Below are 576716 nucleotides of genomic sequence, written 5' to 3'. Positions count from 1 at the left end.
GTAAATTTATTGTTTGTTTGCTTACATTGTTTTTTACATTATGTCATTTCTCAATCTAAATTTGTATATTTCTGCCATAAAATTGTTATATAAATTTAGAACCAGTCAAAAGTTTAGACACACTTACACTTTCTCAGTATGTTAAAAATGTTTGAATTAAAAATGTTGGTTTAAAAGTGTTTATGCTTTTATCCAAAGTGACTTACAAATTATGAATTCAACAAGCAAACAATTGTGTAATAAAAGTGAATTTTATACAAATTTTATTGTCTTTGTTTCTTTTAGTTAATTGAATAAATTGTTTAAAAAGTTTTGTTTTAAAATCTTAAAATTAATCAAATTTTAATGTTGTTTATTTAAAATGTTTGCATGTGTTATTTTTTTCCATTCTGCAATTTCTCAATCCAAATTTGTATGTATTTCTGCCATAAAATGATATAAATTTAGAAGTTTAGATACACTTAAACTTCAACATATTTCTCATAATATTAAAAACGTTTTGATCGAAAAGTTTATGCTCAAATGCACAAAATTAGTTTTGTGAACAAATATAAATGAAAAACCCATTTTGGTTGAAACTACTTTAAACTTGTTATCCCAGAAACTGACAAAGGGCTTCGTAACCACTGAGCAGACGTGAATTCCTGGCACATTTGAACTTTTAACACATTTTTCTTTTCCGTTACCTTCAAATGGATAAAGTGCTTTGCATGTTCCAATAGTGGGTAGAGGTTCCTCGTCATCAAATTCGTCATCGAACTCAGTACTGCGCGATTTGAACTGCATCGTCGTCTCTGTGCTGGGGTCTTCCGTGTAGCTGCCATCCGGACTATGTGCAGAAGACATGCAATGCGTAAAACAGACAAAATTAACTTTGACGTTATAGTCAGATTATACAGTTAATGTTACACCGTCGCATGCCTCGCGTGAGGCTGTACTGAATTCACGATGTGCCTATAAGATTACTGTAGTGTCATCAAATAAGATCAAGTTTTAATAGCATTAAACCGCATTATATAATGTTTTATATAAAGTTCAGTGATGTATCCACAGTCTTTTTGGGGAAGTTTTGAGTTATGAAAGTTAAAGGGATATTTTAACCCAAATTTTTTAATTCTGTCATCATTTATTCACCTTAATGAATTTATTTCTTCGGCTGAACACAAAAGAAGATATTTTGAAGAATATGGGTAACCAAACAGTTGATGGGCCCCATTGACTTCCATAGTATGGGGGGAAAAAATGGTTACCGACATTCTTCAAAATATCATCTTTTGTTGTTCAGCAGAAGAAATAAATTCATACAGGTTTGGAACAACATTGAGGGTGAGTAAATGATGACATAATTTTCATTTTTGGGTGAACTGTCCCTTTAAGAGTATGTTTTCATAGTAAAACGAACTCTCATTACATGCGCCCTTTAAATAAACGTGACATCTCATTCTGTGGATCATGTTTGGCAGCCCTGCTGTCTAGGGACTGAAGTACCTCTCTCGGTTTTGACCGTAGTTGTTTGTAAGAGGCGTGTTGCCCTGCGAGTCAAAATGATTGCTCTGTCTTCTCTGAGACTCAGATCCCTTTTCAAGTAACTTCCTCTCCACCTCCGTCAGCCAGCCCTGAGAACACACAAGCAACAGATCTTTCTTTTTATCTGTAATAGTTCATCATTCTAATCAAATCAAATCACTTTGTCACAACACCATGAACACAAGTGTACAGGTGGTGAAATTCTTTGATGCAATCTCTGCAGCTTGACAGTATGGAGTGTAAAATATATACACAAACACATGTACAGTATTAAAAATATTTACAATTTACAATATATACAGTATACATAAGAGGCTCAAATACAGGCAGTAATCATAAAATACAGTATTATACTATACACTGCGTATGAGACAAAAACACACATAAATCACAGTATACATATTCACGATTGACATTTGAAGGTACCTGACCAAATTCATTAAGGGCTCACCTCAAATTTTTGTGCCTCAAGCTGCAATTTTTCCAAGCTTTGTGTGATTTCTTCTAACCGTGGATCTATACTGTCTGGATCCCCCAAATGAGGATTTTTAATGTAGACATCTTTCATTTTAGTCAGGGCGTCCCTGAAAACAGTTATAAGAAGAAGAGTTAGTAGAAACAATAAGCATGTGAACTCACTTGAATAATGAACTCACATTTTGTTACATCATGCAATACAAAACAATATTTATTTATACAGCACATTTAAAGGTGGGGTATGTGATTTGCAAAACGGCCGGCAGATTTTGAAAATACACAACTCAAATGGTCCTACCTTCTTTCCTTTGACTCCACCCATTCAAAGAACATGAGGGGGATGGGGGGAGGGGGGTATGGTACGACCGTTTGATTGACGCACTTACTGTCCAATGATTCTAGGTGGTCTTGGAAATGATTGGCTGGAGTTTTTCGAGTCCTGCCCGTTCCACAGATGATTAAATTGCTTAATTTTCATTTCAGTGCTTCTAACTCAGTGGCTGTAAGGGGGTTAGGAATAGGATTTCAAGTGATTTTGAAAAAATGGCCAAAAAAGAGAATCACATACCCCACCTTTAAAAACAACCAAAGCTGACCAAAGTGCTGTACACAAAATAAAATTAAGGAACAAACAACAATAGTAAAACAATAATCGAAACTGTTCAAGGAGTATTAAAAGCCCAAGAGAATAAATAAGTATTTAGAGCAGTTTTGAAGTTTGGGGTAGTTTATTTCTGTGATGCTAGGCTGAATTTTCAGCATCATTACTCCAGTCTTCAGTGTCACATGATCCTTCTAATTTGCTGATTTGATGCTTAAGAAACATTTCTTGTTATCAATGTTGATTATAAGAAACATTAAAACAGTGATACTTTTTTCCAGGAGTCATTGACAAACAGAAAGTTCAAAAGAACAGAAATATAAATATTTTGTAACATAATGGGCCCTATTTTAACGATCTGAAACGCAAGTGTCAAGCGCAAAGCGCAAGTAACTTTGTGGGCGGGTCTTGGGCGCTGTTGCTATTTTCCCGGCGGGATAAATGACTCTTGCGCCAGACTCAAATCTAAAATGGGTTGGTCTGAAGTAGCTTCATTATTCATAGGTGTGGTTTGGGCGTAACGTGAAATAAACCAATCATAGCGGCATCTCACATTCCCTTTAAGAGCAGACACGCTTTTTCCATAGCGGATTGCTATTGTAACAGCGGATTTGCCAGGCGCGCGCCAGGAGCGGTTCACAGCCAAGGAGAGCAACGCTCTCGTCACGGCCGTAAAAGAGAGAAGTTACATTGAAATGGAGAAACCCACCCAAATTAACTTCGGTTAAACAGGCGTATGATAATTTGGGTAAATGTGTAAGCTAGATGTATGCTTTTATAATAAATTGTCTATCTATCTATCTATCTATCTATCTATCTATCTATCTATCTATCTATCGTAATAATGTATGATTTGCAAAAATGAAAACTGCTGCTTCTGTGTAGATGAGAGAATCAAAGTGTATGTGCGTTGTGCACACGCTACATTGATTATGGCCAAGCATGCGCCCTTAAAATAGCATATGAATAACATGCGCAACGCGCCACTGACTTTAAACTAGTTTTTCCTGGTTAGTGGCGCAATTGTTTTCTAAACCTGCAAAATAGCATGAAGGAACGTTTGCGCCGGAACACGCCTCCTCTTTTGCGCTGAACCGCCCAGGGAGCGCAAGTTCATTCCCTAGTTTAGCGACGTGCTTCTGTGGAGGGAAAAGCGCGCTTTGCGCGGGTGCAAAATAGGAATGATACATGCGTCGGTGTACAAAGTCAATTGCGCTGGGTGCAAGATAGGGCCCTATAAATGTCTTTCCTGTCACTTTTGATCAATTTAATGCAGCCTTGCTGAACAAGTGTCTTTTCCCTTAAAAGAAAATCTTACTTTTGAACGGTAGTGTATGTTTTAAACAATGATGAGGTATTTTGCAGAAAGGCTGTTACTATTCCCAACATGGCAGCTACTGGATGATTTACCTCTGATCCATCTCTTTCTGGATGTCCTTGTTGATGTCATTGAGCTTGGCCTGTAGTTTCTTCCTCCTCTGCTCGGGGGGCAGATGACTGTAGTCCTCCTGGCCTGTTCCCTGTGAAAAGATACAGAAAGTTATGAGTTGAAAAATAACAAACCAAACACAAACAGCTTGCCAGTTAAGTGGGCAGATCTTGGACAGAATAAGCTATAATGTGGATCAGCCTTCATGCCAAAAGATTGACTGTCAAACCTTAATTTTTATTCTTACTTTACTTCAAGCATTAAAAATTCAGCATGTAGTCAAAATGAAAATACATAATATATAAAATAAACACTTAATATGAAAAGTCTTGAGGATTTTATAGCACATTTTAATATCAAGTCAGACTTACCAGCTTTAGAGAAAGCTGTGAATGTTAAGACAAGAAAAAACGTGTTAGGGGAAACTGTTATTACACACACAGAGAAAACATGGAGTTTCATGTTGCTGTTAAGACAGATATGTTAAGGATGGCGTTGATAAAAAGCATGAGAACGAGACACAGATTACACATCCACACATTACTTTAGAACCAAACTGAGCTGATGGTGCTTTAGTGTCTGGAGTCGTCCAATCAGATCCACGGGAAACACACACGCGTGACGTGGCGACTCGTGAACTTACCCCACGTTTCAGGCTCCGCAGGCAGTGCATTTTGTGTTTGGTGCTCATGAAGTCGTTGAGGCGCTGGCTCAGGGGCTCCTTAGGCTGCTGCGGGGACTGGGGGCCGTTGAGGAGCCCGTCCGGAGACGGGGACGTGGGGGGAGGGGGAGGGGGCTGGCGGGGCGACGCTAACAAAGACATAAGCTACAGATGAGGGTGTGATGGAGCACATTGAGAAATGGAATGGAGAAAGACAGGAAGAGAGAAGATGAAGAGAGAGAAATATTCAAGGCCAATGCCAATGTTCAGTGCTTCTCATGCAGTGACAAAAAACTCATTGCAAGCTTTATTAAAGGTGTAAATCCAATATATTTTCAAGTTAACAAACTGTGGCGCTATCAAAACAACCAAAGACGTGTGTGGATCAAGTGGTGGTTTGTTGTTGTCTCACTAATTGCGTCATCAGGTTCTGCGCTCCTATTGGTTTTAGATTTGACGGTTGTCGTAGAGGTCGCACTACAGGACTGTGCCTCAAAACTCCTGACACTGCAGGAATTCAGTTACAGGTCAAATTTGATTGCAATTGGTCAACATGTCAAACTAGCGATCAAAGACTTCAGATTTTGGCACAGGATCTTTTAGATATTTTAGATCTTTTTCAGAATCTTTTAGAATTCTCCAAATTTGTCTCAGATGGCCACAATTTGGACAGAATTGTTCAGTGTCAACTCGACTTCAGTTACCATGAAATAAAAATGTTATGGACTATTGCAGTATTTATTAGAAATAATTTATCCCTGCACATCATTATTTTGATATGCACTTACTCTTTAATCAAATTAACTTTCCTTCTTCTCTGATGAAGTGTTTTTTGGAGTGAGGGCAGGCATCACTCAAATGAGATCGACCAATAGCAAACCACAACCATCCAATTAATTCCCAATGAACAAAATCAAGTCCCACCTGGCCCTACATTTTTTAGTTTTACTTGGATATACGTCACTATCGGCCTTCCACTGGACTATCGCAACTTCCATTTTATGCTGACTTTAATCATCAGAATAAGATTCTATTTTAACGAACTGCATGATCTAGTTGCATGAAATAGCCACTGCAAATACTCCTTAATAGCAATAAAATGTATTGAATATAGTTGCATCTCAATGTGCCATAAATGTGCAGCGTAGTTTTTATCTGTGATTTTAGCAGGTGTTTATGATCCACAGATCCGTCTGATGCCGTACCTTATTTCTCTTGAGTAAAGGCCACAGTTTGCTCCTGCTCCGGCGTCTGCTCTCTCCGCGAGCATTGAGGAAGCTTGATTCTGACACGGCCCTCTTCATTGACACACTGTAGTCCTCAAACTCCACGTCACCCGGCGGCTCAAAGCCAGACTTGTATGATTCTACAACTTGCTTACTGTCCTGAGATTAAAAAAGGGATAAAAAGGTCAGTAAGGCTTTGTGCTATAACAAAAAGAGAGATTAGGATGACTCTTCAAGTTAAGTGGGTTTAAAATCACAACATTTACTAACACAAACCGTAGATATTTCATTTAACAGTCTGTTCACTGTAATGTATATAATTTACAAGATAAAAAAAATTAATATGCTATAAAATATGGCATATGGTTGGAAACGGCAACATAACTTTCTACTTAACTTTTTGCATTTTTCTCAATAACTTCAAATACACCCAATGACTTCAACTGGTGAAGTTCTTTTGAATAAATTAGTTAAAACCAACTGACGAATCAAACTGAATTCTTTACTGAATCAGATTAATCAGGTTACTAATTCATTTTGTAAACCGCAAGTACTGTAATTACGTCTGACTCAAAATGAGCCCCGAACGGCTGCTCGGTTATAAAAACATCATGATCAAGATTATTTTGGTCACTATTGTGATCATGATTATTTAACACTAATAATCACTGACTTTGTAAACATCACGAAATGAATGAATTTTAAACAGTGGATTTTCTTATACTTTAAATATAATTCAACAGAAGAAAAAGTTACAAATTTAGTTATATAAAAAAAGTTATTTATTTTAAAGTGTGTGTGTTTTTAAAAATGTAAATAACTTTTTTTATATATTTTATATAACTAAATGTGTAACTTTTTCTTCTGTTGAATTATATTTAAAGTATATATATTATTAGATTATATTTAGAAAATAATTTAGAATATTTTAGAATAGAATATAATTTAAAATATATTAGAATATAATTTATCTTGTATTTAAAGATACATACATGTCGCATCATAGAGTTGTTGTAAATAAATTAATAAAATATAAATAATTAAATTATATTATATTTAACTATTTTTAAAAATATATATATAAATACAAAAAGTATCATTGACAATCAAGTTATTAATATTGCTGAAGAAGCTAAATCCTGAAGGAAACACTGTCATGGATGATTTACTATGACAATATAGACTTCACTGTACAGGTAAACCAAAGATAACCTTCCAACTCACATAATAATCACAGTACAATTATGTACTACAGACAATGAAATGCACATCCACCACAGAAATAAGACTGCTGTAAATCCCCTCGATCTAATCCCTCTACTGCATTACAGGTCAGACCAAGAGACTATTTTTAGCATATACATGGCATCCATAACCCTACCAAATGAACCAATGACTTCTATAGGAGGTTGATTTTATGGAGGGTTGCTTCATATGGCCAGCACACTATCTCTGAAAAGACACACACACACACACATACTGTACGTGCACACACACACACACACATACACAGCCCAAAAGCCACAGAGAGGCTTAAGTCTTTGTTGCTAAGCCACTTCAAATCTGCTGCAAAACCCAGCTCGTAAGAGTCAATTAGTGCTGCGCTGGAAATTAGACTTCCCATCTGCCATATTTGGACAGGACGGCAATGGCCACGTGAGCACTGGGGCATGATTTAGCAGATGAGACAGACAACAGGCACATCAGCCGTTAGCTGCCAGCGATTCCCCCGCAGCTGTAAATTATTGATGGTAACCTGGGCGACGACACTCTATTACGATCACCACTCGTTAGCTTGTAAGTGGGCCAGCGATAATCACAGAAATCTAGTCAGCATTTTGAACTGCTATATTATTCATCTGCTGGCTTCATTTGGAAAAGTTGAATCACCTCGCTGCCAGGAAAACTCAAAAAACTATGTGCTGCTTCTACAAATCATAGTCCTACCTGTGACGTGGTGCATCAATAAGTCATCGTCTTAATTATTATTTTCCCCCTTATTTCTTCTTCCTTCTTTAATTTTTCATTTTCTGTTTTCATTTCATTTTTATAGCCTGTTTACGCATCCTATTTAAAAGTTTGGATATTTTTTCTTCTTTGTTTTTTGAAAGCAATACTTTTATTCAGCAGCAAATCAGTATATCAGAATGATTTCTGAAGGATCATGTGACACTGAAGACTGGAGTAATGATGCTGAAAATTCAGCTTTGATCACAGGAATAAATTACATTTTAACATATATTCAAATGGAAAAACGTTATTTTAAATTGTAATAATATTTCAGAATATTACTGTTTTTACTATATTTTGATCAAATAAATGCAGCCTTGCTGAGATTTCTTTCAAGAAAAATTATACTGACCCCACATTGAACAGTAGTGCATAAAAATGTCTTGATGCTTATGCTAATGATTATGCTAACACTTAACAATAAGTTTCCATTTGTTAGCATGAACTAACAGTAAAAATTACTTCTAAAGCATATATAAATCAAAGTTCATGTTAATTTTAACATTTACTAATGCATTACTAAAATCAAGCATTGTATCTTAATATTTTTTAATGGACCTGAGCTAATATAAACTAACAATAAACGGTAGTATTTTGTTAAGTAATATTAAAAAAGAAAGATTAATAAAAACTGCTAAATGCTAAAGGGATAGTTTACCCAAAAATGAAAATTATGTCATTATTTCTAAACCCACAAGACGTTTGTTTGAATGTTTATGAATGTTTATATGTGAATAAAAGTCTAAATTCAATCTGTTCATCATATAAAGCGATTGTGTCTCTCCAGCGATTGTGTCTCACCACTCAAGTTTTACAATGTCTTTATGAACTTTTTGAAGTGTCAAAGTGTCAGTTGTGTAGCTGGCAATGGAGGGACACAAAGCTCATCAAAACAATTTCTTAAAAAATATCTTAATTTGTGTTTTACGAAGATGAACAAAAGTCTTACGGTTTTGGAAGGACATGATGACGGTGAGTGATTAATGACAGAGTTTTCACTTTTGGGTGAACTATACCTTTAACTAAAGGGACCTTTATTGTCAAGTCTTGCCATTATTATTGATTATAGATTCTTAGAAACTAAATTAGTAGTGCAGATCCGGAATCCGGAACCACAGTGCATTTTCAGCATAAAGGAGCCATAGAACTTAACGTACCATTTTAGGCTCGATGGATTCAGCTGCCTTGGTCATGCCGTCCAGACACTTGCTGACGATGGGTAATACTTTACGCTCGACCTCAGTGTACACCCGCATGCTCTCCCTCACCCTGCCCACTCGCCTCTCCTCCATCTCCTGTATCCTCTGCAAAAGAGAAAACACCATTAAACCATGCAGTACTTCACTGTGAAGTTCATGGTCCAACCAATGGCATATCAGACATAAAAGTTAAGCTTAAAAGCATATTTTTCTTTCATCAACATTAGAATATTTGGGAACACTTTAGTTTAGGGTCCAATTCTCACTATGAACTAGTTGCTTATTTGAATGCATATTACTAGTATATTGGCTGTTTATTAGTACTTATTAAGCACATATTAATGCCTTATTCTGCATGACCTTATTCTACATCCCCAATACCTAAATACCTAAACTTAACAACTACCTTACTAACTATTAATAAGCAGTAATTAGGAGTTTACTGAGGCAAAAGTCGTAGGTAATAGTTAGTTAATAGTGAGAATTGCACCCAAATCTAAAGTGTGACTTAATATTTTAATGTTTAATTTATGATCAAGAGAGACAATTACTTGAAAGATATGTGGTATGAGGGTGTAGTAGTGCTCGTGTTGGTCCTTGTTGAACTTCTGCAGGTATGTCAGGTACTCGTTTTTACTGTCTTCAGCTACCTGATGCCTCAACTGAGCTTGCTGCTTCGCCTAGAAAGACAGATAGCACAAAAGACAGAGAGAAAAAAATTACAAAGAATGACATCAGAACGTAAAGGCCAAGGACTGACAAATAAAACAATCACCTTTTGACATGACAAATAAACAAACAGTGAGAGTCTATTAGCAGATTACAGAATATAATATAAACATGTAGTCTGATGTCAACTTCAGATCAATAGAGTCGGTGATCTACACACTTAACCAAGCCCTTAACCAAACAGCACAGATCAAACACAGAAATATAATCAAATGATGTACTCAGGAAAAATAACGCAAAAGCTAGCTATGTTTATCAGTAATTCATTCAGCAGATTTGAGGGTCATCGATTTTTTATGTAGAGTTTAACTGATAGGAGAATGATTTTCTTTACACATTCACTGAGCGTCCACTCAAAAATAAACGAAAACCGAAAATGTGCATTATCCGATAACAAGGCCGTCGGTTGATTTACCGCTGCATTAGTACATTTACATTCGATTGAAATGGCTTCAGAAACAAGAAGAAATTTAGGGCAGGACTTGATTTTGTCCATGGGGAATTGATTTGATGGTTGTGCTTTGCTATTGGTCGATCTCATGTGAGTGACAGGTTGTCCCGCCCTCACGGCAAAAGAGAAGTCGCTGAAAAAGGAAGGGGAACTTATTTTAATTCTATGGATTTTCGAAAAACATTGATGTGCACAGGTAAATAATTTATAATAATACTGCAATAATCCACACACAATAAAAGAAGTGTCAATTTTGATTTCATGGTGATTTTAAGCAGATGAAGCTAGAATTTTACTTTGTAACGTGTTAAATATGAATATTTTTTTACACAAACTCATCGCTTTGCTTCAGAAGGCCTTTATTAGCCCCCCAAAGCCATGTGGAGTTCGTTTATGATGGATGGATGCACTTTTTGAGCTTCATACTGATGGTTGCAATCCACTGCCATTATAAAGCTTGGAAGCGTCAGGGTGTTTATTAATATAACTCTGATTGTATCGTCTGAAAGAAGAAAGTCATAACACCTAAGATGACTTGAGGGTGAGTAAATCATTTTCATTTTAAAGTGAACTACTCCTTTAATCTGAAAAAGGTGATATACTGTCTATGACTAACCTTAAAATGTTAGAAAGCAAAATAGTCAATTTTGGTCATTTTTTACTTGGTTTGCTACATGACCTAATCAATTTGCATGTTTCATCCATCTAGTGGTGTTGAAATAGTTACAGTATCATTTGAAATTAAACAGTTACTCTGAATTTTGACATGGTGATGGAAAAAAATATGAGATGGGATGGGAAGTCAATGCTTTTGCATTCTCTCGCAAATGTTTTGCGTTCTCCCACCACCATGTCCCTTTAGGTTCTCCGTACTCATTTTGTGTATAAATGTCTTAACTGATGCCAGTCTTGATTAAATAATGAGTCAAAAAAGATGCAGTTGATATTCCTTCAGGATCATTTGAACCTGGAAATGGAAGGTCAATTTAACTGTGTTGCATTGTGGGATATATCACTCAGTGTGCTCTGGTTGTATACCGCACACTCCAGAGATAGTATAGTATAACGATGAAGAAGACTCTGACAAGAATAACACGATGGAGTATCGACAGTGTATGAGAAAATAAATACACAAACACATACACGCACACACACACACACTAAAATGACAATGAATGTTCCAAAAACAAAATGTGAAAGTGAAAGTCCAAATTATTCGCACCAGACATCCATTCATCATGCATACTAACTAAACACATACAGCAGACCGAAAAAGCATTTGGACACTTAAGTCACACACAAATTTGTGAATGTTAATTGCTTTAAACACAAAATATAAATCGTTGCATATGCAAAAAAGGTAAAACTTTTCTCAGAAATAACTTCACTAAACGACATTTTTGCTCAATGACTTTTTCGTGGATTCTTACAGGTATCCTAACAGGTATAGTTCATCACATTAACTATGTTCCACTCAAATTTTGCAACCCCAAAGTGTCACAATATTTTTTTAATTAATTTTGAACAGCATATCTATATCTAAAACACAACAAACGGAAATGTTTTGCTTGAAAAGTGTGTTTGTTTGTGCCACTTGATTTAATACAGCACATAATGCAATTCCTTCATTTTAAAGAGTCTAAATGCTTTAAATGGCCTCTGTACATACTGTATACAACATCATGTACATGAACCAGACAGTGTGCACAGACTCTCAAACTCAGGACTTTTTGTGGGTGACAGTAATAGCTATTGATTTTGTGTAACCCTAAACGTAAACGTAGCCCATTTTCGCAATCGAAATGCATTTTAACATCAGTCTTCCATGACAAGTCTTATTCTGTACATTTGTAGAAGGTGAATACAGGAAAGATTCGCTGCAAGCATAGACGTGAACGTAACAAAAGCTAAAAACGAAAAAACAACGAAAATTACGACAAACACTCTTTGCTGATATGGGTAATACACCGAACAAGTTGACAAACTCCTCACCGACAAAGACGACTCTTGGTTCAAACCTACCTTGAGAGAACACCGCTTTAAGACATGTTAAAAAACAAAGACAGAGTCGATTAGTGTCACAGACACACTAATAACAGAAGTTACTTAAGAAGACATCTATACATGGGCTAAACAAAATCCAAATCTGTTCATTTAGCCTTATAATAATAACAAACAGGCCGCTGCCATATTAGTTGTTTTTTCTTTCTTATTGAAACTACCTTCATTTTTTTTGTGGTCTTTGAGCTTATTATTGAACATTTAAATAATAAAAAAAATTCCAGTAACACTTTACTATAAGGTCCCATTAGTAAACATTAGTTAATGCATTATCTAACATTAATTAACAATGAGCAATACATTTGTTACATCTATTTATCTTTGTTAACGTTAATAAAAATATTAATTGAAAAGGTTTAGTTCATGTTATCTGAGGTCCATTAAATAACAGATGCAACTTTTGATTTTAATAATGTAATAGTAAATGTTGTTTAAGTTTTTGAAATATTCACAAAAATGAATCAAAGTTGCTAATTTAAATTTGAAACACTATTAAACATCTCTGTGTTAACAATCTCATAATAGCGAGAGATTGCGAAACTAAATCAATGACCCTAAAAAAGTACATTAATATCACCTCAGTATTCACAATGCTGCTTAATTTTATTAATTAAATTTGCAATTATAATCATGGTGAATATATATATATATACTATATTTACAATATACATTGTCCAGCCCTAGCGTTCATACTAAAGCTCCAGTTTATAATTTTGCCTACATATTTCTGTGTACAGTAGAAAAGCAAACTGTTTACGTTTTTGAAACCTGGCATTGAATATGAAATTATTTGATTTGTTTGAATTGGAAAATAATATATAATATTATCTGTTTAAAATATCTGCCCAATGCCAAATAAAAAAACAATGAAAATTTAGCAGGTACCAATTTGATCACAGATTTATCGTGCATACTGTCCAACTTCTCTTTGAACAAAATGGGTATTTTCTGCAGTACAGAGAAGGTAGGAGCAGGTGAGGTACAGTATAAGGTGTAAGGTGGGAACTTGACATCGGTTATATCAGCGTCCGTCACCACCGCCTCGTTCCAAAGAGGGATCATCCACACAGACTCACAGAAAAGGATGAAAGCAGTCATGGAGAATGAGGGGTTTATGATAGGATCGGTCTCTTCTCCATCACACACACGCGTGATCCATACCTTTTCCACGTCTGCTTTAGTCACGTTAATGTCGGCATCCACCTTGTCGAAGTAATGCTGGGCGCGATCCGCTTCCTTACAGTCTCTTTCAAATCTTCTCTTACTCTGAAAAGAGCAAAGAAACTTGCATTAAAATGAGGAATTAAAAATGATTATTTTTTAATTGCTGAAAAAAAGTATGCAACGGTCAAGTGACTAAAAAATGTAGTTCAGCTTGTAGTGGCGCTACTTTTAGTTAGTTACTCCCAGTTTCACAGACAAGGCTTAAGCCTAGTCTCAGGCTAAAATGCATGTTTGAGCGGTTTTAATTGAAAGCAACTTGCACTGACAAATCTTAAAATATGTCAGTGCCATTGTTTTGTCTCAAGATGCACGTCAGTAATGTTTTTTCTGAGGCACGTTTATAAAAAAAGCTACTTAAATTTCCTAATTGAACTAAGGCCTAATCCTGGCTTAATCTAAGCCCTGTCTGTGAAACCAAAATAGTTACTTTCTTTTTGTATTAAAACCTGTAGCAGTAAATTGTTGCTTATTTTAAAAGAGACACCTTTTACAGACACCTGTGGCTCATTTCAAACAAGCGTTTACTGTACAAAGTGTCCCAGTTCTAGCTCATATCTCAGACAGGTGATGAAAGAGAAGGCAGTATCAGGACAAATTTGAATAGTCACACTATGTTCTGTTCAGTTAAACTGACTCACCGATTCCAGCTGCTTCCAGGAATTCTCAATGTGCTGTTGCGCTCTGCGGCCATCATGAAAATGCTATCGGAAAGAAAAGACAAGAAATATAATTACAATTTAATACACTACCGTTCAAAAGTTTAGGGCTGTTAAGATTTCTTTCCCTCTTATGCTCACCAAGGCTGCATTCATTCCATCAAAAATGCAGTAAAAACGTTAATATACAATTAATTACAATTTAAAATAACTGTTTATATTTTACAGTAATATATCTTACAATGTAATGTATTCCTGTGATGGCAATGCTGAATTTTCAGCGGCTCTTCAGTATCACATGATCCACATGCTTAATTTCTTTTCGGGATTCTTTGATCAATAAAAAGTATAGAAATCTTTTGTAACATTATAAATATCTTTACTGTCACTTTTGATCAATTTAATGCATTCTTGATGAATAAAACTATTACAATTTCTTTAAAAAAAAAATCATACTGACCCCAAACTTTTAAACGGTAGTTACAAATAGTGAAAACTAGATTTTCTACATTCTCTGAAGAAAATGCAAAGAAAATGTGCAAGACTAAAAACAAACACACTAAAAATAGACAAGTTGAAATGGAGTCTGTACAGTTGGAGGTTAATAAAAAAGGGTACAGAACATTAGGATAGATACATTTTTTTATAGAAAAGGAATTACATTTTTACGCATTAATTACATTAGTAGCTCATTTGATCATAATTCACCCAATTATTTTTAAAAAAATTCAAATTTGGCTGTTTATACCAGAAACAATCTATGCAAAACTGTATTGTACAGTAACTTTTTACCATAATTAAGGGGGTTTGAGGATCAGGAAATTATATTTCAGCTCTTGCACAGTCATGACAACTATCCCAGTCCAACACGTCCTTTTAAAATATTATGCTGAAAAGACATTTAATTGGAAACTAAGCTGATTAAATGAAATATGAGACAATCAAGCCAGACAGCAGCTGTTAGAAAGATTATATTCCAAAGCTATCGCTGAATCCAAACCCCTCGTCATTCCATAAAGAATTCAATTACGGCAGCAAAGACATACTCTTGTACAATAAATGTTAATTAACTGCAGAATTCCTCCCTGGAACACAAATCATTTATTTAGGGGTTCTCATTAGCGAAAACTTCACTGATAAGCCGGCATAGGCCATCACTTGTGTCTTCCCACTCATGGCATTCCACTACTCTCTCTATGAAAAATACATAAAGACCACTTTCTCTCAGCGTGACATTTGAACACAAAAGGCAGACAAAATGCATCAACAGAGGGAATGAAGCTTCCCTCAGCTCGTGCGCGGTGGTGTTTTACTCTGCTGTCGTATTACTTCCAGCCACCAGCCTCAGACAGAGGCCTCCTGAACCCGTGCGAGAACCTTTAGACAAGAGAGGCCAAGAGCGGGGGGAGGGCGACCTTCTCAAACTCCATTGACCTGAATACATGACCCACATTGGGTCTGGCTTCATTCCACGGAGCTGGGAGAAATCATAAACAAAATAATACCATATTCCTACGCGATTAACCCTGGATTTGAGCCTGTGCTGGAGCGCAGAGAAAGAATTACTGTAGTTTCATACATTTATTGAACGGGTGATTTATGTTATTGAGGGATTTGATTCTTTTTTTGGAAGATGATCTCTTTAAATGATCTCTAGAAAGCAGGATTTTTTGGCATCGTCCTGATAAGAAAAGCACGGAAAAGACATGTTCGTACCGATTTCCGTTCAGCCTTCAGTTCTTGAGTGTAGCGGGTCAATTCGGCGGTGATCTGAGAGGACAGGTTTTCGGCGATGACCTCGTGTTGGCCCGCGTAGTCGTTCAGCTCATTTAAGGTAATCAGAAATGCTCTACATGATGTGTACCTAACAGCAAATGCGAAAACGTTATAATACATCAACAAAAAACAAGATGAAACATTATAGATGTGACAATAATTAGTTTCTCTTCCTTAATTAAAAATGGCCCACTCATGATTAATGCTACAAAAGTAGTCAACTTAATTTGTTGTTCAATGGCTGATATTGATGCTGATATTAATGCTGGCCAATGTAATGCCAAAATACATAGTGGCCCCAAAAATGTAAGGACCCTTAAGTCACATTAAAAATGTCTGCATGTCAGTTGTATGAGCCCTTTTAACTAATTGGTGTCAACTTATAACCTAATAAACTTCTTTTTTGTTAAAGATTTGGATTGAAAAGCATGTTATTGTTCCTTAAGTTTGATATTTTGTTCTACAATGCAAAAGCATTCAAGCAAGTCTGGCTGAAGTGTACAAATAATTTTAAGGGAAACCAAATAATGCAATGTAATTACAGCAAATGAGACCTATGCAAAATTGCTCAAATTAAGTTAACACTCATTTATGTGTACACTACCAGTCAAAGAAATTTGGGTTAGAAATTATTTTCTTTAGTAAGGATGCATTACATTATTTTCAACCTAGATAATAATAAGAAATGTTTCTTGAGCAGCAAATCATCTTATTAGAATGATTTCTGAAGGATCACGTGACACTGAATACTGGAGTAATGATGCTGCAAATTCATCTTTGATCACAGGAATAAAAATTACATTTAAAATATATTCATATTATTATAATAAAATTATAATAATATTTCACACTATTGCTTTTTTCTGTATTTTTGATTTTAAAAAAATGCAGCGTGAGCATAAGAGACTTCTATAATAAATATTAATCAAATCTTTCACTCCAAACTTTCGAACCCTAGTATAGAGGAAATTAACTGTTTAGTGTAAGTAAAGCTGATACATCATTAGTAAATGGCTATGTTTAAGATATCAATGCATGAGTATGATTTATGTGTGCCAAACTGTTCTCACTCACTTGTACTCCTCCTCATCTTTAGAGTTCTTCTTCAGCTGATACTTCTTGGACAGATTCCTGTAAGACATACAAAACAGTATTTTAATGGTGTCAATATTTTATGTTAAAATATTTTCTCCTATTAAACAACTATAAGCAAGCCGTTTGTAAATTAATTTTGTTTGTTTGAACCAGCCCAATACTGGCTCAACCAATGGTGTGAGTTTTAGGGCGGGACTATCTGTTTGTCCAACCAATGGTAGATGGAGGAAGTGTTTAGTCGTCATTTTTGGTGAAGCCGGTGGTACATAAATTACACATTTTAAAGGTACACTGTAACTTTTTTCCCTCAAAATAATAAAAAAATTGAATGAGTCAATACCTCATCAATCCTTGTTCCAAAACGTGTTTTTGTCTTACCCTGATTCACTATGGTAAGCTTATTATAATAAGTTTATATTGTAGTGTTTATATCGTCTGTGCGTTTCTCGTCATATCCGTAAATAGAGAAAAGTTGGTCACAGGCCACTTTGATGCATGTATTGGTATAGGTTAGTTGCGGACATGACGGACACGCTAAATCTCAAACCTCTGGGGAATCACCCGTTTTAAAAAAACGCAGAAAAGACGAGAGTCTGCAGGCAAGAAGAAAACGTGACAGAGCTCGTAATAAAACAAGGATCAACATTAGCTTGGCTTTTCAAAGATGGCGAGAACTGAGGAATTACAAAAATGTTGTAAAAGCGATGGCGTTTTTAATCCTCAACTGGTGAGTGAGGTATTTTATTGAACAGATAAATTGCCTTATGTAGCTCTCTAACAGAGGTCATTGTAAAGCATTATCTATTGTGTGAAAGGTCATTTCATTATGGTTGTTGTAGCGCTGTGCAGGAATTTATTTTCAAGGACGTACCATGTCTAGTCAGCTTGAAATCCTTTCCATCTAAACTGGTCATATCTTCATAAGCCTAGTAGTGAATGTTTTATGAGCAGTAGGATAACCATATGCATTTGATGAGTCGAAGCACAACCAAAACAATGTTCTTCTGCAAAATGCATGCAGTTTTGTTGTTTAACCATTAGAGGGCCAAAAGATACTTAGTGTACCTCTAAATAGTAATAAATAAAAAAAAATTGTTAATTAATTTACATCCCCTCAGTTATAAAAAAAACAGCAAATTTAGCAAACATTTCTTCCACCAAAAAAATAAATAAATTATTGGTTTTGCAGAAAGCATGGCAAACTAAGACATTTTACTGTTTCAAATGTGCCTTTGTCTCCCGGTAATTTGAATGAATGAAATTGTGCATGTCAATGACAAATAACATCTAATGGTGCTTGTGGTGCAACGCGAGGCTGCGGAGCAAACAAAAGCTAATATTGTCAACCATCAGAATAATCGTATCATCCCACGAACAAGGCGTCCGATTCATGAGGCAGACCTTTGTCAATCAGAGTGGAAAACTGAGTACAGGACGACGTCAAATGACACAGTAAAAACGAGAAAATCATTGCTTTATACATGAATATTATGTGATTAATTTCAAGAGGGCCTATAAATGGCTTAAAATCAATTATGATGGTGAGAGCGCATGCTGACGGTGCCGCCCCCTCTATGCTTTTTCCTGCAGCTTTCCTTCACTCTATCTCTCCCTCTCTCTGCACACACCCAACGGTAACTCCCAGGAGTCTGACGTGTTGCTAGGCAGATCACCATCTTGCAGTTTCTTGACAAGACCACACCGATGCAGTTGCTTTATTGTCTGCTAGTTTCCCCACGATCTGCCTAATGGGCCGCCCTATGTGTCAATATGCGACGGCAAATAGGAAAAAGGTTAACAAAGCCATAAATAAATCCTCATTAGAATAACCCAACCCAGCGGTTTTCAAAGGACTATTATTCCTCGGCCAGACAGATCCATGTCGATGCGGTTTATCTGCTAACATGTGCTTAGCGCTTAATAAATCTTTCACCCATGGCTGCGATCTGAACGAAAAAAAAAGCCTCGGGGAAATGTTGTGAATTAAAGACTCTTTCTTCAGAAACAAAATACAGTCTGGCACACTTCTTAAAAATAACAACAAAGCATGGATTGAGCAAACGGCCACATAAAAAGAGGATTTACTCTTATGGGATCAGAACATGCAAACAGAAAGGGCCTGTTTGGTGCGCGCCTGGTCAAATCGGCGAGCTCCAGCTGTGGGGTTCATTATAAACGCTGAGGTTTCTCTGCGTATGTCTTTGAGCAGGAGCGCAGATGATGCTGGTAAGTCATCCAGTATCCTCGGGGTCAAAACTGCTGCTTAATAAACTTCCAAAATGCAGTCAGGAAGAAATATTACAGTATCAGTGGTGGATAATAAAAATGTAGGTCAGAGAGCTGTGGAAACCTAGTATCCATGGCAATACACATTGGACATGTGACCTGTTTAATGTTTGTTCTCACTGACATAATACATATAACAGCATCTTTATGAATTTGCATAATACATTTGCCATTTAATGTGAATCATATGTTATCCAGATATCTGGCATATTCAGACTTAACTACAGTTCAGTACTTTGCTGATGCAGTGAAATATACTCAAAAATAGTATTTAATTCACTAGGTTATGCAAAAATAGAGAATGCAACATGGTTATTGAATATATTACTCTTTTTAGTGAATTATAATAATTATATTATAATATATACAATTACTGTGATATAAGATTTTGGTTACACCGCTCATCCCTACAAAACTGACACATTTTCGTATTCAGAAAATATCATCGATGTGACTGTACTGACAGTATCAGATGATAACACAAAAACTTGAATTGAGCTAGATAATGATCCTATTGTCTTTTGCTTTTGAAGTCATCTTATAATTAATGAACTTAGCAACATTAACAGTGATGATCTGAATTGAGCCAAATAAAAATAAAAAATCTTCTGCTGAGCTTTACAGCTAAAAGTTGTTTATTTTGTAACATTAACACTTATTTTCCAGTTTATTACAGTGAAGCTGCTGTTTAAACAATTTTTTTTGTATAAAGCACTTAATAAATAAATGTGACTTGTATTGACATACAATTTGAGCAACTAAAGGATGATAACATGACCCTATCATTATAAGATCTACAAATATATGAGTTACAAATCTTACCTGATCTGTTTGGCATAGCTCAGTTCGATTTCAGACCGTTCCTTCACAAACTTAGTGTAGCGCTCCAAAAACTCAATGCCCCACTGAGTGTGTTTCTCTAGATTATCAAACTGATCCTGCAAAGGACATCAAAACAACAGACTGAAAGTTAACATGTGAAGGACTGAACATTTAGAGTGTCTCACGTTCATATCAATTACAAAATGAAATAGCAATTAAGGTATAGTGCCAAAAGGAACACTTTAGGAGATACAAAAGTATAGATTTTGCTTTGATGGATTTGATATAACTATGAAAGAGGACCCAAAGGAGAGATATCAAGTCATCCCATATAATTTCATGAGTTTGCAGTATTGTCTGACATTGGCAATGAGTCAGATCCATTATTCAGCAGTGCTAGCACTCCAGCCGTAATGCTTATCACTATACACACAGTACAAACTTCATCCATCACAGAGCATTTAACTTGTTTTGAAACCTATTAACCACTAGGTTACTGTTACAAAACATATTGATCTGAGTCTCCTGCGAGTACTATAGCTTTTAAAGCATTTGTCAGTTTAAATAGACAATTTTGAATAATGCTCAGTTTATTACTTATTAATCATTCAACTGATATTTTTATCCACAGTAAAATTTTCAACATCTTTTATTGTCTGTAACTGTGTTTTTATGACCAATGACTTTAGTTTAGGGTCCAATTCTCACTATGAACTGGTTGCTTAGGATTTTGGCCATGTACCTTATTCCGCATGAGCATATTCAACATCCCTTAATCCTGCCCAATATCTAAACGTAATAACTACCTTACTAACCATTAATAAGCCGTAATTAGGAGTTTATTGAGGCAAAAGTCATACTAGGTAATAGTGAGAATTGGACCCTAATCTAAAGTGTGACCAATATTTTTTATAGTTGTCTGGCAAAAATTAAAGCAGTTTTTAGAAATCAATAACTTATCCCTAAACTTAAATGACTGTCAAGTACAAGGAGCACTGTTGTCATACTATTGGATGAATGCATTCATTTATTGTTGCAGCTTTTAATTAAATTAAACAAGAATCTGCTGATTCAGATGATTCGACTTCTGACATTTAACATCCATTAGCTTGGGTTTAGTCCTGTAAATCCTTTTAAAATATCACCCTTGTAATATTTTATGAAGACTTACAGCTTCTACTGTCATCTGAGAAGGGTGGTGGCCACGCAAGATGATTTCACCCCATAACTTATTTCTAAATGGTTAAATTGATGATGTTACAACCCAGCCAAATTCCCAGGTCTCTCCTACACATATTACAACAACTTGAGATTAAGTGGGTCCTGGACTGAAATGCTGAACCTTTTCGGTTAGCACCCTGATTTTTAACCACTAGGCTATACAACCCTGAATATTTTATCCTGCATTATGGTGTTACTAGGTAAAGGTCCCATGATGTTACAGCTAGCCTAGCAAGGACCGGAAATTATTAGAAAACGTTAAAATATTAAGACAATATAATATCATAATAGAAGCTGTAACATGTGGTACAACACTGTGTTACTTTGTTACAGACACATTGCAACATCAAAGCTGAGAAAAGACATGCCTGGGAATAACCTGTGCACCTGCTCCAGCCTCATTCACTTGTGGATAGGGACAGCATTAGCACAGGATTATTGCCATCTAGGGTATTTAGTCAACGCTGATGACTAATAACTGCATTAAACGAGCTTCAGGGAGCATGCATTTGCTTGCATTCAAATATCTGGACGTGCATGCATAAAATTCAGGGCTAAATTCGTGAAATGAAAGATTCCTGTAACAGTAGCTAGAATTTGCGGTCTGCAACACTGTAAAATGGGCGGTGCGGTGGGTTATTAATCCATCACTAATGGGCATATTCATGTTACTAATGGAAATCGTAAGAAAATTTGTGCGCTATATTGCTCAATATCTTGCAGATGCATTCACCTCCATGCCTCACGTCGGTACTCACCCACAGCTCCGTCCCCCAACTGCAGCTCATGGTTTCAAGGCAGTTCCTCCGCGATAATCCTCTGTTTGAATGCATGCGTGATTTTCGCCCAGGAACAGCTTTCAGATATTAAAAATAATACTAACTGGTCTAATACCAGTGTATACCGTCAAGGATTTGTACCTCGATCGGCGAGACCGTCCGTTTTCACCTCCGCATTCTGTAAATTGCCGATGAAACTGGAAAATGGAAATGAAGATAATGCCTTGTGTACTCGTGCATTCACGCGCCTCAGAGAGAACTGGACGGCCACGCGCAGAGCGGCACGCAGCAGCGCCAGAATCCACCTCACAACACCAGTTACTCACAGATAAACTGATAAGATGTGTGTTCTCAAATATGTGGATTCGTGCGACTACGGATAAAGAGGAAAATTAATGGGGAAGGACATTTTGAAATCTTTTCTTTGAATAGCTTTTCTTTCATTTCTTTCTTCTTTTGTCCTGTTCCAGGTGTGAAAAATAGTTTTAATGATTTCGTTTTTACTAGTTAGTTCTAGTTTATCTAGTGCCTATATAGTGTGCAATGTTGCTCTTATAAAATAAAGAAAAATAGTCAAATAAATGGACAAAGAAGTTTCAAGAAAAAATTCAGGAAAATATTTTTTAACAGTACTTGGGTTAATACTAGAACAGTACTACATAAAAATAGGTTTAATAATAGTGTAATTAATAATCATTTTTATAATAACAGACCGCTTAAAGTAATTTTATGGACCCTTAGTTAAAAACCTTGGTTATAAAGGAAATATTTCATATAATATTTAGTGTGTCATTCCAGATACCTGGCTGGTTATAAGTTAGGTCTTTGAAAAACAAGTTAATTTAGTAACCAGTTGCTATTTGGCGTCGAAATAAAATAACACACACATTAAATAAAATAATATAAAAATACTTTATTATCCCAAATTCCCAGTCATTCACAGAGATTAATTGTACATATCACCTTTTTTCCTTACATATATTTTTACTTATATTTTATTATCCATTATTATGTTTGTTTTTTTGTTTTTTCAAAACAAGTACTTTAAAAAAAAATGCAGAGACCCTCAAAAGTCTTTTATGCGGACTTTTACTGTAAAACAAATAAGCGTTCTCCTCAGATGACCAACTTCCTGTTAGCAACCAGGCCTTGTGTGACAACGGTTCCTTGGCAGGATGTGTTGGTGTTAGCGGTATACGCAGTTATACAGTTCATACAAGTATTTGTGATCATTTTTATTTAGCTAAAGTCAAATAAAAACCGACATTCTGTGACAGCGCTGTGAGAATCATAATGCAATAAATCGTTCGACACTTAACGTCAGCTAACGTTAGTTCTAAAGTCATCTTTTCAACGCATTGCTAGCTAGTCAGTGTTTTTTAGTTTTTTTTTGTTGGGTTTAAAAGTCACAAACCCTTCAAGATGAGCGAACAGCTCAAATTCATCGTTGAACAGCTGAACAGGGAGCCTTTTAAGAAAAACTTAAATCTCATTACTTTCGATTCTCTTGAGCCTATGCAGTTACTGCAGACTTTAAATGATGTGCTGGCGGAAATTGATCCAAAGGTGAGTCAAAAATTATCTTTATTATTACTGGTGCACAATATATAAACATAATATAATAAAATATATTACATAGCAGACAGTACATAACAGTATTCTTTATGTATTGCATTACATTTCTATTTCAGAGACTGGAGTGCTTTGCATATGGATGTGATGTCTTCCCACTAATCAGCTGTTTGTTTGTAACACTTTATCTTGTCTTGATCCATGTATATTTTGTTTCAGCAAGCCCTAGATATACGTGAGGAAATCCCCGAACAGACAGCCAAGAGAATGTTTACTCTTTTGGGGATGCTGAAATACAAACCGCCTGGAGGAATATCTGAAGTGTAAGACAGAAATAGTGATAAACGAGTATGTAACAGTGCACAAAAATGTATAGGTATTGTACATTGTACATACAGAACCATTCAGAAGTTTCGAAACATTACTATTTTTAATGTTTTTGAAAGAAGTCTCTCATGCTCATGAAGGCTGCATTTATTTGATCAAAAATACAGAAAACACATTAATATTGTGAAATATTATTATAATTTAAAAGTAATGGTTTTCTATTTTAATATACTTTAAAATATAATTTATTTATGTGATGCAAAGCTGAATTTTCAGCATTATTACTAGTCTTGTTCAGTTCTGAGAACATTCAGAAATAATGTTTTTGTAACTTAATGGGAATGTTAGCAAAGTGTTCAAGAACATATTTTTGTCAGCTGGGTTAGATCAGGACAAATGGGCACCATAGTTGGTGCCAAGATCGTTTTCTGCTATTCAAATAAAAAAGATGAAATTGATTTAAGTAGCCTACTTCAAATATCCAATCAGCTTTGAAATGTGCATTCCTCAACAGAAGCAGTTTTCGTCAGGGTTTGGTGGCAGGCAGTAAGCCTGTGGTGCACCCCATCTTGCACTGGCTGTTACAGAGGATTCCAGAGCTGAAGAAGAGAGCGTATCTGGCCAGATTCCTCTTCAAACTAGATGTTCCTGCTGAGTTTCTCCAAGATGATATCATTGCTGAGACCTACCACCAGGTATGCCTACTGAACATATGGCTTGGCCTTAAAAAAGATTTGTTTTTAGATTCTATTCTATTCTCTTCCATTTTATTTCCATTTGTCCATGAGGAATTGATTGGATGGTTGTGGTTTTCTATTGGTCGATCTCATGTGAGTGACAGGTTTCCGCGCCCTCACCCCAGTAAACGCGTCATCAAAGAAGAGAAGAGATGGGAGGGGAGGGGAAATTATTTTGATTCAAGATTATGAGGGCACAGATAAATGGGTTTCTGGTTTCAGGTCTTAAAAAGTCTTAATTTGCCCTTTTACAAATGAAGGCCTTAAAAAGGTCTTGAATCAGAGCATAAAGTCTTAAATGCATTGCAAAAAATGATATATATGATTCCTCAGTATTTTTATCCTGTTTTCCAAGACAATTATATAAACATCTTTAAATCAAGATACATTTACTTGAGATGTAGATGTAAATGAAGTCTTCAAGAACTGAAGTGGGTTTATACTTAAAACAAGAACAAATATGTCAAATATCTTCCCTTTGAATTAAGTTGAATTTTCTGAGCCCATTGGCAGGATATTAGTTCTTGTTTAAACTCACTTCATTTTGAACAATTTAACAGAAAACAAGACTTTAGTTCATATTTTATTTCATTTTGCATCTCAAGTAAATGCATCTTGATTTAAGAATCTTTAGAGATTTGAACTGGAAACAAGGCAAAATACTGAGGAAGAACATAGCTATTTTATTTTATTTTTTACAGTGTGATCAGAAGTGTTGCTAATACAACTCATTGTGGTTCTCCCTATACATTTACATTTAAAAAATGTTGACTTATTGTTTTTCCTTCAGTTTAGTTCTTAAAGGAGAAGTTCACTTTCAAAAAAACTTTTGCTGATAATTTACTCACCCCCATGTCATCCAAGATGTCCATGTCTTTCTTTCTTCAGTCGCAAAGAAATTAAGGTTTTTGATGAAAACATTCCAGGATTTCCCCCCATGTAATGGATTCTATTGGGACCCAAACGGTAGAAGGTCCAAATGACAGTTTAAGTGCAGCTTCAAAGGGCTTTAAACGATACCAGACGATGAATAAGGGTCTTATCTAGCGAAACGATCGGTCATTTCCAAAATAAATAAAAAAGTTTAAGTTTTATAAGCACAAATGTTCGCCTTGCTCTGTTCTGTGATGCGCGTTCGTGACGTCACGTAATACGCAATTACGTTGAAAAGGTCACGCTTGAAAAATTTCTGTCCTGAAGAAAATGTTCTTTTTGGCTTTTTAATATTAAAACACCCAGGATACGCACACGAAATGGGCATTTTAAACGATAAACTGACACAAATACATTTGAAAATGTGTATATGGTCCTCCTTCCGCACATTTGTAAACACGTCAAGTGTGACCTTTTCAACGTAATTGCGTATTACGTGACGTCTTCAACGCGCATCACAGAACAGAGCAAGGCGAACATTTGTGCTTATAAAACTTAAACTTTTTTATTTATTTTGGAAATGACCGATCGTTTCGCTAGATAAGACCCTTATTCATCGTCTGGTATCGTTTAAAGCCCTTTGAAGCTGCACTTAAACTGTCATTTGGACCTTCTACCGTTTGGGTCCCAATAGAATCCATTACATGGGGGGAAATCCTGGAATGTTTTCATCAAAAACCTTAATTTCTTTGCGACTGAAGAAAGAAAGACATGGACATCTTGGATGACATGGGGGTGAGTAAATTATCAGCAAAAGTTTTTTTGAAAGTGAACTTCTCCTTTAACATTTCTTTACTTGGTCTTATTTTAAAAAGTGCAATATTCCATAAAAAAAAAAGAATAATTGTCCATTTTGATTCTCATGGTGACTCTATTGTGCGTTTTTCAGTTGTTTTCATTCTATTGTTTTGACAGTATGAGGAGCTGGTGGAGGGATTCAAGAACATCCATAAAGAGTGTGAACAGCTGAAGAGCTCAGGTTTCTCCACGGCTGACATCCGGCGGGTAAGAAAGTCTACATTGCCATCTGGTCATGTAGTGTTTTGCATTATATATACAATAATAATGTGTCGCTGCAGGACATTGTTGCAATGGAGGAAGAGAAGGACCAACTTATCAAAAGGGTGGAGCGTCTTAGAAAGAGGGTAAGGAGCTAAAATCCTATAGAATTTGTATGTGAAACTAAATAAAATAATGGAATCGCACCTGCAAATACATTTACAGAGAACTATCAAAGAGAGCTGCTGATGTCAATTGTTTAAAAGGCTAAAGCTGCCTTCAAACATTTGTGTATGATTGTTGCATTATGCCCCCTAGTGGCAGTTGCACAAAACTTTCAAGTTGGTCCTGAAGCAGCCTTCGCCTTTCGCTTATTCACCATGGTAAAATGAAGGAACAGCGAATGTAAGCTTCTGATAGAAAAACAAAGTATAGGTTTTAGGGCTAATCAATGTAAATAATTATTTAAGAGTTTAATTAATTTAAGAACAAAAAATTCAATGTATAAGAACATAATTATTCATAACCAGCCATTTTACTGAAATAGTGTTTAAAGAATAACATTTTAATGGAAAAATATTATGTTCATCATTTTGAATACGTCACATCTGGTCTGGCAGTCGCATACGGTTTTGCCAAAAAAGTTCTGATATTTCAACACATTCAAAAATTCCACATACGCATATGATTGTAACTCCTCACAGCTCCCAAATTGAAAATGAATGACAGTCTGTCATTCGTCGGAGATGACAAGATGATAGTGAAAAGATGGCATAACAGGAAACCCCATTTAATGCCTGTTAGCAGGTTGCACCCACAGAATTTGGACAAAGCTATTTTTGTTTGCATAATTATTGATTAATTGTTTAGCTAATTTGGTTTTGCTTTCAGCAGGTAATCAAAGTTTTAAATAATTTTTTTTTACTCTAATACAAAAACACATTTAAATCCATTTCATTCACATATTTGCACAGAAAATGTGAAATATCAGTGCTGATTCTGGTTTTTGTGATGTTCTTCTACACCACTAGGTGGAAGCAGTGTCAAACCACAAGCGCATGCTGGAACTGGCCAGACAGTTGAGAGTGGAAAAAGAAAGAGAAGAGTCTCTTGCTCATCAGAAACAGGAGCAGAAAAACCAGGTAGAGACAGTCTGAATGCTTGCAGGAATACGTCAGTTTGTGTGTTTATGTCAGAATAAACACATTGGAGCTCCATGACCTGTTTCAAGCAATCACTGTCTACTGGACATTCTGATAGCTTAGGCTGTGTTTTGTCTCTGGCGTAGCTCTTCCAGGCAGAGCAGAGACTGCAGAGATCTCATATCCAGCTCAAAGACTTGCAGCAGGCAGCCGCAGACGAAAAGCCAGAGAGTAAGTTGTTATACTTGAGGACACCTGTCCCAGAATAACTCAAGAGTGTTCTTGTTGTTAGAGCTAGTGCTGACAAAATGCAATGGTCATGGGTTCGATCCCCAGCGCGCACACACATACAAATTAAATATAAATAGGATTATTTTAAACAAAGCTGACTTTCTATTTATAAAGGATATACTATGTATAAATTATGACGATTTGCCGACTTTTTTAACCTTTTGTCATTTGTACCTAGTTTTGTGACCCTTTTTCAGTCGTTTATTCCCAGTGTATTTGTTTTTTACTTTGTGATTATTTCTTGTGGTCGCACATTGCAAGTTTCAGAACTCCACAACAGTTTCTTTGACATTCACTGAATCTTATTACACTCTCACTGCAATAGACAAGCGTTGCGACACAGAGTGAGATCCCTTTAAAACACACATGTGATCCTAAACCACAGGCCTCATGAAGAGACTTGAGGAGGACATCAAGTTCAACTCCTACATGGTGTCTGAGAAGCTGCCCAGAGAGTTGGAGAACATGAGAAAGGTGGTGCAGTACCTACAGAAGGTGGCGTCTGAGCCTGCTATGGGACAAGCAGAGCTGAGGGAGCTGGAGGACAAGGTCAGCCTGTGCGCATGGATATGAATATTAATGTTAAAGTTCAAACTTTAACAAACACTGCTCTGTACTGTTGAGTATCGTTATGTTCAAAGATGATTTTTTTTAAGGCATTTTTTCAAATGTTTCTGGAAGAACTCTCTTACGTTCAGTAAAATACAGTAAAAACAGTAACATTGTGAAATATAATTACAATTTAATATCATGTTCTATTTTAATATATCTAAAAATACAATTTATTGCTGTGATGGCAAATATGAATTTTCAGCATCATTACTCCAGTCTTCAATGTCACATGATCCTTCAGAAATCAAACATTTCTTATTATTATCATCAATATTTTCAGCATCTTTGATGAATAGAAAGTTCAAAATAACACTTATTTGCAATAGAAATATTTTGTAGTAAATGTCTCTGCAATTTTTGACAATTTTATTGTGTAACCTTTGAATGGTGGTGTATGTAGTAATGAAATGAGTCTTTTGTTCATTAGATCAGAGAAATCAACACAGAGATCAACCATCTGATCGAAAAGAAGATGATGCGTAATGACCCAATGGATGATAAACTCTCTCTGTTCAGACAGCAGGTTAGATGTTATCTCTCTTTTTCCCTTTTCTCCCCTATGTGACTTTGAAAGTTTAAACAGGTGTTGTTCTTCACAATCTACCTGATGGGTCACGTTTATTTTGTTTTGCAGACTATCTTTATTCATGCAGGGTTGAGTAATGTGTGATTAAGTGTTTGCCCCTTAAGCCTTTTAAGCCCAACGTGCCCAGAATGGAAACACAGTGTATAGGTGACCATGTGACCTCTGGCCCAGAGTCCTGCGCGTATGCGGGTGAACTGCTAATGTTTGATGTAACGGGTATAATAATATTTACGTGGTCATTTGAGGTGTGGGAATCAATGGGCATGGGTGAACTGCGGGTCCAATAGCCAAGACTTTTTCGCCTCAGTTCGTTACCCACTGATAGGCAGCTGCTTTCAAATGGTCCCGTGCTTATTTGTGTTCACGCTGTGCAGTCTAAAGAACGTCAAAGGTTTCTAATTACAATGTGATTTGCAGCGTTGAGGACAGCGTTCGCGCGCTGCAACTGAAGTGATTCACAGCTTCAGTCATTAAGGGAGGAGTCTTTGCTGGCATTCTGTTTATAATCTATTCGCAATTTGAATAAAAGTTTAATCTTGCATGCTGCTAAGAGTATCAACAGCCACGTATACACTGCAGAGAGACAACCGCATTTCATTTCAGAGTGAATTTTCTAAAATAGTCCTGATATTGTTTGACAGTATAGGCTCATATTTGGCTATATACTTATAGAGAGCACATTTAAATATGCACATTTGTTCAAAATAGCCTGTATGGGCAGATTGTTCACATGATGTAAGCAAAAGTTTTGTATTGTTTACACGACGGATGCACTTTCTCATCTTTTTTTTTCTTTTAATTATTACCAGTGTGTTTATTTTTTCTTAAATGCATCTACTCAGAATGCTTAATGTTGGTTTGATTGCTTTTTTGGTTGGTTTTGTCTACCTGATGTAGTAGATTTAATGCAGGTACGGTTCAGATCGTGGTCTTTATGTCAAACTGGTCTGGTCGGGTACGAAATTAAATTAGTGCTGTTGTCAGATAACGGGTCGTGTGCACGGTTAAATACTGCTGGTGCGGGGCAGGTGCAGGTTTTACCTAACAGGACCCGTGCAGGACTCTGCTCTGGCCTTCATAACCGTAGTGGAGAGATGATGCACTTTGTCCTGCGAGTCTTTGAACATGAAAGAATGTTTGATGTTCTCTGATTTGCTAATACAACAGTGTGCATTTGTTTCATATGTAATTGCCAGATGTCTATTATCATAGCCTATTACATGGCTCTCCAGAATACTTGATTCTGATTGGTCAGTCAAAAACCTTTGTATGACAACTAGACTGTATAATTGACCTTTGTCCCACGCAACTGATCTTCCTACACACAGTGGTTTCTGAAGGTCTATGGGGCCATTCACACATAATGAAACAGGGCAGTGGATAAAAAAAAACAAGGGATAGAGATGTTTTTTTTTAAAGTTGAACTTTTTAATTTGAGCGCTGCATTTTTAGAACGGCATTACAAATGCGAGCACAACAGTCAAACACATCTATCTATCTATCTTGCGTGTGTTTACATTAAAACGATGTAAAAGCAGCACAATGGAATGCAAAAAACATATTCTGTGTGAACGTCCCCTAATGCCACTAGTGAGAATTCTTCTAATTTGCATTATGTTTTTGAATATTTTTTTTGACAAATTACATTTGTTTATCAGCATCAATATTGCAAATTTGCTTATTTTATTAATGACCTGGAAATATTGCAGAATCTTACTTTTTTTTTCTTTCTTTGTTTCAACTTTTTTATGAATATATTTATATTATAAACTTTTTAAAATATATATTATAACTTAATATATATTCAGGTTGAAATTTTCATTTTAAAAAATTCTCATGTGGGAGACAATAAACCAGCAAAAACTTATAAAAAAATAATAAATGTAAAATGCAGTGAATTTGTTCTTTTAGGCTGCTATAATAGTCCATAAGAAGGAAACCAAGGTGGAGGAGTTGCAGGAGGCCCGTGAGGAGCTGGCAGCTGTGGAAAGAGAACTGAACATGAAGAGCAGTCAGGCACGAGAACGGGGCGGAGCGGAGCTGATCCGTGGAGATGAGGTACTGAACACACACAGCACAAAGAAACGCCGATGCACGTGCTTCAGGGTTTATCTGCTTCTATATAGAAATATTACAGTATTTATTCTATTAAAACTTCTGTATTAACCAGGTTTTTGGCAGAGGGGAATGCCACAGCCCTCTTATTTATTCTCTCTAGTCATGTAGCACTGATTTAAAGAGGACCTATTATGCATTTTTACATTTTCAACTTAGTGTGTAATGTTGCTGTTTGAGCTTGAAATATTTCTGCAGAGTTACAAAGTGCACTCCAAAGAGAGTTATTCTCTATATCTGTAAGCAAGTTTTCTTCCAGGAATGTATACAACACAATATTCTTAATAATTCCTGCTTAAGGCATAAGCAAAAAAAAGGGGGGCGAGGCCTTATTGAGTTGCGTTAGTAGTGTGTTAAAACTCATGGTTATGGTAAGGGGTATGACATTTCCGAAACGCGCTCAAAGTGGCTGACCATTTACAACACACTGGTCCAGCCGACCAATCAGACTACATTGTGCTTTTCAGAGGGAGGGGCTTCATAGAGACAAGAACTAATTAGAGCATTGATGACAGACTGGGAAGAGAGGTGCTGCAGCAATGTACAATATGGGAAAAGAAAACATTTTAGTAAAAGGGCAGTCGTGGCTTAATGGTTAGAGAGTCAGACTGGTAACCCGAAGGTAATGGGTTCGATTCTCAGTATACCGGCAGGAAATAACTGAGGTGCCCTTGGCCTTGAGTAAGGCACCTAACCCCCAATTGCTCCCTGGGTGCCACAGCAAAATGGCTGCCCACTGCTCTGGATGTGCGTGTCCCATGGTTTGCAGTGTGTTTGTGTGTTCACTACTCACTCCTCCTAATGTGTGTGCACTAACTTGGAGAGGACAAATTCCGAGTATGGGTTACCATACTTGGCCTTCACATAATATGGCCTCTTTTAAAAAAAAGTTTTATAAAAAGCCATCTTGCCAACAGTGAATTACCCCTTTAAGCAGCACAGCTCCGATAGGGCAGGTGACAGTTACGTCAGTTGGCCTGAACTTTCTCACACTGCTCTCAGAGCCAGGGCTGTAATAGTTTTTCCCAGGATATTTCCTATAGCAACTGTCAGTGATGAACAGGCCTGTGTCTGTTTCTGAGACCTGTGAACTATCCTGTCCTCACTTTTTGCTGTCTGTCTGCATTTTTTTTAACAAGCAGACGTTCCATTCCCTGTCTGCCCTTCGGCAGAGATATTGGCAGGGTGAGCAGATAGAGCGGCACCCTGGCTAAAATAGCCACCATCCCTCTCCCTATTCTAAACTTCCTGCGATTTTATCAGCCTCCCCACGATAACACTTACTTCTGTCCATGGTTCATCCAACTGTGAACAGTAGCAGCCAAGTGATGGATAGCTGAAACTATAGAGGGAGTGTGTGTCTGTAGATGTGCAAGTCTGAGCTGCTGAAATAGACATAATCCAAGTATGGTCAACTTGTGGCACAAAATACAAGGAAAAAGAAAGGAAGAGAATGGCTTTTGGACCAGTGGGAGACCCATCTATGACCCAAATTAACCAGATAGATGAATCTGATATATATGCAATATGTTTTATGTTGAATTTACAGAATGCTTTTAAAAAGACAGAACAGAACGTGACATCATATCACAAACCTTGCAGTGTCCAAAGAAATTTTGCATGCTCAAAGTCTAGTGTGACCACAGCCTTAAACCCTAAAATGACCCTTACAATAAAAATAAAAAACTAATAATACACAAGTTTAAACAGAATAATTAATATAAGTGCTTTTATGAAATTATAATAAGCTTCACATTTCTTATTTTAAATCCTATGTACTTCCATTGTAAAGGCCTGGATATACTTCATTTTCCGCATTCCTCTCCCTCTCACGCACAGTTACGCAACAAATGCTGTCATTTGAGCTAGTATTTTAACTGTAAACTTGTATTGAACCTGCAATAATGCATTTAAATGCTCACGTGTTACTGCTTTGATCGTTTGTGATGATGGAACTTGAGAACACAGCACAGGATTATTCCTGCTCCCCTCCCAAATTGCTCCAACCTTGTCTGCCCTTGCTGTCTCAAAATACACAAAGCATAAACTCTCACACACAATCTCTGCATGCCCCAAGTGACATACGGCACATTGTGTGATTTCTGAGTTTGCTCTCTGGTGCCTCTCAACATTTATAGCCATTGGCAGTACAGACAGAAGAATAGCCTGAGCGAGTGAGCTGCCAGATGAAGATGTTTTTTATCCCCTCTGGCTGCATGCCTGCGGACTCAGGTTTCTTTTGTTGCGATCCACTGAGATGTCCCAGTGCCACCCTGGTTTGCCCCTTCTTCACACTCCCTCATTTCTCAGAGCTGTTTTCTCTTAGAGATTCTCACCTTACCAGAGACTGAGCCAAGGCCACAATGTTCCCCTGACTTTGTCTCATTGCATCCCTTAGCCCGTACATGCACCTCGGGTGGTGTGTGTGTGTGAATACCATTTTCCCATGTTAGATGACAGATTTGCTCTGTTTGCAGTCATTAGTCAGACATAGTCACTCAACCAGGGATCATTGTGTTGTGACATGTGTTGATCCTGTCTGAAATATCCAATGTCACATTTTCTCTGCACAGCAGATTCTTTTGACCCTGTTGTATGAAATTGGATTTCCCTTTTTTACTTATTGACTGTCCATGTTATTGTATACGTACAAGTATTCAGTGTCCAAAATGTATAATTCATAAGCATTTACTGTTTTTTTTTCTTTCTTTTTTTTTTCTTTATAATAGTTGACATGAAATACACCTACTTTTTGGGACTATCTGCTGTGTGACATGCTATACTTCATGTAAAACTACTTCAAACTGCATTTGGCTTAGTTTTTTTAAATAATAATTATGAATGCAGATTCAATGACCTAAAATTAAACTATGATTAATTGAGAAACCACATGAGTGCTTATGTTTTTAAAAACGCATTTGTCACACCACAGGACCATTTAAAATTAACTAGTGATGGAAAAAGTAAGTAAAACTTACATGAAATGATTATTCCTTTTATATTCATAAATTTCTTTACTTCACATCTTGATAAATAAAAAATATAATTTGACTATTTATTTGAGTAGTTTTTCCTGGATATTTTCTGTTTATTTACCAGCCTTTTTTTATTCTTGTTTTTCTCTTTTTATTGCCCCTTTTCCTTATTGTCTTTTATTTTTATTATAGTCTTTTTAACTGTTGTTTTTCTTTGCTTTTTTTATTGTCCTTTTCCCATGTCTTGATTAAGGTTTTGATTTTTCTGCCTGTGTTTCAGTTTAAGCGATATGTGGCCAAGATGCGTGGCAAGAGCAGCACGTATAAGAAAAAACGTCAAGAGATTGCTGAGCTGAAAGCAGAGTACGGTGTTCTACAGAGGACAGAAGAGATCCTGAGAGAACGACACACAGCTGGACAACAGCAGCTGGTAAGCGCACATTATCCATCATTCTATTGCTCTCTCTCCTTAAGGCCTATAAACGCTCATAATTTGTTCAAACTTTTTTGAACACAGACAAAAAAGCAAGCCAGGCCAACCTTGCTTTTCTTATTACAAATTACTGTCATTTGTATTTATTTGAATTTCAATTTATTTTAAATCCACTTCCTTGCATTAAAATTCGAATCTGCATCCTCTTTGGTACATTAATTCAAATTAAATTCAAATTCAGGGATTGAAATTTCTCTAAATGTTGATAAACCCTGCTTAACGGCCACCTTTGTTCTGCTTTCATCAATAATGTTTTAGCTCGTGTCTATCAGCGTATCATTTCAGCATTTTATACGCACTGGTACATAATCTACCTTCCCTGTACCCATCCCTGTCTATACAAATTGCATTAATGCTGGAGTTACAGCACCTTCCTGGAAATGACTTCACACCTCTGAATCCTCCCTGCCTCTGACTTGCTGATAGCCCATTTGACTCAGAAAGGCTGAGCTTGGGCTATTTGTGATCACGGCATTTGCTCCCTGTCTGCGTCCTATGCTGTTATTTTTTGAGTAGGGGAATTTTCCCCCTCAGTTTTGCAGTTGGTTCCATGAGCCTGGGCCACAACCCCCCCGCACAATAAACCAAAATAAATCCGAAAGCTTTATGCTGAAAATAAGATCAAAATACCATGAGCCAAGTTTAAACAATACGGTATGGTTGCTGAGAGAGCCCAATGCGCTACAACTGAAGAAAACACATAGACAAATAGAAAAATAGAAAAAACAAATAGAACCCCCCCAGCAAATTAAGAAAGCATCTTCATCAGTTGGACAACACATGTGCTGCAAATACTCACAACGCAACTAAATACAGAAACACACTACAAATACTCACAACGCAACTAAATACAGAAACACACTACAAATACTCACAACGCAACTAAATACAGAAATGCGCAACATTTCACAGTTAATTGTGTATTTTGTCAAATCATGCAGGCTAATAATATCCAAAAGGCTAAGGAATCTTACGATCAGGATGTTAAAATAAACTAAAAACCCCATGTTTCAGGTCATCGACAACCAGGTTCGTCAGTTGTTGGGGTCCACTTGAAGTGTGTCTATATTTGTTTGAATTGTGAGTATTTGCAGCGCGTTTCTGTATTTGGTTGTGTTGTGAGTATTTGCAGCGCGTTTCTGTATTTGGTTGCGTTGTGAGTATTTGCAGTGGGTTTCAATATTTGGTTGCGTTGTGAGTATTTGCAGGCGTTTCTGTATTTGGTTGCGTTAACTGTGTTGCATTGCATTAGCAACCAGCCAGAATACCCTAGCAACCCCTTGCAACGACCTGGCAACCACCCAGTTAGAATCTCCTAACAACTGCATAGCAATGCCATAGCATAGCATACACAGCTACCTAGCAACACCTTAGCAACCATCTAGAAACCTTAGCGACACCCTTGAAACCATCCAGAAACCTTAGCGACACCCTTGCAACCAGAACATCCTAGCAATACCCTAGTGAGCACCTAGCAACCGAAGTAGGAAGTACGAAGAGGTACTGCGTAAAGTGCATTTTCACTGGCGCCGTTTTGAATTTCAATATTTTGATACTGAAACTTACATAATAAACATACATTTATTGGTTACCACATTGATTTTTCACAGTTACAAGAGATCTGTTTATGTCTGTTGTCCGATATGTTATATAATATGGACATTTTTCAAAATATAAATTGTTGAATTGGTGCATTTTGTTAAAGCATTATGTCACTATAACTATTTACAGAACCAAACCAGAACTGTGATCACAGCACTAATAATTTTTTTTTTTTACCACTACTAACATTTGCATATTTCAATTTCCCTGACTAGTCTAACATGTTTAGGAGATGAAGGCAAGTTGAGTTCAGTCAGACTGAAGTGTCAAAATGTGATTAGTTATGTAATCTTCCCAGGATATAATGCTCAGCACATTTCTGTCCTATTATAAAACCCATGGCCGTTAGTTTCAACTTGACCTGTGAAGTTCCCTCTGTACCCAGAGAATAAAGTGCTTTGCACTGCAATTTGTGGCTTTGAGTCCTGACTGTCTGTACAGACACAACCCGTCAGAAAGTGCTTATCCATGACACTAGCCGTGCATAAACACACCAGCCTTCGAAATCTGCATTAAATCCAACTTTTGTTATCACAAAGAAAGAAAGAGATGCATGAATAACATGAAACGGCATTGACAGTTATTTCAGATTTCATAATATCAGAGGAACTCTCTTCACTCTGTGCTCTCTGAACCAATGATATTATCATAGGTAGCCAATAGCGATTTTTCTTTTAGCTATTTCACTTTATTAAGAAACTGAAAACAGAGAGCGGCTATATAGTATTCAACCAATTTATGAATAAGACCGTGAAATTACCATTCCACTTCACATTGTCCAATGAAATTTGAGCTTGTTTTGCTACATCAGGATTGGTTTGTGTATTATACATGACAAATGGACATGGGTGAATTATGTAATATGTAAATTTTTAATTGAATAGACACACTAGCAATCACTAAGAGAGCCATGGCCCGCGGTTCTCGATTGCTTTTGTAAACTAGACTGTGTAGTCACAGTTATGAATTTGCAACCACTGACATAAACTCCTTGTAAAAATCAAATGAGGCCAGGGCACTCGAGATTTTAGAAAAAGTAAAAAGCCTTTATTTATTCATTGCTATAACATTTTTAAAAACATTCATATATTTGCATATAAAAGAGTGAATACTGGTTATAGCAAGCTTGCAGTGTCAGAATGCCAGTTTGTCAAGTCTGAAGCAAGAGGCAAAGCCATAACCCCCCGGGACATTTATTATGTAAGTAAATGGGGACAATTTTGAATTCATTATAAGGTTGTTGCTACAAAGGTTGGCTAACATGGTTCAGATCTTGCTTGATTTGTGCAGCTCGCAGCTAAAATGTTATGAAGTACCACTGATTGGTCACCTTAAGCAAATAGTATACTCAAACTGAGAAACATTTCAGTAAGTAATCTAATCAAACTGACAAGGTGAATAAACATTTGTTCTATTTATGCTTTGTTTGTGTTGTCGTGTTCAGCAATCACTGGAGGCTCAGCGGGGGATCTCAGGCTACAGTGATACTCAGGAAGAGCTGGAGAGAGTCTCCGCTATCAAGAGCGAGCTGGACGAGATGAAGGGGCGAACGCTGGACGACATGTCTGAAATGGTGAGCCGGGCCAATTACATGAAATCAAACCGCCCCCATTCTGAATTCACTAAATACCATATAATAACAAAACATTAAAACTATGTTTCTTTAACTGACTTTTTCATGTGAATGCATTTGGTAGTTTCTCTCTCGGATCATCATCTCTCATGAAGATTTGTGTTTATTTAGGTAAAAAAGCTGAATTCAGTGATAGCACAGAAGAAGTCTGCTCTATCTCCACTGATAAAGGATCTGAGAGCTATGAGACAGGAACATGCGGTGAGTGTTTAGCGTCAAGCCAGATACTGGAGATACAAAGCCATTTGTTTCTCACCCCATACTGAGAATCACTATCAACTACAAAGAGCCAATCAGCATATCAGCTCTGTCAGAATTATATTCTCTTTTGTTTTGCTTGTTAAAACAGGAGCTCGCTCCAGATTTTGAGCAAAAAAAGGGTCAGTATGACACCTGTGCTGCAGGACTGGAGAGCAACAGATCCAAACTGGAACAGGTACTCTATTATGGGCCTCAACCAGGGTTGTGTAACATTCACACTGAATTGAGAGTATATTTTAAATGAAACTCCTAAGACTGAATTGAGACTTGGAGAATTATAATTTGAATTTGAATTCAAGAAAGTAGAATTAAAATGCAAAGAAAATTAAAGAAATAAATTCTCTGTTTAATTCTGCATTTAACTTTTCATTATGAATAACCCATAAACATTTTATTATACACATAAGATCTGAAGTATTTCCAGAAACATTAGATTATTTTAAAAATTAAATATATATATTTTATGGTGATAGTAATAATTAAATTTACATTTATTTACAATAATTATATATAGTGTATTTTAGATTGATATACATTATCTATAAAATTGTACTTCTTTTTATTAAATACAGTGAAATTACATATATATTTCATTATATAGAACTAATAACTTTCATTTAATAGGCCATGGTGGAAAATTCTGTTTTTTAGTTAATATTGAAAATATTCAAAATGGAGCCAAAAAGCATGATGGATAAAATTATATTTCATTAATAAACTATATTATTTCATAAATAAATATAAATTTAATTATTGCTATTATCATAAAAAATGTAATGTATACACCATTGTTATGATATTTTTTTGGGGGGGTAATTCATACTGAAAATTGATATGTATAGTTTTTCATGAATTTGTATTTGGATAGCTAAACAAGAAAGCAGGTTTATATTTATTTTAAGTGCAAGTATTCCTCTCAGTCCAATTCAGATTCAGGTTCAGCATCCTGCGTGGCCAATGCGGTTCATATTCCAAAAATAGATATTATTAAATTCTTGCCTAACCTTGGTCTCATCTTGTCTGTTTTTAGCATCTTATGAAATACATTTATACTTGGAATATGGAATATACTTAGATGAGCAGAGCAGACAGTGATTTAATGTCCTGATGTTATACAGGAAGTGAGGACACTCAGGGAAGAGACTGCACAGGAAGAAAGCCGATATCATCACATTAACTGCATGAGAGAGGTAAACACCCATTTTCCTCTTAGACATCAGAGATTTCCAGTCCTGTTGTTTTCTCTCACTCTTCCCTCGGCCTCTCCTTCACAGATTATTGAGAGTCAAATGCAGAGAGCTGCAGAGCAGAGTAAGATCAATCAGTCAATGGACTTACAGGTGCGGAGGACGGCTCTCAGGTACGAAACTGAAGATATATCTGCTATAGAGAAACCTCAAAGCTCCAGTGAAAAGACAGACATGCACAAACACATGAATTCGTTCGTGCTTCATAACTGATAAACAAATGATCCCTGAGAGACTCTTTTGAGCTCGCAGCTCTCAGCATGCCTGCCTGCCTACTGCTCAGAATGGCTTTTGTTTCAGCTATGCTTCAAGTGTCTATTCACCCATTTTTGATCCATACAGCCTACACATTTGAAAAGTTTAGCACAATTTCTGTTACATGTGGAAGTGGGCGGTAGCCTTGTGGTTAAGGATTTCAGCTGTCAACACAAAGGTTGCAGGTTCAATCCTAAGCAGGAGTGACTCAGGAATTGGAGAATTGCTGTAATCTTAAATCATAAGTTATTTTGCTTATTGTTAGATAAGATTAGCCCAATCAAAGTGTATTTGGATACCTGCTCAATAGAAAGTAACTAAATGTGCATTTAAAAGGATTGTTCATAATTAGATTGGTCATAATTTCCTCACCCTCATGTCGTTTCAAACCTGTATGATTTTCTTTTTTTGTGTAGAACAATAATAATAAATTGTGTAGAATTTATTTCAGAGCAGGATCAGTCAAGCCCCAAAACATAAAAAGACCCCAAAAAGTATTGTAAAAGTGGTCAAAATGACTTAAAAAAAAAATGAAAATATATTTATTTATTTTACTGTATTTTACAGAAAATAAGTAGCACCTGACAATAAATCGCACTGGGTCAAAATTGCATTGTTGAGAGAAAAACAAAAAACAGTTGTGTCTGGTAAATAAAAACAAAACGTTTACAAACATTATACTCTACAACAAATCCTTTCAATTTAATTCAGAGCAGAACAGGAATGAACTAAAAATAAGTATAAAACAAACATAAATTCTAGTGGCATTTATTATAAACAACATTTATTGTAAATGCCTAAACTAATTTCAGTTAAAGCAAAACTGAAACTACTGGGTTGTGGGAAATGCACTATACAAATAAACTTCACATACTTCTCTCATTCGGCACAAATCCAAATGTGTCTGCAAATGTATTCTGGAAAATACAGCAAGCATATCTGGAACACTATAAGAGTGAGAACATGGAAACAGAATTTGTTAACTGAACTAAAACAACTATTCCTTTAAGGAATCATTGTCTATCCTTCCCTTGCAGAGAGAAGTACATCTCGAACACAGCTGAGCAGGAGTCCTTGGGCAAGGTGAGGAAGACCGTCTTTGACCATCTGTCAAACCTCTCTGACTCATAACTTGGTTCCACCAGGTCGTTCACTTGTCTTTATCTCATCTGTCGGGCTCAACTTGGTGTTAGCGAAGAGTGGGGGGCCTGGCCTCTGACATATTTCGGCTAAACCGCGTGGAGCATGCGATCAGTGTCACGCCACATCATGCCAGTGTTAGAACAAAGCTTGTGTAATCATTGCCCTCATGTCTAACCAGTGGACCACCCTCTCAGCACGGTGGAAGGAGAGACGACGGTATGCCAAACTCTCCCATAACTGCCCGTCCTGCCCTTTAACTGTTTACTGCTGCTGCTTTACAAGCTTTCTGAATCCATGAATTACACAAGATTTGACTTCCGGCACATGGGTACAATAAATTGAATGGCTCAGCAAGAATTTGAAATTCGGATAAGGTATCGTGGGGTCAGGTTTTTTGCACCAACCGTGCTTTGAACGTATGTAAATGATTGTTTTTATCTCCAATTAGCATCAGAACATGCAGGCACTAGACGTGTCTTTCAAAGCCGATGAACATTGTGTCTCTGTGGTTCTCTCAGGTTCTACGTCAGCAGGTGAAGCAGGTGCGAGAGAACCAGGAGCCCAATATGAGACAGATGAAGATGTGGAAGGACCTGGAGACGCTGTTGGAGTGCAAGAAGCAGTGCTACCTCAAGGCTCAGAGCCAGGCGCCTATTGGGCACGTCATCCAGGATGTTGGCAAGGATATGCTAGTTCTGTGATGCCATTTCCCATGTAAAAGTTGTCTTTCTGGTCATTAATATATGAATAACAATATATATACATACAATTGTTTGTATATTATTTATGATAAAACTGTATATTAATACGCACATGTGCATTCTAAGGTAAAAGAAATCTCTGAGAGTTGTCTGAATAAGAGTGTTCAAAGCTGACACACCAACTTCCATCAAGTCCCTAGTCTCGGTTTTGACACGTCTTTAAGAACAGAGCTCCAGTCTATGTGTCCGCAGATAACGCCTGACAAAGTACTACACTTTTGATGCGCCTGTGCTCCAAGTTATTTTGGGAAACAACAGCCATGACCTTGGCCAGAAGAGCTGTCCAATTTAGGAATTCAGTTAGATCTCCGAATGTTGCTCTGTCATGGTAGTGCTAAAGTAGTAAACACTCATTTGTCCCATCATCATACACTTAGTAAAAAAAAAATGTGGAATGGAAAATCCCTGTATGGAAAAGTGAGAAGACTGCTAGGCTAGTTCACTTCTATCTTTGTTTGGAAATTTGAAATAAAACAATTATCTAAACATATTGTATCATAGAACATATTGTAAATTAACAATTTATACAGTTATGCAGTTGTTGTATTTATATTTTTTTAACATTCTAATTTAGAATCTTCAGCAGTTCAGAATCAGATCCTGTATTCTGCAGATGCCATTCTGCTGGTTCTTTTTAGAACCTCTAGTAAAACTTTCTTTCTCTCTTTCTTTTTCTGTCTGGTGCATTCATCCATCTAGAATGTCATTGTTTGGACAATAATTATTATCCCCAAAGAACACATAACCATAAGCATATATAAACTGATCATTTCTATACAAATATACAGATATATTTCTATACAGATATAGAGCTCCAGGGTGGTAATTCATTCATTTATTCTTATATTAATAATATGCATAGGTCACCCTGAGTAGGTGTAAGCTTTGCATCCTCACGTACTGTTGCATATCCGTGTGTCTGCACAGTATAATGAACATCTGGCAGCTTGAAATGATTTAATACTGAGTCAGTCTCATTCAAAAGCCTGCAATTAAGAGTAAAATAGAAAAGGATAATTAGTTTTACATTCCAAATGGATATATGAGGTGATAAAAAGAAAATATATTTAAAAATATTTGTATCCACACAGATTGCATTTTTATACTTATTTATTAAATTATTAAAATGATTTTAGTTGAATACTTGTAAGTGAACATTAATCATTATTTTTAATGTAAAAAATCGTGGCTTTCTTAGTAACTATCATGTTTTCTACTGAACTGAACAAACGTGGCTTAATTTTTTTTTAAAAGTATTAATGTATATATACACACACACACATACTGGCTTAAAATCAAAGTACTAATATATATATATATATATATATATATATATATATACACACACATACATACACACACATATTGTTTTCATGTTTATTTAAAATAAATAATACTAAAAGATTATAATAAAACTTAGATTAAATTTATGATAAAATGTATTTTTTCACCAATAAATAACTTTCAATGACTTTCAAAGATTCAGACATTGAAAACATCACAGAATTTATTTTTTTTGTATGAATGTATTTTTTATTTTTTTTAAATGTACTTTACCCGGACAAAGAAAATGAATTACATATACGCACTCAACATACGAAAAAAATAATAAAATACTATATAGGGTACAAAAATCTATACACGTGCAGACAGCTTTCCAAGAACACCGTTTACCTGTGGTGGATTCACCTGCATTGGAGGGGCTGGGCAAAAGTTATATCAGCTGCGTTGAGTGACAGTCTGTTATACCAATAAACAAACGTCTGCTCAATATACGTCAGTGCCGCCCTAGCCAAAGTCGATTGATTGGATGTTGATGGGCTCCTTTGGACACTTGCTGTCCAATCAGCGTCCTCCACATGCGGCACAGAGGCAGTAGTGAGTCTCCTGCGATAAAACGAGTAAACGCCGCTTCCATCACCACTCAACGGGAGAGAAGGACGCGTAAAGGGGTCGTCCGTCATATTTCCAGGCAGGCAGAGGCTTGGACGGGGGCTGAATGTGATGTACTAAGCAAGGATCTTTCCTTTTGGCTTCCACTGACTCCCAGTTATTTGGGAAACAACAAGAAGAAGATAGAAGAACTCTGTTGGATAAGACTATTGGAAGGTGCATTTGCCCGTCTCAACTTTCCACATATGTTCTTCATTGTGTCCCATTGGATGTTAATGTATGTGTCACTCATAGGCATATTCGTATCTATTTTTTTTTTGTGACCAAGGCAGATTTCTTGAGCGGGATTCTATTCCAGTCTAACGATGGAGAACGCTCACATGAAGAGTGTGGAAGAAGTTTATAGTTATTTCAGCGTCAACGAGAGCACGGGACTGACTTTAGACCAGGTGAAAAAGCAGAAAGAAAAATGGGGTCTCAACGGTACGTCTGATACTTTTGTGTCCTTCACAGCCAACTACGCCACACAGGCGCGTTGAAGTTGACATGAAATTGTTACATTTGTTGCAATCAGCCGGCAGGAGCGTTCGAAACAACTGACGTCATCAAACACGCTTTATGGCAAGCTGGTGTAACATTCAGTTTTAAAAAACAAACTAGCATCTGTTTCATGCTACGTCTGTAGTGACTAGTATATTTTTAAATTTCACTAGCAACTAGGTACTAGTACTTATTGTTTAGTGACTTTCGCTATTTTGCTTTCAGTTTTCCTAGCACTAAATTAATGTATCACAGTTGTTACTTGCAGCATTTTTAATTTTACTTGTAAGATATTTATTAGTCATTCTGACTATTCATTATTTATTACAAAAAAATAAAGAAATAGCAACTGAATATAACAATAGAAATTATACAAGTAATAGAATAGGTACTACAATCTAAGAAAAATGAAAATTTCTTAAATAATTGAATCAATGGAATAGTTACTTGTCTTAACTGCCATAATGATAAATAGCACACGAAGAAATACTAGTGACTAATTGAATGGATATTAGTCACTATTGGAATATCTAATGAATAGTTATTAGTGAAACTGAAAAATACTAGTCATTATGGAATTATTAAGTGCTTATGGCAATAAATTGATACTACTTGGGGTACGTTTACATGACAACGGCGGACTACAGGTGGAAATTAGCACAAGTGCTACAACCTGGTAAAATGCATCTCTCCTTTTTAAGGTTAATGTATATTTTACATTGTCCCTGTTTCAAATAAATAAATAAAATAAAATAAAATAAAAATGGAAAAGTTTTTCCTTCGCGTTCTTGAAAGGTTTCGCATACAGACGACAATTTGGTCAAAACAATCCCCGGCGTTCACATGGATCTGTGAAAAACGACTAATGCTGTATAACGCATGCCAGGCCAGTAGTTGGTGATATCACTTTGTAGAGAAACACTACACGCCTATAGGCTGAACATGTAAAATGCATGTGCATGATGTCACCGTTTTCACAAATTCATGTTTTTGTTGTTTACAAGGAGAAAACTAAAAACGGAAAACTTTTTATGCGTTTTGCCCATTCATTTACATGACAACAGTGTTTTGGGGGGTCTGATAATACAAACTTTTGAAAACAGTTTTCAAAGTGAAAACAGTACTATTATTGTCTGTGTAAACTACAAAAATGCGCATTTGTGAAAACAGTGACGTAATGCATGTGAACGGGGATCGTTTTGGCAATGTTGTCATTGTGCATGGAAAACGTAAAGGGAAAAACTTCTCTGCTTTAGTTCATCATTGTGGTGTAAATGACGTACCCTAAGTTTTAAGGGAAAAAATGTTAAAACAGCTTGCCATGCACATTTCCCCTAGACTTTGACAAGGTTGGAAGACAGGCACACACAGGCCCTTCCAGCACAGAAATAAGCTGAAAGAGATGTTTAAATCTATCCGGCTTTATTATGTTTCTGTAAAATCAAAGCGAGCATAGCTAAGACCGATCTCCATTCTTCCTCTTTCATCAATTTAACAGAATCATGTTTTTATGAAAACATAGATGAAAATATTTTTGTTAGCAGCCGGCTCAGAACAGCTTGTGTGTATGTATGTATGTATGTATACATGTATGTGTGTGTGTGTGTGTGTGTGTGTGTGTGTATATCTCAGCTTGTGATTTGGATTTGGATCATTTGGATTGGATTTGAAGTTCTCTTCTTAGAGTGCAATGTGTTTGTGACGAAGATATTTACTTATATATATCACTTCTCAAATATTTAACTTGGGTGTAACATTGATCAGCATTTTAAAGTAAAGAAGATAAATGTAATCTTTGAGTTTTAATAGGTTCTTATAAGGTCACAGGACAAGTGTGTTATAGTCAATGTCAAATCAATTTGTTTGGGAATGTACTATTCACTGTGTGTTTTTGTAACATTATACTTTTTTTTTTCCATATCCTTCAATTAACCACACAGAGTTACCTGCTGAGGAAGGTAATATTCATTTTTCAACTGTAACATGATGTTATCATTGTTTTACTCATGTTATTCTGATACATTTGATTTTGATGTTTGACAGGAAAATCTATATGGGAGCTTGTCATCGAGCAGTTTGAAGATTTACTTGTGCGGATTCTTCTACTGGCAGCTTGTATATCTTTTGTAAGTAACATGTACACTATTCTTTGAGTGAAACAATCTTTGAGTTTCAGTAGTGTAATTACAGCCATTTCTCAGATGTGATTCAGCACAGTTTCATGTCAGGTGTTGATTGTTTTACATTAGAAGCAAACCACAGCGTTACATGCGCTGAGGTAAACACCGACTGGTATCCGGAAGTGCTGTGAAAGTGAAGATGTCTTGTTAGCTCCCTGAGTCTCGCACGCCTTGTCTTGGGTTACTCGCAGATCAGAAGAGCTAACAGCTGAGGAAGCGGAACTCCTTAGGAATGGTGACAACAGCATTCAATGAGATTGAGTGTCTTGTCACTAGCTGCCAAACAAGACATCTTAGTGCACTGCAGATTTACAACTGAGGTGTAAGGACCTCTTGAATTAGCCAAGAGTTTACAACCAAATGAAAAGACACGTGGCTGTTTGCTTGGAGACTTAAAAGGGTTATTAAATGAAAGATTTTAATTAATTCCTGCAAATTTACTATACATATTAAAGATACGTTTTTTTTTCTTTTCTGAAAGTAGTCTCTTAATCTCACCATGGCTGCATTTATTTAATCAAAAATACAGTAAAAACTGTAATACTATGAAATATTACAATTTAAATTGACTTGTTTCTGTATACAGTAAGCATGTATCTCCTATAAATTACTACTACTTTTAATATACTGTATTTTAATTAATAATATAAACCAGGGAAGTAAGGATAAGGTTGGTTGATCATTATGCTTTGGCAGTTTGACTGGCCAAAAGCATTAGTTAGAATGCATTCACAGAGCGGATGAGATGAAGTTGGCTGGTCGGCTGGAAGTAGAGAGGTATGCCAGCATCGCCCAGCGGAGTGATACTGAGGTGTTGGAGTCTGTGGTTTGACAGCTGTCTCGTAGTTGGCTGTGTAAGAGTGCATCTCTGCAGGCCAAATTAGGCCTCTGACCTTCAGTTGCAGGCCTCTCATTACCACAGACAGACCAGTAACTCCACTGTCTCTTGAGAAAACCACCAAGATGTTGATTGGAAGGCTTCAATCTCTGCATTTGACCTCCATGCTGTGCATCTAAGGACTTTTTATATGAAGCAGATCATGCAAATCTATTTTTAAAGGTGCAAAACGTCAGTGCTTCCGTGCAAAACAAAACTGTTAAACTCTTAAGTTGTTATAAAAGTGCTTGTGCTTAATGACATGAGGGAAAGTAAATAGATGGTGCAGCTTCTTATTTTAGGAGTTCATATGTTATAATGTATCTAAATGAGGGAAATAAAAGATGTCGTTGCTGCAGTGAGCTGTGGGAGTTTAATTTCTAGTCATTAAAACACATCACATTTAGTTTTTTCTTTCTCTCGTTTAAAATCATGCAGTTAATGCAATCCAAACACAATCTCATTTGTAAACGGGTTGAGTTGAATCCATTATGAGAAGGCAAATGTCACTGGCATGTCTCGTCTAGAATCTTGATCTACTGGTCTTGAAATATCCAGAGGGTGTTTTGAATGTGAAATACTTGATTAGATCAAACGGGATGTGTTGTGACATGACTTTGTTTTTTTGTCCTGCAGGTATTAGCCTGGTTTGAGGAGGGAGAGGAAACTATCACTGCCTTTGTGGAGCCTTTTGTAATCTTACTGATTCTTATAGCTAACGCCATTGTAGGTGTTTGGCAGGTCAGTAAAGTATCATGAATTTTGAACAATTGCAACAATAATGACTGAAAGTCCCATCCCAAACTCTACTGCAAAATTTCCCAGTGACTTTTTTTATACATTTGATTCTGTCCATCTCAGGAACGTAATGCAGAAAATGCCATTGAAGCCCTTAAGGAGTATGAGCCAGAGATGGGCAAGGTGTACCGTCAGGACAGGAAGAGCGTGCAGAGGATCAAAGCCAAAGAAATTGTGCCTGGAGACATTGTGGAGATCGCTGGTAAGCATTGCATTTTATATCATGATAAAGATGATGTGATCACAGTGTCACTCAGTCCAGCCTCAGTTATTTCTCTGAATCCAGTTATTAGCAAGGTCACTGCTTTTATGGGTTGTTATGTGAGATAATAAGGAACAGCCTCTCAGCTCTTCTGTCCCTGAATGGACCTTGTACAGCTCCATTGTACGAGTAAAGGTATTTTTGGTTGCACCTGTTGATTCTCAATGGACTGTGTGCGTCAGTCCTCATCACATGTTCGTCAGCGCTCATGCTCTGCCCAGAAGCACATCTATATCTGTTGGACACAGCGTTGGCTCTTTTGGTTTGCTTCTCGTATTTTTGCGCCGCCTTTTTGGAGATGCCTGATGATGTTTCTCAAATTTGAGCTCTTGCAAATAAATAATGTAGAGTGTGAAATTTTATTTTCTTTAATTACTCATTAATAATTAATAAATAAATGAAGAGAATGATCCTGCTTTATAAATCGCAAATCATTTTTAAATCAGTAAATTATCGGTTCATTCATTGAAAATGTTCCACATCATTATCTGATCATAATTCTCGCTCCTCATTGCTCCCAAAATGTGACATATATATTTAGCATACATTGTACATTTACAAAATATCTTTTTTTTCTTCTTTTTTTTTTTTAGCGTTTGAAAAAAAAAAATGTTTGCTTGTTTGTAGGGCTGCACAATTTATTTATATATCACATGACTATAAAATATCAAAATTACTACAGAAATTACTATTGTAATATTTCACTGTAAATTTTTTTTAATTTTACAGTACAACTGTAAAATTACAATACTGATATTTATGGCTGTTAAATTTCTTTTTCTAACGCTAAACCATCAAGCTTTTATTTTGGTGGAAGACTGCAGGGCGACTTTAAATCTACTCTTTTGTTGACAACAGATGGTTTAGAATCGCTTCTCATTTCAGGTTTAATTAAATCACTGCCTTTGCTGTGTGATCATCACACTTTGCATCATATCATGTTCTGGTTTTGCTTCATTTGATTATGCAGCCTCAGTTTCTGTTTTTATAAAGCTAATGTAGGATCAGATCGTCTTGTGTTTTGTAGATGAAGCCCCTGGTTTCTTGCATAATTGCTATTTTTGAAGACTTAGAGATGAAAAAGCAACATTTTGGAAAGTGGATTGTGGTAATGTTTTAACCTTTAACTCCTTTGCAGTAGAACTGGTGCTGTTTTTTTTTTTTGTGTGTGTGTGTGTAAAGTGGTAGATGTTATATTTAGCACTGATAGACTGTTCAGATTATGGAATGGTTTAATTATAACTCACAGCGACAATGGTGCAGATGACAGGTGCCGGCCCTGAGCCCTGCGCCCACCCCTTCTGCAGCGTCTCACAGAATTGCAGCCTGTGACGTCAGATATGATTCAGACAGACTGCAAAGTCACCTTGGAGAGAGGTCATTCTGGAATGGTGCTGTTTTAGGGGTCAGTGATTAGGCCCAAACGTGGGTACATTTTCCACGAATGCATTTATTTCGTAATTACTCAAAATCCACAATTTCACTGTCTGAACATTTTGCAGATAGGGACGTGATAACAGATTTGACCGACCAACTGTTTGGGTGTGATTAATTTAGGAAGAGAGGGTCACCTGGAGCTTTTTGGCTGAATCTGCTCTGTGATGGCATCTGCGCTGATCGTTTAAAATGCTTTCCTGTTGACTCTCTCTCTGAATCTCTGTCTCTGCTCCTGCTGTGTGTTGTGAGCATATCGCAGTCCGTGCCTCGGCTCAGTACACCCGCTGCAGAGGACTCTGGGACTGTAACCAGTTTAGGCGTGAACAGAATTACAAATGAAGCCAGCGGCACCCTGACAGCCTATCAGTTCTGCGCAGGGCCGAGCTCAGCATGTGGGCCACCTCGCAGTCCTCTGTGCACATCTGATGCTTTAATTAGCATAGGCTACCTCTCAATGCTCTTTGATATTCTAAGCCAAGGTGCTTTGGTATATAAGACAACTGCAGGTGCAATCTTGAGTAAAGCCTTATGTAAGGATAATTCTTTGTACAGTATATGAGCAGTTTAAATGCAATGGAGTTTTTTTCTTCTCGCTTTGGGGCCATCTATATGCTACTGTACTTATGTTGGTTGTTTTTGGCTTTGTTATATGTTTATACATTTTCAATATTCCACTACTGTCCATGTTCATGCACTGTCCTCATGGGCAGGACTTTTTTTTGGGGGGAAAAATTAAATTATATTTAACTGTTTGTTTACTTATTTACCTATCCATCCAGCTTGTAGCTTTACCAATAGAGCATGGCACTAACAACGCCAAGCTCATGGGTTCAGTTCCCAGGGAATGCATGAATTTGCATAAAAGCATCTGCCAATGAAGGGGGGTGTGTGTGTGTGTGTGTGTGTGTGTGTGTGCGCTCATATGAAGAGTTCAGATGCAAAAGCCTCTAAGTGCCATCTGAAATTTTCTTCTAGAATGACCATTTTTATCAAGCTCGTATAAAGTTCAGTAATTTCACTTAAATGGCATTGAAAATGACCTATTAATTGTAATTTAAGTGAAATTACTGAATTTAAATATACGAGCTTGATAAAAATGATCATTCTAGAAGAAAATTTCAGATGGCACTTAGAGGCTTTTGCATCTGAACTCTTATCTCTCTATCTCTCTCTATCTCTCTATCTCTCTCTCTATCTATCTCTCTCTAGTTAGTCTAAACTTTAGTTGGAAATGCATTAACGCTGGAAAAAATGGACTAGTCAGGCCATGTGGTTATGTTGTCTTTTACAACATCAAACAGAAAGATCTTGTCTAGCCAACTATGTTTTAGACTGGTCCATTTGTCCTGAAAGACCTTTTATGTATTGCTGATTGTCATTGTCTGAGGCATAAACAATACTTAAAACCAGTGAACCTTTTCGAAGTCTGTATGTTGCAACCGTCAATTGTCAAGTGGAAGGTGTCCAGGTCTAACAGCTGTTCCTATTGTTCACTCAGAGAGATGACCTTATAGGGAAGTGCCCATGATGTACCACCCCTTTTCCCCTTAATTCAAATGCTTTCACATTGGCCTTACCCTTACCCATCAGCATAGTCTGTGCTCTGGGAATTCAAGCACCCAGGCGGGGTGGCATGCAACATTCTGCTGGACCTGGTAACCATCGGCCATCACCGCGGCAGGGGCCCGGCAGGTGTTTGATGCCCCCAGCCTGTCAGCAAGAATCCACAAATGGCTGAGTTAATATGAATGAGAGTAAAGGAGATACTAGCCATTTATCAGTGTTGGGGTTGGAACAGGTGTCCAATAATTCACATCACACTTCACTGAGTGGCCAATCAAAACCAGTGATTTGTAGATTAGAGATGGGAAGATAATGCCTTTTTATGACCGATACATGGTATTTTGATGTTTAAGTGTCCAATATTTTTTGCAAATGTATTATCTTTGTTTTTGTGCTGTCTGTGTTAAGCATTTAAAAGTTGTTGTTATTATTAAACTAAGTTAATTTACCCATCAATACTATTGTTGTGAATGTGAATGTGAGCTGTCATCATACAAGAACATACTGTGGGGTGTCCGTTTCAGAAAACAAAATCTATCTATAGAAAATGAACCTTGTTTAATTTTTTTTTATTTTTCTGAGAAGTGAGTATTATAAAAAAAAAATGGATTAATCGACTATCAGCCTTGATTTATCTCTATTGCCCCCCCCCCCCCCCCAAAAAAAAGTGCATGTATGATTGACTGTTCTTTTTCGAAGAATTCAGCTTTTCTAACACAAGTCATTTTTTTGAGCTTGACTCAACAACCTCGAGACCCCCCACGGCTTGTGCTATTCTGTGATGACATGGCAAGTGAAATGCAGGCATATTTGTTTGACCCCTGTGTCCTGCGTTGCTACAACGAGCAGAGGAATGAAAGCAGAGACAGTGCTGTGTTGCTGGGGGACCGATGGAAGCAAAAACCTTTAAACAAAACTGTGCTGCTTTCCGTCCCCCGACCTCCTCCCGCAGGGGGTTAGGTGTGAGCTATTTTACCCTGCTGATTGATGCATGCTGAAGGTATTTTAAGATACTAAAGTGCTTTATGATATGGCAGCTGGATTCCACGCATATACTCCATCTTCCTTTGCGTTGTGTTATTTCTTGATCTTGAATGCTTCATTACTAGTTCAATATTGAGCTGAATATGTGGTGAGTCCTTGTGTGGGTGTTGTGTAGGGCCCTTTTGCTGGGTTTGTTCTGGGCAATCCGTGCTCCTCGAGGGCCGATGAGGAGGCTGTGTGCGTACAGTGGGCGGATAGATAACTCCAACAGCTCAGGGGTTCGGAGGTCACGCTTCTACCTGGAGGCCAGGCAGATACGCCTGAAATAGCTCATCGCAGGGGCTTTTTGTATATGCATACTGATAAATGCTGCTATGTTCTGGACAGTGTTGACACACTTGTGAATAGCGCCATCGGGCCTCTCTTAAGTCATGAGTCAGCTCTCAGCTAGAGCGGAATTGAATAGACACTTCATTCTCACCTTGTGGTACGAGTCTGCATTAGTCAGCAGCACAATTAAGCATCTTTGAAAAGTACCCATGTAATTTGAAGTATGGACCTTTAAGAAAGAAATTCTGAAGCTCCATTATGTGCATCTCTATCGAATCCACTTCATTCATTGTGAAGCATGAATTGAGTGTTCAAATTTAAACTGAATATAAAAGGCAATGTAATTTGAAGTTGCAAACAAGATGGAGAATTGTGATTTGAATTAAAATAAATGAGATTCGTTTGTCAAGAACTTGATTTTACAAATGCTTGTTTGAAAGTTGTTTTGTTTTTTTTAGTTTTTGAAAATGTATGAACCTTGGATAGATTTTAACAAAAATGTCACCTATAGATTTTATTTATGTAATTGTCTTATGAATTTAGATTATGCAATGATGTATGTCTAGACTAACATTTGAGAGCAGCAGCACCAGAGTGCCGAAAGGCTACGTTCAGACTGCCAGTCCAAATCCAATTTTTGTGCATATCCGATTGAAATCTGATTGAAGTGTGAAAGGCAAAGAAATTCATGAAATTCGGTTGGATTTCTGGAAATCTGTTTCAGTCGGACTGCTCTGATCAGATTTCGTGTGGTTTATGTGACTTTCCCACACCACTTAATATGTAAACGTCACAGGTTGTTATAGAAAACATGCTGACAGTTGCTGTAGAAACAAGGTTGTGTTGTTGCAAAGTGCCGGATGAGCAGAAAATGACAATATAACAGACATGTTTTGAAACAAGTGGAGACGACAGCGTGAAATAAAGCCACTCATACCAGCCTCAGTTTCTGCCGCTGCTTCAGAAGACGCAGTAGTGCAGCGCAGCGGCTACATATCATGTTGTAAATAAGACAACATCTGTATTGCAACCCCCTCCATGTTGCAGTGGTTGTGGTTGTTTTTGTTGTTGTTGTTTTGGCATATCCCTACCTACCAACACAACAACATTGCCAGAGAAACCAATGCAGATATTCCGGAAAACGAAAGAGTGGCATGCCATGGGCACACTTTGGATCTGAACAGTTGCATTCTGGATGTCAATAATTTAAGATCAGATGGTTACCTGTTTTGGTAGCACTTTTATAGGGTCATACTGAACTGACCTACAGCTTCCGTGATTATAAAAGGAGTGCTCTTTACTTGCTTTCTGTGTAATTAAGTTGCAATTTGAATTTTTTTTTTTTTTTTTTGTGTGTGTGTGACACTTCCTACTTCATAGTTCAGTACAAAAAGTGCCAAACTTTGACATTGATTTCTTGTTGAAGAATTTCCAATATGATTCAGAATTCATTACAAAGTGCTCCCTATATGTTTTCATAGATTTGCATGGCCTATAACCAGAGTATGTTTCTAATTTAATCATTCGGCATCAATCTAATAGGTCTCTAAGCTCAAATTATCAGCTACATCTTATGGTTCCTCTGTTCCTCTTTGCCTTTTCTGTAGCCGCTCCAAGGCACTGGAATAAGTTTTCTCTGTCCTTAAAAACATCCCCTACACTTAGTGTATATCAGAGTGTGCTAACACTTCATTTGTTTCCTTTAGCATTTGAAAATGTCTTGTTATCTGTTGCTTGTGTTTGTATGGTGCATGTTTTTTTATTTTTTTTAATCTTTTGTACACTTTGCCTCCACATTGTTGAAAGTGCTTTATAAATAAAGGTTGAGTTGATTTCATAATGTCTAAATATACATTCAAAAGCAAAACGTGAAAATATTAGGGAGTGGAAATAGCTAATAAGCCAATAAGTGCTCCTCTGCTACCATCTACTGGTTATAGTGATAATTTCATGTCTTTTTTATTTTATTTTTAGGTGTTTGTTTGCCACCAAGTGTTAGTTTTCCTTCATCTTGAAACTTTGTTTTACAAATGGGAAAAACTGTTTTCAAATAATGTTTTTGGTCATCACATTAAAAAAAAACATTTAAATTATAATAATAATATAAAATATTAATAAATAATATTTAGAGCTTTGAAGTGCTGGAAAAAGGTGTGTGAAGCATTTCAAAGTGCTTAAATGTCATTCTCAAAAGGTTGTACGAAACCTGAAATTAATAATTATTTATTTTTTTACTATTCCTGCCACAATACCATCATGGTTACGGTTAGCGTTACTACATTAAATCCATGGTGAATGTTTGTGATTTGTGGATGGAAAAGCCTTCTATAACTTGTCCATGACATAATGTACATCAGCACTGTTTGATCTGATATGGTTTATAACAGAATTATGCTCACTAGATCTCGCAGCAATGCTATTAATTCTGCAACTTTATTTCTTAATGCATTAACTGTTGAAATTAAAAATTTTCAATTTCAAATGAGCTTTATTATCATTGACTGTCTACCACAATGTTGCCAAAGCATTAACATATTATATATAAATAATAAAACAAATAAACAAAACATGTATAAATCATGTCATATGTAGCATAGTAAATAAATAAATAAATAAAGTGGGTCTCTAGGGAGTTAACCGTCTCTGACATTGTGAATGGCCAACACACATTTTGCAGCTATGCTATCATCAAGTATGAAGGGCGTTTTCTCAGTATCACTAAGTTCAATGAATGATGGAATCAATGTTTCAAATCTGGGCAGAAAAGTTTCTCTTACATTGATATATTTAGTACAGATGAGTAGAAAGTGTTTCTCGTCCTCTATTTGTTGTTGATCACAGTGTCTACAGATCCTCTGCTCTGTCTGTCCATGTTTGTCAGTTTTGGAGGTCAAAATGTGCTTTTCATGATTTCATCATGATTCATAATTTCTTTGAATTGCAATTCAGTATATTCCTCTTTCATTGCAATTCTAATTCAATTCAAATTCACACTCGTGAGTTGTAAAGCAGCCAATTATTAAATTCGGACTTTTACCCAACCCTGCTTGCATTACACCAACATTTGAACAGGTATCTGTAACATCATCTGCACTTCACCTCCAAATCATGGTTTGTCCATCAGACAGCCTCATGATCAATTCTTCAATGATCAAAACCTCATTCTTACTAGAAATGTTGGCTGAGTTTGTTCTCTTGTTACCAGTGAACAACGCTGGGTGACCTTCTGGGAACTGGACTTCATTGTGTACATTCGTTCTCGATTTAGGTGGCTGAAGTTGCAATTGAGCTCCATTAAGTCTTTCTGAGAAAAGCCGCCACTGCCCCGTGTGTACGACCTTGCCGGTGTAGCGCCTCACAGATCGTGGCAAAAGGACAGCCTGTTAATCCACAGCGAAGAGATCCTATTGCACGCACATGTGTGATCAGTGCCAAGGCCACGCAGCATCCATTGTTGTCATGCCCTGTCATTTTTTTTTTATGCTGCCACGCTGCGCATAATGGCTGGGTAAATAAATTCCCCAGGCTTTCTCTGATAGACATGTTAATGTTTAACATGAGCAGATCAGCAAAGAAACATTTGAAGTATTTATTCTTCCAAGTGTGGCCTAAGGAAGCATATTACAAACATGCTCCTCAAAGCTGCTCTTCAACACCATTGTTATAAGTTATGAATACATTGAGGTTGTTACAGTTGATTGACAGCTTGGGGGTTATTAACCCTCTTTACTCTTCTTACTGAGCGCAGGGGCAGCTGCTGTCATGTTTAAACCTGATCAGCGCATCGGCGAACGTATCTGAATAGTTTTCCCATTTTTGGCGTGGAGCATTGTTCCTCGCCATGCTATTTTCTTCTCTCACCCTCAAGGGCGCAGATGAGCTTGCATGTCTGTTTTGTTCTCGATGGCTGAGCTCGCTCTCTCTCTCTCTCTTTCTTTGGTTCCCTTTTTAAGTCCTTTTAAGTTATTTCATGATTGTGCACAAGGGACTAGTCGATTTGATTAAAGATCATAATTTGATTTGTGTTCATCTTGCCAAGATTTGTTTATTAGTCGGGAGATTTCCGAAAACATTTAATGTTATGCTTTCTGAACACTGTGTTCTGACACTTGCAATGATGCAATGTGTGGATAAAACATGCAGTTAGGATACTACATCTGAAAAAAACACACAAAATACAGTGCACAAAGCTTAGATGCTTAGTTTGACCATAGAAGAAACACTGTTGATTTGTAAACTATTTTTCTAGTTTAATTGCAACATTAAGCTAGAAAAATAGTGGAAGTTGGAACTGTCTGCAGTACCTTCATAATGCAAAACTTTACATATTTTACTCTTAAGGACCGTTAAATTAGTTGCAAAGAGGTTTATGATTGCTAACCTATAATGTATGTGCTTATTTAGTTTTCACCAAAAAATTAAAATTGTCGTCATTTACTCACCTTCATGTTGTTCCAAACCTGTAAGACTTTGTCCTCTGTAAAAGACAAAACAAGATACAGTATTTTGAAAAACATTTCAACTGTTTTTGTCCTTAAAATGACAGTCATGTGGTTAAAAAAACAAAACAAACATTGACTTGCAAGTTATATTCTATAGTTTTATGTAAGGAAGAGAGAGAAAGTGTTTTTATTTTATCACCTATCCATTTAATAGCAATTTTAACTGTGAATTTGTCTGTTTTCTGATGATTTAATATATTCTAAATATCTTATTGTTTCTGTTTTTTTTTTTAATCTAGTGGGTGACAAGGTACCTGCCGATATCCGTCTCTCTGCTATTAAGTCCACCACACTCAGAGTGGACCAGTCTATCCTGACAGGTAACCAAGTGTTTTGATCATTTGTTGGTGTATCATCTATTTTGGCTGTGGGTTTTACTCTTATTTCTCTCACAGGTGAGTCTGTCTCTGTCATTAAGCACACCGACCCTGTGCCGGATCCCCGTGCCGTCAATCAGGACAAGAAGAACATGTTGTTCTCGGTAAGAAAATTGGACTTCAGCTGATCTTTAGTCTAGTCAAGTCACCTTATTTAAAGTGCTTTATACAATACAGCTTGTTTCCCAGCTTTACAGTGATAAATAGGAACACAATGATTTAGTGATGCAAACAGAATTCGATTCTGCTCTAAAAAGACAATAGTAAACAGTCAGTTTACATTTCAGTTGAAATCAGTTCTTAGTGGATTCAGTTTGGTTCAATAAATAATTTTGGAATGAGTTCAATTCATATATAAAGCAGCTCTGGAGAAAAATGTGATGTCGTCCAATAGTGTCAGTGCATTCAAGTCAATAATATTGCAGAATATTAAGTGTCCCAAACTAAGCAAGCTAAAAGGCGTCAGCGGAAAGGAACCAAACTCCATCAGCAGAAATGGAGAAACCAGACTCAGCTTTAGTACGCTCTTCATTCTTTTTGTTCCAAACGAAATATATCTTCCTGTTCATTTTAAATGTGTGCATTCCAGGGAACCAACATTGCTGCCGGCAGAGCCGTGGGTGTGGTGGTGGCCACAGGCGTAAACACCGAGATCGGTAAAATCCGTGATGAAATGGCTGCCACCGAGCAGGAGAGGACCCCCTTGCAGCAGAAGCTGGATGAGTTTGGCGAGCAGCTCTCCAAGGTCATCACCCTGATCTGCATCGCCGTGTGGATCATCAACATTGGCCACTTCAACGACCCCGTCCATGGCGGCTCCTGGATCCGTGGCGCCGTTTACTACTTCAAGATCGCTGTCGCCCTGGCTGTGGCTGCCATCCCTGAAGGTCTTCCTGCTGTCATCACTACCTGCCTGGCTCTCGGCACCCGCCGGATGGCCAAGAAGAACGCCATCGTCCGCTCTCTGCCCTCTGTGGAGACGCTGGGTTGCACCTCCGTCATCTGCTCTGACAAGACTGGCACCCTCACCACCAACCAGATGTCTGTCTGCAGGGTGAGCTCATCCTTTAGCAGTTTAGTCATGCTAGGCTTTGTACAAAAGTAATAGCTCCATGAAATGGCTTGACTAGTGTAGTTTTGAGCTTGAGGAGTGCTGTTGACATATTTGAAACAGGACGTTGTGACTGATAGCTTTCAGTTTACATGATTTGCTACTTGTTTAACGTGAATACAACCCTAAGGGGCCGTTCACACAGAACACGTTTTTCCATTCCACTGAAAAACAATGGAAGAGTAGCGCAATGTAAATGCGCTAGACCAGGGGTGTCCAATCCAAACCCTTATAAGATTGTTCTTGCAGTTAGATCTTACAGATCTAAAAAAAATCGCTAATAGCTAATTTTTTTTTAATCTTTTTTTTTTAAAGAGCTCCATGTCTAATGTGCTTTTATTTGGGGCAGTTCAATTTGGGCAAAAATAATGGTGATTTATATATCAAGATAAATAATAATAATAATAATAATAATTATTATTATTATTATTATTATTATTATTATTATTATTATTATTATTATTAACTAAAAATATTAAACGAGAAAAAACATTGCCATTGAATTAATGCCGTTTCATTCTAAAGCGCTTAAATCTTCTCCTTGGTTGGCAACAGGTTGATAAATGCTTCACATTACAAATCGTTTTAAACCCTTGGTAATTGCACTCCACAGTACTCGTTCAGGATATCTTTTTATTCTGATTTTGTATATTTGGACTTTTAAAAATCCTCAGTCGTTCCCTGGAAATGAAGTGTTTGGTGCAGCTTCAAGAACATCAATGATAGAGATTTGTCTAAGGACTGAAATACAAAACTGCAGAAATACAAGAATGAGCTCTGATGGATGGCTGTAGTGTCTGAATTGTTTTTTTCGTCAGATGTTAACATAGTCAGCTTTAACATCAGTTAACTTTTCAACAAACTCCTTCTAGATGGACAGCATGCTGATGTATTCAGCTAACAGTTGAAAATAGTGTCATAAAGGTTCACCCAGAAATGCGAATTGTTATATTTATATACAGATTTTGGAATAGCATGAGGTGGTATATAAATGATAAAACTGTTCCTATCATGTATCTGTGTTTCAGATGTTCATCATGGACAAGGCAGAGGGGGAGAAGTGTTCACTGAGTGAATTCACCATCTCTGGCTCCACATACGCTCCTGAAGGAGACGTGTGAGTTTTCTGTCTCTGCTCTGATATGCACATCAAACTGATGCTCGTGATTTCACATTTTTGTCAGCTTCTGTTTAGGTATTTTATTCATCATTCTGTTTGGTTACTCAGATGCCTTGATAACCGAATAGTGAAGAGCTCCCAGTATGATGGGCTGGTGGAGCTGGCGACCATCTGTGCCTTGTGCAATGATTCCTCCCTGGATTACAATGAGGTAGGCTTACTAATTGTCCTTTCTTAAGGTGGAAGATATAAGCAAAACTGATATCATTATACATTTATAATGAATATGAAAATTAGTATTTATGAAACCTGATATTCTCAGAAATATCACAATATACACAATTTTATGAAAAACTGATTCCAAAACTCCAGGAAAATAAGTGTACATTACTGATTAAATTATATGTATGATATATGAAAGAATCATTAATATACGGCATTTTTTTTAATAAAAAAAAGAAAGAAATTTTATTACAATTCAAAATGACTGTTCTCTTTTTGAATGTATTATATAATGTATTTTTTTTTCCTGTGATGCAAAGCTGAATTTTCACCATCATTACTTCAGTCTTCAATGTCATCAGTCTAAAATGCTGATTTTCTGTTTAAGAAGCATTTGTTATTATTATCAATGTTGCAAACAGTTGAGTGAATTTTTTTTTTTTTTTTAGGGTTCTTTGATGAAAACAAAGAAAACAAAACAGCATCTGAAATAGACCGTTTATGTAACATTATACACTACTGTTCAAAAGTTTGGGGTCGGTAAGAATAAAAAAATAAAATAAAAGAAATTAATAATTTTATTCAGCAAGGATACATTAAATTTACCAAAATTGACAGAATATTTTGTAACATTATACATGTCTTTACTATTTCAAATAAATGCTGATCTTTTAAACTTTCTATTCATCAAAGCATACTGTAAAAAAAACAGTACACAGCTGTTTTCAACATTAAACACATTAAAATACATTACCGATCCCAACCGTTTGAACGGCAGTGTGTGTTTATATAATATGTTCAATCATTCCTTGGGTAATTGGATTGTATATCTAACCATGTTTGCCAGAAGTAGAACAGGCACTATGAAAAGCTTTGGGAGAAGGTCAGTTCCACACATGGAGGATGTACCTTGATAAATGCAATTCTTTCAGGCTAAAGGCGTTTTCGAGAAGGTTGGAGAGGCCACAGAGACAGCTCTGACCTGCCTAGTGGAAAAGATGAACGTTTTTGACACTGACGTCAGGAGCCTGTCTAAGATCGACAGAGCCAATGCCTGCAACTCAGTAACTATTTCTGATTACTAGTAAATAATTATGCCTGTACTTGTTTAATTGTGATTTGCTAACTCTATGTGTGTATGTGTAGGTGATCAAGCAGCTGATGAAGAAGGAGTTCACCCTGGAGTTCTCCAGAGACAGGAAGTCCATGTCTGTTTACTGTTCCCCTAGCAAGGCCAAATCCTCTTCATCTAAGATGTTTGTCAAGGTGCAAACCGGATACTGGTTTGTTATATACGGAGTCATTGTACTGCTGATGTTTTGATCACATTGTTAAACTAGAGTGTCTTCCTCAGGGAGCCCCAGAGGGAGTGATCGATAGGTGCACGTATGTGCGTGTGGGTGGATCCAGGGTTCCCATGACTCAAGGCATCAAGGATAAGATCATGTCTGTGATCAGAGAGTACGGCACTGGCCGGGATACCCTGCGCTGCCTGGCGCTGGCCACCCGTGATACTCCCCTGAAGAAAGAGGAGATGATCCTGTCAGAGACAGCCAGCTTTGCAGATTATGAGGTGACTGAGTTACAGTGTACTTTACTAGTCTGTGTGTCATACTGACATTGTGTATCCATCTAGATGGCTCTCTAGTATCTTTGTACCACTAGCTTGTTTACTATCTTATAAACCATTTATCCATCTAGATAATTAGCTAGATAGTTTATTAGATAGCTATTTAGTACCATCTAGCTCTCTAATATAAATGTCTTTGAACCTTGCTAGCTACCTTATAAACTTATCTATTGTAGCTATTTAATAAATCTAATCTTTGCTTCTTGGCAGCTTGCTACATCATAAATCATTCATCTAGCTGGTTTCTAATAAACCATTTTCCATCTAGCTAGTTAGCTATTTAAGCTAGTGTCTAGCTATCTAGTAACATCTAGCTATCTAGTAACATCTAGCTCTCTTATAAAGTATCTTTGCATCTCACTAGCTTCCTATTTATCATATTAAATATTTGTCAATCTAGCCAGTTAACTAGTTAAGTTTTAATCCATCAAGTTAACTGTCTAATAAAACATTTTCCATTTTGCTAGTTATTTATCTAATAAAGTATTTACCTTTATAGCTATCTAGTAATGTGTGGGGGGAATTCAGGTTGATAGAGACACTTTTTCATGGCAAAAAAAAAAATGGCAAACCGTGTTCCAATCAACCTAAAATCACCCTATAGTTATCTAATAAAAGTATGTTTGCATCTAGCTATCTAGTAACATATCTAGCTGTCATACATTTTCTAATATTTATCCATCTAACTAGTTTGCCATCTAATAGTGATAATCCATCTAGCTATTAAGCTGTCTAGAAAGCTACTGTAACTAGGATGCAAAATGGTTTAATAATAACATAATTTAACTATCTAGCTATCTCGTAATATATCTAGCTATCTAATGAAGTATCATTGTCATGCTTGCTTAGACAAATATTTTCATAAGATAAAATATTTAATATTTAGCTAGTTCACTATTTAATAAAGTGATAATCCATCTAGTTAGCTGTCTAAAAGTATTTAACTTGCTAGTAACTACTAACTTATATAGTACTAACTTAAATATTTTTATTTATCTAGCTTCCAATCTAATAAATGATTTATCCAACTAGCTAATAAAGTGTTTATTTATCTAGCTAGTTAGCTCTCTAATGACATATTTAGCCACAGTATCTAATAAAGCATCTTTTTCTAGCTAGCTATCTCAAAGCATCTATCCATCTAGCTAATTTAACAGTGGAAAGTGGAAACCAGAAAAGACCAAATTTGATGAGGTTTTAACAGTTTATCCTAAGTTTTTCTAAACTTTTCTAAACCTGTCCTCTCCATCTGCCAGTCTGATCTGACCTTCGTGGGCTGCGTGGGCATGCTGGATCCTCCTCGTACAGAAGTGGCCGCTTCCATCAAGCTCTGCCGCCACGCTGGCATCCGGGTCATCATGATCACCGGGGACAACAAGGGCACGGCCGTGGCCATCTGCAGACGCATCGGCATCTTCTCAGAGGATGATGACGTCGACCGCATGGCTTTCACAGGCCGCGAATTCGACGACCTTTCACCCCACGCCCAACGCGAGGCGGTCATCAATGCTCGTTGCTTCGCACGTGTCGAGCCTTCACACAAGTCCAAGATTGTGGAGTTCCTGCAGGGCTTTGATGAGATCACTGCCATGGTAGGTGGCCATATGATGATAATGGATAGTGATTTAGCCAGAGGCGGACAGTAAAGTTGTGTACTTGAGTACTGTACTTAAGTACACTTTTTGAGTGTTTGGAAATCGCCCCTTAAGTATCATACTTAACGGAAAAACTTAAGGTGCTTTATGCAACCGGGCACTGTACTTTAAAAAGTTTCCAAAAAAAATAATACTCAAGTACTTTGTCTTCATTACATTTGAAAGACAAATATCGTACTTTTTACTCCACTACAATTCTGTCAAGATCCTTGAAGTAGTAACGTCAGTCAGGGGTTGCATTTTGGTTGGAAATTAAAGTCGCGTTGACGTCAGAACCCGACGTCAGATTGACGTCAACATCCAACGTCGGACAGACATTGGATTTTGGTTGAAAGTCGGGTTGACGTCAGAACCCGACATTAGCGTATAGAAAACAGTAAGGCTAACATATTCATACTAAAAGCAAAAAAACTTTAAATCCGGCACTATTTGAGGGAACAGCCATTTGGGTATCCGAAACCATTGTGGACGTTATTGAGTGCACTTATTCAATCTCACATTCAATCCCTATCAATTATATTATAACAAAAAATCGGTCTTTACAACTTTTACTTGTTACGGCGTAATATTTGACCAGCAGTATCTGTACTTTCACCCAAGTAAGGAAGTGTTCTTTGTCCACCTCTGGATTTAGCTCAACTGTGATTGTTGACTGAAGGGTTGTGTCTTTGCAGACAGGAGATGGCGTGAACGATGCCCCTGCCCTAAAGAAGGCAGAGATTGGCATCGCCATGGGCTCTGGCACTGCTGTGGCCAAGTCAGCCTCAGAGATGGTCCTCGCTGATGACAACTTTGCCACCATTGTGGCCGCCGTTGAGGAAGGTAGAGCTATCTACAACAACATGAAGCAGTTCATCCGTTACCTCATCTCCTCCAACGTGGGCGAGGTCGTCTGGTCAGTCCAGCTTTCATCTGCCAGTGGGTGTTTTAGGTTTGTTGAATCTGTTGCTGATATGAATGACTCCTCCTCAGTATCTTCCTCACCGCTGCGCTGGGTTTCCCCGAGGCCCTGATCCCCGTCCAGCTGCTGTGGGTGAATCTGGTGACTGACGGTCTGCCCGCCACTGCTCTGGGCTTCAACCCCCCTGACCTGGACATCATGAACAAGCCCCCCCGCAGCGCCAAGGAGCCCCTCATCTCCGGATGGCTCTTTTTCAGATACCTGGCCATTGGCTGTGAGTCACAAACATGACCAGTGCATCCTTTGATCGGACTATAAGATCATTTACAATTCAAGAGAATAGTGCTTCTGTAAATATATCTAGCTTGGCATCTGCTAAAGGATTTATTATTGCTGGTCTGTTAACTGTTGTATTAACTGGTGTTTCTCAGGTTATGTGGGTGCTGCGACTGTAGGAGCTGCAGGCTGGTGGTTTGTTGTTGCTGAAGATGGTCCAATGATCTCACTTTACCAGCTGGTAGATATTTGTTTTGAACTAAAAGTGATGTCTGTAATTAAATCTGATACAATAACATGTAAAATGAATGCTCAGAACTAGACTGACGTCGAATTATCACTTTTTTTAAACTTTTTTTTTCCGAATGTCTTCATGAATTGACATTCAACTGATTGCAGCACAATTTATTTGACTCCTATTAAGTTTTTGATTTTAGAAGATGCCACTGCAAGAAATGCAATGAAATTGAAAAATGCAGGAAAACTGCTTTTTTTTTTTTTATCAAAAAGTCTAATATTGTGAAATTGGTACAATTAAAAATAACTAAAATAATATTTTTAAAATGTAATTTATTTTTGTCATGCCAAAGCTGAACTTTCCATTACTCCACTCCATTTAATTAAAATATTTAATATATATTATTACATTTTAAATATTTATTTATTTGTTTGTAATTATTACGTAAAATAATAATAATTTTCTCTTTTTACCATTATTGTTGCTTTATTTTGTTAGTCACCAGTACTTTGTCTGTCTGTTCTAACTCTCTCTTTTGCACTCTCTCTTTTTCTCAGAGTCATTTCCTGCAATGTTCTCCTGATAATCCTGACTTCCAGGACCTGGAGTGCCACGTGTTTGAGTCTCCCTACCCCATGACCATGGCCCTGTCTGTGCTGGTCACCATCGAGATGTGTAACGCCCTCAACAGGTCAGTCCTCGTGACATCCAGACTCATTCGTGACATTGATTTAAAAATGAGATTTGAACCCAAATAAACGTATCCTCTTCCTCCTCCCCCCTCCTGCAGTCTGTCAGAGAACCAGTCTCTGGTGCGCATGCCTCCCTGGGAGAACGTCTGGCTGCTGGGAGCCATCTGTCTCTCCATGTCTCTGCATTTCCTCATCCTCCATGTGGAGCCTCTGCCGGTACAGCAACCATCCTGATTTATCTTAACATAAATCTGAATTTATAAGTGCCCAGTGTACAAGAGTATATGTCAAAATCATCTTGGGGCCCAGAGTAGGATTAGGTCCGTAATGGTTGGTTTCAGCAGTCTACACGCAAACTTAGGGTACGTTTACACGACAACAATATGCTTAAAACGGAGAAGTTTTACGTAATGAACACGTAATGCGCATGTGCATGATGTCATCGTCTTCAGAGATTCACGGAGAACGTTTTGAAAAATGTGCACTTTGAAAGCCGTTTTCAATAGTTTACGTTTTCAGGCGCCCAAAACGCATTAAGTTTTACATTTTTAGTTGAAAGCGGTGTCGTGTAAACAGCCCATTAATCTCTGAATCTCTCCCGGTGCTCACTATGTCCCGCCTCTCTCACTATTAGTGCACTATACATATTCAAAGCGTTTTAGATGGTTTATTCTTATAAAATATACTACTAAAACTAAATGTGATATGATGATTTAAATGATGTTTGCACTTTCACTTTGAGGAGTAAATGTGCAATTCTGACTTTTTTTTTATTCTTGCAATTGTGTTTATATCATGCAATTCTGACTTAATTACCTTTTTTTTTTTTATTCCGTGGCGGAAAGAAGCTTCCATACCATACAGCGTTTATTTTTTATGTGATATCCTAAAATAAACATAAATAGGTGGATGGAAACATCACTTTTTTTGGAACTGAGTCTGAGCTGAGTTAAGAGGAGCGAGACCCTATTGAAAATGATGGAAATCTTTTTTGGTCTGGTTTCAGTGTCTGGGTTTGGTTCCTTTAGCTTTAATATTTAAACAGCAGCAATATGAGATGCTAAACGTTTATGATATTGCAGTTCAAAAGTTGTATTTATTTGAGCTATTTGTGCTGCCCTACATCCGGGTTCTACTGGTCTGTGAAAGCCTGTGAAAAGTTTGATTCCATGCTTTTGTTTGCTCCACAGGTCATCTTCCAGATCACCCCTCTGAACGTGACCCAGTGGATGATGGTGCTGAAGATCTCATTGCCCGTCATCCTCCTGGACGAGCTGCTCAAATTCGTGGCAAGGAACTACCTGGAGCCCGGTAAAGACCTGGACCAGGAGCCCGACAGGAGAGGCTGGTCCCTCTCTGCATGCACTGAGGGCATCTCCTGGCTCTTTGTAGCTCTGACACTCCCTCTAGTGGTGTGGCTGTACGGCACAGACACTAACATAACCCAGCTGTTCTGGTCCTCCTGACTGATCCCAGAGCTGCCGTCAAGCTAACACGTGACTCCAAATAACCACAAAAGCAACATTAACCACCAACATTTACCTGTTCACATTTGCACATGCATCCAAGCCTTGTTTGAATTTTTATATAATGTTTACCCTCATATATGGCATATTGCTGTCAGAAAACAGTATGTTCTTTTTTCTTTCTTTTTTAACATTCCATTTTTAAGCACATTTCATGTTTTTTATTATTATTATTAAAGGTGTATATTTTCTCAGGTCCCTTTATGGCCTTTTTTGGATGTTCGAAACAGGGAGATGAAATATTTATCAGATTGCTTTGGATATTTTTGGCTCGCAGCTCCGAGATGTCTTTATAGCCTTTTGAATCCGCTGGGCCAAAAAGAACGAATGTGCATTTGAGTTATATTTAGATGTTTTCTACAGTAACGTCACCTATGTCATTTCTGTTTCCTCTCCTCGCTTGAAGCAAAATGATTTCCTCTCTGTGTTAAGTAGATCGCAGCTACCTCAGTTCCGTCGCTTGCTTTCATTTTGTATTTTTGCTTGGTAGACTAGCCAAATGCACCAGTTCTCTTGATCTAAAACACTTCTTTTTTTTAACAGCTAGTGTTTTTGAACACATTATCTGAAGCTGTTTACTTTATCACGTGTTGGATGTATTTATAGGGACAGTATAGAGATTATAATATTATAGATCAATTATTTTTACTGTAATGTATATGTGTATATACTAGGTATATGAGAAAATGAACTGGGCACAAATCATCCTTTTTTTTGTATAATATCTAGGATGAATTCTGGGATAAAACCCCTGATATTAGTAAACGTGTTGCTGGTGCAAAGACCTCTTTGACTGTAAATGGCACAACTTATTCACTAGGGGTCGTGTTTTTTTTCTTCCATTTAAAAAAAAAAAGCTGTTCTCTTGTAAAAGTGTCTTGCTCCAGGTGATCACCAGACATCATGCATGATTAAATTCAACGTATTAAAACTAATCGTGTTGTCCTGTGTGCATAAGAGAGTGTGTACTGCTCACATAATTCTGCAATACTCATGATACACCATCACAACCTTGTGTTTGTTTGTGCTGCTGACTGATGTAATACACACAATTATCTGGAAAACATTTACACAGGAACTCCATATAACGGCTCTGAAGAGGCAGTTAATCACGTTTGACAACTATTGCAGTTGCATGACGACATCTGTGTATACAGTCTTTTTGTGTTTTTGATTTGTACTTTAGTTCTTTGATCAAATGTCTTATTTTCACGTCTTTCTCTCTCTCTCTCTCTCTCCAGCTCGGGATGATTGAGCCAATCCGCTCTCTGTATTCCTTGCAGAACCTGTGAGGTTTTCTTGACTTTAGTGCATGTGTTGTTTTGAGCAGCTCCACACATCTTTCTAGGCCTGCATGTCAACTGCTAAAACTTAAAAATTTGCATTAGTTTAGGAAAAAATTCAAACATTATGAGTGGTAAAACAACAGCTTATTTGAGACCTGATAGCCCAGATCTGAAGCCAGTGAAATAATAAAATAAATAAAAAAAACACTTAAAATGTAACATTACAGCAGTTTTCATGGTGCATGTCCCCTTATGATAAACTTTTGTATAGCACTGCAATATTTAATTTGAAGAAAGAAAAAAAAAGAGAGAAAGATGCCATTAGTGGTAAAAGGCATTGTTTTTTTCCCTTAAATCTTTTGTGAGATATGTAAAATAACCAAAAATGATTGTTCTTGTTGCTTTGCGCAGGGATGTGCAATATGTTTTAAAGCCGAGGCTCATTTCAGGTGTTCGGTGTGTGTGTGTGACATTGAGAGACAGGCGGTCTTTTACAGCAGTTTCCATGACAACTGGAGGGCGGGAGCTGCCGAATCAGTGTTGTAATTATCACAATGACTTGTGGTTAATAAAATGATATTACATGGTTGCACCGCTGTTTCTTTGCACTGTCAACGGTTGATTTATTTTGTATTAGTAAACGTTATATTCTATTTACTAAAATTGAACACATCACATTTTTTCATGCCATGATTTTAATTTCAAAACATTTAAAAAATAGTCTTATTTACACAATATAGAAACAATAAGACAAATACACTGTGAAAAAAAAAATGCACATAAGGCTACAGAAATTGAATTTATGATTGCCTCGCTTGTATGCTCTGGTAAATTTCACAAAACTTGTCAAGAAATGTCCATGTTAAATTCACCCCCAAAACCAAAAGGAAAAGAACTGCATAAAATAAACCAAAAACTACTTTTGCACTGATAGGATATCACTGATGAAATCTCACTGCATTATTGTAATGGAAAAAACATTGAGAATGAGCAGTAAACAATGTAAAATGACATTGCACAAATGAAAAATGGGGTGAAATTTTTAAATTGTCTCAAATTATGTATAGGCTTAATTTTCCATCAAAAAAAAAAAAAAAATTTTTATTTTATGTTAGTTTGAAGTATGACTTGGACATGATTTCATGACATTCACCAGATTAGAAAAAAAAACAAAAAAAAACAGGATTATCTACACGTCCTTGGGAAAGGATTATTTTTTTTTTTCATGGTTCATTTCCAGAGGCATTTTCATCAGAAGCAATCATCACTTTTACCAGTGCTGGAACCAAAAAAGGCTTGAAAGAGCATGGAAAATATTTACAGATTTGACACATTTATTAATACAATGGGGCCAGCATCAGCTGACTAGTCCTGTACAAACAATAAAAGAGAAGCATGATGTTTAATTAATGTTAATAATTTGTTAGAAAATAATATTGTGTATTTAGACAAATACCAGCAGCATTGTGTGTTGAAATATGATCACCCATTCCTTTGTCGTAATGTTGGTGTTGATTAGTTTAGTTGTGCTGTATTCTCATCTGAGACCAGTTATATACTGACAATACAGTTTTTTTCTGAAAATTAATCTCTTGATATGACAAAGCTGAGGACAAAATAAATTGGATTAATGTCTGTGACTCACCACCAGGGGGCAGCAGTGCGCATTATGGCATCTCTCTGTTCAAACACATCAAAATGCAAAAGTGTGGATGTTTTCTTAGAAGTCTGAAGTGCTTCTAAGCTCTTAAGAGTCTCTTAGTTGAGGGTCACTGCATGCCGAACCACTGTTCCTGATCGGCCCACTGCGCCGCCTCGCTGTCACTGCCCTCCAGGTCTCCCTCCTCCCCGCTGCCCTCCATATCATCCCCGTCCAGCTCCACCGTGGCGTCCGTGGGACTTTCCTCCTTCTCCATCTTCTGCATGCCCTCCAGAGACTTCTGGTCGTTTGGATCGAGGCTACGGAGGAGGAAGAGAACGATCAGTACAGCTAGAGTTTCAGGTTAAGTACAGTAGAGAGGAAATGACGCTACCTTAGCGCTATACTGTACTGGTCCATGGCCTCCTGATAATCATTAACAGCTACGAGAAAATCCCCCAGCATTCTGTGCAGCACGCAGTCACTCTGATTGGCTAAAGTGTTTCGTAAAAGTGCTATTCCTTCCTCGTACTTCTGTTCTCGACCTGTAATGAAAACGAAGTAGGTGTTACATAGCAATACACCAATATATCAGCTATCAATAATTTATAATTAATATTAATAATAATTAATAATATTAGATTAAATAATATATATATTTATATATATATTTATTATTATTATTATTTTATCTAATATTATTAATTATAAATTATGTATATATTTTTTTTATCTAATATTAATTATTATTATTAATATTAATTATACATTTATATAAAATATATATATATAAAAATACTAATAAAATAATGAATAATATAATTGATAGAAAAAGAATAGATAAAAACTATTTAAGAAGAAATAGAAAAATAATAAAATAATAATAAAATAATAGAAAATAAATAAAAATAATAAATATAATTTTTTTTTATTAATCAATAAAGAGAAAATGATAACAATAAGTAAATCCAAATAAAAGAAGTTCTTATGAGCATAGTTTTGACGTACTGAGGAGCTCTGCTTTCTTCACGACAGCTTTGATATAGTCGGGCCGCTGAGCGAGGGCTTTGTCCAGCAGAGTCTTGGCCTTCTCCTGGGTCATGGGATCTTCCAGACACACTGTGGCCAGGATGGTGAGAGTTTGGGCGTTCGCTCCCAGCGTCTTGTAAATATTGTTGGCCATTCCCATAGCCTCCCGGATACCATTAGACGCAAGGTAGCAGTCAATCAGACCTGAAAACATGAGCAAAAAAACCTCAAACACTAACCTTTATACAACATTCAAAAATAGGACAGACTAAATCAAAAAACACAACAGAGTAACTCACAGAGATTCAGCAAATAAATAGGTTAAGTATCTGAAATATTTTATCAAAGTCTGCATGCTTGAGCTTCTGTTTACCACAACTGATGTGCGAGTTGATGAATATGTGAATAAGTTAAAGACTTTATTGTCCAGCAGAAGATTAAAAGCCTAAATTCAATCTGTTCATCGTATACAGTGATCGTGTCTCTTCGGAAAATTTGGACTAAACTGCTCAATTCATATGGATTAGTTTTACGATCTCTTTATGAACTTTTTGAAGTGTCAGTTGTGTAGCTGTCAATGGAGGGACAGAAAGCTCTTCATTTGTGTTCCGAAGATGAACAAAAGTCTGATGGGTTTGGAACGACATGAGGATGAGTAAATGATGACAGAATTTTATTTTTAGGTAAACTATCTCTTTAAAGTCATGATGAAAAGGAAGCCGAGTGAAACTGATTATCAAAAAAGAAAAAGTGTAGGGCAGGGTTTTTTGCGGATTAAAGAAGGGGGCGGGGTTTAGGTGGACTAAATGATTGGAAAAGTCCAGCATACGTCACCAGAGGGAATTCATTTCACTGGAGGATCAAGTTGGGACATTTTGATTGAAAATTACAAGGTTGAAAAAAAAATTATATAAAAACTGCATAGATGACCTGTTCACAACAAGATCAATAACACGCATTTAGAGAACAGAAAGGGTCATTTCCGTTTTGACTTTAAAGCATGATAAAATGCTCTCAGAGAACTAGCTTCTCTTAATTCATCCCCTTTAAACCATCGCCACCAAAAATATAACAAAAATGGGGGAAAAAATGAGCAAGCCAACTACCGTATTTTCCAGACTATAAGTCGCACTTTTTTTCATAGTTTGGCTGGTCCTGCGACTTATAGTCAGGTGCGACTTATATATCAAAATTAATTCAGACTGAGATGAAAACATTACCGTCTACAGCCACGAGAGGGCGCTCTATGGCGGAGTTGTTCAGAAGCGACACCAAAGATGAAGAAAATTCAATAGATTTAGTGATGTGGAATGAGATCGCGGGTGCTTGGTGAACTTGTTTACTGGTAACTTGCTTGTTGGACTCACTGTCTTATGTTAATTTAGCCTTTTCAGCCTCCCAGGTATATGTTCTTTATGCTATTGTGTAGCTGAATAACTGTTAGTGTGTTGTGTTAACACACCGGACACCTACTCAGCCTGTTGTTCTGTGTGCTACTGTGTAGTTGAATAACTTGCCTTTCCAGATTAAATGTCTGTTCTTGGTCTTGGATTTTGTGAAATAAATTTCTAAATAAATGCGACTTATAGTCCAGTGCGACTTATATATGTTTTTTTCCTCTTCATGACGCATTTTTTGACTGATGCGACTTATACTCCGGAGCGACTTATAGTCCGGAAAATACGGTAAACGACTTGTAGGTTGATGGACAGCTTAGTGGAGCATGCGGACGCATCCCTATTATCACGAGATTCTTGCCTTCGTAGCAGTCCAGACGACAGGGCGCCAGCCTCATGGCTTCTCTGAAGTGTATGATGGCTTCCTGCACTCGGCCCATGTTTCGCAGAGCAACGCCCTTCAGGAGGAGCGCCTGCACACTGTTGCTGTTCAGCTGGATGGCTTTAGCTCCCAGATAGAGGGCGCGAGAGTAGCGCTTGCTGTAGAAACTGTGACATCTGAGGAAAACAACAATTTTTAAAAAGTTTTGAGCATCTTAATCTGAAGAAGTTTCAGACACATTAGGACTTTTCACACTGTGCTTAACCCCGGGCTATCGTCGTTCTGAACCCCACTTTTAACCCTGGGTAAAGGAGCGTTTCACACATTCAAAGTTCTGTCATGAAACTGTTCAGCCTAATAGGTCCTTAACTCATTCTGCTTGTAATCACATCATCCTCTATAGGGCACTGCTGATTGGTTCCTGCTGTATCAGTAGCCAATGAGCTGGCTCCTCAACCTTCTGTACTGTCAGCAATACATAATATGAGGATGTGCCATTCCTAGAACCTTTATGGAAACGGGTCACATGCTGCGTTCGTCCAATGAATGAAACTAACACTGCAAATATGCGAGGGTTTAGGAATGTACTGTGTGAAACGGCAGTTTATGAATACCCAGGATTAATTGTTAACCCCGGGTAAATTATGAGCAATGTGAAGCAAGATAACCCAGGATTCTTCCTATCTAAGGTTTAGAATGAGTATTTCAAGTGTTAAAAGGTTAGGAGAAGGTCAAACTCACCCAGATATGACCCAGGGCTCTGCATGCTGGTCAGATATGTTGAACAGCCGTCCTCCGAGAACCTCCACATCTTCTAGATGACCCTCCCTGGCCATAAGATAGCCGTATACATCCATACCTACAAAACAGCATGATGATACTTTCATCCAAACCAACAAGAATCATCAGGCAATACAACGGTTGGCTAATGCCACATACCTTTGATCAGGTAAGGGTCAAGCATCTGCGCCTGCTCAAACTTCAAGATGGAGTTCTTGGTGTCTCCAGCCCTGAAGTACACGTCCGCCAGGGTCACTAAAAGATCCACGTTATCCCTCAAGAGTGACTTCTTCTCCAAAGAGCTGTGAGGAGAGACGTACAAGTCAACATAAACTGTGCAGAAGACAGGAAAGATACCTCAAATTGTACAGAGGTGGGCTATTACTTTCTAAACATTTTCACATGGAAAAATTTAAAATCAACATATAATATAATATAATAATTGTTATAAACTAAAACTAATAAAAATCATCTTGGTTAATTGAAATAAAAATGAAATCTTAAACTTGAATGAAAATCAAAAATTATACTTGGGCAACTAACTGAAATAAAACAACTACTAAAACTACAACAACATATAAAATATATATTTTTTAAATTATAAAAACGTCAAACGAAAATTAAAAAGAAAACGAAAATTTTAAAAATAAAAGTCAACTCAAATATATTAATAAACAATAATAACAGTGAATATAATGATTGACTGATTGATGACAGTGGTGGCTAATAACAAGTCACACAAAACTATTTATTATACTTAAAAAAAATTATAAATAAAATAAATATATAAAACATTTATGCAAAGAGATTCTACAAAAAAATCTGCTTTACTGAAATTGTGGATTTAATCATGAAAAGCCTATTTTCATTCACAGTGTCAAATCTTCACCAGATAGTGTTGATCGCTCTCTGATTGTCCCCTCCATGTATGAAAGCATGTGCTTTAATCCAGACAGACAGCCAATCAAGATTGGGGATGCTCTGAATCACGTCCATCGTCATGGAAGCGACCTCTGCCCCCTTCACCGACAGAGACAGAAGCCCTGCAGTGGATCACACAGGAGGATGCTTTAATGTTGGGCTCACAGTGAACTTGAAAGACAAAGAAAGGACAAGATGCCGTATTCTTACTGACCAATAATGGCATCAAGAGCCAGAGGACACTGTCTCAACACTTCCTTGTAGCTCGTAACGGCTGAACGTTCCTGACCGGCCTTTCTGTAAAGATTCGCCAGCATCATGTTGATCTGTAATTAAAACACATACAGTTGAACAATGTGCTCTTTTATTTTATTTCATTTTTTTAGATGTTAATGATAATGTGAGCTTGTCAGATTCACACACATAGAATTGTAAAGTAAATAACCGAGTGTGAAAACACACCTTTGGCGTTCTCTGGCGTGAAGGGATCCCATCCAGCACTGATATGGCATCTTTATCCAGCTTCAGAATAGTGTAACACTCAGCGATTTTATATTTCACTTCGATCTCTGACGGCAAGTTCTGCAGTTAATCAACACAGAGCTGGTTAACTAGAATAAAACTTCATTTAAACAGATATAAACATTATTATGATAACCATAATTTCCACCTAGATGCCACAGCAAATACACTTATTTTCAACTTTCTTTTCATTGAAAAATCTTGAAAATAATATCACGATTTAATATCTGAAGGATCATGTGACACTGAGGAGTGGAGTAATGATGCTGAAAATCTCAATCAAATAATAAAATGTAACAATATTTCACAATATCATGTTTTACTGTGTATTTTTAAAACTTTAAATCAAATTAAAGCAGCCTTGGTGAGCATAATAGACTTCTATCAAAAACATTTAATCTCACTGACACCAAACTTTTGAACGGAAGTGTAATATACACGCTTTACTACTTGTTACAGAACGAAATGATGAACATCAGAAGGTATGTTGACAGATACAGTACAACTTATCAAAATCCATATCATGTCTCATGTAATTGCCCAATCAGTGTTTCAAACGCAGACAGACGTCACGCAATGTTACATTTACCTCAGAAAAGCCATTCAGTGACCAAAAATGTCCATATGGTGTTACATTTGGTGGAGCTCACCTGTGCCTGCACTGCAGATGTCGTGCCGCCTGTGCTGGAGGGACGGACTTTAGATGTTTTGCTGAGCACTTTCTTCTGCTGTAAAGCCATGTTGTACTTACAGGCTGCGTTCCTGTACTCTTTATCATGGAAGATGGCATCGGCATGATACACCAGCAGCTGGTACTTCTGAGATGGAGAGAACAGCTCCCTGAAAGAGAGAAACACACACTTCTATGGATCTGGCTTCGTCTCTTAAAACTGTATTTCAGTGAGACAGATGGGGAATTGGCTGTTAAATGACAAAACAAGACATGGGTTATTGTACCAAGACAATAAAAATAGTTTTTGCCCAAATAACATCGTGGTATCTATTAAAAAGATATTTAAAAAATGACAAAAATATTCTTGAGGTTTCTTACACAATTAAACGGAGATCCCATTTTTATTTATTATAGTAACGTTACATGGCCCAAAACTATGGTAGCTATTGAAATGACAGCAGTAACTAAAGTATTTTGGGGAAAACTTGTTACATGGTGAATTGTCGTACTAAGTTACTGTCTTAAATAATGCATTAACACCTTTTTAAATATTATTTTTTTACTTCGTATGAGGTTGTTTCTGCATACTGCGCATCTAATATAATAAAGCGTTACATTTTAAAGGCATGATTGGGCAGACACACACTTCACATCAGACAGCTTCCAGATCTGTTTACATCCTAAAAGCTGAAGCTACTCACGCGTTGTTGGTGCTCATGGTCAGGAGTAAACTACTGATGATCCGGACATTAGAGTGCAGTCCGGCCGCTGCCATATCCCGCACATGATCGATCACATTCATCTTCAATCGGTTATCTTTCGATCTGGTAGAACAATTCTAGTTAATAGATGCGCAGCAACAAAGCGGAAGATGCAGCAGTTCTGAAGAGAAGAGTTTTTTTAAACGGAAGGACATGATGCGATTTCAAAATAAAAGTCGGAGGGGACATTTTTTCGCCAAACTAAAAGTCTCCGGAGTCCGAACTTGACAAATGTTGTTGTTTACAAGGATCTTCTCTCTGAAAGAGAAAGATTTAAACACTGGATATACTGGTGTTGAACACTGTTCATTTAAATTTTGGGGGGGAATTTAAAAATAAAGAAAAAGTATTTGCTTTCTAAATAATGATAGGAAATAATATTAATTGTGATTCATTTACGAAACACAGTACGATACAAAAAAATCTGCATAAAGTAAAAAAAAAAGAAAAAAAAGATGAGTGATTTCTCCTTACTTACACGTTAGAGAATAGTTTGAACTTTTGTTTGTTACATCTTTCTACCAATTGAAAATCACTAATGCGTTTTTTTTTTAAATAAAATTTTGTTTACATATATGACAAATTTACTTAAATGCAAACTTATCTTTATTCACGCACCGATTTTAATGACTGTCACAGCTTTTTTTTGTTTTATTCTATGCTGTCCCCTAACCAGAACGACTGGATCCCCCCCCCCACACACACAACAAAGACATTGATGATATGTATATTATTTTTACCAGGTTTCACAGGGTTATGTGTACATAGGTACATGTCAGTTGTATTTTATATGCAACTGAATCATCATCATCATGTTCAAACAGTGTGATTGTGGTCTGGGGTCTTTGGAACTTTGAAACCAACTCCAGTCCAATTTGCAGGTAAGAACAGGTTCCCCCCGAAAGCGCTGTTGAAGGGGTTCAGGCTCATATGCATGTCCACTTAAAAACTGTTACCTAACAGCTTTTAATCTTCGTTTCCCACAATCAACTTCAAAGTGCACATTTGATCACATCTCACAACAACAGAGTAAATATCTCTGCAAATGTAATGTAAAATGTAAAATCCTTTTAAAAAACAAAAGGAAAACTGCATTATATAAAATAAAATCACATTGACACCACTTCATGAACAGCTTCAAGCACTTGATAGTAGGTCTTTGATCACTGGGATGGCTCTCGGACATCTACAGAAATATGGTTATTTTGTACCGTACTGGTGTGCAAAGTGAAAAATATTTAAATACAGCTGTAACATAACTCCTAAAATCTTTCTTGCAACAACCACACTGGCAAATAATGGCTTCCTTTGCAAGTGATCTTGTAATACAAAGCATATTGTTAATCCACGCACATTTACAAATAAATAACAGGCAGGTTAAACAAAACAATGAGTTTCCCTGATTATTAGCAATTAATTGTAATTGGAAGACAACTGATTTGAAATAGGCCTCAAATTACTGTAATGAGATGTATGAATTTAATATAAACATATGTCGATGTAGTTATTTGAACTCGATGCACGTTAAAACTGGCATGCTCCTGTTTGAGGAATTTTATTGAGTTTAGTGAACTCAGAAACTAAAGTCCAAAAAAGCTTTAAAGCAGATACTGTTAATCTTGCAGAATAAGCAACAAAAATCCTGATAGTGCTATTAATAACTCTGGCTGTGTGTCCTCATCGTGACCTATTATCATACATGCTTAAAGCTGTTCAATCCAGCAGCTAAACGTACAGCAATCCCCCTACATCTAAAGAGTCTCTATGTGCATTTGTTACATACAAAATAAATAAATAAAAATATCAGTCTTCAAGGAACTTCAACATCCAAAGTGCCCGTTGAGGCATCATGGTATTAGTTTGCAGTTGGAGTCGCAGTTGTTTGTCCAGATTGCACCGCAAACATCCAGATGGGGAGACCGTACAGGAATATCACCATAAAATCCTAGGTTACGACCGCAAACCCCCGTAATCTCATGTATCAAGAGTCATGTTTTCCGTCTTTGCGCTCGGCACTGATCCACATTTCAAATGTACACACAGGTTCAGACGCAGTGCAATTACAAAATAAAATCTAATCATTTAAAAAAAAGGTTTATGTAAACTGTAACAGAAATACAGTATTGTTTTCAGTCTCGTAGCTGCCATTACAGTAACTTCTGATTGCTGTGTCTTGCAACTTCGGAGGAGGGTGGCTTTTAAAAGCAGTTTGTTCGTCTAGTCGAGCGAGCTATGTCTTTTCCTCTCGTTCTGTTTTCCGGCGAGTGATGTTGCGAGGCTTGATCTTCAAAGAAAGCTCCCACAATGCCTCCTCAGCTAGATGGTCACTGAAGTCGTTGAAGAAAGAGACAATGTCGTCGTTGTGTTTGAGGTCATAGTGCCTGGAAGAAAGAGAAGTACAAGTCACACAAACTGTTTAAAGTGTAAAAAAAGGTTTTTTTTTCTATCCCATCTTAATTAGGAGACATCTATTTCTGTAGGTTAACGCCAAGAACCAATAATGCCATAGCCACGTTTTTCACGATCCAATACAGTTCCAATAGATTTTTTACTTTGTTGAATATTTTGTTAAATGGATTGCGAATGATGCTTCATATTGTCCAAGTACTCACACTTGCTGGAAGCGCCTCATAGTGTCCAGGATATTGAACTGCTGCCAGCGTTTGGAAAAGTTTATCTTTCCATTAATGAGGTCTGGATTCCCAAGATGCACAAACGTTAAGTCCTGGAGAATGAGACCTCTGCATTTTGTGAAAAAATAGGGAAGTTATACACAAAATATGACATTTTTATTACAATAAAAATGTGTATCTTTTCTTTAAAGTCAACAATTTTTGTTTTTATGGAATATTGCAGTATTTATTAGAAATTATTTATCTGTGCACATCATTATTTAAAAAGAAATTCATGCGTCTCATAATCTTTAATCAAAATAACCTCCTCTCCCTCTTGCAGCGACATATTTACTGTCTCTCATGAGACTGACCAATAGCAAACCACGACCATCCAATGAATTCCCGATGGACAAAATCAAGTTCCACCCTACATTTTTTCTTGTTTGAGAAGCCATTTTACATGGGCATGCATCAAAATAAGGAAAGAAAAGACTATCGCAACTTCCATTTCATGGCAACTATAAATGCTTAACATGTCCTTACAGATACGGTATGCATGGAGGCTCCACATCCGCCAAAGCTGCTCTGTATGCCCGGAAGGAGGAGGAACTGTCAATTAAAGTGCAATATTCCTCCAAACCCTGTGAAGATAACATAAGGTACTATGACGATCGGCTGAAAACCAAAATAAAAGAGACAGGGATGCATGGATGTGATTTACCTCTGACGTTTGCTTCTGCCATTCCAGTCTTCTGATAGGCGCTGAATCCAACGCTGATAATATTGCCAAGTAGGAGTTGAAGTTATTGAGTTTTCTTAAGTGCTAGAATACAAAGGGACATGGGTTAAAGTTATTTTGTAATAGAAATCAAGCCAATAAATCATTGATTTCAATTTGGAAGAATTCAGTTTAGTTTAGAGGAAGAATTTAAATTAGTTTGTACCTTCATAATTTTGATGAACTTTAGAAGAAGTTTTTCCCGATCCTGGGCTTTCTCCTGCTGTATTATTAAGGACCGAACCCTTAAAAAAGAGAGATAAAAATACATATAATGCACTGTATACTCATTAAAACATCCATACATATTTTTCTCTCCATCAACATAAGATTTTAGGTAGAAACTTATATTAATCAATCAAGAAATCGTGTATCATTTAGGTAAGTGTTCACCATTTATTTTTCACCACTTTAATCGCCTTCACTAGTTTATTTTAAATGGTCCTGCTTTGTTTTTAGACAAACAAATATAGATGTATATAATGTAAACAGTGTCTAAATGGGCAGTTCTCGCAGATTAAGCTGTAATATGGACCAAACTTTACGCTGTAAGCCAAAAGACTAGTTTTCTCTTAGGCTACACACTGTTAGTTGACAATCACATTTACTTACAGGTGTGAGTCTCGAAATGTCCCGTTTACACAGCAACTTACAGTAACGTCTACGGTCTGTAAGAATGTACAACGGGAGTCAAGCCCGTACTCTCTTACTAGTAACCACAGCGACAATGACCAAAGTAATTTTAAAGATGGAGACATCCATAACACTGAAAAGTCTTTACTTTTGACACGATGAGTTCAATCGAGCCGAGTTCATCCATCAGATATTCACTAATTGACAGCAGTTTTTTATCTGTGTGGAGTGGAGCATTTGAGTCGCACTTCGAACACAAAACTGACAGGAGCAGCTCCGGTGGAGAACAGTGTCTGGATCTAAAACCTTCAGATGACGCAGCTAAAATCTCTGTCGTTGTAAGTTACCAAAACCCGTAACACACGATAGACACGTGTTTGTGAAGCGCAGAGCAGGTCTCTGCTTCGGTTGTCACTCCTGTAAATAACTGAACTGCGTTTGAACATAACCGGACTCAATCGTATACTTTTGCTATGTGAACGTGGCCTTAAACGTTGATGGTTTTATGCTAGCTTGAGAATCAAAGCATCATACCAGTATGACATGTTGTTGAAGTGCTCTGTAAACTGGGTCAGATTGGGGCTTTTTTCCTCATTCTGTTCCTTTGCCCAAAGTAACACCTCTGGGATCTGCAGACAGACATAAAAAACGTGTTGGAAAACTCTCGGTAGGAAGTGTGATGAATGATATTAGAGAAGCTGTACCTCTATCTTATAAAACAGCTCCGCATCAAGGAGAGTCAGCTGGTCTGCGATCTCATGACTACGGAAATCATGCAGAGTGCCGGGCCTGGTAATAAATAGTCAAAATCGATTAAATTCACTCTATCGATTTTTTTCAAAGAAACACTGAAAGAACATGATTTAGGGGAGCATTACCTGGCAGCCACACCTCGCGCAGCCAGTGTTTTGAGGGAATTAGTGTACTGCAGAAACTTCTTCTGTTGGACTTTATCTAGGATGTTCTTGCGCAGAACCCGGGCCAGGGTGAGCTCTCCGTTACACAACAGACTGAACACAAGCTCCATGAGCTGCTTCAAGATGTCTTCTGTCAGCTCCACCAAACTGATGACACAAAAAAGGGTCTTTATTCAAATAATGATTCATAAGCAACAACAACCCTTTCATAAGTCACTAGCAACATGAAACAGTATATAACTACTAGCTTGTGGGGCACAATATATTTAAAAAAATTTAACATTTGATTTATGTATTTAGACATCACATTGGCCTACAAGTAAATAGTGTGGAGTAACTCCATCAGTGCCTTCAGATATTTATATAATGTGGCCCCTCAATTGTGTAAAGTGTGTATCTGATGTCCCATAATTGAGTTCCAGCTCACCAAAGCTCGTCCACAACGCGCACCAGCACGAAGAAGGTGTTTTTACTAGATCGTTGTTTGGTGATATCAGAGCTGAGAGAAAATCTGGTATATGTGTTCAGAGTTAAGGTTAATAAGAATAAAAAGGGTAGGAATGCAAAGATTTAAAGATTTACCACCATCAGAAAGGATATCTATAGCGGAGCTTTTTAATGAGGTCCTCCGGGGTTAGAAATGTTCGGTATGTGGTCAAGAAAGCTTCACAGTATAAAACTCGATCTACAAAAGAGAACATAAGATACATTTATTTAATCATAATTATAGGTCAAGATTTGGGAATGTGAACTAGAGTTAATAAATATAAAAAATACAGTAAAAACAGTAATAGTGTGAATATATTTTAAAATGTAATTTATTCATGTGATGGCAAAGCTGAATTCAGTTTTCAGTGTCACATGATCCTTCAGAAATCATTCTAATATGATGATTTAGTGCTCAAGAAACAGTTCTTATTATCAATTGAAAACGGTTGTGCTGCTCAAAACTTCTGGAAACTGTGATACTTTTTTTTCAAGAATCTTTCACGAATATAAAATTTAAAAGAACATTTTTCATTTAAAATAGAAATCTTTTCTAACATTATAAAAGTCTTTAATGTTACGTTTGATAATTTTAAAGTGTTCTACCTGAATAAAAGTATTAGCTTTTTAAAAAAAATGACTGACCCCAAACTTTTGAACGGTAATTAAAAAGCTACATTTTGAATCCCCTACTTTAACATATTTGCTGTTGTATAAATAAATATTGAACACAAAATGACTGACTCCCTCAGATTAAAAGGGATTACTCTTACCTTTGCGATCTGTTTCGGTGGCATGAACTACTAAAATATCGCCTGATCCAGCTCTGACATCAGGGCCGTCATCGTTCTGAGAAATACAGATTAGGATTATGCAGTTTTCAACGAGCAGGTCAAAGTTAGAGCTTTTCATGTAATCATCTCCTAAATTTAACTTCTTGGAGGGATGTGCAAAATAATATTTTCAAAATCTACTAGTCAGTGGCTCAGTGACCAGTTGGACTGGAAGCCCTATATAATTAGGGTCAACTGACCCCAATTAGAAACATGTTGAGATGTCTGGATGTTTCATTTCAAGGCATGTTCTTGTGTTCAAAGACAAACTGGAACAAGATAAAGCAAGCCAGCTCATTAGAGTCATACATTTCCTGTCTTATGAGTATGAGTAGTCCGCTTATTAACTTATTATCTTATGTATTCTTTCAGGGGAGATGCTCTCTGCAGTAGGTCTGACCTTACAGTGTGAACAACAGTATTTCACATGCACTTCAATGCTGGGGTTCACCACAGCGGCACTGCAGAGGCTTTGAGTCATAGGCAGAGGGCAGCAGAGCACACTAATACTCGACTATCATTACAACCAATGTAAATCAAGTTATAAACCTCTAAAACTTGGCATTTCTGTACACATGCAGTAGATGCAACACCTTATACATAAGTTTTACCTCTTGCTTTAGTGTTAAGCGAGACATGATCTCTTCATGGTCTATCAGGCAGAGCTCATCCACCTCTTCTGAGGTCAAATCTGAGTCTGCACACTTCTGCTTCCAGCTGTGGATGAGAGGATGGATAGGTAATCAAAAAGTCCAAAACATGGAAGGAAAGTGCATTTTCATGGTGGGAAATTGTTTCAAAAGATGAACAACTAAAGAGAGGATACAAGGTTTTGAGCTGAAGCATTCCTTTAAAGCAAATGAACGTTACCCCTCTCTGTCGGCCGGATCTTTACTGTTTTCTGACTCTGAGTCCTGGAGTGAGTCCTCAGCACCACAAGAAGAGTCCTGGGAATGACAGAAAAAATAATTCAAGGTCTATCACTGCATCCATACAACGGGGTGAAAAACGAGATAACTTAATAAGATGCAAAATAAAGAGAAGAGCACAAGGTGACAGTTCTGAATTTCACAAAACATTTAACACAAGATTGGGGCACACACATTACAATATAGTGAAGTCACTATCACTCAATAACTGTATACACTACTGAATTTTTTTAATGTCATATGCTCACCAAGACTGCATTTATTTGATCAAAAATACATTAAAAACACTCTTATTTTAAAATATTATTACAATGTAAAATAACTGTTTTTTATTTTATATGTAATTTATTCCTGTGATGGTAAAGCTGAATTTTCAGCATTATTACTCCAGTATTCAGTGTCACATGATCCTTCAGAGATCATTCTAATATGCTGATTTGCTGCTCAAGAAACATTTCTTATTATTACTACTGTTGAAAGCAGTTGTGCTTCGTAATATTTTTGTGGAAACTGTGATACTTTTTTCAGGATTCTTTGATGAATATACATTTTAAAAGAACAGCATTTATTTGAAATAGACATTTTCTGAAACAATGTAAAATACTTTACTGTCATTTTTGATCAACTTAATGCATCCTTGCTGAACACAAGTATTATTATTTATTTTTTTACATTACTGACCCAAAATATGTAAAATGTAAATGTCTTATATATATATATATATATATATATATATATGTATATAAATACAGACATTTACATGTTACATGTTTTGGGTCAATAATGTTAAAAAATACATGAATACTTGTATATATATATATTATACATACATAACAATAAATATTTTTCAAAGCAGCTTTACAGAAAGTTTCTTACTACCCACGACATGCATGATGTGATTATCAAACATGAGGTTAGATAAATCATTTGTGCTAAGCTGTTAATTTATAATCAAACACAAATCATAACTGAAGAAAATATACTTACAGTATTTGTGACTTTACATTACATTTTTTATTTTTACATATTAGATATTCTGTAGAAAAAATATCCACATGTGCAAACACCAAAATATTGCACTGCAATTACCTCTTGTTTCACCAATTAATGATTTTTTATTATTTTTTGGGTTGTTTGTACACAATTCATTTAATTCATTCCCATTTTCAAAGAATGTTGAAAATGTGGTGCTAATAGCTTTGGTGTAAAAATGTAAAATGTTTACATATTCTCTGTTTTTTTTAAGTCATGCCATAATTCAAGGCCAATGTCAAATTACATATCGCAGAAATGTAAAACTCCGCTTTCTGTAACATTGGACGTCCTACTTCGGGATGAATCTGATGATTTGTCTGCTTAAATTGCAGGTTTTATTTTTGAAAAGCACACAATCATCAAATCAACAATTCCTCTTTTCAGTTCTTGAATTCTATCAGAGTAACTCGATTTCCCAACAATGTCTGCATACAAAGTCATCTAAAATCTACTGGCCTTTTTTTTTCTTTCTTTTTTTTTTTTGTCCATACTGCATGCTAAATCCTGCACAGTCACAAAAAGACATTCTCTACATTTAAAATCTAGCAATATAGAGCAGAATTTTGAACCAGTTAAATTTTACTCTAGGCAGGGCCACCCAGAACAGATATTGACAATCATGGCTGGTTAAGACAAACCCAGCTTAACATGCAAGAGATTTCTTGTCTGTTGCTTTTGGACACGTGTCTTGGCAGCAATAGTTATGCAAAATTTACAATTAACCAGTTGCATGATGCAAAGCCAAGCATTACAGTCACAAACAGCACAAGCGCAGCATGAAGGAACCAGCATGTCGGCTGCAACCGCTGACATGCTGTTACTTACTCCATTGGAGAGAGTCACATCTCCATTGGCTTGGTTGGATGAATACAGATTGACGTATTCACCCTCCCCACCATCATCATTAGCATTTTCACTCTACAGGAAAACAAGAGGGAGGACAGCACAAGCATTGGCAGGCGTCAAGGTGAGTAAAGGTGTGGTTTGGAGCTGATGCTCACAAGGCTGAAGAACAGCTGAAATAAACTTTCAGAGGGAGCCACTATTGTTTTGTTGGGCCTGAAATCAAAGGACACTTAGAAGCAAAGCAAGGTACTTGCATGACAGGTGCCTGGAAACTTGGCAAGAGGCTGTGCATTAGAGTGATATTACTATATGAAGCTGAAGACATCAAACGTTCAATATACGATCACATTTATTCATAACCATCACAATAAACAATTCTTCCACCAAATAATAGCGTTTATAATCCTAACACAGTGTCTAAACTGGAAGCAAGACACATTTATCATGCAATAAAACTCAACTGCTTCCATTATAATCCGCATTGCTGCCTATATATTACTATTATATTATTATAGTGTATTGACGTCAGACTCTTGAGCCGACAGCTGCATCAATTATGATGTGAGCCATCCAGTTTCTGCCACAACAAACTGCAGGCTTCCAGTGTTGAGTCCACTAGAGTAAATATTTTCTCTAACAATTTGGTGTAGATTACAGTTTTATTATTCGTTTAATTCAATTTGATTCAGTTTAATTCAATTCCATTATTGCAGTAGTTACTCATTATTATGTTTTTGAAATAGGCTAGTGGATTTGTGTATATAATACAAAGAAATGGTACACAAAGAACCAGCTATCAACCTTGAAACAGATCACCTATGTTTAGCAGTCACAATACCAATAAGAGGTATTGAAAATAGTTCCCTGTCGTTCAGTAGAGGATCCAGCTCAGCAGACAACATCATAACAGGCAACTCAGTCACCTAACAGCTGGAAACCCAACGGGTCCCTGCGGGATGATGCGTGTTTAACCTCAGCTTTTCCGCAGGTCACAGTTGCAGGACCCCCGTGTGGTACATGCCTTTGACTCTTTCGATCTTTAGATCACCGCCACTGAAGACTAGAGGCGTGGGGGAAATCACTGAACCCTAACGAGGCAGTGCCACCATTAATTGAGGCTGTGAACTACTCATTGCCTACAGGCTACAGCACCTGTGATTCATGTAAGCTATTATGAACATGTTTCCTCTTGTAGCCGCAGGCACAGACGCCTACACAGAGTCAATAATTAGAAAACCAGCAGTGTTCGCATGTTTGTGCTACTTCTCAGCATGTGAAGATGAATTGAAAAAAGACAGAATCATAACTGCAGTGCTTGCAAGGAATAGAATTAAACCTCTACAATTGGTTCCTAAAACCTAAACTTACCTAAAACATCAACACTAGTCTTTTGCTGCATTGCAAGCATTGCTGTTTCTTTGATATTAAAGACTTTATTAGTTACAAAAAGACAAGGAAAACATGTTAGAGGCCAGCGAAAGGCAGCCGGGACTCACCGTAGTGACAGGCAGGGAGCCCTGGCGGTTCAGAGAGGAGTTAGATGCGGAAAGGCTGAGAGCGGTTTCTGTCTCACCAGGGCCAGGCCCGGATGCACACTGCTGCAGCTGACATGACAGAGAGGAGGAAGAGGAGGAGGAAGGAGACGCAGAGTGTGAGGAAGCCTAAGAGGGAAGAGAAGAGTGGAGGAAGGAAGAGAAAAAAGGCCAGAGATTCATGCACAGTGTAGATTTCTGAGCAGGTGTGAGCTGAATGGAAAAATAGACCTTAGTCAAGAGTAGAAATGTGACGCAAGAAATATTAAATGTGACGCAAATGAAACGTTTTAAAACATGGTTTGTGAAAATTAGACGTGACCTAAGACCTTAAAGTCCTATCTGGAAGCTATTTTCATCTACTCAGACTAAAAGTCTACTGTGCAGCAGGAAAGAGCAGCGTTACGTGAAATAATTGACTTGTGAAGATGTAAAATATTGAGAGACAAAGGTTTCTACTTTCTGCCTGGTAACTGCTTGTGCTTGCTAATCAGAGTGTGGGAACAAAAACAGGAAATTACTAAGACTAAAAGCACAAATAAATGGCTAAACTTGTGCATAATATAGCTACTAGCATTTAAGGTTACTTTATACCTGAGCTCAAAGCTCTAAGCAACACACCTTGGTGAATCCTTCTGCTCAGTCACGTGGAATGAGAGAAAAAACAGTGGAAACCGAGTCAAATGAAATGAGGTAGATGGGTTAGCAAGACAAGAATGAGAACAAAAGCAAGAATAGCACAAAACATTAAAACAGTTGTTTTCCTTGCTTTAAAAGGCAATTTGGAAGCCATGAAAATCATGTACTATATATATATATATATATATATATATATATATATAGAGAGAGAGAGAGAGAGAGAGAGAGAGAGAGAGAGAGAGAGAGAGAGAATTTGACCCCATTTATAACCATATAACAATTTTTTTTCTCCCTTGCGGCACACTTATAAACGCATAATACAAGTACAATATAATCTAATGTAAACTTGATAAAAAAATATGTTTGCAACAAAACATTCATGTCCATTCTCTAACCCTTGAATTTAACATCTTTTTCTGTTGTGCCTTCAAGACTTTTATGTAAATTCCCTCTTTACATGTGAAAGTAGATACTGTGTCTTGCTGCCTCTTTCAAGTTTTCAAATCTTCCGGTAGGTCCTGTACACATTTTATAATTTTTGACATAAAAAACGTCCCATCCTTCAAAAACAGCCTCTTTATAAAACTGCATTACACGATCAAAAAACAAAACAAGTTTCTGTTCTGAAATGGGTCACAAAAATGACCAGGGACCTTGTTAAAAATAAACTTCAGTCGATTGTTTCTAACGTTTGAACGCTAAAAAAAGAGCGGCAGGTGCTACACACAGCCAGGAACAGTGCAAGATTAAAAGGAAGTTACCACATTTGAGTTGTTCCTCTCAGGCTTTAGCTGAATAAACATCAGACATGTTCACGCAACACGCAATGAGGAAATAGATGATGCTGATCGCCTTAGGCAACACTTGAACTTCACTTAGACCAACAGAGAATGAATACACTTGAATACTGTGCCATAAGCAACTTAATACAAGTAATACTCTGACGCTTTGGGAAACATAATACCGCTACCATTGTGATTAACGGTGACTGTCAGTAGGAAGGAAAACATTGCATGAACATCTAGGGAGGGTGAGAATGAGACAGACAGGAGGTGTGTACAGCATGTGTGGGCAGTGATCTAGCTCTCACCAGTTGTCTCTGTTTGGGTGGCAGCGCTGGTGGAGGGAGGGTCTCGTCACTGCTGCTGAACGAGTCGCTGAGGCCATACACTTCCTGAAAGCGCTTCCTATTGCGCTGCTCATAAATGCTTTCGCTCTGAGGCGTCTGGTAGAAAACGGAAGGCAGCGGCTCGGAATAGTCCTCCATAAACTGCATGTACTTCAGGACTGCGGGTAGACGAGGCAAAAAGCACATGGGTTACATTAACACGCAGGCCCGGCAGGTGCTAAACGCAAGCGCGTGCAATTAAAAGGGCAAGGGTTAGGATGCCAAGAGACTCTGAGATTGTGAGAAGCTGAGAGAGTGTGACACTTCACACTTTACTTCACGAGTCATTCATGGTGTGTGTTCAGCATTCTATTATGTTTATTCTGACGTTAATCGGATATGGCCATATTGTATGCGTTATAGAAATGAATACTGACGATTATCAATATTCTGATAACTAGAATGAACCTGGATAAAACCTGGTAGGCATATGCATGTATTAATCCAAATGAAATTAAGTCTTAAAATAAGACTTATAAGGCATATTAGAATGATTTCTGAAGGATCATGTGACACTGAAAGACTGGAGTAATGATGCTGAAACTTCAGCTTTGCCATTACAGGATTAAATTAAATTTTAAACACATTCATTCACATAGAAAACTGTTTTTTAAAATTGTATTAATATTTCACAACATTACTGTTTTTACTGTATTTTTGATTAAATAAATGCAACCATGTTGAGCATAAGAGACTTCTTTTAAAACATTAATAAATCTTACTGACCACAAACATTTGAAAGGTAGTGTGTGTATATATATATATATATATATATATATAAATAAAATAAAATATATAAATTATTTATTTAAAGTATTTAATTAATCGTAATATTACTATACTAAAACTACTTTAATATAATTTATTTTTGTACATATATGTATTTATACTTTTTTTTATTGAATATTTTTAAATAAATATGCAGATAAAGCATCTTGGCCAATATTTTTAAATGCATAGTAGGTGCATGTCCTACGTGGAATATGACAGTTACTAAAAGGCTTAAACACAAATTGGACATAAACAGTCTTTGTTGTAGTTTAAATCAATTTTAAAAGAGAAAAATTCAATCCTTTGTGTGGACTCACATAAACTCTTTACGTGGTTCATGCGTGGATTATGACATGATCCAAAAACCCCTCCCCTCCAAACAAGAGTCTTTTAGCAAGAGCTCATTTCCTGCCGGCTTGGGTGAGGCCTTGAACTGTTGTATTCAGCCAGAGATTTCTTCAACAAAGGCATTATTCCATCTGACCTCAAACTAAAGGTGACATCACTGTTTCCCAACCCCAACCCAACACTGAGGGGCTTTACAGTGAAAAACGAGTGAAAAACTGCGTCATACATTGCAGACATTACACAAGGAATTAGTGACCTGTGAAAACGGCTCAGTTTCAAGAAAAACAGAAAAGCCAGGGCTTAAACTACTTGTTTGGTTGTAGTACTTGAAAATGTTGTGTTAAAGTCGGCATGAAAAGAAAAATCACGCTATTTTCTAAATCCATGTAACTAATCTTAATGTGATTGATTCAACTGTGCATATGGTTCATCTTTTCAGTTTCTTTACCTGCAAATCTCTTTTTTAGCTGATGTATGCCAGACTTCACCAATCAATTTGTCCATAAACCCCGCCCCCTTCTTACAACTGACTGCCAGCTTGCATTCATATCCACCTCCATCCAATCAAAAACTGATAGACAGAACTTTGTTTTTTTTTTTACAATAATCCGCTTCACTTGGATGTACATCACAACACAGAACAAAAGATCTATCTCGACTTTGAAATTTTCATACTACTTGGAATAAAATACTACAAAAGATAATTGCGAATTTTAAATGAGATATAAACTCGCAATTGCGTAAAAAAAGACGCAATTAGCTTTTTATTTTTTATTCAGTGGCGGAAACAAGCTTCCATATGAAAAAGCGCTTTGACAAATGTTTCTGTTTTTTTATTTATTATTATTAATATTTTCACTGAAATTGAAATTGAAAGGGTCATTTTTAGGTTTCTTTTGGTCTTTTCCAGCACCTTCAAATTAAATATTTTATGTGCCAGATTAGTTTATACATATTTTAAATGAGGTTCACAATTTATGCAACCTTTTTGCTACAATTTCTGCTAACATTTAGCTGTTTTTGCCTTTGTTTTGGACCGGACAATCTAGAGAATTGTCAGGAAGCAAAGAGAAGGGGATGTGATTGGTAAAGGACCAAAATACCAGACGCATCTGCGCTACATGTTAAGAGTACAACCCAGTGATTTGCTACCCTCCCAACAGCACATCTGAATTCCTCATACTCACTATGCCGACTCTTCTTCTCCGGCAGGGGTGGAGGGCTCTGAGGGATCTGTGTGTTCTCAGCGGGGCCGAAGTTTCCCATGAATTCTCCAGGGTTCGAGGGTGGTATCGAAGCAAAGAGGGGGAAGGGTGGGGTTTGCATGTCCTCATCTGGAACATTGTCATATTGAGAGTACAGTCGTTCCACCTGAGGCTGAGGGGGTCGCCGTTCCTTCTTCGGGAGAGCGGGTGGCATCGACTGAAACTGAACAGGGGAGGAGGATGATTCGTGGTGAGACTCGGGGAGCGGGCTCAGGCAACCCCCTGTGTGTGCAGGAGGGATCTGGTCAGTGCTAGACAGGTCCTGATGCAAGAAGTCATAGTCAGGGTCGTAGCTCTCTGCTGTGTCTAAGTAAGCAAGGGGACAAGATAAAACTCCATCAGTATATTTAAACCACTCGAGGTGTGTAGCCTGACAGGCTACTGTTTCAAAGTAGCTTTCCCAATCATGATTTAAACACTCACCTAGAGTCTCACAGCTGGTGTTACGAGAGCACTGACCACTGTCCTGCTCCAAAGAGGACAGCTGTTCATCTGACCTGCTCAGTATGCCGATGCTGCCACATGGGGACAGTCGTGGTGATTCCCCTCCATAGGAGTGACTACCTCCTGAAAAACGCCTTTGTAAGGCATCTGCCTCATATTCCTTTAGGTGAAAATAAGAATAGTTAACCTCAAGATACAGTCAAACATTAAATATTCCCGACTGAATATTCATTCATTTAATCACCCTCATGACGTTTCCAAACCTGCATGACTTTTTTTATTTCCATACAACAAAAAAGAAGATATTTTGAATTGTTTCAGTGCCTTTTTTATCCATAAAATGAAAGTTATTGGAGTCCAATGTTGTTTTAGAGGCAAGTGAACAAAATAGTTTGAAAATATTCTTCAAAATATCTTATTTGTTTTACAGATTATTAGGGCAAGTAAATGACAAATTTTCATTTTTGGGTAGGAAGTCATCCAAGTTACTGACAACCAAGTGACCTTTCATTTCATTTCATTGCATTGCATTGATTTTCTATTAGATCTATTAGAAAACTAAAGTGAAAACTAAAGTGAAAAACTAAAATTAAATAGAAAATAAATAAATAAAATAAAATAAAAATATTTTCATTATATTTTTTTTTAAAAAGTGTTAAGATTAGTAGGAGCAAACTAGTCTGGAACAGAATGTTGGTGGCTAATTATTGATAAACTATTGATTTTTTTATTTTTATTTATCTATACAATAAAAATCAGTTAAGTGCAATGCTGTTTTAGACCCCAATGATTGGCAAAATAGTTGAAAAGTCCTTTGACATTTTTTTGTGCTCCATGGATGGCATTAGGATGAGTAAATGACAGAATTAAATTTTTTTTGGTGAACTATTCCTTTAAAAGTTGTCCTTGCTACTGACAACTGAGTGATCTTTCATTGCAAAAAACTTCAGATTAATTCTGGTAACTAAAGAACAAATTTGGGACACTTTCATTTAAGGTTCATAAGTAGGTTAGAGCACCAAGGGAACACCAAAATCTCACCTGTCGAAAGATACCAATAGGAAGACTTGATCCACTTGTGGTACGACTCATTGGCGCAACCACAGCAATCCTCGTGGGAGACGGTGCCGACTGACGCTTCTTTGGGGGGAGAGCCGGTGGACTGCAAAGGGAGAGTTTGTTTAGCCAATGCTAGTGTCAAACAGGTTAACCATAGTCATACTGAAAAGTCTCATACAAGCTGTCGATCAAGAAACCTTACAGACACATTCTGGGCTAAGAAAGTCTGCAACCAATCCCAAGCAACCAGGAACATTTTTGCAAAGCGACAGTGGAATCCAGATCTGGAACCACAAACCACAAATTTATAAATCAGCCATTCAGTCAGTCTGGTTAGTTGCTCTGTCGCCCCAAAACAGCTGCTAACAGTGATGTCATACAGAAGAGCAACTAGCAGAAGAACTGACTCATAGTGAATGTAGAGCATGTCTGGCTGACATTTACAAATAGCGATTATCTGCTGATTAACCAGTCTTAACATGCCAGGTCAGACAGATTTTATTAAAGTATTAAATTGTTTCACCAGACGAGAGGCTTGAAAGGGGATTAAATTACGTTCTCGCTATGAAAGGAAACTATAAAACACCTTGAAGATCTGTCGTAGTCCTAACATGGTCATTTATTTTAACAGTCTGACTGATGTAAACTAACACAGCGCTGCTGGTAAAGGGATGAGACACCTCGGCTGGGAGCCGAGTGACTGTTGGCCATGAAAGCATCTACATGCCATTTCAGTGAGCTAATTGTGCTTCTGGGATATAAGGGCTGCAACGAAAACTGAAAACACACAATAGCGAATTTCATTATTAATCAGGTTGTTGAACTATGCATGAACAACTTCATCAGAGACGTTGCTTGCAGTCATGAAAGAATAAGGTTTCATTTGTTAATATTAGTTATCTACATTAGTAAAATATAACTAACAATGAACAAAACTTCTACAGCATTTAATATTTGTCTACATAATGTCAAAATTCCAGTAGTCAATACAATTCTACCAATTTCAATACCACAGTAGTGTTCGATAGCTACTAATATGCTAGTGAACACAATTGTCTTTATACAAGTTATTAAAGTTGTTATTAAACATTACATTACCAATTAAATTAATGACATGGTATTTCTCAATGAAGTAAACATTGCATCTAGATTTCCCATTAATTATTCAAGTGAACAAACTATAGCAGAGAGTAGCCATTTTCTTTGCTGTCTTATTAATATTAAAGGGTAAGTTCAGCCATAAATGAAAATTATGCCATTAATTACTCACCCTCATGTCGTTCCAAACCAGTAAGAATTTCGTTTATCTTCTGAACACAAATGAGGATATTTTAAATGAAATCTGAGAGCTTTCCTTCATTTGCAGCCTATGCAACTACCACTTTCAAGGCCCAGAAAGGTAGTAAAGACATCATAAAAATAATCCAGAGTCACATGGATTTACTTTAATGTAGAGCTGCACGATTAATCGTTAAAAGATTGCGATCTCGATTCAACCCCCCACGCGATCTTAATCCTGCGATTCTGCCAATGATATTCAACGAGATAACGCGCTAGGGGTGGAACTGATCACACTAGATTCGGTTCGGCACACATGTGATTCGCAGATTAACTGCTAAATTTAACCATCATAGTGTTGGTTAAACAAGAGTGAAAGAGTGAAAGCGTATAATTTGGACGTGTATTGTCTTGCCAATTTAGAGAGAGAGGCGCGTGTCAGACAGCGCTCGAATGCAGAATTGATTCCTCTTTCGCGTTTCCTTGCCCTTGAACGGACACATAAACACAAAATTGTCAAAATACCGGTCTAAATGACCGTCTCCACAAGTATTCTCTCGTTTATGTCATATGTGAACAGCTGAGAAAGAAACGGATGTTTGCCAGTTTTTTCGGTCCGTACAGTCGGTCTTAAAGTGACAGCACACACCTAATATTATATATATATATATATATTTATTGTTTTCTGTGTCATTGATATAAATAAAACAATAAAATACAGCTTTAATAAAGATTAAACTATATTTAATTTATACAGTGAACAAATACTGTTATTTTACATTTAGGCTTAATTATTAATTTCTGTACCTGAATATACTGTTAGACTTTGTAAACTTTGTTATTTAGTATTCATCTCTGCTTGCAATTTGTGTATTTGTTCATATTTTATTACTGACTGTTCACTTGTTTTAAATAATGTGTGAACTTTATCAGTTAAGCTAGTAGTTTTTAATGTAGTAGCTATCGAAAAACTTCAAGTGAGCTTTAAGTAATAAATGAAAAGCAAAGTTATTATAAAACTTATCTCAATTAAAAGCGTATCTTAAACTACAGTATGAGATGGTTAAAAACAAAACTGCTCAATCACAAGTTACCAGCGGCCAGACGAAACACACGTCTATAAAAGCAACGCTATTCAACCCAACGCCATACCCAAAAATGTTGATAGGCTAGTGTTTCTTGCTAAGAATCTTTAATTAATTAATTAATAGGTCTAGCCTGTGAAGGGTTACAAATTTAAGAATCTATTTCAAATATGCTTCTGTACATAACATCATGGTAAAGAATCTTTTAAGGTTAAGATCTCAGCAAAGTTGCAATTTCTGTTCTCTCCTTATTGTCAGACTGATGGGATTAGCACACGAACGATTCACTGAGAATCTCACCTTTTGTTCTGCAAATGGCTTTCGGACCCAAATGGCTCTTGGAGCCTTATGCTGATTGAATTAGGATGGGCCAGACCCTCAGTCTAGGGTGTTACCTTAACCTGTATACTTAATTTGCATGCTTTGTTCAGAATCTCCACCTCTAATCCCTCCCCCTTGGAATGTATATAACTACAATGCATACTGTATTAGCGTTAGATCATGTTGGAAGTACTACAGCAACGTACAGCGGAGTTCTCAATAAAGAATAACTTCCGTTGAACGCGATCCCAACTGTCTCCTGGTCTCTGCTTCGATGAAAGAAAACTTTCCAACAGATGGTGCCGTGACCCGGATGGAGAAAAAGGAAACTCAAAGAACTTCAAGCTCAAAGAACTGAATCTTGAAACTTCAAGCTCAACAAAAGATCTGACAAAGATTGCCAGACTGAATCTTTCCAGCTTCCTCCAGATTGAAAACTTCAAGCTCCAAAAAGATCTCAATGCCTGACTGAGTTCCAGACTGAATCTTGAAACTTCAAGCTCAAAGATCTCAACAAAGCTGACTGAGTTCCAGACGAATTTTTTTCTGTACAACCAACGATTCGGTGAGTTTCACTCCATTCAAAGAACCAATGCAGACCAGTACAAATGTGTTTTTCCTCTGCGCCGTTCAGAGAAGTAGTTAACAAACAGCTGTAGAGTTTGGTTAACTAAAGATGAGCCTCTAAAAAAAGTTTTTCTTTTAGAGATGAAATTTATCCTCTGTTGTTGGCAAGGAAGATTTAACAGTTACATGTTAATATTGTGTGTATGCTCTTGCTAGAGAAGACCTATCTGTAAGCTAGAGAAAGTTAGCATCAAGTGCTAATAGTTGGTATCCTTTGCTTTAGGCAGAGAAGAATTAGCTTTACGTGCTAGTTATGTCTGTTGATCCTCTGTTCTTGTCGGCAGGGAAGTTAAGTGTGGTAATTTGGAAAGTTAACAATAGTTAAGCGGTGTTAACAAGATTGTACCCTCTGTTTGTAAGACAGTAGAGAGAAGTTTTAGTGTTTTGTGATTGTGAAGTAACAAAGGAACTCACAAAATGGTTAGAAGGAATGCGAGACTATTTCCCACAACTGAAAAAGCTGGACGAGCTACACCGTTATGGACAGACAATGAGTTTAAGTCTTTGTTATCAGAGCACATGGACACAATAGTGACTGAGCAAGTCAGATTGAATTTAACAAGGAAATTTGACATTGATGCAGACAAAGTATGGTCAATTGAAGATTGCAAGAAAGTGTTGGGTGCATGTATCAGGAAGAAACATGTGAAAGGCATTATCTGTTGTCACAGAGAATTTAGCTTATCCATTGCACAAGAACAAGCTCAGTGTATTGCTAAGTTAAACGATCAGAACAAACAATTGCAGACTCACATGTCCTGTCTCAAGACAAAGGTGGGCCATAACAAAGCCTCAACCAAATGTGATTTAGAAGACCAACAGTCAGATGAAAGCTATCCTGATTTACAGTCTTTTGATAGAATAGAGGACAATGTCAATGCAGATGTAAATGCAGTTGAAGTGTGTGGAGCTAGACAAAATCCTCAGGGAAAAGGTGTTGATACAGTTCCATTTGCAACCCCCATACTTCAGGTACAAGCAGTCAAAACACCTTTAGGTCCTAAAGACATAGAGAGACTTGCTGAAAGTTTGCCATCAGTGCAAAGACATTTTTCTGAGTTTAGAAGAGAGTTGTCCAAAAAGATGCGGCTCTATGAAATGTCTCTATCTGAAATCACCCAGCTAATATCACAGATCTTGACTGAGTCGGAATTCAATGATTTTGAAAGTGCTGTAAGCAATTCCGAACTGCAACATGTCAGTAAAGGTGATTTGAGAGAAGGTGTTTTGAAAATCCTAAAGAATATCTTAGGACCCAAAATCGATTGGTCGAAAATGACCAATTGTGTACAGAAGAAGGGTGAAACTGTTTGTGAGTACCAGTGTTTGGAATAACGCCGTTTAAAATAACGGCGTTAGGTAACGACGTTATTTTTTCAGTAACGGGGTAATCTAACTAATTACTTTTCCCGTCGTTACAACGCCGTTAACATTACTGGACGTTAAATGCGGTGCGTTACTATGCATTGATTGAATAAACGGTTTAATCCGAACGCACCCCTGGCTCGCACAGCTAGTGAGGAGGTGGGTTAATAACGAGGTAAGCGATTATGATTGGCTAAGGCAGTGTCATGTGTTTCATGGTAGCCAATCAGAGCCAGTGTTTTTACACACATGCCAGCACACGCGCCACTCACACACACACACACACCAGCTAAACAGAGATTCGATGAAGCAGCAGAGATGGCGAGTCAGGAGCAATCTTGACTGAAAAGTTGGCGGGCGCGATCGAAAAGTTGCAAAGTGTTTATATTTGTGTGTGTGTGTGTGTGTGTGTGTGTGTGTGAGAGAGAGAGAGAGAGAGAAACAGAAAGAGAGGCACGGGCGCGATCGAAAAGTCGCAAAGTGTTTACATTTGTGTGTGTGAGAGAGAGAGAGAGAGAAACAGAAAGAGAGGCGCGGGCGCGATCGAAAAGTCGCAAAGTGTTTACATTTGTGTGCGTGTGTGTGTGTGTGAGGCGCGGACGCGTTCGAACAGTGGAAACATAAAAATATAATCCGTAATTTTGTTTATACAGGACATCCAAACTGCAAAGTGTTTTAAGTTAACGTTACTGCTAATTAAAATTTTAAGGAAAACAAATATATTAATCTGAAATTTAGCAAATTAATTTTCAATTCATTCAAGTACAATTACCAAACATATCTCAAGGTCTTTTTGTCTTTTTATTAATTTAAGTAATAAACTAATTATATAAAACATATATAATGTTATATCTGTCGACGTGCAATAAATATCGAAAGTTATGTACAAACACCTGTCTGTTCTACTCATTTCAACTGACTTGTGAAAACTGCTCAAAAAAATCCAAATTCTTTGACATATAGCAACTTTTTTTTTTCTTAACAGTAACGCAAATAGTTACTTTCCCTAGTAACGAGTTACTTTTATTATAGAGTAATTCAGTTACTAACTCAGTTACTTTTTGGAACAAGTAGTGAGTAACTATAACTAATTACTTTTTTAAAGTAACGTTCCCAACACTGGTGAGTACACAGAACGATTCTGTCAGTCAGCTGCAGTGTACAGTGGAATTGCAGACACGCCAGAGAAGGTGTTAGGTGATAATGGCCCTTTGGTTCGCACATGGTTTCATTGTCTTTTGCTAGAACACAGAAAGGCGTTGCCTTACTTAAACATCACATGGTGTACAAGAACCCTGCAAGACAACTTGGACAGTTTAGTTACTTGGGAAAGAGACTCTGATGTCAAAGAGAGAGTAAGAATTGCAGCAGTTTCTGTTATGGTCAACTCAGAGAAGAAAAAGAAACGCAAATGTCCTAGAGAAGCCAGTTGTTCTTACTGTGGCAAGAACAGACATTTTGGAAAAGAATGTAGAAAAAACAAAAATAACTTAAGACAAGTTAACAATGTTATGCAGCTTTTACTACATTTGTTTGCTACTTTGAAGCAACCCCTCCCCTCGTCATTGAACTCGTGGGTAAGCTTTTTGAGGTGTTAACCATTTGGGCTGTGATTGCTTAATCTCCCCAGTAACTTACAACAAAGATGAAAGACTTATTGACTGTCACAGCCTTTGTTTGGGGGACATTCAGTATACTCACAGCCTTAAATGTTATACTGCAGAACATTACAATCAGACACCATCCTCTGTTAATGATGTTTATTAGGACTGATGTTTCACTGGAGAATGGAAATGTGCCAATTTTCTCACACACTCTACAGTGCGCACACAACAGGGACAGAATAGGACACATAGACCAGTGCGGAGCCCATGGAAGAACCGAAGTGCAACAGGCCTCGGGGGTCAGCCATGTGGTGAAGATTTCCTCATCCCCCACTTATCCCCACCTCACTGGTCCATAGGTGTCAAATAAATTAAGAAATAGGGAAAGAATGAATCAACAAAAGCAGACTCTGAAAACGATACAACCCGTATTTAAACAAATACTGCTACAACCCTAGTGTTTGAAGAAATACTGCTCTGTCGTCTCTTGTTTTCTGTCTTACAGTGTGCAGATAAAACTTGATGGCTTTTCCGAGATTCATATGCAACGACCGTCTCATCTGCGTATGAAGCCCCAACCTCAAGAAGACAACCAGACCCACTGCTGAACGAACTATCACAAAAGAAAATGAAAAATACACAACACAGAGAATTCACGGACCCTAAATTGCATGTTTTGTTTCTGTGTCAGCATGCAATTACAGATGAACAACACAGATCATGCTTGTGCCTGTAACTTTTTCAAGTTACAAGAATGAACTTTTAAGTGTCTAAATTTGTATTTTGTGAGAGTTTTTAAGAACTCTCAAACGGGGGACTGAAGGGTTACAAATTTAAGAATCTATTTCAAATATGCTTCTGTACATAACATCATGGTAAAGAATCTTTTAAGGTTAAGATCTCAGCAAAGTTGCAATTTCTGTTCTCTCCTTATTGTCAGACTGATGGGATTAGCACACGAATGATTCACTGAGAATCTCACCTTTTGTTCTGCAAATGGCTTTCGGACCCAAATGGCTCTTGGAGCCTTATGCTGATTGAATTAGGATGGGCCAGACCCTCAGTCTAGGGTGTTACCTTAACCTGTATACTTAATTTGCATGCTTTGTTCAGAATCTCCACCTCTATGTAATCCCTCCCCCTTGGAATGTATATAACTACAATGCATACTGTATTAGAGTTAGATCATGTTGGAAGTACTACAGCAGTTCTCAATAAAGAATAACTTCCGTTGAACGCGATCCCAACTGTCTCCTGGTCTCTGCTTCGATGAAAGAAAACTGTACAACACCTGGCATAATACATTTGAATGTTGTCAATGTTTAATTGTCATTTTTTATTTATTTAAATATTACTGCATTTATTTAAATTTGACTGAAGCAAGAGTATCATGTCTTATTTTGTTTCTATCTTGTTTGGTAACCTAATGTTCAGGATTTGTAGATCTTTAAAATAATAAAGCTTTTCAGAATCGTGATCTTTATTCCAAGCAAAAAAATCGTGATTCTCATTTTAGCCAGAATCGTGCGTCTCTACTTTAATGTGGGGCTTGAAAGAGGTAACCCTTTAACAATTAAAATTTTAATTGGGGAAAAAAGTATGAACATTCTGCTAAACACTTGCTTTTGTACCACAGCAGAGAGAAGGTAATAAAGGTTTGGAATGGCATGAGGATGAGTAAATGTCATTGATGGCAGAATTTTCAATTTTGTGTGAATTAACCTTTTTAAATACTAAGCTGACTTTAAATTACAGACAAAAAACACCAGGCTGCTCAGTGAACAGACCAGTTGGTAGGCTAAACTTGGCATCTCCAACAAAAAGCTCATCTATCGGAGACACAGACTTGTTGGAAGGCAGGAAACCCGCCAAAAAGATGGAAATGCCAGCAAATAATTCAGAGTACAAAGCGAACTCTCTTTATTGCCAGCAGCACAACTTAATCCTCTACTGTCTAGACTTGGTATCAGAATATCCCTTCTAGCACCCTCTCTTTCTTGTCTCTTTCAGTCGACAGAGGAGAGCTGACACTGTTAAGATCATTTCTCAGAAAACAGCCCATATGTCAATGACTCTCTGCTAGAGGAAGCCGAGGCTTTAATGCTGCACCCTACAAAGACCTGAATTCTCAAGAATAGCACTATTTATATCTCTCTTTCACACCTTTTCTTTCAGGCTTCCCGCAAACCGTGATGGGTCTGTGCAATCATCTGTAGCTAAACCCAGCGCTTAAAACATACACGACATGCTGTTGCAAACCACATCACCTGTGGTGTCTAGATGTTTACAGCATGTAATCCAGAAAAGATGGCACGTTACGATAACACAGCCCATTTCACATTTCCTCTTATAAACTGCTCAACTTGTGCAGTACCACCTTTCATATAATCACGCTTATTTCAATGTTTGTTCCAATCCATAAAACTTTAGTTTTATGGACTTTAGCTCTATGATAGAGCACACAATAGGGCCTGACCTTTTCTGTTGTATTTTCTATTCATTTTCATTTGCAAAAACAAAAAATACATTTTAATTTAATTTCTATTTCTATTTTAAAAAACCTAATATTTTTATTATAAATTTAAAACAAAATGTGTAACAAGGTTTCAGATTTTGCTCAGTAAGTTTAGTAGAAGCCAGCTAGTTTAGGGCAGAATGTTGGTTAGATGTCATTGGTTGTGATAAACCAATGATTGAATACAATTAACCAGTATCACAGACAGAACACCCATACTATCTGCAAGTTCAACTTTTTTAATTTTTTAAGAATTTATATGACAATTCTTCAAAATCAAAAAAAGTTTAACTTGCAGACAGTACTGGTGTTCTGTTTGTGATACTGATTAATTGTTCATTTTACCAACAAGCCGAGACCCGTATTGTGTTTTGACCCATATATATATATATAATGACAAATATATATATATATATATATATATATATATATATATATATATATATATATATATATCAGTGGTAATAATGATATTAATAATAATAACATATTCAATGCTTTTGACAGCACAACTGAAAACACAAGAATTGTGTCTTTATTGCTTATAAAATTAACCATATTTGTGGATAGTGCCGGACACATAGCTGAACGCATTTCTCAGGCCACGAAGATTAAGGTTTGACTAAGCAAAGCTTTCATACCAATGTTCAGGCACTTTGAGTCCAGGTAGAGGGGGTTTAGGAGGGGCCAGCTCCTCATCAGGGACATCATTTGGGGTCTCTGTGGCCTCGGCTGGGGTAGGGGTCTCATTCAAGACGGTTTCCTTCGATTCAGTGATGGGGGGCTCTGGAACACTGCCATAATAAAGTGGTAAAAACGAATGACATATTTCAACATCAGCCACCTTACTTTTAAAGAATTTCACAAGGCATGTTCTTTCACAAAAAGCTCTTCGTTTACCATTTTGGACTGGTGACAGGAGGCAGGGTTTTGACGGGTGTCGTAGGGGAGGGGTGCTCCTGCTTCTCAATGGCGACTTTAACCAGCTCCTACAGGAAACCACAGGCAAAGTCATCTTTACACACAATACTATCAACTAAGAACAAAACCCATGGCTAAATACAGCTGGAATATGGGTGGAGAATAGATGGTCATGTCAACAGACTGCAAAACAAGCCCCAACAGACTGCAAAACAAGCCCCAACAGACTGCAAAACAAGCCCCGACAGAGTTCTATTGAGCATTAATACCTTCACACCATCCAGCACTGCTTTGATCACAGTGGTGACAGTTGCAACTATTTCTTTATCTTCCAAATTCACCCCTTCCAGCATCACTTGGTCCGACCAGCGAATGAGGTTTGCAAGACTTTGATAGAGTCGACTGAGACAGGAGGACACTCTTGAACTGCAGACGGACGGAGGGGGAAGTAAAATAAATATTAATATGTATGACTGTAGAACAATAAACTATTCCTCTCAAGATGCTTAAACCATTTTTACCTGCTCAGTGTCTTGCCATCAAATTGTACCAAGCTCATGATGGCCTCCAAAACTTTGCTAGCAGAACCAGGAAGCATTTCCAAGACCTTCTTGTCCACCACCATCTTGTCGATAATAGTCTTGAAATACCGCAAGGCGCTAACCACTTCTTTCTCATGCTCCTCTAATCGACTCAGACTCTAAATGTGGAAAAGAATGTTGACAAAACCATCAATGTGCGTATTTGCTTTCAGAAAAAAAACTTTGTTTATATAGTGAACATCCAGAAATACACTATGACGATAGTAACTTTACTTCGTACCTTGGTCACAGTCTTTTCTGGGGACTTCACCGGTTGCTCTGGTGGTGGTTTGGACTTTTTGTTTGATGGCGTCCTCTTGATTTTGGGAGAATGGAATTTGTCCTTTAGTTTCATTGTAAAGGATGTCAAGTGGGAACGCTGGGATTCTGAAAGAAAACAAAGCCATTATTATGAGGAAAATTAGTGCATTTCCTCATGGTTATTAAAATATAAACCTTTTTTTTTTGTAAAAATGTAATAAATATATATTGTTTCACACCTTTATCATAATATAAAGTGACATTTCACGCTCATGATGTCGCCCAGACAAAAGCAGTGTTATTATAGTATTATGTTATAATATTATAGAATATAATTATATAATATTACATTATAATATATTAATATTTTAAATGTGCTTTTGTCATTTTTATTAGTTTAAAAAAAATCTAATTAGCTTTAATTTATTTTTATTTCAGGTTTAGTTTTAGTAATTTAGGTACTTCAACTAGTCTTATTTTATTTAGTTGCCAATTTATATTTTATTTTAGCTTTATTTCAGTTAACAAAAACAATTTTTTATAGTTTTAGTAGCTTTCAGGTTCAATACACTATGAGACATTAACCATACTCTGTACCTTGCGAATTCATGCGAGAGGAGACTTTTGACTTTTGGGTTTTGTGTACAGTGAAATCCTCTTTGACTACAAACTGAATTTGTCACAGTGGGTCTTACCGCTCTCTTGGAGCGCGTCGCTCTGGAACGAATGCTGGTGATGACACTATTGTGCAGGGCACAAAGCCATTTAGGGGCAATTTATCCTCACACACATTAGAGGAATAAAGCGCTCGGGGTTTGCGAGGGCGCTCTGTGAAGTTTCAAACCATACGACACAGATTCTTTTTTATCAAAGCCAGAAAGAGTCCGACAAGTGAGTTTAATGGAGTTTAGTCAGGATGTTCGACTCATGTGGAGACTAGCTTTGAAAGTAGAGTAGATTAGCTCCCAAGTATTTAGGAGGCGTAAAGAAGACAACCACATTTCAAAGATAGAAGCTTTTCTTTCTATTGAAAAGTCAGGATCAAACAGTTTGCCACTTTTAAAGGGATAGGTCACACAAAAATAAAAACTCTGTCATCAATTACTCACTTTCATGTCGTTCCAAACCCATCAGACTTTTGTTCATCTACGGAACACAAATGAAGATCTTTTTTGATGAAATCTGAGAGCTTTCTGTCCCTCCATTGACAGCTACACAACTGACACTTCAAAAAGTTCATAAAGAGATCGTAAAACTAATCCATATGTATTGAGTGGTTTAGTCCAAAATTTCTGAAGAGATTAGATCGCCATATGATGAACAGATTTATTTTAGTTTTTTATTCACATTTAAACACTGATCAGCGAACATAAGTAGAAGCTCAACCAAACCTGCTTGACACGCGAGAACAAACCTCATTCTTGAATGAACCTCATTGGTTCTCGCACATCAAGTGAACATGCTTGAGCTTCTGTTCACCACAACAGATGTGTGAGTTGATCAATGTTTAAATGTGAATAAACGCCTAAATTAAATCTGTTCAATTTTCATCATAAAAAGCGATCAAGTCTCTTCAGAAAATTAGGACTAAACCGCTCAATTCTTATGGATCCGTTTTACAATGTCTTTATGAACTTTTTTAAGCGTCAAATTGGTAGTTGCGTAGCTGTCAATGGAGGAAAAGATCTTAATTTGTGTTCCAAAGACTAACAAAAGTCTTACGGGTTTGTAACGAGTCCGACATGATGGTGAGTAATTAAAGACAGAATTTTAATTTTTGGGTGAACTAACCCTTTAACAATTAGCCAATAGGCTTTAGTTTAGTAGCCTACATCTCAACAATATTGCTAGTCAAATTCAGCTGGCTTGAGCGAAAAGGACATTCTCATTCCTTAAACAATCAAAAATGTGGAACTGGGTTAGTCATCAAAAATATTTTAGGATTGTTTTCCTTAAATAAAAAGATTGTAAATAACCAATTAAATTTGTTACTGGCAATCTGACAAAAAGAGATAACAGCAGGAAAAGAATCTCATACGGTAACTGAAAGATAATTAATGTGTTTAAAATTGTGCAGGACTGGAATTACCCAGAAGGATGTTAGTCTTATCTGTCTCATCTGACAGTAACATGAGAACCAACTTACGGAATGACTGTCTAAGAAAATGCGGTGCTCTGCTAATAACAACACAGCAAACCAATAAGGTTAAGCCATTAGAGGATGTGATCTTTCCATCTGCTTCTTCATCCTCACGTAGTGAAAAGGGCCATCTACTAATTCATATCCTCTTTTTCTGCATATCCTCTTCTGAAACTGACAAAGTAGTCGACCACAACCTTTTTTTCTTTTACACAGAAAGAACCGTCCTCAAACTCTGGCCACATCTTAACCTGAAGTTTCCACTATAATCACAGAGGCTGGGTTCGAAATATCCGTAACACTTTACAACATATTTCATTAGTTAACTACCTTAGTTAACATGAACTAAGAATGAACAATACTTCCTCAGCATTTATTAATCTTAGTTATTATTCATTTCAACATTTACTAATACGTTATTAAAATCAAAGGTTGTGTTAGTTAACATTAATGTACTGTGCACTAACATGAACAAACAATGAACAGCTGTATTTTTATTAACTAACATTAACAAAGATTTATACTGTAACAAATGTATTGCTCATTGTTAGTTCATGTTAGTAAATATGATCATTGTAAAGTGTTACCGAAATATCAATGCACAAAGCTTCATTACAGTCAAATTTTCTAGTAAAACCTGTTTTTAGACTTAGGTTAAATTTGTACTGCAATTTTTGCATTGATTTTGGATGTTCTTTTTGGTTTTATCTTATCTTACTCATCACTCTAAATCAAACAGATTTGTGCAAAGTTGCAATTCACAACAAATCTATATTGAAATGATAAAAAAACAAAGAAAGATACTAAAATATTAAAATATTGTCAGCGTGACCTGATAAACTTGAAAGGAGCAAAGAAACTTCCCCTTTCAGTTTCTGATTCTTACTGAAACAAAATAGCCTAGTGCAGCTAAAACAAGTACAGCTCAAGAGATAGGCCTATGTCTAAAACCAGAAGACATTGGCCAACATCCTCCTACGCAAACCAAAGTGTACATTACTGGGCCATTTAGAGATGAACAACTGAACTTCTGACAAGAAGAGCACCACTTACCCACAAGTGATTCAAATTTCTCCGTAACCCTCACTGAAAGGAAGTGACAATGCTGGCAACCTCACAGGCTAGATAATATTGCCTTATTCATAAAAACATTCAGTCACTGAATACAACAGGGTAAAATATTAAATTTGCGTTTAACAGAACACTTTATGCGTCACTATCTAATCTAACAAGCCTAACATGAATAAAGTGATTAAAATCTTTCCAAACCAAGTTATTAAGGAAGTGACAATTGATACAGCCCATAAGAGTAAATTACAATTATTCTTCCCCATGCACAAAAAAACAAACACATAAATATCATGCAAACCACAGATAAATGCATAAAATATGAGAGCGTTTATGCAATGGAATTGTGTATTTATTTCAATATATCTCAGTGCATACTGTGAATCACATGTATATAACAAGATATTCAAAAATGTCTATTGAATATTATTGAACTGCCATAATAAATGACTTCTCTAAAACTTCTGCGAAAGGAAGTGACAGTAGTTGTTACCTGTCTGCGTAACTTGAGACATATTCATCAAAACAGTCACACACACACACACACACACACACACACACACACACACACAAAGAGTAAAAATACTCAAGTTAACAGGATAGAATCTAATAGCCAGAGGGAATATCGCTTTCTATCTAGCTGTGTGAATATACAGCCTATAAACTGTCTGTCTAACTATCTATCAGACTGTCATTTGCCACAAGCTCGTATAAACTATAGGAGATTTTATACAACATAAATGAGAAATGTCGTCTGTTAAAAGTTCAGATTTTTCTTTTTAATAATAATCAGTATACTTAAATATACAGACTAGTCAATTTTGTGCACAACAGACCATTAAGTTACAACACACCAAAAAAAAAACTGACAGAAAATGCCAGACAGCAACACAAAAACATCTGTAACACAAACTCTACCTAGATAACCGATGCTACATAACACAAACTACACCTTATAAATAAACAGCAAATAGGAGAAATATGAAAACGAGAAGTCTGATTGCTAGCTAAAATAAACAACAGCGCTGAGCAGCTCCGTCCACACCCAAATACAGCTGTCTGAGACGAACTCGTAGAGACATTTATACCATATCCTTTTATAAATGTATTTAATGACCTAAATATATAACACAGGTCATTTATATGACGTATTTGGCTATTAAAAATAAGATAAAGATAAGATGCCCTGATCCTGTCAGTGGCCTTGAACCCTCGTCTGACGCTAATGCTAACGCGGCTAACTGAAGTTCATCTACACATTATTAATAAATGTAAACAAATGTAAACACTCACCTTGCTTACTGTCTATTTTTCCAGACATTTTGGTGACAGTAAGTGAGCTGGTCACGGTTAACAATCTAAAGATGTTCGTTTCTCGCCGTTATTCCAGCATCTTAAGGAGACAGACCGGTCGGTGTGGTCCTGGTCTGTGTGTGTGTTTGGCTCTGCCTCCTCCATCCACACACACACACACACACACACACACACACTCGAACACTCACACAGACAGGCCAGCAGTAGATGATGATGGTGAGTGGAAGTGTGTGATTTCTGCAGTAATGTCGCCGCCATATGGAGAGAATAAAACATTGAGGGCTTGCAGCATTGTAGGCAAAAGTGAAGTTATTATATTATATTATATTATATTATATTATATTATATTATATTATATTATATTATATTAATTATATTATATTATATTATATACATTTTGAGGAAATGTATTAATATATTATTACAATTCTGAGGAATATAATAGCCTATAATATAATTAATATAACTTTCCGCTTTGCTTATATTGTATTACAATGCTGTGTTTTTATATAATATAATATAATATAATATAATGCCTCAAATGATAACCAAGCTAAGATCAAATTCCAGAAGAAAATTGTATTGTTCAGAGCTTGCTCTTTCATAGCTCAAGATACTTAATGGAGCTATTCAGGATGTTATTTTGTTTCTCATACATTTCTTTACAGTAAAAATAGACACTAATGAGTCAATTGTTGACATACTATATAGCTATGATGATGATGATGATGATGATGATAATGATAATAATAATAATTAGTTACATTTATAGCGCTTTTCATGGCAACTCAGAGCTCCTTACATAGAAGGTGGGAATCTCCTCAACCATAGGGATGATTAGGAGGACAGAGGATAATGGCCAAATTTGGCCAGGACGTTAGGGTTGCACCCCTACTTTTTTTTCGAAGGACATCCTGGGAATTTTAATGACCACAGAGAGTCAGGACCTCGGTTTAACATCTCATCTGTATTAGTGTATAGACAGAATAGTGTCCCCATCACTGTACTGGGTGTTAGGTACACACAAACCAAAGGGAGAGCACCCCTGCACACCCTTGCTGGCCTCACTACCTCTTTAGCAACCTAGTTTTCCCAGGAGTCTCCCATCCAGGTACTGACCAGGCTCAACCCTGCTAAGCTGCAGTGGGCAACTTGGGTACTGAATACAACACAACTTGTACTGAATACAACACAACTTGTCAAGAAAGGACAACAACGACTGTACTTTCTGAGGAGACTTAGGAAGTTTGGTATGTCAACTAAGATTCTTAAGAACTTTTACAGCTGTGTTGTGGAGAGCGTTTTTACAAGTTGCATCACTGTATGGTATGGAAACACTACTACTAAGGACCGTAAACGTCTGCAGAGAGTAGTGAAGACGGCTGAGAAGATCGTCGGGACTTCGCTGCCTACTTTGCAGGCCATTTACCATCGCAGAGTCCAAAGGAGGGCTGTTTCCATCATTAAAGACCAAACCCACCCCCAGCATAGACTGTTTAAACTTCTACCGTCCGGTCGGAGGTACAGCAGTGTGAGATGCAGAACCTCCAGACTCATGAACTCATTTTATCCATCAGCCATCAGACTTTTAAACAGATAAGCCAGAGTTTAATAACTATAACCACCGCACATCTGTTGCAGTTATTTCTGGTATTATCAAGGAGCTGCACTTAAATTGCACTTTAAAAATTGCACTTTAATATAAATTTGCACATTACATATGCACTTTTTTTAAATACTTTTATAGCCTAATTTTTATCTTTATGACATTCTTTTTTTAAAATTTTGCTGTGTGTATGTCTGTGTCTTTATTAATGTATTTTGCTGGGCATTCAATGTGGACAGCAAAGAAAGAATTTCATTGTACATGGAAATTCTATTTCCTGATTGTGCATATGACAATAAAGCTTTGACTTTGACTTTGACTTTGGGCTACAGGGTGATAGATGAATGAGAACATAACTCAGAATCAGATCATTTAAATCTTCAGTTAATTGGTAATAATTAACTGAATCTCTCACTTTTGATTGCAGATTCTGAGCTCTCTTTTGAATCTCAAGAGGAGACCTGAAATGAATTGCTTGGGGACTTTTTGTTAGGGAAAAGTTTTGAGATGCACGGAGACTTCAGCCTTAATTTATTTGCTGTATAAGAAATCAGCTGATATATTAAGATATCTAATTTGTGATTTGTATTTCCTATTGATGGAGAATAGTTGTATATGTTGTAACTTCAGTCTGTAGCCAGCAGAGGACGCACCTTAACCACATCTGAACTCTCTGTCACTCAGCTCAAACAATGACATCATCAGGATCATATTCATCGATCATGTGTATACAGAACATTAAGTAATATTGAATGCAAAATTATCAAAGGGTTTGAGATGTCAGTTCTACATTTTGCAACAAGGGGACTGATGTCCTGTAACCTTACATATGTTAATCAAAAAAAAAAATTCAAGTAATGATTTGCCTTCTTTTATGTAGCCTATCTGAAAAATGAACAGGGAGAAAAAGTTTATATACGACCCTGTGACAACCAAATTGAAGTTTTGTGGGTTTTTACCCCAAATATATTAGCTTTGAGGTCATCAGTTTGCAAATATCATTAGGTACAGGCAGGTATAAAGAAATCAAAGGTATAAAGATATCAAATGAATGCTTTGTAAAGCTCACAAGCTTTTAAAGTCTTGACAGCCTTCTTTTTTAGAGAGTCTCTAATACTGTTTACATACAGCCTTACCTCAGTCAACAAAATCATAAAATTGGGTTTCTGATGATTAGTAAACTTACATTTCTTAAAATATATTGCTAAGAGCTGACCAAATTAACCTTAAAGCTGCAGTCCGTTACTTTTTTGTGTTCAAAATTGATATAATAAGCGAGTACATCAAGAATTCGCTTTCCAAACCGTGTTTTTGTCTTATCCTGAATCACTACAGTTCCGGCTACAATGTTCTTCCGCAAGCCGCATGCAGTTCTGTTTATTAACCGCTAGAGCGCCAAAAGTTACGGACTGCAGCTTTAAGCAAATACGACTGACCCAAATGTCCTTTGATGTGACATAACAACAACCGCAAAATAATTGGTGTTCTTAAAGTAGCCTAGAGTTTAAGCCAAAAGAAGCACTTTAACCCCTTCAAAAAGTTGCACTGATCACAGATCATCATAATTTATTTATTAAATATACCTTTCAAAAGTTTGTGGTCAGTAGCCTACATTTTTTTAAGACACTGATTATTTGATTCAGCAAGGATATATTAAATTGATCAAAAAAGACAGTAAAGACTTTTATATTGTTACAAAAAATATCTATTTTAAATAAATGCTGTTCATTTGAACTTTGTATTTATCAAAGAATCCTGGAAGAAAATGGCTTAATCCGAAATCGCATACTTTCCTATTAACAAAGAAGAATGTACGAATTCACAGTAGCCTACTCATAAAAGAGTAGCTAAAAAGTACCCGGATGACCTACTACTTCAGGTGAGATTCTGAAGTGTGCATATGATAGACACTTTACTATCCCATGAGGCCACGGGAGAGGATTTGTGAATGGTGGTGACGCTGGTAGGTCACATGATAAGGGCAACATGGCGAATGTAGTACGTCCGGATTACATTCATATTACACACATTCATACTTTTTAGCAGTCGTGATGTACTTATTCAAAATAAGTACCTACTCAGTATGGTATTTTGGACACAGCCCTTGTATCATGGTTTGCACAAAAACGTTAGGCAGCACAACTGTTTTCAATCAGCATATTAGAATAGTTGTGTTCGACTTGAAGTGGCGCTGCGCAGACCGATCTGTGTATGACATCAAAGTACCGTGAGAGCGTTTCAAAAGCAAATGGAATCGTCTGATCTCTAATCGCTCTTGCGGTACTTTGATGTCATTTGCCGATATGACATTTATATACATTTATAAATTATATATATATATATATATATATATATATATATATATATATATAAAGCGGTTCAAATGTTCATTTATATCTTACCAAGATGCGATTAGGGGAGTGCGGGGCACAACCTAACGCGGGGCTAGTTGTAACACGCTTGTTTTAAAGGAGACATATCATGCTTTTAAATTGTTCCTTTTTACATATAAATCATACATTTGTAGTCTATATAAAGCGGAACTGCAATGCTTGGGTCTGAATTCCTCATTATTATAGCTCCACAGGCCCCTTTTCTACCCCTTTTCTGATGTGCGTCTGAGAGCAACTCGTTTTGGTGCGGTCTCTTTAAATACAATTGAGACACTTCATACCCCGCCCACACTCGGTTCAACTCCACCCCGTTCGGCCATTTTTGTAGTTTGATAGCAGAGGTACGATTATCTAGCGGCACAGAAACTTTTTATTCACACGTTATTAACAAAATGTCAACAACGGAAGACTTGTCCAGCCAGCCTTACATGTTCGAGCCAGAGTTGGAGCAGGAGCGAGATGAAAATGAAGACGACGAACCTGTAGAACAACGTCTTCATATGGATGTATCGCAGTTGTGTGTACTGTATTTACACATGAAACTTTGGTCTTCCGACCTTTTACCACCGTGTCGATTTATTTTGATTAATATGTGCGAGGGAGAGAGAGGAAGACAGCGTCTAGTTTGGAGACGGTGATGTCTTGTTTACACTTTCGCCTGGCTCTGAAGAGAGAGAGTGAGCGCGCGCGCGACCGGGTCTCTCTCTCTGCTCGTTCTTTCAGTTAAACATGCGTCCTGTAACAAGCGCGGCAGTTCATCTACATTAAACGGTGTAATGAAGCGTGTGGGTTACTACATCCAACAACCGAACATTTTAACTTACCCTCTCGTAACTTCTGCATCCTTTAGCTTGGACTACAAAATTGCAGCGAGAAATAAAAATGGCGGATTGCTCGAAGTGGTGGGCAGGAAGTCAATGTCCTTATTTGGCAGGTCCGCTGCAAATACTGTGACGTAATAGTTCAAAAAACGTCATAGATAACAGAAAAATCGGAACAGGTTGAAAAATATGACCAAAACAGAATATAAAGATATCAACAAAGCACCTGAAGAGAATAATTTCATATTTTCTGTACTTCTAAACACTCCAAATATACAACAAAATGCATTTAAGGGCTAAAAAAGTGCATTTGGCATGATATGTCCCCTTTAAATACTTCCGCACATGCTTGGATGACGAAACTTTGTGTATTTACTAGTTGCCATATCAACACTATATAGAAAAAAAAAAATCTGCCAAAATTATTATTTTTTTTGGAAGATATCCATAGACATTTATTAAACCATAGCAAAAGTAAATTTCTTAAGTTAATTTTTCATCTCTATTTTTTGTGTTTATTTAAAATAAGACAAATCTGATATTATTTTAATCTGCAAGATGTTATTTAACAGTTGAGATAGTTATTTAATGCTTCGCTAACTAGCAGAAGACACTAGCAGGGTTTAAATCGCAGTTGTGCAGGCGGGGGCATGTTGTAACACTGCGTTACAATGTGCCCCTATTAGAAATATGCTATTATATTCTATACTTTTATTAATTTTATTGAGAAAACGTGAGAAAAAGGTGAATAAAGACTGAGAGTCAATGTTCAGAAATTACTAATTATTTATTTGTTTTGAACTATGTTGTATAACTGTGTTTTCATGTGTTCGTAATCAAAACTCAAAAATGAGTTTATATTTAATTATTAAAAATTGCCATTATTTTATATGAAAAAGTTTTTTAATTGTATTTTATTTAGAAAATATTTTAGTTTGTTTTGTATATATTTTTTTATTAGATCAGATAACATTTTAAGCTGTCATATGTTATAATGTACCCCACCTATGGGGCATGTTGTCACATTTCACTTCCATTCTTTCGGGGTATGTCAAGAAAAAAGTATATACTGTATTAATAAAACAAAACCACATAATTGTACTAGACATGTGGGAAATTAATGTGGGAAAAAATAAATACTCTGAACCATAAGTAGATTTACACAAACTGAGAAAGTCAAAAAGCGTTACTTTGTGCCCCGCTCTCCCCTATATATTGTTTATACTCTTTATTATATACAGAAATGGACCATGGTGGACATATTTGTGACCCTGGACCACAAAACCAGTCACATGGGTTAATTTTTTGAAATTGAGATTTATACATTATTTTATAAAGGAAAGTCTGGAAAGTCCAGTTCCAACGTTACTGTCACTTATCAACGGCAGCTGTCTCAGTTGCTAAGCAACAAGAACAGTCCTCCATATAGGCTAGCTATACCGTCCCATTTAACAACGCTCAGTTGGATCTTCGCGGCATTCGAAGGCGTGGTCTTTGAAGTCCGAGTCCTTCGAAGGATGCAGCCTTTAAATTGGTACACAGCCCTTAAGTCAGTAGAACCCAATACTTACATTTAAAAGAGTAATTTCTCTCTCAAAAAAAAAAAAATCCTAGTCACTGGTGCACAATGAATTCTGGGTTAGGCAAGGCCGTGAAGGATCCATCTGTTGTATCCTTTATTGCCCACGAAACGAAGGGCGCATTTGGAGGCCGCATTTGAAGGAGACTTCGAATTGGGACAGCCTTTGTCGTGCCGCGGTGATGCAATCGGCCGTCAAAGGCACCCTTCTAAAGATGCAGCCTCTGAGTTGGGACACAGCACATGTGACTGCTGAAATTTCAGCCTTGCCATCACACAAATAAATTACATAAATTCAAATAGAAATTTTTAAATTGTAATAATATTTCACAGCATTAGGCTACTTTTTTCAGTATTTTTGATTAAATAAATGCAGCCTTGGTCAGCATAAAAAAAACATCTTTCAAATAAAATCTTACCAACCCCAAACTTTTGAACGGCATAGTGTACTGTATATTATAATTTTATTTTTGAATCTGACACTCCTCAGTTCTAGTCTCATGGGACAGAAAAGTGTTCACTACACACTTCAGAATCTCAGCCATCTGAATATTTTTTGCACACAAGAATGCTTCCTATTTCAATAGAAAATACATCAAGGATTTGATATGTGATATAGTATATGATATTCATGATACCATCTCATGGTCATTTGTGGGCAGATTACAGGTGTGTTACAGACAAGCGAAGATGTACCTTTTGTCCCTAAAGAAATGTCTTGCATCTCTTTTTGAGCTGTAACTCAGAATTAAATAGCTTTGCATCTGCCAGGAAAGAGCTTTATATGTGAACTGCTATAATAACTTATAAGTTGTTTTTGAAAAGCACTGCCTGTGGTTTAATGAGACTCTGTCCTCTGCTCTACTTTGAAAGACAGATAAGACGTTGATACTCAAAGGTTGCTTGAGCTTCCACTGCAGTGGGAATATGTCTGTCAAAGCAAATAGACAGCTGGCCTGTACCTCTCATCCATCAAGCGCTGCCACGTTCACTTTGCACATCTTGATAACGGGGGAATTAACAGCAAGCCCAGAGATCAATGCATTATTTAAGAGGCGCATGCTGATTGGTGATGAAAATGAATGAAGAGCCCGTTCCTCTGCCCCCGTTTTCTACGGTGTCCCTCGGGTACCTTCTCGCAAATCCTGCAGAGAATGTAAAAACACGCTTTTGGCTGGAGAGATTCCAGAGTGATTTTAATTAAAGCCGTTTTTGACACATCATCAGTACAGTAGCTATCCTTGAAGGGGGTCCTAAACATCTTAAAATCAGTAATTTTGTGTTTGTCATTTTGTCAACAGCATCTCAATGTATGCCTACATCTATCCATCATATTTATTGCAATATCAAAAAAAGCGTTTTTTTTTGTTTTTTTTTAATATACCAGAGCAGGGGCGAAAGTACCATTTTTCAGAAAAACATAATTTGAAAAGATGATGTTTTAGACAGAGATATATTTTTGCTGTGGTCAGTCACTCACAAGTGTGGTCTATCAATACCAGGTGGTATTTTGTAAAAATGTAGAAGGACTTCAGTATAATTTCACTTTGAACTTAAGACTGCTCATGTTACTTTCGACCCCGTCAGTTGGGACGAAAATAACACACAGGTGGGTCAAAGGCGCGCTTTTTTTTAAGTAAAAGAAATTAATACTTTTATTCTGCAAGAATTCATTAAATTTGTCAAAAGTAACAGTAAATACTTTTATATTGTTACAAAAATTCAATTTCAACTAAATGCTATTCACTTCAAAGAATTCTGAAAACACTTTATACAAAAATATTAGGCAGCACAACTGTGATCAACACTGATAATAATAAGAAATGTTTCTTGAGCATATATATTAGAATGATTTCTGAAGGATCATGTGACACCGAAGACTGGAGTAATGATCACAGGAATACTGTACATTACATTTTTATATATATATATATATATATATATATATATATATATATTAGACATGTGCCGGTATTCGGTAATGCGATAAATCGCGGTAATGAATATGCACGATATTGTTATCGTGGGCACTTCAAAATACCGTGAAAAATAATAGATCAGAATTTATATTTATAGAATGCGCATTAGCTTATTTTCCATCAACCGCTTAAACAAACACTGCGTATATGCTGCACGAAACACGTACGCACTCTGATGTAAACAATCCCCACATGAAGCACTGTGTGCACGCGGCGCAGTGCGCACTCTAGTCTAATGTAAACAATCCTCACATGGAGAAGAAGCATGGCGGAAGGAGGAACGCTGCCGACGATTTATCCATAGGCAGTAAAGTAAAGGATTTATCCCCCTTCTAAAAGCAGGGCTGTCAACTCTACGCATTCAGCTTGAGACTCACGCAATTTACACTTTTCACACGCTCTCGCGCCACACATCCATTTTCTCATGCAGAGAAAAATCGCGGAGCAAAGAGGACACTGACACCGACAGACTAGACAAAGCAGGTTACTTTTCATATGAAATAATTCTCAGCTCTCAGGTTCTGTCCATTTTATTACGAAAATCAGACAATAAATACCGTTTTGGCGCTTGTAAATGTGACGTGACCGATCGCTGTAACGCCTCAGTTCAAGTAAACCGATCATCTGTTACCTCATATTTAAAGATACAGTAACTTACTGAAAGGTATTTATGCCTCATACATAATATCGATCAATCAGTGTTTTTCAACCATGGAAAGAGGTCAATAAAACTGCAGGTGAACAATTATGTCACAGAACGTTACATTTACCTCAGGAAAGCCATTTAATGACCAATACATTAGTTGACTAGAAAAAATAGCTATAGAGAGGAGTATTTTGCTAAATATGTGCACTATATTACATTTGTAATATATTTTTACTTGTGTCATAATTGTTATTATAATGAAAACCAAATTATATTTAATTTAATTTTTAACCTTTAATAATACCAGCTGACATGGTTCTCTGTATGTTTACAGCATTATGTGAGATATATTTTTTCTAGAGAAATATTAACATTTAGGCTATCTACTGTAGCCTACCTAATATTTATCCAAAGAGTCAATATTGAATCAAGATTGAAATCAAATCCCAAGAATTGAATTGAAATCGTGAAAATTGTGTAAAATTCTGTTTAGTTACCAAATGTTTTGACAATCACAATTACACCTATTGTGATGCAAGTTGTTTTTTTTCTACATCCCCTCCCAATCCATCTGTTTCTCTTGAGCAATTAAAATATCGTGATAATACCGTATACCGTGATAAAAGCTCAATCAATTAATCGCAGCATGAAAATTTGATACCGGCACATGCCTAATATATATATATATATATATTCAAATAGAAACCAGTTATTTTAAACTGTAATATTTCATAATATTACTGTTTTTACTGTATTTTAAAGTACACAGGTCTTAAACATTTTAAAATCTGTCAGTATGTGTTTGTCAAACGCATCTAAATGCATATAACAGTTTTCCGATTTCACGGTGCTGCGATGCACCGCAATAACCTTACCTCCCATCAGAACAGACCAATGACACTTCAGATGTCTCTTTGTCCTTGGTTAATATCAGGACACACACCATCCTATACTATCATTTTAGCGAGAGTTGTATGCATCGAGCAGCACGTCTTCTATGACCTTAAGGAATGACCCTTACGGTGATGGTCCTAAATGAGCATTTCCCATGAGGGGCTGGAGAGATGAAAGGCTGTGTTCTTAAAGAGAGATTAAACAGGATTTGATAGGCAGAGCAGAACAGCTCCTTTAGTAACTCTGGGAAAAGACAGAGAGCATTTGACGGGTGGCAGGGAAACAGATCCACAGGGCAGCTCATTTAAAGAGAAGCACGCAGGGCAAGAATGCAGGCTGGTCCTACTTCAGCTGTTTGGATACTGATGATAATGAGACCCCTAAAAAGTACATATAGTTATTAGTCACCAAATCTTTTCTTCCCGCCATTGCAAACATGTTTACTTGGCTGACATACTGTATATATAACACCTACCTGTACTTAGTAACCACTAGTGCTTCTAGTTACCTAACTAATACATATACACAGGAAAAATCAGGGAACTAATCAACATGAAACACTACAAAAGACTACAAACAGGGCACTCGGGACAGGAAGTATAACAAAAGTCCAAAAGACAAACACGGAGAACCGCTGTAAAAAAAAAAAGTTGCTGCCTTCAATTTTTAAGTACAATCAACTTGGATGTTTAAGTCATTACAACTTAAATTACATTAAACTGACATAAAAAAAAATGAGTTGAATATTAACTTATAAAACAAGTTGAAAATGGCTATTCTAAATGGCTAACTTATTCTGATGACTTATTGATCATGTAATTTTTTAGATAGACCAGTAACTAGTTTGACCTTTACTTTTTTACTCCAGTTATCAGTTCTGTAAACAATTAATTATTGGTTTTCTAATATCTCTCTCTAATAAATGGCATCATTCTGTGACTCTAAATAAGATCACCCAACAATGGTATTCAGGGGTAAAATATAATATTGTGTGTATTTTGCATACATTGTCATAAATATGATGGCATAAATAACAATAATACATAATATTAGTATTAATTTTAAAATATTCCTAATGAATTTCATATTTTTGTGTGTCATAATTAAAAATTGGTTCTGCTAATCAGTTCATCTATAAAAACAATAAATCATCTATATTTGTCATAAAAAGGCAATAAATCTAACTCCCACGTCTACTAAATGTCTTGTTACTAATAAAACATTTTCTTAATTCTTTCATCAATTGTTAATTTAAACTTTAAACAAGACACAATCTGAAAAATACGGCTATGTGTTGATTTGATTTGATTCAAGTTGAGGTTAATGCAAAAACTTAAAGATGTAAATATAGCTAATACAAACGTGTGTGCTAGCTTTGCTAATACTGTACCTTAATTTACTTTGAGGTATTTACTCGTAGTGTTAAATGCTAACTAATGTTAATTGATGGCATGATTTAGCTGATTGTATTTTACAAAAAAACAAAGTTAAAAATGACAAGAATAAACACATGGACAGGGATTCAATCCAAACACCCACAATCCCACATTTCATCTCCTGAAGTTTAAAATCACAGTCGGAGACGGTGTGGGCGGCTGCTTTCAGATCATAATTACATTCCGATGTATATGAGGCCAAGAGGTAATTTTTCTTTTTCTTTTTGGAAAATGCTTGTTTAACATGAATTCTTTGTACACTGCAAAATCAACCCCGCAACAACAAACTTAAGATTAAATCATGGAAGAAAAAATAAAAGGTGTGGGGTGTGAGTGGGACAGCTTGAAAGATATTCAAATACATTTCCTATCAAAAAGAATTTATAATGACTCCCCCTCATCGGAATGCCATCTCTGCAGGGCTGGTTTCACTCCCCCCCTCACTATTCAATATGGATATGATGGTGTACATGTTGTAATCATAGTGCGGAAGAATACTGCAAAGACTTTCACCTTTAAAAAGTATGATTATGGTGCAGTGCTTTTGGTCATATGTCTTATCTGACAATTTAAATTTGAAAACGTCATTTTCATTTTCAATTCATTTTACAAGATATTGTGAATAAGTATTTCTAATGACATGTTTTAATAAGCAGTCAGTAAACAGATTAAATTGTAAAAACTTAAAGTATAGTCAGATTTAATCTGATTTCTAGTTCTGAAATACAGTCGGATTTCTGGTTCATAGCCAAAAAATTATACACATTTCAGTCGTGAACTCAGCAACAGCTCTGAATGATTCACTGATGATTCAGAATATTTTTGTCTGACTCGTTTTATAAGTGTCATTTTTTTGAAAATCGGGCATTACGGCTTGTTGTCCTGAAACCACGCCATGCACAAATTATTGTGGTTCCATTTTTTGTTGCATTCGCAGCCATTTTATAGTCGCAGTCTGAAGCCCTGTACGGACAGGTATAATGTAAAGTCCATCATTATAGCAAACTATTTCACAACCCTCTGGAAATCTTCTGAAATCATTTGATGGCTTTGTGTGAAGAACATATCCAAGAAGATATGTGCCAGCAAACAGTAACAGAATCATTGTTATTTTTTGAGTTCAATCAATGCATGACTGCAGCTAACAGGGAACGTACCCAGAACTTTAGTTAACGTTGTAACAAGGTTCTATCAACATTATGAACAAATGTTCTTCTGGTAACGAAAACAAAGCATTCATTCCAAGTTATCTGGTCTTTAATAATGTTTTCAAAAAGTTAGCACAAAAACAAAGTTCTGTCATGAAACTCTAAATGGCGCAGGCTAATAGGACCTTAAATCAATCTGCTTGCAATCACATCATTCTCTATAGGGCACAGCTGATTGGTTCCTGCTGTATCAGTAGCCAATGAGCTTGCATGCACAATCTTCAAATACAGTGGGGGAAATAATTATTTGATCCCCTGTTGATTTTGTACGTTTGCCTACTTACAAAGAAATGAAGGGTCTATAATTTTTATGGTTGGTTTTCTTTAACGGATAGAGACAGAATATAAACAAAAAAAAATCCAGAAAAACACATTATTTAAAGGTTATTAATTGATTAGCATTTGATTAAGTGAAATAAGTATTTGATCCCCTACCAACCAGCAAGAATTCTGCTTCCCACAGATTGGTTATGTAGCCCATGTGAAACACAGATTAGTCTTGTCACTTTAAGGAAGTACTCCTATGTCAGCTTGTTATGTGTAGAAAAAGACACCTGTCCACAGAATCTGTTTCTCCATTCCAACCTCTCCACCACCATGGGCAAGACCAAAGAGCTGTCATAGGATGTCAGGGACAAGATTGTAGACCTGCACAAGAATGGGCTACAAGACCATCAGCAAGAAGCTTGGTGAGAAGGAGACAACTGTTGGTGTGATTATTCGGAAATGGAAGAAATACAAAATGAAAAATCAGTCGCCCTCGGTCTGGAGCTCCATGCAAGATCTCACCTCATAAGCTAAGGATGATCATGAAAAAGGTGAGAGATCAGCCTAGAACTACACGGGAGGAGCTTGTTAATGATCTCAAGGCAGTTGGGACCACAGTTACCAAGCAAACCATTGGTAACACACTACGCCGCAATGGATTGAAATCCTGCAGCACCCGCAAGGTCCCCCAACTCAAGAAGGCACATGTAGAAGACCATCTGAAGTTTGCCAATAAAGAATGTGCTGTGGTCAGAGGAGACCGAAATTGAGCTCTTTGGCATTAACTCAACCCGTCGTGTTTGTAGGGAGAGAAATGCTGACTATGACCCCAAGAACACCATCCCTATAGTCAAGCACGGAGGTAGAAACATTATGCTCTGGGGTTGTTTTTCTGCTAAGAGTACAGGACGACTTCACCGTATTGAGGGGCGGATGGACCGGGCCATGTACCGTAAAACCTTTGACGAGAACCTCCTTCCCTCAGCGAGAACACTGAATATGGGTCGTGGATGGGTCTTCCAGCATGACAATGACCCAAAACATACCACCAAGGCAACAAAAGAGTGGCTCAAAAAGAAGCACATTAAGGTCTTTGAGTGGCCTAGCCAGTCTCCAGACCTTAATCCTATAGAAAATCTGTGGAGGGACCTGGAACTTTGAGTTACCAAACCACAGTCAAGAAACCTTAAGGATTTAGAGAGGATCTGTAAAGAGGAGTGGACCAAAATCCCTCCAGAGATGTGTGCAAACCTGGTGACCAACTACAAGAAACGTTTTACCTCTGTGCTTTCCAACAATGGTTTATCCACCAAGTACTAAGGCATGTTTTGCTTGGGGATCAAATACTTATTTCACTTACTGAAATGCAAATCAGTTCATAACCTTTATATAATGTGTTTTTTCTGGATTTTTGGTTGATATTCTGTCTCTCTCCGTTAAAATAAACCTACCATAAAAATATAGACCCTTCATTTCTTTATAAGTGGGCGAACTTACAAAATCAGCAGGGGATCAAATAATTATTTCCCGCACTGTACTTGGTTAGTATTTGCTTTAGCAGTGCAGCTCGCTTTCAGAAACCCTCCACCTTCCCCAGCTCCACCTGTATAGATCTGCTACGGGTAATTCATGTATGCTATATTGTACAGCAGCAGCATGTCTCACTTGCTCACAGCAGTGTGTCGTATGTGTCCCGTACTTACTCTGAAGCAGCAGTGTAGCAGATCTATTCTGCCAAGACCAAACATATCATTATTGTCATATCCATTACCATGCCAAACACTCCAAGAGTTGTCATGAAAGAACATTATTTATATATTGATCATGGAACATTTTCACCTGAAACGCTTAGTTGGATGTTTGTTACCATTATGTTTGCAAAATGATAGAATGGAATGTTCCCTTAACATTTGCATAACCAAGAAAAAATGATTTAAATGTTTAGAGAACATTCAGAAATACGTTTTTTTTTTAGCTGGGTAATTCCCAAGCTGCAAAATAAGAAACACTGGCTGCTTTCGAAATCACATACTCTCTTGAGTACTGTAGTTTTTTTTTGAATAACTAATTCAAAAATTCGTGACTGCTAAAAAAGTATGTTCTATATAGTATGTGCGTAGTATGAATGTAGCCTAATCTGGACATACTACATTCGCCATGTTGTCATTATCATGTGACCTACCAGCGTCAATTACATCACGTCACCGCCATTCATCCTCTCCAGTGGCCTCATGGGATAGTAAAGTGTCCACTGTATGCACACTTCAGAATCTCGCCGAAAAGAATAGGTCATCCGGGTACTTACTCTTTTATTACTGTGAATTCAGACATTATTCTTTTCACATACTGTTTTTCACCTACTATATAGTAGGGAAGTATGCAATTTCGGATGCAGCCAAACTGTTTCTGTTTGTCATAACAGGTGACAGGTGGAAGGTCATTGCTGTCAGCTCTTCAGTGTGGCTCTTTTATATAGGAAAAAACTTGACTCAGCACAAATTCCTAAACGATCCCGTTGACTCATTTTCTTGACACCCAGGCGGCGTTTAAGGGATATAGATTAGTCTGTTATGGGATGTGACTGCCTCTCTTACACACTTAAACAAATGTATGATTACATTCAATAGCGTTCTGCAATTTCATTCCGTTTCTTCAAAGGAAGAGAGACATATGGGAAGCAGTTGCCTGCCAGTGAACGGTCACAACTAGGCTGATTTTATTTGTGATCTTTCTTTTAGATTAATTCATAGCTTTTCCTCTCCCGCCTGTCAGGTCAGGGATTAGTTCTTGTTTTGTGTGCGTGTGGGTTCTTGCATTTGTCTTCTTTTCCTTTTCAAGGAAATGTGCTTTCAAGAGCGCTGTGGAAAATGGAGTGGCTTACATCATTTTTCTGAGAGTTTTTAAACAAGGATGAATGTTCCACCTAGAATCGATCAACATGTCTTATGAGGTTGAATAGAGGTACAGATTGATGTTTAAAAAAAGGAAAAGAAAAGAAAAATGAATGATGAGGAACTCTGAGAATGTAAAATTAGGTAGATCAATTGTAAACTACAGCCTGGAGGTCAAAATGCAGTTACAAGTTTGTACATGCAAAGGTTAAATGCTGCCTTCAAGTCATGCCATGAATGACTGTATTTATGAAATGCAAAGAGATATTGATCATAATAGACTTTAAATGTGAATATGCAATTTATGAATGCATTTTGTGCACTGTTGATGGAGAATAGCAATAAAGCTTGTCAAAAAATAGCATTCTCATTTAGCCAGTTAATAAGGTAACACCTGTGCAATAAAACTACATATCCCACAATTCTGCAGCCATAAGAGAATGAAAACTATTTAGATAAAGCTTCAGTAACACACCAACTGTGCACCCTTTGCCCTTTATTTTATCGCACTAGTACTATTAAAACTTCCAGTCTTCCAAAGAGAAAAATTAAATTGCACACCACTATTTTATTCAGACCAAAATCACTTAAACCACTGGGTCAATGCTTGACTGGTTAGCATGATGGTTGATGATGTAACATGTAGTTCAAAAGAGCATCATAGCAAGTAGCTGTGAATTATGCTATCAAGCAACAATATATTATATTAACAATATTTAGCAACTTAAATGGCATAAAATCATAAAATGTATGATGGTAATACGTGTGCTTTAGAGGGTTAGTCCACTCAAAGACAAAAATTCTCTCATTATTTACCTGTCATCATTCACCCATCATTCCAAACTTTTATGCATTTATTTCTTCTGCTGAACGCAGAAGATATTTTGAAAAATGTTAGTAACCAAACATTTCAGTTCCCATTGACTTCTATTGTATTTTTTGTCCATACTAAGGAAGTCAAAGGGAACCGCTAGCAACATTCTTCAAAATGTCTCCTCTTGTGTTCCACAGAAGAACGAAAGTCAAACAGGTTTAGAATGACATGAGGGTGAGTAAATAATGATGGAAATTTCATTTTTGGACGGATCAACTTTTTAAATGCAATATAGCAAATTAATTAGGACTGCATGAGGGAGACGCATAAGGATACTAATATATTTGTTCCATTTATGTCTCTTTGTCTTTGTAAAATTAGACGAGCACCACTTGAAATCCCTCCTTTAAGCAACGGAATCAGTGTGAAGGAAAGTAACAAACCGAGTTTAAACCTAGGGCAAGAAGTCTTGCAGTTTCTCACGGCCATTCGGCACTCTGTGTGCTTGCCAGCTACAGCAAACATTGATTGGCTGATTAAGCACAAATTGATTAGCAGGCTCTCATTAGCATCCCATTAGCAATGACCTATACCTAGCAAGACACACCGCATTCTGACTCAAATGGATTAACAAGCACAACAATCCCGCCACAGACAGAAAATCTGTGAACACTTCTCTAAAAGCCAGAAATCAATGGATTTCACATTATTAACCCCCGACGGACATAAAACAGCGCTCTAATGCCGTATCATGGGCACAAAGCCCCATTTTAATATTTGCATTTATTTACATTAACAATAAGCTGGCCAACCTCTATGCCCTTGAATCAGTCCAAACACACTGCATGGATACTATTTCGATAATACAATCCTTTCATATCAACAAACAACGTGGCATTTATTTTCAGCAGAAGGACAAGAGAGTATGCTGCATTGCTTTTGAATAGATATGCCTGGGGACTTTAATTTGAATATATCTAATAAAACAAATATTCAAAAGAACAACAAGACAAGGCTGATATTTTCATTCGCTTGAAAATGAAAGCTCTAATTTGCAGAGGGATGACAGGTCAAACAATCGCGAGTTGATAATGTTATTGTCTGCACATCTTAGCTTCGTCCTCCCAACAGAAACATACACTTTTAAAAATCTATGAAATGGCTCGATATAGCAACAAGCAACAATATATTATATTAACAATATTTAGCAACTTAAATGGCATAAAATCATAAAATGTATGATGGTAATACATTTAATTTGAATATATATAATAAAACAAATATTCAAAAGAATATTTTGATAATGTTATTATTATCTGTGAACATCTTAGCTCCGTCCTCCCAACAGAAACATACACTTTAAAAAACCTATGAAATGGCTTGAAATGCAGTTTTCTGTCCCATGTTGTATTTCCTATTTAAAAAGGTATTTAAGTGTCTGGAAAGTTCTGTTTTTTAATTAGTTCGCCCTTAAGGGTGCAGTAAGCAATTTCTGAGAAACACTGTTGATATTTGAAATAAACCCAAACAAACACACCCCTCCCTTCATTGCTCCGCCCCCAAAATAATGCTTTACAAAAAATAAAAGTGAAGATGACGAACCAACAACAAGGAAGAACAAAAATGTAACATACAAAACTGCCCTGTTACTATATAACATTACAACAACAGCACATCTTGGTTCTGTCAAACAGCTAAACCAATGTTACTCACATATGGAGCAGAAACAACACAACCTCAGCGTCCGTTTTCAAGCCTTCCTGCTTAGGTCTCTCCAGCACACGAAAGCTTTTCTAATATTAATGTGGGTCCTAAAGCTCTTTCCTGATATTCCTCTGATCTTTTCTCTTTTGTAATGTCTCTCAGCCATCTCTCTTTCTACAGTCGTTCTTCAAATCTCCCTCTTGCTCACTCTCTCTCCTCCCCCATTCATGGATGGACACGCCCCCTACTGCTGATTGGCTACAAGTGTGTTTACATTTCTCAGAAATAGCTTACTGCACCTTTAAGGCAGAACTTACTGTAGCTAGTAGCTCCTAAGCTCTCCATAAAGTAAAGGGTTGTCACATAATATGACATTTACCTTTACTGATCCAATAAGAAGCCTCCAAAGATTCAGAACAGTTTACCTTCTTGTGGTTGATTTTTTTTAAAACTTCTTTTGTCTCACGTAACTACAAATACATTTTCTTTAAAATAGGATTTAACATTTAAATATGAAAAATTATGAAAAAGCAATACATAAAAACTAAAACTATAATAATTTATAGTATTTATAATACTTTTGATTGAAATAAAATTGGACAAATATTTGCACTGCCTCCGAGTGCAGGATGAGTCATCAATAATTTTTTCTCGGTTTCCTGGAAAATTGCTAATTTTATATCAGTTAAAAGTTTATTTAGGAGAAAGTTTCAATGAATTACTGAGCCAGAACATGAAAATATGGACTCTTGGTGTAGCTATTCAGCTATTCAGACCACAAGTAATTTTATGTTTCAACCACAGATGTTGAGACAGAGCCTGTATATTCTGTAGTGCAGGAATAAAGTGGTTCATTATCAAATTTCAGTGTTATAGCCTTGGCCCAAATTGAGCTTTTTACTAATGCTGATATTTATATTATGACATATAATATAAAATGTAATTTATATGACATCATTTGCAGATCATTTCCTGTCTCGTCTCTATCGTGCTATTGAATGAAAGTTGAAAAATAAGTGAAAGTTTAAAGGGCTAGTAATCAAACTATAAAAGTTTGAGTACGATCTGAAATGACAAATTTATGAGGTTTATGAGTTTTATTTTACATTGCACAATATCATGCTGCAAAACCTAAAATATTCCTAAATCTTTAATGGTTTCGTATAGGGGTCAGCTCTATCCTCATTAGTCTACAGGTCCTGTAATTATGCAAAGCAAACATCCATTAGTTTTGTTTTTTTCTTCACGTATAACATTTAACTAAATCCATGAGTAATGCTGGCACTACTTTGTGCCTGGTCTCTGCGTCTTGCGTGTTCAACTTTAGTGCATGAGAAAGTTCTCGCCATCTGCGATAAGCTGTTAAAAATTCTGTCTGTATAAGTGCTAGAGTTTTCGAGCATCTGATGCATAGTAGGTCTTGTTAACAGTTCTAGTGGGTGGTGATTCAACATGCCAAGAGGGTGAGCTCCATCATTTCAGAGCGAAGCGTGAATCTTAGTTCCCGGCACAGATCAGTGACACATCAGCGCAAAGCGACAAGTTGGTGCCAGAGAATCGTGCGAATAGATGCTTGTGTGTGTCTGTTCTTGTTAATAATGTTTAAGCTGTCTCACACAGTGCTCTTATATGCATATATATGCATTAAGAACAGTGGATTTGTTGTGAGATTTTCCCATTGCTACTTTGAACATAAATGGTAACGCTGTGATTTTATACATCACTGAAGCTAAGGCTAAAGCTCCATTTAGTGCAGAGAATCAAGTGTTCACACAATGCTTAACATTACATCTACAATTTTCAGGTATGTACCGCAAACCCATAGGCATTCGGCACAATGCAGATAAGATGAGCAGGGAACAGATGGAACGTGGATGTGGCTTGTGCCTGAACATGGTGCCGATGTACGCACCTCCTACATAAGCCTGAGACTGTTAGCATGGAGATCTTCCAGAACATTCTTGGCATCTAGAGGATCTAGTCACCATCTGTCTCCCAGGACAACCTCCCAACATAGACCTTCCCCGCCTCCCGACACCCCTGTGCTCATCAGCTCAGAGATACGGTCGCCTGTCAATGAAATTCACCGGCCGTTTGTCTTGGGTGGGCAAATATGAACCATAAGACAATTCTGTTTGGATCATCTGCACCACCTGTTAAGTCTACGAAAACAGACGACGGCGTGGTATTGTTAACAGGAGACGTGCACTTTGCCAGACTTGTGTGAATCAACAGGAAGAATTACTAAATGCACACACAAAGCATAGCCAGAAATGAGGCCATTGATGAAGAACACAAAACAGGAGTGAATTCGGTGTCAGTGTGAACGCTTCAAACCGTTCAGTACCAGATTTATTAATAAATGGGGATGCCCAGTTTTTTAATTAGTTTGTTCTCTTAATAGTAAGAATAAGCTTCCAAATTTGTAAACAGAAACAATGTTTTAAAAGCCATGCCATTTCAGTTTGTCATATTGTGGTTGAAGTTTCAAACTTATTTTGCCTCATGTAACTAAACATTAATAAATGTAATTACTAAAAAAAACAATTAGTATAATTACTAGTTTTATAATTTGATCTATCAGTATTTATTAATTTTTGATAAAGTTCCATAATATTTTTTCATAGCCTATATATTAATTATTTATATTACAGATGTTTTTTAGTTTTTTTACATGAAACATGAATGCATAAATAGTTACACATTGTGACACTCACTATTTTAATGTCCTTTATCTCTTAAATGTAGGCTATATATCTAAAGGCCTGTTTAAAAGTAACTGTTTATTCATACAAAATTAATTTTTGCAAGCAAAATTGTGATTATATTACAGTAAGTGTTTCAGTTGTGACTATTTTTGTTGTTGTTGGAAGCATCCATATTGCACTTCTGTGGCTGAATGTGCTAGCCGGACTGCCATTGAGATGAATGGGAATGCTAATGCTAACAGATCGCTTTCTCCAGCTGTATAAACCGCTTTGGGACAGTTTTCGCTGTTAAACCAGAGAAAATCCAGTGACGTTGAAATAAATATAGCAATCATGCCTTAAATCTGCAACACCCTTTTTGCAGCCTTGGCGAATTTACACTGGGGCAAGGACAGGGAGTACGCAAGGCAACTGGTCTGGAAATCAATCATTAGCATGGGTCGAGGGCGGTAATTAGGCGTTCAGGAGGGAGTGTGTGGGACGAGGTGACGAGGAGCAGTTAATGAGGCCACGGGCTGTGGAGGGGTGAACGGCCAGCACCGCGGGAAACTTCACACACACGCCGCAATTATAAGGCACAGTACACAAACATACGATTCAACACCCAAGGAGGTCAGGCTGAAAAATGTGCTGTTTCATAGATGACAGTCTAACAAAGCCTTGAGAACTGAGGTGCTATTTTTGTTTTAGAAAGGCAAAGGAATGGCCCGTCCTTCTGTAAGACTTGCTAAAGGCTTGTCTATTACTTCATGAGATCAGATTTCTGAGAAAATAACTAGTTATTTTATTGCAATGATTCATTTTGTTTAGGTTTTTTTTTAGGGACAAGCCCTAGGGACCTGAGATTAACACAAATTAGCATTGTGCTAAAATTTGCATGTCATTTTTTTTTCTTTTCTGTATGTACTGTTAAGTTTCCTATACTGGTATTTTTGTACTGTGCTAAATAAAAAACAAAACAAATAAATAATTTAGTCTAATCGAGCAGACAATTTTATCTAAAAATTTTACTTCAGGATACAATTTTTTCATTAAACATGAAATGGTGACCCAGTACTGCAAAAACTGTTATCCAAAAGTAAACAAATATATTCATAAAATGAAACTTTTAAATGTTAAATTATTATTACCGTGAAATAAATTTGGATAAATTCTTGTGTTGTGTTTATGCCCAATAGGCTTTTTACTTTACTGTTAGAGTGCTTGATTTGTAAACGTACACTGTAAAATCTAATTAATTGGACTTACTTAAAAAAAAGCATGCAAACCGACTGCCTTAAAAAAAACAAGTAAAGTGAAATAGGAATAGTATGTGGTACTGACAAATGCTTAGTTAGTATAGTTCACTTACACAAGAGTACTAGTAACTAAAAAAGAACTGTAGAGAGTACTTGTTAATTTACTTTAAATAAAATATAATTGTTACCATTGTTGTGTTTTGCAGGCTGAATGTTGAAGTCTGTGTGACTCAAGTATGATCAATTGCAAGACTGTCACAAATATAGAGGGATTATATAAACCCAATTAAAAGTTTCACAAGGTGTTTAGGACATAAGTGTTCGCAAAAAAATTATAAAAGATCATTAATTGACATGAAATATAGTTAAGTTATACATCATTCATTCATACATATAATAATATATATATAGATATATATTAGCCTACTTCTCTTCCTTTGAAACCGAATAACTGATTTCTTGTTGCAATCGCTGCATCAATGGGAAGAGAATTACAATAGTATAAATGAAGTTCCAAGTGCCCAACCAAAGGGATCACTAATAATGGCCATAATGGTGACTAAAAACATTTTAGGAAAATCAACAACAATTTATGAAGTCAGCTTATGTGATGTTCTCTCAAATAGTTGTATTACAATTTCAACATTCAAGATGACTTTGGGAAATGAGTGAATGCAAACAGAAAAATAACTGCAGAAGTGGAGGAAATGAGTGAAAAGTCCATTAAGATTTTCCCCGCCTCAAAAAACCACTCAAACCAATCAATTAATCTTAACTTGGGTTTTCTGAGTAAACAAAGCATAGTATGTGAATAGTACAGATTACTAGATTTTTACAATTAAGTTAAGACATTAAGTAAAGTTAACTAAAAAGTGTTAGTAAGAATCACTGTTGGATTTTACAGTGTATATAAGCTATATTGGATTTTCCGTTTTATTTTTTGAAATACTAAAATACTCTAAACTGGCACTATATGAGTTACCAGATCTTGGTATCTGTCATTAAAAAGCCATATTGGTCAGTAGTGGTTAGTCAGTATACCATTTAGCACCATACCATATTAAAAGTACAACAGTATTACTAAACCAACACTGTTTACTAGAGGATTGAAGCAACAATATTTCCTTCACCCTGGTAGCCTCTCTCACCTTTGAATTTACGAAAGAAGAGAAAAACACTCCAAAGAATGAAGCTTGAAGGCTATTTAATCTACTAATGCAACAAAGACTGAAGCTCACCAACTGTTTTCGGGAACAGATGCTATGTTAACTGTGGAGTGACGAGTAGGTGTATGAATTAACCCTAGAGTCCCACTTCCAGTCGGAGAGAGAAAGAGAGAAATGGTGCGACTCCAGCACGACTGCGGAGGCATTCGAGACTTCTCTGAGTAACTCGACTCAAAGCCTCACACACGCCAGCCAGAGTGGGATCTGAAGGCAATGATGATTTTCACTTGATCAAAGCAGATCATGAAAAAGCGGCACAGCTTCTTGAGTTTTTTTCTTCTTCTTCTTTTTTTTTTTCAGAAAAGCTCAGAATATAAAGTGAAAGTGAGCCTGCTCATTAGGATTTTCAGCAGGTTTGAAAATTCAGGATTCAGATGATCCTGCTCTCAAAGCAGCACTATACTGATATTCATCACATATTAAAGTTCTGAAATGAATTCAGCCCAAACCAAATATAATACATATTCCATTTTAACCAATTTTTGGTTTTGAAAATGTTATATTGTACTTCTTAAGAATCTATTTTTTTCATTTTTAATATTATTAAATCTAAATGCCATAGTTTTTCTATAAAATGATTAAATATGTATACTGATTAAGTTTATACATCATTACATTTTTCATATATTTTTATGAAATGCCAGACAGTTTCGTTTAGATTCTTCTAGGCAGTTTTTATAGGCTGAAAGGCATATCAAGATCTCAGAGTACAATAGTACATTAGATCAGTCAGCCCTGTAGCTCCAGCTGATGTAATTAAATCATGGCTGATGTTCAAATGAGAATCTATGTGGCTACATAAAGATCAAATTCAAGCAGCACAAACAGCTTAAATTAACGAGTATAAAACAGCATATTATGAACATGAAATGAGTAAAAACACCCTTTTGATACTACATTGACATGTGGTTTCTGGATAAACATAACAGGCTAACAACCTCAGAACTCATGGCAGGTCTTGGAAAAAGTCACTTTCTTTCTGGCACTGATGGTCAAAGTGAATTTCTCATGCCTAAAACAAAATGTGTTCAATAATTTAAACTTGCATGTACAATGTGTCATTGCAAAAGTGAAGCCACATCAGGCGAGGTTAGAAAACAAGCATCTGCGATTTCGGCGTCATATACATCTAAGAATGTACTCTAGATTGCAGTTCATTTTTTATGAACTGCATGAACATTTGCACACTGGTTTCTGAACTTTATACAAGCATTTTTAAAAAGCAGAAATTTGAAGAATTTTCCATAAAAAAAAAAAAAAATCATGATCAAACACTGTGCAGGCATATTTTAATAAAAGAAACATAGTATATAATACTAAATACTCACATGTTTTAAAAAGAATTATGAGGCAAGATGTGGAAAAACAATAGCAAATGCTTTTAAAGGTCAAGTTTATTTAAAGGTCAAAAAAAATGGACAGCCTATAACATTAAAGATTATGACCAGCTTGTGGTAGATAGCCTTCTAGCCATTTACAATCTGAAACACATCAGCATTTAACATGTTCTATTTACAAATGTGATTAAAAAACATTGTGGTATCTATCTGAGGAATGATGTTCTTCTAAAAGAGGGAGGAGCAAAGCTGTGGAAATCAAAAGGCTGGAAAATCTCTCGACAGCAGCGGGTCTTCATGATGAATATAAAACTATCCACAATGGGGCTATCTGCAAAACACTGCTAGAAACAGAATCTTTGAGTTTTTCGAGCCAAAATCCTGTGTGTCCCAGGACAGCGTCACTGCCGGCAGGTGTCATGGAAGGCCTCCAGAGTTCGGAAGTCCCTCCATGTTGGAGGAAGGCCCTCCTGCAGGAACTTGCCACAGCGTTGACACGGGTTCTGGAAAAGCTTGATGTAGCTCCTCAACCAGGTCTGGTCAAAAGAACAACACAAATATTTGTGCCTTTTTTTTTTCTTCAAGAGCTGATTGGTTAAAAATTCCCAAAACTAAATAGCGTTCCTCATGTGAAGCAGACAAGACTTAACGTGACTTGAATGATACATTTTAGCCAAAATGAAGCAAAGTATAAGGATGTTTTCCTCCTGAAATGCTGTAAAACTGTTGGCTGACCTCACTGCACTGGCATCGGTTGTGTGAGAGCAGCATGAGGGTCTGTGGGGTCTCACAGCAGTCACAACTAGACATTGATTAACAGCAGGAGGAGTGTGTCTGCTCTCCTCTCTAACCCGTCTTCACTGGGACGCTCAGCACAGTTGGGGTTTACCTGCACCTGTCAGGACACATTGTCTTTCCTAATTCATCTGTCGGCCCAAACCGCCCTCCACTGATTCCCTGTTATTCACACTCCAATTAGCACACACAAAAGGCCTATCTTTCTTTCTATTGTATCTTATCTTATCTGTCTGTCTGTCTGTCTGTCTGTCTGTCTGTCTGTCTGTCTGTCTGTCTGTCTGTCTGTCTGTCTGTCTGTCTATCTATCTATCTATCTATCTATCTATCTATCTATCTATCTATCTATCTATCTATCTGTCTGTCTGTCTGTCTGTCTGTCTATCTATCCATATCTATCTGTTTGTCCCTCCCTACCTACCTACCTACCTATCTATCTATCTATCTATCTATCTATCTATCTATCTATCTATCTATCTATCTATCTATCTATCTATCTATCTATCCATATCTGTCTATCTATCTATCTATCTATCTATCTATATCTGTCTATCTATCTATCTATCTATCTATCTATCTATCTATCTATCTATCTATATCTGTCTATCTATCTATCTATCTATCTATCTATCTATCTATCTATCTATCTATCTATCTATCTATCCATCCATATCTGTCTATCTATCTATCTATCTATCTATATCTGTCTATCTATCTATCTATCTATCTATCTATCTATCTATCTATCTATATCTGTCTATCTATCTATCTATCTATCTATCTATCTATCTATCTATCTATCTATCTATCTGTCCGTCCGTCCGTCCGTCCGTCCGTCCGTCCGTCCGTCCGTCCATCCATCCATCAGGATCTTAAAGCTAAATCTATCTGACCGCCTCTGTTTATGTATCTGTCTGTCTGTCAGTCCATCCAATTAATCAATCAATATGTCTGTCCGTCCAGAAAGCAAAAAGGAACGAGAGACTAAATGACTGGTGATGTTTTTTTAGGTTCTAAATTAGCTGTCCTCAGGATGGCCTCGGAGCGAAGTGCATCAATGGTGCGGTTTTTAAATCCGCATACGGGAGAAAGTCCACGATTCCAGCCATGATCAGAATAGCTCCGCATTGATCTTACGGAGAAGTAATCAATCTCTCCACTCTTTTCAAAGCTTAGAGCAGAGGTCGGCTGACTATTTAAAGACGGACCAGACACAATGCTTTACATCACACACAAATAAACAAGTCACAATAAGGTAAACTTGTGAAATTATTAAAGATTTCAAACATAAAATCAACAATTTTATCATTCCAGGGCACAGTTTGATGGGTTTATATACATTTAATCTAGCAGATGCTTTTATTCAAAGCTAGTATTTACAGTGCACTCAAGCTATCGGTTTTCAGCATGTGTTCCCTGGGAATCGAACCCATGACCTTGGTGTTACTATTGCCTTCCTCTACCAGTGAGCTACAGGAATTATTTTCCTCAAGCACTATTTTATTTCACAGAATAGTGTGCACCAAGCTAAATTTCAGCTTTTGGTCTAACATGATCTTGCATGCATTCTTACGATGTGGAATACAACCTCTCGTTAAACCGCACCACACAGCTAAAGGCAAAATGTAATAATTTAATCATAATTCTTGCACAGTGTCAGTATAATTTTTAAAAGCAATGTACTATACCCACCATGAAGGAGCGAACTACAACATCGGGCATCTGGGGGAGCTGGTAATGCAGGAGGGCTGTGGTTGCATGATCAGTGACCTGAGAAAACAAAAAGATCACTGAGAAACATAACAGAAGGTGTACAATGAGTGCATTAACATGACCTCCCACATTTACAAAACCAAAATGAAATGAGGACACAGATAACATATATTTTAAATAGTTATATAGCCAGTAAGATATATTTATGCTAATTGGTGGTAGAAAATGATCATGTTAAACTAAACTATACGGAGCCCCTAAAGAGATATGGTGACGGGAAAAATATGAGATGGGAGGAAAAATTATATGTCAGTGTTATTGCATTTTTCGCTGTTTTGCATTCCCCGAGGAACTTTGCTTTAGCTCGTAAAATGTTTGTGTTCCTACATGGAAATTCGCGTTCGCTCACAAAACGTTGGAGTTTTTGCAAGTCTCTCAGGGGAACGCAAACGTTTTGCGAGTGAACGCAAAGTTTCTTGGGGAACACAAAAGTTTTGAAATATACCCCCCCCCCCCCCCATCTCTAATAATTCACCACCATGTCCCTTTAGGGGCTCAGTGTTTTGTGTTGCAAAACACCTTAACTCACTTTCTAATAGAGCTGTCACTTTTGTGAAAAAATTCTGTTCGATTTTAGAAACATAAGTGTTCATTGAATCGATTGTAAAATCGATTTTCCATGTCTAAAGACGTTTCCATTTTAAACGCCAAATATGGGCAAATCCACGGACAACTAACAGGCATTAGGACGAACGTAAAGAGGGTGCTTGAGACGCGCACAGGTCAGCAAATATTTGTAATATATTTTATATATAAATATATTTTATCTGATGATTTACTGGCATGAAGTTTCGTGCACGATAACAAACAGGAGTGCAACATTCTCGAAAAACAATAAGCAGAGTGGACTGCCATAACATAAATGAAAAACATTACTGCAGGCTTCAACATGGCTGTGTTTACGATTAGATATGTCAAACAAATTTCACCTACGTAGGCGATTGTAGACCGTAGCCCGAATCTGTATCTGTATGCATGAGACTGTCTGCATACCGGCAGAATTCACAGTTTTGTTGTAAAAAGAGACACATTATGCAGAGGTATAATTTGCTGTTATGCGTGTTTGTCAGAGCCTACAGTTGCTGTGTGACGCGCATTCGCTGCGGGCGTATCGTGATGAGCTGGACTCGCTCCGAGAAAAGACCGTTAAAATCGATTCCCTATTTTCGTTTTCGAAACTTGAGTTGGTTGGTCACTTAAAGTGACAGCCCTACTTTCTAACTGGACTTCAAGGATACATCCCAAAGTTAATCATATTCATCCATGTATACTGAAGCAGTAAATACCTTTTTACTCTTTATAAATTTGAATAAATTTCATACAATTTTAAAAACAACAGAAATTTGTATTTTCCATTTAGATTTTTCAGAGATAATTTACCCGTATTTTGCATTGTGCGTGTTACTTAATGGAAACTGTCCTGTCAGTACCTTTTCTGTTTTTCCATTTTTTTATTATACAATTATTTACAATAATAAAATTAACCTTGGTCCAAAAATACACTTTACTTTCTTAAAGCAAAATTAATATTTTTTTCCTTGCATGCATGGGCACACAAAGAAATCCTAATTAAAATAAATTTTCAGATCAATCTACCTACACTCAGATTAACTCTTAAGTCCAATTTTGCAGAAGAACACCATAACCTTATTACTTTCCATAAAATCCCATCTTCCATTACTAATGTAATTATAGAAAGGGACTAAAAAGCGAACCACTTCAATCTCCCATCATCGTTTCATCAGAACTGCCAATGCTGACCAGAGTCCTTATGGGAAACCAACCAGTTAATACCTGTTGCATCATGGGAAAATAACCCTCAAATGGTTACTGTTGAAGTGTAAAAAATAAAATAAAATAAGTAATGCTTTTTACAAACACAGAAACATCTGTGTGAAACTATTGGACAGCGGGGACATGTGAGGAGTAAAGAACGATTAATTAAGCAAGGACTGAAAACGGGAACACAGCAGTGACAGCTGGGAGGGGAAGATGAGAGGCAGCCCATCCCTCCAGTTTGAGGCAGCCTGGGTTCGAGTTAGCGTTCACATCCGGGGAAATAAAGAAATAAACAGGTCTGCGCTTTGATCAGCCCGTGCAGATGCGAGGCGCTCAGTTACAATGCGAGCGGGTTCTCGCAACCTCTCGCTTTAAGTTCCAGGCAGCTCGTCATACACATTCTCTTTCCTTTGAAAGGAAAGCTAGTTTTTTCCCTCTCTCCCTCTCTTTGAAAGGTGCATCAGCATTACCCACACTACGTAGTTTCATCTGCCCCAGAGGCTGACTGCTCTCTAATTCCAGCCTAATGAGATTCGGGGAGGGTGGAGAGAAGACGACTGGATGTTTAGGGTGCTGTCAAATGAGGGCGAAGTGGCTTGGAGTGAAATGAAATAAAAAAACACGGGGACAAATGATGTCTGAGGGATGAAAGGCAGGGATTGGCAGTGGAGAGGTGACAAGAAATTCGACCATCATTGAGAAGAGAGATCTCATTAGGATTTCACAGACATGCGATTTAAATTAATTTATTAATTTATTGTGCGGCTCAAATTCAAGATCATTTCATTACGTGCCAATATTTCCCAACACATGCTACGGGTAATGAGAAAGACATGCTCTGTTGATTAAACTGAGTTTCGAATGTTTGTTGTGATGCCTTAAGATGTCAGCTGTGTTACTCACCTTTTGAAATGCTTGATAGTTGGATTTTGACCAGATGTCCAGCTAAAAAAAAAAAAAAAAAAGACAGAAAAGTAAACCATGAAATCAATGAAAATACTTATTCCCTGGGATTCAAAATAATTGCATGATACCCAAATTTTGCCCTTAAGTGTGCCCTTAATCACAACCCTTCTTAAAATCTTACATCTTTTTTGCTCTTTGCTTAGGGGTAAAAAGAAGTTTGAAATATGTTTGCAGCGGTATACTTTAATATGCGCTGTGTGAATTCCTCTCAATAGCAAAATAAACACTACAAAAATGACAGTGGTGAGAAAACAACAGTTAAGAAAGCATCTGATTATAGCAATGTGGATATGTTCATTTTTGGGTGAAAGTGCACATAAAGAGTACAGAAATATATGCAGGACTTAAACTTAAACACTTTCTTTGACAGTTTAAAGGTCAGTAACGAATAGCCTTGCGTCTGATGTCAGGCATGTTGTGTGGGGGCGAAAAAAAGCCTTCACTAATCAACCCGTTGAGCGAAGGTCATCAGAAGAGTTTTCAAAGACGACAACAAATCAAAATGTTCTCTGATTCTAATATCAAACAGGCCTGGTGTCAGCATTTATCAGAGAAATCAGACTCTATCTCCCCTCTGTCCTCAAACCCACCTCCAGACACTGCTGCCCTTTGAAGTAAAAAGAATGCCGGATCGCAAAATTACCCAAGAGATGTCTGAGATCGTCTTTGAAGCCCTACTTTGATAGCATAGTTTCGCTTCTCCTACCCCTTCCTCTCCCCTTTTTTGTGTTTGGGGGTTCAGATGGGCTCTGTTGGGCCTCTTGCATATGGTTATGGTAAGCTATGTGGCATTGTTTGAATTGTAAGGACCAAAGAGGGGGTTTAAAGAAAATGCCTGTTGATATTCTGCCTCGTACAGTCCCAAAATGACCTTTGAGGTTGATTCAAAGGCTGGAGTTGTCTGCAGCGTTTCATACAGATAACTGTAAAGAAAATAAAATGAAATAAAAAGAGTATTTGGGCAGAATTCTTTAGGATTTGTTTCTCGTAGTTTGTCTAAGAGTCTGATTGATTTCTTCTCAACCCAAGGTTTAAATAAGCAAAATGCATTTTAACAAGCAGAATGAGCTCATTTCATTTTAAAGCTCCACAATCTTAAATCTATAATGAACTGGACTTAATTACTGTTTGTTGACTTGTTCTCGAGGGGTTGAGTTTCCTTCCCAAAGATAAGTAGATATTTAAACTCAGACTTGTTTCTTTACTCTTTAGTGTTTATAGCAGACAAAAGACAAATGGTTGAATATAAATCTCTAGCCATCATGCAATATTATTGATCTTAATATTGCTTAGATATCTTTCCTTGAATTGACATTAAACATCTTAACCATACTCTCAATGCTGCATTCACGACTATATATATATATATATATATATATATATCAGAATAGCATATACAACAGAACACAAAGCATATAATACCGTATCCCACAATGCAATGCACTCAATTTACAGCTTGACAAAGCAACAGGAATTAATATCAGCTATAATCTTGACTTGTTACTTAATCAGACTGACAAAACTTAATCAGACAATACTAAATTAAAATTGAGTTTTTTAAATTTATAATTATAATTTGTATGTACAATTGTTATAATAATTTTGTAATTTTTATTACCAAAATACGCAGAATAAAACATTTATTTGGCATCCTACTCTTCTATTTGAAATATAATTGATTAAGCAGTATGCAAGTACATCCCTCTCATCTACATTCAGCAATTAAATAATGAGTTTTTACTGGCATAATGAGAGCGGTTTAGGCCTCACGACTGATATCCTGGTGCGAGCGTTGCTGCGACTGTCAGTCCGAGTTTTCTGGCGAAGCAGCAGAGGTTAATATGCAATTGCTCACCACACACGTTTGGACGCAGAGGCCCAGAGGCGCGCAGCACAAAGAAAGGGCCTGGCAAGCAGTTCAGAAGATTCACATTCGCTGCCATAATTAACTGTGATCAAGCATCTCTGCAGCTTTGATGGCCACCTCATATTAGTGTCACCAAAGAGTGTTCAAACGTTGCGGCTTTCACAGAGATGTACAGAACGCTTCAGAATGAATGAGGGGACGCTGCTCAACCTGACACGAGGGACGTGAGAATAGAGGGTAACGCATACGTACATGCTTTTCATGTTCAAGAGAGAGCCGAACACATCATGTGAATTATTAAACGACTGTGCAGACACTTTTATCAATAGCTAAAAATCCAGGGATTTCACATCCTTACCTAAGCCAGAAGTACTCAAGCTAAATTTGAAGGTTCAACTGGAATAAAATGGACAAAGATGAGCTTTAAACTAGATTTAAACATGGAATGAAATGAAATGTTTTACCTTTCCATCCTCAGAGTATATGTTCTCGTGAAAACCTCTGACAATAGTGCGGTCAATAAAAAGGCTCCTCATAACCACGATGGCTTTCAAAACCTTCCCCAGTGTGACCTGGAAAGAAAAAAAAGAGAAGAGATCATTCTAGTTTCTTTAGCACAGAAGATAGGTTGGGTGGATGAAATTTGGGGGCGTTTCTTCAACCACGGGCACTTTTTGCCCTCTTGCTTTCACAAAAATAAACGCCATTTTTGTGATTTTCTTCTAAAACCATTTTCTCAAATCTTGCATTTCTTTGTTTTATGTCTGATAACATTATGTGGTGGAAACGACATTTGAAATAAAATGTCCAACTCCTTTCTCTGGCTAAGGACAATATCATAGCTAGCTTTTTATGTAAAGTAAATTGTTTTTGCATCAATTGAGAAAATTATAGCTTGTCTGGAAATGACAAACAATAAAAATATTCTGTTGACAAGTGATATTTAGTTAACACTTTTTGTAAAGTGTTACCGATGTTGACATTGATATTTTTGTCACATATTTCTTTACATAACACGTATACACATTTCTAATTCAATATCAATACCAATATCAAGAATGCTCTTTACTGACACCGCATGGAAACCATTTACTTTTGATAAAACCGTATTAGTGGCAAAACCATTCGTTGTGATGGAAATGACGCCACAAATGAGGGCCAGTCATAATTTGGGTAAAACACAAGCAGGATCACAATAAATACTGAAATGGTTTATGATTATTTCATACTTAATTTAAATGATAAAAAAAAAAATCTATTTTTATGATGGATTTAAATATCTATGCGTATACGTTGCAATCTTAAAAAGATAAAAAGTTAACATGAACTTCATTAAACAAAAATAATGTATTGTAATAAAAATGAACCCTTGGGACATAAAGGTGTCTGTAGTTAATCATTTATTCAACCAAAATATCTTTAATTTTTCTCAATTTCTAAAACATACAGCACAAAACTCTTCTCGTCAGAGGATTAGTTTTTCCTTCATGCCAAAAAAAGTTCACACACCAGCCTAAAACCATCTGCTGTCAGGAGGGGTTTCTCTTGAGTCTTCAGGCTTAAAATGGGTTTAATCTAAGGCAAAGGAGGAAATCCCAGTATAGCATTCTTAAATCCTCACATTCACTTAGCTTTCATGCTAGGCACACCACAGAGAGAAAGACAGATACAGTACAGCATGGACAGGAAGAAGGGTGAGGATCTCCAAATCAAGCCCTCTGTGTATTTGCCAAAGCTGTTCAAACATCAACACTGTCCCGAGAACAAAACAGCAATATGTTTCGGCTGAGCCCCACTTGCTGAATAATTTATGTGTCAGGCACAGTAAGGGATGCTGGGTAAGGCTGGGCCAGGTCTGAATGCTGGCAGGGTGGTGACGGTTCTTTTTATGGCCCCTCTGAGGTTTTTACAAGCCGGTAGATTTGACCCAACCACTGGCTGTGAAGGAGAACATGCTCAGGTGGTCTAAAAAACAGAGGGACAATGGCGACCAGCGTGATAAAGTTCAGCTAAAATAACACCCGAGTGACAAAGTTTGACATAAAAAGGAACTCGGAATCAGAAGAAATGAAATATCAGCTTATTTTAGATTCATAGAAGAGTTTTCAGGTTCCTCAGTGCTCCACTTTTATAAATGCCAAACCAATAATGCAATACGGAAGGGACTGCAATTATAAAGAGGGATATTAGTTTGGCAGAGGTGAATTTACCATCTTAAAGGCCCTCTGTGGTGAAAATAAAGTTTTTAATGTTGTTTATATGTCTATGTGGTGTTTTTAATATGCTTTAAGACAAACCGTGTGCAAATTCATCAGTCAACACCATTGCTGAGTATTTTCTCCTTAAAACTGCAGTGAACCAAACAATCGCCGGTGTTTCTTACATCACAAAATACCTTGTAACCAATCACGTCAATGCGCGGGTGGGCTTTAGCATATTTATCATTAACTATGCTGCGAAGCAAGGGTACATTTAGCAATATAGCGGGTGAATTATCTATATAATGTATATTACGATGTTATGAACTATATGCCTATATAGCCCAGTAACAAAGAAAGAAAAAAATAAATGAAAATGAGACTTCACAAGCATTACAATGGATGGATTGCCTTGCAGTCAATGAAGAAAAGCAAAAATGCCACTGAAGTCCAGCGACAGAGTCTGGTTCTATGCATACATGAATACAAATATGAATAGGAAATTACTTGTTGTTTGGGTGAAAGAGCCGATTGCAAAAACAAACCATATCCGCTGAAGGAGATGTCACTGCCGCAGAATCCCACACCTGGTAATTGGAAAACTTTTACACAAAAGATTCTCATTCGGAGAAATGGAGATATACTTTCTCAGCCTTTATTACTATATGTAAATGTGGCCTGCAAATTGATAGATAAAAAGCATTCTAAGTAAGTTTCAACCAAATTTACCTTACAACCAGTGTTTTTTTCCAGTATTATTCACATACTATTATAGTATTTATTATTCTGAATTGGCTTTCATTTTGATATTTTCAGTTTTCATTTCAATTTTAGTAATTTTAATGAAAAAATACAAATTTTATATGCTTTTTTATTAGTTAGTTTTAGTTAGATATTTCTGTTTAGCTTTAATTTTTTATTTCAGTTTTAGTATTTTTTGTGTACTACTAATTCTAATATTAATATTTTATATAATTTTATGTCAGCTTTATTTCAATTAACCAAACAATTTTTTTTTTTTTTTAGCTAACAACAACAACACTGCTTACAACACACAGTACTTCGCAACATCATAGCATCATACAATCAGAATGTAATGCCATGGTACTATCAAATATACTATGGTATTTAGTGATTTTCATGTTCTTATACCACATTGATTCGGTTATTGTTTTTAAAGGCACAATATGTAACTTTTTTGCTTTAAAAATAGCAAAAATCACTATATCTATATATTTTTTTTTAGTTGTGTACTTACAGTATCCCGACTGTTTCCAACAACTTTCAAACCAGGAGAAATTTTAATTTAATTCGAAGACACGGCACGTTTCTTTATTTCCATTTTGTCGCAGTCAATGGCGTCATATCCGCGTTGTCCCTGGTTTCTGCTTGTGCTGCCATGGTCACCAGAGCTATGAACTAGAGCCCTCTGATAGTAACCAAGACGACAGACGTGGACCACTGTAGTTCGCAATGTCTATCTGCACGCTGTTGTTGTTTCGTTCAAACATTATGGACCATGGCAAGCAGACTTTGGATAAAAAAAGGAGAACTAAAACGAGAATCAATATCAGCGCAGTGTTTTCGAGATGCCGAGAGCTCCCATAGACAGTATATAAACGAGAGCTCCACGTCCGAGACTTCGACCGCTCCTACATGTACTTTATTAAACAGATGAGCACATTTACATAAAACTAATCAATGTTATATAGTTCAACAATGATAAAATGTTAGAATATGATCTGTATGTTATTCTAATGTTGATCTAGCTTACTGCTAGTCTCATACAGACAAACTAACACATACATTTCAACACATTGAAATGCAGTTTAGTGTGCTAGTGTAATGTTAGACCAAGTGAAACAGCGCTGCGTTACCTCACAAGTTTAATTTGTCTAATAAACTGACCTGTGAGTTATAATTCTGCACTTGCGTGTAATTCGGTAGAATGAAATGTCCATATTCCTTTTATATCCACGGGACTCGCGTCGCTTGTGGAGCTAATAGCTGTCTCTTAGCAATCCCGAACTGCTTCATATCACAGTCATGATAAAAACATCGATGTATTCAGTCATCCATAAACATTATTAGATCGGTCGGCTTGACGTTGACGACAAGATCCATAATTCTTAGCAAATGTTGCGTCATCAAACTACGCCTTTGTTATTGTAAATAGGTTAGCGACCCCTAGTGGAGAAAAAATTCCATACTGTACGTTTAAGCAAGATACTTTAAAGTAGTTGTACACTCCAGATATTGGGGGAAAAAGTGTCTTGAGATGAGGGATGATGTTAACGATTATTTTGGTAATCAAGTAGGCCTAATAGGTTGATTATTTTGACGAATAATCCAGTAAAAAGGATATGGTGATTGATGTTATTACACTTTACAGAAGATCAAATCCGTGTTTAATCTTCGCCAAACAACATTTAATTCAAATGTCCACTTAATCTTTAATATTTGGCCACTTCTTTACGATAGAAATGCTACAGCCACTGTAATTTCTTGAACAAGAACATGTGGACATCAAAACTCAGCGAGGGTTGAAACTTTTATTTTGAAATTACGATAAACAACAGTTTAGAAACATATTGATATATTTTCCTGTGCCACACTGACAGACACTAATTATGTTCAGCTGTTCACTCATTATCATCATTATCACCTGTATATATGTTCGGCTTCAGTTCAGTGTCCAGTGTCATCAGTTTTGGATGTGTTGTAAATTGCTCTGTTCGTATTGAATTACCTGTTAGATTTATTAAATATTACCCGTTTACCTTCATCTTCATCATCTTCTACCTTTATACATGCATACCGAGTAGCTTTACCCCACCCCCGTGTGACAGGTGTAGGTTTATAAGTGATTTATGTTACAAATCTGGTGAAATGGAGCAGGTTGCATTCCCAGATGAACGTTATAAGCAACCCAAACTCACAGCATATGAGATGGAGTTTATTAACCGAGATGCTGAGACGTGCTCCACGCATGTAAATGATAACACCGCAACACTTCACTATGACACACGAATCGCAGACTTTGTGATTTTACAATAGCATTATGCTATATCATGATTTTAAATTGTTTTAAATATATCATGCAGCCTTATAAAATGGTCTAATAATGCGGTTTCTCGTCCTTGGAATGCGCCACTTCCGGTATTTTGCCTGTTAAAGATACAATATGTAAGAATTTTGTATCAAAATATCCAAAAACCACTTGCACAGTGTTATATATTTCTTTCAATTGTGTACTTCCATTATCCTAAACGTTTCCAAGAATTTGTAAATTCAGAGAAATTCACAATTTTAAAAAGTGCCCGTTCCCTGTTCACTTGTCGCCTGTCAATGACGTAATATCCGCGTTATCCCTGGTTTCCGCTTGTACTGCCATAGTAACCATGGCGACAGACATGGACAACTGCGTAGTGCGTAACGTCTAAATGCACGTTCAAACATTATAGACCATGGCAAGCAGACTTTGGGACAAAAAGAGAACTAAAACGAGGATCAATATCAGCGTGGCGTTTTCGAGATGCCGAGAGCTCCACGTCCGCGACTAACTTGGACTTGACAGAGCTTCACGAGTCACAACTTGACAGGGACACCGCTCTTGCATGTACTTTATTAGACAGGTGAGCAAATGTACATAAAACAAATCAATGTTATATAGCTAAACATGATGAAATGTTGTTGAATATGATGTTATTATAATGTTGATCTAGCTTACTGCTAGTCTCATATAGCAAACAAACTAACACATAGTATAACATTACAACTTTCAAAACACCCAAATGCTGTTTAGTACGGTGGCCGAGAAGGGTCACAACACAAACAAACGCCACAACAACTACATATTCAGAAAACACCTCCAAATTCAGAAAACACATACAAACGCCACAACAACTACATATTCAGAAAACAACTTCGTCGATTTCACATCACGTACGCTGCAAATATTCACAGCACGAGCAAATAGGGAAACGAACTGCAAACTGCAAAGACACAACGGAAATGTTTCCAGGGGGGGCCATAATCAGTGACGGCTACAAGAGGTAAGTGTTTCTCTTTTATTATGACAGACTTGTCGATGTGCTCTGATACCGAAGTGGTTTTGTGTGTTTTCAACATATTAAGTTATTGTCCCCATAACGTATTAGTCCACGCAGATAATTGTTAAACGTTCTGCCAACGTTGTTAGCTGGAAACTAGCTGGCTAGCTCGCTTCTGGTCACTAAATAGATGCATTACCGGCGTTTGTACATTGTTGTCCTGATATCTGAACTATTTATTTATTTTTCAGATTGAAATGTTCTGTCCGTTTTGTGCTGCAAACCACTTCGGTATCAGAGCACATCTGTCATAATAAAAGAGAAACACTTACCTCTTGTAGCCATCACTGATTATGGACCCCCTGGAAACATTTCCGTTGTGTCTTTGCAGTTTGCAGTTCGTTTCCCTATTTGCTCGTGCTGTGAATATTTGCAGCGTACGTGATGTGAAATCGACGAAGTTGTTTTCTGAATATGTAGTTGTTGTGGCGTTTGTATGTGTTTTCTGAATTTGGAGGTGTTTTCTGAATATGTAGTTGTTGTGGCGTTTGTTTGTGTTGTGACCCTTCTCGGCCACCGTAGTTTAGTATGATAGTGTAACGTTAGACCAAATGAAACAGCGCCGCGTTACCTCACGTTTAATTCGTCAAATAAACTGACCTGTGTGAGTAGTAATTCAGCACTTGCTGGTAGTTCGGTATAGAATTAAATGTCCTTATTCCTTTATATCCGCAGGACTCACGATATCTGTCTCTCATTAGCAATCGCGACCTGCTTCATACCACAGTCATGTTAAAAAACATGAATGTTTTCACTCATCCATAAACAATATTAGATCCATCAGCATGACAGCAAGTCCCATCATTCCGTTATCACTGCGTCATCAACCTACGCCTCTGTTATTGTAAGAGGTTAGCGACCCCTAACGGCGATTTTTTTTTACATATTGTAGCTTTAATCAACACGGGTAAATCGCAATTGAGGATTTTTTAAAAACGAGTACTCGACTTTAATCAAGGAATAATGAAAGCTCTACTTGATAAACAAATATATGTATATATTTTTTACAAGCTATACAAGTTGAATTATTGCAAATAATTGCAGTAGCCTAATACTACTTTGGTCTATTCTGTTAGTGTTAAAACCAGAATATAGAAAGAAAGAAAAAATACACAAAACCACAAACAAATGCTTACATTCTTAGACAAAGAAAGAGTGATATACAGGGAATATACATGTAGGACAGACAGACAGACAGACAGACAGACAGACAGACAGACAGACAGACAGATAGATAGATAGATAGATACAAAGGTCTGGAACAACAGGCAGAGTCGATGAACATTTTTAGGAAAATATCCCTTAAATACCCCACCACACGAGGCTCCTTCAATCACCCGACATCAAGCAGACAAGTATACAGATATCTAGAGAATGGCACACTGGCAAGTTCACACACATACACAAGACAGTGGGGAAAAAAGAAAGTCTGATCAATCATGTCAAGATCCAGCAGAAATACTCATTCAGACCCGTTCGTACTCCGCGAGCCCTCGCAACACATGTTTTTCCCGCTTTAAGGTTTGCTTATTAAATTCATGTCTGTCAGAGTAGCTGAACGCCTGGCCTGTGCCCGGAGCCGCTTGGCGCTGGCAGCCGACACCAGCACTCACAGCCTGAATCCATTACCCCTGACAGCCTTTAAAGTCATAGTTCTCCCAAATGTAAATTGAAATATTATTTTTCTAGCCAGAGAGGCAACTTAGAGGGTGGATGCCCAAAGACGAAAGCATTTAAGTTATTTTTGATCACTGAAAATGAATTCCTTATAAACATGCACTTAGTAAAGAATGCTAGTATATGAAAAAACAAAACAAAACAAAACAAAGAAACAAGCACATATATCCTATATTGAGTATTACGCAACTCTCTGGAAACAAAACACCAAAAAAGCAAAAAGTTAAAAAAATAATAAGAAAATAAGAAATTGAGAAACACTTTATGATTGTTTTAGAGACTAAAATATTTTTTTTTTTAAATAATATAAGTTCTACAATAAGTTTTAGCAAATTATAAATAAATATAAAAATATAAAATAAAATAATTAAATGCAAGAACATGATGATTTCACTCCAACAACATGAGTGAAATACAACTGAATAAATATAAATTAGCCTTCTCTAAAAGAATTTTTTTTATTAAATTAAAAACAACTGAATAATATAAAATAAAATAAGATAAGATAAAATATGAGAATATAATGGTCCAACAGGAGTTACAGTATATATCAAGTAATAAATATAATAAATATAAAATAAATAAAACAAAATAAAATAAAGTGTTGGGAAAAGTTTTAGATATTTAGAATATCATAGAGTGAATTTGCCTTCTGGTCTTTCTTCTCTTTTCATGAGAGTCCTGCTGAGTGTTGAAGCAATAAAACGACAACTGATCACTAGCCGGGGGAGGCACAGAACTTCACAGAAACTTCACACACATATTTTTTCCCCACATGCTGAGTAACTTTTCCTCTTTGTCTTTTTATTTCTTACCACAAAATGTTTCTAAAAGAAGCTGTGGACACAATACACCACACATTCAATGCTTATTACTTGATACATAATTCTGTAAGCGTCCTGTGAATCAGTTAGTGTAAGATAAATCATTTTTTTTTAAACCTTATGGAAAAGTAATGATTTATCCAAGTAACATCTTTTCAAAATGTACATGTCTCTAGATCTCTCAATTATAAAGTACTTGTATCCATGCTGGATTTTTGTACCTCTAAGCAATCTAAGCATTGTAGTTTATGATAAAACAAAATAGTTTTGCAGAGAAGCACAGTTGATCTCCATCTTCTTCCCCAAAAAACATTATCAAAGGCCTCTGACTGAAATCATACCTCTACACGGACGTTAATATCTCCCATCTTCTTTAAAACACACAACTGATGTCTAAATGGCTGATTCAAAACATGCTAAAAGAAAAACAACCTCAAAAAGCATAACTTGCTCTCATCAAACCTGAACTTTTCAGCACGAGAGAATTTGTAAATAGTAGCTGGCAAATGCGACTCAAGCAATTTCTCAAGAAATAAAGAAACAAAAACCACCAAATCCCTCGCAGTAACCCTAGTGTGTGAAGCCAGTTAGTAGCGTCAATAGCTATTCTGGGCATTCTTTTCAGCTACAAGCTAGTTGGAAAGTAAGTTGCTGGCCTGGGGCCAAAGGAACATGAATACTAGGAAGAAAAGAAGTTGACTTCGAGTGTGGTAAGCATCAGGGCGTCCTGAAAAGGTTCATTAGCTGATCTTAAGTGCATCCCCAAACGACTGGATCGCAATGGCGGCAGATGGTACTTTTTTATTTGGAGTGAGAGTGGGCCGCGGATAGGGAGGGGAAAAGTGGCAAAAACTAAGAGATTGGACAAAAAAGAAACAGTTTCTAAGCAACATGTGAGATCTCAAATCAGCCACGAACAAGGAAGGAAAGAAGCCAGGCGAGAACGTGGCCAAGCGTCCTGCTCTCCATGACCTCTCCTTTGAGAAAAATGGATCCTCATTCAAGTTGCTCGAGACTAAAATAAGTTTCATGTTCAGCTGAAGCGTTCTGCTGTATGCTTTTCAACTCATTTCTAAAACGTCTGCATGCACTTCATCAGCATTGGGGAAAATAAGACTCCTTTTACATCTGCCATTAGCATGTGTTTTTTATCCGAACATTATCAGAATATTCTTTATATCAATTGCATCCGACCACACGTTCTTGTGCATAATGGGAAATGCTACTAAGTGCTAACAGGAATGTTTCTGCCATTTACAGAATAATAAAAAAAAGAGACACAAAGCAAAAATGTTTTCTGTTTTTCATTTTGACAGAAAGCTTGATGGAAATGAATGGAAATTAAGATGTAAATATTAGTATTGTCATTTTATTACTCAATTTTTATTTTATTTTACAGTACATATATATTTCATATATTGCATATTGCATGTTCTTACTTTAGAAACACATTAGAAGGGATTGGAAGTGAAAAAACAAGGAGAAAAAGGCTTAAAGTGTTTGTGCAAAAATAGACGCGAGAGATGTGGGGAGGATTTGGGGAGAGAAATGAGAGATTCCAAGTGTAGTTCAGTGGAAAAAACTCATGGGATAGTGTTCATTAAAAGCGATGACCAGATCCCGGGGGCAAACCGCCTGTAGGGGTTTTCACATTGCAAGGGCTGAATATAAAAAAGAAAAGAAAAGAAAAGAGAGAAGAACCTGCAACATAAATAGAGTATGATGTCACCTTTGGCTTTTGGCTTGATTAGCTGGGGACATTTAATATTCAACAATATTATTGATCTGTCTGCACTGAGACCATATATGAGAACTGAACTGAGCTGGACAATGACATCACGGTTTTCTCCAGAGTGGCTATATATAAAAACCTTTTTTTTACAACAAAAATGAACCATCACTGAACTTACTTAAAGGGGTCGTTGAATATGATTTCACTTTTCTAACTTTAGTTATTGTGTAATGTTGCTGTTTGAGCATAAACAACATCTGCAAAGTTACAATGTTCAAAGTTCAAAGCAAAGGGAGATATCTGCTTTTAAAAAATAGCTTTTTAAGGACTACAACAAACGGCTGGTAGGGACTACACGACATTCCTCCCAGGTTAGTGACATCACCAACCCTAGAATTTACATAAACCCCGCCCCTGAACACAATTTATAGATTATCAAGACAGAATATGCTAATCAATGACTAGAAGATAACTACACATAAGCTACATAAATTCATCAACTAACCATTCAGAAATGTCCTGTTGCATTCTACATGTCGTCACTTCGTGAGTCTCTCCATCATTGACTCCATTAACATCATCTGACCCCGGTTTGAACATAAAAGGCTAAAAGTTTTTGAAATGTTCAGTGCATGTGTGTGTGAGGTAAAATTACACAAGCTGTTGAAGCTCCGCCCTCTGTGGCGTGCAGCAGCTCATTTGCATTTAAAGGAACAGACACAAAACGGTGCGTTTTTGCTCACCCTCAAAGTGACAACTTTAACATGCTATATAAAAATATCTGTGGGGTATTTTGAGCTAAAACTTCACACACACACTCTGGGGACATCAAAGAATTTTTTTACATCTTGTGAAAAGGGCATTATACCACCTCTTTAAGCTGGACTATGAGGCTATTTTCTTCTGGAAACAAACTTTGTTGCATCATTTTCCTGTTATCACTGTAAAGCTGCTTTAAAAACAATCTGTATTGTAAAAAGTGCTATATAAACAAAGGTGACTTGACTTGATGGAAAATGTACAACCTCGTAATGGATAATGATTATTTGACTTCAAATGCGAAATCAAATGCGATACAATTGTGATCTAATCCCTGAAAAAGCATGTTAATGGCAGGTGTAAAGGTGGCATCTCATCTGATAGCTAACAGGGTTGGCACTGCACTCCAAATAGCACTGGGGGAGCTGTTTTTATAGGGAAAAATGTCAGATCAACAGATTTTGAGGTGCACAAATTGCACTATTTTGACAGTCTAGGAATCTGAATGCCACTGTTGAGGTCTCTGAGAGTGTCCACCTCATTAGCTTTCACAAAAGCTTACTGTACCATCAAGCAACACGAGAAACAAGCTGACACACCACAACGCCCCTGAGTGCAAAGAGTGGTGTTTTCCAATACCCTCTTCCACCTCTCAGAGTGTGACCAGCTCTGACCTCTCCACCTCACGCCGTGTCTGTCCTCATCAGCACAATCCCTCACTCAGAGGTCGTTCCGGAATACCGTCAATACTCGCACGCCCATCCGCCCCCAAGGTTCTGACTGTTGTGGCAGCGAAAAACATTTTTAATGTAGATCAATAGAAGAACAAGGTCACTTTAAAATTCAATTAACAAAAAATTGTTTGACTCCGCTCCATTGTGAACCTTTGAGGTGACCAAAGCCAGACACAACAAAACAGAATGATTTAGTTAAGGTGGAAAGAGAAAGCAAGGGAACAAGAAGGGAAGTCGCCAGAGAAAGTCACATGGTGTAGCAGTCTGACCCTGCTGACCCAATGAGTATTTCACTGTCCAATGGTCATGCCTTAACTGCAATTTCTAGTATTGCATTAGTATTGCGTCCTTCTCATGGGGATTTAATAATTTTTGACTTTTCAGTCTGAGTTAAGGCGTTTTTCATTTCCAGCCTTCATGAACAATTATATATCACTTATAAATGATTAAATACAAAATTAATAGTAGTTATTACGATTAATGTGGTTTGGAATTGGTAAAATGTGCCTGGAAAAAAAATATGATCAGAAAATCAACGTGCCTAATAATTCTGCACGCACTGTATATAGGGTGAAGTCAGTTAAAATGGGCTATCAGGTAAAATGGGCTAAATAAGGTTGTAGTGTCATATACAGACCCTTTCCAAAAAATTAGAATATCATGGAAAAGTTTATTTATTTCCATAATTCCATTCAAAACGTTAAACTTCCATAGATTATAGATTCAGGGCCCACAACTTAAACGATTTCAAGTATTTAGTTGTTTATTTGTACATAATTTGGGCTTCCAGCTCATAAAACCCACGAAAACAGGATTTCAAAAAAATAGAATATTACATGAAATCACACAGTAATTACACAGTATACCATGGTCATTGAACCAGGTTTTGGTTCTTTTGGCAGTGTGGGCAGGTGCAAATCCTGCTGGAAAATGAAGTCAGCATCTCCATAAAGCTTGTCTGCTGAAGGAAGCATGAAGTGCTATGAAAATGTCCTGGTAGACGGCTGCGTTGAGTGGACAGCACAGTGGACCAACACCAGCCGATGACATATGGCTCCCCAAACCAACACAGACTGTGGAAACTTCACACTGGACTTCAAGCATCTTGGATTGTGTGCCTCTCCATTCTTCCTCCAGACTCTGTGACCTTGGTTTCCAAATGAGATGCAAAATTTGCTCTCATCAGAAAAGAGGACTTTGGTCCACTGTGCTTTATTAAATCCAGAGTCAACGCAGCCGTCTACCAGGACATTTTCAGAGCACTTCATGCTTCCTTCATTTTCCAGCAGGATTTGCACCTGCCCACACTGCCAAAATAACCAAAACCTGGTTCAATGACCATGGTATCACTGTGTAATTACTGTGTGATTTCATGTAATATTCTAATTTTTTGAAATCCTGTTTTCGTGGGTTTTATGAGCTGGAAGCCCAAATTATGTACAAATAAACACCTAAATACTTGAAATCGTTTAAGTTGTGGGCCCTGAATCTATAATCTATGGAAGTTTAATATTTTGAATGGAATTATGGAAATAAATAAACTTTTCCATGATATTCAAATTTTTTGGAAAGGGTCTGTATCTTTAAATTTTGACAGCCAATCACAATAACTGATCTTGCATTGTTGCTTCAACACTGGTTGACATGTAACAATAGTTTTGATTGGTCTGAGTTTTTTAAGGCGGGCAGGGCAGAGTGTTACATGAAGCTTGTCGTGAAATTGTAAGGAAAGTGAGCCTGACATAGTAAATTTCATTCATCAGTAATAAGGGTACTAAAGCAATTATAAGTAAGCATACCAACAAAGCAAAGGTTTATGAACAATGTTTTGACATGCTCTTTCAAATGAAAAAGTATAATTTAAAAAAGAAACTTCGATTTTTGTGAAAAAGGTAATTTTAGGTAGAAATGGCATGTTAAGCTAAAATGGGCCACACTTTTCAGCTAAAATGGGCTGCATATACACACATTTTTACACAGAAGTTACATAGAAATTGATATGTTCTAATCTTTAACAATGTTTGACAAATATTTGACAAGCATACATACATACATGCACACAAAAGACACTAATGCACAGAAACACACACCTATACATCATGATCGGTTCATTTTTAATTGCATTTTTAATGGGATATTTGTTTAACTTTCTATTTAATGAAATACATTTATGGCGTTGCTATGGCACACTAAAGACAATAGTGTCAATTTACTGTTAAAAATAAAATCTTTTCATCAGAAATTACCTTTGTTATACTTTTTCACATTTAAAATATATATATTTAAGAGACCCATGCTAATTTATAAAAATATCATAAGATCTCATGCATAGCTTATTTGATGGTATTATAAGTAATTTACCAAAACGTGGCCCATTTTAGCTGACTTCACTTCATATATAAAATAAATAAAATAACACAAGTAGAAGAGAGGTAAACAAAGACGCAGCGATGCAGAAATAGGAATAAGTATGACAGGAGACCTTTCTGGAACCTACAGTTCACTACCATCGGTTCACAGGCTTCACAAAAACAAAACAACAACTGTATATTCTACTGAAGCCAGTTAAAAGCATTTCTGTGCAAGTGCCTATACGCATGTTCATTTCCATACACACTCTACATCTGTAACTCAGGCAGAAACCCTGAGGGACAATTCACGTTCATAACTCACTTTGATCCGGACCGCTGCAGGAGTGACAAGCACCAGTTTGTGGCAGCACATTTCAAAGTTGCTTATTAGATCTAAAATGCATCTCTCCACTACTCTGGATGAAAAAATAAAAATTATATTGTACGTCACGCTTCTGCATAGAGTTAATATCTGTCATGGAAGAGGGTACGAGGTTAAGCTAACGGTATTACAGGGCCAAGAAAAGCAGGTAGAGGGCCTGAGAAAGATGCATTTTCCATGCTAATTAACATCCCTTAATTATGGTGGGGCAAGGCTGTTAGGCAGAATCTGCCCGTAGAGAGCCGTCCCGTGCTCCAATTAATGCCATCGCACTCTGCAAAGCCGTGCCTGTTTACAAACTGATGTTAAGGAGATGCAGCTCTGCTGTGGATTGATTGCCCTTTGTTATAAATTGCAGATGTGTACCACACTAAGATGTTTTTTTTTACCATGCCTTCCATTCACAGTCATTTGCAGGATTAAGGGACAGGAACTCAAATTAGTAATAATACCTCTAATAAACTAGTGGGTTGAAATAAAATAAATAAAATAAAAGGACTGTTTCGATTCTTGATGTGCAATTTAAAAAAAAAAAATATATATAAAATAAAATTCTCTGATGCCATGTTTTGACTGTGTTCAGTGTCTGTTTCATGCATACAACAGTTAAACATGTCAGCTGTGTGGACACTAGCTCTGGAATGACAATATTAATTTCTCGATTTTAATCGGTAATGATATGGTTTGCGTGATAACAAAAAACTTTACTAAACATTTGTAGCGCGTCTACCATCCAATAATCGCAAAAAAATGCGTCCTGTTACTTTTAATATGAAGCAAAGTCTCAACTTTAAAATTCTTTCGATTTTATTACAAAATTCAAACAACAAATGTAGTTTTGGCGCTCTTTAATGCGGCGGGACAGATTACTGTAACAACCTCAGTTCAAGCGTTGAAAGGTACATTCACAGAAATGAATCCTTTCTCATGTAATCACTCAATCAGTGTTTCAACCGGGGAAAGACGTCAATAAAACAGCTTGTCGGCTGTACAATGTCACTTAACGTTACATTTACCTCAAGAAAGCTTTTCAATGTCTTTAAACTCATTAGTTAGCCAGAAAAAATAACTCTAGAGAAGAACATTTTGTTAAATATATGCATTGTATTACATATTCATTAGATTTTTACTTAACCTTTTAGTGATGTCTTCATTATTTAATGTAGCCTATGCTTGAATAAATGAAAACAAGTATTACAGTTTATTTTCATTTAAATGTTAATATTTCACCAACAAACTGGATTCGAAACAATTCTGTAACTTAAGTTGATAAAAAAAATGCCTTATGCGCAATTTAAATGTTTGTACAACTCTATTTAGCTATTTGAGTGTTGATTATTAAACAAGTTTGATTCATTAATTGATTATTTATTATTTCGGTTTTCGGCCAAGAGTATCCTGAACTTTCGGTTTCAGCCCAAAATTTTCATTTTGGTGCATCCCTAAAAAAAAGAATTAGACAAAACCTCTCGAACTTTTGTATTATAATTCTCATTTTCATTTCATGCACAAACCATCCATCACAATGAGGACAATTCCTGCTGATCGCTTTGTTGAACACCGCAGAATAGCGTGTCCGAAGAAGGGCCTGGCAGCGATTTAGCCCCCTTGGTGACAGATCACTCCGGCCTGCCAACTGGGCCATCTGGAAGTGCATGCCCCGTGGGTGTGAACCACTGAACTCCCACTGCTGTGGAAGGGGCATTTGTAGTCTTCCTGGCAACACTGCCAAGATCTCAGTCTCTCTTTCCTCTCAGTCAGCGGTGCCAAAAGACATGACGGCAGCAGAGAAGTGTCAGAGGAAGTCTCAAAGGTAAGGGGGATGGTGTGTGGTGTGAATGACCCAACTGACAACTGACATCATCTCAAAATGTGATCATTCAGACCAAATAGGCAACAAAGCATCTAGGTAGAGGTGAAAAACATTAGGAGACTGATACAGTGTATCATTGACAAAAAGATCCAAATTACCCATTGTGGTGACAACTTAATGTTGGAATCAGGGGTGTCATACACCTAATATATATATATATATATATATATATATATATATATATATATATATATATATATATATATATATACATATATACACTAATTCAATCCTGGCTCACATTGTGCTATGACTCGGTTACACTGGCCAAATTTAAAATGGTATATCATATAATTCGGTTATATCTTTCATTACATAGTTGAGAATAATCTTGATACAATGTTTGGATTAAAAAAGCTTGAAACCTAAACATTGATTGGTGAATGGAAAAAATAAATAAATAGTTTTTGCCTATTCATGTCTTTTCATGTTTTAAACTTTTTTATTTAATTTGTTGCAAACCAGGCATTAACCCCCATGTTCTATTTGGGGTCCGAGAGAACAAAAGGCCATTTTATAAGCTTGAAAAACATATTTAATATTTAAGTATCAGGTTAATACTTAATGACTGTTCCTTATTTTATGAGGACTGATTGATTATAAACAAAAAATGTTCATGCTTCAAACACTCTCCATGAGAAATCTTACATTACTTCTGTTTAGCTATAACACTTTCATATGTTAACACTCGTTGATCGACAGAGTTACATTTATATTTTAAATTATTATTTTTTCATTATTTTAACACATACAGGCTTCGGGTCTTTGGTACCCCAAGACATTCAATCTCAACAGAACAGTGGTTGTTTTCAGCACAGCAAACTTCCAGATTAAGTCCTTAAACACACTGACTCATTTAAATGAACATGGAAGACTAAGGGAAAATACTAAGGGAACAATAAAAAAGTAATACTGTCTGAAAAACAGGAATATTTCAAGGTTACAACAGTAATAATTACTAGTGTTAATTCCCAATGTACAATTTTAGCACCATTATACAGCCTTACAAGGGTCATCATCATTACCTTAACACCACATGCAACTAATAATTAGCACTGACAAACACTAAATTAAAATGATCCATTTGTGGGAAAAAGCACCAATCACAACAATTTCTCCTAATGCAGCTCAAAGGATTGCTGTAAATCACTCAAGTAGAGTTCAGCTCTAATAGACGACTCTTCTGCCTGTCCTTCCTTCCATTATCATGCATGCATCCCGCAAAACTTTGAAAGTGTGGAGCGAACTCCTCAAAGAGTCAACAATCCCAGGCCCCTCTGGGATGTTCTCAGGGACGACTCACAAGGAGACTGACAACAGAGAGATTGCTCCCCGAGTACAAGGGCATCCAGCTCTCCATTACCTCTTATACACCATTAGTCAGAAAAGGCTTCTACATGGGTGCACTTTTGTACTGTACAAATAACTGTATGAAGTACTTGAGATTCATTACTATTTACAAAATTGTATTTTCTCCTCTACTATAGAAAATGAATACTTTCAAGACAAAAATGAAAAAAAAAAAAACTTTTATGCTTTACAATTTTGTTTAGACCTCCAAAAGTGCTTATTTTGCAGGTTATCTTGTCTTAAATCTTAGATATTAGATAAATCTTCTTCTACTAAATTTTTTTTTTACTCTGACTTACTGACTTTATTCTGACTTAAAGCCATTAAAGTTGTACTCCTACGAATGTGTTTAAAACAACCAATGAAATCAATTTCAAATATAAAACTTGTCATTTTGTCTTGTACAGAGACAAATCATTAGCCTGGAAATCCAGACCTAAATCTAAAAGATTAATGGCCTGGCGTCGACTAATGAAAATCGGCAAGCTCGAGGGGCGGCACCAAGCGTGCATTTGAAAATCTCACTGCACGCAATTGGATAACACTACGACCAATCACAACAAGTTATCGCTTAGCTACCAGCGGAGCTAACTGGTAGATTACTCTTACCGTATCCGGTCGGCAAAACAGCAAAAACGCCCTTCTTGCAAAGGAACGATTCAAGCGGCGTCTTCTGTTCCTGTTTTAAATAAAAAAGCCAAGTCTAACTCGTTCATTGAGGCCAAAGCCGTTTCAAACAACTGGTATTCATCCATAGCCATCTTGCAATGTTTACTAATGACTTCGACGTCACAGCGCTGTCGTCATCTTGCCTCTGGCCCGCCTATATCAGATAACCCGATGTGATTGGTGCAGCTCAGATCGAGGGGCATATTTAATGAGCATCATTACTCGACACCAGAGTAACTCGCTGAGCAAATTCAACTTGTGCTCTCGTGAGAACTCTGGATTACCAGGGTAACAAATCATTACAAACAACTCTGAATTGATGTGTATAGCACAGAGCATCTCACCAAAAGAACTGCTGATGTCCCATTTGGCCGGAAAAGCTCGATTGACATATCTGGAAACATTCGTCCAATTCTGGATATGACATCATCCACATATCTGGAAAGAGAGAGAATATTTTGAGTAAAAAAGTTGCTGATCTTTCACTTTAAGTGCAAACCAAAGTGACTGCCAATACCAAATCAATGGCTTTTCATTAAGGTCTTGGTATTGACCAAACTAATTGTTTCTTTGGATACAACACATATTGATGGAGTCTAAACAGTTGAGGAGGTCCAGGTCAGCACTGTGATGGTCACTCTTGAATAGTCACATCAAATTTGATCTGATCTTTATTTTTGAATTCTCCTTTAACATTTTAAAGGTTTATCAGTGTTATTTTAGTGCTTTTTATAGACTATTGTATTCACTGATATTTTGAACTAGTTTTTATTTTATTTTTATTTTATTTTAAGTTTTAGTAATTTTATGGGCTTTTGTCATTTCTATTAGTTTTTGTAATATCTATTAATTTAATATTTTTAATAATTTATTTAGCTTTATTTTTTTCAGTTTTAGCAAATTTAGTATTTTAAATTTAGACTTATATTATAACTACATTTTTCATTCAGTATTTGTATTTTATTTAATCTTCAAAAGTTTTTTTAGTTTTAAGAATAACACTGATGTAGTCACACAAATCACGCCTCGTTGTTCTCAGTACAGCTGTAAATAATCAAAACAATGTCAAAAACAGGACATTAAACATCACAAGCAACATTAAAAAAAAAATGTACGAGGTCTAAATTGAAAGCATTAAGGCATCGATTTGCATCCACCATCAACAAGCGTCTCCGCTGTTCCACATCTGACATAACCTTCAATGCTTCAGAAGAAAACGAATACTTAAAACCCTGCCAGGGTTGCTCAACAGCCTCGTTAGACATCAATAAATTAGACAGAGAGTGCCAAAAGCCTACAGCCATCCCTGGAGTCAGCAGAACAGTCCCCAAGAAGAGTCGCCCAACATGTATTGTAGGGTCAATGCTAATAAGGGTTTAATGAAAATCTCCGTTGCCATCAGCTATCAATAGACTTGAGGGACTGGACCTGCACACAGACGAGGAAAATAATTCATTAAAGAACCGATGGTGGGCGGCTGGTGGAGGGATTTGTTTAAAAGTCATTTGAAAGTTAATGGACCAACTATGGAGATATTACTTCTTAACAGTGGTTGTGGAGAACCAAGGTAACCCACGGACAGGTGCAAACAGGGACACGTATGTGATTGCGTACACACACGTCTGCAAGTGCAATGCAGCTGGAGAATCGACAAAGATTAAGTTGCCTCATCATGTTGAAAGTTCTCAGTGATTTTCCTGCAACAGCAGTTTCTTTCCCAGAAGGGAAGATCAAAAGCAAAGAGAAATTGTTCAACATACCTTCTCTGTTTGTTCACAATTTCCCTCGTGCCTGCACTAAGGTTCCTCATTTACTCGCTTAAATTAAATAACAGCATATTAAATAGGCGAGAACATCACTAGAGTTCATCACCAGCTCGACATACGCTTATATAAAGATTTTGGGAATCATTAGACCAAGGATAAACTTGATTTTTTCTTTTTCAGGAGAAAATGTGAGCAGTGCTTGTGCATGCAAAACTTGCCAGCACAGTGCTATGGTATTTCTAAGCAGTTGCTACGGTGTTCAGGATGGTTGCTAAGTGGTTTCCTACAAGCCCAATTCAAAATAACCCACCCCGTCTGTAACATATTCTGGTCTCTAAATGGCTTGAGTCCTTCAATATAACCTTAAAAGGACCTCTTGGCATGTTTTATTGTTCACCAAGTGAAAATAACACATCTGATCTCACACCTCACCCCTAAAATTGCCATGACTTGAGGTATCATTCATGCCTGAAGCACAGATCTTGAGGAAAAAGTTATGCATTGAGATTTTATACTTAGGGCAATGGGTTCAAAACCCTAAAGCTGCAATTTTTCACTATCTCTGACATTCGCATACAATTGTCACATTTCGCCCCCACAGTGTTGCACAGAACCTTTAAAATAGTTTGTGAAGCAACCATTACCCTCTACTTATTAACCATGGTAAAAATTAATGATTTGAATGAACATAATGAATGTATGATTATACACACAAAACAAATGACCCCCAATACATCTGAAAGAAAAACAATGTAGGTTTTCAAGAGCTAATCAACGCAAATAATGATTATATAAAATTCCATAATTATTCATAATCACCATTTTACAGAAATAGTGTTAAAAGGGGCTTGAAAGGGGCTTAATTTCATGTGACACATGAAATTAATGCTTATACAATGTTCAGGATAATGCCGAAAGAACCACCCTGTACTGCAATGTCAATGTGTCATGCAAAGAAAATGGATTAAATCAAACTATAGCCTAACATAGCCAGATCAATATAGTCTATAGTCTCAAATATATTTTATAATCAAACTATCATAACGGTGTAGTTTTAATTACCTCATCTGTCGACATGATGCTGGTGAATTGCAGAGCTGGTGCAAACATACCCACATTGCTACGATCAGATGCTTTCTTAACTGCTGCTTTCTCACTACTGTCATTTTTGTTGTTGAGAGGAAAGCGTGCAGCACATATTTCCATATTCATCTAAACATCGCTCTCAGCAGCGTGAACAGTGTCAGGATGTTTGTTAACAGTGTATCACTGCAAAGGTATTCTTTTTACCCCTAAGTAAAATACGAAAAAGAACCTCGTTAAATCACGTTCAGTCTCTTATACATTACGAAAGCACAAGTGTGAGCACAAGCAGAAAGTTGCTGGCTGCAGTTCACTTATTGGCCACCGGTGTCACTAACATCAAGGGTTTCCGAATTTTACATATAGCCGCATTAAAGAATAATGTTTTAGGGGAAAAATACTGGTAATTCTCACCTCGCGAATGACTTCCAGCCTGTTGCTTGTCATTTGTCGGAGCTTAAGTACTTGTGCAGTTATTATTACTTTTGCAGCAAGCCAAAAAAAAAGGAAAAAAAAGAAGAAAAAAAAAGACATCCTAAACACACTCAAAAAGCTTTAAATAAAATAATTTAATTTCAATTGTCAAAAAGGATGGCATAAGGAAAGCAGCCAATATTGTATACTAACCTCACATGAACCAAAACCTGCTCTTCCAGCCAATCACAGACACTGCAGCCAAGCAATTATTTTATCTTCTGGCAAAGGTGGTTTATTGGCAATAGAATGGCTGGGATGTAACCAAATAGGGTTAGCAATTATATCTCCATTGGCACCACAGAGGGGTGCCAGCATGTTACAAGACAAGACATGTTTTAATATCTCAATGCTTCATAACTCATAATCTCTGGAGTGAAACCTACCTAATCTCCATGCAAACTAACTCATCATCGCTGGACTCACAGAAAAGGTTTTTTTCTTCTGTGGCTCTGATTGTTTTCTCAAGCCAAGCAGAGTATGAGTCTCATAATGGATTTTAGGTACAGCGAGGCTTGAATTAACATATCGAACATTACTTGCACATCAACAACTGTACACTCATTAAATCACTGTGTCTTCGCTCTGTAAAGTCAATACCTGCCTGTATAGATTTTGTGGTCCAAGATATGGTCAAGAATGTGTAAAATCAGTCAAAGTCTGGAGGATCCAAAATTATAATTTGCCACATCTAGGTATTTTACATTAATTTTTATTACTAGCCAGATTACAGGTTTAGTATGACAACAGAATTATTAACATGTTTCCTTTGCAAAATTGCCATATTTGTGACAAACTGTGTCTCTGTGTTACAATGAAACTGTACCTGTCAAAAAACATTAAAAAATATTCCTAAAAATTCAACCTAAACTATGTAATGCTTCAGTTCCTCATAGTTCTTGCCAATCTGGCATTTTATTTATTCGCAAAGCCAATAATCACTCACATTTGGTGCTTGGCTGCCTTGAAATCACAGTGTTTAAAGGTCCTTGTTAAAGTCCCTCCCTCTGGCCCTGCCCCAGGCCGTCTCTCTGAACAGGTTTTTAATTGTCTACTACCCATCTGCCCTGTTTTACCACTGCACCAGTACAGGACGAGACCAATAAAGGTCAAGAAATGCGGCGGAAGAGGATGCGGCTGTATCTGACCTTGAGTGTGCTGTATCACTGTCAATCAGCAAGGCACTATGGGCCATCTTGCCAAAGTAGGCTTCATTTCAGGTTAAAATTTTCAGTTGAAATTCACCATTCAGAGTGCAATATACTCCTAGATCGGGTGTAATGTATCTTTCGCTGTTGAGGAAGCTACTAGCAACTCAATTAAAAGTAGTCAGCAACAGTCAAGCTAGCCTTTAGGAAAAGTAGTAATTTGCTATCTTTGCTCATGGGACCACAGAACATTTTTATAACCAATAACTTGAGCCGTAAATGTCATGCGCCTAAAATCTCTGTAAAGCCTCAGGAAAAATGACATACAGTATAACAACGCCGAATGCATGTGCACACACACACAAACCAGATGGTGTAGTTTACAAAATCCACCAGCAGAACAAGGCTTAGACAACATTGTACAAAACCCCCAGCCCTGGTTACAACACATAACGCTGTTCTTCATCATTAATTAAAGGGATAGTTCACCTTAAAAAAATACAAAAAATAAATGAAATGCCTTCATTTACTAACCAATATGTTGTTTATGTCATGCTATTTTAGTAGCATTGTTATATCATACTTTTTTTTGTTAATATTTTGAATTGGATTTTAGTTTTCATTTTAACTTTAGGTAAAGTTCTAGTAATTTTGTTGTATTTTTTATTTTTTTTTAATGTCTATAAAGTTTTTATTTAGTTTTAGTTTGCACTTCAACTTAAATTAAACGAAAATGAGAAATGTTGCCTTGGCAAATAAATGAAGTAAAATAATTTTAAGTTTTTTAATATTTAATTTTATTTCAGTTCCTGTTTATTTCAAGTAAAACAAATGTTTTAATGGATTTGGTTTTAGTTTTATTTAAAGATAATAACCCTGCTCCAAACCTGTGTGAATTTCTGTGTTCTGTGGGGGGAAAATGAAGATATTTTGAAAAATGTCAATGGATAAAGACAGAATTAAAATTTTTGGGTGAACTATCCCTTTAATGCTCCCATAAAAAAAAAGAAATTTTGCTCCAATTTACACCAAAACAACATTTACTGTATAAAAATCCACCAGTGTTGGGCTTTTGCTGATCTGCAGGTTCTAGAGAGAGCTGTTTGAAGGCCCTGATGTTCTCACAGCAAAGTTCTGTTTCATTCTATGGGAGTAAAAAGAAGTTTGACATGCATGAGCAGTGATATACTGTTAATGAAGACCCTGACACCACCCACACTGCTGAGAGCAGCGTTTAGATGAATGTGTAAATATATGTGCTGCGCGCTTTCCTCTCAATAACAAAATAAACGCACAACAAAAATAACAGCGGCGAGAAAACAGCAGTTAAGAAAACATCTGCTCATAGCGGTGGATACGTTTGCACCAGCTCTGCAATTCAGCACTCCAGTCAAGGCAAGTCATATTTAAATAGCACTTTATACAATAGATCGCTTTGAAGCAAGCTGCTTAACACAGGGTTGCTGCACACTTTTTAAAGTCGAATTTAAGGCTTTTTAAGACCTTTTTAAGACCTGAAGAAATCAAAATAAGTTAACAACAAGTTAACTCACACTGTTAACTTATTGCAATATTTGCCACCTTAAATTGATTTCCAGGGGCATTTTCACCTATATATGGACATTTTTTCTTATTTAGAGGTATGCATCACCTTTTATGTCAAATTGTAACATTCCAATTAAATTCTATTAGAATAATAATAACACAATACGACTGTTTCCAGTCAAATTAAATCATTAAATCAAAATCCATCTTTGCAGTGCAGAGGTGACACAGAAGCGGCATCAGAACTGGCATTAATATATTTAAACTCCATTTACAATTGCATAAATCAAGCTATGAGATTTTTTTTTTTTTATTCAATATTTAAATATGAAATTATTTCAAATTTTAACGTTTTAATTAAAGGGTAGCTATTTAAATATGAAACTAAAACCGCCAGTAGGTGGCGACAAGTCACTGTGAGTTGAGGGAGTCATTCATTCAATCAATTTGTTCAAACGGCTGATTCATTCAGGAAAAGCAAGTGATTGTTCATTGAATTGTTAAAATGATTCGTTCAAAACAATTTCAGTCAAAAAATCATCGCTGTCTGTTGCATTGAGACTCTGCTACAGTTTCATTTTAAAATTCTCATCGGCGAAATAAAGGGAAAACAAACAATATTGACAATATTGTGTCTAAAAAGTAACACACTGTTAACTTATTCATTTAACTGTTGTATAAAATATATATCACATTTGCAATTAACAGTATTAAAAATGAAAAGGAAAAAAAACTGTGTCAGTGTCTCTTTCAAGTAGAAGTAGAACTTCCATATCTACTTTAAAGCAGATCTCCAATGTGTTTATGTTCTACACGAGGACCTCTGACCTCTGACCTCGATGGACTGACCAGAAAAAATGAAGCCTCAGAGCCACACCTACATAGTACATAATCTCCACGGACTAATGGTAGTTCAAACACGTTTATCAGCCGGAGCAAACTTTTCCGAACTCCCAAACTTTTCCGAACTGTTTCAAACTCCCGAAACGAACTTCGTTTTGGCCTGAATTTGTTCGAGATGACGTCACACCAGTTTGTCCTTCAGTATTGCTTAAGACTATCGGGGCCTTGAGGGTATGAGTACTTACAACGTGAGATTCTGTGAGAGGAAAACGCAAATGTTAGTTTTCTTTTTTATACCAACCTTGTAATCTAAAGTTAATGAACGCTCCATCGACATGTAGGTTCTGCGGCACAGTTTTAAGGATCCACTCTGGAGTGTGATTTGAATGTTAATGCATCAGATTATCACCCAGATGATGAAACACTTTCAGTGGATTACATTCCAACTGCCTAAAAACTGATGCGGCCACAAGAAAGGGCATCTCCAGACACCCCTGAGAATGGCAGGAAGTCAGTGTCACAGGGACACAAAAAAGGAGGTGCTTGTACTTTGTTCATCTTGATGTAACGTGGTAACATTGCTCTCTCAGTGTGATGGATGATACAAAGTGATCAAATATCCCTTTCTTGTGACTGCATGTGAGGGTGAGATGAATACTGATAAACGAGTGCTGTTTTCCTCTCTTTCCTTTAATCAGGGATCAGCTATGACTAAAATTTTCATAACACTCTGCTCTCTAAGCTTTGCTGCAATGCAGCACAGGAAAGAGACACATCTTGACCTGCGATTTGGGTATTGAACATGAAAAAACCTGGATGCACTTGACATTATTTGAAGATCAAAATACAGTATATGATGAAATAAAGATAAAATAATGAAGTATTAAATCTATCTATTCATCCATCCATTCATCATCTTTTAAAAATGTTTTCAAAGCTTTCAAACTCAGCGAACATTCAAAGTTGGTCTTGACAAACTTTGCTTTTCTTGTTAAAAATTACAGTCATATAAATGTGCTTCCTTACATTCAAATTAAATTAAAACGGAACTGAAAAGGAATTTGAAAAGAAAACAGCACGCAACCCAGAATGTTACAGTATGATTAAATAAGTACTATGTACTAATAAAGTGCAAACACTTTTAAAATCGAATTAAAAACTATAGTTAAAAAAACAATAATGCTAAAGAGTTCAATTGCAACTTTACAAAGAATAGTACCTGAACAAGCCAAAGGCAACAGTGGAAATGAAAACTCCCTGAGATGGAGATGAGGAAAAACCTTTGGGAAAAGCCCTTAGGAGACTGACTCGGGGAAGCCCACCACCTTAGGCTTTTAAAACACTTTTAAAACAAAGCATACACAAATTGTAATCTGAACAGATGTAATTCAGCCATATAGTATATTAATGAAAATACTGAGTAATTAGTGATCATAACTATTTAAATATGCAATGTGCAAAGAGGAAAGATGCAGTAATGCAGTGAATGACAGAGACGGGTTGAGGCTGCTGTTAATAATAGTAACATGTAAAGTAAATCTGCAGGTCTCATGAGGGTGGTATGGTGAATTAGTCTTGGTTCAGTAACTGTGGCTTTGCCTGTCTGGCCGATGGGAGCAAGAGGCACTAAAATGACAACAGCACTCTGCATTGATCCTAGGAGGGCGGCAGTCTCATATCCTGAGAATTCAAAAGCAACAGAAAGCCCTGGCCAATGACACTTCCGTAATCACATCACAAAGGTCACCTTGAGCTGATCAGGGCAGCTTTCAATGCATATACTATATGACCAGGGCTTCAACTTTTTAGCTTACCAGCCACTGTGGCTAGTGGTTTTCCAAAGTTAGCCGCTCAGCATTTTCACTGGCCACAATTTACATTGCATACCATGGGGGGAAACGCCCAAATAGATATTTTTTATATTATCTAATAATTTGGCAGTGGGTATATTAGGCTGCTGTCACTTTAAGACCTAACGCACAGATCCATATACTGTTACACGTGCGTTTTCTTTCTCAACTGTTTACGTTCATTTAAAACATAACTGACTGTGTTTACGTGAATACTCACCAAGACCGACATTTTGACGTTATTTTGTGTGTATTGGACTGTTTACACTTACCTAAAGGATTATTAGGAACACCATACTAATACTGTGTTTGACCCCCTTTCGCCTTCAGAACTGCCTTAATTCTACGTGGCATTGGTTCAACAAGGTGCTGAAAGCATTCTTTAGAAATGTTGGCCCATATTGATAGGATAGCATCTTGCAGTTGATGGAGATTTGTGGGATGCACATCCAGGGCACGAAGCTCCCGTTCCACCACATCCCAAAGATGCTCTATTGGGTTGAGATCTGGTGACTGTGGGGGCCATTTTAGTACAGTGAACTCATTGTCATGTTCAAGAAACCAATTTGAAATGATTCGAGCTTTGTGACATGGTGCATTATCCTGCTGGAAGTAGCCATCAGAGGATGGGTACATGGTGGTCATAAAGGGAAGGACATGGTCAGAAACAATGCTCAGGTAGGCCGTGGCATTTAAACGATGCCCAATTGGCACTAAGGGGCCTAAAGTGTGCCAAGAAAACATTCCCCACACCATTACACCACCACCACCAGCCTGCACAGTGGTAACAAGGCATGATGGATCCATGTTCTCATTCTGTTTACGCCAAATTCTGACTCTACCATCTGAATGTCTCAACAGAAATCGAGACTCATCAGACCAGGCAACATTTTTCCAGTCTTCAACTGTCCAATTTTGGTGAGCTTGTGCAAATTGTAGCCTCTTTTTCCTATTTGTAGTGGAGATGAGTGGTACCCGGTGGGGTCTTCTGCTGTTGTAGCCCATCCGCCTCAAGGTTGTGCGTGTTGTGGCTTCACAAATGCTTTGCTGCATACCTCGGTTGTAACGAGTGGTTATTTCAGTCAAAGTTGCTCTTCTATCAGCTTGAATCAGTCGGCCCATTCTCCTCTGACCTCTAGCATCAACAAGGCATTTTCGCCCACAGGACTGCCGCATACTGGATGCTTTTCCCTTTTCACACCATTCTTTGTAAACCCTAGAAATGGTTGTGCGTGAAAATCTGAAAAACTGAGCAGATTGTGAAATACTCAAACCGGCCCGTCTGGCACCAACAACCATGCCACGCTCAAAATTGCTTAAATCACCTTTCTTTCCCATTCTGACATTCAGTTTGGAGTTCAGGAGATTGTCTTGACCAGGACCACACCCCTAAATGCATTGAAGCAACTGCCATGTGATTGGTTGATTAGATAATTGCATTAATGACAAATTGAACAGGTGTTCCTAATAATCCTTTAGGTGAGTGTAAGTGCAATAAGCAGCGAAAAAGAACTAAATGTGGTACTGTGAGGCGGCTTTATGCGCTCACACTTTAGGTATGATCACAAAATCTGCGAGAATGAGTAAAATTATGCGCAATGCGTGAAATCCCAAGCCGAAATTCAAGCCCTGTAACACCAACAATATTCATCCGGAGCAAATGAAACGAGTGAGTAAGGGGAGGTGGGTTTGTGTGTCATCTGAGAGATGAGAGAGTGAGAAAGCACAGCTGGTATCATGTATCTATTCTAGGGAAAATTTGTATTGGAAGCATTTCAGATATTTCAGTATTGATATTCATTTTTTTTTAAAAAGCGATATTTTTGTTTATTATTTCAGATGCCTTTTTAAAAGAATACAATAAAAAAAATAAATAATAATAATATTACATAAATTCAACACGCCAAAGTGGCTAGTAGTGACTGTGTTACACGCCACTGCTGAAATAAACCAGCATTTGGCGGGTGTTAATGTCAAGCACTGATTATGACATTGGAAAACTGTCACTGATTAGACATTTCATTATCTAATTCATACAGACACAACTGAGCCTCTTTATCAGTTTATAATTAGCTCAAATTGGTACAAATCCTATGTACACAGTTCACAAAATCGACAGATTAAAAACAAAAAGCACTACAACATATTTATCAAATCCCACTCTGTAACTGCTTGTCTACTTAGCTGTTGGGGAAATGTTCAAGCGCAGACACTATCCCTTTGAGCCAGATTATATGAGCAAATGCTGTGTAATTCTGTTTACAGGATTAATATTGTGATGAATGCACAGGATGGGACCAGCTATCATTCAGACTATCCTCTGGGCCTCAATTATCCGAAAGTTTCATTGCCGTGATTTTAAAACTAATAATTTTATGGCAACTCCTGCTGGTTCCTTAATGGCAGTATGAATGATTATAACAGACTGATTGAATAAATAGATCAATAGAGCATCTTGTTTGTTGATTTGATTATTTAGAAGGTTCTTTAGGCCTCTATTCATTTTCTTTTTATCATTATAATATGTTTATCACCACGCCTGGATATCCCTTTGCTTGCATATTAGTTTGCACACCCAATCTAGGCTGCCAGTTACAACTGTAATTATTTATCATATTATCATTTATTTACACAGTAAACATCTATTAAAATGCATTTAGAAACATCTGGCTCTGGGACAGCATTACTTTCTCCAGTAGGTCCACTCATTTAAGCAAGCGGCGATCTCAGAGGGGAACGCTATCAGAACGCTGGCAAATAAAAAAGCAACATAAAAGCAAAAGCGCATGAAGGTTGTGCTGCATAATTCATGTGCCGCTCCTTTTAGAAATGGCAAATTCATCAGGACAATGACGTTTGACAGAGGAGCTGCTGTCTCTGTTCACCTTGCTCCGTTCAACATCATCTTCCATCCGAAAACAGCACAGCGCTATTAAAGATACACAGTGCACTGCAGACTGATGAGCCAGCAGGGTTTAGGCCACTTTGAGTCGCCTAAAAGCAGATTTGTCATGAGCACCTCACTTTACTGTACTGGTAAAAGTCTGGTAAAGTGTGTCAGGATGAAAACGGATCCACTAAATTCAGCCTGCCGAGTCCCTGCTTCTTGCCCGTCTCTGGTGCAACAAAAAACGGGAAAAGCATCATCAACACCAGCAGTTCTGACATTTGGGGAAGCTTTTTCTTGTACTGACATTGATTGTTTCAACTTGCTTTTGGGGCCTTTCCAAATACTTCATTCATGTACTGAAATCCTTCTCTCGTTCACTCAGTTACTATTCCCTATATACAGAAGTCCACATATGGACTTGAATGCAGTAACAAAATGGAGTGAACAAAAACAAAAGTTCCTTTTTTTTTTTTTTTTTTAAGAAAAATAATACTTTTATTGAGTTAGGATGTGTTAAATTGATTAAATAAAAGCTGAACTCTTTCTATTAATCAAATAATCCTGAAAAAATGCATCACAGTTTCTACAAAATTATCATGAAGCACACCTGATTTCAATGTTGATAATAATAATAAATGTTTCCTGAGCACCAAATCAGCTTAGTATGTTTTTCTGAAGGATCATGTGACACTGAAGACTGAAGTCATGATGCTGAAAATTCAGCTTTGCCATCACAGGAATAAATTATTTTAAAACATATTTATTTTTATAAAAAGATTACTGTACTGTATTTACTGTATTTCTGATCAAACAAATGCGCAAGAGACTTCTTTAAAAAAATATATTTTTTTTAAAACGTACAGAATCCAAACGTTTGAACGGCAGTGAATCTGGTAGTCAATGTTATGTTTAAATTCTGACAGCAGTGGTATCATAAACAGTTTCTTTAACATTAAAGGGTTAGTTCACCCCCCAAAAAGTATGTCATTAATTACTCACCCTCATGTCGTTCCAAACCCGTAAGACATTCGTTCATCTTCAGAACACAAATGAAGATATTTCTGATGAAATCTGAGACCTTTCTGTCCTTCCATTGACAGCTACGCAACTACCACTTTCAAGCCTGAGAAAGGTAGTAAAGACATCATGTGACTCCAGTGGTTTAACCTCAATTTTATGAAGAGTCGAGAGTGCTTTGCGCAAAAAACTAAACAATTTACCAAATTGTTCATCTCTAACGTGCATTCACGTAACAACGTCTGCTCTACACGAGCGCGTCGTGCTGCTCTAATGAAAAACATTTTCTGCGCAAACAAAGCACTTGCGTTGCATGGGTTACTTTTATGATGTCTTTACTACCTGTCTGGGGCTTGAAAGTGGTAGTTGCATAGGCTGTCAATGGAGGGACAAAATGCTCGTATTTGTGTTCCGAAGATGAACGAAAGTCTTACGGGTTTGGAATAACACGAGGGTGACTAATTAAAGACAGAACTTTCATTTTTGGGTGAACTAACCCTTTAATTGATTAAATGTCATCTTCAGGTGATAAATGCACATTTAAAGTGCCCATATTGTGTTTTTTTTTTGAATTTTCCCTTTCATGCAGTGTATAATATAGCTGTTTGTGAATGTAAACTTCCTGCTAAGTTGTAAAGTCAAAAGTGCACGATAAATAAAGTTACCCAAAAGAAAGAATCGACTCTGAACCGCCTATTCGAGTCGTTGGTATTTCGAATCCCACTGCGTGATGGTTCTGCGTCACTAGAAAAGGCATTTGCATAATGCCCGCCTATGTTGTACATTGTCTGGCCGCGAACAACTTGACCCGCCCTTAAACGTCATTTTACTGAAGACTGCTTCTCAAATCTCGGAGTTCAATGCGGGATTCACAAAACGCTTGCTCTTGAAAGATGGTTCAGTATCCTCAGAATCACAACCTGTAAGTCTGAATAATTATTGATGTATATATTTTTTACCGGGTGTTCAAAATACAAATTTTTGTGTTTTATATTGCGTAAGTTTCTGGCTAACTCACGTTATTACTGTCTTAATGAAGTTCTGCTAAGCAGCTGTGGGCCACTATTTACCTAAAGCTGTGTCTATAAATGCATATTGTCTGTTGTTCTCACTACTCTGAGTAAAGATAAAGAATGGAGCAAGATTTGTTTTGCAAACTTTAATGTTACATCAGTCATTCACGCTAGAGCTTGGCTAATGTATGCACTGTTTTTGATATAGTTCTTGATATGTTTTTGATATGTTCCCGAAATATACACATCGGTTTGTTGATGGACATACTCTTGTTAATGCTAATTGTGAGGAATTACAGTTGCAAGTTGTAACATCTCATAATGTACAAAATGAGTAGTGTATCACTGAGAAACGTCCTGCTGAAGTCATCCTTGCGATGGAGGTTCGGGTTGAATAACTAGTTCCTCCAATGTTTCTTCATCTGACTCGTGCTTGGATTGATACGGTAAAAATCAACGCCATCATTACTCTCTTTAGTTTACAGTGTGTGCAATCGCTGAGCTTTAGGAAGTCTCCGGATGGAGCTGAAGTTCACTTAATGGGTGTTTAGCTTCTGAAACACGCTGTACACGGTAGACCAATCACAACAGATCATTGAGAAATGTGGTGATGTGCAATGTATATTATGAAAAAAAGAAACTGGGTTTTTTTTTTCTGTTTTTTTTTTACCTTTGATCAGGTGCATGTAAACCTGTTGTAGGAGACCTCCAAAACAAAATTAGGAGCCTTTAAAATGGCATAATAGGGGCACTTTAAATCATTCATAATCTTTTTTATTTCCTTTGTACAATCTTACAAGTTTAAGAAAGTAACTACAATCAATTCATCGAGAAAGATAAAACACTTCACACTGAGTTAACTGATAAAATGCACGTAGACTGGTTGCACGCAAATCAAAGAGCATTATGAGTTCGTCTGAACCAGCGTGTGTTCACTTTATATAGTCTTTAGGAAACACTTTATAGTTGAGCAAAGAATGATTTCGGACATAGGACATTATACATAGCAAATTTGTATTTCTTCTCCTTGTCCTTCAGCCTTAGAAAGCACATTGCGCTACGAGTACCCAGGTAGGCATCGGAGCAAAGGAGAGCACTACAACTTGAAATAAATGAACAATCACTTTGAAGGACCTTGGAAAGAAAATAACACATTGCAACAGAATCAGATTAAAAAGAGCACATTTGCAAGGAAAAACAGAAGTGGTATCCCATCAGTGGGCTTTTCAGAGGGACACGGACCACCTGGGCTCCGCTCTTGTCTTTTCTATGTGTCCTCCATGGTTATTTTCTGTTCATTCTCCATCCGTCTTTCATCTTCCCTCCAGAGTACATGCTCTTTTCTCCTCTATGTTCACCAAATCCCACTCTCGCTGCTTTATTATTAAAGCCTATGGTCTACGACCCTAGTGACACCAGGAAAGACAATGAGCTATTCTACTCTGTCACCATAATCGGATGAACCAATAGAGAGGAAGAGAATCAATGGTCACCTCTGACCTGCTGCCGGTGGGTCTATGGACAAACAAATGCTGGTGACTTGATGAATGTAGGCCTTGTGTTGTGCTTCTTTAATCCTACATCTATGTTGTACATGATAAGTCCATATGTAGTACATTTACTGGACAAGTTTAACACTGCAGAAACTGAACAGGTTTCACATATGAAAGAGCCTACTAGGAGCATCAAAAAAAAACTCTGGTTATGAGATATTGTGAAAAATATGAACTCAAACTCACTGTGTTGGAAGGACAAGGGTGCTGGGCTGGACTTTGGGTCTTCTTTTGGCAGATGTTCCCATCTGATTGGCTGAGCGTTTGAGTGACTGTTGGTTTAGAAGACTGGAGGCCAGACCTGCATGGTACTGCAACTACAGAAGGAAAAAAATGTCTATGTATTAGGGCTGTCACTATTAACACATATTTGCTTAATCGTGATACAATTCCATTTATGTGACACACTCATAAACACATTACAATGATATATTTAGGTTGGTTGGGTTCTAAAAAAAACAAACTTCCAGTTTCAGTGGGGAATTTTGTTTGTTAACAGGGCAGACAACTGTGTTAGTCAAGTCATTTCTTAATTCCACATTAATTCATCGTTTTATGGCCAATGGATCAAATTTGATTCTCATAATAATGCTAACAAGCCTTGATTCGAAATTAACATTGTCCAGAGAACTTACTCTTCTGCGGCTTTACAAAGAACAGTTAAGCATGTAAAATGAAATCACAGACTAATTGGGCTTTTAAGAATTGTTTACTCAAAGCACAGTCCTAATGTTGTCAACAATCTGTTCTTCTGGGAGAAAGCACAGTTGCTTACATATAGTACTCCATCACGTTTTTCCTTGTGTTCCTCCTCATCTCCTGCCCACCTCATCCCCCTCGCCTCCTGTCTTACTATGTTGAACGTAACATGGTGACTGTAATATCTTTGGCTTTGATGTTGTAGTAAAGCAGAAGCCTGTATATAGCTTTTCCTGCTCATGTGATGAAACCACATGAAAGTTGTGGTTTCTACCCAGAATGCACTGTTGCACTCTGTCAGGAGAGATGTTAATGGGTGTGACAGAACTCTGGACACCACCTACCTGATGGACATCGTCCAGCATGCTTAACCAACAACCCTCAACATTGCAAGTAAATAACTCACATATGAGATTACATTTCAATCTAGGCCAGTAAATAATGCCTATTGTTAGCCACTGGCTAGAATTGATGTGCTACATGTAAAATATGTGGTTTCTTGTTTTTTTTTCCTTTTAAAATGACTGTATTCGTTCAGAATTATTGAGCCTTTAAGACCAAGCAAAAGCCACTGCCGGCTGGTTCCTTCGGTGGTGGGCAGGAATAAAGCAGCAATTTCGTTGGCTCGTTCTCACCAATTACCGTCCACGTTTTGATTTTAGTAAATGAGTTTGAGCGAACAGACAATGTAATCAATATTCATGAGCTTAACAACTTATCAGACTGTAGTGTTTTATATTATTATTAGTAGAAAAATTTGTATATTACTATTTTATTAGAATTATTGTTCTTTTTTTTTTTTTTTTACAGAAACACTGAATGACCAATAAAGTATAAAGCATCACTTCCAGTCCATAATGAACAATTTTGAATGCTTGATTGACTGCTGTTGATCTATATATACTGTCAAGTAAGCTAAAAAATGTACAAGTAGTCAATGGCGATTCTATTGCCAAGGTGTGCGTAGAAGGTTGACCAACATCTGGGCAGATCCATATTAGGAAAAGAAACAGAACTGGATAACTTCAATGCAAGTTAACTACTAAAAGGCTAACCTGATTGTAGATCAACTACTTTTAATAATGAGTAGCTTATAGCTTGACAAACCACACCTTTAAAGTGCATTCTCCAACACAACTGCTCTAGGCAGTCAGCTTGCTGGGAAAAATCTTAAGAAAATCAATAATCCGTGAGCAACACGCTGGTAGCGAGCTAGGCTGATCGTAACACAAGCAGTGACAAAAGCGATCTCATCAGGCTTCAGAATTCATCGGCATGCACACCCACACAAACTAGGCTCTTAAATTAGAGCTTGCATAGGCCCGTGCCTCATTAATTGCTATTAAAATATTCCTCCTATTGAGCTAATTAGCCATGTTCCGAGGCAGTATAGTGGCGTTCGCTGAGTGCGAAGCAGACGGTGCAGCACTCCCCCTGTTTAATTTGGCTGACCAAAGCAGCTGTGTTAACGGGGAATTATTTTAATTAACTGAATCTCCTTTTCGTAGCTAATGAGCCTACTTGGTAAGGGCCAGATCTTGTACGAGAGTAGCGTGTATGGAGGGAAGCTGGGCTCCAGCTGTATAAAAAGCCCTTGCTAATAAATAAAAAGCCTACATAACAAGGTAAGAAAAAAAAAAACACGCATAAAATGCTGTCAAGATGGCTCAGGCGCCTTTGAATGTCAAGTGGCTTGAGAGATTTGTTGCATTAAAAACATCCACAGCAATCACCACTGGTTTAAATATTGGCCCCCGGAATAATATTATATATATATATATATATATATATATATATATATATATATATATATGTGTGTGTGTGTGTGTGTGTGTGTGTGTGATTTTTTGTATATATATATATATATATATATATATATATATACACACATTGTATTCACACACATTTTTCCTGTATCTTAGTAAATAAACTGATTGTGGAAGTAATATCGGTTACAAATGTTGTTTCATATTAACGGTGAGTAAATACATAAATATCAAAATATATATTAAACTGTGTCAAAAAGCTGAAAAACATTAAGATATTGAAAAAATGTACGATTTTTTAACTATGCCAGCCAGTACTAAAGGCCTATGTATTTATGTCAATTACAGGAGAGCATGAAAGCAATCTTGCCCTCTAACATGTTTCATAACACAGAAACGCAAAGCAACATCTACAAGACAACCCCTAGAATTCACAAAGAGAGGACAGTAAAAAAAATAAAAAATAAAAACAGACAAAGGACAAAAGATGTGGAGGACTGTGGAGAATGAGTACGAGAGAGAGAGAGAGAGAGAGAGAGAACAAGAGAGAGAGAACAAGAGAGAGAGAGAGAGAGAGAGAGAGAGAGAGAGAACAAGAGATGCTGTCGGGCAGCTGAGAGTGTCATCTCATTGGGGCAGTTGAAGATTAAAGTGCAGGGTCAGAATCTGACTTGTGAGAGGATGCACAGGACAAGCACACACAATCAACGTCACCATCAAATGGAACAAAACAAGACAGCCTCTTTCACTGGAAGCGGACACAATCACAGAAGCACAGAAAAAAACATTGCATTGTTGTCTACTACATTAGAATGCCATAATCCAATCAAAGATGTTGCACACCCCATTTTAAACAAGACACTTTCGCAAACAGGGTCTGTAAAACCCACCACACTCAAATGCAATTCAAGAAAAACTTTGGAAACACTTTATAAAGCTGTGTTCACCCTTTAACCCTTTCATGCATAGTGGGCACTACACTGGACAGCTATTAAAAAAGCATTTTCTTGAATTTGCACGGGTTTTGATGGCATAGTTGCACATCAACCTCTTCAGTGGACCCTGGTGCATCATCCTATACATTGCATATTGCAATTATATTTTTTCCCCCTCCAAACCAATATGGCCAATGGTCAGTCAGAAATGCCAAATTGCTCTGGAATATCCACCCATTCCTTCCTAATCTGATTTTGTAATGCATGTTATTGTAATGCGTTTCTTTACTCGTAACATCAAAAAGTAATCTGATTATGTAATGCATGTTACTTGTAATACATTACTTGTAATACATTACTTTACTTGTAACATAAAAAAAAATCTAATTACATAATGCATGTTACTTGTAATGCGTTTCTTTACTCGTAACATCAAAAAGTAATCTGATTACGTAATGCACATTACTTGTAATTAATTACTTTACTTGTTAGATCAAAACGTAATCTGATTAGGTAATGCATGTTACTTGTAATACATTACTCGTAACATTAAAAAAAATCTGATTATGTAATGCATGTTACTTGTAATGCGTTTCTTTACTCGTAACATCAAAAAGTAATCTAATTATGTAATGCACATTACTTGTAATTAATTACTTGTTAGATCAAAAAGTAATCTGATTAGGTAATGCATGTTACTTGTAACACATTACTTTACTTGTAACATCTAAAAAGTAATCTGAATGCGTTATGCATGTTACTTGTAATGCGTTACCCCCAACACTGCTCATTTCAGATGAGATTGAAAAAAAATTTATCGCTAGGTTTTCTCAGAGGAGGGCTATGCTAGAAATGTGTCCATCTTGAACATAATCAGAATTATCAGCTAATAAGGGTAAATTGACATACTCTGATACACTGGAGGGAGCATCTGAGTGGTTTCCACAGTTGTACCTTGACAGGCTGTAGAAAATTCTGATGGAATCACGTCCTCATGTTCTGATATCAAAGATAAGCGAAGTGCAACTTGTATGAAGTTCAATTGCCTTTGCAATATTTCGCATTTATAATTTTTGTATATATTTTATAGTTTTCACATGATTTGATATAATTTTATTGATTAGTTTGTTAAATACACATACTTTATCTGTTTGATTATTGTATTATGTTTAATACAGTATTTCTTCAGTTTAAACGCATGCTGTCCACTCAAGTGGACATCTGAAAATCTCTTTGAAAAATGTGTAAAAAAAAAAAATAATAATTCAAATCTTGTTTTTCGTGCCCTAAGAGCGATAAAAACACATAGGAAAAAAATCCCGACTGAGGTTATCATAATTCATGCATGAAAGGGTTAATATAGATTGTAATGCATTTTATCTTTACATAATTAACTATAATCAGACATAAATATAAATCTAAAAATTTGCAAAGGTTTAGCATCGATTCAGAAGCTCAATGCAAGCAACCGATATTGATCATGTGCTTCAATATTTACTATTTAAACTTCCAGCAATGAATAAATAAATATTAATGTAATAACTCACAACAATAATTCATACAGTAGGTAAAGTATTGCGAATGAATTATGATGCATAATACGTTTCAAGTGCTGTCAAATTAATATAATCTTAGCTTTTTCTCAAATAGGATGTACAGTACCAGTCAAAAGTTTGGAAACATTACTATTTTTAATGTTTTTGAAAGAAGTCTCTTATGCTCATCAAGCCTGCAGTTTTATAAAAAAAAAAAAAAAAATAAATTAAAAAAAACAGTAATATTATGAAATATTATTACAATTTAAAATAATGGTTCTCTTTTTTAATATACTTTAAAATGTAATTTATTTTTGTGATGCAAAGCTGAATTTTCATCAGCAAGTACTCCAGTCTTTGGTGTCTTATGATCCTTCAGAAATCATTCTAATATGCTGATTTATGATCAATGTTGGAAACAGTTGTGCTGCTTAATATTTTTTTTATAACCTGAGATACTTTTTTCAGGATTATTTGATGAATAAAAAGTTAAAAAGAACTGTATTTATTTAGAATAGAAATCGTTTGTAACAATATACACTACCGTTCAAAAGTTTGGGAACAATAACTTTTTTTTTTTTAAAGAAATTAGTACTTTAATTCAACAAGGATGCGTTAAATTGATAAAAGGTAATGGTAACGATTTATATTGTTAGAAATGTTTTTATTTTGAATAAATGCTGTTTTTATGAATAAATGCTGTTAACGTTTTACTCATCAATGAATCCTGAAAAAAGTATTCCAAAAAAATATATTAAACAGCACAACTGTTTCCATCATTGATAATAACTGAGTATCAAATCATCATATTAGAATGATTTCTGAAGGATCATAAGACACCAAAGACTGGAGTACTTGCTGATGAAAATTCAGCTTTGCATCACAAAAATAAATTACATTTTAAAATATATTAAAAAAGAGAACCATTATTTTAAATTGTAATAATATTTCATAATATTACTGGGTTTTTTTTTTTTTTTTTTTAACTGCAGGCTTGATGAGCATAAGAGACTTCTTTCAAAAACATTAAAAATAGTAATGTTTCCAAACTTTTGACTGGTACTGTACATTCTAAAACACCTTTAATTCTAAAAAACTTCTTAAAGATTAAGATTATTCTTTTAATGAGGCCAGTGCATCCCCCTGCATCTTCCAGATCTGTGCAACGCTCCAACTGCTGCATCTCATTCCTGAAGCTTTTGCATTTAATACTATAAGCAGACTTAGAGGACTAGCGCTTATGCAGGGGAACTGCATTATTCCATACAACTAATTGCACACGCCCATCAAACCCAATATCTATTCAAAGAAGCTTCGCCGAGGAGGGAACAGCAAAATCATGTCACGAATATTAAGTACAAGTTGAAACAACTCTCTTTGATCATTTGCCGCTTGTTAGTCTACACCCGAAATGATGAAATGCCTGTTTGTATGAGTGCGTCTTTATCTAAAATCTCCCAAAATCTTTGCACAGCCTTGAGGGGAAAATAGCCTCAATTTGTTCAACTCAGTTCCGTTAGCTTTTGATAGGTAGACTACTGGGAGAAAGTGTTGAAATAGTAAAATAATAAAAATCACATTTTACTTATAGCAACAATATTTAATTTATGATCTGATTTTTAACAGCTATGGCCAGTTGTGAAGCCAAAAATTGTGTTGTTTCGAATCAGCTAGAGGGACGCAACCTAATGTTGCTGTTCCTTAAAAAAGTGTAGTCTCTTAGGACAAAAACACCTGTTGAATGCCATATTAGATATTTAGGGAGTGCATTAAATATCCAGTTTAGTTCACACTTATAGTTCAGTTCTCTTGGTTCTTTTGGTCCGGAGCAAAAAATACATTTAGTCATAGGTCACACTGTCATTTTTAACACCGAACCGAAAGACACAAACCAGAAACATTTTATGACATATATTTTGCAAAAGAACTTACCGAACATCCAAAACAATCCTGTGTGCTGGGCTAAATGTCCTCGTAATTTGTACATGTTTTTTTTGTTTTGTTTTTTACCAGCTGAGAGTTCACAAAGAGCCTATAAAATGTGTAAAAGGAGCCACACAAATGGGACCTGCTGCAAAGAAACTCGGTACCAAACTGTAATGGGCAACGTAGCTCCTAAGAGGAGAAGAACCAAGGATCCTTGAACATTCTGTCCTTTTTAGGGTCACATCATGTGATATCACATTTTTGACTCATTTAGATGCCTTTGGTCCATGTTGCGTTCATATTTCAGTCAACCCGCACCAGAGTTTGTTTGGAAGCAGACCGAGACCCCCTGAAAAGGTGAGTATCGATCCGCTTGTTTGGTGCGCACCAGGGTTTGGTTGCCAGTATTCACACTTATTCAAATGAAGTGCAATAACAGAGCAACTGCAGAGCAGTTATTTTTAATTTAACCAAACCTGCCAAGTGTGAAAACATCTTAAACTCCAGCAACAAGCAGTGCTGCATCTATTAAGAAACAGATTTTGTTAACTAGTAATTGGAATAAACTGATAAACTAACAGAATTAATAACTTAAGACAGAGCAGAATCTAAAAAAAGATTCATAAATGCTGTTCTAACTTTTATCCATATGCATAGTCAGTGATCTCATTGAGAATATTTATTCACAAGAGATAATTAAGATATTAATCCCCATGCAACGAGAGAGAAAAAAGACACCTTAAAATAGGGGAAGGTGGAATGGGGAAAAAGAGATTGACGGGCGGAGAGAGGAAGAGACAGCAATGCTGCAGTCAGGGGGTTAATTAATTTTTAAATATCAGCCAGGGATCACAAGGTCTAGGGTATTTTCTATATCCGGATCTCATAAATCAGGGTTATGGGTAACACAAATGAGATCAGACATATTCCATGCAGGAGGAAACCCATTTGGATTCAAACAAGTTTCTACAGGCAGTGATTGAATAAGGAGAGAGAGGCATTTGAAATCAAAACAGTTTTAAAAGTAACAGTTCATCAAAACATAAAATTATGTCTGCTGTTGTTTTTCTAGAGCTACCATAAAAGTAGTTCAAACGACTTCTGAAGTCATACGACAGCGCTATGTGAGGAAAACTTTAAGCTGATATTTAGTGATAATATTCCTAAACCGTTAACTACGCAAATCTATCACAAGTTATATGGACTACATTCATGATTCTAATATGGTGTTTTTGGAGATGTAATTACAGGTGTAGACACTATGAACAGTCAACGAAAAAAGCAAGAAAAAAAAGCAGCATGACTACCGTAAAAACATCAGATTACTAATTTTTGGGTGAACTATTTCTTTAAAAAGACACAGAGCCAAAGACACCTATATATATATATATATATATATATATATATATACAGTGTAATAAAGATTCTTAATTTTCTTGTAATTGCTTGGTGTATATGTGTGTGTGTGATGGAAAGACTTTCTTTTTCTTAAAAGAAAAAGTTTTAGTTTTGTTTGTTTTTTTGGAGTAAATGGACTGAATACATTAAACCCAAACAATCAGACTTTTATTGAACGGTAACTGGTCTGCAAGAAAGTTCCTTTAAGTTATACGAAATTATCTTGTATATAGTTTTATTAAAAAATTTTAAGAATTTTGTCTTAGTAATGTTAGTAATGTTCTTGTTTTATTGTTAATGGTCACTTTTCTTGTATAGGAAAAAAAAAAAAAAGAGCAAACCTGTAAATCCACTTTTCTCCAATTTATGTATTTATTCTTATTAAATTTGAAATGCTCGGAATGTTCAGAAAATGGAGTAAATGTTTCTAAATTCCCATCTTAAAAGGTTACAAACCAAGAACCAAGCAGCGACAGCAATAAGGTTAAACCCTACAAGGAAGTACCATTATCATCTAGGTTGAGGTTCATACAATTTAACCATCCATCAGAAAATTTACAGGACACAACAAATAGACATTGTCCCCACGGAATCCTAAACAAACGATTTGAATGAATATTCACTCACATGAATAGCAAGCTCTAAAAAAAAACCGAATCTATCAAAGGTTCCCTTGCTATTTTAATGAGGAATTAGCAGGCTGAGGCGAGCCGAGACCACTGTTCTTTCAAATTTACACTCCCTTGTCTTGAAACTAATAAGGAATCCAAGCTTGCTAAAGTTACCACATCAAACATTTTTCTCAGAGCAGTGCATTTTCAAAAGGTCGCTGCTTTTTTTTGGCCCCTGTTAGTTGTTTCTCGTTCTTTTCCACCCCTTTTCGTCCCTTTGCGCCACGCTGATCTTTAAGACTGACCAGGCTATTAGTCCTCCCTGGCACAGCAATTGGCAGACACATGCTCCATCATTAACTGCAGGGCTGAAACATGTTGTGATGGCAAGTCCGCTGCTCTCTGATCTTATTGAGGGCTCCGGGTTTGAGGTCTGCCATTTGTTTCCTCTGACAGCTTCGTTCAAGACATGATTAAAGCGCATAACCAGCCGCACGGTTTCAGGACATTGTACGATGTGAAAAGCCACGAGCCTCTGGAACATTCATGACATTCTTTTGATTAGTTTGAGGGCAAAAAAATAAAAATAAATAAATAAAACAGGAAAAAAATGAACGCACTGTGATGATATAAATATCCATAATTTAAACTCAGACACAAGGGACTGACTTGTGACTAGCAGTTGGACGCCCAGCCTAATGGCAACTACATTACTGAAATCATGATGCATTGAATGCATAAAGGTGGATATTGTAACTTAAAAATTGTATTAACCTACGTTAATTAATTTTCAATCATCGAAAATCTTTTCCTTTACCGTAGCTCTCAAAAAAATAAAAGGTGTCTTGACGCCGCTGATGCCAAACACTAATGGTTCTGTCAAATGTCACATGATCAATTGCTATACAAAGAATTTAATTTTGCATTAAGCATTAAAGGGATAGTTCATACAAAACTGAAAATTCTGTCAATTTACTCACCCTGACATTTTTACAAACCTGTATGACTGACTTTCTTCTGTATTTCAGTCCACACAACATTGTTCGAAACGACATGTACAGTCAAACCAAAATTTATTCAGACACCTTCAACATTTCTCACATTATCAGATTATTCGCTATAGTTTAGAAAATGGTAATAACATAGGACAAGAAATCAGAGGCTGAGGGCTTGGAGGCGGACTCGTCCATCACCCGAGCTGAAGTCACCGAGGTAGTCAAGAAACTCCTCGGTGGCAAGGCACCGGGGGTGGATGAGATCCGCCCTGAGTACCTCAAATCTCTGGATGTTGTGGGGCTGTCTTGGCTGACACGCCTCTGCAGCATCGCGTGGCGGTCGGGGACAGTGCCTCTGGGATGGCAGACCGGGGTGGTGGTCCTTCTTTTTAAGAAGGGGGACCGGAGGGTGTGCTCCAACTATAGGGGGATCACACTTCTCAGCCTCCCCGGGAAAGTCTATGCCAGGGTACTGGAGAGGAGAATCCGGCCGATAGTAGAACCTCGGATTCAGGAGGAATAGTGTGGTTTTCGTCCCGGTCGTGGAACACTGGACCAGCTCTATACCCTCTACAGGGTGCTGGAGGGTTCATGGGAGTTTGCCCAACCAATCCATATGTGCTTTGTGGATTTGGAGAAGGCATTCGACTGTGTCCCTCGCGGCATCTTGTGGAGGGTGCTCCGGGAGTATGGGGTTCGGGGTCCCTGTACGACCGGAGCAGGAGCTTGGTTCGCATTGCCGGCAGTAAGTCAGACTTGTTCCCGGTGCATGTTGGACTCCGGCAGGGCTGCCCTTTGTCGCCGGTTCTGTTCATAATTTTTATGGACAGAATTTCTAGGCGCAGCCAGAGGCCGGAGGGGGTCGGGTTTGGGGACCACACGATTTCATCTCTGCTCTTTGCGGATGATGTTGTCGTGTTGGCCTCATCAAACCAGGACCTCCAGCATGCACTGGGACGGTTTGCAGCCGATTGTGAAGCGGCTGGGATGAGAATCAGCACCTCCAAATCCGAGGCCATGGTTCTCAGTCGGAAAAGGGTGGTTTGCCCGCTTCAGGTTGGTGGAGAGTTCCTGCCTCAAGTGGAGAAGTTCAAGTATCTTGGGGTCTTGTTCACGAGTGAGGGAAGGATGGAACGGGAGATTGACAGACGGATCAGTGCAGCTTCTGCAGTAATGCGGTCGCTGTACCGGTCTGTCGTGGTGAAGAAGGAGATGAGCCGCAAGGCGAAGCTCTCGATTTACTGGTCAATCTACGTTCCTACCCTCACCTATGGTCATGAGCTGTGGGTCATGACCGAAAGGACAAGATCCCGGATACAAGCAGCCGAAATGAGCTTTCTCCGCAGGGTGGCTGGGCGATCCCTTAGAGATAGGGTGAGAATCTCGGTCACTCGGGAGGAGCTCAGAGTAGAGCCGCTGCTCCTCCACATCGAGAGGGGTCAGCTGAGGTGGCTCGGGCATCTTTTCCGGATGCCTCTTGGACGCCTTCCCGGGAAGGTGTTCCGGGCATGTCCCACCAGGAGGAGACCCCGGGGAAGACCTAGGACACGCTGGAGGGACTATGTCTCCCGGCTGGCCTGGGAACGCCTCGGTGTCCCCCCGGAAGAGCTGGAGGAAGTGTCTAGGGAGAGGGAAGTCTGGGCATCCCTGTTTAGACTGCTGCCCCCGCGACCCGGTCCCGGATAAGCAGAAGAAGATGGATGGATGGAAGAAATCAAGAGTTATCAAACTAGTTGATATTTCACTGGTTTTGGCCATGCTTCTGTTAGACTGTCTCATAAATGAATTAGGTTGAATTAGCTGTCAGCTGTTAAATTTAAGTACACAATTAGATAATACCAATTTAGGTCAACCAATTACCAAGCAATGCTTAATTTTGTTCAGTCTGTGTTGTAAAAAGGTCGCATTAGCAGTTAAAGAAAAAACACTTAACACAAAACATGATCAGGTCAAAGTGTCTGATTCATTTTTGGTCCCAAATTTTTATAAATTTTACAGGTAAGTCAAATCAAATCAAATCAAATCAAGTATATTTGTATAGCGCTTTTCACAATACAGATTGTATCAAAGCAGCTTCACAGTATTAAATTAAAATACAATAATTTAACAGCTGACAGCTAATTCAACCTAATTCATTTATGAGACAGTCCACTGTATGAAGAATTTTTGGGTATAATATGTCACAGTTTAATTTATTTTGCTATCCTCACTTACATAAATTAACTATTGTCCTGCACCCTTCTAGTAAAAAAATATAAAAAATGATATCTGGTGTCTGAATAATTTTTGGTTTGACTGTAGGTGAGTACATCACTACAGAATTATAATTTTTGACTGAAATACCCCTTTAAATTTTGAAATAATGGTGCGTTCGACTTCAATTACTTTTTACCTTCTTTTTTTTTTTGCTATGCGAAATCTGCATTGAGAATCATTTCACTCATGTTGGCATTAACCGAAATGATCGTATAGTTCCAGACCTAGTGGACATGATATAGCGGGAATGAAATAAAAAATAAAAATACATCTAGACTGTTCCCTTAGCGCTCCCTGAGCTGCCTTGACTATGAATATGATTTGGATTCCATTCCCTCCATGTTTTAGAATGAAGTCAAATGTGGAATTTCTTCGAGATCTGCTTGAATGAAGGGATTGCTTATGTAAAGGGTCATTATAAAGTCTATGTCCAAAGAAGGGAGATTTTCTATTATACATAAGCAAATTACAATCTTAGCAATTTCACACTAGTGGGGCTAATTTCTGCTCCTTAATCTTTTGATCTCATTAGTTCGTCCATTTGTACAAGACCGTCGGTTAAGTAGAAGAATATCAGAGCGCTGCTGGCTAAGTGACCTTGTGAAAGTCAACGAAGTCTGTGTCTCATTTTACTCACAGAGTTTCCATCAATGACAGACATATGCACTCGTGATGCATGGTCACAAGTTATACAGACAATTAAAGGGAAACATGTTTAGCCCTTGGTTACTAGCTGTCACTCATCATAACTTATAGCCTGATGTGTTTGGCTCCAGAAATCTCAAGGTCTCCTCCTTCCTGAGGCTTTGGCTTCATTAAATGGGAAATACATTTGCATATTGTTATATTGTTATTCTTAAGAATAAGCATTTTACTTTATTTAATATAGGCCTACACACATACATATACACATACACACACACACACACACATATATATACATATATATATATATATATATATATACCCAAGTTTTAACCCCAGAGACACAAAAACAAACTCTTAGCAAATTTCTGCAAAAACTCTGAATTGTCCCATAATTCATGTGCTCCTGGCAGCCCCCGGGTCTGCTGGCACTAGGGGAGCACTAGTATTTAAAGCTGACAGAATAACAGCTTGATGTCTTAACTGTGCACTGGTACAGGGATAAGCAGGTGCTTAAACGTCTCTGTGCACCCTGACATCTCTGTTGTACTGACAGAACACAAGCGCATGTGTTAAATACAATGTTGTCTGACATTAAACAGACGTTCGGGCTTCCAACTGACAATGAAACAGACACTTGTCAGGAAAAGCCATGGTAAACACAAACAATAAGACTTTTGCAAAGAGATAAGCAGCAATACTGATGCTGTCCAATATTGCTTGACAAAAGCTGGTCAAGTGATCTCAGAAAAAGTATTGGACCGTTTCATTATTTATTGGACCATTACAATAAGGTTCCATGCGATAACATTAGTTAACTACATTAGTTAAAGTACCCCATTATGCCGTTTTAAAGGTTCCTAATTTTGTTTTGGAAGTCAAAAAACACTTTCATTTTCTCATAATATACATTGCACATCACCTAATTTCTCTGAAATTCTGGAAAAAAAAAGTCTGAAACCGGTTTGTTCAAATATTCAGTCTCTCTAAACCTCTCCTTTCCGATTTATGTAGATTTTTTTTCATTTGCATCGTTCTTGCATTCCATGTAAAAGTCCAATGGCGAGTATCTGTAATTATAATATACATTTATTGGACCTAGGTAACAATGAGGAGTTGCATTTTTATTCATTTTTACGTAACAAATGTATTGCTCATTGTAAGTTAATGTTAGTTAACGTACACTAATGGGACCTTATTGTAAATGTAATGTAATGAGTTATCATTTTTAGTTAAAACATTTACCTGCTTTATTTTGTACTTAATGTTTTCTAATGTAAAATGCTTCTCAATTAAAAGAAAAAACTCCAAAGCCTCAGGAAGGAGTGGACCTTGAGATTTCTGAGACAAAACACACCAGGACATAATGAAGGTGAGTGACAGCTAGTAGCCAAAGGCGAAACATGTTTTCCTTTAATTAACTGTTCATCTATTCACTCTCAAATCCAACCGGATCACCTTAACAGTTCTTGAAAAGAACCCACTAAAAAATACAATTAGCAATATTACAAGATGGTCTTCTTTGGCAAAAGTACAACTGTGAAACACACACACACACAAATCTGCACCATAATTTACTACAACACAAATGCTTTGGGATCATTTGTTTCTTAAAGGAGTAGGTCCAATTTAATAAACAAAAAGAAAAAATGTGTTCTGCCACAAACAGTCATGATTTAGTTTTATTTCACCATTTTCAATTACAAATGAATGAAAAATATGTTGATTCTTCACGATATGACCCCTTTAATGTTCCATAATGATCACACAAAATTAAAAAACATCAAATCCTAAATACCAGACTGAGATACCCACACAAAGGAGACAATGGCCAAAAACAGCCTTACTAAAAGCACCAAGTGCATTAATCCTGGGGTCATTTGCATGGCAGAAACGTTCGCATCGACCGTATTTACAGTGGGGCGGGGGTGGTTCTGTCTGGACAGACAGCGTGGAAGCATCAATACTTCTGCAGAAAGGCTTGGTTTGGCCCCACGCCCATGTTCACCCGCACACCGTCCTGCCCAGACACACCTAATCCTGCTGTAACGCTCCCAGCCTCAGAGTGTGGGAAAACAGCTGGCCTACCACCCAGAGAGGGCAGAGCAACCTCATGAACCACCCACATGTAGCACTGGCTTATACTAATGAGACCAGTACAACACAGACATTTAGAAAAGGTTTTCAAACTGGAAAAACTGCAGAAAAAAAAAGTCAACATGAAACCAAATCTGATCCTGTCTACTTTCTTAAAAGAAGCTGGCTTGGTTGTTGATTGCTTTCAAAACCATTAGGTAAAATAGGTAATTTCTGCACCACTAATGGCACCAAATGGAACTACAAAAAAAGGGAAGAATAAAAAAAAAAAAAAATAAAAAAAATAAATCAAACAAGTCACAGCCAGTGTTGTTTCAGTATAATTCAGATACTAAAGTACAGTTTTTATTTTGTTAAGTAGTTTACTTAAATTACCAGTAGTAATTTTGTTGCGTTTTTGACATTTATAGTTCATCATTTTTATTTCAGTTTTAGTGCATCAAGTTAAACTAAATGAAAATGAGAAAAGTACAGCCTTGGCAATTAGTGCTGAAATAAAACAATTTTTAAATATTTTATTTTATTTAAGTTAACGTTTTTATTATTTCAAGCAACAAACATGTTTGTTTTTATGGTTATAGTTTTAGTAAACTAGAATAACTATAATAACACTGATCAGGATCAATACTCCTTTTTGAAAAAGCTAGATGATGATGTAAACTAAATAGGAATAAACAATTAAATATACAATATCTTTAGGCCTATTAGTTTGATACCAATTAATACTAACTAACTAACTAACTAAATAAATAAATAAATAAATGCTGATAATCAATAGGGGGCCATTACATTGTGCATCCCTAGAAATAAAAGTGTTTGTATCACAAAGTCTTAATGTTGAGGCTTACAAGAAAATCAACACAGTGACAAAGTAGGAATGCACAACCACTATATTAGAAAAAAGGAATAAATAAAGCACTTCTGGGCAAGAAGAGACATTCAATTCCCATTTGACCAAAAAAAAAAAAATATATATATATATATGTGTATATTTGAATGATTTTCAAAAAATAAAGACACCAACCAGTGATGTTTCAAGAGCTTTTCTATGCAATAGCAACTTTGAAAAGATTTGCTTTTGTTTGGGAAGAAGACCTCCGTCCGTACACCTACTATTCTGCACACCGTGTGGAGAGAGCAACTGATGAGTAGCTGCTATTGATTGAGTACTTTAACCCCAGTCACATTTATATTTATATATAAATAAACCTGCGACACATTCACCAATTCATGAACAAAAGCCTCAACAGGTTCTCAAGGTACTGCAGAACAGTCTTCACCCTTTAATGACCTATTATTTAAACCCCTCAAAATTAAGAATCCAACCATAGCTTTGTGCCATGTTTCCAAAAAAACAAATAAACAGTGTGTTTCCTATTCAATTCCTCATCTATCATATTGCTACCTGCATCACCTAAAGGCAAAGCATCAAAGAACTCAAGAACAGAGCGCAGACATCCTGTGAAATTGCATTTACAGTAAGAATAGCAAATCTTGTTCAATAACACTTAGGACAGAAGACCTACTCAAGATCAAAAGAAGTCAAAGCACTCAGCTGTAATGGATATTGAGCAAATGTTGGTTCTGCTGTGAGAACACCCACATCTATTGAATCTCAAGTGTGTGCTCTTCTGGCAAGACGTGGTGTACGTTTTATTGAGACGATTCGCTTGAGGACCTTGATCTAAAGAGAACATAATTTTCCAGCCTTTTCAGGATAGGAACAAAAGAAGATTTTAGGCAAGAAGTAACAACTCTATTTTCTGTCAAATTAAGCAGACGGACTTCGGACTCTTTTTTACATTTGGAACTACTCGCGTTGCATTAAGCAAATCACAGCTACAAGCTATAATGCGTCTCATTGATGCGCTGTGAATTAGATCATCAAACTGTAGACCTGCTTCCTCTTGATTATAGTATTATTAGACGCAAGATGATATTCAATTCCACGTCTCAGCCGAGTCTGACACCCATGATGATGTAAAAGCCTTGCATTCATGTTCGTTGGGAATTCATTACCAGATGTGAAGCAACTTTTTAAAACTACATGAAGACAAAACCAATGTATCTTCCACAAGTACTAAGCCAAAATGAGAGAGGGCTCTGACCAGAGCCTCCAGTTTACAGTAAATACAAGGGTTCATATAATTTTTCCTATATGATATTACATACGGCTACAACACCACTGAGCAGAACCTAAAGAAACTGCACCTTTGTTTGCATACAGTACTAAGGTATAGGCTATATCTTTTGGTAGAAGGACCTTTATTTTTTGTAGGGATGCACTGATATGAAAAATTTGGCCGATACCGATAACCGATAATCCTTTATATAAACATTTATCCTTTTGTGCCAAACTGGCAGTTTCAGAATATTAAGAGCATTGATGTGCCTACTCTTGCTGATGAACTTACCATCTTCTCCAGTAAATCTGATTTCTCTACGGTTGATGAACTGGTTATATACTACAATGATGGACTGAACATGATTTTAGATGAATTTGCACCTGTGAAAACCCGAACTGTTTCATTTGTACATTCAGCTCCTTGGTTTACACCTGAACTGCGTGAACTTAAAACTAAAGGCCGTAGGTTAGAGCGGTTGTACGTCAGGTCTGGCCTTACTGTTCATAAAGAAATGTATGCTGAACATATTCAAAATTATAAAAATGCACTGTCCAAGGCTAAATCTGATTACTACTCCAACATAATTGGAGTTAGCAATGGGAACTCCAGGTCCCTTTTCTTGGTGGTAAACAATATTCTGCAACCACCTGATTCTTTGCCATCTGATATGTATTCCACTGACTTATGTGATCAAGAACATCTACAGTCACCACTGGTGTTCCCCAGGGTTCTATCTTGGGCCCGCTTCTTTTTATTATTTATATGCTCCCTCTTGACTTTTAAAACGCGTCTTAAGACATATCTTTTTATACAAGCTTTTTTATAACATGTTGTATTGAGTCTTTAATGCACTTTATCTGTATGCGGCTTGTTTGTTGTGTATTGTCTTATGCAGTGACCTGTATTTTGCTTGTGAGGTGACCTTGGGTGTTGTGAAAGGCATTATTGTTATTATTATTATTATTATTATAAGAAAGCGATAACTGATAAATTGGACGATCAAACTAAATCCAATTTTTTATATAATTTTTGAGAGCCTGATTACAAAAACAAAAGTCTCACCATTAAAAGCCATGTTGTCATTATAATTTTATGTGTGCTGCACATGTTGCACTTAACTGTATATTCCTTTTTGAAGGGATTCCAATCATATTTAAAGCAATTCAATCCCATCATGGCGAAGAGCACATCTGAAATGTCTCAGCTGAAGGAAATAATCCATTATTTATCGGCTTTAATATATTGGCCAAATTTTCTTATTGGGCCGATAATAATAACATTAAAAATGAACATATATCGGCCGATACCGATATTGTGGCCGATATATCGTGCATCCCTAATTTTTTGCCTCGTATGAAAAACCTTTAAAGTACGGGGCTCCTAAAGGGACATGGTAAAGGAAAAAAATATGAGATGGAAGAAAAATTATTTGTCAGTGCTTTTGCATTCTCTCGCAAATGTTTTGCTTTACGCCGAGGAACTTTGCATTCGCTCACAAAGAGCTCAAAAGGGTTTTGCGAGTGAACGCAAAGTTTCTCTGTGGATTTGAGAGAATGCAAAAGCATTGACTTGTTATTTTTCCACCGCCATGACCCTTTAGGGGCTCCGTATTAAAGCCATCCCTTTAGCCATGATTACATTCACATTATAAAACAGCTTCTTGTACAGGTTGCATATAAAGACAATAATGCTAGGTGAATGAGCAAAATGCTGACAACTTACTTTATTGGACCATTTGTAAGCCTGGAGCAGCTGGCTGTACAGAGGGGTTTTGTCCTGTACGGGGTCTAAACTGAGCAGTCCACTGTTGTGTAATGGGTGACTCTCTGACGGCCTGCCAACCAAAGTGCTGAGGCGCTCCAATTCACTGCAGAAGCAACAGTCATACTGGTTGATATTTTACACTTGCACATACACAAATAAACCAATGTCACACTCCACTCATGTATACTTTGTATGTGTGCATGTATGTATACATCTATATGTGTGTGCATATACAATATGTGTGTGTGTGTGTGTGTGTGTGTGTGTGTACATGCATACAGAGAGAGAGAGAGAGAGAGAGGTATGTATTTCTAAATTATGACACCTTTTTAATTATTGTTCCTAAAGCCTAGCTGTTTTGACTTCAGGAACCATAATTAAAAAGATGTCACAGTAACCATAAAAACCCAAACAATTACTACAATAATTGTTACAACAGCAAAATAATAATGGAAACATTATGGAATGGAAGACTAGAATATTCTGGTTGCTTGCTTTTCATGCTGACAGCAATGGACTGGGGTGGTACCACTAAGTTACCATGGTTTATTACAATAACAACAGCATTTACTGTGTTAATACCATTACAAGGGCTAGTGAACAGGGTTAGTGAATTCTGTCAGACAACTCACTTTAAATCGCGATTCACTGACTGTAAATTATCTTGGAATTCCGTTATAAAGACTTTCTCCCGCCCTTCAAGGGTCTCCTTATTCTTCATCCCATCTTTAAGAGAATCGAACACCCTGGTTACACTCGATCGAAGAGCCTGGATGGCATTAATCGCTTGAGAAAAAGCTTCTAAATTCACTCCAACATTCATAACGTCCGCCATCACTCCTCCGTCTGAGTGAGAACGCTGGCGCTCGAGTGACGTCACTGCTGCTGAAAGGGATGATAGGATTTGTAGTTTCTTTGATTTACAGGATCTTAATTTCGCAAAGTAGCTGGAAAAAATATATATTTAAAAAAAAAACATAAATTTAAAATAAACTAATATCTCGGCTTATAAGTAAAAACATCATTATTTCTGTTCATTTCTTCAGTTTACTCTTTTTATCATGCCGTGCATGGACCGCTCCATCAGATGACACAAACAGCCTTAAACCATTTTTAAAGCACTAAAGACCTCTTAAGTAAGGTTAAGGTTAAACTACCTGCAATCATGTTGCCCATTCTGGTGTGTTCGTAAACTATTTATTTATGAATTTATTGTTTGTTTGTTTGTACTTGTAGGCTAATGTTTATTGTCAGGGTTTAAAATAGTATTTAATTATTTAGTATAATTGCAAAAAATAATATTGCTTTAAATATAACAGCTCATATAACATACTGAGATTGATGTTCAACATTTTCTGAGGATTAAACACCTCTTTTCACAGACTATTTATTAAAGTAATAAAATAAAATATTATTTCATTTTGTTTTCGCCAAAATGCCATAGTTAAGAAAGTTATTGTATTATGAAACTTTCAGAATCTTTATTTAGGCCTATTTATTTATTTATCACGGCTGCCCTCAACTAAAGATTTCTAAAGACTAATCGCACGTTTATTAGCATAATAAGCCATTAAATCATAGTAACAAGCTTTAATCGCCTGTATATTACATAGTCTAATCAGCGCTCAAACGCACTCATAAAGCTTGCCACAGTGCACCAGCAGTCGTAAAAAAACCGAAGGAGACTGTCTAAACATTATAATAATTTATTGATAATGTTTTCTGTGTTTTTGGCTGCAGAGATTAAGTCACAAATATGCTGACTCGTCATCTCAGTATTAGGCTAGTGGACACGCCTTGCTGCCTATGTGCATGTTTCATATGGATTACATATCTGAGAATATTTATTTTCCATTTGAATTGGTTCATTTAAGTAGATATTTCAAGCTTTCCATAGATGTATTTCTCATGTCTGTGAGTTTCGGTTCGTTTTGTGATGTGACTGAGACCAAGACGACAGAAAGCGCAACCTGCTTGTTTTCATTATTTTACAATAATGAAACTGAAATGAACTGTAAAGACCCTTTACAGTTTGCATTACTCTTATCTGTATGACTAAAAATGTATTTTAAGTATTTTAAGTTAAATGCAAGTGATGGCGCCGGCGCCTGTCATGCAGCGCATGTTTCTAAAACTTGCGAGTGGACTTGTAAAGTTGTTACTACTTGCATGTTTTAAGTGATAAGCCATAGCCTATTTGAGGCCGATGAATGATAGGCGAATGTTTGGATTTCCTGCATTAACGATCTGCCCATCACAGACTTCGTCACTTCCTGTGGAGGTTTGTTTTGTTTTTTTTTTGCGACTAACCAACTAATGACATGTTGGTCGACCAAACCTCTTCTAGTCGACTAAAAGTTAGTGACTATTAGGGGGGAGCCCTATTATTTATTTATTTATTTATTTATTTATTTATTTATATATTTATTCATACAGACAGATACATGCATACATACATTCATTCAAGTTACCACAGTTTTACTGCATTATTATACCTATTACAATTTAACCGAAGCTATGGTATATTCTGTAAGGCTTCTGTCTGTCTGTATGACTTGTGAGGAGGAGATGTGGAATCCTCAGCCTCTGATCTGTCCCTTTAAGCGGGGCGGACTGCCTCATCTGCTGCTGGGACGGTTCAGCTCTTCAAGCCCGTAGATAAACTTCTGTTCCACACTAGTTAGGCTAGACAAGGCAGGCAGTTTGCAGTGGCCAAAAGTATATGCATCGAGGTTTGCAAAAGACTAATGAAAGTCAGATATTGCGATGCGCAAATAGATAGGCTAGCTAGAGTAGATTAGGCAGGGTGAATGGAGCAGGAGAATGGGAATGGGAGGTGTAGTAGCTACTCTGAAGTCTGTCCTTGAGCGCACAGGACATATACATCAATGAAGGCAGGGACAGGAAGACAAACTTTAAATGCTCGTTTTCAGGCAATACATGATTCGCTTTGGAGCAGTCTGGATGTAGGGCATCTATCTAGAATGCTTTCCAACAAACTACGCGTCAGCCGAAGAAAGCACGAAGGGGAAAGCGTTTGCTGTGATCTACGGAGAGGAGTAACGTGTGAATGTGTTTCTCATCCATCTCAAGTGATATAGCAGGGAACTGACTGAGAGAGAGAGAGTTTATACAGAAGAAATTCATCTGGGTACAGTAATGGTGCTGATATCTGGAGCCAGGGTAAGTTCATTCAAGTGTGTCACTTATTTAGTCTTAAATATTTTGGCAATTGAACATGCTGAATCTTTTAAAAGCGCTCAGATTATGGTCAGCTTTTCAGATGCTCTTTGATGAATTCAAGTAACTAACTTTAGCTCAAGAAAAATAGTTATTGTCTATTGTAAATCACTGATATTTTTAAGTGCTTTTAACTAAACTTGTTTGCTCAGTTTTCTGAAAAAAAGACAAGATATTTATTTCTTCAGTTTACATTCATAATTTCCTTGATTTATACGTATTATTTCTAGATAAATACAATACATTTGTTTAATATTCGCGCGCATTTCATGTCACGTCAAAATAGAATTGATTAATTCGCATCATTTTGCACCATGTCCTGTTCAGATGACCTACTTAAATTATTAAAAAAGATTCCAATTGCAATGTCGAAGTGTAAAAGTCAAGAAAAGATGGGCACATGGAGTGGCAGATTCTCGAAGCACAGCTTTGAAAGTTCTGCTACGGTATAAAAATAATTAATAAATAATTTTGGGGTGGAAAAACTGGTATAGCTGTGGTTGCCTGCATTTTATCGTAAAAATAGTGACGATGTTTTAGTCGTAATGGTGTCAGTTTACTTTACATTTCCTGACTGAATATGCCATTAAATCATATAATGTCAATATACCAACCTAGATGGTTTATTAAAATCGGTTTGTTTCTGAAAAATGTTCTGATAAACATAAAATAAGACCATGATGACTTTAAATTAATCATAACCAACATCTCAATCAACTGTGACCAGTATAATAAGACAAAACACCATCAGGTACCAAAATAAACCTTTAGTAATGTAACATTTAATTTAAAAAACAAAACAAGGCATTTAATACATTTTTGTTATAAAAAATATTATCTATATTAGATAAAATATAATATTAAAATATACATACTGCTTTGTAAAATATTCCTTTTCTCCATAAACTGAAATGCAAATGCATGCATTGTATTTTAAAATATTTTACTGCATAAATAACAGTTTTTTTTTAAAGTGTAGCATATGTTTTTTTAATATATTTTTTTTCCTATTTCCTAGGCAAACCATCAGAAATGAAACAGCTAATCTCATCACACTTGAATCTCAGATTGGACTCAGACACCAGACATCTTCTGACTGCACACAAACCACTAAATGCTTTTTATGTCTCTGAATTGAAGTGACATCCACCCCTGAACAGGAAGTCAGTTGCCACATATAGAAACTGAAGTTTGAATTTTGAGAATGTCACAACAGATCTGATTATTACACATTTTACAAATTCACACACAGTTTTCTACGGAGGACCAGACATTGCCCTTTTGCAAGAGACCGCCACCATGATGGATTTTGGAAATTTCTCAATCTAAATAATTTCCATGCTGATACTCCTTGCCTTTCTTTCATGCCCATGGACCCATCCAGTGCCATGCTCTCACAGGCGCTCCTGCTCTTACAGTGCATTATCCTGACTCTCGGCCAGTACGATATCTGTAAGTCGCTGGTCAGCACAGACGATGGACCAACATGGGAATATTACGCTTGCCAGCCCAAACCCATGCCCATGAAGCAGTACATGCAGATTCGAGTGGAGCCTCCCGATATCACATGTGGGAACCCACCGGAAAGGTTCTGCACTCTGGTGAGTTTGGACTGGATCACTTTTGGCTCTGCCGCTTTGTCAGTTACATCTGTTCTACTGGAACAGCTTGTGTTTGCATGCAAATATAGTTTCCAATCATGTTTATTTATGATAGTCTAAGTTTGATGCAATTTCGGTGTAACTTTAGAAGTTTAATAGCAAAGAAAGTCACTTTTTAAATCGAAAGAACATATATCCTAGCATATACATAATATAGTACATGCCTGTGTAATAATGTTATTATTGTGATTAACTGCCAATGCATATTGAGGATATGGGTTTGCTTATCAAAACCTGTTAAAGGGATATTTACTCACCCTTATGTCATTCCAAACCTGTGAAGACAATAAGAAGGTTTTCTAAAGAATATTGAAAACAAAAACAGCATTGGTTCCCATTGACTTCCTTTTTTTTTTTTTTTACCATACAATGGAAATGAATAGGAACCGAAATAGTGGTCACCAACTTTCTTCAAAATATCTTCTTTTGTGTTCAGCAGAAGAAAGTAAGTCATACAGGTTTGGAAGGACATTAGGGTGAGTAAATGGGTGGACTGTTGCTTTAAGAAGGCAAGTAGTCAGACATAAAAATAGTTTGGCTCTGTTTATTTTTGGAAAGAAAGGATAAAAGAAAGTAAAAAAACAAGTAACCAGTAACCCTGATATGTCTTCACACAGATTATACAGTAATCTGCAACATGTGGCCATGAACAATGTTTTTGTTCAGAGACTCAACAAAGCCCGAGTGGATGTGTAAATGTGCCTACACAGCTGTTCTTCAGTGTAGTCTCAGTGTAGCACGAGACAGCAGCCACCGCAGGATTATCTGTGTAAATCAACTCAGGTTTAGCACCGAGCGTGTGGGCGCAAACAATCTGCGTCTTACCAGGGCACATCTGGTGACCGATCGACATTCTGGGTTACTCTGCGACATACTTGAGAAGAGAGATTAGGGCAGTCACAACCATGAAAATATTATTCATTTACAATCAGTGTTTTGAGGGGTGAATTGAAGGCCCTCTGTCAGGTTGGTAAAGTATGAGTGTAGCCAAAGTTAATCTCCATCAGAGATGCTTTGGGAATTTAGCCAGACGCTTGATTGCACAATAATCGGATAGAGGATTTGTCCAGCTGGACTGACACTACGCATGGGGCCCGGAGACGGAGAGCTGCTTCTGACGGGGTGCTAATTCACACATTTAGAGTGTGTGGATAAAAGACAGGATGCCATTGAGAGAGAGAGAGAGAGAGAGTGAGAGTGAGAGGGGATGAGAATGACATCATTCTCTCACCATATACCGTTCGGCTCACACAGTGACAACGGGTGGGTAGCTAGACTGTGAAGAGAGTAATTCAGTAGCCAAATCGATTTTTAAAGAATCAAATTTATTACAAAGGCATAGTGATTCACAAGTCTTTTATTTGTGGTGATGGATTTAGTTGTCAAAAGTAAAATGTAGGAGAAACAGATCAAACTCAGGTGTTCAAACTCAGTTTAAAAAGAAACATAATTGTTTTAAAGGATTAGTTCACCCCAAAATGAAAATTTCCTAATAATTTACTCACCCCAATGCCATCCAAGATATCCATGTCTTTCTTTCCTCAGTGGGAGAGAAATTATGTTTTTTTATTTTTCTTCTAACAATGGACTTCGTTGGTTACCATCGTTTTTAAGTCCAAATCAATGCAGTTTCAAAAGTCTTTGAAGTGTTTAAACGGGCTGTACGCGATCACAGCTGAAGAAGAGGTTGTTATCTAGCGAAATGATAGGTCATTTTCAAAAAAATATATAATTTATAGACTTTTTACCTTCAATAGTTCGGATTGAGCTGATCAACAAACGGACAGGGAAATACGTCATCACGTTGAAAGGTCACGCCGGCGCCGGCAGAAGTCCCGTCCCACTGTTTACAATGCGTATGTAGGAGGATAGTTCAAATAGTATTGTTTGCTATTATATAGTAATAATATTCAGTGAATATGAATATGAATAGTATATGAATAACATTCTGATGAATATGAATAGTAGTTCAAATAGTATTGCCGGCGTGACCTTTCAACGTGATGACGTAGTTCCCTGTCCGTTTGTTGATCAGCTCAAGTTTGCGGTTCTGCAACCTGCAATAAGGCTGTAAAACATGCCAGGGTTTCTCACCGGCTTGCCGGGGTGCTGGGGTCTTTCCAGCTGGAGAGATACCTGTGAGCAACCCTTGACCTTCAGACTGGGTGGGGTTTTCTCTGTAGTTTAATCATATAGCAAAGTCTAAATTACTAAAATTAAAAGAATTCCTCAAAAATTGAATTTTTTTAAATTTGTGGTTAAATATTCACTTAGATATTTAAAATGCCAGAAAATAAATAACTATCTACCATGGGATAATCTCAAAACATTGAAACACATGATGATGCCAGTGATTCCCAGAAAAATAAAAATGTGAAAATATGAAAGCACATTATATTATTATAATAGCATTATACTTGAGCACCAAATCATTAGAATGATTTCTGAAGGATTATGTGACATTGAAGACTGGAGTAATGATGCTGAATATTCAGCTTTGCATCACAGGAATGTAATTGCATTCTTAAATATTTCAAAATAGAAAACTAATAAATTGTAAGTTTTTACTGTATTTTTGAACAAATAAATGCAGCCTTGGTGAGCACATAATTATGACATTTCTTTTTATTACAAGTCTTACTGACCCCAAATTTTTGAATGTTAGTGTTAAGTGAATTAATGAATACACACACACACACACACACATATTTGGACATAAATAAACCTTCAGAACAGATGTAATCTACACCAGATATTCCCAAAAAACACATTTGGCCACAATTCCTGTAAGTTTCCCATTTTTAATACATTGCACCACATAAAACTTTCTGTCCTCATCTACTATTCATACAATAACCCGACACAAGGGCGTATATTTCACGCATACTGATTACGGAATATTTTTCCATGTCGACCTGAGACGGCTTACTGAGCAGAAGAAACTAGAGATGAGTTTTAGGAGAAGAGTGTAGTCATGTCCTTCCCTGTCAGCACTTTCTTCTCAGATCGATAAAAGCTGACTGTTCATCCACTGATCAGCCTGCTCTGCATTCAGATGTTGAGCGAGAGAGAGGGAGGGAGGGCTGAGGGGCCAGGCACTTTTAAACTGAGGAGACCTTCTGGCATTCACAAGATCAAACTTGCTCCATGTGAGAATAACTCCAGTGCCTGCAGTCACAGTGTGTTTTAAAGCAGCAGTGTTAAAGAGAAATGATCCACACTTGTTTACCGTTACAACTCCAGGGATTCAATGTAGTGTGCTACTGTAATGCCAGATCTATCTATCTATCTATCTATCTATCTATCTATCTATCTATCTATCTATCTATCTATCTATCTATCTATCTATCTATCTATCTATCTATCTGTCTGTCTGTCTGTCTGTCTGTCTGTCTGTCTGTCTGTCTGTCTGTCTGTCTGTCTGTCTGTCTGTCTGTCTGTCTGTGTATTTATTTATTTTCCTTTTTTATATAGGCCTACCTGACTTCTTGTATATTTTAGTTCATGTTATTATATAATATTATAAGCTATAATTTTTCCATGTAGCCTATATATAAAAATACACAAACAAATAAAACATTTTATAATTAGTTTCATTAGATTTGTTTAATTTCTGTATAGGCTACAATGATAATATATATATATATATATATATATATATATATATAGCATACAAGTCAGTAGTTTTATATAACAAGAAAAAAAATATTTAAAAACAGTTTCAGACTAGATTAAACGAAAATAAAATTAATAGAATATTAATCATAGCACATAATATTATATAATAGCATGTAATACAATATACAAGATGTCAGGTAGATTTATGTAAAAAAGATTCTATTTTAAAAAAACAAAAGTCATACCATATTAAGCCAAAAGAGATTATTTTACACAATAGCATGAAAGAAAATATACAGGATGTCATATATAGAGTCAAATAAAATATGTGGGGAGGCCTATATAATTTTTTTTTTTGTGCCAAAATATATAAAATATATCAAAATATATCATGAATTCTGGAGAGTTCATTTCTTTTACGGCAGAATTCTAGAGACGCAGATTCCTAGTTTGTTTATTTGAAATTGACAAGGCATACAAAACATATATTTGATATAGTGAGTCTGGCACTCTGTTAAGCCAGTTGAAACTGTTTACAATCAGCGTTCTTTTTTTCCCTTCACATTGAAAGCGAGTTAATTGATCCACGTAAGCCCTCTAGATTTGGCAACTTCACTTTCTTTGGAGATGCTTTCCGGCTCATTAAAGATTTAGAGGAAATTTCAGTCACTCAGTGCCCACAGGAGATGCCGTTGCATTTTTACTCAGCGCCTTGCTTTTTTTCTTTCCTTCTCTTGCATGATGTTAGCTACTGCTGGAAGCTCTCATTGTATATAGCGCTAGAGAGTATAAAGGATGGGGAGGGAGGAAAGATCTCAGCTTAGCTAAGCAGAAAGATGACCCATTGCTGCATACAGTAGACATCTGAACATACACTGTGATGGTGTGATTTATGTTTTCGTTCATGCTTGTTTAAAGCCTCCATTGTGTATCATCCGATTCCTCACACATATTATTTGAATGAAACTACTCTCTTCAGTCGTACAGCCATATGAGGAATAATCCTATTGGCCTGTTTTAGAAACACATTAACAGCCAAGACTAAATATAGCAGGTAGAGTAACTGCACAGTCTCGCAATGCACCATGGGAAAACAGAAACATTCGGTCCAGATTTTTTCTCTAACCACATCTAGAAAACATCACAGTTAGACAACGAGTTGTCTGTTTGTCACAGAAAAATCCTGTAGCTGGTTAGTTTTTGTCATTTCTCATGAATTTTCCATGAATCCAAAGCGCATCCTCCCCCATCCTGTACTCCCAAAGCGGACTGAGTTTGTCCCCATGTGTCCACAAGCAATAATCCCCCATCTGCCTGTTTTCATGCCACCTCAGGTCTTGGGGATTCTTCAAATCACCATGTAGTAATTTGCATTCCTCTATTTCATCGTTCAATTGTTTCAAAAACAGCATGCATATTTTTGTATTGGTTTAAAAAAAAAAAACCCAGGTTGACTGCATAAATAAAAACATAATTTCGCCAAATTAAAATACATTGCTCTCAGGGTGTGTTCACACTTTGGTTGGTTTGGTTAGATTAAAACGAACTCTGGCGCGATTGCTCTGTTAGTGCAGTTCATTAGAATAAGTGTGAACGCTGCCATCCCAACTCTGGTTCGCACCAAACAAGCGTACCGAGACACACGTTTTCTGGGGGTTTCGGGCCGCTTCCAAATGAGCTCTGGTGCCGTTCTACACAGGATGTGATGGACAAACCAAGCATAAGATCTAAAATGCATTTGAGAGGCACTCCAAATCCATTAAACTTCAGAAACATTACTAAGTTGACAATATAAGCTAAAAATGGTTTGATAATATATTTGCATATTAAAGCCCTGTTCTGGCACTCTCTGGGACAGTTGAAACTCTTGCGCAAGTCACTTTCTGGCTGGTATAATTAGGCGACTGTATCCCTCTGAAGCTGTTCAGCGCCAGCTGTTATATGACTGGACGTCCGGAGGGAGCTGCCTTCATTGTAATTAACTCACGGCGCAGAAAAAAAGAGGGCCACCTCTCCAGGAACAAGACTAACGGTCCAGTCACCACCACGAGCGTAGTATCTGCTCTTCACAGCTTGTTAACTGTGGTCAGAACATTTCATACTATCACAAAGTGAGTGCTCTTATGAACTTTGTAACATTTTCCCCATTTTTGTTAACAAAATCTCCTGATTCATACTGTTTATTTTAAGAACACACATCCATCTTTCTTTTTCGGTCCACCCCTATAAACAGATCCTCAGTGCAAAGTAGGTTCTCCTAGGCATTTATTAAACGTGTAATACAACTGGACTCATACAGACCGGTCAGGATTTCCCATTTAATGGTGTGCGATGCAAAATGAGAAGGTCGAACTCGGCTTAAGTTAAGGCTAATGTTATCAGATTCTATGACAATTCTTCTTCTTTTTCTTAGTAAATTGTGTAATTGTCCTGATGATACAGAAATGACTCACTTCACTTTAAGTAATCACAGCAATCATTAGTCATTGTCTCTAAGTTATTCTGTACATTCTTCAGTGAGATTAGCCAACACAACCACACATGTAGAGTGAGACCACCGGAGGAAGGCCAAACCATTGCATTGTCTGTTTACTGACACAGTTTCTTGCTGCTGCCAAGCAGTGGGCAAACATTCCTCTAAGAGCCTCGCTGCTCTTTAGCTGTGACGTGATTCCTGCGAGGATAGCTGGAGGTTTAGTCTACGAACCACCTGGCGCAACAGTTGGACTGGATTTGTATGATACAGAGAAAGACGGCAGGATTGAGTCAGCAAGGTGAGCTAGGCTAAGGTGCTCCCTGGTTATGGATCAAAGTGCTAAGGTACTCCAGATGGTTGGGACAGGTAGTCTGAATTATTTCTTAATGGAAGCTAATGGTCCATGAAGATGCTTGGCCCGAGAAACGTTCAAGTGTGCCGGCTGTAAAACAATAACTATCCCTGGACATCGATCTGTCGGTTTTAGAGGCTGCAGTGTGTGCTGAGACTTTTAACTCCTCAAATGTTTGCTGTGTGGGATGGTTGTTGCTTACTTACAAGGGAATTAAGGGTTCAAGCGTGACCAGATGGCAATCTGTGGTTTAATCCGTACACCTGGTGTGTCACTAGGGCAAAGGTTCAAACCCTGAAATTACAGTAGCGATGGGAAGTCAGGTCACATTTATTTATAGAACACTTTATACAATACAGATTGTTTCAAAGCAGCTTTACAGTGTAAACGGGAAAATTATTTAATGATGCAAACCGAGTTCATTTTGGCTGTACAGCAGCTCTAAATGAAAACAGTGTCATTGTTCAGCTGAAGTCAGTTCAGTCATCAATTCATCAATTATTCAATTCGTTCATTTCATCTGGGAACTTGGAAAGAGGTGTTTAAATACAGAGAAGTTGATCTTATATACATAATTTTCATATGATGAGCTATAAAACATGCAAAACCCCTTTTTAAAAATTGATGATTATATATTTTAGTGCATACATAATATATATTTATATACACATGGTGTAGTGACCACTTAGGTCAATAAGATGTTTAAAAAAAAAAAAGAAGTCTCATGTTTACCAAAGCTGCAATTATTTGATCAAAAATACAGTGTAAACAGTAATTTTGTGAAATATTATAACAATTTAAAATAACTTTTCTATTTTAATATCATTTAAAATGCAATTTATTCCTGTGATGCAAATCTGAATTTATGAATCATCTAAATCATTACTCCAGTCTTCAGTGCCACATGATCCTTCAGAAATTATTCTGATAGACTGATTTGCTACTCAAGAATCCTCTTTTATTATTATCAATGTTGAAAACAGTTTTTTTTATGTGCATTTATGTGGAAACTGTGATTTTTCTTTAGGGAACTTTTTGGTGGTAGTTTATAGCTATAAAACATGCAACAAATCATATATATATTATAGTATTGTATATTTTAATCTGTAATATTAGTTTATTTTTTATTATTATTTAGTTATCCTTCCTTAATTTTGCACCACTCTTTATTTGATATTTTATTTATCTTTGTCTGTAGGAAAACCCATACCTGTGTAGTGATGAATGCGATGCCTCCACTAAAGAACTCGCCCATCCTCCAGAGCTGATGAAAGATCGTGAGCGAACTGGACTCATCACGTACTGGCAGACTGTAACATGGGGTCGATATCCCGAGCCTCTTCTGGCCAACATATCCTTATCCTGGAACAAAAGCCTTGAGTTAACAGATGACATCCAGATAACCTTTGAGTACGGGCGGCCCACAATAATGGTGCTGGACAAGTCCCTGAACAATGGGCGAACCTGGCAGCCTTACCAGTACTACGCTGATGACTGCTTCGAGACCTTCGGGATGTCTCCAAAGAAAGTGCAGGATCTGTCAGCAACTAACGTGACCAGAGTCATTTGTACTGAGCAATACTCTCGTTGGGTCGGTTCCAAGAATGAAAAGAACGTGCAGTTTGAGGTCCGGGAACGCTTTGCCATATTTGCTGGGACAAAATTGCAAAACATGGACAACTTATACACACGGATGGAGAGTATGAAAGGCCTCCGAGACTTTTTCACCTTCACCAACCTGAGGCTTCGGCTGCTGAGACCAGCTCTCGGAGGAACATACGTACAGAGAGACAACCTGCTCAAGTACTTTTACGCCATCTCCAATATCGACATACCAGCAAGGTAATGATGCACAACACTATGTTTGTCTTACTTATGGATAGTTGTTGCTTTTTTAAATGGTTTCATCGCTCATTTTTTTAAGGCTTTTTTTGTCTTTTTTTTTTTTAGAAAAAGTAGAGATATGACAGTAAATTATGGGAGAAGAGAGAGAGAGAATGGTATAAGAGCACAACACAGGTGAAAATAATATTTTAAAAGTTGAATTTTGTTTTATCATAGTTCAAAGAAATACATTGGACATAATATAATTAAACAGGACCTATTATGCTTTTTTACATTTTCAACTTTCTTTAATGTGTAATGTTGCTGTTCGAACATGAAAAATGTCTGCAAAGTTACAAATCATAAAGTCACTCGAAAGGGAGCTATTTTCTATATCAGTAAGCACTGTTTATGAACTCCCTGAAACACCCCAATTGTAGTCTTTTTTTCCGGGAACGTACGTCACAATATTCCTCATTTAAATAATCCAAAGCATACGCAAAATAATGGGAGCGAGGCCTGGTTGAGTTGCGTTTCTAGTGTGTTGAAACTCATGGTTATGGTAAGGGGTATGACATTTCTGAAACATGTTTGAAGCGGTTGACCAATCACAACACACTGGTCCAGCTGACCAATCAGAGCACATTGCGCTTTTCAGAAGACGGGGCTTTACATGCCGCTTTTCCACTGCATGGTACGGCTCGCTTTGTCTCGGTCTGCTTTTCCAAACCGAGTTCCACTAGTACCGCTTCAAAGAGGGTGGCATTATAGACTGATATATAGTTGCGCCACCTACTGCCGTGACATCATCCACTCCTCGGCTACCAACGAGAGGAACGTCTGCACCTCGTCTACTGACCACGATTCAGCCATTTCTTTTTTCAAGTTGCGTGTGACGGTCGTTTAAAGCAAGTCCTTTAAAAAAGTTGTGTAAACAAATTATACTAAGGTGGCTGTTGCTGCAAGCGGGTTTGGTGTCTTGTTTCGCGAATCCAATGACGCTGGTAGTGACGATTCTCTCTGACCAATCAGTGAGCTGCAGTGCTGTTTACACATCACATTTTCACACCTCAACCGAGATGGTACTATTTAAGCGAGCCGTACCATGCAGTGGAAAAGCGCCAATAGAAACAGGAACTAAACAGAGCATCATTGACAGACTGGGAAGAGTGGTGCTGCAACAATGTAAAATATGTGAAAAATAATGTGTCTTAGTATATTTTAAATTAGTATATTACTTAGTATATAATCTTAGCATATAGTTGTTCTATGCGTTGAAGTGATCAGCTATGATAAAAATGTCCAGCAGCAAAGGGGGATCAATGCACGGCCCAAACCTCCGGTAATGCAAACCCTCAATCAATACTTATTCTGGTATGTCAGAGAGGAAATTGTTTTAACGGTGACAGGGAATGGGATGACTTAAGTAGACAAATGGACATGCAGAACGCAGCCTATCAGAGGGCTGACTGATGTTTCAGTGTTTCATAATGAGAGGACCGCCGGAGTGGAAATGTTAAGCTAATACCCTGCGGAAAATCGTCCTGGGTTATTTTATTCATTCCACAACATTGGGATGCGTTTCAGCAGCATTTGAATAATAAAAATGGCAAGGCCTCCCTGATGGCCTGCCCTGTGAGTACTCGTCTAAACGGAGTCCACGGGGTTGGTGGGTGTTGGGCACAATAATCAGATCAGACTCTACGACCAGTTACACTTCCTGCGTCACGGCCCATTTCCTCAGCCATCAAGCATTCGCTAATAATCAGTGCTGATTACACTAAATAGCCTATAATAACATGGGCCAAGAATCCTTAATTGAGGAAGATGAAGTGTTACTTGTTTAAAGCAATTAAAGTACGCTGTTAATTTCCCTATTTACCTCTTTATTTTGTGGCTTGTTTGCCAGGAGACGTTACGTGCGCTCTGATAATGATGTTTGCCTTTTCATCCGAAGTGCCAGTGATACTACTAACTCAAATTTCTGCAGAAGGCATCTAAAAATAGCCTGACTGAACAATGAAAACATATTCCTCAGTTGTTTTTTTCCCTGCTGCTTTGATGACATTCGTGAAAAATCATCTTGATCAGCCCCTTTCCCGCTAAAAAGAAATGTTTAGGAGGCATCGTGCTGTACAGCGCGCCACGTGTCTGTGAACATAATGAGACACAACCATTCTCCCTGTGAAGCTCATCTTGCAGGATTCATTTTTTTGCCCAACACTAAAATGTGAAAAGATAAGACTTGCGTTTTATCCTCACCTTCTCCTCCCTTCTCCAGCTTGCTGCAATCTGACGTGAGATACAAGACAGTAGAAAGAGTTCACAAATAGGCGTCCCAGTAGATGGACCGGATTTGGAAACGGTTAGAAAGCGGGAGGGTGGGCTTGTGTTCCATCAGACAAATATCCCAAAGACATTGCTTGAACCTTAATTAAACATGGTAAGGGAGGAAATAAATAAATAAACACCATTCCCAGGGTTCATGTTAATTTATGCAAAGACTTGAGTTGATCAGATGCATCTCCTGTTCCCGTTCCCCCTTCCCTTTCATCCCTGAATCCTCCCGTGAAACCGTTCTGAAAATCCAGTGTACCAAGATGCTGCAACCTGCATATCAAAGATACGCCATAGATGGCTGGTGTATTTGGCGTGAGGGATTTTTGAGAAATAATGCTGTTTTGTTAATATACAGAGAACCTGATAGGGCATTTCGAAAGATCAAGGTCGAACGGAAATAAAACGGGTCGGTGTAAACCTATCAGAACTCACATCTCAGAGATGTCCTTGGGCCTACATTGGCAAAGAGACAGAGGCTATGGAGGGAAGGTGAGATGGAGGAAGCTCCGGAGGTGCCACGAGGACAACATCAGGATCATTCTGCCTTTATCACCCGTGTGTGGGCAGAAATTCTATCATGAAAGCACCACCATGAATAGGTGTTTTTTAGAGAATCTAGAATCCCTCAGAGATTGATTCACACCCACACTTGGATTGTGCCGTTGTGCTTTTGTATTAAATGTAAAGTGATTGTGTTTTCAACCATTTAATCACCAGGCCAGACAACACCGAGACATAGTGATATATGTAAAGAAAGTTGAAAAGTACATATACCCGTCAAAAGTTTGTACACACCTACTTGTTCTGTATTATTACTAGTGTTGGGGAAGATACTGACACTTCAGCTTCCCAACCTACTGACAAAAAGTAGCATTTAAACTACTTTTTAAGTAGTTAGTTCACCCAGAAATGAAAATTATGTCATTAATTACTCAACCTCATGTCGTTCCAAACCCGTCAGACTTTCTTTCATCTTCGGAAAACAAATGAAAATATTTTTACGGAAAGAGCTTTCTGTCCCTCCATTGACAACCTATGCAACTACCAATTTGACGCAACAAAATGCTGATAATGGTAAACGGAAGCTCAAGCATGTTCGCTTGACATGCGAGAATCATTGAGGTTCATTCTCGTGTTACGCAGCACAATTAAGCGTCCTCAAGAACCAATGAAGTGTATTTTCCCGCATCAAAGTAAGTACGGTTGAGCTCCTGTTTATGTTTGCTGATCAATGTTTATACAGTATGCGAATAAAAGCCTAAATTCAATCTGTTCATCATATAGTGATCGAGTCTCTTCAGAAAATTTGGATTAAACCGCTCAATTCATGTGGATTAGTTTTACGATCTCTTTATGAACTTTTTTAAGCGTCAAAGTGGTAGTTGAGTAGCTGTCAATGGAGGGACAGAAATTGTTCAGATTTCATTAAAAATATCTTCATTTGTGTTCCAATGATGAATGAAAGTCTTGCAGGTTTGGAACAACATGAGGGTGAGTAAATAATGGCAGAGTTTTCATTTTTGGGTAAACCCTTTAAGGTATTTATACAACCATATACACACCATATGTGTGTGTGAGTATAATGAGGGTCTCATTATATCACATAAAATATGGATTTTTGTGCAGCAACTCAAATTAATCAGTGAATTGGTTTTGGACCAGTTCATTTTCATGAACAATCAATCAATTCACTCAAATGAAAAAAAGCAAAAAAGATAAGATAGACAGTTTAGTTGGGTGTGTTTGATTATTGCTCCAGTTTGTACAAATATACACTACTTTTGAAAAGTTTGGGGTCAGTAATAAATTTATAATTTTATTCAGCAGATTTGCATTAAAAGACTTTTACATTGTTACAAACGATTTAAAATAAATGGTATTTCAAATAAATGCTGTTCTTTTGAACAAATATTTAACAATATTATTGTTTTTACTGTATTTTTGATTTTGGTGAGCTTAAGAGACTTCTTTCAAAAACCAAACATATGACCCTCAACTTTTGAACGGTAATGTATATGAGTAAAAACAGTATATGAATAGTATATGAAACTGTAAAAAAAAATTGCATACTAGAATGTGTAGTATGGTAGCATGCTAATCCAAACACAGCCATTTGCACTGACGCTTCAGGTTGTGATATGCAACGTTCATCTGTGTTGGTTGATATTTAGAAGTCAAGGTCCCGTGGCAGGGGGGTCTGATGGGTAAAGTCAGCTTTGGCCTCATGATCATGGACAGAAAGATTGGCAAGATGTGTCTGAGATCTGGGCAGGATCATTTATTCAGTCTGACCCTCATTCACCTCCTTCATCGGTCCCATTAGGAAAATGTCAGTCTGCCAGAAAGGTGTCCTCCAAAGGAAGTGAAAACTCTGGACATCAGATGGCATCTCTTGATTCTTTATGCAATTTTGTGCTGTTTGAGAGGCACATGAGCCCTGCATCTAAGGTTTAAGACTGGCAGAGAGGGTGTGAGAGACATTGGCAGGTCTTGTCAAAAGAGAACATTGGCAATTTGGAGCGGGACAGTTTGGGAAGATCAGACAACACCAGTCAGGTGCTGTCAGGCCCTTCTTTCTTTTCACTGAAACATTTGTTTCTAAGGTCAAAATGCACCGTGAGATCATATAAAAACAGTGAACAACACTGAAATACTGTCTGACCCTGATGAATTTCCTTATTACTCCAGACTGATTCATGCTAGTTAGTGCTGGTTTGGCATTGGTACCAGCAAACACTTACAAAAAAGTACTATGGTGGTCCTGGAGTACCATGTTAAGACAGAGTAGATGAATTTCAGTATTATGGCATTTATAAAAGTACCGTTTTAGTAAATTTCTTTGTACGGTGTTACACATAATATTGAAATTAATGTTATTTACATCTTACTCCAAAGTTATTACAAAAATCCCTTACAAAAATGTATTTATGGTTTTATTATAGTAAAAGTGTACTAACCATGCTTTATTGGCAGATTGATTACCATTTTGTATAACCACAGTTTTACCACAAATACCATGGGTAAACTATGGTTAGTGTAGCAAAACCATGGTTCATTTGTGGTTAACATGGTTTAACTATAATAACAATGTTTTTTTGGTTTTATTCGTAGTAAAATCATAGTTAATTTTCATAAGGAATGCTATGGTACTACTATGGTATACGCTAAAAAATAAACATGCTAATACCATGGTTCATGTTTGAAAAACATGGTAGTACTAAGGTATATTTTTGTACAGTATCTTCTACAGTACAGTAATGTCATCGGGTGGTAATACCCTGTTAGTTTGAAATATACCATGGAACTATTATGATAAATGTCCAAAAAACACTATTACTATGTGGATGTCCGACAAACATGTTAATACTATGGTATGTGTCATTGTATTTGCCAGGTGCATCCAAAAATACCATGGTACTACAGCGGTAAATCTCCAAAACAACCATGGTAGTACCATGTATATTTGAAAGTATCATAATATTACCATGTATCATCATCACTTTACTATGGGACTACCACAGTACATTTTTAGCCATGCTGTTAACAGCAACAACTAGTTGGTGAGGTTTATCAACCAGTGTGGTCCTGCTGGTTAGCTAGTTAAAAATGTCTCATGTGGACCCCAACATCCCAGCCAAATTAGCTTTTTAAAATTTTTCGGATTTTAATTTGACCCTGTTTTTGCTTTAGGGTGTCTTTTTTTCATCATAACCCCTTAGATAATAACTTGTGGGGGAATTTCCCTCTGCTCCTTCACACAAAGCAATCCCTTTATGTAAGAATTGAGGAACATCTCTGAGCGCGTGCTGCGTACGTGACGTGAGTTTATGAATGATTCTTTGCAGGCTGCTCAACTGAGGCTCAAATGCATTGTGGTTGCTTTGGTTCTTTGGAAAAACAAACCAGTGTGAAAAACCCAAAGGCTGATGCTAAGCTCACAACACTAGCAAAAGTGGATTAGCTGAGCACTTTGCAATGTTAGGATAATCCGAATCAGAGCTCTTCTCTACTGTACACCCTACAGAAACATCCCCACATCCCTTTACGGTGGTCAGAATCGAAATCACATAGACAGTCACACGCCTATCTTATCGGCATTAGCTTTTGTGATATGTTACTTTGTTCAGCTGGGATCTGTCAATATACAGACGTGCTGACAGTTGCTTAGTGTCTACAGTGCACTGTGCCGTGAATGACCTGACAGGCCATCGTTTGCCCATCGTCGACATCCCTGCTGAAAACACCAGCACATGTTGTGTTCTGGATGCTGGTGTAGATATTCCCATCTAGCTTCTTAAAATCAACTTGAATAGTCATTCTCAAACCATTTTACTTATATAATGTAATATATTATATAATGTAAGTGAAAATGCAAAACAGGACTTGATTTCATCCACAGGGAACTGATTGGATTGTGTTACATACCGCAATGGAGCCAGACCAAGTTAAATAGCTGTTTGGTTATTGGTTAGCATTGTCCAACAGCCTGTACTGCCTACTGTGAGTGACATCAGCAGAAATGGAGAGTCCTGCCAGGAGACAAGAAAATTACATAGAAAAATGTTTATTACAAATTTTGCACAGGTATAACTTATAAATATTTAATGTGATTAATAACACAACACAGTAACCTGTAGTATACCAAGTTAGTATACTCATTATATGATACTCATGTTATTTCAGAAGCTTAAATTTTGCGAACATGGACACTTTTACACTACTTTTCAAAAGTTTGGGGTCGTTAAGATTTTTGAATGTTTTTGAAAGAAGTCTCTCTTGCTCACCATGGTGGCATTTATTTGATCAAAAATACAGTAAAAACATAGTGAAATATGATTAAAATTTAAAATAACTGTTTTTTATTTAAATACTCTTTAAAATGTTTTTTATTCCTGTAATGGCAAAGCTGAATTTTCAGCATCATTACTTCAGTATTCAGTGTCACATGATCCTTCAGAAATCATTCTAATATGCTGACTTGCTGCTCAAGAATCATTTCTTATTATCAATGTTGCAAACAGTTGTCCTGCGTAATATATTTGTGTAACCCGTGAACCCCCCCCCCCCCCCCAAAAAAAGAAAGAACAGCATTTATATAAAATACAAACATTTTGTAACATTATAAATGTCTTTACTGTTACTTTTGATTAAATGAATGAATGTGTCCTTGCTGAATTAAACTATTAAATTATAAAACAACAAAAAAAGTCTTACTGACCCCTACATTTTCAAACTGTACTGTATGTTTGACACATTTAAATTAAATATTTGGTGATAGTTTAGACTGTTACATTCACATGTTTTTACTATTTACATTGACTTAAAATATACCAATTCATTCAGAGGTGACTGGACTAAAATGAATGAGACATGACAAAATATGTACTACCTTTCAAGTAAATTTTTTGTCAAAAGAAAAAAATATGACAAAAACAACAGCAAAAAATCTGTAAAAAATGAACGCTTGAAAGTCTCTGAGGGCAGTCATGCAAGTAGTTTTTTTGGGCAACAGAGCTGTGTCAACAGATCAATGAAGCCCCCCTCTCAAAGTCAGTCGGACACATCTGAAGAGGCAAGCACGAGCTAAGTTTCCTTTGGACAGAGCCTTGAGCGAGCTCCATGCTTCAGCGTGTGCTACGTTTGAACTGAATCTATAGTGCTGCGTTTTCATGCACGTTTGGTTTAATCTCACATTCTCTTTTTTCATCTTGTTTAGTGTGCATCTCTTACCATACTGAGCCAATAGTCCCACAGCAAAAAAAATAAATAAATAAATAAATCTGCAAGGTTTGAAGTATAGAGAGAATATGCAATCTTTGGATTCCTTCTATAGAATTACATTTAGTAAACAATTTTTTTTGATACATTTTCTGATAGTGTTCTGGGTGGTTGCTAAGGTACGCTATGTGGTAGAGCTGCACAATTCTGGATTTTTTGGTTTCAAACAGAGATCATTATTCTCCCATGATTCTGAACAGACACAAAATATCATGTCATTTACTAGAAGTTCTGACGAAATGTTAATTGCTGCAGTCTATTTAAAATGTTTAATTATTCTAAATGAACTGACTGATTCAATGATCACTTGTTTCATTACTGGATGAATCAGCGTTTTTGAATGAATTTCTTGAATGAATGATTCAATGACAAATATATTTTTATGCATAATTGATGAATTCAACTAGAATTGCCTGTGACAGATTGATACAGTCAGTGTCTTTTGTGAGTGGAGCTGTTACTCTGTGTTAAATCCTGTAGTAGGACAGTCATTAACAAAAAGCCACATTTGTGTGGCGTTGTCCAGGTTTTACACTGGATAAATTAATGAAGCAGTAGTGACACGTAACCTGACAAGTATCTTCATTCACCAACTTGCAACACAGATCGCCTTGCTAAAACACATATGTGGGAGATGCGGAATGGATAAAAATAACAAAAAAAATAAAAGAGGACTTGAGTAAGCCCATTAATGGCATGTTTGAGTCATGCTCTTAACGAACTATGTTTTTTTTCCTCTTTCCATATTGTGAATAATAAATGTGTATCATTTTAATTTGCTTGTTACGCAATGGAGCCTTACTTATTGTAATAATTATTTGACGTAGCCTACTTTTACACTCAGAATTATTCCTTGGCATCTTCACGTACTAAACTGCATTTTTTTATTTATTGTTTGTGTGCTGGAGGTATGCATTTACGTCGTGTGCAGATTGATGATTGAACATTTAAGCTAGCTGGTGAGAGAAAATGGCACTATCAAAGAGTCTAAAGAGGAAAGTTGACAGCGAAAATAGGGCATACAAAGAAGAATGGAAAGACAACTATGCATTCATCTTACCTAGTTTTGTGAGTGCAAAGCTGGTGTGTCTTATCTGCAACGAAGCGATCTACAGACTCTTTTGAATGTCTTTCAGAACTTTTCAAATTAAAAGCTCTCAATTCATCTCAAAATAAAACATTGCTGCAAAAACATTCTCATACTTTTATTTTGAAGGCAAAATCACTAAAGATGAAGTGATTGTGAGTAACTGTTGCTGTAATGACAGATCTATTTCAGAACCAGCCGCTATCAAAATAATCTGGCTGCGGGCGCGTGCCAGATATTATTGCTGACCACTGCAATAGCGGTTACTAACACCGTTTCTACACTGGACACAACAGCTTGAAGCTGTCTACACTGGACACTACAAAGCGAATGTTACAAATCCATTTATTCTTCATGTGAAAAGTAACGAGAGCGTTTGAAGTACATCAGAAATAGAATTTGTCATCTTGTGCCGCATCCAGTTCCAGTGTAGACAGCATCACTGATTATAATGAGTTCTATCTGCTTTTGCACGTCGCATCTGCAAGGCGAAATGATAAATCTGATTCCCTATCAGTTGCTCATGTTCGACTTAACGCCGGCGTAATAACGTAATTGGGATCACTATAAGCGGGCGCACGCACACATTGTCTTTCACTTCGGAGCCGAGAGGTTGTTACTTCATAGTGCTGCAAGAAGAGACTCTGCAAGGTTGGAAATTCTAACTCTGTCCAGCATTGGTGTGATGGTGCGATCAGCGGTGGCCGCGAGCTTACAGCTCTCAACTGCTGTTTTTACGGCTTCTACACTGTGTGTGTGTCATTATCGGTGGGCGTTCCTTGAGTTTATACTCATTATAGCCGCGGCTACCCCTGGGTGCCTCAGTGTGGGAAGAGTTTTTATTTTCTCTTTTTTGTTTTCAACTAAAATAGCAACACAAGCGTGACCCTGCGTCCTTTTCAGGATGTCATTCCGCTTCGGCCACAATAGTTGCCTCTCGTGTTTGGGCATTCAGCTCGCTGAGACAGCTTTTGTGAATAGTTCATGTTCCCATTGCGGGAATATGACTATGGCTGCGTTAAGATCAAGACTCGCTTACCTCAAGGGAGGTGCAGTCCCCTCGCCTATGCCCCGATCTAGTGTCTATTCTGGACCCCTCACGCCTTTCAAACGCGGCCGCCACTGAAGCTTCCAAAAGAGCATGCTTGTCCTTCTCATGAACAACCAGTCGTGTCTTTTGGGGCTCCTCCTGATGATCAGATGTCGGTCGCAGCATCAGAGGGGGAGCTTCAGTCCTCTGGAGATGAGGATTCGGCTGCGTTACCTCCTTCAGGGAGTGTAGCGTTGCCCGAGTCCGATCCAGAATGGTAGATGCTTTCCCGGGCCGAACCTTCTCGTTTGGATGATTGGTTTCTCGGGGCGGGCCGTGCTGGTTCTCAGAGCACCGCCCGGTGCCTTTCTTCCCGGAGGTGCATGAGGAGCTCACTAGGTCGTGGACTGCACTGTATAGTTCCAGAAGCCGTCCTAGTGGCTCCTCCCTCCTCATCACCATCGATGGCGGAGCAGCTAAGGGGTATGTGGATCTCCCGCCAGTGGAGTGTGCCGTTGCGATGCAGCTGTGTCCAGTGTCTGCTTCCTCTTGGCGGGGGAATCCACGCCTCCTGTCAAGGCGTGTAAGTTTTCGTCCGGTCTCACGGTGAAGGCTTACAGAGCCTGTGGACAGGCTGCTTCCGCCCTGCATGCCATGGCGCTCTTGCAGGTCCACCAGGCCCAGGCGCTCATGGACATGCACAAGGGTGGTTCTGACCCAGAGCTCCTCCGGGAGCACCCCCAGAGGGTACCGCAGACCCTCTGTCTGCTCGTCGCCGAGTTCGACCTTCTGCAGCGTCCTCCACTCCCGCGAAGCCTCAGCAGCAGCAAATCACCTAGGCCTCAGCGTGGTGCAAACCGCAGGAAGTCGACCCCGCCCGTCCAGGCTGCTGCCAAATCAGGAGGCAAGCGAAGGTGCAAACGACTCTGAGACGGGCAACCCAGAGGTGGATCAGACTGCTCTTCAGGAGATGGTGAACGCGCCAATCCTTCCCCCGGTGGAGGGCTGGGCGGAGAATCTTTTGTTTCCTTTTGTTTTTGTTCCCACAATTTCAAAAAAGCAGTTTCTGAAACCTGAAGGCCACAGCGGGCCCCTACGCAAATATGCGTTTCCCCCAGTGAGCCTTCTTGCAGGGTGCCAGGGAGGACGAGGAGCAGGTCTTGCTCGTTGCGCCGTATTGGCCCAACCGGACCTGGTTCCCGGAACTAGTGCTCCTCACGACAGTCCCTCCCTGGCCCATTCCTCTGAGAGAGAGGACCTGCTCTTTGTTCAACGCCAACGTTCATTGGCTTGTTCTGTAGACACTCGAAGTTGATAGAGCTCCCTGAAGTGATCCCAATTACGTTGTCACTTCAACGTTACGTCTCCCGTTCCCTCCTTCAGGGAACGAGGGTTACATTAGTAACAGAGACGTTACTTAGAAAAGCTATAGCACAACTCAACTAGTCACATGGAGTATGTACACAGTAAACAAATTCAGTATATTAATGGTAAAAAGTGTAAAAATGGTACGGTACAACCTGTTAATTGGTTAACGGAAAGTATACTTTTATACACTATATACGGCAAAAAAAGGGTATTTCTAAAAGGGTATTTCATATCATTTTACAGTGAAATATTTTTACAATTGCAGTTGTTGGAAGTAAAAAAGAACAAGTCATCTTATAATTTACAGAGAAATTTTTTAAATTGACACCCATTTCATTTAGTTTTTCATTGAAATGACTGTATTTTGTACATTAGGGTTTTATGTTATATCTTGTGTTGTTAAATTAATGTTTATTGCATTATTTTAGTGTCATGTGTTACCATGATGGTGCTTTGTATTTGTGTGTATGACACTGTACACCTTCTATACACTAGTACTTACCTCAGCTTGTGGAAAAGCTACTTGTGATGAGCTTTGATTCTAAATGTGGCTTTCTCATTACCACCTGTGTTTTTTGGTGCTTGTCACTGTATTATAAAGGTACAAACCAGATTTTGCACTTTAAAATTGTTATATTAACATCATATCTGTATGTTTTCCTTTTTTACCATTTTTTTCCATTGTACACAAGTTTAATATTTAGCGTTAGGGATTTGTTAAAATTCTTAAACCCTAACAGCAATCAAGAATAGTGAATTCAGCCAGCACAAGAGAGGAATCATTTCACAGGCAAATTTCAAATGCCCATTATTTATATCTTCAGTTCCATTTAAACATCATAGGTGTATTTGATCATGATTTTCACCACACTGCGTTGCGTGGGCGCATGTGTGATCTGCAATTTTTGCTTTTGTCTGCAGTTGCTTTCGTGTGATGTAATACTTGCCCTACTTTTAGGTGAAGATTATGCTAGCAATACGTCGGTACAGTTAGAAGCAGAGCGGAGAATGTATTATAAATGCTCAGGTCTTGGCAGAGCTGCTCTTACAGTATTCCCACAGGAGCTCCGCGAGTTTGCTTCTAAAAAGCCGAACACCATCAGCGCTGACCATCAAAGATGAGTCCTTGGCCTGAGTTACTCTTCTGCTAAGGTTACATTAGCAAAGCGGCCAGGGGCGCAAACTCAGGCTTGCTTCCTCTCTTCCTGCATGCTCACTGCTGTAACATATGCAAAGATATATTATTAAACACACCGAGTAAGAGTGAAAAAAAAAAATACTGTGGGTTATTGGCAGTGCAAAATTCAGATGGCATGGTCTCCTAAGCCCCTGCAGTCTTTTTGGCTACGTTCACACTGCGAGCCTTAGTGCAATTCAGATTTATTGCTCAGATCAGATTTTTTTGTATACCTGTTCACTTTGTTGTTTTAAATTTGGCCAATATCAGATTCCAGTGTGAACAGATCATGGTTCAGAAGTGATCCGCATGTGCAAAAGAACAATAAAAAGATGTCACGCAGCACAGAGGAAATTAAAGTAAGTGATTAAGTCTTTATTTATAGTGTGATCTTCCGTGGAAGCCAGTAAATTTATGCACACGCAATTTAAACAAAGAGGAAGACACAAAAAAGAGAGCAGAATTTTTAAACATTTATGATATGAGCCCTCGTGTTTTGCTTGTATATAGAGCTGTCACTGTAATACTTATGAGCTCTGACACATCACTGTCCTTCACTAACTATCTTTCACAACTGTCTTGATAACGTCGGGTATGTAAAAGTGACTCCCATGAGCACAGACTTATGACAAATGTTGATCTAGAGTGACATTAAAGTCGCATGAATTCCGATTTCACTGTTCAAACTGAGTTCTCATTGCAAAACATCTCCTGAATCGGATTTAGAACCACATATGGAAGTGGCCCAAATCGGAAGAAAAAATTGGGCCACATTTACCTGCAGTCTGAACGTAGCTTTGTTAGCTGCACTCACACTCGTTTAGGCATCTTAAACACAGTTACTATTTTTTTAAAAAAACTTTAAAAAAAAAAACAGATGTAAAGACATAGCAATTTATTAATGTTGAGTATTACACTGAATTAGCTCTTAACCTGAAGTGTGTAATTCTTTCTCCTGAACCAGCTGCACTACAGAACTTTGGCCACTCTATTGCCATCTGTGATTGGAACATAAAATTGCAAGTTACTTACAGAGTTGTCCATTTTACTTTGGCACTGACATCGCTCTGTATGTTTGAGCATCCAAACAGATTGACACAGGAAGGCTCAACCATTTGAGTGAGTTTGGGGCGGGAGTATTGGTTGTCCAGCTAATGGGATGTTCAATAAACCTGTTTTTGAAAACATCATTGAAGTAATATCTGCAGCCATAAACTATAAAAATGTACACAAATGTCTTTTAAATTAAATGAGCACGATGTTAAACGTGCGACGTAACAGAAATAGCAAAAGTTACTTTCTTCTTTAATGTGACGTACATCTGAGTGAAATGGATTATCAAAAAAGTTGGATGGGGACTTGGTTCTATCTATTGGTTTTTGATTGGATGGAAGCGGACGAGCTTGCAGACGACTGTAAGAAAGGGGCGGGGTTTAAACGGTCTAAATGATTGGAGAAGTCCTGCACAACTCACCAGAGAGAAGTCTGTTGTTTCACGGAAGATGGAGTTATGATGTTTAATTCAAACTTACTTACCAAAAAAAAAAAAATGCATGGATGAATCGTTCAGAAAAAGATCAATAACATGCATTTAGAAAATAGATAAATGCTGCCTTCATGTGCTATCAGAATATTTGTATTTGGACATTATTGCCCTCTCAAGTCATATTTACTGGGAAACTGATACCCGAGTTAGGCGTGCCATAAATATCAATCATAGGGGAGAGGAGAACAATTGCTGCTGTGACTTTATTAGTTTTTTCCACAACAGCTACATCGCCTCGTCTTGTAGTGCATATTTTTATGAACAACCAAATTTATACACAGCGAAAATAGCATGTATTCGACCAAAATTCCAGTATCGTCAGCACAGACTATCTAGATAGCACAGTGAATGTTAATATTGTTATCAACGAATGGGATGCTACGTTTTATTCAAAATTAAATAGCTTCAATACAGTTTGGCTTTAATAAGATTTCCCAAAGAAATAGGCAAAAATAAACCTGGTTTCCGCCATGTTTTCTATTCTCTACGTCAAAAAAGCACTTGAACGCGACGAGCTTGTAATCACAACTTTAGAAGAGGGAAGTAGGAAATTTCTGATAGCACTTGAAGAAAGCATGAATGCCAACTTTAATTGCAGAAAGCCACAGTCTGTAATGAGCCTCATTTACATAGAACGGTGGTGTGTTTGAACTGAAAAGAATGACAATGACTATTTTTTTATTGAGAAAAAAGTGAGATTACATAACAAAAAGCAAAAAACAAAACAAAAAAACATAGACAAACAAAGATACACACACACACACACACACACACACACACACACACACACACACACACACATATATATTCATACACATACATCCATATAAAGTGTAAAAGTTGTTCCACAGCCTTTCAATACATGTAGGAGAATATATAAAAATCAAAATATATTTTATAATATAATAATATTATCAAAATAATCATATTAATAATGATAATAATAACAACAGTGATGTTAATATATACAGTATATATATATATATATATATACATACACACACAAATTCCTTATAATTATATACAAATTACTTAAAGAATGACAATGACTTAACTGAAATCTCTATTTTAAATATTAAGTGAATTTTTTATATTTTTTGCTATTCTGTTACTTGGCGCGAGTACTGCAGCAATTACTCACTCCACCTTTAAACAATTTTGGATCCTACAATGTATGTTACTGAGTTTTCTACAATCCCAGGTGGTGAGAAGTTTGAAATTTGATAAAAGTACAAAGTGCAATTTCATGGCTAAGGCAAGACTTGTGAAATGAAAATACAATATGTTGATGCATTTTGCATCAAAGCTATATAAGAAAGCTTTGAAATAAGTTTGATATTTGAAGATTTTTTTTTTCACCCAAACTATTGACATCTATATCTGACAATCAAAAGGCACCTTCAAAGCCAGCATTCAAACGTACTGAATGTGAGAGCTGGATCAAGCCAGAGTCATCCAATAACCCAACCCAAAGAATCAACCAACATTCATTTTCATTCTAGTTTGCGGCCGAATACTTGTCTGTTTACATATGCATTGATCTGGCTAACCCATCCACCAGAGTCTGTTTTCATCCATCTTTCCGCACAGGAGTGGGTATTATATGACTAATGATGCACTCTCGTGGCTGTGTATGATTAAATTAACCCATGCCTTTTACCCTGAGCCCAGCCATCACTTTTTATGATGGATGAAAATCGAAAACCCCCTCAGAAGCCCCCCCCCCCCCACCCCCACCCCCCCCCACCCCACCTCACGACATTCAGAATACGTCTAATGCAATTAGCCATTAACAGAGCCAGAACAAAACTGCACTTTTTGAGCTTTTGAAATTTCCTGCATAAATGTCCCTCAAATTTTACTCCCACAAGAAAAAATCTGCAATTGGGAAAGTCAGTCAATTAAAATCAATGTGATCACAATCTAACACTATTTTCATTTAATAACATGAAATAAAAGGCTTAAAATAATAGGCTTAAACTTATTGGGTTTGGCAATTAAAAGTGCAAGTGATCTCAACTCATCTCAATAGCACAAATATATTTCTCTAACTATATCCAAGTGAATGGGAAACGCAAACATGAAACTCAATGCAAATGTGCAAAGACTGATTAATACACAACCTTCCTCACATTTGGACTTGCTCTAACATGTGTAAAGTTGTTTTTACTGCTGGTCTGCAGTCCTCCAACTGGTGTTTCACATGTAGTTGATGCTTCAAACATGTTTTGACCAGTTCCAAAGGTTTTGATTAGTTAATTTCAAAGAAAAGAAAGAAACGGTTATAATGTTCAAACATGCAGTAATGGCAGGAATTAATTTAACATGTTAACTTTGACAGCCCTAACTAAAATGCATTCATGTTTACTCTGAAATACATAATAATACACATTCACAAACAATGTCACAATCAGCTTGTCTAATTATGTTGTATATCTTGTTAGACTCCAAGCACGAACATGACATGAAAGTGTGCTTCCAGTGTCTCTTTGACAAAAGGTTCATAGTGTAATGCTCAGGTATTTACCTCATTAAGACAAAGATGAAACAACGTCTTCAAACGACTGATTGTTATGTCTGTAAAGGGGAAAGAATACAAATGACTCTGTGACCTTACATTAAAAGCGTTTTTCCCTTTTTTTCCCCTAATATGTTCAGTTTAATAGACAGAAATTAAAATTCCCAAAATGGTTTAAATGTTTTCAAATATTTTGTACACTGAATTTCTTGCACATTTTACTGTCAATTTGACAGGATTTCCCTACAGTGTAAGATACTACGTTTGCGCAAATTTTTTTAAAAGGTTATCAGGGAGGCAGAAAGCACAAGCAAAGGGAAAGAGGGAACAACAGAAAACTGTCCTCCCTCAGTTTGTCATTCGCAAGGGGATCTTTGAAATTCTATTAGGGTCGTTCAGCCTCCCTGAAAGCAAGCACCGCGGGCGTAAATATCTCCGCTGCCCAGATCCCCACCCTAGGGGCGCTGAATAAAAGGGGGTGTCCCAGGAAGGCAAACAGAATTTTTCATCAGAACGCCATCGCTCATCAAAATTTCATCCGGCCGTTCTGTATGGGGACTGTATCTAGTGCAACGCCATCACAGCGGGACGTTCCTGTTCAGTCGAATGGCCCAATCCCTCCTGCACCAAAACATGTGCTTCATTAAATGCTTTTCTTTACCCACACATTACATCATAAACACCATGACCTGCGGAAGAGCGAATTCTGATGACTCTAATTTTAACATTCACACATCCATAGTGAAAAGATGTTTCTAAAAGTTCTAAAATCCAGAGCTGACATGCACACTTTACACTGAATCCACCTTCTGTAAACTAAACATTGTGTTTTTAACTTGAAGTACGTGTGTTTTTAACTTTTCCGCCATTGACGGAAATGTCCGGCTTTCCGTGTTTTCACTGTTATACGGTAGGGGGCGCTATTACGAATCTTCTGAAAGAGTACAGAATCTTCTGATCAAAAAAAAAAAAAAACATGTCAAGAAGCAGAAACAAGCGATAGTATATGTAAGCAGATGCATATGTAAAATAACGTGATCATCAACATTAAACAGCATATAAATCAAAACTGCCAAATGTTACTGAATGAGATGTCGACCCAGGACGAGCTTTAGGACCGTGAGGCTTTGGTGGTGTAGATGTAAGCGATCTATGCCATCTATGTTTTAATCATTGATCCAGGTCTTTGACAAGAAACGCGATTTTGCTCAAAATGTTTCTTTTTTTTAAGAAACTTGCCCACATTAGACCTAATTGAGTGTTGATAAAAAAAGAATACATGAAGCTATACATGTTTTTTTTTTGTTGTTGTTTTTTAAAGCAGAAGGTCTATTCTTTCTTTTGATATATTGCATGTTCAGATATTCATACAACAAAATATTCTGGGGGCCACAAAACTTTTGTGAAAATGATCAGAAATGCTGGCGCTGGCTGACAACTTTTTTTCAAAAAAGCTGTCAGGGAAAGAGTTAAATACAACATCATATCAGGTTGCAAAATGCAAATGGCCATATTATAAATACAAATGTAAAAAAAATACTTGAAAATCATTTTTTATTTTAGTGCTGTCACTAACAAAGGTTGATCTCCACAGAAATGCAATTTTATGAAAGGACAGATCGCACAGAATTAGTTTTGAAATACCGAGCAGCTTGAAGACAACTGTGTGCCCATCTCACTGTATTCAGCATCATGAGGATGCCTAAAGGATAGAGCTCTGTGGACAGTGACGCAGCAGGCGATGGAGTCACATTCTGGCAATAATTGGCCCCATCGCGATGTTTCTGTGGGGGGGAGAAATTAATTATGAAGGGACCTCCCTTATTCTTTCTCTCCTTCAACTTTTTTTGATGTTCACAGGACCACTCTCTGTCTCTGTCTCTCTCCGTCTTCTTTCCTCACCGTCTCCGTGCCGTTAATCTGTGTCTTCCACGTGAGAGGCGGTTGTGCATGCTTTGGGCTTCCGCCCTTTCGAGCGGGAGTGCAAAAGAAGCCCTTTTCTGTATCCTGTGTGAATAATTTACAGGAGCTGCCGGTGCCAAAGCTTTCAAGGTCGTCTGCGAATCAGTAGCTGTGGTACAGGAAGGGCCTTTCGCCTCATGGGGAGCGCTCTCTCTCCCATGTCTCTCCAACCTTTTAACTGCAAATCCTCTACGTGGAGGATGGGGAACGGGGCTGTAGAGGAGAGGTCTCTGGCCTGCCGCCTCCCTTCAGTGATACTATTGTATGGGCAGCTCTCTCAGGCATTGGGAGGAAACAGCGGGGCATTTTTCATTAGCCGCTCCCTTGGCACAGGTTAGGAAAAAAATAAAAAGGCAAAGAAAAATAAAAGACGACATTCAGAAACGAACTCCCCGTGACTGCCTTTTAACCCACGGATCCGCTATTGTGGGGCTGACCTTTTTTTTTTTTTTGCTGCTATACTTCAAAAATGTGGGAAGGGGCTGGAGAGCTGATAATAAGGAATATGAAAACAGGCGTCTTTGCGAGGCGAGGAAGTTTTGTGAGAGGCGCACCAGCGGACGAGTCTGAATCGGGCATCGTTAGAGGAGGGCACAGCTTTCAGGGTCCTGTGGAAGGATTAGGCTGAGGAAGAGAAAAGAGCATTTGAAGCCAATTACTCACATCGGTCTATAGTGAGCGATTCTTATAAATCAATATCCGCTGCCTGAACACCGTGTAAACTGAGTTGAATCTTATTTTTGGAGAGCTGTCATGTTCAATTTGTACCTCTCATCCATAAAGGATGGGGGAAAAAAAAAACATTGCTAATATAAGGTGTATGAGGCTCAAGACGTTGAGCTTGTTAACAAAGCGGGTCATTTTCTCAAACACCCCAAGTTCATGGGCCGGACAGCCTATTTGGAGATGCTCACACATTACCGTTCACTAATGGCCACTCTTTCTCCACATTCTCTTCCAGCGCTGTTCCTCAGTCATCTTCAAAATGGAGGTAATAAGTCAGTCGGGTACTAGTGATAATGACCAATCTAGGCCAGCCCGAGGTGATTCTCCGGGCACCGATTGTCCTCGTCTTTCCTCCATCCGTTTTTGTTTGCGTAAGTGCCTCATGATGAGCCTGGCAGTGCTTCTGTGCAAATGAGAATAAATAGTCAGGGTGTCTCGTGAGAGAGGACTGTGGGAAAAATCAATCAAGCTCCCATTAACAGCAGCTTCCAGCTGCTTCAGAGCAACGGACTCCAGCGGCAGCCTTTTATCTGTCTATCTGTGTTTGTTTAGTGCCACTGCTATGTATTCATCAGTGCGCCGTGCTCCCGTTATTTGCACCAGTCTTTGACGCTTTTTAACAAATCTTGAAAGAAATCTAGCCGCCGCATCCCATAAAGGCATAAATGCTCATAATGATATTCTATAAATGTTCCTAGACTAAACGACACCCTGGGGAGAATTGCGTCACACTTGTCTTTAGTTGTGCAGATTTATCCAAAACCTCATTACCTAAGCAATGGCAGGTTTAAACTCACGTCAAAAGGGGGCTCCAGGCAGAGAATTACATTCAGTAGAATTCATGTGATAGGAATATATATATATCAATATATATTAATATTAATATATATATTCTAACTCCCATAGGAATGAATGGGGAATTTGGTATAATGGGGAACATTTCTTTTTACATGTTTTTTTCTTTTTAACTAACAAAAAACACTGGCATAAACCATAACACACACAGTCATTAAGGAATGAGACCATAGAACATACCCAATGCAGAACACATGTACTGGGGCAATGAGGAGCATAATGGGGCAATGTTTTTCCCCCAATATTCAGACAACACTCAGATCTGAAGTGGTAAGATTTGAACATATTTACAATGCAGGACAAAAAAAATATTATCAAAATGAAATTATATAAGCTTTTTGGACAAAAAAATTAATAAGTGTAATTTTAATGCTTTCGGGTCATTTTGACCCGTGAGGGAAGGATTTGTGAGAGTCTGAAGGTTACGATCTATTAATCTGTTGACCGTAAACCTTTGGGAAACCTCTTTGGAAACAATCACTATGGTTGTAATTCCATTTGTCACCATAAGCTGTGCAGAAATTGCACTTTCATAGGGGGATGGATGGTGAACCAACTGCAGGATAAAGTTATGAAGTCTAGGTGAATGTGTCCCCTTCTATCTTATTTTCTGTCAAATCATTTAAAAAAGATTTCCTTCTGTAAAACCTTCAAGTTGCATATGCTATATACACTGTTCATACCTCACACAAAACACCCTAGGCAAATATTTTTGGCATTATTGTTCAAAATGATCAAGTATTCAAGTCAGAATGATAATTAAGCGACACAAGGAGACGTATGTAACGTGTAAGCAGGGATGAGGGAGAGAGGTAATCCAGATGCAAGCACAAGTTTTAATAGACAAAATAATCCAGGAACCAAGGTAAAATCCACAAAGAGGATTCTTTTATCAGCAAGACATCCAACCTGAATAATAAATAAAAATCCAATGACTTGAAAATCCAATGAATCCAGTGACAAAAAACTTTAAGTTAGGATAAAGATACAGTAAAGATACAGTTCTACCAGAAAGACTCGGGAGATAAAATGATATAACAAGTGTAAATTTATTAATAGCTCAGCAAGCATAATTTTATAAAGTCTTTGGCGTAGGCCCCGTCCTTAGCAAGCAATGCGAGGGTAACGGAATCTGCAAATCCCGCCTGAAGATGAAGGCAGGGGCGCAGCCGACCCCCTGGAGGTAAAGGAAGGGACCATCCTGGTGGTGGTGGGGAGGATGGAGGGAAAGGACCATCTTGGAGGTGGTTGGGGAGGATGGAGGTAATTGGCGCCGTCAGCCATCATCATCTATGTTTATATTTGTGTGTGTGTGATGCAGACTACAAGTCAGCTATTCCCTTCTTTCCAATTACATTAGGGTGGGAAACTGAACCTAGATCAGCAATTATCCCAGAACTGCAACTGAAATTCCCTAATTATTTGATGTTTACACATCTACATTGAAGGTGAAGGCTACATTTTCCCAGGCCTTTCCAACACAACTTGCAGCTCACAAGTCTGAAGCTTTGAGAAGAATCCACAACAGCTGACTAGTTAGTACTGGTGCTCTCCTTTAGCTCCTCTGTTTTTCCGGAGCATTAAGGGCCATATGTTTATCACACACTCCTGATTCTCCAGTCACAGATGGCCAGATAGGGGTTTGATCCTATCCCAACAGCAGAGCCTGGCAGCAAGCGTGCCCATGAGATCTGTTCCTGTCCCGAGCAGTGGGGTCCCAGCCCTGCGGTGTCTGGATATAGCTGCCCTGGATCGACACAGATTCACCCCAGAAAAAGATGCCGTTACTTCGCCTGCCTACCGAGACCCAGGAAGCCTCCTGCTGTTTTCCTGAAACCTGCAGAGAGGTTGCTTGGTTTGCTGCATTCTGCACTAAAAAATGCACACGGGCCGGTTCATCCACCCTATAATGCCAGCGTTTTAATAAGAGCAAAATGGCCTTGCCCTCTCTGTCCTTAACAGCATCACAAATTATTTCTTCTGTCCTTGGTTTTTAATCACAAGACTTTCCTGTCTACGTGGCTTTTTTTTTTTGGGTGATATGTCAATAATTTAGAATATTCATGATGATGAGGAATGCATACCAATCTGCAAGCTAGTGTCCGTATCGCTTGCAGTTTTCACACTCACTATCCATGCACATTTACAAAACGCCAGCAGGCATTTATTCAGCTGTCAAACCAGACAGATTTCTTTTTAGGGTTGTTTTTGCCAAGGCCTTGAATCACTTCAAGCGCTGTTTTTTTTTTTTTTTCGCGGCATGTTAGATTCCCGCAGCTGCCCTGTATTAGTCGCTGGTGCGACTAATCTGGCTTCGTTTGAGATGCAAGTCCTGATTTAACACATGTTTTAAGTGTGCTGAATGCACCTTCATTGGGTGTTGCTTTGATTAAGAACACTTTCATTCATATGTTAAGTCTCTTAAAACACTTTTCATTTACCTTATATTAGTCTGAAAATGTCTGACAGTATGTATAAATATTGATCACTTCCATCATTTATGCAGTTTTTTTACATCATGAACATTTCCATCACATTTCATATTGGTGGAAATTACATTTTTTAAATGTCTGACTCCTTTGTCTTGCTAGTGCTAATTTTATAACTAACATTTGATGTAAACAAAAATACATATATGAAAAAATACAAATACACACAATTATATTTTCACACTTTTGCATAATTTGACAAGATTAGACCTCGATTGGAAATGATAAAAAAATGTATTGACACATCACACTTTCTCTGAAGCTGCAAACTTTATATATATATATATATATATATATATATAAAACAATTAATTGCAATTTGGTTGTGGTTAAAATTATGTAACAGCTGAGGGTTGTAACTGTACTAAAAAAATGATTTAAATAATTTTCAGTAGTGACATTTTTTATGATTGAATCAATCTCTTAATTTTTCAAATGCAATATTTTTATGATGGAATTTCTGGGTCTGGCAAGAGTAAAACTAAATCTACAGTATAAAGGAATTTGAAAAATAGCGGTTAAAAGTTTGGTGTATGCGGTATGATTTGTAAATATTTTTCAAAGAATCCTCTTACACTCAGCAAGGCTGCATTTATTTGATCAATGATACAGTAAAACAGTAATATTGTGAAATATTTATTCAAAATAACTATTTTCTATTTTATTATATTTTAAAATGTAATTTATTCCTGTGATCAAAGCTTCTCAGCATCATTATCCCAGTCTTCAGTATCATTGAATAACAGTATTAATTAACAAAATAATAATAATAATAATAATAAATTATTACTGACCCCACACTTTTGAATAGTAGTGCACATGATGAGACAGTAAAAACTTTCCAAGACAGTTTAAATGTGATTTTCATTAAAAAAAAAAAAAAGAAAAAAAAAAGTGCCCATAGATGGATCAACACCCAAATATGCAACCCAAGCAAAATAAACACATGGAGCAAGACGCTCTTGAGAAAACATCTATATCTGCTCGCGGTGCTCTACATTATTCAATGATTCATTCTCATCCGTTTCTCATCGCTCCTCACAGGGTGAGTCCTAATTTCAATCTGTACATAAGAGGATTGTAAAGCCCTCACACTGGATTTGGTCAGAAATTGATATGAGACCCTGCCGTGCTTTAATTGATTAACGTTCGTCTGAGATCATGCGCTGTCTCACAAAAGTAGAGAGGTCTCCCTTAAGGCGAGGATCTCCGAAACGAAGTGGTCCGCCGCTGATTAATTTGTCATGATAAGAGCTTTATAGGCACTTGGTCTTGGAGAAACAGCCAAATGAATGAGTGCGTGATTGACACTGGGTTTTAATTACGACTTAAAGGCCTCAAGAGGGTGGTAGAAGTCTAACTGTTTCCTCAGGCTTTCGAAGGAAGACCTAATTAAAGTATGAAATTAAGTAAAATCACACATGTTTGAGATGTAGTAAACAAGAGGGTGTGGAAACAGACAGGTTGGAAACAGATATATATATATTTTTAAAGTTACAATTACATAATAAGATATGCACTAAGATGCGGTGCACTGTGTTTAATTAAGATTACGTATACAGTTTCATTTTCATGCTTAAATGTGGGGAAAAAAACATTAAAACATGCAAACAAGAAATAGCTTTACAGCAATCTAGCAAGGCACAAGACAGCATTTTATTCCGGAGTTTCGTATGTTGGGATAGCATCACTTTTTTCATGGGAAACTTCAGAGGGCGAGGTATGACCTCATTATACGGCAATAGAAGGTTTGGTTATGGGGTGTCCGCATGGAAATATATAGGTCAGCTTCATAAATATTTAATGCAAATGGATTGCTGTTCGCTCTAGTGAGCATGAAAAAAAAATCCGAAGCATTGGGATTTACACACTCATTTGATTAGAGAGATTGTAATTGCAAAAGTCGTCATTTCCATACTAACCTGCTTTCCTCCCCAGACCTTTAATCTCAACTATCCTTAAACTCGGCTGTCAGATAGCCAGAGCATTCCTCATAAACTCAAAGGAGGGAAGCGACATTTTGTGGAGCACTGCAGATTTTTCTTATAAAGCAACCGATAAGGAGAGACAAGGCAAGGCCATCTCAATATCCCCCATTTATTCTCATTACTAGCGATAATCATTACTCACTCTCTCTCTCTCTCTCTCTTTTGTTCGTTCCATCTTTCTCGAGGTATTCCCTTCCCCCCAGTAGATGCTGCTATATTTGGAGTAGAGCAGACGGAAGCTGTTTACCGTCTCCACAGATCCCAGAGTTTTATCTCCAACATCAGAGACAAAAAGAATCAAACTCGCCCGCATCTACAACAAACACAAACAGCCTCTATAGTGCTTACAAACAGAAGAGTTGATAATGATGAAACATCAAGCAAATCGTCTAGCAAAGTAGACTTTAATATTACACTAATATCTAGAAGAGTGGACAGAAGTTTTCAGGACCACACACACCATAAAAAATGACTTGTTTCACTTGTTTTCCAGTAAAGGTATCTAAAAATCCTTAAAAAGCAACACTACATAACTCTAGTTTTCATAGATTGTATCTTGTTTTACTACACCAGTGTTATTTTAGTATTATGTATATACTATTAAATCGTTTTCATTTAAATTATGGTAATTAGTATTTTTAATGTCTATTTAGCATTAGTTTTAGTTTGAGTATTTTTTTTAATTTTTTTTTACAGTTTATAGTTACAATAACAACACTGCACTGCCAGATTTGAACTTTAGACTAAAAACAAAACATGCCAGTGCATTATGACAAATCCAGACATATTTACTTGAGAAGCAAATTACTTAAGATATTTAAGTCTTATTTTCTGAAAAATTGCTATATATATATATATATATATATATATATATATATATATATATATATATATCTGCCAATGGGGTAAGAAAAATAAACAATTCAAATTGAGAACAATTATATATTTATATTTCTTACCTCCTTGGCAGACATTTTCCCTTGTTTAGAGTAAAGTCACTTAATTTTGAAACAATTTTCAGAAAACAAGACTTGTTATCTTATGTAATTTTTCTTCTCAAGTAATGTATATTGATTTGTTGAGAATGTTACATTTGTACTGGAAAACAAAACAAAAAAAAATAGAGGAAGAAAATATTTTTTTGTTGTGTACAGCAACCTGCTGAACTCCAGCAATAAGATCACTGGCTTAAATCTGAGATTTTGTCCAAACCGGCCGTGATAAGCAACAAAACCAGCAGGCCTGAACCAGCGGTGTACTGGATAGCCCCGCCCACAGTGAAATCTCATTGGCCCAAAACTCCACATCAGCCATGATCTAAAGATCTGTAGAATCCACAATATTCCCTACAGGTACTGTTTTTAGCCGTGCGCCATGGTGTCTGGCTCCACTAATTAGCCTTAGCTGATTTCTTGAGCCAAGTAGGTGAGCTAATGAGCTATACCTCGGGTGACCCTAACTAATAAATGGTGGGAATCGTCCTCGGCGGTGCAGCTTTCGCCCTTGCCTGTGGCTGCGATGTAACAAGCGTGCTAATTGTCCGCTGTTCCCTGTTTTCACAGGTGTAAGTGTAACCTCCACGCTGGTCAGTGCTCCCTCCGTGACGGGGCCCTTCAGTGCGACTGCGAGCACAACACCACTGGACAAGACTGTTCGGCCTGTGAGAGAGGTTTCAAAGCCAAGTCCTGGAAGCCCGGCTCATACCTGCCCACACCCAACGGCTCCCCGAACATTTGTAAGAATTATGCACCTGCTGTATTCAGACACGCGCACACACCTGAGAAGAACATATGATTTACGTACACTGTAGAAAACTGGGGCATCTTCACTTGCTAAGGAAAGCAGAATAGCACAAAGCTTTCAAAGTAACTTCGCAATAAAAAGAAGATAGGCATATTGAATAGTAGAAATGTACAGTTCATGGCTACTGTACGCTCAACTGCCTGAAAAAGCGAGGCGGGCTTCTGTATTTTTTAATCTTAGATGTGTTCCAGAGTGGTAGAGAAATAATAAACCCACAAGAGTGTTTTCGAAAATAAAGGAGTAAAACTCTCTCATTTGTTTTATCTTCCTCTCTTTGTGTTTGCAGGCGAGGCGTCGGGAACATCTGGCAGTAAGTGGCATGCTAACGGAATACGCTGACTGTCGTTTTCATGTTTTCGCCCCTGCTACCATCACTCTTTTGGCCTCTTTATTTCATGTCGTCAACAAGACGTCGGTTATAATCCGTTCCTTAACTGTCACTGTGAACTCTGATGGCGTGATGCATTTTTCCACAGTTTTCTACTTCATAAATGTTTCATGTGATGTAAGACGCAAAGCATTCTAATGCTGGCTTGTGATGTATGAGGGTGCGCTCAAGGTTATGGGAGATTTCAGTGCAGTTCTGCCCATTTGTGGTGGTTTAATGCTGTTTTGTTGGAAATCTGAGGTGATGACTGATCTCATGAGGAATACAGAGTCAGATTCTTCTTAGGGTGAAGTGTTTTCCGTTTTTAGTGATCCTAGTGACGCAGATATCACTAACTTTTGGTAAAATGTTTCAAATGATTTAGACTCGGATGAGATGAACATTTTACTCATATCAGCTGCATAAAAGCTGTTTTACTATACCATAATGAGATCACATGACCAGCTGAATACTACTCACTTCATCGCTGTAAACCTTTTTTCTGACCCTTTCAGTTGTGGAATTATTTAATAAGAATGTTGGGTAAATAGGGTATATGACAATGTTGTCAGAAACCAAAAACTACGCTTTTACTCAAATCTTCAACATCGCAAGTTGGTCCAAGTCCAAGACCTGGAAAAAAAAAAAAGACTTTGTGCCATTTTGCCAGAAGACAAGACCTATGAATTTTTTTTTTTAATTACCATTTGCCAGAAAATGTTGGTCTCGACAGGCTGTAATGTTGTTTTTTATCCTCAGCGCCAACACTAGCAGTTACGCTTGACCCAGCCACTGTACCAATGTCTATAACTCCATCCATAACACCACCCACAGACTCAACACCAACCAGCACAGAGTCAGTCCAACCAATCACAGAACCCCAGACTCCGGCTCCATCCACGTCTGTAGACACGTTTACAGGTTCGAGCTTTTCTAAAGTCAATAGAGTAGTGTAGTTTGTCTTGTGATGCTCTGTAGATTAAAATAGGTTGGTCTTGTAGTAGTAGAACAGAGTTCAGTAGAAGAGACCTTTAGGTAAACTAGAAGATGATTATTTACAAGATAACAGAACTGCATAAAAGTACCATACCATATGGGTAGTTGACAAATAAACATGAAGTAGTTTTATTCAGTAAGGATGCACTAAACTGATCAAAAGTGAGTAAATGTTACAAAATATTTCCAATATATAAAAAGAATCCTAAAAAGTTTACAAAAATATTAAGCTGCACAGCTGTTTTCAACACTGATAATCAGAAATGTTTCCTGAGCAGCAAATCAGCATATTAGAATGATTTCTGAAGGATCATCTGAAGACTGGAGTAATGATGCTGAAAATTCAGCTTTGCCAGCATAAAAAAAAATTAAATAGAAAAAAGTTTTTGAATAAATTTATTTTTTGTTTCGTTTCCAACCAAATAATGAAAATATAAGAGAAATTACATGCTATGTCAACTGCCCATATACCACAAGTACTGGCATGTTGTATTATTATCATTTGAAACCATAACTGTACTGTGGTACCATCACAGTGCTTCTTCCCAACCTCTGGCCAATGAATAACAGTCACTGGAGTGAGAGCAATTTATCTCAGTGTGTGTCGGGCCGTGGACTCTCACACTCCCTCAGGGTCCCGCTGCCTGTCATCAAACACACATGCAGAAGACACATTAATACATTATTTCACTCAAAGTAATATGTTGAAATATCTCCATAATTCAATATTATTAGGGCCTGTCAGAATGGCCTGATTTTGAAGTTTGTGATGTCCTTTTTTTAATCATTGCCAAGCTGAAAATATTTAATAACCTTCACTGGAAATAACTGGGATTGTTTGGAATGGGGCGAAATAATCTTCCACATGCAGCATGCAATGCACATTTTGCGAGGTCTGGCAACATTTGTCCGCAAAAAGCAATGTTTTGTGTATGTTTAATGATGTGTGAGAGAGGATTTTCTCCCGAGATTTAGGTGTGATGTCCCTTTAGACATAGTGATGTGTTTGCTGTTACAGGACGAATTTGTTCTGTACTAAAAGTTTCATGGTCACTCCTAATATTTTTAGACCCTGGAAAGAATTTGTGGTTTCATTTTATCATCCATAACCAATTCATTCATTCTGCTGAATGATGGAGCAATCTGACATTGACCAAGGACTCTTGCAGGACATTACCGAAATCTGAATAGTCAGATTATGAAACTTGAGTAAGATATTTATTTTGCATGAAAGACATCTGGATTAAAGTTAGCCTCAGCCTCAAACACACCCATGGACAATCTATATACCTACATAACATAACTACAGAGCCCCTAAAGGGACATGATAAGGGGGGAAAAAATATGAAATGGGAGGAACATTTATTTGTCAATGCTTTCGCATTCTCTCACAAATGTTTTGCATTCCCCCGAGAAATTGCATTTATTCACAAAGAACACAAAAGTGGACGGAAAGTTTCTCTGGGGAATTCAAAACATTTGCAAGAGAATGCAAAAGCATTAACATATAATTTTAATTCCCATCTCATATTTTTTTTATCACCATGTCCCTTTAGGGTCTCTTTAAATATTTGAAAGATATTGTTTGAGGCAGACAGTTATTACTGGGCTCCCATGCATATGGTAAACCATTTTACAAAAAAACATTAGCTCTAATGTGTATCCTAGCATTTTTAGTGCAATCTATTAAATAAATGTTAAAAATTTGTATCCAGTAAATAATAAATAATTAATTGGAAAATTCATATTCTACCAAATACCTAAAAAAATACCAAATATCTATCTGTATAATACACTTTGTATGTCTGTGAAATAATCAGAATGTATTACTTTACACTTCATTGCTTCATTGAATGCCAGCCCATTATTGTGGCATGTACTGTATCATTGATTTCAGATTTACCCACCCATAAACATAAATATTAAAAAACGAAATGGGTTTGGTCACTTTACAAGATGATCAGATGGCAGTTATTGGCCAGAACGAGTTACGATGTGGAAGCAAATCTTGGTTCAAATCTAGTTGTTCAAGTAGGACTGCAGCAGCCGTGACCTCTGTGACCCAGTCATGTTGAAATGGGAAGGTTATCAGCATATGCGCTTCAGGGCCAAATCAAGACATCATTACCAAAATGATCTCCAAACAGTCCTGGGATTGAACCCTACTGCTATCCAGTATCATTTTTTATTTTATTTTTATTGAATTGTACTGTGTGAAAGGATGAGGAATAAAATATGATTGGCACGGTTTATTCCATTCCTCTTTCCTGGATAGAGTGTTTGGAAACTGTGATAGAAAGCTCTCACTGTCCTAAAGGAGAAGACAGAGCAGAAAACAGAGTGCAAGAGAGAGAGAGAGAGAATGCAATAGAGAAAGACAGAGAGCAGGAATTTGGAGGAAATGGATGATGAATGTTTATTAATCTTGTGGGCCTCCCATCACACTAAAAATAACCCTCATGCATTTATCCAGCAAGGGCAATGTTATTGCACATCTTCTTGCCCAAGTGTCTGAGGCAGTGCATGGGGAGAAGCATCTCGAAGATTTAGTGAGCAACTGTATGTAATAAAGCTGAAATTATTCATAATTACTGCAAGGAACTGGCTCTGTTCCAAAACCAAGTGAACTTCCTTGCTGTCTACAGCCTACATAGGCGCCTGTCTTCTAAGACAGCATGTTAACTGAAATGGAAGCTCATAAGTGATCTAAATAGGCTTTGACTTAATGGGTCATATATACAAACGGCGTTCAAGTAGATAGGAGCTGGACTTGTATGCTTGTTAACTAGAAAAGAGTTGCCAGAGGAAGTTTCTAAATAGTGAACTGACTTTTGTTAAAGAAACTCTAACAAGCATAACAATACATAGCATATTTTACTATTGAGTAATAGATAAATAAACATTTTTAAATGTAACTTTTTTTTGCATTAAATAAATGATATTTATAATCAACATTTCTCACACATTTTTTACACCATCTTGGATAAATTGTCACAATGCATTTTGGCATTGCTTCCTTTGACACACTGCCTTAGAATCTGGCCAAAAGAGATTTCTTAGAAGGCAGCACAATCATGCTGCTTACGTTTTGGAACAGCAGGAGCGCACGCTTGCTGCCTTAAATACTCAGCTTACTAGATTTTGGAAGAGAGCCATTAATTCACAAGATTGCAAGTCTGTTTTTTTTTTTTTTCCTTCTTTCATCTCTCTCAAACAAACACTATTTCTTTGTCTCTCTCTGTGGTCAGAGAAGGAGAGCGGTCTGAAGTAGATCTGGCCACTCTCTGCCTGCCCTGCTCTTTTGGTTCTGGTCCGGTTCGGTGGCAGATGGCAGGTGGGGGTGAACGCGAGAAATCTGCCCGTGCTCCAGCTCTCACGTTAACCCCCCGTGGCCATATGCCTGCCCTCCTGTTACCCGTTCCCTGTTCATTGGCCCTGAACGGAGCTCCTCGCTCTCTCACACACAGACACGCATGCAGTCTTTGTCCAGAAAGCATGACTGTACTGCGAGAGGCTGATTCCATTAGTAGCCTGTTAAAAGGCACTGGATGATAATACCTCTCTGGATGCCTCTACTGATCATTCTGTGTGAATGGACATGCTTGACACGGCATCATAAAATCGTCATCGTAAATGATGTTGAATAAACAGTCAATCTAGCGCATTTACAACAGTGTAGACCAATAATAGAAAATAGCACAGATGGAACACAAGAACATTCATAGACTCCTAAAACACTCTTTGTCTATTCAATGATTGATCAAAAGTAATACTAAAGACATTTAAGGGTTCACACCAAGAACGATAACTAAAAAGACAGCTATAATATATATCAGCATCCACAGCAACAGACAATAAAGCTGGGGATTGTGATTTGCTGTTAATATTTTTCATGTCGTTCATCAGGTGGAATTTTTTTTTTAAAACTGATTATAACAATATTGTTCCTTTGTGCTGTTATCGTTATAATTATGGTGTGGACTTTATCTCTATCATTAAACGTATGCCCTTTGGTGTGAAGTGGCCTTTATAATGTAAACACTTTTTAAAAAATCCTGTACTTTTGAACTTTCTTTATTAATCAAAGAATCCTGAAAATATGTATGACGGTTTCCAGAAAAATATTAAGCAGCACAAATGTTTTCAACATGAAGAAATGCTCCTTGAGCAGCAAATAAGCATATTAGAATGAGTTCTGAAGTTAAAATGACACTGAAGACTGGAGTAATGATGCTGAAAATTCAGCATTGACATCACAGGAATACATTACACTTTAAAATGTATTAAAATAGAAAACTATTATTTTATATTGTAATAATATATATTGTAACAATATTAGAGTTTTTACTGTATTTTTGATCAAATAAATGTAGCCTGCGTGAGCTTAAGAGTCTTCTATCAATTTATTATATATATTTTTTTAAATCTTAATGACCCCTAACTTTTGAACAGTATAGTGTATATACTGTAAATTGTCTCTGTTATGATCTTCCAATCTCTTTGTTTGTGAAATGAACTGAACATAACTGAAAATAACTGAAAACTGGTGTGACATAATGAATAAGCAACAACATGTAAAAGTGGTCGGTCATACAGGTATGTTAAAGGGACAGTTCACCCAAAAATAAAAATCATTCACTCACCCTCATGATGTTCCAAAACCTGTATGACTGTGTGACTTGCTCGCTGGTTCTGACGTCAACACCATGACTTTCCATAATTATCCTGATAGAAGGAAGTTTTGCATTACATAGTGAGAGTATTATAGAGAACAAATTACATCAAAGTCTTTTATTCCAAAAGAGAAAGGAAAATCCTATTTTCCATAATATGTTCACTTTATATAAAACAGTTTGTATAATTTCGAAAATGCAACACCGATCTCATAGAACATGAAACCCTGTGTGAATCTCTCACTGAATTATTACCCAGAGACTGAGACATAAATTATTTTCATCCACGCCACTCAGACGCAACACTAAATAAAACATCTATCAGTAATATGGCCCATTTTTCATTTGCAAACCATATAAATACAATAAACCCACGGAATTAGGGAACAGTGTCTTCAGCCATGCTTTAATTATGAAAACACTGGGGAGGGACGCAACCTTAATAAAACATCAGCATGCCTGAGAGCAGGAAGTATCGGCCTGCTGCGGTGCTCGCTGTGGGCTGCCCACGCTGAATCCCAAAGCTCCCATCAGCACCGGCACAGTGTGAGCTGACATGGTCATTCCTCTTCCAGAGGGAAGACACCTGCTCCTATTGAGACAGACAGACAGACAGACGACAGCAAACAGACTAACATGCATGAGACGCCGAATGCCACGTTCCATGTTTGATGTACAGTACTGTGAATACTGGCATAGACAGAGATGATTAGCATTATGCTGGCATTGAGGAGCGCGTGTTACTTTACTTAAAGGGGTCATATAATGGTGCATGCACTTTTACAAGTTGATTGTACTGAAATGTGTGTTGGCAGTGCCTGTACACAACCATCATATAATGATAAAAATCCATCCAGTGTTTTTTTTTAATCTCCTTATATGTTTTCCCGTCTCAAATCGAGCCGTCTGACCGTGTGACGTCACACGGTCGCACGCCCCTCCAACGATTGTTAATTGACAGCAGCGTTTCAACACCGCATTGTTGATACGCTGGAGCAGAATGGCGTCTAAGCGATTGTGGTGTTCTGTTCTTGGGTGCAATAAGGAACACAGCAGTCATTTTGATGTTCCTAAATCCGAACCGCTGAAGACGCAGTGGCTGAGTTTTGTTTTCGAAAGGAATATTCCCCACGATCAACGTCAATGCTTTCATGTTTGCGCGAATCATTTCTCACCAGACTGCTTTAGAAACGAGGGTCAGTATAAAACTGGACATAAACATACATTACAACAAATTCTTAGGTGTCCTTCAACTACTGCTAGAAACATTCCTGCCGTGACCTCATGTCAGTGCTTCAGCCCTGACAGTTGTACCTAACACTGCATAGATAACGTTACGCATCACTGACAAGCCTACATTTACCGAAAAAAAGTTTTTCATGACCTTTAGCTGTAACATCAGTCTGTCAATGAACTAACGTATACATCAGTAAACACATAGTGTTCGTATCTCACTACTCTATCCTGCCAGTACATACAAAGATAGATCAAAGTGACATTACGTTAACCAACCATTCAGAAACGTCCTGTTCGAGCCTTAATTCTCGAACTTCTTTGGGGCCGCCATCTTGTTCTGGGTCCGACTCCGGTTCAAATTGATTCGGTTGCACAGATGTGTCCTCAGAGACTCCCGCTGCCATTCTTTCTCCAAAATGTTGTCAAGGCAACACTCCACCTGTGGTTGTGTCAAAACACCCCACAAATCAGAGGGGCGGGGTGAGCAAAGCTCATTATCATTTAAAGACACATGCACTTAAATGGCGTGCTGAAAACAGAGCTGTTTTTGACCAGGTAAAATTAGTGTTTTCTTACAATACTAATGAGAATTTTTAATTAAAGTATATTACAAACTTTTCATTTAGACCCTAAAGAATCATATTAACTTGTACAAAAATGGCATTATATGACCCCTTTAAGATTCAACCAAAACCTATCACACGAGTTCATGCACAAGTTGGTACAGTATGTGCACATATTCAACATTAAAACACATTAAAATATTTTTAATAATAAAAATAGTTTAATTAAAAAATGATCTATTACCGTAATTGCAATATTATATATATATATATTATAAAAACAATACTACATGTTTTTTTAGTTTTTTTTTTTACATTTACAGAATGAAACAATGCAAATAAGCATGCACAATCAAATATCTAATAATGACAGATACAAATAAATCAGTGAATAAAAATGTATGTGTACACTGACCATGATGGAGACACCAAAGTATTGTTGAAAGTACCTTGAAGTACCATGTAATACTATGGTATATAAAATGGCATTCAAACAGTATCATGGTATATGCACCTGAAACCAACACTGCATAAAGATATAGTATCATTGCAGTATATGGACATGACAGAGTGTATATGATCGACTGATGTCATGGGTAAATCCATACATCATCAAAAGCGTGTGAGTCCCTCTCTAGTGCTTGTCCCTTTTAGTGCTGTGGGCTGCAGTAAAGTGCCTTTAGCGGTGTCCTTTATTTGTGGTCAGCGAATAGCTGAGATCAGGCTGATTTAGACTCTGATGGGCAATATTGTCGTGGTATTTGATCCCTGTACTGGCAATCTCATCCTTCTGTCTGCTGACTAGACACGGCCACCTCCAGTGACACATCGACTTCTCCTCCTGCTCTAACAGTCGGCTCAGTGATCCCTGAATCCCTCACCAATACACCAGGTGACACAAGCAGAGACTACATTAGCATATTTGAGCAGTTTCTGCTGGTGTATCGATACTGTCTCGATTTATGAAGCCTTGTTTAATAGACGTGCTCTTAGCGCCCTGTTTTGCATGAAAGTCCACATGAAATGCCATTCGTAATCCATTTTAGTTCACAATATGATGCGATTCTCAAGGTAACAGTATGTTCAAATGCAGGAGAAAATGTGGGGTAAAAGTCGGGAATTAATTGGATTGTGAAAACTGGACCAGACAAACGTATGAATTACTTACAATAAGATCTGTATCTTGTATTGGGAAAGGAAATATGGTTTGATTTTCATTTCATGTTGACTTTAAAGTTCCTTTTCGTTGCTGTTTAGTAGTAGATTAACCATAGTGTGTCTTTAAGATCAAGCATTGCTTAGCTGTGGTGTTTTATGGTGTGTTCACACTTGTATTGTCTTGGTTCTCTTGGTTCTTTTGGTCCTGACCAAAAAAGAAAATGATACATTGCCTGGTTCGCTTAGTGTTCACACTGTCATTTTTAAGACTTAACCTAAAGATAAAAAACAAAAAAAACAGCTTTTATGGCGTATATTTTGCAACGGAACTTACCGAACATCCAAAACAACACTGTGTGTTGGGCTAAATGCACTCGTTGTATGTGCATACATATGATGGTATTTTTACCAGCTGAAAACTTGTGAATTCAATTCAATTCAATTCACATTTATTTGTATAGCACATTTCACAATACACATCGTTTCAAAGCAGCTTTACAGAAAACACATGAGTCCACATAATTTTAGAGTGATCTGTTATCAGAGGTGACTGTCTTAGTTATGTATTTCAGAAATGTACATATACAAATCACAGTTAGCTAAAAATATATTCATTTAAACAATGTAATAATTTAAGGCAGAAACAATGAGCTTCTTAAAGTAATGAATACTTGTTTGTGAACAAATTATTATGACAGAAAATTGTAGCATTGGTGCATGCTGATTCAGAAGAGTGTGAAGAGTTTATAAAATGTGCAAAGGAGGCAAAACAGCAAAAAGATGCAAACGAAGATCTGCTGCGAGGAGATGGCGGTTCTGTATTGGGCAACGTTGCTCCTATAGACCTTATTCAGAGCAGCGCCATGACAGATATGAAAGTGAGGCTGTGAGGGATAGACTTGCCGTGTTTCCAATGGCATCCGCTGCAAAAAGCTGTATAAAGCTCCTAGATTGCTTAACATTTTCCACAGCTTATATTGTCGGGAGTTTTTTGTTAACTGAAATTTCTTGGAAAGATATTTTTCCAGTGTTTCATGAGCAGAACAATCCAAAAACACATTAAATAACAGTGCAGCCCATTGAAGAGATGCATGTCTGTCCCTCACAGCCTCGCTTTCATTCCCATTAAAAATCAAAGATGGCACTGCTGTGAATAAGGTCTATGACAAGAAAAAACAGGTATGCTTGGGAATTCTGTCCTTTTTAGGGTGGCATCACGTCCTCATTTAGGTTCGTTTAGATGTCTTTGGTCTGTTGCGTACATATTTCAGTCGAACCGCACCAGAGTTCGCTTGGAAGCGGACTGAGACCAACTCTTCAGGGGTCTCGGTCCTTTTGTTTGGTGTGCACCAGAGTTGGGATGGCAGCATTCACACATATTTAAATGAAGCGTACTAACAGAGCAACTGCACCAGAGTTCATTTTAATTGAACCAAACCTGCCAAGTGTGAACACACCCAGATTTAGCTTTGTGGTTGAATTTATACTAGTCATTAAAAAATGTATAATAATGTATGAAATAAAATGAGTAATAGCATCTAAAAACAATTATCATTGTCATCATCAAACTAATTTATTAAAATTGAAAAAAAGCTCGGAACTAAAAACTGAGCCATTAAACTTTAGGATATTTAGAAAATTATACAACCAAAGCTAGATGTACACTACATCACCCACTTGTATTTTTTATAGGCTTTGTATTCTTTTGCATAAGTACAAGTATGTTTTCCAAAGCTAAAATTAAAAATAGAGGTGTTAACAGTAGGAGGTATCTGGCCCTCTTTACTTACTCTCCCGGCTCTCAACTCAACACTGTAATTCTACTGTCCCAAGTGCTGCTTGTGACAAGCTTTCTGCCCACAATGCCAGCTGCTACCATCTCGAGCCAGACAGACACCTCGTCTTTAACTACGATGCCATCTCTGTCTAGTCCAACACTCACAGTCGTACCCACGGCATCTGACCAGCCAGGTAAGTGAAAGTCCAGTAAATGTCACAATCACAATTTGTTGACAAGTTTGCACAAGACAATAATACACAAAGAACCTTTTTTCTTTAAATGTCATCCAGTATTAAAGTTTTGATTTTTAAAGAGTAAATCCATCAGAACTCTGTTCGCAAAGATATTTTAACCTTGATATGAGCCATAATATATGCAAGCGTGTGTCTATCTATTTACATGTAGGTGAGACATTCTTCATTTATTCTGTCTCACTTGTGTTACTAATTAAGATGTGAAATATTCAGCAGGGAACATGTTTAAAGCCATACTTTGAGTCTTGTTCTTTTGCCCTCCTGGTTGTGAGAATGCATACATTACAGTTATTCTATTAGAAGACGCTTTGAATCTTTACACGCTATCAAAGAGCCTAGAATACTCAATACCTAAAAAGGATGATTTAGTAATTTATATGAGCCTCATATTTCTTTTTTTAAAAGTTACATTTTTTTTGTGAAAAGTAAAAAACAAAAACAAAACAAAAAACATTTCAATGTTTATATGCTCATTTATTGCATTTAAAGCAGTGCGTTCTGCTTACCAAGGAGGTCGATTTTCCATTTGGACGTGCTAAACACCAGGTGTTCAGTTTTGGTGACTGTGAAACATTTGTGACATTTTTTTGCTTTCTTTGTGTAATCAAAACAAAATGCCACCACCTCACCTATCCCAAAATTCCTGCCTCACGCACCAGGTGTGTGTAGCGTCCGCCTTTCGAACCTAATGGCGCTGAAGCTGTAACTAAAAATGAAAATGGCAAGCCCAGCCTCGGGAGATAAATCATTCAATACTCTGTTATTGTGAAACACAATCACTTTCGAGAGCACATGATGTGGCGTTCGGGGCTCAGCTGAAGGCCAGAGCTCAATTCTTTCAGATCTATTTTTGAATAGCGATTGAATGAGCAGCTGCTAAATATTTCATAAGAGAAAAGCGACCAGGTCATGGTAAGGAAGACCAAAAAGGGGCCAATTTATTGAACTTACAGAGAAAGAGATAGATACATGAAACCATAACAGGAAAGTGCAACGAGTCCTGTCCTTGAAGAGTTGGACAGAGGCACGAGCAGGGGGAAGTGATTCTATCAGGGCTTGTGTATCTCGTTTCTGCTGAACTGGAAATGACGAAAGGTTGAATCGCTACAATAACATCCATTATGTACAGTATGTAAGCCCAAAGGGCAGTAATGGCATCCGTAGGCATCTTTACTGCTTTTGACAGAACAGTTTAGATATCTGACTCTTTATGCTTATACACAATTACAGTTTCCGCAGCACCAGATGTGATACCCGATGCGGCCACCACTGCAACCGACACCCTCACTGCAACAACTGGCTTTGTTACAAGAAATCCACTATCTGTTCTTCCCGAGGTCACTGATGTATTTGCTTCATCCTCTGATGGCATTGCAACAACACTTTATATGGTCACCCAAGCAATATCTTCTGCAACCGTGGCAACTTTTGAAACAACATCTTCAGCATCATCTAGCACCATTCAACTGCCAACCTCTCTTGCACCTGTTTCTGATGTTTCTTCAGTGGACACGCGTGAAGTGGTTACAGCAAATACTGTGGTAAACTTGGTTAAAAGTACTGTTGTGCCCTCAACTGATGCAGCAATAAAGCCAGGCATTGATTTGATTGTCCCAACATCTGATGTTCCTGTAACTTCTGCATCTGGTGTTGATGCTCCTGCCACTGATGGTATTGCTCCATCTCTTGATATGGTTGTAACAGTTATAACAGTTGCAGAAACAGTCACCACCAACATACTCCCACCTACAATTGCCACACCTCTTCTGACAAGTGTCCCTCTGCAAGCTCCAGTTCTTGATGCTACTCCTCAACCTGATGCTGAGTACAGTAAACCTCCATCCAAAGATGCAAAGAACAGTGAAGTTCCTCTCATTGAGACCAAGGAGGAAAAAACAGCAACAAATTTGGAAAAGAAAGATAAAGATGCTCCTGCCAGTAAACCTTCATCTGAAGTAGGAGAAAACAGTGAAATTCCTCTTGCTGAGACCAATGAGGAAAAAACAGCAACAAACATGGGAAAGAAAGATAAAGATGCTTCTGACAGTAAACCTCCATCTGAAGTAGGAGAAAACAGTGAGGTTCCCCTCATTGAGACCAAGGAGGAAAAAACAGCAACAAATTTGGAGAAGAAAGATAAAGATGCTCCTGCCAGTAAACCTTCATCTGAAGTAGGAGAAAACAGTAAAGTTCCTCTTGCTGAGACCAAGGAGGAGAAAACAGCAACAAACCTAGAGAAGAAAGATAAAGATGCAGAAGCCCCAGGTACCCACAGCAATTCTGACATCTCAAGTATATTTCCTGCTAAAGTGCAAATTACACGATACACTTTTAAATGCACAATCTGCACAATCTGAAGTCTGTGTTACACAACCCAAATTGCCTTCAGAACAGTTAGCCAAAGGCCTAACCCTCTGAAGGGAATAATAAATGAAAATTCTGTCATCATTTACTCACCCTCATCTTGTTCAAAACTTGTACTTACTTTCTTCTGTGAAACACAATAGGTGATGTTAGGCAAAATGACAGCCTCACTCACAATTCTCTTTCATTATATGAAAAAAAGAAGATTTTTTTTTGCCGAATATTCAATAAAAAAAAGAAAGAAATCCTTTTCCACAGAAGAAAGGAAGTCATATGAGTTCTAGAGGATGAGTAAATGATGATAGAATTGTCATTTCGGGTGAACTACTGTATCCCTTAAAAGACTTTTTAAACAAAATAGTTTTATATATCTAAAGTAATAAATAATGACAGTATTTGTTTTGTCGATACTGATCCTGACATAAAGCGTTCAGGCAGGCTGTATTCAACTTTTCTATTTGGCATCAAATATGCGTTCTGTCAAACTTATTTTGAACTTTTGTGGTTTCTGAAACATTCAAAAAGTTTAGCATACACTACCATTCAAAAGTTTGGGGTTGGTAAGAAATTTTTATGTTTTTAAAAAGAAATCTCTAAAGCTCACAAAGGCTGTGTTTTTTTTTTTTTAAATACAGTAATAACAGTAATATTTTGAAATTACATGTATTATTACAATTTAAAATGACTGTTTTCTAGTTTACTATATTTTAAAATGTATTTAATTCCTGTGAAGGCAAACAGTTGTGCTGCTTAATATTTTTGTGAAAATCTGTGATGCTTTATTTCAGGATTCTTTGAACTTTGAACAGGATCCTAAACTTTTGTAAAAGTATCTTCAGTGTGACCAATTTAATGCATACCTGCTGAGAAAATAACTTTAAAAAAAGAAAAGAAAAAGATCTTACTGACCCCAAACTTTTTTTTAAATGTTCTTTTAAAGACACCCCACATCCACACACACCAACCTTATGTCTGAAACAAAATCTTTAAATATTAAAATACTATGTCTTCATAAAACAAATCATGTATGGTTATCAGATTTAAACAATGAATAAAATGAACTGGAAAATAATGATATGTGATGAGTTCTTCTTCAAATACTCATGATTTCTCTGGTGTAAACCGCATCTGCAGACTTTAAGAGGAACAACGAGGCTGGAGAAACTGAAAAAAGCAGGGAAGACAAAGAGAAAAAGAAAGAGAAGGAGAAAAAGAAAGAAAAAGATTTTGAAAAAGAGTATGAGAAAAAAGGTATGCAGCATTTGTAGTTGAGTGTGTGTATTTTGTGTAGCTTGACTATAGAAATGAAACAAACAGATACTGCACTCATCTGACACAGCATTTAACTATTTAAATGACTGCGGTCTGAAAATGCATTTCTGCTTGACTGCATGGTACCTACACTGGTGCTGTGGATGAGATGGAGTATCTGTTAGTGAAGAACATTTACAGCTTGTAGTGTATCGATTGTTTTAGCAGCCATTAGATCCACAGAAAGAAACTGTAGTTCTCTAGTTTTAGGCTTTGTTTTGTGTACATCATCCGTTTTCTTAAATAACAGTAGCATCATTTCAGTGTCTCTGGTTTCACATTTTCGGCTCTTAAGTTACGGTGAACCGTTCCACATTTCTTGAGTGATTTGTGCAAATAGTGCAGCAGTGTTAGCCAACAAATATCCAACAAAGAGCTTAATGTTGCTTCTATTCCAAAGTTGTTGCAAGGATTTTGATCCCCGGAGGGCCAAAAACGCAGTTGTCAAGGATAGCGTACATCAGATTTCAAGGTAAGGCGATGCTTTAAATCAAGACAGCAGAAAGACGTTATTTTCAGGGTTTCAATGACATTTTATGTGAATCATCTATTTATATGCATTAGCGCTCCTGTAGGCAATGCTTATCAAAGGATGATTCACTTTTGATTTCTGTTTTCTAGAATGTGGACAGACACTAATATGGAAACTGTGGAAAAATTGCTGCCTAAATGTTATTCATTTCCTCTCTTCCATGTCGCTCTTTCTTGTCTCTCTCCTTTCTTTGTGCTCACATGTTTCGTTTTTTGCTTTGTCTCATAAGGTAAGCCGCTCATGATGTATTGTGTTTGCTGGAAAACAGAAAGTTCTCCCCCAGGCTGTATAATCAAAAGCGTCCTCTTCTAGAAACTAGCAACTTTGCATTTTGTGTTAGTGTTAGACAGCTGTCTGCTGAAGATGCAAGATCGTTTGTGAAACATCGCTCCATCCCTTCACCAATCTGGGGAGTAATTGAGCATTTATATTTAATTAGCTGCTCTTGCCCCCCATCCCACTGCTTGGCTGACTGTGACACAGCAGGACCCCACGTCGCCAGCATCTTTAAAACATCATATCAATTATTCAAAGCCCCAAGTGTTTAAACAGAAAAGAATCGAAAAAAGAACAGCTTCTCAAACACTAGCTCATTATCAATGTTTATCAGTGTCATTCTAATGTCTGCTTAAACTATGTTAATTAAGCCCTACAGGTGGATTTATTTACTCAGACTAAAAACTATAACTTCCTACTATTTAGTCAGTCTGTTTGGATATGTCTAAACTACTGTTATGTAAAAACACCCCAAAAATCTTTAAAATGCAATCTACTGAGAAACAAATTCAGCACAACTTTTATTTTATTTTACTATATTTCTGAATATTGAGCCTCACCAAAAAGGTAATAGGTGACTATTAGTGAAACAGTTAAACTAGGCACTACTGTAGTTACAGTTAATAGACTCACAGAGAAACTATTTACTACTTAACTTTAAATTACATGATGAAACTGGAAAGGTGTCACAATATATTTTAAAATACTTATAAATTAATGTAAATCAAATAGTTTAGAATAAACAAATAATTACAGTTGTACATAAAATATCAATGCATAAACAGAAATTAAATAGTAAAAATGAGGCTATAAGGAAAGCAGTCTAAAGAGTACTGCCCATTTTTGATCCACAGCTGACCCTTCGCTAAGCTCTGCCCACCTAAGTGGTTTACTGTTGCTGACTCGGACAAGCTTTACAGTACGTCTCATAGGAATGATCTGGAGATTGCCATGAACAGTTTAATTTTAAGTATAATCAGTTCACAAAATGGAAAAAAATGATGTTATTCTTAGGTGGGCTGGAGTGAATTATGGCACAGCAAAACATTTTTATTTGCAGATTTAAGAAGTTGTTAAATTACACAGTAACATGATGAAAAGCTGAAAAGAGTGAATCAGAATCAAAAGCTTGTAACAGTCAAATAAAAAGAGAAAAGCCTTATTTAGGAGTGATTACAAGTGATACGATTAGCATAAGTGAACCCATAAGTGAATCCTAACGTTTTTCCAATGTAGCCAATACTTGTGAAACTGTCAACTCTTTATAGTATATCAGAATGTCAATTAATAGCCTTCAAGCAAATGCAACATACATGTTTGTTTGGGAATTAGAGTGGCACAGTTTAGTCAGCCCGTACTTTTGTAAATATCTGTTAAACTGTGTTCTGTTCACAACTATCCAAGAACATCTTCCATAGACTTACATTATAAGAGAGCAATAGCTTCTCTGAGGAACAGTTGTTAGGTTAGGATTAGTCTGTAATGTTTTAAGTAGGGCTTTGTGAAGGGTCAACTGGTTAATAGGGCTTTAATCTAATTCACATTATTTTTGAGGTTGCGTTAAATAAGTGGCAGTGTCACCAGCTAGCTGAACAGATCTAGTTTATAGTCTCCTCAGCATCTACACGTCACTCATTCCCATGCCCTCTCATCCATGAGTTTCTGGTGTCCTTTTCCCTTCCTCTCCCTCGTTCCCTGATCCACGGACTAACACCTATCTACTCTTTCTCCATTAGACTGCGAGTGCAATGGTCACTCAAATCGCTGCAGTTACATTGATTTCATCAACATTGTGACTTGTGTGAGCTGCAAACACAACACTAGAGGGCAGAACTGTCAGCACTGCCGCCTCGGATACTTCCGGAATGCTTCCGCCGAGCTGGACGATGAGAATGTTTGCATAGGTCAGTCAGATATCACTCCACGCCAACCCGTCTCACTGTTCCCCTGATGCACTAACACCATGCTGCGCAGAAATTGTCCTTTCTGGCCAAATGATATTATGGAAAGGTTGAGAAATCTTTCCTTATGCCCATACGGGCCCACATTTGGTCTGCCACCACCTTGCCATACATGTGACAATTTCTGATCAACTGAAGTCTAATGGAAGGATAAATTTAAATATAGTAATATCATGCAGACCACCCCTCTCATTCATCTTACAGCCTTTACTATGGACACACAAGAAATCTTTTCCCAGACTCCTGTCTTCATTTTACTAGGAAACTAAACAACTTGCATTTTTCAGCTTAGAACTAGATCCATATCTGTAGACTTATGCTTAAGAATTTTTTTGTTTTTATGCTTCCGTGCATAATCTGTCTTAAAAGTCAACATGAGATGCCATTTGCAACCCATTTGACTTCAGTAATGCAACATTTCCCAGTAAAACTGGATATTTAACAAGAAAAAAAAAATCTAGGATGGGAATTGATTGGATTTTGAAAAGTGGACGTTACATGGTAAAACTGAAAAGAGTGATTTGTGATGTCAGATGAGAAGTAAATGCATTTCACAGGCGTCAAAAAGTGCGTTTTGACAAAGGATTATGAACAGTTTTTCATTCAATGTGAGACAAGGAATGTATATTAAAAAGTAAATAGGATGAACTTTATGTTGACTTTAAATAGGAGGCAGGAGGAATACAATCAGAAATCCTAAGATTAATAATTTTTCTTTTTGTTTTTTTGATTAAAACTGTTCCAAGAGTGGCTCAAGCAATCTGTCAGAACACTCTGATAATGATACAGTGACCTCTACTGGAAAAACACAGACACATAAATCACAGTGCTATGACTGACAGGTGCCCAGAGGGACAAATTATACACGTGTGAATACATAGAGCAAACCCTGCTTACATGACCGATGAACAACCACTGATCACATAAAACTGACATCACAACTAGCAAACATAAGTACATTTCTCCTGCAAAACACATGAATATATGCCTTCAGGCTGTGCTATATTTCCTTTAGGCTAAATGTTGTAACTTCTGAAACACTGTACACTGAGAAATATTATATATAAAAAAGGTACCATTTTCTCAATGTGAATAAATGAGCTATTTATGACCATTTTACACATATTTTGGTGACCCTTAGGAGTTATTAAACAGGCTTTTTTTTTTCTGCTGTGCTTTTAATACTTACATATAAACACTCTCATGTGAAATGAGATGTGGCACTCTCCAGCACTTTTACTTAAAAAGCAGTAGGTTTGCTGCCGTGTCCAATATATTTTTACTGCCCTATCAGGAACATTGTCAAAAATAGTTTCTAACTATCCTTCTGAAGAATATGCAGTAATGTTAGTAAGTATAAAACAAGCCATTTGTGAGTTCTGAAAGTTACAGTATGTTTTCATAGTTCAATGAAATCTGAAAAAGAAAGAATAACTTTCAACTAAACCATAGCCTTCCTTTTCAGGGTTTCAGCACAAATAATCTACAATTGGTGAATAATGAAAATATTTTCTATACACAGAGTGTAACTGTAATCAGCTGGGCTCCTTACACGCCCGTTGCAATGACACCGGCTTCTGCCAGTGTCGCGAGGGCACCATGGGCCAGAAGTGTGAGGACTGCCTCCCTGGATATACCTGGAAGAATGGCTGCGTGCGTAAGTCACACTTCTTGTACTGTCACTACACAAAGGCATTAAACAGGCTTAGTCATGAAAGACACGTTCTGTGATGGATGATACCACTCATACAACAAATAAAGTGTTGTGAACGAACAACATATGGGTGTCATTTCAGTTATACATATGAGCAACATTGTTGTTCCTCACAGAGGTCTTTGCTGTTGTACTACCAATAACAGCTTGCTGGTTGCAGCAGTTGTGGATAAGGATAATAGATACTTGTGGGTGGGGTGACAGTGGCTAAAGCAGTGAGACTGGGCAGGAAAGTCGCTGGTTCGAGCCTTGCAAGGAATTGGCTGTGACCCCTATAATACACAGCATAATGAAACACTATCAGCACAGGACTAGAAAACAGCCCAAAATCAACACCACTAACAATGAAATTACTCTTTACAAATATACTATACTTGTCTGTGAGACCTCCTGGTTCTTCAGGCACCCTGGAAAACAGCCGTTTTAGATTTACACTTTATACAAATTGATCTGAAAATGACCAAAAAGTGTACAGTATATGGGATTGAAACACCCAGTCTCCAAGACTTCTAGAGATTTGTAGATTTCGATCAGTATTGCTGGATCAGGATTTGACACAAATTATGATCATTCAGATTCCAGTCATCATTACTATCTCTGCTCTATAAGACTTGCTTTGCATTAAGGTGTTACGCAAACGCTGAAATCACAAATGACGAATGTACAGAACAAACACGGTGACAAATAATCCCGTGGACCATTCAGAACTGAGAAGGCCTTTTAAATTTAAATACATTTACTGTACCCAGGTACGATAGATGTTAAGAGTTCGGTTCATTTCAATGATGTGAAAACGCTGTTTTCTGAACTTGAGTGTGCAACCGAGAACCGTACCCGAGTCCGCATAAAAAGGGTGGTCTGGGGTACGGTTCACGTGAACTCAGGTATATACGGTTCACTGTTGATATGAACGCAATCGTACTAACTCGCAAAAGTGAACCGCTATTGATGAAGTATGATTCGATAAAACTGTGTGTTTGTGTGCATCTCACTCACTTTCCTAATAAGCATGACTTACGCACTGCAAGCAGAAACAATGTATATCTCATTTCTGCTTGCCTTCAGCAGAAATAGACTTCTGCATTCTTTAGGATGTTTGCAGTACATTCACTGCGGACCATGCAATTGAACCAAGTGTGAAAGTAGAGATAGATAGATAGATAGATAGATAGATAGATAGATAGATAGATAGATAGATAGATAGATAGATAGATAGATAATTTAATCCTTTGACATGTGGTTTGTCTTACAGTTGTAAAACATCAGTAAACTGGTTTACAGTTTGCTTTGTACAGTAGCCTATACATGCATCCGTTTATAGACATTTGGCCCACAAAAGCAAATATCATGCTCACCGAAAATGAATCCACACAGCAAATTACTGTCAGCGTGAATGCATTAAGTCACTTTGGATAAAGTGTCTGCTAAATGTCTACCAACATTTAGACTGAAATATGATCTCTTTCTAAAGATCTGTGAATAGTAAAGGCACATAAAAAACTATTGTTTAGATTACAGTATATTTAAGAATGAACTTGATTGATGAGAATCTCCTCTGTCCTTCTGCTCTCAGCAAAAGTGTGCGACGACGAGCTCCTCCTGTGTCAGAACGGCGGCTCCTGTATCCAGAACCATAAGTGCGTGTGTCCGCCCAGCTTTAAGGGTGTTTTGTGCGAGCAGCCGCGCTGCCAGGGCGAGAGAGGGTGCAACGGCGCATCGGCCTGCTACCTCAGCACTCTGACCCTGCTGCTCTGCCTTCTAGCCAACAGCCTGCTTAAAGCCAGCGCCTAGAAACACATCTTAGTCCTGATATCCATCCTAGTGTACGCAGGCCAAAGGGCTGAACCCTGTGGACGGAGAGACGGTGGCCTGAACCCCGTACGGACCCAGCCTCACGGTGCTGGAATCGTTTTTTGGAAAGGGCGGAGGCTACGCTGAGGTCAAAACGCCTTCATGAGACGAGCAGCTTATTGCTTGTCTCCTAGCATCACTGATCGACTGAACTTTATACCAAAAACAGAAAAAAAGAAGTTAAGTTCTGTTCCAGTTCACTCAACACACAACTCAAGTGGAGAAATACATAGATGAAGTTTCATTTCCTTTGCATTTCTACTTTCTCTGTAGTTTCGACGCTCACTGAAATACAAGCACTGCACTTAGCCAGCTTGTGTTAACGAACAACAATCGGTTGATATCACGGAAGCCTACTTATGCCAAGTTATTCTTCTCTTGAAGACTTGTTTTTACATTTCCTTTCATTGCTGCATTTTCCTTGCATTTTATTGCCATTGAGGTTGTAACAAGTAGATGAAACCAATGGAAAAGATGTTTAATCGCCGTCCTGCTAGTACGAAGATCGAATGTCTCTAGCTTGTGTTTGAGATTACGTTTCTGGAATGTAGAAAGAAGTTTTAAAATGTCACATTGAACAAATAAATATATATATATATATAAATATATATCGATCTATCTGAAAGGAAATATGAAGTATTGTATATTATGATTATTATTTCAACATTTTTTGTAGAAATTGTTATTTTTGTTCTGAGTAAATGTGACATTGTAAAGACATTGCAGCCTTTATTGCAGTGCATATGGTATTCACACCATAGTAAAAACTATATTTGATGATACAGCAGAGTGCATCTCTAATATATTTGGAATATTTCTTCATTCATATCATCACATTTAAATAAAGCATTAATTACATGCACAGCTTTAGCTCAACGTAACCCGCACATCATCTTGATACTGGCATGTATTCATCTGTGCAGATATGACCATTCCAGACTGCTTATTAACACACTCCTATAATGATACCAGTGATATAAACACATTCCTAAAAAGCACAAAGTCTCACAAACCCCAAGCAGACACTAAATAATTACAAAGCACAGAAAAACTGCATCGCCAATCAACGTAATTAGAATGGCCATTCAGATGCACAATTAAAAATACATAATGAATGAAAGTCAGCACATCATATATCATGCAAACAGGTTATTTTTCAAATAATTCTTTTTCCTTCTGTGAATCTCAAAGAAATGCCAAAATCCTCAGCGGCTCATGGGCTTTTTGATGTATTTCATATTTACAAATGCTTTACATTCATGGTGAGCCAGGGTAAATAAAATACTATGAATACATATTATAAATGAATAAAACCTGACAATCAGAAAGCACAAAGTGATATGGGTGAATTGTCTTTCTTTAGACTCTGTCCTTCTGTATGCATATCAAAGCTTTAACAGCATATATTCAGTGCCTGATGCAGCATTACACCAACACAACAGTCACTACAGTACAGCTAATAACAGTAATTAATATCAGGTCATTTTTATTTGCTTAGAAAGTTTCATAAGGTGAATCATCTGCATTTACTGTTTGTCTACAGACCCAGATTTAAATGTGCTGAGCCATTTGCATTACTCTACCCACCTGCACTGAAATACATTTATAAACCCTTAATAACACACATCTTGAGTCAGCAGAGCTTATGCCAGGTGGAGACTTTTGCTTACTTGAAACAAATAAATAAGGTATATCCAAGCACCAGTTAAATACAAGCTACTCACAGAAATAGGCTGCATGCTATATATATATATATATATATATATATATATATATATATATACAGTATATAAAACATACAACGTGTTATGCAATTAGCACTGGAAATTCCACTAAGACCCTTTGCACAGGTAGTATATTCATTTATGTTATGCAATACCATTTCTTACAATTGAAGAAATGGTCATTCATCACAATAGCAGGTTTTAGAGTAATAAAATATAAACCATAACAGGATTCATCAAACACATTGTTAAAACTTTACTGATGTTTGAGCTGTTGTGTACAGTGATGTCACTTCCTGCAGGATGAAAGGAGTGACTAGCATTTGTTAAAGGGATTGATTACCAATTCAAACCCAGAAAAGAATTAGCATTTGGGTCGCGGGTTCCTCTCTGTCTGTGAGTCTGTGAGTTAAATTTAAGTTTCTATCAGGTTGCTGTAAGGACCACTTCAACCACCAGGGTGTGAGTTGTGGTCAACCATATATTTATTAACTTTAACTAAAATTTAAATAATTGAAATTGAAATAAAATAAACGTTAACTTAAACAAAATATTAGTTTAACTTGATGTACTAAAATAACAAAAACTGAAAAAAAAAATGTATAAAACCTATATAGACAAAAGAACCAAATAAAAACTAAATTAACTTTAACTAATATTAAATTCTAATAAACTATAATAGTATCTCAAAGATACTAAAATAACACTGTTTACGAAACACTAACAGGATTTAAACCTATCTGAATATTTACCAGATAGAAACCTATCAGAAGAATGAAAAAAAAAAAAAAAGTTTAAAGTGTAGAAGTTAGGGGGAACATGGTTAAACACCAGCTCAAACCAAAGTTACATTTATTAGGGGGAAAAAGTTCACTTAATTGTGACAGTGATAAAAATAAAAAAAAATAAAAAATCGAATAATGTAAATAAATATTATCCACTATATTTAGAAGCGTTTGGAATATGAAAATGTACTGCATAGTAAGAATGACTCTGTAACTCTAATTTTGAAACTGTGTAGGCTACTACCTTTTAAAGAACTGAGAGACGTCATAAACATGCGACTAAACTTGTTTAGCACATAGCCGGCGGGACTGACTCACATGGGTTGTGTAAATACTGAGGGCAAAATAACAGCACGCCCATCTTATTTAGATAAATTAATTAATTAACTCTATCTATTAAACGTAAACGATGCATCGTATTTTCAGCTCGCGGTGGGTTTTATCCGGGCTGTCACTGACAGCTGGCATAGGCATCGGCGCCACCTTGACAGCAGCCAGCGATGATCTCCTAAATAAAAGCCGGGACACGAGCCACAGCCGGGGACTGCTGGACCGCGTGCCGGTCATCCCGATACCGAGCGTCGACGCAGCGTCAGAGATCAGCGCGTACCAGCCGGGACAGGTCGCTGTAAACAAATCTACAGCTGTGATGAAGTACGGCTTCCCTTCCCTGTCCCACGTCAAGAGCAGAGAGTCTTACGTGACCTCATACGACCCCAGAAACAGGACAGCAGCGTGGGTCATAGAGCAGCTCAACGCCGAGACGCTGACCGGGACATCCGACAGAAAGTTCTGCGATTTTAAAGAGGACGACTCGGTTCATGTTTACCACAGATCGAGCAATGCGGATTACAGGGGCAGTGGGTTTGACAGGGGTCACCTGGCTGCAGCAGCCAATCACAAGTGGAGCCAGAAAGCCATGGATGAAACCTTCTACCTGAGCAACGTGTCACCACAGGTGAGCTGGAACTCAACGGGTTCTCGTACTTTAGAACTGATCTTACTGCAAACACCAGCTAAGGAAGTACAATCAAAATATTTAAATATCAAAGGTTAAAAATGCTGACTATAAAAATGCATTTAACTTATTTAAATTTAATAAAAGTTTAATATTTTACTTATCAATAATTTGTTTATTATTAATAATAAAACATTTACTGAGTTTATATAAATGTCTAATCAATGAAGATTTTTTAGAAGTATATCAGAAAATGAATACTAGATGGTATTAATAACCAATGTTTAAAATTCAACCTAAAAAGTATTGAACTTTTTTATTATTATTTATTAATAATTTGTTTATTATTAATAATTAAACTTAGTACTATATACTACTACAGACACTATATCAGAAAATATATTTTAGATCATTTTTTAAAATGCCACCTATAAAATGTATTTAATATATTTTTATATTAATTTATCAATAAATAGTTTATTATTAATAAATGTATTTTCTTTCCTATTGTGACATGTATATCAGAGTGAAACGGCTTCTCAAACAAGAATAAAATGTAGGGCGGAACCTGATTTTGTCCATCAGGAATTGATTGGAAAAGCACATCATCAGAGAAGAGAAGAGATGTTGTTGCAAGAGGGAGGGAAAGTTATTTTGATTAAAACAAGGGCACATGAATTCACATTCTTACCCATAATTGAAACAGAAGTGATTCATAAATTCTGAATTTTGCACCAGCCTGTTGTTTTTATTGGTAGGAACTGAATTCTGCAGTAACGTAGCTTTTCAGCAGCACCTTACTTTATACAATCCACAAAACCACCAGTCATTTAAAGATTTTGCTCAGTTGTTTTCTATTTGCATAATTATGGCTAGTAATATTGCGGATATCTTTCCCCACAGAATCCTCATTTAAACCAAAACGCATGGAATAACTTGGAGAAATATTGTCGCTCTCTCACCAAGCATTACCAGAATGTCTTTGTGTGCACTGGACCACTCTACTTGCCCCGGTAAAAGTCTGTCACTGACTGTATCATATGCCATTAAAGGGAAACTACTTAACCAATAATTATATTGGAAACAAAACAGATTATGCCATAGCAAGGCTCACTGCTTAAAGGAATAGTTCACCCAAAAATAACAAATAATGTACTCACCCTCAAGTTGTTCTAAACCTGTATGAGTTTCTTTCTTCTGTTGAACACATGTTGGTAACCAGACCGTTTCTGGTCCCCATTGACTTCCATTTGAATTCTATTGAAGTCAATGGGGACCAGCACCTGTTTGGTTACCCACTTTCTTCAAAGTATCTTCTTTTGTGTTCAACATAATAAAGACAGAAACAAAGAAAAGGTTTCGAACTATTTGGGGGTGAGTAAATGATGAGATAAATTTCATTTTTGGGTGAACTATTGCTTTAAATCAAATGTAAAATCTGGCTCCTGAGACAAAACCACTGCTCTAGATTTTTCAAATCAGCTACACGTCTAAAATGCAAGATGTTTTAAGATACTTGAACAGTTTAATCAATGAAAACTGAACCTAATATTTTCCTCCCTGCACCTACAGACAGGAACCTGATGGGAAAATGTATGTGAAGTATCAGGTTTTGGGAAAGAATCATGTAGCCGTGCCGACTCACTTCTTTAAGGTGGTGATTCTGGAAAAGCCGAGAGGAGACGTGGAGCTGCGGTCCTATGTGATGCCCAATATGCCAGTCGATGAGAAGATTCCACTGGATCGCTTCCTGGTCCCCATTGAGAGCATCGAGAGAGCGTCCGGACTGCTGTTCGTACCAAACATCATGAAGAGGACCAGTGGTCTGAAAGCCATTACTGCAGGCCCGTGATGAGTTTGCGGAGATTACTGAGGGCAAGGGGAATGGAAATTAAATACCTCAAAATGCTTCATTGTGCCACTGTCAAACATTCATTTGTCTGGCTTAAAGGGATAGTTCACCCAAAAATGAAAATTAGCCAATGATTTACTCACCCTGAAGCCATCCTAGGTGTATATGACATTCTTCTTTCAGACGAATACAATCGGAGTTATATTAAAAAATATTCCTGGCTCTTCCAAGCTTTATATATGGAGTGAATGGGTGTCTGTCTTTGGAAGGACAATTAAAAAAATATATATAACTCAGATTGTATTCGTCTGAAAGAATAATGTCATATACACCTGATGGCTTCAGGGTGAGTAAATCATGGGCTAATTTTCATTTTTGGGTGAACTATCCCTTTAAGCCTAGTTCCAGACTAAAATGCATGTTTGTGCTGTCTTCACTGAAAACAACTTGCACTGACATATCTTAAATATGTCAGTGACATTGTTTTGTCTCAAGATGCACATCAGTATATTCTATATTCTGTTATATTCTAAGGCCACGTTTAAAAAAAAAAAAACGACTTAAATGTCCTAATTTAACTAAGGCCTAATCCTGGCTTAATCTAAGCCCTGTCTGTGAAACCGGGCCAAAAAGTCACTGAGGAAATTATTTAATTGTCAAGATATGTTGGAAAAACTACTGAGACAGATCATATCATCAGTCACTGGCAGTCATATCATTGTCTAACGCTGTATTGTTTAATAGGGGAGATCTTGTACCTTTACTGTTTTTTAGATGTCAGATTTTAATTTAAACTGTGAAATTGAATTTGTACTACTGGAAATAAAAAATGTGCTATTGAAATGAATGGTATTCAGAAACTATCAATTCAGTAAGTCTATTTTCCATTTCTTTACACAAATTCATGCTGGATGATTATACATGTTTTTTGTTTGCCTCATTTTCTTTCGTGTCTCAAGCATCAGTGACCACAAACATTTGCTGTGCATCGCTGTAATGAAATGCATATCTTTAGGTTATTCGTTGTTGTAACAAAACCATTAACGTTATGTATTACGTGACATTTCTGCTCTAAATTCAGTCCAAAAACTCATTCAAACTTTAAGTATTACCTGTATCATTGGCCGTGTTATCTAGTTTCCGTTGTTGTGAACTTTATACTTCAAGAAATTTAAAATTAAACTTTGAAAAACTCTTCATCTCCTATAAAAAACCTTCAGCGAGAGTTCAAAATGTAACCGACGGCGTCGACGTCTTCTCAATGATTTCGATTGGTCGGTCTTCTTTCTAACATGTAATGAATATGAATGATGAATTGTGACTGGCCAGTAATTGTTTGGTTCGCATATTATTTAATATTTAAAAAGACTGTCATCCCCAAATCCAAGCTACTCAAACAAGTACAACGTTGTCAAAACACTCTTGATGCATTCATATATCGTTTCTTTTCTCTCTATTTTTTTTTTATGGCTGTTTTAAATCTGCCAGTGTTTTAATTCAGATAATTTCACAATATAATTTACACTGTAGTAACTGTTTATTCTCCTGTGCAGTCAACAATATCGCAGTGTCTCTGATGGACCATTTCATTTACAGAACCAAAGCCTAAACCCTAAACTTGTATAACTCTATTGTTTTCTACCTTAGTTTTTCCTTCAGAAAATGTTGTTTTGACCAACGCCATAAAAAGCACTTACACTTGAAGACCACTAAATGGCACTATTGTCTAGACTCGAAACATCACATTTATGAGAGACTGTTGATGAATTCGGAACAACATACTAGCATCTCTTACTTTTTTACCATGTCGTAGAGTAGTATGCTAGTGTGCGGTTCCGAAGTCAGCATGTGATATTACGCATTTGAAGAGATCAAGCTTTTGCCAAGAATATGGGGATGCCGTAATTACACCTTATGGGAGCAAAAACATCTTTCTCCATTGACGTTTATTCAAAAGTATCCATGTATTCAGACGGAAAAAAAAAAGTATATATAGCCTATCTATATCTATCTATATAATGTGTGTGTGTGTGTATATATACACTCACCTAAAGGATTATTAGGAACACCATACTAATACTGTGTTTGACCCCCTTTCGCCTTCAGAACTGCCTTAATTCTACGTGACATTGATTCAACAAGGTGCTGAAAGCATTCTTTATAAATGTTGGCCCATATTGATAGGATAGCATCTTGCAGTTGATGGAGATTTGTGGGATGCACATCCAGGGCACGAAGCTCCCGTTCCACCACATCCCAAAGATGCTCTATTGGGTTGAGATCTGGTGACTGTGGGGGCCATTTTAGTACAGTGAACTCATTGTCATGTTCAAGAAACCAATTTGAAATGATTCGAGCTTTGTGACATGGTGCATTATCCTGCTGGAAGTAGCCATCAGAGGATGGGTACATGGTGGTCATAAAGGGATGGACATGGTCAGAAACAATGCTCAGGTAGGCCGTGGCATTTAAACGATGCCCAATTGGCACTAAGGGGCCTAAAGTGTCCCAAGAAAACATCCCCCACACCATTACACCACCACCACCAGCCTGCACAGTGGTAACAAGGCATGATGGATCAATGTTCTCATTCTGTTTACGCCAAATTCTGACTCTACCATCTGAATGTCTCAACAGAAATCGAGACTCATCAGACCAGGCAACATTTTTCCAGTCTTCAACTGTCCAATTTTGGTGAGCTCGTGCAAATTGTAGCCTCTTTTTTCTATTTGTAGTGGAGATGAGTGTTACCCGGTGGGGTCTTCTGCTGTTGTAGCCCATCCGCCTCAAGGTTGTGCGTGTTGTGGCTTCACAAATGCTTTGCTGCATACCTCGGTTGTAACGAGTGGTTATTTCAGTCAAAGTTGCTCTTCTATCAGCTTGAATCAGTCGGCCCATTCTCCTCTGACCTCTAGCATCAACAAGGCATTTTCGCCCACAGGACTGCCGCATACTGGATGTTTTTCCCTTTTCACACCATTCTTTGTAAACCCTAGAAATGGTTGTGCGTGAAAATACCAGTTACTGAGCAGATTGTGAAATACTCAGACCGGCCCGTCTGGCACCAACAACCATGCCACGCTCAAAATTGCTTAAATCACCTTTCTTTCCCATTCTGACATTCAGTTTGGAGTTCAGGAGATTGTCTTGACCAGGACCACACCCCTAAATGCATTGAAGCAACTGCCATGTGATTGGTTGATTAGATAATTGCATTAATGAGAAATTGAACAGGTGTTCCTAATAATCCTTTAGGTGAGTGTATGTATATATAGATATAGTCTATATCTATATATACATATACACACACACACACACACACACACACACAGTATATACATACACATCACAAACATGACATTTTATTCATTATATTAGTAAGTTTTACTATTGCACAGTTTTTTGATAGCCCATGAACTGTGAAATTAACTACTTTTTCCTGTCTACAGTGTGAAGTGGGTTTGACGTCACTGTATTTAATTTTTGTATTTTCTTTTCATTAAAAAAAATGTATACATAAATCAACAGCAAAAATTTCTACTAGTGCTGTTATATACGTGTGTGTGTGTGTGTGTATGTATGTATGTATGTATGTATGTATGTATGTATGTATGTATGTATGTATGTATGTATGTATGTATGTATATATATATATATATATATATATATATATATATATATATATATATATATATATATATGTATAGTTCTCTAGGAATACCAAACAAATTAGTGGAACAATGAAACAAATCAAATGCTTATTTCTTTAAGAAAGACCTTAGCGATAACACTCATGGACAAATATTTAGCTTTTATTTTGAATGGCACTCATTGAAGTGCACCCATCTTGACAATGGCATTCTACATGGATATATACATTCTGTCCATAGCATTTACTTAACTTTACACAGGTGAAACAATATATCTTTTTCTCAACAACATTATTTTTCTTGGACTGTACAGTAAACTAACAAATAAAGTCAGAACCTTGAAATAGCTAAATAAAACTTTAATAATTCTAGAGGCAATTGTACATGAATTGCACAGAACTTTTCTTTAACACAAATGACTTCTCATATATTGGTGTGTCTTCTGTTCATGTATGTACATGTGGCAAAACGGTCATCGTAGCTCTGAAACATACATACAAAAGATGTAGAGGTAAAGCAGAAAATAATGTGGAGATTTTTTCTTCTCTTTGTTTTTATATATAATCATGCCAAACAGGAAAAAGTTAAAGGTTGTCTTCCTTTAAACCAAGTGACTAAACAGCAGCCCTTTGACTTTCACAACGTATTAAGGGATGAAAAAACATTTTCTTTAGAGATTTTTAAATGTGCTGTACTAGCCTTCAAAAGTTCATGTGACATGTTTAATTAGCTTGTTTTAAATTTTTTTGTAATTAACTAAGTTACTATAAAGGTGTGGTCACATTAGCGAAATTCGCATGATCAACCTGAACCGTTTCGAATCCTGCGTGAGGAAAAATTCCTGACCGCATATATTCCTATTGTAATGATCGGATTTCACCCTCAAAAATTTGCCAAACAACGGTAAATGCCACCTCATCTTCACCTCAACTCATTCAGGACAGCAACTGCAAAAATAATGAATGTTTTAAAACAGGTTTCTCGAACCCCACTGGTCGAATAAACAGACAGTCCCGCCCCCAACCTCACGCCATTGGTTGATTATTTTAACATTCAAAAGATTACACACTTCAACTTGAAAGAAATTTAAAGTTGACATGAAATCAAAATAGTTATTTGTTTCTGGAATATTGCGGTATTTATTAAAGAATAGATAATGATTTATCCGTGCACATTATTATTATTTTTTTTAAATCATGTGCCCTCGTATTCTTTAATCAAAATAACTTCCCGTCCGAAATCGCATACTTCCCTACTATATAGTGGGCAAAAAACAATATGCAACAAAAGCAGTATGTCCGAATTCACAGTAGTCATAAAAGAGTAGGCAAAAAGTACCTGGATGACCTACTACTTCCGGCGAGATTCTGAATTGTGCATACAGTGGACACTTTACTATCCCATAAGGCCATGGGAGAGGATTTGTGAATGGCGGTGACGCGACTTAACTGACGCTGCTCGGTCACATGATAAGGGCAACATGGCGTATATATAAAAAAGTACGTTCTACATAGTATGAATGTGTGTATAATCTGGACGTACTGTATTCATACTACACACATTCATACTAGAACGTACTTTTTTAGCAGTAATTACTCATTTAAAAAATAATGACCTACTCAAGAGAGTAGCTATGTGATTTCGGTCCACTTCTCTTCTCTGATGATGTGTTTACTGGTGTGAGGGCGGGAAAACCTGTCACTCACATGACATCACAGCAATTAGCAATCGATCCAATCAATTCCGTTGATCAAAATCAAGTCCCACCCTACATTTTTTCTCATTCGAGAAGCTGTTTCACTCGGATATACGTCACAATAGGAAAGAAAATATTATCGCGACTTCCATTTCATGTCGACTTTAACATACTGTAGCTTTTTTTTTTTTTTTTTTAACGTACTCTTCATTTTGGGGTTGTAACAACAAATACAGTTGAATAAATAAATTAGCTAAACATAATTTAAAATATAAATTAAAAATCAATTCCAAACAACAATTAAACAGAGCATACTTTCTCTCAAGCCTGTGTGATAAATAAAATTTTTTTTAGTGATAATAGAGAATTCAAAAAAATGGAGATGTTTGATATGAGATTTATACATAAAGTGGTTTGCCCTTGCAGTTTTTCCAAAATTATTGTCCCAAACAAACTGATGTGAATATTTATACATAAAGAAACACAGACAGTCTTAAAACTCCACTCCGTGAAGCTGATTTGAATAAAGTTCAGTGAAGCTAAAACAGGCTCGTCTGATACCGGAGCAAACTTTCAGGGTCTGCGGGGTTGACGCAGCTATTGCCGTGCTGCACCGACTCCCAGCTTGTTTGATGCAAACTGCATTTGAAGAGCAGGAAACATTACAAAAGTAAAGTACAAAAAACAGCCACGTACCCGTCACACATCATCTCAAACCTCTGTCATCCAGTAGAAGTGCTGAATGCTATATGCCTTTGTACTTGCTGCTCTGAATAGCCTTTATAACAAGTCCACAGAAGCAGGTTTTGGTTAAAGGGTCCATTCTAATGCTATAGAAAGTGCATAGAGTGGAAGGAAAGACATCGTAGGGGGGCAGACACTGATTGTACTGTAGGTATGATGTTGGATACGGAGTCTAATACTGGCCACGCGAACGGCAAGCAGTATGAGGACATTTCTATCCACAGCGTTGGTTGTGATTGTAGAGGGGTTAACCCTAAAACCGTATTCTGGACAAATGTGGGCAAAATAATTTTGATTTATTTTTAAAAAATACTTCCCTTGATCTGAGTGGTACAAGACTTGGCTACTTTTCCTAAGTTTGCCTCCTGAACACACAGAATTTTTTTTTGACTCAATTCTACAATGTTAAGTGGGTGAAAAAAACCCCTCCTTAATTTTGTATTTGGGTCAAAAATGGGCACCCATAGAAATGAATGGGAAAAACTGTAATTTAGAGCATTCTTCTTGTTTTTTTGTAAAAATAAATCAATAGATCCAATACAATGCATATCTAACATACACACAAATGAAGGGCTGATCCTGTACAACATTCTCATCATGGCAAAAACTCACTCATACACACACACACACAAACAATGCATTCAATGAGCCTATGACAGAGCTGGGCTATTATATATATATATATATATATATAAACTCACACATACAAAAACAAATAATTGAATGAGCCAATGTCTGACCATGTTTTTTGGTATGATCCAATCATCCACCTGGCTCATCACCCTCTCTCTCTCTCTCTCTCTCTCACACACACACACACACACACACACACACACACACACACACACACACACACACACACACACACAAACAATGCATTCAATGAGCCTATGACAGAGCTGGGCTTTTTTTTTTTTTTTTTTTTAAATAAAAACTGAATTGAATGAGCCAATGTCTGACCATGTTTTTTGGTATGATCCAATCATCCACCTGGCTCATCACCCTCTCTCTCTCTCTCTCTCTCTCTCACACACACACACACACACACACAAACACAATGCATTCAATGAGCCTATGACAGAGCTGGGCTTTTTTTTTTTTTTCAAATAAAAACTGAATTGAATGAGCCAATGTCTGACCATGTTTTTTGTTATGATCCAATCAACCACCTGGCACCTGACACCTTCAGAGTCAGATCAAACTGCTACTGCAAGGTTTGTTGATACTTCCAAACAAAACGTGTATGTAGCATATGCTACCTAAACCTGCAGTGGCAGTTATTTTCTCAGTTCACTGTAATAACTATTATTGTTTGTTCTTATCACTTATTTAGTTATTTTATGCATGTTCTTACCTGTTTGGTACTAATTAGTTATTTAAATTTGATGTTTTGTGTTTGAAATAAATGATAAATGATCTACTACTTTGTCTTTTCCTTATAGCATGGTCATATTTATCTAAGCATATTTTGGCATCTTTGTATAGTCTCACCTAAAACAGATATATATATATTTTTTAATTACAATTTTAACTTGTGATAGTCAAAAACTTAAGAGGTCAAATTAATTTTATACAGTGGTTCATAGAGTTCAGCCTATATATGCAGCCATTAAGTACTATAGCCATCTAGTGGCTATTGATATTATTGTTTTTTTGTTAATTTAATACCAAAATAAGACACCAGGTGACAGCAAAGTCACTTCATCTTTAGGTTTTAGCTCTAAGAACTTATTGGAATGATATTTTAATGTAGTTAAAAAAATATAAAAAATAAAACATAAAAATAAGCATAATTTACATAGAAAATATGGTACTTTTTGAAGTAAATAAATTCAAAAATACCCCCAAAATAAAAAAAACCCACCATAAATGGATAGACAAAATTTTATCAAAGACAGTGATATAACATTTATAATAAATAAAAAATAGGATCACACCTGAGTCCTCTGTGCCCACATTTGTCCACAATTACAGGATTAAGGGCTATAAAGTGAATACGGTTTGAGGGTTAAAGTGTGTCGTTGTCATTGCTCTGTCTAGAAGCAGCACCTCAGTGTACAATCGGAGTATACATAGTTTGTACTTTTTTCGAAATAAAGTACAGCAGACCTCAGCACGGGAAAAACACACTGTACGAAAAAAACCCCTCTTTTCTCTGAAAAGCCCATAAAAAACTATATACATTAATGAGGCGCGTCGCCTCCATATGTTATGCGCATAGAAAAAAAGTATGCAACAAAATGAGATGTTTCTCTTTAACCGTACAAAAAAAAAGCGAGTATTTTGTGCTACTGCTGCCCTGGAGTGATGCAAGCAACAAAAATGTTAAGAAAATGATGTTTACATGAAATGTACATATGTCTCAAAAAAAAACAAAGCAGAAAATAATGTTTTGACAAATAATTACATACTTATGATCATTATTATCATGCTAAGTCCAATCAAAATGCGTATATGCACAGTTCAAATCTAGAGATGATACAGAATTAGGTCACGGCTAACTTCTGTGACCGGGTGGCTCTTGTGACAAAGGCTATAAATGAAGCATCATGGGAATATTCCATTAGACATCTTTGCGTGGCTAATAATCTATTAGTCTTTATATACTGAGTGAAACAACTGTGTGACATTGTGCAACTTCTTATCCGATTGGTTCCCAAAGGAGTTATTCCGACCCAGTACTCAGGACTTTGTGAAGTAAATTTTAACCTGCTGGAGTGCCGTTTTTCCGTATTGTTTCCGCGAGTTACCCATAGCCCTTGTCCATCACTAGGCGCGTAGGCCCGTGTGTGTTTGTATCCACGCTAGCAGTTGCTGCTGTTCCGGAATTCTCCGTTTTCCGTGATCTGCAGCTTCGTAGGGTTGGTGGGAGAGATGCCGTTCCTCGTTTGCATGCTGTACCGATCCTTCAGCTGAGACAGAGCGCTCATTAGCCGGGCGTTCGCGGCGTCCAGGGATGCGATTCTCTTCTCCTGTGGGGAGTGACCATTGATGGAGGTCAGATAGAAGAAGGTGATTAACAGTGCATGATATTTAATGTTTAATTAAAGTCTTTATGCTCCGCAAACGGACACAAGGTGACTGGCACTCTTTGGTCTGAAACATTGCAGACTAATTACACCGTCTAAAACTCATTAAATTAATTCATAGAGTTGAAATTAAAATTCGTGCGGCGACAGCAGTAATCTCTCCTCGCCTTTATAAAATAAATCTATGATGTAAACAAAGTCTTTAATGATTTTGATGAGTGCTAAAGTGAATCCACAGTCGGTGGTTTTTATGCTCATCAAAATGTTTACGAGAGACGCTGATTGTCCCCGGAGGACATGGGCGTTTATCATTAAACTTTCAACTACATTAACACTATTAAACCTCAGAGACCAACTCATCACATCATGTTGAAATCTAAACAGAACACAAGAGGGCGCTATGACCCTGCAAATGGGTAGCTGACAATTGATAACCAAAACCATTAGTGAAAATGCTTCTTTTTTTTTTTATTTAATAGAAAATGATTCATTACATTATATTATCAGCATAATAACTTGAGTGAAAATTTAACATTGATTTCTTAGTATTTAGTATGCACCCCAGTTGCTTTAATGACAGCAGCACTCAAGCTGATACGTACTGATGATCATGTTCTACAGCCTGATTTGAGAATGATCCAAAAAGCATCTTGTGCTTTAATGGAAGCAAATCTGTTTATTTGATTAGTGACATAGAAATAGTGCAGAATCTTAAATATGTCTTTAATCATTTTGTCATTTTTTTTATTTTTAATGGAAGACTTTTGGACTCACCAAGGCTACATTTATTTAAGTAAAATACAGTCAAAATATTATTACAATTCAAAATAACTCTTCTCTATTTTAATGAATTTAAAAATGTAATTAATTGTTGAGATGGCGAAGCTGAATTTTCAGCATCATTACTCCAGTCTCCAGTGTCACACGATCCTTCAGAGATCATTCTAATATGCTGATTTGCTGCTCAAGAAACATTTCTTATTATCAATGTTGAAAACAGTTGTGCGCGCTTAATATTGTGGAAACCATGATTCATTGTTTACAGGATTCTTTGATGAACAGAAAGTTCAAAAGAATTCTTTACTGTCACTTTTGATCAATTAATGCATCCTTGCTAAAATAAAGAAAAAATATATTTTTTTATATTACTGACCGAAAACTTTTGAACGACAGTATAGGGAAAGTGTATATTTTAAGTCATTTTAGTAGTTCACTTAAATAGCCCAGTTGCCCTATCAATGAATTTTAGTATTCCTTAATATATTCCATAAAACTCATTAAACCAAAATGAGAAAATGCTGTTTTAGATGGAGTATAGTTTGTCAACCCAAATATTTTTCACTTAAATTAAGCTTCTGGATTCAAAAGCACCAGTCGAAAGACATGGCAAATTTTTGATTATAATAAACCTTGACTTGTCTTTACAATGAATAAAGACATAACACAGGTTTTTGATGTTAGGTTCACCTGGGCTTCGATGATTTTCTGTTTGGAGTCTACGATGGCCTGCATGTCGGCGTGATCTTTCTTCAGCTCGTCTTCAACTGACATCAACCTAAAACATAAAATTGCCACATACATCTTTAAGCTACAGATGCTACTTGAGTGCTTAACTGAACTGTAGCATAATACTTAAAATACCTCAAAGTAAGTAAATAAGAAAATTTAATTGTAGGCATCTGGTGCAAGTGAAAGATAGAGTTGCATACCATCTGCATACTGGTGAAAGGAAATATTGTACTGATTAATTACACCAGCTTAAGGAAGCATGTAAAGGTTAAATAATAGAGGACCCAAAACTGAGCCTTGAGGAACACCATAAGATATGACGTAACACCTGGAGGTGTAGGTACCCAGTGTAACATAGTTATCCCTGCAGCTTAAGTAGGATCTAAGACAGGACCTGATAGACCGTCCCAGTTATGTAGTCTGTCGGGTAGAATCTCATGATCAACAGTGTAAGAAAAGCAGCACTTAAATATAATAGTTCTAAATAACTTGCAGTTCGTTTAAAACCTTAAGCAAGGCAGTTTCTGTATGGTTGTTTGCCCAGAAGCCACACTAAAATGTCTCATTAAGTTTATTGGCGTTGAGATACTGTAGTTATTGAGCTGTATGGACACTATTTTTTCAATTATTTCACCAAGAAATGGAAGATTAGAAATTTGGTCTGTAGTTACTGAGCACAAAATACCTAATTTACCATCAGAAGTTTATCTAGGATACCTTAAGTTTCAAACAGTTAATTTTGGACCCTAATAACATCTAATGTATCATCTTTTATGAGGTCTGAAACTACAAAGTTTTAGTTTCTAGACTGGATCTTTAATCACAAGACCACACCACCCCACATCTAAACTCTCCTGCTTCTAAAGCAGATCTTCACCTGGTGATGATGCTTTTCATCTGGAGCTCTTTGTCATCTTGCTGCTTGCGTAATCGCTCCTCTGTGTCCTCCAGCCGGGCCTGGTACTCCAGGAGCATCTTCTGGGTTTGGTCGTCCTGGCTTTTCATGCGAGATTCATACTCTTCCAGCTTCTTAGCAGAAATACGCAGTTTCTCCTGCAGGACAGCTATCTCCTGCTGATACTGAGGAAGGAAAGAGCGATTGAAGAACTCTAATAGCAGGATTATAGAACAACAAAAGCTGTGTAAAGAGGGAGTTCTCAGATGTGCACAGCTGTGGTTTGAAATGCATATTACACGAATACAGCCCTGCTAATCATCTTATATCTGTCTGCTAAGCCTGGGAAATCCAGCAAAGCTGTATGAAATATACCTAGTTGGTGCTACTGAATGATTCAAAGATGAATTTTTCATGTGTTTTGGGGCAAACCTGTACTTCAAAATGTAAAGCATGGTGCTAAAAAAGCCAAGGTCATGGGTTTAATTTGCAGGGAATGCATGACATGATAACAGCTATACTTAGAAATCATCAAAGTTGCTATGTATAAAAACAACTTACAAAAATACTTTTTTTCTGAGAATTTACTGTAGGTTGAAATACGGTTATTTTTCTAACTCCACTGAGAAATATTTTTTTTCTTGTATATAGTATAAACCTTACAAAAAATGTTTCATTTACTCTTGAAAATACTATTTTCCAATGGGGTAACTGATGTTTGATGAATCTGATGGGGAAAAAGTAACAAAAAATAAAAAAGTAAAAAAACCTCATAAATAAAACTGGTAACGAAATAAAGTCATTACATACAGTATAAAGTCACATTTACTAGAAAAGTCAGAATTTTCACTCAAAGGCAGAAAGAAACTTGCATTAAAAAAAGTCTTATTATCTTACACAATTTTACTTTTCAAGTAAATTTATCTTGTTTACATATTTTAAAAAAGATTTCAGAAAAACTGGTTAGGAAAATAATTTTGCTGTGTTTTTGCTTCAGGCTATTCAGAAACTAAGAAAGTGTTGTATGAAATGTTTTATGCAGTTGTTCTAAGGAGAACGTTTTTTAAAATTCACTGCCGATAGTCTGCATCTTGAGATTCTGCTTGGTCAAGGACTTATAGATACAGAAACTGACTGCTTTATAAATATGCAAAGACATGAAATAATAAGCCTGGTTTTTGGTGCGTTTTTTCATCTTCTTGTTTTGCATCTCGACTAAAACGTTATTGTGCAATAAGCGCAGTTCCCTTTAGAGGATTCAACCAATCTTCACGGCATCACTTACATTAACAGCTTCAAACAGCACAGATGCAGTGGGGTTTTGCTGAGGGAGAGGGTTGAGTATGTGGGTGTGCACGCTCTATGCACTCCGCCGGGTTCATTATTCATTAAAGAGCAGGGGAAAGAGACGGGCTTGTGCTTCTCCGCTTTTGCAGTGTAGTGATTTGAGCCTGTTTGCCTAAATCACAACACTAGAGAGATCAAGAAGCAACTTTATCTGAAGTGCTTTAGAATTGCACTTCTACTCATCGAACAACATCAACCTGTCTGCAGTTTGACATCCACCGTCTTGACATCAGTTTAAGACAAGATGCCGTGACTAAGCAACTAGATCTGAGCTTAAAATATCCTCACGTCTTGGTTCTTGGGGGAATAAAAACTTTGGATGGTTCTGTTTTTCTTTAGTTTAGAGAGTGAAACTGGTTTAAAATATTTAAATTAGCAATTTGCACTACAGTTCGAATGTTTGGGGTAGATAAGACTTTTTAATGTTTTGGAAAGACGTCTCTTATGCTCAACAAGGCTGCATTTATTTGATCAAAAATACAGTAAAACAGTGAAATATTACTACAATTTAAAATAAATATTTTATATTTAATATATTTTAAAATATAATTTATTCCTGTAATGGCAAATCAGATTTTTTAGCACCATAACTCTACTCTTCAGTGTCACATGATCCTTCAGAAATCATTCTAATATGCGGATTTGCTGCTCAAGAAAGATTTCTTATTATTATCAATGTTGAAAACAGTTGTGCTGCTTTTGACCGACTTAATGTTTCCTTGCTGAATAAAAGTATTCATTTCATTCAACAACAACAAAAAACAAACAAATGCTTAGCTAATGAATATTAATTAGGTTTAGATGATTGGTCATTCCAGGAAGGTTATAGCAATGTCAGCATGGCCTAAATAATATTCATAAACATGTCGTGACGTCACAGAAAGTCCATCATGTTCCAGTGAGGATAAATAGTGAAAGAAGCTAACATATTTTATGAGAGATGATCACCTCTTATAGCACTTATAGCACTTATAGCACTTCCTGTCTGTGTGCCCATGGGAAGGCAGTCTTGAACTCACAAACAGTGAGCCTGCTGGATTTCTGCTGTTTTTCTGCTGCTGCACCGCAGAATAAGGTCTCATTATTACCTTTTCAGTTGGTGTGAGATCCTCCTTGTTTGGAAAGTCCTCCCGGTGTTTCGAATCTGGGTCAATTCCCTCCTGCTCCAAATATTGCACATTCATATTCAGCAGCCATGCAGCAGTGCGGTCCAGCGCATTGGGATTCACAGGGGATGGAGCCTAATAAAAGTTCATTTGAACAAACACACACACACACACACACACACACACACACGCACACACACACACACACACACACGATTGTATCACAATATAGCCATGCTAACATCCAAATGAGAAAGTTGCTATCAAATTTGTTAGTTTTCACTCATCCACAGAATCATGCACACAAACAAGAGCCTCAAAACTTTTCAAGGTGACAACAGCACTCGTGCTCGCTAGAAAAAACATTTGATCATTTTTTAATGAAGAGTCATTCAGCAGACATCAAAGGAACAGTTTGGACAATGCGAGCAGTCATTTAATCACTAGCACAGCGCCTGCGCTCTAGCAATTAATTCTGCTTGTCTGCTCCGTTCCTTTCGCCTCTGACAGCGTTCATCTCAACCTAAGAGCCTCGTTTGATTCTAGCGTTGCACCAAAAGGCTCATTATCCCCCCGAGAGATCTGAGTGCCAAGTTGTTTTAAGGATATCAGCCGAGTGGTAGCTAATTTAGTGGTATCTATATTAGCTATGGGAATGTTGCAACATAAAGAGACAGCCAGGGATGTGATCGGTTTTAAAATACTATGTCTTGAAAACTTGGAACTATGAGAAGTATAATATCTTTTCTTGATTGAAGCAACAATCAATACGATTAGGTTTATAACACTTCTGAAAAAAACAAAACATGAGTGGCGCTAGCCCTGCAAAACTTGTTGCCACAATGCTAGTTGTTAGCATGCTGCTATGTGGTTGATGGGGTTTTCTGTTGGGTTGCTTACTGGCCAATCAATTCTCTGTGATATTTTGATCTCCAGATATGACTCGGATCTTCAATGTAAGTCCATTGTATTTTTTTGAAATTGTATTTCAAAATATTTCATTGTATTTTTTATGAAAAGTTTATTGTCCAGAGAAAAATCAAGTTTATTTGCCTTAAATAAAAACAACATTTGTGATAGCATATGGAGCCTCACACATGATATGTGGAAAAAAATATACATTGTGGCAAAGACCAAATGTGTTTCCTAAGATCTATTCATTCATGGCCACAATTTATTAATTAGTTTGCTTGTTTTAGTTAAATCGAGGCCACTAAATTGAGGGAACACATTATTAATTCATGGCAATGGTATCTTCTTGTTTTTTTATTTATTATACTTTAAGAAAAAAAAAATTCAAAATAGATTTTGATGTACATGTACATGACCTGTACATATTCAAATAATATAATTCAATTATATGACATAATGACATGACAAACTTTTTACCCAAAAGAAAGGAAAATTTCATCAAAAGATGAAAAAAATCTTTTGTCACAATTAACTCACTTGTTTGTGCAGGGTCCGCTGCTTGGATTCTGGACTATCCCCTTTGGAGGACGACGACTGCTGCCTCAGTCTGGTGCCGCTGCTCGGCCAATCAGGAGATGATGACATCATGCTTCCACTGGAGGGGCGGGGGTAAGGTGCGGTATTGAGCATGTTGGGTGGAGTGCGGCCTCTTGTGACGGCCGGAGGCGGCTGGTCTATCCGGCGCTGTGGCCCTGCGCTGTTCTGCCGCGGTACGTTGGTCTGGTGTTGGGCCTCCGTGAGGGACAGCTGTCTGCGGGTGAACTCTCCAGAACGCCGAATGAACTCATCCCCGCTGCTGCCCCCTCCCCCACTGGCCCCCGTGCTGGCCTGGCCCAGGAACGGGTGCTTTGACCCCGCAGTAGCTGCTTCCTCTGCGTTACTCTGGGAGCTTATGGAACTCTGGCATTCAGATCCCGAATCGGCCACCGCACGGGGCGACATGGGTAATCCGGCAGCCATCTGGTACACAGGGTTCTGGAACGAGAGTGGGGCAAGCAGCTGGGACCTTCCCGGGGCGGTCTCTGTGCTCGGTGTCGTGGGGGTCTGACCTGCTCTCCTTAAGGTCGGACCGCTGGGCGTGTTGCCCTTAGCCGTGCGGGTGGTCCACACTCCCGTGCCCTGGCCGACGGAGGTCTGGCTGTCATTGATGGGGTCGCTGAAGGAGGTGTTGGGAGCGCTTTCAAGAGAACGACTGTCCTGCAGGTCCACCATTGACAAGCTCTTGCTGCCGTTAGGGATCTGAACATCTGGCTCGTTGGCCTCCGAGTAACTGGAGCTGCGGGCGGGCGACGGCTGAATCACAGAATTCCTTGTTACAAAAAACAGATCCTTGTTTTCGGGGGTAGGCGAGGGCAGCCGAGTGAAATCCACCAACCTGTCCAAGTGGCGACAGGACAAAATTGAATATCACAGCTGTTCTTTACTTCAAATCAAACTCATTATTTGTCTAGCTTATTTGCATGGCTAATTGATGTGTGTGGTAATATGACAGATTATAGTCCAAACACTGTACTTTGACAAAACATAACAGTACACTAAGTCTCATGACAGAGACTACATTAAAAAAATATGCCTTTGATTACCAAGCAAGAGTATAAACCACCCTGAAGTATTTTGTTTTATTTTTGCACATGAAGAAATGGAAAGTATAAACTATGTCTTGTTTGGTTCTCTCCAGTCAAAGCAAATCAGGATAAGTCTGGCCAAGTTAACTGCATGCATTATATTGCCACTTTCGACATTAACACGTTCAAAAGTTTAGAAGAATGTTTTAACTGTTTTGAACTGATAATAATAATAAATGTTTCTTGAGCACCAAATCAGCATATTAGACACTGAAGACTGGAGTAATGATGCTTAAAATTCAGCTTTGCATAGCAGAAATAAATTACATTACATTACGAAACTTTTGAAAGGTAGTGTACATTTATGCATTCGGCAGAAGCTTTTATTCAAAACATCTGACTGTGCATTCATACATTTTATTAGTAGGCCTATTCGTGTTCCCAGAGAACTGAACCCATGACCTTGGCATTGCTAGTGCTGTGCTCTTTCTATTGAGAAAATTAATGCATGTGTAGATCTGTAATAGACCTGAAAACTAATTATTAAAACATGTGAAGACATAATCAGATCCAATTAATCACCTTTGAAAGTGATCAGTCAAGCAGCAAGAAAAGATGTAGAGCTTTATAAGAGTATTGCTGTGGAAAAGTTTCACCTTCATTTTTACCGTATTCCACAATAGAATGATAAAGATTTTACTAGCTTTACTATCTAAACCAGGCTGAAATTGAAGTTTAGGCTCAACTTACCCTGTGATCTCACTGTCCATGACCATTTTCTGCAGACCGGTAGACAGGCTGCTGCTGGGTAGACTGGGGGAGCCCACGCGCTCGGTGGGAGACGACACAGGGACTCCGGTGGGGTTCGTCAGGGCTGAATTCACGTCCCGCAGGATCCGCGCTAGAGGACCCAGCTTGGTGATAGTACTCTACAATACAATGGAGAATGAATTGTGACTGACTGGATTCAAAGCGCTAAACTCACTCTGGTGGGTTAAAGACAATATATCACTACAGAAAAAACACTTAAAATAAAGTTTAGTACAGGCAGTTTGAAGAAGCAACTGTAACCATTTTATGGTTTCTAGCAACATAGTGCCTATATATTTGAGAGGCCATATTATGCCCTTTTACAAAGTTGTGATTTTGTTTTTGGGGCCTGCTAGAATAGGTGTTAATAAAACACATTATTTTTCATATATTTTACATTGTTGCAGCACCTCTTTTCCCAGTCTGTCAGTAACGCTCTAGTTCCTGTCTCAATGAAGCCCCTCTTTGCAAAAAGCGCAACATGCTCTGATTGATGCAGCCGACAAATCAAGCGTGTTTCGGAAATGTCACGCCCTTTACCATTATTAACACACTACTAACGCAACCAAGCGGCAACCTTCCAACACGGAAGTGACTTAAACTGCAATTCATCGACTGGCCGCTAGAAACAGGCCCCAAAAGAGAGTCAATCCCATAGACCACCCCCATGTTAAAATGCCCAACTTTACAGCAGAAACAAATATTTTTACAGCCTGGTTTCAAAAGTGTTTTTGGTCTATATAGCTAATTTTGCCCTTCATTACAAATGTGAGGGGGTGAATTTTTTTATAACTCATCCGTTTAAATTATATTAAACCTTTGAATTCTGCATAATTAAGGGCGTGGCCACTTGAGTGACAGGTGGATTGCCGCTGCTGTCAGATAACCAACTCCCTTTGGACTGGACTTTGTGCTTTGTAACTTTGCAGACCTTCATGCTCAAACAGCAACATTACAAAATACGAAAGATAATATCAAAAAAAATACGAAAAATACGAAAATATGAAAGATAAAAATGTAAAAAAGCAAAATAGGTCCTCTTTAATCTGATGTGTATTCCTCAGGTGTGTATATATGCTATTTCACATTTCAGATCTTTGATTGTGGCTCATCCAATCAGATTTTAGAGCCAGTACTGTCTTTATTTTATCTTAAATGAAAATCTGTTCACTTTAGATAAACTAAACTGAGCTCTTTGTAATTCATCAGATTCTTTTTCTGTGAGAAAACTGACAGTTATATATATCTTCCCATGAAAAATGATATTTGTTCAAACACAGGTGTTCACCTGATCGAGCTGTGAGACCGCTTCAGACAGAAGAGAATGGAGAGTGGAGAGTTCACGGCCCAGGTCAACATAACCCTCGAAGCCTGCTGTGTTTGAGATGGTCTCTGGGTTGGAGATCTCCAGCAGAAAGCGCTGCATGTTGGTCCATTCATGCTCCAAGAACTGATTCATGAAGGACATGTACTCTTCCTTACTGCCAAACCTATGACAAAAAAAGTAGGCTACAGTTTGAGTTTCCTGATTCAAATGTACCATTTAAAACACTTTATCAGTGTGTTCACATAACTAATCGCAACCACAGGAATAATATTTGCTCATTATGATGCTGATTTAACCATAGTTCAGAGTATGATGCATTAAAACTCATGATCAACATCAATTTCACTGTCATTTCAGTATCACGTCATATGATATAGCTTTTGTTATGACATTCATTTTATGTGTATGATTTAATTCCTTTTTAGTTTTTCATCAACTCACAGTTCCCTCACGAACCCCAGTTTGGTAAAAGAAAAAAGTTCTATCTTTGAGTTCCATGCACAAATTCACTCACTTGGTGAAGTTGGCGAGGTTTTGCGTCACTTTGGCAATGAGCGTGAGTGTGCGGGCGGTGCGGTCGTCTGGATATTCCTGCATGAGGCTGAAGAGTGAGGGGGACATGATAGCAGGACACAGGAAGCGCAGGAAGAGAGACGCACTGATCAGGCGTTCGCTGATGTCTGGCCGTCCTCGGCTACTGCATTCATGCCTCCAGGACGCAAACACTTCTTTGAGCTCCCGAGGAAACACGCTGGAGTGAAAAGACAATTAAGTGATTTGAGTATAAAACAAAAAATCTGTTTAAAAAACATTAAAAGGATAGTTCACCCAAAAATGTAAATTCTGTCATTAATTATTCACCCTCATGTGATTCCAACATATAGCTAAGTCTTCAACAATTCATAGTGACTAAAAATACCAGTATACTGGTTTGGAAAAACATGAGGGTGAATAAATGATGACTTATAGGAGTCTAGCACTGCTAAGTAACTGTTTAGTAACAAACAAGCCCAAAAACAACAAAACTCCCACACAGTTCTGCATTCCCACATTGCATCACAGTCACTGTGTGCATTTAATTAAGTGTTAACAACACGGGACGACATCTTCTCCCACAACACTTTCACGGCTACCCCCTTTAACCGTTACACCCTCCTTCAATTTTCACATCATCGCCGTTAGGACGTCCCCTGCTGTGGCCTCCAGCTCACCACAATCTGCTGTTTAAGTTGCTCTTTTTAAGACAGCACGACATAAAAGATGGCGGTATGACAAAACTGTAGCACAGTTAGACATAACCTGTCAAGATTCAGTCTAAGATAATCCTCAAAGGCAGGAAAATTACATTCCCCTGATGGAATATCATGCACCGGGCCGTTGCAAGAGGAACTAATTTCATTTCTCAGCATGGTTTTGCAGAAACGTAGGTGATGATTGAGGAATAGCACAGTTTCTACGAGGACAGATGGAGACCTCTCACTTCTTATTAGTCTTACCATGCCAGGCATCATGGGCCTTTTGGAGAAATTACAACATTCCTTAATCCTTATTCAGGATCTGCCTCGACGATAGCAGACGATAACCCTTCATAAGTCTTAAAATTCTTGCATGTTTTTATTCAGCATTTATATTAATCTATTTGGTATGCTTATTATTCAAAGTGACTTACATTGCATTCAATTTATATTAGTGCTGTCAAATATGTTAAAATAAAAGTTTGTTTATATAATATATTTGTATATATATCGATGATATAAGTGTAATATGACCACTGCTTAATGGTGAACTATGTTGTTTATTTTAGCATAATTAGAACTCCATATTGACCAATCAGTATCCAATATTGGAACTACCCATTTAAACCATTAAATGAAGCATGTTTCCAACAGAAAAAATTCCCATAATGAGCTGTGAGCAGACGCTGATATGAGAGGCGAATTTGATCTCATTACCAGTAAGAGTTGATGATCTTGCAGAAAGCCAGCTCACAGCACATCTTGAGGTTGCTCTGGTGCTCATGCAGGTCGCTGGAGGAGCACTTAGACGAATCCACCTCACAGTTCTCATCTGACTCATACAGAGCTTTGATGAACTCACCTGGGACACAGAAAGTAAACAATGCGGAAAACCTCATTTAGCACAGACAGCGTGCAGCCTGTTGCAGTATTGTGCTGCTGGTTAAATGTTACAGGTCATTTATAGGAAATAGTACTATTAAAATGGTTTAAAATAATGTACGTGAATAAATTGGAAATTAACCATTGGCTCGTTTTGTAATAGGATAAATTAATCAAACAAAGACTTGGTTTAAAGGTGCAATAAGTGATAGCAATCACTATGTTAAGCGGTCTAAATGTATTTTTATAAATATATAGCATCTGTGGAAGGCGTAGGACCATAAAATGTTTGTTCAATCATTGCATTCGGTCCGAATGGCTTTGGATGGCGATTTGCAGGGAGGGTGGGATCGTATGCTTTCAATGCTAGCAGGCTAAAGTTAGCATTTCCCAGATCACCTATTGCACCTTTAATTTCGTAATGCTCAAAAATAAACCAAATAATGATTGAAACTATGCTGTTGATGTAAGCTTCGACACTTTCTCGCAGACTAAACTTTTAAAAGTAGTTTCTCAGCATCAAACAAGCGCTTTTGAGGGAAACCGAGCCTAAAGCTTTCCCTTCGCACTCGATTGTGTGCTCATATTCTACTTGATATCTTAAATAATTTAACAGAACTTCAAAAACACAGACTACACAAAAAAAAGCAGTAAATTATTGATTCTTGATTCTCCCAAGCATATTTGATGGTCTAAAATCCCTGCAGGAATTGTGAGGAAAGCATCGGACTGCTTTGATTTCAATGACAATTAAATATACATTTCACAGAGACATGTACACAAAGTCAGTGTTTTTACCTAAAGCGTCCTGAAGGTACTTCTGTCCCACTAGTTTCAGATACTCCTCTATAGCTTTAGTGGCCAGTGTGTTCTCACGGAATATGAGATGCTCATTGTCTCCGCAACGATCCACCTCAGACATCATCAGATCTGTCAGAAAGTCCTGAGGGGACAAAACATTAAGATGTCTTTATTAATGTTCAGCTTTTGTTGTCAAACTGTTTGAAAAGGATCCCCGACTGAAACCCCCTGACTCTCATTGGTCAGACAAACAGATAGTCCCGCCCAATCCCATTTGGTTGAGCAAATGTAGCTGTATAAAGCTGGTCACGATGCTTGATAGAGTTTTCATACTTTATCAACATTACTTATAGTTGTCTTTGTATATAAAACTGATAAAAAGAGACACAAATCATGCAGGCTTTTTATACAAGCAATGAAAGAAAAGTTGTATTTGTGTCTGCTGTGCTACTGGTCTGTTGCTTGCATTTCTCCCTTAGTCATCTTTGATCACTCTGTTTTTGAAATCCCAAGTTTTACTATTCAGAACCGGGTGTCTGACTGGATGACCCGGAAAACAGCAAAATCATCTAATAGGCCAGACTCAGGGGCTTTTTATTTGGAGTCTAGGAGTGCCACTATTGACTGAAGACACACAGCAGCTCCAGTCAGAATGTGTAACAGATTGAGAGGGTTATGGATATCCAGCTGGGGAGATGACTCATACTCAGTGATAGCGTATTGATTGTGGGATAATGGACATTGTATAGTTCAATGAAATTTACCCTGGGTCTCATTGCAATATTCTTTCCCTAACTTCCTGTTTTTCTTCTCTCATGATGCGTATCCCATGTCTCAGCTCCGCCTTCACTGCCTCTGTAATCAGTTTCAGCTTCCGAAGCCTACGAGTAAACATGTTAATGATTTGCACTCATGTGGCCCCTGTGTGAGAGGTCCTTTATACTCTGTAGGCTTTATTTAGAGGATACTCAGAGCCCCGAAAATGACAAAAAAGCACCATTAAAAGCAGTTAAGAAGACTCTTGCGCTACACTTCAAGTATTATAAAGCCATACAATATTTTGGAATAATTTTAATCAGTCCTCTGCTGTAGCTATCATTGAAGTCATACATGTAAAGTGTTTTGTACCCGCCCAGTTTAAGGCAGGCACGCACGCACGCACGCACGCACGCACGCACGCACGCACGCACGCACGCACGCACGCACGCACGCACGCACGCACGCACGCACGCACGCACGCACGCACGCACGCACGCACACACACACACACACACACACACACACACACACACACACACACACACACACACACACACACACACACACACACACACACACACAAACAGTTAGGAATTTAGAGTAATGACAGGAAGTGTAATTTACTGAATTGCAATTCTAAGAAATCGTTAGGTAATGGCATTCAATCATCATAATCACCATTATCCATAAAGCTGTCTGTCTGTAAAAACTATAATCCTTCAATCCTTGTCAAATGTTCATTTTTCTTGTTAAAATGACAGTTATTGGCCCTAGTGAAATAAACCTATACCAAAATGTTTTTAAAATAAATTGATTTCATACTAAGTATACTACAAATCCATTAACATATATTACTGACATATCGCTTGAGACTTACTGATTTAATTATAATTAAACTTTATTTGGAGTACTTCTTTAGTGCACAATGCACATTTCTTAATATAAAGCCTTAAATGCATTTAATATCACTATTAGTAAGGACTGTATCTCTGTTTATATTTATTTTTCACTTTAAATTATTTGAATTCCAATTCCTTTGAATTTCAGCACTAGTTCCAGTTCAAATTCAACTCCAAATCAGATTCAATTGAAACTTACCAAGTTAAAAAGCATTTGATTAATTTCAGAATGATAAAAAAAAAAAATAAAAAAAAAAAACCATGCTAAAATTAAAATTACATTCAGCCATTTATAATGTCATTATATAATGTTCTATTGTTCACAATAATTACCATGAATAATATTAGGGGTAAAAAAGGAATTTTTGTTCTCTTTTTGTGTCCAATGAATGATTATTAAATATGATTAGGTAGTATTAAAATAATGATGGTTAGTGCTGGTTTAGGGCTTATGGACCAGCACAGTCTTGCTATTTACCAGCTGAACATACGATCCCACCAGCATCAAAAACACAATCTGGTGACATCCTATGAAAAAAGACAAAGGATCAATGTGAGTGGTGCTGTGCTACTGCTGTCAACAGAATCTCCGTAAAGGACATGGGCGTGTGTGTTTACAGCTGGCAGTGATTTCTGCTGATTTCAGCTCTGGCGTGTGATCAATGATCTGCAGCAGATGTATGTCTGTGTTTTGAGAGATAGTGTCTGAGTCACTATATTGCACGTCTACAAGCACCCTTCTGAGGATTTTGTCTCCTAAGCAGGTGTCCATAACAATCGAAACAGTTGCTGACACATTACACCTTATATAAACAAGAAAAAGACTGTACCGCACAAAGCTCTCTAAACCATTACCGGTGGGATCAGGTGATAAGGGCATATCTGAGCTGTTCTCTTCCCAGTCAGGCAGAGGTACATAGTGGTTATGACACTGAGAGGATCAAATGAGACCCAGTTTCTGGAAAAGCTCTGCGTCTTTGGCAGCAGTCACAGCACTCGGTATTCAATTAGGACGTAAGATCTTAACACAGTGAGCTGCACTCAGCGCCCGCTCACTGATGAGACTTATCCATAGCAGTCTCACTACTAATCAGACACTATCGAGTGCAGTGCATCTTTCTCGGCTCGCCTGTCACATCCCATCATGCCTGTCTATAGCTTAGCACCACAATCTGCACAGATCTGCAAAAAACTATAGGGTTTTATGAAATATGGAGTACTAGTGCAGGTTTTACTGCATACTAGGCAGAACACACTGTGTAATGCGTATTATTTTTTAAGCAAACAATGCATGTGAAACAGTATCCAGCTATAAATGCTCAAGGTAATATTGTTGTCACATGGTCTGATTAGGTTGCATGAGTGGTGCCCAGTTAAAGGTGGGGTAAGCGATAGCCAATCAGAATTAGGGGGCGTATGACGATGGAGGAGAAAGAACGAGTAAGAGGGAGATTTGAAGAAAACTTTAACCCACGTAATCCATTGTGCTTTCACTCTTCTAAAGAAACAATTTTGCTTGGTGAAAAAAACAAAAAAAAACAGGCCTATGCTGTCTCTCACTTCGCCTACTTATACTACGCCCTAAAAGTATGTACTCTTTTTGTGAAGAAAAAGTGCACACTTTTGAGTGTCTAGCAGAAGAGTAGACAAGCTTTGGGACATCTATCACGTCATTCAATTGCGTCTTTAATGGTTGCTCTGTCGCATCCTGTCACAGTAAACTGGCCTGTCAGTCATCTCGTCACAGTCAAAATCCTCCACATTTCATTTCCTACCGTATCGGAGAGAAATGCAGAAGCACGTTGATCTGCAGTAGCGGGACTTTCATGTCACTCTCCTCATATTCATGCATAATGATGCATTTAAAAGTTAATGGCCAAACGGATCTTTATAAAAGTCCACATTGTTAATACAGATTAAATAAAAATGACATTAAATAAATATTTTTCTATCAGGTTAAACTTTGATTAGTCACTCAAACCTTTATCTAAACCTCTCACCGTCATTCGCGCATATCCACCATGTTTTGTAGTTGTTGTTTTTTAACACTTTTTACTCGTGTTTGTAGTTCCTCCTCCAAAGCGCAATGGGTTGTGGGTAATATTAGCTTATAGTGTGCACGGATCCACACTTCGAAAATCCACCGGAAATAGTAGACCATCCGGGGACTTCTGTTCTGGCATACTCTTTTCAACATACTATGCTTTGGGACACATTTATTTTAATACTGTTTAGAATGGATAGTATGAACATTGAGACGCAGGGCTACAGACTTTCATGTAAGGGACCAGAATATCACAGACATTTGAGGGTGGGGTCTTTTAATTTGGCACACTAAGCAAACACTTAGTAACCACCCTGAACACCCTAGCAACAACATAGCTACACAATAAAATTCACTCAGAATGAAACAACTACATAGCAACACCCTGGCAACTGCCCAAAATTATACCACCCTATGAATTATGCTATAATTTGGCTATTTCACAAATTTCTATTTTTGTCATTTTTTAAAAGCAGACAGGTACAATACTCACAGTGTGTGTTAAACTCTCACGTGAGAGCAAAACAATAAATAAAAATCAGCTCATCTGAAATGAAATGATGTAAACCTCAGTCTGTTGTAAAACCTGACACAACCAATTTGTTTTTGTTGCATGTTTATTTTTTCATTAAACACAACCAATAAAACTGAAATCTGTGGCCATCTAAAAATGCTGTGTATTCACATAGGCTCATTATGATACTTATGGTATGTATATGATCCATGTCTCACACATTTCTTGCTATCCAATAGCCTGAGGAAGGGTTGTTAACATTCTGTTTAAGCTTCACGCTTACAGCGGTTTGAGGCAGGCATGAATAAGTAAGCAGTGGCTTGTTAAAATGGCAGTGTGTGCTCTTGAGAGTTTGCTCACCCTCAGGTGCGATCCAGTAATGACCCCTGTCCCACAGGCCCTGCCTCCCTAGTACACAGCCCTGCTGATAAATAATCTTTTAGACTTGCACATTACAGCTCAATTCTTCACTGTGCGTGATCACATGAACCTGTTTGGCCCTTAAACCAATGGCTGAATTAATAAAAGCTGATTAGTATGAGGCCTGACACTTGGAATTTCCCTCGGGACAAACCCTGAGCGGACACATTGGCTCTTTATGTGGGGTTAGAATCGTGAATCTCCCCCCTCCGGCTAACACCCTTTACACAGAATATATAAATACATACATACATACATACATACATTATATATATATATATATATATATATATATATATATATATATATATATATATATATATAAAGATGCTTTAATGCTTTAATGCATCAAAAGAAGTTTGATACATTAAAGTAAAACTGAATCGCATTGGCTTTTCAAAACTACTTTACAAATTTGATGGCTGCTTATTAGATCAATAAAGGTAAATGTCTTATTATGTGACTACACATTATGGAGAGCTCATCATTCTACAATTCAATTTTAAAACGAGATGCCCAATACAGGGTAGATATTATTTCAATCATCTGCTATCAGTACATAATCAAGCTAATTAGTATTCATTATTAAATTCATGCAGACCTGCAGGCAAAGACAGGAAGCTGTGGAATCTAGGGAGTAAGTCAATGCACTATTTACAGTAACCAGGCTTCAGCTAATGAAAGACAATGCACTGGCTGACCAGCTCTGGCCTTGTATAATGAGAGACAATGCAGTCCCTGACCAATCAACTGCTTCATAATGAAAGGCCTTTTGTGGCCTTATTGACTTAAAGTTCTGCTGTAATGACAGACCAGCCACTTTGTTGATTGTCTGAAAAATTACATAATATGTGTTCTGCAAAAACTGGCATTAAAGAGCTTGAATTGTGCGATTTGATGAAAATATGTAAAAAAAAAAAAAAAAACAGATTAGGGCTGCTGAAAAGGACAGAATCAATTTTTCATTCAACACAACCTGGAACATAAACACCAAAAAGCAGGGTGATTCTCGTTCGAGCACATCTAAACACAAGACACATTGTGCTTCGGGGTTGCATTATTACATTGCACAGACTCAAATCCCAAATAAGCCCAGAGTGACGCTCAACAATAATGCGATCGCATATTCTAGAGAACTGGACGGCACATTGTTGTGCGGGTCCATTATGATGCAACAATGCCTCGGATTGGCGTCAGAGTGCTGCAGCAAAAAAGCAATCGCAAAACAACTCTTTTCTCGCAGCATTTGATCAATAATGACAGATGAGTGACAAAGCGTCAGACGGTGGGCTTTTGTGTGTGATGTCAGCTGATTTATGGCGAGTATCAGAGCTGTTCGTACTCAAGTTAATGAGGGCAATCATAGCGCTCAGCACTCCCGTGATTAAATGAGGGAAAGCGGGCCACGTCTCTATTATTCTTCTCTGTCAATGACGTTTTTCGCAGTTGGACATTTGGTGGCGTTTAGAGTAAAGCCTAGAACGTCCTGTGCTGTTTTTTTTTTAGTAACACTCACAGCTGTTCAAATGCTTCAGTTTTAGAAAAAAAAAGAAATAATTCTTTCAAGACACATCTAAGACAACATCCAAAATAACATACAACTATTGAACTCAATATAGCACAATGATTGTTGAGTCTTTTATCTCGACATCATGTCACCCTCTCGTTCGCTTGCCAGCAAACAGCATCCGTCAGAGACTATAATTAAATAATCTTCCTAGAATACAGTCAATCAACACGTCAACATGAAAATCAAGAGAAGCGTCAGTTCTGGCAGGTCACGTCAGTCAAGCTCGCATCAGATGACTCTCAGCAGATCCACGTCTACCTGCATAGGAATACGACACCTATCACAACATCCCTATATATAAAGCCCATTCAGTATTATCAGCAGCTTTATCACGTTGCTCAGAAGCTAATTACCCTCCTCCATCCCCAGCTCCTCTCGTCCAGTCGGGACTTGGCCTTTTGATATTCTTCGAATCAGACTAATTATGTTGTATGTTAAATGATTGAATATTAAAGATATCTGCAAAACATTTATGTTGGTTCAGTTCTTTTACCCAAAGGGGGGGGCTATCGCTGTTCTCCATGCTCTTATCCACGCTAGGCTGCATGAATGGGCAGGGAGTTCTTGCCCAGGTCAGAACAGAACCATACTAGAGCTGCACGATATTGAAGAAAAATGCGATAACTACTTAATGCGATATTCGATATGCGATACGATAAAGTGTGTAAAATAATCTTAACCTACATATGTGTTTCACAATCTGTTTTTGACAAGAAAACATCACTACAACTTCTGAAAGTGAACAGCAGTGTTTTACTGTAGCATAAGAAGTGTTATTTTAACATCAGTGTAAACCACGGGGTTTAGGGTTTCAGGTAGGCCTGAAACTGAATAATCAAATGTTAAAATAAAACACTGCTTAGTTTTCACTGTATGAATTAAATATATACTGATTCTTATTAAAGCTACAGAAGTTATTTAGCCAAGAGCAGTGAGTGATTTTCTCTTTGTCTTTTTTTCATGACCCCAGTTATTGCAAGCTGTTGCCATATGCATATCAATGTATACATTTGCGCTGTTGCGATAATTTCGATATATTGTGCAGCCTTAAACCATACCAATACAAACTGTATGAATTGTCAATCATCTTTGACGATAGTGGTCTTGACAGAGTCAGTTTACTTTGAAATAATGGGCACCATTAAGAGCAGGAATGTGCATTCATAAAGTAAATGGGGGTTAATTTTGATTTCAAGTTGACTTTAAAGAGACATAGAAGCATACAACGCAATTGTCTTACCTTGGCCTTGCCTGTGCTTTGTAAGATATGGACAAGTGCACAAGCCATCTCTTCTTTGTTCTTCACACTTAAAGCTGGCTCCAGCACTGAGCACATCAACATGTAATTGTTAGTAATATACTCTGCAAACTCCTTGTACAGCTCCATGGGAAGGATGCTCATGCTCTGATATCGGGATTTCATTCGGACCATAGGTCCCGGACTCTTTCCTTTGTTGGGATTCGGCGTGCTCACGGAATACCATTTCTCCACAAACTGTCGCCCGGTGACCGCTGCCATGGGGATATTGACCAGGCCCACGTAATTATTTTTGTCCTTCTTTTTCTTTTTGTCTGTTTCCTTGTAAAGATGCACGGTGATACTCTTGACTGAGGGCAGGTTGTTGAACTCAAAGTGTTCGCCCCAGAAAACGTTGTCCGTTTTGAGTTTGCAGGTAGTCCGTGCATATAATGTGTCATCCAGACAAAGTTCACAGAAGTATTTTTTCTTTGCCGGCAAGTCCTTGGCTTCGATAATCCAACATTTCAGCATGTTTTCCACCCGACGGGTGTTATCCTGTGGAATATGAAAAAAGAAAACACTGCATGTTACAGTACATCGACCTCTGCAAGCTGAAGAAAGATAACCCCCGTGTGTACTTTAAAAAGTTAAGCCGGGTTAATGCAGAGAAGTCGATCAGAAACAGTCAATATGTGAGACAGGATATATGAAAAAGTAACATGCTGACTGGCTTAAACCTCATCTCGTCTAGGATTACACAGGATTCAGATGAATCATCCAGTTTACCTTGTTGGGATGCACAGCACGTCTCAAATTCTCCATCCATTTGTCTCTCTCGGCAGCCGATCGACATGAGAAGCATTTGCTTCCTGTTGAAGTAGTTACCTGCAATTACAGATTACAATTGTTACAATTTGCAGATAAGTGCATGAAGTGAGCTAGAAAGGAATGTAATGCAGATCAGGCAGATGGTGGACATGAGCAGAGAGATCTACAGCACTCAAACAATGAAGCGTTTCCCAGGGGTGGAGAACAATTACATTTGAAGAAAGAATAAAACTATCAAATAGCCTAATCAGACAGAATGCACTTAAATCAAATGCATTTGCAGGATCACATGTGATATCAGAGAAAAGTGAGACAATACAAATATTCTTTTTAATATCAAAAATTCAATCTGAAAAGACCGTCTGTTCACAGTCGGGGCCAGGTGCTATCTGTGCCTGACTCCTTTTGTATTTAAATATGCATTTAAATTTTATTTGAAATAAATGTTTAAAATAAGTAATCACAAAAAATGAAGTAATAAATATTAAATAAAAAGTAAATAAAATTCATTCATATTCAAAAAGGTAAAAATAAAGTAATATTTTAGTGATATATTAATTTAAATTATACAAGAAATAATAAGTAATTGTTGAATATAATTAAAAAACAAAAACAAATGAAGCAATTGCGAAATAAAGTAATATTTAATTTTGAATTATATTTGAAATACATATTTAAAAAAGTAATTGCAAAATGTAATACAATTTAGAAAAATTAATATGGGCAAAATTAAGTATTATCTATATTATATTTTTAAATAAGTAATTGTAAACCTACAAAAATAAATGTAAATAAAAAATAAGTAACTGCAATATTTAAATTAAGTAACCGCTCAAAAACTGCTTTTATGTAAACAGGGTTGCTGCATATTTAATTTTAAATCAAACGTAATACCTTTTTATCTCTTTGAGACAATGCACACAGCAACAAATTTTAGGAAAGTTTTCTAAAAGTCGAAATAATTCTTAATTAATTTGCCTTCATTCCCATAATACCTAATTAATGTCTTGCAGCATAAATTGCTTGGCTTCATCGCTGTCATTAGTTGTTGCCAACCATCTCCGAAACCGGTAAATTCACACTGTCATTTTGCTCGAATTTGCCCACTCTCTTCTCCCAAGCGACTCCCCCTCCCCGACTCATAGTGAAGCGCGCACTGTGACGTACTACGTAAAAAAAAAAAAAAACGTACGTTACAAAGTCAAGTTGCGAACTGGGTAGGCTACTACCAAAGACTCAAGTGCTACACAGCCTAAAAGCACATACTTGTATTTTTCGATCCGATTCAAGACTCACCTTAAAATGTAATGTCTAGTAGAAAAATACTAACATTTAAGACTTTTTGTGATATATTGAATCGTAGTCCAATTCAATTTATAATTTTGACTGTTATAGTTGTAGTTTAAATGACTGAATAAACAGAGCAAACAGCATAGTCCATAATGGACCTCTGGCTGACCCCAGCAGAACTCCTACTAACTGTCAGTGTCTCATTCTTTCCAGCTGGCGTCTGGTGCAGTGTAACAGTCATCAACTCCATGTGAACTGGCCTCTCGATACTCACCGCTAGTGAGCAGAAAGAGAATGAGAGGAGATGTTCAGACAGATGAGACAGGCTCTTTTGCACCCTATCGGGCAGGGGATGCAAAGAGACAGGAAGGCCCTTCTGGTCTTAAGATCTGCATGCTGACGCCTGATTCAAGTTTACGGTCACCAGGGGCGAAGTGAGGGGGACAGAAATGTCAAGTGTAATACCATTTTTTTTTATTTTACTGACTGGTTTTATTTTTTCCTATCTCTTGCTTTTAACTGGCTAAGGAATCAAATACAGTGCTGAACAAAAAACAATTATTTGTAGTATATAGTTACTATACTGTAATAAAGGCTATGTCGATTAGCACTGCATTAAACATACTTTATTGTTATGAAAAACACACATAAACCATATACTGTCGCAAGTGTGTGTTTATTGTTTTTAGGTTTTATAAGTCAAAATGTTCCTGTTTTTATTCAGCTACAGTGATGACTCCTTCTATGACTCCATTTTGGACTTTCTGCGAGAGAGTGCGCCAGAACTCCCACCACACACCAGCTTATTGGTGGAGAGGAGACGTGATGAAGCCAATCAGTATATAATATAAGGATTATTAGGAGGCCATGATGGATAGAGGCCAATGGGCAGATTTGGCCAGGATGCCAGGGCTACACCCCTAATCTTTCGAAGGACATCCTGGGATTTTTAATGACCACAGAGAGTCAGGACCTCGTTGAATGTCTCATCTGAAGGACGGTGCTTGTTACAGTATAGTGTCCCCGTCATTATACTGGGGCGTTAGGACCCACACAGACCACGGGGTGAGCGCCTTCAGATTATGATTAGCTTGTTGTTTCAATGTAGCCGTTACAAAGTAGCTTTGAAGGTATTTTTGTGTGTTTTTAGAGCTTGACAGCCCGTGGAGCAGCATGAACATTCTTTAAAAATCTCTCTTTTTGTGTTCCAGAAAAAAACTATACAGGGTTGGAAGTGCATGAGGGGTGAGTAACTATTACTAATATAAAAATATATTATAAAATATTATAAAAATGTACATTTTATTTTATTTTAAACATTTGAAATATTACATAAAAAATAAAAAAAATTTATTTATTTATTTGAGGTGAGTTACTATTCCTTTAAGGAAAACTGCATGCAGACACCAGATCATAGTTTTCTGTGTCTGCACCCTGTGACCTTGTAATTGTATAAGCATCTGGTTTAAGTGAGGCTTCCCTGTAGCAAAATCATCCAGTAACTTGACCCGTGGCCACCCAATGATTTAACTGTGTTAGCTGCTATTTTCAGCTAACTATTTGATCTCAGCTAATGGCCTTGATGAAGTTTTAATGGGCCTTTGCTGCGTGCTATTTTGAGACTTGTCGGACATTAAAAGTCCTTTTCGGAATTAATACAGAGCTGTGGCTTCAACAGGGCAGTGAGATCAGCCGACTCACCTCAAAGCAGAAATCCTGTCCCAGGATGCTGCTGTGCACAGGTTTGATGAGCACTTCCTCCTCCATGCTAAGATCTAGAGCTTCTACTGCACTGCTGGGGCTGAGCAACGATTCGTGAGACCGCGATTCCTTCAGCCTCGGCATCAGATGGGATCTACTGGAGCGAAACAGGAAGAGAGGAACACATGCATCAAGGTTTCTTACAAGCATCCAATAGAGCCAAACAGGCATTTGTAGTTTATTAGAAGTGAGATGCAATGTGAACTGAAACTAGTGAGCACAGCAGGAGCTGCTAACTTCTCACTGCTCAGCGGTTCTGCTGCATCGCACACAAAAGCCAAAGCTTCCAGGCCTCGTCACGGCATACAGTATCTGACGAAGATCCGAGGGGCGGCAGCCTGGGAAATGATGAGGCCATGAGCCATTTTCAGCAAGCTGTAATGAGCCATCAGAAAGTAGCGTCACTTAATTGGAAGTGAGGTGTCTCTCACATAGGAAATGGAAAACAAAGTTGCCCTCCAGGTGGCTGACCTTCACTCGGATGGAAATGTTTGAACGAAACCACCGAGGGCTTGATGAGTTGACTAATACTGCCACAAAAATTAAAAAGGAAGTAGCACCCATACACAAATTAAACGGTGAAAAGGAAGTGTTTACTGGAAGTGTGACTTGTCTTCTCCATGTTTCCTTAGGAAAGAAAATGTCTTAATTGTTTCTTTTAGACAATAATGAGATTAGGAGAGAGAGCAAATGGAGCAAATGAAGTCTGCTGTCTGTGAGAGTTGCTGTGAGAGACTCACACCTAATCCTTCACCTTTTTTGTATGACTTTCTATGACAATGAGCGTTTTGCTGTCCATTGGTCACACCTTAATTTAGTCATTTCTAGTATTCATACTTTGCACGTGACGTCACAAGTACTGGCTGGCGGGCAAGAACGTCGTTCTCCAGCAACGAAACCCAGTAAACTAATCAAGGATCTACGTTATAACGAGTCATTAATGTATTTTAACTTATATGTTTCATATACTAGTATTTAACCGAAGCTATAGATTGTGAAATTAAACATTTCTAGTTGTTAGTGTGTTTTTTATAATAAATAAACAACATATTTGAGCTTCAAACAACTACATTCTCGACTGAGAAACTCTTATAAATACATTTCGTGACACAATAACAGTCGTATTTTAAAAATGTTGCGGTCTTTCTCCTTTGCTATTGACGCAGCTCAGACTCATCTCGGCAAAATTCATTGAAAATGAATGACTTCCGGGCACTTTGCCGCTCTCGCCGGTGGCGGTGTGAACGCACAGTAACAGCTGTCGTCTTTTGCTAACAACAACAAAAGTGTGTGATAGGTTGTTTTGAGGTTTGTGATATCTATGGTTTTCAATGAGAACCAGAGATGACCCAACAGTAGAGCTATTATTTACGGAGGAATTATTACTGCTCGATTATCATAAAAAACCTTGTCTGCTTTACACAATTTAGCTACCTTGGAGTTAATCCTAGTCCATAGTTATGCAGCTAGCTCGCTAACAGACTTGATAGCTACTAGAAAGACCTGGAACTACAGGACTCTACGTTGAAAATACCCGTTTGTTGCCCGCCAGGTATCCATGGTAGTCATGTGACTGCAAAGTATGAATTGCATTAGTATTCCATCCTTCTCATGAGTATTTCATAATTTTTGACTTTTCAGTGCGAGTTAAATCTCTTTTTTGGCTCATTTTACCTGTAAAAAAATACCTGCTTATTGCTTAATAATTATGCACACCTAAATATAAGGCGTTTTTCACTTCCAGCCATCCTTAACAATCACTTATAAATGATTAAATACAAAATTAATAGTAGTTATTAAGATAGATGTGGTTTGAAATTGGTCAAATGTGCTTGAAAAAAATAAAAATCCTGCCAGTCCTGCCAATTACGGTTCAGTAGAGCCCAGAAAGGAGGAAAATGTGCAACCGAATAGATTATTTTTATTTTTTTTCAAATGAGTAATTAGATAATGAGTTAAGATAACAGATGATGGAATTACAAAGCCTCAGAGACACTGCTGCTAACAGAAATCAAAGATGGCAGATCAAATTATGAGTTCTGAAATTGTAAAACAAGTAAAAACTCCCTTGGAAAAATCTAAAAAAATAATGGATCTTTTTGGACATTTCGAATGTACAGAGCATCAGTCAAGGACTATATAAAAAAAAACTCATCTCAGTCAAATCTCACAGGAAGATGACCAGATTATCTTCCTGTTCCTCTGTTCATTTTTCCTGACATGTAATAGATAAGTCAAGCAAGTGCTTCTCTGGTCCTGTGTGCTTTTAAAAGTTTGACGAATGACACACTGCGGACTGTAGGCTGATATTAAAACTCATGTGATGTCCCTCTAGCGACTCTTGCCAGTGGTGTCAGCAAATCCACAAATGACCCGAGGCGAACATATGTTTGCTCCAAACATTGACTAAAATGACAAGGAATTGTCTTTTATGCATTGACAGAATGACCGATAAGTGCAACAAGGCTGGAAAAATATGTGCTTCATAACAAGAGAAATTTCTATAGACCCTATCATTATTATATATACAAATGAAACAATTATTTTATATATATTTTAAGCGACTATAGCACAGGAAATAATGGACGGACGGATTGCTAAAAGCCTCAAACTTGCATCATCTACATGACCAGCACACTCCAATGAATGCTCTTGTGTAAACTGCTAAGCCACAGGCAGCTCCGAACAAGAAAGTAGAATTGTTATCAAAATGTTCTTTCTGGAACATTAATCACTGAAAATCACCTATTAGTAGGCATTCACACCATTAAATAATGCATAGGTCAAGTAGACAGCTGCATGGGCACAAACTTGTTCTATTTGACCATGCATGGGCTCTTCTAATCAGAGAGAGCTAGTGATGACTCATGGGAAATGTGGAGCAGTGATTTACACAGGTCGAGTTTGAAAAAAGAAATTGCTTCATTATATTAAAAATCTTTGTTTTCTTATCAGCTTAACATTCAAAGAGAGAACAAGTGTACAATGACAGAAAATCTCTTCTTGGGTTGTTTGCGCTTCTTTTTAGAAAACAAAATGATGTTTGTATACACTGTTTGCATAATGGATTAAAATCCAAAATCTTGGATTTAAAAAAGGAAATTACTAAACCTAACCCTACACAAAACCCTCACAGAAAACATTCTGCATTTTTACATTTTCAAAAAAACGTCATTGAGACCAAAAAATGCCCAACAACGTAGGAAATACCTGAACCACACACACACACACACAAACATATATAGAACCTCATATTTGGACCTCACTGAACATTGAATTTATTTTGGGGACTGATACTGTATTGCTTTATTCAGCTTTATATCTACATCATGATCAAAAAACAAAATAACCGCAAGGTATTCAGACAAAAAAAACAAAAGCTCCGTTCCGAGAGCCCATTACAAAATAAAGAAAACTATTTGGCACGGCATGAAAATGAAACAACAAACTCTATTGCAGGTTACAGTCCAACATTCCAGCTAATCCGTTAATCCCAGCAAACCCCGTGTTAGTAACAATAATTTTCACTAGAACCGCAGCCATCAAGATTATAGAAACAGGAAGAAGAAACATTTCCCAAACTTACTTTTTACTATTCTGATTCAGCATGGTCCCAGAGCAAAACAAAACAAGTCCAGAGGCTGCAAGAGAAGCGAGCCAGTGCAATGATTATTCTTGATTTTTCTGCAAGATATCAGACGCCAAGGCTGGGAAACCGTGTTCACTGTACAGCGCTCTGCCTAAAACATTCAGAGCGAGGGAGTGCCTTGGTCTCCAAGAACCCTGGGGAACAATCTGTTGCATCTTGAACACACCCAAATCCATTTTCAAGGATTTCTATTTAAAAAAAATACTGCTCTCGCTTTCAGAGCAGGGATTTTCCGATCGTTGCTGCAGTTCTTGTTGAGTTTACATGAAATATTAAGCTTTAAAAAGATATAAAGAATCATAATTATCTTATGAATTACATAATTAAAGGTTATAAAACCATAAGCAATCAGCAATTGAAAGTCTCCACTGTCTCACTGCACTAAAAATCCTTATAAAAATGATGCCAACAAACAGCCAATTATTAAAAAACACTTCCAAATAGGTTTTTTTTGAAGTATGTCTTCATGAGCTAATAATAAGGAAGGAAAGAAGGATAGACAGCAGCAGATTGTGGACTCCGCAGACCTCGCATGCTGTAATTAAATTCATGTTGTGGAGTGCAGCCTGCCGTCTGTGTCCTACAGTATATCTGTGGTTGACTGTGTACCGTGTACTCCGCCTCCGAAGGTTCCCACACTCCCCAACAGGAAGCAGTCCTCCCTCGAGATCTCTGCTCCAAATAGGAAACGACTGCCAAGGAAACCAGCAATACAAGCAAGATTTTTAAGAGAATGACAATGGCTCAGTCAACCTGGCATACAGTGCTGTTTAATGGAAACTTTCCATACTTCCAATATCATTTATACCTCCAAAGGTCACACGCACATAAAATGCACTACTTTTCAAAAGCTTAGGGTCAATAAGGTTTTTTCTTTGAAAGAAATGAATACCTTTATTCAGCAAAGATGCATTAAATTGGGAAAGACATTTATAATATAAAAAATATTTCTATTTCAAATAAATGTGTGTATCATTTGGTGTTTACAATACCCTTATTTTTGAGGCTTAAATAATGAACAAGTTAAATTAATGAGGATTCTAACAGCTAAGATTTCAAAAGCTAAAAATTGTATTTATTTATTTATTTGTTTGTTTGTTTTACATACTGAAGCCCAATTAAATGTGGAAATGTTTTTTGGCTACATACTTGGAATATACAATGACAAAGTATTCATATTATCCATTATCCCATAAGGGCAGTAAATACACAAGGTACACATCAAAACAAAATAATAAAATAGCCTTAGTGTGAACTAGATCAGCCAGCTCGTGTAAAAAAAACAATCCCACTAAACCACTCATTTTATAATCAGAAAAACATTTGGGAGCTCAATGAACAAAGTAATTGTTCAGCATCCCATAATACCCTGGTACATATCTTATTACTGCATTTCAACAGCTATGTTTGTGTTCACAGATGAATAGTTACATAATCTCAGCACTATCGATGGGGTCACTCCTAAAACCCACAAAGCCTCTTTTCAAAGAAGCGTTTTTGGGTGATTCTTGGGGCATGGAATGTTTTTTAGTTTTTTTTTGGGAGAAAGTTGGAGATAAACAAAACAAGTGTCCTGGACGTTTATTTTTAAAACATATGGTTTCTCTATAGTATTATCGTTATAGTTGTGGTGTAGACATTGCTATTCTTTTATATTTAGAACGATTTTTAGAACTATATATTTTTGTGCTTCATCATCCTTGATGCCAAATAACAAGACTTTTTTTAAGTCAACACCAAGAATTTAGCCCATAAAAATGCATGTATACAAATATAAAACAATTACACCAATTTAAATAGTTTGGGATAAAATATATCATATCACACCGCTGTCACATGTCACAAGTGTTGGGTGTAATGCATTACTATTTAATTACAGTAATTTAATTACTTTTTGAAAGTAGAGTATGGGATTAGTTTGAATTTTTCTGTAATTTAATTACAGTTACTTTTGATGTAATTGCACTATATACTTATAGACTATAGAACAATTCTATATATAAAAAAATAGAAGATTTAACAAAAATGTTACATCTAATGTTTTTGACGAGCCTATATGTTTTTGTAATTGTAACCTTCTCCCTTTAAATTACTTTGGTCAGGTCAAGAATAATTTATGCAATTTTATATAATTTATTTGAAAATTAAAAGAGCAGTTTCAAGTATATCCTTTTATAGTTCAGCTGATCAAGATGATATGGGATTTATAAAGTAATAAGTAATGCAATACTTTTTTGGAGAGAGTAATTAGTACAGTGATCTAATTATTACATTGTTGAAGACGTAGTTATTAACTAGTAATTAATGGCTTTTTTAGAGTAACACTGCATGCCACTGCTTGACATTTCAGCTACTACATTTCTACCCAATTTTACCAACCCACAATCAGCAAGGTTTTTGATCGAGCAGAAATTACTGAAGCTCTAAAATGGTTGTGTAGAGGGAGGCAATTAAAATGGAATGGTATTTCTGCACTAACCATGGTGAGAATTAATCTGCTATGTGACAAGGTTTTTGAAATAGTCATGAATTTTGAGGGTCCTTAAAAATCCTTTACGCAACTTCTGATAATGGCTTTGAATTCATGCAAAGTGCCAAAAAAAAAAAAGTGTAGAACATGATTATTTATTTTGTCCTCAGCATTGCACATTCACACTTCCTGATGGAAAAAAATCAATGTGACTAACACGTTTTTCTATTGAATAATCTGGTTATACACCTAAAGTGTTACTTAAAAAAAGTTCTACATTTGATTATTAACATTTTCTATGTACAGGATATCGTACAGGAAATCGCCAAATGTATTTATAGTTTTGACTCTTTATTGGATGAGCCATTATAAAATGCAGACAAATACAAATCTGTGAGCTCACATTCTACATGTATTTAATGCACAGAATCTACATCTATAGTGCCTCAGTGGTTTAGAGCAGCAAATGCATCATTTACTGCAACAACTGTGGTGGAAAAAGGGCGATTCTGAATGGGTAAAATAATCTATATCAAATTACATTATTTGCATACTAATAAATAAACTACTTAATGAACAAAATACTGTTTTTTTATCATGTTTATCATTTATCATTCTTTTACTAAAAAAATAGAGACCGCGGAGTGATATGTGAAACTGTAACATAGCTATAAAGCAAATTTGAACAACAGTCAGTTATACAGTTTAGTGGTCATTATGCAGTCAAATGCTGCAATTGACCAATCAGAATCAAGTATTCCAGGTTGCGATACACATTCTATGCTTATACCATAAATACTGTTGCAATGCTTTTTAACTTTTCAAACAACTTTAAAATAATTTGTGATCACAAACACATCTAATACAGTTTCATGAAATAAATGAGACAGAATGTTTTATGCCAAATTCCTATGTATACATATTTACTTACAGTACATATCTAATGAGAAAAATGACGTATGATGTGTCCAGCAGTGTGTGTACAGACAATTAATTCATTTGTTTGCCAATAAACGTTTGGATTAATCACTGTAGTAATATAAAACAATACTCTCATTATGTATAATAAATACTACACAGATTCATGACATATTCTCAGTCTGCACCAAGAAGTTTCACAATAACACACTCTCGTAAATACACACCTACACTAAATCACTAAATAAACTGCAAATATCTATATTCTGCCATAGCATCTCGACGAACATACATCATCAGATCTGCCCATCCAACACAGAGAATGCTGGGATGTCAAACAGCACGTGTCGCCACCCAGTAACAGGGTGGAATAACGGATCTCATTATATCAATACACAACCTGACAGTGCCATTAAATGAAAAAAACATTACCAAAAGCACCTCTACAGCCACCTGACCGCAGCGTATGGCGTGTATTCCTCACCCAGCGTGTGTTTTTCAACATCTGCTCCCACACAAAGGACAGAACGGGGAAGCTGCGCGGAGTCAAAAGCCCATGATCCGTTCATAGGGACTGAACACCTCAGTTACCGGCCACAATCCCAGCTGACCGCAGCAGCGCGCTGTTTACCATCGATTACTGCCCTGATAATGCTGACAAAGGCTGAGGGAGCTCTGTGACTCGTCCCTCGTCTCTCTCTCTCGCCCTCTTTCATTCTTTCAGCATGGAAGCTCTGTAATGAGATGCCATTCAAGCACAATGCAGCGCTCCTGTAACACACTCCATCCGCCAAGATCTGGATCTACAGCGTGCCTGTCAGAACCACAGGGATTCTAGTATGGACTACTCACCGGGCATGCCGTCAAGATCCCCGGTCCCCTGGCGACGAAGACAAGGATGAGGAAGGCTGCTCACAGCTCCATTTTGCTACCTCTGCTGCGGCTCAGAGCCACTGGGAACAGCGGACACACACACAGCCGGCTCACACACACAATCTCACTACCCCGCCTCTCTCCTCTCGCTCTGGCCTCCTTGATTTAACTGTCACACTCTCATAGAGGAGCTGCTGTAAACCCCCCACTCATATTTAAAGTGGGCCACAGATCCTTTGACAGACTGTGGGCTGTGCCGATCCCTCTCTCCCTCTCTCGTTGTGTCGGCTGGACTGCTGCTGTGTGCAACGGAAGCAGGCTGAACAGTGAGAGCTGGCCCTGCCCCCTTCCCTCTGTGAGTGTGTGTGTGTGTGTGTGTGTGGCCTTTGTCCTCTGGCTTTTGTGATATACTGGCTTTTTCCCTGAACTGGGAAAATCCACATCCAAAAGTAAAGACAATATTGCCATGCAGAATGCATGTTTGCTGGAAGTTAATGGCTGTTTGGGAACGTGGGTGGGTGTATGTATGCTCAGTAAACCTTGACCTGAGTAGCGTTTGCTTAAAACAATTATAGCCTGCTTTTAGGCAGGCAGTATTGCTCATTCTTAGGGTAAGGGCGGGGGTTCTCAAGTTTGTTGTTTTGGTCCACACTCTGCCAAGTCATTTCAAGTCATTTCTTATGTTTCAAAATTGTGGTGACCCCACTCCCACATAACAGAATCAAACTACTCTCTTCATTTTACAGGCAAATTACACACCTACGAATACCAATATATTAAACTATTTAGTCAGTTTCATTATATTAACTGTCTTGCTCATGCACCATGAGGTCTCTGTTTTAAGATGCTAGAAATGCATTTAGCAGCAAGAATTAAAAAAAAAAAGTTAACTAATAGATATCACCAAACTTCTACAGCTGATTGATTATATTAAGAATAGCAAAAAAATCTTTTGTATTACAAGCATTCTCAAATGTGTCTAAATATGCAAATGATGCATTATCTAAACCCTCCTGTAAAAACTTTCAGAATATAGACCGGAATAAAACTGTAAAGTTTGGTGTATAAGTGCTGCTAAAGTGGAGATTTCTTGTTCAGTGCATGAGAAAAAAACACATTTTAAGAAAGCAGCATTTAAAGAGATGTATTGTAATTCAAATCTACAGACAGAAATAGATAACGTGCAATAAAATAAATATTAAAAAGTGTATTTTGATGTTTTCTTCCCTCTTCCCACACACATGTAAAGTCACATAGCCATAAATCTCACAATTGCCCAGTGCAAGTTTTTTGCCTGTAGTGTCTTGCATTGAATTTAAAATGTTTTGTTTAAAACATGCTACAATTTTAAATTAATCTGTGAATTAGCTGTGAACATGATTTGATCAATTATGAGATAATTTTATCGGGCTTAGTGTTCAACCCACACAAATTTTGTGATTAATACTCTCTATTAAGAAAATGCAGTTTAAGCCATAATTTGATGAACAACAAGAAGAGGAAGAGGGCTGACACACCACAGCCTACAGCATGTCACTTAAAACTATTAGTGTTATGAGCTTACAATGGTGATTGAATTTAGGCATTGCTGATCCAAAAAAAAAAAGGGTTAAAAAGAAGATTAATTAGCAATATACAGTGAAGAATGAGACCACGTTGAAAATTTGCAATTCAAATCTATTTTATACCTGGCAATAAACAAAAAAGATGTTTAAGGATTTTGAAAAGATTTAAGCCAACCAACTTTAGTATGTAAAACTAATCAAATAAAGATATATATATAATTTATATATATAATTTATTCTGAAGCAATATTCTCATCAGTGTTCAATCAGCTTTGATACATTTAAATCTGCATATTGTAATATTTGCACCTTTAAAGGGCATCCCCCACCCCCCCATTGACTCCAGTTTAGAACAGACTGTATCATCTGAATGTCCATTCAGATGTAAAGATTTGCATCCATTAAACATGTTTATAAATCCATGTTAATCAATGCATTGTATTATAGTGACTTAAGGTCCACTCTTTAGCTGAACATCTCGAGCTTAAGCACACTAAGGCTTTTAAAAAGCTTTAGAGAAACCTAAGTGGGTTCCATGTCCTTCAGATCTGAAACAATGAGGTCATGTCTTTGTTCCACAGAAGTGTGACAGAAGTGTGATGTGACAGTATCCGTGCCTAGTGGGTGCAGGTCGCAGACTATAGACACATTCAGGAATACAATTCATCGGGCGACACAATATTCACGCACTAAAACAGAGGACCTGCAGCATGGGAGAGAGGATTCCTATCACCAGCTCGGCTCTCCTCCAAACTCAACCTTTAAAATAATGTATCGAATGTGCGTGAGTCACTCGGCAGACAAATTAATGACATATGTTCTCGCCATTCTCCACCACGCACAGCTTTCCCCTACAGCAAGCCTGTGATTCATTTTCCAGTGTCATGTGTGTGTAGGTGTTTGCGAGACAGCTAAGAGCAATTACTTGTCATCTTGCAGCCTCACCTAATGGTCCCGCACCTGTCTTATGGAGTTGTGGAAGTCTTTTAATATTAATTTGTATTCCTCAGAAAGGATTCCTCAAATGTAAGCTCCCTGGAGCATTTAAGCAGAATGAAGATTGCAATAACAGGGCCTGACTTCCCAACTGGCCTCTTGGATTGTCAACAGACTGAAAATAATCATGAATGCAATGATGCAGATGTGGCAAGCTGCCTCTCATTTGTGTCATGTAGCCGCTCTGCTAGCTATCATTATAAACGGAAAAGGAGATCTGGTGAATGCATGTTATGTGAATAGAAATGGGTCATGACGGTTAAAAACTCACACAGTTTAAGTAAAATCTACGATTCTATTATGATTTACTCATCCTCATGTCATTCCAAACCAATGATTTTCTTTCTTCCATGGAGCACAAATGGAGAAATGTTCTCCAAAAGAGCTCCAACATGACAAAAAACACTGTAAAAGTATTCCAAGACATAAGCTATATTCCAAACATGATGCGTTACATCTAAAGGCACCATATTTGAAAGGATGCAGTTTTTAGTGAAAAGCGACTTGATAGCGACCAATCTATTTGTCACCAAAAAAAAAAAAAGCTATATTGAATATCTTCAGAAGACTTGAAAACAGCGAAAGAGTACAGACTACTTTTATACATTGTTATTTTGGAGCCCATTCGCTTTCAATAGGGCACTTCTCATCACAAGTTTGGGAAGATGGTGAGTGCATGTTGCTTTCTCAAATGCACACTATACATGACCCAAACTCCGAGCAAATGCAGAGATGAATTCATGTGAAGCAGCATTGGAAAACAGGAACATGAGCTGCTTTTGTGTAAAAAAACAAACAAACAAAAAAACACAGTGCCAGGCCTCACTATGAAACATGCAGCGCACATATTTATGCAATTAAATTGCAGCCTTTGCGGTCTGATAATCGTTCTAAGCCATATCGCAATTTCAGTTTTATTTTGATTAATCATGCATCTCTAATGTATGGAAAAGCAGCCAATACTTTATTTTGCGTTCCACAGAAGAATCAAGTCGAACAAATTTGTTACAACACGAATTTTCTATTTTTCTAAACTATTCTTCTAACAAACCACAGACTGTAGCAGAACACAGGAAGTCCTTTTACTCTGTTAGCTCAGTCTGCGACCTCTAACATTCCCCTCAGTGTTGTTAACATTCTCCTCCTGTCTCTTCCGGCTCCATTAGCTACAACTACAGACCACTGAACACATGCAGAACCATAAATCCGCCCCCATATTTCCCTTTTTTATTATTTGTTGCCTTACAGGCTGAAAATATGACGCATCATATTGACCTAGTTTTCCAGTAACTATGCTAACATCCCGCTAGGACAACATAACTGCAAAACGTGTTAATTATGGAGGTGCAGATTGACATTGTTAAGGGTGTAATGCAGTTGCAACAAAGCCTACTCTCGCAAAAGGGTCATACGGTATCCGTCAATTCGAAACGCTGCTCTTAAGGTAACAGCCCACAAAAGGTACACACACTCGGAGTTAGAGATGATGTGCATTCATTAATGTGCATGTAAAGCGAGAAAAGCAGAATGGCTTATTGAATTGTACTTAATATTTATCTTTGTTACTATGGCAACTCTAGAGGGTAAGATTAGCTTTTATACCCAGCGACTGACTGCTTTCATAACTGGAGCAATTTCGCCTGCAAGTTGTTGACACAAATTACCTTGTCATTAAATGATAATGATTGCTTAGATGTTTTGGGGGGGACAACACCACAAAATTGCGTATACTGTCTACACCATGGTGCACATCTCAGTAAGACCGGATAATAACAAAGTGTCACAAATAAAAGCCTAACTCGCAAGGGTATAAGATAGTGCTTCAAATGCAAAAGAAGGCTGTAACAAAGGAGACAAAAAACCTGTCTGAGAGTCTCAACAAGAGTGAACCGCACTAAAAGAAATGCCAATTTTGTGTGTCTCTGCGTGTGTGGTAATTTAAAAAAAAAAAAAAAAAAACCTGTAGATAGAACATAAAAACCACTGCAGTGGCCAAGCAGAACTGCTGGTTGAAAGATTACTGCGTATATAGCAAAGGCTTATCTGATAAATTGATTTGTCATTGATCCCTGAACTCGAGTGAATCTGCCAGACACAGTTACACACTTAGGCCTGTTTCACAGATCTAGTAAGCAGCACAACTGCAAGTTCGCATTGTGCTTTGTGCTTCTTTTAACAGGGATCTAAACAGAAAATAACTGTAATATTAAATATGTAAGGAGTAATTGACTCCGGGCTGTTGAATTATTATAAAAATAATGCACACAAGAGGTGGTAATGCGGCCACGACACGAAGCAGAGATTATTTTGGCATTATTTTTCAATAATTAAATCACCCGGAGTTAATTATTCTGATTATACTATGGTTACCACACCACAAAACATTATTCAGATCATGTATTTTAAGATATTTGTCAGGTTTTTGTTCTTAAAACGCTCTTGTGTGTAGGACTAATTTCTTACGCATCTCCTCCCAAGCCTCTGTTGCTAATTCCAAAATGGCATTTTAGAGCTGACGGAGGCTTGAGCCACTGATAGCAGTCTAATTCAGTTATTAATGCAGTTAGAGAGAGAGAGAGAGAAGAGAGAGAGAGAGAGAGAGAGAGAGAGAGAGAGAGAGAGAGAGAGAGAGAGAGAGAGAGAGAGAGAGAGAGAGAGAGAGAGATTTTATATATTGTATATATATTTTTAATGTATGTATATGTCTCTCAACAGTGTTTGGCAGCAGTGTCTCTACTAATAGCGAAACTATGCTCCAAGAACAACTCCGTTATTACATCGCTAGTGACATGTCTTGTAGCTTTTAAGTTGCTAAACTATTTTACTGATAAAATCGGCATAGCAGCGCTGACAACATGTTTCTGTGCGAGTGTGTGTGAGAGAGTGTGCGAGTACTGTTGTGTGTGCGTTTGAGTGGGAGAAAGAGAGTGTGTGCTTTCCATACATAATAAAACATAATTTTGTGGCAAAAACATGGAAATAATTTGTCGATATTAATTTGCTTTGCTTGTGTCATTGTGGGTTTTGGTTCTTTTGTTGTTGTAGTCTGTAAGGACCTTTGAAATGGTATGATATGGAACTGTAATGCGGTCAAGACCTGCCTGGAACTACTTTAGCCGTGCGTTTCCCTGAAAATAATTGCACACCTTCGTTCGTCAACTAATCAGATTCAACAGCACCGTAGTATAACTCCCTCTAATAATGGTCATAAATTATAATATAATAAATTATTATAAATTAGAACATTGAGTGAGCTGTTAATAACTATTACAATCTTATAAAGAGATATCCTTTACATGAAAAGGAATGCATAGAAACATAAAAGGAAAAAAATGAATAGTATGATTATTTTGATAGCTTAATGAAAACATTTCTAAAGATTTTAAAATATACATTAAATTAAGTAAATTTTACTGCACTTGTAGCTATGCATATTATGCAGTTTATTAAAAGCAGTAACTCTTTCCCCTCCAGCTTTTTTTTTTTTTTTGCCATCCAGCACCAGGATTTAAAAAAAATTAAAAAAATTCACATAACTTTCATGGCACCCAGGATATTTTGTTGTATGAATATCTGAACATACAATATATCAAAAGAAAAAAACATTTTATTCTAGCTTCATGCATTCTTTTTTTTAATCAACATTTGAATGTGGGTACGTTTTTTTTTTTTTAACGCATTGAACATTTTGAACAAAAAGCTGAGAAAATTGTATTTTTGGCAAAGACTACATCCAGATCAAATTCATAACGATGATCAAAACACAGATGGAGTAGATCGAGTCCATCAACACCCCAAAGCTTCACAGTTCTTTCTTCTCTTTGTGGGTTCGACACTTCATTCGGTAACGTTAGGCAGTTTTGATTTATATGCTGTTTAATGATCGCGTTAGTTTACATGTGGGTAAGCAATGCTTCTATCTTCGCCTGTGTTTTGATCCAGAAATCCTGTACTCTTTCAGAAAATGCAAAATAGCGCCTCCTACCGTATAAAAGTGAAAACATGGATTGCCTGAAAAGTCCTTCAATGGCAGGATAGCGTTGGGTCATAAATGATGGAAAATTCTGTCAACAGCAGGGAAAGAGTTAATATGGGTGCTAAAACCTGCCTTAGTTTGAACTAGCTACAACTCATTCAAATGCTGCCAAATGAGTAGACGCTTATATTCAACTGACTATTCACGCTGAATTTCTATAAAATAAAAAAAACAACAACAACAACAACAACAACAACTTGACTGACAATTTCTGCCTCCTATTTGTTTGTTTTTGTTGTTTTTATATCTGACATACCTCATGTAAAATATTCTTGGCAATTATGAAGCAAGAGTGATCTGCATGATGCAGGCGGTTGGAAAATTCCAGAAGATGGTGGGCTGTCGGGGCGGGATCTGTGGGATGCTGAGTCTGAAGCCTCATCTCAACCACTGCACAATGCACAGAAAGAATCAGGTGACAGAAATGACAGCTCGGATCGGAGTGTGAATTAGAAAGACATTTCTTCTAAAGAGCAAATCAATTTGCTCAGGTCATGGTCATTGCAAAAAGAGCCATTACTAGAGCTAAACAGCCTTCTCTGCTGTCAAAATGACTGTGCAGAGCTCTTTTAAGATGTAAACTGCAAATCTATCTATTCAGTTTTATCCTCAATTGCACCATCACATTTATGCAAACTGTTTTTATGAAGTAGTACAAGAAATATCACAAAATCTGAAGATTATCACATTATCCTGTAATTCCTAATTTAATTTACTTTTTTGGCTCAACCCAAAAATGTTACACAATTACACAATTTACACAGCGAACAATCACAACTATGTAGGCATTGAGTACTAGACCCATTACTTTAGTTTGCTTTCATTTGATGTACTGTCTTTACAATAATTAAAGGAACATTCCAGGTTCAAATTATAAGCTTTATCGAAAGCATATGTCAATTACCACTTAGATTATTTTGACCTGTCCCCCTCAGCTTGTAAAAATGACAGGTCTATGCTGATAATTCAAGTCTAGGAAGCAAGACAGAGAGTTTAAAAGCAGAAATATGAAGCTCATATTTTTCTTAAAGAACCCTTATTAAATCTTAGGTCCAAAAATATGTGTTGAGTTGTAAAGTTTCTAAATTATCTTCTGGGTACCAAAAAAAAAAAGGAACTCAAAGATTGCATTTAACTTTACACAGACACAGCTACATTGATCTAAAAGTCCCACATGTGGTTTGATAAAAAATCACAGACAAAGACCATTCATTAGAGTCATTCGTGATTCGGACTACACTTGATTTATATGTGTTTTATTCACTAAACAGATTCGGTTCATAACAGTCATTAATTTGGGGATAGGACTGTGATCTATATGATTCACAGTCCTATCTGTGACTATGATTCACTAAAAATGGGTCACAAGAGTTATTTATTCGGGAATATCATTGGTCACGATGTATATAGTGTTGTTGCAGTAATGATACATACTGCGCACTGCAGGATTGTATTTTAGTACAGTATTTCGTCTGCATTGGCTGAAGAATGCACATGCGAGAATCGTTAACAGAACCGAGCCCCATTTGATTCAAGCATTTAAAAATATTCCAGAATAATATATACCCACTTTCCAACCCTAGTTAACATGTATTCGGTGAAGTCTTGTTTTGTAAACTCACATATTTTAATGTTTATCCTTGTGCAATATCAGTGGCGCATCAAAATTATTTCCTGAGACAATCACCAGCATGTCACATAGCTGTCAATGCAGCTTAACTTGTATTGACCACAGAAAATTCCTTTAATAATACTTCCTGCTATACTGTGTTGAATTTAAATTCAGAAGCGATTCAGCTGGAAACTGTTTTTTCAAGAAGGTTATTCTGTCCTTTGAGCTCAAGCATTACTTTACATCATAACAGTGAGATTTGGTGATTCCTCAGAATAAAGATTTGTGGGATAGAAAGGTCATTGTCCTTGCCCATGAAGATGTCAAACACAGCCCTGCTTACAAGAATTGCATTACTATACATCATCCGTAGGCCTGATCTATATAATATACCATGTCAAGCATTCAAAATGAGAGGGAAATGAAGACAAGGAGGGAAATGTTGCCAGTGTCATTGAACTGCTGGGTCAAAGAGAAAGCTGAATTGATGGTCATGTTTTGTTTCAAGAAATAATGTCAAAAATATTCAATGATATAAATCAGGCTGATACAAATAAATGGACAATATTTAAATAATATATTTCAAATACTTTTTTAAATGAAACAAAAAACTACAATTTTAAATTGAATGTAGGGATTATAAATGTACTACAAAGGAAAAGGGATATTCATTTTGAGATTTGCTAAAAATAAATAAATGTAACAGTGTTAAATTATTAGCATTTTTAAATATTAACTTCTTATTAATTAGTGAGTGAAAGATGAAGGCAAATGTGGTCTAAATGTAAAAACAGGTCACAAATACTGACCAAAACAATATATTTAAAAAGAATCGTCACACTTTACAATAAGGCACCATTAGTTGATGTTGGTTAATGCATTAACTAACATCAATTAACAATGAGGAAAACATTTGTTACAGTATTTATTAGTTTTTGTTAATATTATTTAATAAAAATACAACCGTCCATTGTTAGTTCATGTTAGCTCAGGTCCATAAAATAATATTAACAGATAGCTTACAACTTTTGATTTTAATAATGTATTAGTAAATGATGAAATTAACATTAACTAAGATTATTACATACTTTAGAAGTATTTTTCATTGTTAGTTCATGTTATGTCGTTAACTAATGTTAACAAATGAAACCTTATTGTAAAGTGTTACAATAAGAAAAACTAAAATAACCGATATGGAACTAATATATTGTGCATCATGAAAAAAGAAAGAAAGAAACATACAGGTTTGGAACATCATGAAGGAGTGTGTACAGTGACAGAATATCTTATTTTTGGGTGAACTGTTCCTTTACCCATGTAATCTACTGATCTCTTATTAAACATTGCAATAAACTAATATATATATATACACTGTAAAAAATTTGCTGTAGTTATGCAGCTGTTTGCCAGTAACTTACTGTAGATTTAAATTTATGTTATTTACTGGCAACAGTTTGTTCAAAGTTAAATTAACATTAAACATTAACAAGTCTTTGTCTTTACAGAATAAAACTATAAAATAACAATCTAATGCAAAGCATTCTGGGAACCAGAAATCTTCATCAACCTTTTTCTGTTTTTTTTCCTTCAGATTTTGGTTCCCAGAATGCTTTGCATGAGGCTGTTATTTTAGTTTTATTCTGTAAAGATAAAGACTTGTTAATGTTTAATGTTCATTTAATTTTGAACAAATTGTTGCCAGTAAATAACATCAATTTAAATCTACAGTAAGTTACTGGCAAGTAGCTGCCAGTAATACTGTAATTTCTACAGATTTTTCTAACAGTGTATATATATATATATATATATATATATATATATATATATACACACTGTATATACAGTGGGGAGAACAAGTATTTGATACACTGCCGATTTTGCAGGTTTTCCCACTTACAAAGCATGTAGAAGTCTGTAATTTGTATCATAGGTACTCTTCAACAGTGAGTGACGGAATCTAAAACAAAAATCCAGAAAATCACATTGCATGATTTTTAAGTAATTAATTTGCATTTTATTGCATGACATAAGTATTTGATACATCAGAAAAGCAGAACTTAATATTTGGTACAGAAACCTTTGTTTGCAATTACAGAGATCATACGTTTCCTGTAGTTCTTGACCAGGTCTGCACACACTGCAGCAGGGATTCTGGCCCACTCCACCATACAGACCTTCTCCAGATCCTTCAGGTATCGGGGCTGTCGCTGGGCAATACGGACTTTCAGCTCCCTCCAAAGATTTTCTATTGGGTTCAGGTCTGGAGACTGGCTAGGCCACTCCAGGACCTTGAGATGCTTCTTACGGAGCCACTCCTTAGTTGCCCTGGCTGTGTGTTTCGGGTCATTGTCATGCTGGAAGACCCAGCCACGACCCATCTTCAATGCTCTTACTGAGGAAAGGAGGTTGTTGATCTCGCGATACATGGCCCCATCCATCCTCCCCTCAATACGGTGCAGACGTCCTGTCCCCTTTGCAGAAAAGCATCCCCAAAGAATTATGTTTCCACCTCCATGCTTCACGGTTGGGATGGTGTTCTTGGGGTTGTACTCATCCTTCTTCTTCCTCCAAACACGGTGAGTGGAGTTTAGACCAAAAAGCTCTATTTTTGTCTCATCAGACCACATGACCTTCTCCCATTCCTCCTCTGGATCATCCAGATGGTCATTGGCAAACTTCAGACGGGCCTGGACATGCGCTGACAGGCCACATCCATGACGGCGTAGTGTGTTACTAATGGTTTTCTTTGAGACTGTGGTCCCAGCTCTCTTCAAGTCATTGACCAGGTCCTGCCGTGTAGTTCTGGGCTGATCCCTCACCTTCCTCATGATCATTGATGCCCCACGACGTGAGATCTTGCATGGTGCCCCAGACCGAGGGAGACTGACCGTCATCTTGAACTTCTTCCATTTTCAAATAATTGCGGCAACAGTTGTTGCCTTCTCACCAGGCTGCTTGCCTATTGTCCTGTAGCCCATCCCAGCCTTACACAGCTCTCTGGTCTTGGCCATGGTGGAGAGGTTGGAGTCTGTTTGATTGAGTGTGTGGAGAGATGTCTTTTATACAGGTAACGAGTTCAAACAGATGCAGTTAATACAGGTAATGAGTGGAGAACAGGAGGGCTTCTTAAAGAATAACTAACAGGTCTGTGAGAGCCGGAATTCTTATTGGTTGGTAGGTGATCAAATACTTATGTCATGCAATAAAATGCTAATTAATTATTTAAAAATCATACAATGTGATTTTCTGGATTTTTGTTTTAGATTCCGTCTCTCACAGTTGAAGTGTACCTATGATAAAAATTACAGACCTCTACATGCTTTGTAAGTAGGAAAACCTGCAAAATCGGCAGGTTTATAGAGAGAGAGAGAGAGAGAGAGAAAATAGAAGCTCAATTGTGAGGTGAGCATTCAAATCTTGAGAAAGCGATGCGGCTGGTAAGATTTTACCATCAACAAAACATGCACAGTCCTTAGAGCTTCAGAATTTGTAAAAGGTTTTATGACCACACTAAAGGTAAATGAAGCACTGAGCCATGGTAAATAAGCTGCAAAGCTTGCTCAGTTTGCTATTAAATGCAGACCTTGAGAGATAAAACCTTCATCTCATGTGAAAAAAAAAAACATAATCAGTTCAATAACCAGTAAAAGTCCTTGGCCAACCATAGAAATGCTCTGAATGTGCACGACAATCCTATTCATAGCTGATATTTGAGGTTGTTGGAGGGTCAAAAGCAGAAATATGGAGGAGGTTTTAGTGGGGTAGAGACAGTAGAAACCAATAAAAACAGAGGTGGGGGGATAGAAAGCCTGTCAGATAGATGGAGTACCGTGGGGGAAGACAGGCTGAGACAGAGACAAAATGAGAGGGACAGACGGACTGAAGGAAGAGAGGATGTGCAGCTCTGCCGTGGGTGTTTTTCTGTGTGGAATGCAGGTTTGAATTTAATGAGGCTAATCCATTATGGGCAGACTGCCACAGCCCTCACATCACACATGTCTTTAAACCAAACCCAACCACCATCCTGCACCCGCGCACTGCACCCTTCCCCCATCTCCTGGGACATCACATACTGAGGGACAGTGCCTTCCAGTGTGCCTTTAATCAATACGAGTCAATAGTGACAACTTGCTCATGTATTATTAAAGAGGTTGGCTTTTCATAAAGAGGTCGACATGTTCCGTTAGAATGAACTAAAAGTTTCATATCATTATATTTTTGCAATAGCTGTTGGTAAAGGCTATTTATTTGAATTAACAGTCAGGTAGGGGCAAAGCTGTAAGATCATTTTTTAAAAATGTTGTAATTTTATACAATTATGAATTCATTACCCCAAACAATAGTTTAAAATTGTTGTACATTACAACTGACAGTTTTGCATTTCCTACATAACTATTTTTTTCTGTAAATTCAGCTGATATAATTAATAGAATAGAATATGTCCCTCTATTGGGCCAACATGTCTTAAAGAAACAGTATCTTTTTTCTGCAGTCGACAACAGTAGAAATACTAGACTTTATGTTTATATTAGACTACTCTACGGTAGAGGACTTTAGGTTTGTCACTACTAGATATTGACTTTCAAAAAATTCAATTCTCAGAAATATTCACTGGAGTGAAAAGTGTAACAACTAGCCCTGATCTCCCCCTATTGGAATACATGACTGCTATTTTAGTTTTCTGCAGATTAGAAAAACACAAAAATCTATTCAAAGTTTTCATTTGGAATGTGCAATCTTTTAGAGAGTTTGCATCTTCAGTCCATTGCAAAAATGTTTCCTGACGGATGTCAGAATGGCTTTCTAAAAATGTTTTTCTGATACTTTTGATCTCAAATCCTTTTTTAAATGTTTATCAGATGTTTGTGCACAAATATGGTGCTTAAAATAGATTTTACACACCGTTTTGTGACCGTGATACGATCTGCGGTGGAATTCACAGGTCACTAAATAAACAAACCAACATAACAGCTTCTGATTACTGCATTCGTCTACAGAAGAAAGACAAAGACCCCCCACGCCCCGGCCCGCCCTACACACACAGACACAAAGCCAGAGAGAAATGAAGACAGTAATCTGTGGAGTAGGGTGCACACTTAAACACTGGCACGCCCTGGGCGATCATGTCTCTTGGTGTTAGTGGAGTGCAGTAAGGCCATGCATTCTCTCTATTACAAGACTCCCAGGCCTGTAATTAAGTGGGACATGGCAAAACAGCCGTCAGCGAGAAGGGGAGGCTGACCTGGAAACCACACTCTGTCCAAACAGATGATGCAAGAGACCCGTAAAAAAATTAAAAAAGAACATGATGCTTCAGTAATTGGTTTCAAGCAGCATGTTTTTTAGATTCAAAATAAAGGAATTTGCAGTAATAACTCTTTATAAATGTACAGAAGTGCGAGCCAGAGGTGAAGAAGATGGCCTTTGCCAAACAAAAACATGCTTTGAATAGCGCTATCCATCACGCTGCCGTGACGACACCACCTCCTTTATTTCTCGTTCAATTACATGAGGATGAAGAGATCTCACTGCCGTTATTGTTCAGATAATGGTTGTTGGGAAACAACAACAAAATCAATGGGTAAAGCCCAAAGTCCTTTTCAAAGGCTGTAATGTAAAGAGATCCCCTAAGGCTGAATGGCATGCGTTTTGTCTAAGTGTCAGTTTGATGTCTCCACTTGGACTTGTAGGTGAAAATTAAAGAATCGTTTTGGCATTATCAAATAATATTACATTATATAAAATATCATTACATAATGCATTGAAATGGTTAAAAATGTGATGGTTAATGGTTAAAAACTTTGATTCATATATTTTCATAATTTAATATATATCAAGTACTACTTGATACCGTTCAAAAGTTTGGGGTCAGTAAGATTTTTTCATGTTTTTTGCTCACCAAGGCTATATTTATTTGATCAACAATACAGTAGAAACAATAATTTTGTGAAATATTATTCTATTGGAATACTTTTAAAAATGTAATTTATTCCTCTGATGGCAAAGCTGAAATTTTCAGCATCATTACTCCAGTCTTCAGTGTTTAGAAATCATTCTAAAATGCTGATTTGATGCTCAAAAAACTATTATCTATGTTTAAAACAATTTATTCAGGATACTTTGATTAATAGAAAGTTGAAAAAACAATTTATTTAGAATATGATTTATTTTTGTAACATTTAATGCATCATTTGTTGAATAAAAGTAATAAAAGTTATTTTAAAAAAAACAACAACAAAAAAACATACTGACCCCAAACTTTTAAACGGTAGTCTGTTATTTGTCCATGTCATCTTACTACTTTCCAAGCTTAATAAGCACAGAGACCTACAGCATAAGTCAAATACGTGACATACTGGCACATAACATAAATTATTGGAAGTTATTATAAAGTGCTCCCCCAAAATATTTAAGAACACAAAATAAAAAAATGTGCCCTTCCGCTATTAAATAAAAATCAACTTCCCTTTCATATCACTTCCAGTTTATGTCAAAAATATATTTTGGAGTGGCCAGTTGAAAGCTTAAAAGCTGATTCTTATCTTCAGCCAAAGGGACATCAGATATCTAAATGGAAGCTTTTATAGAGTTAAAAGGTAAAAAGGTAAAATATGCACTATAATAGAGTCCATAAAGGATGAAACCGCAGATTCCACATATACTGATGCTGATGGCCATCAGTGCGGAACAGAACAACACAGTTCAAAACAATGTGCTCTACAAGCAGAATGAGGCTAAAAATCAAAGGCAATAATTCAGTTCAAAGTCATGCATTTTTAACAACTTAAATTTATGATTGTAAAAAGCTAAATCTGTGAAAAGAGATCATTAAACTGATAAGGTCGGTAATTTCTGCACCAAAAACAGAAAAAAAAATCTGTTTTCCAAACACTCTAAGAAACCCTTCAGCTCCGCCCTTCTCTGTCATTGGCCAGACCAAAAGATTGTTCCTCCCCAAACTCAACCCATTGGTTTACATGTTAAATAAAGAGAGCAATGACAGCTTTGATGTATATAATCAACCAATAGAATGCGTACTTACAGCATATTAAACAGGAAAAAGCATTATATCAATGAAAAATTATGCGAATTTAATGAGGAAATAAATAAACAAATCAGTCATATACATATATCCAAAAAGAAAGAAAAGAGAACTGACTGGGTCTTGAAGAATAGGGGAGGGATTTCAAAAATGAATTAAGACAAAAAAATTATAATATTTGAAATAATGCAGATGATTTGTGCACATAAAGACCAGGAAAGCAAACTAAACTTGAAAGCAAAGAAAAACAAATAGACTCAATTTGACTAAATATTAGACTGTGTGATGCTGCAAAATACTGCGGAGGTGATAGACCCTGTCTGAACTACACAACATCGACTTGAGCTTTGCAACCGTCAGGTCCAGGCAGGCTGAACAGACACATCTGGGTGAAATGACCCTTAACTTACTGTGACTGGCAGAACCCAGTCAGGTATGGAGTCTGGCACAGCATCTGAAAAGCAGTATGTGTATGTCATATCCAGCTCACATACCTTGGTGCCATGAAGCTGATGGTCCCCCTCCCAGGATAATATGCTGCTTTAATGAGGCATAAAATCTCTGGACAAGCAAGGCCATTTTTCCCTGCTAACACCACAGCAACACAGAAGCACAAGGTTGACGGTGAGATGTGGAGAAATCTTTGGCGCGGTTGCTATGATATCCACAGGACTGTATGGACTAGAGTGACTCACCAAATTCCCATGTAAAAGATTGTGCTCTTGAGATTCTCTTTCGGGTAAATGAGAATACTTTCCCACACAACACACATCTAGCATGAAGAATAAAGGAAGTCAAGGTGCATTTTTGTAGTAAATCAATGAATATCAGACTCAATATTGTTTCAAACGGGCATGAGATTTTTTCTTTTACTCACTCTTTTCAATATAATTAAAGTTAATGGAACCATAAAATGCACCATAAAAGTACCACAAAAGTGTCTTATAACTAATGGCACCAGATTTGATTTGAGAGCACAACTGAGTGGAAAATTATTAAGCAAGAGCGGCTTAAATTTCACAGAGCTATTGTGTTGGACTATAGCCGTGTGAGTCATATGCACTTTTTAATGACACTTTTATGGTGTTTTTTTGTCATTTTGGAGCTTGATTTGCCCATTCCCCATTTACTTTTTATTACATGGAAAAGAGTAGCCAGCATATTCACCATACGGTTTTGGAATGAGATGAGGATGAGTAAAAAATAAAATACATTTTCGACACATTTGTTGAAAGGTACAACAGGGTGATGACAGAAAATAATGGGTCAACAAGCATAAGCCATGTTCAAACTCATATTGCTAATCTATGAAAATTGTATAGCTCAGAGGATGTCTGATATGCTTCATTTGAATATCAAATGTTCTACTACAGTTTCCTATAGGAGAAATAAAAATAGAATGAGAATGAAACAATTGATGACATACAATACATGTGGGTGGATTAGATAATTTGGTTTTAAAAGAATATGGGAAATATTTAAGTTTGCAAAAAGATCTCAGACTTTTGATTGTAGCTTTTGGAATCTGTAAATCTGAACACAGAATTTCAGATGGTATCTCAAACTGGGAAAGTGGGAAAATACGCTGAAAAGCACTGAGACCTCAGCAAGCCTCTATTTGTTTTTTCTCATTGCATAAGGGGAAAAAAATTGGGTTAGTAAAGAAGTGAGGTTGCGAGATATCGCTTTCCACAGTGGCAAAGTTAGTGTCCAGTCCTCCCTCTGAATAACAAACAGTATAGACTCAAACGCAATTGCAATATCATCTAAACTCTTTGACTTTACCATTTGCCATGAACTCTGTTCCCTTCTGTGCACAGTGCTACAAGCTTGTATAAAAGAAGCACACAATGAGGCTGAGAAACTGCTGTGTGTAGGTCACTGTGTTGAAGTCACATCAAAACAACATATGGACCCAGCATCCCGGAGCCTGAAATTTCTTCTCCTGACAACCTGAACAACACGCAAGGAGCCGAATATTTCACAAGCATCTCTCACAAATTAGACTGTGGCTGGACCATTTATCCTGTGAGTAATCCAATTCATTTCTCACTCTGATCCCTATTCATGGGGGAGAAAGATGACTCAGACATTTTAGCACTGCAATAAGTGACTCTAAACAATCCTAATAGAGATGAATAGAGAGGCTAAACGTTTGGAGAATAACGTGATGAATGTTGTAGGAGATCCGGCAAGCTGCAATTCGAGACGTTAAGCTTAGACCAGACAAGAGGAGATCTGTTCATCAACTTGTTGGCACAAAATGGAAACATTAATGCTAATTCTAATCACAGAGTGATTAAAAACAACATGAATTGTAAACGGCACATAAGAAAGGAAGTACTGACAGCTGTCAATGTAATGGTGGATTTCATGGTGTTGGATGAATAAAAAATAATAAAGCAACAACAGGAAGGCGAAAAAGATTGTAAACTGCAACAAGCAACAAAATCGGCGGCTCCACCTTACCTGTCATTCTCCGCGCTCTTGAAGCCCGGTAAGATGTTCCTGAAGCTGCTGTGCCGGTCGAGCTTCGGTTGGCTTTTGGTGCGTTTAATGGAACCCTTCAGTCTGCGGCTGAGAAAGCCCTGGACAGGAAGTCAGAGGGAAAGGACTGTATTACACTCACAGATTCATTAACCACTGGAGCAGCTGCATGTGAAAACTGAGGCTTGGCTTTCCCTTTCTATTTGTTCTTTCCTCCCTCTCGCTCTCCTCTCATCCGTAGTGTTTGGTTGAGCCGTGCATAGCTGCGCGATTGGTGTGGCGCACACATCTGCTCGCAGCGCTGGGCTGAAGGAGCTTCACTGATGTGATACTCCCCTTAAAGCCGCTGTTACCATGGAAACTGTTGGCTGGCATGGAGAGGGGGAAAAATACTGGTGTACTGCAAGTTCATAGGAGGAGAGCTGAGCTGGTGCTTTTCAGAGGCTGTATAGATTAGGACAAGATTAAAAGGACTTGAGTTATTCTTGAAAGACCAAAGTCTATCTTGAGTGAGATGCTTTGAGAAGGAAAGAAAAAAAGTGCATTTCTCAGGCATATAGATGCAATTAATGAATGGGAAATCTGAATCAAGGCCTCATGCATGAAGTGAATGAATGGCTAATTGATCTTAATAAAGCACTTAGTGCCTGCTGTTGCTCAACAGCCGATTAAGGGGCTAACAGAAACAAAGTCAGTCACATTTTAAATGCAATTTAAAAGAAAAGAAAGAAAGAAAGAAAGAGATAGAATATATTTACATAAATTATGTAATAGTTTATTTTTATAAAAATATCATTTACACTGATGCATAGTTGGTTAAAGTGCTTGTCTGAAATGCTGTGGCAGAAATCAGATTATTTGCTTGAAACTGAAAAATCTGTCATCACACTACCTATATGACCCTTTACCATAACTTAATCACATTTGCTAATAAATGTTGTGGTCCTCATCATATTCCTAGGCTATTGAGTTACAATTGAGGCAACAAAATCAGATCTGGGGCGATGGTTAGTCCCATGTGGCTTCTTATACTCAAGTGAAACTATCCCAAACCACATTGTGTTACTATTCAGCTTGGTGTCTAGTTGCGGACAACCGATTTATTCAATGGCCAATGCTGATGCTGAAATCTACAGATCCTATATAATGCCACATTTATAATACATTTTATAATTATAAATTATATCTTATAACTATGATATTTAAATGCAAACATGTCCATCCAGTGAGAAGGCTGTCTGTAGATTGAAAAATTACATAAATCTCTTCAGTCAGTCAAACTCACTTATTGCTCAAAGCTCACAATTTCATATCAGCCGATAATATAGACGTATGGTAAGTAAATATTTTTGTTTTTAAGAGATGTCATGACTTGACTGCTCTCAATGGGTCAGCTTTCAGACATCTTATATCAATACATCTTCAAAGAATATCTCTAAATTTTTCAGTTCTTTGTTTTTTCGGGACATTTTTCACATGAAATTTGCCAATATTAGCTGAACTTCTAAATAGAATTATTCATGGAGCCAGTCAGAGTGAAGGAAGAGCTCTGTTTGATGATGCTGTTGTTTGGAGCAGACGTGTAACTGGGGGCTGCAGCCGCAGTCTGGATCAATGACAACACAGTCTGCAGAGCTCCACTCCTGACACAAACTCAAGCCGGGTAGTTATTCTGCATCTTTCAAAATTAAACAATACGCCCGAGACGTGTCTACAGCCATGTCTATCTTCATCACATGCATTTCCTTACAATGGAATGTTTTTCACAAAATGATGAATGCTTTACCACAAAATACATTTTCTGTGTGAAACTCGCAAACAGTGAGACAATGAGACTCTTTTGTTTTTTATCTATCAGAAACTGGTTGTATTGAGAAAACTGGGAGTTACATACCAGAAAGGAGCTAAAGTAACTGCAAATGTGCTAAAACAATGCCTAACTAGCAATGTGGCTGTTGGTTAACATTATCCAATAGTGTGAAAGGCCATGATATCTGCAGAAAAGCATCATGAATATGTTACAATTACAAGTACAGATAAATAATTCACAATAAGACCAGAAACATGCATTTGGAAAGTAACATAATATGTTTAAAAGGTTAAAGTTTTTGTCAAATCATGAACTCTTCAATATATTCCCTGGACCTTTTGCCAGTCAGGATTACACACTATTCTAGGCCTAACATGTGCGGTTATGTTGGCATCATGCCTCAGTAATAAGCTCTGTCAGCTGTCAAAAGGCTGAAGGTTTGCAGATTCCTTTATGTCTATTGTGTGCATGTACTGAATTCCTGTAATGCTTAGCTGCTGAGCCTGCACTCCTAACCTCCTCTCATCTCCCCCACTCCTGTAATCTTAATGCTTGGCCTCTCTCTGCCCTCTTGTGTCCATGCTTGTGAGTTTGTGTCTGACAGCTTTAATTGTGTGGCTGTCAGTTTGCAGACACGGCGTGAAACATTTTGAGGCCGCTAAACATTGATTTGAAGGCCCTGTTTAGATTTGTATAACCTGGCTCTTACTTTGTAAGACAGCAGAAGGCTAAGCTCTATCCTGACCCCCAAACGGCACTGTTAGGCTGTTAGTCACACCAGCACTAGTGAAGAAAACATCTGGGGCTCGTTCCCGAAACCTCCAGAGACATAGACAGCATTGTTTTTTTAGTCAACATGAAGATTGTTCCAAAAGGATTTTTTTTTTTTTTTCAACTGAAGTGAGATTGCAATGTTAATGAAGGTTTTGTCTACTAAAAATAGTCATAGTATTTTTGTCTAATATTCGAGGTAAACATAAAAAAAATTAAGATTAAATATATTTTACAGGGAAAAAAAATTAAGCTTTTTTAAAAATAGCTCATTAAAATTAATATGCCTATGTTATTACAGCCTATTATATATTATAGCCTATGTTACTACTGTAGCCTTTAATGGGTTAAATCCAACGCTATCTCACGACTGTGTGATTAAAAGGTGGCTAATTCGTACGAATTTGTACGATTTCACTAATGCGATTTGTCTAAACCTTTGTGATGGGTAGGTTTAGGGGTGGGGTCAGGGGTAGGTCATTCGTACAAATTCATACGAATTTGCCAACTCGTAAAATATGTACGATTTAGCAAAAATCGTACGAATTCGTAAGAGTGAGGTCGTATGAATTGGTATGAATTAGCCACCTCGTAAAATTCGTATTACGAATTGCCGTGGGATCTGGTTGATTAAATCCCTATTCCTCACCTGAAATTGTGTTTCGACAAGTAACAAGCCAGTCGTGTTATAACCAGTAGAACTGAGATCTGTTTCTCACCCTTATTGTGCCAATGCACCAAGGTTACAAGATAAACATTCCTGGAAGACATCTAATTTAAGATGAAATATTTCAAGAAGCCCCTTATGCCAAGCCTTCCAGATGTCTCCTTGTGCCAGGCGCACACTACAAGACAGTTCAATTGAAAACTCACAGTTTGCCAAATGGTTTTCTTGTTTTCTTGTTCAAAGTGAGTTTTTTGCTTGAAACAAATATTTTGCCAATGGGTTAAGACAACTTAATTCAAGATACATTCTGAAAACAAGACTTAATATCTTATTTATTTTATCGGTAACACTTTACAATAAGGTTTCATTAGTTAACATGAATTAAGAATGAAAGAAAGTCTTCTACAGCATTTATTAATCTAAATTAATGTTAATTTCAACATTTACTAATACATTTGGATTAAAATCAAAAGTTGTGTTTGTTAACATTAGTTAATGCACTGTGACATGAACAAACAATTAACTTTTTATTAACTAACATCAACAAAGATGAATAAATACTGTAACAAATGTTTTGCTCATTGTTAGTTCATGTTAGTTAATACATCATAATATGTTAACTGATGAAACCTTATTGTAAAGTGTAACCATTTTATCTGGTTTAAAGGATGTTGAAATATTTTTGAAAGATAACTGGAAAACAAGACAAAAATACTGAACACTGAACAGAAAATGTATCCGTTTACCGCAAAATAATTCTTAATGATTCCTTTTGACTGTTTTTTCAGGTAAAACATCTTTTTCTCTTTCAAAAAATCTTTAAAGCAGGAAAAATTACTTCATAGCATAATGTATTAAGACTTCTTCTTATAGATAGTTTTTATTTAACTGTTTTTTGTATTTGCATTATTGCACTGGCAGATTTGTAACTTGTTCTAACTTGTTCTACACTTGAAACAACATTCTCATGAAACAATCTCAACTTTGCCTGAAGGCAAGCTGAAATATATAATGCAATGTTGCTTCTCAAGTAAAATGTTCTTCATTTAAGATATTATTATTTTTTGGAGTGTTCACCCCTTGTGCAACTCAGAAAAGCTGTTGTCTTCTATGACAACACTAGTTTGTGATATAATGAGCAAAATCACCATTATTTTTTTTTACAGTGTAAAAACAAGTTATGTGTTTCAGTCTTCCATGAAGGCACTTAGCATGACGGCCGTTATCAAACACACTCTCAGATAACAACTAAACAAGACTCCCGACTGCAGCGAGCCTCTGCTAAGATCCTGAATGTGTCTGAGCATCTGCTGAAACAATACACCTATAATGTCATTATCTGTTGTTCGCAGCCAGACAGTCTAGCCTGAGCCTTAACGCAGAGGAGTCCACAGCCTGAAGCCGCACGCTCTGCATGAGAACCAGGGGCTGTGGGGAAATCCGTAACCCTGGGTTCCTAACGATCGTGTCTGCATGCATCACCAGAGCCAGGTATTGGATTTCTCCCAGGGTTCTCAAAGTGGTCCACACAGCATGGGGGCGCACTTTTGCCCTTTCTCCTCCTGTTCCGACAAGCCTGGGATCCTGATCAATTAGCGTGGATCTGGTTCGGCGTACTCGCACGAAAGGCTCTATGTCGCACGAGACAGCGGGACTCTCTTGTGGCCCCGCTGGAGCCAAACACACAACTCATCGGCATGCACGAGGGGCGTTCACGTTCAAGCATGCTTACAAACACAGTGCTCATTCTGTCTTGCGTCAGTTAATAGATCCTGTCATTAGTTTAGCTCTATAATTAAGCAAAATGGGTGAACTGAAAGCAGTGGAATAACTGTTTATCTTAGTTTTCTGGTAGGGGGTAAACAGTTGCGGCAGACTGATGCCAATATTTGAAGTACCAGCGGAAAATAAACACACAGTCCTTAAAGAGAATTAATGAAGTACGTATATGAGTGTTTCTTCAACGTTAGGCACAATTATGTCCAATGACTTGATTTTTTTTTTTTTTTAAACTAACAGATTTCTCAATAATTGATCACAATCAAACTATAATGGAAACTTTTTACAATACAGTCTTCATTTACTTTTACTACTTTTCAATTATCTTTAATATACACTACCATTTAAAAGTTTGGGCGCAGTAAGATTTTTCAATGTTTTTAAAACATTGTTATTTTGTGGAAACCATGATTTAAAAAAAAAAAGAAAGTTAAAGAAAGATAAAAATAAAGAACTACATAGAAACTACAATAGAAATATTTTGCAACAATGTTAAAGTTTTTACACTTTTGATTAATTTAATGCATCCATGCTAAACAAAATATTAATATCTTTTCTTTTTACTTACTGACTGAACAGTATATATTTAATTGTTTTACTCTTGTCTTGTCCTATCTAAAAAGCCATCAAATCAATTTAATTTAATTGTGTGTATTTAGGACACACAAAATGCTATTTGTGAAAACTAAATAATTGTAAATTGTATTAATTTTTAACTGGAATGGAAATGACTGTGGTGGAAATTTGTATTACTTTCAGGAAAAAAAAAAAAAAAACTTATTCAATGATGTACATTTATATACTGCTGGATGTTGTTCCAGCAAAAAACTAGTGAGAGTGTAAAAAGTGTTTTAAGACAGGGCCAAACGTGGCCATTATTAAAGAAATCCATTTGCTTGCTTAATCAAGTAAACTACTAAATTGCTATTGCTAAAATTGACTTGACTAAATTACGACAGACTGCAAGTTATATTGAAGTGAAAGTCGCTATGATTACCTGTCCCAATTGAGTCGTACACTAGCAGTACAGTAGTACAGGAAGGATACGTTTTTACACAACACCTCATCAACTCATTCACTGTGAGCAACACAAGGGGGTAATATTGGCCTTCTCAAGAGGGCATGCAACAAGCACAGGAAAGCGTGGGTACTGGTGCTGCCAGCTGTGGCTTTTCCACATCTGTCTCATTTAAAGCATGCATCAACCAGGACTGATTGCATCTCCTCCAAAGACTGTTCCCCATTAGATGCCCATTGAGGTCTATAAACCGATGGCTTAACTCTATCAGTGTGCCTAATCCTTCTCTCCTCTCAGGCTGACCCGAGGATTCAGAGCCAGCTGTGGCCGCGTCGGTCACTTATCTGCGAAGAGAGTCATTAGGGCCGGTGCTTCTCGCCCTAGGCAGGAAGTGCAAAACATGCTGCCTCTCCTCAGGGTGCGTGATGACACCTGATTTATCCGACTAGCAACAACTGCTGGGATTAACCTTGTAACAGAGTTCAATGAACCGCAGTCAGGAGTTAGTCAACACGTGCAATCCAGTGCCCTTTGCTCCACTAATCTCAACAAACAGAACCTACCATAAAAGCCAGTAAAGCTGTGTGTGCCACACTACGACTAATCCACAGTAAACACTTTATATGCTGTAAATGGCTAAAAACTATGGCTGCATCCGAAATCGCATACATCCCTACTATATAGTAGGCAAAAAACAGTATGTGACAAGATGTCTGAATTCACAGTACTCATAAAAGAGTAAGCAAAAAGTACCTGGATGACCTACTTCTGGCGAGATTCTGAAGTGTGCATAAGATGGATACTTTACTATCCCATAAGGCCATGGGAAAGGGTTTATGAATGGCAGTGAAGTAAATGTAAATGAGGCTGGTAGGTCACATGATAATGACAACATGGCGAATGTAGTACATCCAGATTACATTCATACTACCCACATCCATACTATATATAACATACTTTTTTAGTGGTATGAAGTAATTACTCAAAATGAGTACCTACTCGAGAGTATGCGATTCTTGACGGAGCCCAGGTGTGATGTAGGTTTAAAACCTGCATGATTAAACAACGCGAATGTACGTCACAATGACGCTCTTGAATCCAAACAATAGATCCAAATGGATCACAGTGCGACAAAGCAAGATTTCTATTTCCGACCAATGTCGATTTAGTCCAATTAGATTTGAGCTTACCTGAGCCGCTGCTGTTGCACAATAGAGTGAGAGTGCTGGCCCTGTTTTGAAAACCTGAGTGAACACCTTTTATACAGTCCATGGTGAACGCCGAAGAAGAGTATTCCAGAAGATCGAAGAGAATTGAAGTTGTGTTCTTGTTATGGTGTCTGAGAACAGATTTTTTCTTACATGTTCTTTATACAGATTATAGTTTCAATTCATTTTTCACTTAACTATGCGATCTGAAGAGCTTGAAACGGCGTACAGAGTGCTGTTTTCCTCTGTGCGTGTTCACTTTAGAGCTGTCAATCATATTATGTGATCATAACTCCTGCCCTTCCGAATGATGACGTTGTGTTCATTTCCTCGTTCTGAGTTCAGCACGGTTCCGCACATAAACATCTGAGAGAAATGTTTCTACAGATAAAGCATCAAGCCAAATAAATATATGATTACGACAATATATGTTCTGTATGTGTTCATGATGCAGCTTGTTTTTTTTTTTATAACAATAAAGAATGAGAAAAGCTTACATGAGAAATGTTAAGCAGGTGTATTGTTCAATTTATTATAAAACACTACAACTAAGGCACGTCTGATGGTTGGAAGGGAGTGTTTAAGCGTTTTCAACCCAAGCCATCAATCAGACGCCATCGGAAAAGCAGAGGTGGACGAAGTACACAACTTCCTTACTTGAGTGAAAGTATAGATACTACTGGTCAAATATTACTCTGTTACAAGTAAAAGTTGTAAAGACCTATTTTTACTTAAGTAAAAGTACAGAAGTACTCGTTTTTAAAAGTACTTAAGTATCAAAAGTAAAAAGTAAATGTCAATGCATTGTTTTGTTGCATTGTTGTATGTAAGTAGGCTACCGTATGCCTCTGAATCTATGCCTGCATACCTAACCTCATATCAATATCAAATTTATTTCTAGAACACAGTTCCAGTAGTGGGATTGAATGTGAGATTGAATAAGTCACTCAATAACGTCCACAATGGTTTCGGACACCCAAATGGCTGTTCCCTCAAATATTGCCCTATTTACATTTTTTTGGCTTTTAGTATGAATATGTTAGCTTTACTGTTATCTATAAGCAAGGGTGCTCCAAAAAAGTGACAAAATTCGCATTTAGAAAACCAAACCCAACGTTGAAAATGAAAATCAGGTTTATGTCAGAATCCAATGTCAGATTGACGTTGATCTCCAACGTTGGACAGACGCTGTATTGTGGTTGAAAATGAAAATCGGGTTGACGTCAGAAACCAACATCAGTCGGGTTCTGACGTCAACCCGACTTCTATTTTCAAACAATATCCAACGTCAATCTGACGTCGGGTTCTGATGTCAATCAGATGCAGGGTTCTGACGTCAACCCGACTTTCATTTCCAACCAAAATGCAACCCCTGCAACCAAAATCATCCTCTGACTGATGTTACTTTCTACTCGAGGACCTTGACAGAATTGTAGTGGAGTAAAAAGTATGATATTTATCTTTCAAATGTAGTGAAGTTAAAGTAAAAAGTTTCCAGAAAAAATAATACTCAAGTAAAGTACAGATACTCAAAAAGTGTACTTAAGTACAGTACTCAAGTAAATGTACTTTGTTACTGTCCACCTCTGCGGAAAAGGAACGTCACTCCAGACCGGAAGTAACTTTTCAGATTTTGATTAAAGATTAACCATGACAAACAATTTTTAACACACACTGATTAATTGTTCTCCTTAAGACCAGTAATGTGTGCTAACAAAGTAAATAGGGACAATTTTGATTTCATGAGGACGTTAAGAGTTAATACATGAAATGTCATCTTTAAGGCACCTAATCATAGTGTAAGAGCCATAACTAAATTTTGTAATATTTTTCCTTATTATTAAGAGTGATTAAATGTATAAACGTGAATAAGTGTATAATCTTTTTTTGTGTGTTTGATTTCTCTTAAAATGTAACCTGACAACGGAAAAGTAAAGACAAATTATGGATTCACGCATCAAATCCTTTGTGCTACACCCTTGTGGAAATGGCGAAGAAGGAGAAACGGCTCAGATCGCCATTACACATAGGTTACTCCGAGGGGACTAAACCTGTTTTCAGAGTGCTGTAAGTCATCTAAATGTAGTAAAATGTCTGGGTTATTCTTTTTATGCAATGCCTTTCAACATTTGTAACTTTTAAAATCAGATTTTTGTGCTGTTGCTTTCCCCACCAAAAATGATGCCATTTCCTAGAAAATGTTGCCACAAGCAGTGTTGTTATTGTTAAAGGTACAGTAGCATCTATTAGGGTGACCACCCGTCCCGCGTAGCGCGTGCGCGCACAGCGTTTGAAGCCCAATTCATGCGTCCCGCAAATTGAGACCGTGTCACGCATAATCCATGCTTGCTCAAAAAAAAAAGTTGGTCGCTCTATATCCTCGAGCCCCAGGCAGCCAAACGAACATTACTTGACAGTTCAGCACGCTATTGTTGCCACACCCACCCCTCAGTTGAACTGCTGACTGTTGTCAACTTTTTCGTTGTTGTCATGACAGCGCACGCACGCGCATACCAGACACACTTGGAAGGAACTTTTAGATGCGCGCTTTCCAATTCGAAAAATGGAGAAAGAGACTGTCTGAGAGGCACCGCCATCATCAATTAAAAAGAGAAGGTGTGGGTTCAAGAAAGACTGGGAAAATGAATATTTGTGGCTGAAAGGTGTTGAGGGGGATACCGAGAGGGCTTTTTGTGACCTTTGCAAAACGTCCTTCTCAATCGGACATGGAGGGGAATACGATGTCAATCGTATTCTTTTTTTGAAAATACTTTTTTTGTAACTGTTCCTGTGGTGTTGAACAACTACAATTCCTGTTAATCCTATAATTTTATATTATAATTTATTTAAAGTGAATAAATTGTAATGAAAAATAAATTAAATTAAATAGTAGCCTAAATCGTAAGTGGAAGTGCATCTGTCAATTCATTGAATGTTCAAAATATTATGAATCTTTATTTAGAAAAAAATACACATTGGTTGGCCTATTCATGAGCATACATCAGCAATTATACATGTTTAGGGGAATAGGGCATTATTAATATACCATGATGATGTAAGGTGGTATGTGCTAGAAATGGGTAAACCACTATCCACAGTGAGTCTGCCCATGGGGTGGGGGCACCGCCGCGCCAGGCAGTGTCCCACATTGTCCCTCAGAAACATACCCCTTGTCCCCCCTTGGGCTTATTAGCAGGTGGTCACCCTAGCATCTATTGATATTTGAAATCAACCCAAACAAACACACCCCTCCCTTTATTGCTCCGCCTCAAAATACACTAACACTCAATGCAAAAATGGATCACTGCAGCCTCACTGTAGCATTTTTTCTAAATATAACCTGCAGGTTACCAGCGTTAGTATTGTTTGTGTAACAATTTCAAAGTTATATTATGGGCAAACGTTTGAACACATTTGTCTGAATAAATTGTTTAATTGCCTAAATATGTGCAGTTTTTGTGTATTTTATTATAATTACTTATATGGACACATATGTTTGATCATACTTGTCACTCAAGACCATTTTATTGTATAATTCTTTCTGCAAACGGTCTTCTTTGCTGAGTAATTAGTAAAATTCAAGAAATTATGAGTTTGAAATGGGCATGAGGTGGACTAAGAAATGGACCAATAAAATACTAGTTCAAGCATCCTCTGATTGCAAAAGTATCTCCAAAAATTGGAAAAGAAGAGTTTAGCATCATGTCACAAAACATGAAAGTTTGTTCACAAATTTATTCAGCAGATTATTGCAGGAAAAATACAGTGGTGTAAAACATGACAAACATGCAAAAAAACCTTCACATATTTTCCACCTTCATTTGCAGCAACAAACAGTGTGATATACAAAACAACAATGATCACACCATCAGCTCTAGTGCAGAATTATTGCGCTTGAAGGGTCAGATACACACACTTGTGTCAAAATGCCTGTCTTGGTGTGTAAACACAGTGGGTTATGTCTTAAGTGAACGTAAACAGTTGGAAAAGAAATCTGATGTGTATCGATATATATTGGATTTGTGCATTAGGTCTTAAAGTGACAGCAGCCTACTTTACCTGCTGCTGTCTGTCATTAATGTTAATCAAACAACAAAAGAAAAAGAGATGAGATGCTCTTATTTAAATAACGTTTGTAGCATATAAATTCATACAGTGAATACTATGCAGTTTTTTATTTTACATTAATGACTTTATTCAGTATCTATAGCTGAATACTAGGCTGGATCAAATATACATTTAAAAAACTATATTTAATTTGTGTCTTTGTTCTATTGTGTTTATTTGTCCTATTGATTGTGATTTTCTTCTTTCTATTACTGATTGTTTACTTCAGTAATAGCTTAGGAATGTTAAACTCACAGTATATTAGGCTAGGTTTGCTGTGGTATGGAAATTAGGGGAGGGGGTGTTCTGGTGCGGACATTGTTCTTCATCGTGTACATTGTGTCAGAAGGGCCACTGTCGTTGACTTTGAAAACCCCTGCTCTAATGGGCCAGTTCTTTTTGCACTCAGTCAAAAACATACAGCGCAGACAGTGCAGTGCAATTTCCGAAAAAAAAAAAAAATGTAATGAGTGGGTTGTTTTAAGTGAAGAAACACAACTAACTAACCAGCTACTGACTATGTGACAGCGTGTAGTTTTAGATGCACATTTTGTCAGTAGTATTTTATAAATATTTATGAAATGTAATATATTACCACATTTTTTATTGTTGTTTAATAAATATAGATAAGGCCAGTTATTGGATTGCATTAGTAGTTTGGTTCAGAGAATTGCACACAGCTTTGGGCAGGGGTACGAACTGGCACTGTTTTTGAGAGATGAGGAGATATGTAGTGTAGGAGCTCTCTGAGAACCAGAGCACATGGTTTGCTCTTTATAAGGTGCACGTATTAATAGAGTTGGGGGACTCGGACTCGAGTCCAATTTTTAATGAACTCGGACTTGTCACGCACTCGGATGAATTTGTACTCGGACTTGACACGGACTCGGACATTTTAGACTCGGAAAAATGTCCGAGTACAGTCAAGTCCGGGCACTGGAGGACACAATATTTCAAAAACGAAACGAAACGAAACGAAACTGCTTACATTGTGTTGTGTCAGTGTTGAGCATTGTAGCCAATCACAGACATGTATATTAAGCGCATGAACACAGTGTCCAATCAGAGGCGTTTTGAGTCACCATGCGGAGAAGTCGCTCAAAAAATGTTCAGAATCAGCGCGAGTTTTATCCTTTCGCAAATCTCCTCATAAACAACAAAGTCTTGACGCGATGTAAATAAGAGATTCACTGTGCAGTGGGGAAACTTCAGTGTTTATGACGAGAGTTTCAGTGAGAGCGCAAAACGCGGTAAGTAAGTGATGGCTTAAAGTGGCGGAGCTAGGGGGTGGCCAGGGGTGGCCGTGGCCACCCTTGGTCTAAGCTTGGCCACCCCTCTCACAACAACTGCTGTTTCTGTCTCTTTTTTTTATTGACAAAAATCTCTCTTCTCTTTAAGACCACAAAAAACGTGTGACTTTTCAGACGCACACTCCAACTTCACCTCAGCGCCAGGCGCAAGTCAAACGAGTGCGGAAATGTGCAAGTGCCGAATGAGCTTCAGCAGAACATCAGACAGTGATATGCACATAGTAAATATAGAGTCAATCTTTCTCAACTGGTGGTTTGCAAGACCGTTTTGAGGAAGTCGAATAGTGTGCAGTCAACAACAAACGTAATTCTCTTTTTTTCTGATGCTACTTTTATTTTAGAAAATGTGTGTGAAAGCTTGTGACACTTCTGTCAGATGCTGAGAAAAGGGCGTTGTCCTTACTCAGTTGGCTATCTTCGGTAAGATGAGACGTTGTCAGGCCAAATGTCAGTAAAACTAACTTTCCTGTCATACGGCTGACAGCCGTTGTACTGTGCTTGCGGTACGCACATCACGCGCAAATGCGGCGTGCTGCAGCCGTAGTTCTGTCGTCAATTAACTCATGTAAGAATCAAAAAGGCGATTAAAGCTGTCAAAACTGCATGCATGTATTTGTTATACATGTGTCACATGTGTCTGGATTAAAATATTCTGCTATGTGAGATCACAATATAAAAATGGATATGTAATGTTTTAATGTCCAAATAAATGTGAGCACTGTGCATTTGTACTAGAAGATAGGCATTCATTTTGCGTTAATTTGTAAAGGACAAACAAAAATGGATAATTTTTAAATCCATAAAATAACTTAATTTTACATTCTGGCAACATTACATTATGAAAAACATAACATTTTACATTATGTGCTGTTGACTTCCGCCTTGTTCACATTCTTGCACATGGGGATTCAAAAGAACTTTTGTTTTCCTTTTTAATTTAGGTATGATAGAACTGTTGCAATTATTTATTTTGACAACTAGAAAGTTAAACATTTTTTTTTGACAAACTCAGAATTGGTTGAACAGTTCATTGATTATATAAAACGTATTGAAGGTTGAATAATATTTGGACTACAGTATTATCTGCATGTTATCTCAACAATGCAACAATGTAGAACAAGCTATTAGAGATTTTGAGAACCAGAACCAAGCTAACTGAGCAAGTTGAACTTTAGCTATAGTGTGTGCCATGTAACATGTGGAGTGGAATGGCTTGTCGGACGTAGCAACAGTAAGAGGGGTGGGACTTTGTGAAAGGTCAATTTAAAATCATTTAAATCTTTGTGGACTCGGCCGGACTCGACTCGGACTCGGATGTTAAGGACTCGGACTCAAGTCCGACTCGGCCCTCTTTGGACTCGGACTTGGACTCGGACTCGATTGTTAAGGACTTGGACTCGTCTCGGACTCGACAAAGGTGGACTCGGACCCAACACTACGTATTAACCCTGTTTCACCATGGATTCAACAGCATCACTTCTGAATCTGTGCTGCACAATGTCATATCTATCAATTTATGAAGGCCTTTAAAGCCAACTAAGAAACTGGTGGTTTGCTCAAGGCTGTTGATCTGCTGAATTTCAAAAAAATGCTATTACTTCTTGTTTTCCTGTATTGTGCTTCAGCTTTCTTTCTGTTGCTAAACTATGTATGTATGTGTGTGTATGTTAGATTAGTCTAAGTGTTTAGTCTAGTTAATAAAATCGCTTTACACGTAAAGTTGTTTGTGGTTCATATACTGGAGTTCCTAATCTTGCAGTTTTTGGCTACAAGCTCCAGGTAGTATGGTACAGTAAAAAAGTTATTTCCCATACCCCGGAAATTTACGTTTCTTAGACGAATTGATAAACAATTAACACTGAGTGTTCGCTGGACGACCAGGTTAGTTGATTGTGGTATTAATTCTGCTTCATCAAGTTAATTCTTACAGCTGATCTAAATATTTATAATTAATTATAACTAGCTACTGCTACTGTACCATAAGGGTGTACTACCTGCTGAAGTGTTCACACTGAATTTAGATGAATAGGATATAGTTTGTGTAAACAATACAATACCATGTATAATGAATATCACACATATACAGGAAGATGACAAATATTGTGTCTGAGTGATAGAACTCGCCTTAGCATGTTGTGGGTGTTAAGGTTCTCACTTCAACACATCTGTGGTTTCTGGCTGAAGACAAATGTGTATTTAACAGAGTGGACCTAAATCATCTGCAGCAAACCAAAAAAATCAACAGTGGGTCCGTCTCGTTGTGTTCAGATTTTTCAAATAAGATGTTCCGACGTATCCTTCTGGCCACCCTGCTGATATCCTCAGGTAAAATTAGCACTGGTCAATTGGTCATTATCTTTATAATTATTTAACTTTGTGTGTTTAGCTGGAAGAAATGAAAAGTTGAAAAAAATAGACCTGTTTGGACCATTCCAAGATGGTTTTAATCGGACTAAGATGGACAATGCTGCATGTAAATTCCAAACCAGCATATATATCTAGTCATTTGAAAAGCCACCAGCTGAACCGGCTAAAATAGTTTGTTATTTTTATTGTTTAAATCAGGTTACATTCACATACTGTTCAATGTTCATAGTAGGGAAGTTTTCTCTTGTCAACTGGGATTAGTATGTGCAACATTTTTCCTCACAGTTTGTGCTCTTGACTGGGAAATGCACAGACGAAACTTTACTGGAGATGAACTTGAAGAAAGCTCGGTGAGTTGTCTTCAACATGGTTTATCATGGACAGCTGCATCACACTAAGACATATAAGTAGTGGTCAAACATGTTTTTTTTAATGGCTGATGCCGATACCAATGGCCAAAACTATAATGCCTCGTTTCCACTGAGCAGTACGGTACGGTACGGTACGCATTTATTTGCGTTTCCACTATCAAAAGTTGTGAATGGTACCAAAATGCCGAACCGTACCGTACCACTTTTTAGGTACCCTTCCATTGGGGTACCTAGCACAGTGGAACGGTACTAAAAGGTGGAGCTAGACTCACTGCAGGACGTTGATTGGTTGACAGAGAATCGTCACTTGCGCGTGCTACAAGGGGAATGACAACATAAGAAGCGCCATTTTTTAATATACAGTTTAATATAATACTACTGTTACTGTATCACGAAATGTAATTTTAAGAGTTTTTCAGGCGAGAATGTAGTTGTTTAAAGCTCAAATCTGTGGTTTATTTATAAAGATGATTTTTTTTTCCCCCGGTTGTGAGATCCATGCTGTCAGCGGGGCTCGGCGCTCATGTTTCCCGGCTGGATGAGCCTTTCCTCGGCTAATCTTCTGACGTTCGTCGCTTACTCCGACGGTAGTGGTTAAACATGAGATATAATTCGTCTTGTGTAGACCTAACGGGCGATCTTTGCTCTCGTGAATATATAATGAGTTCCCTGTCAATCGTTTTGGCTGAGGGCTAAGTTTAGTTTCATATTATAGGCTATTTGTATTTAACTTTACTTGTAATGTTAGACTAGAGCGCTGCATTTGGATATTTGACTGAATTGTTTGCTTTATTTCTTATTGTATAGCTTATTGTACCTTTTACTTAAACTTTTATATAGGCTATTATTGATAAAACTGAAATTTTACAAAAAGAAATATGGTTTCTTGTCATTTTTTTATTACAAGATTATCACTGATGTTTATTGCAACATTTGTACAAACGCATATATTGCCTGGAATATGTTTATTTTTTTTTTATTTAAACGAAAAGAGGTAACGTTAGGGTTGTGTTTTAAATTTCGTTTTGTTATAAATAGAATAACGTATAACGTGCAGTGAATAATAAATATGCGTTGCGCATGAACCACATTTGTGTCCCTATAATGTTTAATTTATTTAAATGAAAACGAAAAAGAGGCAGAGTGGTGTTTTATAACATATTTCGTTTTATTGTTGCTTAAAATTTACATACAGAGCAAGTTAACAGAGATAACCGGAGTAGCAGAGCGAGCTGAGTGACGCTTTTAAAAACGCGCTGTACCATTTGCATGTATAATATGCCATGTCTGTTGTCTTGTAAGGGCGAGATGGCACAAACCGAACAACTCCCTGGATTGTGCTGGGCTTGCAAGTGGGCCATGGGAAAGGTGAAAAACCTAGTCTCCAGTAAATCAACTCAGGTGTGCTATAGGCTACTCTTGTATATGACTTTTAAAAAATGTGTTATTCAAAAAAAACAAAAAACATTACAGAATGCATAGAGACTAGTGGAGTAAGGTTAATTCTGATTGTTTCTTTTCCTACAGAGCGAAATTAGACAGATGCTGGCGCACGTCTGTGATGAGATCGGGTTCCTAAAATACCTGTGTAGGACATTTGTGAGAAAGTATATAAACGTTCTGGTTGAAGAACTTTCAACTACTGATAATGCAAGAACCATCTGTGTTAACATTGGTGTTTGCTAATACACTATGTATCGAAGAAATGCAAAATGTCATTTTTTTCTTTGTTTTTCAAGTGTTCGCTTTAGCTGGAAAAAAATGAATGACATTCTGCACTATAGAGCTAATGGTGTGATTATTGTGGTTTTGTATATCACACTATCTGTCGCTGCAAATGAAGGTGGAAATGAGTTTTTTGCATGCATCACGTACACTCAGCTTTACACCACTGTATTTTTCCTGCAATAAACTGCAAAATAAATGTGTGAGCAACAAACTTTCATTTTTTGTGACATGATTCTAAACTCTTTTTTCCCTCTCTACTATACTTTTACAATCAGAGGATGCTTGAACTAGTATTTTATTGGTCCATTTCTTGGTCCACCTCATGATCATTTCAGACTCTGAATTTTGCTAATTACTCGGCAAAGAAGACCGTTTGCAGAACGAATTATATTGAGTGACAAGTATGATCAAACATATGTGACCATATAAATAATTATCATAAAATACATAACTGCAAACTTTTAGACAATTAGACAATTTATAAACAATACCAGCATTGCATGCAGCGGACCTGCTACACTGGTATCCTGCAGGTTATATTAAGAAAAATGCTACTGCGAGGCTGAGGTGATGCTCAGCATGCATTTAGAAAGCGTATATAAATCCGATCTTCAATTCCTACGCTATATGCAAATTTACTGGAGTTCACGTCAACGAAAGCAACATATATGAGCTGCATTTTATTTATCATCAGCTAATTTCAAGATCAGAGACCTCAATAGAACAAAGAGCGGCATCAGCACTAGTAAGATCATTAAGTCTCACTACTTTTAATAAAGATGATTATGTGCATCTGCGACTTCATTTGAGGCAGTTTGCACGTCGGCTTGCTGAAGAGCTACTCATCTGGTGAAGCGTGTTGCAGTGGTGCTGTCATATCTGGCTGTAACATGTCATATGGCCTACAACACGCTCTCACATTTGTTTTTTAACATTTTGGGAGGAGTAAAATTTACATGTGGTTTTAAAGGACAAATCCAGTGAAAAATGAACCTGGGGTTAATTAACACATGGTTACCGAGTCGATCGTTCCCTGCGATGCGTTTTCATGAAAATCGAATGTAAAGAGTTTTATCTTTAAAAACATTTTAGCTCATAACACTAGTATATGGGGCACAGAGTAAGTAAAAATAAATCGCTAGTTAATACCACTAACAAGGCTCAAAATAGCCTCACACTAACACGGTAGCATAATGAGGGTCCTTACATACAAACCGAAGCATTGAGAACTTTGTAAGTGTACAGACAGTTTAATAAGAAGATACTTTATAAAGACAGTACATTACGCGTTGACATGCAGGATCCATCTTGGAAAACAGTCTCGACTAATCGAGCCACGAACGCCGTGCTACGTTAGATTTCACAAACGTAATTCCTATCGACCAGCTATCCTATCGACGGCGTTCGTGGCTCGATTAGTCGAGACTGTTTTCCAAGATGGATCCTGGATGTAAACGCGTAATGTACTGTCTTTATAAAGTATCTTCTTATTAAACTGTCTGTACACTTACAAAGTTCTCAATGCTTCGGTTTGTATGTAAGGACCCTCATTATGTTACCGTGTTAGTGTGAGGCTATTTTGAGCCTTGTTAGTGGTATTAACTAGCGATTTATTTTTACTTACTCTGTGCCCCATATACTAGTGTTATGAGCTAATCTGTTTTTAAAGATAAAACTCTATACATTCGATTTTCATGAAAACGCATCGCAGGGAACGATCGACTCGGTAACCATGTGTTAATTAAGCCCAGGTTCATTTTTCACTGGATTTGTCCTTTAACAACTAGATGTATTTCCACTTGTCCAGTTTCTGGAATGCGTCTCAGACCCCCTCCTGAAGTGGTATGAGTGATCGGATTTGAATCAGTCTCGAATCCGTCACTTATGTACTTACATATATTATAATGTTGATAGATGCATTGAATGTTAATATAACTTCTATTGTCAGGATTCATCTTTGTTTTTGTTATTACTTTCCCCTGTGTAAGTTCATCTTTACTTGGTTTCTTCTTCTTGTTTTCCTGTATTGTGCTTCAGCTTTCTTTCTGTTGCTAAACTATGTATGTATGTGTGTGTATGTTAGATTAGTCTAAGTGTTTAGTCTAGTTAATAAAATCGCTTTACACGTAAAGTTGTTTGTGGTTCATATACTGGAGTCCCTAATCTTGCAGTTTTTGGCTACAAGCTCCAGGTAGTATGGTACAGTAAGAAAGTTATTTCCCATACCCCGGAAATTTACGTTTCTTAGACGAATTGATAAACAATTAACACTGAGTGTTCGCTGGACGACCAGGTTAGTTGATTGTGGTATTAATTCTGCTTCATCAAGTTAATTCTTACAGCTGATCTAAATATTTATAATTAATTATAACAAGCTACTGCTAATGTACCATAAGGGTGTACTACCTGCTGAAGTGTTCACACTGAATTTAGATGAATAGGATATAGTTTGTGTAAACAATACAATAACATGTATAATGAATATCACACATACAGTACAGGAAGATGACAAATATTGTGTCTGAGTGATAGAACACGCCTTAGCATGTTGAGTCAAACGAGTGCGGAAATGTGCAAGTGCCGAATGAGCTTCAGCAGAACATCAGACAGTGATATGCACATAGTAAATATAGAGTCAATCTTTCTCAACTGGTGGGTTGCAAGACCGTTTTGAGGAAGTCGAATAGTGTGCAGTCAACAACAAACGTAATTCTCTTTTTTTCTGATGCTACTTTTATTTTAGAAAATGTGTGTGAAAGCTTGTGACACTTCTGTCAGATGCTGAGAAAAGGGCGTTGTCCAGTTGTCAATTGGTTGTCATAGTTTTGTACCTGTTTGTCTCCATGGTTTCTGATTAGTTAATTGATTAGTTTCACCTGTGTCTAGTTAAGTGCCTCAATTTGTCTTGTGTATTTATACTGTTTTGTTTACTTTTTTTGGTGTTGTCTGAATGGTTGGTGTATAGTGCTCCTGGGGTTTTTCCTTGGCCTTCCTGTGCCAGAGATTTTGGTTTTGTTTTATTTTGAGTTGAATAATAAATCAAGCATAGCGTCAGTTCTGGCAGTTCACGTTAAGTCAAGCTTGCATTAGCTGACTCTCAGCTGATCCACGTCTACCTATAGGAATACAATGCCTATCACTGTATACATATTAGCTCCTTCAGTATTATCAGCAGCTATCGCGTTTCTCTGGAGCTAATTACCCTCCTCCATCCCCAGCTCCTCCTCTCGTCAGTCAGGATTTGGCATTCTGATTCCCCTCAAATCAGAATAAATTCTCGAATTATGTTGTACTTTTGATAAATCTTGAATTAATGATATCTGCAATACATTCATGTTGGTTCTGTTCTGTTCACCCTAAGGGGGGTTATTGCTACTCTTATTCATGCTTGGCTGCATGGATGTGCAGGGAGTTCTTGCCGAGAACAGAACCATACCGCCAATCCAAACTGTATCCTAATTGTCAATAGTTTTTGACGATAGTGGTCCTGACAGAAAGAAGGACTGCTGCATTTTGATCCACGCATAATGTTTTCTCTCTCCTGCGACTGACCTGTGACATTTATAATATTAAAAACATATTTGTCAAGTTACCAGACTTGATTAATTCTATTGCTGTGCATTTAAAATTACTATTAAATAACTATTAAATTTGGCTCTTTTAAGATAATATATAGTAAAGCATTTTTTATAGGATTCATTTCCTTTTTCCTTTTTTTGTAACATGTTGTATTTAGTAATGTGACAATTTGCTCTGTGTAGTATTTTTGCAATATTATTATATTATAATTTGTACAAATATATTATATCCATCAATCCATTCATCAAACGGATTTATCCTCTACAGTGTCGTGATGTTGCTGGAGTCCATCCCAGCATACGCAGAAATATATTCAAATAATTTTTGATGGCTGTATAAGTGATTTCCTTTGAAAGTCAGTTGTCCCCTTTGACACCAGCATCTTTTGTTAACCTGCTACATCAAACCCTAACTATCATTCCCATGGGCCATTTATGCTTGGACCTCAAAGAGTGCTGCTTTTTTAATAAATTGCCATTTATACATAGAAGAAATTGCCACAAATGGCATCATCTGGTCAAATCGAAGTAGTTAAATTATTTAAAATTTAATTTAATATAAACTTAAAAAATATATTTTATGTAATACATTAAGACATTTATGAAGTGTACCGCATAGTAGGAATGACCTATAGTCAAACTGAAACACATTTTGAGATACAACACCAACCTCAGAGAGATGTTATGGTTGTTAATGGACAATTATTATTATTTTTTTAATCTGTGGTGCTGTCTTAAATGCGTACCGTGACTTTAAAAGGTGTTGACGTGTCTGCATCCATAGCGACCACCGTTTTGTCCACCGTACTGCCAGGCATGCTGCGCCGCCGGCCCACCCTGTCAGTGAGTGACTCTGAGAAGAGACAGAGAGAAAGGAATAAGAGAGTGTTGATTCTAGGATCAGATTTACCCAGAATAAGCGAACCCACCAAATGAACACAGCTTAAAAACAATCAAAAATCAATAACAGTACTGGGAAATTAAAAAGTTCCAGCTCTTCTTTTTGATCTAAAGAGATGAAAAAGAGTTAATGGGCACAGCAGGAAAGAATCTGGCTTAAGGCTTCCTATGGTCAAAAATATGCAATTGCTAGAATGTTCTGGGTGGTTGTTAAGGCATTGCATGTAAACACCTTATTCAACACTGTATTCAGAAAATTCAATGAGAGGAGATATATGCAAATGCTCCATCTGCAAGGAACTGTGGGAATTGTAGGACTGCTATTTGGCATTCCTACAATTCCCACAGTTCCTTGCAAACCATCCAGTATGTTTTGGATGGTTTCCAGGGTGTTGCTGTGCAGTTGTCAAGATGTTTTGAGTGCATTTAATGCATTGCTATGTGGTCTTCTGTGTGATATTGGTGCAATGTGACTGCTTTAGCAGTTTGCTTATTGGCTCAAGTCAAAAGGCCCACCCAGTCTCTATGATATGCTGCTTCTGTGGTAGTGTCACTATGTCAGTCACATGTTTCGGTCATGCACGGCCAGATGGCTGAATCTCAGCCTGAATCATCCTGTCAGACGCTTGCCATTCATCACACGCCTGCATCTCTGTCTGCACGATTGATGGAGGGAAGGAGGGAACAAGTGTTTGTGCGGAAAACAAATGAGAGAGCGAATGCAGCCAACCTGAAAGACAAGATCTATGAAATTCATCCTACTGTCTCCCTCTTTGCACAGTCTGAATCACATCAAACTCCAAACAAAGTGAAGGAAAGGCTTCTTTGCCTCACTGGTTTTGTACTTGGAAAGATGCGTCACTAACAAGATCTGGAAGCCTTCTTTTTTCTATTTCTGACAGCACTTTTCCTGTGCCTGAATTGGTTATTACAATAAGAAAGCCTCATATACTACACTGTAAAAAATATCCTGTTACCTTTACAGCAAAAAAAAATCTGGCAGCTGTGGTTGCCTAAAATTAATGGAAATAAACTGCCGGTATTACAGGATATATTTTACAGCTTATAACTGTATATTTCATTAAGTGGTATATCGTTAATATATCTACTTGAACTACCAAAAGCTGCTTTTTTACCATAAAATGTACCGGTAACTACCATAATAATACAATAGAAAGTCACACAATGATTTTATATCTACATGACATTTAAATAATGCAATAAACATGAAGTAAATAACATAAAATGTAACACAAAACAGCCTAATGATAACAAAATTTACAAGAAACAAAATTATTTATATAAACTACAATCATGTGAAGTGTTAAACCAAATATGGTAAGCCAACAGTTAACCAAGTAACAGGCTTTTTATGAAATTTTCTTACAGTGTACAAAGAGTATTAAATTCACTGACTGGGTGTTACCTGGACTGTGTTTACTAAAGGTAAACAATTATGTGCTATTAAATATTTCCGCAATATAAAATAAACAAGGATCTGTATTGCCACCTCAGTCATCATTTAGTATTGGCTGAGCAAAACTAGACATGATCTGACAACATGGAGGAAGAGTGATTAACAGCCCTGCGTAGGTATCGACATATGAAGATTCCATCTGTGTGTGTGTTAGTAATTTCATTGGAGAGATGAACAGATTGGAATGCATGAGAGAGAAATCTCAATGCCGTCTTCCTCTTGCTTATGTTGATATCACAACATCCTGATCCATATTAATATGTTAATCATAAAAGCAAGACCATATGATCTTTGACTTAATGTTTGAAACACTTAAGATTCACTGGGTTTATGGGAAACCTTTTATTATAAAGTCTATTAGTGAGCCACAATATTTGTGTAAAAATATATGAAAATTTGGCTATTCTAACTATTTAAATATACATTAATTGAGCACACAGACAGTCATACAGACAATTTTTAGAATATTAATTGTCTTTTCTGGTGCTTGACAAACTTCTTCAATTTTCTTCTGTTGTGCTGCACGGAAAACAAAGACATAAAGGTTTGGAACAACATAAGGGTGAGTACATTTTAACCATTTTTTCTTTTCTTTCCATTAATCTATAATAGCCTATTATTATTTTCAACAGTTCATGCAGCATAAAAGCTCCTTTGTGGCAGAGTTACACCTGCAAAAATTATGAAAACATTTTTTTTCTTAAAATTCACAGATGAATTGCACACCATAAGACCAGGAATATTTATTTAGAAAATAAACAGGTTCAATTTGGACTTTATGTTGTCAAGTCACCGTGAATAACAACTACAACAAAAACATTCAGCAGCTCTCCATCAACTGTGGTGGAAAAACTCTGAAAGCACTCTTTGCCCTGAATGATGAATACAATGCCATTACCAACCTGCAAACTGGTAATTGGTTCAGCTATTCTTTCATCATTAAGCTGCTTGATCACGATGGATAAAAAGCAGCGCAAATGGAAAAACATTAAACAGCAATTAAGAGACGGCTCCAACATTCCTCCACTCAGAGCCAAGTGTTTATGAAGAGTGGAGACAGTAAAATGCTTTCATATTGAGGACAACACAAGGGGCTCAAAGAAAAGCCTCCTCTGGCACGGACCTGCGAGCAGGGGGTCTGAACTCTTGACCGTTCTGTGCATATTTGTCCAGAGCAAACATGCTGACAAGACAACAGAAGTTGTCTGTATGAGTTGCTGTGGAAATACTTTCCATTTCAGAGTGGACAAAAAGTAATAAAAGTAAACCAGTACAGTAAAGTTTGTTGGGACCAACTTTTATGTTGGCTTGACAAAGCCTTGTCTGAAAGATTTATAAGCTTCCTAGCATGTTTCATCTTGTTAGCATGCAAGCATGAATTAACATGTTGTTGACATGAATTAGCATGTTTTAACACATTGTTAGCATGAAATAGAATGTTGCTAGCATGTTTTAACACATTGCTAGTATGTTTTAACACATTGCTAACATGTTTTAGCAGGTTGCTAACATGAATTAGCATGTAGTTAAAATGCTTTTAGCATGATTAACATATTGCTAGCATGTTGATAACGTGCTTTAGCATGTTGCCCTATGATAGTCATTAAGCTCTCTACTAGTGATAGACAGCTTCAATACTCAATAAGTCTTGTTGTAGTAAGTCTTGACACCCTCAATGAAAGTCGATGGGATTTTTCGTGATTTTGATCATCCGTTTAACGAAAATCGTGGCCCCAGTAACTTTCTTGAAATAATAAATTAATCTCTACTGAAATTAACCAACAATATAACAACAATTCCATTTAAGTTAATCAGTTCAGCCCCAGATGTTGGGCCATTTGCCAGAGAATTACAGCAGAAATGCGTGGTGCTAACGGCCCTATTAATCTGCACTGAACAAGATGTATAAGAGACGTCTTCACCGGGGTGCCACCGCCCTCCATCTGATCTCACAGAGGACTTTGTCATTCCAGGAAATTGCATAGAAGTGCTACGGTCTCATTTAGCATTCAAGCAGGCTATAACTCACAGACTTGTCTCATTTACTCTTAATCTAAATGCACGTTCCTTTCTTCAGGTCTGGCTCGACTTGTCGCAGCAAGAGATGAGTCTTTGCAGGTCCTTCAGTTTGGTAAGGGACACAATATTTTTTGACTTATTTGGCAGCGACGCTCTTCTCAAGGTTTAAAAGCAAAGACGATAACATAAAAAGCTAAATAACTTACGCTGATATTTTCAGCAGGGTCAGTATCAGGGTAACGTAAGGTGACTGGCAGGTATAGCTACTGCTCGCTGATTATGAAAGACATTAAAGACGTGTCAAAGGAATAGACAACACAGATAATTGATTTTGATACCCGAGACTATTTAGCAGAATGTGATTACATTGAAATTATTATAGCCTACTCAGCCAATTAAAGTTTTACAAGCAATGTTTCTTTCAAATGCACTTAAAGGTACAATATGCAAGAATTTTGTATCAAAATATCCAAAAACCACTTGCACAGTGTTATATATTTCTTTCAATTGTGTACTTCCATTATATGTTTCCAAGAATTTGTAAATTCAGAGAAATTCACAATTTTAAAAAGTGCCCGTCCCTGTTCACTTGTCGCCTGTCAATGACGTAATATCCGCGTTATCCCTGGTTTCCGCTTGTACTGCCATAGTAACCATGGCGACAGACGTCGACAGCTGCGTAGTGCGTAACGTCTAAATGCACGCTGTTGTTGTTTCGTTCAAACATTATGGACCATGGCAAGCAGACTTTGTGACAAAAGGAGAACTAAAACGAGGATCAATATCAGCGTGGCGTTTTCGAGATGCCGAGAGCTCCACGTCCGCGACTAACTTGGACTTGACAGAGCTTCACGAGTCACAACTTGACAGGGACGCCGCTCTTGCATGTACTTTATTAGACAGGTGAGCAAATGTACATAAAACAAATTAATGTTATATAGCTAAACATGATGATATGTTAGAATATGTTCAGTATGTTATTATAATGTTGATCTAGCTTACTGCTAGTCTCATATAGCAAACAAACAAACACATAGAATAACATTATAACTTTCAACACACTCAAATGCTGTTTAGAATGATAGTGTAACGTTAGACCAAATGAAACAGCGCTGCGTTACCTCACAAGTAATTCAGTAATAGTAGTAATTCAGGACTTGCTGCTAGTTCGGTATAGAAGTAAATGTCCTTATTCCTTTATATCCGCAGGACTCGCGATATCCGTCTCTCATTAGCAATCGCGACCTGCTTCATACCACAGTCATGTTAAAAAACATGAATGTTTTCACTCATCCAAAAACATTATTAGATCCATCAGCATGACAGCAAGTCCCATCATTCCACTTATCACTGCGTCATCAACCTACGTTATTGTAAGAGGTTAGCGACCCCTAGCAGCGAAAAAAAAAAAAAAAAAAACATATTGTAGCTTTAATGCATACAAGACTTCTTTCAAAAACATGAAAAAACTGATGTGAATTATTCCGGCCCACCCACGCTTTTAGAGGCCCACCAATCATCCACTAATGTGCTGTAGTCGAAGAAGAGTGCGGAAAGGGCGATACAAAACAACACACTGTTCCAAGAACAGTAAACAAAGCAGCATATCATTATCCATCAATCTGTTTTGTATTTTGTTCTAAACTTTGCATGCAATGGTGGATCCGCTACTTTTCTTCCTCTTCTATCCTTCCGAGCGCATGTCCTATAAATGACATGACTCATTGCTGCCCTCTGACATCTTGTAGAGTATAGAAAAGAAATTATACTGTGCATGTCGAACATGTCAATCCGTGCTCAACTGCGGTTGAGAGTATACTTTGAAAGTTATGTGGACATGACTGTGTGCAAGACGGAGTGGAACGCGGAAAATGAAGTATACATGTACAGAAACACATAGAGTGGATGGTAAATGCTGCTTTGACGTTTGTGTTGAAGTGTCAATCACTGAGCAGTCTGCTCTATTTGTTCTGGAAAACCAACACAGAGCCAAACTCTCGACTGCACCTGCCTCTCAAGCCTCTGGATGTCAAATCAAAGAATTCTTTTTCGTCTTAAATAGAGAACTGCAGCTAAAGGCCTGACAGATTGCAGATCGTTCACGTCAGCCATCAGCTCACATTCGCCAGCTCCACAAAACCTTTCATCTCAGCAGGCCTTTATCAATCTCATCAACTGTCTGAACTTACACCACCACAAGAGTTTGAGCAAAGTTTCAACAGTGCAGCGTTTCTATGTAAAATATCTGCCATCACTTTGTAAAACAAGAATACACAAGATATTGAAGTTTTTACTTTATTTTATTACTGCATACTTGAAGATCAGAAAAATACTGACTGCACTAATAACTCTTTGAAAAGAAAGAAGAGAAACTAAATGATAGGGTGCTCTCTTAAAAACAAAAGTTGCTAGTGTATGGGTGGTTGCCAGGATTGTGATAAATTCGGAATTGTAGAATTGGTTCCCATTTAATTCAAGAGTGTGCATTTAAATTGAGTTGTCCACACCCCGCAGGAAGCTGAATTAGAATTTGAAATGGAATGAAAGAAAGAGGAATTTACTGAACAGTAGTTCAAAAGAAATTCAGCACAGATTTAACCACTGATTTAATAATTTGCTTAATCAGTATTTTGTCTTGTATTTCAGAAAAAAAATACCTGAAAGTCTCTATGACATCTTGATTGGAGTTACTTCTTTGGTATGAGTCAATGGGATTGGTTAGAAATGTAATATCACAGATCTCCTCAACAAGCTGCATGACCTACGGTATCACACGTGGGTCAAGTTAAGCACCAAAGTTTAATACTTAGCATACACTAAGGAATGGATTGTCTTGGAGAGAGGAGAAATTGGGGATAAAAATCTTTTATGGAAATAGTGTTATGCAGAAGCCTGGAGGTGGCAGTTTCCTCAGTATTCTCTGAAGACTTGCTGTCTTCCACACACACACACACACGTATCTGTGCTCAATCAGTGCAGGAAGAATAAAAGGCCCCTGGAGGCTGTATATTTGGGAAGTTTCGATTCACCATAAGAAAAAAAGGAAAAACACTTGTTTATGAACTCACCCGAAGCAGCGAAATACTGCTGAAGGGTTACAGCAAAAATGGATACATATTCTTACAGCAGCAGAACTTTATTAACTTTATTTAACAAACATTATTCCTGCTTCAGGTTAACTCATAGTGAAGGTGAAGTGATTTAACAGTAATACTTTTGCTCCAAGTATCAACATTTTTAAAACATGGATATGGAAGGAAACATGTCATGTTTTTTCTTAGTCTTGATTTGTAAACTGCCACACTTCACATGAACACGCAGCCATGCACAGAAGACCAACAGCCAAGGTCAGGAGTTTTGTTAAATAATACATTCAATTTCAGTTTGTTTTACACCAAAACCTATTGTATACCCCCAGAACACTTGTAATATATAGCATGTGTAGCATCAAACCATTCTGTGATACTTTTTTGTTTCCTTTTTTTAAAAAGCTTGATGCTGGTTGCTGTTCACTGCCATTATGTGGACGAGAACGAGCGGGGCATTTTTTTTAAATTCTCTTTTTGTCGTTCAAGAGGGGGATACGGTATTAGAACAACAGCAGGGTGAGTAAATGATTACTTAATTTTCATTTTAGGGTGAATTAACCCAAAGCAAGAGACTCTCCAAATAAAGAGCTGAATGGGAAAAAAATGATCATTGGGTCTGTCCAGAAACTAAAGATGAATATATATAGTGAACTGCACAGTTTTTCGAAAAGCATTTTCATTTGCTCACGGTGAGCTGTCTGACTAGCATGCAGCCGGTGATAGCCAAGTCTGTGCTTCTAAAGGGCAAAAGATTCAGAGTAACACTTATCAATTCAGACGAGTAGGGAGAGATTGGTGTCCCTTATTTTGCTACACTTAAGGTGACAAACCTAATTTTAAATGTGTGAGGATTTATTATTATTTTTTAAATATACAAATATGCAAACCTGTGTGTACTTTGTTTTTAGATTTAAAATTTTGATTTTGTGGGTGGTCCTAAAGGGAGGAGTTTGGAAACACTGATAAAGCACTGACTCAACTATTTTTAACGGTTGCTAAACTAAAAAAATATAATCCAACAAATCACACAATGTCCCATCAATGTAGACCAGATTAAATTTATAATCCCTTCTTTTCTTTCTGGAGACAAATTCTTGTAGTCTTATCTATAATATCTTTAACATATGATTACTTTCAATAAGACAATATTCCCACTATAGCCTCAAAGCAAAGACCAGGAAAGGTTTGCTCTTGTGAAACCAATATATCAACTAATTAATCAGCCATTATTTGGCTGTTAAACTACAAAATAATTATCTTAATTATTACATTATTACATTATTACATCTTAATACATTATCAGTATTTTGTACTGTTTGCGAGAAGAAATAAATGCTTTTCAAATTTTTTTTGCATTCAGTCTTGTCAATTGCATAACTTCCTGTTTAAGAAAACATTTGAGCAACATTTGATTAGTGTGTGTCTCACAGCTATTATTATAAGTTTATAATGGTATTATCAAATACAAACAAATCAAATACAGTTTGCATGCCAATTTGAAGACCTACTGAAGAGGACATTTTTATGGATTTAAAAAAAAAAAAAAAAAAAAAACCTAGTCCCCTCAAATGTTGCCTGCACAGTCACTTGATTTAAAATCAAAAAGTATCACGACATGTTCCAAACCTTTAAGCACAGATCAAAGAGAGGAGGAATATCTGAAACCTCGGCACCATTTTACTCAGACACCAAACGCACACTCTATTCTCATTGAAAACTATAATCAGTCAAACATTTCTGTCAGTTCCTCAGAGCACTTAGATTTCCATCGCTCTCTAGGGCAAATTCTATTATACGATGGATATTAAGTCAATATGATCAGAAAATGAAAAATGTCAGGAATGCATAAGAGTACAATGGCACCCTCTGTAACCCCAGCAAAGTACTCTTTTTATCCAAGATAGACAGAGAAAGATGAAATCACCCTTGATAGCAGTGCGGCAGCGTCTCCGTGACAGAACATGCTGTCTATGCCTGGACCGGCCCAGAAGTCTGTAGTAGTACCACCTCCTCCCCAGAATTCTCCTCACTGCCCCTGACATGCTCTCTGCGTCTCACGGCCTTCAGAACGATTGACTTCTGAAACTGCTGGAAGTCTTCACTTCAAAAGCTCCTGTTGAACTGAATCACAGCCAGTAGAGTTTGCATGTTCTGCAGATTACTGCATCTGATTCTGCAAGTCAGGACTGCTCTTGAAATGACATGGTGGAGAGTTTCGAGAGAAAAGGGGAAAAAGAAGGGGGGTGCCAACTCCTCCCCACAAATAACCTCTGTGATTTAGGAATGAAAACTACAGTGAGGTGTAAATTACAGTGCAAACATGCCTTGAGCAGCTAAAAAAAAATTATATTGAATGCATATATTAAATTACAGGGATAGTTCACCAAAAGGTGAAAATTCTGTTTACTCACCCTAACATTCTTCCAAACCTGTATGTTGTAGTTTTCTGTGAAACTCCAACAGAGAAATTTTAGATTTTTATCTTGGAGCTCTTTTCAACTAAAAGTACATATTGACACATCTGTCAAGCTCCAAAAAACAGCATAAAAAACAAGTTAACCGTTTACAATAAGGATTTATTTTAATTTATTTACATTAGTTAACTACATTAGTTAACATGAACTAATCACGTAAAATATTTCTAAAGCATTTATTAATCTTAGTAACAGGTGTGCTCGCTTTACACCGATGAGTACAGAAACTAGTGACTTTAGTTTCAAAAATCAAAATTAAAGTTAATCAAAGTTAAATCAAAATTTGATTTGGGGGCACTTTCATGGTAAATTTATGGTGGTTTTATGTCCTTTTTGTAGCTTGACAGATATGCACACTAAGTAGTTCACATTTTTTCCCATTATTGTTGTAAATAAATGTATTATAGCTTATACTTAGCTATAAGGATTTCTGCATACAGGCTGACACAACTGAAGGCCGAACAGGAGGTTTGTCCCTTCACACACCCTCAGTTAAAAATCCAATCTGTTAACATGTTTGCAGTGCTCTGACAAGGCATTTGACCCCCTGACCTCTACGACAACACTAGCCGGTGATATAATGAGATTTACGAGCCTCACAAGAACATCTCACCTTCCTGATGAAATCCTTGTTTCTGAGAACCAAATGTCAATAACCTCTCAAACAGAGACGGAAACTATTTTTTAAAAATGATTTATATGCACCCATCACAATAAAGGTAACTGATTGATGCAATACTGTTTGTATAACAAACCACCATGCTGTTTATTTTTATATCTAGGCAGAATATTCAGCTACAAAAAAACATAAATTGACCCATTCCCTATTTCTATTTTAAGTTTGTTTTCACTACTGTAAAAACCTAATGAATGAATATGCCATTTACACAGGCATTCATAAGTGTGGAGTAGGCAAAAAACATTTTTTTTTTCAATGTTTTTGAAAGAAGTATCTTATGCTCACCAAGACTGCATTTATATGATATAGTAAAAACAGTAATATTGTGAAATATTATTACAATTTCAAATAAATGATTTCTATTTGAATATATTCTAAAAAGTCATTTATACCTGTGATGGGAAAGCTGAATTTTCAGCATCATTACTCCAGTCTTCAGTGTCGCATGATTCTTCAGAAATCATTCTAATATGCTTATCTGCTGCTCAAGAAAGAATTCTTATCAATGTTGAAAACAGTATTGCTTCTTAATATTTTTGTTGCAACAAAAAGATTTTAGGATTCCTGGATAAAAAGAAAGTTGTCATAATACTTACCCTTATGTTGTTCCAAATCTGTATGACTTCCTTACTTGTCACACTGCTTTCTTCTATGCAACAAAAGCATATACAATAGTGATCATGAGCTGTCAAGCTCTACAAAAGAGACTATAAACGACTCGCTCACTATGTTCTAAGTCTTTTGATAGCTTGTGTAAAGAAAAGACAGAAATGTAAGTCCTTATGCAATAACAATTGCATAATGTACCTCTCAAATGTCACAGATGCAGAGATTAATATCAATGGCATCAACCAGCATTGGTTTGTAAGGCCAAATATGTGGAGGGCGAATGGGTGCAAAGTTATCATATGGCCTCACAAGAGTCGTGGACCACTTTTATTATAGTTTTACAATGGTTTTTGTCCTTTCTGTAGCTTGACAGCCAAGAAAAGGAGTATTGTGAACACAGCACAAATGTCATACAGGTTTGAAACAACATGAGGGTGAGTAAATAATGTCATTTTTGGGTGAACTATCCCTTTAAAACATTACTCAAACTTTCATAACTCCAACAGCAAAATGACAAGCTAAAAAGTTGCAGATCAGCATTACCTGTCGTCGTCAGTGCTTCTCCGAACTTCGAGAGCAGACATAATTAGAACTACAAAGTTAAAAGATTAGAGGGAATAATTGAATAGCAGAAGTGCTAAAGAGAGTAAGAGTCTTGATCCGAAGCGTCTCTCGTTGAGTGGGAGCTAATGGATGGGGGGGTTGATGTCTTGGCAGCTCAGTGACAGAATATTTCTCCAGTGAGAGGGAAGAGATCAGGTCTGTTGCATTCTGGGTCTTTGTAGGAGGGTTGGTGAGTAATGGAAGGAGCCGGGGGAGGCGGCAGGAGCCACTTTCATTCTCTCCTGACGCTCAGACACTCGACCTCGGTGTGAACTTTCTCATCAAGAGAGGACGAGAGGATGAGATGGAGAGGCTGGCGTAAATCTGTCTGCTCGGCTTCTCAGAAGAGCTCTGCACTGGAATAAATGTGGGTAATAAGAGGTCTGATATTATTACCCATAGTGCAGTTGCTACATGCCACCTGAGACTCGGAGTCAAGCTAAAGGAGAATAGAGGAGGGCCATTAAGTTGAGTTGTGTCTGAGTGATGGACGCCTCTGTGTACTGATGCTGCCTGCTTTGCATGAAGACATCAAATTAAACGTTTATCTCTCCAGAGATATAAAAGCAAACAGAAATGGTGGAACCAACCTTTTGGTAACCGTCAAAAACACATAACGTCACAACGTCTTGAAATATGAGTCATGACATTCATTAGCCAAGTCACTGTCATTATAAAGTCAGTATAAATGTGTCTTATGGTTCTAATTTGTCACTTAAGACAAAAAAGAAAAAAGACTAAAATGATCCCCCATACATAATAAGTCCTCTTACAAAATGAGACAATTAAGAGATCTCGCACGTAATGACGTAATCCAGCCAAGATTCATCAGGAGGAATTAACGTAGGACAGGGTGTGATTTTAACCATTAGGACTGGATTGGATCGAAGTTAGCGGTTATATTTTTATTAATATTTTGCCCTGCTCATGCAATCTTGTACTCCAAAAAATTACTTCTTGATGAGTATTTAATTTGGTTTTAACTTGCAATATACGACACAAGTACCATGGGACCATTCTGTAATACTTTTAATGCTTTGATACAGGTCCCTATTCACTGCCATTATATGGACAAGCACGAGCGGGACATTTTCTAAACATTCTCCTTTTGTGGTCCGAAAAAGAAAGAAGGGCATACACTATTAGAATAACACAAAGTTGAGTAAATGGTTACTTCAATTTATATTTTAGGGTGAACTAACCCTTTAAGGATTTTTAGTTATTTTAACTGGAAAATTAGACAAAATACATACAAAAAATTTGATTTTTTGCAGTGTGGTTATGTCAACATGAAGAAGTCAAGAAAGCTACAGTCAGGGTTTCCACACCTTTTCCAGTTATCTGTGATTACTTGATACAAATTATTAAAAACACAAATTAATAGAGATCATTGTTTTGGGCTGAACATAACTAGAAAACCTCATACTACATGACGTTTTAAGACAGTATTCAACAAATATTTGTAGACCTAGAGGAAATCACAATTCTAAGTGTTCCTTCTATTTCCAGGTGGGAACCTGTTAAATTTAAAATATCAAAACAAACATTATTATTATTTTTTTTTTTTAGAATAACATGCTCTAATGAATTATGCATACTAAGACAAGTAACACTATTTAAGAAAACAAACAGAGTACATTTTGATTTCAAAATGACTTAAAAGTGGAGGCCATAAAACAGAAGGAACTGGGAGTAAAGTGTCCAGTTTTATGTAAATCACCTTGACCAAATTAATCAAACAATTACTTCTTTCCATGATTCCTGCTTTCACCACACTCCTAAATCTTTACCTCTACTCTGCTAGCCCTTTAATAGGCACTAACCTATTAGTAACCTGAGGTATAGGCCTACACATCAGCTTGCACACTAAACAGCTATTCCGCCTCAGAGCGCTGGAAGTACACTGCTGTAAATATCAGACTGACTTCAGGGAGCCGACTGACCAGTGTGCAGCCGGTAAATGCAATCAAGACATGACTTCAGCTCTCTGCCCTCGGGCCTGCTTCAGAGACAGCACATTTGAAGGGAAAAATGTTTACATCCAGTGCCCCCCTCTGGACCAAAGTGGTAATAAAAAAAAGAGCTGGATGCAGTACCATTAGAGCATTCCCTCAATCATCAATTAAAGACAGTAAAAATAATACAGATAGATGGATAGTAAACGTTAAGATTGACAGATAGACAGAACAACAGACAGACAGACAGATTTAGCAATATTCAGACAGACAGAACAAACGAACGTCAGACAGACAGATAGTCGGATAGACCGACAAACAGATAAGACAAGTAATATAGATAGATGGATATTAAACTTTAAGATTGCCAAATAGAATGATATACAGACACACACAGATAGACAGTAAAAAATAATACAGATAGATGGATATTAGACTTTTGACAGACAGACATAACAACAGACAGACAGACAGACAGACATAAGGAATAAACATACAAGGATAGACAGAGAAATATTATAGACAAACAGACATACATAACAATAGACAGACAGACAGACATAATGACAGACATAACGACAGACATAGCATTATTTAGACAGACATACAGACATAACGATAGACAGACATAACGACAGACACAGCCAGACATAACGACAGACATAACGACAGACAGACAGCCAGACATAACGACACACAGACAGACAGACATAACGACAGACAGACAGCCAGACATAACGACACACAGACAGACAGACATAACGACAGACAGACAGCCAGACATAACGACACACAGACAGACAGACATAACGACAGACAGACAGCCAGCCAGACATAACGACACACAGACAGACAGACATAACGACAGACAGACAGCCAGACATAACGACACACAGACAGACAGACATAACGACAGACAGACATAATGACAGACAGACATAACGACAGCCAGACAGACATAATGACAGACAGACAGCCAGACATAACGACACACAGACAGACAGACATAACGACAGACAGACATAATGACAGACAGACATAACGACAGCCAGACAGACATAATGACACACAGACAGCCAGACATAACGACAGACAGACAGCCAGACATAACGACACACAGACAGACAGACATAACGACAGACAGACAGCCAGCCAGACATAACGACACACAGACAGACAGACATAACGACACACAGACAGACAGACATAACGACACACAGACAGACAGACATAACGACACACAGACAGACAGACATAACGACACACAGACAGCCAGACATAACGACAGACAGACATAACGACACACAGACAGACAGACAGACATAATGACAGACAGACAGACAGACAGACATAATGACAGACAGACAGACAGACAGACAGACATAATGACAGACAGACAGACATAACGACACACAGACAGACAGACATAACGACAGACAGACAGACATAATGACAGACAGACAGACAGACATAACGACACACAGACAGACAGACATAACGACACACAGACAGACAGACATAACGACACACAGACAGCCAGACATAACGACAGACAGACATAACGACACACAGACAGACAGACATAACGACAGACAGACAGACATAATGACAGACAGACAGACAGACAGACATAATGACAGACAGACAGACAGACAGACAGACATAATGACAGACAGACATAACGACACACAGACAGACAGACATAACGACAGACAGACAGACATAATGACAGACAGACAGACAGACATAACGACAGCCAGACAGACATAATGACAGACAGCCAGACATAACGACAGCCAGACAGACATAACGACAGACAGACAGACATAACGACAGACAGCCAGACATAACGACAGACAGACAGCCAGACATAACGACACACAGACAGACAGACAGACATAACGACAGACAGACAGACATAATGACAGACAGACAGACAGACAGACAGACATACAGACATAACGACAGCCAGACAGACATAATGACAGACAGCCAGCCAGACATAACGACACACAGACAGCCAGACATAACGACACACAGACAGACAGACATAACGACACACAGACAGCCAGACATAACGACAGACAGACAGACATAACGACACACAGACGGACAGACATAACGACAGACAGACAGACATAATGACAGACAGACAGACAGAACGACAGCCAGACAGACATAATGACAGACAGACAGACATAACGACAGCCAGACAGACATAATGACAGACAGACAGACACACAGACAGACAGACAGACAAACAGACAGACAGATAGATCTGACAGCAGAAAGTAATTGTATGAATCAATGTGTGTGCGATCCACAAGTGCAAACAGAAAAGTACAAGTGGAAAAATAAAATATTCAAACAAACAACGTCTGCTGGAGTGATGGAACAAACCGAGACAAACCACAGCTCCCACACTGAGACCACAGAATGAGGACAATCGGAAAGACCTCAAGCTGCGGACAGGAACTCACGACGGCCGCAGCTCAACACCACAAAATGCCTACATCTGAGACAAAATATGCAATAACTTGCTCTTCCTCTGAAACCACGTTTCTTTTCGGTTGATGTGCAATAGACGAACAGCTCTTTGGGCATTGTTTTATGAAATACACATAATGCTCATAGTCACTTTAGATGTAATATCAGAGTTAGATTTAAGCCTTCGTGAGTGTACAGAGTTCACTGAAAGGTACATTAGATGCTTGGGTAGTAGTACAGAAACATCCTTGATTTTTTTGCTGCTGTTTGGAGTTTTTTATTTCAAGTTTTTGCCAGAATGGACTCCAACTGCCAAAACTATCAACCAATGAACACCCATAATGACATTCTTTCTGTGATGATGTGACAATGTGAATTAATGAAGCAATGAAAACTAGGAGAACAAACACATTAAGTGAGATGAAGTCTGCCAAAGAAACAGTGTTCTGGACACACTGGCCTAGACTGTTTATTGCTTTGAATGAGACTTAAAATGAGTCTAAATAATTGTGCAATTATTGCAATAATGCCAAGTTTGGTAAGAAACATTTTCAGTTACATTTAGTCCTTTCAACTTGAGAGTCTGAAGATACTCCATTCGTATTGTTGTTTGGCTGTGTGAGAACTATTTATGTTATTTTGGCAATCATTAAAAAACTCTCACATGAGTTGTACATGGCAGTTATTATGCAGCTCTGGAGAGAAGCTAGACTACACCACAGCCTGACAAAAAAATAGAAAAGCAAGCGGCCAATGGAAAAGCAAGGAACATACAAACAGATTTTGGAACACAACATGAAAAAGACCAGATGCTGAAAATGACTTTGTCTCCACTACAGTGCAGTAAAATTAATATTATACAAACATTTAATACAGGGGCCTTTTTTCAATGGATGGATGGAATCATGGCACTTCATGAAGTTAGTAAAGAGAGTGAGCAGAGCTCAAATATAAGATTTGATCTGTTTAACATTTTTAGTCACAACATAATTCACATTTCTAAAAGATAGAGAATCTTATAATGATAAAGAATAGGTAGCTGTGTTCAAACTTTTGAATGCAGGTTCATGAGCTCTATAGTGTATAAATCACCCAATTTAATAAAGTAAACACAGAACAATTTTCAGAAGGAGGCAGTGGCTATTTTTCCGCTTCCTTTGAGCTCACTGTGTTCTCATAGAGATTCTCCAGCATGAATATGAGGGGAGAAATTGCAAAATACAGATGAAAAGAGGCAATGCTTCCAGTCGTGCTGTGGTTGGTTTATTACCCTGTCAATGTACTACTGCCTGCCTATCATGTTCAGTCTGCAAATTGGCCTGAATGGGTGAAACTGGTGGACACTGACTGACTAATTACAGAGTAAACAAATCACCCACTCAAATGGGTGTTCATATGGAACTTGAATGCAAATTTTACATTGGAGAAGAAAAAAAACAACAGCAGAGAGGAAACTTTGCCTCCTTATTTCAGAAGTCTGTTACACACCACTAATTTTACACTTTACAATAAAAAATTACTAAACAAAACCAAACACTGAAGTACATTACCAGCAAATGGCGAAGCATCCTACATTAGGAGCTTATTATTATAACACTCCAAGTCTCCAACTTACAAGAAAGTGTTGACAGAACACCAAATACTGTGCATTCAACTTGCATCATAATCTCTGAGACAGGACTTCAATCACTGAGTTACATGGGGCCTAGTAGTTTACTGATGCTCTTGGGTATTTGCCACTTGTAAGCACTCCACCGCTCTTACATCATCTGGCCGTCCCCTGGAAAGCAAGAGGCCCTCGGCCACCAGACACCATTAACATCAAGCTCCCTGAATCCCAGGCAGTCATGCCGCATTTCCTGCAGCAACAGTCAAACAAGCTCATGAATCTCTTCCCAGAATAAAAACCAGCAGTCTGAACCAGCACCAGCACCAGCAGTAACAGCCTCAGGGATTTCACACGTTCCATCTCTGTTTATATGGGCAAGAGTCACATATCTGCTGTTCATTTATCTCAAGAAATTACACAATCCCTGGGAAGACAATGCAGTTTATAGAAGCCCTTGTGTGAGATTTAGAAATGGATAAACACATTCCATCAGTTGTTCAATTGAAAGAAGATTCTTTCATCATTTTTGTTTTTTCTCTTTTACATGCAATGAAAGTAAAATAGCTGTTACACTAAAAAATGCACTATAAAAGTATCAAATGGTCCATGCAACTTCATTTTCAATGCATGATGAAGAGCAGCTCAGACACTGCGAAATATTTTAGTAACATTTTGTTTAGGATTTAATTCTCACTATTAACTAGTTGTTTATTAGCATGCATATTACTAGGATATTGGCTGTTTATTAGTACTTATAAAGCACATATTAATATCTTATTTTGCAAGACCATATTCAACATCCCTTAATCCTGCCCAATACCTAAACCTAACAGCTACCCTACTAACTATTTATTGAGGCAAAAGTCATAGTTAATGTTTAGTTAATAGTGAGAATTGGACCCTAATCTAAAGTGTGACCAATATATATATATATAAATATATATATTTATTTATTTTTTTCACTGAGGTAAGAATGTCACACGGTTCGAGTAAATGATGACAGAATTTTCATTTATAGGTGAAGTAACTCTTTAAGGAACCGGCAAACATCTGGTTAATTCCCACCCCTTCAAGCTCATAAAGCAGATAAAATGATTTTTGGCACAGGATTCAAAAATGCATTAAGACCCAAACTAATCTCATGTTCAATACAATCACGGCCACAATTGTTTTCCCCATGCTGGAGGAATTGTTTCCTCCATTTTTGCAATTATTTCAATTACAGAGTAGAACAACACAACTAAACTAATGGCTGCTGAAGAAAAAGACCAGCAACATGTTGTTCTGATTTGTTTGCACTTGAAGTAATTTTCTTTCGGGTTCAGTTCCAGCAACGATCTCCTGAACTTGTGGGATCTCACATGTAGCACATTTCTGCTTTGACCCAATTTCAATCTAGTTTATTCTACATGTTCAGAAAACCTTAATCATACACAAGACAGATGTTCTCAAAGGGTTTTATCCCCTGTGATAATCAAGATTTCTGTTGCAACTACTCAATTTTGTATTGATGGTCTAAAACACGTTTTGCCTCAAATATAAAAAAGGTGCAAGTACGTCAACAGACCACCCACTTGTTTCTGGCATATTACTTATCTGAACTAGTAGAAAGGCATATTCACCAAAAAATCTGTCATCATTTACTCACCCTGTATCCCATTCCAAACCTGTATGAATTTCTTCAGCAGAACACAAAAGAAGATATTTCAAAGAATGTTTGGGTCCAAATATTAGACAAATTTCATTAAAATTATTGAATGTCAGTTTTCCAGTGAACTAGAGTACATCGCAATGCAATCAAAATTGCCATTATAATGTTATATTGTAGACTCAAGATCTTCCAACATCACTACACTTTAAAAAAGTGAAGTGTGTAATTTTTACACTATAGCGTCACCAAATGAATGTGTAAAAATAATGAGGTTACCCAAGAACTCCCTGTATGCTGCTAATCGACAGGATTATACAAAGATAGCATCAAATATAGTTTGACTGAAGACTAGTTTCTGCTTACCAAAGTATAGACACAACTGCTAGTGTCGCACATGGACTCTCATATAACCCTGAGAACTAAATTTATTACTGTTTATTAGGCCAGAGCAGAATAGACTCCTCAAGAATCTCAGCACTTTCTGGCATGCTGTCTACTGTCCTTCAGTCTAATCTAAAACCGGAGAGCCTATCATCATCATGCTAGTGGGCACATGCACAATCTCACATAAAAGCAGCGTTATTACATTAAGCTCAGGTGTGATGTTACTTCAAACAGGAAATACATCAAAGAGGTACATAAGTGGTCCACTTGTGTCTACAGGGGTCTTTTCCCTGGGGCAACCAGGGCAAGTTATGCTGAACGTGAGCACTCAAAATTATGATCTATAAAATGGGCCATGAGAGGTATTTATAACCCCTGGATAGTGGATGAGGCTGCATTTTCAGACGAGTGAAAGCAATTCCACTGTAGCAGTCAAAATATTGTCAAATATCTGTGCTCAGCTGCCGAAATGCATCCTGCAGAACATCTCGGCTGCATTGCTCAGTTGATTAATTGGACTTTGGCATTTCTCTTTTGCTTTGGTATGTTAATGAACGTCTAGCACAATGGATTCCATGCCATCAAAGAGCCATGGATAAAATACGCCAAACACCTGCTTGTTCCAACAAATCCGCAGTCTCTGCCAGGGTCTCCATTAAACCCCCGCAATAAACAGACCCAGTGCTTCTCTGCCATTGGCAGTAAGTTACGATTTAAGAACTGAGATTCAAATTGTTGAATACAAATTGCATTCAGATTAATCACAGTAAGTCTGCAATCCTTGTGATTAACATGAGAACTGACAAACATGAGATGTTATATAAAATGTATGGGAATACAATTTATACATCTTATGAATTATCATTATCATTATAGATTTTATATAAATAAATGACAAATATTGTATTTATATAAAATGTGAAAAAAATTACATTAGTAATTCACTAGTCCATTAGTATAGTGCTATGCATAAGTTTAGATACCCATGCTAAAGTTTGGTGTCCTATGCATAATTGGTGTCCTTATGCATAGTATCCTGGATCCATGAAGTAACTGGCCTTTAAAAATAAAAATCTGCCTGCCTCTATGGGAATTTAACATAGGGGTGTCCAGACTTATGCACCCTGTATTTTAAGGAAGAACATTTATTTATTTACGATACATTATTCATTCACAAAGAAAATTGGTGTCCTTAAAGGTTGGATTTTTCCTAATTTTTTTAATTAAGGCATTAAGTTCAATTTCCAAAAGATGATTTTTTATTCCTCTTTTTAGTCAACTTTAGCATGGGTGTCTAAACTTATGCATAGCACTGTATATATATACTGTATTGCTGATTGAACTAAAATACAATCAATAAATAACATTTCTGTTGATTTTTATAAATATTACATATATAAATATATTAATATTATATCATAATTTAGTTGTAAATTATGAGAGAGAGAGAGAGAGAGAGAGAGAGAGAGAGAGAGAGAGAGAGAGAGAGAGAGAGAGAGAGAGGCAAAGGAAATAACAGTGGAAAAATCTAAAATACCCATTTGTTTATCAGCAGATTATAAAACAGCAAGGCCTGCATCATAATTTTAGTTAATTCCTGATAGAACTAATATATAATAATATATAAATTATATAGATTTATATAAATGAGATGATTTACATAAAATATTACATAAATAGTCTGATTTATGAATACACACACAGATACACAGATACACACACACACACATACATACACACATACACATACATATATATATATACATACATACATACATACATACATATATATATATATATATATATACATATATATATATATATATATATATTGTAAATAGAATCTGGACTAGCTGATATTTACTTGACTGGGGAAAGACCAACATTTGTTTAATTATTTGTCAAAGTTACATTTAAATAACATTTTTAAATAAGGAATAAATTCTGATCTCAATCTTCTCCTAAATTGTGCAGCTTTAGTTAGGAAAATTAGTCAGAAAACTGCATTTTGGTCCAGCTAATGCAAATTCAAAAGTAAATGTTGGTCATATGGTGTTTTGACCAGTCTTGGCCGGATTTGACCAGTCTTGGACTTGTTCCACAATATGGAAATTTAATGTCATAGCCAAATTGTTGGCTTGTGTGACTAACAGCTTGTCTAGTAAGAGTGTCATAAAGCAGAGATGGAAGAGATTACAAAAGAGGCTGGTATGCAAAAAATAATTCCTGGTAGTGATAGCGCATAATTGATGGTACTCTGTACCAATGAGTGCCAGCAAACTATGAAAACTAATCTCAAACAAAATAGCTATGACTGCGATTTTTTTATTACACAAAAACAAGTCGTCTTATAATAGCTGCACAGCACTTATGTTATAATACCGGTTTCCTGGTACCATCTACACAAGTTTTGCAAGATACACAGAGCAAATCTCCCAGAATGCTCAAGGCCAGGGCAAGCCTATATTTAACTTTGCACAAGAAAAGTCTTGTTTGTGATTTCAGAACGCTGTCCTTTGCTCAGCTGTTGTCAGAGGTTGCCAGGAGACGGGATCAATAGAGGCACTATATCAGCCATCTCTGAAGCACCACAGCTTTTATAGTTCAAAGCCGGGCTTGGAATACCCTTACTTTAGAATAAAACAACATCCGGACAAAAAAGGGGAGGGTAACATGGGAGATTATGGAGAGAGAGAAAGAGAGAGGCAAAGGGAATAACAGCAGAAAAATGGAAAACAGAATAGGAACAAGATCCATTTGTTCATCAGCCAATCCTAAAACAGCAAGGCCTGCATCATAAAAAGTTAATTGCTGACAGAGCCAATATACACCCTCGGATTCAGAGTTCTGCCAGCCAGAGAATAATTCCCATGTTTCCACACAAGTTTACTGGCTGTTTAAAGCTTTTCTGCAGTGCATTTCAAAGATCAGGAATGTGACTCTGTAAAATGGATTAACACTATATGTTACACATTCAAACTGATTGCTGGAAGGCATATTTCACATCATTTTTATTAAATGAGGTATTAATGATTTTTTTCTTCTAATCTTCTTTTAGAAGGAAACAGTAAATAAATGGCACAAAAATGATTGCCTATCTTTTGTAAAAATGCTAGTTTGATCAGTCCACAAGATCATAGCGTGACCCATTTTATGATTCCGACTACTCCCCAACAACCTATGTGAGATTACATAACCAAAGTGTGGGCTTAGTGCACCATTTGGGATGGGCCTCAGATGTCCAAAACTTCCTGTTTGAGCCTGAAGCGTACGGCATGCTGTTTTAAAAGAACTAGTACTTCACATCTTTTTGGAGCCCAAAAACAGCTCCTTCTCACCTTGGTTGCCCATGGGGACATCTTAGAAATAGGCCAGTTTCTGAAGCAGGTCACCCCATCCTGTGAAGAGAATAATCAGAAACAGAAAGGACGACGCTCAAGATGAAGGACTCAAGGATGTGTCCGGCACTATCTCAGCTCCTTATCGAGATATACAAACAAAACCTGCCTGTTACATCCATCTGTGTGCTGTTTCGGCCTGCACACGGTTGTGGAGATTACCACAAGAATTCTAAAACGCCGCTCAGGCCTGCCACAATGTGCGGCAAGATGACCCTCCCACTTTTGGAAAGAAAGGAGAATGAAAGAGGCGGGTGGGGGGTTAACAAGAGGGACAGTGGTTACTTTTTTCCATTTTCATGAGCAGTTAGGGGCCTAGTAACAGCATTCTCTCTCTCTCTCTCATTCTGCACCACCATCTTTTGGGGAAATGAGCCCCCTTTGGAAATCTGAATTCCTCTGGAATGTCAGCCAATCAGAACGCAGGCTCAAGGGAATGTGTTATGGGAAGGTCTGGGCTCTGACACTTTAATCTCCCAGCGAAAAAAGTTCCAATACACACTTTTTACAGTGGCTTTGGATGGGTTTATAATCAATCAGTCAATAAAGAATATGTTTTTTTGTTTTTACTCTAGTGATTTATGGTTCTACTGAATATCACTACTTGAAATTAGTTATGTAGAAATGTATAATATATTTGTATCAAAAAATGCTCACCTTAAAAATATATATCTGTAGTGCTTCAAATTACACCAAATATAATTTACAATGGAAAACTGCTTTTAATTTAACTGCAAAAATCTGCCTGATTTCCAAAAAATAAATGAATAATTCTAACAGGCTCAAGTAATCATTTTATTTGTTTAAAAATAGGTAGGTCTAGTAAAAATAATACGGGGTCCGATCATTTGGATATAATTTACCGCCTTAAATATATCAGCCTGTTTTATTTATCAGACTGGTTCCGATAACATTAAAACGTCACAATGTGGCCACTGATATACTGTATGCATCACTGCTAGACTTCATTATAAGTGTGTAACTGTAAATGCGTTTTCTGTTTTTTACAAACTGAGGGAGTAGTAAACATTTACTATAGTAATGTGGATGCCAGGCATATTGTCCATTGACTCCATACACATAGTAAATAATCTGGAATGTGGATTTAATGTTTGGCATACTGAGCCATGTATCCAAAGAACAACGTAAAACCAGGCACCCAACATAGTGTTTGCTGATCGTGTGAAAAACGCTGGCTTTGGTGACATCTGTTTCAAATGACGAGTTTAAAAGAGAAACAAGTAAAAACACACATCAATCCAGAAAAGGGGGATGGGTAAAACAACGTTTCCACAGTGATAAAAGCTCTGGCCACCGGACATCCTAGCAACAGTTACAACGCTTCAGCAATCTGTGGTTCAGTGGAGATAAAAAGCTCAGCTCACAATGTGCATTTGCTTTACTTCATGGCACCTAAAACCAGCTCTCAAGGGTTCACATTGCACTACAGCAATAAAGGACATCAAATTATCAGTGTCTGAAAGCTGTCTGGACGCCGAGACATATAATGTGCATTGGGCAGGCTGGACTGTAAATGTATAAGGCACGTTTACAGCAACATTTGCTGTTCTAGCTGTTAGCATCATTATGAGAAAGCAAACTAAAAGAAGTGACTCTACTAATATAAAGTAAACATGAAACATACCATACCAATTTTGTCATTGTCACTAGTAGGGCCAATTGTATAAACATAGCTGCTAAGTTGAGACTGTGTCTTAAGAACTAGTCTAACCAACTAGCAATTAATTAGGGCTAATCAGTCTAACCTTTCAGATTCAAATTAGACCAATCTATGTTTTTTTGTAACTGAACAATTAGATAACCAACTTGTAAGACTAGTCTAAGCACATTATGCAAATGGCCACATTGCATGAGGGCCGGTTGCATAAACTGCTAAGATAGTCTTACAAGTTGGTCATCAAATGTTTTTCTTTAAGACTGTTCATATTAACTGTTTTAAGTCAGTTACGTTAAAACATTGATTGGTCTAAGTTGATACTAAAAAGTAAGACTGATTGCCCCTTGACTAACTGCTAACTGGTTATACTTAAGACAGTCTTAACATAATGGCTGTTTATGCAACTGTCTGATATTAGCTGAATTTAGCTACTTATTCTAAAAATTCTGCCTCACCAAATAAAAAGCCAAAATAAGCGATGATTAGTTGCAAATGGTTGTGATAAAATATACAGTAAAAACCTAGCAAGCCTAAATATTCTGGAAATAAGGCCCCACAACTGTATATTTTTAATAAACTTGATGAATCCTTGTGGGTGTTACATATCTATTTGAAACGCAGCTGGGACCAATTAGTTAAAATACTATAACTCTGTTTTGTCACAATGAAAATGAAAGCTACTTTTCTTTTTCAAAAGGCTAAATTGATGCTTTGAAATTGTAGCTTATTCAGCTAATTGTAGCTAACTACTACGCACCATATTCAAGTAACATCCAAAAAGTCCCCAACAATGGTTTTGTGATCATAAAATAAGCTCAACAAAGAGACAAGTGACTTGACGTACAGTTCTAGTCTAAACATCCTACTAACTTGATAGAGAGCTGGGATTTGGACAGCTGCTGTTAGCAACACAAAGGCACTTCTGTGAAGCATGTGAGGTCAGAAAATTCTGTAAGATATATGACAACCAGCTGGGCCAAGTTCACATTCAAAGGAAATCTGACTTCAAGTTCAAATGCAATATGCCCACATGGATTTATGATGTCTCACATGTCAAATATCCTTCACATCTGGAATAAACAAAGAAAACACTCATTATTATTATTTATGAAATGGGGCTAAGTATGGATAGTGGAAGAGCTGTATTCAGTACATCTCTGAAACAATTCAAAATGAAAAGACAAAAACGTCACAAAAGTGTCTCTGCAAATCTCTAACAATGACCTTATCATCGAGGTCCAGGATTTAGAGCCTGTTTCGCCCACCTACTCCTGATTCTGACGCATTTTACAGCTGCCCTTTTTCAAAATGTCCTTTGCTTTAATGGCAGCCATTCAGGATTTGGTAAAGGTCAACTTTGTGTTACTTAAACTTTCATTGGGACCAAGATGTAAACCACAGCTGTAACTTCCATTGACCTAGAGGGACACATGGCTTGGTATAAAACACTGAGAAACAATCATTAAAGGGCATTACATTTTAACAGTTTGTCCTGTTGAACATGGTGAACGTGGGAGTCAAAATTAAAAACATGAATTTGTCATGTAAAATTAGATCTAAGTTCTGAAAAACACTTTTTGATGGCATACGATATTTACAGAACCACAAAACACCTCTGTTCAGTTTATTTCTGGATGTCTTATCCTTTCAAAAGCAGATATTAAGCCATTACAGTGTATCTTGAATACTATAAAACAGGCATCCACTGTACTCCTAAAATATAGCCTCAATGCTATGAGAGAGCTCTATTGTTTAATCTTCCCTCCCGATAAATCTCAATAATAATTAATTATTTTAATACTATGCAATTAGGGGAGTGCTGTTCCCTATGGGCTGAATAAAGACCAGTTGACTATCCTCAATTACCAATTATGACTAAACTGGGATTTCCCACTACTGATAAAAAGCCTGAACATCCAGCTTACTAAATGCATAACTGTGAAATTTTAGGGAAGATTTTTCAAGTTAGCCTGGAGTAATGCTTCTAACTTATATTCAATGAAAACAGATTCAGAGTGTACTGTATCTGTGATTTACTGTCACTGTTTATTTGTACATTAAAGAGGTCATATTCAACACTTTGTAGCCTTTCATACTTCTATATTTGTATTCAACCATTATCATTCTGACACTTACAATTAGACTACGTTTAAACTACTGCACATTTAAGACATCTATACAGTTTAAAAGTTTGGGATCAGTAAGTGTCATCTTAAAAAATAATAATAAATAATAATTGACCGTAAAGATTTTTTCACATTGTTACAAAAAATATTTAAAGCTGTTGTTTTGAACATTCTATTCGAATTCTGGAAAAATGTATACAAGTTTCTGGAAAAAATATTAAGCAGCACAACAGTTTTCAACATTGATAATAATATAGGAAATGTTTATTGAGCTGCAAAACAGCATTTATTTTAGAGTTATTTTAAATTGCAATAATATTTCACAGTATTCCTGATCAAATAATTATAGCATTAATGAGCATTACTACTTTAAAAAACATAAAAAAAATATTACCAATCCTTTTGAAAAAAAAAAAAAAAAAAAAACTTAAAAGTGGACCAAAAACACTCTAACTGCATTTTAAAGCTGTAGTGTGTAATTTCTGCACACCAGTTTTATGAAACAAAATTAAAAAAAAAAAAAAAACTGGTTTCTAATCATTCCCCTATTCGACAGTGTCAATGTTGCTGTGTCAGGCCTGGGCTGCATTTCCCAAAAGCATTGTAAGCCTAAGTAGCTTGTATATAAACTATTGGCAGCAATAGTCTCAACGATTGACGCTTTTAAGAACAATGTTTTAGTAATGCCACAGAGAGACAGAGTTAACGCTTTTTTGGGGAATCAACCCCTAAAAAAAGTAGTTTTCTTATTATCTCTGCAAATTTAGCTGAGAAAGGAGAAAAACTACATGCTTCAGCTTTAACCAAAGGATAACAGGGGGTTACCATAAGACAAGCTATCCGGCTTATATGCCATAAATAATACAGTCCTGGATTGAAAGAGTAGAAATGTTTATTACTGAGTACATCAGTCACATTGTGTGTTTGGAACATAGCCAGTCCTCATGCCAGCAAATTAAATGGATAGAAGTCCAAAACAAAATGTTGCTAAACGCATTTCATGAACAAAAGCAGGACAATGTGATGCTTTGCAGTAACAATAGTCAAACAGTCACCAGCGGCACCGGCCAAATTAAACAGCAACAGGCATAAACGCTGCATAAAACACGGGGTGGGGCATCAGGAACAAGATGGAGAAAATGATGACTGTATCTGACTAAAGGAGATTATGTCCATCTTGATATATCACAAGGATTATGTTCTTCACAAAGATTGTCACCATTCAGAGCCATGTCTGGGATGTTTAATCCTCAGCAAAGTTACAAGAAGGATTGCTTTGAGCCCAACAGATATTTGCTGGAATTTTTTTTTTTTTTTAACCAAATATTCCTAACCAAAGTGAAGCCCAAACAAAAAAATCATACATCCCACCAAAACCAAATGTTTCAGATGGTTTCTTTGCTTTTCATTGTACTGGAGGTGTTTCCGAAACTTTTTAACAGTTTTTACACTAGTTACACATCTATTTGTATTCTCTATTTGATCTCGGAGCAAAAGAGCTCATTTAATTAATTATTCAGTGGCTCAAAACATTTTAAACTTGTGCTGAAATGCAAAATTCACATGGGTTATGCTGATGAATATCTGAACAATTCTGTTTGATTCCAGATTCCTGGGGAAAATTAAAAAGAGATGAACATGGCAGAGCATTTCCATGTCATTACCAACAAAATACTTTTAAATTAGCCTATATGAACCATAAATTACACTACAAAGATGTTGTACAGTAAGCCAACCCCTATGCAACTCAAATGTAGCCCTAAAATAGATGCACAAGAAAGACAACACTTAAAGAAAAAAATAGACTTTTACTTCACTCTTTATCTACATGGACTGTATGTATTCATCTGATGGGATAACTAACTATTTTATTCCCTTACCCCTTTGTATGCCTTTTAAAAGTCTGAAACAATTTGAAATGATGAAAGAATGTGGTCTGACAAGCTCTGAAAAGTTCATGACAGTTTGCTTAAAAATGAAAATTCTGTCATCATTTATTCACCCTCAAGTTGTTCCAAACCTGTATGAATTTCTTTCTTCTGCTGAACACAAAAGAAGATATTCTGAAGACTGCATGGACTTCCATAGTATTTTTTTCCCATACTATGGAAGTCAATGCTGCCCCACAACGGTTACAACAATTCTTCAGAATATCATCTTTTGTGTTCAGCAGAACAAAGAAATTCATACAGGTTTGGAACAACTTGAGGGTGAATAAATGTAGAATTTTTTTTTTTTTTTTTTTGGTGAACTATCCCTTTAAGGGTCCATGACACATGCTGCGTTCTCACCATGTCATAATTACTGTAAATGCATCTCCGTTTGCTTTCGAATCGCTCTCGCTGTACTTTGATGTCATACACCGATTGTCTGCACAACACCACTTCAATTTGAACACACCTTAAACCTGTAGTGGCCACGTGGTACAAGTCATAGCTCTCAGAAAATTACGAGTTTACACATTGTAATTACACGTTCAAGCACGTGAAGGCTTTTTACAGTTCAGAATCGTTAAGGTAATTACGACATGGGGTGAACACACCTACATATCCCTCTAAAGTTCATCTCAGCCTACATGAGTGTCACATCAGCATGAACATAGACAGCAATAAATCCTTCAAAACAGTCCTGAGGGTGTATTCAGCCTCATTGAAGAAACATTAAATCAACAAAACTTCAACCAGAACTAGTTCATTCCTGAATACGATGGCGTAAATGTTTTCGAACATAACAGGGTGGCACACGTTTCATGGCAACATTTCAATGCATCTACTAATTCAACTTATTTTTATGTCAATTAAATATAAAGTCATTCAAATGCTTCTGGTGCACACAGAAAGTTGAAGTAAATTTGTAGGGTGTAAGTAATGGTTTTCAGTGCTGTTGGACTCTTGGCCTGTTGTGGATCAAATTTCAGGTAAGGTTTAACGCATGTCAAGGCTTCAGCCTGTCTTGCTGTAACAGTAGCCACCTGAGCGAACACATCTGTTGATGTTACAGTGTTTTCATCCGTTCAGTTAACAACAAACATGTTCTAAACCCTTCCCTAACTGAAAAAGACACATTTTAGGACATAATTACACACATTCTGTAGATCACAGTTGTTAAAATACAAAAACTGCAAAAAGCGGACAAGCTCTAGCAACCTGCACTAATCTGTTTCACAGCCCCACATACACAAGCTCACATCACTGGCTCTCAACACTTCATGTGCTTTGTTAAAAGTGTATCCAAGTTCTCCTCTTACCATGGTGGCCGTCCAGCGCAAGTTTGTTGTCCAACTCCATAACTTCAAAGACAGGCAAAATCAGACATGCTCTCAGTGCCAGGGGAGGGGAAGACAGCAACGGTTCACGGGGAGGGTTCTCTCTCTGCCTCGTCACCCGTTTGCCAGAAGAGCGCTGCCTCCCGTGCAGCCTGCCTGCGCTCCGTTCTGGCTGGAGCGTTGCATCTGGCAGTCGGAGCAGATCTGTGCTGGGCTGAGCCACTTCTCTGGGCCCCACTCACTCCCACATGAGCGCCAGAGCTCTTAAAGACACAGCAGGGATTTTTTTCCCTTTAAATCTTGATTACTTGCTTTCTCTCTCTCTCTATGAGAGCATGCCTTTCTACCATCCTCTAGGTCTTACAGCTTATTCCTGTTATGCAGTGCATTGTCATGTTATAATTTTTTTTTATTTTATATATATAAGTATTAATTTAAGCTATTTCAATTTAGTTTAAGTTGATTAAAAATGAATCAAACTAAAATATATAAAACTTCATAAAAGCTATACAGGCATATTATAGACATTATGACACAAACACAGAACAAAATTACTAAAACTAACTAAAATTAAAATGAAAACAGATCATATAAAAACTAAATCTAATTCAAAATATTATTAAAACTATTTCACTGCTGTGGATGCTATATGCAGTTTCTAAAATGAAAAACTGGCAATTTGTAAAGAAATATTCCAGGTTTTTCTTCATTCTTGCCTTTCTATAATCCAAATATCAAACAAAATATGTTTTCTTAGGAATACTGCTTTCATTGCTAATCAATTTATAGGTTTTTCTTTATTTTATTTTTTGATTTTATAGTTTCACTAAACATCCTGTTAGTTTTTTGTAAAATCCCCAAATGAGGTTAGAAATATTAGCAATGATTTGAATGAATTATTTGATGTCTTGTTCATTTTCTTGTAATTGTGTAAATAATCAAGTTATAATTAATAATAATAATAATAAATAACTAAAATTTAAGTCCCTGGGCTTGACCGGAGGATTAAGGCTGGTAAATATTTTAATAAAAATACTTTATTAAACTGCACAAAAAAAAAAAAAAAACAAGTTACAAAGTTCGATAATGACTGCAGAACAATAATGACTAATAGAGAGAATCCAATTGTTCACATTTTGCACGTAATGAAACCAATATGGATCGGTATAATAGTCCATTCAGCACCAAATGATTCTATATCTATGCCTATTTCATAAGAGAGCTATTACTGTGTAAAGAGGGACAAAAAACTGGAAATATTGTTTATGCTCATGTCCATCATACAACCTAATCTCACCCAAGTGCTCACAACTCATGAGGAGCATCAGAGGCATTATTACTATTTACAAATATACTTTCTTCAAAAATACTCACTCGTTCACTCAACCATGATCCAAAACAAAGTTAATGCTACAAACAAGAGCAGACACTACAGCACTTTACAGACTTTACATCCTGAATGAGGACAGAACCTGAAACTTGAAATCCGATCAGACTGCAACATATTTCCAAAAATCCAATTTTAATCGGATTTCAAACCACATATGGATATCAAGTGCCTTACTCTTACGAGCTACGAAACAGATTAGGATGCCGCTGATGTACAGGGGCGTGTGTGTGGGGTGTTAAATGCCTGTGTCTCTGCGGGGGTGTGCAGTGTAAACGCACAGAGACATTTGCTGAGTCAGCAACAAGCTGTCAGTGTCTGACACCAGCATTAGCACAACGCTGAGCTGCGATGACACTACGGCTCACACAACAGAGAAGAATCTCACGGAGATCTGAAGAACAGTCTGGAATGAGATCTTTTGCCAAGTCTGTGTTTTAGGATCTACCCATGAGCATACACTACCATTCAAAAGTTTGAAAAGAACTACTTACTTTTTCAGCAAGGATGCATTTAATTGATCAAAAGTAACAGTAAAGATTTTTACATTGTTACAAAATATTTCTATTTCAGTTAGGCGCTGTTCTTTTGAACTGTATGTTCATGAAAGAATTATTTTTTTTAATGAAATAAAATTTCACAATATTACTGTTATTATACTGTATATTATGCTGTATTTTTTAGCAAATAAATGCAGCCTTGGTGAGCATGAGACCTCTTTCATAAACAAAAAAGTCTTACGAACCTCAGATTTGAAAAGTTAGTGTGCATAACATTTATATGACGCTCTTGGGGGAAATGGGTTTCAAATCATATTTTTAAATAAAGACAAAAAAAATTAACTGTGACAGACAGACATAATGATAGACAGACAGACAGACAGACATAATCATAGATAGATAGATAGATAACAACTGAACTTTATCTAGCTATTATATAAACATGCTGGCCTATTTAATGCAATAGTTCTCTTTAACCTTTTCACAAAGCAACCGTTGGCATAATGTGTCTCGTCCCCAAATTCAATGGCATTGTGAACCAGAGCCCCTATTAGGCAATTCTAAACAATAGCCATCCTGTAACACCATCATAATTATGCCTCCCACTGCAAATTACGGGTCTGCAGCCTGTCTGAGACAGATCTGGACAAACGGAAAACAGTGGAGTCTACAGTGTGTTCCATCATGCTCCATTTCACGGGTCTGTCAAATGCCGTCACATCTGAACTTTAACTCAATGAAGGCGAGGGTATAAATTTGAAGCTCATATCACTAAACATCTGCTAATATGAGTAAAAGAAATATATTCTGAAACATTACATGAATAGTTCTCAAATCTTATTAACTTGCAGACCCTACTCACTGCTATTTCTGGTTTGAGTGCTCTGGTCCTTACGGATCTGAACTCCCTCGGGAATGCTGGTGGTACGTCGCAGGAGCCATACAGTGCAAGATTCAGCGCGGCGCTCTCGGAACAGCAATGGACTGATCTAAGGAAAGGTCACAGAAGCCGTTCATAGAGTTATAGTGTTGGTGGGCAAAGGCCTACAATATAGACTCTGTATGCTGAAGAAAGCTCATCTTCTGTGCTCTGACCTGTTACTTTGACCCGTTGACATGTGCTGCCCTCTTGAGTTTAAAGAGTGCCATTAAAAGTGAGGTCATAATCAAAAGGATTCAAAACGCATTCTTTTTTAAAGTCTCAGTAACTAAGATTAAGTATGTCTTTATGTGTGTGTGTTTGTATGTGTGTGTGTGTATGTATACCTCTCTTTTGTCCAGAAGAACTAGTTGACATTCTGCAACCAAGCAAAACTTGACCTGCCACCCGATTGGTTTTGATAGTGGCTGTCCACAAGATATCCAGTGGATTGATGAACCTTTCATGTCTGTAAAACAGAAAAAAAAATTGGATCATAAGTATGAGAAATGAGAAAAGAAGATGAGGCCTTCGTGGATCAATTACAACCACAGCAGGACCAAAGAGTGTGAGTCTAAGCAGCTAAAACAGAAGGTGACGTGGCCATAAAGCCAACTGCAAAACAGCTCTATGAATGGACAATCCTTCCTGATTGGCCTAGATTCAGTTATGAGTATTGTTTTGTATGAAAGCACAAGGCTAGGTTAACTGAATTAGATAGCCTTCAATATCTTTAAGTTAATTTACTGAGTTTAAAAAGAAAATTTAAAAGACTTCACTTTAGGCTGTCGTAGTGCACCTCTGGGACTGTTCCACGATCCTGTGACATTCAGAACTGTTTTTATATAATTAGGAAAATGATTAAATTTAGCTGGCTAAAGGGCAAGACACTGAGATATACATATTCTATCGCTGAATTTATCACAGAAAAAATATGAAATACTCTAGAAGACATCTGTTTGCAGTAAGACTCTTTAAAATATTAATACACTATACAAAACTTTAGACTTGATTTTTTCAATGCTGGTTTCTTTTTGGTGAATTCTGTCCTCCAAACTAAAATTGTAATATTTATTGTTTTTCTATACATTTCAGGTATACAAGTGAACACTTGAAGACGACATTTACATACATTCAGATAACAGTCAACAATATAATGATGGTAGATTTTGTCTGAAAAGTTAATCTGTGACTATAAGTGTCATTAATGCCAGGCTGTTGGGGCAAATTGTCACATATGATGTAGTAGATGTAATTTAAAATCTAAGAAATTCATAACACTATTTTTTGACTGATCAATGGATTGATGTTTGTCCATTGCATACTTTAACATTTTTGCTGTTTAATGTTTTTTGTTGTTGTTGTAAAAATATGTTTTTGTATGACAGAGTGTGACAACATGTTTAGACATGACAAAAAGTCTGTTTAACTGTACCTTTAATGTAATAATGTTTAATAGTTTTTTTTGTAGAGACTGTAAGAAGTGTAAATATAGGAATTGACTTTAAAAAAAATCAATGTACGCTATTAGAATACTGACTGGCCCAGTCGACCTAATATGCACACTGTGTAGCCTACTCAAAAAACAAAACAAACAAAAAACATGACAGACAAACTTCTTCATACAAGCAAACATATTGATAATATATCAAATATTACTTTAGAAAGCACATTTCAACCTCGAAACAAATGATGTAGACTACTCACCGATGACCCTCATCCAGCCCTGGTGCTGACACCGGGTAATGTTCGGTGGCATAGTATTAGTAGGACCACTAAACATGTCGCCAGCGTGCACCTTTCAACATGCAACGTTCCTGGACATTTGCACACCTGATGGACGCCTCATAATGACTGAATGCGGCATCAAAATTAACTTTTGGATTATGTAAAACGAATGACGCTGGTTTGTGTTTGCAGATTGTTGACCCGTATGAGACGCGCGTGCTACAGTCACCGAGACTGAGTGAAGGGGACAAGACACGTCATGTAATACCTTGATTAAATTAACGGATTAAACTCTCTGGCGAAGAAAGTAAGTAATCTGTCCACAAACAAAAATCTCTCTTTTTTTGTTTTGTATTTTTCAGGTTAGTGGGCTACTGAATTCTGGAGAACAATTATACACTGATTATATTAAATGTCACCGAAATGAGATTTTGCTTTTCTCTTATTCACTTATTTCCTTTCTCTCAAGTAAACATAAATTCGTGCAGGCCTGGCTCATGAATATTTGTTGCGTAATGTTACGTTCGCCCGGTAGGCAGACGTTGAAAGTTTGCGGCTCATGAATATTAATTGAGCTGCTTTACTGGACGCTCTAACAAGGAACGTCAGCATCACGTAATTAATATTCATGAGTTAACCTTTTGTCACAGGATGTGTAAATTATGACCCCATGACGACCGTGTCATTGACACACAGGGGTTATGCATTTATTATTATTTTTATTTAGGAAATTAAAGCAGATGTACTTGGCAAGAAATAATACATATTCCTCTAACAATTCTATACTTGTGAAACGTGCCATTCTCTTCTCATTCACATGAGATGAAAAATCCAATTAATTATGGCTAATGTACCTCCCAGTTTACAATTAAATTTGTGTATTATGCAGAATAAAGAATCTCACACCTGTGAAAATGATGGTACAAACACACAAGATCACACCTTTAAAATTATTGCTGACAAACAGTTTTAATGGTCTGAAACAGGAATGAATGAATAATGACACATGCAAGTTTACACATTTAACATGTTTGAACACTGTTCCAAAAAAACACGTACATGTTAACCATGTACAACGTTGAGTGTGATGTATAGAAATAGTCATAAAAGCAATTTTAATCTTTTACAAATACTTTTTGTCTCTCTTCTGAACTCGTTGTTAAACTCGTAACCAAAATATAAAACTCCTCTTAAAATGTGATCAAGTTGACACAAAAACTTAATAAAAAAACCACAAAAAAACCAAAAAACAAACAAACATTGTTTTGTTCAATCTGTGTTCAATTTCACAAATGCTTTTCCATTGGGGTAATATTATAAAAGTAAAAAGTAAATACTTGAAATATATTTTTATACATTTTTTCCTTTAAAATCAATTAGAAAATATAGGTAAATTTATCCAATAATAGCTTGCATAGCTGATAAAACATGTTAATAGTGCAATAATAAAATGGGGCTAATCTTATATCCAATTATATACATGTAAATAATAAAGTATTTTTAATAATGTTGTGTACTATAAAACTAATGAAGTCAAATTATAGAACCTGACAGCTTTAAAACTTCACATTGCTTTCAATTTTCCAGTCAATCCAATAATCTGATAAGTGGACGAATCCCCTTACAGATCCAGCTCAAATATAACAACAATCTTTGGAGAGCTCGTAGAAAACATTGATTTGACGTTCACGTGTGGGTAAAGAGCCTAGATTCTATTGAAATGAAATGCAGATGATCAGTTTCCTTCTGCTTTTTCAAAGCAGGTCTTGTATATCCAATCTGACATGCCAGAGCATACAAAAGTATATAAAATAGTTCTCAAAAAATACTTCTCAAAGCAATATTTGCTTCACTTTGGTTAAAATGATAATCACCAAGAACAAATTCAAATATTATGGTTGAAAAGGAAAAAAACGAAAGTGCTGACTAATATTTTAACAGCTAAAAAGTACCACTGTTAATCTTAGGTGAACAAATAAATGTCGCTATATATTCCTTCTGCAGAAATACTGAGAGATATGAATGAAACAATGAATTACTTTAAGTAAACTACTCTTGGAGATCAGCATAAACATGTTTTATTAAACATGGAACTGGCGAATGCTCTTAAACTGTTTGAATCTGAAAAACTAAACTGGAATGACTTCATGTTACATAATACTGTCCTTTATCTGCTACCTAATACCGGCTGTTATAATGTGTAAGGCTAGTATGCGTTCATGTTTGTGATGTTTAAAGTGCCCTAAAAGGACACTGTAAATAACGCCAAGAAAAACAAAGACTTGATATAAGACCAGGATATCAGAAAAAAAAAAAAAAACACTATATGTGGTTTGTGGGAAACATCAAAAACAAAACTAGAGCTCTGAAACTATGGCTTTCAGAAAAGCGATGTAGGGAAAAACTATGAGGAGTTATCCATCTGCTGTTGTGTGATGTTCAGTAAGGTGTAGTTCCTTCCCACTCTACTAAATACTGCACCTTTCCTTCAGGTGTGATCCTACGAGCCAGAACCTGATACTTCTCCCCGCAGGTGAGCCTGCCGGCCGCCCCGAAATAGCTGGTGATGGAAGACTTGAGGTGAGACAGCGAGGAATCGTCCTCGCTGATGCTCTCAAAGGTGTGGCTGTCGATGCTGTTCTCCATCATGACGTTACTCTCTTCTCCAGGCATGCTGATGGGGCTGAGCTCACGTTCCACCATCTCTCTTTTTGTGGCCAGCACAGTGTAATTAGAGGAGGGCAGCTTCCTCTTCCGACTGCCCACGTTTTTCCTGTAAAGAACATAAGAAGCATAAAAAAAAAATGTTTGTTCATAATATTTCACATCTTTTCTGCTCATGTAACCAGAGGAGATTGAAATCTTCACAATCCAAACCCTGATGGATAAAAATCAAGAACGGAGTATACTTCCTGCTATCATTTTATTTTTAAAAAAAGAGTGAGGGAAAATAAATAAATAAATAAATACACTACTGTTCAAAAGTTTGGGGTGAGTAAATATATATATATATATATATATATATATTTTTTTTTTAAGGACACATGAAATTGATCAAAATGTTCAATTCATCAAAAAATAGTTGGGGAAAATATTTTGTTTTCAACAGAACAATAGCAAGAAATGTTTCTTAAGCACCAAATCATATTAAAATGATTTCTGAAGGATCATGGTGACACTGCAGACTGGAGTAATTATGCAGAAAATTCAGCTTTGCCATCACATGAATTTTAAAATATATTAAAGTAGGCAGTATTATTTAAACTGTAATAATATTTCACAATATTATTTAAGATCAAATAAATGCAGTTTTGGTACGAGACTTCTTTCTAAAACATTTTAAAAAATCTTACTGACCCCAAACTTTTGAATGGTATTGGAAATAAATAAATAAATAAAATCACTATAAGTACTTCTGTTCTGGATCATTTATGACATTAAAAATGGAAGGTTAAGATAACAGAGCATTGCATTGTGGGATAAAGTCCTGCATACATCACATATTGACAAAAGTCTGGATATTCTAAGCACACAAACAAATTAGCAAACTGCTCAGTATACATTCTATAAACTGCAAATATAAAAATATTAGTATTTTGTACAATTTTATTTTATTTCAGGTAAAAAGTGCACTATTATTTAAATATGTATTATCCAGCAAAAAAATATTAAAGAATCTTTAATGTAAAAAGGTGCATTTGCATAGATGCACTGAAACTGTCCACCACAAGATGTCCCTGTTTAACACTGAATTTTACTTCGCGGTCCCCTTTCACTTGCCTCTGTGGGCGTTCTGGCATTTTAAAGGTCATACAGCAGAACTGGACTTTTAGGGGTTTTCTTTTTTTTTCTGCGAATCTCCTGGGGAGTTTCCAAGCTGCATAAGCTTCGTTATGACCACAAAATTCTGCCCAAGGGCAAGTGTAACATGGGAAATCGCAGCAAGATATCAAAATCCAATGCTGAGAACCTCCATTTCAGAATCATTACAGCTGCTAAAATGGGATGTAGAGCTAAACAGTTTTAGTACATGAAAGCCAAGCATGGAAAGCAGATATGTGTTTGTGAAGTGTTTGATCTAGCCCACTACTAGGATGCACAGTAGGGGACAGGGATCTGTCGACCCTCACAACTTTTCCAGTCGAGAAAATCCAAGTCGTGTTTATTTTCCTCCACCCTCTCTCTCCGCCTCTTTCTAAACACCCAAAGGAACACTGTAAGAATACTAATGAGCATTCATATCCTAAAATAAATGAGACAAACTATGGAAAAGATTTCAAAGAGTAAGTGGGGACGTTTGGCAGTCTCTAACCAGCCATCCATCCATCCATCCAACTCATGTTCTGCGAACAGGCCTTTGCTTTCTTTGGTTGCGATTTCTCCAGGCCTAGCGCAGTGGGTGACAAAAATAAAATAAAAAATACAGGACAAGTATAAGGGATTACTAACTGTACAAGTATCTGGCCTGCAGGACATGAGGCATCTCTACCAGGAATCTGAAGAGCTTCAGAAGTGGTGACTCAACGCAGAGAAAAAAAAAAGCTCTGCTCGACAGCGCCAATAACGCTCCACAATGAAAATTTGTGAGGAAGACGAAAGGGAACGGGCAAGAGGTAAAAAGATAAGAGGAGGAACCGAAGATTTCATAAGGAATCATCATTATTAGTCATTAGTCATCAATTGTCATTATTTTTCTAATAATGATTTAGAATTTTAAGTAGATACAAATTTCAGTGCTATTTGGATGACATGAGGAAAAAAAATAATGATTAAGTGTTCAAGTAAATAATTAGGTGAACTATTTATTTATAGGAATGTGTCAATCACTGCACAATAAACAAATATACCGTAAACACTTTTAGGTCACACTTTAGTTTAGGGTCCAATTCTCACTATTAACTGTTAACTATGATTTTTGCCTCAATAAACTCCTAACTACTGCTTATTAATAGTCAATAAACTCCTAATTACGGCTTGTTAATAGTTAGTAAGGTTGTTAAGTTTAGGTATTGGGTAGGATTGAGAGATGTAGAATATGGTCATGCAGAATAAGGCATTAATATAAGTACTAATGAACAGCCAATATCCTAGTAACATGCATGCTAATAAGCAGCTAGTAAGAACTGACCCTAAACTAAAGTGTTACCCACTTTTATAAATGAAGGCTAAACAAGTTAAAAAGCATTTAAAATCGGTTAGATTTGGTTTTTAAACTCAGGCTGTGGCCAGTCAAATCTGGTTACTTTTGTATGATTATTTCATGCACAGATAACACTGAATCTGTTTAACACATATTATCATATAAATTGCAAAAATCATAATTGAAATGCTGGAAATGTACCCATCTAAAAAAAAATGTTGCATCTCAAAACAACAATTCAGACAACTTTGCAGATCATTTTCATGTTGAATTAATTAAAAAAAAAGCATGAGCATAAATAGAAAAATACATTCACTATTGATATAATATATAATTATAAAATACAAATGTTTTTTAAAGATTTTTTGTTTGAATCCTAAATATTAAGAATTTTGAAAAAATATTTTTTATTATTTATTTTTATATATTAATTTTCAACACTTTTCCATTTATAAAATTTAAAATTCCCTGCTATCTCCAGGTTTTTCATGACCAAGTAAACCCTCTCTCTCAACTTTCATTTAAAGTTTACTTTTAAACTTAACTTAAAACTTAACTTAAACTTAATTTTGCACACTGAGGGATGAGTCTGGGTAAAACTGAATAACACCAATGAATCTGTGGTAAATCACTAACATGACACAGGGGAGGTTGAAAATACCTGAAAAATATCTCTGACCTTCAGCGCTAAAGGAAAGCCAGATACGAGACCTAAAAAGCTGACAGACTGACATCCAAATTCCTAACTGACTAATGGCAATCTCGGTTCAGACATGGTTTCACTCCAATTTTCAGCCTCCACTGACTCTACTTTAAAATAAACAGGAGCAACCAAGTGGCCATAACCATAAATAACCCATAATCTGAGCATATTTCTCTGCGAGCTGTCAGATACGGTTTACACACAACATCAGGTGTTGATGGACGCCTGTTATTCCTCTTTAACTTGTGGGCAGCGGAGGAGGTGAGAATCTACAGTGACAGCCGCGCTGCCAAATTGTCCCACTACAGCGATATTGATTACGCTGCAGTAGCCGTGAAGAGGACAACTGTGAAAGAGCAAGATGAAAGGTGTAGAGGATACAGGCCTGGAATTCCAGCAAACCCACCATGGTCATTCCAGCGCCCGAGTCAAATTGACAATTGCTCGAGCTCATGTATATTAAAAAGATAAGCGTTTAGAGGCACCCTGCTGGCCCAGTGGTTTAGATGATATCATTGATGTCACCACTTCAAAAGTCATGACAAATGAGCTCCCAGAACACCTCAAGCTCGCATTGAATGGAACCGCAATACCACTTAAGTTGTAGTACAGGATTAGCATCCGTGGTTTCCATGGCAACAGGGTCCCAGCGGGTTCGGAAAATGGTCCACCGAAAAGATGCATTAGGTTGACCTCACGTCACATGCATGGCTTTAACTTCACTTATTTGAATCGCACTGTTGCAAGGATGTACGAGAGTATGGGTGATTCGCAACAGCCTGTGAAGGATTACATCACACCAGCTGCTAAATCTACAGCCCCATGGCTAAACAAGTTCATATATCAGCTGCGTTGAGAGCAAGAATTAAAAAAATTTTTTTTATAGCTAATATGTTAATGCATTCAGTTCCTTTTTAAAGAGGACCTATTATGTTTTTTACATTTTCAACTTTCTCTATTGTGTAATGTTGCTATTTGAGCATGAAATAGGTCTGCAAAGTTAAAGTCACTCCAAAGGGAGCTATTCACTATATAAGTGCACAGTTTCTGAACTCCCTGAAACGCCTCTGTTGTAGTCTTGAGTTTTCTTTCTGGAACATGGCAAAATATTCCTCATTTAAAAATTAAAAAAATACCCGCCCAAGACATACACAAAAAAAGGGGAGGCCTCATTTAGTTGCGTTAGTAGTGAGTAGAAACTCACGGTTATGATAAGGGGCGTGACATTTACGAAACACGCTCAAAGCAGTTGACCAATCACAATACACTGGTACAGCCGACCAATCAGAGCACATTGCGCTTTTCGGAACGATGGGCCTCATAGCGACAGGAACTAAACAGAGCGTTCCTGACAGACTGGGAAAAGAGGTGCTACAACAGTGTAAAATATGTGAAAAATAATGTTTTTTGAACATTCAAACTTAAACCTAACATACTGTAAGAGTGTGTATTTAAATAAACATTCACAAGAGTGATATTTTATGTTACATACATTAAAAAAAAAAAAAAAAATACAACATGGGGTGGGCGTTTTTTTGATTTGATTCTATTTCAATTCAAAAAGTCACAATCTGATTCCCAAACAATTCACGATGCATCTTAGTTTTTCTGCAACACTGTGAGGATGCAAATCTTGGGTGAGTTAAGGTGCCTCACTGTGTAAAGATTCTGCATAAATGATGTACAAAATACTGTATTATGTCTGCTCTGACCCTCCAACAGAACATGGTTATTATAATCTAGGGCTACACTTTATTTTAAGGTGTCATTGTTACAGTGTAATTATATATTTAAGTACTGTGTAATATTAAGCAACTACATGTACTTACTATAGGGGTAGGGTTTAGTTGAGAGTTAGTTGCATGTAATTATGCATAATTTACTGTTATTACTATGGTAAGTACATGTAACATATGTAACAAAGACACTGTAAAATAAAGTGTTACCTAATCTAGTCAGTGCCACAGAGAGTTGGCAAATATAGAAAACAATTCAAAGATTATCTTTATTTAGAAAATACATAACATTGTTATTTGCAGATCTGAAGAAACTGAGAAACTAAGAAGTACCTGAAGTCATAGGAGACGCTGGTGGTGGCTGAACCAGAAGTACTGGCTGCGTCAGTGGAGTCCTGGTCCAAACTGAATGTTTGTCCTGAACTGGTGCTAAGAATGAAGATGGACAAATCCATAAAGAGGTACAGAGACAAGGAAAGATTCACATACTTACAGTCAACATGAAAGTTAACACACAGTTAGCAACCCATTTTACTTCCATAATGTGACATTTCAGAGCAAATAGGTAGGGCTTGATTTTACTTACGAGGAACTGATTGAAACCAGTGTTGTTATTGTTAACTAAAAAATATTTTTGCTAATTAAAATAAAGCTGAAATAAAATAAAATATATAAATGTTAGATAAAAAACTTAAAAGAAAATTAGAAATGTTGTCTGGGCAACTAATTAAAATAAATTAAGTTTAAGTTGAATAAATTAAAGCTAAATAAAACTATTTTAAAATGACAAACGAACAAAAAATTAAAAAAAAAAAAAAAAGCTAATTCACAATAATAATAAATACTATTATTATATTATATCAAAATAAATCAAATAAATCACAAATAGTCACATGAAACAATAAAAATTGGAGAAAATGTTGTTTCAATTTGACGTCATGTTACTAATCCTATCTTTCTCAATAACTTTAATCTCAGTCATACTCAAGAGGCCAAAGCAAAAGGGCTACTGAAGAATACAAAAGAATACAGTTGATCCGACCTGCTGCTTGCTATTCAACACATTATACGGCGCTGGGATTGTGACTATACCAGAGTTTATCAGGACTTCCATTCAAAGGATGGCAGTCATTAACTACAGTTCACGGCTTTGTGATGAAACCCAACGTGCCCTTTTTATTATGGCCGAAACCAACTCCAGATTTCTCTTTTATTCTCTTCAACAATCCCTCCCAGACAGCCGCTTTCGCCTCTCAAAGCTTTGTCTGCCCCAATAGTGTTTCCAATTCTCTCATTATTCAGGCCTGTTTGAGAGATGATAACCTTTACTGAAAAGTATAATTAAATCGCTTCACCAACCGTGTTGATAAAAAAAAATATATTTTCTGTGGGGTGGGGTTGTGATTGGGGAAACAGTGAAAGACCTTTCTGATATTTCAAAGGAAAATGGATGCAAATGAGCATGATCGTTCGAAAACCAATAAATAGATGCTTAAGCATTCAAATCAAAGGTAATGAGAAAAGGTTAAGCCTTTAAGCAAGGTCTGTTGCCGTGAGACTGAATTTGATTGAGACCTCATTATGTACATTGACGGAAAGGTGACAATTAATTTCTGTCAGTTTTAGCACAGGTGAGGCGACTTTATGAAAAAATGAATCAAGTGAACCATCAAACCCGAAGCATGCAGATATCTGTATTATGTGCTTAATTGTTAAGACGTGCCTCAGAGTACAAATGAATTATTAAGTCACTAAGAGGGCAATGAACTAGTACCACCACATAAATCAATTATGCTATATTATGGCTTTTCCACACCGAATTTAAAATGCAAAACACTTGAAAAACATGGATTAATAAACTATCTTACTGTGATGATTTTATTCACATTAAGGAAGTGTGGTATGACCAATATTATATATATATATATATATATATATATATATATATTCATGAGGTAAAGCCTATTTGTGGACAATAAAAAAAAATGTGTGAATTAAATACTTCATCTTTTTTGATCATATCTTCTCTTTATTTTATTTTTTATCTGAAAAAAAAAACAACACAAAAAACCCCATAAAATTTTTACAGTACGAAACAGCTTGACATTATGTAACATGAGCTCACAGACACAGTGTAATCACCATGGGAAATTTCAGAGTAAAACTGGGAGTTGATACACAAATATATGATACACCGGTGTTTTGCCAGATGAGAAGTTTATGTATGTATCATCTTTTTACTCTTTTAATTCATTTTATAACTGTATCATATATCTCTTTTATATCTCTTAACTGTTTTAATTTTCCTTGCTTTTATTTTGTGATTATTTTAATTATTTTCTGTAAAGCACTTTGAATTGCCATAGTGTATGAAATGTGCTATATAAATAACCTTGCCTTGCCTTTCCTTAAAAATCTTTAATATTATAAAATATTTTATACTTCTTATCGATATATAATAATTTTGACTACATTCTAATTGGATGATAAACATTCAAAGTCATTATATACTCACATCTGAGACCACACATCAGTTGAATTTTATATTAATATGCTACATTATATTATACCATTTAATTATATATTTATTTCATACCAGTGGCCAATCCCAAATCACCTTGCTTCAATAAAAAAAAACGTTAAAAAAAAATAAAAAAAAATAAAAATTAAATAAAAGCTTTGGACTTGTGTGAATGATTTTAGCTACAAAAAAAGGGCAACAAACAAAAAGTTCAATTCACCTCTTTAAACTCTGCAGCTCGTCCAGCGTGAAGTCGAAGATGTTGGCCATGTGATGATTGGTGCTCCAGGCAGAGGTGAGGTCATTCTGCGATGAGGTCAAAAACAAAGTATGAAATGCAACGTTAATTTCATTTCACCGCATCGACTCATTGTCATTTGGACAATGACGATAATCACAGCTTTGATTATGACGATCAGAGCCGTCATGGTTATTACAGTCACTCTAATGCCATCTTTGAAGTTGCTCTTGGCATTATTAGCCGTGCTGCCTGGAGTGTCAAGATGTGTAGTTCAAGTAAAGCATGTCTGGGGACCGGAGACCTCTCAGAAGGATTTGTCAGTTAAATGCTTCAGAGGATGAATGTAATCCTTTTTAGAAAATTTAGAAAGACAGAATGAGAGGGTAGGAGGGGGTTGGGGAGAAACAAACTTAAAGTAGCGACGTAACCCAACTAGATTATGTCAGTAGCGTGAATACTTTTTGTCAGTAGATTGTAGTGCAGCTGAATTCTTGCACTAAAGGCTTGACTGGAGTTCAGCTACATGAAATCATGAGTGGCTTGTAACTTGGCTTTCAAAGTAGCTTCACCAACAGTGAGAGAAAAAATATGAAGGAGGGAAAGCAAAGGCGAGAAAGAGGCAAAACAACACAGGAGAAGAAGGGGGAGAAATGCAAGGTCTGCATGGCAGCAGGCGTCAAGGAATAAAAAGAAGATCACCACGGGGAGTAGGGAAGATACTAGAGAGAGATGAAGAGAGGCAGGAGAAGACAACCAAGAGTAAACTTTGCTTGGGTCATATTTAAATTTAATAGTCAGGCTGTCAGTACATAAGAAACCTTGTAGAAAATGGCAGAAAAAAAAGAAAGAAAAAAAGAAACAAGCAGCAGAAATTAACGCTTGGCTGCATGAAATTAAACTATCGAGGAATTCCAGAAACTTCGAGAAGTGCTAGAGCACAAAATCTCAGTAAGGGAAGCTCAGATTTGGACTGACAGGTCAAACAAAGTCTCAGAAGTCCAACACTGAATCAGATTTCAAGAGGACTGCACAAACTGAATTATTTAGTGTGTGTGTGTGTGTGTGTGTGTGTGTGTGTGTGTGTGTGCGCATGTACGTGTGTGTGTGGTTTAGTGATAGATCAATATAAATCAGCTAGGCCAGTGTTTGTGAGTTGATGAAAAGTTGATGATTAAATCATAAAATTGTAAAATCACAATAAATAAAAAATTGAAAATAAAAATATAAAAATAAAATAACGATTAACAGAACCGTGAACATGCCAACATGTTGTTAAATCATTCATATATATATATATATATATATATATATATATATATATATATATATTTAGGCCAAAGGGGTTCGGTACTCTAAGTTTGTGAATCCCTGAATTATGCATCACTATTACTATCATCCTCCTGTGCTAATGATGCCCAATTGGCCAGTTAACGGTGTCTTGATAATCTTGTGAATGGATATCAAACACTTCCTGTTCTCAAATATTTCTTAGCAAAAGGGTTTATTTAATTTCAGAATTTTTGTAGATGTCTTATTTGATGTCATTCATTTGTAAAACATATATCCACTACTGTTCAAAAGTGGGCTAGGTATGATTTTTTTATGCTTTTGAAATAAGTGTCTAATGCTCAACGAGGCTGCAGTTATTTGATCAAAAACAGTAAAAACAGCATTGTGAAATATTAGTGCAATTTTAAATAACCGTTTTCTATTATAATAATTTTTTTAAAGTATTTTATTCCCGTTACGGCAAAGCTGAATTTTCAGAATCTTTACTCCAGTCTTCAGTGTCACATGATCCTTCAGAAATCATTCGAATATGCTGATTTGCTGCTCAAGTAACATTTCTTATCATTATCAATGTTGAAAACAGTTGTGCTGCTTATTATTTTTTAATATTTAAATAATTTTTTTGCATTTAAATATTTTATAATAAAGTTTTCATTCATAAAAAAACAAACAAAAACCTGACCCCCATTTTTGAATGGTGCATTGTATTGGCCATCTCTAGATATCAATGTTAGCCACAGAACAATTCATATCATTCGACCACTGTTGCATAAACTGCTTAAAGGGATAGTTCGCCCAAAAATGATATTTAAGCCATGATTTACTCACCCTAAAGCCGTTCGAGATGCATACGTCAATCTTTTTTCAGACGAACACATTTTCAGTTATTTTAGAAAATGTCTTAGATCTTTCAGTGGTTATAATGTGAAGCAATGGGTCGGAACGAACGTTGAGTTTTGTTTTGCTCTGCTCTCTGGCTCCGCTGTCACGTTCGTTCTACGTCACGACGCATTCATCTCTGTGAACACGCGTCGACCGCTACCGGAAGCCAGTTATTTTAGTTTATAAAGTTTTAAATATGTATATTTTTACGACAAAACCGCACGGATTACCCTCAGAAGGCCTTCGTTTATCCCCCTGGAGCCGGATGGATTATTTTTGAGAAGGATGCATGTACATTTTCCGACTTGAATCAGCTGGACCCCATTGCTTCACATTATAACCACTGAAAGATCTAAGACATTTTCTAAAATAACTGAAAGTGTGTTCGTCTGAAAAAAGATTGACGTATGCATCTCGAACGGCTTTAGGGTGAGTAAATCATGGCTTAAATATCATTTTTGGGCGAACTATCCCTTTAAACTAGTCTTACAAGCAAGTCATAATTTTTGTTCTTTAAGGTCATAACCTTTTTAAATAATTTACATAAAAACATAGACTGGCCTATTTTGAATCGGAAATATATGAACCCTTGGCTAACTGCTAGTCGTTTACAATGTTTATGCAACTGGCCCAGAGCCTTTTTTTATTATACAGACCTAGTAACTGTAACAACAGAACACAGATTTAAACCAGACAAGAAAGGTCATGTTATACGGCTGGTGACGCAGTGAAATGTTACCCGGGTGAAAAGCTTACATTAGGAATTGCATCCTCCAGCAGCCACTTGGACCTCTTCTTTCTCCGCTTCTCTGCAGGAACAGAGTTACTGCAACAGAGGAAGAAGAGAAACACTCAGTCGACATAATTGAGCATAATAACAGCTGAACTAAATAAACTGTCAATCGATGCATCATTTCCACCCACTAAACTTGTCCTTACAGATTTGAGAGCCAAAACTATTGAATCTTAAAAAGGAGATGTGGCTGTCAAATGTAAAATTATAGGGGAGAAGCCAAGTGTCTTTCAGTGCATTCATTACATTATCAAAGCACTGCGAAAATTCTAAATTCCCTTTGAAACGTTAAAAGAAATAAAGACCTCAGTTATGATCAGCCGACTGGATAAATAATAAACAAATAGCACTGTGAACCAATTAAAATATTTAATTGGGATCAGTCTCATGATGATTTTTAATGTTTCCATGTGACATCAACAAGAGGTCTCATTCATTAAAATGGGAAAATGAAATAACTAACCTGCTTCTGCTGGCCCCTTTTTTGTGGCCCCTGTGGCCCTCACTGTTCTGGGCCTTCTCTGGGAACAACTTAGATGGGGGGTTAGGAGGAACCCTTGTCCTTAGTCGGAAAATGCATTTCCTTTTCTTGATCTCCTTCCCACAGAGAAACCTAAAAAAAAGGGGTCAGAATAGATATACACTGAAAAGTTGTTTTTTTTATATATATATATAGTATATTAAATATATTACATATATATTTATAAAAACACACACACATATAAAAACAAAAAGGAAAACATTTTTCTTACTTGCTTTTATAGTTGTTGAGGGCATCAAGAATGAACTGGCCTCGTTCAGACAGAGGGGTATTGGAGAGCTGAAATAGGTAAGAATAGGTTTTTGAGAGAAACTGGTGGTGTGATATGGGCTTTTATTATGAGACATTTATTTTGCCGTTGCCTTGAGCTGTCATGTTTCAATAAAGACAAATGAAGCCCATTGGCTTCGCTATAGTTAAGTCTTCCACTCAGAAGTGTGAGCAATTTAGCAATGCTGTTTTCTCAGATTACACATGACAAGCGGTTAGAACAGGGGTCTCCAACACATCGCCCGCGAGCTACCAGTCGGCCTGATTGGAGGTAGCTTGCCGAGACATACTTTTCATCCAATCAGAGTAAGCTAATATAGAAAGGTATATGTTATGCAAATTAAGCTAATTAAGTAAGTGAGGTTATTTATTTATTTATTTTATGAACATGCAGATGTAGTTAAATATAGCAAAATAACAACCAACAATAGAAAAAAAAAACCTATAGGGACTTCCGAGTTTTGATCAAGCACTTCATCATGCTTAGTTTGCATCAGAATGAGTAAAGACATAATTCAAGCAAAGAATAGGAAAAAAGGAATGGGAGAGTGGATTCTTATTTACAAATACAGGCGACAGATGTTTGTGCCTAATTTGGGGCGTTAGCAACAATAAAGGCATTACTTAATTCAGCATTAAAACATTAGTTCACTTCAGAATTAAAATTTCCTTATAATTTACTCACCCGCACGTCATCCAAGATGTTCATGTCTTTTTTTCTTCAGTCGAAAAGAAACTAAGGTTTTTGAGGAAAACATTCCAGGATTTTCCTACATGTAGTGGATTTCAATGGGGTCCAACAGTTTGAAGGTCCAAATTGCATTTTCAATGCAGCTTCAAAGGGCTCTACACGATCCTAGCCGAGGAATAAGGGTCTGATCTAGCGAAACGATCGTCATTTTCAAAAAAATAAATAAACATTTATATACTTTTTAACCACAAATGCTCGTCTTGCCCTAGCTCTGCGATGCGCCACGCATTACGTAATCACATTGAAAGGTCACGCGTGACATAGGCGGAAGTACCGACCTAGTGTGTACAAAGCGAACATGCAAAGACTAATTCAAACGCCATTTACCAAAAAAAATGTTTTTCACTCCCCTACCTTTTTGAACCAGAACACGCGTGACCTTTCAATGTGATTATGTAATGCGTGGAGCTATGTAATCGCAGAGCTAGTGCAAGATATGCTATTTGAGGTTAAAAAGTGTATATATGTTTTTTGTTTGTTTTTTTAAAAAGAAAATGACAAGTTTCGCTAGATCAGACCCTTATTCCTCGGCTACGATCGTGTAGTAGAGCATTTGAAGCTGCATTGAAACTGCAATTTGGACCTTCAAACTGTTGGACCCCATTTAAGTCCACTATATGGAGAAAAATCCTGGAATGTTTTCCTCAAAAACCTTAATTTCTTTTCAACTGAAGAAAGAAAGACATGAATATCTTGGATGACGTGCGGGTGAGTAAATTATCAGGAAATTTTGATTCTGAAGTGAACTAATCCTTTAAGTCTCACGCAGGCGCAGAGTAGGTTTCGTTTGTGTGAAAACATGACGGAAGGCAGAGTCCTGAGAGAAATTATATAAAACAATTTAAGAATGAATGAATTCTATGAATGTATAAGACCTGACTGAAGAACTGACTGTCTTCAGAAAACGTTTCGATGGCATTCGCTTTTTATCTTCCCTCCGTATAAGCCTAATAAAGTAATGTTTATAAGCACAGCGCTGATCTGTTTACAGAGGTTACAGTGCAGCTCCATTTCTGCTGTTTCACAAGCGCCACCTACTGCCAGAGAGTGGATTTACATTAATCTGAAAATGTACACTTTCATAACTTTTTTCTTTGTCTGCCATTTTTGTTCAGACCGATACAAACATGGGACCAAATACTTGTTGTAAATTTGAACAGGTAGATGGAACATGTTTATGTTCCAAAATAATGGCGGCTCCCGGGCATGCTGAAAATCAGCCGTTATTACAAAGTGTGGACATTTTTTAAACAGAGACCAAATAATCAAATCATTAGATTACTTGATTAATCGGGCAAATTTAAAAGAATGCAATAATAATCATACTTCCAGCCCTACGTGACTTGTACATAAACTCTTTCAGGTGTATAAATAAAAGTTTGGATTGTTGTTGTTGGACTGTATTTGAGAGTTATGGTACATTATTTACGAGATTCAAGTATTGTATAACATGAGTAGCTCTCAGACACTTTCATTTTTAAAAAGTAGCTCTCAAAAGGTTGGAGACCCCTGGCAAAAAAAAAAAAAAAAAAAACACCTGGCAAATTTTCACTACCTATTTCAAAGGAACTGCTTTTCAATTCCTAGAAATGACAGCAATCATCTACCAGAAAAATCACTACCTAAAAGTTACAGACTTTACTTTTATTTATTTTTTTCCTAAAATGATCTTGGATAGAAAAAGCTTGAATATATAACCTTGCCCATCTGGAAATGATCCCAGTTGTTGCTGATGAAGGTGAGGATCTCTTCCAGTTCAAAGTATTTCTTCTTACTTTGGACTCCTAGGTTGTACAGGGCAAGATGGACCACATCCACCCTGCAAATTAAAAAAACTCCTGCATAATTCCACTTAGAGCTCTAAAGTGAGAGAATAAGCTGAAGATGTTTTAGACCTAAAGCAGAAATGCTCTTAGGACAAATGACACTGCCAAAATCTGCATGAAATGTCACATGGTAAATGTTAAATAGAGTGCCGTTCAGTTCACAAGGCAAGGTCCATTTTAACACACCAGACTTTTTAAGAAGGATAAGGCTTAAATCCAAACTGAGACTGACTTCATACCTAAATATCCAGCACATCCAGCTCACTGTATTTCAAGAGTAATCCCTTGCTATCATAAGAAATCCTCTCAGCACCAAATCTTTGGTTCAAATGGCTATTTCTCATTTGGGACAAAAAGCAAGAATCAATGTCTAGACAAACTCTATGCTGGAAAAAACCCCATTGAACCCACTTTACTTTCTGAAATAGCCGGGCGCACTAGAGAAAAAGCTCCGGATCGAGAGCTCCGGCCTGTATCAATCAAATCCGACACTTTGACTGTATAATTCTGACACAGATCTGGGCACAATCACTCGTGAGGGGGGAAAGAACTAGAAGAGCTGCCCATTTACCATCTGAGAGCCAGCCGCTTGATGTATTCCACTCCTTTATTGCACACCGCACAAATGAACAAGTAAAACCTGGGAGAGAAAAGACAAAAAGGAGTCATTTAAACTGCATACCACAGAAAAATTGTGCTCGACAGTGTCATTATGATCTTTTAAAAAATCCCTTAATGCATGTAATCTTGCCTGTGTGCGGCGATGCATTAAAGTTTGTCGCAATATTCACTAATCATCACTGTTGAGATGTTGCAAATAGAATTTCACTTTGGTTATTGCATTCATTGGTCTTTCTGAAAAGCAACGGCTTAGATTTCATTATAAAACGGAAAACGCCGACCCTGAAATCTGATTGGACCGATTCGCCGTTTGAAGCCACCAAAAAGCAATTTCCAGCAACGAGCAATTTGCCTGTACACACTGAACGTTAATCGGTTGCATGACACAATCACAGCTAATCAGAGGTTTACAGCTACGTGGAGCTGGATTTTCGACCAATGAGATTTAATTATTTAATTTAATTAAACCATGCAATCAGAAAAATGTGCAGCTGGTTCAACAAAAACTCAGATTTACATGAGAGATTTTTGCTTAAGAATTGTTTACTTTGATTATTTAACTACTTCAGTCATTTAAATATGTATTGATTGTTTATTTATTCATCATATTAATGTTGTTGCTGTTTTATAAAACCAAATTTTACATGAGGTTGTGCATTACAGTGATTTCAGGGAGGTTTTAGGCACTCCACTTCCAAAAAATACTGAAAGCATTACTTTAATGATCTAACGCCAATTGTTTTTCAGGAAAATTCATTGATTTGAGTGAAAATATGAGAAATCAATACTGAAGGATGGCAGAGTATTGATGCAAAGATGCAAGTTCTTTTGTTGTGATAAGTTTTGTGATAAATGTAGCTCTGTACATACCTATCTCCAAACATCATGGACTCCTGAAGGCACTGCGTACACGCCTCATGAAACCACTGCTCGCAGCGAAAACATTGCAGCATTTTCAGGTACCACCTGATGGGAAAATCGAGAATAAGAAAGGAACTGTTGATTGTTTCTTATCAGACACAAAGCACAAAGACCTAAACAGACCAATTACATTTCAAGATAAATAAAAAAAAAGAACAAGCAAAACTAAGGGGGTGGTGTGATGGAGTGATGCTCAGATCTCTTTTTTTCCATTCAAACGGTGTGTCTATAGAACAGTAGCAATAGAAAAACCAGTAGCACAGCATTAACTGGATGTTTCTTGAAGCTGGAGTGTGAACTACAATACATGTGTAGGGACGCAACAATACCACTTATGTAGACCAAGCACGAGTAATAGAGCTGCACAATTAATCAGTAAAAGATTGCAATCTCGATTAAAACACCCAGGTGATCTCATTCCTAAATGACAACAATTCGCCTGTGTCTATTAAACATTTGACAGAATCACACAAGAACATTCAGATCTGTGTTTGAGCTCCCGCTGACCCAGAGAAAGCAGTTGTCATACATGTATGAAACAGCTTCACAAACTGTCTTTTCAACCACACAATATCATTATTTCTGTGTTGCAAATATTCAATTTATCACAGAATTACTGGGATAAAAGTTTATACTTCGGATATAAACACTCATTTCTACGGTGAGCGATCATAATAGACCAAATCACCTTTTGAAAGTAACTTGGTGCTGCAAATAGCGATTGTATCAATTACATCGTTTCACCAGTAGGTGGCGACAAGTGACTGTTAAAAATGTTTTGTCACTGAATAATTCATTCAAGAGATTTGTTCAAAAAGGCTGATTCTTCCAGTATTGAAACAATTTAAGTATTATGTCATTGAATCATATTAGTATTATGTAGTGTAATGTAGACTGAGACACTATATCAAAATGCACAGACTTTGTTCAAGTTGCACACTGAATGTGGGTTGGAGCTCTTAATTTTGAACTCTGAAAGTGCATGAATTTAACTTTAAAATGTTTTTTTTGTTTTTTTTAAATTGCCCCTTGAGGAACCAAGGTATTCATTAATTTTATTATTCGCTTAATTATTTTCAGTTTTCAATTTAATTTTAGTTTAAGTTTTAGTAATTTTGCTATGTGCTTTTGTCAATTTTATTAGTTTATATCTATTCATTAGTTTATTTGTTATTTTTATTAGTACATTTCTATTTATCCTTAATTTTTTTTTTTAGTTAAATTTTAGTTTTAGTAATTTTAGTACTTCAGCTCAAACGTATTTTATATAAGTTAGTTGCCAAGGTAACATTTCAAGTTTTTCATCTAATATTTATATTTTATTTTGTTTATTTTATTTAAGCTTCATTTCAATGAAAGAAAATTATTTTTCATTGTTTCAGTTTAAGTAGTTAACAGTAACAACACTGTGCTTGTCATTATTAAGTAAAGCATAAGATGCATAACTTATGTTTAACTTATGAAGTTTCTGTTAATTTGATTCAGTGTCACAGCGCACATATAGAGCTGATCCTGAACAGTGTGGCAGACTGTGATATAATAATCAGATGACCACTGCTACAAAGCAAGTAGGATCTGTATTTTTCAGAAACCCCGTGACAGTCCCTGTTCTACTGTTTGTTGCATAACACATGCATTTTTGTTTTGATCAAAATGATTTGCGCTGAGTGAGCAGACAGCAACCGAGCACACGAGGCAAAGGTGTGTGAGTGCATTTGTCACGCTTTCCTCACTGTTTTTTCCTGCATTTCACTGAAATGTGCAAACAAACCATATCGCTCCAATTAATTAAACATTTGCAGCATTGACTGCATTTTCATTTTTAGCTTAACTTATTTCAGTGGTGTTTCAATATTCTGGTAATCATGGGAGCCAGGTCTTTCAGCATTGGCTCCCAGGTTGTGGAATGCTCTTCCTCAAGACATCCGTCAAGCATCCACCCTTCTGTCCTTCAAAAACCTCTTAAAGGGATACTCCACTCATGTTGTTTCAAACCTGTATGAATTTCTTTCTTCTGCTGAACAGAAAGGAAGATATTTAGAAGAATGTCAGTAACCAGACAGTTTCTGGTCTCATTGACTTCCATAGTAGGAAAAAAATATACTATGGAAGTCAATGAGACCAGAAACTGCCTGGTTACTGACATTCTTCTAAATATCTTCCTTTCTGTTCAGCAGAAGAAAGAAATTCATAAAGGATTGAAACAACATGAGGGTGAGTATATGATGACAGAATTTTCATTTTAAAGTGGAGTATCCCTTTAAAAACACCTTTTTCTCTGAATATTACTCTTCAGCTCACAGTCTGTAAATTCTACCTTGTTATGGAGATGTTATTTGTTTGAATCCCTCTTGGTTTGTATTTTGTTCTATTCCTTAACCTATCTTTGTAAAGCGACCTTGGGTGTTGGAAAGGCGCTATAGAAATAAAAAATATTAGTATTATTACTATTATTAATAACCACCCAAACATAATTTACCTGGCTACCTGACTAGAGAAAACAGAAAAAAGGCTGTTGTCTTCCGTTTTACAAAATAGGTAGGACAACTTCAAAACCCAACCTTCTGATGTTCATTCACGTTTATTTTGTGTTGTAACTAGTAAAGCGGAAGAGATGATTGGTTCACATGTGCTCCGTGTTGCTCCTCGCTTGAACTGAGGTGCTACAGCGATCTGTCATGCCACAAAAGATCGCAGCAACAAGAGAGACGTCTATGGTCTCACTCCAGTCTATGGGAAATTAGCCCATTTTTGATTCTTTTGAGGTTTACTGTGTTTGCAAAAAAAAAATCAGATCTATACAATTCGCACAAACAACATTTTTGATTCAAAATGTAGAATTTAGCCGAAAAAAGACTAATTTGTAGGTATGAACACTGCTCTGGAGGTTATTGTCAAACATAATGGCCTGGTTTCACAGACAGGGCTTAGATTAAGCCAGGATTAAGTCTTAGTTCAATTAGGGCAATTAAGTAGCTTTTATAAATATATTTGCCTTAGAAAAAAACATTACTGGTGTGCATCGTGACAATAAGTCAAAGTTCAAAACAATGGCACTGACATATATTAAAGGAGAATTCCGGTATTTAACACTGAGTTTATTTTGTAGTTTGTTTTGGATGAACAAGAGTGGTGGACAAAGAAATTTTGACAATGGTTTCTGTCTCGACTTTTTGACTATTTTAGAATTGCCCATGACCGCTTTAGAATGGGAGTCTATGGCCATGCACAAAGATGTCCTTAAAACAACCCTTAACGTTCGTTTTCAAAACTGTGCAACTCACCGAGCGGTTAGTGGTGTTCGTTGATGTTCCAAAACAAGTAGCGTAATACAGTTTCTGTCGTGTTTTATTTGGGATTTTGTAATATCCCATTGATTTCCGTTGGAGGACTCATTGCTCGTTGGTATTACTGCGCTACCGGAAACGGAAAGGGGGCTGTTTACATTTGGTTGTAGTCTTTTAGGTCTTTTCGCTCGGTTCTCTGTCTCTCAGAAGGCTAGCGTGAGCAGAGCAACGGAAGTTGCGGAAGAGCGGAAGTTTATATGCGGTTGTGAGGTATCTGAAAAAATACTTCCATTATAGAAAAATAAACGGATTGAAATCATACATTGCACGGATATATTTGTTTTTAATCATCAACGAACACCACTAACCACTCGGTGAGTTGCACAGTTTTGAAAACGAACGTTAAGGGTTGTTTTAAGGACATCTTTGTGCATGGCCATAGACTCCCATTCTAAAGCGGTCATGGGCAATTCTAAAATAGTCAAAAAGTCGAGACAGGAACCATTGTCAAAATTTCTTTGTCCACCACTCTTGTTCATCCAAAACAAACTACAAAATAGACTCAAAGTGTTAAATACCAGAATTCTCCTTTAAGATTTCAGTACAAGTTGCTTTCTGGGACTGGGCTTAAGCCTTATCTGTGAAACCAGGCAAAAAATGTACAACTCGTGTTTAACTATCTGTCATCCATTCAGTGTTTTCATAATGTCAAGACCTCTAGCAGGGAAAGAAGGAAGACAGCAAAACGACCGGAACGAGAAGAGACGAGGCAGACTCACTCTCCGGGTCCTCCGCAGTAACAGTAGCACTGCTGATGGTTCGTACGATGCAAAGAGTCCCACTCCAGCTCCTCTGGATTATAGGTCAGCACCTGCTTCATGGCCTGTAGCGCTTTGGCGATTGGCCCTTTTTTCAGAGCTCCCCCTTTCTGTCACACACATGAAACACACTTGTCAGCAACATACTTTCCCTGATCCCCATTCATTTATATGGAAACGGAGAGGGAATATAGTGTACACACATGGATATGAAGGACTTACTCTCACAGCTAAAGCAAAAATGCACTTCCTGCAGAACCATGGGGGCAGGTCAGCTGAGCTCTCCACTGGGGGTAAGTGGCAGAGCTGGTGATAGCCTGTAGATGCAAGGCAAGCATGTGGAAGGATGGAGGACAAATATTAGCGCAAAAAAAAAGAGAAATCTACTCATGCCCAATCAGATGTGTAAATATGAACAGCAGAGCTGAAGTCGACACTAATCCTTGAGACTTCAGAGAGCCACTTCTGCGTCCCCAGCGAGTCATTACTGTAGGGCAGTCTTACCAAGCCCCCCTAGTCATCAAAGACACCCAGAATAGTTCTCTATTTACTTTGCAGATCTTATGGCATTTAGAATGCAAACTGCACCACATTTTCCACTCCATTATTTTATAATACATTATCACACGTACATGCTTTATCCACAGGCAGAAGAATTCCCCAGCAATTACATCATGCAAGAAGTCATAGCAACAATTATATAACTAGATTTCTACATTTTCTGAAGACAATGTGAGTGCTGCATGATCATGCAGAAGTAACTAGAGTCGTAACTAGCATAGACATTGAAAGTTAAGATCGCCAAACTGCAATATTTTATTAAAAAAAAAAAAAAAATAGTTTGGTCCCCTATAGAGTTAAATGGTTAAAGCCTTGGTCACCACTACCATTTAAAGTTGCTGTGGGTGGTTTCCAGGATGTGGCTGTGTAGTTGGTAGGGTGTTTTAGGTGTGTGCAAGGTGGTTGACCAACAGAATAACCACCAGCCACCCTGCCATCCCACCCAAATCTACATAAAATATTAAATTATTATTATTATTATTATTTTAGATGTACTGCAGATGTACTATATTCATTTTCCATAATAAAGTATTATTATTATTATTAAAGATAATAATAACAAAAAAACTGTCAAATAAAATGCTAGGTGGCTGACACCAACAAAATCCATCAAAATCCATCAATCAATCATAATCATCATCATCATCATAACCAAGCGTACCACACGAGTCCTGAAAAGTGAAGCCAAAGCGCCTCAATCGCCCCCAGGTGGCTTGTTGCAGTATTGGTCATAAACCCCGCTCTCTCCAAGTAATGACGCGAGACAAACTAAACAATCAATGTTCTTAATATCACGGCTCCACTTCGCGCTCACTACTGCGCAGATTTGGGCTCCAAGTTCACTACAGCGCAGACTCGAGACTAAAGATGCCAGCGCCATATTGGGACACTGGCAGCTTCACTTACTACAATGGAAGAGAGTGAAGGGGCGTCGTCCATCTTTTTTTACAGTCTATGATCATAACTAGTTATAATAAGGTTGTGATGTTTTCCAGGAAGAGAAAGAATGTAGATTTAAATTTGTATATCTGCTAAAGGTCAACTTTTAGGTGTAAATAATAAAATGCCACTAGTAATTAGGGCTGCCCCCTATTAGTCGACTAAACGTTAGTCAAAAAGAAGAGGCTTATTATTCGGTTAGTCGCAGGGGAAAAAAACTCCACATGAAGTTGCGAAGTCATGCAGTCTGTGAGAGTCATGCAAACCTTTAAAGGCGGGTCCTTGTGGCAATTACAGTACGTCAGGCAGGAAATCCAAACGTTCGCCTATCATCTATCGACCTCAAATATGGCTTATCATTTGAAACATGCAAGTAAGTAGCAACTTTGGCTGCTCGCTCTAGCGTTAACCTAAATAAATGTGCGCTATTATTAGCCGCATATCCAAGTGTTTGTGCGGAGTGTGGAAGCTAAAGTATAGCATATATATATATATTAGGGTGGTCCTTATCAAGTCCAATTTTTTTGTGTGCAAAATGTTAGTGTCTTAACCTCTTAAACTGTTCCTTTTAACTTCAAAATTAGAAATATGCAAAAATATGCAGGAACAATTTGAAGGGTTAAGAGCATGACAATTGGAGACTTTAAAAATAAGGACCACCCTAATATATATATATATATATATATATATATATATATATATATATATATATATATATATATAGTATAAGTATATAGTTTACTGCACAACATGGTGGCGCCGGAGTTACGGTTTAACTGGTGATCAAGTTAACTTGCGACAGCATCCTGTAGTGAAAAGGTTTAATTGTAATGAACGTATTGCACAGGCTTTCAGAATTGCCGAATATGCGGTCGAGCGTTCACATCTGGTGTGAACTTAAACTGGTCACCAGTTAAACCATAACATTGTATGTAACTTGCATTTTTTCCTGATAACAGCGGAAACAACTTAAAATACATTTTGGTCATATAAGCAATACATCATTCGAAACTGTAAAGGGTCTACAAAAATGAACCGAAACTCAGCGTATACATCATGTCCTCACAGACATGAGAAATATATCTATAGAAAGCTTGAAATGTCTACTTTTAAACAAACCGGTTGAAAATAATCTCTGCTTATGTAATCCGTATGAAAGGTGCATTTCTCTCTAAAGGCGAGTCCACTAGACTGTGTAAATGGCGAGTCAGCATCGTCAACTTCATCTTTGCAGCCGACGCTGACACAGAAAACACTAGTTTATAAATAGACAATTAAAATGTCTCCTTGCTATTTTTTCCAACAAATTCATAATCAATACTTTTGCCGGTGCTTTGCAAGCTTTATGTGTGCACTCTGTACTACCCACAGTATATATTTAAGTAATTCAATTAATATAAACGTGTGATTAGTCAACAAATGGCTTAAATGAATGTCTATTAGTCAAAAAGAAAAATCTTTAGTGAAGGCCAGCCCTACTAATAACTGAGTTTTTGAGTCAACGGTTCTTCAAAATGAATCTTTACTTTTTTATCTAAACTTTTTTCCTGTAATATATCAAGGTTTTGTGTGCTACGTGAAGAGCTGGGTCTGCCTCACTCACCTATTCCACATTTCCCGCAGATAAGGATTTCATTACCAGGAACTAGAGACATGTCAGAACACACTGAGCATTTTGGTTCTTCCCCAGGGACACCAGCTGTGTGAGAGAGCGAGAGAATAAAGCTTGTTACTTCGTCACAAAGCACTAATACCATAGCGTCACATAGACATCTTACAGGACACAATGACATATCAAACAATATTATCTGCTTTCTTAGCTTGCTGATGAATATTGTTGTTTCTTTAGAAAGCCAACGATTTAAAAACCCCTGGTTTGTACAATGCATTTCCACCCAGACCTCTTACCATGCTGTATGTCTTTCCAAAGCACCCAGAACTTGGAGTTGTCTTCAAATGTCACAAAGCAACTCTGTTTTGAGGTGCTCACCTATAGGGAAATGGAACGAACGTTTGTGGTGTGAAACGCGAACATAAGACTGTAAAAAAAACATAAATACGTCTTCGCCAAATGAATTATTCATGATTAAGAGCATATGCTATCAGGTCATGAACATCTCTTGCATGTTTCCTCCAGGGACCCAGCAATTCATTTTTGTCCACAGTAGAAAACATTGATTTTTGGGAATTTCACATGGCACAGTTTTATATATCTGGTGTATCTTAAAGTTGACATCCTGGGCTTTCAAAGCACAGTATGATTTTCTTTTTCATTTCTTTTACACGTTTCCTTTGTAAGGCACATCAGGACTTTGAGAATTTATTTTCTCCTTGAACAGGATAAAAAATATACAATATTCCAATTAAATATGACTTTTTTTTTGGCACAAAAATGCTCTTATCCTGTTTTTCCATTGGAAGTTGCCACTCAAAACATGAAAATAATTTTTTTTTAAAACATTTTTCTATACATTTACACAAATTATGAAATAAATCAGAAAGCAAATATAATATACATAAATGTTGGTAAAAAACAGTTTAGAGACTATGTGCAAAGTCTGATTTATCTGTTTAAAATGATATTTAGAAAAATAATTCATCGTATGTTTTTAATGCTCCAAGTACTATAACAACTCAATTCCAACACTTTTTATTGCTGTGTCCCAGGAGGATATACAGTGTGTTCAATAAAACAGAGATGTTCTGTGCATTCAGTTCAGGTTTATATAAACCCCCAGAGCATCAGCGACTCACTCTCTGGATTTTGCCCAGGTAGTAAAGGCCGTCAGACCAGCGGCACAGAACATACTGGCCCACGGTCAAGTTGGTCTCCTGGTCACTGCAGGGTTTCTCTTTCTTGGGAAGCAGGAGCTTGGGTTCTAGAGGTTCCGACCCGACAGTCAGATATCCGTCCCGACAGGCCGATTCCAACATGCTGACTGTAGAAACACCTACACTTCCTGTGGGTCAGTGGTAAAATGCAAAGAAAAAACACACAAAGATTACATCAGGTTTATCACATGCGATGTTTCCCAGAGATGCCAAAAGTGGAATTACTTGCATCATATTGCATATAAACATAATCTATTGGAATTTTTAAGAGTATTTTTTAAAAATGATTTAAATATGGAACCCCTAGTGACCAAGTGATCACTTATCTCTATAAAAACTCCTGAAGAAACCAAGATAAACACTGACATAATAAGGGGTTTTGCCCACTTCAGTTCAGTTGCATTTATGAAAAAAACAACCAGAAAAGGCTCTGGTCAAAGATGTCTATTTCTGTGCCAGTTGTTTTACAATCTATATTCACCCCAAAAGTATTTTTTTTACAGATGGAAAAAGGGGATTTAAGGATTTATATGATTTATATCAATTTACAGACTACAACAACCACAAGGCTGAGTTTATGAGTTTACATGCTTCTATAGTCCTTATATAGTAACTTATATTTACAAAAATTTGTGAAACAAAAGTAATGCTTCAAACAAATACCTTATTTTACTCATAAATGGCATTTTAAAAACCCATAGGAAATTCCTGAGGAAACCAATAGCTTGGAAATACAAATTCTCTTCTGGGATTTGGTGCTACAAACTTGACACAATTGAGGGAGTTAAAAAACTTGATAAAACATATACAGAAGTTGACAAAATGGATGAATCAATAAACACCTGCTTTTAGTTGCAATCAATACTGCGTCTGCGGGTTAAAAACACTGAATAGTAGCAAATACATTTGAGTGTTATCCAAACAAATTTATAAAAGCCGAACACATTAAACCCATTTTTGTTATTTAAAATTAATTCTATTATTATATTAAATATTAATCTATTAATTTGAAGACGTTTATAGCTTTAAATGTTTTGCAGGTTCAACAAAGTTAAGCATTTTCAAAAACCCCTGGTTAGTAACCACTCAAAATGTGCAAGTATGTAGCGTACAGTACAGCAGGTAAGTTAAGTATGTACTGAATGTACATGATGGTTTTGACAACCCTGCAGGAATTTTGTAGAACTGCAAATAGATTCGTCCAACCACAACTGTGCACATGGGGAATATTGCCTGACTCAGTCTCAACCCTGATGAGTTAAAAAGGCAGCAGAGAAACTGAGCTGGTTGACTCATCGTCAGGATGTGATCTTCAGACTTACTGATCTCGGCCAGTTTTCTTCTACTTCTAATATTCAAATCAATCGAAACCAGCCGGCCAAGAATCACACACTCTCCAACCGTGCTCTAACTGTAAGAATAAAACATGCCTGCCTTTTCTCTGCGTGACAGAAAACTATTGCATCAACTTTAAAAGCGTGCACGCATGCTTAAAAAAAAGTCACTTTACAGTCGTGCCGACTTCTAAAAAGTCTATTAGTTCAGTTGCGTATATAAATCATAGCCAAATCTTTGCACACTGACTCCCTCCCTATTTGAAGACATGCAACATCATCAGTGCATGCTGGAAAACTAGCGCACTCATTAAACTTCTCTCAGGGACTCAGACAAGTTGTCATCCTGGCTGTAATCAAACACAACACGCGCAAAAACACAGTATTACTCTTTCATATGCATGAATAAGTTCGTCAGATCACTACAGCTGTGACTGTTACGCACTAATAATGCTGCAGGTTTTGAATCGGGTCACATTCAAACACATCTCGCGCTGAGATTACCGCTTTGATTTCTCTCCAGTCCCGCGGGTAAAACGCGCCAAAAAGTGCAGATATTCCTCCTCTGGCAGCCCGATGTCCCATTCGCGATGTTTGAGGGAGTGTCTGGTGTTTTTACAGCACAAGCGGCGCAGAAATGCATTCAGTGCACGTCGCCATTTTTTCACCTTTTCCCGCGAAGCTTTTTGCTTATGTAATTAACATAACCCGATCATCATCATCATCATCCGCGTACAGGAAGTACAGCAGCGGTCTCGAGGAGGGGCTACAGAAGCTCTGATCCAATGACTAAATAAAGACATTACAAAAATCCTCTAATATTACAACATAACAGCGGAAAAGATAGATAGATAGATAGATAGATAGATAGATAGATAGATAGATAGATAGATAGATAGATAGATAGATAGATAGATAGATAGATAGATAGATAGATAGATAGACAGATAGATAGATAGATATTAAATTATGGTTATATAGATAGATATCATGTATTTTTATATTATATTTTAAAATATATTAAAAGTATAGATATGTTATATAGGTTCATATAAAGTTATACAGACAGATTAATCTGCATAATTGACATTTTGAGCATGATATGTTTGTTAATGTCATTTATGAATGTTATTATAAAGTGTAATAGTTTTATTTTTGATGAGTGGATGTGAGAGATGTGTCAGAGAGAGTGAGTTGTCTGTCAGCATAAATGCCCTTGGCATCAGTAAAGGTTTGCTGCAAGTGCAGCTGTCACAATGCAGTTACATTTTTAACACATAATGGCTTGTATTCGCTGGCATAACAGCAGTATTCTTAGATTTCTGTGAAAGTTCGGACAGTGTGATTCAGGCAGACATCACAGGGTCACGGTGAGCTGACTAAATGAAAATTTTTTGTCGCAAAAACAAAACTAACCATGCTAACTCAGGGCCAGGGGCTGCTGAATGCCAAGAGTGTTGATTTGAACATGATTTGTACAAAGTGTCGAGCCCTTCTCAAGTGCAGTAATCACTTTGAGAAACCACCTGTTCTTTTCTTTGATTTTGTGAACAATTGATTGTGTTGGGTTCTAATAGTTTACTTTCAGGACTTTTAAAAACTGCTTACCAGCAGGACGAGGTTGATTTCTGTAAGTGTTAACATGAAGGTAAGGTGTTGAAGAAAAAAAAAAAAAAAAAATGCTACAGCGACAAATATTACAATTTTATAGAATCATTTCAAGTAAAAACTAGGTGATTTTGCACAGTAGCCACTGCATTTGGTGAGAAAAAATGGATCTTCATAGATGGATCATGGCTCAAATACATTAAAAAAAGTCAGATTTTTTACAATTTTTTTGCTAATCTGATTCTAACCTGTTTGATAAGGATGCATGTTACACAAGTTTGAATGACTCTCCTACTTCTAAAGATATCAAAGTTTTGATACTAATCAATGTATGAAATAAATACAAGTACAGTAAGCAGAATGATATAACGATTTGCACCAACCAAAGCAAGGACTTTAATTCAGGGTTATTAGTACACTAACTTTGTAATGAGTATGTAACGAGTCAATAAATCAATCCTTCTTCCAAAACATGTTTTTATCTTACCCTGATTCACTATGGTAATCCTATTATACGCGTTTAAATTTTAGACCTGTCAGGATGGTTTTCACTATGGTAAATAGAGAAAAGTTGCTCCAACTACTTTAATGCATGTATGGTGTGAAGTGACGTTGAGCAACGAGCGAAAAAAGGTTGACATGGAGCAACTAAATCTCAAACCTCTTGGGAATCACCCATTTTAAACAAACGCCGAACAAAGCTTGTAATAAAACATGAATCAACATTAGCTCGGCTTTTCGGAGATGGCGAGAACTGAGGGATTTAAAAAGTTGTAAAAGCGATGCGGAGATGGCGTTTTTATTACTCAACAGGTGAGTAAGAGATTTTATTAAACAGATAAATTGCCTTATGTATCTCTGTAAGTTCATTGTAAATGCATTGTGTATTGTGAAGGGTCATTTCATCCGCAGTCATGCAGAGCCACAAAATGTGCATGCAATGTTATTTTTTAACCTCTAGAGGGCCAAAAGTTACATAGCGTACCTTTAACTGAAACTAACTTCATTTCAACTAACTTCATATCATTTTAACTTGATCTAGTAAAATAGCTAAAACTGGAATAAAAATGAAAAACTATGTAGACATTTAAAAATATATATATTAAAAACAACAAAATAATTTCCGCATATAGATGACAATGTTGTCAAAACGATCCCCGTTCACACAGACCCGAGAAAAATCTACTATAGACTGAACATGTAATATGCCCGTGCATAACGTAACAGTTTTCACAAATACGCAAGTTTGGTAGTTTACGCGGAGACAATAAATAACTATAACGATATAGTTCTAAAAATTGATAAATAACTTAATTCTAAATATAGAATAGCAGACTACTGGCCTGGCATGAATAATACAGCGTTTATTTATATCCGTGTGAACGGGGATCATTTTGACAACGTTGTCGCCAGTATTCGAAAAACTTTTAGTACATCATTGTTGTGTAAACGTACCCATATTTTATCTACAATGTTGAGACATGTGGTAAACAATACAGGAAACACAAAAACAAGACAGCAAACCCATTTTATTATTCCATAATAAATAAAAAAGAAAAATATCTAAAATAACACACAAAAAGATAAGAGTTCATGAATATTTCTGGGTTTGTCGTTTCTCTGCACTCCATATTCATTTGATCCAAATCCACAATTTTTGTGCTCCCTAAGGTCTCCGGTCCTCCATAACAGCCAGGCCTTCACGGTTCAGGAGGAGATGTCCACCACACACTTGATATAGATCGTGTCATCCTTGCAGTATGCGTGCTTAGGCGACCTCAATTTCACCAGAGGGAAGAAGAGGGGGCACCCGCTGGCCACATTCATCTCTGAGACGGGCCGGTGGAAAGAGGCAGAGGAGAGGTCGGGGCGGAAAGCGTCGATGACGTGCTCCCTCTGGTTCTGATCTATGAAAAAGAACGTAACCTGCCAGGTACATGCAGGAGAAGTCAGTGGAAGGTCATGGAAAATGCTGATGCCACATGATTGAGGAACCAAAGCAGAAGCCACTATTAAAGGGGTCACATCATACATTTATTATTTCATTCCTTGTCCTGAAGTGCACTTAGTAAGGTTTTTTGCACCATAAACAGTTTAATTTAGTTTTTCATGACCCTTTTCCACTCTCTTACCCTTTAAGAAATTTCAGGCCATTAAAAATGTAATCTTCAATGTGAAATTTTGAACTGCCCCATCATTCAATAGCAGAAAAGCAATCAATTCTACAAAGTGCTGTTAAACTGGTCAAATCAGACTAAAAAAAAAAAAAAAAAAAAAATTATAATAATAATTTGACCCAAAAAGTATTACCTATAAACCAGAATATAAGTGTAATATATATAACATAAATAAGTAAAGTGTCAGTGATGTACGTCTTCATATTAGGTATACTAAACATGCACACATGAGATGTTAATGCACTTCAGTGCTCACGGTGTTCTGTCCTCTTGAGACAAAACTGAAGAAGGACAGTTCAATATGTGAACAGCATTGTAATCGATTTGTTTGGCCTTGGACTTATGGACAGTTATTTTAGTATTTTTTATATACTGTATACAGTACTGTGCAAAATTCTAAGACACGTTTGTATTTTCACCAGAAAAACATGGTTTTAAGCCAGTTATTAATAACGTCTGCTGTTGTGTGTCAGTTGGAAATATCAATTTACATATCCAAACATTCCTTTTGTCATTTATTGTAATAATCGAGAGACAAAAGATTTTTGTATGAACAAGGAGTCTGACAACAGCTGGTATGATCCACACTGAGATCTGATCTCGCCATCATCGAGTCCATCTGGGATTACATGAAGAAACAGATTTTAGAGACGTTACCACAGTTCTTTAGGATTCAGTCTGTCTCAATTTCTTCTGTTTCTTTATGTAATCCCAGACAGCTGATGATGGTGAGATCAGATCTCCGTGTGGATTTGTCTGCTGTCAGACTCCTTTTGCATACAGAAATCACACTGGATTGTTACAATTAATGACAAAAGGAATGTTTGGAAATGCAAACTGATATTTCCTACTGACACACTACAGCAAAAGATATAAATAACTGGCTTAAAACCATTTTTTGGGGGGTGAAAATACTAACGTTCCTAAGACTTTTGCACAGTACTGTCTGTGGCGAGCAGGACGGGGCCGAGAGCTGTGGGAGCGGAGCGAGGCCGATGAGCACCACCTGCGCGCCACACCGGTCTCTGGTCTCACGGAGGAGCTCCGGAAGGATAAAAGCAGGAGTGACGACAGTGCAAGATGAGAGAGGACCTGGCCTGGACCTTATGTTATGTTTTATTATGTATACAGCAGCCATTTGATGTCTCTTTAATGATTAAACTTTACATTGATTACTCCCCGGTTCCCGCCTCCTTCTTCCCTGAACTTTAAATTTTGTAACAATATACTGTTATAATATTTATTATTATTTTAAATAAGCTTTTATTTTTATATTTTCCTTTCTTTTCTTTTTTTTGTAATGTGATTTTGTCATATTTTTTATTTTTATTTCAACTTACACTTATTTTATTTCTAAGTCTACTGTTTTATATTTATATATTTAATTCAGCTTTATTTCAATGAACGAAAACAACTTTTAATAGTTTAATTTTAGTTAACAATAACAACGCTGCTTTTGGATCTAGATAAAAAAAAGCTAATATAATCTAAAAGATAATTTAGGTAAATTTTTTTGTTAGTTTTGATTTTTGTACTAAAAAAAAAAAAAAAAAGAAAGCCAGCTATTGAAATGAATGGTTCAATTATTATTATTATTATTATTTTTTAAGTGTGGTAACACATTACAATAAGCTCATTAACCAGCAATGAGCAAAATATTTATACTGCATTTATTAACATTTGTTAAAACAAATGATCATGTTAGTTCACAGTACATTAACTAATGTAAATAGATATAACTTTTGATCTTAAAAATGTATTAGTAAATGTGTAAATTAGCATCAACTAAGATTAATAAATGCTGTAGAAATATTGTTCAATGTTAGTTTACATTACCTAATATAGTTAACTAATGTTAACAAATGAAACCTGACCGTATTGTAAAGTGTTATCCAAACCGTCTTGTACGACTAGTCAGGATGTTTTGAGTTAATTTGTGATATAATTTAATAGTACATCAATGCTTTTTATTTCAAAAGATCAAGGATAATTTGTTTCCTCATGATATGACTCCTTTAATGTGTGAATTCAGCATAAACAACACAATGTGCATTAAGCGATTGATTAATTCACTGATTGACAGCTTGATTATAGCAGTTTACCTTGTGTCTGAACGGCCATGAGAGAATGGGGTCATATTCTCCTTTCATTATAACAAAGAAAAGAGAGATGTGCGTTCCCTTTCCAACCCCATCTCCGTTCAAATAGAGCCGCATGCACACTTTAAATCCATACCTGGCGGTATAGAAAGCTGAAAAACAAAGCATTGTCATTGTTATGTGAAGCGTGATGGGCTTTAGTTAAAACTCTTAAAAATAGCAGCAGATAACCAGAGAGCTTCTTTCATCTCAGAAATCAAACGTGTGGCTTCCTTTTGCTGACTGTTGTATCGGCGGAACAGTTATTCTGATAGCCTATTTTTTTTAATGACGGGAAAGAAAACAAGTCAATTAAATTACCTTCAGTTGTTCTCTTTCAGTCTTTCTCTTTCTCAGTCTTCCTGTCTATTACAGTTGTGTTCACACAGACACATGCCCACTGGGCAAACAACCCCATTTCAGTCTTTATAACTGCTCCACATTCACATCTGCTTTTTTTGCTTTCCCGTTCGCTGGTACCAACTCAATTTTTAGCACTGGTCTTAAGAATGAGCATCGATTCTACCTCAATACAGAATAACAACTAACATTCATTCAACGCAGCTCTCCTGATGAGTCCAGTCTGATGCATTAAAGTATTCAGCGCCGGCAAAACTGTTTTGCTTCGGCACAGAAGTGAGGGAGCCTGTGATTGTCAATAATATAAATCAATTATGTCAACTGAAACTGCAAATGGAACATGCTTGGGAAAATAAGGCCCAGGGGAAGATTTTTCTGAATCACAACGTAGATGCAGGCCTGTTCCTTACACAATCTATCATATGATTTGGAATATGATGCAGAGCTCATATGGACAACCCAAACCCATAGTCACCATCTACCTTCATTATATAAAAGAGTAGTGTCGCCCTAATTCCTGAACAAATCATTCCTTTAATTAAACCAAAAACATACAGCGCTACCAGTGTAGTTCGATTCATAAATAAATGAGCCAATTCTTTTGATGAATGACTTAATTAGCATTACCATTTGAATCAGTCTTATATACCTATCGCTTAATGAACTCACTGAATTGGTGAGTGGTTACTGAAAGAAAGAAATAATATATATATATATAATATTATTGATATAATATATAAAACTGTATAAAAAATAATTTAAAAGATGTGTTTTGTATATATTTTTATATATTACATAAATAATATACATTTAGTAATATATATACATAATATTAAATATATATTTATATAAAAGAACACACAAAATTAGAAATTAATACAGATTTTCCAATTCAAGTTGATTTACATAGATGGCAGGAATGGATATATATAAATATTTATATATATATATATATATATATATATATATATATATATATATATATATATATATATATATATATATATATATATATATTATATAAGGGCTGTCAAAAGATTAATTGCGATTAATCGCATCCAAAATAAAAGTTTGTGTTTAAATAATATATGTGAGTGTACTGTGTATAATTAAATTTGTATCTAGAAATACACACACATGCATGTATATATTTAAGAAAAATGTGTTATTTATATATAAAAAAATTATATTTATATATAATATAAATTATATATAAATATATACAGTATATGTATGCAAATATTTCTTAAATATATACATGCATGTGTGTGTATTTATATATACAAAATAATTATACACAGTACACTCACATATATTATTTAAACACAAACTTTTATTTTGGATGTGATTAATCGCGATTAATCTTTTGACAGCCCTAATATATATATATATATACATATATATATATATATATATATATATATATATATATGAAAAATATTATTTATATTATATATAGAAATTTATTAAAAAAAATTATACAAAATCACAAAAGATGTATATGTATGTATATATAAAATTTTGTATATTTTTTATATATTATATAAATAATATATATTTAGTATTATATATACATAATATTAAATATATATTTATATAAATTAATACAGATTTCCCAATTCAAGTTGATTTTCATTGTTGATTTCATCAATCAAAATCTGTATACATTTCTTCTTCTTTTGTGTGTTGGACAGAAGAAAGTAAGTCATACGTATCTGTCAATAAAGACGATGTTTATTTTTGGATGAACTCTCCCATTAAGAGCAGTGCAGTGCAGGAGACGTGCTTTGGTACCTGGCGAGTACTGACTGATCTTCTGGCCGCTGGCAGCCTCTCTCAGACTCTGGCTGACATCACACAACCGCCAGAGGAAGGTGCCATCATACGAGACGTCCTGCTGGGCGCTGATACACTGCTGCAATGAAGTGATGTGAATGTCTTTCCTGACCAGCCTCTGCTGCAGCTCGGCTACCTAAAATGTAATGGAAAACCATTATCGTAGATGAATCACACAAAGGTACAGATTGGCTCACTGCAAAAGCATAAAATTAATGTATCATAATGGACCTTCAGAGCTGGTTTAGGTCAGGCGCCTTGTGCGAGACACTTCGAAATATAGAAACAGAACGAGATAGCTGCATCCTATTAGACACATTCTTTTTTTTCTCGACAGCACTTGGAGAACTGTCACACAAATCTATTTTCTACCATTCATTCCCCTCTCATCCATACTTCAACTTATCTCTTCATTTTCAGCACTTCAGGAGTGTCATCTCAGCTCGTGCGTGTTAAATAACCCCTCCAGGTCGAGAGACAGAACACAGCCATAATCATTTGTTATAAGCACAGGGACAAATACATTATCATTCAGACCCCCAAAAAACGAATACCTTTGTTAGTTTTATGCGAGTTCTTATTTAAACCATGAATAATGCGACCCAGAGGCTACAAATAAAAAACACATCACAGGAAACAAATGTTTTCCAAAGACTCCTATGTAGCATTTTAGCTCTTTTGTAACACAGACACATTCATTAGCTCCAACCACACTGCAGATTCACAGCATGAGATCAATGCCTAGTTAACTGCAGGACACATCAAAGTAATGAAATCTGTTGTTGCTATTTACACACAGTGGAAAGCAAGTGCTTTGATTTTGATAATCCGGGATGGAAATAATGTGATATCAGGGTTGTGCACCTTTCAGAAGTGAATTGAATTCCTGACATTTGAAATGAGGTAGCAGGATGCAGAATAGTAATTTGATTTTTAATTTAGATAGAATTAAAATAAAATGAAATTCAGCATGAATTAGCCATGAACGTTATCATATGAGGTATTTCCAGAAACATTAGATGTCATTAATGATGTTAAGGGCAATTTGTTTATAGCTTACTATATTTCGTTATCAGTGGATTCAAATTTAGATTTTTTGACCAAATTTAGATCTGAAAACAATGTCATGGACATTTTGTGGTGATTTATGACATTTTATGAATTATTTTGATAATGCTGAACTTAGTTTTAAGAAATACTACAGTTAAAAAGTTTTATTTTGAAAGAAATTAATACTTTTATTCAGCAAGGACGCATTAAATTGTTCACTTAATCGCATACAAATGTTCACTTAATCTTTAATATTTAGCTACTTTATGATAGAAATGCTATTACAGCCACAGTAATTTCTTGAACAAGAATATGTGGACGTCAGAGCCACTTATTTTTATTTTTGAAATCGTAATGTACAGTTTGCATATTTAGAGAATGTTGGGGTAGGTTTATAAATTATTTACCTTATAAATCTGATGAAATGGCGCACATTGCATTCCCAGATGAACGTTATAGGCAACCCAAACGCACAGCATATGCAGAGATGGAGTTTGAGACGCACTCCGCCCATATAAATGATAACAGTTCATGTGGAGCAGCATTTACTGAGAACCGAGCCGCTCTGGGACGCACATAATCTACACGCATTTGAATAATTAAAGCACATATATATTAAACCTGCAGGGCATGTATTTATTTAACTGAATCGTAGCCTTTGTGAATGAACAACAGTTCTATGCTATTGTATGGTTTTTAAATGGTTTTAATAAATTGTGCAGCCTTAGAAAACGGTCTATTAATGCGGCTCATGGATTCTTGTCTCATGGATTCCGTGTCATTTTGCCATACAATCTCTAAAAGTTCCTCAGAAGTTGAAAATCTGCTTTCTTCTTCTTTAAAAAAAAAAAAAAAAACTCATAAAAACCTAATGGCATTTTAAAACTGACCACAGTTTACAAAACCATTTAGAACCATTTAAAGATAAAAATGTCTATACAATCAGTGGCATGAAAAATAACTTACTTTGGTTTCTAAGTGCTCAATGATCTGCTGACTGTTGTCATTGTCCCTCTCCAGTGCAATAACACTGAGCTGCGTCTTCTCCACCTCCCTGTTCAAAGCTGAGATGATGTTCTCCATAACCTGCACTCTCTGCTGTATGGCGTCCAGTTGCTGGCCAACAGCAAGTTCAACCTGATCATCGTGGAGGCTGAAGGCCTTATCGCTCACTCCTGGATCTCCTCCATCGGTCTCGATCTCAATCTCACCCTCAATCGGAGAAGCGAGGGATGCACAACACTGTCCAGGCTGAAGAAAATCAGGGCTTTCGTGTTGGCCTCGATCAGCTGGGGAACTCAAGGTACGCTGAAGAGCCCTGGTCACATCCAACAGAAGCTGTAGATGGCCCACATGGCTGCAGGACTCGTGTTCTTTTACTTTGTCTGCATAACCCTGCGATAAAGCGTTGCAGCAAAACATTGTATCATTCCACCACTATATATACTTCCTCCACACACAAACACTAATATATAAAAATATAATCATAAAACAAGATTTTCATCGAGAAGTAAAATTGTAATGGAAATTGTTTTCAGAGAATAGGCCTATGTTTTCAAAGCATATATTAATTTATATTTATTCATTGTACGTTTTTGTTACACTATTGTAAAATTTTGTTTATTTTTTTAAACATAAATTTAACAAAACTCTTTAATTCTATGATTGAATCCACAAGTAGAATAATCCACTTAAATTTACAGCATATCCTTTTTCTGCAAAATATTTGTTTTCTCTATTTTTGCTCATAATTAGAGGGTCAATTTAAGCTCAATTTAAAATGTATTTGTACTGTAAGTACTTTTCACAATAATTATTGTTCCAAATAGCCATACAATTCATCTGAACATGAAACACTTTTTAAATAAAACTTCGTATTTTTTTTTTGTTGTTGTTGTAAAATCCTATTTTTTCGTAAAAAAAACAAAAAAACATTAATTCACTCAAGCTCTTTGTGGACCTCATATAACCCCCTTGGCCCCTGGGGATACCTAGACCAAATTTTGGCAATTTTCACATTTGACATTCATATATTTTGAATCTGACTTAAATGTCCAAAGTTTCTGCTCAATATAAAACTTTTGTTCCACAAAATTATATAGAGAATCTTAATTAACATATAAACAGGAACTATTATTAAAAGACCAACCTTAAAAGAACAACCAACGTCTGAGAAAATGCATGGCTCTTTCTTTTTTGAGCTGCCCGAGTGATTATTCTACAAAGGAAACAGAAACATATTTTAGAATTGTACATGCAATCTCACAATATTCAGTGATCCACCAAAGCCAGCTGTTCTATACCTTTTGCCGTTTATCTGCCTTAGCCGTCTTCTTATCGCTTGAACTGGGACACACATGCTTCTGTGAAGGAATTAGGAAAGTCACATGCACTAGCTACAATGATGAAAGTTCACAAACAATTTTGTCCCACAAACTTTCCAAAACATCTTATTAAGACTTTGAGGCGAGAGACACATTGCATTTGAAGATATCTTGACTAATGTGTTGCGTTTGAAGCTTGATGTCGAAATTCACTGGCTTTCTGCTTTTTTCCCCCTCCTTTTTATTCCTTTAATCTGTCCCGGAGTGCAGGTCCCGATGGGTGAAATAGAAAAAAACCCAGTAATATGGGACAGCAGTAAACACTGGAGACTACATCTGTGGATTAAAACCGAGCCATGGGGCTTCAAGCAAGGGCACGCTGACCCAAAACCACTCTAGCAACAACGAACGAGGCAGAATATCTTGCACTTTGGGCCTATTTGCACAATATCGCCTATGTATCATATTATTTCCACAAATATATACTGTATATATCTGTAGAGAAACTTTGCATTCCCTCAAAAAACATTTGCATTCCCCTAAGAAACTTTGTGTAAACAAACTTTGTGAAACATTTAGCGAGCGAACACAAAGTTTCTCAGGGGAATGCCACACTTCTGCGAGCGCACGCAAAAGCACTGAAATCTATATTTTTTCATATATCTCACATTTTTTCCAATCACTATGTTCTTTTAGGAACTTTTTTTTCTAATTTTAGGCATAAATCTAACCAAATGTAGTAAGATGTATGCTTAAAACAATAAAGCAGTAAAAGAAAAACTATTGTCTTAATTCTTAATATCGTACAATTATCTTATTCTAAGAATATAAATAAGTTTATAACAAATTTTCACTGTAGATAAACTAGATAGATTTTTTTGGAGGGTACACAGCCCCAATGATCATTTTCTAAGCTTACCTGGAGTTCTCTCGGTGTCAGGACACCAGCACAAGAGGAACATGTGGTCTTGTTGTTGGGACAGCCTCTCTCCAGATGCGTGGCCAGTGTCTTCCTCTGCACCATTATGCCACACCCAATATTGCAAGGGATCAGGGCATACTCACATTGACTCTGATGGTCCTGTTAAATGAGTAATTAAGCATATTAAAGGGATAATTCAACTAAAATGTGAACGTTAATTGAATTTATTGTGAACATGTATGCTTTTTTCTTTGGAAATGTTTTATCCAAAAATCTTCATGCTGCTCTTTTGAATACAAGGACAGTTCATAATGAATACTCCTATAGAAAACACACACCATAAAACCATAAAAGCACCACTCCGAGAAACATGCCAGTTCAATTTTTGTTCAAAGTTATTGTTTGTCTTTAGCCTTGCACATGTTATCTTTTATGTTTCAGTAATGGTGTTTTTGCCAGTTTTACAGCTAGCTAGAGTAACAGTTGGTTACAATAACTTGTCGCTATATGAAAAAAAGCTTGAAGATTCTTCAAAGTTTATTTTCTACAGCAGAAAATATAATAATAACAGCGTCCAGAGGGTGAGAGTGAGTAAAAAATGACAGAATTTTCATATTTTGGAGAACTATTCCAATAAGCAACTATGATTACTACAAATTAGATAATGCTACTTTATTTCCATACACTTAATGACAGCATTATCTAATTACAACCATAACCTCTAAAAAGCACAACCTACATGTTTCTATTTTAATAGGGAGCTTGTGAACAATGATATTCTCAAAAGGCTTTCAGACTCTCTTGAGTAAAGAACGAAGGTAGAAACACAAAAGGCTTCCATTAGGCAGCCGTGAGGGTCAAAGTCATCGATATTTCTACAGTCTCTACACGACAAAACACTGACCTATAAAAGTTGCACACAAGGCTTTTCAAAACCTAAAGTATGAGTTTATTATTGTTCTATCAGACTGAGGATTGATTCACTACGCTGGACAACATCTGCACAACAGCTATATGATTAATGACTTAATGGCTGGTTCATGTTATGAAATGACTACAAAGCCACCATGTTATAGGATTCCCGTAAAATAGCATCTTGTGGTTGTAACAAAGTATGACTGCCTGCCAACTCGTTTCAACGGGTTCCTATGATTTAACAATGTGATAACAGAAGTTGCTAATGTGATCAATAAAAGCCCCATAATCCACATTGATTTTGACTCAGCCAAGTGTAAAAGACATTTGAGAGCATTACAGTGTTCCCGATAGCTTTGTAGGTTTTACATGAATGTGTACCAGCCCGTGAACAGCCCTGATCTCTGGTCTTACATAAATTAACTCGATGTTCTAATCTTAAGTGCAATGGAAAGCGCTAGACTTTATCTGACGGCTCGGGAAGTGGCTCAGAGCATGATCTTCACATCAGGACCTGAGAAGCTCAAAAAAACATTTAATGTGCTATAAATTAATACATCATTTAGAAGAAAATCTCATAAATTGATTAAAGCCTTGATCACTGACCTGAATACACACCGTAAAGTGCATTAAAGATTCATATACGACTAACTCAGTGCATGCAGATATACGATAAGAGTATCTATAATCTTATCATGAATTAGTAATTTCTATAACAAAAACAGAAAAGTACCTCAAAGTTCTTCAGGGTGCTTCTCCAGGGGCAGCCTTGGTTAGCGCAGTGAACTTTCAGATCCAAAATTTCTTTATTGATAGCCGCATCATTGTAGAACTGCAGAGGGGAAATTATGATAACTTTCCGAAAAATGAGTCATGATTCTTCCACTGTCTAATGCCATACATTGACATTTAGCCTTCATAAGAAATGTGAATGTAAACACATTCGCTATTACATTTGTGTGAAGACATAAATCACCTAAGATGATAGATAAGACAGACAGATAGACATATAGATTAAAGGTTTTGCTTACTTGGTCAAGAGTCAGTAGTACACTAGTGTCACTCTCAACACTGGGATCTTCTTCTTTACACTTTGTGCACACAAGGTCCTTGTTGTTTCTGAAATTGAAGCATTTATTAATGACATTTAGGCTACATTTAAGTCATTTAGCACATACCCTCATCCATAGCAATTTACAGTTTATTTTCTCACTTTATAAACGAACTAAGTTCTGTAGCCACACACACATTGTATGGGGACTTTCCATAGAAATAATTATATTTATACTGCACAAACTGTATATTCTATCCCCTTACACTAACCCTACCCCTAAACCCACCCATCACAGAAAACGTTATGAATTTTTACATTTTCACACACATACATATGGCAAGGCACATAAAGTATACTAGTTATACCACTTTGGTAAGTTAGTCATCGCCCAGTGATTGATTAAGCCATAATTATCACCATAACGTACAATTACTATCAAAACCGAAAATGAAATCAGTGGCCATGCAAGCCATGTCTTGTGTGTGTGTCGTCATGAAACACTAGCTGTTCTGAACTATTCTCTTACCTGACCAGCCAGTTGACGCACGCGAGGCAGTAGCGGTGACCACACACCGTTTGACGCGCTTTATTCAAGACATTATTACAGTTGCTGCACAAATACTTCTCTTTGGGAACCTCATCGCAGATGCTCTGAGGAAAACCCGACGGGTACTCGTTCTCACCCGGTGTGGACGAAACCCCGTTTAACGACGGGTCTGAAGTAACGTTAGCTGATCCAGAAGCCATTGAGCTTTTAAATGAAATGTCTGTACCAACAGCACGTTATAATATATTGATATGCTTTTGACTTTTTGGTTTTGTACCCACGGTAGAAAAACACCACGGGGTTCCCCCCTTTCAAACACCCGGAAATATTATTGCGCTGTTTTTCCGCCCACTTATCAGATACATTGCTTTGGATCTTGCTGATAATAAACTGAAAAGGCTACAAAATAAGAAGACAAAGAAAAAAGTGTGGACTAAATCATGAGTAAAAGTGATAACACCGCATGTAAACACTGGCTGTCTCCTGAAAGCATAGTGAGCGTACTAAAAAAAAGTATGAAAAAAGCTTTCTCGACCCCGCCTACAGTCAGAGCGTTCATTTACAACGCGCGTTCTGTTCAGAAAGTGAAAACGGTGATCTCTGTGGGTTTTTTTGTTTTGTTTTGTTTTTTCAATGTTTTTTTTTTTTTTTACTTTACACAATACCTAAAACCTGCCATGGCATAGATAAGCTAAAAAGGCTGAAGTCATTTAATTATTCATGAACAAATAGCCTAGCCTACATGAAAGTGAAACATATTGAAAGTGAAATTTGCAATGAATCCATAGAACCGATTTACAAAAGCAGTCTGTGCGTTCACGAATCGGACTGAATCTAAAACCGAATGAACGGAACTCTGTGAACCGAGACCTGTCCGGTTCGTGATGAGTCTCAGTGCATGCCACAATGAGTAACGTGCCGACGATGGCCGTAGCAGGTGAGCAGGCAGCTCTAGGTGTTGAGACACAGCCTCTCTCTTTCTCAGAACTCTTGGCCTCAGTTCACCGTCACATCCGTCAAGACGGAAAGTCCCCACATCTGAGAAACTACCTGCGGTTCCAAAGTGGTGGACACGTTTTTATTTTTCATCTTCACTCACTGTTAATCATAAATGGCATGTCGGACGTAGCTACTGTATTCACGTCATAAATTGTAGAGCCATAAAAAAAGAGAGATAGAAAAAAGAGAGAGCGAGAGAATCTGTATTAGCCTATGCAATAATTCAAGAGTGACGGTCTCATGCCATGCATGAATATATTTTGTTCATTACGCTTTGCAAAGCGTCCTTTGCCTCATTTAATGTATATATAAACAATAATAATATTATTATTATTATTAAATAATGATGCTAATAATAATAGTAATAATAATTATTAATATTATAGCAATAATATTATCGTGGAGTAGGCTAGGCTACAGTTTTTTCATCATTTCGGCTATACTATTCCATTAAATAAAATCAAGACTTTATGCACACCAGTGAACTTTTTATCATCTGCTGTTCATTTCAGTTTGTGAAATGAAGATGAAGTAATCCTTAATGAGATTTTGACCAAAAGTGGAGCTGCTGGTGATAAATAACTCATGCAGTGATACATTTGCAGTGTCATTTATGCTCTGTAGAACTTGTCATGTTTTGTCTCTGACCTTCACGCTTGGAATATTTGACTATACAAATGGCCTAAAGATTATTGATCATGTTAAATGAGCAGCATTTCATTTTAAGATAGAGTGGAAAAACCCTCAGAAGACCTTATTTACTTTCTACTCAGACAGGAATCTCCCACTTTTATAGCATGCTGTTACAATATTTGACATGCAAAAAAAAGTCATAACAAATCTGCACATCATGTCGACTGACACTAGTCATACTTACAGCGGGTTACAAAAATATTTTTTTCACTTCAACCTGTGATGCACTTTAACGCCAAATAAACTTTATGAAAGTTGCAGATAATTGCTGATAAATAGTGAATAATTGTCTTGTGAAACGCTTTTACATGGTACATACATTCTTATGACAGCAGATTAGACGATAAGAGAGTGAGGGAAGGAGAGCAAGAGAGATAATTTTTGCTAAAGAGGGTGGTCAGGGGGTTTCAATATCTGGTTGAGGGGATTAATGACTTGGGTAAAACTATTCACCTCTACAAGGGACATTCCTCACCTCAAATCAATTACTCTGTAATAGGAGAGCAGGGCTATGCTGGCCTGTTTTTCATTAAACGGCAATCACATGAGGTACCAGTGCATCAAAATGACTGCAGCAGGTGGCTGGTGAGGGGCCCGAGAGGTTTCCTTGAAAAAGAAGATGTTTGTACCCTCATGAATCACTGTGAGAGGATGCAATCCAATAATACAGAAACCTCATGATGCAAAAGCTTAAAATGCGATGGACCTTATCGATCTGGCTGTTTGGGAGGCCCCAAACGACAACGTCTAGTGTGCTGGAAACAGAGGGGCGAAGTTTAGGGCAGCATCTTCTGTAAATCTGTCTGGGTGGAAGACGAGTATGGGTGTTAAGGATATTGGAGGAAGGAGATAAGCAGCCAGATGTGTTTATGACTTGCTGAGTGTTGAATATCTGAAGTGTTACATCAGCACGCCTCTCGCTTCTGATGCATCCTTCACTTGGTTTTCATTTTGAGTTCTGCTGAGTAGATGCACATCATTCTAACGGTTCCTGCAACACGGATACTGCAACTGTTCTTGGAATCTAGACCTGCAGAGTCATTCTCTTACAAACTTTAACCACATAGCCTACTGTATTATACGAGATATGAGTGAATCTCACAAAACAAGAATCAAGAATATATAGAACATCAGTAAGATTTTTTTATAGCAACTAATACTTTTATTTAGCAAGGATGCATAAAATTGATCAAAAGTGACGTAAAGATGCTTATGTTATAAAAGATTTCAAATAAATGCTGCTCTCTTGAACTTTCTATTAATCAGAGAAAAATTAAAATGTAGCTTTTCACAAATATATTACACAGCATCACTATTTTCAACATTGATAATAATAAGAAATGTTTATTGAGCACAAAATCAGCATATTAGAATGATTTCACGAAGAAATTACATTTTTAAATATATTAAAATAGTTGTTTTTCTGTATTATTGTTCAAATAAACGCAGCCTTAGTGCGCATTAGAGACTATTTAAAAAAATCTTACCAACCCCAAACTTTTGAATGGTATATAGTTCTTAAAGAAAATTAACAATTTAGAACAAATGAAAAGAATAAATGAGATGGGGGGAAAAACGATCTGAAAGAGTAAAACCTTTGCATATTGGATTTTTTTAGTGTTTAACAAGGGGCATTGGCAGACTCTATACCGTTTAAATATAAATTGGTGTAAAGTTTCCCTTTGCAGAGCTAGTAACCTTTAAAAACTTTCCATGAGTACTTTCCATGAACTGGGTTATAAGGATGAACTAAATAAATATAATAGGGTCCTAGTGATGTCACTTTCTAGGTGTAAATTTTAAGAAATATATATTTTTAAATAATTTAATAACATACCACAGTGACTTTAATATCAATTCAACAAATGACAAAATGTTGCATTTTAATTTGAATCAAGAAGGTTAATATTTCTGAGGTCGAAATCCAAAATGGAATGTCATCCTTAGAACTAGTTACTTTTCATACTATTTTATGTTAGCTAATAGTTCACCAAGCATATACAAACATGGTACCATTTGTGCCGCTAATGCTTTAAAAAAAAGTATTCGGTCTTAAAACTGTTTTTCAGATTTATATCCAGTCATATACGTTTGGTAACACATAGTTATATTAGGAAATAAAATAAAATGTTAAAAAAGTAGGCTGCAGTCGCCTTATGAAAATGAATGTTGCATGATATTAACCATTTTCCTCTCCATACTCCGTGAGAGTCACATAAAAAGGTGAAATCTCTCCTTTCCTCCATTTAAACATTCATCAGCTGAGAGCCTCATTATGCTATCTGGGCCTGAGATTGGCACTCTAGCCAAATATTTAAAAGCAAGGCAAATGTGATGCGTCACAATATTCACATTAAAAGAAGTTTTCCCTAAGGATTTATTATTGGCCTACCAAATGAGCTGACCTCAGCTGACGTTCACTCCCAAACTGCTAAGGAGGAATTTGTTTTCTTTGAAATGCTGCAGTCACACGAAAGCAAGTATGTTAGAAACTGTGGATGTTTATTAAATGTCACCGTGAACATGAAACACATTTTAATGATCAACAACAAGAAAAAAACTGCTAATACAAGACCATAAAAAATGGCTAGAAATTGAGTCCATTGTAATTCATAGCAGGGCATACCAAGTGTTAAATTGTATACGGTAGATCTGCGTTCGCTTTCATAGCTGGTCACAAATGATGGGTTTGAAGGTTTGGGGGATGTTAGAAGAGCAATGTGTGTAAAGAATGGAAAACATCCTCTTGTCATCCTGGGGTGTTGTTATACTGCAAGACATGCTCAATTTCACGGTTAAATTATTTACATGGATGACTGGCAAGCGCTATCAGCAGGCAGGTGTAGTTTGAGAGGCCATCGGCAGGGGTTCCTGAGTTCCAAGAAGTTCACAGAGAGCAACTAGGGGCCACGAACTGAGAATCTGTATTTCCCCAAAAGCTGTAGCTGTCACACGTTCTGTCCTTTAGCGCGACAAAACCAGTCTCTCTCATTTCAGACCACATTTCACATTTCAACATCAAATTTATTCTAATATACCTGTGGAGAGCAAGAAAAACATGGCATGATGAGGTGCGGGGATGTATTTATTGGCGTTTTCACTTTATTTTGAATGTGCATGCTAGGACAGCTGGAGCATAGAAATCCCTCCTACAGTTTCCAGAGGGAATTGACCGTGAAAGTCAATCTGCATAGCGGCGTTCATCTTAAACAATTTCGCCTCACAGAAATGCCTGCAGTTCTCTTTATTGAGCGAGAATGTGTTACAAACTTGATCAAAACGCATCAGTTTGGTTGGGCTGTGACAGCTGTTTGCTCTGTTGTAGTTTTGAGTTCCTTTGACATTGGTGAATTGGTTTTTCAGTAGGGGTTGGCATTGCAGTATATACGATAAGCTAGCCATTTAAGCATAGATCAGTAAAGCAGGTTGATATTGAAATGCTTCGCATTCTTAAAATACTCTGAGGGATAAGTTATCCTTTGATTCATAAAACTATTTCTTTGATTTCCATCCAATATAGATATAAAAGTGATTGTAAAACATTTCGAAACAGAAATGACTATTTTGATGTTGTTTAAAGTGCAGACAATGTTCATCTTTGACAGGATAATCAATGTACAATCACATCAAATATGAAGATACAAATAAAGTTATGAAACCGATTTTCACATTCTAAACACTGGGTCATCTTAGTTAACATGGACATCGCACAATAAATGGCATTAGTATACAAATAAAACATGTTCAGTATTGTGTTATCAAGACTAATACAAACGCACATAACAACAAAAGTAAATTAATAAAAGGACATTGCAAGTTTATGGGTTGGAAAGGAAACATATGCTCATTGTCAGTGCCTTAAATTAAATAGAAAAAAAAAAAAGTTAGTGAGTCAAGTCTGTATAGATAAAAAAGCAAACAAATACAAAGAGAAGCAACATTAGTTTACCCCAAAATCAGTTCAATCAGTTACTCACCCTCATGATTTGATACAACAGTTCAATAAACAAGAAGATAATACTGAGTAAATTGCATTTTGACAGTATTGCCATATACTTTGTGTACTTTTGCTTCACAAACGAAAATAGATCCATATGAAATATGAAACCCGCAACAGCGGCGGGTAGTGTTTCTTCCTGAATTATTCATTCTTTTGAACAGATCAGGTGAGTGAATGATTCAGTGATTCACTCATAAAGAGACACTTGATCCGTTCTTGTATGAATCAGCATTTATGAACAAAGTGTTCGAGTAAATGATTCAACAATTCAGTCAGCCATTTCTTTCATTCTCGAATGAATCAGTGTACTTGAACATCCTATGATCCATTACTCACTTGAGTAAATGAGTCAATAATTCACCCATAAATAACAGTAATTTGCCCCTATACTGGCATAACGATATGACGTGCAGAAAGAGTCGCTGAAAATCTATTGAACTGTTGTATTGTTTATATTTAGTCTTTGCTAATTCCATTTTATACTTTTAGGAGCCTCCAAAGCAAATCAAGCTATGTCAAAGCATTTGCTACTTGCTACAATATAATAAAATATGTGTGCTTTAAAATGCCTAAATGTAATTTAGATCTTGACCCATTTTAGGGTAAACTATTCCTTTTTATTTCAGAAATTTCCCAATTTATCTCATACAAATGACATTAAATGAATGCATGAGAATAGATTGGTGGCAAACCGAATAAGCTACTGAAACGATCTCCAGGTGATCTGACAATAAAAACAGAAGAGTCAGTCTGTTCACAACAATAAAAGCAGTTCAACCCAAGTTCACTTCTCAGATCTCCTCCAAGCTTAAGCCTTAAGCTCCGTCAATCCATCTCACCCGGATTTCAGGTGAACCCGACCAACTGTGCATAAGATAAAATCTAACACTCTGATAACCGGCAGTAACACCAAAGGGTCACTGTGTTTTTTGAGAGACGTTTAGCTTCTCCATTGATAAACCTTCCACCGACTGACCTGTCAAGAGTGAAAAATGTGCCTGTATTGGCCCATCACTCTGAAAGCCACCACTGTGACACATATTCTCTTTGAGCATCCCTGGTGGTCAATATCGTATTTACTCGACATGTGGGGAAAAGTAGTTACCTCCCAGATATTACAGCGGTGGCTGTACACACCAATAGCAACCTTGTCATGTTTAACTACGAGTTATTGATTAAGCACTGGATGAAAATAACATAGAACAAGCTGCCTCTCTGTCGGATGTTTGAGAAGAGTTAAAAGTCTTTATTTTTTATGAAAAGCTACACATTCTTGCTAAATTTCACAGCTACAGAAGTTTTTTTGTTTTTCTTTTTTTCTTTTCTTTTTTTTTTACACAACAACTACTGATTTTTTTTTCCATTAGTACATTTTTGACAATACCTGCAATGTTTCGTCATAATAATATTCAGAGATGTGAACAGCAGATCAAGAGAAAAACAACAGCCCACTGGGCATTAGCACGAACACTACAAGATGGTGGGAAAACGGGGATTGAAAGATGGATAGAAACAGAAACATGAGAAAGAGGTTGTCGCTATAATGTTCTTGCGTTTCTGCACCGAGTGTCTCTAACACCTACAGCCATCATATGAGTTGTTCTAGTCAAGTTTTCTAGTTCTCGCTCATTTATTCTCCTCCTTGGTCGGCCTGATCTTCATCTCGGTGAACTTCAGCGAGTACTGCCAACCCGTCCAGGACGACCACTCGATGCCGTCGGCGTACGAGGTGTGCTGGCCGCGCAGGTACTGTCCGTTGAGGTTGGAAGTGTGGCAGTTGCGGTACCACCAGGCGCCGTGGTAGAAGGACGCACAGTTATTCTCAGAGTGGTCGTTGTCCTTGTCCTTAGTGGTGAATTTCATCCCGTTGTGTTTAAGCAGCGAGTCGCCTGCAGCGTCAGATCAATGCGTGATGAAAAGAAAGATTGAGAGAGACAGAGGAAGGGTGGAAGCGTGTGATAGACAGGGACGGTGAAGAAAAAAGACAGAAACAAAAGAACAAGTGAGTCACTCAACCGCAACGTCTTTGTTTATGCGTAGTATCATGGAAAGTTTAGAAACTGCAGTACACAAGGTTTCAACAAAGAAGTTATGTTCCAAAACCTAGTGAGCTGCCTTGTTGTCTAAAGTCTACATAAGCAGCTGCCTTCTAAGGCATCAATGGAACCTCAAAACAAGCATAAAAATACACAAATATTAGGTATAATGTCAATTTTTTTCATTTTTTATTACGGTATTTTGAAAAATGTAATTATTATAAATTATTAGGGATGCACCGAATCCAGGATTTGGCTTCCGAACCCTAGGCTTGCACTATGCGCGCTATGCTGGTCGACGTCACGCCGCCGTTGATTACGGGAAGGTGTTTACGTAGGTGGACCGTTTGAATGCAGCAAGCTGTGAGAAAGTGAAAATGGAAAAGTGTTGTTTGGCAGTACTTTCAGTCAAAAGAAGGCGATTCAAGTCGAGCTACATATTCAATTTGCAATGCCGATTTGTCTCGTGGTGGCAAGGACCCTAAACAATACACAACATCGCCGCTTTTAAAACATTTGTGTATGAAACATCCGAAAGAATACGAGCTGTATTGATTGGATCTTGAGATCTTCCCACTTGTCATCCTGGCATAATGTTGGCTATTCTTTTTTTTTTTTTTACAGTTAAAATAAAATAAAATGAAAAATACACTGCTGTGGACATTGTTTACTTCATTAATGTGTTTACTGTGTTAATGGACTCAGAATGGGAGTAGGATTCGGTATTCGGTTACGGATTTGGCAGAATCTTAACCAGTGGATTCGGTATTCGGCCGAACCCCAAAAATCAGGATTCGGTGCATCCCTATAAATTATAAATTATTTTGTAAAATATTTTTGCAATTGACATTAAGGATCTTTTTTTTATTATTATTAAAATTTTAAGCCTGGGACACACCAAGCCGACGTCAGAACTAGCGGCGATGAAACCCGACTGTGTTGTCGCCTCTCGTCAGCTGTGTCGGCTGCGCTTGAACACACCAAAAGGACTAAAGGCGACTGTCAACTAGCATCTGCGTCCTGCGTTTGCGTGTATAAGTACATTTCTATGTCAGAAGGTATCAATAGTCTATTTTCGCCATTCAAAAATGGAAACTGAAACTTCCAATCAGAGTTCTCTTTCTCTAACAGAGGGCCTGATGCCAATTCAACATGCTGAATCAGCCCAAAAACCCTCTGACAAGAGCCAAAACTACGCCGACTGACGAACAAAAACTGCCTGACATTGCCTGACATTGCCGAAGGCCAACCGTCAGCTTGGTGTGTCCCTGCCTTTATAAAGCCAGCATGCAAAGCCAGCATACAAGCATTCTTGTTTGTGCTTGTGTTTTTTGTATTGTATCATTTACAATTTAGTGTTTTAAACCATCCTGTGCTTGAAAATGTGTTTATAATGTAATGTTAATACACTACTGTTCAAAAGTTTGAAGTCATTTAAAAAATAAATAATTTTCAGTCAGCAAGGATGCAATAAATTGATTAATAGTGACAGTGAAGGCTTTTACATTGAAACATATAAATTATATTTGAAACGAATGCTGTTCTTTTGAACTTTCTATTCATCAAAGAATCCTGAAAAAAAAAAATTACAGTTTCCAAAAAAGTAATTAGATATATTTGTTGCGCTCTAAATTGACAAAAAAAAATCATTTTTCTTCAAGTGCGTAGAGCCAAGGTTCTAGTTCTAGTTTCTTAGAGTTTCCAAAAAAGAAAAACATTGATAATATTAAGAAATATTAGACTGATTTTTGAAGGATCATGTGACTCTAAAGACTGGAGTAATGATGCTTAAAATTCAGTGTTGCATCACAGGAATAAATTACATTTTTAAAATATATTAAACTAGAAAATTGTAATATTATTTCACAATATTTCTGTTTTACTAAATTTTCTACCAAAGTAACACAGCCTTGGTGAGCACAAGAGACTTTCAAAAACATTAAAAATCAAAGTGACCCCAAACTTTTGAATGGTAGTGTATTTAAAACTTTTATGCACATAATATATACTGTAGCATAGCTTACATTTATGCATTTATACTTGCTTTTTATAGCTTTCAATTCATACAATCAAATAGCTTAGAACAGGGATGCTAAAACTGCTTATAGGCTAATATTTTGAGCAGTAAAACATAAATTGGACACACATTTCACAATAAGCTTAGCATGTTTACATCTGCATATTGAGATTGCTTGCTCTGCTTGTGATGTGGAGAGAGACAGAAACCAAAGAGGGGAGCGTTTTAATGCGTTGCCGCTAATGTGCCCTTATTAAGCTCTGTGATGTATGTCTCAGGGACGTAATGTTGCAGTGTGCTGCTAGGCTAATCTAATGCCAGTTTCCTGCCTCCATACCGCCCGGCTCCGCTGGGCCCGGCCACGCTGACAAGATCAGCTTTTTATTGCCAGCCTTGCAGTAAAACCCTTCTCCTGTCCTCTTCCTCTTACTCTAATTCTGCTGCAACATGTATCGTGATAGCCGTTTTATTGGGACAAAGGAGATCCAATTGATGGCGTTTTGTCATATTGTAAAGTGTGTTACACATCATAAACTTGTTTCTGGTGCCTCATAGATTCATCACTGTGGTCTAGCAGATAACGAATCAGCAGAATGATAGGGGTATAAAATGACAGCATCTGGACTGTGAAAGGAGACCCAGTGAACAGCTGTGGAGATTACCAGCAGAAAAACGCTACAGGAGATTGCTTTACATGGTTTTAGCAGGTTTAAAAGGTTAAAAGATGGTCATTTATGGTCTTTGACTGTTTCGAGTTGGTCTAAGATGAGCATCCAGCTAGCTTAAACCGGCTAAGACCTTACCATTTTAGACTGTAAGCACCATCATGCCGTTCCAAACCAGTATGATTGTCTTTTTTTTTTTTTCTGTCAAACTAATTTTGAAAAATTGGCAACCAAACTGTTTCGGTTCCAATTAACATCCGTATAATGGAAGGGGATGGGAACCGAAACTGTTTGGTTCCCAACATTTTCTTTCACAGATAAAAAAAAATGTCATGCTGGTTTGAAATTACATGAGGGTGAGTAAATTATGTTTTGGGGTGGGCTATCCTTTTAAGATGGGTCTCAAGCTAGCTATTTACAGTAATTTGCTGGTCAGAACAAAAAGCTGGTCTAGATGGCCTACATGGTTCAGCCATTGGTCAACAGTAACAACTATCATGTTCTAAAAACCAATCTGAACACTGGTACGCTGTGGTCAGTTTGAACCAGTTTAAGCTGGTATACCTGGTACCAGTCTAACCATGCTGAAAAATGTCCAAAACCACTTGAAAACCATTAAAACAGACCACGAGCTTTGGAAACTAGCTAACAAACTTAGTTAGGGAAAGCTGCTGGCAGGAAATCCTTCACTCTTTATATAAGCAAATCTTCACCAACTGCCTCTGTAATACTAGTATGTTGCAATATTCATAGTGTTCAATTTCAAGAATCCCCAATCATACAAACAATGCTGGAAAAAACTTTCATTTGCTCGAACGAAATGATTAATCATTGCGGTAAATTGCAGATTCTGTGCATAATAGACCTCACAATTTGTGCACTTGAGGGGGTGTGTAGAGTGTATCTGCATGAAGGTGCATCTCAGACTTTTCTGAAATGTCTTGAGACAGACCCACTCAGGAGGGCGATACGAGTCATTAGGTATGCGCATGAATACATAATCGCATAAATGCCGAAAAACACTGTAACATCAGAGAGAAATTATACACTCCTCTACTTGGACAAGCATTGTTACAGAATAATCAAATGCTCACAAGCAATTTCGCTTCATACTCTGGCCTCCCTAATGGTAGTGAAAACATTTCTGTGCACTTGCAAAACTGTCATTAGCATACTTTGAAGTTGGCACTGTATTAGTACTCAAAGTGTTTACCGAGATCAGGGCATCATGGGTGTAAAAACTCATCTCAGGTAATTATTTCTTCCCCGAGATCCCTGCTGTGGCTGAGCGTTCTTTCTCTACGCTATCGTAAAGGCCTTTCATTAAACAAAGTAGCATTAAAGACACCACGCTTGTGTTATGATATGCAAGCAGTTATGATATGAAAATTCTCGCATGCAAGGACAGGGTGTGTGATGAACACTTTTACACCAAAAGATTTTTGTTTTGTTTTATCTCAGTTGCAAAAAACATCACAGTAATTTATGAAAAACACAGGATTCTGGGGTATGGCTCATCAAAATCTCCGCAGGGATGCACTGTCATATTGAAATAATGTCATATCAAATCGGTACATCAGCATCATCGCACAATCGCTAAAACACTTTCAGACAGCTGCTCTGCACAGTTTTAGATGTCTGCTGAAGAAGTAACTTGGACAGTTTAGAGGGTTTGGCCCGGATGAATGAGATTCTCTGTGGTTATGCATATTTTGGCACATTTTCAAGGTGTTACAAGTAATTATATTTACTATTAAAATTTTTGGTCTTATAGTGCATAAATTCATGATATTCCATCCATCCATAAGGCCTATAAACCTTCAAGCTTGAAAAAGATTTTTAAAAACGTTTTTCATGACTTCTCTTTATACCAGTTCCATAAAAACAAAGGTAATATTGAATAACTTATATTTTAAACACAATATCACCAGTTCCCTTTCAGTCTGTGATGTTCAACGTCACGTCCAAACGTACCGACAATTCGGGGAACGAGGGTTACATACGTAACCGAGACGTTACTTTGTCTATTTTTGCTTCGACAACAGAAATCGAATCAATGTTTCAGTGACTCATAATGACAGTCACTTTTTAAAAAATATTTATATATAATTAAAGGTGACTTTTTATTTATTCATTTTTAAATAGTATTATTACTCAAATGCTATATCACATCGCTGTTGGACTGAAACCTTGTACCCTCCAAATATGCTACACTGTATTTTTTAAATAATGAAACACTGTGTTGTCAAAGTTGATATTGTGGCTTTATACATGATCAGACACTTGCATGTGTCATTAGAATATTAACATTTTAACAAAATCAAACTCAAATGGAGTTACGAGATTTTTGACCAGCAAATTTCTGACATGTTTTGTCCGTCATTAGAACAGCAGCATCTGAGGCAGATGCTGAGTAATGAAATCTTGAGTAATGAAAACGCTGTACATATTCAAAGAACTAGTTCTTTATTTACCTTTGCATTGCAAACAAGCAGAGACGGTCCAAGCTGCGTTCGGCACTTCATTGAAAAACCCACAGATGAACATAAAGGGTGATATGGAAGCTTATTTCCGCCATGGAATAAAAAAATTGAAACTGTAATTGCGACTTTTTATCTCATAATTGCAACTTTTTCTCACAATTTCAAATTTACATCTCGCAATTTTTTTCTCAGAATTGCGTGATATAAAGTCGCAATTGTGTGTTATAGAGAAAATGAGAAAAAAAGTCAGTTTTATATCTCGCAATTCTGACATTATAACTCGCAACTGCGACTTTATACCACACGATTCTGAGAAAAAAAGTCAGAATTGCGAGATAAAAAGTCTATTCCCTTATCTTTTACAGTTTTTAATTCCGTGGCGGAAACAAGCTTCCACAGGGTGACCAATAGTAATGATTAATGAAAATAAATAAAAAGAAAATGAAATATGGAGCTACGAGGTATCCGCCCCACAGAGATGATCGACAAGTTTTTCTAGTTCATCATTAATATCAGAGAAAAGGATACTTTGTGATAAAAAGAGAATAAATTAAAATCCTGCTTTTGAATTTTGAGCTGCCTGCCGCATTCAATTGTTTTCACGTTTGATTTTATGGCCGCAATGTGCCTTTTACCATTGACCTTGTGTCAGAATGTTCCCTTTCTAATTTCTGTGAAGGTTGGACTCTGAGGAGGGACTTGCTATATGTTTGACAAACCATTATTAAAGGTGTCAAGGGCATCTCACAATGTTGCCCTCCAGAAACCTCATTTTGGGTCTGTGAAGTTGTGTGTTTAGTCCTTTTGTTTTTTAGCTTTTGTTTTGTTCCACACTGCTGCTTACTCTTAAAAAATGGCTGTTTAATTTCATAGTGTGCTAAAACATTCGATCTGTGTTCAAAACTAAGTTTTCCTACTTGAGCAAGCACAGCTCAGACGAAAAAATCTAAATGTGATTTAATGCTTACGGTCAGTCCAACCTACCATTCATGTACACATTAATGCTTTAAACAACCATGCGTGCATTTTAATCGAGACAGCGGCGTTAGAGTCCAAACAAGACGTAATTGATAAGATTGGGAATCAATGTGGCATGACTCCTCCAGCGGGGGATGTTTAAGACAGCCTTGCTAATTAGACGTGTGGATGCAGTATTCTCCTCTTGATTTATGTTAATAGGAGTGTTTGTTTACGTCTCCCATAATAAGCCGAGTGACTGCTTTATTGGAATGCCATAGATGTATTCTACGGCTTCATTATCCCTGCCCTTTCCGGCACACTGCGAAGGTCACGCCCGTGTCCGGCCCCTGCGTGGAGGGCAGTGCTCGGGGAAAAACACCTGAGAATAATATAATGCGGGACCCAATTAACGTTAAAAAGAGGCCCCGGCGACAGCGCAGGTGAAGCATTGAGAATTGCTCATCATTTTGCCTCGCCATAGACGATAACCCGTGGCCTCTGTTGCTTTGCGTGCCACAGGAATATATCTGAACGCCACTGACAACAGGGCAGGAAACTTTAAATTAGTCTTGTGATTCTCATGATAGTTTCTATTCTAGGCTGAGCTTTTTTGTTTTGCTGGGTGCAATTCAGCCCACTAAGTTTGGATTTCCTGTCTGTGCTTATGTGGGCTTATATCTATATCTATATATATCTATGTCTATATATCTGTATCTATATCTATATCTATATCTATATATCTACATATATATCTATATATATATATATATATGTATGTATATATATATATTACACGGCTCTGTGGAATACTTGATTTACTTTTGATACGCTTGCTAGGAATGTTTTTCTTCGTGGAAGTTTTTAGAGAGGTATTTTTCTGCTGATGACGACTGCATGGATAAAGCAAAGGAACCATGTGGACCTCATCAGAGGTCATTAAATATAGCTACACCAGCCAGCACAACAAAAACATACAAGTTAGACTAAATACACTAAATCTGGTAAAAACACATTTATTACGCATTTATAAAATAAACTAGTCTCTACTTAAGAAAATTTATTTTAGTATAAAATGTGATTTTTTAACTAACTGGCCTAAATACTAATGTATTTATGTATGTTTAAAAAGTAAATGTAGAATATATATCATTTCAATGATACCATCATATATCAATGATACCATCATTTTTACTAGATTCTTTTTACTTTATTTAGTCTGTTTCTTCATTTAGTATGTGTACAGCATTTTACATTACATTCACTGTTTTCTGCCGGTGAAATAATCAATTCAAATTACTTTTGCGGCAAACAGTAATTCGGATCATAAATTCATAATTTTATCCTAATTTCTAAGTTCATTTTTTGCTATGTTTTTCTGTGCAAACATTTGCAAAGACCGCTGATATTTCTGATTTATGTCCCTAAATGGAAAAACATAAACATAAAACAAATATAATTTCTGACACCTTCCATGTCAGTTAAATTGTCTGTCATGGTCTAAAGTGGATGTTGATGGCCAGACAAACTGTCAAAAGTCTGTCTAGGCAGGACTACATATCAGCTAAAGAACTTTTACCAACATTTACCTGAGGCTCCCTATAAAACCTGACATGAACTTTGGCTCCGGGCATCGATGCAGGTCCACAATTGAATTGCTGTTGTGCAGGATGCCTTAAGTAAAGCTTTAAAAGCAGGATGACCTATGGTTTTCTGCGAGACCTCTGCCTTCTCAATACATGCAATAGTTTTTGGCTCCACACTGCAGGTAAGCACAGGAACTCTCGGTCAAAGGCAGAATAGTGTGAATCATACCTGCAGTGCCGGAGTAGTCCGCGATGCTCAGTGGGTAGCCATCCTCGTCTGGGTCAACAGAGAACAAACCCACTCCAAAAGAGCCGTACTGCGCAAAGGATGTACTGTTCTCAAAGTCCTCCAGGTCAATCCTCAGCTCATAGTTGGCTTGAATGGTAAGTGCATGGATTCGTTTCATACCTGAAAAAGAAATTTAGATTAAGTTAATGAAAAAATGTGCAGATGAGATTTATTTGAAATAAAGAAGGTGGAAAGAGTGTTTGGGTGACCAGCTTGTGCTACAGACATAATTGATACCTCAAATCATGTTGCTTGTTATTAATAAAATTCATTTTGGGCAATTCTATTTGGGACTGCTAGTGGGACAGAAATGTGTGTATTATGTAAGGGTTAATGCCCAACGAGGTGTCCATTGGCAGGTATTAATGGACGACGGCGATGCGTGAACCCTCCGACGCGCAGCGGTTGCCTCCGCCGAAGTCCATTAATACCTGACAATGGACACCTTGAAGGGCATTAACCCGCTTATACCATGGTCACTTGCCAAATAACACATTTTTAAAACATTAGTTTATATTTTAATTAGTTTTACAATCGAAATCTAAAGTTTTTACAAACAATAACTTGGTTTCCCTGGTTACGCCTGACGGTTTATTTAGCAACCGGAGATATTTATAGTCTGCTCAGCTCGTAGAACCCTTCAGTTTACTGCCTGTTGCTATGGTTACTCACAGCTGATGTAGCCAGCGCATTTATTTATTAATTTCGAACGTAAACACTAAACAGTCAGTTTCACCAGAACTCCTTTACTAGGTGTCCTCTATCACTTTTTAATGGACACCCTGCAGCCAATCAGAATCGAGTATTCACCCAGACCATGGTATAAATATATACACTGTAACAAATTGCTGTAGATTCTACAGCAAAATTCTACAGAAATTTATTGTTTTATCATTTTACAAGTTATTACTGTAATTCGCAATGCATTATGGGTCAAAAAGAGTATTACAGTTGTTAACAGTATATTTCCCTGTCAACTGTAAATTGATTTACAGGTAAGAGGTGTTTTCACTGTAGTTCATATGGTTTTACAACAATTTACTGTGATGTGGCATTATGGGATTGCGCGGGCTGAATACAGGTTTGAAAACTGGTGGACTGGAGCAGGGCAAGAAGAGTTGAAGATAAAAGGCACTATTTACTAAATTTTTGGTAAGTTAACTTAAATTTACGTCCATAAATATTACAATCGAATGTATTACTTAATGCTGTTTAAGCGATTCATATTTTAAACAGAATTCAACATAGGCATGTCAGATGCAATTAATTTTATCGACTTGTTTACAACTGCGTGTTATCAGGACATTTAGTGGGATGTAAAAGTGTTTGATTCCAATATTTTTCCCCCCAAAACGTTACGTTTATTTAGTAAAGGAATGTGTCTTTAATTTTAAATTTCTTGTTTCAGGCGAGGCATAGAATCGCGACGGGGCGCGCCATAACAGTGGTGAGACGAAGCTGAACGGTTACAAGGTAAAACCATCGTAAATGTTATGGACGAATGCTGAATTTTGTTACCGTTTTATTTTCATTTGCTCTCGAGAGAGTATTTTTAGAGCATTTGCAGTTTGGCAGACAAGACAAATCCACTGAAGTGTTGGTGAGACAAAACTATACCTAACGTTACACATGTGCTTTAGCTTTCTTGACGAAAAACATTAGAATAGGCTATATATGATATATATAGTTGGATGCTGCTATATTTTCACATTTATTTCACCAGTTTTGATTTCTTATTGAGAGCATGTAAAACCAGTGTTTAACAAAGGCCTGCGTCATAACTAAATTTAACGCAAAGCAATTTGCTGCGAACAATGATATAGGAATGTAAGTGGGATGTAAAAGTGTTTGATTCCAATATTCCCCCCCCCCCCCGAAACGTTACGTTTATTTAGTAAAGGAATGTGTCTTTAATTTTAAATTTCTTTTTTCAGGCGAGGCATATAATCGCGACGCCTAACAGTGGTGAGACGAAGCTGAACTGTTAGGTAAAACCATCGTAAATGTTATGGACGAATGCTGCAGTTTGTTACAGTTTTATTCGCCTTTGCTCTCGAGAGAGTCGCTTTTTACCGAGCATTTGCAGTTTGGAAGACAAGACATAATTACTGAAGTGCTGTTGAGACAAAACCAGTGTTTAACAAATCCCTGCGTCATAACTAAATTCAAAATTACTGGCAAAAGATTTGAAAGTTCATTTTATTTTCTGTTCAAAGTTCCCATAGTTATCGTTTTATTAATATAACTTGAACCTAAATCTAAATGAGAAATGTATCGCTGTAAATTGTGTCAACATGAGAGCAATACCATTGTAGGCTATTATGAAAGGTCACAGTAATGTTCCACACTGCTGTTTTACCTGTGGTGTACCTGACTGTTCCTGTGCATTTACAAAATTTGCAGCTTTAAGAGTTGTGAGAGGACATTTAGTGTAAAATCCACATTTGCATCTCATATCTCAAGAACACACAAAAACAGTCCACATGAGCTTCTAAATGAAGCAGTTTTTGCAAACTCGCTACAACGTGTGTCAGCCCTGTACATCTCTCAAGATTCTCATATACTGCATTTAATTACATTGTCATTTACATTTCTTTCCTTTTCTTTTTTTTCTTTTAGATGTCAGCAACAGCAGCTGATGTGGAAAAAAGTTCTACACTTCCAGACTCTCCGAGACTGATTGTCTTAGGTAATGTATGTTCCAAAATCTTTAAATTACTTAATACATTTTGCCTGTTGTATTTTAGTATTTTATAAAGTGTTTCTTATATTTATTATTTTTAGGTGAAATTCTCACTGCAACCCAGTGGATGCTGAGTATTGAGGGTCAAGTGGTTATGAATCCACACCCCAATTTTATGGCTGGATTTGCTGCTTTGTTTGCAACTTACTACAACTTTAATCTGGAGTACCAGCACGAGGCATCCTGCACACTTGAATTTGTTCAAAGGTAACAGTTTACTTAAAGATAAATGTGTATGTTAAAGGATTAGTTCACCCAAAAATTTAATTTCTGTCATTAATTAACTACTGACTGTTCATTTTCGGAACACAAATTAAGATATTTTTGATGAAATCCGAGAGGTTTCTGAACCACACATAGGCAGCAAAATCATTGCAACTTTCAAGATCCAGAAAGGCAGTTAAGACATTGTTAAAATAGACCATGTGACTACAGTGGATCAACCTTAATGTTTTGAAGCCACGATAATACTTTTTGTGCGCAAAAAACCCCAAAATAACGACTTTATTCAACAATCTCTTCTCTTCTGTGTCAGTCTCTGACGCTGTTAAAGTAGTAAACACAGTGCAGCGCTTCCAGGTTCTACGTTAGAACAAAAAGTATTCTCATCACTTCATAACATTAAGGTTGATCCACTGGAGTTACGTGGACTATTTTAATGATGTTTTTACTACCTTTCTGGGCCTTGAAAGTTGTAATGACGTTGTGGTCTATGTGTGGTTCAGAAACCTCTCTGATTTCATCAAAAACATCTTAATGTGTGCTCCTGAAAATGAATGAAGGTCAGTAGTTAATTAATGACAGATTAATGAGTAATTAATTACAGAAATGTAATTTTGGGATGAACTAACCCTTTATAATACATTAGTAGTGTAGTGAATGCTTATTGTAAAGTGGTATATTTTCATTAGTCTGCACATGATCCTAAAGCTTCTGCTTGTGTTTTTCTGACTGTTTTTTGTGCAGATGTTTTGTTGGAATCAACCCATCCACTGGTACCAAGACAGTCAAAAAAAGTGGAAAGACCTCAGAGAAGAGGAACAACACAGTCAATCCTCATGTGTCTACTCTTCTCAGAAGGCTAACGGACTTTGAGTGGTTAAGCATGTACTGTAAGTTGTCAAATGTATATAAACAAAAAAACTACAGGAGGAGATGTTTTAAATGTTTTAGAGGGAATGTTGTCAATCACCAGCATTTGTGTTGTTTATCACAAACATTTATACAAAAAATAATTAATAAAAAAAAGCAGAAATGTGAGTTTTAAAGGGATACTCCACCGTGTTTTCATATTAAACTATGTTTTTCCCTTAACTAAGACGAGTTGATGCATACCTCTCTCGTCTCAGTGCGTGCACTCAATCGCTTTGGCGCGCGGTGACACTTTGAAAGCACTTAGCTTAGCCCATTCATTCAATATGGGCCAAGCAGAGAAGCTACCAAACACCTCCACGTTTTCCCTATTTAAATACAGTTACTCGCGTAGTGTAACTCGACCTAGGACGGTAACACAAAACAAAACGTTGCGCTTTTCTAAGCGTGTAAAATGGATAACTATATTGTATGGCGGAATACCATGGCAAGTGCTTGTAAGCACTTCGACTTCGGCGCAGTAATATCTTCACTAGAGGGAGCGGGGGCCGGTGAGAGGATTTTTCACGAGTGAAGATATTACTGCGCCAAGACGAAGTGCTTACAAGCACTTGCCATGGTATTCCGCCATACAATATAGTTATCCATTTTACACGCTTAGAAAAGCGCAACGTTTTGTTTTGTGTTACCGTCCTAGGTCGAGTTACACTACGCGAGTAACTGTATTTAAATAGGGAAAACGTGGAGGTGTTTGGTAGCTTCTCTGCTTGGCCCATATTGAATGAATGGGCTAAGCTAAGTGCTTTCAAAGTGTCACCGCGCGCCAAAGCGATTGAGTGCACGCACTGAGACGAGAGAGGTATGCATCAACTCGTCTTAGTTAAGGGAAAAACATAGTTTAATATGAAAACACGGTGGAGTATCCCTTTAACAGGAGATGTGAGTTAACCATAATGCCATTCTGTTGACTGAACTTAAAGGGTTAGTTCACCCAAAAATGGAAATTCTGTCATCATTCTGTTTACTCACCCTCAATTTGTTCCAAACCTGTATGAGATTCTTTCTCCTGCTGAACTCAAAAGAAGATATTTTGAAGAATGTTGGTAATCAAACAGTTGATGGTAGCCATTTACTTTCAATTGTCTAGTTACCAAAATTCTTTAAAATATCATCTTTTGTGTTCAACAGAAGAAAGAAACTCATACAGGTTTGGAACAAATTGAGGGTGAGTAAACAGAATGATGACAGAATTTTCATTTTTGGATGAACTCTCCCTTTAAAGGGATACTTCACCGACTTTTTACTGCGCCAAGTCGAAGTGCTTCCAACTTCAAGTGCTATTCCGCCATACATTATAGTTATCCTTTTTACTCGCTTAGAAAAGCGCCACGTTTTATTTTGTGTCACCATACTTGGTCGTGTAACTGTATTTAAATAGGGAAAACGTGGAGGTGTTTGGTTGCTTCTAGCTTCATCTCTGTTTGGATCCTAATGAATGAACTGGTCTAAGCTAAGTGCTATCAAAGTGTCACCGCGCGCTAGAGCGATTGAGTGCGCGCACTGAGACGAGAGAGGTATGTATCAACTCGTCTTAGTTAAGGGAATAACATAGTTTAATATGAAAAAACGGTAGAGTATCCCTTTAACTTTTATTGAACCCAGAATCTTGCTTTTAAGTCTTACAAGTTATTTGTAGTTATTTTGTGACTGATTTTGAAAAGATTTTCTGTACTTGAAAAAGTAAAATTGTTGTTACCAGTCTTGCAGTAATTTGCTTATTATTTTAATAAATATTTTTCTACAACAGCTTTGACTTTGTTTTGTTTTTTTAAATGTTTATTTTAATGCATTTACATCAATATAATGGTAAATAATAGAGTACAGTTTACTGTTAAAATGATTCTTTTCAGCTTTTTAAATGTTAAACTATTCCAGCATCTTCTTGAATTTTGGGGGTATTTACAGGATTTTATTGGCAACTTTATTGCCAGGTAAATACTGTACTTTAGTGAAATTACAAAAAATTGCTGTAAAATATATTTACAGGATTTTATTGGCAATTTTATTGCCAGGTAAATACTGTACTTTAGTGAAATTACAAAAAATTGCTGTAAAGTAAAATACAAGTTTAATTCAATGTTACTGTAAAAAATACTACAAATTACTGTATTTCATATACAACAATTAACTGTAAATTGCTTTACAGTATTATACTGTAATCAATTTTACAGCAATTACCAACATTTTTACAGGACTTTATTGGCAACTTTTTTGCCAGTAAATTCCTGTAAATTCTACAGGAAATTTTTTACAGTGTACAGTTGTAATCGAAATTATTCAACCCCCATTACAAATCAGGTTTATTGGCAAATTTGACAGACATTCAGCTGTTTGCAATGAGGTAATCAAACAAAAGTAATTGAAATAGCTCAACACAACAGATTTTTCAAGTGGTTTCCCCTTCTGCAGTTTCAAAATGATTCAACCCCCTGAATAGAATCCCTCACAACAACACAAATCTGCAAAACAGATGTTGTGTCAAGCCCACCTGATGCAACTAATCAAGGGCTTCATTAGTTGCACCAGGTGTGCTTGAGCAAGAACACATGAAATATCTGAACTGGCTAGTTTTGTTGCGTGTCATGTTTGACTGCATGTTAGAAATATGGCTAAGTCAAAAGAATGGTCCAAAAAGGGACAAGATATCATCACCCTTCACAAACAAGGAACAGGATACAAAAAGATAGCAAAGGCACTAAATGTTCCTAGAGACACCGTTGGAAGCATAGATCACAAGTTCAAAGTTAAAGGAACAGTGGTTATGCCTATATTTCCCTAGTCTGCTGCCTTTATAGTCTTGATACTAGTGAAACCATAAGCCAATTAGCCAATTGAGATTGTCATTCCTTGTACTTTAACTCTATTGGCTAACCCCTGTGACTGGGTTATTTGTTTTCAAACTTCTTACTCTAACATGAAAAGAACTAGCAGTGAACTTTAAGATTCCACTGCAACGTTCATAGCAAAGTTCTATAGTAAGAGATGCAACATTGAGAATCTGAAAGCACAAAATGCACGTCTTCTTCCTCAGAGGGGTGGGTCTGCTAGAGACACAACTTCTCATTCTTAGCTAAGACCGACTTGAAGGACTCTGGTCTACTTCCTGGGATCAATATCTCAACGGGAGACCCAGATTCTAGTAAGTTCTGCTCTTAATATTCCACCCAGTTTTCACACAGAGGAGGAGAGGTGCTTGACAGGAGACTAATGTGCTTGCCTACAAATGAATTCCCTTTGTAGCCCGTTCACTGGCATGTGCGTTGCACCCACAGGACAGAAAATCAATACAGCAGAGTTTTGCTAGGTCTAATCGTAGCTTGCTGCTGGTCTTCAGCTGTTGTGGACCGCAGCGCATGTTTGGGTAGGGTGTTAGGTGAATAAACATTCACCTAACACCCTGCAACTTATTTGCTGTATTTGCTAAACATAATGCGTTGCTTAAAAAGCACCACACTGTGCCTAACAGATGTTCAACAGCCATTAGATATCTACAAAAAAAAGAGCTACGGGTTATAACAATTATAAACTTTAGCAATGACACTGAGATATTGTTTTTAAGTCAACGTGAAGCCATTCACAACCCATTTCTTTGCATAAACTTGCAAATTTCAGAGTGAAACAAGATATTCAGTGAGAAAAAAATAGGGTGGGACGTTATTTTATTAATCAGGAATTGATTGGATAATGAAAAGTGTCCGTTATGTATCAAAACAGAGTCGTTTGAAGGGAGGGATTGAAAAGTAAGAGGGATTCATGATGCCATCTAAAAAGAAAAGTTGTCAAAATACTAAAACTTATTGGGATTAATTAGTGCATGCTATTCCAAGGTAATATATATATATATATATATATATATATATACAGTGTATATTTATATTTGAATTAGTCTTATTTTTATTTTAAGTTTTTGTCATTTTTGTGATTTTAGCATTTTTATTAGCTTTTGATTTGTTTAAGAAAATACATTTTATTTGGCTTTATTTTTAGTATTTTTAGTTTTAGTAATTTTAGTACTTCAACTTCAACATATTTTAGCTAGTTGCCAAAGGAACATTTCAAATTTTTGTTTAAGTTTATTAAGTCTATTTTTGGCTGCTACATCTTTTAAGATTCACCCCTTTGCGTCTGAAATGCTCCCCACACTTTGAACCTAAAGTTACATGATAGCCTGGGTGAGAAGCAGCAGTCTATCTGCCTCCCTGCAGTCCTGCAGAATAGACTAACATTTGTTCAAATGATATTGGCATAATAACAGAGATGGTTATGATGGCTTTGAATGGTGGGGGACTGGTGTGGTACCGTTCCAGCAGCAGCCGAGCGCAACATCAGGCTCTATTAAGCACCAACACCCTTCTAATGGTCTCTGCACTGACTAAATGGATAGGCCATTTGCTCTCGAAGGTCATTTCTGTTTCAACCCAGGGACCCAGAAATGTTACACAGAGGTGCGATCTATCAGAACAGGCGTGCTAAAGACAGAGGGCTGGCTGTGCTGTTCTTCATCTAAAAACTAATGTGCGTATGATTATCTTCACCTGGTCGGGGGTTTCAAATGGCTCCAGATAACCTGATACGAGACCCATCTTCCTATGGTTTTGCACGATATGATCTAAACCTGACTATACTTTGATAAGTATAGTCAACAAGCTTGCAATGTGCCCTGTTTTAGTTTTGATGTTTTCTGTATCATACAAAGGTCCTTTGCAATCTGCAAGCAATCACACATGGCACAAGCTGATTTGCCTCTGCTGATCCAGCAGCCAATGAGATTGCTGATCAACATTTAAATAGTCTGATTCAGTGTTTGCTGTAGGCTAATCATGCAGTGCGCAATCCTCTGAAACCCTCCACCTCCCCCAGCTCCACCTGCCTAGATCTGCTACGGGATTTGTGTATGTTTGATTATGCAGCAGCATCTTACTTGCTCACAGCAGGGTGTCTGTGTACCTATTAGCAGTAGCAAGTCCATACTTGCTCTGCAGCACCAGTAGCAGCAATAATCAACAGCAGCAGTGTGTGTTTTGGCACTGTGTTGAGTTGCCACTATATATAAAATCTGTTTCCTGAAGCAAAACCTATTGAGAATGACTGCTGTAAATCACATGTTGGATGAGTTGGATATGGAGGCAATAACATATCAGGGTGACTTCATATAGCTTCTAGTGTTGTTGGCACAAAGACAGTTTGATCTGTTTTTGGGAAGCATTGATTACCGCCGAAACTGCCGCCTGAAAGCCCTGCGGGGAGGAGCTCGCTCCACAGCGGATCTGACATTCGTCTGAGTCCACACAACAAAATCAAACACAAATCCCTCAACCTTTCATCATATCACTTCCACGGCCTTGATGGGCCATGTTGTCTAAGCACCAAATATCTACTATCTTGCGATGACATAGCTTTTTTTAATTGTTGTAACGTGTTAGACGTTTTTCTTGCGCTCACAAAAGATCCCTCCTTTCTAATTTCTCCTTCTCTCCTCACAGACCCCCCACAAAAGAGGATAGAATGATTACAAAATGAGAAATGTTTGAATAATTAAGCATCATCTGAAAAGATGCACTTGTCAAGAGTTTATCAGTTTAATATAATTCTGTTCGTTCTGTATATTGTCTATAAAACACAGCTTCATATTTTTCACTCTAAGGAGTCAAATTTGGGAGAATGTCTTTTGGCTATTGGAATGAACATTTACATATCTCCAGGCATAAAATTTAACATGCTCTGACATCAAACAGAAATCTTTGAAATGTAAGTACCGTAGTTATGTTTAAACTGTGGATTTCCTCTGAATTTACATAATTACACTCAGGACTTTAATTAAATCTCAAGAGACTCACTCAACCCAAGTAACAATAATTTCTTAGAGATATATAAAACAGCGAACATGTTGCCCTGAATTACTATGAAGTGCTAAGGTGTAGAAGGTAGTAATTAATCAATTGTTCTGTGAAAGCTACTTTGAAGTGCCGTTTAACTTTGAAAGGCTTCATGTCGGGCCTGAATGACTACATTAAATAGTTAGTTCAACCAAAAATGAGAATTCTGTCATTCATTCACCCTTGTGTTGTTTTAAACTTTTATGACTTTCTTTTTTCCGTAAAACACAAAAGATGTTAGACAGAATGAGAATCAATCAATCAATCAATCAATCAATCAATCAATCAATCTTCAAACTTCAAGGCTTTTTAGACTTTTGTGAAAACCTTCAAAACTAACATTCCAAGTTTATCTAGACAAACTTTGTTTTTTTAGTTAAAACAAATTACAGTTACATGAATTTCTCAGAATTTCAAGTCATTTTTGTTCTACTTCCTTCAAATTCCAATCCAAAACAATTAATGTTTTATTTTTTCTAGGGACAGATATAATAAACATAGATAAAACTGGGACAACAGCCATTCAATGCATGTATCATAGTGCTTGTAGCTAAAGCTAATTTGCAACAGAATATAAAAAACAATCTAAAATTCATTGTCAATTCAGTTCTGTATGGTGCATGACCCTGGTATTTTAGAATGACACGTATTGCATCTAAACAGTAAAATGACTTGTTGCGTCACCGCTGGACTCTGAGATTCTTAATTTCACGTTTCAATTCTTCTGCTGCCTCTTTGAACGAGGCCCAATTCGTGTTTCAATTAGAACTAAACTGAGGAACTTGAGGTGGTGAGGCAGTGGTGAAATCGGAGGCTCGTGTTGAGCCGTGCCAGCGGAGGACAGATTTCTTTCTGACAGGCCAAGAGCTGCGCTCATTTTCTCCCCGTGCAACAGTCCTCTGCTATTAATTTTTAATCAAGCTGCTCCATCTGCGTTTCTGTGAGGGCTCTGCTGCTCCCCGCAACCATTCTATGAGATGCGTCTCGCATGGCTGTTCCCCGCGCCCTGTCAGACAAAAGCGAGACGTTCGAGAAACGAAGGAGAGAGATTTGAGTTCAGTACAGGGGTTTTCACTCTCACAATAGCATATATAAACACAGAAATTCACACATTCGATTGCGCCCCGAGGTCACGGTGTACGGGGCTTTGAACACCTGCCAGTGCAGTGACACAGCATCCAGCACATCTTCAGTTCTCTGCAGGATGAATCATCGCACCTAACATGCCCGTCCCTTCCCAATGTGCCGCATCAAAGCTGCTGTTTACAGGTGGGCGCTGTTGACCGCACCAATATCGATTTTGCTAATTTTCTAAAGCCCGTCTGCACAAGAAACGCTCGCTGCAAGCTGTCTCGGTGAAATCCGTTTTTGGGCCTTGAGCTCAATTATATGCAAATCAAGAAAAGGGATTTAATTACACCTGATGCAGGGCTTGTTTACATATTCAGAACAAAAAAGTGTCTCTTGTCGCCTGCAGGATCCTCCAGAGGGATTCTGGCGGAGTATGCAACGAACCCTCCGCTGTCAGACGCCAGATCGGGGCATTAAATACGAGCCTCAATACGGTTCAGGAGCTCAGCACTTGGGAAACAGCTGAGGTAAAATGGATGAGGTGTAAAACCTAGAGCAGAACAGCTGTTTGTGTGCTATTGAGAACACATCTGTAGGTACACCTCACATCAATGCAGTTGTTACAGCGCAATTAAAAATAACATATGGAGACCTCCCATCAGAGACTGGAACAAACACAGTGTTTCTGGAAACTTGCTCAACACTAGAAGCTACAGAACAGGCAGACCTGCCTTTATATCATTGGCCATTCACACATTCCTGACCAATCCAATTAAAGACAGCGATGAGCTCTGAGATACTATAAAGAAGGGTAATTATCTATGACTGCTGCTAATGCAATACACCATCGTGCATTTCATTTAGTTCATTTCTCATTACAGCATTCACAAAAGCACAAAGCCTTTGTTATTCTGGTTAAGTGTTGCTTAAAATCTCAATTCTATCCCTTAAATAAAATTGGAACATTTAATTAATTTCAACAATAAATTAAGTTAATATTAAGTAACTTCTTAAGTACTGAGTATCTTAAAGAGACAATATTGCCAGTTATTTTGTCTATTTTTGCTCTATAAACAAAAATAGTTCCAGAAATAGTTTGAACAAATCAGCTGTGTGAATGATTCATTGACTCAAACATAAAGACATTCACTTTTGTTAAAGAAAGAATAAAGCTGTGTCCGAAATCGCCCCCTTATACCCTTAAATACGGCACTATTTGAGGGGACAGCCATTTGTAGTGGTGTCCGAAACCATAGTGGACGTTATTGAGTGCACTCATTCAATCCCATAATGCAACGCAATCACGAATGTACATCTGATGTATGCTCAATGCCTAGAGAATACCCATAATGCACTGTGAGAGCTGCGGCAAGTAAATTTGCACGTCGGACCTGAAGATGGCACCCGCAGCTGAATCATCCATCCATCCGTTTTCCAAACCGCTGGTCCAATGTGGCTACAGCGTAATATCATACAGGTATAAATTAGTTTTTAATTGATTATTAAATTGTTTAATTAAGGTTTATACATGCTAGTTTTCATGACAGATTTCAAGATCTTTTCATTACATTACTACTGCTAGTTTCAAATGATTAACAGCAAGGACAAACTATGCAAAAGCGGCAGCTCTTCCGGCGCACTCAGTGTCCGAAATCACTCACTGCACAGACCGATCGGTGTGTGATATCAAAGTACCGACGGTTACCTATGCTTTCGAATCACTCTCGCAGTACTTTGATGTCATGCTGTCTGTGCAGCGCCACTTCAAGTCCAACACACCTAATCACTTCTTTTGTTCCAGAATGAATCATTTGAGTGAATGATTCAATGACTCACTCATAAGCAAAATCACTTAGCTTTTCTCACATGAATCAATGTTTTTGAATGAATCATTTGAGAAAATTATTCTATTGGCATAACTATTTTAACATGCAAAAAGATTGTGAATCCATGTTAATATATTCACACCACCTCTTTGAACCTGTGTAAACAATACATCTTTAGTTTAAGCTTAAGCTTAGTTTAAAATAGCTATAGAAAGGCAAATATAATACTAGTATAATTGGCTCACAATGATGTAAATAATACCAAAAACATCCCTCTTTATGCATTTACACATAAAACAACTTGCTTCATAATGATTTTGGTTTGGACCTGAACCTGTGTATCCAGCATGAGCACAAGAGCTCAACGGTAGGAGAAAATGTACAAACTGCAGCATCATGACTTTAAAATGAATGTATTCTAATTCAATATGTGCCAACAGAACATGTTTGAACTGGCACTGACAAAAATGAGGTTGAACATGAGTGTCATCGGATCCAGCGTAATTCACATCCTTTATTCATGTGGGGACTGTCACAACAAATAACATTTCATCTGTGGCTAAGGTAAAAACTTAATTACCATGTTGGGATACTGTGGCGCACACAAGCAGCCATCTTACTCATCTATACATACACTGTAGGGAAAATAGCGATTTATACAATAGAAATAGTTTCAAAGCAGCTTTACAGTAATAAACAAGAAAATTTACAGAATTAATGATGCAAACTTCATCAAATATGAGAGATTCTGCTACAAATCAGCTGCAGAAAGATAAGTGTCATTATTTAGCTCAATTCAGTTCAGTGTTGATATTATTCACTGATAACTCAAGAACCAGGGGCCTCATGTACAAAGACTTGCGTTGAATTCATACTAAAACATTGCGTACGGACAAAGCTGTAAATGTGCGTACGCACAAAAAAACCCAGATGTATGAATCTCTGCGTACGAAGGATCCCACGCATATTCTCTTTGTACATCCCAGTTAACGTAAAATTGAGCGCACATGCACGAGCACAACGCCCCACCCAGTCTCCTCCCTTAATTAAATTAATTTAAATATGGTAATGAGTCCACTTTGGCAAAAGAAAGCAGTAAGAAAATGGCGGCAAGAAACGAAACTTTACAGAAAGTGAATTGGAGGTGCTACTATCGGAGGTAGAAACGAAAAAAAAAAATATATATTTGGAACTTTGTCCTCCGGAATTAATAACAAAAGGAAAAAATATGAGTGGGAGAGTTTGGCTGATGCCGTCAATGCGGATGGATCTGAAAGTCGCACTGTAGAGTAGACTGAGTACAGTTGAGACACTTTTTGCGTTTTGATTTTTCACACAAAAATAGACATTGAAAAGAAGTGAATTTCCATATGACACGCCACATGACATTTCATTAGCTTGTAGACTAAGATATTATCAATCAATAATACCCTACAGTAGTTTATATTTTCCACAATTAGCTCAATTTTTTGTCTCAACTTTGTCTCAACTGTACCAATATGTGGTACAGTTGAGACAGTGCATGGTACAGTTGAGACACCCATTTCTAATGATGTGAAGGTAACTAACCATTCATTGTAAATATAAAAAATAAAGACAAATAAAGAAAATAACAATTGGGCAGCATTTTTGTTTATTCATCCATTTATATTCATTAATTTTATTTAAATTAGCACTGGTTAAAATGTATAAAGCAGGAACAAGATATGTAACAATATTTATTAATAATACACAGTTTAAATATCACAAATATCAAATTTTATTTTCATTTGCGTCCTATGCTGACTTATTACGACGTTTAACCTGTTATCATAACGCTGAACAACTAAACAGTGTGTTTCCTAATAGAACTCTATCGGGGGTAGCCTACAGTATGTGTCTCAACTATCCCCCGCTGGCCACCTCGCACATTTCTCTAGATTTTGCAATTACCTTGCATGACACAATACCATGAAATATGCCAGTTTTTTAGGGCACAGAATAACGTTTGTGGTGATACCAGTTACGTTTAACAGTCACATAAGGATAATAAGCTATTCATTGTGGAGAGTGCATGGTGAAGTGAACGTCATATCTTAGAAAAAAAAACTTTTCCAGATATCTTCGGATCGGAGATGCGTCCGTTGTTCAAATTTCCTACGATCAAAGAGGACTCTAATACGCACGTGCACAGCAAAAATCACAACTTGTGCTTGCTGCGAACGCAAGTTATTTAAGGTGTCTTAACTGTACACAGCCTACCCTAAATGACCTTAAAAAGAAATGGTCTGATATAAAGGTGGACATTAAACCAAAGCTGTCATTGCCATAGACTAAGGGTTGTATCAATTTGCATATGCTTTTATATGTTCTTATTTAATTGCATAATTGATAGAATATTTCCATAAGGCTCGTGTGACAATATATGTCATTTATTTTATAAATTGCAAATTAATAGCAATGCTTCCCACAGGTGGTGGTGCGATAGACTTGTAGAACCATTCGTTGTGTAATGTTTGCAACTTCACTTCATTGCCTGTAAGAGTCGCCAACGGACAAAAACAATGAGAAATGTACGTACGCCAGACATGAAATTGGCGTGGAGGAACGCACATTCTCGCGTTAATTTCACTGTTAGTACATACGACCGTGAGCGTGAAAGCTGGCGTACGCAAAGTTTTTGTGCGTACGCAAGATTGATACATGAGGCCCCAGTTAATTGAGTCAGTGAGTTGAACGATCTGATTCATGAACAAATCTTTCAGACAAGTTTTATGATTGAGATCAACTGATTAATTCATTGATTAAACTCAAATAACTTGTTCACAAATCAAAGTATGCAAGTATGTCAAAGTATACCTTTTTGGTCTGTTTACCATGCATTATACAAATTATACTGAATGGTTTCAGACTACTTGGAATTTAGTGCACTAGTCATATGGACTACTTTTATGATACTTCAATGATACATTTATGATGCTTTTGCTTCCTTATCCATTAATTAATTGCATGGAAATGAGTCACCAGCATGATATTCAAAATTTCGTCTTTAATGTTACACAGAGAAAAGAAAGTCATATAGGTTTGGGATGACATGAGAGTGAGTAAATGGTAACAGAATTTTTTTTATCTTCTAGTTCCTCAATGTGGCATATGCTGTAATAGTATTAATAAGATAAGAAGTCCAGGTCTGTTCCCCCTCATTCATCTATAAAGTTATGGGATGTTAATGGCCGTTCAGTTAGCTCTGTGAAATTATCTGGAGTGCTTTCACTGATAGCATCATAGCGGCTTTGCGATGCCATCAGCTGAAATCTTATCAGCGACATCAGCCTCCTATCTGTGTGCTGACCCGGTTTCATGTCTATAGCTCGCCGCCTGTCTATTCCTCTGAAACGCTTCACAAAACACATATTACAGTTCATTACTGTGTCACGTTTGGCCAAATGAATGGATGCCGTGAGACAGAAAAATATGCAGAGCATCCCGAAGGTTACAGAGACTAGAAAAATAATGCTCTTTGAAAAATAGCTCCCATTAGGAATCTGAAGCATTCAATGGAGCATTGCTATTTAACTTTTTTTTTTTATTATGCACCATCTCTGAGATTTGTAAAGCTCTGCATCTGTCTTAATAAACACAATCCTTGGCCAGACACAACCTTTACAAAATCAGTGGTATTGTACAAGCTAGATCACACAGGCCCTGTTTACACCTGGTATTTGGTCGATCGGATCACAAGTGGACGACGCTAAATACAGGTGTAAACGGGGTCTAAAACGTTTTGAGCTTATCCACTTTCGACCACTTCCAGGTAGTTGAAAACGCATTCGACCGGATTGCTTTCGCAGTGTAAACACTCATGTGGTCGAATGTGTAATGCATAAACATTATGGGAAGCGCGCTATCCAGACGGGATTTAAAATTTGTCGGCTGGATACCCAAGTTTGGTTTGAAGACAAAAAACGTACCAATCACAATGTTCTCTCACCATTCCTGATTTCTAACACACACTCACAGCGCTCGCCGCGGTCTTGCGGCTATCAGAGCAGAAACGAAAGCTGATGCTCTCCGTATTTTTCCGTCATCTCCATGTGCGTTCATATGTAAATTGCGCAAGCTTATTTTGTCCATTAAATCAAAAGATCTGAAAATACCCATACGTTTACCACTTAAGCAAGTTCCATGGGGAAATAATTTGATTTTTTTTCTTAGTAAAACCAAAGAACAGAAATTCTTTGGGTTTGGTAAGATTTTTTGTGTGTTTCTGAAATGTTTTGAAAATCTCACCAAGGCTGCATTCATTTGATAAAATACAGTATAAACTACTGTGAAATATTTTGAAATATTATAACATTTAAAATAGCACTTTTCTATTTTAATATATTTAAAATGACATTTATTCTTATAATGGAATGTTTTTTTAAACAATAAATATATATATATATATATAATATATAAAAATTTAATTAATTTAAAATTAATATAATATAATATAATAGTTGTATAAACTTTATAAATAGATTTTTGTAAGAAGTTTAGCTTGTAAACTGTACTATATTTCTGTTAAAAGAAAAATCAGTCATGACATAATACTATCAAATTTGCCTTGATCTTTTGACATATAAGAGGTCTTTGTATCATTAAAACATCCTGCAAGTTTCACAACTTAAAACATCCTCCTCATTATAAATAAAGCATTTATTTAATCAAGCTCCAAAAATACAGAAACGCGTTCAGTTTCTGACATACTCCATGCTTGAGTCTGTCGACAACAGGACAAATAGAAGAGTAAACGGAAGCGTAAAGGAACGTTCGTAGATTTCAGAAGGATACCAGCGTCAGGAATAAGCAGATGGTTTAATTTTAATGCCATTATGGATCATGTCAGAGGATTATATGTTTGTTCGGAGCATTTGACTGCAGATTGTTTTGTAAATGAGGCAAAGCGTAATGGAGAGTTTGCAAAGACACTTATGTTGACAGAATAAAGCGGTCAGCTGTATTGGATCTAACAGAAGCTGCATCACAAACCGTAAGTAAACAATTTCATAATGCTTTGTCTGTAAATTACTTGGGTGAAATAGCGAGTGGCAGTTGATACTGTCTCTTATGCAATGACCTTAGCCAATTATAACAGTGACTGACAAGCCTTAAAGGAGCCGCCCCTTAAAAACATATCATTTATGACAGACGGTCAGAATGAGGGTTGAAAAAAATCGTTTCTTTCGTCCTTTAACATTATATTTGAACCTCAAGGAACATATTACAATTATAATAAAAAGATCCATGTCATGACCCTTTTAAAATAATTTTATATTTTGTTATATAATGCAAAGACATTCGTAAGTGTGAATGTCAAACATTTATAAGTGTGGCTAAAATGTCCAAATACGTGTTGGGGCCACTGTATAACAAAACCTGTCGCAAATGTTCTCTGATTTTCTTTGCATTAACATAAATGCTTTATACTAGGTGCATGAGTAAAAAAGCAACACTTTTATGGTCTGGTGTTGATTAAGATAAACAAGGTTGGGAAGCACTGTGAAAATATGCAATGATCATAACACACGTGTGCACGCTTGGAGAAGCATTACCCGTGTCTGTCATGACAGTGCTGGCGCTGATCCTTTTCCTTTCCGAGAGGAAAACACTTGGATTGATAACATTTATAATGGATTACGGTGTTTAAAAGTGAAGCCGAAAGCTGTGATAGCATCTCATTTCCACACAAGGAAGAAGAAAGATAGAGAGAAACAGAACATAATGCAGAAGGGCAAGGACAGGCGAGAAGAAGATCAGAGGAATTTTCAATTTTAGCTCGCATCTCCCCCATAAAATTCAAGGCCATCCGTGCATGGCCAGCGAGCGCCACGTGGTCCATCCACGGTGCAAGATAAGTAGTCAGTCTAAAACAATCCGAATGGCGATTAATGGAACGCTTTGTGGATGCTGAGCAAGGCCATGTTTTATTCAAAGCCTCTGGAGGGCTATACTCACAGATAAATCACAGATAAAGACCCAGTGAAAATTGCCAATATTTTCATAGTGCCAAACAAGTCAGCGGGGACCACGTTGGTTTGATATCCATCTCTTTCCCTGCTTAGATTCATTCCACCAGCCCGTAGACACATTGCATCATTCCATCGAATGGGCGATGGCTGTCTCGTGAAAGATCTATCCTATTTATTCAGTCCATCCTTTATTTTTCGCTCTCTGAATCATCTGGGAATTCACCTACAGACCAAGACAACTATTACCGGACGTGGACGCAAGGCTATTCTCTATTACCTTACATGAGATGTATGAAAATGCACAGAGATCTCACATAATCCTGGAGGAAACCTGCCATGGTGACCTGTGAACAAGACTAAATTGTAAGGTAAAGGGAGGACCAGATCCATTGTGAGAGAATGCATTGTTAAAACTAAAACTAGCAGCACTACATTTTTCAGTAGTGTGACAAAAAACATGGTCTTAGTATTTTTGTCTTGTTTTCCAGCAAAAAGCTGAGAAAATCACATATTTGTCAAAGACTTTGTCTGGATGGGATTTAGAACGATGATCAAAGTAGATTGAGTCTATCGACACCCCTAATGCTTCTCATCTTGGGTTGACATTTCATTGGTGATCCCGTTATTTTACATATGCATGTGCTTACATAATGATATCACTTGTTTCTGTATCTTCTTCGCATGTGTTTTGATCAGGGGCCGTATTCACAAAGAATTTTAAGGCTAAAAGTAGCTCCTAACTGGCGAATTTAGGAGCAACTCCTAAAAATAATGGGCGTGTCACTCGTAACTTTAGGAATCTAATTTTTTTGACTAAGAGTAATTCACGAAGCATTTTAGCCCTAAAAGTAGCACCTAAGCCTGGGACAGCTTAAAAGAAGTCGAGAGGACTCCTAACTCACTAAGACCTATTCACAAACCGCTTTTTGTGGCATTTCACGTTGCGATGTTTTGAAATGCGTATGCGGCGGCTACAGGAGCTTCCAATCGCGAGGGAACAATTTTGCATTGTATAGGCATAACTAGGGATGCAATAACGCCACCACCAACAACCAAAACTAGGCTACTCATTGCATGTAAACTAATTGTAACGTTTCATTGTGAATCAAATTAAAATGTTCTTCTCTTTGCAAACGTAGACAGAGGCATATAGTGACAGATTAATTCAATAATGTTGCAAAGATATTGCATCAATCCATATGTTTTATTAGGCTACTAGGCTATTTGTTTTGCCTTACTCTTTATTCATTTAGGCTATTTATTCAGTTATTCATCATCTTCTGTTTTTCACACTACTTGTGTAGCGCACGCATTCTCAGACCTGTCACCTGTCACTCATCATCGTAGGGGAGGTGTTTGGAATCATTCCCGCGTTACAATCATCAGCCAATCAAGGTGGTCACTTCAGTCGAGCTCGTGCATGAGTAATGACGTCATCCATAGCAACGAAGACTCACTCTTAGTTTAGGAGTTGTCATTTTTCTTTACTAAGAGTAGGTCTGAAAGGCGTTGTGAATAACTTTTAAGAGAAAACTCCTAGCTAAAATCTTTTAGTGCGATTTAGGAGTACTCCTAGTGGTAAGATAAAATGCTTTGTGAATACGGCCCCAGAAGATTAAGTATTCTTTTAAGAAGATGCGTAACAGCGTATAACAGTGAAAACACGGAAAGCAGGAAAATTACGTTTTCTCATAAATGGAGGTAATTTCCATCAATGGCGGGGAAAGAGTTAAGTTTATTTTTGGTAAATGATTCATGTTTTAGCATAAATCTCACTAATTTGTTAGGTTTATGTTTAAAGCAATAAAAATAAATGGCACAATACACATTTAAGATTTTTTTTTCATTTACACAAAAACTGCTGTAATAAAACTTTTTTTTAGTGAATCAGTTTGTTTTATGGTTAATTTCAATGAATTATTTCAAAATATGACTCACCAATTCATATTCAAGTCATCCTTCTGGAACTAATTTAATTCATATTCTGAATGGAACTAATGGAATGGAACTAAATCTGGAACTAATTTTTTTTTAATCATCTTTGTTGTAGCAAAATAAATACTTAGCATCAACATATGTATAAATATTCATACATTTTAGTTTATTTTATAAATATTTATACTTTATTATTATTTACACTATATTTATAAATAATTCGATTTTTTTCGCTTTTCAAGCCATAAATTCATGTCATCCACTCATTTGTAGAAAAGTGATGTTTCTATATATTATTTTTTTATTTTTATATGATATGATATATCTTTTACAACTGAGCATCTGGACGGGATGCCAGTATTTGAACTACCAACTTTTCAACATTCAACCGACATTCAACTTTTACCAAGAAAATTGTTAAAAAGATCTATATACATAATGAAAGTGCACTTAAGGTGAAATTGAAGTCTTTATTAAGTGATCATTTTCATGTCCATCCATGTTACAGGCTGTATTATCTAATCCAGTGCTGGCTAAACACTTTAAAAAGCCTCAGTGTAGTTAGTTACATGTGTTAATTACTTACAGTCTAGCTAACTACTTTTCAAAAGGGTGTAGCTTCACTAGGGAGTTATTGCTCTCATCAATACACCACTTGCACAGTTAAACGCAAACGCTGTTTTAAAGGGGACATATCATGCCAAATGCACTTTTTTAGCCCTTAAATGCATTTTGTTGTATATTTGGAGTGTTTAGAAGTACAGAAAATATGAAATTATTCTCTTCAGGTGCTTCGTTGATATCTTTATATTCTGTTTTGGTCATATTTTTCAACCTGTTCCGATTTTTCTGTTATCTATGACGTTTTTTGAACTATTACGTCACAGTATTTGCAGCGGAACTGCCAAATAAGGACATTGACTTCCTGCCCACCACTTCGAGCAATCCGCCATTTTTATTTCTCGCTGCAATTTTGTAGTCCAAGCTAAAGGATGCAGAAGTTACGAGAGGGTAAGTTAAAATGTTCGGTTGTTGGATGTAGTAACCCACACGCTTCATTACACCGTCTAATGTAGATGAACTGCCGCGCTTGTTACAGGACGCATGTTTAACTGAAAGAACGAGCAGAGAGAGAGACCCGGTCGCGCGCGCGCTCACTCCCTCTCTTCAGAGCCAGGCGAAAGTGTAAACAAGACATCACCGTCTCCAAACTAGACGCTGTCTTCCTCTCTCTCCCTCGCACATATTAATCAAAATAAATCGACACGGTGGTAAAAGGTCGGAAGACCAAAGTTTCATGTGTAAATACAGTACACACAATTGCGATACATCCATATGAAGACGTTGTTCTACAGGTTCGTCGTCTTCATTTTCATCTCGCTCCTGCTCCGACTCTGGCTCGAACATGTAAGGCTGGCTGGACAAGTCTTCCGTTGTTGACATTTTGTTAATAACGTGTGAATAAAAAGTTTCTGTGCCGCTAGATAATCGTATCTCTGCTATCAAACTACAAAAATGGCCGAACGGGGTGGAGTTGAACCGAGTGTGGGCGGGGTATGAAGTGTCTCAATTGTATTTAAAGAGACCGCACCAAAACGAGTTGCTCTCAGACGCACATCAGAAAAGGGGTAGAAAAGGGGCCTGTGGAGCTATAATAATGAGGAATTCAGACCCAAGCATTGCAGTTCCGCTTTATATAGACTACAAATGTATGATTTATATGTAAAAAGGAACAATTTAAAAGCATGATATGTCTCCTTTAAACCACTAACTGCACCTTGCTGAGTCTTGTGTTCAGAAGAAGATCAACAAAAATGTCACACTTCTCTTGCCTTGTGAGATGTAAAGGTTTCTTTCCCCCAGCTGTGTTCGAACACACTACAGAATCAGCTGCACTTTAGACTGTTTAAAAATTTATTCTGAATTAACACTTACTGACAGAAACATCTCGCTTGAGCACATGGAGAGTCACAATATAGACTCGTGTTCTTTGAAATCCTTCGGTTTTTAAATATTGAGGGGGTCACTGTAGTGGATTCTTCCATCTTGTGGCAGTAAACAATAACAGTGTGATTCAGAAGGGAGAGCTTACACAAACCCGCACACACACACACACACGCACGCGCGCGCACACACACACACACACACACAAACAGGATCCAGTGGAGACAAGCGGCGAAAGGAAAATATGTTTGTCAGCAGAATCTCGGCCATATTTCTCTGTGTAACATCCAGTGGGTTTTGAGAGTGTAATAGCAGGATACGGATTGGAAATGAGCGAGTGAGAGAACAAACCATGAATTTCAAAAAGAAACGGGGAGGTGAGGATGCGAAGAAAGAGAGAGAAAACCAGCAGATCCTTGATGTAGCTTGCACAGATTTGAAAATAAAACAAATTAGCAAGGATATTTTGTTGTTGTTGTCTTGTTTTAGGGGGTTCTTCTGTCATTGTTTCATCTGTCATTTTATTAAAAAGAGTGCTCAGGATCAGCGTTGATATTGTCAATGAAAATGATTGTAAGCTAATTTTTTTTAAACAATAACAAAGATTTGCACTGCATTACGACAAGATTGCATTATAAATTTAATTAAAACATACTTTAGTAATAAAAATAATACTGTAAAATATTATTGCACAACAAATTCTGATAGAATAACAATGTAATATGTTGTTTTTAAATGTTGATAAATTAAAATATTTGCACAAAAACAATATGTACTATATGTAATATTTCAAAAGTTTGGGGTCAGACGATTTTTTGGTTTTCGAAAGAAATCTCTTATGCTCACCAAACCTGCATTTAATTGATCAAAAATACAGTAAAAACAATGTTATTGTAAAATATTATTACAATCTAAAACAACTGCTTCATATTTTAATGTATTTTAAAATATAATTAATTCCTGTGATTGCAAAGCTAAAAAAATAAATTCAGTAAGCACTACTCCAGTCTTTAGTTTCACTGAATAAAAAAATATGAATTTATATCTTTCATTAAAAATGACTAACTCCAAACTTTTAAACGGTAGTGTAAATATACACATACATATTGTATATGTATAATATAAAATGTTTAATTTTCAATTAAAATGACTAATGAATGAATATGACACATGATGAAAAATATTAACTAAATTGAATGGATATTTTCATAAAAATTGAAAAACTATTACAAAAAACTGTGTAAAAATGAACACCAGCCAGAATATTCACCTAAAAATGTATGTTTTGTGTTCCACAGAATAAATTAAGTCACTCAAGCTTTAAGTGAATGATAACAGAATTTTCTTTTTAACTACAGTATATTGAATTAACTGTCCCTTTAAGAGAATGCCAATGATGGAGTGACAATAAAGCAGACCAGCTATCCAAAAGCATTCTTCACAGGCTCCTATGACAGCATGGCTCATTTTTGAAGCCGATCGGGTTGTTAAAATGCATTGCAGTCTATTAATGGAGGTTCTGTGTTGAGTAATGAGTGCAGAGACGGGAGAAACACCCAGGAGAGGCGGCCATCTTTTTAACCCACTTTTTAAAATTCACTCGGCCAGACGTGGGGAGCTTGCATGGAGCCGACATCAGTGGTGAGAAAATGCCAGTCTAAGCTTAACGAAATCAGTAGGACTTCAACATCTGAATAGGAAAACAAAAGCAAAACGGCAGCAGAAAGCGAGAAAGCTGCGATTTGAGGGGGATTAGAGTATTCCGACAGTCAGCAATATGTTGTGAGAGACGAGGAAAAACCTGGTAGAAGCACTTAATGACTTTTTTTTCTCATGACAAGCACAAGCGCTTGAGGCACAGCTAGTTTATGCATGTGTGGAAAATGGAAGTTACACTCATATGTCAAGCCGTAAGAACTAAGAGCCACCGGCACGCTTTTCTGAGATGTTCTACTGGTAACTAAGTCACTTCACATCAACAGCATCCATCCACCCTCGCTTGCTGTTTACACACTCCGCCAGAAAAAAAAGAGAATGTAATGGGTCAAAAAGCCCTTGAGATAACATCTTCATTTATCGCTAGCTGAAGCAAGAGCACATAGCTGTGAATAAATTACCAAAGCACAAGACAGTGAAGTTGACCGAGTAATGTTTTCTTTACTAACACAGCTAGTGATTCAACAAGTACAAAAGTCTTTTTCAATGACTGCGTGTTAAAGAAGCTGGATGGATGGATGGATGGATGGATGGATGGATGGATGGGTAATTAATTGGATGGATGGATGGATGGATGGATGGATGGATGGATGGATGGATGGATGGATGGATGGATGGATGGATGGATGGATGGATAGGTGGGTGGATAGGTGGGTGGATAGATAGGTAGATAGATAGGTGGGTGGGTAATTGTATGGATAGATGGATGGATGGGGGTAATTGCATGGATGTATGGATAGATGGATAGGTGGGTGGGTAATTGGATGGATGGATGGATAGGTGGGTGGGAAATTGGACAGACAGACAGACAGACAGACAGACAGACAGACAGACAGATAGATAGATAGATAGATAGATAGATAGATAGATAGATAGATAGATTCTCAGTCTAAACAAAAACCGTATCTAGCCAGCTAGACAACTTTAACTTGGTCGAAAAAGTCAGTTAAAAATCAGTTATATTCACAATAATGTTCAGAAAATCAAATTATTAAGTTTGCAAGGCATAAAAACATGTAGAGGATTAACAAATGCAGATTTCAAAATGCACTGGCACTAACAGCACATATGCATCACCTAAAAATCTATTTGATGTGTGTTTTTAATCACACACAAAAAAAAGAATCTTCCATAAAAATTATCCATTCACGTATTTATGATGTGTCTTATGAATAAATGTATGAATTTATTAGAATGCATGCATGAATGAAGTTTGTGCACACTAATTAATTAGCGATGCTTTCCAGATCAAGCACTTTTTAACAGATGTCTAGGAGACGTACGTGTGCATAAATGACTCTCACACTGGCCCTCAGGCAATCATCCTTATTGTTAAGCCCTGAAATATGATATCTTGAGAAAAAAAAAAAATGAAGGAAATAATGGTTCTTGTTTTTTACCTCTGCATAGTCTTTTAAATATCGACCACGGCTTTTGGCCTGACCGACTTCTGCAAAGTTTGCTTTCCAGCAGGAAGTTCACAGGGTCAGTCTAAACTATCTGTCATTGTGTACCTTATAAAGCACATTCACAGTCTGACTCTATCTCTGCCAAGATATTGTGACAGTTTCTGCTCTACAGATAAGGACTGAAGGGCACACAATTGCAAAATTCAGAGCATTTGATAAGAGTGAGGTATTAGACATTTTTCATTGTCAAAATACTTCCTTAATATAAAGACACAAATATAAGTAAGAGATTTATAGGCTGACTTCCTTAAAAAGGAGGGAGAGGGAGTATGTTATTTTTCCAACTGTGCATTAATTACACACTTCAGCTTTAATGAGTGACGAGTGATAGTGTTAACATCACACATGCGGTGCAGCACTGGCAAACTAGACACGCTTCAAATCAATTTCACAGAAAAAGTCTCACATAGTGAGTCACCAAAAAACGAATCAGAAACAAATATTCATCTTCCCAAAAAACACGACAAAAGGGCAAAATCTTTTGTATGGTAAACAGTTGTGGCAATTTCTAACTTCTGTCAGGGAACATTTGTGATGAGGCGAGATTTATGAGGATCGATGTGATTATGGGCTACGATCCTTTTTTCTGCTGATGTGGAACCGGACAGACTTTCGAGAACACTATGTGATGACTGTGGGGATATGGCAGGGATAAAGTAAACACGATTAAATACACCCTTTTCTTCTTTAGGAGGATGTAGGAAAAGGGTTAAGTTCATTATTTTGGGCAGGTCATCAAAAGAAGAAAGTTCTCTTGACAAAAGAACTGGCCAATAGGATTCTGACAAAAAGCTCACCACACAATTTCAGGTCAGGAACATGATAAAAAGCTTGTGTGGATGTTATATATCAGATTAAACATGCTGATTCAGATGATACCAGTTCATTATCACTCAACATCCATGATACATCAACATGATCCCTAATGAAATTGCAAAGCTGAAAGCATAATACTACACTTTACCTTAAATGCGATGTCTAGCTCATGCTAAACACGGCCAAAGTATTTCTGTGCCTTCAGGGTTTGTATAAGCTTCAGAAAGTGTTTTTCGAGTATGTGAAAGATGTCAATTCAACTTTATTTATATAGCGCTTTTTACAATACAGATTGTTTTTAAAGCAGCATAGTTATTAATTTAGTTTATTTATATATATAGCCGCTCTGGAGAAAATCGGGATGTCATCGTCCAGCTCAGTTCAGTTCTCATATAATGGTGTCAATGCAGGCAGATCAATAATATTGTTGAATATTAAATGTCCTCAACTAAGCAAGCCAAAAGCCAAAGGTGAAAAGGGCGACAGTGGCAAGGAACCAAAACTCCATCAGGTGACAGAATGGAGAAAAAATACCTTGGGAGAAACCAGGCTGAGTTGTGAAAGTGTGTTTGTTTGTTCCCGGCATTTCGTTGACGAATGTTTAAGAAACAAGGCCCAGTTCGACGCTGTATTTGCAGGTCATTTGAAACTGAAAGCTGGAGCAGTCCCAGCAATAAAAGATCCCGGTCATGAGTCGGAACACAGCATCAAATGTGTGTGTTTTGTTGACAATCGGCATAAGTGCATATAGGGCCCTATCTTGACTTTGTACACCGACGGATGTATCATTCTTATTTTGCACCCGACGCACAGTGGACTTTTCCCTCGACAGAGGCACTTCGGTAAATCAGGGAATGAACCTGCGTTCCCGGGGGCGGTTCAGCGAAAAGAGGAGGTGTGTTCCGGCGCATATGTTCCCTGGTGCTATTTTGCAGTTTCAGAAAACAATTCCGCCACAGACCAGGAAAAACCTACTCTAAAGTCAGTTGCGCATTTTCAGTGGCGCATTCAGATGCTATTTTAAGGGTGCATGCTTGGCCATAATGTAGCGTGTGCACAACACCGCATACACTTTGCTTCTCTCATCTACACATATGCAGCAGTTGGCATTTTTGCAAACCATACATAATTACAAGGAAAAATATTCCACAAGAGAGAAATCATTGTGGTGTCCATGAAGATGTGAAAAATAGGCATAAATCTAGCTTACACATTTACCAAAAATATTATACGCCTGTTTAACCGAAGCTTATTTGGGTGTGTTTCTCCAATCCCCATACAATGTCACTTCTCTGTCTTTTACGGCCCTGACGAGAACGTCGGTCTCCTCGGCTGTGAACCGCTCCTGGCGTGCGCCGGGCAAATCTACCGTTATAATAGCAATCCGCCATGGAACAAGCGCGCCTGCTCTTAAAGGGAATGTGAGATGATTCTCTGATTGCCCAAACCACACCTATGAATAATGAAGCTACTTCAGACCAACCCATTTTAGATTAGCGTCGAAATCCGCCCACAAAGTTACTTGCGTTTCGCTTTTGATACTTGCGTTTCAGATCGTTAAAATAGGGCCCATTATGTAAACAACACAGACGTACAATGAATCAAAAGTTATCCAGGGATAATTTTATGTGTTTAAATACATTTGTTTATTCTTAAGTGTCCATTTGTTTATTCTTAAACAACTTCGTGCTCCTGACTCTTTAGCTCCGCCCACGGCACGCCTCCAGGAACTCTACTTTTCCGGAAAGAATCGGTACATCTGTATCTGTCTTTTATAAATCTGATAAAACTAAAGACTCTTCGGAGATATGAAGGATGCAATACTACTCTATAGGTACTCAAGATTAACATGAGATTGGCAGAAACTGTGTGTGTTATGTACCCTTTAAAATCCTGTATATTCTATACATTCTTACACAGAGACTTCTACTATCACCTCAGATGGGTGGTGTTTAAGTATGCTAGTGATTTCCTCCCTCAAACTCATTTCATTAGTTAAATAGATGGCACATCCCGGGTTCCAACACTCCTCGCTCTCAAGAATGTAGTCATTATAATTAGCTTAATTCAAGAACAATAGCAGTACGTTGGAGTTCCTCACAAGTGTAAGCACACAAGTTTGTGTGCATGCGTGAGCTTGTGATGAGGGAGTGGGAATGACTTATTATAAGCAATTCAACAGAATTATGTGAAAATGACTGATAAAAGACTTATTTATAGTGCTCTGGGAGGCTGATCATGAATGGATATGCTAATACACTACAAAAGGAAATTATGGAATGATAATTCCAACCTCTCCTTTGATGACACAAAAATACACTCTTGTGCATTAATATTCATATTGCTCCCTTAATATTCGACTTACATTTATGCACAAGCATTTCATGCTAATTGGTAATGTGGCACTAAAACGATCTCTGCTTGCATGAATGCCAAAAGTAGCTCATAAGTTTCTGTGAGCTCTAAGAAACTTTGTCTGTCATTGGCTCTGTTCAGAAACCTAAAATATTGGTTTATACTTATATTTCATTCAGTATTGAAAAGAATCCAGAGCAAATAAAAATGTAATTACTTAATCCATTTTTGTAATCAAACTGTTCACTTTTAGCAACATTCTAACGTAAATCTCTATTGAAATTAATTGCAATTTATCATTATTTAAATAGGAATTTGAATTGAATCGGCCACATCCCACAGAAGTTGAGTTGGAATTTGAATTTGAATGACAGGAAAAGGACTGTAATGAATCTCTGAGTGCAGCAGAGATTACGTATTTTTTCGTCCCAAAGTTAATGGATTTTTTGAATGGGTTTCTGGTTAAATGTCTGAAATAAGGTCTGTGGTGAACACAAGCTCAAGATATTTTCACGGTTTATTCTACAACATAAAATACATTAGTAATTCCCCCTTGTGAGTTCTTAAAGCTTTTACTTGTCTTCAAAAAGGCAGATGCTAAAAAGTGGCTAAATAAGACTGCAGTGGATGTCAGGGACATTGAACGTCAACACGTCAAATGGGAAAACTGTCTGCTTTCATAGCCTTGTTGTATTTATATGAGCACTCTTGCAAATTTTTTAACTCAAACTTTTAGGAAAATGTTTTTTCATGTGACCGTGGTGTAGTTCGTTTACAGCCTATGTTTAGCTTTTACTTCTTGCGATCGTATTTAGTCTTCAAAATTCATAAAAGTTGTGTTCATTTGTGAAGATTATCATGATGAACAAAATGTGTAAAGGCCTGTTCAAAACAAGAACGGTAAAGATAACTACAGCATCCACACCAACGAATTATATTGTTCTGTTTATTATGAGCAGTCCTGTTAATATGCTGCTTTAAAATTGGTTTCTGATTGGCTGTCAATCTTTTATTGTTCATCAGCTGTGTTGTTGTGGTTATAGTTGTGGTGTGGATTCTGCTATTCTTTTACATTTTGAGTGTTTTTTTAAACTATATCTTTGCCATTATCGTTATTATTGTCCTTGGTGTGAACGGGCCTTAAGAATCAAACTTGGATAGCTTATTTTCTGCAATAATACAAAAGCCTATGGAAAAATCCTACTGGGATTTGTCAAAGGTATCAGAGTGATGCAAACTTCGAGGTTGGCCTAGAAAAATATCTCTTCACTGTTAATGCATTCTGGGAAATGTGTTTTTAGTCAGGGCCTAAAACTAACCTTTTGCCACACCTGCCAATGGCCGGTGAATTTATAAATATTTTTTACCAGCCATGAAACATAGATTAATCCTTATTTAAGTTACAGAAGTTATAGAGTCTAGAGCAGTGAGTGATTTTTCTTTGTCTTTTGTTTTTTGATGAACATTAAAAACACAGACAGCAGAAGGAATATTAGGCTGCTGTCACTTTAAGAGCTGCACGGATCCAATATACTGATACACAAGTGTTTTCTTTCTCAACTGTTTGCGTTCACTTAAGACATAACTGACTATGTTTATGAGGATACTGGCCTTTTGACATTATTTAGTTTGAATACATCTGTTCAAGCCAGGGACGGACTGGGACTAAAAAATGGCCCTGGACTTTGACTAGGCCCGGCCCAAAGCAATCGGCGCGCGGAAACTCGACAACAACAACAACAACAATAACGCCTGGCATGAGTGTCACAAGACTTTAATTGTGGCTCATGATACTATACCATCCAAATTATAGCAATAGCACTGATGTTGACTAGATGTTGTGTTAAAAGCACATTATTCTAGATTAACTTGAATACTCACATATAAATGGACTTGATCTAAGCTCAACCTGAATAAACAAATGATGGAATGGATAAAAAAAAAAAAAAACTGGTTTTATTCCAAGATAGCATGGAATAGATTATATAATATGCTGTTATAACAGCATATTATACAATCTATTCCATGCTGTCTTAAAATGAATTTATTACTTAATAATCTTAATTAATTTATGCAGTAATTAATCTTACTGCACAAATAATAATAACACAACTAAATGAAAATACACCATTACAAATGTAACTTCTGTATTCAAAATCTTCAAACATTTTTACCAACATTTTTAAAAGTAAAAGCACAACATATTTCTTAATATTAGCTACTGCATGTGGCATTTTACAGCTAAAATGTTGAAGTTTAGCTGTTTTAACTACTGTAATCATTAAAAATGTAGCAACCTGAATATCACTTCCTAACATCATCCCTAGCAAGTAACTCTCTTTCTCCTCTCATGTTCCATACTTACTTGCCCTGGATCTGCCTGTGGAACCAGCTCATCTTTCTGTCCCTCATCACTGGTGGCATGTTGCTGCATAGCTGTCTGGCTCACTTCTTCACTGCTGCTAATATTTAACTGCGAGGTGCTGCTGCTGGCTGTGCTGCTAAATATTTCAGTTAGTTTGCGACATTTAGCGGCTTCAGTATCTAAATTCCGCTTTTTTTTTCTCTCGCCTTCTCAGCCCCACCCTTTTCTTTCCGTTTTTTACCCGCGTTATGCATATTGTTTGTTTGTTTCAATGCTTCTATCTAACGTCTTTGCTTCTCCTTACTTGGCGGCCACGGCCAGTGCAGCTGGCATCCAACTTAAAGGTGCATTGCTGCCACCTACAGTACTGGAGTGTGAAACAGATTAGTGGGGGGAAAAACAGGTGATGACTGCGTGCGTGGCGGGTGGTGGGCCGGCCCGCCGGCCGTCCTGGAGTACCGGCCGTTCTGTGATTCTCCAGATCACACAGATGGCCAGTCCACCCAAGCGCAAGAAGACGAGAAAGAGAGCTCAATTCAGTATCGCCGCTTCTGAGAAGCAGATTTCTGTGCAAGCGCTTCGGTAACGAGTAATGAATTGAGTTCCCTTTCGCGTCTTCATGTGCTTGAATATTTCAATTGCCAAGGCTTAAACTTTCGTGACGATGCAGCACTGGCGTGTCTACTGTCCCGAGCGTCGTTCACGGCCATGTTCTCACAACATTGCATTTTTAGAGTTCATAAAAATGTTATGGTCCAACTGGTGATTGACACTGTTTCATATACTCACCAACACCGATTTTTTACTCGCATTTGGCGCTTGGCAAGTGTTAATTTTAGACTGCCTATAGTCCACCCTAGTCCACAAAGGTTAATTAATTAAGTATACTTGGGGGAAAAATTGAAATTCCTCAACTGAACTGGGCCCGGTTACCCAAAACGTTCTTATCGCCAAGTAGTTCTTAACCTATTCCTTAACCTCTCTCTTAACGTTATGGCATGATTCCCGACACGTTCGTACGCTAAGTATATCTTCTGTAAGTCACACTTTCGTAAGGTTGGTCTGGACCACTCTTAGCTTTACCTTATCACTGTTGCAGGTCTATACGAATATAATTCTTAAGTTTTAATACACCCAGACAGTATTCAATTAGGCTAATTCAAGTGTTATCATGCAAAGAATAAAATTGTCATTACACTGATTGTTGTTAGATTTTTAATTATATTATTATACAATATTATTAATTTAATTAAAAAGTGCTTTTAAAGGCCAGTGAAAGCATAGGCTACTGTCAGTTAAGTCCTATTCGGAAGCTAATATTGTTTCTCATGGGCTTGTATGGTATTTTAAACATTTATAGGGGTGAGTCGGTGATTTTAGTGCAGTCCGAATCCATAATATCAGTTTTTTTTCTCACCCAACCCGCGTAAAAATCCCTGGCCAAATTAGTACCTACTGTTTTTTTGACAAACAGGTTGTGTGGTAATTTAATTGCCGTCTGAATCCACATCTCTGAGTTTACAAGAAGAGATTCAAAATCCACTGTTTAAACCCTTTTTGATCACTGCCGAGCACCGAGATGTAGGCCTACACTTTTATTACTGAAACGCTGGAAAGTATTTCCAAGAACAATATTTCATCACAGCTCCACCTCAGCGAACAAAAATGGAAAAGAGAAGAAAGCACATACAAATTTGAAATGGTTATTATGGCAGCAATATATGATACAATTTAAAAATATGTAGGCTAGGCTATTATAGGCTATTATAATTTGGATTATTTTTTATAATATCCCATGAGTCCTAATAAATGCTATTTCAACTATTTCTGAAGTGCTTCTTTTATAAAGAACACCGCTTTCTCACATAAACAGCCCCTGCACAAGAGAATAATTGATTCTCGAGCCATTGATATCAACCAATTCAGCACCATCGCCACGGACAGCACCCGGTAACGTCGCACGTAAGAAGGTATATCTTAAGCAGCTTTCTAAGGTATAGTTTGGGGAACACACTTAGGAACATAAACAACTTTGGTAAGATATATCTTTCGAGTCTTCTTAGCGCGCTAAGAGTGAGCGTTATCGGGGAACCGGGCCCTGGAATTTACACAACATTCCCAATTCAGAATGGCGCACAAGTAAGTTTTGGAGCTATTGTGAACTGTGCACTGTAATCCTATTTGTTGGAGGTGAGAGGCTAGATTGTCTCTCACTACGGGTCCTCTGCCCTCCCCGGTTTCCCTGTCACCTCATTCCTGATGAGTCTGTGTTGTTGATGTTTTCTGGAACTCATTTCACCAGCCCTGGAGGTTAATTGTCTCTAGCTCCCTCATGTCTCTTATTGATTAAGAGCGTGGGCTGGAGCAGCTCAACTCATTGGCACCGATTCACATCTTCACCAGGAGGCAGGGCCTTGATCTTTGTCACTCCAGGGAGGACTGTTCCATCCTGGGCTTGCCCACAGGGACCCGAACCCCTGACCACCACTGGCACAGGCAATATCCTTTGTTGAACGGCCTGTGGAATTGCTCTAGGCTGGTCTTACTCACTGTGAAGAAAATGGAGCAGGTCATGGGAAAAGTCATTCTCAGCCACAGCAGGCGTGAGAGACGCTGCTAGCAAGTGCTGTCCTGCTCTCGCTGTGAAGCTGTCAATCTCTCCAAGATGACACTCCGTGACGGGCCTGTCATAGTTCATCATCGCTGATTGAGACACAGGACCCCAAACGCAAGTTACAGACAACAAGTCCAAGAGCAAGTCTAGACATAAAATGTTTGTCGGGCAAATGCGATAAAAGAAACAAGACGCAGCCCATAAGGACTGTCATCAAAAAATACTTTTTCCTCGAAAGAGGAGCAACCTTGCAGTAAATAAAATAAAATGCAATTTATTTCCTTCATGTTCAACATACCTGAGAGCAACCAACTGTCATGGAAAATACACAAACAAACCACAACATTTTCCTTATTCCATCTCTCAGGTTTAAAAAAAACTGATCATCCAAAAAACTTTTAACCAAAATTCGGTCATTATTTACTCAGCTTCATGTCGTTTCAAACCTGTATGCTGCATTTCCGTTTAGAATCTTTAAGCTTTTTTTCCATACAATGACAAGGTGTAGTCATTATGTCAAATACAAGTAGTCCATATAACTATATTAATAAGGAATAGACATAAAAATAATCAGACAGTTCAAGACATGGACTTCTTCTATGGTGCTTTTACTATTTTATTTTATTTTTTCCATACAATGACAACGTGTGTCTGGACTGTATACTGTACGTAGTCCGTAAAACTATATTCCAAGCTCAAAGCTATACAATAGCTGTAAGGAATAGACATAAAAATAATCAGAAGAAATAGACTTTCTCTATGGTGTTTTGACTATTTTATTTTATTTTAGTCCATGGAAAAAAATAACAACATGAGTTTGAGTAAATAATTAGTGAATAATAAATTTTGAGTGAACCATCACAAAACCAGTGAGCTGAATCAATCAGCACTAATCTATAATTCCAGCATGGGATGAAACCAACAGTAGACGCTATGACAAGTTTCCTCACTACATTCAGTCTCTTTGTAAAGCCTTGCTCCCTGTCCACCCACTGCCATCTGCAACGCTCGGCTTTGGACACAAAGCTTGGCATTTTGTCCGGGCTGGCAGTTCACCGTGGCAATAACCAAACGTGCTCCTGTTCCTTACAGTTGTCAGTAAAACAGACATAAAAAGAGTGACAATCACGAGAAGCATGTTTGTGTGTTACGACAGTAGTAGAATAACTCATCACCTTGCTTTTAAAGACGTTACTGTCATTCATTCAAAACCAAAAACCTGTGAAACTGTGATTCACGGCAGCTGGTGCACTTTTACACAACAGAACTATAAACTCCAAGTTATATAGAGAAATTTAGATTTAGACACAACATGGCCAGCTCTTCTGGTTAGTTTTGTTCATGAAAAGAAAATAGTTTTTACTTTTTACAGGAATGTTTATGTTGCAAATACAGGCAAGATGAAATATCACCATTTATGGAAAGTCACTTGTTCAATTAAATTAGTGGAGCGAAACAAACTATTTGTGTAATGAATATTATAGTACTTATTATATGTTATAGAATGTTTTTATTTTAATATGCAGTAATATGCAGTAATAGACATTGCATATTACAATTGCATGCAACTAAACATTGTTTGGAAAATTTGTAATGACTCAGGAATGAGGAGAAAGACTGTTTGGAAACATTCTATAAATCTTTTTGTGACACTGATATTACTAAAGCCTTTTTTCCAGACAGATTGTATTACAGATAGTGACATGGATGGCTTACCAAGCCAATGCTCTCCTGTTATCTTGCCAAATCCTTCACGATAGGCTTCCCAGTCACGGAAAAAGTTAACAGAGCCATCTTCTCTGCGTTGAATCACCTATAAAAAGACAAGTTAGAATGTCATTGTTGTACAGTTAAACTCTTTTTTATTAATCACCATGCAGAGGTGATTCGTGCATTAGCCCCCTATACAACAGGAAAATGAATGACTGTCATTTCCACAGTGTTAATGCAAACTGGAACCTCCCCTGATTACTTCTGCCTTGTGGTGTAGATACAATATACTATATTGCGAATACTAACCCCTGACCCTTTGGGCTAAACTGCCTTTATGAGGGATGCATGATATATCATTACCATATCAGGCTGATATTAGATTTTCTTTTTTATTCATCAAAATCAGTTTGTTTATATATAAATATAAATAAAATATCACGGTTTAATTTGTTATATATATTTAATGTATATATATATGAGATTGATAAAATGATATCAGTTGATATCAAACATTAATTGTGCATGCATTCTCTATTTATTTAGATTACATTTAGATTTGCTGTTGTCTAACACTGAAACTTAATCTTTCAAAACATGAATAATTTAATAATACTGATAAATGTTATCTTTAGCAAATCCCAAAATGAATATGCATGCACATATATTATGTATAACATAAAATATTTTTTGCATACTGTACATTATAATGTTGTGCGCTTGTAGCATTTCTTGAATTATTTTCTAGTGTCTTAATTTTATTTTATTTATACAAAATACTAAAGAATTTTACTATCAGCCATAACATGAAAATAATTATCAGCTTATCTGTACTGGCCAGAAATCTGTGCATCCGTCATTTTTGAAGTTACCTTTCAGTATTGAATGAAATACATATATTCACATTTCTCTGAGCTTTACAAAAAACGCTCTAGGATTGTATGTGGTGTATGTGATGCTGTCTTAGAATTTGGCCAACCTACCCTTTGGAACAGTCTTTTTTGACAAGAATGCACTACAGTATGATGCCTCAAAAAGCTGTTTAGGTAGGCATGTCACTAGGTTTTGGAACATATAGGTTTTGTGAACATTACCAGACAGGCGAGTACAGCATCTTATCATTATTTTATGTCAACCCTCTGTTCACTTCTACTTAAAACCAGAAAGATAATGAATCCTAGTGTTTCAGTCTCTAGGTAGTTAACACACTGTATCTTTCCTGCAGGTAGATCCTTTGTCTTTGGTATGCAGATGTATTCTTTACTCTTAGACGAATGAAAAGGAAACATGTAAATTGACTGGAGATGGATATTTCAGGAGCGCGGTACAGAGGACGAGTGTAGAGGGGTCGGGGTCCTCATGGGAAAGGTGACACATATGTGGAATTCAAAGTGAAATTCAGACACTAATTGACTCCTGATCCCTTTATAGAAGATTAATCAGGCAGGCAGTGGATCAATGGCTGTTGAAAATGCCAGCAAAGGAGAAGTCTTGCCATCAATGTAAATGAGCCAAGCACAGTGCCCTCCTCACATGCTCACCAGTGCTTGCCAAGACGAAAACACACATTCCTCCAGGGACAGTTCCCACAGGGACATCCTCACCTAAACAAGACAGGAACGAGGAAATCCACCTTCCAACCTCACTTAGAAATATTGCAATTATGAACCTGTTTATGAGATGACAGAGATGTCAATGTGTTTGTCACATGGCGCACACATGCGTTCTTATGTTACTTACAAAGAATAGTTCACTCAAAAATTTACCTTTTGTCTTTGAATACAACAGGTGATTTTTTTGTTCAATCAATTTCTTTCTGTGAACAAATTTGTAATTTTTTTGGCTCTGTCTGATATATTTTTATATATATTTAATTATTTTTTAAATGTACACAGTATATGTGTTTATGTGTGTATATATATATATATATATATATATATATATATATATATATGTGTGTGTGTGTGTGTGTGTGTGTGTGTATTATTACATTTTGTGAACAAATACATCAACAATTTTTTAATTATAATTAATGTGTTATAATTATTTTAAATAATACATTTTTCACAAATGTATCAGATTTTTGTAATTTTTAAATATTATAACTGTTATGAATTATTGCAAGACAGTAATAAATAAACAGAATTAACGATTTCATAAATGTATCTGATTTTTAGTATTTTTAAACATCATAACTGTTATTAATTCTTACAAGATAGCAATAAATAAATGCAGAATTAACTATTTTAAAAATGTATCAGATTTTATGTATTTTTAAATATGTTATTATTATTATTATTATTATTATTACACCGCGCTATGAATTGCTATGACGCTTGAAAATCAAGTTTGTGCCGCTTGAAGCGCACGCATTGACGTACTTGCGTTGGAGTTTGTTTCAGGCGTGAATGTACTGAATGTGTTTTTTTCCCTCATTAGATGAGTTTATGTTTAGCTAAGGTGTTTTATGTGCAATGACACACAACATATAGATTCTGAAGAGAAGACCTTTGACTGAGACCTCCCGGGCATGTGATCTTAGAAAACACAGCTGCTCTCTCAATAAAACATGCCAACACTCTGTGCAGGTGCTTTGGGCTGCATTCAAAATTAATGGATGTGGCTTGACTCTGAATAAATCCTTTCATTGGTTCTTCTTCCAAACCACAGAGCAACCAAACATTTTTTAATTATTCACCATAATCTCTGTAAATGAACACTGAGTCACCTCGCAGTGGGCTCACTTAATCTTTATTGTACCTCGAGTCTAAAACAGGTAATTAAAATACAGGGAAATTTTCATGTTCCGATAAATATTTCATAAGACCTGCTTTGAATATTCCCACCGGCGCAGCATGAGCAGAATTCAAGCAAGGCGGCATTTAGGTGTTGGAAAATCAGTTGCATATTTCAGGTGGGCACATCCTGGGCCATTCCGAGAGGGAATACTCGGGGATTGGGGGCTTTACTGTGAATATCTAATTCAGCGTGAATAATAAGTGAATATCTTAAACATTAATTTATTATGAATGTTATATATTATATATATATATAACATTCAATAACAATAATATACAATATTAATATAATACACTCACCTAAAGGATTATTAGGAACACCATACTAATACTGTGTTTGACCCCCTTTCGCCTTCAGCCTTAACTGCCTTAATTCTACGTGGCATTGATTCAACAAGGTGCTGAAAGCATTCTTTAGAAATGTTGGCCCATATTGATAGGATAGCATCTTGCAGTTGATGGAGATTTGTGGGATGCACATCCAGGGCACGAAGCTCCCGTTCCACCACATCCCAAAGATGCTCTATTGGGTTGAGATCTGGTGACTGTGGGGGCCATTTTAGTACAGTGAACTCATTGTCATGTTCAAGAAACCAATTTGAAATGATTCGAGCTTTGTGACATGGTGCATTATCCTGCTGGAAGTAGCCATCAGAGGATGGGTACATGGTGGTCATAAAGGGATGGACATGGTCAGAAACAATGCTCAGGTAGGCCGTGGCATTTAAACAATGCCCAATTGGCACTAAGGGGCCTAAAGTGTGCCAAGAAAACATTCCCCACACCATTACACCACCACCACCAGCCTGCACAGTGGTAACAAGGCATGATGGATCCATTTTCTCATTCTGTTTACGCCAAATTCTGACTCTACCATCTGAATGTCTCAACAGAAATCGAGACTCATCAGACCAGGCAACATTTTTCCAGTCTTCAACTGTCCAATTTTGGTGAGCTTGTGCAAATTGTAGCCTCTTTTTCCTATTTGTAGTGGAGATGAGTGGTACCCGGTGGGGTCTTCTGCTGTTGTAGCCCATCCGCCTCAAGGTTGTGCGTGTTGTGGCTTCACAAATGCTTTGCTGCATACCTAGGTTGTAACGAGTGGTTATTTCAGTCAAAGTTGCTCTTCTATCAGCTTGAATCAGTCGGCCCATTCTCCTCTGACCTCTAGCATCAACAAGGCATTTTCGCCCACAGGACTGCCGCATACTGGATGTTTTTCCCTTTTCACACCATTCTTTGTAAACCCTAGAAATGGTTGTGCGTGAAAATCCCAGTAACTGAGCAGATTCTGAAATACTCAAACCGGCCCGTCTGGCACCAACAACCATGCCATGCTCAAAATTGCTTAAATCACCTTTCTTTCCCATTCTGACATTCAGTTTGGAGTTCAGGAGATTGTCTTGACCAGGACCACACCCCTAAATGCATTGAAGCAACTGTCATGTGATTGGTTGATTAGATAACTGCATTAATGAGAAATTGAACAGGTGTTCCTAATAATCCTTTAGGTGAGTGTATATACATTAATGTCTTCGGGCTACTAATTTGTGCGCAAATATAATTTTTCAGCAAATATTGGTTACTTGTGATTAATATGATCATTAATTGAACTGATTGACAGCAGTAAGGATGTAAATAAATCAACATTATTTTCATCGTGAGAACTGTCTTCACCTCTTGCTGTTGTGTTCCTCTGTGCGTCTGTTTCCTAATACTGGAGCCCCACTCCAGCTGATCCAGCTGTCCCAGAAGCAATTTCTCCTGTTACAATGAATCTCCAATGCCAGCAGAGCACACAACAGCAGTGGCGAGTCCTTCGACACAGATGAGGTTCAGCTCCAGGTCGCTGCATCGTGCGCTGCTCGCGCACTTTGTCTGACGGACTAAACGCAGGCGGATGACCTTGTTGTTCCACAAGAGACGAGAACGAGAACGAGATGTTCTTCTGTTTCACAATTGCCAAAGAAGACTCCATATGTACAATTCAGAGAGCCGGAAAATCTTACCTCCTTAAGAGTCATGTGCTCAGAAGGAGAAGCAGCCTTAAGAATCGTCTTGTTATCTCTTAATTATCAACGCTTTAATTTGCGGCACTACGGCAGACGGCACACAGCCAGGCCCGGGGGAGTTCTGAAACACCTCTAGTGAGCTGGTAAAAATTAATAATTGTTCTCAAAGGCTGAACCTCCCTCATATTAGTTGAAGTAGTTCATTTTCAGTCCATGTAAAAGAGGAAGTGTGTGAAAGATTAAAAGGAAAATGAGATTTGTGTTGAATATTCAGAAATGATGGAGTGTTTTGGTTCCCTTGAGCGAACTAGATTACGAATTTATTTCACCGTTTTGAAGCCGGTGGCTCGGTTTAATTCTAAAGAAAAGGAAAAGAAGTGAGAGTTTATTGGTCTAACAACAATTCTATAATATCTGATTTATCTTTGGGAGTGCAGGTAATGACCTCGGTAATTTCTCAGGAGATATCCCTTGTAATCTTCTTCATTTTTCATTGTTTTGCTATGTTGGTTCGAGGTGAGAAGTAATTCAATTGTTCACAGGATAACCACAGGCCAGATAAGACACTGGGGAGACCAGGGCTTGCTGTCACAATTTTCTCACCAATGAATATTTTTCAGGGAAGGATCATTTTTGAAAGCCAGTTTCTGGTTAGGAACATACATTAAAGTTTTGGCTACAAAAAAAAAACAAAAACATTTGAACATTTACCCCGTTATTATTGCCTAGGGAAAAATGCTGTTTATTTAACAGTGGGGCATGTTGTCACAATATATGGGCTAAGTTGCCACAATAGAACCTAAATAGACTATTAAAGGCTTTCAACCTAAATTATAACAGTAAAATAACTATGATACACGTCTGATATTTTAACATAAAAAATATTGTTATAAATTAAATGACTGTCAGCAAGGGTGTAGGACTACACAAAGAAGATTCAAAAGGTTCAGACTGACACAACTACACACATACTAACTTAAAGATAGACCAGACAAACACTGAGTGAAGGTGAGGAACTAATATACACATGGTGATGAACTAAATGAAGAGCAGCTGTCATGATGATGATTAGTTACCATGGAAACAGATGAGTGGCAGGAAAGGAACACATGTGATAAATGAAAGCAAACTAAAAGTCCATGAAAACAAAACTAACAAACACTGATATGTATCGTGACAATTACAACACATAAAACACATGTGATAATTGACATTAAATAGTTGACTCTTATCTTATCAGTTGTGGTTGATAATAAAACAATTAAAAGTTATATATAACTTCTATAGCTGTCATAACCATTGCAAAATGAAAATAATAAATGTAAAAAAATAATAATGTAAAAAAAAATATATATATTTTTTTACAATTTATCACAAAAAAACCCTTAAGACTTAAAAATAGTTATTATGAGAACACTTCCATTTATGACAACTAACCCCGATCGCCCTCAGTCTAGATTGCTAAAAAAATATATAGAATTCTGAACGCAAAAAAAACGTTTTAACCAAACACCTTGGCACTATATTTGATCAAGATCACGAGCAGAAAAACAGAGATACACCATGATGGGTCATGTATAATTTAGCCGCCTAAATGAAATGCATAAAAATATGCAAAACTGGATCTTTAATATCCACTGAGTGACAGCAAAAACAGAAAGAAATCAATGACCTTTTATTTAAAGAGCAGAAAACACCTGCAGTTAAAAATATCCTAAACTTCAATGACATGCTTTGTTCACATCTATTTACCGTACTTGCTGCAAAATCTAAGAATAATGTCACATCTTTAGGTAAACAGCCTCTCCGAGCTTATAGTGGAGCATTTGTGGGCTATAAATTCTGCAGCAGTGTGGGCTGTTTTTCACCGGAGAGTCGCTAGGTACTGGCAGGTTTGGTTTCATATTGCTGAGAGCAGAGAAAACAATCCTGCAGCAAAAATAACTGAAATCAAATCATGTTGTTCGCTCATATTCCCCATTGAGACTCTTCCCGCAGCCAGCAGTTGCACAACAGACCGTTGGTAACAATCTGCTGGGCTGGAACAAGAGAAGACATTCAGTGCCAAAAAACACGACCCCCTCCTGTCACTCTGACAGAAAACAGAGTCTGACCACACTAAGGGCAAAAGGGTGGAGGATTTGTCAATGGTCTCCCCGAGGGCTGTCAATCAACCGAGCTATAAACTTGTGGCGTCTGCACCTCTGGTTGTACTGGCGGAGTGTCAGAGATGGTGATTGAGCTCGCTTGAAGCTCCACAGACGTGTCCTCTTCATAGAACAGCGATATTGTCTCTTATATTCATGTAAAATTAAAGCAAAATTGGTAGAGGTACATTCCATGACACAATTGAGCAGTGCAGCTGAATAATTAAAGTCCCCATGAAATCAAAAGCCCAATGATAGCCTTAAGGTTATCTATTAGCTAGTGTGCGCATTTAGTAGATATAAGCGTTTAAAACGTATAGTCTCTCACATCCGCCGATATGGATCGATGATTTTGATGACATCACTGTTTTCTGTCCAATCAAATGCTCTCTAGAATCGGAAGCGTCCCGCCCCCTACACTATAAATTAACACTGAAGCTGTGGCTGAAATCAGTCACTTGTTCACACAATTACAATTTTCTATATGGTGAATAATGCAAAGTGCACTATATAGTGGATAGGGAACGATTCAGACTGAATGAAGCCTGTTAGTGTCTGCTCCAGTCCATAGACACGATAGCACAGAGCGGATCATATACGCGAGTCGGCGCATACCAGAAAACCGGACCCATTTGAATTCTTCACAGAATGCTGTACTTGAAGGTGATATGGAGGAGATTAGGAGGAGAAACAGCTCGACAGACTCAACATTACAAACACCATGGACGAGTAAAAGAGATAACACAAGTGCCAAGCACTAACATAAATTAAACACTTTTCAAACTACACATCCTCAGCATGATTGTTTTCACGGTTTTACTTTAACAGTTTCATATTAAATCTAAAAGGGGAATGTATTAGACTGTGGCTGTTGTAAACTGTCAAATGCGGCTTTGCAGATCTCAACAGCTCTGGTCGAGCTGTAATATAAAAAAACGCTATTGGCTATTTTAAAAAAGGGGAGGAGCTGCTCGATATGTCCCGCCCTGTCTTCCTGTTTCAGTGGAAATTACGTCAACGCATTGAATAATGCTGCGTGTTTCAAGGCACTTTAGTGGGCCTTTAAATAAATGAATATGGTCATATTAGTGATGATAATAGCCGCTTTCCGACCGGAGGAACCTTTTCACAGTTCCTAGACCTATTGGCTAAAGTACCCGGATGTCGGCGTGTTCGCACCGCAGGAACTAGGAACGATTTTAGCTCTAGGAACTCCATTTGGAGGAACTAATTTAGGTCCTACTTCAGAGTAGGGTCTAAACCAGCACTATAGGAACTACCCGTGACGTTAGTGTACGCTGATGACCGAACGCACGCGGAACACCAGCACCCGCCATTTTTAAAACGGCTAGAATGTAAACACACAGATTATAGCCTATATATTTACTCCATAAACTAACTATACAAACATGGAAAACAGTGATAGATGGGTCTCTAAACCTTTATGCTGAAGAGAAAATCCAACGCAACTTTGAGGGGACCAAGTCAAACATGATTATGTTTATCTGCCCAGCTAGCAACACTGGACATCAACCACACGGCATAGGCTAATAACTTTTTTTTTCATATACTGTCTACTTTCTATAACAGTTCTATCTAATAACATGTTAAACAGTACTGTTAGACAGATCGCTTACTAATAAACACAGAGAATGCGAGCATTGTTTGCTCTGGCGTTCTCAGCGCCGCCAAAATAAAGGTCCGTCGCGCCGTCAAAATAAAAGTCACCGTGCTTGCGTCACTCCCTTACCCCTCCTACCAGTTCCTATGGCCACTTGGCCAGTGCGAACGCAAACAGCAAAACCGAGTTTGGGGGAGAGTAGTTCTTAGAACAGTTTAGAAGTGGACAGTTCCTAGAACTAAGTTCCTGTAACTACTTGGTCGGAAAGCGGCTAATATTAGTCATGTCACTTGTTTTTCTTTACATTTATTTAACTCTTAGACCCTGGGTTAACATCCTTATTTGCAGTGTCAGTGTCATTCATTGGACGATTCAGCATGTGACCTGCTCAAGCATTGCTCATCCTCATATTACACAATGCCATCTATAATATCAAGTTTTTTTTTCCTGAATGGACATTTCGGACTATAATGGTAAGAATGAAATGTTTTCTTCTTCACTCCAAATGGCGCGTTTTCCATTGGCGTTTGAATTTTTTCTCATCCACAGCTGAAGCAACTGTTTAATGTTTAATGTAATGTAAACTGTTCAACATGTTTGGCACCGCAATGCCTGATTCAGACCAATGTTTCATAACCCGGGGTAAAAATCGGCGGTGCTAGAAATGCTTCTAAATTCTAAAGAGTGAAACGTTCCTTTAATCAGGTTAAAAGCGAGGATTAGAATGACAATAACCCAAGGTTAAGGTCGACACTTAAAGTCACACTTTTGCTAAAGATAGACAGCTCAAGCACAAAGCCAGACATTTGTCAGGTGTTAAATGATCAAACAAAAGATATACTATTCAAAATAATGTTTTTGTGTTTGATCAAGACTTGTGTTTATCTTGTAATCTTCTTTTGTATTCCGGCATATTGTAGACATGAGACTGAGACTTATCTTTTTTTAAATATTTGCTTCAGTTTGTGAAGTTGCTGTGAAATGGTTCTGAAGACATAGTTCTCAAGTCTTCTAAAGAAATATTATACTATACAGGAAAATAAATAAATAATTCTAGCCAAAACATAACTAAAATACTGCATATGCTAAATATATCTGTTGTAAATAGTGCAGTTTAAGGATTTTACAATTGAAAATATATTCAGTTTAAACCTTCAAAATAATATTACAAAAAGCAAGAAAATACAATTTTGGGTAAAAACAAAATATACTATTTAAAATATATTTTGGATAATATGAATATATTTAGAAAAATGTTTTTTAAAATAAAACTAACTAAAACTCAAGATGACCAGATGATTTAAAGCAATTACAAAAAATGGCTCAGAAAAGAAATCTAGTTCTGAGAAAAATCTAGCATCATTTGTTTGCATATGACATTGTGACTTTAGTGTCCAGATGCTTTTTGGAGCCACCGTATACTTCACTGCACTATTTGCAACTATAAAGAGATTGAATATAAGAGGCATAACCAGATGAATGCTAAAAATCCCAGTCTTTTGTTTAGTTTATCAGAATCTGCCTCTTTCTGGAGTCGTGCAAAGTTAAAATGGAGCATGATGTCTGCTGCATAACTAGAATTTACCATGAAAACAAAACTTTTCCCGAACCGAAAGCCAACTGAATGTAAAGCAGCTTTGAGACACTTATCTATAAAAGGCTTTTGGCAACAGTGTGACACCAAGTCATTTGAAATGACGTCAAGAGTGAGTGCAGGTCACACTCTGAGTGCTGACCCTTTCCTTCTCTGCTTCTCACTAACTCTAGCGCTCTAAATTACAGTGAGAACACCAGGAATGAAAACCAACCGCAGTCATTTTCAGACAGATCACACAGTATCTATACTGAACAACCGTTTTATTCTTTATCAAGGCAGATACATAGCCTGGCTCCCATAATGCTGGAAAAAAAAGAATAAAAGACAACCAAAATGTAGCATTTCTTCATGCATGACAAATTAAACAAATTGAAGGGGTGGATTTCAGACCACTACACGTTCTTACTGATACTCAAGATATTTAATCAAGACTGTTAATCATGTAATCTTCTTGTGTATTCTGGCATTTGTTATTGTAGACTTTTATTATAGACCGATCGTTATTTTTTTTATATTCGCTACAGTTTGTGAAGTTGCTTTGAAATGGTTCGTAAAAAACAAAAAAAAATGTTGTCATTGTCATTCCATGCACTGCATGTTTTTTTTTGTTTTTTTTTGTGGAACACAAAAGCCACAAAAAGCCCCCATCAAAATATCATAGAAATAGTCCATGATATTCCAAGTCTTCTGAAGACATATGATACTATATAGCAAAAATATATAGTTTTTCTTGCCAAAACATAACTAAAATATATGCTGAATATACTGTATGTTGTACATATTGCAACTTAAAGAAATATTATTATTAAATTCAAAATATATTGTGTTTAACATTCAAATGCAAAATAATATAAAAAAAAACATTTTGGGTGAAAGCAAAGTGTTATATATATATATATAAATTTTTTTTTTGAATAATATTAAAATGTCAAAAAAATATATGAGGAAATATAACTAAAATGGAATTGAAAATTCTAACAAATGAATTGAAATAATAATATGTTGTTGTTGTTTGCAAGTTTTTTATAACTTTTCCACACAAATTCCACACACAAACCCCCCCCCCAAAACCCATTGGTTTGGAACAACATGAAGGTGAGAAAAACATTTCAAGACAAAACAAGCTCAAGAAGTAGCCTAGTGTTTGGGAACACACATAATAACCATAAAAATATGTGGGTTATCAGTATTAAACAACATACAACATAGACTTACTTCTATGTGTGCCACAGGTTGACCCTGATACTCGCTCAGCGGCTTAAGGTCAAGCAGTTAAGCTGTTTGGATTACCCTTCATGTCATGAAGTTTAAGTACACCGAATGAACAGGTTCTTAAATGATCTACGCCACCTGTGAAGGACCACGCTTCTTACTTCCACAATTCACAGCCATGTAATCCTGTCAATGCCGATAAACTCACTAACAAACACATCTAACCCGATCAGAGCCAAGCTGGACTTAAAGACCCAACGCTCACTTCTGATTGGCTGCTAAGGTTATTATCAGTCTGCTATCTCACGCCGTGTGCCAACTGTGCCACTGTTGCTTATGAGATCAGGGTTGTTGCCACATGACTGAGAATGTTCACTTTGAGGCATTGTGTTCTGGTAAAGAACCTGCAGTACATCATGAAGAAAAGACTCAGGAAAAGCTTTCAGCTACCTTTTTCTACAAGTCAGAATTTGACCTATGCTGCTGTCTCTTTTAGGCATAAACTGAAACAGTGAAAAAAATTACTCTACTGCAATGCAAGAGTCAGATTTCTGAATTCTCTTTTGTGTCATGTAATGGAAAATGTCCTTTAAGTGAGAGAGAAAAGGAGAGAAAGAACATATTCTTTTTTTTGGTTTGGTTTTAATGTCAACACGTATTAGGGTTACTTCTATAATACAGTATATTTTCATGTCCCCGTCATAAAGTGTACCAGATTAAATATTGAATTCCCATTTTTAAAAGAAGTACATCATACTACCTGGTTTTCTTTCATCGCAATTTCACCATTAAATGAACATAGAGGGTGAATTTTAAATCATTTCACTAGTTTGGTTTGAGCAGATGTTGGAAATGACATGGTTTTGGTGGGAAAACAACAGCACGGACATCAGTAATAATTCTAAAATATATGCTGAATATAGGTTGTAAATATTGCAGTTTAAGGAAATATATTTTTTAAATTGAATTTATTCCGTTAAACCGTCATTTGCTAAATAATATTACAAAATGTACTTCAAGGAGCAAGAAAATAAAATTTCCAATCTTAAAATAAATTTTGGGTATAAAAAGCAAAATGTATATTTTTTTTTATATATTTTGGATGATATAAATATATATTTAGAACAATATTTTTTTTTAAATTACCAAAAAATATATGAGGAAATATAACTAACTAAAAAGGAATTGAAAATATGTATTTATTATATTTACGTATTTTGAAATCTATATTAGCAATATATTTTTGGCTGTTTTTGTTTATTTTGAAATATAATATCTTCTTTTTTTTTGCAGTGTGGGATGACTGTGTTTAATGAACAAACTGAAATTTGTTTGCTGCATAAATATTCTTATGCAGCAAACTTATAAAAAACACACACTAATTTGGATCAACATGTGGAGGTGGTGTTAGTTGCCAAATTTTAAGCTGCTGATACTTTTTGGCAAAAAAAAAAAAAAAAAGCCATAAAACATGAAAATAAGGGAGAGAAAATATTCCAAAAATATGAAACACAACTTACTGTGTACCAGAAATGTTGATGTGGTGATAATGAGGATTAGAAAATGATCCAAGCCAACTAATATTTAATCTAAACAGACTGATAGTGCTAGTATTATAAAAAAAAAAGAAAAAAGGTTTGAATCTTTCTTAATAAATTTCCAAAGCAGTAGCTTACTGTGCGTCCAAAGTATACACTTTGCCATAGAATCAGATCTATAACCTCAGCGTTGCTAGCGGCATGATCTACTGTTCAAAATCTTCAAACCAACAACATTTTACGACAATATCCATCAATCAATCAATCCCACAACCTCAGAGTTTCACTGTCAAATCTGACACCCCAAATTAACATGTCCTGAAAATGCCACAAAGGGACAAAATTAAGATGGCTACAAATAACTTTTACAACCTTTAAAGGGTCATGAAACTCCATCTATTGTAAACCGCAGAATAATAAAAAAAGTTCCTGGCATCTAAGATGTATTACCAGACAGAGAAAATTCAGCCATTCTCATCCCATTGTCTTTCAGTGTGAGAGTGTAAATTGATCCAAACACACAATACTGTCCAGAAAATACACTGACACTTCAAAGGGCCGGGCTCTCGGAGGCCAAAGAGCCATTTCACACCTAATCAAGTCAGCCCTTAATCCGAGCTGGGCCTGTACAGATAACACACTTTGAAGTAAGGAGGTCCACTGACGGGAAAACTCACAAGTCTGAAAAAAGGATTCCTTCGTTCAGGCTCATACGTGCTTATTCCGGTTTGCTTCATGGTTCAAGTTTGTCAGGCTCTGCAGTGTCATCATTGAAAATGTCCCTTTTTCTTCTAACTCAAACTGTACTAAACAAAACTGCAGTTTAATTTCAGCCCTGTTTACACCAGGTATTAACATCAGTCACGGGTGATCTAATTACACTGGTCAGCCAATCAGCCGCGCTTCTCAAACGTGTCTCTACTTATGACATTCCCCTCGACATATTGCATACATAAACAGATCTTTAGGATGTTAGACCTGACCACCACTGAAAAAGGTTTTAATTATGATCAAATTGTGACACACTAGCCGTTTAACCCTGTATTTGGTGCTTTCTGTTTGTGATCACCGAAGCTGGAATATTAATACAAGATATAAATGAGGGCTAAAAAAGAGCCAGACGTGCCATAATTTCAAGTAATTTCATTTTCAGTTTAAAACTTTGGCAGTAAACATCTTTTAAATAGCTGAAAGGTTGATAAACTCCAAGCAATTTTGCAAATACACATTAATAATGTTTAATATGCAGATTGTGTGGTTAAATCAGGAGAGAGTTGAGTCTCCATTAAAATCAATGGGACCATCTGCAACCCATCAGTGATTTTACACCCTCTAATGTGGTTCAAATTGAACTGTGGCGCTGGACGTTCAGACTTCCGACACCAGAGAATCAATAAACGGCAGTCGTGCCGTGAAGGATTGCACAGATAGCATCTGTGACAAACTCTTGTTCAGATTCCAGCTGTGCCATACACACCGTTTTCCAGCCCTTACTTAATACAGATCCACAACTATGGCAATAAATGTGTGCTATATACTGAAGCAGCACCGTATATGGCACGGAAATAGCGAGTAGTGCAGCCGAGGAGTTTGATAAGCGTAAAATGACTTGTAAGACTGAATATCTAAGGTGAAGTTTGTGTAGCCAAACACGGTATCTGTAAAGCACAGCGAATGGGGACAGATTTCAAGGGCTTACCCTCTAATTCTCAAGGTTAACATAGGCGTTGTCCTGTTATCTGGACCACATTAATCATTATATGAGATGTGAGCTATATTAGGAGAATCATTGTGTGCTTGAACATTATCGCAGGGGTGTCAAAGAGGATTTTTTATTATTTTTATGAATAAGAGAGGCAAATACAACTGGGATAGGGTAAAGTTTTGTAAGAATCTCATGAAAAGGCCAGAATATATATAGGAATAATGGTTGAAATACATATTTTAAACTTATTTCTATAACTGATTAAGAATAAATGTGTGTTTACACACACTTCACGCTAAATGTATGTGGACGACAAGCACATACTGCATGGTGTTTGGCGTACGTTTGGCCATATTAGAACCACATTAGAGGGTGTAAAACTGCTGGTGGATTGCAGATGGTACCATTCATTTTAATGTACACTCGCTCTCTTCTTATTTAGCATCACAATCTCCATATTAAACATCATTTATATATAGTATTTACATACATACACGTACATGATAGATTTAGAAAAAAACAACAAAATTAAAAAAACGGTTGATTGAATGTTTCAATAGCCAACTGTTGAACAAATGATTCTAATCACTCACTCATAAAGATTTTGTCATTTGTTAGCACCTACTGGCATTAAATTTTTACGGTGACCGGGAGGGTACATGTTCGGTTCATTTAGTTTTGACGTGGGAGCGAGATAATATGTTCTGGCCATGAGATATTAATTTGTGGGAACATCATATTAACTTGTGGGAACGTCTATATGACGTGACCACAAGATTATTTTGTCGAGGTAACGAGTATCCTGGTCAATCAAATTTTTATTTTAACAATTAACAAATCTATTATATATATATATACTGTACACACACACACACACACACATATACACACACACACACATGAATAAAGTTTAAAAAAAAAAAAATATATATATATATATATATTATTTAAAAAAAAGATAGCTCTATTCATGTAATGTTAGCAGGTGTGTTAACAAACACATTAACCACAGAGAAAAGTGAGAAATAACTTAACAGAATTGTAGAAACCATTATAAGTCCATTTCATAAAACATCGGTCCCACTGGGAAGGCATTCAGAGCTTGAAGAAAGCAAATTAATCGCATGAAAATTTACGTTCTCTTTGAGAGTGGCCCATGTAATAACCTTAAACCAAAAAACCCCACACAAACAGCATGCCGTCTGATTCGCTTTACAGAAGAGGTAAATATTTCAAAGGAGCCACTTTATGTGCCATCCTCTGGCCATGTATAATAGATAAAGCATTTCATTTCACCTGGCCACCTTTAAAAAATCGGAAATTATACAGCACATAATGCTTTTTCAAGAGTGTTGTGATTACACTTACATTTTTCAGAAAAGGCCAGCGCAATCTGCACGAGGAATAATGCATTTTCCTTTCTCCATTGAGACCAGCCTTACAATTCCGGCCTGTCTGTAATCATGAGAAATCATTACTCTCTGCTAAGATCAATGCCAGCGAGAAACCGTCTGCCGCTGTGGCGTGCGGCACTCGGCCATTTTGAAACAACCTAGGGGTAGCGCTAGCTTCCTGAATATAAATAGAGCAACCTTAAGAATCGTTAGACCTCCAGACCTTTAGTGGTCATGCAAAATTCAAACCGTCAAGATGGGAGAAAAAAAAGAAAGATACGCTGAGACTTTTCCCCCTCTGGCAATAATGTTACTTTCAACTTTCATCACCTTTTAAGATCTGCCATCAAAAACCAACCCCTTTTCCCCCCTCCCTCCCTCCCTCCACATCTCCAGAGTTGCTCCTCAAGAGTTACAAGGGGAGAAAAATGCAGCAATTAGTGGAGATCCGGGCCAGAGACGGCGGAGAAGGAACGATTAAGCTGCGGGAGTTTGGGAGTGGGCCGCGGTGCTCCGGTTGAAACTTTTCTGGGTTTAAATTGAAATTAGATTGATATATTTCATTCTGTCTGCCATGCCAACAAAGTAAGACGCCATCGCTGGTGCAATTTCCTCTCAGATGCTTTGATTGCCGCTCGTGTCAGGCCATCTTTCAAAGAGCTTTCTCTTGATGGACTCCCTCGACTGAAGTCTGTCTTTAGAAGAAAAAAAAGAAAAAACGATTCATGAACCGCCCCGAGACTGCGTCTAGGTCTGCTCTATTTTTGGTGCGTTCTAACTCTTACACGGTTAAATAAAAACAACTAATTTCCAAAATGCTGCCTCGGGTTTACACAAACTCACAATTCAATCATTGTGTTCACACCCTCAAGTCATTCCAAACACAGAGAGGGAGCGATGCTGGATTGGTGAATGAATCATTCTTTTGACTTTTCAAAGAATTCATTGAACCAGATCACAAAAATGATCTCAATGATTCTTTTACAAAGTTGACAGTTAACAGCTCACTTGAGAAGATTATCAGTAAATAATGATTTGATTTTTATGTCTTCTGAATCATATAGCTTCAGGTGACTATGAATATAGTGCATGATTATAAGTTATATGGACCACTTTTATGGTGCTTTTGTGAGTTTGAAAGCTCCAGACCTCATTTTTTGTGATTGCATGGACTACATATTATTTATATACAAAATATAAAATTTCTGTTTTTGTGTTCCATACAACAACTAAAAAAAAAAAAAAAAAAAAAAAAAAGGTTTGGAAAAACATCAGGGTGAGCAAATGATGACAGAATATTCAGTTTGGGGTGAACTATCCTCTTAAAAGCAAATTAATTAAAAAGGCAAATGAAATAATCCAACAGAAATGCATCCAAAGCATTTTTATGCATCTCCTAAAAATAAAAGCAACTCATTTTGTGCCCCAAAAAGCAAAACAACGAGGACAGCACTACTTATTAAAAGCGCCTCAGGGGACTTTTTTTTTTCCTTCTGGAAGTGCATTGTTATTTTTGACAAATAGTACTACGAGAAAGCTTTTGACAGATGGAAAAAATAAATCAAAAAATACACAAAGAAATAAATCAATGCATTCAAGCACAAAAAAATCTGAATTTCTTGAAAAAGTGCTGGGGGGGATAATTGTGGAGGAAACAGTATGCACCCTTCAGTGTTAAATGAGCTTTGAAGATCCAAATTTCAGCTGTGCCATCTGACAGTGCGGACGAGATCACTAGCTATTAGGAAACCAGAGGTGAGAGGTATTTGATCAAAAACACAGTAAAACAGTAATATTGTGAAATATTATTACAATTTAAAAGAATTGTCTCTATTTTAATATATTTTAAAACTGTAATATATTCCTGTGATGACAAAGTTGAATTTTCAGCATCATTACTCCAGTCTTCAGTGTCACATGACTCTTCAGAAATCATTCTAATAATTCTCTCACTGCTGAATAAAAGGGTTTTTTTTTTTTTTCATCAGTGAATCAGTATAGCAACTCAATGGAAAGAGATGTTTCTTTTAAACCAGTTATTTTATATTAATCAGAATTAATTGGTTTAATCAGTCTAATCTCACTGACTGAATGAAACAATAAAACTAATAATTTTAAAGGCAAGTGAGGTGAATCTGAACAGACGGCGCTTGAAAATTACCTATTGAAATTCCTTTAAACACAGTCATTGTATCATTCACATACTCAGCGCGGATTCTTTCAAGTGTCAAAACAGTTAATCATAGTTCATTCAAATGAAAACAACTTATAAAATACCAGCATGCAGACATGGTGCTAGTTTTGCAAGCTGATGGAATGTGTGAGGATGTGAAGTTCATGCCACTTCGCTTTTCTGTTTCACTTTTGAGTAGACATTGACATTCTGTTCACAAGCTGCCAACAGTGGTTCACATCACCCTGACTCATGTCACAGTTCTTTTTTTGCAACCAGTATGCTAAGAGAAAGACTTTTGGGGTGAAGATATATGTAGTAAGTTGTGTTAATCTGATGAAAACAAACGCCCAATACTGTAAGTCTCTGCCTCTTTGCTGTTGGTCAGAGTATTTAGGAGAGTGGTGTTCAGGAACGTGCTGTTTGGAGGCGGAATGCACCTGTGTGCTGACGGAGGTAGAACCGGGACATTATTCCAGACATGGCTGACAGCCACAGCTGCCTTCCAGATGTTTATACATCTGATTACTGCATAAATGAAGTATCTGCTCCAATTAACCACAGTTTGCCATCGTTATTTGTAGTTTTAGAGGATTCTAGCTTTTTTCATTACCCCCATGTGCTCTTTCTCCCCCTGAACCTCTCTGCCAGTCTTTCTTTCAAATTCTATATGTATATGAGAGCAGAAATTGAACTGATCACATTTAAAGTGATATTTTCAGCTTTCGAGCTCAAAAAGCAACATAAAAGCACAATAAAATTGGTCCATATATCTCACAAGGTATGGTTCTAATGAGCCGGTTCTTTTAAATTAATTCAAAAATCAGTCTTAAACATATGTATTTTATGTATTAATAAAGACGCACTACAAATGTATGCTTTTTATGAGGAAGATATTTTAAAATAAATCGGTTTAAAATGATTGGTCTGAATCAGTGTAAACACTCATTGCAAGCGGATGCTTTTGGGCCAGGTCTTTTATGTTGAATTGGCTAAAAAGACTCAAATTCAGTCTTGAAATTTTAATTTATTGATCTGAATCAGTGCAATGACTCACTGCCAACATTCAATCAGTGTGAACAGATGATACTTATGAGCAGTTCTTTTAAATCAAAATCAGTCTTAAACTTAAGGATTTGAATCCATGTAAAGACTCAACGCATGAATGAATGGGTTAAAAAGACCAAAAAAACTTAAATCTGAAACATATGAGTTATTGGTTTGAATCAGTGTAAATACTCATTGCAAGTGCATGATGCCTCTGGGCCTGGCCTTTTACATTGAATTGGCTAAAAAGATTCAAAATCGATATAGAACATTTAAATTATTGATCTGAATCAATACAAACGTATGGTTCTTATGAGAAAAACCTCTTAGGGTGCTTTTACACCTGAGCGTTTGTTTCGGAACCTGGTGCGTTTTCTCCCATGGTTCAGTTCGTTTAGGCATTAATGAACACGGAAATCACGCTTGGATCCGCACCAAAATAATCGCTCCGAGATTGCCTGAACGAGATGGTCTCGGACCGATTGCAAATTAACTCTGGGGCGGTTCGCTTGAGGTGTGAAAACAATCTGACCCAACTGTCCAAATGGTATTATAATTGATAATAGGAAATGTGCTGTACAAATAGCAGTAGTGTCTGATTCTGTGAGTGAGCACATTAGTTATCACAGTTGAAAACCAAAAGAGCACCTCCTCATCTTAAAATGTTGTGTAATTGCGCTTCTCCGTGCGAGAATGCTGTCCCGATGAAGCCTTGATTCCGGCCTATCTGTTTGCGTATGTCTTGACACAGACAGCACTGGGAGATCCAGAGAGAGCGTGTTTGAATTTGCTGCAGTATTAATATGAATTAATATAATTAATATAATTTAACAGCGGGAATGACAGCTACATTCGTATAGTGTTTGCGTGTGTCTCAACAGTTACAAATAAAGCCACAATAAGCTCATGGAGCGAACTTGTCAATCATCTTGATGGATGATGCAGAGAAAACTCTGACCAATAAGAGTACAGTTGTACTCGCATGTAACTTGCATAAACACATCTTGGTACGCGCTTTGAATGGTTGCCTTGGCTAGCGAACCTAACCAAGAAGATCAGTCTAACAATCTGTAAACGAATGATTCTTGTAACATGCAAATTACTGGTTGGAATTAGAGTAATGACTATATAGGAACTCTATATTCTAAATCTTAATTACAGAAAAATTTCAGAAAAATACTGAAATTTAAGTCTACAACACACATTTTTTTTGGTGCTTTTACTTTTGTTTTTTTGTTGTCAGAGCTTGACACACAGTTACTATGAACTGTTGTCGTATAAAAAGTGCTACATAAAAATCCTTCAAAATGTTTTTCTTTTTTGTTCAACAGAAGAAAAAACACACCATGTGGGTTTGGAACGACATGAGGGTGAGTAAACAATGACAGAATTTCATTTCTGGCTGAACTATTCCTTTAATAAAACACCAGAGAGCAAGCGTTTGTAGAGGAGGAGAGAGGACAGTTCATTCCACAGCTAACCGGGAATGTCCGTGGCAGGAATTGTGTGCATGTCCGAGCATGTGAAATTACAACCCCCTCCCCCAGCACCCCTCTCTGTGACCTGGCTGATCTACTCCGGTACCAGCAGAAAAGCCCCACATCCTCATCAAAAACTGCTGGAGGCCGCAGATGATGAATAGGGGCGCTGGATCTATTAAATCCATGTAACAGTTCCTTTCTGCCTCTTCAGATTCCCAGCGCTCCCGGCACGCTAATGCTCTCGCAGCCGCAAAGCAGCTTTGACTGTAATCAGGGAATACAATATGTCACCCTTTTCAACACCATGTATGTTATCCAGAGAGAGCAAATATGAAAATACATGTTCTGGCACTTGTATCGCAATGCAGGAAACTGCGTGCCTGTGTTCATAACACAAGGACAACTCCTTGTCTCCTTGGCCACATTCAGAGACTGATGACCGTAAAGATGATGCGTCATCACATATCTTCTTTCCTTTTACTGCTTAGTTTTGTCAAAGTCTTAGTAACACCATATGTTATTTGAAATCTTATCTTCTTTCATTGCAATAGCCTTGCATATACAAATATAGACTTACATAAAGCGTGTGATGTTCCCCAAGTATTGTTCTTTGGAAAAAGAAAAGAATTTGGAAAAAGAACAAAGAATCTTCTCAGAGGACATCGAACAAATGAGGATACGGCGGTAACAGCGTTCTTTCAATTATTCATCATCAGATACGTTTCACGTGGTCCAATCAGTTAGTCTTACAAATAATGGCACTAAATTTAATTAAAACAAAGTGCTGTTTTCTGTTTCATACGCTTAAAGGATTGAAAATGTTGAATACATCTAAAGCCACTTGTTTTTAAAAAAGGATGTTATCCGACAACAACCATGCAAAGTCATCCCTGTGAACTGATTAGAGCATTCTTAAGATGACTGAACATGCTGTCTGAAAAGCAAGACATGGAAACGTGCCGCTTTGAAGCAATCACAGTGTTCCACTATAATTGCAATTTCACAAAGTGGTCTGTCTTTAATTATGATGATAGAAAAACACTGTACAGGTTATTAAATACCTGTCATATTTGCAGTGTGCAGCATTATCAAAACCTCATATCACTGTTTGAGTAATATTGCACAGTGCTACATACAAAAAAAATAATGTTCATAGTGTTTAGTTATAGTAAACTAAAAACTAAAAACTAAAATATATAAATATTAGATGAAAAACTTGAAATGAAAAAGATGAATGCTGCCTTGGCAACTAACTGAAAAAGGTTTAAGATGAAGTACTACAATTATTTTTAAAAATCATTAAATTATACAAATGACAAAATCATATAACCAAATTACAGTTATTTACTGAAATTAAACAAAGCATTTAAAACAACCAGAAAGGGACTATGAGATCAAAGAAAGCCTGTCAAAAGGGACAAAACAAGAAGCGCATACTAAAAGTTATTTTTTACATGATATCTAACATCCGCACTGTTAATGAACCTAAATGAACTTTACATAAAAAATAACTCCATTTGTAATTCAGTAACATGGCATAAACTTAGTAAAAGTTCTACATCTGCATCTCTTACACTTTAGAAAGTGCACAGAAGACGACGACTTCTTGTTGAATAAAATGTCATTATAAATGATCCTGTCAACTTCGCAATGAATACAAGATTCTGATAAGTCCTACTACTATAACGTAAAATATCATTTATATATTTTAAATTATTATTATTACAGTCCACAATTAAACAGGCTTCTCTGTTAAGAACATAGCAGCAGCTTTGGCAGACTTCCAATATCAGACTTCCACTTATAAGCCACAATTTAATCCTGTTTACGTTCAATAAACCTGAGTTTGCAGACCCGCTGCTGACCTATGACAAACTCTGAGATGAGCTTCGAAGAACGGAACAATCCAAGACCACATCACATCGTAAATAATAAAATCGAGATAACTCAAATAATACGATTATTCGTAACAGCTGTAGTCAGTGCGAAACCACCAAAACTAAATCACTCACATTATAATCAAAAAATCTGTCTACAGCGGAGGCGCTCTTCTAGGACACCTTTTCTAGAGTACACTATACTTTTCTGCATGTCAGATTCTTTTAAATGCACACAGCTGACACATTTCATTGCATGATATATATACACTGCCAGTCCTACGTCTTATCTTTATTTTTATTCAAAAGACCATGAAATTAAAACTCTTCCGTGTGCGTCGAATGTGGAGGTAATGCCCTCGGAAAAGATAGTTTGCTCTGTCTATTTTGTATGCAGCTGCTGTAATGAACTGTAAACTTGTGAAACATCGGTTTGAAGCGTGTTTGTGCATGCGAATGCATTCATGTGCATATCTGTGACCTGCTTACTAATGCGTGGGAGCGTACGCTTAACAAGTCAATGCCTAATGGAGTGACTCATTACTAGTGATTTTCATTCCAACGGCTGTTCAGTTAATTCAGATATATATAGCAAAAAACAAAACAAAACAAAAACAGCTCAGAGGTGACCGGAAACAATGTCAGGTTATTGCCGTATTTGGGAACCGACTCACCGTCCATCCGCCTCCATCAGTAGTCATGTCACAGAAGACCTGGAAGCCTGCTGGGTAATGTGTGGGGAACACGGAGTAGATACCATCCTCTCTTTGCCCGCTGGCATAGATGTCACTGCAGTCCCTGGGTCTGGAACCTGACAGAAGATAGGACATACCAGCATCATCAATCCACATTAAACGGCAAGCCATTCATTTTTTTTTGTTTTTGTTTTATCTTTTTGAGAAACCTGTTCAAGGTACGGTGTGAGAAAAGAAAGCTTCAAGACTTCTGTCATCTTGCACCTGGTGTCTAAGCAGTGACATGTCTCTTTCACACTGCTAGAAAGCTTTTGAGGGAATAGGTGTGAAACCATTCTAGGGCTCATTAGCGAGGCTGGAAAGTTGAGAATATGTGGCTAATGAGGAAGGTTTTTTTTTACCCTCTCCACCGGCGCAGCCCTTGGGCCGGACGCCGCGAACCGGAGCCCTCTGCAGATCTGCCTTGAGACGGCTCTTGATGTTTCCGGTTTCCTTCTGCATGGAGCTGAGCGCGTCGCTCACAGAGTTCACCACTTTCACCATGTTGATCTGACTCTCTGACAGCAGCTGGAGAGAGAAAGCAAGGGAAAGTTTGAGGGACAAAGGGATAAAACCAATGATCCATTTCTCTTACTGAATCTCTCAGAGACTCGCATACTCACATGTTTGAATCAGCCTGACAAATACTTCAGAGCACTAAAATGTTAGAGGCACAGCTGCCACATTTCTATTGAATCACTTTACCAAAAGAGCTTTGTGAAACTTTTCATATGGCAAATAAGATTTAAACATTTAAATGTTATTTAAATGTTACATTTATATTATTTACCGGCCTAGGGTGTCCTGGTGCCACGTGCACTGATGGACACCCTTATGCTTGAACATGGTGTTGGTTATGGACATTGGAACTTTCTAAACGATTGGACCGATCGTTTCGCTAGATAAGACCCTTATTCCTCGGCTGGGATCGTAGAGCCTTTGAAGCTGCATTGAAACTGCAATTTAGACCTTCAAACTGTTGGACCCCATTGAAGTCCACTACATGGAGAAAAATCCTGGAATGTTTTGCTTAAAGGTCCCGTATTATGCCCCTTTTCACAAGATGTAAAATAAGTCTCTGATGTCCCCAGAGTGTGTATGTGAAGTTTCAGCTCAAAATACCCAACAGATCATTTTTTACAGCATGTTTAAATTGTCATTTTTTGGGGCTCAGAAAAACGCGCTGTTTTAGTGTGTGCCCTTTAAATGCAAATAAGCTGCTGCTGGACGACCCAGGGGGCGGAGCTTCATGAGCTCGCGCTCAGTCTCTCAGGACAATTTCATCTCACGGAATGATGATAATATCAGAAACTCTCAGTAACGGTGTTCATTTCGAGTCGGACAATAATGCCTACAGTGTCACAGTGTCTGGGTTGTGTTCCCTGGGTCACCACTAGATGTCCTCCTTCCCCACGGTGTATGTCACATTTGAACTACATTCCCCACGATCCTTGTCTCTTCATTGCACTCAGCTGTCCCTTGTCACTCATTATTACACTCAGCCTATTCCCCATTAGTATTGTCATTTACCTGTGTATTTACACCCTGTCTGTTTTAGTATGTGTTACGGAGTCCTTGTTATATGTCACTGACACTTCGAAAGTCTGTTCCTCGGCTGTTCTTGTTCTGTTCCTTGTTTGTTTATTTTGTATCTTTGGACTGCTAACATGGATTTTGACCCCTGCATGGATGACGACGAATTGGATTGCCCTTCTAATAAAATTGCTGTTTTTGGATCCACCTGTTTCTCTCCCTTTCCTGTATGTGTGGATCGTGACATACAGAGTCAGAGTGCTGTATAGAGATGGAACAGGTATAGTTTAGTAGTTTAATTACGGTTATTATAACGTATTTGTCATCTGCTTGTATGTATCCATTATTTATTAATAGCCTACAAGTCTACTGTTTCGGACCAGGTCTGAATGATGATCAAACATATACTGATGAGTTTAATAAAGTTTATTGTACACAAAAGATGAAGCGTCAGTTTTACTTCAGAAAATCACCGTAAGAGCTGAGTAAACACAGTAAGTTATAAGAAGTGCGCAAGTACATAAACAAATTTCGGTAGAGTTGAGGGAGCATTCCTGTGGGCGGAGGTTAGTCAAAAAACTGTTCTACTGACGTCATTAAAGAAGGAAGTAGAGGGATGTAGTCCAAACGAGCCGTTCGATGTAGGCGACTTCTGTTAAATAAAATATCTCGCTTGGCATTGAACTTTGAGCTTTATAATTTTACAGATATTATTTATACTCTAACAACAACATTACACACTAACTAAAGTTTGAAACATGGGATCACGAAGAACGGGACCTTTAAAAACCTTAATTTCTTTTCGACTGAGGAAAGAAAGACATGAACATCTTGGATGACGTGGGGCTAAGTAAATTATTAGGAAATTTTTAATTCTGACGTGAACTAATCCTTTAATATTTTTGTGCAAATATTGCCTGCCGCTGAAATCATTTGATTTCATGATTTCTTGGCATTTCCATGCCTTTCCTAAAAGCCTGGCTTAAACAATAACAACAATGAAGTCTCTGTATCAGCATGTGGTCCTCGGCTCTGCAGTGAAGTAACAGGTGCTCTATGCTGCACAACACTGATAGTGCTTCGGTTTAGCGGGCTCACGGCCAGTGGGTCTGGAAGCCACTCGGTTTAAGTTTCCCAGACAGCTCTCTTTATTGCCTGCATCAGCAAAGCCGCTCAGGTCACCTCGATAAAAAAAAATAAAAAAAAACTTTATTCTTTCTGGCAGAATAAAGTCAATCAAAGTCAATCAAAACTAACTTTAGCTGGAAAATAACTATTAAAGAACCACTATAAAGCCAAAACAATCTCTATTACCTTAAATTATACATTTGTCTCTGTAAAGCTGCTTTGAAACAATCTACATTGTTAAAAGCGCTATATAAATGAGGATGACTTGACTTGACTATCATGACTCAATGTGGCACTTGGGCATGTAGGAAGCTCAGCTGGCGATTAGCAAAAATTAGCCCTAAAGTGAAGCCTTTTTCCTATGACACATGAAAGCTCTCCTTTGGGGTGTGAACAAACATCAAGTTCTTTGTGAGTGTGTCGCTAACAAGTCTGCGTGTGCGCATATGTCGCTGTGACAACACTGCAAGCTAAATGTGTTGGTGTGTCCGTGCAGACGCTTGAAGTTGATGACGGCTGACGCACTATGTACTTTCTGTGTGGATGGTTGGGACATTATCATTCGCAGCTCTCGACACAATGATCACTGGTTTGCTCCGGCACGCTGCCATAGCAACAACACTTTAACGTTTATCATTACAAGGCCTGTCCAGCATCAAAAGAAAAACGTCACACGCATGAAAACATAATGTCGCCAAAAGTACAATGCATGCCTTGCTCTAGCGTTTATTCAATGGCTCGAACCTCATTGCATACACTCGAATAGGACGCAAGACCTTAGTCTACCACTTCTACTCTAAACATCGCCTCCCTTTTATTAAAGAACACGGAAGGAAACTACAAATTAAAAGATCCAGCTATTCAAAACTCACCTTGAACTATCAATTTCAATGGCTGTGTTTGGAACAGAACATTACAACTTACTGAATACTGTATACACTGTTTACCACATTCTATTTTTTTTAAAACTGTATGTGAAACAGTAGGCATGATTACATGATGAATGTTTCAAAATCAGTTTACATGCACAAGATATTAATCATTTTGAATTTTGGGGCATGCAAACACCTTATTTTTATTCATATTTATTTATATTATTATGAATTATTATTATTATTACTACTGATATGAAATTGTTTATCCAAAACAACAACATTATTTTTATTATTATACATTTTATTATAAGAAAATAAAAATAATACAATTAATTATTATTATTAATGATAATTATATGGTTATGTATTGAATAACCATTGTATTGTATTGAATAACATTATTATCATTAATAATAATAATAATGTTTATAATAATAATAAAAAATAAAAAAGTATTACATTAATAATAATAATAATTAATATTATTATTGTAAATGTAATAATAATTAGTTTCATTTATTATTATTATATAATGTTTTGTTGTTATTATTATCTTATTTTAATGACAATAATATGGTATTAATTTTTGTATTATTATTATTATAGTTATTATTTTAAATATCCACAGTTACAGAACATAAATTTTTATCTGTGCATGTCCAAACAAAGATAATTGGACAGTAGGTGATTTTAGATTTTAGATTTTAGAACAGTTGAAAAGTCAAGCTATTTAAGAAAGCAAGGAGGACACTCATTTTTTAAAATATTAAAAGAAAGGTCATGGCCATCCTGCTCTTAAAGACATGAATGAGAATTAATGAGTTAGCTAACATACTGTTCAATATTACAGCAAAAACATTTCCAGAGGAAACATGCAAGGACAAGAACAGAAGGAAAAGACCAAGCATGTCTTTAATATATTTAGATTTTGCTAGAAGATTCTTATACTAGCAGATTCAATTCAAAGTCAATCAGTCGTATGCTAAATTATCGCTACATGACCTCATCACTTTGCATCTGTTATCATCTTTCGTAACATTTGGCCATTCACATAAATTAACGAGACAAGAAAAAGATTATTTTACTACTGGATCGTGCATCACACTGTAAATGTCAAAAGCATTGCATTGTGGGATATCATATTTCACACAGTAAACACTGGTTTATGAGGCGAATGTAGCAGGTCATGCAGTTATTCTATGCGTACAGAAAAATACTGTGCCCATAATACATACCTGTACCACATACTGCAGAAATAGCAATAGCAGATTGGTAGTAAGCTATTACGAACACAGCCAATGTCACGGCATGGAACCAGGCACATAAGCGCCCACTGACTGCACATCTACCCGACGTCTGTCTACTTCCATCGCTCTAAAACGTGTTAAGAGATGATAGAGGGAAATGAACTGAGGTTAAGAGTCTCATGCCAAAACATTTTAGCAGATAAAGAGACATAGATAGCCCCTCTTTTAAAGAAGTGCCGCCTGGGCCATTTGTCATCTCCAGGCTGGACCTGAACATCGATGGCATAAACATTATTTCAAAGAAATTTGCTTCCTGTTTGAGGGGCTTTCATTAATCATAGACATATTCGAACACGCTTCCTCCGCAAGACTCTGTATCATCAATAATCTCGCCAACAGAGTATGCGTCCAAGTTTGGAACACAGCTCTCAGTTTTGGAAATGACTGATGATAGATCAAAGTCGAAAGATTAATAAGCACAATCGAACAGGAGGAGACCAAAGGGAGAAATTGCCCTGCTTGCTGACACATCAAAACTTTCTTAGTATGCAAATGACGGAAAAACACAAGATCCTGCACTCAAGTGTACTGAACTTTTCCCATAGATTGAGCATTAATTTCCAAATCTCTGGTTCTACAGCAACTACATATGCATACAGGGCTTGACATTAACTCTTTTGCCCGCCAGCCACTGTGGCTAGTGGCTTTCCAAAGTTACTAGCTACTCAGCATTTTCACTGGCCACAATTTAGACATCGATACCATATGGAAAAACTGCCATTTAGATATTTTTTATATTCTCTCATAATTTGGCAACCGGTATATTAGGCTGCTGTCACTTTAAGACCTGACGCACGGACTCTTGGGTGTGAGCACAAAATCTGCAGGAATGAGTAAAATTATGCTCAATACATGCAATCCCTCGCCAAAATTCAAGCCTTGTGACACCAACAATATTCATCCGGAGCAAATGCAACGAAACGAGTGAGTAAAGGGATGCGTTTTTTGTGTCACTCGCTATCGGAGAGATGAGAGAGCGTGAACGCACAGCTGGTACTGTGTATTACAGTATCGATATGTATCGGAAAATCTATATTTCTGACAACACTAGATAGCAATTATTTTATTATTTCAGATGCCTTTTTAAAAGACAACAATTAAAAAATGTATAGTATATAAAATTCAACCCGCCAAAGTGGCTAGTAGGAGTGACTGTGTTACACGCTATATCACTGAAATCGGTTAATGTCATGTTAATGTCAAGCCCTGCATACTGTACATATACATAATGTGTGATATGACATGTGAGTGAGTAAATTACGACCAAATTTACATTTCTTCTCAGAGAGTTTAAGATACTTTTAAAAAGTGAGTTAAAGCATAATTAAACAATTAAATAAATGACAACAAAGTCATTGTCCAGGCATAACAACAATCACAAAAAAGTCGAACCAGCTCTTTCCATCCTTCCATTTTGCGGCAGACGACAGATGCGATTTTGCCAGGAGAAAAGGGTAAGTGTCAGCATGTATTAATTTCAAAGTCTGGCTGACAGATGAGTCAACATTTCCTTCCTGCTCCCACCTTCTAAAGCAAAAGGACAAAAGCAAGTGGTCTCTTTGCCAAAGGTTTATCGTAATGGTAGAAAGGCCATGAGCTCCTCTCTTCGCAGAGCAATCTCCCACAGCAACTGCTCTAATGAGTCTATGCTCATAATTATTAACAAGAGAGTTCTAATAAGGTCCTGTAGCTGGATTAATAAGTTCTCCTGAAGGAACAAATGAGTTTTACCTGCCCTTTACTAAGCCCAGGTTTCACGACACACTGAACAACTGTATTAAGATGCTGTTAAAGTGGAATAGTGAGGTGCAAACTACTTCCCCAAATGCATGCTACTGATCTCCTGCCACCTTAGATGTGTTGCCAGCTCTGCAGCCGTGGCAGTGACCTAGTTGTGAGCACTCCAGTCTAAACGGGGTGAGGGAGGTGGCAGGTACTATGCCGGAGACAAATTATATATCCTGAAAGTTAAAGTGCAGCTATTTAAAAAACGTTGAGCTGACTTTGCAAAAGAAATATAGTGATTAACCACTGAATTTAATGCATCATATACAATAAGGTTCAACAATGAAAAAGCAAATGCTTTGGACTTCATTGTATATATTCAGATTAAAAGCATGCAAACTCGTGCAATGTTACACAGTGGGCACATTCTGTGGAAGTTATGGTATAAAAGTGGCATATTCCCTCTAATGCATCACTATGTTCTCCATGTTCTAGTTTTTCGGGAGCACTGAGGTGGGATAATGACTAAGGAGGCCTGGATTCAGCCAACCTCATTAAAGATCCAGGGCTTTTGCCGAGTCAGATCGCTGGCACCTTGGGATCCACAAAAGAAACCTTTATCTATCCTTCAAAGAGACCCTGAGGATAGATTTACTTAGCATCTCAGCAATTCCACTGTCACTGGAAGAAATAAACCTTCTTTTGATCAAAGGTAAATAGTCTGATTTCTGCACCACTAGTGGCAATAATAGAAACTGGAAAAATTAAAGAGATTGCCTAACACTCCTACTACCAACTTTTTCAGCAGCCTTCGCTCCAGATGTATTTTTCCCATTTATTTTCTCCATTTACGACACTTGGTTAATATGCATTGATTATAAGCAAGAACATTATAATTTAGGTTTATTTCAAAATATATATATTAGTGGTGGAACGGATCATAAAATAAAGCTGTATTTTGTTGTTTTATTAATATTAATAACACAAGCTAAGTTTCCATCCACTTGTCAGTTGAATTATCTGAAGTTCGGTAAAAAAACTCATGCGAATAATGCTGGTGAAAGTGTGTTTCCATCCAATGGCTTTAAAGCGAATAAAAACCTGTGCGTAATGACGTCACATGCTGTTTTGCGATCAAATTGGTATATCGAATTGATTTGAGACAATTTAAGGTGTTTCCATTCATTTTCGCACTGAATCGCACAACATTCAAGCAAATATTTGCGAACAAAGTTTTGCTAGACAAAATGGTTTTACACAAATAACGTTTCCATCAGCGTTTATCGCATAAGCCGTATATCGATCAAGATAAAATCCGATGAGACAGAACGTATTTCATTTGAGTCGATATTCATGAAATTCAGTCGAATTTTACTATTTCCATAAGGCATTTTTCATTCGATATCACTTAATTCGGATAAAAACGTGTGGATGGAAACATAGCTACAGACAACAGTAGGAATATTAGGTGTGTGCTGTCAATTTAAGACCGACTGCACGTAGCGAAAAAAACTGACAAACATCCGGATTCTTCCTCAACTGTTCACTTATGACATAAACGAGAGAATACTTGGCGAGACGGGCATTTAGATGGGTATTTTGACATCATTTTGTGTTTATGTGTCCGTTCAAGGGCAAGGAAACGCGAAAGAGGAATCAATTTGGTGTTCGAGCGCTGTCTAAAACACGCCTCTCTCTCTCTCTGTGCGCTCTTCAGGTGCGTGCGGCTGTGCCGCAAATGTTATGTCCCGATTTTCGCCTCTTCTTCAGTGTTTAAAATTCTTTGAATGTGTAATTTGTCAAGACAAAACATGTCCAAATTATAAACGTTCACTCTATGATGGTTAAATTTAGCAGTTAATCCGCGAATCACATGCGTGCCGAACCGTGGGGCCTGGTCCATAAGGATCACGGATCAACTGCGATCCGGTCCACCCCTTATATATATGGTTAGGGTTAGGCTAACCCTAACCTGGCTAACCCTAACCTACATGTAACATATTCATATATATGTACTAACATATATTCACTGGGAATTAAACACAATATTTAAAAAATGAATGGGATGTTTACTTCATAAACCCTTTTGGCGCTGTATTGTTCAGAAAAACGGGTAATGTCACCACCAATTAATTGAGCCTGAATATCAGGCCAATCAAACAAAAGGAGCAATTTTCTCTATAATGTTTGACTAATCCCTTATAAAGCTTATGTAACGCTGTTGTGGTCGTTGAAGAGGGTACAGTTTTTATTGAAACTAACTCAGACAGGACAGACACAACCACGTTCGAGAAGCGACTGAACAGAACAGGGAGTATAAATACACAGGAGGAAATGAGGAAACTAACTAGACACAGGTGGAGAAAGGTAAACTAATCAGGGACTAACGAGAACAGGTGCAGAATAGACAGAACATAATTGTGGCAGCTTACATGTCTCTGCACATAAAAAAAAATTACATTTGACAAAGATCAATTTAATGAGGCCTATTAAGATTTAATAGAGCTTACTTAATATAACATTATCAAATCCACTATTTTCTAGTAAGCACTGGGCAGATATTGCATTTCATTTAAGCTAAACACAGGTTATAGACAGATCTAATAATATGAGCTCAGGATATCATGGTATACCTGTAATTAAGTTTTGAAATTACCCTTCAGAACTCTCGTTCGGTATTCTTGTAATTCCACTCAATGGCCTCATATTTACTTTCAGATTTATCCTGTGGTTTTCAAGGAGAGTGTGTGCAAACCAGGTTATAGCTCCCATCAACCTAACCACGACAAGCATGTGCGTCCCTTGGGCTGAGAAATCCATCCATATCATGAAGTTATCACTGACTCTGTGATAAATAATAAAAAGTTCCCATGATATTACCAGGCTGTAGAGTCTAAACTCCACAAGGCTGTGGAACACAACCCCCTTTTCTCAACCCAATCATCTCTATTGATGGGGCAGTGTTTTTATTGTCTGGCCGAGAGAATGTAATGAAAGCGTGGCCCTGGTTTACTGGCTGAATTCATAAAACGCTGATCTAAATGTAGGGGCCGCAGATCCCATCTGTCTCTCATTCTGTCTCCTGCTCTCCAGAGCCAGGTCTGAAATGATGCTATCACATATCAGACACACAGGACCACCTACGGCACTTTGATAAACATAAAAGAAAATTACAATTATGCCATAATTTACACAATTTAACAAGGGATTTGACTGTTTAGATGATTAGTAGATCATTAAGATATTCCTATAACAAAAATGTACTTAAATATAATTTAATTATTATGCAATACTGGGTAAAATAGTAACAGCTGTTTTGATCAAATATAACAGTATATAATAACATATATATTATACATACACACAGTGTTACAGGTAATCTATGCTTGTTTTCTGTTATGGATGGGTTTTTCATGTGTTTAGTTCTGTTCTGCTCAAAGTGGATCCATTGAATTTCCTCATATATATGTATATTATATATGTGTGTGTGTGCGTGTGTGTGTGTGTGTGTGCGTGTGCGTGAGAGAGAGAACTGTATATAATATATATTTTATAATATTTTGGATATAAAATATGATCATATAATATTAATATAATATATAATATGTATATAGAAAAAGTAAAAAGGTTGAAAACATTGAAAAGCTACAGAGTTGAATCTCAAAAAAGCACATTCAAATATATACAATATGTAAACAACTGTAATATTTAAATCAATTATTTTTGGATATAAAACATGCAAATTTCAGTCGAGCACATTCAAATGGGTCTATATTTCTTATACAGACATCATGTGGTTGACTGAATTCTCTACTATAATGTCCTTGTGTGGTCTGCCACATCAAATAAAGTCTTCCACTGTTTGACCACTGAGCTCCAGCTCGTTTTGTCATCTCATCTTCAAATGCACAGTGAAAATGAGGTGTGTGCCTGGTGGGGATGTTGGCATACGGCTGCGTAGTGTGAGCTCAATCCCCCGCTAGTTCACAGGCGAGTCATTTCCCTCAAGTTTCAATTAAAGAAAAAAAGAAAAGAGAAAGAAATAAAGATAGAGCAGTTCATCACGCGGGAAAAGCTCATAAAGAGCTTTAGTATGCCGACACCATATTGGCAGAAGAGAGAAATGGTATCTTGTAAACACTGGAAGATTTGTTGAATGTTTGAGAAACCTTAGTATTTCAGGCTCAAATTACTGTCAAGGATAAATAATCTCTCGTCTTCTGTAATCAGTGAGTGTTACACTCATAAAAGGTCATAAAGTGGGAACTTGTGGGACATTGTGAGTAATGGTGCTTGTGATTTTCCTACACTCTTCCATCTTGACAATCCAGACGGTGCTGATGAAGCCTTTAACATAATGACAGGTGAAGGAGAGGCAAGCAGTATGGTGCTTATGAAGTTGAACCGAACTATTTTAAAAATGCTATCAGCAAAAAGTTCAGCAAAATCTGGTTTTCATGCGGAAGGTGTCAAGGTCTGTTCACATGAAATCAGATGCTATTTATCGAAACAGACGCACAATATATTTCAAAGTTGGGTAATATTGAGAATTTGAGGAATTTGAATGCCACACAACCCTGCTGTATATTTTGTGCTGTATAAAAATGTATCACGGTTTGTATCCAAAAAAAATATTAAGCAGCAAAAACTGTTTGATCATATTAAGAACCATTATAAATACTGATCACATAATTAATAATTGAGCACCAAAACAGAATTTTAGAATGATTTCTGAAGGAGCATGGATACTAAAGACTGGAGAAATTGCTGGTGAAAATTCAGTTTTGCCATCACATATATTAAAATAGAAAAAAAGTTCATTTAAAAAGTAATAATATTTCACAATATTACTATTTTTACTGTTCTTTTGATTAAATGCAGCCTTGGCATGCATTAGAGACTTTAATTATTAAAAACAGGGCTCGACATTAAGCCTTTTCATATGCTCGTCCTTCGGACAAGTAATTCTGTCATTCACTTGTCCGAGTAAAACAGTTGCTTCGATTTTTGTGTGTGTGTGTGTGTTTGTGTGTGTGTGTGTGTGTGTGTGTGTGTTGTAAATATAATTTATTCTGAAGCAATATTCTCATCAGTGTTCAAACAGCTTTGATATAATTAAATCTGCTAAAATTAAATATATGCACCTTTCAAGGGCAACTAGTGATTTCCTAGTTATTTTTTCTTATTAATGTTCTAATCAGGCTACTAGTCCGGTCGGGCAAGTAAAATTCTCTTTTACTTGTCCCTTCAAAAAATCCACTTGTCCCAGACAAGTGGAAAAGTGTTAATGTCAAGCCCTGTTAATTTTTATTAAATTTTTTTGTGTGTAAATTTTTTTTTACAAAAAAATTATATATATATATATATATATACACACACAAATATATATTAACAAATTATTTATTTATAATAAATAATAATATTGTAAATAAGTATATAAATAATATATACAAATTACAAGTAAATATGAATACTATATATATGGCAAAATTCAATTAAAAAAATCAAGTGGTTAGTGATTTTCTTCAGCATTTGAACAGTTAAAAAAATCACCTAGCTTCTGAATAAACCTAGCTTTTGCTGGATCACCATTCTGTCGTCATTTACTCACCCTCAAGTTGTTCCAAACCTGCATGAATTTCTTTCTTCTGCTGAACACAAAAGAAGATATTCTGAAGAATGACGGTAACCCAACAGCTGATGGGCCTCATTGACTTCCATAGTGTTAAATTTATGCAGGTTTGGAACAATTTGAGGGTGGGATTTTCATTTTATTGGGTGCATGAACCATCCCTTTAACACCGTGCTATTCCTGCCAATGGAAAGCAGATGGTAAACCAGATTTAAAGGGTTGCTCCATTATAACCAGGCATATTGTCGTGTCTTTTCTTCCTTAACAAGCAGTAATGACCACTGACGACAAAACAAACTGTTTACTGAAGTTTATGAACAGGATTACACATAGATACAGCGCACACACATGGAGTCAATCTCATTTCTCTTCTCTCTCTTTATCTATCTGCGTGCTCTCGCCCCATGCATTATGGGTAGACTTTTCTTAAAGCTGAACAACCTTGTAAATGACAAAACTGTTTCTGTTATTATTAAAGATAATTAAACATTTCTATTCTAATTAATTCACAACATCCTCCCCCCATGAACAAATGTTCATCAACTTAAATCTCTAATGCATAAAGCAATTGAATGGGTCTCTTTAACACAGCACTACAGGATCTAACTTTGCCATCTCGGCCTGGAAACAGCTCTTCAATTTTTCCTGATTTCCAGGTTTGTCTCAGCATGTTAGCATCTCCTATGAGAACAATGTCACCCATCCTCAACTCAGTAGGTTTCTGTGTGTTACAGGAATGTACAGATTTCAGGTCCAGTAGATAGTCCTTCCTCCAGCGATTCCACAGGTTGGTCATGAGTCGGTTCCTGTATCTCCACCTTTTTGTCATATCCTCTTTACTCACAGTGGGATGATCATAGTCTGCCGGAAATGGTTTTGGAGGCATTGAAGTGAGTCGTTCACCAACCAAGAAGTGTGCTGGTGTTAGTGGCTGCGGCTCGTCGAGCTCATTGTGGGCAAAGGTGAGGGGTCTGGAATTCAGTTTGGCCTCTACTTCTGCAAGGAGTGTAGACATTTCTTCAAAGCTGAGCGATGCCTTTCCTTCCTCAGGCTCGTTTTCACAGACCTTACAAGCCTCTCCCAAAAATCCACCCCACCAGGCTGCTCGTTCTACAATGAAACGCCAAGTGATGCACTTCCCTGAGAAGTATTCCAGAATTTGTGGATCTTTGATGGCTTTCCACAGCTCACTAAGGTCTTGGTTTGCTCTCTTAAAGGTTTTGGCATTGTCCGAATAGATGACCTTGCACAGCCCTCTTCTGGAAACAAATCGCTTGCTAACAAGAAACTCTCTGTTGACTGACTTGAAACCAGCTCTAAATACACTGCTCTAGTGACAGCACATGTGAACAGAGCAACATAAGCCTTGCGTAGTGCACGATCATTCTTCACATACAGTGGACCTGCAAAGTCTATGCCAGTTACTTCAAATGGGGGGGGTCTCTGATATTCTGTCTCGTGGTAATGAAGCAGTGTTCTGCTGTGTGGGCTTTGCTTTAAATCTTTTGCACACAGTACATTTTGACAGAATACTTTTCACAATTTGCCTGGCTCGCAAAATCCAGTATCTACCTCTAATTTGTACTAGTGTGTCTCTCAGACCAGAATGCATGATAAATTCATGATTGTGCTGAACCAGAAGCTCACAATATCTGTCTTTGTTGGGCAGAATCCATGGATGATTTTCTCTGTAACTAAAGTCTGACTGTTGCAGTCTGCCTCCAACACAGAGCAATTCATCTCCGTCAAGGAAAGGTTTTATGTCTCTGATTTTTGAATCTGCGTTCAGGGTCTTACCAGCTTTCAGCAAATTGATTTCAAGACTAAAGCTGCTATCTTGTGTCAACTTTATCCAGTACTTCTCGTCTTCAAACATTTCATCAGCAGTCAACTTGGAGCTTGAACTTGCATTGTGCACAAACCGCTTGATCCAAGCGGTGACTCGCAGAACTTGCTTCAGCTTACTGTACTTCAGTAAATCCAGCACAGGTTCCATTCTCTTTTCGTCACTGCCGCTACTGAGTTGCACGATGATCTGCTGACCTTGCTTTAGCTCACTAGTCACATCTTCATCGCTTTGATCTTCATCTGTCTCTTCCAATAGATTCAGTGCAGTCAGAAATGAAGGTCCTTTCCACCACAGTTCACTTTCCTTCAGGTTAGCTGCAGTCTGACCTCTGGTGGGAAGGTCTGCAGGATTGAACTTGCCTTTACAGTGAGACCACATTGCAGGATTGGTTAAAGACTGGATTTCTGACACTCGATTTGACACAAACTGTTTCCATTTGTGAGCTGGACTGCGAATCCACTGCAGCACAATCATCAAATTCATCCACATATGAACTTGATGGAGCTCCATATTCAGAGGCTTTAACAGACTGTTTCCTAGTCTTGCTCCAATCACTGCTCCCATCAGCTCAAGATGAGGCAGTGAGATCTTCTTCGGGGGGGCTGCCCTGGACTTTGAAGCAACAAGGCATGTGGTCTTTGCTCCATCATCAGCTACTCGCAGCAGATAAGCTACAGTACTATAAGCTTTCTCGCTTGCATCACAAAACATGTGGAGTTGATGTGCGTCGTGTCTGTGCACTGATTTTATTCCATACCAACAAGGAATGTGTATGTGGTGGATCTGTGTAAGGTCTGAACACCATTCTTGCCATTCTTGTGCAAGATCTGTGGGCAGCTCCTCATCCAAACCGAGGCCTCATATCCACATCTCTTGGAAAAGGCATTTCAATCGCACAGTGAATGGGGTAAGAACGCCTATTGGGTTGAATATGCGAGCAGAAAGCTTTAGAACACTTCTTTTAGTATTCTCTCTTTTAGCTACAGCATCCAGCAATGCAGTCAGGTCAAAGACAAATTAATCTCTTTTAGTTCTCCATACCAAGCCTAGTACGTTCAGCACTGATCCATGTGTAGATTCTGTCTCCTCTGCAGGTTCACTCATCACAATTGGTTGTCCACTTGCAAAGGTCCATGCCAGCTGCAGACATAATCTCCCTTGCACCAGTAGTTATGGAGAAGGCATTTTAAGTCATCAACATAAAGTGATTAATTTATTATCTTTACTACCTCAGGAAGTTGGTCTTCATATTCCTTCAGATGCTTTCTCACTGTAGCTGCCAAAAGGAATGGGCTAAGGGACACCCCAAACACCACTCTCGTCATCCGTAGCACACGCAGCTTCTCACCTGCGTCTTCATTGGATGGTGCAGTGAGCCAGAGGAACCGCACTGCATCTCTGTCCTTCTTTATATCTGTGATACAGCACTACATCTGACTGCAACTTTTTTGCAAAAGTCCTTCAAATCTTTTCCTTGCGATTCTGTAGTTATCTGGGAGTTCTGGTTTGTCAGGTCGCCATGGCAGCTCAACTTCATATCGCCCTTTTTTGTACTGAGTTATTTTTTCAAACATGTGAAGAGCCTCCTCTTCTTCAGGGCTGTCTGTCTGCTGCATGGTAATGCCAAGGGACTCTATTTCCCAGAAGGCTTTCAGGCGTTCTGAGACCAGCGTGTCTTCATTAATTTGTAAGTGCATGCATGCTGTGTCAGAAACACTGGACATTGTGACTGGGCCCTGCACTGACCATCCAAAAATGCTCTCAATGGCCACAAGTGCATGTCTGATTCTTTCCACTTGGCCTGACACTATATGCTAATAATAGTTTGCACCAATCAGCATAGACAACTCTGTATCACAAGTGCTGGGATCTGGGTAGTCTGCCAACTGCAAGCCTTTTCGTTTCAACTCTGCTTGGATGTGCTCACCTGGAATCTTCATCACAGCAGTGCACACTTGGGGGGTCTCGAGCGCTTCTACTTCCACCTTCTGCTCTTTGTTCCAGATGCTTTGCAGAATGACTTTCACTGTGTTGCGCCTTGATGTTACTGGTGCTGCAGAGCCAAAAGTATGAAGAGTAAACGTTTCTTGCCTTGTCACAGGCAATTTTAAAGCTCTTACTGTGTTCTCACTGATGAAGCTTCTCTGACTGCCCCCATCCATTAAGCAGCGAATGCTTTTACGTCCACCAGGTCATTCTGCCCTTGCTCTTACATTCTGAAGAAGCACAGCGTTCTGTTTATTGGGCTGTATCTTAACAGAATGTGAAGCAAATGAAGAAACTACATCATCTTTGTAGTCAGTGTCTGAAGTGTTTGTTTCTCCTTTCTCACACACACAGCACTATGATGTCTGCCTCCACACACATTACAGCACACCTTGGCCTTACAGAATCTTGCAATGTGCTCTGGCCCAAGACAAACAAAGCACCGTCCCAGTTTCATCAATTTTACTTTTCGTGCAGCAATATCAGTTCCTGGACACAGTTCTGTTTTGTGTGCTGCACTGTCACAGAAAAGACAGTTCTGTATTCTTTGACTGGTGGTTTGCAATACTGCAGCTGATGGCATGTGATGCTTTTTCTGCTTCATTTCAATTGATGTGTCTGGTCTTTTACATGGTTTGGGATAGCTCTGGCTGTCTGTGGAATTACCTCACTTAATCAGTTGCACGAAACCACGGAATCGTGGAACCGCGTACAGCTCTCCGTTTTCTGAGTAGTCTTTCAAGTCGCTCCGCCATTTCGGATGTTGCCTGCAAGGTATCCCGGGTTTCGGCACCAAAGTTTGTCGTGTCTTTTCTTCCTTAACAAGCATTAATGACCACTGACGACTTGAATTAAAATAAAACGAACTGTTTACTGACGTTTATGAACAGGATTAAACATAGATACAGCGCACACACATGGAGTCAATCTAATTTCTCTTCTCTCTCTTTTTCTATCTGCACGTTCTCGCCCTCCTATGCATTATGAGTAGACTTTTCTTATAGCTGAACAACCTTGTAAATGACAAAACTGTTTCTGTTATTATTAAAGATAATTAATTAAACATTTCTATTCTAATTAATTCACAACACATATATCCAAATGAGTGATGTAAAGTCCCGAATCAGGTACCTGGACAGAAGTAGTTGGGCAATGCCGCAAAGTCCCAGCAAAGTATGCCAGATCACACAGTGTGCAGCATTCCCAACAACCTCATACCCAGAACCAGCCTGAAAGAGAGTGAATGTGGTCACATCATGTACATGTTTACCTAACTTGTTACCTAATAATTCCTTTAGTGAATATGGCACTAAAACAATGCAAAAAGCACTATCAACGGCGCCATTTATTCTTTGTGAACTCTCCCAGCATTGTATTTTAAAATCTTGTTCTACAAGTTCTTCATGCCAGAAATTCAGACTTGGTATGGACAGGAATTTGGCTTTGTGGATAATGCTATGACTACAGGGACAAAATTCATTTCAGGCTGATTCGTCAGGCCTGCTCTTGGAGCACAAGTGACATTTCTCAAACTAACCTGGATAAGCCTGCCCTGTTCGGTCTGCAGAGTGCTGAGCTCCTGTCCAATGTTGCCCTGGCCTTGTCTCAGAGCGTTGTACTCCATCTTCAGCTGACTGGCATGGGCGGACAGTTTGGCCACCTCCTCAGCCAGTTTAACAAGCAGAGCCCGGTCCTGCCCTTTCACTGACTTCAGATCAGTGTCGTGGTCGGTGAGAGAGTGCAGCAGTGAGGTTTGCACGCCCTCCAGACGTAGGAAGTTATTGTTGTAGTCGGGGCAGTTGGGGTCAATGAAGATGTTAATGCGGGAGCCGTCGCCTCTCTCGATGGTTACCAGGGCATTAGCCTCATCCTGGTTAGTGCTGATGAGAGGGGGGCCATCGGGGCCGCTGGGCGCTTGGTAATGGTTCATCAGAAGGATGATCCCGGTTACCGTGACAGCCAGTAACACGGCAACAAAGAGAAGGATGGTGCATAGGAGATAGCTACAGCTCATCCTCTGTAGAGAGCATGAAAAAGAGACACAGAACAAGATGCATTAGTATACAAAAAAAAAAAACATGTCTCAAAAGAAGCATTAAAATGACCAGCACATCATAGATGGATGAATTTTTTTTAATTTTCTTTTTTATATATATAATATAATACTCTGCACTGACTAAACTTGCAGGAGGGCATATCAAATCTGACATATACTGATAACACAGATTCAAAAAGTAGGTTTCCCACAACTGCAGCTTACAAATTTCTAAAAATCCCTGTCGAGCATTAAACATGCATGGAGATGCCTCTTGAAAGTTTAATCTGCCATTATGTAACACCTGAAGACTCCTGAATGCATAAATTCAGGATTTTCACAAAGGTGTTTATAAAAGACGGGAAGATGAAATGTATTTGCCCGGTTGCCTAAGACCTAATCGCCATCCCTCGCTCCAGATAATTTAAGTCAGGATGATAGTATTCACAGCGCATACATGCAACCTCAACCAGTAGGAAACTCAGGATTTTCTCTAAGCCCAGACTTTCAGAATTAGGGATGTTCTGATAAAAGAATCATGGCGAAAGCAAACTGATATTGATTGTAATTACATTTCCATTTTTGGTGCACCATTTGCCTTTTGAATCACTATAAAGCTAAAATGCTACTCATTTAACTGGTTTAAGAAGCAAATAAACTATATTCACTGTGGGAGAACGAGAAAGATAAAAACAGATAAAGAATCAATTACACATAATGTGTATCCTTTGCTCTTTGTTATATTGTACTAGGGCTGATATATAATGTAAATATATGAAATTGCTCACATCATCATTATGACTTCTGGGACTTTAAATCAGAATAAATTATATGCATACATTTACATAACCCTTGCAGAATGTGCTAGATAAATGGATCATAAAACCTGCATGTTATTTTTCTAATTACTGTTATTGTTAACCAGTTTAAAAGTTTACATACCCCTGAATCTTAATAACGTGTGTTGTTACCTGGATGACAACTGTTTTTACTGCATGTTATGTGATAGTTGTTCATGAGTCTCTTGTTTGTCCTGAGCGGTTAAACTGCCTACTCTTCTTCAGAAAAGTCATCCAGGTTCTGCACATTCTGTAGTTTTCTAGCATCTTCTGCATATTTGAACCCTTTCCAGCAGTGAAAATTTTCACCTATTCTCAAGAAAGTAACAAGATCCATTAAGAGCCAGGGGGTGTAAATTTTTGAACAGGATTGTGATTTGTAATTTTTACTTATTCTGTTTAAAGATCATATTTTATCATTTAGTATTACACTTCAGAACAACATAAGACATGTATATGTTTTCATGTATAAGCACAATTTACCCCGATCATCCAATTCAAAATGTTTCCTATCTTTTTGAGTTTTATGTCTATAGCCTACATATTTTCAGAACACTGAAAACACTCTATATATTAGAGCTATCATTATAAATTAATTACATGATATGCTGATTAATAAATAAAAAATAACAAAACAAAACAAATAATATAGACACTGAAAAGACATTATAAAATAAGTAATTTAACTGACCTATAGTCCACAGCAATACATTTTGCTGTAGAGTTGGGAAGGGGACACGATTAATTGCCTTCATTTTTGTATCACAAAATTGACAGCATTACTTTAAATACAGTCTTCAGACATATCAAAAACACTTATGCATGCAAGCATGTTTTCCTCTTATTGTGCATTAAAAATGTAGCATGAAGCCAAAGCCGATGTACATTAGGAGGAGGGGCGGCAGAAGCTCATTTGTGAACACTTTACACTGATTTCTGTGATTGCCCAGGGCCCGAGCGATGGGCTTGAATATAAACGACAAGATGAGCAGTGTTTCCTTTGAGGATCTAGGAAGGCAAATCCCCACAGGGCAAAAGACTAGAAACCACAGATATAAGCCTTACAGCTCAATATTACGGTTTGGTTAAGTGCCCAGAGTTGACAACTCTCTCATCCACGCGAGTGTGTGCCAGTGTGCAGATGTGTGTGTGTGTGTGCGTACAGCAACAAATGCAGATATAACAACAAATGAAGTGAAGAACATTTGATGGGAAACTAGGGAATGCCACGCAGGCACTGGAGAGGGCTTGCTTATCATTTTGCTATGTCTTTTTATTCAGGGGGAGCCTGCATCGCTCGCCCCGCTGTTATAAGTGCCACTTCAATATTCCACTTGACAGCGGGTGCCGCTCCCTCGCGAGAGCTTCGAGTACATTTTCTACATTTATTTGTTGTATTTTTACATATATGCCAGAGTGACTCAATGCCCATGTGCCGTAGTGCCATTTATGATTGAAATTAAATCACTGACACTCAGGCTGAAGCAGAGCACAGCTACAAATAAGACTATTTCTGCTTTCTTGGTCGGGCCAATTGTTCAGATTTCTATTTGCAGTTCAGAAACGTCTTTACTGGCCTAGCAAACAAAAAAAACAAAAAAACAAAAAAAAAAACAATTATAAATGTAAACATTTTATGAATATATAGAATTTACATTCATAATTTAGGCTAAAATCATTAGGATTTTAATATTTATGTTCACACTTTAGATTAGGGTCCAATTCTCACTATTAACTAACTATTAACTACGACTTTTGCTTCAGTAAACTCCTAATTACTGCTTATTAATAGTTAGTAAGGTTGTTAAGTTTAGGTATTGGGCAGGATTAAGGGATGTAGAGTATGGTCATGCAGAATAAGGCATTAATATGTGCTTTATAAGTACTAATAAACAGCCAATATCCAAGTAATATGCATGCTAATAACCAACTAGTTAATAGTGAGAATAACATCCATGGCGAAACAACAGATACATAAATTAATAGATACATAAAACTGTAACTAAAATAAATCTATTCAAGCCAAGTTAATTTAAGTTTAAAAAGTTGCCAAAAAATGGATTTTTTTGTCACAGAAAACCAAAGTTTTAGGCATAAAAAATGCATGTTCATTAAGATAATTTCAAATAATTAAGATATAGTGATGGAACAATTAGGCAATTCACAGTTATGTCAACTGGTCCCAAACATTCTCACATTGGCCAACATTACCAATAGTCATAAATCAGGGTGCAAACAACACCAAGGTCATGGGTTTGATACACAGGAAACACATGCACTGATAAAACATATAGCTTGAATGCACTTTAAACTACTTTGAATAAAAGCATTTGCCAAGCAAGTCCGACATTTCCATTTGAAATTAAATCACCAAGTGTTGTAATAATAATAATAATAATAATAATATTAATTTGTTACATTTATATAGCGCTTTTCTGGGTACTCAAAGCGCTTTACATGGAAAGGGGAATCTCCTCAACCACCACCAATGTGCAGCATCCACCTGGATGATGCGACGGCAGCCATACTGCGCCAGAAACCCCATCACACACCAGCTTATTGGTGGAGAGGAGACAGTGATGAAGCCAATCAGTATATGGGGATGATTAGGAGACCATGATGGATAGAGGCCAATGGGCAGATTTGGCCAGGATGCCAGGGTTAAACCCCTACTCTTTTTCGAAGGACATCCTGGGATTTTTAATGACCACAGAAAGTCAGGACCTCGGTTTAACGTCTCATCCGAAGGACGGTGCTTTTTGACAGTATAGTGTCCCCGTCACTTTACTGGGGCGTTAGGACCCACACAGACCACAGGGTGTGCACCCCTTGCTGGCCTCAATAACACCTCTTCCAGCAGCAACCTAGTTTTCCCAGGAGTCTCCCATCCAGGTACTAACCAGGCTCAACCCTGCTTAGCTTCAGTGTTAAGTGGCAACCAGTCTTGGGCTACAGGGTGATATGGCTACTGTACATCTGCATATATGCAAACACACTCACAGATGCAATAAAAAGACATATACCCTCTGAGATGTTGATTTAACACTCACTACTGTAAATAATGGCCCTTGCTCTGATGCAAAAACTCCCTGTAAAAGACATCTAAATTTACAAAGCTGTGTTTTGTCCCTGAGTCATGGATATGTTATTCTGCAGAGGTTTTATATTGTATTTCCATACGTGTGATAAAGAATTTCTTCACAAGATACCTTTGAACAAAAGCAAAAGTGGAGCCTGGTGAAGAGGGCCCTATTCCTGCAGTCCCATGGCGTCGAGCACAGGCATTGTCATTTTTATTTTAAAGATAATTAATGTGCACAAAAGACTCCAGCCTACTTCATCATGCAGCACCAGACGAGAGCGGTCTCAGATCAATTTGTTACAATAAAGCAACAATACCTGCTGTCTGCTGGAATTAACCGGGCTTATATCTGACCCCTCCACTGTGAGCATATCGCATACAGCCGCGTGGCAACAAAGACGCGGGCGAGACCCGACTTTTCCCTCCAGAGCAGCCCTGCGAGAAATCCTCACCGAAACAATGAGGCAGCAAGCTCGTCTATTCTATGTACAAGTGCCCATCAATCTTGCTCTTCTTCATTGTGATAGAGCCTCTCTACGGGTGTTAAGGAGAAAAAACTGGGACTCGTAAACATTCGGCCGCCATTCCACGACTTGCATCTTAACTAGGCCACGGGCCCTGACAGTAGCCGCCTTCAGAGGCATCTACGCACCTTTACTTCCCTCTCACAGTCTAGTGGGCAGACGTATTCAGATGCCCCCTGAACAGACACAGGTTAAGATTAGAGGGCCATGCTCAGCTGAGCGCAGACAATATTTGATAAGGGCTTTTATCTGGTGCACTGAGATGAGGCTCTTGAATGAGGAGAGGTGAAACAGAGGAGCTGCGGAACAAAAACACCACTGCATTCTTTCCACCGCCCACCTTAGACCTATAAGACCCACAGCGAATCGACACTGATACCAGCCACAGGAACTGAGAGGTAGGTCAAATGCGTTGACACGAAGGGAACGTCACATGACAGAGCTGGTGATTGCTTATTCGGGAGATGTAGGTGAGGTGTCAGGTTCTGCTCTTGACATTGGCTCTCCGACAAAAAAAAAGCATAACAGAGAAACAGCCTTGCTATTAGAAATAACAATAAAATCTACATAATAGCCAAATAGTTTCTCCCTGACAGCAATGACATTAAACAGACAGCAAATTAAAATCAAATCATAAGTAATGTAAAGTTAATAATCTCTGTCTCTTCCATGGTTGTGGAAAATTAAGAATTGGCTCCTTTTCAATTTATTTGTAATTAATTTGTGAATTTGAACTGAACTGGCCACATCCCATCAGCAGTTGATTTGAATTTGAATTCAAATTGAGGAATTTAATTGGAATTTAAAAGGCATTCTCAATTCAATTCTTAATGGTACGAAACCTTGGTCTTCTCTAAACTTTTAGGACATATTGAGAAAAGATCCTTCAAGGATCCATACTGGAGGACAGGGGTGTTTATTGGAAGTCATATCAGATAACTACTTGGGCGCCGCAGGGTTCTTCTGTTTATTTCATCAAGAAATTTAAGAGAAACATCTGAGAAAAAGTTAAAATATAATTGAAGAACTCCATTAAGTCTCCAGAGCTATGGAAAAGTAACCTCCAAGCAATAAAAATGTCCTCAGGGTGGTTTCGCTCATCATTAGTTTAATTGTAGGTTATATAAGTTGAGATACCAGGGAAAATTGTCTTTTGACTGGTCTTCTCTCTGTTCTTTAAACAAAGGATTATCTTTTTGGAAGGGTCAGCATCCCTCGAGACACATGGTTTAATCATAACTCAATCAATAAATAAAACCTGAACGCATTCATTGGGTTTGTGTGTCCTTCTATTCTTATGGATGCAGCTCTGCTGATTAAAAATCATGAGAATGTGAACTGCCTCAGGTTCATATTGGTTTTTCAATGAATGCATGTGTTCTGAAGGGTTTTCAATACAACAGAACAACCAGTGAGGTTGCAGGCAATTTCAACAGAGATTCAAAGGCTGTTAGGGCATACAGTAGCTTCATGTTAAAGTCAGAGCTTTTAAAGTCACTTTTTAGGTGTCACATGTTCTAATATGTACAATAATCTTATTGCAAAGATGACCTTGACACAAGCATGGTTTAAGTGAATATTAAACTACACTAAGCTTTTGAAAGTAAAGGTTCATAGAAATAGAAATCTAGGATGTGTATGTGACATGTGAGAAGACTACGATGTGTATAGCAGAGATATTTCAAAGGCTTAGCAGTCATTGTTAATTCCTTAGGCCCTTGAAAATATGTAATTTCTAATGTCAATGTGGTAACCATTATATCATTTACTTTTACATTTCTTTATTGAACTGGTTATTTTATCTATAGTGACAAACGTAGCACAAATCAAAAGTGAGTGTAATTGCATTGAGCTTCTGAGTGTACAAAATTAGGCAAAACTGATTCCAAACTTTTGTATTTGTACCAGTGGTCAGTTCACTTTTACTTGGCATAACTACAAATAACACAAGTATGTCAACATTTACACAAACACTTTGTTAATACATGTGGAGCACTACAAGATGGAGCACCATCTTTGTGAGACAGACTGTAAGCTACTGTTAATATCCACACTTAATGGATAAACAGATGGAAAAAGATTTAAACATAAAGACATAATAATGTCTTCGTACATGAAAGGATAATAGTCAGATGGACAGCACTCCCAATCAGCACCCAATAATAGACTTGATGATGTATACCACAACATTTGCTTTAGCTCAGGGGTCCCTTTATCTTGCAATAAAATCTACCGCGCCTGCTAAAATATTGGGGTGCCTCAAGGCTCTAATCTAGGCCCGACCTAATCTTCTTATAAGAGCTTAAGTTAGAAAGATGCTCTCCCAGCTGTGCACATACATTCAGAGGGTGAAATAAACAGACTGGCAGATATATGTAGTTGTTTAGTTTTTCCCCTGAGGTACAGATCTCCCTGGTTTAAGAGTGCTGGGTAATCATTAACTACTGTACGGGTCTTGATGAGTGACCTTTTAATGTTCTCAATGCTTCAGCAGAAAACCAATCCCAGACAGATGAAAACGCATCTGCTAATATGTGTGTTGACCTACTTATAGCATACATCCAGAATATAGGGTATTTATATTCATTAGGGTTGAGAACGGGGTCTTATTCAAAACTTGTTCTATATATATATTTTTTTTAAAGCTAAATGATTTCTATGAATTCTTGTTCTGCTAATGGCTTTTAGGCATGCATTCTTTTACCGATGCAGATAGTCGTGTACCAAAATACTCATGCAATGATGTCGCAACACTGCTACTGAATTTATAAAGCTAAACATACAACACAACTAGTATCTAGATTTCCAAACAATTGACTCTTTGACTCTCAATTGTTGCTGCCATGATTTAGATCAGGGGTCTCCAACACGTCACTCGCGAGCTAACAGTAGCTCGTGGCCTGATTGGAGGTAGCTCGCCAAGGGGCCGTTCACATTTCGCAGATTTTGCACGCTCGAGTTTGTTATTTCAAATGTAGGCACGCGGCAAGCGCATTTTTTCCAGGCGCAGCGAGATAAAAAAATCTCAACTTTTCAGAATGCCACAAGCGCACCGCAGGTCATGTGACAAGAACCTACCAATCAGCTTCACCCTTTTCCGTAACAACATTGAAAGCTCAGTCAACATGAAGGATGGGGGTGCACATTACGGGTGTTTTTCTCTTCTCCGTAAATAAATCTTGTAGCAGAGCTACAGCAACCTTTTTTGTTGAAACTTTATTTGAACTTATACATGTTAGATTACATGTTGCAAGACACTCCTTTAAAATCTGGCCATCATTTTTAATGTTATTATTTTAATGTTTATGTAAACAAAAAAGTGCATATTGATGCTAATTTTATTTGTTATTTGCTGGTTTTTACAGTATAATATGCAAAGTACAATTTTCTATAAAAACATTTTCTCTGACATTTAAGGATGACATATATAGCCTACAAAAACTCTTTTAGGTCTAAAACAGTTTGGATAGTTGTTAATATGAGAGTTATGCGACATTATTTAAGAGATTTAAGTATTGTAATACATGAGTAGCTCTTGGCCACTTTCATTTTTAAAAAGTAGCTCTCAAATGAAAAAAAGGTTGGAGACCCCTGGTTTAGATCAAGGCTGCATCTGAAGACCCCTAGAGCCATTTGAGACCCCTTCAAAAACACGAGTCTTAAATGTGGTCAAGCTCCAGTTGTTTTACAAATTAGACACTTGTAAGGCCAAACGCCTGAAAGCCTCGCCCGTCAACACAAATTAAGGGATCACTACGCTGTTCACTCTGAATTACACAGCAACCCAAGGCCTAAAAAAATATCTTGTGATACAATTTTAAAGCAGAAATCCCAACGAGTAAGTCTTAGCGCTTTGGGCAGACCAGACGTAGGGGATTATTCTTAATCTGCAAAATGGCCACACAACTTTAGCACTTCTTCTCCAGTTCATTTATCACTAACGTCGCATGGCAGTAAGACGCGGGAACTCAAGCACAGATTCACTACGAGATCCGCACTGCCGCATCCACACAAATAAAAACACAAACATGCGTTCACACAAACCAGCACAATCTGCTGGCTCAGAATATGTGGCTTCATTAGCCGGTTTGAAATGATAAATAGTTTACTGTGCGTGGGGTGGGGTGGGGGTGGGGGGGGGGTCTGTCCCCGAGGCTGTCAAAAGCAGACTGTTCCACCAGCTCCACCGAGGCTATTAAAACAGCATCGCACTAAAGTGTGAACTGCTTTTCTGAGCCAATAGGTGATGACATCCTGAGAAGGGGCCCTCTGTGTGTCTTTGAAACATTTCACGAGCATCTCCAAAGCAGATAACAGCGCCTCGCCAACAATCTGAGGAGTTACTGGCAGGTCAAAGCACTGCAACATGCTCGTTATAGCCTGAGGTGAGCGATAAAAATAATTCTACTTCCTGCATAGGGTGAGAGAGGTAAACAAGGCAGGGGTAATGAATTAGCATTCATAATGCACTTTGTAGTACTCGTAGTGCGCTTACAGTTAATTAAAATGAAAAAGAAACCATGTTTTTTCAAGCAGAGAAACTTCAAACTGAGAACTACACAAGTGCAGGTCAAGAAACAGCACTCTTTGTATAAATGTTGCAGGGGTTTTTTGTCTATCAGCACAGTGTGACGTTTACTGAAGGCATTTTCAGAGAAGCTGCTACAGTATACTCCGAGCTCTGCATCTTCTCGAAGGAAATAAGCGGGTGCCACAGAGAACAGAGGAAATAAACACTTCAATGGTATATATTGCTTCATGAAATTGCGGCCATGTGCTGCTAAAGTGGATCTGAAAACTGCTAAAGTGGCCATCAATTTTTAATCATAATCCTCCTACACTGACCCTAAACCTCTGTTCTTCAAACCTTACTTGATAACTTTGACTTGACTTGTGTGCGTGACAGTGTGGAAAGGTATGTCCGCTCTCTCTTGTAACGACTGAGACAAATCAGACACAATTATTTGTTATTTTTAACAAATAATCTTTAAAACTCACTCTGGGATCTATGGACCCATCACCCAACTATGGCAAGAAGGGCCTCAGTTACCATGACTCCTCACTGATAAGAAGGTTTATTGCTCTAAAAAATGTGGTCACATGGAAAAAGCAGAGGTCATAGAAAAGACCCACAGCCCTTAAAACAGACTTTCCTGCATTTATTTATAGACAAACTGATCTATAAATGAACATGCACCCCAGGACACTGTGTGAATGATTTACTGTCTTGTTTAGTGTCTTCTGATACTACTATGTATTTTATGATAGAACCAACGGTCAATGAAACCTCAATTTTACCATGTTTGGTTTCTATAACCAAACATGGTTGGTACTTTGAAGTACTTTGAGGTACTTTGAAGATCGAAATGATTGTGTATATCGTTAGCCTTATAGCATAATTGCCTAAGTCCTATTTTTTAAAATAGGACTTAGGAAAATTATGCTATGAGGCTAATGATATGATATGTCGATAGCTGCACAACATATTAGTATTACAAGAATCTTTAATAGTTTCTTCATCAGTGACCAATCCAGCTGCACATGCAAGTGAGTATACTTGAGACAGAGTCATAAATCCACCAACAGAGGAATTTTCCCGCTTGGAAATTCCACCTTTTTCATAAGTCAAGCCAACCCAGAGGGGTGGAACCTTTCTCAGGCTTTATATGGCCTCTACACAAGCCCTTCCCTCTCTTGGCCTTCTCGGTACGTTCAGGTTGCTGTCCTGCATGGCCGCACCAAGCCCCAGGGCAGCAGGCCTTGACTCACAACCAGCCATGTGCTCATTCAGGAGAGAGAGGACTCTCTCAACCACAACAGAATCAAGGACAACATCAGGAGTTTGGCACAATTTCTTCATTCAATGCAGAAGAGATCAATCGCAACTCCAACCATCAACTCTTCCGACTTATTCCCTTCTCCTGGTTGCTCTGCGTGGCCTCTCCGGACCAGGATCCGGATCTGCACTCCAGCCATGTGCTCACGGAGAGAGAGAGAACTCTCTCTGTTTGACTGTTTCAACCAGAACAGAGTCAAACAAACCATGCCAGTTCATCACCATTTCTTCATTCAACGCAGAAGTCGTCGATGGAGACTCATGGAACCATCAAAATCCTTCTTCAGGGACTTCACGAAATGCTTTCACTGCAAAGGCCATGCAAGTATACATTTAACGAGGTGCTCTGAAAATAATAAGATGATGAATCTTTAGTTAAATGGATCTTTTCCATAGTTCCATTTCCAGTGTCCGGTTTCATTCTGTCACTTATAATTTTACCCATGTATGTGTGATTGTGTGTATGTGTGTTTAGATTAGTTATGTTTGTGATTTAGTTAATAAAACTTGTGCACAATACGTATTTGGTTCTCATTCTCTGCTTGCAACAAAGTTTATTTTACGATTTAGATTTTGACTACAGGCTCTTAGTAGTACTGTACAGTAAGAAAGACATTTCCCTTCCCTGGAAATGAACATTTCTTAGAATTAATAAACAATTAACACTTAGTGTTCACGGGACAAACAGGTTGATTGATTGTAATATTAATTTGACCAAATATTCATAATTATTACAAGTTATGATTGATTATTCATATTTATTTTCAGCTAATTTGCTACACTCTGTGGACACTCTGTGTCTTGCCTTTTAAGCTATAGAAAAGAAAGCTCAAAATGGAGCTCTCTTTAATATCTTAATTGTTATAATATAAATAATTCACTAAAGACATTTACTCAAAAACACTCTTTTACTTTAAGAATTAAACAAGTGCCTTTCCTTATGAGAGAGTCAATGAATCATTCACAGAATCAATTCATTCAAAACAGTTAATTCTGCCTTGGATTGTTTGGAAATATGTTGACGTAGCAATATTGTGTCTACAAAGTAGAGAACCAATGAGGTTCATTCTCATGTTACGCAGCACGTGCAAGAACCAATGAGGTTTGTTCTCACCCGTCAAGCAGGTTTGGTTGAGCTTCTGTTTATTTTCGCTGATCAATGTTTATATGTGAATAAAAGCCTAAATAAAATCTGTTCATCATATAAAGCGATCGAGTCTCTTCAGAAAATTTGGACTAAACCGCTCAATTCATATGGATTAGTTTTACAATCTCTTTATAAACGTATTTGAAGCGGCACAGTGGTAGTTGCTTAGCGGTCAATGGAGGGACAGAAATCTCTCAGATTTCATCAAAAAGATGTGTTCCGAAGATGAACGGAAGTCTTACGGGTTTGGAAAGACATGAGGGTGAGTAATTAATGACAGAATTTTCATTCTTCGGTGAACTATCCCTTTAATACCAACTTTTTCTTTAATTAACCATTGTATAAAAACATTACCATACTCGCAATTGTGTGGTAAAATATTCACTGAGCTTAAGATACTGCAGAAGAAGCATCTGCATGAGCTACGCCAGAGCGACCTCTACGAAATAAACTTTGGGAGTGTACACATTATCTTCAAGTCAAAGTATACATTTACTGCTATATACAACAGAAAGTGTTTACAACTGTACTGTGTGTCCACTCAACTGACTGTTGACATGATTTAGCCTCAGCGTGTGGTGTGTGTGTGGCTTGTGTATGCGTAACTCTGCAGAGTGGCAAGGAGCAGTGACAGTGCCTTCTCTCTGCAGGCTTGCCTGTCAGTGCACTCCAAGGACAGGCAGCGATGTGTGCAGGCAGCGATTTGTCTTTCAGGCCTCTTCTGGGCTCCAGAGAGCTGCTTCTGCAGGGATGCCATAAGTCACCATTCACACTCTTCCTCTCCGCTCCCTAATGGCTGACACACAGAAGTCAGCTCGGGCTTTGCTCTGACACGCTGGATCAAAACTGCAGGGGACAAAAGATCAGCCTGTACACACATAAACACACACACACACGGACCAACGGATGCCATTTGAGAGAAAGCAAATGCATGAGATGTAAAAGCAGGTCTCATTTGTTTGATGCCAACAGTAAGCAAACATATCTCAAAATGTTATTCACTTTATGTTTGAGAAGCAAGTGAAATGTTGTTTCGGATGTCTTGTGCACAAGGAGAATATGAGTTCCACATCCTTCACGCAAAAAAAGAAAAAAATTCAGGAGAAATGCATTTGTGACATTTAGTTTAGGAGTCTGAAATAAACAACATTCCCGAGGTGCTTTATATAATTTTACTGGAACATCACAACGGTTCTCGAGTGCTTTGTGTAGTGGAAACTAGAGAAAAAACAGTTTTCATACCATCTCAGCAATTTTTTAACAAAGATAAATTGGTAACACTTTACAATAAGGTCTCATTTGTTAACATTTGTAAATGTATAAACTAAAATAAACTAACAATGAGCAATACATATGTTACACAGTATTCATTCATCTTTGTTAATGTTATTTATTAAAAATACAGTCATTCATTGTTTGTTCATGTTAGTTCAAAGTGCTTTAACTACTGTTAACAAATACAACTTTTGTAATTTTGTAACATTTCAATAATGTATTAGTAAATGTTGAAATTAACATTAACTAAGATTAACAAATGCTGTAGAAGTATTGTTCATTCTTAGTTTATGTTAACTAATGTTAACTAATGAAACCTTCTTGTAAAGTGTTACCGATAAATTGAGTCATCTAGTGTTGTTATTGTTAACTAAAACTAAAATGATTATAAATTGTTTTTGTTGATTGAAATAAAGATGAAATAAAATGAAATATGAATACTAGATGAAAAACTTAAAGAAAAAAATGGAATTTAGAAAGGTTGCCTTGGCAACTAAAATAAAACAAGTTAAAGCTAAATAAATAAAAACTAATGAATAATAAAGTCAAAAGCACTCAACAAAATTACTATTAAAATGAAAAGTGAAATAAAAATAAATAAAGCAAATTCAAAATTACTTAAAAAAATTCCATAATAGTATAAGCAATACTAAAATAACGCTGGTCATCTTGGGAAAACACAGCCGAATGGTTCTGATACCAATTTTTCTTCCTTTATACTTCACTGCCAGAAAAAAAATGCAAAAAAATTCCCTTTAACTGGGCCAGTACCACCAAAGGTACATCTAAGTGCCTTCCCTAGAGAAAAAAACCATACCAAAATGTATTTAAAATACATTTGTTTCATGCTAAGTACATACTTACTGACATATTCCTTGAGACTTACTGATATAAATATTATAATTAAACTTTATTTGGAGTACTTCTTTACTGCACATTTCCAAATTTGTTAGCCTAAAATGTGTTTCATATCACTATTAGTATGGATAGTATGATCCCTTTTTAATACCAGTCTTTAAATGCAAGATATTTAAAGTGTACCTAGTATACTTGCAATAGTTCCACTTTAGCACAATCAAATATACTTAAGTATATCTTTAGATCTGGATAACTCAAGTGCAATAAGTACAAAATTAGTTGTTCCAGTTTAACAGACTTTAAGTATACCAATTTAATAATTGCAGGGTATTTATATTAAGTACATAAATATGTAAATGTATTTCTAGCATACTTAGCATAAAATAAATCTATTTCATTTCAATGTGAAAATTCAGCAATCTAGAAAGAAAAGAGGAAAAATTTTATCACTCAACGGAAGTCACAGCTTGAGGTAGTTAATAATGGTTACAGAGAGGCATTTTTCCCCAGAAAGCCATATTAAGAGCCTGCCAGGAAAAACTACTGGGAGAAAATGTCCCGCTGAAACAATTTGTGATACATTTCCATAAAACCTTACAGAATTGTAAGGGTCAGCCAAAATGTTTTCAAGTTGCATTTTTAAAAATACAAACCAGAAGTAACAGAAGGATACCATCAATCAAAATTGTTTTAAAATTCAGCGTATTATGCGCAGACATTCAATATCGAAGCTTTCACACACTTACGATCACCATCACGAAATGCACTTCGCTTTAAAATGGGGACCTTCAAGAATTAGCCGGTAATTTGAGCACAAAACCCTCTGAATGGCATGCGTTTTGAACCCTGGCATGTGCTGAGCATTTAAAATGACATAGCCGGTTAGGGCTTCACAGTGCAGAAACTAATTAGATTGTCCATAATGGATTCCATCTCACTTTATATGATGTGACTTGACAGCTGCCAAAGCTGTTGTGAAGTATGAAACAGTTTTTTTGTGTGTGCGTGTCTGAGTGTAATAATTCGGCCCCTCATTCCTGGCTTTCCACATATGATGTGTATATGATTCTGAAAACCCTGTTAGTCGATGGCCAGCTCTCCGCAGAGGTCAAATCCATTTGCGCCTCCTGCAGGTGGCATCACACCAGGACGACCCCGGGTCAGAGCAGCCTTTTAAAAGCCATCAGAAATCCCAAACCACATGTACAAACTCAAGGATGTTATGTCAACACAAATGCACAGTAAAAAGTAAAAGGTGGGCTGGGGTGAAATAATGCCACTTGTTCACCTAGTGACTGAAGCACATGGTCCAGATTTTGGACCATGGTGCTCATGATCAGATTGAACAGGTTCTGATGACCTGAAGATACTATTTCTATTCAATTGCTTTGGTGATCTTTTGTCAGTTATAATTTAGAGTGTGACAGCACTTCTCAATGTTTGCATTTTACTATGCCTCATATACACAACCAGACCAATCATTTCACAAGTGGGCCATTTAAAAGGTCTGTTTTGTTGGATGGTAAAAATCCTATTAATGGTCACAAAATGTTTACTGAAAAGGCTTTATGGTTGCTAGGAAAGCAAAACAATGTTTCCACAACAAATTGTCAATGATGACCAGAGAAAACAAGAGTTAAGAGAAAAAGCAATACAGTACTAAGAAGGCACAAGTACTTCTCCTAGCAACTTGAATGAAGACCTGCAATCTCTCTCAAACTGTGAGCAAAGATTAGGTTTCAAATAGCGTCACCAATGGCAAAAAAATAAATAATCCTTTCTATATAACTATTTCACAGACATGGCTTATTAGTGATTCTTTTTCCTTCAGTCCAGTCAAATGAAGTTATTTTACTAGGTGTCACATTCCAAGTCACTTGATGTATGGTCAGTGTAAAGTTGGTCTGCACTGGGTTTTGACCAGGTTTTAGTCTTAAGTTTACAAGAGGCTAAAATAGATGAAGTAGATCTGTAAATGGCTTGTTTCCTAGCCTCTATTGACAGCACAGGTTTGGGGAAGTTATGGAAAAACTTGACTGCGACACTACAGGGAATCTATGATAGCAGTCAGTGGGTGGTTGACAGAAAGCATGAACCAGAGCAGGACCGTTGTAATGAGCAATGCATTAAATATAAAGGTCTGTGAGACATTATGCAGGGGAGAATGGCCATTAACATCCTTTCTATATGGCTTGAAGCAAAAAGGAGATGTCAGCGAAGCCCCAGATTTCCAAACGTAGACCCCATCGTTACTGTTAAATCTGCAGAAAACCATCTCCTCTTCAGTTTATTTTGAGAAAGAATTATTATATGATTGTTCTACTCTCAAAAAAGAAAAGAAAATGGTGAGTTGTGTTTGACGTTGAAAAACCACTAGATCATTGATGTGAAACTACAAACTGCAGTGCAGTCAAAAAATGTATGTTGGCCTTTGTGCACACAATACATCAAATACTGTATCAATCGTTTTTGTTCACACAATAAAATTGCATCATATGCAAGTCAACAACCAGAGAAACAGAATGAAAGATCACATTCTGCACAATACTTTAAAATGAACCAAAGAGAGTACAAACGAGGACAAGGAAAGGACTGGGTGATTAAGCTAAACCAGTTATATTTTTATATTTTTCTACCAATACTTGACAGTATTCTATATATCATAACTGTTGGCAGTTTCTGAGGCAGTAAGTGTATTGCATTATGTTTTTTTATCAACTTACTAGTATTAAAGTTTACTGTAATTATGTGGGCGCTCAGTTTTTTCCTCTAATTTTGGCCAAAATCTCATGTTTTTAAAGACAAGGCTATTCACAGGCTATTTCAGACAGTATTGGCTATGACTCGATGACAAATGCTAGACTAAGAGTCTCTTCTTCACTCCTCAAATACATAAAACATTAGCCTTATTATTTATATATTGTTTCTTGAGTAAAGAAAACACTACTAACACATATTCAAACCAGGGGCCGTATTCACAAAGCATTTTATCTTACCACTAGGAGTACTAAATCGCACTAAAAGATTTTAGCTAGGAGTTTTCTCTTAAAAGTTATTCACAACGCCTTTCAGACCTACTCTTAGTAAAGAAAAATAACAATTTCTAAACTAAGAGTGAGTCTTCGTTGCTATGGATGACGTCATTACTCATGCACAAGCTTGACTGAAGTGACCACCTTGATTGGCTGATGATTGTAACGCGGGAATGATTCCAAACACCTCCCCTACGATGATGAGTGACAGATGACAGGTCTGAGAATGCGTGCGCTACACAAGTAGTGCGAAGGACGGAAGATGATGAATAACTGAATAAATAGCCTAAATGAATAAAGAGTAAGGCAAAACAAATAGCCTAGTAGCCTAATAAAACATATGGATTGATGCAATATCTTTGCAACATTATTGAATTAATCTGTCACTATATGCCTCTGCCTACGTTTGCAAAGAGAAGAACATTTTAATTTGATTCACAATGAAACTTTACAATTAGTTTACATGCAATGAGTAGCCTAGTTTTGGTTGTTGGTGGTGGCGTTATTGCATCCCTAGTTATGCCTATACAATGCAAAATTGTTCCCTCGCGATTGGAAGCTCCTGTAGCCGCCGCATACGCATTTCAAAACATCGCAGCGTGAAATGCCACAAAAAGCGGTTTGTGAATAGGTCTTAGTGAGTTAGGAGTCCTCTCGACTTCTTTTAAGCTGTCCCAGACTTAGGTGCTACTTTTAGGGCTAAAATGCTTCGTGAATTACTCTTAGTGAAAAAAATTAGGAGTCCTAAAGTTAGGAGTGACACGCCCATTATTTTTAGGAGTTGCTCCTAAATTCGCCAGTTAGGAGCTACTTTTAGCCTTAAAATTCTTTGTGAATACGGCCCCAGGTCTTTATTTACCCATACATTGCCAACAAGCAGAGACGGTCCAAAATGTTGTGTCTTTTGAATAATGACTCTGGATTCGAACTGTAAAGACGTGATTCTTTACTTTCTTTTAAGCAACATTATACATACAACCCACTACAGGCACTACATTCACGACGGAGAAAGGTTTTACATTTTTTGCGGATCCAATGGAGTTGGATTTCTGGTTTCTGCCCTACAAAACATATGAAGAGTTCAGATGCAAAAGCCTCTAAGTGCCATCTGAAATTTTCTTCTAGAATGATCATTTTTATCAAGCTCGTATAGTTTAAGTTCAGTAATTTCACTTAAATGGCAATGAAGATTACCTATTAATTGTCATTTAAGTGAAATTACTGAACTTAAATATACAAGCTTGATAAAAATGATCATTCTAGAAGAAAATTTCAGATGGCACTTAGAGGCTTTTGCATCTGAACTCTTCATATACAGGTACCTCAATATTTATGTATTTTCTATGAATCTCTATAATTCATATGCCCCTTACCATATTTGGAACATCAGCTCCCAAAGCAATAATGACAGGTGATAATGTCGGTACTACCTTATCATTTCGAGCCCGAATCTGATCCGGAAAATGCAGATGACCAAGCCGATCGATCAACTTTGCCAGTGCGACTGGACCAGAACGTATCAGATTGGTAAGGTTTTATTTTATTGGGGACATAATAATGATTATAATGACTTAAACTGTCTTTTTACATGTCGCGCCGCGATACGGGGGTGAGAACACTATGTAAACATAAAACCACGTCTGCATTTGTGATCGTAGAAACGACATACAAGCTCTACTCTATACTGCTCAAAACTCGCGTTTGAATAGTCAGTATTTCTTAAAATATGAAAACATACTTACAGGCTGTGTCTGAGAGTCAGAAGTGCCAGAATGTACTTGCAAAGATGGAATTGTCCCAGTTTTTAGAATCAGCCTTTGTGCACAGCCGGCCTTGTACTCTCGCAGGTTCTGGAAACAGTCCTACGAAAAATGTGCAGCACACAGTCGAATATTTTGGTTGTAGCCTACTCAGTGTTTCCCCTACCATTATATAAGGGGGGCGCCCCGCCCTCCTAACGGCTCCCCCCGCCCCCCTTGAAGTCAAGTAAATTTGATTTGATTTTCTTTTTAGCGCCAGATTACAATTTGTTATTTTATTTATAAAAACCAAATAGCCCTTAAGTAATAAGTTATTTATCTTATTTCCACGATGGCATGTATTTTCTGTCTGTGTTTGCGCGTTTACAATTATCCCAATGAGTGCGCAAGCGCGCACACTCACACACAAACAAACACTTGCGTCAAATACAGATGAGCACTAGCGGACAGAGAGCGCGCGGCGGGAAATATGTCGCTGAACTGAAGATGGCAACACTCGCTCTACTGCGAGTAGCAGCCGGAGTAGCTCTCCTGCTCCAAGTCTACGCCCGTTTCACACATATTTCGTTTGCAGTGCGTGTGCGGTGAGTATTTTTTTCCGTACCCATGTTTACAGAGCTTTCACACTGCACGCGGATGCAGTCCGTCGATGATCGATCTGTTCCAGTTGCGGTGCGTGTACAGCAGTGCAGCGATCGTTTCCGCACCGAGTCTATTTTTGCCGTTTATATACTGTCTATGATTTCTGCTGTGCTGCAAACGCTGAATTAAAGTGACAGCGCATGTTTCGTGGTCAAAATGAACACAGATTGACCTGAAAATGTAGTAATTTCACCATAAGTGCGATGAATTAAATAAAATGTAGTAATCTCACCATACATTTATTTAATTTTTCACTTTAAGACCGGGGTAAAGCAAGGAAAACTACAATTTACCTCAACAAGGCGACATAATGACATTCGTGGAGGTTCTTTGTGACATGCAAGATTTATTGTATTAAAATTTAAATGCAAAAGATTTTAATATAAATACATGGTTAAATATTTTACCACTTGCTTGAGCAACTTAATATATAATTATATAGAAGTAATGCATTGAATAATACATTGTTTAAATTGTGTTTAAACGTGAACGCGCGTTCACAGCAGTGCTGCGTCTGACAGGATTATTCTCTCCAATAAATGCATCATAGAAATAAAAACTTCTCACAAAAAAAGCCCATTTAAAATTTGTTTGTCATATAAATGTATTAACTAACATTAACGAACAATGAATGAGCAAAATATTTGTTAGTATTTATAAATCTTTTTTTAGTTGTTAAAAATAAAACTATTTAAGCTCTGGTCCATTAATATTAACAAATACTTCTATAAATTTAACAAAGGTTATTTGCAAAAGTCAATTTTAAAAAGATTTAAATATGGTTTTTTATTTTTTTAAAGAGATATCTTATGTTAACATTTTTTTTTAAACATTTGTTTTATGTTAACTTTTACAAAGCATTACCCTCCCAGACAACCAATTAATGTGACACATAGATAGATAGATAGATAGATAGATAGATAGTGTCTGTGTCAATTTTCCCCAACCAACCAACCAACCAACCCCCCCCCCCCCCCCCCCCAAACCTGTAAACCTAGGGGAAACACTGCTACTGTTCCGGAACGGTGCTGTAAATAAAGCTTAACCACTGTTTTCTAATTGTGTCCTATTTTGGAAAGCCAAACAAAGTAGTTTGGCTTTCTCAACGAAAAACACAGCATCTCCATGACATGGCGGCGGCAACAATAATACAGCGAGAATAAAAGTTACGCAACTCTGTTATGAAACTCTGCCCCCACAGACGTAGATTTATGGGGGCGTGTTTAAACGAAGCGTTTTAGGAAGGCGTGGCTGAGCCTTAACTTTTACAAAGAATATCTCTTTGGGTTTGAGACTTTGAGCTTTGTAACTCTGCAGATCTAATACATGCACAAACAGCTACATTACACACTAAAGAAAAAGGAAAACAAGAAATTGCATCATATGACCCCTTTAAGGGCCAAAAAACGCACATTAACAACATTGCAATATTTACAATCTTCCTTAAATATACAATATATATTTCGTTCAGACCTAGACTAGGACACATTAGTGTTGTTGCCATGTCCCAGGTAGTGTAGCCCTAGATCCAGTTATGAGATCAGCCAATCTGGTGAGGGAACCAGAGGTTGAAAAATGCACAAGGCTTCCAAGTCCTGTTTAATCTCCATCTCTCCTTTTTAAAACCACTCAGCTTCAAAATGGCCACCAAAGCGACGGGAATCAGAAAAGCTGAGGTATCCTGTCTTAAATCATTACTGCTCTGTGGCACTTAGTCTTAAAAAACTAGTGATCTCTCACATTAACTGCACTTCCCCTTGAGTGACTAAAACACCATCCAGTTTGTAAATCACACCAATTGACTAGCAGAAAACAAAATGTTCCTGTCCCACACACTGCTGAATCCCTATAGGTGGCAATTATATTAGTGTTTGTACATAAATCAACTGAAAAGACAAATGCACACTGATTTCCTGACAGAAGTGATAATGATAGAAGAACAGTCAAGATAATGGCCAATATAACTTCATTAACACACAGACCTACATATCAACCACAAGATGTTCTCAACATTTCACTTACAACTGCAAGCCATAATGTCATTATCATTTCATTTGCTGATAATATCAAGAAAACTAGTTTAACCACTGCATAAATACATCAACAGAACTGTCAGCGACAACTTTGCCCCAAGTGTCACTGGGACTAAAGCATGAACAGGAAGGCATAAACAGAAATGTAAATAGCAAAAGTAGGATTTGCAGTGATGATCTCTACGAGGAGACAAGTGAGGCTGCGGTAAGAAATTGAGTCAAAATGAACTTAACACTTCAAGTGATCAAATTAAAATTAAAATTTAATTTAAATATTTAGTTATAAATTAAAATATTAGTAAACACACACACACACATACTGCCGACCAAAAAAAAGTTGATGTTTGAATTTAAATAGGCAAATGCTTAAGAGTCTATGATTGGATCATTATTTCAGTGATTATTATGTTTCTAGCATGTTATATGTTTGGGAACAGTTCTTCCAACCCTAAATGATGGAGTGTGTAGCTTTTTATCTCTTAAACAACCATGTAGGAAGACACATCATGGCCATATTTCAGGATGACAAGCCAAGATTCATCAGGGTCAAATTGTGAAAGTCCAGAGTCCTTAAATTCATTGAAAGTCTTTGGGATGTGCTGGAGGAGACTTTACAGACTTTTGCATTGTCAATCCAAGATCCTGACCACACATATACACTATATATATATATATATATATATATATATATATATATATATATATATATAGTAAATGTATATAGTCACTTGACCTGCAGTCTTTTATTGACATTGATTAACATGTCAGCACTGAGAAACTGGTAAATGTTTCAGAAAGGTCAACACTACTAAAGGTCTCAGATGAATTTACCTGAAACATCCTGATAAAGGCAACAGATGCACATCCGCTCTGTGAAATCCTTGCAGACCATGTGCAGTATGATGACTAAATGAATGTGCAGCTTTATCGCTTTATCTTTTGTCTGTGTTATCACAGTCTGTTATTGCTGCACAAAAGTGCAAGAGTGGAAGGCAGGCCACTCAAGGGTCAATTTGAACAGCAACAAAAAATTGCATGCTCTGACCTTCCCATACATTGAATAAATCTCTGCCAGCCATTGTCACATCTAAATCCCTCACACTACCAGATTCAATCCACCTAGATCATAATCTGTCCACCCCAATTGGCTCCAACAGGAGATTCTGTCTCCGAATAACACAACCCACCACATTCAAAATCAGCTTTTATTCCCCCGGCAAAAAACAAAGAACTGACCGCCTTAAGCACTTATGCTTATTATGATTATCTTTCCTCTAATACATTGGACTAATAGGCTTTGTGGCTATAATTTTCACACTCCCATGCTCATAATAATACAGCAAATGCCGCTCAGTTTGTATTTATAACACCATATGCGGCTGTTTATTGGATTGGATAATGTGTAAAGCTACTCTATGTAATGTTGTATTTTGTATTTGTCTTATAGTGCATCATATTAACTTATTCAACATTGCTGTTTTATGGCTTTTGACTTCATAACAGCCACACTTTTTGAACAGAATTTAAACAGCTAAGCAACACATGTATGCACTGAATTATTATTGCAAAATATTAAATCAAGTGCCATCCATTATAAACAAAAATCTCACAAAACGAAACTTGTTAGCTTTAAAACGCTAAAATAACTGAAATATGGTTGTTAAATTATGAATATATTAAAAAATAAAATCCAAATTATAAAAAAAATATGTCCCATAGTAATGGTATGGTACTTTGGCATTGGCTATACTATAGTACTGAATAATTACTATACTCATTTTAAGGGTGAGCGATATGACCAAGTTCTTATTTCACGATATGAGAGATTTTATTTCACGATAACGATAAAGTATATATCACAATATAGTTATTTTGTTTTATTTGATCTCATTCCTGTTCGAAAAAATAAGAAGAATTAAGAAAATTACAAACAATAGGACAAATACAATAAAACAAAAATATGAATTAAATTACGTTTTTCAAGTGCAATAGGTTTATTTAACGTGTAGTTAGAATTAGTACAGAAATGTAATAATCAAATGTAAAAACTTAAAGGTATAGTGGAGGATTTTCTTTTTCCGGGTGGATCATCAAGACTATTGGTCCTCCTAATTGTCAATCATTCTGGTGATATGTTTACGTAAGGCCGTCGTACGTGCTCGTCCCTAGGTAGTTTTCGCTTTCGTAAATAGATTTTCACTTACCAGTGGCGAGTCTGACATAGTGGAAAACTTGGTTTACACCCAACTGTTTACTTTCACTTGAGACATAACTGGCTGCATTTACATGAATACTTCACACGATGGCCGTTTTGACATAATTGCGTGTGTATTCGACCATTTAAGCGCAATAAGATGTGAAAGAGAACTGTATTCATTCATTCATTCAAACATTGTATACTGAGAGACGTGGCTTTCTGTACACGTGCTTCAGCTGTGTGTCAGTCAGCGTGTGCACCGCATTGAGATCTTTTTCACTGCTTATTGTGCTTAACACTTGTTTACATCGATCACATCCCAAATTCGCAATTCGATATACTGTATATCGTCATACCGCCCAGCCCAAACTCATTTACTATAGTATTCTATGGTGCCTTGGTTTACCATAGTATTTTCTTGTTAGTTACAATTGGCAGGTACTGTATAAATGCCATGGCACACATGCTCCAGACAAGTTGAGCTATGGTCCTTGTGGGAGATCCAGGTCTGCCTTCTGTTCCCGTTTCCCTTTTCTTCCCACAAATTCCCTGTCGCCTCTCTACCGCCTCTGTCAATAAAAATAGCACAATCCCCGAAAAATAAAAGCTGTAAAAACTGCTGACTCTTGAACACAACTGGTCAAGCAGCATCAGTTATATTGTGCTGCAGAATAATAGTGCCTCTTTATATTTGTTATAAAATCTTTTTCTGCTCTCCCTTGCACATGCCTGCTTACACTAATCCATCCAAAAGTTTCTCTCAGTCATTAAAGAACGCCCTCGAAATTTGTGCCCTACACAATTTGCATGCAGCAATTTCCAATTGGGAAAGTGAACAAGATGTTCAGCATGTTTTTACCCTCAAAGTGTGAAAAAGCAGTGCAACTGTTTAATGAATTCAATATAGTGTCTTTTGTGTTATTCAGGGTGACTAAAGATGGATGTAAGTCTTTTTTAGGCAATCTCAAAAGCGGAGAAGAAATGTCAAACGCAAGATAAATACCAAAAGGTGTATCTACAGTCCCGAATTAAATAAAGATGGCTTTTGCAAAATGTCAACAGATCTGACCCGGAGCAAATGAGATTGTTTACTTTTATACCTGGTCTTAAAAATCATTCCTTATTGTTGAACGTGAGAGGAAAGAGACACATCGGGGATCATCCGAAATATGTCAGAGGTTAAGCCAGATAACATTCGCTCCATCACACTGAAAAAATGATCCATGACAGTTTGATATACAGACGCCATCTAGGAGAGCCATTGATGGCCTATAATTATACAACTACTCTTAGAGTGAGCCCCTCGCCTGTGGGACTCCATATATCAGAATTCATACGCGCCCAAATAGCCCCACGATCCTGTGATGGATATCCAGCACAGATAACAGCAGAGAAGGGAAAGCCATATATCTGTAGGGACTTTATAGCTTTCACATCCATCCACTGTCAATGTGCTACAACCAAGGCCAGAAGACTTTATTATGCATACAGGAAGGCTTGACGAGGAATGAGGTACGGCTGAAAGGATAGGGTTGAAATTCTGATAGCATTTCAGGCCATGATAAACACTGAAACACCAAAAAGATGGAAAGTGGATGGATATTAGAAGGGCATTTTTTGAATTCTAGCCACAGATTGATTTAAACCCATTTTTTTCCTGGATCAGACATAAAAAGCCATATGTTATTGTGAGGGAAGATAAACAGCTTTAAGCAGGGTTTTGTACTTAATACGAGCTGAAAACGCACATGGGAAATGGGAAGCGTTTTAAGCTATATGTCTACATTAATACGGATACATTTGAAAAAGCATTTTTTTCTCTACGTTTTGGCCTTTCAACCACACTAAGACTGCGAAAACTGAGCTTTTTGAAGACCCTATCCAAAGTGGCTAAATAAAAAAAATGCTGCTTTAGTGTTAGGCATTCGAAAATGTTGCCAAAGATTATGTTATGAATGTTACTTTGTACAATCTTCACATTACATTCCTACAAAGAAGACAGAAAATGTACTTCCTATTGCTATCCTGTGTGAAAACATGAGAGCAATTGCATTTTAGGAATAAATGGAATAAGAATATTGTGAGAGCTTCATTATGTCTGGTCTCTCGGTATCATCTCAGTGAGCTTTTATTACGTTTTACACATGTGGAGTAACATTATTTAAGCAAGGCCGTAACCATGTCTTGAACATTGGCAAAAAAATATGTGCAAAATATGTCAAAAATATGTCACATTCAGTTATGAATGACAAAAGTTGAGTAGTTTGCATCACTGTATGTTACTGTGGGTCAAATAAAACAGTTGTCAAATATGAAATGTTTAGCTTATATCTTACCACACACGCACTCTTCCACTGTAAAAACTAAAAGCGTTGAAACTCACACTCATCTTCAGTGAACATTAAGCCCCGCCTTCTTTGATCTGATTGACCATCATTGTGCAATTGACAAACACGTCTACAATAACCCGGATAGAATTGAAAATTTGAGTTTAGATAGATTTGAGTTTTCATTTCAAAACGCTCTCCATCCACAATAGTGTTTTCAAGCATTTTCCAAAAGTTTCTCATCCACACTGAAACGTCGGAAAATGCTAAATTCAATTTATACGTAAACCCTCATAAAAGCTCACTGAGATGATACAGACAGAACAAGACATATTCAAGTCATCATGCAATTCTTCTGGCAGAATCATTTTATTTAGCAAAATATCTCACCTTTCGCTAATGCCTCCAGGTCGCACTGGTCGCACTTGGGGCAAATATATTGGCCAATTTAGCGATATCCAATTATTGGAGAGGACTTGTCCCCTAACTGCCTATGGGGGTTACGGTCCTGGATTTAAGTATTTTCTGACATTTCACTGCGGATGAGAAACTTTTGGAAAGTGAAACTTTTTTTAATTAATGTGGACATAGTTTTAAAGGTCTGTTCACACCAAGGACAACCATAACGATAAAGATATAGTTTTAAATATCTTTCTACATTTAAAAGAATAGCAGAGTCCAGACCACAACTATAACGATAATGGCACAGAGAAACAATATCAATGGAATCACTTTCACAACTATATTTTTTTCCAGCTGATGAATGATAAAAACCTTGACAGCCAATCAGAATCCATCCTGCTTTAAAGAGCTAGAGCACTTAAAGTGGCAGATGACAACATCAGCAGCGCATGCTAATAAACAGAATGTTGTCATGTGTTGGTGTAGACACTAATATAGTTACAAGCCTTTAGAGTTGTTGCAGCTTTACTGGGGCATACTTATTAAGCTAGGGGACACACTAGGTATCCAGTGTTTTATCCTGTAGACACATAATGGCTATGTTCAGTCAAGCGGTTACAGCTTTCATTACAGAACAGAAGGCTTCCAGGTTTTTGGAGGAATGTTTAATTGGCAGCGCCGTGTTTGACAAGCATCCCGAAGAAATGAATTTCAGCCCACATGTTTGGACTTCCCATCCCCATTGTGTCCAGCACACAATTGGTAAACATCTCTCACATTGTCTTTGTTTGGCCGTGTAGAATTGCTGTGTGCCCGATGGGAGATTGCAGGACAGAAAGCAGACAACTGCTGGGCATGACTTCTCAGATTCTTTAAAGATTAACTCAAGAGATAAAGTATTTGGGTTTCCTCCACATCTACACTTCATCCTGATGAAAAGCTACTCAGGCTGTCAGCAAGTCTGTTCAATTTGCAAATCCTAATAGCTACTACAACTTAAGCTGCTTGACACATTTGAGAGGGAAATGAATTGATAAAACTCTATTTAACTTTAGGTGGCTGCTATCATCCTGTGCTGAGATGAAGTCTTCAAGTTACTGTATGATGGCCACGGCTCATTTTTTCAGCTGTACAGGATGGCAAATGTTTCTTTCAGTCTTTGAAATCGTCAATCCCTCCAGCCCCTTACAGTTAAATGGCCTTTAAGTCAAAAGGCTGACAAGCAAATCAATTACCTGGTCTGAAGAACAATTCACAGATGTTTTAGCCTGCAGTTTCCAGGGTTAAAAATACAGTAGCAGCTTAAAGAAACAGACAGTTCACTCAAGAACGGAAAATCTGTCATTCTTTACTCTTCTCCATGACGTTCCAAACCAGAACGAGAAGGAAAGGACAAGTTTGGCAGGATGTTCACAGTATTCTTTCTCATTCAAAGACAGTGAATGATGACCAGGGGCTGTCAAGCTCCAAAAATGACAAGATGGAAATATAAAAATTCATAAAATCTTTATGAACAGTAGTCCATCAAACTGTGCACTATCTGAAGACATATGATAAATTCCCTCTAATCCATTTCAAACCTCTTTTGTGTAATGTGAATATGTGTATATTCAAATTTGGCATATTGCAATCAGGTAAAAGACACATGAAAATCTAAATATTTGACAAACCTTGGAATATATGTGAACGAGAATAAGATTTGAGCTTCAGAAGAGTTCACACAAAGAACAATAAATGGACAATAACATTCTCTTTATTAGTAAGTGAGTGCTGCAGTTATGCCGTTTGCTGCTTCTAAATCTCTTTAAAGATGGGTGGATTCTGAAAGTGATTCCCGTTATAAAAGTATGTCGTTATCGTTATTGCTGTGGTGTACACTCTTAAAGAAAAGGTTTATAAAAGGGGTGTTTTTTTGTTTTGTTTTTCTAGCGATACCGTAGAATAAAGCCCTGCATTTCAGCCCGAGCCCGACGGGCCCCGACTTTTTTACGCCCCTAGGGCCGGGCTTCGGGCCAATTTTCACGTCATAGTTCACATGCGGGCCGGGCCTCGGGCCTTTTTTGGGTTATCCTTAATTCTTTTTATATTTTTAGACATTAATTAAAAAAATATGAGAAGTTGACGTCGACGATAGAAAAACAAACATAGAAAGACATTTAATAACCTCATAACTTTCATAATCTTATAATTACATTGACATATGATTGACATGACAACGATTCACCTCATGTGCAAATAATGGAGAATATTAAGAGAAAAATCGCAGAGTGATAGAAGAGAGGACTGGGTTAAAATCTTCCACTGTGGATGCCATTCTTTTTCTCCACGATGCTCTGTAAGAGACTGTTCTAACTTTTCGTTTGATTGGACTTTATTTTCGTTTAACTGTTAGAAACTACTGATGTTTTTCGTTTTTCGTTTGATTGGACTTTATTTTCGTTTAACTGTTGGAAACTACTGGGAAAAAGAATGGCCATGTTCTGTGGTGCATTTTTGAGGTAAGATAACCTGCAAGTTTGTTTTGGATTTATTTTATTTAATTTGTTTAGATTGGCTATTGCTCATTTCGTTTGCGAGCGCTGTTGCGAGCAGCCTGAGCCTGCCTCAGTATTTCAAAAAAAATTACTCACTGTGGTTTAATAAATAAACATTAAACTAACTGTCTGTGTGATATGCTTGAAGTGTTTTATATCTATGGATTTTATTGTAGCCAAGTAAAGTATTAGCGTTGATTTGAGAGGCTAAATTGATCAAACATGTTTTACTCGCTGTTGGCTGGCTTGCTTGGTCGTCTTTTTTTTATTTATTTTTTTTTATGCTCCAAACATTTGTCTAAATTAACTTAATAAAGAAATGAAAAGAAACATAACTAACAAAACGGACATATTTTAATGCCTGCAAATAGGGCAGGCTGCCGCTGTAAAAAAAAAAAAAAAAGGCCTTGGGTCGGACTCGGGCTGATAATTCTGATGAGCTGTCGGACACGGGTCGGGCTAGGGCCTGAGCGTCTCGGGCCAGGGCCGGGCTCGGGCCTAGATTTGAGGCCCGTGCAGGGCTCTACCGTAGAAGAACCATTTTTTCTTCTCTAAAGGACCTTTCAGTGAACAGTTCTTAATATAAACATAACGAAGAGCCTTTTAATAATCTGAAGAACCCTTTTCCCCTATAAAGAACACTTTGTACAATGGAAAGGCTCCATGGATGTTTAAAGGTTCCTTATGGAACCATAGATGACAATAAAGAACCTTTACTTTTAAGAGTGCACCTTCTTATTAAAATTATGGTTATCATTATATCAATATAGGTTATCGGCCTTAGTGTGAATGGCCCTTTTTAATATAGTGCACAATTTGTGTGGGCTATTTTTATGGCCCTTTTGGTGACCATTCAGTTTCATTGCATGCAAAATAGCAATTTCAACTTCTAAATAAGAAAGAAAATCATTTTGGTTTGGAAAGACATGAAGGCCAGTAAATAACAACAGGAAAGGAGTTCACTGCAGCTGTTTTTTTCCAGCATGTGCGATCGTGTGTGTCAGCAGGGGTGGACTTTAAAGCACGAGAGGGCCGACAGTGAAGAAATCCTCAGCATTTGAGGAACAAGGAGCTAATGAGTCCATCTGAACATACAATAATGTTACTGTGACTTGTGTGGCCTTTACATAACACACACAGCATACATCACATTGCTAAAGGAAAAGCAAAACGTGCAAATCCTTCTTTTACCTGTACGCCTGTCTAACAAGACCCTTAAGCCTATTTTTAACTCGCTTTTACAGCTGCACAACGGGCCAGGGGTTTCACCTACTATACTCAACTGGGGAAAAAAATCAAGGCACAAAGAGCAGCATGAGAAATTACAAATCGTGTCCATCAAATTCTGAACGCTCCAGCACAGCAGGTGAACGGTTTTATTCGTCCCATGAGATCCCACCCCTCCCCTCTCACTCCCGCTCCCAAACAAATATTTTATTAATAAACATCAGTCAGAAGTGGATGGCAGATGAATTCACGTTGATTAATTAACAACCCCTAAAATAACTTACACAGCACTAAAGCAAACAAGCCCAGGCAGTTTGATAAACTGGCACGACACTTTTGGTTGTGCAGCGTGATAAAATGACTCTGTTTCACAAGACAGGCAAATGAAGAACTGCCATTAAAACAAGCGGCTCGTGTTGATGTTGATGCTTCAAAAGCAGGGCTTGACATATTCCTGAAAGGGCATTGTATTATGCACACTTCACCCCCCCGCTGAGAGAAGGTTAGAGGATGCCACGTGAGGATGATAGCAGTAATAAACAGCTGTTACAACCGTGATCCCACCCTTAAACCTCTATAATCAGGATTGCTATAAACAGCGTGTTATGCACATTTCCCCATAAATGCTCACAGCAGATTACAGTTGCTGTGAAATGCAGGCAACAGCGAGAGCTTTGAAAAGGACAGAGAGAGATAAAGAAATCAAAGATGCAACACCCTTCTGCATGCCGATCTGTGATGTGCTCTCTCTCTGCAGTGAATGCATGAACTTCCACCAGCCATGAGTGAAATGTTCTGGCAGACATGCAGTCGCTCATTCATGGAGGGGCCGAGCTTAATCCCGGAGTTCTGTGTGAGCTGCATAATAGAAACAAATGTATTCCCTCGTGTACAGAGGGCATGGAGAGAGGTATCATCTGACACACTGACTATATCACTCTAAATGCTTGAGAGATAAAGGGGCTTATTCTTTACTGCCAATAAACTTATATTAAGCCCATTAATCTGTCAATATTTCGGTATTATCAGCATCCACCGGCGATTAACAGAAGCGGTTGCATATTGGTTACAAAATTTACCAACAGCCTTGTCAATGGATTTTCTGCTTTCAAATCATTTTTAGTGATTCTTAGTAAATAATGTGTGAAGCAAGTACTCCTTTGAATTCATCTACTTTTGTAAATTGTATTTGTTGTCAATAAATTGTACTGCATACTGTTTGTCAGCACTAGTACAGACCACTTGGTTCTCTAGATATAAATATCTAATGTATATATATATTAGTACTTTACATTTTGGCCAAAATTATATATATATATATATATATATATATATACACACACACACACAGTTAGGCAATTATAAATAAGGTGCACACACAAAAAAATTCTTCAATAATATATATTCATGTATTATTTAAAGTTATTATTTTTAAATCTCTTTCAAGGCAACACTGTCTGATCCAAAACAATTACTTAGAAGACACAAAATAGTCAAGATGACAAATAGCCTATTGAAATTTCTCAAATGATATTTATTTAAACAAATAGTTTATTCTACAATGTCCATGTATTTGGGATTTGTTAACAGCGGCAAGCGTTTCAAAATATTCAGCTCCGAGTAATATCCCTCTGATTTTTTTTTTATTGGTTATAAAAAACGAAATGTGACGTGCATTTGATCATATTCATAGTTTTTAACCTGCCTGAGCATCATAAATGCATCGACACAGGTCTAATAGCTTTCATGATGCGCGTGCAACATACCTGCGATTTATGCTGCTGACCATCCTCGAGTTCTGAAACACTGTTCATGATTTTCCATCGATCATTTACCATTCTCTGGAATCCTTACCATCCGAGAGTTGTTTTCATAGGCATGAGGAGAGAACGGGACTGTCAGTCTTAAATTCCAGCATCCAAGAAAGAGAAAAATGAAACAGCACAACAGTCTATGGGAACTAAAACTACTTCACAAAACGATCCGCACAAACCTACTGAAAACCGGGGCACAGAACTAGAGATCCACACTCATTTTGTAAAAGAAAAATATACGTACTTCAAGGGACTTGACCCTCACCCCAAAAAGAAACAAAACCAGAAAATGCAGTCCGAAAGCAGATCCGATCTCCTCAACGCTCTCAAATACTGAGGCGAAGGTGTGACGGTTTGCGGATGATGCGTTCCGTTAGTTGGCAGGTATTCCTCCTCAGATATGAAACTTTCCCTACCCAGTCAGTGAGAAACAGAAAAACGCGGGTTTAGATAATAAAACAAAGTTATGCAAAATAACTGTATGTTAAGCATCCGTTTGGTTTGCTTCATTCCTGTGATGTGATAACACGCTCCTGAGATCAGCCCCCCCTTTCTTGTGCTTACAACGCGTCTGCTAGTGATGTCCGATCCGTGAACGAATCGTTCTTCTGAGTCGGATCTTTTCGATGAATCATTTGAACCGGTTCACTAAACCGGTCTCACGCACTGGACTGAACGACTCGAATACGAATTTAAATAAATAAAGAATGAAAGAATGAATGGAATTTTATTAAAACGTGCAAGACAAGTCAATTTAAAAAAAAAAAATCAGTTAAGAGCTGTAGCCTACTGTAAATGAGTTTAGTAATGTTCATTGTATAGCCTACGTTTTATGAATTTATAGCTAATCGTGGTTGCTACAAACTCAATTTACATATTAAATTACAATAAACACAATTATTAATTATATAACGCAAAGCATTATTCAGTGTGTTGACAATTTCCACTGAAACAAAAGGACAGGCGGGACATATGGAACAGCTCCTCCCTTTTTTTTTTAAATAGCCAATAGTGTTTAGTGTATATAATCACAGCTTGGCCAGAGCCATTGAGCTCGGTAATGCCGCAGTTTCCTCCTAATCTCAAGTCATTTCTCCACCTAATCTCCTAATCATATCACTTTAAAATGCATTCTGTGCAGAATTAAAATGGGTCCGATATGTTTTCTAGTATGTGCCGGCGTCGAGCATCCGGAGTAGACAGTGTGCGAGCTGCAGCGGTTTGCGTGACACTAATGTGAAACCAGACTTCATTCGCTCCAATGGAAAGCTTATTTACACTGACTGAATCATTTCCTACCCACTAGTGCATTATATGCCATTCACCATTAAAGAATAGAAAATAGTAATTGTGTGAACAAGTGACTGATTTTAGCCGCAGTCTATTTATAATGTAGGGAGCGGGACATCACGCTTCAGATTCTACAAAGCATGTGATTGGACAGGAAATCTGATGAGAAGCTGAAGTGTAGAGTGAAGTCATCAAAATCATTGATCCATGTTGGCGGAAGTGTGAGAAGATAATCTTCTGAATGTGAATTTTGTCATTGTTTTGGAGCACACTAGCTTATAGATAACAGAAAGTCTAACATATTCATACTAAAAGACAAAAAAACAAAAAAAATATTTCATGGGGACTTTAACAGAAAATTTAACAGTCAAGTACAGTCAGCACCTTTAACTCAATTTGTTAGCGATCACATCGTTACCTACAAAGCGCAGCTGATTGGTTGCTGTGGCATCAGCAGCCAATGAGCTTGCAGGTCATCATTCAAATACTTGGCATTGTTTGCTGTTAGCAGTCTGCAGCGCACTTCAGAAACCCTCCACCTTCCCCAGGTCAACATGTTTAGATATGCTACGGGGGTTATTTCATGTGTGTTATATGTGCAGCAGCAGCATGTCTTACTTGTCATTGAATTTTGTCATTGTTTTGGAGCACCAGCGTATAGATAACAGAAAGTCTAACGTATTCATACTAAAAGCCAAAAAACTAAAACATTTATTTCATGGGGACTTTAACAGAAAATTTAACATGATCAGATATTAGCATAACATTAACTTGACATGGAGAAAAGCAAAGTGCACATGAAATTATACAGGTTTGATCAAATTAGACCCTGGATGGTCTAAGACCAGAGAGAAGTACACACACACTAGCGCGACTGCGAAATCTATCCCACTAAAGACGACTATGGAAAGCATATCGTGGTCAAACTTAAAATGCAATTGCAATTTTTTTCGACTTTATCAATTGTGTACACACAACGTGTGACATCATTCAGCTGCTTTAAAATATAACAGCATATTTGCGCTTGCCTTTTTTCTTATACTGTAGCTATGGATAAAACCTCTAGGATACAGTCTCTGATTAATAAAGTGTTCACTGTTCTGGAACAGAATGCTCACATGTACTTGTCTGACCCATGTATTTTACAGATACACACCATTTCATGTCATTGAGATTTACAGATGTAGAGTACAGATGTGACTATCATCCCCCCCAAAAAAAACAATCTGAGGGTTATTTTGAGGTCATTGTGTTCTGCTGTTGTTTATCAAAAAAGCAGCATCTCTGTTTAAAAAAGAGTTTGTTTAAAGTCAGTGCAACTGCACATCCACACTGTTTTTATACAGTTATCACAATCTTTAGTCACCATGAAACAAAAATTGACAATTCTTGTTTTTAGGGAATATTGTAGTATTTATTATAAAAGATTTATCCATGCACATATATTTTTTTTTTCATGTGCCCTTGCAATCTTTAATCAAAATAACTTCCCCTCCCTCTTGCAGCGACTTGTTTACTGGCGTGAGGGCGGGACAACCTGTCACTCACATGCGATCACAGCAATAGAGTGCTGACGCATTTAAGCATTTAAGCATTTTGGTTAAATAGCTGAAATAAGATCTGTGGTGAGCACAAGCTCAAGATACTTTTACGTTTTATTTTGCGACATAAAAGACACCAGTACTACCCCACTCATGATTTATGTTACATGTCTTGAAAAATGCGGTTGCTAACAAGTGGCTAAATGGGACTACAGAGGGTGTCAGGGACATTAAACATCATCAGTCGAACAGGTAAGAGCAATGCTTTTAGCAATGCTCATTGTGCTTTTAATTGCCCTCTTACAAATTACTCAAAAAATTGCAGTGAAAATGTTTTTTATATAAAAACTGAAAGAGTTGTCGGAAGCTTAGTGGTGGTGACGTTGAAATCGTGATACTGTGGTGTAGGTCATTTATAGCTTAGCTTTTTACTTCTGCCGATTGTATTTAGGCTTCAAAATTCATAAAGTTGTGTTAATTTGCGAAAATTATCTTGGTGGACAAAATGTGTAAGCATCATAAACTTTAGTTGACCACAGTGCTTTTTTTTTTTTTTTTACAATAATCCAAAAGCCTATGGAAAAATCCTATTGGGTTTTTGTCGAGGGAACCATGAGTGAAGTTCCGGGTTGGCCTACAAATTTAAGTCATCCCTCCACCACTCTAGCAAATCACAATCGAATAATCCAATTAATTACCCATGGACAAAATCTAGTCCCGCCCTAAAAAAAATTCTAGCTCAAGAAGCCGTTTCACTCGGGTTTAATACAAAGTTCTGTCATGAAACTCTAGATGGTGCAGGCAGGTCCTTAAAGGTGCAGTATGTAATATTGAGAGCTGGTGGTTGAAATGGGTACTGCAATCCAAATTCAAAATATTGGAAAGAGTTGTTTCCCCCGCCCATTCCTCCTCAGACTTGACGCTCATGCGGGTTTCCAGATTGAGGACACGCAACAGGAGGAGCGAGCGCAGTTGACGAGTTGCTTTATCCGCGTTTTAATATGCTCCTGTTCATAGAGATTTTTAGATGGATTCTAAGGCTTTTTAGGTTGAGTAGAATCTGCTATCTTTGACCCAGTTTGCTTGCTGGCTTCCATGGATGCAATACGCTGTGTTTTACGCCAACTGGCAACCCGGGGTGTCAAAATACTATTACGGTACCTTGGCAGTGAGCGGGATCACACAGACCAAAACAAAAACAGACATTCCAGCACGGAACGCACATTTCAATGTAAAATATCTGCCTGTAGCATAGTTTTTCAGAGAAACGAGTATGTCATTTTAGAATTTTTCCTAAATATCTGCAAACATATTATGGTATTTTTATTATTCAGACAGTCAAGTACAGTCAGCACCTTTCACTCAATTTGTTAGCAATCACATCGTTACCTACATAGCGCAGCTGATTGGTTGCTGTGGCATCAGCAGCCAATGAGCTTGCACGTCATCATTCAAATACTTGGCATTGTTTGCTGTTAGCAGTCTGCAGCGCACTTCAGAAACCCTCCACCTTCCCCAGCTCCACCTGTATAGATCTATACGTCACAATAGGGGGAAAAAATACTATTGTAACATCTGTTTGATGCCGACTTTAAACAATATTTTTGCAATTCTCTCCTACCACAGTACCACAGTTCTTTGTAAGGGTATTAAGAATGGTGTGAGTCAGTATGACAATGTTACCAGTATGGAGTTAACAGACAAGCCACCAAAATGCAACTTGTTTGGATGTCCTTAACAGGCAGGTTTGTTTGAGAAATTCACTTCAGGTAGTTTAAAAACTGAGAGCAACTATTCTGTCAGCTGGTAAACAAGCTGCCATTTGTGCTGTGAAAACTATGCCAGGAGGTGTGCAGAAAACTCAGTTTGTCCTTCCTTTGCACTGCAGCTACAGTAAGTATGTGCACCCATGAGCTTTCCAAAAACGTTTTTCAGCTATTTGAACTATTGAATTTTCAGTCAAACAGAATTGTAAACAGTTAAAGCATCCTATAAACTATCCTCTAACCATAATAATAGTGACATGGTCCAGAAATGTTTATGTTGCCTGTATTATAATCATTCACCCTGAACGGGAGGAGTTAAGGCCCATTCACACCAAGGATTATAATTCTAACGATAAAGACATAGTTAGAAAAAATCATTCTGAATATAAAAGAATAGCAAAGTCCACCCCACAACTTTAACGATAATGGTACAGAGAAACGATAATCATTGGAATCACTTCAGAATTACTTTTTCCAGTTGATGAGCATAAAAATATTGACAGCCAATCGGAATCTATCCTGCATTAAGAGGACAAGCATTTAAAGTGGCAGATTGACAATTGTCAACGTTCCTGTAGGAAATATAGCATAATGAACATGCTTTCAAGCTTTTTTCCCCATAGCTAAGTATGCAGAGCAGAAAAAAGAAACCGTAACCAGCTCAATCTGACTCCTTCATGTGTGAGGTTGTCAAACCAGCGAGTTTGCAGAGCTGAAAACACAAGCCACGGAGAATTGCCCTCTGTCAAAAAGCAGCCTTCTGCCAAATAAAGAGACTGTGAATAAGATACTCAAAATAGTGAAGGCACCAACAGCGGCTTGGTAAAATAGGCGACAACAAGATGCATCTCACACTGACAACTCAAAAAAAGCTGCTTTTTTGTTTTGTTCTTGCACTCTTCAATTCAATTCACATTTATTTGTATAGCACTTTTCACAATACACATCGTTTCAAAGCAGCTTTACAGAAAATGCATGAGTCCACATTACAATTTAGAGTGATCTGTTATCAGAGGTAACTGTCTCTAAGTTATGTATTTCAGAAATGTACATACAGTGTTTAAATTAGTCAATTTTTAGCTAACTGTGATTTGTATATTGTAATCATTTATGTCAGAAGCAATGAGCTCATTGAAGTAATGAATACTAGTTTGTTAACAAATGATTATGACATAGAGAAAATTGCAACATTGGTGCATGTTAAATATAAAGGTTCTTTATTGGCTTCTACGGTTCCATAAAGAAACTTTAAACCTTAAATGGATTTGCCTTAAAGGGATAGAACCATAAACACAGATAACTATTTACAGCCCTCATAAGCATCCATTACTTTCCCGAGCATATGAAATATTCAGACCCAAGAGGTAGGACCTCAGCTGGAACAACTCCAATTTTTCCTGATTGGCTTTAATTAATTGACATAGTTTTGTTCAAAACACAAAGAATACATATCAAAACCGCTCATTATTTTTTAGTAAAATGAAAAACATGATTAAAATTAATCAAAAGAGCAAACTTACTTAAGGCCAAATTCATTTTTTCAGAGCTGAAGGCAGACGAAAAATGAGCTTCTACTCCAGAAATAACCAAATTATAGTCTTAATTTATCAAAAGTCCTCAAGGGGTGTGGGTAAAACTCAGAGCTGGCAAAGCAATAATGGGAAACTCAAAAAAACACAATCTATCTATCAATCAAGCAGTCAATAAATAGACCAACCACTTTGTCGATAAGTTGTTTGTCTACCTGTACATTTACCTCACATTCATCAGTCAACTACTTGCTGCTGTCATCAGAGTCTTTTCTCCTCCTCTTTCACCTCCATCTATCTATCTAGCTACATCACAGGTTTCACTCCTTTTAAGCCTTATATTACAGATTCAGTGTTCGGTTTGCACTTGAGTCGCTCCTCTGCAGTCTAGACGTCACATGTTGACAGCGTGATTGCCAATTACTTGCCATTTTGCTTAGATCCACATCTTTAACCTTCCAATACACAACATTTACTGCAAGGTTATTTTACTCTGAATAGCAGTAAACATGATTTCGGTTGTAAATTATAACCTTAGAGTGGACGATAACAATGGCCTATCATGTCATCAGCCTTAACACGGATTTATCTTCACATGTTATATTGTGAAATGGATAAGCCATTGAGGTCAAGGTGAAACAAGGGATCTCTAATATCCTTCTTGAAACTTGATACAAAGTAAATGTGCTTTAGGACACGCAACAAATTACTGCTGTTGCAATTTGCTATTGAATGGATGTATCTGTTGCCTTTGGCTCTGTAATATAGCACAATACCTCATGGGTGGCCAGGATGATGTGTAGATATACACAATATTTATCTATATATATCTATATATATATATATATATATATATATATATATATATATAGATAGATAGATAGATAGATATATAGATAGATATATAGATATATTAAATGCATGAATGTTTCAGCAATCATTATTACATATTTGGGACTTTAGTGCAACCCAGATCTATATCGAACACAGATGGATTTCTACCTGTCGTGATCATTTAAAACTCTCCTGATATTAAAGTAACAATTACAGAAGAATAACCTTTTGGAGCTTGGAAGGGTTCTGTTTGAGCAGATGTTTTATACCATCATCACTGACCTCATCACAGCTCATTTCCCAGTACATTCAGCATCTGGCTCACATTCACAATCTCAAACATATTTTCAAAACTATCATTTTCAACATCTTCAAAATCAATATTTTGATTGCTGACAGCTTCTTCACCCACCATCAATTGACACTAATATTTGATTGCATTCAGTACTTGCTCTGCAGTAAATCACTGAGCCATTTCAGGTTTTGCTGTTGATGCTTCCTATACTTTTGTTTTCTGCCTGCGGTAACTGTGAGTGAAACGTCACTTCACCATTGTGTATCAGACATTGCCACCTTGTGGAATAAAGGTGGATTGCACTTATTCAGCCACCAAAGATTAAATTATAATTGTGCAGAAAAATATATACTTACACTATTACACCTCATCGTTAGCAACCCTATAAAATGTTTACCAAAAATTAATGGGAAAACAGGCATTATTTTATATATAAAAATCTTGTTATATTGTTTATTATGAATTGATTGAAGAATTCTAAGAAGGTTGATGTCTAACATTAAAAAATTAATGAGGAGGAGGGTGTGAATGACGTCCCGTGTCACTAAAGACCTGAGGTATGCGTTTAAGGGAGATCAGAATTTAATCAAAAAGTCAGAATTGTTTTACATTGATATGTCACTGCGTATTGTCACTGCATATTGATATTAAATGTTTTGTTGTAATATATATATTTATTTATTTATATGAGTAGTTTTGTATTACAGCAGAACCTGGCACAATTATTACATGTTGCATGACTTGGAGGTCCTTCAATGCTGTCTGAGGCACATTAGCATTTATATTAGATATGCGATATGTCCATGACAACCTCCAAATGCTGTTTCAGTGATCAGATGCGTTTCCAAGACATCTGTATTTAGCGCTGTCCACTAATCAGGGTTCGAAATGAGGGGGGTCTGGGGGGGGTCCCGGACCCTCCATAAGTCATTAGGGACCCCCCCATAAGAATTTATTTTGGGATTTTGGGGGGTCCCCGACAAATATATTTTAACATTAAAAATTATTGTGAAAATGATAGGTCTTTAGTGACGTTTTATATTTATAACAGTAATTAATTTATTTCCTAGCGCGAGGCAGCAATCAGGGCAACTAATAGCCGAGTGAGTTCCTATTATACAGCGTCACAGATTGTTGTTGTGGTGCTCCCGCAGACACGCACTGTAGCTGAACGCGGCAAAACGAAACCTCACAAAGAGTGAAATCCTGAATGAAAATCCTGTAAGTGCTTCGATTATGTTTATATCTCCATAATTGCATATAGTAGCCTAAAATATTAGGAGCTCGAGTTCCTATAGCCTATCCAAAGTTGCATTAACTAGGTGTAATGATTAGAAGAGTACGTTTGTCAACGTTTCTTGCTAGCTGTACGTGTATGAAGCCAAATGATCTGCCAGCTAACAGCAGACTATGGAAGCTTGTTTCCGCCACAGAGTGAAAAATAAAAAAGGTAATTTTTGACTTTTAAGTCGCAATTGCAGGTTATAAAGTCATAATTGCGTGATATAAATTCGCAATTGTGTGTTAAGTCAAAATTGCGTGATATAAAGTCGCAATTGTGTGTTACAAAGTCAGAATTATGAGATATAAACTCGCAATTGCGAGAAATATACTTGATATTGGACTTTATATCTCACAATTCTGAGAAAAGATGTCAGAATTGCGAGATATAAACTCGCAAAGTGTTATAAAGTCAGAATTACGTGATATAAAGTCGCAATTGCGAGAAAAAAAGTCAGAATTCTGACTTTATAAGACGCAATTGCGACTTTATTTCACGCAATTCTGACTTTATATCTCGCAATTCTGACTTTATAACACGCAATTCTGACTTTATATCTCGCAATTCTGACTTTATAACACGCAATTCTGACTTTATATCTCGCAATTTTGAGAAATAAGTCAGAATTGCGAGATGTAAACTCGCAATTGTGAGATAAAAAGTCGGAAACAAGCTTCAATAGCAGACCGAGCAGCTAGACTAGTTATTCAAAGCTAGCTTAACAACCTACTTGTCCAGTCGTGATAACGAAAGATAACCAGGACTTAATTCAAGTCTGTGAGTTGATTAAAGTGAATGTGATTTGAGCATGAATGAGAATATAGCCTACATACTGTAAGAGCTTGGTAAGCTATCTAGGAAGCTAATATTATTTTTCTTAATTTAGAATCCTGCATCATGGAGAGAAAAAGAGGAAAAAGAACTTGTAACTTTGTTGCTCCAGAGTTAGAGGTTTACCTGTTAGATTATAGCCACTTCTCCAGACACCACTACAATACTGGGCCTAGCCCAAACCATGAAAAACATCCCAAGACCATTATCCCACCTTCAACATTGGTCCATATACTGTAATTTTGCCTACAGTATATAGTGTAGCAAGGTAGTCTTCAGAATTTTTAATAATTTAATAATTCAATTTTAGGGGACCCCCCAAGAGTCCTAAGTCATTTAGAACCCTGCCACTAATTGACCGATGTTAATGCCAGGTGTAAATACATGAGTGGCTGTTTAGGAAATGGAAGGAATGGAAGAAAGATTGTTAAGTTGTAGCTGGCCAAATCATATGTTTTGTCATTAGTGTCAAAAGTGTGTTGTATTCTGAGTAAAGAGGACCTAAAATGTTCACTTATTTACCGCATTAGATGGTAGAGTGACCAAAGCAACAGACAGTCCTGCACAGCTAGCTTGTTGTGCCGCCACCTGGGAATATCATAATGGTTCTGCGTTTCTGCTTCAGGTAGGAGGTTCAGAAAACAGCCAAATTGTGAAAATGCCCATCTGTCATGTCCCTACCTTTATCTGCCAGGGAACGAGAAAGGCTCAAGGAGCGCTGGAGAGAGGTATACAGGTAGAGAGGACATAATAAAGCAAAAATTACAGGATCGACATGGGTGGGTTTTAGAGCAGAGCCACCAGATTATTCAGAGGATACTCAAGCAATGAGTACAATAGATCGTTTAGAGTGCTTCCTGCAGCAGTTATCAGAGCTAAATCATGACCTATTAATGAACCATTCAAAATTTAATTTTGAAAAATGATGTGCTTCTGACACAGAGAAATGTACCAGTCTCCAGACTTCCTCTTCAAAAAAAAATGTAGGCCTACTGTGTAAATAAAAGTGCAAATTGCAAATGAGCGAAGACAAATATGCAATTGAAAGTGGTAATATTGCGTCAGAAGGGAGGCTGTTGCAGATATTTCCAGAGTGCAAAAAAAGAGGAGATTTGGATTAATCGCTTGTGACGAGGGGAGAACTCAGTAAGCAGGGAGCGGTGATAGTAGATGGAACTGCTTTTTGGCTGTTTCCCCATCATTTATGCTGAGAGGAAACCTTCCAGAACAGCATCCAGGAACAGACATGTAGGCCTACCCCTGAATTATTATTATTTATTTTTATATTTTTAAGATGTATAATTAATGTAGGTAAAAAAAATATTTGTGTAAATTACTATGACAATAATCATAATGACTCAACCACATTATTGTTGGTTTACGTCCGGTACACATTATATGATTTTGGGCAGGCCCAGAAGAAAGATTAAAAGACGAAAGACCAATCGTGGCGGTTCCTGTGGTCCTAAACGGTGGTCTTACGTCGTACAGAGAGAGGGGTTCAAAGAAGACAGCCTGCGATAATTTTCTGACAGTGTAAAAAATTTAGCATGCTCATCTCACAGTCTGTTTGCTGACTAGCCAAGAAAAATGCAACATGAAATGGCATATTGATCATCACAGCATGGCGCTAAAACTTAAAACTACTTACCAAGCTCCATTCGCAAAATTGTCATGCCCAGTTGGCCTCTTTTCCCTAGCAATGACCATGTCCATATTCTCCTCTTTCGCTTCCTCCCTTTTTTTCAGTGCACATTAAAAAACACAATTGACCTTTTCCAGAATTATACTTTCAATCTTAAAGACATTTATCAAAAAATATTATTACACACACACACACACAGTCAAGTCATTTCCAAATCAAGCTGCATTGTCAAATAATGGAAAAAGTCTGAAAATATTTTCTTTAATTGTTTGTGTTGGCTATTTTATTGCAAAAATGTTTCAATTGTAATTTCCACCACAATATGCTATTAAACACATATGTGAAATGATATTGTAGTGGAAATGATGCATGTTTCAGAAAAAGTAAAACAATTCTAAATTCTCCTGTGATGCATTTATAAACACTGTTGGACATTACTATAGGACAAATTCAACTAGTTAGCGTGCGAAAACTGTTTAAATTAATCGTGGAATCTAAATGGACAATTCTGATGTTATTTTTATAATGGCATATTGCAGTGTTTATTATATTTATCAGTGCATCATTACTATTTTTTAATTCACTCGTATTATAGGGAAGATAATACGATAATAAGGAAGATAAAACTAATTCTGCCTCACACATATTTTGTCCGTACACTGAACACACTCGTTTGCAATGACGGTTTCTACGAAAAAGTTTCGTCTGAATTTGGGGTTGATTGAATCTGGGCCTCAAACTATTTTTCACAGTTTAAATTCAATGGCACAAATTACAACCCTCTAATATCCCAAAGGTGACAAGCAGGAAGACAAGAGAGAGACAGCATAATGCGACAGTTGTGTGACAAGCGTGTGGGGTGACAGAAATCTCAAATAGGTTGGCGAAGGAGGACGCTGCCGGGCTCGCTGCAATACTGACAGAGTTGACACCGCCTCATCAGGCTTGCATTTTATACTCTATTTGTGCCGAAACACTTCAGTGGGTTTGTAAATAGGCAATTATTTCCGAAAGCAGACAGAGCCAAAGATTTTCACATTGACAGCTGCATTGAGTTTATCGAGTGTATTAATAGAGGAATGTCATGCAGTTGGTGTGATGTTCTGAGACATCATAATGACCCGAGTCTCACATTGGCTTCTCCTCAGTCAGAGACTTGAATAGATAACTAAAGGAGTGCTTGTGCTAATCTCACAGAGCAATGATGCGTTTATGAGGGGTTACATGGCACACGACCATAGAATGTGTGTCACCAATGCTTTCTAAGCTACAAGCTATTTAAAAACCTTATCAAAATGTAGTTAGCTACATTACAAGCTACTAACAAAATATAAGTAACAACAGTGAATCTATTAACAGCAATATAAATTGTCACTGGAAAAGCTGACACTTGTAGGAAAAGAGCTGAGCAAACATCGTGCTTGAGATGAATGAGCCACATGATGTGTGAAGAAAAAACTGAAAAATCAAGGTAAATATTACTTAGACTCTTCAAAGATTTGGGGTCGGTTTGATACAGTAAAATCTAATACTGTGAAATAGTATTACCATTTAAAATAACTATTTTCTATTTTAATATGTTTTAAATGTAATTTATTCCTGTGATGCAAAGCTGAATTTTCAGCATCATTACTCTTACATTACAGTCTTCAGCGTCACATGATCCTTCAGAAATCATTTCTCTTGCAAGAGAAAATGCAAGAGATTAAGTTTTAATCACTTTAAATGAGATTTAAATGCATCAAGGATGTCACAAGATACAAGGAACTGCAACAGAGAAGGCCCTGTCTCCTTTTGATTTTAGTCGAGACTTAGGAATGTTAAAGGCCTGAGGATGTATGTTGCTGAAGAAGTTCACTAATGTAACTTGGTGCCATCCGCATTTAAGCCCTTAAAAACAAATAATAACATCTTATACTTAATCCTAAATTTGACTGGAAGCCAATGAAGGGATGCTAGTACAGGTGTTATACTATATATATATGTTATATATATCCCCAACTGTTGCCTTTGGCTTGCTCAGTTGGGGATATTTTGGGGATATTTAATTTAATTTTATCAATCAATAAATTCCACTAGAAACAAACCTTGTTGTATTATTTTAATTTAATACTGTAAAGCTGCTTTGATACAATCTGTATTGTGAAAAGCGCTATACAAATATACTTGACTTGACTTGACTTGACTATACTCTCATACTGTATTTCCTAGTCCCGGTTAAAAGCCTAGCAGACGTGAAAGTGATGCATGAGAAATACCATAATACAGTGAATCACAATAGTCCAATCTGGACGTATGAAACAATATAAAATAAGTATTAATAAAAAATAAAAAAAAGGAAACATTTTTTTTGAATGGTAGTGTATATTTTATTTAGTATTTTGTCCCAGTAATGTTTTTTATCCCCTAAAAGGAGACGACAGTGTCAGTGCAAATTTCACTTATATGCAGGATTTTAAATTTGGCATTTTCAATCAAACTGCATTTTTATCAACTGATGCAAAACATTTTTTTTAAACATTTATATTATTTAAAATATTATTTAATTATGTGTATTTAGGACTATGAAATTATAAAGTTGTAAAAATAATCAATTATAATTTTATTGTTTGTGTGTGATTCCCACTGAAGCTGTTATTTTGTCAAATCAAAAGTGTGAAAATGTAGTTACATGTATTTATGATACATAAAACGCTAGATGTACTGTAAAATCAGCCTTGGAAAAACAAGAGAACAAGCTGTTTGATTCCAAAAGTGTTTAAAATGTAAATTCCATCACTGTCATTTCCATCACAGAATGCCTTTAAATACATGGCACTGACCACAACACTCAACATGTCTCGTTCTTATGCCTCAGGGTTTTGCAGGCCATGCATTACAAACACGCAAACCTAGTTTCCATTAATCTGCTATCGACAGATCCCATCTGTGAGAATTAAGACCTGCTCAAACTCTCATTATCGCATGAGGCAGGGATTCCGGATGTTTGCGTGCATTCGCTCCCGCTCTGCTTTGGTTTTATCATCACATTTCAGCGTCTGTCTTCAGATCACTTCAACCAGAATACCTCACAAAGGAAATTGATCAAATCCATCGTAACTTCCCTTTGACAAGCATGCACTAAAAGCCCCAGACTGCATTGTGTCATGCTGCAATGGAGATTAAGCATTGGATTGCGCCACTAGATGTGGTGAAAATGATCATCTTCAGCATCTTTGTCAAACGAATCGAGGAAAAGCTTACCCGTGCAAAATCACAGCTGTCTGTAAACAAATAGGAGGAACTTCAGGAGATTAATGGCCTGCAATTCACAGCAGTAAACTCTGCACTTAAAAGTTAAACGCAGAGATGTTAAGGGTCATAACAGATATCGGACAGGAAATTATTTTGCCAAATCACTGGAAAACACAGCTCTGTTTGGCACAAAGCACTTGTTGTCCGTAGATTACACTGTGTTCCTGTGAGGGGGAGATTATTGCAGGGAATATCAAAGATATTTTTGGCTACAAAAACAAAACAGAATCAAAAACAAAATGTCTGAACTGCAAACTCATGCAAGGAACCCTTGAGTTTCTTAAAGGGATAGTTCACCCAAAAAATGAAAATTCTGTCATTATTTACTCGTGCTGCTTCACAGCATGTCTTAATTACCATATTTATGAAATGACAACATGATTTAAACTCAGAGTTGTTCACATCCTCAGACTACAACAACAATGCCTAAATGAATCTGCGGCGGTCAGGTGGTATCGTGCCATTGTGGTTTACAAGTTGGAGATCTCAGAAAATAGTTTTCAAGCTGTAATTATGAGTTCTACAAGGACGTGAATGCTTTGTTGGAATCTCGTAATTACAGTAATTCTGACATGGCGTGATCGAACCTTCACACTCATGTTGTTCCAAATCCACACATTATTTTTCCATGCAACACAAGGGTTTTTAAGAAATCTTCACAAAGATTGTTGGTTTTTTTGTTTATTTATATGTATTTAAAAAGTCCACTTTAGACTTTACTATCCATTGCATGCCAACTGCAGGTCAACTAAATCTTATTAGAGTATTAGTAGACTGTTACAGTAGGTTAGGGTTAGTAGGAATAAGTTGACATGTACTTGCAAAGTTACTTACAGTTAGTAGAATGTCTAAAGTGCACTATTGAAATAAAGTGTTATCTTATCATTTTATTGTTTTTTTATTATTATTTGGTTGCCATGCAAAATACTATTTACACTTTATTGTCTTCATAATGTTTGACAAAATATTCTACTAATAATCTTCATTTCCTCTTTGGCTTGCAGATAAAATATGACTTGGCAACAGGAAATAGACGTTTCTGTAGCACAAACAGCGCTAGCACTAGCAACGCAAAGGTCATGGGTTCGATTCCCAGGAAATGCATAAACTGAAAAAAATTGTAGTCTGAATGTAATGCAGAGTAAGTCGCTTTGTTTAAAAAGCATAAATGTAAATGTTGATATTACCGATATCCAACTTGCAGAATAAGCACCGAATTTGATTTGAGAGTGAACAGTGAAGTTAAAGATTAGTGAAAAATGACTAACAATAGGTTTGTGTGATTGCACAGATGGAAATATATAACAAGATTTGATAGCTCATAACTCATATAGCATTTTTATGGTGTTTTTTGTCAGTTATTTAATTTACACTCATAATTCTTGTTGCAGAGAAAAAATCTATTCTTTTTGTGTGTTACACGGAGAATATCAGCACAAGTTTAAAACCATGTAATGATAATAATAATAACAAATGTTTTACACCCATATTTGTTGTAGTACAGAAAAAAAAAGAATGTACTGTAAATGATGCTATGGCATCTTAATTTTTTTTAATGTATTATCAATTCAAATGGCACATAATAACAGGTGACGTCATAAGAACGTGATAGGAACGTTTACTCAATGTTTTGACAACTTCTAAATGCATTTCCCTGTTTAAGTGGTAAAAATATAGATTCATCGGATCTGCATTTAACTACACATCAGTTTGTTTGTCCATTTGTCCAGTGCCATCATGTAATTATTGATTATTATTATTAAATTATTGATGTAAGGCTATAAAGCAAGTAATTTATCTCGGTGCCCATCTTGGTGACATCCATAGACAGCTATTATCAGTTAACCAAATTGGGAATGAGTGAAATCTCCAAAAGTGTCTAGCAATAAAATCGGACACAAATTGTCATATTTAGCTCAAATCATGAAAAAAAAACTAAAAAAAAAAACTGTGGTGTAGCTGTGTTACAACGAGAATATCAGCACATGAGTTTAAAACCACATGACGGTGAGCAAATATGATTCAAAGGTCCATATGTCACTGAGAAAAGCTGGTGCCGCTGTCTGTAAATGTATTCCACTGGTGCCCTATCAAAACCAGGGTGAAAAAAGAAGGAAATTGTCTTTCAAATATATGTATTTTAAAGTCAAGACTTCTGACACCAGTAAATGACAGAGGACAATTGCTCGCTCTCACAGAACTCTAATATCCATGAATATCTCTTCGAGACATAATCGCATGAGATAAAAAGGACTGGCTAAGAATGACAGTGGTACACAAAACCCACACACAGCTCTCAGGACCAACAAACGTGTAATTTAGGGCCAATGGATGTGGGTGGAGAAACACAGCATCTGATGCTTATTTCACATGTATGGCTTGGATTCAACCGTGAATCTCAGGATGCCTAGCAGAGAGCAGGATGGCCATAATTATATTTTCATTTCACAGAAAAAGAGCATTTTTAAATGGTAGCAATTGAATTAGAGATTCTGTATTTACTTTACTTATTTTTGAAGTAAAGCAATGCATTCAGATACAGAAATGTAATGCACGCCAAACATGTTTTAATAAAGGAAGCAGCGTTGTTTCCAGTTCATAAAGGATGAGATTTTAAAGCATTTGAGGATGCTTACCTGTTGATAGAACACGGGGAGCGTTGGACTTTCAGCTCCCTACATGTAATGAAAGCAAACTAGCAGATGGTGCCCCAGATGGAGCTTCTCTGCTCTGGACTGGACATTTCAGCAGGAGGGAGAGCATTTTGTGTCACCCGATGGCGTGTGTGAGATAATATGACTCTGGAAGACATGATGTGAGGAGGTGACACCGCAACATTAGGCAGAGTATCTCAAAATAATGACAGGCCTTTCCATAATGGGTAGAGGCTGTCCTCGCATGTTCGAAATCATGAAAGTGTGGACATGAGAGGGTCATGTTTTAACAGCGCACAGGGCACGCGCGCACACACACACACATACACAGCATGATCATTCTGATGAACTACTGGTGATATCACCCTATAATATTACAAAACATTCTTTCTGGTTGTCTTTCATTCAATATGTTGTCATTAGAGAGGATGCATTAGTCTCTTAGGGTGACCAGATTTCTCATGGTGGAATACGGGACGGGATTGAAATGCACATCCCCCACCCCATTTCACAATGTTATGAAATGATAATGATATAGTTATTTTATTTTTGTTATATATAAAAATAACAAAGAAGCAAATTACAAACAATAGGACAAATACAATTGAGTTACAAATTAAATAAACTACGTTTTTCAGGTACAGTAGGTTTATTTAATATGTATAATTTTATTGTTGTTTGATTGACATTAATGACACAGACAGGTATTTTAGGCTGCTGTCACTTTAAGAACGAATGCTAGGATCTAATATACTGACACATATTCGGTTTTCACCAAGCTGTTTACGTTCATTTAAGCCATAACCGATACTCCACATGATGGGTATTTTGACATCTGTGTGTATTTGAGCATTCGGGAGCAAAAAGAAGTTGAACCACATTTAGTTATTTCTTTTTTTACAACTTATAGCATAATATCTTGATAAACTCTTTTTGAAGATCCTCGTTAAATGTAAACACGCTTCTTTTAAATCTTTGCGTCTGACTTGATCTCCTCCGCTCTGTGCTTTCTAATATCCCGCCTCCACTAAAGTGAAAAGTGAAAGTGAAAGTGAAAGTAACTGCAAGGTAATCGATAATGAATAGTGATTGGATGATAATTTTGTTCTCCAAAATATACTATGACAAGATTGGCTACCTTTGATCAGGCTATTCTCATTCCAATTTAAAATAACTGTTTTCTATTTTAATATATTTTAAAATGTAATTATTCCTGTGATGGATCATTACTCCAGTTATCAGTCACATGATCCTTCAGAAATCATTCTAATATGCTGATTTGCTGCTCAAGAAACATTTCTTATTATTACCAACAGTTGTGCTGCTTAATATTTTTGTGGAAACCATGATGCATTTTTTTTAGGATTCTTTGATGTATAGAAAGTTCAAAAGAACTTAAAAAAAATTAAATAAAATAAGAAATATTTTGTAATATAGATGTCTTTACTGTCACTTTTGATCAACTTAATGCATCTTTGCTGAATTAAAGTATTAATTTATTTCATTTAAAAAAAACATACTGACCCCAGATTTTTGAACAAAACTGTAAATCACTGGCTTTCAGCAAAGGAGGAAGAGATGGACCACTCACACTCACGAATGAGAGAAATTGTTTATTTAAGAACATGTATGCGCAAAACCACAGTTCTTTTTTGCATGATTTGATCTAAACATAATTTTTTTCTGATTTTATTGCTATTTATAGCTTAGCCGACACTTGGTTAATAGATAATAGATAATAGCTGTCTATGGATGTCACCAAGATGGCCACCGAGAGAAATGACTTGCTTTATAGCCTTACATCAATAATTTAATAATAATAATCAATAATTACATGATTGCACTGGACAAATGGACAAACAGGGAAATGCATTTAGAAGTTGTCAAAACATTGAATAAACGTTCCCATCACGTCACCTGTTGTTATTATGTATCATTTGAAATGATAATGCATTAAAAATGAATTAACAAAAAAGATTAAGACGCTAGCATCATTATTCTGTTTTTGCATTAGTGAGAAATGGCTGAGCGTTGCATTAAAATGATCTGGTATCACCTGTATCAAATTTTCACTTCTCGGTACACATCATACTGATTATAATAAGATCAAAACTGAAACATTTAAATTAGCAATAACCTAACAGCTTTCAGGCAACTACTGGAAAGTGACACAGATTACATACATACTAAACAGGAAAGTTGCTAAAACATGCTAAAATATCATTTTGTAATTGCTTTTCCAAGTAAGTTTCCTTGGCATAGCAACAAAAACAACAATAGTGGTCTTCATGAAATGCTAATAAAGACACTGATACAAATCTTGGAAAATACCTTGCACGTAAGCTCATTAAATACTGCCTGCTGAATAATTTATTGCAAAACAATTAGAATAATTGCTTTTTCTGAACCCAGGAAACACAGAAACTTTGCCCTCTCGCTGCTAACATCATACTGTCAGGTTAAAGGGGCTGTAAGCTGGGAGTTTCTAATATTTTTAACTACATAGAGACAGAAAACATTAATACATTTGAAAACATTTAATGTTTCTGGTGATAGTGCGGCAGTATTATTATAATGATTCTTCTTAGAAATGGTAAAAATAAGGAAATCCATTAATGTCCCTAAATAAGGTGCTTTCCTATTAAGATGTCAGCTTTTGAAATGATATTCGTGTCTCTCTGACAGATTGTTACGCATGGTTTAAACTTGTTAGAGGTTGCAGTGAGATGCTCTCTCCCACACATTTCAGCAGATATAACCCAAGTCCTTGTAGACCCGGCTTGTATATTTAGCGTGATTTGGAGTCATTCTGTTTCAGCTAAATGCCCAGGGGCCAGAAATGAGGGCCGTAGGAGTCAGAGGTCATTGACGAGGGAGTATTATTCATTTTTTCCCTCATAATCACAGGCACAGACAGCAGCCAGCGCTCCGATCTACATATTCAAACTCTACAGTATGATGACAAGATGCTGTATTCATCTGAAGAATAGAGGCTTATGTGAATCCATGGTAAACACCGAACAACATATGAGCTTTTGATTTTCGCTGCTGCGAAAAATATAAATAGGATGGTGAAAGAGGATATGTAAGATTGAGTCAATAATGTTATTTACTTTAATGATGGAAAAAAGGATGATGCAAGCAAACTGGTTCATCAAAACTAAAATGTATAATAAATAATTTGATAAATAAAATCTATTATAAATAATCAAATTATGTAATACATTTTTCATTTAAATGTATTTAAATTAATCTATCTATCTATCTATCTATCTATCTATCTATCTATCTATCTATCTATCTATCTATCTATCTATCTATCATCCATCCATCTAATCTAAATTTATATTACATTTGATTTATTATATTTTTATTAAAAAATGTATACATTGTATTTCTTTACAATATTTTTTTTATTTATTAAAAATTATTTGTAATATATTTTGAATTAGAATTTTATGGTACGTTTTATCTAACTAAATGTATTTTAATTTTTTTATTTAATTCGTTGTAATAATGTTTAATAAATGATCAAACTGTATTTATTAAATGTATCTAAATGTATTTTGTCATATCTCTCTGTCTATCTATTAATGCAAGATTGTGTTTCAAAAAATATGTATTCAAAAGAAGTATTACTTTGCTCACGGTTGGTATTATATTATTTGAATAGTGCAAAAAAAAAAAAAAAAATTGGTATCGGGCATAATGCACAAATCACAGGTCTTATTCATGCACACTGTCAAGCATTCCTGCAGCATAAAACAGCTTCAGCCCTTCAACTGACCTTCAACGTCTTTCTCTGCCTTGAGGTGCGAGCGCTTTGCTGTATTTACATTCTTCACAGAAGTCAGATGGGAGCAACACTTTCTCAGGTTGCCTTACCTCGGACAGGAGCTGAATATTCTCATGATTTGTTTTGAAAACAGTCGGTTCAGGATAAGCTGCGTAATTCGGTTTAGATGTCGACGTGGTGGTCTGGGAGGAGAGAGGGAGCTCCTAAAATGAAAAAGAGAGGAAAAGAAAACATTATACACTTTTACGACTCCGCATACAGACAGTAGAAAAGAGTTTCAGTGTTACATCACCACCGCTAAGGGCTTTAATGGCGGTGTCTGACACCAAACCGCACATTAACAGGTTGATGCGGTCTAATAACAATGACGGCGCAAATACGAAACGACACACTCTGGTGTTATTGTTATCATCTACCTAATGAGTGTATAAGCAGACCCAATGCTTGGCAGCCAGAGATGATATTTGAACACAGGAGCTGATTAAGTGCAATTCATACACAATCACTCAGTGGAACCAGACCCTTGTTTATGAGACGGAAATCTGTTCGTCTGTTTATGCCAGTGGGAGACAGAGCGCAGGAAACGCATCACTAGAAGAGTCACGCAGATGCCACGGAGAGCTGGAATAATACAGCTGCAAATGGAATACCGAGTGTCCCTCGGAGAGCTCTTGTCGCCGAGTCTTTATCTCGGAATAATCTGCTTGGATTGGAAGCGTTTCAGGGCGTCCCGCAGCTACGTGATGGAGAGAGAGTGGAGGGTTGACAATCGGCCACATGGCGCTCCCAGCAGTGGGCCGGACTCCAGGGAAAGGCCTGGAGGGAGAGAACATGCACGAGCACACACACACTCCAGTTGCGTGCATTCTCGCCCACCGCGGATGAAGAAGTCTCTCTCAGCGGTGGTCTCCAAGTGGTCCATTTGTAAGAGCTTTTCCCAGGAGGGAGATATTTGACCGTAAGACCAGGGCTTTCAAGATCAACCAATCATCAGCAGGGTTCACAGGGCCTCTTTTAGACAGAGCACGGTCACACTTTTAAGATGATGGAGAAAATGCATTACTGTGATGTCAACAAAGTTAAATCGAGTGAAGTTCAGGGGCCAAAAGGCACGACATTTCTTTGAGGCTGAATTAGGAAAAGGATTACAGACAAAAAAGGATTGAAGAAATAAAAGGAATAGTTAGGAAAAACTTAAACTGTAACATTTTAAGGTTTCATTAGTTAACATGAATTAACAATGAACAATACTTCTGCTGCATTTATTTATCTTAGTTAATCTCAAAATCTACTAATACATTTTCAAGATCAAAAAGTACCTGTAAACATTAGTTCTGCTTTTTTGCCGTTATTACATCGAGCCAAACCGGGATGATGTGTGAATGTAGGGTGCAGAATGAGTCGTTTTTGCAGCCAAGTTTCAATAAATAGCTTTTGGACTAGAAATGAGGATTTGAGTTCTGAAAGTTACAGAATGTTTTCATGTTATATTGAGCTCTTTTATCTTAAAAAAGAAGAGAATTTGATTTTTCATGATATGACTCCTCTTTAAACAGCTGTTGAATGATACCCCATGGAAAATCAATGAAGATGTATGAAATTACATAACTAGTGAATCTAAAAGACACTAAAACTCAATTCAGAGACACTAATGGCACTGACAGAAAGAAATATCTTGATCCTCGTGGTGCACTTAAGATGTTTGCCTGGTAGGACTCGTATGTCTGGACGAAAACCCTCAGTGTTGCACGGTGCTTTTACTGTGCTTATGGGCATGAATCTTTAATGAGTGAAAATGCAATATCTCTTTGTTCAATAATATTTTTTTCTGCCTTTTTTGTTAATATATATATATACAGTATATGTCCTTTTCCTCTTGTGTATTCAGACATCAGATGCATTCAAATATGCAGTCTTTTGCAGCATTAGAATGAAGTGCACATAATCTGGAAAAGCAAAGAATTTAGTTCAAGGTTTCTGAAATTTATAAACAGGATATTTACCATTCTAAAACTGGAGTAATGTGTTGAAAATTCGACTTTGCCATCAGGGATAAATTACATTTGAAAATATATTCAAATAGAAATGGTTTGTTTAAATTGTAATTATATTTCACAGTATAACTGTTTTTACTGTTTTTTTAAATTAATTAATTAATTAAGCCTTGGTGAGCATAAGAGAAAAGCATTATAAATATTATGGAGTCATATATCACAGCACACCAAAATGAATACTAATGATTATTATATCAGTGTATGAACAAATATAAACTAAAATGTGACTGAGTGCCTCCGAATGTTCAAATCAAACTTACGGCACTAATTAAGAGTAGATCATAAATCGTGCTAAATCAAAAAATGTTATCAAAGTGTTGCAAACATAAGATGAGATTTCAATGAAAAAGACCAATTGGAATGCAGTATGCAAAATATCACAGTGATGTCACCAATGTCAGTTCAATTTTGAAAGGTGAATATAAAATCTTCAAAATATAATTCCGAGGTTTACAAAAGTATAAAGTTTGTAAAAGGCAAAATTAGATCTGGATGATCTGCAAAACAGTTTGAATTGAGTCCGTACATTAAGCGGATTGGCTGAAGTAATTGAAAAAATGTAATATTTAGAGCTAGGGATTTAGAAACCCCCCTAATCAGAACGTTAAGGAATAACAATACAGTGCATCCTCATAATAACATCTTCAAGATAAACACATTCATGCTGAACAGATGTCTCAACAATATACATATGCATACATATCAGTGGGATTCTGGCTAAAGCACAAAAGTTTCTGACCCTATCGCTAAACCCGTCTATCAACTTGTATTTTATGTCGAACTGACCTCATAGAATCTTCCCCATCACATTTATCCAGTCATATGAGTGTAAAGGCTAATATGTGACTTAGCTTGTTCCCCCCTAACATTTCCTGACATCCTCATAATTGCAAATGCATCCAAGCAGATAACTTTCACAATTGGATGCTAGCCATTTGTTGACCACTGCAGTCACACACTGTGACAAGAAAACAGTACTTTTCCTCATTATACAACACTAAGAAAGTACGAACAAGAGCATCTGCAAAATTTTTACTTAAATGTTAATGCAAATGCAAATAGGACAGTATAATGTAACACGAGGACACAGAGATAATTACAAAAAGCTGCACACGCATATCTTAATATAAGGTTGTAGTTAATAAAAATACATCTACGGGGTCTATCTGGGGCGAACGCGAGAGCAGCTAAATTTAGCATTAATGGAGTATATCACTGAGGTTAAATGAAACCAAGATGATGTGCGAAGCTTAAACCACTTTGCATTCTGGTATCTCATCCTCTGCACTGCATAAGAATAATTTTGATGTCTAAAAAGCCTTGGCAATACAAACCTGGAACAAAGCAATGGCATTTTGTTTGGGTCATTCAGGGTGAGACTCCATCAAATGGAACGGGCCTTTGTTTACCTCTTCAGAGTATCGGATTTGAATAATTCATACACATGCATGCAAGAATCATTTGACTCATCAACCACATCGATTTGCCAAATAGAGCCAACCAAGAAGTATAAACACACAAACCAATCAAAATGTTAGATAAGCATTTAGAGTAACCGACTGAGATTTCTCTTACGTTTGACCTGACAATCAGTATATCTGAAAGCATATCATGAGTGAAGCGAGTCTATATGTTTTGACCTGTCAATAACATGCTGCACATTTACTATTGCATGGTTCTCTGCTGCTGGTTATGTGGTTGGCAAGTAACGTGCAAACGGCCTATAATTGTGCGCTTTTATAAACCTGCATAATGATGCAGGTGCAACGCCATCTCAATGCCAATCTCACTGTCAAATTATTAATGCATTTTTTTTGTCTACAGTTTCAATGCCACATCTACACTTCCAATCAAAAGAATGTTGCTATTCTGCTGAATGTTGAAATTAACATTTTTAATGTTTTTGAAAGTCTCTTATGCTCTCCAAGTCTGCATTTATTTGATCAAAAACAGTAATATTGTGAAATATTATTCCAATATAAAAGAAATACAAAGTTCTGTTATGAAACTCTAGATGGCGCAGGCTAATAGTTCCTTAACTCATTCAATTCTGATTGGTTCCTGCTCTATCAGTAGCCAATGAGCTTGCTACTCAACCTTCAAATACTTGATTAAGTGACATTAAGTAACCCATAATCAGAATTTGTCCTCTGCATTTAACCCATCCAAATGCTCACACATTAGGAGCAGTGAGTAGTGAACACACACACACACAAACCGTGGACACACACACCCGAAGCAGTGGCAGCCATTTTGCTGTGGGGAGCGACTGGGGGTTACCTGCCGGTATTGAGAATTTTTTTGTTGCAGAAATGTGTTACATGTAAACCGAAAATTCTCAGTTGCTTGTTCATTTTTTACACTATTATGTCTTTCTCTAACATATCTTACGTATCTTCCTATTGCTCTTCCATGACAAGAATTTTCAGTTTACATGAAGAAAGAAAATGTTGTGATGTTCTTCCTTGTTCAAAAACGGTGGTGATTGTGCATTCAGCAATATATATATATTTTTTTTTTCAATTTAGCAAACATTACAAACATTCCATGTCATAAATATTTATGGAATATAACATGTCAGACAGATTTTGATCACTGAATGGATCATTTTTCATGTGATGGCTCACTTCACTGAGAATCAACTCAGTTTCATCAGAAGTGAACGTTTTCACTCGCAGACGTCTAACACCTACAGACTCAACAGGGGCCTCCGCGCACACCTACCTATTACGTAATGGCCACGGACCACATAGCTGCCAACTTTTGAGTTTTGCTTGGAGTGAGATTTATGTTGGGGGGGGGGGGTGTAAAAAAAATTATTGCATCACAATAAGTGTATTGTGATTGTCAAAGCGTTATTTAGGCTTACTATTAGCTAGAGATGATCGGTTCACGTGCCGCTAGGGATCTGTCGCATCACATTTACAAGCGCCAAAACGGTATTTATTGTCTGAATTTCGTAATAAAAGTGACAGAATCTGAGAGCTGAGATTTTTTTTATATCATAAGTAACCTGCTCTGTCTAGTCTGTCGGTCTCCGTGTCCTCTTTGCTTCGCGATTTTTCTGTGCGTGAGAAAATGGATGTGTGGCGTGAGAGCGTGTGAAAAGTGTCAATTGCGTGTCTCACGGTGAATGCGTGAGAGTTGGCAGCTATGGGACCAATCGTTTCGCTTGAAATATATGGGGGACTTAATTATTTGCTATAGCATTTGCAGCATGCATTCAGAAACCCTCCACCTTCCCCAGCTCCACCTGTATAGATCTGCTACGGGTAATTCATGTATGCTATATTGTACAGCAGCAGCATGTCTCACTTGCTCACAGCAGTGTGTCGTATGTGTCCCGTACTTACTCTGAAGCAGCAGTGTAGCAGATCTATTCTGCCAAGACCAAACATATCATTATTGTCATATCCATTACCATGCCAAACACTCCAAGAGTTGTCATGACAGAACTGTTTTCTACTGTAATATATTTTAATTTAATTTATTCATGTGATGGCAAAGCTGAATGTTCAGCAGTCATTACTCCAGTCTTCAGTGTCACATGATCCTTCAGAAATCATTATTTATGTAGATGTTGCCCAAAGGCTGTGACCGAAGATATCCCACACTACAGGCTTCATAACATATTTCATTGTTTTAGATATGTGACAAGCAAGCATCATCAAAACACTGTTCAAATGGAACAAATAAACAAACTAACTAGATTTGGAATGTGAGGGACACGGTAATTAGACCCAGGCAGAGCAGAAGACACCTGCTGCGTTCCCCGAGGTCCCATCCACATCTCCCTTTCTCTTTGATCAAGTGATAGTTCCATGTGCGCTGACCGTACCCTGACACGTAAAACATACGACGCTACCGTACCAGAGGGGATAAGGTCATACACTCCAGGCACGGAATACACAAAACAAACCGTTTCACAGTATTGCATGAGGTTTTTATTGAATAATTGAATGCATGGAATGAAAATGTGCAAGTGCAGAATTAATTATCTTCCTGCATTTCTGCTGTATCATGAATTCAGGAGTAATCTTGACTAATTAGTTTGTCTTAGGCTTCTGCGTGTTAGAGGAATAAATACTCCTCTATATCGACGCATAGAGTGCTGAATAATTCAGCAGCTGTATCTGGCAATAGGTTAAGTAAAATAAAATAAAAAGCATTCATTGGCTAGTCAAAGACATGAGCTATTATTCTTTATATATATTTCTGGTAAAAGATAATTGTTGGAAAATGTATAGCATATATTTACACTTGAGCATTACTCAGACTGCTAAAACAGGCTTTAGCCACTGGCAACGTTCGGAAATCATTAGATGATAATCATGTCATGGAAGTGTCAAATGCACCACACATGGGAGAGCTCGGAATAGACACAATAATGTACCTCAAAATATTATAAGGCAGAGAAATGTGCATGTTCATTTTTTAATATTACCAGCTATAGCATACTATACTTTTTAAATAACATACAAATTGCATCTTATACTCTGCTGAAAAAGCCAACATGTTCCTTTGGATTAGAGTTTATATATATATATATATATATATATATATATATATATATAACAAATGTAATAAATAAATTTGGTTACACTTTATTTCGATGCTCCACTTTAGACCGTTTACTAACTTAGCAGATATTAAGCAGATAGGTGAAGTGTCATTTCTATTCCACAAATTAAACAAAAGTAATAAAATGTTAAATAAAATAAATATTAAATAAATATAAAATATTGTAAAAAACTTGACATCTTCAAAAAAGTGAGGAAACCTGTTGCCTTAAAATTATTAAGTAAATAACCTCATGCGTAATTGAAAAAAATAAGTTCCGCATAACTTAATTTTTTCAATTACGCATGAAGTTTATTTACTTAATTTTAAGGTAACGGGTTTCCTCACTTTAAGTTAAGTCAACTGATCACTTTTTACAGACAGACAGACATACAGACAGACAGACAGATATAGATAGACAGACAGATAGATAGGAAGGATAACTTCCTTTCAGTTTCCAAAAAGCGTAAATAAATTTTGAGCGTGACCGAAATCCCAGCTTATGCATACGACAACATTAAGTTGATCCCCAGTTGCCGCAGGGGTCTCGAGGTCATCAGTAAAGCAAGACATCCTTGGAGCGCTCCGGGCTTTGCTGCCATACGGACAGCATGTTTGATTCACTGACCTATGGTCCCCATCAGTCTTGGTAGACGCTAAAGATTAGAAGCTGTGCGCAGCATTAATTAATAAGGCTTTATAGACAAATCCCTGTGTAAAACCCACAACTTTGATTAAATCCCTTGTTTAAAACTGAACCTGACAACCTAGATCCTCTCTGGACCAATTTAGACACTCGTCCTTCTGTCGTGCCAACCTGCCGACGGCCTGAGCCCAGACCGCGGCCACAGCCAGGTGTGAAAGCCATTAACCCGGCGTCGCACAGCTCGCGTCCAGCAGAGTGTCTTAAGACTCGGAGTGGCTGGCAAGGACGTGGGACGTCTTTACTCACATTTGGTTTCACAGCTGTCAGAGTAATTATCTGTGTTTGAGCACAGGACATAGAAGCTTTAGTAGCACTTCTAAGAAGGATTCTGATTAAGACTCGTAATCTGCAATGGAGAAATCACCAGTGACTGGAGTGGAATTTCTAGGACAAAGCCCTCAGGGGCCGCACGGATTCTGGGCAAGAGTTCAGGAAAGAATCCCAACTGACACCATTCACTTTCTCCTCATTATCACACCATGTTTCTTTTCAGAAAATGTTTAATTTTTCAATCAGCCAACCACAGAGACACACAAATTGTGCTGAAACACAACTGACAGGGTTTAAACAAATCAGTCCGAAGAGAGAAAGCGAGTCTCCAAGATGAAAATGAGCAATAAACAAAATGAGACTATGAATTTTAATCAGGGTGGTTAAAACTTGGGCTTAGAATCCATTTGTAGTGGTAAATCAGTACACGTTTCAGGTGCAAAGTGGGTTTTATTCTTTACGACTCCAATTTGAGACCAAAATGGTCCATAAGAGAAACTTTAGAGTTGCTTTAGAGCATGAATTACTGACACTTTCCAAGTTGAAGCTCATTTTATTAAAGCACTAGCAGAAAAATGGCCTTGCCTGTAGCATGCCAGTAAATTGCTCAAATGGAAAAAATGTGAAGAGATAGATCCAGGAATATATGATGTTTACTGCTGAAGCTTTTAATGCTTATCCAGAAAATATATTAAAATGATTAGTGGAAAAGGCCACGCTATAGCAAGATTAAATGTGTAATACAATTTGACAGGATGATTAAACGCTCGCATTTATACCTCAGCGTTTGAGGACCTGAAAACCTGCATCTCTAATTTAAGAAACATGTAAGCTATTATTAGCTATCGCAAATACACGTTGTATCACAACAATGACATATTTGTATAGTGCTCAAATATGCTAATTTGGGTGATTAAACTAAAACAAACACAATGAACAGAATTTTTGGGCATCATATGTCATTCCAATATCAAATGACGCCCAAAAATGCTGTCTAGATAAGCAGCACACTGCGTTTTGAGGTACACCCACTCACGCCAAACTGGTTAGCAATACGGTCACTGGAGTTTGTGTCAGTGTTGTGTGTATGTGTGTTTGAGCTTTAGCACACCTCAAGCGTCAAATAGATTAAAGGCTAATCATGTGAGAGGATTACATGGGAGATGTCCGGCTCTAAAATCAGAGCAAGCTAGTGTCCACCAAAGGTGTTTAAGTCACAGATTTATGTCAGGATCAACTCCACTGATACTCTGAAATGTCCTATTTTATTGCGCTTTTTAGTTTTTTACAGAATTAGTAACATTTTATGCTGATTATTTAATGTATAGCAATTAAACACATATTGAAGTTGAATCATTAGTGGTTAAAGTTGTTGTTTTTATGATGCCGGCTACAACTAATTTCTTACTTTTGTCTTGATTTAAGAATTATAAGATATTTGCACTGGATAACAAGATACATTTACTTGAGAAGCAAAATGACAGAAGTCTTATAGTAGGCATGAAATCAAAATTGACCCTATTTACATTGTTAGTCCACATTACTAGTCTTTGAACAATTCATCTTTGCTAGTTGATTCACATTTGATCAAAATCTGAAAAATTTGGGACCAAAAATTATTCCGACACTTTGACCTGACCATGTTTTGCTTAAGTGTTGTTTCTTTAATTGCTAATGCGACCTTTTTACAACACAGACTGAACAAAATTAAGCATTGCTTGGTAATTGGATGAACTAAATTGGTATTATCTAATTGTGTACTTAAATTTAACAGCTGACAGCTAATTCAACCTAATTCATTTATGAGACAGTCTAACAGAAGCATGGCCAAAACCAGTGAAATATCAACTAGTTTGATAACTCTTGAGGTCTTGTCATATTTTATTACCATTTTCTAAACTATAGCGAGTAATCTGTGATAATGTGAGAAATGTTTAAGGTGTCTGAATAAATTTTGGTTTGACTGTATATCCTTCTTAAGTAATTGTTTCTTGATTTAAGAATGTTTTGATATTTGTACTGGGTAAAAAGACAAAAATACGGAGTAAGGAAAATTTGTTCACACCAGTGTCAAACTATTAAAGTCAAAATATGTTTACACAACTTTTTTTATATAATTAAATTGTTACTGTTAATCGTATAGAAATGTTATATCACCTCTGTTTTTTTATAATTCAGATCTGGCTACAGATACTGCTGGGTTTTGTTTATGACACTCAAATGGTCTCTGTTTCCCCACCCTTGAGTCATCGCACACGCTCTAGCAGATGTTAGGTAATTAAACAGCACTCTTCTGTGTTGATGTTGCTCTGCAGTTCCAACACATGTTCAACAATGTACTCTATCAACTGCAGAATTTAATAATTTAAAATATTCATCATAGTAATTTTTTAATTCACATCTAATTTAAAAAAAATGTATATTACACATGCATTTTATATAGGCTATATAGAGTAGATAATGTGGATAGTATCATATATGTACTGTATGTATGTATATATTAGTGCTGTCAATCGGTTTAAAAAAAATAACTAGATTTATCAGCCAAAAATCTGCCAAAAAACTCTTTCAGGATACTGTTTTTATTTTTGTTGTAAAATTTAAATAAGCTTTACAGATCTTTATTTAAACAATGTTTTTCATAATTGTTAATGAACCATGAACAATATTTGCACATGCACCTGTGGGACAGTCCTTAAGACACTAAATGCTTAATTATATGAACAGCAGCTACGCTAATTATTTTCTATTTCGTTCTCTGTTTTATCTTGGGATGCCCATCCTGAGGTAACTAGAGAGTATTTCAGCTCCAGTTTGGATCCAGCCTATTATGAAGACTTCAGATGCATAACAACTATGAAGAGACGACGCCAACTCCTGCGAAGACTTCAGATGACGCCAACTCTGAATCAACATGCACCAATGCTACAATTTTCTATGTCATAATCATTTGTTAACAAAAATGTATTCAGTACTTCAATGAGCTCATTGTTTCTGCCTTAACTTATTACATTGTTTAAATTAATACATTTTTAGCTAACTGTGTGATTTGTAAATGTACATTTCTGAAATACATAACTTAGACAGCTACCTCTGATAACAGATCACTCTCAATTGTAATGTGCTTTGAAACGATGTGTATTGGGAAAAGCGCTATACAAATAAATGTGAATTGAATTGAACTAACAGTCTACAGGCGGCAAACAATTAAAGTCACAGTTCCAATAACTTAGGACACTAAAGAGACATTTCTACTAACTCTGAAAAAAAGCCAGGAGAAAGAATCATTAGCGTTTTCAAAAAGGTTCGTTTTCATTAATAAAAACGCCGTCTCAGTGTGGACGGAAGGCCAAAACGGAGAGAAAAAAGAATGTATTAGTGTGGACAAGGCCAAAGATGGTGCTACAGGGAGACAGGAAGGAAAGCTGACTATCCTTGCAGTGCCAAACCACATGTACCCAGACATGTGCCTTGGTGAAAGAGTGGAGTGGATCTCGCAGCAAAAACGGGAAAATATTTCTCAATCTGTGAAGATAAGAAGCACTGTGGTACTTAACTGTATCTGGTGGCCACACCACATACTGACTGCTACTTTTGGTATTGCTACAAATTTCCATTTCTGTTATACATCTATAAATACACACACACACACACACACACACACACTAATGTTGTGTTTTCATGTTTTATGGGGACTTTCCATAGACAATGATTTTTATACTGTAAAAACTGTATATTCTATCGCCTAAACCTACCCATCACAGAAAGCTTTTAAAACATCAAAACAAACTCAAAAACATCACTTAGTATGATTGATCAGCTGTTTTCCTCACGGGGACCAATAAATGTCACCACAAGGACAAGTATTTCGGATATTGCCATCTTTGTGGGGACATTTTGTCCTCTTAATGTAGGGTTTACCAGAACATACACACACACAAACCAAAATATTACGATTATTTATAACAAATGATACTATCCACATCAGTACGGAAACATACACATGCTTAAACTAAGTTATAAATGCTGTCTGTCTGATACTTTGCGTTTTTTTAATGCTATTTGTATTCCGTGTTTATCCTCTGTACCAGTTAAGCCCTGGAACTACACAGGGACATGTGTTCTTACAGATAAATTTAATTACATGGGTTCTGACTTCTTTTCAATAAACTCTATCTTTAATACAGTACTTTTGCAAGATTCTTTATTTCTATAAATAAAAAAGCTGTTAGTCTGTTGGGCAAGTGTTCATCCCTGATGCTCAGCCTTGGCACTTATATAACAGGACGTGGCGTACTTGGGCGAAAATTGAGAAGAAAAAATATATTGGCTACTGATGATAAAGAAACCGTTTCAAGCATATCAGAGTCATGCAGAAAACAAGCTTTAAGCTCCCTCAAAGTTGGATCATTCAAATTTCATGCCATATTAGAACAATTTGGGTTCTGGAAGACTCGCTGGTATAACATTTAATCACATCAGCTCTACGATGCTGTTTTTGATCGAACTGAGCGTTGGTGCAGTTGGTAAAACTTTATCTGAGGGTCATGACAGCTGCTGGTGCCATATGCTGATTTTTGAATATACAACTCATTTGAGAACAAAATATGATCTGGGCTTTGTCGATGCTTACCATATGCTTGTTGAGCATGTGGTTTAATGCATAATTGTGTATTATATGAATCACCCTATTTAGTAGGGCTCTGTGGTGTCAAACAGTTTATATATTTGATGTATTTGTATGACAGCAGACAGGACCGCTTTATGTGCATTTACACTTGAGAACAACAAAGAAACACAGAGTGACGCACAAATACAGAGCGAGACAGGTCAACAGAGTTATCATAATTAGTAGCATTAATAGAACATTTTACTGGTATGCTGTCACAGATGTGTATTTTACAAGGGCTTTGAATGAATCAGAATTTTGCTGAAATTATCTGCTTTATAATATTATTTTCACTGTTTCAAGTCACTGCTTGAAGCATGAATATGCACAGGCAATATGTTTTGGTGTGCGTCCATCAGGCAGCAAATAAAAAGAGAAAATAAAATTAGCTGAAGAACCTTTCGTTGGTAAAATATGATCCAAAAATAGCTAAATAAAAAAAATATATATATATATATTTTAATAGGTAATTTCCTGCTAACAATAGCAAAAAAAAGTGATATTCCATTATTGTCAAAAAGAGAGAAAAAGTTGGCACACCCCCCCTCAAAAATAAAAAATAAACTAATTTATTGCATGTTTTCATCAAATGAGACGTTTTGAGCCATATGGCTCTGCATCAGACTCAAAATGTCACATTTGGTGATAACATGCAATAAATTAGTTTTTGTATTTCGGAGCTGTAGTGTGCCAACTTTTTTTTGTGGTTGAACACCCACATTGAGCTTTTGGCTTGCTGGATGTGTGTACTTTTTGTCTCATTTATAACATTAATAATGTGCAATTTATTTGAAGACAAGTGGCTATGAGAAACGCATAATAAAAGCGTTCTAGTCTGAAAGCACCCTAAAATTATCTACATGCTTACATACATGATCTCATACTGATGTTTGCTATATTTACAGACGGTTCACAGCCTTGAACTGAAACAACGCAGAGATATTTTTCAGCCAAGCCAACATTGTTGTTGTTTTTTTTGTCTTAGCGAGCAACCTGCCACGAGTAATTACAATAATAAAACCTCCACACCGCTTTACCTGTGGGATGCTGTTCCCATAAAACGCCAACTTTAATGCAATGTCATGGGGGCCTGAGTTCATTTATGAGCTGCCTGCTAGTTCTTTATTGGATCGATAGCCCACAACCCCTCCTGTGCCCCAGACGGGCTGCTGCTCGATGCCCTCGGTCCAGGGTAGGGAGCTCTGGGACCTGGCACCCCCGCATCTTGGAGCGCTCTCCGCATGTGGGAGGGAGATGGGTCTGTAAACAAACTGTCTCCTGCTTCCTTTCTCTCTGTATCTCTCTCTCTCTCTCTCTCTCTCTCCTCAGAGGCAAACAGCAAAGTCATTTAAGGCTTCCTAGAAGGATTTCTCTCTGATCTTTTACATGACCCACAAAATGAGCCTTAAATCAGTGGTTCTCAACTGGTTTTGCTTCAGGACCTACATTCACATTCAACCCAACACAAAACAAGAATTATTCAACATACGAAAATAAACAAAAAATATAGCTGCAAGCAGCAATTATCGGGTCCAAGCGCAAAGAAGACAATAAGACATGCCAACATGGCTGGGAGTGTCAGACCAACTGCAACATTGAGAAATGAAAGACATTTAAAGATAATTTTAGGCAAAATGGCTGAAAAATCACATATACAGTAGCTAAAATATGATTTAATGGATTATCAAGACACATACCGAGTTTTGTAACTGTACACCAATGCATACGTAAAGTGTTGCATTTAATATCATGATATGATATTGTGTAATTAATGGCTATGTCCTTGTTTTGTTCTATTATAGCGCCACCAAGTGGTGCAGTTCCACCGCTTTTTTTATGTGTTCTCAGAGTGAGCCCATATATGTGTGTGTCAAATATGGTGAAAATATCTTGTTTTGTTTTGGAGTTATAGACATTTATATGTATGAGAGCATAAAAAATTACCCATGAGTGACTTTGATTGGATTTTTTTGCCACTTACTATAAAAATTGACACATGATCGCTAGCATTTAGCCAACGACCAATGTTTCCAAACTTCCTACGGTGGTTTCGTCTCGATCGGTCTAGTGGTTTTGACGAAGATATTGGCAAATGTTTTTTAAGGGCTAATTTACAACATTGCGCTGACCATAAGGCAAAATCTAGAATGTTTGGTATCGTTAGACTCGGCAAGGATTCAGGAATGTAATGCCCTGAATCTAACAATAACACTTTTATGATTTTTGGACAAATCGTTCAGAAGTTGTAAGAAAAAATTGCCATTTTTTGCATGACCAGTAGGTGACGCTGCGCCAAAACGCAGCATGTAGCCTCAGGTCATGCTTGTGATGACATGTACCAAGTTTGGTCTGAATGTGATAAATCGTTGTGGAAATATAGCCGTACGTCTGTTTTTGCAAGCGCTACATAAAATTAGTTTGCGCAGTATTCGAGAACAGTTTAACGAATTAACTTGAATTCCATTTTTGTCAGCATGGTCTGAAGATGATCTGGTTAAATTTTCGTGAAAATCTGAGTAACCGTCTCACTCGAACTCGGACGAGTTCGAAAAAGTAGGTTTTTCAAAAAATTCCAAATGGCGGAATAATAATAAGAATGCCAACAATTTCAAGAGGTGCCTACGCACTTTCAGTGCTTGGCGCCTAATAACCTTAAAAATGGAACACTGAAATGTTTTGATATTACTCTGAACTGCATAGACCAAAACATGTGTTTTATTCCAAAGAGTAAAATGTACACTGTTGTATAAACAACACAGACAACAAGTTTGAGTTACCAGACTAGATACTGAACCTGTTTTTTAATGTAATATTGGTTGCATTTTCTTTTACCATGGCCAAGCCTCTCCCAAACGACAGACGCCTTTGATTGGCATCAACAACAAATCATATGGCAAGCATTTAAATATTTTATACGCCTGTTTATTTTGCTATCCTAACTTTGCACAATTATTCAGGGTTTTTTACGTAAATTTAGGGAAGCACCGATATTACATTTCTGTCTGATACCGATAAGTTGATCATTATTTTAATGTTATGGACAATAATCAATAAATGGCTGATACTGGTCTATATTATTATCTAAAAAATAAAGACTAAAATCAATCATTGCAAATGCAACAAGTGAATTTAGGTATCACAATGCACAGTATAAAAAAATGGATATTCATTTTGAGATTTGCTTAAGAATGAATTTAACAGTGTTGTTATAAAGATTAACTTTGAATGCTAGATGACAGCAAAAGTAATATACATGCAAATAGGGAAAATGAGCATGCACAATTAAATATTCGATATTGGCAGATAAGGATAAATACAATAATTTGAATATCGGCCGATACCTGATGTGGTACAGATATATCATGCATCTCAGTAGCATTTTGTTATGCATTCTGCATTGTTCCTTCCCTTATGTCCTGCTGCAAAAGTATAGACCTTCAATGCATTTTTAGGTCTTGACCCACCATTAGAGATACGCTGCCTCAAATAAGATGAAATTTCTAAAAGAACCATCCAGCTGTTTCACTGTGGCAAGCAGGCCAATAGTTTCTGAGGTCGGGACAGCAAAGTCAAGTCACTGTTGACAAATTTGGTTATAAAATCCAAATCATGCTGGACCGTTCTCTCTACAGACAGCTGAGTAAGCATCAAAATTCATTTCTACCCTCCAGCCTAGGAGACTATTCTTTAAACTGACAGACTACTACTTCACAGCATAATAGCCAAAGCTGTCCTTCATAATATATTCATCTGATTTAATGGGAAAATGCACATCTGACTGTTTGAAGACAGAAAAAAGGAAAGAGGAAACTA

General features: G+C 37.1%; 14 protein-coding genes and 1 long non-coding RNA gene across 38 annotated transcripts in view; 7 read left to right on the top strand and 8 right to left on the bottom strand.

The window, feature by feature from the left end:
• The window catches only part of fnbp1a (formin binding protein 1a), a 29607-nt gene extending 7033 nt beyond the window's left edge, over positions 1-22574 (bottom strand). For 2 of the 6 annotated variants that reach the window (XM_084087376.1, XM_084087375.1), the window contains exons 1-16: positions 22210-22574; positions 20231-20346; positions 17102-17158; positions 15968-16115; positions 14234-14296; positions 13533-13637; positions 12333-12347; positions 9682-9810; positions 9089-9235; positions 5901-6080; positions 4678-4860; positions 4406-4420; positions 4016-4125; positions 1979-2111; positions 1489-1616; positions 687-829 (exon numbers count right to left, since the gene is read on the bottom strand). In XM_084087376.1, coding sequence (XP_083943502.1) covers positions 687-829; positions 1489-1616; positions 1979-2111; positions 4016-4125; positions 4406-4420; positions 4678-4860; positions 5901-6080; positions 9089-9235; positions 9682-9810; positions 12333-12347; positions 13533-13637; positions 14234-14296; positions 15968-16115; positions 17102-17158; positions 20231-20346; positions 22210-22284 — 1747 coding nt within the window. In that variant the 5' untranslated portion in view covers positions 22285-22574. The remainder of the gene's footprint in view (positions 1-686; positions 830-1488; positions 1617-1978; positions 2112-4015; positions 4126-4405; positions 4421-4677; positions 4861-5900; positions 6081-9088; positions 9236-9681; positions 9811-12332; positions 12348-13532; positions 13638-14233; positions 14297-15967; positions 16116-17101; positions 17159-20230; positions 20347-22209) is intronic. The other 4 variants (XM_084087378.1, XM_084087377.1, XM_084087379.1 and 1 more) reach the window with 4 other exon arrangements.
• A 790-nt stretch (positions 22575-23364) lies between these two features.
• On the top strand, positions 23365-42583 carry ift81 (intraflagellar transport 81 homolog). Its single transcript, XM_084087173.1, has 18 exons — positions 23365-23796; positions 24022-24125; positions 24644-24824; positions 26715-26804; positions 26879-26944; positions 27830-27940; positions 28087-28171; positions 28617-28780; positions 29271-29366; positions 31341-31487; positions 34800-34949; positions 38059-38187; positions 38359-38448; positions 38597-38683; positions 39627-39698; positions 39783-39868; positions 41048-41093; positions 41672-42583. The coding sequence occupies exons 1-18, from the start codon at positions 23653-23655 to the stop codon at positions 41852-41854; spliced, it is 2031 nt and encodes a 676-aa protein (XP_083943299.1). The 5' UTR covers positions 23365-23652; the 3' UTR covers positions 41855-42583.
• A 1184-nt stretch (positions 42584-43767) lies between these two features.
• Positions 43768-68903, top strand: atp2a2a (ATPase sarcoplasmic/endoplasmic reticulum Ca2+ transporting 2a). Of its 4 annotated transcripts, none has more exons than XM_084086917.1 (22): positions 43768-44023; positions 44140-44290; positions 46288-46305; positions 46391-46473; positions 48041-48145; positions 48266-48404; positions 57520-57600; positions 57676-57761; positions 58247-58711; positions 59797-59885; positions 59997-60099; positions 61043-61174; positions 61257-61376; positions 61465-61683; positions 62997-63332; positions 64070-64290; positions 64368-64570; positions 64728-64813; positions 65368-65501; positions 65601-65718; positions 66693-66813; positions 68270-68903. In XM_084086917.1, the coding sequence occupies exons 2-22, from the start codon at positions 44173-44175 to the stop codon at positions 68281-68283; spliced, it is 2991 nt and encodes a 996-aa protein (XP_083943043.1). In that variant the 5' UTR covers positions 43768-44023; positions 44140-44172; the 3' UTR covers positions 68284-68903. The 4 variants fall into 4 exon arrangements, with proteins under 4 accessions (XP_083943043.1, XP_083943044.1, XP_083943041.1 ...); XM_084086918.1 differs by having other exon boundaries at positions 44136-44290; XM_084086915.1 differs by lacking the exon at positions 68270-68903 and having other exon boundaries at positions 43837-44023; positions 66693-67963.
• A 596-nt stretch (positions 68904-69499) lies between these two features.
• Positions 69500-76571, bottom strand: anapc7 (anaphase promoting complex subunit 7). The gene is made up of 11 exons (XM_084086919.1): positions 76359-76571; positions 75635-75824; positions 74925-75044; positions 74677-74788; positions 74431-74584; positions 73701-73843; positions 73503-73620; positions 72741-72937; positions 70962-71186; positions 70348-70498; positions 69500-70273 (listed from the first exon to the last, which is right to left on the bottom strand). Exons 1-11 carry the CDS (start codon positions 76457-76459, stop codon positions 70084-70086), a joined length of 1701 nt encoding a protein of 566 aa, XP_083943045.1. The 5' UTR covers positions 76460-76571; the 3' UTR covers positions 69500-70083.
• Positions 76572-77129: 558 nt separating this feature from the next.
• rapgef1a (Rap guanine nucleotide exchange factor (GEF) 1a) lies at positions 77130-107964 on the bottom strand. Of its 4 annotated transcripts, XM_084138694.1 has the most exons (25): positions 107776-107964; positions 103255-103400; positions 102954-103132; positions 102702-102858; positions 102412-102500; positions 102153-102305; positions 92699-92819; positions 91637-91817; positions 91136-91519; positions 88752-88948; positions 86987-87151; positions 85470-85562; positions 83551-83627; positions 83292-83397; positions 82621-82696; positions 81962-82046; positions 81789-81881; positions 81323-81508; positions 81149-81233; positions 80979-81073; positions 79978-80056; positions 79755-79856; positions 79577-79674; positions 79031-79159; positions 77130-78799 (listed from the first exon to the last, which is right to left on the bottom strand). In XM_084138694.1, exons 1-25 carry the CDS (start codon positions 107801-107803, stop codon positions 78649-78651), a joined length of 3255 nt encoding a protein of 1084 aa, XP_083994820.1. In that variant the 5' UTR covers positions 107804-107964; the 3' UTR covers positions 77130-78648. The 4 variants fall into 4 exon arrangements, with proteins under 4 accessions (XP_083994820.1, XP_083994821.1, XP_083994822.1 ...); XM_084138695.1 differs by lacking the exon at positions 85470-85562; XM_084138696.1 differs by lacking the exon at positions 86987-87151.
• A 24618-nt stretch (positions 107965-132582) lies between these two features.
• On the bottom strand, positions 132583-193168 carry med27 (mediator complex subunit 27). The gene is made up of 8 exons (XM_084086636.1): positions 192952-193168; positions 192278-192422; positions 173753-173883; positions 158729-158822; positions 140188-140295; positions 137794-137835; positions 135031-135108; positions 132583-133079 (listed from the first exon to the last, which is right to left on the bottom strand). The coding sequence occupies exons 1-8, from the start codon at positions 193152-193154 to the stop codon at positions 132945-132947; spliced, it is 936 nt and encodes a 311-aa protein (XP_083942762.1). The 5' UTR covers positions 193155-193168; the 3' UTR covers positions 132583-132944.
• A 1738-nt stretch (positions 193169-194906) lies between these two features.
• On the top strand, positions 194907-254528 carry ntng2a (netrin g2a). Of its 2 annotated transcripts, XM_084086492.1 has the most exons (14): positions 194921-195502; positions 196578-197160; positions 204865-205508; positions 231917-232089; positions 232444-232467; positions 233284-233445; positions 240798-240884; positions 243020-243121; positions 244415-245449; positions 246683-246799; positions 247260-247331; positions 249404-249571; positions 251151-251285; positions 252916-254528. In XM_084086492.1, exons 2-14 carry the CDS (start codon positions 196924-196926, stop codon positions 253131-253133), a joined length of 3174 nt encoding a protein of 1057 aa, XP_083942618.1. In that variant the 5' UTR covers positions 194921-195502; positions 196578-196923; the 3' UTR covers positions 253134-254528. The 2 variants fall into 2 exon arrangements, with proteins under 2 accessions (XP_083942619.1, XP_083942618.1); XM_084086493.1 differs by lacking the exons at positions 240798-240884; positions 243020-243121 and having other exon boundaries at positions 194907-195502.
• A 1451-nt stretch (positions 254529-255979) lies between these two features.
• Positions 255980-259355, top strand: endog (endonuclease G). The gene is made up of 3 exons (XM_084086318.1): positions 255980-256660; positions 257564-257673; positions 258233-259355. Exons 1-3 carry the CDS (start codon positions 256112-256114, stop codon positions 258510-258512), a joined length of 939 nt encoding a protein of 312 aa, XP_083942444.1. The 5' UTR covers positions 255980-256111; the 3' UTR covers positions 258513-259355.
• A 2953-nt stretch (positions 259356-262308) lies between these two features.
• dab2ipa (DAB2 interacting protein a) lies at positions 262309-372938 on the bottom strand. 9 transcript variants are annotated; one of them, XM_084138518.1, is made up of 18 exons: positions 372684-372938; positions 371324-371445; positions 370920-371046; positions 338514-338620; positions 317036-317154; positions 291346-291499; positions 288313-288411; positions 287527-288081; positions 280078-280222; positions 279115-279259; positions 277677-277913; positions 277124-277325; positions 275776-275954; positions 273938-274835; positions 272471-272623; positions 270018-270220; positions 269099-269186; positions 262309-267574 (listed from the first exon to the last, which is right to left on the bottom strand). In XM_084138518.1, the coding sequence occupies exons 1-18, from the start codon at positions 372757-372759 to the stop codon at positions 267407-267409; spliced, it is 3777 nt and encodes a 1258-aa protein (XP_083994644.1). In that variant the 5' UTR covers positions 372760-372938; the 3' UTR covers positions 262309-267406. The 9 variants fall into 9 exon arrangements, with proteins under 9 accessions (XP_083994644.1, XP_083994643.1, XP_083994645.1 ...); XM_084138517.1 differs by having other exon boundaries at positions 291346-291502; positions 372684-372937; XM_084138519.1 differs by lacking the exons at positions 370920-371046; positions 371324-371445; positions 372684-372938 and adding an exon at positions 368153-368404 and having other exon boundaries at positions 291346-291502.
• On the top strand, positions 290594-293485 carry LOC311098363. Its single transcript, XR_014609464.1, has 3 exons — positions 290594-290709; positions 290856-290889; positions 291323-293485. It is a non-coding gene; the product is annotated as an uncharacterized lncRNA (long non-coding RNA).
• Positions 330049-334406, top strand: LOC311098362 (antimicrobial peptide NK-lysin-like). Its single transcript, XM_084138526.1, has 4 exons — positions 330049-332048; positions 332376-332440; positions 333764-333862; positions 333989-334406. Exons 1-4 carry the CDS (start codon positions 332006-332008, stop codon positions 334145-334147), a joined length of 366 nt encoding a protein of 121 aa, XP_083994652.1. The 5' UTR covers positions 330049-332005; the 3' UTR covers positions 334148-334406.
• A 712-nt stretch (positions 372939-373650) lies between the features above and the next one.
• On the bottom strand, positions 373651-401387 carry phf19 (PHD finger protein 19). Its single transcript, XM_084086317.1, has 15 exons — positions 401216-401387; positions 399300-399505; positions 398454-398535; positions 398149-398244; positions 395268-395362; positions 395007-395155; positions 390890-390985; positions 389970-390038; positions 389271-389391; positions 386763-386830; positions 386474-386623; positions 385974-386043; positions 383025-383110; positions 380617-380712; positions 373651-375477 (listed from the first exon to the last, which is right to left on the bottom strand). The coding sequence occupies exons 1-15, from the start codon at positions 401352-401354 to the stop codon at positions 375144-375146; spliced, it is 1857 nt and encodes a 618-aa protein (XP_083942443.1). The 5' UTR covers positions 401355-401387; the 3' UTR covers positions 373651-375143.
• Positions 401388-403828: 2441 nt separating this feature from the next.
• Positions 403829-416147, bottom strand: traf1 (TNF receptor-associated factor 1). Its single transcript, XM_084086316.1, has 10 exons — positions 415622-416147; positions 415073-415160; positions 414775-414873; positions 413124-413285; positions 412184-412243; positions 412030-412098; positions 410847-411275; positions 408789-408966; positions 406599-406747; positions 403829-404245 (listed from the first exon to the last, which is right to left on the bottom strand). Exons 1-10 carry the CDS (start codon positions 415840-415842, stop codon positions 404027-404029), a joined length of 1674 nt encoding a protein of 557 aa, XP_083942442.1. The 5' UTR covers positions 415843-416147; the 3' UTR covers positions 403829-404026.
• A 5628-nt stretch (positions 416148-421775) lies between these two features.
• Positions 421776-540489, bottom strand: fibcd1a (fibrinogen C domain containing 1a). 4 transcript variants are annotated; one of them, XM_084138874.1, is made up of 9 exons: positions 540132-540436; positions 539840-539922; positions 526694-526813; positions 507861-508340; positions 490651-490816; positions 490229-490365; positions 466959-467055; positions 431308-431487; positions 421776-423223 (listed from the first exon to the last, which is right to left on the bottom strand). In XM_084138874.1, exons 2-9 carry the CDS (start codon positions 539909-539911, stop codon positions 422961-422963), a joined length of 1515 nt encoding a protein of 504 aa, XP_083995000.1. In that variant the 5' UTR covers positions 539912-539922; positions 540132-540436; the 3' UTR covers positions 421776-422960. The 4 variants fall into 4 exon arrangements, with proteins under 4 accessions (XP_083995000.1, XP_083995001.1, XP_083995003.1 ...); XM_084138875.1 differs by having other exon boundaries at positions 539840-540477; XM_084138877.1 differs by lacking the exon at positions 526694-526813 and having other exon boundaries at positions 540132-540443.
• Positions 432807-465141, top strand: LOC311066411 (uncharacterized protein; the record flags this gene model as incomplete). Its single annotated transcript, XM_084087598.1, has 6 exons — positions 432807-432840; positions 433987-434056; positions 434152-434317; positions 435077-435310; positions 442616-442736; positions 464980-465141. Exons 2-6 carry the CDS (start codon positions 433987-433989, stop codon positions 465139-465141), a joined length of 753 nt encoding a protein of 250 aa, XP_083943724.1. The 5' UTR covers positions 432807-432840.
• Positions 540490-576716: the final 36227 nt, after the last annotated feature.

Source organism: Abramis brama (genome assembly GCF_963993115.1).
Source record: "Abramis brama genome assembly, chromosome: 16".
Lineage (NCBI taxonomy): Eukaryota > Metazoa > Chordata > Actinopteri > Cypriniformes > Leuciscidae > Abramis > Abramis brama.
The sequence above is the reverse complement of the archived record's forward strand: the minus strand, read 5'-3'. Positions and strand labels throughout refer to the sequence as shown.

What these genes read in the sequence shown, in the direction of transcription:
- rapgef1a (XM_084138694.1), bottom strand. Translation starts at nt 107,803, where the DNA reads ATGTCTGGAAAAATAGACAGTAAGCAAG. An exon ending in ATTAAAAAGCTCCGCTATAG is followed by an intron (nt 81,882 to 81,961) that starts ATATCCTTTCTG and finishes AACTCTGAACAC; the next exon opens with ATATACCAGATTTTCTCTCA. An exon ending in TTCAACAACATGTCATACTG is followed by an intron (nt 80,057 to 80,978) that starts GTATGATGCTTT and finishes CTCTTTTTTAAG; the next exon opens with GGTTCGGTCCTTAATAATAC.
- endog (XM_084086318.1), top strand. Translation starts at nt 256,112, where the DNA reads ATGCATCGTATTTTCAGCTCGCGGTGGGTTTTATCCGGGCTGTCACTG. An exon ending in TGAGCAACGTGTCACCACAG is followed by an intron (nt 256,661 to 257,563) that starts GTGAGCTGGAAC and finishes CTTTCCCCACAG; the next exon opens with AATCCTCATTTAAACCAAAA. An exon ending in GGACCACTCTACTTGCCCCG is followed by an intron (nt 257,674 to 258,232) that starts GTAAAAGTCTGT and finishes CTGCACCTACAG; the next exon opens with ACAGGAACCTGATGGGAAAA.
- med27 (XM_084086636.1), bottom strand. Translation starts at nt 193,154, where the DNA reads ATGGCGGACGTTATGAATGTTGGAGTGAATTTAGAAGCTTTTTCTCAA. An exon ending in ACCCTTGTCCTTCCAACACA is followed by an intron (nt 158,823 to 173,752) that starts GTGAGTTTGAGT and finishes CTCTCTTTCCAG; the next exon opens with ATATGTGGATGATGTCATAT. An exon ending in GGACATCAGCAGTTCTTTTG is followed by an intron (nt 140,296 to 158,728) that starts GTGAGATGCTCT and finishes TTTTCTTTCCAG; the next exon opens with GTCACACTGGGGAAGGTTTT.
- dab2ipa (XM_084138517.1), bottom strand. Translation starts at nt 372,759, where the DNA reads ATGTTTAGTGGTCCTACTAATACTATGCCACCGAACATTACCCGGTGT. An exon ending in TTCTTCTGGACAAAAGAGAG is followed by an intron (nt 371,047 to 371,323) that starts GTATACATACAC and finishes ACCTTTCCTTAG; the next exon opens with ATCAGTCCATTGCTGTTCCG. An exon ending in ATCTCACACCAACTGAAAAG is followed by an intron (nt 270,221 to 272,470) that starts GTAATAATGAGA and finishes TTCCTTCCTCAG; the next exon opens with TATCAGCAGGAGATAGCTGT.
- LOC311098362 (XM_084138526.1), top strand. Translation starts at nt 332,006, where the DNA reads ATGTTCCGACGTATCCTTCTGGCCACCCTGCTGATATCCTCAG. An exon ending in ATGAACTTGAAGAAAGCTCG is followed by an intron (nt 332,441 to 333,763) that starts GTGAGTTGTCTT and finishes TTGTCTTGTAAG; the next exon opens with GGCGAGATGGCACAAACCGA. An exon ending in TCTCCAGTAAATCAACTCAG is followed by an intron (nt 333,863 to 333,988) that starts GTGTGCTATAGG and finishes CTTTTCCTACAG; the next exon opens with AGCGAAATTAGACAGATGCT.
- ift81 (XM_084087173.1), top strand. Translation starts at nt 23,653, where the DNA reads ATGAGCGAACAGCTCAAATTCATCGTTGAACAGCTGAACAGGGAGCCT. An exon ending in CCTGGAGGAATATCTGAAGT is followed by an intron (nt 24,126 to 24,643) that starts GTAAGACAGAAA and finishes ATTCCTCAACAG; the next exon opens with AAGCAGTTTTCGTCAGGGTT. An exon ending in AACAGGAGCAGAAAAACCAG is followed by an intron (nt 27,941 to 28,086) that starts GTAGAGACAGTC and finishes TCTCTGGCGTAG; the next exon opens with CTCTTCCAGGCAGAGCAGAG.
- ntng2a (XM_084086492.1), top strand. Translation starts at nt 196,924, where the DNA reads ATGCCCATGGACCCATCCAGTGCCATGCTCTCACAGGCGCTCCTGCTC. An exon ending in ATCCCTCACCAATACACCAG is followed by an intron (nt 240,885 to 243,019) that starts GTGACACAAGCA and finishes CCACAATGCCAG; the next exon opens with CTGCTACCATCTCGAGCCAG. An exon ending in TAAAGATGCAGAAGCCCCAG is followed by an intron (nt 245,450 to 246,682) that starts GTACCCACAGCA and finishes CCGCATCTGCAG; the next exon opens with ACTTTAAGAGGAACAACGAG.
- fibcd1a (XM_084138875.1), bottom strand. Translation starts at nt 539,911, where the DNA reads ATGGTAAATGATCGATGGAAAATCATGAACAGTGTTTCAGAACTCGAG. An exon ending in CTGACTCTCAGACACAGCCT is followed by an intron (nt 508,341 to 526,693) that starts GTAAGTATGTTT and finishes TGCTCTCTACAG; the next exon opens with AGGATGAGCTGTAGCTATCT. An exon ending in AACAGGGCAGGCTTATCCAG is followed by an intron (nt 490,817 to 507,860) that starts GTTAGTTTGAGA and finishes TTCTCTCTCCAG; the next exon opens with CTGCTGTCAGAGAGTCAGAT.
- atp2a2a (XM_084086915.1), top strand. Translation starts at nt 44,173, where the DNA reads ATGGAGAACGCTCACATGAAGAGTGTGGAAGAAGTTTATAGTTATTTC. An exon ending in AGACATTGTGGAGATCGCTG is followed by an intron (nt 48,405 to 57,519) that starts GTAAGCATTGCA and finishes TTTTTAATCTAG; the next exon opens with TGGGTGACAAGGTACCTGCC. An exon ending in GAGCCAATGCCTGCAACTCA is followed by an intron (nt 61,175 to 61,256) that starts GTAACTATTTCT and finishes GTGTATGTGTAG; the next exon opens with GTGATCAAGCAGCTGATGAA.
- anapc7 (XM_084086919.1), bottom strand. Translation starts at nt 76,459, where the DNA reads ATGAATGTGATCGATCATGTGCGGGATATGGCAGCGGCCGGACTGCAC. An exon ending in ACCATGAGCACCAACAACGC is followed by an intron (nt 75,825 to 76,358) that starts GTGAGTAGCTTC and finishes TCTCTCTTTCAG; the next exon opens with GGAGCTGTTCTCTCCATCTC. An exon ending in TCGTCTGGACTGCTACGAAG is followed by an intron (nt 71,187 to 72,740) that starts GCAAGAATCTCG and finishes TCATGTTTTCAG; the next exon opens with GTCTGATTGACTGCTACCTT.
- phf19 (XM_084086317.1), bottom strand. Translation starts at nt 401,354, where the DNA reads ATGCATTTCTGCGCCGCTTGTGCTGTAAAAACACCAGACACTCCCTCA. An exon ending in TCCATGATGTTTGGAGATAG is followed by an intron (nt 390,039 to 390,889) that starts GTATGTACAGAG and finishes TTTCTCTCCCAG; the next exon opens with GTTTTACTTGTTCATTTGTG. An exon ending in GAGCTGCAGAGTTTAAAGAG is followed by an intron (nt 380,713 to 383,024) that starts GTGAATTGAACT and finishes CTTCATTCTTAG; the next exon opens with CACCAGTTCAGGACAAACAT.
- traf1 (XM_084086316.1), bottom strand. Translation starts at nt 415,842, where the DNA reads ATGGCTTCTGGATCAGCTAACGTTACTTCAGACCCGTCGTTAAACGGG. An exon ending in TACTACTGACTCTTGACCAA is followed by an intron (nt 414,874 to 415,072) that starts GTAAGCAAAACC and finishes TCCCCTCTGCAG; the next exon opens with TTCTACAATGATGCGGCTAT. An exon ending in CATGGCCGTTCAGACACAAG is followed by an intron (nt 404,246 to 406,598) that starts GTAAACTGCTAT and finishes TGTACCTGGCAG; the next exon opens with GTTACGTTCTTTTTCATAGA.